Source organism: Heteronotia binoei, chromosome 4 (assembly GCF_032191835.1).
Source record: "Heteronotia binoei isolate CCM8104 ecotype False Entrance Well chromosome 4, APGP_CSIRO_Hbin_v1, whole genome shotgun sequence".
In the NCBI taxonomy this organism is placed as follows: domain Eukaryota; kingdom Metazoa; phylum Chordata; class Lepidosauria; order Squamata; family Gekkonidae; genus Heteronotia; species Heteronotia binoei.
In genome coordinates, this window is record NC_083226.1 from 99,991,446 (window position 1) to 100,561,094 (window position 569,649).

Genomic DNA, 569,649 nt, shown 5'->3' on the forward strand with positions numbered 1-569,649 from the left:
AGTCAGTATTGTCTTCTCAGACTGGCAGCGGCTCTCCAGGGTCTCAAGCTGAGGTTTTTCACCCCTATCTGCCTGGACCCTTTTTTGGATATGCCAGGGATTGAACCTGGGACCTTCTGCTTCCCAAGCAGATGCTCTACCACTGAGCCACCGTCCCTCCCCATTTGAATTTAACAAAGTTGCAGAGACTTTTCTGTTAGGATTACAAATGGAAACATATCCAAAAGAAGACAGAACTTTAATCTGGTACTTGCTCTCAGTTGCTAGGATATTGTATGCGCAGCTGTGGAAGCAAGAAAAAATATAAGAGAAATGGGATTGGATTGTTAAAGTTATGACATGGAGTGAAATGGATAAGTTATCAAGAACTTTAAGAGACTATGATTTAGAAGTATTTAAGATGAAGTGGAAGAAGTTCAGAAGATACTTAGAAAAAGAATGGAAAATAAAAGGACATTGGACAATCGTTGATAATGATTAAGTATAAGTGGGGGGAAGATATGAACTTTGGTTCTTATTAAGTAGGGGTACCTTTTAAAATGATGTTTTGAATTTACTACACTGGCGGGGGTCAAGTAAAGGACGGAGGGGTATGTAGAAAGTAATATATGGGATTTTAAAAAGTAGTTATTAATGATATAAGAAATTGAATATATTGCCATATGTTACTAATAAAAATTGTTTGAAACACAAAGAGTGGCACAATGACAGTTTTCACACAATATGTGTGAAACAGCCACATGCGGCTCCCAAGCCAAATTTGGCCACCCCGTCTTAACAATGCCACTGAAGTAAAACTTTGTTCCACTTAGAATACTGTAATCCTGCTGTTATAATCAAAGAAGTTTCTCCATTGCCTGGTATTGGTGTAATTACATACTGCCAATGTGAGGATGGTGGAAGCCTGGCATGAGGTCGCAAAGAGTCAGACTTGACTGTGCAACTGAACAACAACAACAAAACGTGAAGATTAAAAACAATGCATTTTCTTGAAAAAAGAATATTTCTTAAGGGAAGGTGGCATTTCTTCCAGCATTAAAAAAGTGTGAATAACAAATCTGACTGGTGACTAAAATATCTTACAATAATTCTATTCCCTCCCACCCTCCCAACATGCATTCATTGTTGTCAGCTCCTGTATTCCTTTTGTTCATCTTCATTGTGGAAAGAAGTGCACTAAGTTATTTACTGGTGAAAATGAGAAGGCAGTAACAAGCAATGGTAGACAGTGTTGTTTGTCATTTGGCATGGTTGCCTCTCTACAGAGGCATGCATTTCTCACATTAATCTCCTCAAAACCTTTTTTGTCCTGGTTTCCTGTTACAAATCAACCTAGTGATGGCAGCCCCACAAAATCCCATTAGGATGCTGAAAGCAGTGTATTACAGTACCAGGCAATGGAGTAAATACAGAACAATAAGTATAATAGGGATTGTATTGGGCCTAAATAAAATAGAGACATTGTTTGAAAATGAATGCACTTAATATTGCAGGCTCTCAGTTGTCACCAAGTAGCCACAGAAGATTGCAGAGCTGATAAAAAGTACTCAAAATTGACCAAAATCCAGGTGTAACTTTTTGACTTTTCATAGTCCTATAAATGTATGCCTTGAAAACACTTCAGTGTATATATGAATTGTAGCTTTTGCAGCTATAGACACTCTGGTGGTCCCTGCTGTTTTTTGTCTGTTTGTTTGACCAAAATCCAGGTGTAATTATTTGACTTTTCATAGTCATATAAATGTATGCCTTGAAAACACTTCAGTGTATATATGAATTGTAGCTTTTGCGGCTATAGACACTCTGGTGGTCCCGGCTGTTTTTTGTCTGTTTGTTTGTTTTGTTTTGTTTTTTACATGTAGCTTTGGAGAGATTATGTGGTGATTAAATGAAGAAATTCCCACAGTCATGTGAGAAGTACTCTAACACAACTGGGAGCTGACATGGATTGGTTTAATTGTATGGGTCTTCTCAGATGCAGTCCCCAGCTATGTGACATCAACAGGTTTATCTAAAAGGCAGATTGCCAAATGCATGAGAAAGATCAATGAGACCAGCCCTCACCATGTGTCAGTCAGACCTCCCCCTCTCCCAACACATGATATTGCCTCATAAAAAAGAGCTCTCACAAGACTGTGAGTTGGTCTAAAGGGCATCTCAGTTAGCCCTGAATTCAGGAAGCCAGGTTAGTTCCACTTCTACCATGAAGTAATTGTACAGCCCTAACCAAATCTCATAGCAACAAAGTAAATTCGAATCAACCCACCTACTGAGAGTGTAGGGAAAGTTAACATAATAAAAAACATTCAGTAAATTAGGAGTACTGTAACAAAAGAACCTTTTTTCCTAGTCTTGTCTCCATCCTTGATAATGAGAACTTTAATATGTACACGTTTACATATGCAAATTATCAAGTGTTATTTATTAGTTGTCTTTTACATTTGGTATGGAATTCAAACACCAAGGTAGAATGTATACACAGTAAAACTAACTGGAAAAGCTGGACTCAGTCCTTTTACTTTTCAATTGTAGTGATACATGGTGATTGGCAAGGCTTTTTATTTTTTTTAGCAGGAACGCACAGGAACGCATTTCCAGCTGGCTTGACATCAGGGGTGTGTGGCCTAAAATGCAAATTAGTTCCTGCTGGGCTTGTTCTGCAGAAAAGCCTGTGTGAAACAATGGTGCCCTCAGGGGTGTGGTCTGATATGCAAATAAGTTCCTGCTGGTGATTGGTCTTTTTTTTGCCTTTGATTTTCCTTCCTTCCCTTCCCTTTCCTTTCCTTTGACCCTGGAGATTTTTCAAGGCAAGATATGTTCAGTCTTAGAGATAGTTTGCCATTGTCTGTCTCTTAGTAGTGTCCCTGGTATTCCTTGGTGGTATCCCATCCAAATACTGATGAGAGCTAACCCTGCTTAGCTTCTGAGGTCTGGTGAAATTGGGCTACCTGAGCTATCCAGGTCAGGGTGGGCAATTCCTAAAAGCTGCAAATTCTTCATGGTAGTCCCTGAAGGCCAGACAAAGGAAGTTGTTAGTAATCAGGAAATAGTAACTGGAAATAAAAATACTGATGCAGGAGAGCGGGAGTATAGAAAGATAGTTGATCTTTGTATATGCCTACACATCAGCAATATCAATAATCTGAGGATATATATTCTCTTTTGGTGGTTCTACAATAATGACACATAATAGACAGCTCCAAAATAACAGTGGAGTAGTTCATCATCCAATAATGGAACACAGCTTGTAGACAACTATTATAAAGTATTCCATTTGCCTTTCAAAGATAATGAAATGCCTTATATCCTAAAATTTGCACACCTCAAAAGGTATATCAAGATCTTTTCTAACTGGTTCTGCACTCTGAACAGGCTCGGGTATTAGAAAGTGCCTTTTGCTGGCTGGCAGAGGGAAATAAGAATGAGATACAGGTAGGACTCTCACCTCCCAAGTACCAATCCCATAGAAATGGAAATGAATTTAGCCAGGAGAAAGACAATATCCGGGACCATTTAAGTGGTCAAGAGGCAAGAACAAGACCAAGAGGCATGAACAGATCTCTCTTTCAGAAAAAGAAGAGAAAGGGAGTCTTTGAGAAGTGAGCAGAAGAGGAGAGAATAACACATGGATATGAGGAAGCTTTCTTGGCTCTTTTCTGTTTGCCAGGAGGGATTAAGCCATTTTCCTACCTGTACTTGGACTCATCTTGAGCACATGTTGCTGACAATCACAGAAGGTGAGCTCCTGTCACTGAAATAAGGTAATGGATGATTGCAACTCAAGAATCAATAGCCTATCTTGATTTTCCACCATTTAGGGTATGTAAGAGTTATGATTAGAGAACTGAGGTTTTCATCACATTATCTTTTGTCCTTGTTCAGTCTGTTGTATTTACATATGGTGTGTGATTCTATTTCTTTATTAAAATTATTTATATATTTTTAATTCTGCCAGTCTGATCTCAGATCCACATTGTGCCCTGATCATTCATGCATACCCAGAGAGAGGAAGGGAGTGCAGTGGTTGATCCCCACTCTCCTAGAAAGTACCAGTGAACCAGCTGAGTTCTATTGGTAATACAAGGAGATGCCATGGTCTGAGCTGCTCAGTGATGCTACAAAGTGGTAAGGATTCATGCTCTATTAATTGACTAGCTGGAGGTGGCAGTACTGAGAGAAAAGCAGAGTAGTTCTGGGAGTACTGAAAGTGAAAGAAGCCCCACTAGCCAGGAGACTCAAGAATGACTGCATAGCTCTCCCACGGAAAGAAACAAGGCTTCTAAATCCTATTTCCCCACAACAGGTAAAAAGATCAAAGGAATATGAATTGTTGGGGAGCATCTTGCCAGCTACGCATCTCACCTGTGTTTGTATCTCCTTCCAGTCTGCAGATACAAAGCCTGTTTGTGGCTGGAGGTACAAAGGGCAAGAGCCAGAGATTCATGACCCTTGGCTCTTAGTCCATGGCTCACATTCTGTGACCATTTGATGACCAGATTTAAAACCTGCCCCGACTTTAGTTTTGTAGGGGGGGGTTTCTTCTTTTATTTATACCCTGCCCTCCCCACCTGGGCAGGCTCAGGGCGGCTAACAAGACATGGTAAACCATGATACAAATATATCTTGATTAATTATATTTTCTTGTTTAAATTGTTATTTGCTTAAATTGGGTGTTTTTGTGAGTCACACAGGGACCTATCAGGGAGAAAAGTGGAGTACTAAATATGTTGATAGCTGCACACATAGGCACCCTGGCCTGCAACACTGACCAGCAACAGAAAGCAGAACAGAATATTATTCAATAATTTGGTTTAACTAACTAATTCTATGCTCTAGGCCAGCGGTCCCCAACCTTTTTGGCACCAGGGACTGGTTTTGTGGAAGACAATTTTTCCATGGGGGGGGGGGATGGTTTTGGGATGATACAATTGTGCACTTTATTTTGGTGTGGTGGTTAAGTGTGCAGACTCTTATCTGGGAGAACCAGGTTTGATTCCCCACTCCTCCACTTGCAGCTGCTGCAATGCCCTTGGGTCAGCCATAGTTCTCACAGAACTGTCCTTGAAAGGGCAAGCTGCTGTAAGAGTGCTCTCAGCCCCACCTACCTCACAGGGTGTCTGTTGTGGGGGAGGAAGATAAAGGAGATTGTGAGCCACTCTGAGATTTGGAGTGGAGAGCAGGATATAAATCCAATGTTGTCTTTTTACTACGTTGTAATAAATAATGACATAATTATACAACTCACGGCCCAGTTGCTAACAAGCCATGGACCAGTACTGGGCCGTGGCCCAGGGGTTGGGGAACCCTGCTCTAGGCTTTCCTGTCTTGTCTCTCCTGGACACTCTCCCAGCAGACTTTCTCTTGACCACTGCACCAGGAACTTCTCTTACACTAAATTACCTAAATAATCTGGATATCTGGCAACAAAGTTATAACAAAATTATCTGCCATGTAGACTGCTTACAGATGGACAGTTTAAGCCAGCTCGAGGAAAGCAGGTAAGCACCCCCCCAAAAAATGTGTCTATATATGCATGTCTGCCTGCCATTCCCACCCCGTCCCTGAGCTGTCCCCAATTTACCAGGAAGCAGCTCAAAAAGTCACCACTTTCAAAGTGCTACCTCTTCACTGCCTTTTGTTTAACTTCCATTGCCTGTCCCGTTCTGTGATACCTTTTTCTTGTTACAATCTCCAGTTAGGGGTTAGGGGATCCCCCAGTTTGGAGGCCTTCCCCCCACTTCAGGGTTATCAGAAAGCAGGGGGAGGGAAATGTCTGCTGGGCACTCCATTATACCCTAAAGAGACTAGTTCCTATAGGGTATAATGGAGACTTGATCCATTGGGGCTCCGGGGGGCTGTTTTTTGAGCTAGAGGCACCAAATTTTCAGTGGGGGTCCAATTCTATGACCCCCAAAATAAGGTGCCCCTATCTTTCATTATTTTCAAATGGAGGGAAGGCATTTAAAAAGTGTGTGGTCCCTTGGGAGAAGGATGGTGGCTCAGTGATAGAGCATCTGCTTGGCAAGCAGAGGGTCCCAGTTCAATCCCCGGCACCTCCAACTAAAAATGGTCCAGGCAAGTAGACGTGAAAAACCTCAGTTTGAGACCCTGGAGAGCTGCTGCCAGTCTGAGTAGACAATACTGAGTTTGATGGGCTGAGGGTCTGATTCAGTATAAGGCAGCTGCATATGTTCATAAATGTAATGACCAGAAATCCCTTTGGAGTTCAATTGTGCTTGTCACAGCCTTGTTCCTGGCTCTACCCCCAAAGTCCCCATATTTCTTGAGTTGGACCTGGCAACTCTACCCACTTAAATCTCTTTTGCCCCTGAACCAGATTAATGAAACAAGAGATATACTACCCAAACAATTCACTTGGGTATCAGCCTAGTCTCCATCAAACAGCTATTCCAAGCTGCAGTATTTTGAAGGATCCCACTGTAATGCAGACTGACAATATATGCATTAAAATATATCTAAAGGCCACAGGAAGCAGGGTCATTGCAGATGCAGATAAGTAACAGGGAACATGTCTGAGCACTTTGAAGCAGTGAAAGGAGAGTAAAAGGGAGGACCCTTAGACCCTTCTGTAACATTTTCATGGCATGGGACATCTTATTTACTTATTTTATTTATTTTCTTCAGCTTATTTCACGCCCTCCCCTCAGGTGGGCTCATGCCTTCCTCATCTATCCAAAGCTTAGTTGCCTGGGGGATGTGGATTCAGCCAGGTGGCTCTCAGCATCTTTATAAGAATGGGATGTGAACAGCCCACAGCAATACGGAGGCTCTGAAGTAGGGGTCTCCAAACATTGGAATGAATGAGGCATGCAGAGGAAACATCATATCACTTGCCTTACTCACAAGAAAATATATATCCATATTGGAGAGATAGTTTAGATATCAAACTATTTTATGGTTTTTCGCTATAGATCTGTTCCTCAATAAAGTTCTCTAATATTTATCCAAGATTTATGCCTCTCTCTTCATTCATGCCTGTGTGTGATATGTTTCTTTATGCAAGAACCCAAGGTGAAAAGGACTGCAAGACCCCCCAAAAAAAATCTAGCAGGAAGAAGGTCTAAGGAGTGTTGCACACAAGGTATATAACACCCACACGTGAAGCTGCATTATTCTGATTCAGACCCTTAGCCCATCTAAGTCAATATTGTCTACTCATACTGGCAACTGATCTCCAGCATCTAAGGCAGAGGTCTTTTCCATCACCTACAACCAGATCCTTTTAACTAGAGACGCCAGGGACCAAAACCTGGGACCTTCTGCATGTCAAGCAGATGCTCTACCAATGAGCCACAGCCCCATTGTATAGGAAACTGCACAAACCCTATGTACTGTGGAGAGTGAAGGTCTGTGTGTGTGTTTCTCTGTGTAGTAAGTTTCATGTTCTTAGACCACAGTCTTGGCTTGCACTGTCTTTATGTTACAGTCATGTCCTAAGGCTTTCAGCTCTACTCCAAATGCTGCTGCAAGCATATAGGATCAAATCAAACCTCTTTGTAATGATAATGTAAAATGAATAGCTTATAATATTTGAATTGCTTAGAAAACCAAAAACTTTTTTTAAGGACCACCATTAATACTGCTTTCATTCTGTCAAGAAATTCATTATAAATAAGCCTCAACTGCAATATAATCATATTGTAGATTTCTTTGTTTATTAAAATAAAAAACAAAAATAATTCCCATTCCCTCTGCAATGAAAATCAAATGAACTGTCCTTCTTTCAACCTGCAGATTAAAATAATCTCCTAGGGTCCTACTGAGAAAGAATTTTCAAATACAGCATTAAGCATATATTTGTATTAAAACCTCAGTCCTGGACCCTCAGCCATCTGCAGCAATGTGTTCTACTCAGACTCGGCCTGAAAATGATTAATGTTTCAACTGGAACTCCCTATATTACCACTAGGACATTGAAGCAAATTGGAAGAACTAGATAACAGGTCTTCATTTTGGTAGGCTTTATTTATTTAATGGGCATTTTTCACAATTTGAAGAGACTTCTCCTGTGAAAGCCTGCATAATTTAATCTTCTTCATCAGGAATGTTGATTCCTTGCCTGGAGACAAGGGGAGTGAAGAGGCAACAACTTTAAGAAATTCTTTACCTTCTGTGTCAACTGTTCCAATTAGTTACATCCATTTCCATATGTTTCAGTTGAAAACTTGTGAACAGCTGCATCCTTTTGGAAGGCAGGCTGAAGCAACACAATTTTAAAGCACCTGGCCTGGTACACAGCATTTGCTGAACTGTTAAATCACACAGCCCTGAGTGGCAGTCTTCACATGATAGGGAAAGATGCAAGGACCATATTCAGAGTCTCCAATGTCGACAACAAAAAATTAAAAGGGACTTCTGTACTCATTGTTCCCTACTTGTGAACATCTAGCTGGCCCTGTTGATGGCAGCATGCTGGATTAGATGGACGTGATCCAGGTCAGCAGACTCGATATTCCTACTTAAAATATTGCAATTTCATAAACATATAAAGCTGTAAGGGATCTTTTCATGCTCCGAAACTGAATCCAATGTCCATAACATGAGTATAATTTGGCTAAAGAAACCAAGAGACTTATATAAACCTCAAAATCATTTAAGTCTCCTATCAAAAATGGAAACATTAAGACAACAGACTTCTTTGTAGAGATTTCTGGCACTGTAACTACTGGAGTTGGCTGGAAATAGTGGGAAAACAGCCTTTCTTTGAGTTTCTGTGCATTTCTGATTCCAAGCTGGATTATATATGACAATTTTTTTAAATACACACTTTTCTGTTTGTTTCATAGCAAAACAATAGTTATTTTGAAGTTACTTATTAAAATGTTTGTCTTAATTAAATTTGAATGCTCCAGAATTTATTTTTCTAAACTAAAGAAGTTCATGTCTCCTAAACAGATTTTACTATTGAAGTCTGCGATTCTCACAGTTTATGTGGAGTAAAAACTGAGATTTAAATCCATTGTTATTCTTCTCTCTTTAACATGACTTCTCAATATTTTCCAATTTTTCATAATTTTCTTTAATTGGTCTTTATTTTCTTGGGACTATTATTTCCCATTAACATTCATATGAGCAAAGCCTGTCAACATTTACTGGAAAGAACCCACAAACAAATCAGAAATGATATTATACTGCTTAATTTGCCAAATTCCAAAACGGAATACTTAAATTATACTTTGTTTAGTCATATTTAAGTACATTCCAGTTTCCCTCTGAGGTTTCAGCTGAGAGCACATGAGAAGATTGCCATAGATTCTTTCATCATCTCCCCCAATTATTTGCATATTTTTCATTTACCTGATGGGCAGCCCAATCCAGACATAAGTGGTGGCCAGTCATGGCATAGCTGCCGCACTGCTAGTACACTTCCTGAGGACTTTGACATGCTGGAGCATGGTGGGGGTGTTAAGCCAAATGCCCTCAAAATGAGGTTGGGGAATTAGTTAGGTGGACACCCGGCTTAATAGGAATCTTTTTACCAAATGTATACCAGGCTCAACCATCCAGATAGTGAATGCTCAATAAAAAGGACTCTAATTTAATAAAAACCAATTGTAATTTATTTAGAATAATAGTTCTTTCACACAAGGATAAAATACAAAACAATCACACATTCACACAGGTCTAAAGAAATATAGATAGATCGATAGGGGTACATATAAGGATAAACAGACAGGGTGATACTACCTCTCGCAGACTCCAAGGAAGACTCCGATGGCGACGAATGAGGGAATGGGGGAGGACCCGAAACTGATCAGGAATCGGGGATGTATCTACACAGCGGGAAATGGGGGTTGCTGAATAGAAAGTACACCTGTGAGTAGCTAGTCCACAGGTTATAAAGAGTCACCTAAGTCCCGAGGGGATGGGAGGTGACTAGGAGGAGAGATGGGAGGTTCTGCTGATGACCACGAAGGCTGGACATCGGCTGAATCAATGGTGAGTCTTTGGCGACACCTGATTGGGTGTATGCTTTGACCAATGAACTTCACCTTCGTCCTGGGCATCCTGGAAACTTCCAGGTTGCGACAGGGCCTGGGGCGGCTCCAGTGATATCAATATGGAAATGGCTGGGTGCTTGGGATGAGATGGGATTATCTGGGAATGCGACAATAGGGAATCAGATATGGACCTAGGTATCCTCGGTGTAGACAAAAGGCTTGGATGTGACAAGAGAGATCCTTCCTCTTTTCTCATCATCTCCTAGACCAGAGCTACTGTTCAGGATATTACTGAGCAATTAGGATCAACAGTCAAGCTATTAATCCATTCATAAAACTGATGGGTTGCTTACGGGCTAGGAATGACTCAAGGTGTGTACGTGAGGTTCCCATTGAGAAGGAATGAAGTCCAGCCAGGCAGGAAGATGGCTACGAGTGGAGTTAGCGAAACACAGTGGCTTCCATGCTTAGCGCTTCAACACCGGTCGCCTGGACAGCTCCGTGGTGGCGCAGCTTCTTCCCCACCGTGGCGGACTCCACGCAGTAGCGGGGAAACGTCCGTGCATGTTGGCAAGCACTCTGTGCCTGTTTAGAACACTTATACACTTAGGCTATTTGTACACATGAGTCCCATTTAGTTCCTGGATGGCTTTACTCGCACTCTCTGGCCAGACGGGTGCAAGCTCACTTCTCCAGGCGCCCTGGCAACCGTGCTTGAGACTATAACATTGGGGAAAGAGGGGTCATTTCCTCACAGGGGGGAGGAGAGGCATAGCTTGCTGTGAGATGGTTTCCATGACAATGCCGCTGGCATAGGTATGCAAGGGAGGTGGAGGCAGCCAGAGGGAGGGTCAGCCCACCCCACCCCATTGGCTAGTCCTGGCGCATGCACCATGGCTCATGACAGTCAGAGATGGGGAAAGGCGGCCCCAGAGAGACTGATAGCCATCCGCAACCCACCCCCAAACAGAGAATGGAGCCAATGATGGGCAGACCATCAATGGCAAAGGAGCGACGTCCCACCAACACGGGGAGGGAACAGGAGTAAGGCTGGGCATTCACGCACGAGAAGCTTGGCTTGGTGGCAAGGCAGGGGTGGGGGTGACACAGGTCCACACAGGCCCATGGAAAAACCGTCAATCCCCTCACACCCTCCTGCTGTCAGAGACTCTGCCAATGGCAGGCAGACAAGCAGGAAGTACCAAGTGCAGGAGTTTGCTGTCATAGACAGCAGCTGGAATGTATGTCTGGGAGTGAGCAGCCCATCAGCAGACACCCCCTACACCCAGAGACCCCCTGTGTTGCCCTGACGCCCCCTGCCATGTGCACGGAACACCTCCCCCAGGGGCTGTGGAACTCAGAGTGCGAGTGCATCAGCTGCAGAACTCTGAGTCCACTTCATCAGCCCCCCCTTAGTGCCCTGTGCACAACAGCCCTGTGGGATTGGGTAGGCTGTCAGCATGGGCAGGCTGAGGGGCAGCACTCCCCTCCCCTGTCCAGCCACGCAGGGGGTGTCATGGGTGCTGGGGACCCTGCAGAGGAAGTGGAGCCTGCAGAAGAAACTGCACCCCTGCCACCTGCACCAGTGCCCCTGCCTCCTGCTGGAGAAGATCCCAGCCCCCCTGCCTCGCCCTCTTGGGTGGCGCGTGTGCGTGACCGCCTCCGTCAGGACCTCAGGGATTGGAGGAGGGCGGCACGCTCACAAGCAAGACGCTCCCTGAGCCCTGAGTTTTGAGAGGATTCTGGTCCTTCTAAGAGCAAGGATGCTTGAGTTGTAACAGGATCCTGGCTGCCTCTCTGAGCCAGCAATTAGCCCAAATGGGCAACAGCCAGCCGAGGGCTATATAGCTGTAGGCTTTGGGAGGAGGCTTTGTGGAAGCAACTAGTCATCTCCCTGACGCTCTAGCATCCACTCCGGCTTGACTTTGGTTTCTGGACTCCCTGACATTGGCTTGTGACTTCTGGACTCCCTGACCTCGGCTTCTGGACCTCGGACCTGCGATACTTGTACAGTGATTCGGATTTGGTGCCTCGGACCCTCCTGCTTACTGGCTACAGACCTTGGACTGCCCCTGGACTTTGCCTGACCCGGCCCCAGCTGTGACAGATTGCTTCATACCCGACAAACACCCACTCCACAGGATGGATGCTGAAGCAAGTGAAACCACAGGACTACTGGCTGTGCTCCAAGCCCAGGTACAGCAGCTAACACAGGCAGTGGTGCACTTGCAGCAACAACCTGCGGCCAGTGCTCCAGCCAAGTGCCCAGTTCCCCCACCTGACAGATTTGGGGGTGCCGTGGAAGAATTTCCTGCTTTCCTAGCACAGTGTCGGCTGTACTTCAAACTGAGAGCATGGGACTTCCTCAATGACAAAACAAAGGTGTGTTTCATCATCAGTCTGTTAAAGGGGCAGGCGGCCAAATGGGCCACACCCTTGCTGGTTGCGTCCTCTCCCCTACTGACTGATTACCAGGGGTTTGAGGCCCACCTGTCTGCTGCCTTCTCAAACCCAGTCCAAGCAGCCACAGCCAACCGGAAGATCAGGGCGCTGAAACAAGGCAACTCCTCGGTGGCTCAATATGCCACCGAATTCAAGCTCCTGGCCCAAGACCTGGCGTGGAATGAGGCTGCCCAGATGGACCAGTTTACCGAGGGATTGGCAGAGGAAGTCTTGGATGAACTGGCCAGGGTACAGCAACCACCCACGCTCCAACAACTTATCACCCTCTGCCTCCGCATCGATGGCCGCCTGGAAAGTCGCCGCCAAGCCAAGACCAGAGGGCGCCAGCTCCCTGCGCTGTGCCACTTGGCTCCTCGCCCATCCCCGGCTAGTACCAGCACCGAGGATGAGCCTACGCGGCTTGGAGCTGCTCGACCCCACCTGACCCCAGAGGAAAAGACCAGACGCCGCACGCAGAATCTGTGCCTCTACTGCGGCACGGCAGGCCACTATGCCTCTGGCTGCCCTGCTAAACATCAGATACCCGGACCTTCGCTGCCACCGCCGCCAAAAGGGCAGCCCCAGGCGTAAGTGGACCCCCCAGCCTGGGGCAACTAGCTGGGTCCTCTGAACAGCGGGCTGATACCCCGGGGCCATTCCTGCTACCAGTCAAACTCTGTCTGCCTGACGAACGCTGGCTGTTCGTGTATGCCATGCTGGACTCGGGAGCGGCCCACTGTTTCATAGATGCCACCTTCGTAAAGCAGCACCAGATCCCGGTGCAGACAAAAGAGATTCCGACGCTGGTGGAGGCTATTGACGGGCGCCTCCTCCGTTCTGGGCCCATCACCCAGGAGACCTGTCCCATCACCTTCCATGTCCAGCAGCACCAAGAACAGCTGCAGTTTAATGTCGCCCTCATGCCTCGCTTCCCGCTGATTCTGGGCCTTTCCTGGCTGCAGCTGCACAACCCCATCATGGACTGGGCCCAGCAGGAACTATGTTTCCGAGACCCCTGTCCTCATCTGACTCTTCCCACCACTCTAGCAGCCGGCATCCCGAGTGGTGGTCCTCCGCTCCCTCAGAAGTATGCGGATTTCGCCGATGTCTTCGAAGAGACAGGAGCGGATCAGCTTCCCCCTCACCGGCCCTATGACTGTGCCATTGACTTGGTACCTGGGGCACCACTCCCGGTGGGGCGTCTGTACCCTATGTCGGAGCCTGAGTTGGCAGCTCTGCGAGATTTCCTGGACAAGAACCTGAAACGTGGGTTCATCCGACCCTCAACCTCTCCCCTGTCTGCTCCAGTCCTCTTCGTGAAGAGGAAAAGTGGGGAGCTCCAGCTGTGCAATGATTACTGGGCCCTGAACAAGATCACTATCCATGACCGGTACCCTCTACCACTGATCTCTGAACTCTTGGATCGCTTAAAGGGGGCCCAAATCTACACCAAGCTGGACCTCCGTGGAGCGTACAATTTGGTGCGCATACGGCCCGGAGACGAGTGGAAGACCGTGTTTGGGATGCGATACGGGCAGTACGAGCACCTGGTGATGCCCTTCGGATTGACCAACGCCCCCGCCGTCTTCCAGAGGTTCATGAATGACATCTTCTGGGACCTGCTCGACGGCTTCGCAATCATATACCTAGATGACACCCTAATTTACTCCTGCGATCCTGCCCAGCACGCCGAGCACGTCCGCCAGGTCCTGCAGCGCCTACGAACCCATGGCCTCTACGCCAAGCTGGAGAAGTGCGACTTCTACCTGCGCTCTGTCGAGTTCCTCGGTCACATTGTGTCACCACAGGGAATCCTCATGGACCCGAAAAAAGTGGAAGCGGTCCTGACCTGGCAGGCTCCTCAGAATCGCAAAGACCTGCAGCGATTCCTTGGTTTTGCCAACTACTATTGGCAATTCATCCCAGCTTATGTATCCCTGACAACACCCCTGACTCCACTACTCCGCCCCAAAGAACCCTTCCGCTGGTCCCCAGAGGCCGATAACGCCTTCTCCACCCTGAAGACCCGCTTTGCCAGCGGGCCACTCCTGAGATACCCTGACCCCCAGCTTCCCTTTACGGTGGAAGCTGATGCCTCCAACATGGCCCTGGAAGCAGTGCTGTCCCAGCGCGAGGAGCCGTCTCAGCCACTCCAGCCCTGCGCCTATTACTCGTGCCAGCTTACTGCTGTGGAGAGGAACTATACCATCTGGGAGAGGGAGTTGCTCGCAATCAAGGCGGCTTTTGAGGTTTGGACGCATTACCTTGAAGGGGCTCGCCACCCTGTTCAAGTGCTCACAGAGCACCGGAACTTAGAGCACCTCCAGACCACCCGCCATCTCAACCAGCGCCAGATCCGGTGGTCCCTCTTCTTCTCCCGCTTTGACTTCCGGATCTCCTACATCCCCCATACCCAGAACCGGAAAGCAGACACGCTCTCCCGGAAACCGGAATACACCCCTGCTTAAACTGGGACCGCACCCGCTGCTCCCATCCTGCCGCCCTCAGTGTTTGCAGCCACCTCCACTTCACCCACACTCATGGAGGACATTCGTGCTAGCCAGGCCAACGATCCCTGGGTCCAGCAACACCTCCAGGCACTCCAAGATGACTCGGCAGGCGAGTTCACGACTTGAGGCGGCCTCTTGCTACACCGCGAACGCCTCTATGTGCCACCGGGGCCCTTGCGGGCAGAAGTGCTACGCCTGACCCACGACTCATTACCCGCCAGGCACTTTGGACAGCATAAGACCACCCACTTGCTGACGCGAGAATTCTGGTGGCCACGAGTTCGCTCCGATGTTGTCCGTTATGTCAGCTCCTGTGATGTCTGCCGATGGGCCAAAGACGTCCCGGCCAAACCCTCGGGGTTGTTACAGCCCTTGCCCACACCCTCAGGACCCTGGGATACCATCTCGATGGCCTTCATCATGGAACTTCCACGATCCAAGGGTCAGACTTGCATCTTGGTGGTCGTCGACCTATTTACCAAGATGGCCCACTTCATTCCGTGCCCGAAACTTCCCACAGCTCAGGAGACAGCCCAGCTCTACCTGCAACACATCTTTCGTCTGCATGGACTCCCAGCCCACCTGATCTCAGACCGGGGCCCCCAGTTCTCCTCTCGGTTCTGGCAAGCCCTCCATTCCAGCCTGGGGACTCGAGTGCACCTGTCCTCAGCCTACCACCCACAGACAGATGGTCAGACAGAGCGCACCAATGCCACGCTAGAGCAATATCTCCACTGTTACACTTGCTACCAGCAGGACAACTGGACCACTCTGTTGCCTCTAGCGGAATTTGCATACAACAACGCGGTCCATTCCTCCACCCAGATGACCCCGTTTGCTGCAACCTACAGGTACCACCCTTGGTTCTTCCCGGCGATCCTGCCACCCACAAACGTCCCCGCCGTCGAGGCCTACCTGCAAGAACTCCGCGCCAGCCAAGACTTGCTCCGAGAGCAGCTACAGCGGGCCAAGAAAGCCTATAAACTGGCTGCGGACCGGAAGAGGCAGGAAGGCCCCCCAATCCAGTTGGGGGATCAGGTGTGGCTCTCAACTCGCTACCTGCGCCGGCCTGGTCGGTCTCACAAGCTGGATGCGCAGTTCATTGGACACTACCCTGTCATAGAACAAATAAACCCCGTCGCCTTCAGGCTCCGGTTGCCACCCCACCTCCGCATTCACCCCGTGTTCCATCGCTCCCTCCTTGTTCCAGCTGCACCCCCTGACCCAGCTTGGCCTCCTTGCCCACCGCCGCCACCACCGGTGTTGGTGGATGATGAAGAAGAATACGAAGTGCGCCAGGTCCTGGACTCCCAGTACCATCGTGGAGGCCTCCAGTACCTTGTGGACTGGGAGGGATACGGCCCAGAAGACTGGTCTTGGGAGCCCGTGGACAATCTTCATGCCCCGGACTTGGTGCAACGGTTCCACAACGATCACCCCGACCTCCCAGGCCCCTCGACGGAGGGGGGCCCTGGGGGGGGATAGTGTCATGGGTGCTGGGGACCCTGCAGAGGAAGTTGAGCCTGCAGAAGAAACTGCGCCCCTGCCACCTGCACCAGTGCCCCTGCCTCCTGCTGGAGAAGATCTCAGCCCCCCTGCCTCGCCCTCTCAGGAGGCGCGTGTGCGTGACCGCCTCCGTCAGGACCTCAGGGATTGGAGGAGGGTGGCACGCTCACAAGCAAGACGCTCCCTGAGCCCTGAGTTTTAAGAGGATTCTGGCCCTTCTAAGAGCAAGGATGCTTGAGTTGCAACAGGATCCTGGCTGCCTCTCTGAGCCAGCAATTAGCCCAAATGGGCAACAGCCAGCAGAGGGCTATATAGCTGTAGGCTTTGGGAGGAGGCTGTGTGGAAGCAACTAGTCATCTCCCTGACGTTCTAGCATCCACTCCAGCTTGACTTTGGTTTCTGGACTCCCTGACTTTGGCTTGTGACTTCTGGACTCCCTGACCTCGGCTTCTGGACCTCGGACCTGCGATACTTGTACAGTGATTCGGATTTGGCGCCTTGGACCCTCCTGCTTACTGGCTACAGACCTCGGACTGCCCCTGGACTTTGCCTGACCCGGCCCCAGCTGTGACAGGGGGCAGCATGATGCCTCATAGACCGTTCCCCCTTAAAACCAAGTCTGCCCACCCTCCCAGGCATTCCCTTGGAGAGGTCACTGATAGAGGGGGCGGTTGCACAGGGAACGTGCAGCAGAAGCCAAGCAGGACAGACAACAGAGGGCACAGCTCAGACTTTATTTTTTCGGAACAGAGTGCAACAGTTTCCCTGGCGCATGCTGGGCAGTCTCACCATGGGCGGAGCTCCATTCAGAGCGGCAGGCAGAAACAGCGAGGGAGTGGGGGGGTGGAGCAACACAAGCGGAAGCCTCTGTGTTGGAGTCCCACATGCAAAATGGAGATAGAGATCAAGAGCACCTGCAGGGGTGGCGGCTAGAAGAGCAGGCTGCATTTCAGCCGGCTGCTCTCCTAAAGGGACTGTCTCTGAACCACCTCCCCACAACTGGGCAGCTGCCACACACATACACACTGTGCCGTGCCAGGGATTGGGAACACGGCAGAGGGTAGACCAAGGGAAGGGAGCAGGTGACAGCACAGAGGAGTGGGGTCAGCAATTGCTCCCTGCTGTAGCCCACTGCCTGGATCAAGTGCCAGAGATGCTTGCACACCAAGCAGTCAAGAACGAGGGGATGGGGAGGCGGGGGGGGGGGCAGTGGAACTTGCCCAGCCATGGGCAACAGTCCTCACATGCAGAGCCTCCGGGAGCCTGAAACCTATGGAGACCTGGAAACAAGAGCAGTTAGCCCCAGGGGAGAGACCTCTCACTCCCCCTCACAAGTCAAAGATACTGTCAAAGCACCACGTAGTGCAAAACCCGTCACCAACGTGCCTGCCTGTCCCTCACTCTAAGTCTGTAAGGCCGGGAGCTCACAGGCAGAGCTTCCCGCCATACGCTCCTCTCCCTAACAACTGAAATGTGCGAGGCCAAGGAGGAAGTATTTCTAGGAGGGGGGAGACTGCGATTGGGTGCTGGGGCGGGGGCTCATCAGCCTGAGGCATGAGGGGATTGGCGAGGCAATCATGCCACTCGCTAGGGGATTTGTGAGCTTCCGCAGCGGTGGAGCCGACCTTTGTTTTTGGTTTCAATGAGTGCCTATGGGACACGCTGCTATTTTTGCCGGCGTAATCTTGCTCCTCTCGGGGAGGGGCATGTCATGGGCCAAATTGCTCAGGAAGCCGCCTAAGCCTGACCGCGCCCTCAACTCCACCCCCTCCTCCGCCTTAATGCCACACTGCGCCTCACTTCCGCCCATGCTCGGGCGTAGCCCTCAGTCGCCACTGCCCTCAGGCAGAGCAGCACTCAGGCAGCCCCCTGCCCACATAACTCCCCTCCGCTGTGTTGGCGCCAGTTGTATGTCAATGCAAACCCTTCCTGTGCCCACGTAACGGCTCATCTGCTCCCAAAAGACTTTCCACCACCACCCCTCTAGATTGCGCTGTTAATCCTAATCATAAATTATTTCTGCTCCCAACTATGTCTGTCCAGCTCATGTATGTTGTTTGAGGACTGAACTTTTACTTAATTGTAGATCAAAGCCCAATTTACTTCTACCAATTAACTATCCATTATTATTGTTAATTTATTTCTATTTTAAATAAAATATTGTGAATGCAAATCCAAATGTTTCAATTGTTTTTCAGTCTAATGTGAAATAGAAGACTATCGTTCTTGCAAAGATTTTTTTTTATGGTAAAGAAATCCCAAAAACAAAAGGGACTACTAAAAGATGGCTTTACCTCATTCAATATTTTCAACATTTGGTCAGCATCTTTTTAGAACATAATGGCATTTTGATGTAAAAAAAATCACTACTAGCAATGATTATATCTAATGATTCAGTAGTCTCCAACAATGTGCTTGGAATACAGATATTGCTTATCTTGGTGTTTTATTGGCTTGACTAGGATCATTAGATTATTATCCAACATCACTGATTCTCAAACATCAAGCTTTCTGTTGGTGTTGGGTCTGCTGGTTTTCCATCTTCATTGTCATCTCCCTATTTTACTTTTCTCTGGTTGGCAATTGATAAATGCTCATCAACGTTTCTATTTTAGATTAAAAGTACATATCACAAGTAAGAGATTTGGTAATAAATTATTGGAATAATGATAAACTCTGTAATAAGACAGTTTGGTTTTGTTATTGGAATTGGCTGTAGGGGTTACATTCTTACACACTTGACTCCCAAACCCCTTCTTTGCAGTTCCAGAAACTCACTCATGCCTCTTGTTTCGGGTGTCTGAATCAGGAATACCATCTCTTATGTGCCTGAAATTTAGCTGGGAGCTCTCTTATTTAAAGAATCTCTGAAAATTTCATCCAGATTGGGTGAAAAAAAAAGGCTACATGTGGAAATATGTCTAGCATTGAACAAATCGAAATTAAGAATAGAATAAAGAATCCAAACAGGCAAAATAACCATAATGAAGAAAATTAACTTTTTAAAAGAATACAATAAAAATAAAATGTCCACATGTCCCATGTTTATGCCACATAAGCCTCCTTCCTTGGAGGGTTTTAAACAGAGTCTAGATGACCATCTGACAGCAATGAAGATCCTGTGAATTTAGGGGAAGGTGTTTGTGAGTTTCCTGCATTGTGCAGGGGTTGGACTAGATGACCCTAGAGGTCCTTTCCAACTCTATGATTCTATGATATGTAGCTGTATAATATTTGTGCATGTTTTTCAGCGTTGTTGGTCAATTTCAGCCTTATCCACAAACAGTGATCAATTGCAGCCAGATCCTTAATTATGCAGGAGAGGAATTGGGGGGGGGTTGTTATTTTGGGGTTTTTGGGAGGGAGGGGGGAGTGTTGCTGCCATCTACCTCATTCCTTTGAGGCAAAGTGAAGAAGACAGGGGAAGTCAAAGAAGGGCACTTCATCAAGGTGGTATTGGAGCTACAGTTAGGAGCTCTTCCCGGTATCTATTACATGTTACTTTTATAACCATAAAGCAGGAGTGTCAAACATGGTGGCCAGAAGTGAGCAAGAAAGAGGAGATTTGTGGTAGCAGTGGCAAGAGCAGCAAATTGACCCATTCTCTCTCTCTCAGTTGGAGCAGGCCATGCACATGGGGCTACTGTCTCCTGTCCTCATCCTGTCTTAAGCCACCTCCCCATCAGTGCGTATGCATGCTGGGCCTCCCCCTTCACTTCAGAAGCAGAAGCCACCTCCTTCATCACTGTCAACTCACTAACACCTTATTCTCTTCTGCCCACCTCTCTTGCTGTAATAGCTGGAGAATCAGCCGTTTGAAAGAAGGAAGGGAGATTATATGTGAAGGGTAGGAAGAGGTGCTGATGGAAACAGGTATTAGGGGAAGTTAGGGGAAGTGTAAAATGGGAATGCCAGAGTGTATCTGGGGAGAAGGGTATAAGGGACTAGAGGGTGGGGCACAGAAGGGAAGGGTTTAAGTGCTTGCATCAGGGTGTGTGGTGGGAGCTGTACTTGGAAAGCTATGGGAGAGAAGAAATATAGGGGTGAGGAACATATGGAAGTATGGGATGAGGGAAAGTGCTGAGTGTTTGTGTTTGGGGGATTAACATGCCAGAACAAGGGTGTAGTTAGAGGCAACGATAAAACAGGAGTCTTGAGCCATCTTCCTTGGTGTCATGCCCGGGCTTGCCCCCTCCCCCAGCTGCTGTTGCCCTGCCCCACTGTCCTGGCACCTAGCAACTAGGTTGGGGTCTCAGAATTGGGCAGGAGATCGGGTTAACGTCACCCAGGTGGTCTCCCTCACTCTCTCCTTCCCCCTTTGCCCCTGCCCTGCCCCCTTTTATCAGCCAAAACACCCAAGCATCGGGCATCTCCACTTCTTCTACCCTGTTGTCTGCTTCCTGCGGAGTTAAAGCTGCTCTCGGTGAGCGGCATCACCCATGAGGCCAGCTCTCAACCCAAGCATTGATTCTGGCTGGCTTCCTTCTGCAGCTGGGTCCAGGAGAGTCCACCTGGCATGTGGCCTGGCTCGCCCCTCCCTCTGGGCTTCCCCACAATACTGCTCCATTCTTTGGTTAGCAGGTCTCCGCCCTCAGCCCCGCTGTGCTCTGTGTCCTCCAAAGCACCACCTGGGTGGGCTGGGGGTAAGTCAGTTAAGGCTTGGGCTATGTGGTGGTTGCTGGGTGCAGGGGGTTGGCAGGGACTCTGCTGCAAAGGGGGCCATGGAGGGGGGGGCTCTGGAGTCCCAGCTGGGCCCCAGGATACATGGAGAGTTTATATTATATGTGTACGTTTTGAGGTAAACCTCTCTAAATGGAGAAGAAACTCTGTTTCACACACAAAAATGCTTCCAGGGTTGCAGAGAGAAAAGTTGTTGATCTAGTGGAGTGGGGTATTTTCAGAGAGGAAAAACTGTCCTGAGGAGGAGAGTGGACAGGAAAAGTTTCTCTAAGGTGGGAGGTATACTCAGGGCAGATTACACATATTGAGTCAGTATAGTCAACAAAATGGGACATGCATACTGCTTCCCATATATCAATGAAAGGCTGCCACAATTGCACATAGGTGGATGAGCAATGTGATGCTGTACTGAAGGATAAGCTTTCTAAAGTTGGCACTAGCAAATTTTACCTGTTTTGGTGTCTGAAAGCCCCAGCTTAAGGCTTTTGCTTCTAAAAGTCTATCTGTGTTTGGGATGACATGCATCTGTGAAGGTCTTTTCTGTAATACCTGTCAATGAATCAAATGTACATTCTCAGTCTGCAGATACACATCTAAACAACTGTGATGGACTGCAATTTTTAAAAGCTTAGAAGTGCTGTGCAGACAGCTGAAGGGTTAATTCTTCACAGAAACAGACAGCCTTGAGTGCCTGAAATGATAGCTCTGAAAGGTCCAGAGATCCCAAGTCTGCTGTGGTTAGAAACTGCCTTTAGGTACCTTAAAGGTGATACCAGATGGGCATTTAAAGCTATTCGGGGGATGGGAGGCAGGCGGACCAAAAAAGCACATCCACACACGTACATCTGCCTGCCATCCCCATCCCGCCCTGTCCAGTCCCAGGCTTGCCGGGAGCTAGTTCAAAAACACACTACTTTCAAAGTGGTACCTTTTCTCTGGGGTGCCTCTGAGGCACCTCCTGCCCATCTGGAAAGCCAGGAGGTACTCCGAGAGCACCTGGAGAGCTGCAGAAGGGTTGCAAGAGCATTCCAGATGCTCCCTGGGCACCCATGGCCTGCTGTTTTCTGAGTGCCATCCAGAAGCTCCAGGGTGCTCCATTTCTGGCCAACTCTCTTTGGGACAGCTTGAGGCCAACCCAAACCAGCTGTCTGGTATCATTCTAAGAGTCAGTTAAAAACTCAATATAAGTACTGGTATTTTAAGAGAAGGGATTTGGGTGCTGGCAAGAGTATAGCAGCCTTCTGGAAACTCAAAGAAAGTATATTAGAATGTTTGAGATACTCAAAGAAGTATATTGGAATGTTTGGAAAAGACAAGAACAAATTTTAAGTAATTCTGAAAAGCTTAAGAAACTCTCATCAGCCGGAAACATAAGAAATAGATTCTATGCATGTGCTGATTTTATCTCAGAGTTATCTATAATGAGTTACTACAGAAATTTTACTACCCATAATTTCATCTGGCCTTTATGTTGAATCAAATATTTTGCAAATTTGGAATATAAAAACATCTTGAGTGCCATTTGAGTTATTTAAGGGGGCTCCTGGTCATTCCCTCAGGTTCCTAGACTGAGTCAATAGCCAAACTATATTACTGTGACAGGGTGGGACAGCCAGAGTTCATCAGTAAAGAATAAAACACATTACTAGCATGGTTCAGTCAGTAAAGAAAAAGAAAAACAGAGGGAAAATCTCACCTCTAAGGGAGGGAAGAGGATTGCGGGGGCATCATTTGAGTATACTGAAGATTGCTATAGCACAGACATTGACTCCAGCTTTTGATGCAATAATTCAGAGCAAGAGCTGTCAGTTATCAAAGACTGTTGAATAAAGGAAATACTCTAAGATTAGGCAAAGTTTGAGTCCACAGAAGTTTGTGCACGTGAAAGCTTACACCTTGAATAAAACTTAGTTGATCTTAAAGGTGCCATGGAATTAAACTTTGTTCTGCTGCTTCAGACCAACATGGCTACCTACCAGAACCATTCTATACTTTAAGTGTTAATGTTTAAAGTATGTTTGTATTTTGAGTAAAAAATAATATTAATTAGGTTTGCCTGTAGCCTTTATAAAGTTTATATCTCTGGTACCTGACACTACATTTTATGGCACACACAGCCTAGCCTGAAAAAGTGACGTTTATGTCAGATCCAGACCTTGTAACAAATGAATCTGACACCTCTGCAATGCCTTATTCAATAGACACAGTTCAGAAATCTATAAACTAAAGACTAAAGGCTTGTGATGACCCCCATTAAAGACCTGCTGAAACAACTGTCTGCATGATAACGTTCCAGTTAAATCTGAGCTATTTGTAATCACATGAACTTAATATCTAAAATCCATATTCAGTGAAGCCACAGAGAAGGAAATCTAGTTATGCCAATGACTTCACCCATGATCCCACATGAAAAAATTCAGTATACAGATCATTTAGACCTATCCTACAGATTCACAGCTTGTACACATATTGATTTGTTCAGAGGATCAAATGAATGCATGAAAAATGTGTCCAGGGGATGTGATCGACCCTCAACAGCTTCAATTATCCAAATTAATCATATGAGTAGAGATACAGAGGTGCAAGCAGACTTCATCCTTCCCCCACCTTATACCATTATACCAACCTGAAAAGGCCCTGAGGATGTTATTTGCCTCATGGAGGCTGCACATACAGACCCCATGGGTCAAATAATGCTGTCTGGGACCATTTTGCATTGGAAAAATAGAACAAGGAGGCTGAATCCTCTCCTACCCTCACACCATGTTCCTGAATTGAATCATCCCACAGCGGTTCAAAATCCTCCACATGATCATGTATTACATGTAACATTAGCATTGCCCACACTTAGCCACTGTGAATGATGGTGCACTGCTCATGGGGATCTGGCACTGACATAAATGCTTTGTCTTATCAGTCTCTAAATAATTTGTTTGCAAATATTATGGCTTTGACTTTGCAAGCTGCATACATACATTTACATATTTTTAGTAGTGCTCATAAGATAGCCTTCACAGTCACTTTGGAAGTCAAAATAAAGCGGTGGGTAGACTACCTTTACCTTTTAGACCAGGGTTGGCCAGCAGTAGCTCTCTAGATGTTTTTTGCCTACAACTCTCATCAGCCCCAGCCAGCATGGCCAATGGCTGGGGGTGATGGGAATTGTAGGCAAAAAACCTCTGGAGAGCTACCGTTGGCCACCCCTGTTTTAGACAGATTATTCAAATTTCTGTGCATTTCTGACCCGAGGATGATGTTGACAGTGTCACAAGCTGGTATACTTTTCTGCAAATAAACTGCAACCAACTTTTTGAATAAAATCATGACAGCTCTGCACCTGTCAGTTTAAAAACTTGAAAAACAACTTTGCAGTTGCAAACATATTGAGAGCATTCAGTGTTTAGGAGCTGTTCTTAAGTTCTCAGGTTTCACAAGTATTATAAAAAAACATCACCAATGCATCTTAGCAGCACTGTTTCCTCTTGACCAAACAGTAGGAAATCCCATGGGTTCATATCTGGCTTTTATACACAATTAAAAAACAAATTAGAGGGCATCACAATAAAAAAAAATTAGCAGAAAAGCATTGCCATTCCCAAAACATAGGGCAACAAGGGATGTTTGTCCCTCTTTGTATCATTTTTCTCTAGGCATAGGCATTAACTAAAGAAAAGGCTAAATGAATCTCTTCTATTTGTTAACATTTATTCAAAGAATCTATTTTTTAAAAGTAATGGCAGATGGTAATCTCCAGAAATCTTTTGGCAATGACATATTTTACATTGCTGTCAGCTTCTCACAGTTGCATGAATCATGGTCAACAGTAAAGGCAGTGAGGCAATGGAGTGACTCAGCTGGTAATATAACTGATACAGAGATTCCTCTACTAATCAGCTTGGGAACAACTTTGTTGATTCTATACAAGCAGTTGTAGTTTCTGCTGGCTTGATATTCTGTGCTCAGGTGCCTCTCTTGCCTCCCTGCCAGGCACAGGGACAGATGTTTTGTATTTATTCTCCAAATAAAGGATCTGCAAACTGGTTGGGGGACAGCAAAGGTATTTCCCCAACAACATTTTACTTGTATCCTCTGGAATGCAGATGCTACAGACTTTATAAAGAGACTCCTGTGCTCCCCCCTGCCCAAAAAACCCCCTCTCTTCTGTAAAGAGCTGTAGATGTCATTTGTACCCTCTGGAAAGCTGGTTCACTGCTGGAGAATGGAAAGATGGATAGAAACAAATTATTCTTCCTTTCCCCCATGGCAGGCTAAGCCAAAATAAAGGAAATGCCAGAGATCTGTGAGACTGGTGATGAAGATCACATTTTTAAGAGCTCTCAGCAGCTTTAATTTTTTGTAATGGAAGCTGTGGGGAATTGGTATGGGACAATTCTCATGTATTTATGCAAGTGTCTATTTGTGTGTAAAGACTGTAGGGAATGGGGAATTATCTCATACACTTCCACATGGGCTATTTTAAACAGGCACCGGCAGGTATGTAAGAGGACCTAAACTCAATCTTCCCACATCTTACCTCATTGTATTCAGGTAGACTCTACATGTTGCTCTGTTGTAAATGGCCACCTTATAGATTTTCCTGCCCAAACAAGAAAAGCTGGAAGCTATGTCTACAGCCAAAGTGTCTCCAGGAAATGTACCACCTGCCAGTGGTACTTAGCTGCAGGGTACATAAAAAGGACTAAGATATTGCATTTCCTCTGAGGTATCAACATAATATATACAGCAACAGATAGTATGTACTACACACTCAGTAATATAGTCTACAATGTCTTTCCCTTAATTAAAACATTTTTTGCATTAATTCTACTAGCCTACTACCTTTGTAAAAATGCCCTCCTGAATAGTTCAGTTTTACATAGTTTGTAAAATGTCAGGGGAATGGGAGCCTTTCTGACCCTGTCAGGCAGTCCATTTACATCATTCTCTTCTCCATTATTCTCACTCCAACCTTGTGAGGTAAGTTACATTAAGAGAATCTGACTGCCCCTCCCCTCCAGGTCACCCAGCAAACTTCCATGGCAGAGTAGGGATTTGAACCAGGACAATCAAAACCCATTCCATACTTTAACCACCATCATACTAGCTCTAAATCACAATTAGAAAAAATACTACTAAAAGTTTGGGACCTGTTGTACAAATTTGCACATCTGAATGTCCTTGGCCAATAAAAGACATACAACCAAAGTCTGAGTGAGAGGGAAGGGGGGGAAAGTTTATTGTTATGAACCGAGAGCAGAATTAGGCCATAGCCAGCATTACCAAGCTGCTGTGAAATTTTTCAATATGGTTACAATTTTATGTTCCCTTGATGATACACCAGTACATGTTATCATAATCACATGCCACTTGGCTGCAACATCCTGCCTAGTTTCTTTGTGAGAGCGAACCACCTGGCACACTTTGCCAGCCTGGCATTAGTCCATTGGTTGAAAATGGTGGTGTAGCAAAAATTCAATATGCATGTGTTTGCCTTGACCAGATAAATCCAGTTTAGGCTATAAGAATCTCCTACTTTTCTATTGTTACCTAGAGACATAGTAGAAATGCAATAAGACATAGTTCATTTTTCTGTCTTTTTTCCTTCTCCTTCTTCTTAGTCAGGCCTAGCTGTGTGTCACCCTTAGGGATACTACTTAAGCATGCTTGTAGCCTTCCCAACCAAAGCTGTGTCCCTCATACCTTCCTTACAACTGGTAGAATGCTATTTAAGGAATTCTCCTGGCCTAAGCTCTCCTTTGGCCTATACTCAGTTAAACTCTTCTATGGAACAGCATTCAGGAGCAGGACTGGTGTAAGAGTTCTAATGACCTGTTCTAATACTTTGACAGTGTGGGGGCTTCTTATTGCAACCCAATAAGATTTTGTAACTCTGGTCTGCAAGATAAATACTCTGTTCTCTTATATTCTCTTACATTTAAATTCTTAAGAATTTACTTCAAGTTTTTTTTAAAGGGGGGCCTTTCAAAAAAAGACTTTCAATTTTTAAATTTTAGAAGGGCTTGCTTGCAATTACTACATAAAAATAGCTTAACAGTAACAGCCAACCAGGAAGAGAGAAAGAGATGGGGAGGGGTGAAGAGCAAGACCAATATTACTGAGCTGTTACAGATAGGCTTGCCAATCCCCAGGTCCCAGCGGGGGTTCTTCTGCTTTCCCAGGCTCCTTTCCACCCCCAGTCAGCTGGTCGGTGGAGGGAAGCCCCTTCCCCAGAGGACCATGTGCCTTTCCACCTCTGGAGGCTTCAGTATCCGATTGAAAGGCTTCCTCTTGGGATGGTGTTCTGTGTTACTTTGAAGAAGTTGGCAGCAACTCGTGATTAGAGAGGCCAATCCCTTGATTCAGAGTCACCAGAAAGGGAGGGGGGAGGAGGAGGGAAACATCTGCTGAGCACTTCATTATTCCCTATGTGGAGATCAATTCTCATAGGGTATAACAGGGAATTGATCTGGAGGTTTCAGGGGCTCTGGGAGAGCTGTTTTTTGAGATAGATGCACCAAATTTTCAGTATGGTATTTAGTGCCTCTCCCCAAAGTACCCCCCAAGTTTCAAAACGATTGGACCAGAGGGTCCAATTCTATGAGCCCCAAAAGATGGTGCCCTTATCCTTAATTATTTCCTATGGAAGGAAGACATTTAAAAAGGTGTGCTGCCCCTTTAAATGTGATGGCCAGAAGTCCCTTGGAGTTCAATTATGCTTGTCACACCCTTGTTCCTGGCTCCGCCCCCAATGTCTCCTGGCTTTACCCCCAAAGTCTCCTGGCTCCACCCCCAAAGTCCCCAGATATTTCTTGAATTGGACTTGGCAACCCTAGTCACAGAGGAGCCTGCATAAGTATTATGTAAATTTTCTTTCTCCTCCACATATTTAATCACTAGATCAAGTCCATTTCTGCTAGATTGGTAATAAAAACTGCCAGGAAAAAAAGTCATTTCAAAAATGTGAAGTTGCTTTCAATTTGTGAAGTTTTAATTAGAGTGTTATTTATTTGTGGCTCTTGCATGGGGCTTTTCATCCAGCCTGGTTCTCAAGTGGCCTATCGCAAAAGGTCCTCTCTAGACTATGCTTGAGAGTTATCTCCTCCCCCACCCCACCCCCCAAAAATTACATCCATGCTTCAGTTCTACTTATTAGGGAAACTGTTCAATACCATTTGAAGGTTAGCAAAGGAAACCAACAAAATAGATGAATGCAAAAAAAAGTAATTAACATCTCATTTTAATTCTGCTGGAAAATTTTAAAAATCTGTGTTTTCATCATTCTTTTTTTCTGGCAAAGGTTAACACATCTCCCAGTTTTACAAAGTGCCAAACTAAATAGATCTAGCTATTGCCTCCATGAACACTGAACTGAATATTAAATCCAGGATCTAAGTCCACACATCAAAAGATAGCAGCAAAGTAGGACATATGAGTCTCCTGAGTTCTTTGGGTTTGTTTGATTTATCAACAACATGAACCTGATCCTTTGAACATTTCCTACAGAAAAAAAATAATGGATCCCTTTGAAAGTGTAACTATAATTTGCTCCTAATTGTTTTTGTTTAATTGAATTACCATAAACTGGGCCAGTAGCACAGGACAACTGCTTTGTGATACCACATGATCAGAATGGCCAATATCTGAAAGAAACAATTGTCAAGTTACTGTTTAACAATTTGCTGTAGAGACTGAATACATTGTATTGTACGATTGTATTGACAACTGTGTTACACAATAAAAGGGTATTTTAGAGGAGATTGCATACATTCATTTACCCACTCCTGTTTTCTCATTCCCTTGTCAACACAATGAAATTATCTGAACAATTACTTATACTGAAAGAATGTAGGAATCTGCTTGGCTTGCACCACACTGCAAGTTCTGATATTTTATATTCTGAAAAGACATCTATTTGCTATTTTGAGAGCTTTAGAAAATAAGTCTCTCTCGGCTTGACTTCGCGAACAAAGATTTAAGAAGGGTGCAGTAGTCCACGTCTGCTGCAGGCTCGCTGGTGGCTGACAAGACCAATGCGGGACAGGCAGATCCGGCCACAATTTCATATAATTATGTTATAAATGATGCCTATTTGCATAGCAAGTAAAAACAGCAAAATAATTTTAGGAAAGTTAAGTACCACATATGTTTTAATTTCCCTCCAAATTCCCATTTTTTTCAGGGGGGAGTCCCCCTCACCCACCCACCCCTCCCCCCAAGTAAATTTTACATCTCTATTTTTGCATTCTTCCAGTGGTTGGGAAATACAACAAAGTGGGCCACTGGTCTTGTGTGAAGCAATAACACAGAGGTAAAGTTGTTATCCCCATTGCACATAAGGGGCAGTGGGATACATGCAAGGTGATATATGTGAAGTTCTCCACATTAGCATCTGCTGAACAGATGGTCAGCCCCATCAACTTTGATTGCATGAATCACATGTTGCAAGTCGATTGTGGAAGAATCAGTGCTTTCCTAACTAACCAAGCTAATAATTTGTTGCAGATATGTACATTGATCAGATTCACCAAGGATCACTACGTTTACAGCCCTAGTGGTGTGTTTTTTAAAAAAAGAACTTTGTGTTGCACCTTTTGCATCCAGAAAAGTGTTAGAAGCATAGCAGTCTGGACCCACATGCTCAGCTACTTGCTGCATGTACTCAACTGTCTCCTATAATTCCTACCCTAATCCAACAGACAAATGATTTATGTTAACTGTATTTTACAGCCCAAACAGTGGCTTCAATTTCCATACCATTGTTCAGTGCTTTCATTTCCTATTTGTTCAGCACTCTCATCTCTTGGCACAGTGGACTCCAGAGGTAGAACAATTACTGCAACCATGGTTTGTCAATTCAGACATCATACCAAACCATACTTACTACCAGGCCTCAGATTCAGCAGGAGCTCACAGGAGCACAGCTCCTGAACCTTTCTGAGGGCTCCCTCTCTTCCTCCCCACCTGCCTTGTCCATTGAATGAATGAATGAACTTTATTACAGTCATAGACCAATATAAAAACTATAACACATCATATAAAACCCTCCTAAAATACCTAAGATAGTATAAAATACCCTCCTAAAAAAACATAAAATACAATAAAATACATAAACATTTCCCCACCTATACAATCCAAGATAACTAAAATATAATTGAACCAATTTTAAAATTCAAGTCAGTTCCAATTTATATAAATCCTTTAAATCAGAGTATATAAAAACATTTATAAACTAAAATTCCAAGAGATCATACAAGACATGCAGTTTCTTGTTTCTTAGTATGGAACTTCACAAGATAATGGCAAAATTTGGCTATCTGTCTAGAGATAGTTGGACTTGCATCCACCAAAAGTTTCTCCAAACATGCCTCGTGGGGCTGGTGGGGCGGCATATGCTAATGAGTTATGCTAATGAGCTCCTCCACCTATTTTTCTACAAAATGACCCCTGCTTACTACAAAGCAAAGTTTGCAAACCACTTTGAACCCTGGTTTCTGCTTCTGTCAGCCAATCACAAACCATCGTGTACATCAGGCTAAACCATAGTGAGTGTTCCTTAATCAGGATTTGGCTCAGAAACATAAGAATATAAGAGCAGTTTAATTAGATCATACCAATGAACTACCTACGGCAGCATCCTGCTTTACAAAATGGCCTACTAGATGTTCCTGGAAGACATGTCAGAATTAAAATCCTGTTTACAGAGACACACTTCCACATAAATGTTGTACTGTTGCTTTTTAAATTATAACTCTGAATAAAACATGTCTTCACTATGAAAGATCTCAGGGAACACTTGAAATAGACAAGGAAATGTTGCAAAGTTTTTAAAAAATGATAAATTCTACCCAATAAAGCAGAAAACTTTTTGTCTGTATGTTGGACACAGATGACGTTTTTTCCTGTTGGCAATCATTGGTAAAGATGACATTACATAAAAGGAAGAATATGTATTTTCATTTCCAAAAGAAGCAAATAAACAGTAGACTGCCTACTTGCCAGCAGAATATATGTTTAAGAGAACATGGTAAAAAGATTATTGGTGATTTTGTGGTCATGGAATATTAATAGAGTGGCCGGAATGAAGTCAAACCACTATTGGCACATCTTCATAGCAACTATTTAGAAATCAGATTCAGGTGAGCAGCCATTTTGGTCTGAAGCAAAAGAACAAAATTTGAGTCCAGTTGCACCTTTAAGATGATGAACCCTTAAGAGGATGAACCCTTCCACTTCCCTCCCTCAGAGGCTAGATTTTCCCTCTGTTTTTCTAGACTTTCACTAACTAAGCAGCCCTGGTAATGAGTTTCCTTCTCCCCTAAGAAACCTTGACTGTCCCACACTGTAAGATATATTTTGGTTATTTGCTTAGACAGGAACCTGAGGAAAGGGATAGGATTACCCTGAAACCCTTGATAATGGCAGTTGAGATTCTTTAAAATTCAAAAATAACAAAAGGTTTTCGTTAATGTAGAGGAGAAAGGACAGGTGAAATCAGGGGCTGAAATTACTAAGGTAAACAAGCACAGACGTTTGATCTTATATATCAGGCTAGCGAGAGGTTTTTAATTTATTCACAATTACTTAGATATTGAAAGGCATTTGTTCCAGTGTTTTCATTTACTTTATTTGAGTAATCACTGACTCTTTTGGTGTCCAGAAGGCTGGTAACCTCTTCCCAGCACCCAACCCCCTTCTCTAGGAATACCAGTACTCTTCTTGAGTTGTTCACTGACTTGTAATGTCTCTACAAGCAGTTTTCTAATAAAATCAGACATGGAACTCTACTGCTCAGAGATAACTCTCCCTGTTCAACTGATCGGAAATCTTCTCTCTATATAAGATCGATACCCTTTCTTTTGGCCTGAATGGGTATTCTCTGCTACCCAGACTTCCTTGCCAAACTCTCCCCCAGTTCTCTGTCTGTGTTTAAACTGCTCTCAGCTAATGCTGAATTCAGACTGTTCAGTCAAGGTAGAAACCTGACTCTGTCAGCACTAAACCCTTTTTTCTGTCAGGGCTATTTTCAAATGGTCTCAAATGGTTTGTTCTCAGGCAGGAATCTGACTGAATCTCCTCAGCATCCAGCTCTCTCAAGACTTTTTTTGGTCAGCTTATGTTAATAAATCAGATTGCTTAGAGCATATCTTCATAGCAGCTATTTAGGAATCAGATTCTTCATAGCAGCTATTTAGGAATCTGACTCTGTGAAGAATTAACCCTTCACAGTCCTTTAGTTGCTGGTACAGCACTTCTAAGCTTCTTTAAAAGTGTAATCCATCACAACCATCAAAGTTTAATTCTTCTGGATATAAGCTTTGATGTGCATGCACACTTCTTCCAGATACATTGAAACAGACTTTCTCAAGCCTTACATATATGTGTGGTCAGGGCTTTTTTGAAGTAGGAACTCCTTTGCATATTAGGCCACATACCCCTGATGTAGCCAATTTTCCGAGAGTTTACAGGGCTCTTAGTACAGGGCCTACTGTAAGATCCAGGAGAATTGGCTACATCACCTAATATGCAAAGGAGTTCCTGCTTCAAAAAAAAGCCCTGTATGTAGGGGTGGCAGAGTAAGCTGCCAGAAATGGCTAGTTTGACTCAAGATTCATAAGTAACTGAGCAATACGTATAGCTAAGATTGGATTAAATCAGTTGGTAAAATCTGTTAATAGCAGCAGATTAACATACAAATAAAAGAATTAACAGATGTGAGAACTAAGTATAAGCAAGAATTGAATGACTTAGCATGTGCAGATGCATTCTTCTTCAGATACATTAAAACAGACTTCTTCAAGCAATACATATAGGTGGGAAGGTTAGTTTCCAGGAAAGGCTAATTACAGTCATAATGCATAAGTAACTGAGCAATTAGTATAGCTAAGATTGGAATAACACAGTTGGTGAGACCTGTGGATAGCAGCTAATTAGCGTACAGATAATAAGAGTTAGCAGAAGTGACTCAAACTTAGTTCTCACATTTGTTAACTCTTTTGCTAACCCCCTCTTCTCCCAAACTTTATGTAAGGCTTGAGGAAGTCTGTTCAAATGTATCTGAAAAAGTGTACATGAACGCAAAACCTTACACCCAGAATTAAACTTTCTTTGTCTTAAAAGTGCCACTGGACTCAAACTGTTCTATTTCAGAATCACTTCTATAAAGTCCATAGCCAGGTTAGTTTCTGCATATCACAAAGAAGTCCAAGGACATGATTTGAAAAAAGGGCTGGACTTTTCTTGCAAAGAGAGTCTGTTGCCACATTTCCTTATTAATTATGTGAAATATAGAACAATCTCCATCTCTCTGTTCTAATTCTACTCATTTCATACATACTAATAAGGATGAGCTTCTGAAGCTCATGGTAGGAATCATTTATTCAGTGGTAGGAAAAATAACATCAGAATTCAGGCCCCCCTGCTGACTTTGCACACAGTTCTGCTAGATTTATGTTGGTCTACTAATAAGTAACTGAATACATTAAACAATAGTGCTTGTCACTGGTTTATAAGTGGCTCCTTGTTTTGTTTCCCAAGGATTCTTTGGTGAAAGGATTAGGGAATACTGGTTTACTATATGCCTCTTCTTTTATGTTTCCCCCACTGGTTCAAAGATATCTTCTCCACACAGAAAGTAGGGCAAAGTTCTCATCAATCATTAAAAAGTCCTCAGCAGTTACAAACCAGCAGATGCACAATGTTCTGCTACTTCTTTGCTCACAGAAAGTATATAGCAGCCGTTTGTAACAATGGGCTACACAGTCTGCATAATAAGTGAAGCAATGTACAGGCTATCTCAGTTTTCTCCTTCCTGCTTCACTCCCACTAAGACCCTTTTGAAACAAAACTTTGAAGACAAACACAACATATCTGACACTGTGTTGTATGTTTAGAGACAGAATCAGCATTTGCACCTGCAAAGCTGCATTTGGACTAAATGGCAAGGAAGAGGCACAGTTTAACCAAAAAGTTAGCACTTACAAGGCTCATGAATTTCAGTGTGAGTATTAAATATCTCTCTCTCCCACTGAAATCAGTTGGGAAGATATTCTTAATGTTGGCTGGATTGTGTTGTTCCCCCTTATCTTTGGGGTATATAAGTAAGGACACAGTACTAAAGTACATATATTAGTGTACATGCAGTACTAGTATACAGTGCATACTATATGCATTAGATTTGGCGGTGGCCTCTTGGATTTGGATGACCTTGAGCCAATTGCACATTTTCAGCTTAACTTACCTCACAGGATTGTTGTGAAGATAAAATGAAGGGAAAACGAATGATGTAAGCTGTTTCCTTTCTGAAAAAAGGAAATAAATATAGCTGAAGATGAGGATGCAGATAAAAGGTAGATTGGTGGGTGGGAAGAGGAGAAGTAAACAGAGAAAGGTGAGGATATGGGAATTGCCACTTGGATGAAAATATTGTGGGGTGGGGGATGCAGAGGGAAATGAGGTGCTCCTCACACCCTTGTAACTAAGCCTGGTCCAGTGGCTGACACATAAGGACATCAGAGAAGGCATGTTGGATCAGGCCAATGGCCCATCCAGTCCAACACTCTGTGTCACACAGTGGCCAAAACCCAAGTGCCATCAAGAGGTCCACCAGTGGGGCTAGAAGCCCTTCCACTGTGCCCCCCCAAGCACAAGAATACAGAGCATCACTACCCCAGACAGAGAGTTCCAACAATAAACTATGGCTAATAGCCACTTATGGACCTCTGCTCCATATGCTTATCCATTTCCCTCTTGAAGCTGTCTATGCTTGTAGCTGCTGCCACCTCCTGTGGCAGTGAATTCCACATGTTAATCACCCTTTGAGTGAAGAAGTACTTCCTTTTATCCGTTCTAACCGACTGCTCAGCAATTTCATTGAATGCCCACGAGTTCTTGTATTGTGAGAATGAGAGAAAAGTACTTCTTTCTCTACCTTCTCTATCCCATGCATAATCTTGTAAACCTCTATCATGTCACCCCGCACCACACAGTGGGGCCATAGATTTCCCAGGCAGTTGCTCTGGGGTGGGGGGAGGTGTGTGTGGAAGAAAGAAAAACTAAAGATGGAAGTGGAAGATCAAGGTAGGTTGGCTCTTGGGTGGGAAGAAGAGAAGGAAGCAGAAAAAGGGGGAGATGCTATGGGTCTTTCAGGGAAGGGAAGGAGGAAATAGCAGGGGAGTGGAAAATATGATGCCCCCCGCAAGTCATTATTTGTTCCACTATTGTAAAGTATATAGTTACTTCAGCTGAAAAAAATTGTTGAAATATTTTTAATTCCCAACCTGACACTACTAACAAAAAGACTCTAAAAACTGAAATATGCTGAAATCTTTTTGTTCTAAAGATAGTGTGTATATATAGATGTCCTGGGAAAAGTATGGACTGTTCTGGGAAATGAAGATCATATTATCATAATGAGATTCTATTAGAAATGGCTTTTGAATCAAAGAATATTTTTTTGCTGCAACTAGGGCTATAAAATCTATAGACACTGCTTACAGTTTATTCTTGCCCTGGAGAAGTTTTACTCAGGATAAATATTGTTGATTTGATTTTAGCTGTAATTATCTCTTTTGACATGAGCAAGTATTCATAAATGCCACAGCAACAGACTCTCTTTGCAAGAAAAATCCAGCCCTTTCTTCAAATCATGTCCTTGGACTTCTTTGTGATACGCAGAAACTAACCTGGCTATGGACTTTATAGAAGTGATTCTGAAATAGAACAGTTTGAGTCCAGTGGCACTTTCAAGACAAAGAAAGTTTAATTCTTTACATGGTGAGCTGTCATTATATATACACACACGCACACACACACACACTGTGGCTAAGAGCCACTAACGGAACTCTGCTCCATGTTTTTATCTAACCCCCTCTTGAAGCTGGCTATGCTTGTAGCTGCTACCACCTCCTGTGGCAGTGAATTCCACATGTTAATCACCCTTTTATCCGTTCTAACCCGACTGCTCAGCAATTTCATCGAATGCCCACGAGTTCTTGTATTATGAGAAAGGGAGAAAAGTACTTCTTTCTCTACCTTCTCCATCCCATGCATAATCTTGTAAACCTCTATCATGTCACCCCGTAGTTGACGTTTCTCCAAGCTAAAGAGCCCCAAGTGTTTTAACCTTTCTTCATAGGGAAAGTGTTCCAAACCTTTAATCATTCTAGTTGCCCTTTTCTGCACTTTTTCCAATGCTATAATATCCTTTTTGAGGTGTGGTGACCAGAATTACACACAGTATTCCAAATGAGACCGCACCATCGATTTAAATAGGGATAATGGCTGTTATCTTATTACATATACTAAATCCATCTTCCACTATATTTTAATGTATTTTTCTTCTAATGGCAAACTTTATGTATGTTACATGTTAGAAGGTAGATTAGTTGGATGGGAAAAACTTCTGAGAAAGACATGCCCTCTTTTTGGCCCAGACTTATAACAATAGCGTGATTAACATACATTCTCACATTTTGACATATTACTGTTTTATTGCTTTCTCATGCTACCCAGATCAAAGGTTTGCTCAATTTGTTAATTTTATTATTATGTCATTGGATTTTAAATTTGTACCATTTTGCATTCTAAACCACTGCTTGCCAGCAATATGTAGCTCTGCTCACTGTACCTGATTCCTCATCTGATGAAGTGTGCTTAGAGAGCACGAAAGCTTACATTCTGAATAAAACGTTGTTGGTCTTAAAGGTGCACCTTGACTCCTACTTTGTTCTACTGCTTCAGATCAACACGGCTGCCCACTTGGATCTAACTACACTACAGGGTTCCTTTGGTAATACATATTTTATTTTTTATTATTTACTATTGATAAATTTGTAACACAGTGTTGCGCCCCTAATGACAGCTCACCATGTAAAGCTATAAAAACAGAATCATAACAACAAGATACACATATATATAATCAAAATAGCACTGAGTAACAATGCTGAATATTAAATGCTATTAAAGACTCTGTCTTCAGTTGCAAAAATCACTAAAAGCAGTGATCTGGACTTATTCAGCTAACTTCACTCTCTTTGCTTTAAATTGGATCCACTCTCATTTTGATTCTATAATGGCAATTAAAATAGTCGTCTTATAATACTGACCTCATGCTATATTCTCTTTTCAATTATAACAATTTCCCACTCTTCTTAGCTCCCCACAGCTGGATTTGAAATGCTGGATGCTATTTTGAGATTTGCAATAATGGTCTCCTTGAGCCATATACATCTACTGCAAGGATTCAGACATACTTAATAAAAAAAATCTCCTTTCCCTGCCATCATCTTTCCTAATATCTTCATTGGGATTTTGATTGGATGAAATCCTGCAGAAACACCTTTGTTTATTAATGAGCTTACATAAAATTTTATTTGCACATTCTTGCAAAGCATTCTGCAGCCCAGCATTTTGTTGTATTCAGTGAAAGGTCTTGACCATGTTTTTAAAAACTAAACTTCCAGGCATTATGCCACCCCCAATTCCTTCCCTTTAAAAGGTCACAACATCAAAGATCCTGGAGAAAAAACTGAAGTAGTACATAGAAAGAAATAGAAACACAAATTTGTATATTTCTAGTTTAAATATAGTATAGTCTGAAGCAATTTATAGTTTTACTGCAGTACTAGTTATCAGGTTTGAAAAAATTCCAAATATTCAGGAATATTCAGGAGTAGCATTTTAAGGCTCTCAGGCCTTTTTTTCTTAAATTTTACAGGATTTCCAGGCAACAAGGAGGAAAAGAGAAAGGGTGCGGTCAGACGGGCCAGTTGCCACTGCAGCATCTTAGATTTGTAAAAGTCACTTGAGTTTGGGATGCATTGCATCAATCAGACAGCCCTGGCTAAACTGGAATCATAGCACCACAGGTTGTTCACTCAAATTGCTTATGTGCCACAACCATGGACCCATGGCTGGGACTTTTTTTGCCCTAAGTCCCACTGTATGGTGTGCAGAAGACGACAAGTGCACACACACACCTGGCCACATTCTGTGGAGGTGCTGAAGTCCATGTTGGAGTGGGGTTGGGGGAGAAGGACGGGCTGAAAACAGAGTGGAACAATCACACTGCTCATGCATTTCCACAGCACACCATAGGGCAATCAGATGCCTGGAAACCCACCATGGAAGCGCTTTGCCAAGGTAGCCACCAGAATTTCCCAGTGGCTATTTAATCCACATGGGAATCATTTTAGCATGAGGTAAGGATTAGCAGGGCACAGAAGCCAGATGTGCCTATTTGATCATGCCCATTTGATGGTTATGTCAGGCCAAACTGCTCATGTGATTGCACCCAAAGTTCTCCCAGGCAATGAGAACAGACCTTAGGGGGAGGACTAGAACTGTCTACCAAATCATGATCATTCTCTCACAATCCTGCATGAGTCTTTGAGCATGGACAAGAAGGACAAAAAGCAGACCTGAAGCTTAGGGTTGCTGGGACTCCCAGGTCACTCCCAGGGTTGGGGTGCCATATCCAGGATGAGAAATTCCTGGAGATGGGGATGGATCCTGGAGAAGATAGGAACTTCAGTGTGGTACAATGCCATAGAGTGCACTCTATGCATCCACTCTAAGCATCCATTTTCTCCAAGGGAACTGATCTCTATAGTCTAGACATGAGCTATAATTCCAGGAAATCTGCAGGTTCCACCTGGAGACTGGAATCCCTACCAGTGCGGTTTGATTCCATGTCAGTGCTAGATTTATTTTATTATTTTTTTAGTGCTGTTGCTTGCTGCTACTTCTGTGATCTCTGCCCTGTATTTCTAATGCCTGTTGCTTAGTGTTAAGAAGGAGCTTCCAGTTCTGTGCCCACTGAACATCTCTGGGACTGGTTTTCATGTTATTCTGTGTCTTTTGGTTTTGCTTGGAAGGCTGTAATTGGTGGGGAGAGAAGGAACCTTTTTTCCTTTTCTTGTTATATTAAAAGAGTTTTCCTTGAAACTTCTGTATGACATTGTTTTGAAAAGAGTTTAAAATATGTGTAACTGTTTTATTGGGTTCTCTTCTGTTGGCTTGTTTCATTATCTCTTTTGCTAAAATGTTTGTTTTTAAGGGTTTGTGGTTTGTTGACTTGTGCTTTCCGAGTTGTTATTGCTTGTAACAGTTTCAGGTGAGTAGCTGTGTTGGTCTGCAGTGGAAAAGCAAGATCAATTCCAGCAGCACCTTAAGGACCAACAAGATTTCCAATGTATAAAGATTTCATTCTCCCACGCTTATACTCTGGGAATATTGTTGATTTTGAAGGTGCTGCTGGATTTGAAGCTTGTATTTAAGTTTATCTGTTTGTATTCTTATGTTTTTTGTTTTACAGTTGTTCTATTATTGTTTTAAAGATCTTTCTGTGTTATGTTTTAGGGGGTAATGGTTTTGTGGAGTTTCAGGGTATTCCTGTTCATTTTTAAAAATGTAGTTGCTGCTTCAGGTTCTGAAGAAACATTCTGGGTCAGTTTAATAATCATTAACTTTAGGTGTTGGTTTAGTATTTTTTTAAAAAAAAATACAACAAATAAATTTCAGCTTAGGGTGCAGAGTTCTTTTTAAAAAGAAAAAATCTAGTAAGCATTGGCTAGGCTTTCAAAAAAGTCAAGTTAAAAAAATTAACTGGAACTTAAGGTTTAGTTTTTTAAATTATTAGGCTGACCTAATTTTTTTAAAACATGAAACCAGGTGGGTTTTTTAAAAAATATTTAGGCTGACCTTTTTGTCTTTCAAAAACTGAAGACAAGTTTCTAGAAGGCTTAGCTTAATGGCGGCGGGGGGTGGGGTAGGCTTCACTTGTAGGTTTGGGAGAAAAATAAACACAAGTTTTTAAAAAGAATTCCGTACTTGTATTAAAGCTTGTAAATACAAAAAAAAATCACCTTTTAGGCTATAAAATACTTAAAGTCAGAGTGAAGCAGTTTTTAAACAAGAATTTAATTTAATCAAAACTGGGTGTAATTTTACAACGCAAAAAAGTTAGGATATGTGAATTAGCAAATGCATGTGCTTAAATCCATTGGGAAAAACAAATCAGCAGGAGTAGATGGGATATCAATGGAACTATCCACCACAGACGTTGAGTCCATCAAAATTTTAACAAGTATATGCCAACAAATATGGAAAACAAAATAATGGCCTACAGAATGGAAATGCAACCTGCATTCCAATTCCAAAAAAAGAATGCAGCAACTACTGGACCATCATATTAACTTCTCTGGCAAGTAAAGTAATGCTGGAAATCTTACAACAAAAACTGTTCCATATATTGAATGAGAAATGTCAATTCAGGCAAGATTCAGAAAAGGAAGAGGTACTAGAAATCATATTGCAAACTGACATTGATTACTGGACCATATGAGAGAATGCCAGAAGAAAATCAGCTGTATTTCAAATTACAATAAAGCTTTTGATTATGTCATGAAAAGTTTTAAAAGAAATAGCTGTGCCCCAACATCTGATTGTTTTGATGTGCAATCTAGTTTCTATTCCATGGCTCCATCACCAACCAAAAGGAAGACTGCAACCTAGAAATCAGAGGGAGATTGAGACTAGGAAAGGCAGTCACGAAGGAGCTAAAAATGATTCTTAAATGTAAGGATATGTTGTGGGCTACCAAGGTTAAGATAAATCATACCATAGTATTCCCCATTACTTTGTAAGGGTGTGAATGTTGGACAATGAAGAAAGTTGATTCAATTGAAATATTGTGTTGGAGGACAGTTTTACAGATACCATGGATCACCAAAAAGACAAATGTGATCTAAATAAAATCAGGCCTGCACTCTCCCTAGAAGCTACAATTACTAAACTGAGGCTTTGATCACATTTTGAGTACTTTAGGTCACATTTTGAGAAGAGGTTACTGGAAAAAAGACAATTATGGTAGGCAGCAGGAAAAGAGGAAGACCCAACATATTATTGGAAATATGTATCTGTTTTGTATGTCCTTTGCAATGTTCTAAAGTTCCAGTCATTATAGGGTTAACACTGTGCCTGATTCCCTATTGCCTGCATGACCTAGGAAGAAGATACTGATTGCTGTCAATCAAGGTCTACAAGCAGGAAAACCTGTTTTGTTTGTTTGGTCAGTTAGGTGACTTCCTTGTTCAGGCAGAGGTGACAAGAAGAAGGAGGAAGTAGCCTCCATTAAGCACATGATCTTCTAGTGTGAGGATATAGTTCTATAGTGTTTGTTATTCACCTCCCAGTACCCTTTCCCTGTAGAAATAAATATGTTTTTGCTTTTTCATGTTAAATGCCTCTCAATGATTATTTGATCCAATGATCCATTGCACTGTTTGAGATAAAGAAATAGAATTTCAAACAGAAATCCCTAACAAAATTGATAGCAGAGCAGATGGTTCTTGGTTTTTGCCAACAAGCTGGTAGCTTATAGCATGGACTGTTTTTTGAACTCTAAGGTCATTTTCGCACTCACCTTCCGCCGGCACGACCCCCCTCTTCACCACGCAGGATCTGCGCGGATTTCGCACTAAACGCTGCGGAGCAGCCAGAAAAGCCGGAAGCTCCCGGCGCAAAAGCCGCTCAAACTGAAACTGCCAAAAAGCAGTTTGGCGTTTACGCGGCTTTTGCAACGGGAGCTTCCGGCTTTTCTGGCTGCTCCGCAGCGTTTAGTGTGAAATCCGCGCAGATCCTGCGCGGTGAAGAGGGGGGTCGCGCCGGCGGAAGGTGAGTGCGAAAACGACCTAAATGATTTTTTAAAATCTGGATCACCTTTAAGAGCATTTAGAAAGCAATAGGCAAAAAGCTGCTATGCTGTGCAGTCAAGCCTCAATTTTAAAATGACATCTTTTTTTTCCTTGCCATTACTGAGAGTGTTCTGATTTAAATGAGCTTTGAATTCAGATTGTCTCAATCTGGAAATGCTGCTACTTTTGTCTAAAAGCCTAAGATGTGCTAGAAAGGAAATTGTTGGAGCTCTTTAACCCTTCTTCTGTGGATTACGTCGGAGACCTTGGAAGAACCTTGCTGCAACCACGCGCGCACATTCAGCTGCCTTTTCTCTCCAGTGAGGAAGGAAGAATCTTTAACCCTGCCCTGCCTGATTGCTGTGAAAAATGTCAAACCCAGAGAGAGGAGCCGCTGGACCTTCTGTTTTCACGTCTTCAGGAATAGTCACTGCAAATCTTGGTTTTGGTACCGTGAGTAACCTACCAGTGATAGGATTTAGTACCCTGAAGGTAACTAAGAATAATTTCTCATTCTGGCTCTTGCTTCTAATGCAAAGACTTGAGATTTATGGAGCTGAAAGAGTTCTGTCTGAAAAAGAATGAGCAGGAAAAATCAAGTTTTAAACAGCTAGATGGTTTTGCAAAAACTCTCATTTTAGAATCTATTGAGGCATATGAAATTCCTGAATTGCACACTCTTAAAACTGCAAAACAAATACTTGAATGCCTTAAAGATAAATATAACAAAACTCCCATAAGCACTATTCATGATTTAAAGGGGAAAATATTTGGTTTTCAAGTGCAAGAAGGGGAAAATGTGACTAAACGTCTGAAGGAATTTATGTGCATGCAATCCAGACTACAGGAGCTTGGTGAGGCTATTGCAGAAAGAGACTTAATCTCAACTATATTGAAAGCTCTATCCAGTACTTACAAGATGATTTTGAGACTGCAAATAGATTTGAGTCTGGAATGCCTGTTAAATGCTATCGAGGAGGAAGCAGCCTCCAGATCTGGGGACAAGGACACTGAACTGTGTGATTCTATGTCTGCTTTAAGCCTGAAACCACAGTGTTGGAATAAGTCAAGAAGAGATATAATATGCCCTAGATGTGGGCAAAAAGGCCATATCACAAGATATTGTAATAATTGTGATGCTGCTGCTGAACAAAGGAATAGCAATTTTAAAGCATATGTTTCAGATGGGGGAACATGGGTGCCTTCTCATGGCCATAGAAATGATAGCAGCCAGAAAATTTTAAACCAGAAATTTTCCAAGCCACATGGCCCAGGTGGGAACAAAGAAAAGATAAGAGAAAGTACCATGCATGTTAATAATGTGAATTTTATTGGTGAAAGAGGAAGATTTTTGATATAGTGGATCTACTATGCATATTTGTCGATATAAAGGCGTGTTTTCAGAGTTGGATGAAAGTCAGAGACCTGAAATGATAGGTGCCAACCAGAAACCCTTACAAGTTTATGGTGTGGGTGAGATCAAAATGAAATTGCTTACCACTGATGGAGAATTAATGTCAGTAAGACTGAAAAGTGTAGCTTATGCACCCAAATCAATTGAGAATTTACTTTCAAACCAAGTGCATATAAGAAATAATTATGCTGTATATCTTGATAAAGGAGATGATGGTGAAATTATTCAGAAGAATTCTGGAATTAGTTTTAAACTGGATGAAAGAAATGGAGCTAATTATATTATGGACTTAAGTGAAAGGTCAGATGCTGTTGATGTTGTGGAAAAGACTGTTTGCCAGACTGAAGGCAAAAAGTATGACCATAGGAGATGTGTTTATGCTTGGCATGTAAAGTTAGCACACAGAAGCATGCAGAGTGTTGAGAAGTTGCTAAAGAATTGTGGACTTGATGTTGTGCATTGTGATAATTCCAAGGAAAGATGTGATGTTTGTCTGAGAGCAAAAGGAACTGCACTTTGCTTCAGTGGAAAAAGTAGTGTGCATTATGAAAGAAGAAGAAGAAGAAGATATTGGATTTATATCCCGCCCTCCACTCCGAAGAGTCTCAGAGCGGCTCACAATCTCCTTTACCTTCCTCCCCCACAACAGACACCCTGTGAGGTGGGTGGGGCTGGAGAGGGCTGTCACAGCAGCTGCCCTTACAAGGACAACCTCCGCCAGAGCTATGGCAGACCCAAGGCCATGCTAGCAGGTGCAAGTGGAGGAGTGGGGAATCAAACCCGGTTCTCCCAGATAAGAGTCTGCTCACTTAACCACTACACCAAACTGGCTCTGGGTTTTGGATACAATATTCAGTGACATTGTAGGGCCAATAAAAGCTTCAATGGGAGAAATAAATTTTTCTCAGTATTCACAGAGGCAAAGACAAAATATAGCACTGTCTATATGCTCAAATCAAAAGATGAGACTCTTGATAAATTTAAAGAATATGTTGCCATGGTTAAAAACAGATTTGGGCATGCACCTCAAAGCTTGCTGACAGATGGAGGTGGTGAATATTGCAATAATGAGTTTAAGAAATTTCTGAAAGCAGAAGGGATTGAACACAAAGTGACTGTTCCATACACTCCACAGCAGAATGGGAGTGCAGAAAGACTTAATCGTGTGTTACAGGAAATGATCAGAGCAATGCTCATTCATTCTGGATTATCTAAAGGCCTGTGGGTTGAAGCTGTAAATACAGCAGTGTATATTCACAATAGAATACCTTCAAAAGTAACAGGAATTATTCCATTACAGGCTTGGTTAGGCAAGAAGCCAGGACTTAAGCATATCAAAACTTTTGGGAAAAGCCTATGCATGTGTTCCTAGAGAAAATAGAGGGAAGCTTGATGCAAGGACTGAGATTGGATTCGTAGTAGGATATCCCTCAGTGGGAAAAGGCTACAAAGTCTATGATCCAAAGCTGAATAAGACTAAACATTGTAACGTTGTGTTTGTGAATGACAGTGATTTGCCTAGAGAGCACCCAGTGTATCTGAATCTGATCCTGAGGTTACTGATGATGCTTCTGGAGATTGGTATAGTTGGTTACCTGTAGTGACCACCAGTGAACCAGCAGGTCTACCTTCCAAAGACTACTGAACCAGAAGGGAAAACAGGGACCGCACCACAGGGAGCAACAGAACCTCCACTCTTTTTAAGATGATCAGAAAGGAACACAAAAGGGCAATCACCACAGAAATATGGATACTGTGATACTGTGAGATCTATAGAGACTGTGAAACCTAAAGAGGAACCCAATAGCTGGAAACAAGTGTGTGATTTACCTAATGAAGAAAAAGAGAAATGGATTCAAGCAATGGAACAAGAGATACCATCCATTTATGAAAAAGATGTATGAACTCTTACAAAGCTACCTGTAGGAAGAAAGCCTGTTGGATGCAAGTGGGTCTACAAAATAAAGTACAAAGACGATGGAACTATAGACTTGTACAAAGCAAGGCTAGTAGCCAAAGGCTATGCACAAGAATTTGGAACTGAGTATTCAGAGACTTTTGCAGCAGTTTTAAGTGCAGTTATCAATAGTGCTGCACTTAAAACACTACTGAGTGTAGCATCATCTACAAATATGCTCGTAGAGCACCTAGACATTAAGACAGCATTTCTTAATGGTGAGTTATCAGAGGAAATTTATATGGAAATACCTGAAGGTTTACAAGTCCCTGGCAAGGAGAACTATGTTTTCAAACTCAACAAAGGACTGTATGGCTTGAAACAGGCTGCAAAAGGTTGGTATGACAAAATAACTGGTCACTACAGGATTTGAGCAAGGGAAAGCTGAACCCTGCATGTACACTAGACTTAAAGATGGAGAATATGAGTACATCCTGGTTTACATTGACGATTTGGTTGTGAGCTGCAAGAACAAAGAGGACATTAAGGACATTGTTGAAAAGCTGAACAAAGAAGTTGAAGTCAAAAGACTTGGAGATATTGGACACTATCTAGGAATACAGATTGAGAGACTTGAGGATGGAACCTTTCAACTATGCCAAAGATGAAAGATTATGGACTTTATAGAATCTCTTGGCATGAGAGACTATAAAGAATCTAAGATACCTCTTGAACCTGCATACCTGAGAGCTCAGGGTGGTCAACCACTCAAAGACATTGGAGAGTACAGAGAAGCTATAGGAAAACTACTGTGCCTGAGTAGAACTACCAGACCTGATATAACAGCTGCTGTCGGAATACTGAGCAAAAAAATTAAGTTCGCTTAATCACCATAATTGGAATGCAGTAAAGAAACTTGCCAGATACTTAAAAGGGACTATGGACTTAAGACTGATCACTGAACCTTCTGAGAATCCCAGGCTAGTTGGATACATGGATGCCAACTATGCAGAAGAATCGTGCAATTACAGATCAACCAGCGGATACTTGTTTTTCTATGGAAATAGACTTGTAGAATGGACTAGCAGAAAACAGGCTATAGTGGCACAATCTACAGCAGAAGCTGAGTGTGTGTCAGCAGCCAGTGCCTGCAGTGAACTTGAATGGATTTTTCATCTGCTGAAAGACTTCAAGATAAAAGAATCTGTACCTATTGTAATGTTTGAAGATAATCAAGCATGTATTGCTATATGTAAAGGGGAAAGTAGAACAGCCAGAAGTAGATCTATTGGTATTAAATGTGAACTAGTGAAAGCTCTACACCAGAAGGGAATGATTAAAATAGAATGTTGTACAGAAGCTATGGTAGCTGATATACATACAAAGCCATTACCTTGTGCTAGATTTGAATGTTTACATGAAATGATTAATCTAGTTGATGTGAATGTTACAGTGAATAATGAGTAATGACAATTGAATGTATAATGACTTGCACATTAGGCATTGAGAAGGGTTGTTGGGAATATGTATCTGTTTTGTATGTCCTTTGCAATGTTCTAAAGTTTCAGTCATTATAGGGTTAACACTGTGCCTGATTCCCTATTGTCTGCATGACCTAGGCTAGATAGGTTGCATCCAAACCGGGCCCTGGACCTCTGCAACTCCCCTGAGACAAGAGAAGCCGCTAGGGGGTTCTTTCCAGGGGATCTGGTCTACGCAAAGAACTTTGCAAGCGGGCGGGAGTGGTTACTAGCCCAGATGCTGCAGGTCACCAGGTCCCACTCTTATGAGGTCTCGTCAGAGGTGGGCCAGATCCTTAGGAGGCACATTGATCAGCTGTGCCTCCACACCTTGCCGGAAGAACAGGCAGAGACCAGGGGAACAGGTAGAGGGGTAATAGCGGTAACGCCACTAGAAGGCACCCAGCCAGTGCCGGCCTCGCCGGCTCTGTTGGCAGAGGAGCCCAGCAGCAGCTGGAGCAACCCCTCCTCTACCCCCCTGGGCAGGGAGAGAGGGAGGTTCTTGGTAGTTGGTGATTCGATCCTTAGGCAAGTAGACAGCTGGGTAGCAAAACCACGTACTGACTGTATGGTGACTTGCCTGCCTGGTGCGAAGGTAGCAGAGATTACGCATGTTGTAGATAGGCTGATAGACAGTGCTGGGGAGGAGCCAGTGGTCGTGGTGCATGTTGGCACCAACGATGTGGGGAAATGCAGTCGTGAGGTCCTGGAGGAAAAATTTAGGCTGCTAGGTGGGAGACTTAAGGCCAGGACCTCCAAGGTAGCCTTCTCAAAAGTGCTACCCGTTCCACTTGCAGGGCTGGAGAGACAGACACAAATTAGAAGTCTCAATGTGTGGATGAGACAATGGTGTAGGGAAGAAGGGTTTAAGTTTGTTAGGCACTGGGATGCTTTCTGGAACAAGTGGGAGCTGTATATAAGAGACGATCTCCACTTTTCCCCAGATGGAACCAGGCTGCTGGCGCTTAAAATCAAAAAGGTGGCAGAGCAGTTTTTAAACTAAATCTTGGGGGAGAGCCGATAGGAGTCCTCTCGAACCTCCTCTGGTTCGAGAGGACTCATCTCAAAAAGATGAAGGGTTAGCTGTTACTTTTCTACAGGGTAATGGATCAGAGTTGTCCATTGAGATGGTGACAAACAGTATGGACTGTCTGCCAAAGTCTTGAGGCAGCAGGAGGAAGGGTTGAGGGCCTAGCTTGCCTGGGAAATTATAGATATTTGTATACAAATGCTAGAAGTGTTCAAAGTAAAATTGGTGAGTTGGAATGTTTAGTGTTTGAAGAAAACATAGACATTGTGGGAATTTCAGAAACTTGGTGGAATGAGGAGAATCAGTGGGACACAGTGATTCCTGGATATAAGTTATATCGGAAGGATAGGGAGGGAAGGGTTGGAGGTGGGGTGGCTCTATATGTCAGAGAGGGTATACAGTCCAGTAAAACTGAGGTAAGAGAATTAGATTCCCTTCTAGAAATGCTTTGGGTTGAAATAGAGGGCCCAAAAGGAAATTTAACTATGAGAGTTTGTTATTAGGGATGTGCAAAAAAAAAATTTTGGTAGTACACGGATTCGGAAATATACGGGGGGGGGGGGAATACAGAATCCCGTATATTTCTGAATTCCGTAGTCGAAATAGCCGCATATACGGTAGATGCGCGGCTATTTCCGACTATACGGCCCCATTATACCATATGGGCCATTGAAATCAATGGCAAATAGGGTATATTTGAAGCTGCCTGGAGGGGAGGGGGTTTGAGGGAGAGCCCCCAAATTTGCAGGGGACCTGCAGGGGACTCTCCCCTACAAACCCCCAAGTCCCAAAAAGATTCGGCCGGGGGTCGAATTCCTGGGGCACCCAAAGCCAAACCTAACTTCACACCAGAGAAACTCTATAGGACCCAAATGCACTACAAATGCATCTACTCTATGAACCCTGCCACACAAAACACAATCTGCTCAAGGTCTGCAGACCTGGCTGCAGCAAACCCAGATGCCAGCTTCCCTGCCACAGAACACACAATCTACAGATGCCAGCTCTCCAGCCCTGCCCCAAACAATATGGGGAGAGCTGGCCAAGCACAACAAGCATGCTGGTTCTGGGTCTCTCACCCAGGTGCCAGCTTCCCTGCCACAGAACACACAATCTACAGATGCCAGCTCTCCAGCCCTGCCCCAAACAACATGGGGAGAGCTGGCCAAGCACAACAAGCCTGCTGATTCTCCCCTCCCCCCAAAACCAGGAAAAGGGGCAACAGGAGAAGGCCAAGAAGCTCAACTGTTAAAAAAGTGGCCTTTTAAACAATGAAAATTAGGCCAAACAGCCCCCCCCCAAGAACCAGAAGAGAAAAGGAACAACAGCAGCACAACACAGCAGCAACAAATCAAACATAGTAAAAAATTTAACTTTTAACAATACAGAAACTTTACCAACCCCTCCCCCCCCAAAAAAAACCTTCACCCCAACCCCAAGAAATCCAAGCCACCCAAATCAGGAAAAGTAAAAGGACACTGCACTTTTAAAAGTCCTCTCACTAAAGTAAGTTGGCAAAAAATTGGCAAAAAAACCCCACCCGAGGCCCCCTCCCCCAGCAGAACCCCCTAACCCTAACCCCAAATAAGCTACCCAGCACCCAAATCTGGATAAGTAAAGGGACTCTTTACCAAGTAAAGTCCTTTTACCAACTAAAATAAAAACAAGAACCCCAAGACTGTCTTACCTTAGATGTCTTCTCTACTCCAGGCAAGTCTGGTAAGGCTGAGAGAGAGCAGCAGCAGCTGAGGCCAAGGGCCAGCACAGGACAATCTCTCTCACACACCAACACAGCAGCAATGGAGGAGTCCAGCCAGGCAGACTCCTTTAAAAGGTTATCTGGCCCTACAGAGAGCAGTTTCAAAAATAGCACTGCTCTGTGATTGGCCAGTAAGCAAAAGATACCCATGTAAGCAAAAGATCAAAAGAACAACAATGTTGCTGATGGCTGGCAGATCAGCTACACAATAGCCCTGCAAAGCATGCATTTGCAATGCAGTTTGCAAATGCATGCTTTGGATTGGCTGCTGGGGCTTCTCTTCCCCCTCCCCTCCTCCCTGATCCCAGGGAGGCTATGGGAGAGGTGGGAAAAGGCTACCAAAGGCAGAAAAGGAGGCAAGCAGCTCCCCTGAGGCTGCAGAAGCCCCTTTCCCGCCTTTTCCATGGATTTCCGTATACTTCCAAATATCTATACGGAAGTATACGGGGAGCCATACTCGGCTCCCGCATAATGGGCCCCAATTGGATTCGGCTGTATATAGCGGAATCAGGGGTAATTCGGTATTTGTTATCGTCCACCAAATCAAAAGATAGAGGATGATTATAATATGATGGAAGGATTAAAGATAGCGGCTAAATGTAAAAACTGTGTCGTAATAGGTGATTTTGACTACCCACAGATTGATTGCATCAATATGTGTTCAGGTTGAGAGAAAGAGATTGAGTTTCTAGATGCTCTCAATGACTGTGCTATGGAGCAGATGGTCTCAGAAACTACCAGGGGTGAGGCGATCCTGGATTTGGTCCTAAGTAACGCCCAAGACTTGGTGAGAGATGTAAAAGTGATCACACCGCTTGGGAGCAGTGACCATAAAGTTATTGATTTCACCATTTGTATAAATAGAGAGTTGCACCAAAAGACCGGCACAACCATGTTTAACTTTAAAAGGGATAAATTCTCTGAGATGAGGAGGCATGTGAAAAGGAAACTGAAAGGAAAGGTAAATACAGTCAAAACCTTGGGGAAGCTAGGAGGCTATTTAAAACTACAATCCTAGAAGCTCAGATAAAATATATACCACAAGTTAGGAAAGGCACAAACAGGTATAAGAAAAGGCCTGCATGGTTAACAAACAAAGTAATGGAAGCTGTAAAAGGTAAGAATGACTCCTTTAAGCAGTGGAAAGCTAATCCAAGTGAGATTAATAAAAGGGAACACAGGCTGTGGCAAATCAAATACAAGACTATGATCAGGCAGGCAAAACATTAAGACCAACAATAAAAAATTCTTCAAGTATATTAGAAGCAGGAAACCAGCCAAAAAGGCAATGGGGCCCTTGGATGATAAAAAGGGGTAAAAGGATTACTGAAGCAGGATAGGGAAATGGCTGAGAAGCTGAATGCATTTTTTTCCTCTGTTTTCACTGTGGAGGATGAGAAGTGTTTGCCCACTCTAGAACCACTAATTTTGGAAGGGGTGTTGAAAGACTTGAGTCAGATTGAGGTTACAAGAAAGGAGGTCCTACAACTGATAGATGAATTAAAAATTAATAAGTCACCAGGTCCAGATGGCATACATCCAAGAGTTCTGAAAGAACTCAAAGTTGAACTTGTGGATCTCCTGACAAAGATGAAGAAGAAGAAGATGATATTGGATTTATATCCCGCCCTCCACTCCGAAGAGTCTCAGAGCGGCTCACAATCTCCTTTACCTTCCTCCCCCACAACAAACACCCTGTGAGGTGGGTGGGGCTGGAGAGGGCTCTCACAGCAGCTGCCCTTTCAAGGACAACCTCTGCCAGAGCTATGGCTGACCCAAGGCCATTCCAGCAGGTGCAAGTGGAGGAGTGGGGAATCAAACCTGGTTCTCCCAGATAAGAGTCCACACACTTAACCACTACACCAAACTGGCTCTCCTTTCATTGAAATCTGCCTCCGTTCCTGAGGACTGGAAGGTAGCAAATGTCACCCCCATCTTTAAAAAGGGTTCCAGAGGAGATCCAGGAAATTACAGGCCAGTCAGTCTGACTTCAATATTGGGAAAGTTGGTAGAAACCATTAGCAAGGATAGAATTAGTAGGCACATTGATGAACATGAGTTATTGAGGAAGACTCAGCATGGGTTCTGTAAGGGAAGATATTGCCTTACTAACCTGTTACATTTCTTTGAGGGGGTGAACAAACATGTGGACAAAGGGGACCCAATAGATGTTGTTTACCTTGACTTCCAGAAAGCTTTTGATAAAGTTCCTCATCAAAAGCTCCTTAGTAAGCTCGAGAGTCATGGAGTAAAAGGACAACCGATGGTGCGGTCTCATTTGGAATACTGTGTACAATTCTGGTCACCGCACCTCAAAAAGGATATTATAGCATTGGAAAAAGTGCAGAAAAGGGCAACTAGAATGATTAAAGGTTTGGAACACTTTCCCTATGAAGAAAGGTTAAAACGCTTGGGGCTCTTAAGCTTGGAGAAATGTCGACTGGGGGGTGACATGATAGAGGTTTACAAGATACTGCATGGGATGGAGAAAGTAGAGAAAGAAGTACTTTTCTCCCTTTCTCACAAAACAAGAACTCGTGGGCATTTAATGAAATTGCTGAGCAGTAAGGTTAAAACAGATAGAAGTACTTCTTCACCCAAAGGGTGATTAACATGTGGAATTCACTGCCACAGGAGGTGGTGGCGGCTACAATCATAGCCAGCTTCAAGAGGGGATTAGATAAAAACATGGAGCAGATGTCCATCAGTGGTTCTTAGCCACAGTGTGTGTGTGTGTGTACACACACACACACACACACATATTTGGCCACTGTGTGACAAAGAGTGTTGGAATGGATGGGCCATTGGCCTATCCAACATGGCTTCTCTTATGTTCTTACTGACTGCTGTCAATCAAGGTCTACAAGCAGGAAAACCTGTTTTGTTTGTTTGGTCAGTTAGTCAGGAGACTTCCTTTGTTCAGGCATAGGTGTCAAGAAGAAGGAGGAAGTAGCCTCCATTAAGCACATGATCTTCTAGTGTGAGGATATAGTTCTATAGTGTTTGCTATTTTCACCTCCCAGTACCCTTTCCCTGTATAAATAAATATGTTTTTGCTTTTTCGTGTTAAATGCCTCTCAATGATTATTTGATCCAGTGATTCATCACACTCTTGAGATAAAGAAATAGAATTTCAAACAGAAATTCCTAACACATATGAGATGGAAGCCACTCACTAAAGGAAGTCACAGTGCTCATTTTGCAAGAGCTGAGCAAGACTGTTAATGACAGGATGTTTTGGAAGTCATTAATTCATATGGTTATCATAAATCGGAAGCAATTTGATGACACTTAACATATGTATTACTTATTTATTACTTTACATTTCTATCCTGCCCTCTCTGCAAGCAGGCTCAAGGCAGGTAACAACATATTACTTGTTAGCACAGAGGACAGGAAGACAGAAAAAGTCAAGGGCAGCAAGTTAGTGAGTCAGATTCAAGAGCAGATCGGTTAGTGCTCATACTCAGCACACAGTAGACAAGTATAGCAGCTAAGTTACTTTGGTAAAGTAATCCAGAGCCACAGAATGAGTGACAGGAGGGGAGGATGGGGGGCTTGGGAAAAGGCTAAACACAAGCATAGTGAGGCATAGCAGAAGGGAAGGGCTACAGTTTTCTGCTAGAGAGGCCTTCCCCACAGAAGTCTTCCAACACCCTCTCCTGTGACCAGGATGGTGAAATAAAGGAAGCTCACAAGGTCCTTCATTGAGGCTGTAGCTGGATTCCACCTGCAGAGGTGTCTGAGGTAGATTCTGGCACTGGGTGGGAATCTGTGATTCAGGCAGCCCTTGTCCAGCAGTATGACTCAGCAGAAGGAAAAGGAGGAGCCTGAGATGTCTTTTGGGCTGAATTCAGGGGACAAGAGTCTTCATACTCTCTAGTGCACACCAGGGATCCAGAGGATGCTGGATCTCAAAATGACCAAATGTTGATTTTGAAACAAAGTTTTAGTTTATTGATAATCCATTGTGCTCGGGTAGGCATCAGATTGGAAGTGATACAGTGTAACTCAAGAATACTAATTTTAAGGAGGCACATCAAAGGAATTTTAGGAATTCTAACACAGGTGTGTGAAACTAACGCTCTGGCTACTTTATCTGTTCTTGCGATTTAGCAACATCCTGGGTCCAGGTTACTTGGGAAAGTAACCCAGGAGACCTTATCTTCAAAGCGGACATTCCTGCATTTGCTACTAGTGAGAACTAAAGAATACGTTATATTGTCACGGCTGGGGCCGGGTCAGGCAAAGTCCAGAGGCAGTCCGAGGTCTGTAGCCAGCAAGCAGGAGTGTCCGAGGTGCCAAATCCAAATCGCTGTGCAAGTATCGCAGGTCCGAGGTCCAGAAGCCGAGGTCAGGGAGTCCAGAAGTCAAAAGCCAAAGTCAGGGATTCAGGAACCAAAGTCAAGCCGGAGTGGATGCTAGAACGTCAGGGAGATGACTAGTTGCTTCCACAAAGCCTCCTCCCAAAGCCCACAGCTATATAGCCCTCTGCTGGCTGTTGCCCATTTGGGCTAATTGCTGGCTCTGGGAGGCAGCCAGGATCCTGTTACAACTCAAGCATCCTTGCTCTAAGGAGGGCCAGAATCCTCTCAAAACTCAGGACTCAGGGAGCGTCTTGCTTGTGAGCGCGCCGCCCTCCTCCGATCCCTGAGGTCCTGACGGAGGCAGTCACGCACACGAGCCACCCGAGAGGGCGAGGCAGGGGGGCTGGGGTCTTCTTCAGCAGGAGGCAGGGGTACTGGTGCAGGTGGCAGGGGTACAGTTTCCTTGGCAGACTCGTCTTCCTCTGCAGGGTCCCCAGCACCCATGACACTATCCCCCCCCCCAGGGCCCCCCTCCGTCGAGGGACCTGGGAGGTCGGGGTGGTCGTTGTGGAACTGTTGCACCAAGTCCGGGGCATGAAGATTGTCCACGGGCTCCCAAGACCGGTCTTCTGGGCCGTATCCCTCCCAGTCCACAAGGTACTGGAGGCCTCCGCGATGGTACCGGGAGTCCAGGATCTGGCGCACCTCATATTCTTCCTCGTCATCCACCAACACCGGTGGTGGCGGCGGTGGGCAAGGAGGCCGAGCTGGGTCAGGGGGTGCAGCTGGAACAAGGAGGGAGCGATGGAACACAGGGTGAATGCGGAGGTGAGGTGGCAACTGGAGCCTGAAAGCGACGGGGTTTATTTGGTCCATGACGGGGTAGGGTCCGATGAACCGCGCATCCAGCTTGTGAGACCGACCAGGCCGGCGCAGGTAGCGAGTCGAGAGCCACACCTGATCCCCCGGCTGGACTGGGGGGCCTTCCTGCCTCTTCCGGTCCGCAGCCAGTTTATAGGCTTCCTTGGCCCGCTGTAGCTGCTCTCGGAGCAAGTCTTGGCTGGCGCGGAGTTCTTGCAGGTAGGCCTCGACGGCGGGGACATTCGTGGGTGGCAGGATCGCCGGGAAGAACCGAGGGTGGTAGCCGTAGGTTGCAGCAAACGGGGTCATTTGGGTAGACGAGTGGACCGCGTTGTTGTATGCAAACTCCGCTAGAGGCAACAGAGTGGTCCAGTCGTCCTGCTGATAGCAGGTGTAGCAGCGGAGATATTGCTCTAGCGTGGCATTGGTACGCTCTGTCTGACCATCTGTCTGTGGGTGGTAGGCTGAGGACAGGTGCACTCGAGTACCCAGGCTGGAATGGAGGGCTTGCCAGAACCGAGAGGAGAACTGGGGCCCCCGGTCTGAGATCAGGTGGGCTGGGAGTCCGTGCAGACGAAAGATGTGTTGCAGGTAGAGCTGAGCTGTCTCCTGAGCTGTGGGAAGTTTCGGGCACGGAATGAAGTGGGCCATCTTGGTAAATAGGTCGACGACCACCAAGATGCAAGTCTGACCTTTGGATCGTGGGAGTTCCGTGATGAAGTCCATCGAGATGGTATCCCAGGGTCCTGAGGGTGCGGGCAAGGGCTGTAACAACCCCGAGGGTTTGGCCGGGACGTCTTTGGCCCGCCGACAGACGTCACAGGAGCTGACATAACGGGCAACATCGGAGCGAACTCGTGGCCACCAGAATTCTCGCGTCAGCAAGTGGGTGGTCTTATGCTGTCCGAAGTGCCCGGCGGGCAACGAGTCGTGGGTCAGGCGTAGCACTTCTGCCCGTAAGGGCCCGGGCGGCACATAGAGGCGTTCGCGGTGTAGCAAGAGACCGCCTCGAGTCGTGAACTCGCCTGCCGAGTCATCTTGGAGGGCCTGGAGGTGTTGCTGGACCCAGGGATCGTTGGCCTGGCTAGCACGAATGTCCTCCACGAGTGTGGGTGTAGTGGAGGTGGCTGCAAACACTGAGGGCGGCAGGATGGGAGCAGCGGGCGCGGCCTCAGTTGAAGCAGGGGCGTATTCCGGTTTCCGGGAGAGTGCATCTGCTTTCCGGTTCTGGGTATGGGGGATGTAGGAGATCTGGAAGTCAAAGCGAGAGAAGAATAGGGACCACCGGATCTGGCGCTGGTTGAGACGGCGGGTGGTCTGGAGGTGCTCTAAGTTCCGGTGGTCGGTGAGCACTTGAACAGGGTGGCGAGCCCCTTCGAGGTAATGCCTCCAAACCTCAAAAGCCGCCTTGATTGCGAGCAGCTCTCTCTCCCAGATGGTGTAGTTCTTCTCCGCAGCGGTGAGCTGGCGCGAGTAATAGGCGCAGGGCTGGAGTGGCTGAGACGGCTTCTCGCGCTGGGACAGCACTGCTCCCAGGGCCACGTTGGAGGCATCGGCTTCCACCGTAAAGGGAAGCTGGGGGTCAGGGTATCTCAGGAGTGGCCCGGTGGCAAAACGGGTCTTCAGAGTGGAGAAGGCGTTATCGGCCTCTGGGGACCAGTGGAAAGGTTCTTTGGGGCGGAGTAGTTGAGTCAGGGGCGTGGTCAGAGATGCATAGGCTGGGATGAATTGCCGATAATAGTTGGCGAAACCAAGGAACCGCTGCAGGTCTTTGCGATTCTGAGGGGCCTGCCAGGTCAGGACCGCTTCCACTTTTTTCGGGTCCATGAGGATCCCCTGTGGTGACACAATGTGACCAAGGAACTCGACGGAGCGCAGGTCAAAGTCGCACTTCTCCAGCTTGGCGTAGAGGCCATGGGCTCGTAGGCGCTGCAGGACCTGGCGGACGTGCTCGGCGTGCTGGGCAGGATTGCGGGAGTAGATTAGGATGTCATCCAGGTATATGATCGCGAAGCGGTCGAGCAGGTCCCGGAATACATCATTCATGAACCTCTGGAAGACAGCGGGGGCGTTGGTCAATCCGAAGGGCATCACCAGGTGCTCGTACTGCCCGTATCGGGTCCCAAACGCGGTCTTCCATTCGTCTCCGGGCCGTATGCGCACCAAATTGTACGCTCCGCGGAGGTCCAGCTTGGTGTAGATTTGGGCCCCCTTTAAACGATCCAAGAGTTCAGGGATCAGTGGTAGAGGGTACCGGTCGCGGATGGTGATCTTGTTCAGGGCCCGGTAGTCATTGCACAGCCGGAGCTCCCCACTTTTCTTCTTCACGAAGAGGACTGGAGCAGACAGGGGAGAAGTTGAGGGTCGGATGAATCCGCGTTTCAGGTTCTTGTCCAGGTAGTCTCGCAAAGCTGCCAACTCAGGCTCCGACATTGGGTACAGACGCCCCACCGGGAGTGCTGCCCCAGGTACCAAATCAATGGCACAGTCATAGGGTCGGTGAGGGGGAAGCTGATCTGCTCCTGTCTCCTCAAAGACATCGGCGAAATCCGCATACTTCTGAGGGAGCTGAGGACCACCACTCGGGATGCCGGCGGCTAGAGTGGTGGGAGGAGTCAGATGGGGGCATGGGTCTCGGAAGCGTAGTTCCTGCTGGGCCCAGTCCACGATGGGGTTGTGCAGCTTCAGCCAGGAAAGGCCTAGAATCAGCGGGAAGCGAGGCATGCGGGCGACATCAAACTGTAGCTGTTCTTGGTGCTGCTGGACGTGGAAGGTGATGGGACAGGTCTCCTGGGTGACGGGGCCAGAACGGAGGAGGCGCCCGTCAATAGCCTCCACCAGCGTTGGAGTCTCTTTTGGCTGCACTGGAATCTGGTGCTGCTTTACAAAGGCGGCATCTACGAAACAGTGGGCTGCTCCCGAGTCCAGCATGGCATACACGAACAGCCAGCGTCCATCGGGCAGACGGAGTTTGACTGGTAGCAGGAACGGGCCCGGGGTATCAGCCTGTTGTTCGGAGGACCCAGCTAGTCGCCCCAGGCTGGAGGGTCCACTTACGCCTGGGGCTGGCCTTTTGGCGGCGGTGGCAATGTAGGTCCGGGTATCCGCTGTTTAGCAGGGCAGCCAGAGGCATAGTGGCCTGCCGTGCCGCAGTAGAGGCACAGGTTCTGCGTGCGGCGTCTGGCCTTTTCTTCTGGAGTCAGGCGGGGTCGAGCAGCTCCAAGCTGCATAGGCTCACCCTCGTCTCTGGTACTAGCTGGGGATGGGAGAGGAGCCAAGTGGCATGGCGCAGGGAGCTGGCGCCCTCGGGTCTTGGCTTGGCGGCGACTTTCCAGGCGGCCATCGATGCGGAGGCAGAGGGTGATAAGTTCCTGGAGCGTGGGGGGCCGCTCCACCCTGGCCAGTTCGTCCAGGACTTCCTCTGCCAACCCCTCGGTAAACTGGTCCATCTGAGCAGCCTCATTCCACGCCAAGTCTTGGGCCAGGAGCTTGAATTCGGTGGCATACTGAGCCACCGAGGACTGGCCTTGTTTCAGGGCCCTGATTTTCCGGTTGGCTGTGGCTGCTTGGACTGGGTTGGAGAAGGCAGCAGACAGGTGGGCCTCAAACCCCTGGTAATCAGTCAGTAGGGGAGAGGACCCAACCAGTAGGGGTGTGGCCCACTTGGCCGCCTGCCCCTTTAACAGACTAATGATAAAACACACCTTCGTCTTGTCATTGGGGAAGTCCCGTGCTCTTAGTTCAAAGTACAGCTGACACTGTGCCAGGAAAGCAGGAAATTCTTCCACGGCACCCCCAAATCTGTCAGGTGGGGGAACTGGGCACTTGGCTGGAGCACTGGCCACAGGTTGTTGCTGCAAGTGCACTACTGCCTGTGTTAGCTGCTGTACCTGGGCTTGGAGTGCAGCCAGTAGTTCGGTGGTTTCACTTGCTTCAGCCTCCATCCTGTGGAGTGGGTGTTTGTCGGGTGGAAGCAATCTGTCACGGCTGGGGCCGGGTCAGGCAAAGTCCAGAGGCAGTCCGAGGTCTGTAGCCAGCAAGCAGGAGTGTCCGAGGTGCCAAATCCAAATCGCTGTGCAAGTATCGCAGGTCCGAGGTCCAGAAGCCGAGGTCAGGGAGTCCAGAAGTCAAAAGCCAAAGTCAGGGATTCAGGAACCAAAGTCAAGCCGGAGTGGATGCTAGAACGTCAGGGAGATGACTAGTTGCTTCCACAAAGCCTCCTCCCAAAGCCCACAGCTATATAGCCCTCTGCTGGCTGTTGCCCATTTGGGCTAATTGCTGGCTCTGGGAGGCAGCCAGGATCCTGTTACAACTCAAGCATCCTTGCTCTAAGGAGGGCCAGAATCCTCTCAAAACTCAGGACTCAGGGAGCGTCTTGCTTGTGAGCGCGCCGCCCTCCTCCGATCCCTGAGGTCCTGACGGAGGCGGTCACGCACACGAGCCACCCGAGAGGGCGAGGCAGGGGGGCTGGGGTCTTCTTCAGCAGGAGGCAGGGGTACTGGTGCAGGTGGCAGGGGTACAGTTTCCTTGGCAGACTCGTCTTCCTCTGCAGGGTCCCCAGCACCCATGACATATATGGCTTTGATGTGCAGTACATTAGAATAACATTTGAAAATACAGTTATACAAAGAAAGAAACCACATGCTTGACAGCTGGATTGACTGGGGGAGAGACTAGGCACCACTTTTCTTGTTATTTCATGGTTCAATAGGATTTCCAAGGTGAGAGAAGAGGAGAGTCTGGAAGCTGCTTAAGAGGAAGACATGAAAGCGCAGCCCCAGGTGCTGCCATACTACCACTTTTCCCTCAGGCATATCCTTTTGCCTCTCCCCCACTTCTGAATGTCAACCTCAAGCCCCTCACAAGAGGTGGCTCCAGCACTGCCTGCAGTTGCTGGCCAGCACTGAGTGATCCATTTCCTCCACAGTCTAGAAGCGCTTCCAAAAGATGGAGGACCCTCCTTTTGCACAATGCTGGCTATGTAGGGCTGGAATCAGCCAATTGAATAATGTGGGTCATTTATTAAAACTGTAGCCCACCTTTCTGTATAGTTATGATAGCATGTCACATATCTAAACACTAAAATACAAATAAATAAAATGTTAAAAAGTAGAACATATATTGCCACAGAAAGACCATGCACACATTTCAGTGGTATCTGTTTATGTGCTTGAACACATTATACATTCAGTAGCTCAATAGCCATAACAGCAATCAAAAAGTTGTCTTTTGGGAGGGAAAGGTCTTACAAGCCCTTCAAAGGGCCACTGAGGGGTCAAGTTTTATTTATTTATTTATTTATTTATTTAAGATTTATACCCCGCCCTTCCCACAAGTGGCTCAGGGCGGCTTCCAATAGTAGATCCATCAAAATTACACATATAAAGGGATCCATATTTAAAACAGATAAAACAGATAAAACAGATAAAACCCTAGTTATTAATACACATAAATATTTCAGCTATATATAAAAGGAATCCAGCAAGTTACAGTAAAATTCTCAAGCTAAGTATAGGCTAGCCGGAAGAGGGTCGTCTTACAGGCCCTGCGGAACTGAACAAGGTCTGTAACAATAGTGTAATACCTGAAAAGGCCTGATTTCTAGCCATGGGTGTTGTACTGATCATAGAGATGGAACAGTTGGGAAAGACTCCTGGACAGATCTGAATTTCACAGCAGAGCAGTTCCTATAATTTAGGTTTCCCATATCCAAGCCTGTATCCAGCTGACCATATTGACTCAAAGTGGTTTTGGAATAATGCTGTAATAGACATATACTTTTATATTACACAGTATTAATATTATTTTGATAAACATTATGTCTATAAACCATGGGTCTTTTGGACAGTTTTTCTAGAGCCACGTTACAAAGGACTTTTTTCCTACTGAAAATAATGTCCATACAAGGAAAAATCACTACATTTTCTCTCTGTACTGATATCACAATTTTGTGTACAAAAATGTTTTTTAGAAGAACCTGAAGTTCAGCCTTCAAACAAAAAAAATTAGTAGTAAACTATAGTTGTCTTGAGGTGGACAAACTTCAAGTAGTTTTAATAAAATGTTTATTTGCTGTAGATTTTTAAGGCTATTGTACAGAATTGCAATAGTGGAGGATTTTTTCGGATTGATCAAAAATTCTTTAAGAAAAGACACCACTGGAAAGTAAGCCTGCTGCTGTAAATTTATCTTTTCTACACTCATATAAACAGCGCTATGTGAATCCACATGAAACCTGGATATGTGAAGGATTATTAGTAATAAGGACTCTGGGGAAGGAAGGCTCACAAGCACACCTTTCTGCCCATGTAAGAGCCAGAAAGTTATGTAAAAGAAGAAGAAGACATTGGATTTATATTCTGCCCGCCACTCAAGAGTCTCAGAGTAGCTCACAATCTCCTTTATCTCCCTCCCCCACAACAGACACCCTGTGAGGTGGGTGGGACTGAGAGGACTCTCACAGCAGCTGCCCTTTCAAGAATAACCTCTGCCAGAGCTATGGCTGACCTAGGGCCATGCCAGCAGGTGCAAGTGGAGGAGTGGGGAATCAAACCTGGTTCTCACAGATAAGAGTCCGCACACTTAACCACTACACCAAACTGGCCTCCCCAGATCTTCTGTGCAATGAAGATTCTCTTTCTTTACTCTCTAATTCTGTCTTTCTTTACTATTTGCACAGTTGCACCATCTAACCAATTTATCTAGGGCAGCATTTCCCAAAAGCAGGGTTGTGACCTGGCACCGGGCCGCAGAGCCCTCAATGCCGGATTGCAGGGCCTCCAGTCCCCTGGCCGCCCCTTCCCCACCTTCCCCCGCATCGTGCCTCTCTCCCGCAGGTTTTGCGCCTCCATGCCTCCTTCTCCCACCCTTTCCTACCGCAGGCAGGTCAATTTCATCCTGTGCAAAGCCCTTCCCCCCACCCCATCACCCGATCAGTGGGAAATCGACATTGAGCTCATTCCGCGCTGGGCCAAGCCGGCCGCAGGTCAAACAGACCATGGCTGAAAAGGGCAAATGGCTCCTCCCTCCCCCCTCCCTGGCACTTCCTTCCCATCCAGGTCTGTTTAACTTGCGGCCGGCTTGGCCCAGTGCAGAATGAGCGCAGCATCGATTTCCCACTGATCGAGTGATCAATCGCCCCCTTGCGCTTCCCCCCCACGGTGTATCACCCCCTTCTCCTCCCTCCCTTCCCCACTATTGGTAAATTTCTGGCTTTGTAAAGCTCCCCCCCCCCCGCCACCAACTCCTTGGCAAGGAAAACGAAGCTGAGATAATTCAACGCTGAGGCATGCCGCCGGCATTTTGAAGGGACCGCTCCTGGAAAGGGTGCGTGGCTGATCCGTCCCCCACACTACAGTGGAGAAGGAATCAGCCATGCTCCCTTTCCAGGTGAGGTCCCCTCGAAATGCCGGTAGCATGCCTCAGTACTGAATTATCTCAGCTTCATTTTCCTCGCTGAGGAGATGGGGAGGGGGAGATTTACAAAGCTGGAAATATACCAGCGGTGGGAAAGGGAGGGAGAAGGAGGCGCTTGCGCAGCGAGAGTAAGCATTTCTAAAAGTGAGTTGCTCCCATCCCATTTTTTTCCATTTTTCTTTTCCTTTCTTTTCTCTTTCTTCCTTCCTTTTGTCCCTCCTTTCTTTCACTCCTTCCTTCCCCTTTCCTTCCTTCATATTTCCTGTCTTTCTCTTTCCCTCCCTTTCTTTCTTTCTTTCTTTCTTTCTTTCTTTCTTTCTTTCTTTCTTTCTTTCTTTCTTTCTTTCTTTCTGCCAGTCTTTTCCCATCCCCCCCTCTCTCTCTGTCAGTCTTTTTTCCTTCCCATTGCTAATCTGAGTAGACCTGGGGGCAGAGGGAGAGATGCCCTGCCATTTCATGTTTTCCCAGCACTGCTATTTCAGATCGGTTCCTTCCTCCCTTTTCTCTGTCTCTCTTTCTGTTAGACTTTCCCCCTGTCTCTCCTTCCTTCCTTCCTTGCCATTGCTAATCTGAGTAGACCGGGGGGGGGGGGGGAGAAGCTTAAAATGCTCTGATATTTCTTGTTTTCCCAGGCTGCCATTTCATGTTTTCCCAGGATGAGAGCATTTTATATTTTTAGTTTTCTGCTGTGTGATCCTTGTGCTTCTTCTTGATTTTTTATTTTTGAAATTGCATTGCAAAATTCCACCATCTCCTACTTTTCCTAAAAATATATATTGCAAGAGTTTTATGCTTGTTTGTACATCATTTCCTGTCTCCCGGCTCCACCCCCAAAGTCTTCTGGCGCCACTCCCAAATTTTAGTGGGCTACAAAGGAGAAGTGTAAAAATAACCGAGCCACGGGGGGCGGGGGGAGTTTGGGAAACCCTGCTCTAGGTGTCCAGTTTGAAGGTTAGTACCAAGGCACATTTTGATGATTAAACACTTAGCTCTATGTTTGTTTGTTTAATTTATATCTCACTTTTCCCAAGCAGGTTCAGGGCAAGTAACATCAAGTTACATAAACATTAAAAACCAGTTTGTATGTAATAATTAAAGCAAAACAATTAGACAATTAAAAGATGGTGAAATAAATATAGCAGTTCAGAATCCCCCCCTTTACTTGTCAGGTGATAACGAGAGTCATATTAGGACTCCACATAGGGTAAGTGGTCAGGGCAGCTTCTATGTTCAGCTTCAGTTCACATCTCCCTCTCTATTGCACTCACTGCTGATGGGACTAATTTACTCAGTTGTGCACATTATGAGAATGGGAGGAGTTACTACTCCCTTCCCCTTCTGTTCTTTGTATAAGTGGACTGAACAGGGGCTCTAAGTGGGTCACAGACATCAGACTAGCATACACTGAAAAAATGTAAAGTATAACAAGAGAATAAAAAATGTGCACAGCATATATAAATACAGTAGCCTGAGCAAGGATAAAAAGAAATGTGAATAAAATAAAATCCTTTTAACTCCTAACTCTGTACATATCCCTACAGATGGTAATTAGAGATAGACAATATAATTCTTGGAGCTGTAGGCATTTAGGAATCATTCATTACCTTGACTTCAGTCTCTATGGTTTCCCACTTTGTGATCTGGACACCATGTGGTCATGGCTGCCTTTTGGAGATGGATTTCTTCCTTCTCTTTGGTGTGTAAAATAGCCAAGAGAGCTTCTTTGGGGGAGGTATTATCTTCCCCTGCCCCCATCCCCAACCACTGCAGACATTTCTTCCATTCCTGACTGCATGCAGATTTCCTGTACACTTTGGCTTTCTGTATCTGTCTATAGATTAGGAGTGACTATAGTTTAGGTGTCACTGTGAATGTTGTTGCCTTTTGTTCTCTTTTGACTAAGATGAACTACATTTCAGTGGCACCAAGTGGCTCTATGCTTGGGAGGGAAGTCATACCTATTCCTCCTTTTCCCCACCCCCGCCAGCCAGCAAGACACTTTATAAATTGAGTTTATACAGAGTGCAAATCAAGTTATCACACTTTGAATTGTGAACTTTGGTACTACTTCTGGGGTGTAAAGCATTTAATCATAAGACATGTTTCTCTCTCTTTCTATCTCCCCTCCTCATTATCAGTTGTTGCTTAACTAAGAATCAGAGCTTTCAGAATTATTGGGCTGATTTCTATGATTCATGTTTCACACACAAGACCAGATCATTTGATTATAATGGCACATAAAGGTCTCCAAAAAAAGTTTGAACTGATGCTTAAACTCTTTATGCATTAAATGTGACAAAGATCTTCACCATTTCATTGCACTTATAAAATTAGAAGTTGTGTTCCATTGTGTGATTCAGACTTTCCTATAAACTTTGTGCATAGCTTCTGACAAGTGTGTGTGCTAGTAAACCCTTATGAGCATGTGTTGATTTTTCTCTATAAACATGTCTCTTGATAGGCAGGGATGCGTTCTGTGAAGTGTTCTGTCTTAGCCCCTTTCCCTTTCCACTATTTGCTTCAGCCAAACTCAGCAGAGCTGCCACAACAGAAACATGCTGTGGAACCAGTTCATCTGGGTGTTGAGTTTGTGAACGTTACCTTTCCTAAAACCCCCTATTTTTTAATTATTTTTGTTCGTCTTCATTATATGTCCCAAAGATTAATTGTTGAAAAAAAATGCAGTGCTGAGCTATTACTAGCCCTATGACCAGCCAATATTTTCTAGTTCATTTAAATGAATACGTGGTTTAGACCTCCCTACAATTTGAACTGCTAGTTTTCCAAGGGAAGTCAAGTAATGGTCAGCTATCTGAGGGTTTGGGGGGGGGGGGGGGTTATGCATCAAGCTTGCCTGAATATTGGGAACACAAGTTTAATTTTCTGTTTTTTTCCCTACCAAGGCTTCTGTATCAAAAACATAAAACAGCCAGAAATTTAACAGGTGAAGACGTCCCTCAGCATAACTGCAGTAGCTTCAAGAGAGAGCCTATTATTAATAAACTTTTTTGACCGGAGGTCTTAAGCTCAAGAGAAATTAGCCATCTACTGCAAAGGCCCTCCTGAACAATTCTGCTTTATATCATTTCTAGAATATCAACAAAGTGAGCGGTTTCCTTCCAAATGCAGGAAAGAAGTTCTACAAGGTGGGGAAATGCTCACCACCAAAGTACCACAGGATCTAGAAGTTGCTATCCTGCTTGCAGAAGGAAGAAAGCATTTGTTTCGGGAGTGAAGCTGACACATGGAGCAGGGGCACTCTCAGTTAATGCAGCTGCCTTATGCTGGGGGGGGGGGGCGATACTCACAGTCCTACTCCCCCAGTGGAGATGGGAAGTCAAGTCAGCAACAGCTGCTCATGCCAACCCCAACTGAAGCTTGAGCAGCCAGCTTCCAGTGGTAGCAGCAACTCCACCCACCTCTCACAGGGTGAGAGCTACCCTTTGCTTGGACCCCAGTGGCAATGAGTGGGCTTGGGGGATAACCGTGATTCTGGAACCTGTTCTTGGATTTTTTCCTAGGGCCTTAGAATCTCTAATACCACCCCTGGCATGGGGACAGATTGGAAAAGTTGGTTCTGCAAGCATGGAACTGCTACGCACTGCAGTACACTTGGAGTAAAGCCTGATGGAATGTACAGTTGAAAGATCTGTCCACACAATTGCCTGAAGTTTCTGGTAGCCTTGCTGAGAAGCTGCTGTACAAAGACCTGACAGTCTGCTCTGCTCTGCCCTGTTTTTCTTCATTATGGCTGATTTTCTCACCCACCCATTTGCTCTGCACAATTTTTCCACAATCAGAATCCCTTGGGACTTTAATTTAATTGAGCAGCAGATGCCATCAAATGTTTTTCAATACTTTGTAATTAATAATTTTATAGTTTTGGATGTTGTGCTGTAGTTTAATTATTTTGTATGTTTTAATCATGTTGCAACATGCCCTGAGCCTGTGTGTAGGGGAGGGAGGGCTAAAAATCAAAGAAAACAATCAAATAAATACAAGTCAGGGGAAAAACAAAAATAAGCTGCATGGGCTATGTGAATAAGAACAATAGAATCAGCTTCTTCCATCAAAGTGAAAGTACTTAGGGACTATAAATAAGCCAGGAAGTAACCTTCCCTAAAAGCAAAACATAAACTATTGCACATATTCATATTCTGTCACAGTTCTCACTACTGTCTAATTCAAATGAGGATTTCAGTACTGACTCCTAGTGTTTAATGTTTGCCCAGATATTTCTGCTAGAAATCATAATTATCAAGATTTATTATCTGCTGATTGAATACCAAACAGCTGCTTTATAGGGTAGCCTAAGAGAACAACTGATTTTTGAAATATTTCTCTAGAAGGTTCTTATCTTTGGAAAAAAGTAATTATCTTCCAGACATTCAGAAATGCATTTCTCTAGGGGGAAAATATCATGTTTCCAATCTGATGAGCTTTACTTATCATATACTTCACATCACAGAATAGATATTTATATTAAGACAATTTCATGGCCACTGTCTTTTTTATTCATTTTAAGCTAGACATAATCCCAAATCTTAAAATCATTTCCCCTCTTGTTTCTGCAACAGAGGAAAAACGAAGATGTAATACTTTCTCACTATCCAAGCAACAATAATTTCTTCAAGCTTCTTGGCCAACAACAGAAAATATTCTTCTCTAATCTAACTAAAATACCCTGTAACAATGATAAGGATTTGACTGACAGTACCCAATTTGTGTGAAATGTTGGGCATAGTCTTTCTTTTGTCTCCTATAGAACCAGCTTGTATAATTACATTTTCATTTTGATATTGCTTTCAATCCTCACATATTAAGATCATCCCTGAACAGCTGCAGAGTGGTGGGTTAAAGGGTAACTTTCATTGGAGAAGTAGCCAGAAGGAGTATGTGTGTGTTTAACTCTTTCCTTATCTGCAGTTTCCCCCATCAGTTCCTTCTCTGATCCATTTCCCAGTGCCAGGATTCCAGTCATGTTTGCTGTGTCATAGAGCTGGGGAAAAGAGTGGTGGGGTAAAGTAGCTAATAGAGGAAGAATTAAACAACCCCCATCCTTCACAACTCACCACTTCTTTGCTGCACGTATTCATTTCATGCTGCTACTTTCCAACTGTTTGGCAGCCCTGGGTGGGATTCTCAGACTTCCGTCTACTGCCAAACATGTAGTTTCAGCATAAGCACATTATGTGTCCACATATGCCAGGTTATTCTGTGCCAGTTGGGCTGTATCACAAGATGTGTGGACATAGTTTCCTGTCATCTTCCCTTTTTTCAGATTTGCCACAACAATGATTCTTTTATGCTCTTCCCAATTTAGAATCATTATGGTGTATAGTCCCAACACTCTGACCACAGTGGAGTGTGTCATACTATAATCCAAAGGGCACTTCCCTGGGAATAACCCCATTGAATAACGTGTCTTACTTCTGAGTAGGTTTAGGTTGAATTTCATTAGTGTATTAAAATCTGTGGCCCTTTGTATACTCTGTGATGGATTGTGGCTTCTGTGTTATTTATTCCTCATGTGACAGATCTCGTCCCTTTGATCTTTTTCAAAGTTCTGTCTGGTTAGCTCATCATGTCTACATGAGTGTTTTACAAATCATTTCTCCATCCTACCTCCTTAACCTAGAGGTACAGGTGATGAACAGGAAGTCAAAGAGACACAGAAAATAGTTGGTGGCCTTGTTTCTTCTGGCTCTTCCCCTGAGGACTCTGAGTATTAGTCACTGAGCTGGTTGGAGGGGGTCATGACACCTACACCATGCAGTCTGATATAAAGTGCATAGAAAGATAGTTTGTGGAGCTATTATTAATATTGCTGTGTTGAAGAGGAAGTAACTTGATTTTTATCTTGGGGCAGGTCATTCAGACACCATTAAAGCCAACATTTGTATCTAGTTCCCCCAAAAGAATCCAATATCCTAGTTATAACTAAACTGACTCCCTGCTGACCAATCATTCTCTAATTTATTAACTTTATGTAGGCCATCAGAACTAAAGTCATGAATAAGGTGAAAAGGCATTTTTGGAGACCAGCTTTCACTGAGTATTAAAAGGAAGGCACAACATATATTACACCACAAATTATATCTGTATCACTCTGTTCATACAAATTACCATGTTACCATTTTAGCAGCATAGGGGACTTGTGACACAGTGGAAAAGTAAAAAAGAAAAGAAAAGATAGATTTAGAAGGAAGAAAACAGAGCTGGAATGCAAGGAGAAAGAGATTCCAATAAATAACATTGAATAGTGGTTCTTGTGAGGAGAAAATATGAGCAACGAGAAAAGAAATGCAAGAAGAGTTTGGTTTCTATTGTGGGTTGAAGCAGAATAGAAGATTTTTAATAGGAACGCTGAAAAAGGAAAATGAGTCAATACAAGTTTGGAAAGAGGGAGATAGAATGCCAGGACAGAAAATGGATAGGGAGCGGATTATAAAGGTGCGTTATCACTACTAATATTTTGGGGGGAAATAAGAAAATAGTTCTTTCAGTGTTTTCTTGCTCAGCCTTTTAAAATACTCCCAAAAGTTGGTCTACAGTTAAGAGAACCCTATGTTTAAATATATCCCATTGAGTCGATTTTCTTTTTGCTAAGGAGAGGAGAGAAAAAGTCTTACCCATTTCAAAAATGTGCTTGTGGAAAAATATGCTAAAGGCCCAATCCTTAACTATATGCTTATTGTGCATAACGCTTTTAACAAATAGAAGCAGCATGACATCTAAGCGAGTGCCTCTTGAAAATTAGACTTTCTGGTAAGGCAGTTGACCCAGCAGCCATCCATTTTCTCTACTTTTTTCTCCATTAACCATCACCATTGCTCTTGTTCTGTTATAACAGCTTTAAGCTTTACAGAATTGGTTGCCCAAAGATAAAGAACCATCAGACGTTCAAAAGATGCTCAGTGACACAACATTATTCCTACACAGAGGACAGGTTTCCAGTTCTCTCCCTGACCAGGACTGCATACATTCTATAGGACCATCCAGCCTTTTGGAAGATTTTGTATAGTGATGACCTATAAAATCAGAAATAGTTGGGTATCTTTATACTAATACTAAAATTTCAAATCTTCAGTATTCACATAGATTGATTTTACTACTTCTCTTTAAACACTGAATCAACTCAGATTCAGAATGGGCCTGAAAACTAGTGTCTAGTGAGTACTGTAACCTGAGAACTCACAGCCAAAGGGGGATATTACACCGGAGAGCCATTGTCAATCTAAGTAGACTAAGTAGACTTAATTTACTCATGGTAGCCCCCCCCCCCCCTTCCAATTCCTCTCGGAATGGATTATTTTGTTACCTGCTCCTTTGCAGTGTTTTTTGAGTTCTCTGTTTTCACCTCATAGTTTTCTCCATCTGGATAGTTCTGCTGCGATATTAACCAACTTCTGGATGTCTGAAGGCTGTCCCAGAGCAAAAGGAGCCTAAGATAGAAGCTTGCAATGCCTAGCCATTTCATGTTTTCCTAAACTCAGAGCATTTTATATTTTTAGTTTCTGCTGTGATCCTTGTGTTTTTTCTTGATATTTTATTTTTTAAAATTGCATTACCAAATCACACTGTTCTCTACCTTTCTATTTTAAACAAAATATCATAAGAGTTTTATGCATGTTGGTATTTTAAGTTAAAATAATATCTTTAATTGTGTTTATCTGTGTCCTCTATAATGTTTATATCTCTGCTACCTGACATTTTATGACATGAATGGCTCAGCCCTATAAAGTCCCATTTTTGTCAAATTTGACTCTCATAATAAATTAGTTTGACTCTCCTGATCGAATACATTTCTATCATTTGCTTCAAGTAATGCAGGGTGGCATATAAAGTTATCTCTACCTCACTGTAACCTCACAGTAACCCAGTGAAGCAGGTTAATAAAATAGTGTGCTGGTTCTGGGTTTCCTGATGAGCTCACTGGTGGGGATCTGAACCCAAACCTCCCAGATTCTGGTTCCACATTCTAAACACAATCTCTGGTGTTCCAAAATCACACTGGTCCACTGTTTTCAATGTACCCATTACATTCATTTTGCATATGCTACCAAAGCTAGCACCTTGTGATGGCTAATCATATTGTTTTAAACCACTTTTTACATGGAACTCTGCCACTACATTGAGGCCCTGTTCAGACACACAGTATAATCAGATGTCGCTGCTGTTTCTTTCCGGATTTAAAGTGGCTGATCAGACAGCAGCATCTGCCTCCCGGTATTAACTCATGGTAGCCCCCCCTTCCAATTCCTCTCGGAACTGGATTATTTTGTTACCTGCTCCTTTGCAGTGTTTTTTGAGTTCTCCGGTTTCACCTCATAGTTTTCTCCATCTGGATAGTTCTGCTGCAATATTAACCAACTTCCGGATGTCTGAAGGCTGTCCCAGAGCAAAAGGAGCCTCAGACATCCGGTTTATGGTCGCCATTTTTTTTTTACTATTTAGTGATATGCGCATAACCACATAATGTTTTAACCTATGTGCATGCGCATGTGTGCATAATGTGCGTGTGCGCATAATGGTGGAGGGAAAAAAATAACTGCATGGTGCTGTCATGTGGACGGCAGAAGATGGTTTCATTGCGAAGTAATTCGAATTGCAGTATGGCAGTCTGATCAATAATATCCGGAACAAAGATATTCCGAACAGAATTTGGTCAATGTAACGCGGACTCAACATGCTGTGTGAACATGGCCTGAGTGTATTAATTCCAAGAACATATCCAATAGAATGTCTGCATATTAAGCAACTCAAAACAGAGCAGTCAGCCAGAGTACGGTTCATGCACTGTAGAGACAGTTTTTGAAATGCTCAGAAAATATGGCACAGTACAACACCAAAAGGAGGTTCTGAGTGGGTTTGTAAAGGGGGAAAAGCCCCAGCAAGTTCATGCCACTCTCCTGGTCCACCTCACCAGCCTTCTCTTCTTCAGCTACCCTGAGGACATTCAGTCTCTACCTCCATCCAGCTCCATCCAACTTCTCAACATGGTCTCCTTAAAATCCTACCTCAAGGACACCGGTTTCCCAATTCCAAACTTTGCCCTCCTGACATAGTCCCAGTCTTGTCTTAACTCTAGTGGCACCCCATCTCTCAGTAATGCTGCCATGTGGACAAGCCAGTCTTGTCCAGCTGCTAAGATCTCTGGCCATACCTGACCCACAGGCCACTTCACCAATCACCCTCTCTTTGGTGGTCTTATCCTCCCTGAGGCTTTCAATTCCTTTTTTTGGAAAGGGATGTCTTCCCTGCACCATAACTGACAAAAAAATGGCAACACATAATGAAATGCATGACAAAGAAGTAGAGGATTGGATTAATGACAGAATGTTCCCACCCCAACTTGAATGTTGTTTGATTGAAGAGTTAACATTTTAACTGTTGTGATAAACATTAGATCACATTTTTTTAAGTTGCTAAAGACAAAGCAAAAACCAATATTTATATATTTATAGCCTGCATTTCTCCCCAGTGGGGACCAGTGTTCCCTCTAAGCCAAGTTTGTGTGAGCTAGCTTAGTTTTTTTAGCCTCCGGTTCACACAGGCTCAAGAAAGCAAATTAATTTATGCTCACAACTTAATGCCAGTAGCTCACGAAGTAGAATGTTTGCTCTCAAGACTCCACAGTTTAGAGGGAGCATTGGTGGGAACCCAGGGCAGCTGAAAAAATTGATATCCTCTCCTCCATTTTATCCTTACAATGACCCAATGAGGCAGGTTAGGCTGAGAGAGAGTGACTGGCCCAAGTTCACCTTCTAAGTTTCCATGACAGAATGGGAATTTGAAAGTGGATCTTCCCAAATTCTTGTCCAACACTCTTATAACTACACTATGTCCAAGGTAGAGTATGCTAATTTCCCCCTTTCAGTCCAGTGCACCAGAAAACAGCTATCAAGCCATTCAGTTCCTTCTTTTTCATACAAATGCTCTTGCTAACAAAATGCATCCATCCTTTGCAATTATCTTGTTTGGTAACTTCTGTTTAAAATTTCCAATCAAAAGTAATATAAACAGTATATGAATTCTCAATTCCTTTGGTTGGAAAATTACTCTAAATACACATTAAGTTTAATATGTCTGGAGAAGAAAACACTTGCCTGAGCCAAGAAAAAAGCTTTTCCTTGTAATCTAGCATCATAGGAAGTGAATGAATTCATATGTCATTTAGATTCTGAAATTAAAGCAGCTCTAAATTCTAGCAGTCCTTTCATTATCTAAAAGTAAAAAGCTGAAAAGCAACACCATGTAATTATTTTAATTTTAATGCTATGCTTGTTGTAGCCACATCGTCAATCTCTTGACTGCATCCAGTCCTTCCATTTATCTGGATCTGAAAATATAAATCATATTTAAAAAATTGCACTTGTGAAGGAATCTACTGGAAAATAGCTATCTTCCAAGGCACAAGTTGTGCTTGTCAGTGTAACATAGGTTAGTTGAGAGAACAGAGAAATGAAAAATACTGTGTCAAATGTGGGAAGACCCCTGTATCTGAATAAAAACACCTTTTTTAAAATTACAGAAATCATGAACCAAAGTACTTTTTAAAAGGTACTGGGTTTTATATCATTTAATTCCACTGTAGCATTACTTTGAATTTCCCCAATGATAATTTAATATCAAAAGTGAATAGGCTAAACGGAATTGGGCTAATGATTTACCAAAATACAGTAGAATGATTGTTGAAAACAAAGGACAACACAGTGCTATGGAGCTTTTCAGGGAACAGTGATACAGTGAGAGCACTGTTTGGAAACACTTGTACATTAGTGCAAGCAAAACAGGAGGGAGATGATCCTCCTTTGTCCCACATGAATTCAGGTTATAGTTGAGCTCCTTCCCAGGACTTTAGAGGTTATGTTTTCAATCCCAATTTAAAATCACTAAGAAGTCCCCAATGTGTTGTTCTGAATTGAGGTTCTTTCACAGTGACTTGAATTGCTCCATCATTGCCAGCTAGAAAGCTGAAGGCCCCAGACTATCAAGTGGAATCCGGTGCAGCCTGGCTCCAGTATTTCTGCTCCTTCATTCTTACAGTTAAACTGATTTCTAGACTAACAATGCAATTAAATGCAAAGGGTTTTAGAATTTTGTTTTTTGCTTGGTTGAAAATAAGTCTCATTGGGGACTTGCTTCCAAATAAAGAGCATAAGACTGAGCTTGCCAATTATTTTGCTTTTAACCAATTAATTGATTAACGTAGAGATTATTATGAGAGTCCAATATAAGGCATATTTGATACATTGTCATAGTCAAAATGAGGTGAACTATCAAAATCCCATCTTTGAGCACTGGAATTGGTTTAATTAAAATAGTGTCACCCTGCCTCTTGCAATATTTGGAGGCATGCTGTAATATTTTATGGTTTTCTCTTTTAAAAATTGTTGCATTTGTGTGACATATCCTATTCTAAGCATGTGTTGGTGTAGTCTGATGAATGAACCTTAACACATGTAGATTGATTGCAGTTTGATTGTGGCCAACAGATAGATTGATTAGCCACTGTAATCAGAGAAGCAGACCCAAAGCAGAAAGGGGGCAGTTAAAACATAATATCATTCTCCCCTTATTGCTTTGGCATCCTGGACAATTGCCCAGTAAATGGCCCACAGATCCACAGCCATGGATTTCTCCATAGCCTGTAATTCAGTTTCTTGTAATTATTCAGATCCAAATCTAGAGGCTTAAAAAAATAAACAAATTCCTGAATGAAAAGTGCTGCTGCATTTGGCAAAATCCTTTGTAGGTTACCTAATGAGGATGAGTCCAGAAGGGAGGAAAGAGAAAGGTGTCTTATGTTTGCAGCTTTTAAAATAATGTGTATTTATAGAAGGAAGTTCTAAAAGGTGGATCAGAGCCATTAGCCACCTCTCTACCTTTTTTTCTACTGACCTATGCTATGCATGTGGTAAAGTAGTCTGTGATTGATTCTTCCCATACTCAGCTCACATTTATGGTGACATTGCACAGCTGCCCAAAAGGGGTTGAACAATTGCACAGTTGCAGTGCAGGTCTTTGGAAACTCCAGAGCATTTGCTATTTTTGTTTTGAAAGATGAAGATTGGAGGCAGGAAAATTATATCCCTTTTGGATTCTACTGCTCAGTATGACTGCTCCATGCTGCTTTGTGTTGAGGCTTGCACATGTGCAGTACATAACAAAGCAATTATATGAATGCTTCAATCTGTGCTAAATCGCCAGTTCTGAATCAACACCATTATGGTTGTGTGAATGGGTTTTTATTCTGATCAAGCACATCAATGGAAGATTTCCTAGGGCTTTGGATTTTAACAGTCATTAGTTCTCCCCCTCAAAACAGATTATGTTCTGCTGAATATAAATATGCAAGATATTTTAAAATATGAAGCTCAAGTTAAAATGATTGCGTTCTGATTGTTTTATTGATCTTTAAAACTATTGGAATGTTCCCCCTTCACCCTCTGTGAAACAATAAGACATTTTCATTTAAATAAGGTGGAAGAAAATATCAGCATCTAACGCTTAAAAAGTCAGTGTCTATGCCTAACATTCAAATATAGCCACAAAATAAACAAGACAGCTTAATTGTTTGTTTCTCTGAGGGAAAGAGTTAAACCCGAAATTAATTTGATTCATCTTTTGAAGCATTCCGTTTGCTCTGCTTAATTCTGGCAATTAAAGAGCTTTTCTAAGGCACAATTAATGTAAATCTATCGTGGAGTGAGAGGTGCGCTAAACTGGCACTAATTTGCTTGGATGCTGAGAAGGCCTTCGATAATGTTCGTTGGCAATTTATGTTACAGCAACTGAAAGGTATGGAATGTGGTGAAAATTTTTTGAGAGCAGTAGAAGCAATATACTCTCTCCAAAGAGCAAGGGTGATGGTGAATGGTGAATTAACAGAAGCAATTAATATTCAAAATGGTACAAGACAAGGCTGTCCACTGTCACCACTACTTTTTATTTTATCTTTAGAGATATTGAATAACCAGATAAGAGAAGACACAAGTATCAAGGGAGCTGTGGTAAAAGGTGATCAATACAAATTGAGAGCTTTCGCAGATGATCTAGTTTTTATATTAGAGCAACTAATAGACTCAATAGACTGTCTTATAAACAATATCACTCAATTTGGTTACTGGGCAGGACTGAAGATCAACTACCACAAAACAAAATTTTTGACAAAAAATATGATGATGGAACAAATCCAATCTTTTCAACAAAATCAGGGTTTTTGTATAAGAAAAGAATAAAATATTTAGGTGTACTTATCTCAAATAAGTGCAGCAGTTTAAAAATGGACAATTATGATAGACTACTTAAAGAAATTAAAAAAGACCTGGAAAAATGAATTTATCCTTAATGGGAAGAATAGCCTCAATAAAGATGAATATTCTCCCAAGGTTATTTTTATTTCAAACTATTCCAGTATTTTTACATAGTGGGTTTTTTCAAGAATTGAATAATGGTTTCTAAGTATATTTGGCAGGGCAAAAAACCTAGACTCAAAATAAAGATATTGCAAGACTCTAAATTGAGAGCAAGTATGGGCCTCCCAGACTGGCAATTGAATTACAAAGCCTCTGTGCTCTTGTGAGTTAGAGATTGGATACTATTGAATGACAAGAGGCAATTGCTGTTAGAGGGACATGATCTCACTCTGGGCTGGCATGCGTATTTATGGTATCAAAGACTTGAAGCACATTCCTATTTTAAGAACCATCGGTTTCAGAAATCTTTGTATCATACATGGTCATGGTTAAATACGAGAATTTACTAAAAAATTCTAAGATGGATATCTCCAGTGGAAGCATTTACTCATCCAAATCTTTTAAAACCTAACCAGAGTTATAGATATGATGACCTGTTGGGAAAAGATAATCAACTGAAAACCAGAGAGGAGTTGGAAAACATGGACTTTAAAATGAATCGGTGGTTGAGAATGCAAGTTGAATCTAGGTACGTCAAAGACAAGACGATAGGCTTTAAGACAGAACAATACCCATTTGATAAAATTTTCCTAGGCCCTCAGGAAAAGCTAATCTCTAAACTATATGCATACCTACTACAGATGAAGACGCAAGATGAAGTTGTAAAAGATTGTATAGTTCAATGGGCGAAAAATTTAGGTCATGACATTACATTAAAAGAATGGGAGAGATTGTGGAAATTCAATATTAAATTAACCAGGTCAGTAACTTTTTAAAAAAACCTATATAAGATGTTTTATAGATGGTACTTGACTCCACAGAAACTGTGTAAGATGTATACTAATATGTCTAACAAATATTGGAAATGTGCTAAACAGGTGGGTTCTTTTTATCATATGTGGTGGACATGTGAGTTGGTGAAGGACTACTGGAAAATGGTTCATGAATTACTACAGAAGATTATGAAGACACAGATTCAATTCAAACCAGAACTATTTTTATTGAATATATTTCCTGAGGACTATTCCAAAGAAATGAGACATTTGTTGGCACATTTCAATACAGCAGCCAGAATTCTCTTGGCACAGAGATGGAAATCTCAGAAAATCCCCACGAGAATGGACTTGGTGGGAAAAATTCTGCAAACAGCATAGCTGGGAAATCTAAGGAAGAAACAAGAAAATATTGGTTGAAATTTTATGCCTGGCTAGATACTCAAGACTCTTAAGATTCTCTGGTGTGAACTTATATCTTCTTTTTCCTGTACTCTGTATTACAAGATTGCTTTTATTGGAAATGTCAAATTTAATAGATATTTTAACAAAAAGATTTATAATATTAAATATCAAAATGTTGATGATGCACAGTTTAGAGACAACAATATGTATTTTGACAATCTATGTATTTTAAGAAAGTATTGCAGATGTAAACTTGTATTCTTTGAAAGTACTCTCTATGCAGATTAAGACTGATTTATAATCTTTATTTCTTATCCCCTATTCCTTGAAACTAATAAAACGTTTAAAATGGAGCTAACATGCCGCAGGAGGTGAGATGCCCCGGGAGGTCTTTGTGAGCTCTCTCAATTCCGCCGCTGGGGGCGCTCATGACGCTACTTATCTAAATAAACAGCATTAGGATTAGCTACAGCCAGTCGGTTTCCCAAGCAAGAGGGAGGGAGGCTGAGAAACCAGGGGATTAATTTATTAACGCTGCTGCTCTTGCTTTTCACTGGGCTGATTGACTCAGAGATAGGGAGGGATTAACCCTGCCAATAGCTATCAGACTGAGATTTTGGAGAAAGGGAAAAAGAAAGGCAAGCTGATGAGAAGACCCGATGGATGTGCCAAAGCATTCCTAAAGGAACATTGCGGCGTGATGTCAACTCCAGAGAGGGATATTAGCATCATACGCATAGCTGTAACAATTTTTTCTTCTTTTTACGGTCTTTTTACCCCTAGAAACTCAGCAAAGCTGGTGGATGTGTGTGTGTCCAGAGGGCTCTGCTGCCTGCGCACCTTGCCCAAATGCTCCTCTGCGACCGAATGGCCAAGGACAGGCTCGCTTCAGTAGTTATGAAGTATCAGCAGGCTGCTGCAGCCATACTTAGTGGGTCCGCTCGTGTCGCCAAAGAAGCTACGGCATGTGCCTACACAATCACTTTCAGTCTCCAGAATAGAACGACGGTGGGGTACCCAGTTTTGCTAATTCTGTGTCACGGTTCGCCCTGTTCTCCAACGCGTCCCCTCCTGGCCGAGGAAAAGAACAGCAAGAGAGAGATCGAAAACTACTGCGGTTTTCCCTTGACGATAAACCCAGTCGCGTTACGTAGAATGAAAACACCGAGCGCTCTACGTGCTGAGAGCTGCTCTCAGCTCTGGTACCGTCGTTGCGCATAATGATCGTGGCGTGTCTAGAATACGCTGCTGCTGTTGCCCCCAAACGCTTTTGTTTTGTTTTTTATTACGCAGCTCTTTGAGTAGCTGCGAGTTTGTCACTGTCGATTCAGAAACTCTTGTTTAAACTTCTAAGCACAAACACATCTGCCTGCTGGTTTTGCTTCCACTGCTGTTTAACATTAATCTCTTTCTCGCGTTTCTTTAGCCTTATGAAAGTGTATACCTCTCCCTCCCAGCAAATTATTTGGGCAGGCACGCAGTTCGCCTTTCCGTATGCCCTGGGTTATACATTCATGAAAGTTTGATAGGGACAATAAAAGTAGAGAAAAGAGGTTGTACTGAATGAATGAATGAATGAAATGTGCCTTGTTTCCCCAAGGCGTGTTTTAATACAGGCAACGCTTAGCTTTGCTGACCAGAACATTTGGGCGAGCACGTTATATGCTGGTTGCCTTCCTCACATTACATTCACGCAGCGGTGAAGTGCTTATCAGTGCTTTACAAAACACCCGCTCCCGCGGTTGCCTCTTATTTTGTGGGAGAGCCACAACATGCTCATCGGAGGGAAGTGCAAAATAGCCAAGCCAATATGTTCGGACTATCAGAACTTTGTGAAGTATCACATCTTTCGTCGTCAGATTAGGGTGCACAAGGTTTTTCAAGTATATTGCAATGGTTTTACAGCTTGATGCTTTAAAAAGAATTAATCTCAGGTTGTGAGAAGTTTCTTTGGCACGTGCCCCGCTCTACTCATTTGTTCTTCGGTTCGTGCCATTTGCGGCTATGAAAATCTGAGCCTAGGTGCAGTTGTTTGAATAGAAAAAGACTTAGTATACATCCCTTTAAACTTTTCCATTTGAGAAAATCGATGAACAAATCCTTTCTTACAGCTCGTCTCTAAAGAGCATTTGTTCTCAGCCTTTCTTCTTCTTCTTCTTCTTCTTTTTAAATAGCCGTTTCTTTTAATTAGGCAGAGAGCTTGTTCCACGTCCGGCGCCGCCCCCCCCCCCCTCAACATACACCAAGTGTTCTGAGCTACATCCCGCGTCTCGTGTACATGCGGGGGAAGGGGGAGAGGAGGTTACCGCTTCCCCCACTTCCTCGCTAGCGCCGTCCGGGTGGGGACAGCCAGTTCGGTAGCGAGTTCCTAAAGCCTACACCTCACGCTTAGCCTCCCAGCCGCCGCCCCCCTCTCACGAAGGCCGGCCGCCCTTCCCTCCTGCGCCGGAGTGGGTGTCGGTGGCAGCGAGGCTGATCGGACGAGTCCGTTTCCAGGAATCCAGCCCGGGATTTGACTCCGCCTCCAGCCCAGCTGCTTTCCAGTGACAGAGGAGTCGGGACGGAGCCTAGCGGTGGGAAGAGAGGCAGGGCACCGGGAGAGCCAGCGCGCGCTGCGAAGTCCTCCCCAAACACACTTCAATGACCAGGAGCGCCGGGGCAAGCCGCGCTTTCCTGCCGGGGCCCGAGCAGCGCCGCCTGCCTCGGAGGAGTTTGCCCGAAGCCGGCTCGCCAGCCCGAAGGACTTGTGGCGAAGGGCAGGACGAGACCGCCAACGGAGTTCTCTCCCAGGAGGCGCCTGACGGGGACTTACCGGAGTGGCCACCCGAGTGGCATTTGCCCGCGGAGTAGTAGCCGAGGCTCTTGACCGACCCCCTCCCCCCTTTCCCCCTCCCTCGGTGGAAAATGAACACGCCGCCCGTCTCTTGCGCCGGGTCGCAACACTGAAGCACCCCTCGGAGCCCCCATGTAGTAATGACAAAGGATTGCCACGGCAAGAGTGGATCGAGTTGCGCCCAGCCAGCCCCGTAAATGGATTACTAAATGGGACACTCCAGCCGCTAGCCCTCCAGCTTCCCTGTTGCCGGCACCGACGAGGTAGGCGAACCTTGGCGGCCGCGTATTGTTCAGGGCGAGGAGGAGCCACTGGGCTTGGCCAGCTCGTGCAAGGCGGCGGCGGCGGCAGGGCAGGGCGTGCTTGAAGAGGCGCTCCGAGGCAGGCGAGGGCTCAGGCAGGCACGCTGGATGCCGGCGCCACTCCCCTGGCCGGGGCCGCCTCGTGCTGGGGTGTGGGGAACTAGCGGCGCTTGGGCCTTTCCTTGCTCCAAACTAGCACGAGGCTTGGGCGCGTTTGTTTTTGTTTGTGGCAGGCGGGAAAGGTGCCGGGGCCTCGCCTGTTCCCCCCGCTTTCTGTGGCGGCTACGAAGGGGCTTGGCACGACTTGGCCCGCTCGGGCGCTCCAAGAGGGAGGGAAGCGTCGCCCAGTTCCTAGCCCGGCGTCCTGTCCCTCCGCACGAGGCTTCCTTGGGGGGCGAGAACGGGCGTGGAGTCTTTGTTTCAGAGACAATGTGACGGCAGAGGAGGAGAAGCGGGGAGGAAGGGGCACGTTGGCTCCTCGGCTGCGGGGGGGACGGCGATGCTTCTTTGGGAAGGAGGAAACTTAGGGCTGAAGGAAAGTCTCTCTCTCGCCCGCGGGTCTTCTTCTCGCCAGGCCAACGCCTCTCCGCCCCCTTCGGCGCTTTGCTGCCTGCTGCCCACCCTGGTCCCTGAAGTGGTGGGCTGTGTGTGTGTGTCTGTTGGCGCTGCCGCCGCCGCCGCCAGTCTCCGGCTTTGTTTGCGAGCTTGGGGACGGGGGTTGACGCAAGCCCAGGGCTGCTCTCCCCTCATCGCACTCCCTGCCGAGAGGCGGGAGAGGGGGGTGTCTTCTAGTCCCCTTCTACCGGGAACACGGATGGGCTGAGCTAGGGAAGAGGCGTGTATGATGTCTGTTGGGAAGGGAGTGAGTGGTTCTGAGTGTCCTCAGAGCCTGTCAGCTCTGGCGCAGGGCAAGGCTGCTACTGCTGCCGCCTCCCTCCCCCCCCCCCCCGCTACTGTAGCTGAGGGGAAGGATGAGCAGGAGGGGGGGGGCGCTCGGGCTACTTCTTTCTCGCGCCTTGAAGTCCCTCCTGCAAAAAGAGGAGGAATTAAGTGGGGGCTGCCCCTCTTCCCCGGTTCCTTCCTGGAGGGGGGGGGGGCAGCAGAAATCTCTGTTTTCACCTCCATCCCTCCTCCCCCTTCCTGGATACTTCCACCGACCAAACTGAGCAGGGAAGAAAGCTAGCCCTCGAGGCAGAGAAGATAACCGCAATGGGAGGAAGTAGGATGGGGGGAGGGATGATGGTAAATAACCTCTTCCAGTGGGTGTAACGATAACTTGAGAGAGAGAAGGCGTCAGTAGAAGGCAGTGGGGTTCCAGGCTTGTTATTAGATGTTTCCTGTGGCCAAAGTATAGGAAAATGAGAGCTGAGAAGACTTCTCATTGTGATGGGAGATGCAGTGGAGAGGGGAATAAATGCTAGAGCAAACTCCTTACTTAGTTGATTCATATGCTTAATATTACCCATTTCAAGTTGCTGTGTCACATACATACAGGTGGGATTCATATACATGTATATCTTCTCAGCCCCCATAGTTTCATTTAGAAGCTGACATATAACTTTCCCATTCTACTGCCCAGCGATTAATTTGAATCAAAAATTAGTGCTATTATCTGTTTTTAGTAGAAGAACTCCACTCTGGAACATCATGGGAACTAATATTAAATAAGGGCAGACTGCTTACATTAAATAAATTAAATTAAGTAAATAAGGCAACTAAATAAATAGAAGTCTATAAAAACAATCCAAACAATTGAGCATGTGCAAAGTGACTTTGCCTCACCACTTGAGTAACCATAACTTGCTCCCATTTGTAGGATTAGGATAAAAGATTTTCGGGTCAAAATTGATGACCTGCAGGTCTGAGCCGCAACACTTTTTATTTTGGAAATTGTGCTAGCTCCTAAATATGTCACCTTATCAAGTTGTTGTCTTTAAACACCTCTCTTGTTGAACTCCTGGAATACAGCCAACATTAGGGAGACTTTTGTGTTTTTGTAAAAGGCACTGGATTGCACAGTGGTATTTTTGTTTCCCCAAGCCTTCTAGAAAGTGCTGATTAGATGGGAGAAATATGCAAAGACTGAAGAAAACCAGGTGAATGGAGGTTCCCCATTTGAAAAGAAGGAACAGGTCCCGGAAGCTGCTTAATCCCCCTCCCCAACTCTCCAGTCTCCTTTAGATTGTGGATGTCAAATAACAAAGGGGCTGAGGGTTTCTGACCTACCATCAATTTTAAACAAGCATGGCAGCAGGGGGCACAGAGAGCTCTGGATACTGATGGTGAAAACGCTGCTGCTTGGAGGGATTGGGGTTGTGTGTATACTGGGCAGGCATGAGAAGCTCTCATTTGAGAGTAATGTGTCTTAAGTGCTCTGGCTGTGAATTTGCATGAGTGAAAGCAAGAGCCTGCAAGTCCCCATGTGTTGTTTTCCGTGCCTGCTGGTCTGTTGGAGAATTGGAGCAGAACAGAAGCGGCTCAGGGGAGAAGGGAGAAGGCTGAGAGCTGCTGACTGGTTGCTTGCCTCCTTGAAACAGGGACAACAGAACTAACAGCAACTATGCAAATATGATCTGGGCAAAGGATTCTGGCTGCAGACCCAGGGAATCCAGTTTGGGCAGAAAACACTGCTAAAAAGTTTTAGGTTTTGTTAGGCAGGGGGGAAGGTGTTTGCAGAGATTATTGTTGCACACAGTATTTTGCTTTGCAAAGTTTAGTGGAAAGAAGTGCAGATCCTCTTGAATTGATTACTGAAAAAAGATAGTCTATATGTAGAAGTTACCATCTTTTTTATTTCCAGACATTTTAATGCAAAAAGTGGAGTATAGTAACTTTTATGTAGTTACCTGTGACCAGAAAAGAAAGAAAAAGAAGCCCCCCCCCCAAAAAAAAACCCAGTCGGCTGTACAATGGCTGTTACAACAGGGTTTTTTTTCTCCTTGTATGCCTAGTTTTGTAAATGAATATTTAAAAAAAACCCCAAGGAATCAGTATTTACTGAAAAGTAAATGAGTCCCTATGGATACCCTACAGATTTATACCTATTTTAACATGTCTTACGTTTATAACAAGTCACCTAAGTTTAGTTAGGACTTTGGCAAAGTATATGGACATTATAGGGTATAATTCAAAGCAAGTCTAATTAGAACTAAGTCCCATTTTATTCAAGAACATAATGGAATTTACATCTTTCAGAAGTTCATATGCAGGCACTAAACAAGTTATGTTGAACAGAAGTTATCAGCACAAATAATAATCCAGCAAGTTTAATTATTAACCTAACATTAAGTAAACTGGCAGAATTCTGTCTCCTCCCAGCTATTATTCTTTTATGTTCTGTTACTATTGTCTGTTTAAAACAAACTGTTTTGTTTGTCGTATGGCCTTTATGAAAGGAAATGACTGATTACTTGAATATACTTACTTCAGGCTTGAAACTGAACTGCTTGCTCTTGGGCATAATCACTTCACTCCCCCACAAATCCATTGATTTCATTAGGGATAGTTTAGTGACTAAGGAGACATTTGAAAAAAGCCAAACTTTGCAGTATAACTTCTTTACAAATTAGGTTTCTAAAATATTTTTGTTCTTGTTAGTTATTTATTTACCATGGTGTGGAAATTGCAGCTTTTATTGGCAGAGCCAGCCCTAGACTGTCTGGCCCCTAACTTCTGGTGCCCCCCCCCCAAAAAATGATAATGTCACCATTCACATGTGGGGCACCCAATTTGGTGCCCTAGGCAATTGCTTAGTTTGCCTAGCGGTAGGGCTGGCCCTGTTTATTGGTGAACTATTTAATAGAGGTCCCCCCCCTCAATTGAGGTGAGGGTAAGTGGGAAATAGCGAAAGTCTAGTCACTTTAAACCATTTAAAAAACGTTAACCCTATACTCTGTCCAGTAGTATCACTGAAGCATATGAAATCACAAGTGTACAGTTCTCTAAATGAAAGGACATTGTGAGCGTTCTGCATAGTATAATGGCCTTTGGAATTTGAACCATCTCATTTAAAAATAGCCAGTCTCTTATAACTTTATAATAAACTTCATAAGAACTTTATAAGAAATCTGAATCTTCTGAACAGAATTCTTTGAATTTTTTTTTAAATGAGCTTTAGTATCAGTGTTCTTGACCGCTATCTTGTATTGACTAGTAGCAGTTTAATATAAAAAGAGATATATGGATGGATCCATTTATATAAAGCTGCAGTACTGCAGTCAGAGCCCTCTGCTCACAACCTGAGTTTGATCCCAGCGAAAGCTGGTTCAGGTAGCCAGCTCCAGGTTGACTCAGCCTTCCATCCTTCTGAGATTGGTAAAATGAGTACCCAGCTTGCTGGGGGTAAAGTGTAGATGACTGGGGAAGGCAATGGCAAACCACCCCATAACAAGTCCGCCATGAAAATGTTGTGAAAGCAACGTTACCCCAGAGTCGAAAACTACTGGTGCTTGCACAGGGGACTACCTTTATCTTTTATAAAAACTAGTGTAGTGAAGGTGAAAATATAGCAGGTAAAAAGTGATTGGACCACTTGTTTTCATATACAAGCACTCAAAGACACACTGAACTAAAAAATTAAAAAGTAATTAGATTTTTTTTATATTTGCCTCTAGTTTACATAATATTGCATATATTTTATAATTTAAAAGATGTACTTCATGTGTTAATACATTGTTCTTTTAAAAAACAACTGGGTATTCAAGTAGATAAAGAACATTCAAGTGGATAAAGAACATACCCATTTGACATCTCCAGCTACTTAATGGTAACAAAAATAGATAATAGCTATAGCTCCTTTTCAGGGGTTGTAATTTGAGGAGCAAAGCTATTGCTGTTGGAATCTGGAAAAGAGAGCAGCAAGGGTTAAGGGTAAGGAGCTGCCTTCATTGATAAAAAGAGAACCAATTAATGACCTGTGATAAATCAAAAATAGAACTGTGCACATTACAAGGAAGTAGGCAATTGTGAACTTGCTCGTGTACGTGTTTGGTAAAGGAAAGGGGAAGTTTATCTTATTTTGGAAAGCTAAAATAGCCGGACACAAATACATATTGCAGGAGTTCACATGGTTTACCGCTGTAGAGACATAAAAGGGATTATACTGACCTCACCTAAAACATCCTGCCTATTTGCTGGAAAATGTTGTTGTGCTGGCTTGATGAATATTTACTGTACTGTACAGCTATAGTAATGCATGGGAATTCATAGCACATGGTAACCTTTTAAATTCTTGGGGCAAACTAATGCAGATGAAGGCAAGAAGAAAGGAAGGTGCTACTTTTGCTATCTCTGATCTTTAGACATAACTTGTGATGACCCTGATCTTTCCAAAGCCCATCACAGATGTTATTATTCAGCAGTGTAGTTTCACTGAAGTCAATGGAACCATTTGGATCAAATAAAACATCTCTTGCAAAATTGACGGGGTTAGAGAAAAACATCCCTGTTCAGTTAGTATTGTCAAGCCACAATGATCTTTAATAGATTGTATATTTTGTATCAAAACCAAAAACTGTATTATATGATTTTTAGTGTTTCATCCTTGCTGTAGTGTAGGTAAAACGTAAAAGCCATACCCAAATAAACTGAAATCATTCAGTACTGGGTTATATTGAATAAGTTACAGGTATTGTCTTAGCCCAATAAGAACCTCCAATGTGTACAGTGAAGAAGGTGCAGTGAATAAGTTTAAATTGATGTAGTATGTACAGTGGATAAATTTAAACTTTCTTCAAGGTGAAACTATCTTCAAACTTCCTCATCTCCTAACTTGTATATACAAGTGAGAGGTCAATATATCATTGATATCTGAATGAGGTACCAAAATGTATATTATCATTCCAATTTTTCATCTGGCTCTTTTCTGAAATTCTTTATCTGTATTTCCTCCAGTGCTTTTTCTGCCTACATTACAGCAAAACTAGATAGAATCTAGTGTTTCTTTGTAACAGTGTTAATTCGTGGGTTGTGAGGTGCTTCCAGTAATTAATTAAGTTTCATAGCACCACTTTTAGGTAGGTAAGAGATAGGCAATGATCAGGTCACCTGACAAAGATGCAGCTGTCTGTAGATTGACAGCTGCTGTTTCAGAAGCCCACAGCCACCACAGAACAGCAGCAACAGGAATCAGACAAAGCTGCGCTGTAATGTGAATCAGGTTTATAAGACTAGAGTTTATAGCCATCTGGATTATCACTGTAAGTTAATTTTGTTTCAGTTAACTTGCAACACCTTGCTTTCACTGTTACTGGTGCTGGCTAGCATCATCTCCCATATACACTGGATAAACCTCAACTCAGTAGGTTTATAACTGACTAGGAATAAGGCCTATTGTGGAGAAAAATACAATGGGCTCTATAAGGAAGTTCTGGGTGAGTGCCCCCCACCCTTGCTGTCTTCCCACTCACCCAAGTGAAGGCTTTCACTCCACTCCCACCTCAAGAGAATCTGATCTCTTCCATCAGAAGACCAATTGTAATTCTGAGTGATCTCCAGCCCTTACCTGGAGATTGGCAACAGTGGTTCCCCAGGAGGAAATGACTGGTTTTGAGGGTGGAGTCTATGGCATTGTACCTATCTGAGGTCCCATCCCTCCTCAAACCCTACCCTTTCCATGTTCCACCCCTCAAATCTCCAGAAATTTTCCAACCTGGAATTGGCAACCACTAAGTTGCATTGGCTGTCATAGGGGAGCTGCTGCTGAACAGGAGCAAGCAGCCAGGCCTATTGTACTCATATTGTACTCATTTAGCAAGTGCTGGTAATTATGAGTTAAATTAGTTGCTACTTGGAGCCCTTTCCCCAAGTAATTTTCCACTTAAGATATCAGCTCAAAAGTATGGCAATTTTGGCATGGTCTGAACTTAACCTAATAATCACAGTTAAGCATCACAACATGGCATCTGTGAATATGGAAGTAACCTAGCTGATGTTGCTTGTTAAGGCCCTCCCTGGTTTTCTCTGTTGCATTTTTCTATTAACTGTATTGGCAAAAATTGGCAGTCAGCTCCCAAAGAAGTTATGGTCATTGGAAAGTATCCTACCTAAATTCCTGGTACTCAAAAGCTGCCTTTTGCAATTTTTTTCAAGAGCTGATTCTTTTTGTTTTGGTTGGTTGTTTCAATGAAATAGTTCATCTGACCAAATTTACTCAATTCATATTTCACTTGCTCTGACCTGATAGCACAGGCAAGCCTGATGTCAGCAGATCTCAGAAGCTAAACCGGGTGGGCCCTGGTTTGTATCTGGATTGGAGAATGCTAAGGATGTGCACATAAGAACGTAAGAGAAGCCATGTTGGATCAGGCCAACGGCCCATCCAGTCCAACACTCTGTGTCACACAGTGGCAAAAAATTTTATATATACACACACACTGTGGCTAATAGCCACTGATGGACCTCTGCTCCATATTTTTATCTAAACCCCTCTTGAAGGTGGCTATACTTGTGGCCGCCGCCACCTCCTGTGGCAGTGAATTCCACATGTTAATCACCCTTTGGGTGAAGAAGTACTTCCTTTTATCCGTTTTAACCTGTCTGCTCAGCAATTTCATCGAATGCCCACGAGTTCTTGTATTGTGAGAAAGGGAGAAAAGTACTTCTTTCTCTACTTTCTCCATCCTATGCATTATCTTGTAAACCTCTATCATGTCACCCCGCAGTCGACGTTTCTCCAAGCTAAGGAGTCCCAAGCGTTTCAACCTTTCTTCATAGGGAAAGTGTTCCAGCCCTTTAATCATTCTAGTTGCCCTTTTCTGGACTTTCTCCAATGCTATAATATCCTTTTTGAGGTGCGGCGACCAGAACTGCACACAGTACTCCAAATGAGACCGCACCATCGATTTATACAGGGGCATTATGATACTGGCTGATTTGTTTTCAATTCCCTTCCTAATAATTCCCAGCATGGTGTTGGCCTTTTTTATTGCAAACGCACACTGTCTTGACATTTTCAGTGAGTTATCTACCACGACCCCAAGATCTCTCTCTTGGTCAGTCTCTGCCAGTTCACACCCCATCAACTTGGCCCCAATGTGCATTACTTTGCACTTGGCCACATTGAACCGCATCTGCCACGTTGACGCCCACTCACCCAGCCTCAACAGATCCCTTTGGAGTTCCTCACAATCCTCAGGATCAGGATGCAGAGGCATGCAATGGCAAACCACCTCAAAACATCTCTTGCCTTGAAAACCCCACAGGGTTGCCATAAGCCAGCTGTAATGGCAAAATAAGTCATTTTACCCTCAGTAAAGTAAGATAAAATAAAAGATTTTAAGGCTGAGTTAATACAGATTATTTCAATTAGACTACATTGGCATATAGCAAAAACTTTGTGAGATTGTGCTTATTTATCTGTTCTCAGGTTGTTTTTCACACACACACAAAAGTAGGGATCTGCAAGAAACTTGCAGAGAGGTGCATCCCTTCCTTTTCTTTGCTTCTTACCCTCTTCCTGTTTCTCTAACAATCTTCCCCTTCTTTGTCTCCCTCTGCTTATCTGTAAGCCAAAATGCCCTCAAAACGAGGTTGGGGAACTGTCAGGTGGGCACCTGGCTTAATCAGGATCTTTTACCTATGTATACAGGATTCCACACCCAGAAATAATGCTTAAAAATATTAGGGACTCTAATTAAGTAAAACAATTAAAATTTATTCCAGAAAAATATAGGCTTCCATACAAGATAAAATACTCATAAAATCATACATACAGTCCTAAGAATAATAGAGAGATAGGGAAACACATGGGTAGACGAACAGGGTGATATTTACCGATCGTAGTCTTCAAGGAAGGCTCCAATGGCGACGAGCGAGGAAGTGGGAGAGGGGACCCGAAACTGATCAGGAATCGGGGATGGATCTAGACAGTGGAATTGGGATAATGCTAGAAGCACACCTGTGGGTGGCTAGTCCACAGGTTATAAGGACTATCTTGAGCCCTTAGGGGATGGGAGGTACGAGGGAGGAGGAAGGTGGTCAGCTGATGCATGACCTCCCAAAAAGGGGAGGCTTTGCAGTGACCATAAGGGCTGGACTACTGCGATAGCCAATAGAAAGTTCATTGGTGGCACCTAATTGGGTGCCCATTCCTGACCAATGAACAGGCTTGGGTCCTGGATACCTGAGTGAACTTTCAGGTTGAAATGGACCAGGGTGGGGATGCTCCAAGGAGACAGTACAGAGAAGAATGGGGGAAATCACTGGGTGGAGGTGTGCTTGAGTTTATCACACTTTTCTAAGAGGGTGACAATAGAGGGTCAAATTGTTATCTAAGGTTTATACAAAGAAACTTGGCTCTGGCTGAAGATGGTCTTCCTCTTCTTCTGTCTTCTTCTTGGCACCAGTCTTTGTCTTGAGTTCCGCTGGACAAAGACAGTGGCGGTTGGGCAATTAGCCATGCCTGGGGTGGGTCGATTGCCTAGAGTCACAGGTGACATCTGGCGAGTATGTGAGCCGTTCGCTTCGCTGGAATGGAGTCTGGCCTGGTAGGAAGATGGCTGCATGTGATGTTAGCCCTCCACAGTGGATTCCATGGTCAGTGCTTCAAAACCGTTCGCCTGGATCGCTCCTGGCTGTGCAGTCTCCTCTGCTCCACGGCCGAGATGGACGTCATACAGAACGGCGGAAAGCCCTCTGTTCTCCTGGTGGGCACTCTTGTACCGGTCTTGAGTGCCTTCATAGCGTTATGGCTGCTAGTACTGCATAAGTCCCTTTCGCCCCTGGATAGGTTCACTCACACTCTCTGATCAGACGTGTGTGAGCTACTTCTCCAGGTGCTCTGGCAACCAAGTTGGTGATTATGATGTTCTGTAAGGGGTTTTTCCTCACATGTCTGTCAACCTATCCAATCCCTTTTGCCCTCCATTCCTTCTCTGTCAATCTACCCCCCCTCTCTGATAACCTACCCCACAGTTCCCGCCTTTATCCCATTCCCATTCCCTTTACCTGTCAACCTGCCCTCTATTTCACTCTTTTCTCCCATTCCCCTTATCTGTCAATGTACCCCCCATCTTTTTTGCCCTGCCACCTTTTCTCAATCAGTCTACTCAACCCTTGATGCTTTCCTCACCTACCACCAAGCCCTGGCACTTCACTCACCCCCACCTTTGCAACCCGCGCAACCTACCATCACCCATGGCACTCCACTAACCCGTCAGTCTTGCTAATTACCTTGGAATTCACTCACCCCCCCACTTGCTGTTGTCTCCACCTACCCCCCACCTTTGACCCTCCACTGGCCCCCACCTTTTCAGCTCTTCCTATCTACCCCTAACCTTGGCATTCATTCACCGCCAACCTTGCTCTCTTCCCATCAACACCCCCCCCCCCACTCCTGGCACTCCACTACCACCCACCCTTGGCATTCGCTCACTTCACACCCTTGCTCTCTTCTCACCTACCCCCACTCTTGGCATTCCACTGCTTCCCACACTTCCCATTCACCCCTTCACCTTGCTGCTCTCTCCAACAACTATTTAGCCTGCCAGCAGTAGGCTGCTGGCTTGCTGAGGGGGCAGAAGTTACAGGAGGGGGAATCACATCCCCTCATTTTCTGTGTCACCTGGGCTACTGGGCTGTGCTGCTGGTGGGCTGTGCTGCTACTCTTGGGCTGCCATGCTGCCGCAATCAGATGTAGTGCACTCCCAGGCTGCCATGCCACCACCATTGGGCAAATTATGGTTCCCAGGCTGCTGTACCACCACCAAGCACAGCATGGCTCCTGGGCTGCTTTGCCTCCAATGTGGGGCCCAGTATGGCTCCTGACTTTCTAGGCCCCACCAGGTAGTTGATAGGGAAAATTTAAACCCTCACTGGTTTTTATGCAAGTCTGGAGAGTACCCCAAGTTTTAGAAGAACCTCTTTAGCCTCCATATGGCCCTGTTCTGCAGGTTTTGCTATCTACAGATGGGGGTCATGGATGGCTCTTAGGTAGATAGGTAGGTAGACAGATATACACAAACACACTTTTTTTTTTTTACACAGGACTATGAATTGATTCACAGGCATACTGACCTACATTGTAGGTTATTGTTTTTAGTTAGTTGGAAGACAGGGCACTGAATTGCTGTGATATACTAGAAAAATAATTATCCTTGTTTGTTAGTCTTATTTCACCTTTTCAGCTCAAAGTGTTTGATAGTTCTCACTAATGTTGTAAATCTGTATCACATTTCTAGGGAGGCTCACATGACAAAATGTCCTCTGTACACATTAGTTTTTTCACATAGAAATTAGATGTCATGAAGAAAGTCATCTTGTTTTCTCTATGGGAACTTTTTTGGAGGGGAGGGAACAATAATTAAATCATGAGGCTTCACCTGTGGTCTGAAATAGTAGAGACCAGGCACTAGTCACCTCACTGGGAACTTGGATGTAAGATATTGTCCTAGTGCTCTGAAACCTATTGAAAATGACATTGGAAAAATGAAGTATTTCAAATATTCAGACTGTCACAAAATAGTTAATTGTAAATATATTTACACAGAATACTATTCTTGACAGTTAAGAAGCATAAAAGCTGCTAATGCTAAATAAAGAAAGGAAAGTAATACTGGTTTTAAAAAATCTGTCTGTCTCCTCAAAACAGCATATGTGTGAAACAAATAACTGAAAATGAGGTTTCCAAGTGATTTTCAGATCCAGAATATGATTTAACTGAAGGTTTAATCAGCAGTTATGTTGTGTGTAATGAGAAGCTTGCCATACACACTCATGGTTCACTGGTGGGTAGGAAAACACTATGCTCTTTTAGCTTTCCTAAAGACATTTTACACATGGAATTTTATTAGTCTGAAAGAAACACTTGATCCCTGTATGAAATAATAAGCTTTTCTATTTAAAACCAAATCCCAAAGTGTATCTGTAGAGGTTGAAGCATAGATGGAAAATGATAAAACAGCTATTAATGGAGCTGCCAGTTGCTGCATCTCAAGAGAAAAGACATATGGTAACCCAACTGCATTCAATGCTGACCTTTCTTTTTAAAGTATTTTTAATAATAGCTATTCCTATACAGTGTTTCAGGGCAGATGCTTAAAGCCACACTGACTATGCTTACCCTCCCACTTCTGTTACCAAGCAAAGCTTATACTGAAATAAATCAGTTGTACTATGCTGAAATAGACAGGATTTTTTAAATTCATCAGTTGTCTGTTTACCAGCCAGCAGAATGAGCTTATTGGCAAAAGTTTTTTTTTTAAAGATTCCTTTCATCCAATGGATTTTTATATACGAACTGCTCTCAGTAGAAAGCAAACAGCTAGGGAAACAGGAGGAAATCAGAGGTATTTATTATCACAGAGCTTCAGTGTTAGTCTGGGTCCATATATATAGGCTAGATACTTTCCTAGAGTAGGACTGTAACTGTCATATTGATTATGCACATTTGTTAACAAGATTTTATTCCACACACTTTCTGTCAATATTGCCATGGCCATAGAAACGTTGCAAAATTTTCCTCACACAGCTAATGAAATTTAAGATCTTGTCTGTGAATCTCTGTTAAAATAGTAGAAGCTTCATCCTAACTCCAAAATACTTTAGGGTTTGTAGAATCTTTCGGGATCAAGTGCCGTGTTCTACTGGAGAAAGTTTTCCTTCCAGACGTTTCGTTCTCAGCTGCAGAGAACATCCTCAGTGGCATTGCAGCCGGAGCAGGCGCTCAGACCTTCTTGGCTGCTGTGCATTGAGAGGGGCCAGGGCTGCTGGAGAGCTGCTATTTGTAGGCTGGAGGGGGTGTGATGAAAGGGCAATTGGTTTGTGGATGTGCCCATTGTTCGGTGGGGCTTCCTGGAAGGGTAGTGATAAGGAAACTGGCTGTTGAATGTGACCATTGTTCTGTGTTAATTGCTGGGAAGGTTGGAAGGGGTTTGAAGATAAGGAAGATGGTTGTTGACTCTGCTGATTGTTCTGTGGAATTTGCTGGTGGTTCTGAGACTTTCTGCAATTTATAGTCTGTAGGGTGTTTTGCAGAGTTGGGTACCAAGATTGGTGGATGAAAATGCCTTCTTCCTTTCTGTATTTCCAAAATACTTTGCCGTGCATTATGTTCCAGTCCAGAAGCTTCTGAAATGGTCTAGTAATTGCCAAAAGTGTTCCATTCTAGAGATTTTTTTTAACTTACCACTTATACTGGAGACACCTTTTCAAGTAGTTTTTTTTGTCATTATAGTTTTTGAATGAGGAAAACTGAAAGTAATATTTTGTTGATGCCTATCAAAATGTTCTGTTTAGTGACAGCTTGACATTGATGCTGTGCTAATTCTTCTTCCATTCTTAAATTATGGCCTAGTTTGGAACTGTCCTTGGACTTTATCTATTAATCATGGAAGCTACTTTTTTATTCAGTTACCATAGTTTCAGTGCCTCAGATACTGTTGGGGTGCCTTGGGAAAGGCTTGAGACATACTAGGACTTGCAAGCCTTACAGTTATTCTGGCAGTTGTGTAGCGCTTAAAGAGCAGAAAACAGCTTCTAATATAATTCAGTCCTGGATTAAAAGAGGCAACTTCTGAATAAGTCTCTCTGGACCTTGTTATGTGCACATCCAGGTGATATTTGTTTCTTGCTGGTAAAAACCCCCCTACTGTTCAGAGACTAATGGTTGCTTTTATCTGTTGCAAGGGAAGACAAGGCTTTTCATTAGGGCTGCTGATGAATGGTTGAGTAAATTGTGGTATTTAGGGTTTACCATGTGATACACATAATTTGTTTTAAAATGTTTTGTGCTCAGCTGTAGTTACATGACCTCATATTTCAACAAAACAAATTGTAGTTTATAGTTACCATTATTACTTTCATTTTAACCTTCTTTTCACTACTGTAAACCACCTTGGGTCCCCATTAGGGAGAATAGTTTGGTATAAGCAGGGCTTTTTTGTAGAAAAAGCCCAGCGGGAACTCATTTGCATATTAGGCCACACCCCTGATGTCAAGCCAGCCAGAACTGCGTTCCTATGAGTTCCTGAAAAAAAAACCACTCTGGATATAAATGAATTAAATCAATAAAAGGTTTTGGCTGGATATGCCAATATTCCAAGCTTCAACTAAAGGGAGCTGAACTTTTAATATTCAGAGAACCAATACCATTCTTTATTGAGAAGAAACTATCACCCATCTACTGAAAAGCGTTAGACTGAAATGACCATTTCACTAGTCAGTTTTGTTTCCCCCCAAAATGGTTGGTTTTTCATGAAAGCTGGGGGAGGCGGTGAACCAACCAGTAAAATGACTGCCAGCTATTTAAACCTAACAGTGGGACAGGTCCACCCATCATCTGCTAGATTTAAATGGCTGCCAGCCATTAAATCCATCAGTTTTGCTCCCCCCCCCCCCAAAAAAAAAAAATTGCAAGCGAAACAGACTGGTGAAATGACTCATAACCATTTCAGCCTAACAGCTGACGGGTGCACTCACCCTGCTGTTAAGTTCAAATGGCTGGCAGACATTTGAACCCAACAGCAGGGTGGGTCTGCCCATCAGCTGTTAGATTTTAAAGGCTGTCAGCCATGAAATCTGTCAGTTTTGCTTCCCCATCTTCAAAGTAGGGAGAAGCAAAATGAATTAAGTGGCTGCCAGCCATGTAACCTTTTCTCCTCACTGTGGTAAGCCACTACCAAGGAGAAAGGGGAATCTAAACTGATTGGTTTGGTTCAGGGCAGTTTTGACTTGGTTCGGGTTCAAAGGACCACCCCAAACCCTGAACAGAACCAACATTTTTAGGTTCATGCCCATCCCTAATATTCATATCAGAGAACAGCCATCAGGATCATATAGGAAAAAAATTGTTTTGTTTTTTTTGCTAAAGACACACTGATTTCCTTGAGATTTATGGCCAAATTAGCCTGACAGTAGCCACAGAATAGTCTCAGTCACATACAGGGGTAACTCCAAAGTGCTATGAAAATGAGGGGTGCTGAATGAAAAGTTTTGGGGAGAGGAACTATGGGAAGGTACTCTGCAGCAGCAGTCCCCAATCTTTTTAGCACCAAGGACCGGTTTCGTGGAAGACAATTTTTCCATGGATTGGCTTGCGGGGGGTGGGGCATGGTTTCGGGATGATACAATTGTGCACTTTATTTTGCTGTGGTGGTTAAGTGCATGAACTCTTATCTTGGAGAACTGGGTTTGATTCCTTACTCCTCCACTTGCAGCTGCTGGAATGGCCTTGGGTCAGCCAGAGCTCTGGCAGAGATTGTCCTTGAAAGAGCAGCTTCTGGGAGAGCTCTCTCAGCCCCACCCACCTCACAGGGTGTCTGTTGTGGGGGAAGAAGGTAAAGGAGATTTTGAGCCACTCTGAGATTCGGAGTGGAAGGCAGGATATAAATCCAATGTTGTCTTCTTCTTCTTCTTCTTCTTCTTCTTCTTCTTCTTCTTCTTCTTCTTCTTCTTCTTCTTCTTCTTCTTCTTCTTATTATTATTATTATTATTATTATTATTATTATTATTATTATTATTACTACATTGTAATATATAATGAAATAATTATACAACTCACAGCCCAGTTGCTAACAGGCCACGGACCAATATCAGTCCACGGACCAGTACCGGCCCCATGGACCGGGGGTTGGGGACCCCTGCTCTGCAGGACTAAGGAGACTTCACTGTCTCTTGCCTGCATGTGCCTTTTGATGCTAAAATAGAACCACTCTAGTCCACTTCTTTCTGAATTCAGTAAAGTTCTTAAGCTCATGGAATTGCTACTGTTCATCTTGTTTGACTCAGAGTCTAACTTTGATCAGTGAAGCTTCTTCAAAAATGTCTAAAACAAGAATACATTTATTTTCCTGGCTCTCTCTAGTAAAACAAAAACATCAGGGATGTCCACTCTATGTATTAATTTATAAGCATACCTAATTGTATCAGGATTACATCTCTAATGAACATTAGTATCAACATGATATGAATATTTTATATAGTGTAGGCTTTTGCATATGATATTTAAAAATATTATTTGTTGTTATTAGAAAAAAAAATGGATCTGCTCCTCTCTCCATTGAAGTGAAGGCAAAATCCCAGCATGAGCAGGTTTGGGGTTGGTGTTTTAGCAGACTTTATTTATAACGTCTGAAGCTAGAGACAAATGGTTCCTGCCACTGGCAGCTTAAATAAGACAGGTTCATAAATCTGTCCTTTCAAGAAGAGAATCCTGGATTGCAAACATTTTGAATATCTCAGAAGTGGAACCAATCTGAAGAAGTGGTAAGTTTTGTTTTTATATTGTGAATTAACTATCTTTCAGTCAAGGATAAACTTCAGAGTTTGATTTTGGCATTTCATCATCCTGAGTAATACACTTTTGTAATAATATACCAAAACTGCAAACCCAAGCAGAGTTACTAATTGATTTCAGTGGACTTGAGTAATTTTGTTTATCATTGCGTGTTTTAGGATAATTGCATATATGTACAACATTGTGTCAAATAATATTGAGACTTGTCATGTAAAAGAGAGAAAAAGGATAATTATTTTCTTTTACTTTATTTGGCTGCTGGTTCTTCAAGCTTTTATAGTTCAAAAATCTTGGGCTGCAATCCATTACTTTCAAGGGGTTAGAAGGTTAGGATCAAGATATTTAGCATTTTAGTTTATAGCCCCCACAAAAGGAGAGCACAAGCCATTTCCCACTAAGTAAAGAAAACCTCTGTTAATGTATCCAGTACTGAGGTAGCTCAGTTGTTTTACTGCGAAAGGGATATGTCCTGATCACTTTACAATACTCATAAAGGTGCAAGCCTGGTTACTTTAACAGAAAAGTGATATTAAAGGAACACATCTTAGATTACAGACTGTAAAGGTATCTTAAATTAGTTCATTTGCATTTTCAGCTTTCAGAATTAGATTAGCCACAAGTTAGATATAGTCTTACTCATATGCTTTTAAAGGAAATGAACATCTGTTGTGTAGAAGCAAGTATAATATTATGTAGAATTTTACAATGCAGTCCTAGTCAGACTTAGTCCAGGCTATGTCTATTGATTTCATTGGGATTAAAGGAGTATTGTGCTGCAATTACACTTAATTAATAATTTCTAATTCTGCATTCTATTTATATACCTACAACTTCTCTGTGGGGAAATAAGGGTTGTGAGCAGAGGGGCCATAGCTCAGTAGCAGAGCATCTGCCTTGCACACTGCTTCCCATGTTCAGCCTCCCCCACATGTCCACTTAAAAGAATCAGATAGGAGGTGATGTGAACTCCACCTGAGCTCCAGCTGAGAGACTTGATAGCCATTGGTAGTAAGAGTAGACAATACTGACCTTGATAGACTGACTTGGTACAAGGCAGCTTTGTATGTTCATGTGTGTTTTCAAACTGGGACTCCCAAGTATATTTTAATTAATAAAACTGCAGTTAATCTTAAAGGAGACTTTCACATGAGTTTAAAACAAAATGTTAAGCACTTTATAATGTACTTCCTTGTCTTAGAGCAAGTACATATTTGGTAGAAAAGTCTTGTTTTTGATACAGTACAATTAAGTGATATTTACTAATAGTTCAAAAATATTTTGGTGACTTTGAATCACATTGAATAATTAATAATACATAAGGCATTCAGTTGCAAATGTTAATTTATTTAAATATTTGCATGTTAGGTTCCCAGTTAGAGATGCCAGCCTCCAGCTGTGACTTGAGGATTCCCTGGAATGACAGCTCATCTTTGAAGCGTGTACTCTATGACAGTGTACCTCACTGATATACCTAGCACACAGATGCAAGGACCAAACAGGAATAACAAGCTTAGTTTAGATGGTCACCATTTGTTTAGATTTAATTCCATGGGGAAAACATAGTGAAGCAACTAAATATATAAAAAATGGAGACTGGTGTATAAATGTACCCTTCTTAATAGTGGAATGCTGAGAATAATTAACTGCGATCATGTTATGCACCATCCATCTCCTCTCAAGCATGGAAGTAACTAACAGCATCCTGACAGAGCCAGTTTGGTGTAGTGGTTAAGTGTGAGGACTCTTATCTGGGAGAACTGGGTTTGATTCCCCACTCCTCCACTTGCACCTGCTAGCATGGCCTTGGGTTAGCCATAGCTCTGGTAGAGGTTGTCCTTGAAAGGGCAGCTGCTGTGAGAGCCCTCTCCAGCCCCACCCACCTCACAGGGCGTCTGTTGTGGGGGTGGAAGGTAAAGGAGATTGTGAGCCACTCTGTCAGCCAGTGGAACTTCAAAGTAAGCAGACTTCCACTGGTTACAATGTGTCACCAGATCAGATAAATACATTCAGATCTACTATTCCAAACTATATTACGTTCTGGAGACCAAGTCCTATAAGAAAAGGTTGAAGGAGCTGGGTATGTTTAGCCTAGAGAAGAGACAACTGAGAAGTAATATGATAACCATCTTCAAGTACTCGAAGGGCTGTCATGTGTAGATGATGGTGCTGTCATGTAGGAGATGGTTTTCTATTGGACCAGAACCAACAGGCTGATATTAAATCAAAAGAGTTTTTTGGCTAAACATTAGGAAGAACTTCCTGACATAGTAGTTCCTCAATGGAACAGACTTCCTTGGGAGGTGGTGGGCTTTCCTTCTTTGGAGGTTTTCAAACAGAGGCTAGATGATGATCTGACAGCAATGTTGATTCTGCGAGGCAGATCATGAGAAGGAGGGCAGGAAGGGTTGCATCAGTGCTTAGTTTTTGTGGTGTTTTCTTACATGCCCAGGAAAATGCTGGTTACCACTTTGGGGTCAGGAAGCAATTTTTCTCCAGGCCAGTTTGGTCAGGGTTCCTGGAGGAATGTTTTGGGGGTTATTGGCCATCTTCTGGGCATGAAGCAGTGATCACTGGGTGTGGGGAGGGAGGTATTTGTGAATTTCCTGCATTGTGCAGGAGATTGGACTAGATGGCCCTGGGTGTTCCTTCCAATTCTATGATTCTATTAATTGCATTATATTACAATCACTATTCCAATCTACTATTCCAAATAAGAAATACAAGAAAATAAAGAAGATGCATGGTCCTTCTTGATGAGAATACAGATATAAGGACTTAATGAGATTAAGCATATCTATGAGATAAGAAACAATATCCCTGTTAAATCGGAAGGGGGGGTGTTGTTGTTCCAAATGTTGTAGTAATTTGTAATTCAGCAATTTCCATTTCCAGTCTTTTCCTGAAGTAACAGCTACTTTGAGGTCACCCACTGAATGTCCTGGAAGCTTGAAGTACTCTGCTACAGGTTTCTCAGTCTTGTGATTCTTAATATCAGATTTGTGTCTATTAGTCCTTTGGTTTAGGGTTTGACCTGTTTGCCCTATGTAGAGAACTGAAGGGATTGTTGGCATTTAATGGCGTACACAATGTTAAAAGATAAGCAAGTAAATGAGCCTGAGATGGCTTAGTTGATGTTATTAGGTCCAGTGATCGTGTTGTCTGGGTTATGTAGCAGCAACGCTGGCATCTGGGGTTATTGCAAGCTCTGGTACCAGTATCCACTTTCAACTTAAATGTATTATTACGAGTGAGGAGTTCAGATTGGGGAAATGGTCTTTGTGCAAGAAAAGGTTTGCCCTTCGGTGCTTGTGAAAGAAAGCTGTCACTGTTCAATAGAGGTTGTAAGTATTTGATGATGCATTGAACTGTTTTGACTTCAGAGCTGTATGTGACTACTAGTGGTGTTCTGTTATTGTCTCTTTGGGGCTTCTTAAATACCTGCTAGTTTGACAGATCCAATTAACAGCCGTGTTGGTCTGAAGCAGTAGAACAAAGCAGGAATCCAGTAGCACCTTTAAGACCAACAAAGTTTTATTCAGAATGTAAGCTTTTGTGTGCTCTAAGCACACTTCATCAGACAAGGAATCAGGTAAATCAAGTAAAAGGAGTCAGGTAAATTCTGACATTTTGGGATCAAGCCCTTCAGTAAACAAATTCACTCCAAAGAGAACATCTCATTCATTGAGGTCTCATTTCCACAATTCCAACTGGCATAGCTCTTAGTGTCTCAAAATACCCGAGATGTAATACCCAAATTTTGAGACTCTAAGAGCTATGCCACTCTTTGGAGTGAAATTATTTCCTGAAGGGCTTGATCTGAAATGTTCGAACTTATCAGGAAGCTGCATTGTCTTCCAGCGTCTGTTCATTGGATCTGCATTCCTTTTTTTTTTCTGGCATGGATCCTTGGTTATACAAGCTTTCTATATAGCATTGCTGGGACTTTCACTTTCAGGCTTTGTTTCTTTATAATTGGAGGTGCTTTTGTATGTTATATTCTCCTTTTGCTATCATTATTGAGTTTGGCAGTTAAGCAATTGTATTCATTAGCAATTCTGATTATCTTTTATTGTATTCATAAGTACTTTGACTAGTTTGTATTTATTAACATAATATTGAATTCATATAGTGTCTTAGAACATAGTGGTTATTTATTGATTCATAATCCCAGTTGGGTGCAGGGGATTCCCTGGTTTGGAGGCACTCCCCCCACTTCAGGATCATCAGAAAGCGTGTCTTTGTGTGTGAAATTGGGCATTCTGGAGAATCAATCTGTGGGTCCCAGGAGCTTCAAGTGAGCTGTTTTTTGAGGTAGAGGCACCAAATTTTCAGCATAGCATCTGGTGCCTTTGCTAACCTCCTCCCAAGTTTTAAAAAGTTTGGACCAGGGGGTCCAATTCTATAAGCTTCAAAAGAAGGTACCCCTATCCTCCATTATTTCCAATGCATGGAAGGTATTAAAAGGAGTGCAGCCCCTTTAAATGCAATCGCCAGAACTCCCGTTGGAGTTCAGTCATGCTTGTCACACCCTTGCTCCACTTCCAAAGCCTCCTGGCTCCACCTCCAAAGTCCCCATATATTTCCTGAGTCAGACCTGTCAACCCTACTTCCAACTCCTTTTTATCTATTATTTGTTTGCTATTTATAGTAAATGTAAAGAGATTAATAATCTTAAATGAGGATTGTACCACTTAATGATGTTTGAACATACTGTTTGCAAGAATAAATATGAAGAAAACTGAAGTAACATGCTAAAAAATTTTTTTGCTCAGATGCACACTAGCTTAGTATCGGATCTATCACACATTTTGTGTTGTATTCTACAAAACAATAGCGGGCCAAAGTCTTGAAATCCACGTAATATAATTTGAAGAACAGCTATCTGAATTACACTACATTACATTACTGAATTTCATTACATTACAATGATATAAATGAAAGGTGATCTTATATCTTTAATAAAGAACTAGTGATATTCATCCTAGCACTAGTAGAATAATTTGTACTTTTTAATTATAAATATTAAGCGTTTGCCATTCAGGCTTATTGATCTTTAACCATCTTAATGAGAAATTGCCTAAATTAAACTGATCTAATATTCACTGTAATGTGTTCTAGGAAAGTGATGGTGTGACATAACTATAGAATTTTATACATCTAGCTATGAATGTCCTCTAATAAAGTCACACTATATTACTTCAGGCAAAGATTGAACTGAAGAGAGAAAATGTTTAGTACAGCAATAATAAGATATCCCTGTTAAATAGGGATGTAGGGAAAGGTTATGTACAGTGCCATCCTCAGCTGAGTCATACTTTTCTAAATCCACTGAAGCCCATGAGCTTAAAACATAAGAGCATAAGAGAAGCCATGTTGGATCAGGCCAATGGCCCATTGAGTCCAACACTCTGTGTCACACAGTGGCCAAAAAACCCCCCAAGTGCCATCAGGAGGTTTACAAGTGGGGCTAAAAGAGTCCAATTCTTGACCTGATGGTGGTAGTATGGTCCTTCCACCTGCCAGAGTCTTCTCTTCTGTCCCTGCATTTGTGTGAAAGGCAAAGGATTTGGAGTCCTGCATTTGTCATTGTGTTCTCTGTAGAATTCTTCATGGGAGTTGCATATAGGCAGGCCAACAATGAAAGGTTCCATTATCGTTCCATTATCTATAGCCGCCCTGAGCCTGCCTAGGCGGGGAGGGCGGGATACAAATAAAATTTTACTTTACTTTACTTACTTACTTGCTTACTTATCAATCAAAACATGAGATGCTTCCTATCAATGGTTTTCCCCTCCATTTGATCACTTGAGAAGGAACGAATGAACCCCAAAGTGAAACACTAGGCGAACTCCCACAAGAAAAACTCTCCTCCTGACTGTCCCACCAATCAAAGAAGCTTGTCTGGTAACCATACAAGAAAGGGCTTTTTTGGTGTCAGCCTCACAATAATAGAAAATAATTTCCCAAGGGAGGTGCACCTAACCCCTCATTGTCAATCTTCAAGAGGCAGGTTGAAGACCGTTGTATTTTGGACTAGGGTTGCTAGGTGCCTCCTGGCAACTGGCAGGGGATGGGGAGGATTTACCAGGAGCACCAGGGAGGCCTATCCAATGTACAGCAATATGTCCATGTCACTGCCACATGTCACTGGGCATGTTTAGCCTGGAGAGGAGGAAGCTGATAGGGGATATGATCACCATCTTCAAGTACTTGAAGGGCTGTCATATAGAGGATGGTGTGGAATTGTTTTCTGTGGTCCCAGAAGGTACGACCAGAACCAGTGGGTTGAAATTAAAAGAGTCTCTAGCTCAAATTAGGAAGAACTTTCTTAACTTTAGAGCAGTTCCTCAGTGGAAAAGGCTTCCTCAGGAGGTAGTGGGCTCTCCTTCCTGGAAGGTTTTTAAACAGAGGCTAGATGGCCATCTGACAGCAATAAAGATCCTGTGATTTTAGGGGGAGGTATTTGTGAATTTCCTGCATTGTGCAGGGGGCTGGACTAGATGACCCTGGAGGTCCCTTCCAACTCTATGATTCTGTGACCCAGAAGTGACATCATCACATCTGGGATGTCGAGAGCACCACTCTGGTATATGGGCAAAAACTCTATTAAATTTGGCTTCTACCATAGAGTTTTTGCCCAAATACCAGAACATTGCCCTTAACGTCCCAGATGTAATGACATCACTTCCAGGTCATGTAGGTAGTGACATAAATATGTCACTGCACGTCAGATGGATCTCCCTATTTTTAATGGTAAGTTCCCCCTTGGTGGCCTGCTGATCAGTGGCAGGGAGGTGGGGCCTGGCAGTGGGGGACACCCACCTCCACCAGGGGATCTGGTAACCCTATTTAGGACTGCATTATTTATTGGCAATCCTAATTGGAAATTGTGGTTTTTGATGTGTTTTTCTAATTGCTTTATTCATGTTGGTTTTTATTGTGTTTTATCATAGTTTTATTTATAATCATAGTTTTATTTATTTCTTGTGTTTTATCAGTTATATTTATAATTTATATTTATAATATATTTATATATTATTTATATTGAGTTCTTCAAGGAAGAAAGGTGTCTTATAAATGTTCCAAATAAATAAAATATAAAGATTGACAAGCCAATAGAAAAGGAAAATATGAGAAATCATTCCCCTGCACCTCTAAAACAAGACAAAAATGTATGCTGTTCTCAGTGTCAGTGGAGGAATTGTACTCTCTAGTCAGCGATGAACAGATCTATTAGTTTTCAACAGATATACACTTGTTTTTTTTGCAATCTAATTATACTTTTTTTAGGTACAAACAAGACTGGAATCATTAATTCCAGGGCTACTGTATATTCTGATACAGTTTGTGATGCAAGATCCTATGAACTATCCAGGGTATAGTAATAAAGACATGTACAATATCATGAAACGACAACTAATACAAAACAACCCAAATGTGAACAGTGTCAACAGGCCTTTTTTTTTTTAGCAGGAATTCCTTTGCATATTAGGCTACACCCCTCATGATGTAGCCAGTCCTCCAAGAGTTTACAATAGGCCCTGTAAGAAGAGCCCTGTAAGCTCTTGAAGGATTGGCTACATCAAGGGGGTGTAGCCTAATATGCAAAGGAATTCCTGCTACAAAAAAAGCCCTGGGTGTGAAACCGTTACCAAGCTACATGTCCATGCAGTGGATAATGATAATTCTGAGTCATCCCAGATTCTAAAGACTTGATAGACTCGTATTTCAGGTCAGAAATTTGTTCTGATCCATTACCAACAAAATAGTTGGAACCTATAACCAATTTCCTCAAGGGAAGATATAAAACACTACTCTGAACAATTATTTAGAAAGAAGAAGAAATTGGATTTATACCCCATGCTTTACTCAGAGTCTCAGCAGTTTACAAACTCCTTTCCCTTCCTCTCCCAACAAGGTAGGAGGGACTGAGAGAGCTGTTTCAAGAACTGTGACTGACCCAATGTCACTCAGCAAGTGCATGGCTTCTCCCAGATTAGAAGCCACATACAATCAGTACACCAGACTGGCCTTGGACATTATGCCTTGAACATTAATGTACCTTGTTCAGCATTAAAGGCTTTGAACTCTATGTTTAGAGTGATCCCTGCAGAATCCATCAGTAGGACACCCTTTCCTGTTCAAGGGCTTCTAGATAATGCTGTTATGGTTGAAACCAGCTTTGTTTCTGTCTTGTTTTGTTAAACTGAAGCAAAGTACAACATGGAATAGGAAGGATATTCCCTTTTATTTGTGTACTTCTCTGAAGATTCAGTAGTAATGTAGGACACATAGCACAGCAAACTTTCAAAACAGCAAAATTTCAAGTAATTATGAGGAGATATTAGCTCTTCCTTGGAAAACATATCTTTCCATTTCTTGATCTGACAGAGAAAAGAAAAAAATGCTAAGATTTTACAAACTGATTTGGTCAAATTCAGGCAAACATGTCATAGCTTATACAGTCAGAAATTTCATTATAGTTATTTTCCTGACATGGCTTGCCTGGCGTAGGTCGATGCCCCTACTTAATGAAAACAAGGTTAAAGTCAACTCACCCAAGAGATCCTTTATTAGATGTCACAGACCCCAGCTGGGTTTACCAAGAGTTAAACCTTACTCCAAACAGTGTAGAAGAAGAAGAAGATATTGGATTTATATCCCGCCCTCCACTCCGAAGAGTCTCAGAGCGGCTCACAATCTCCTTTACCTTCCTCCCCCACAACAGACACCCTGTGAGGTGGGTGGGGCTGGAGAGGGCTCTCACAGTGTAGATACCAGCCCCATCATTTTTCAGATCAAACTATGAGTGACATTATCATTAGGGCAGAAAAAGTTTCTAAAACTGAAAAGGGAAATAAGGATGGTGGAGGTAAAATGGAAAAGTATTACAAAACATTAATGGCAACTTTCTTTATTTCAAAAGGCTCCATTATCACGTTCCACAAAAATCTCAGTGGATTATTCCCCTTCTTGAAATATTGAACACCCACAAGAGTTAGTGGATAAAGTAAAACTATTCCTGTTAAAAGGTGCTATAGAACAACTACTTGCACAAGAGCTTCCAAAAGAATTTTATTCCAACCATTTTCTCACAGACAAAAAAAGTTTAGTAGGATAGAAAGACCTGTACTAGAGCTAAGGTTGTTAAATTAATTTAACACACACCCCCATTCAGAATAGTTCTATTAAATGACATGGTCAGATCCATTTCTCAATAAATTCAATATGCAGCGAATTTATTTTGTTTCATTATGGATATCTTCACTGCTAGCACACCATTCTGCCATCTGGGTTATCCATAGCCCCTCGGGGTTTTTTTTTTTTTAACAAAGTATATAGCCATAGTGATAGTCTGCTTGAAACTAAAGGGATACAACATGTTTTTATATCTAGACAACTGGTTTATTAACAGCTCCATCAAAACACTACAAGAACATGTCCACAAACCTCTTAAAGTAATCCAACATTTGGGCTTGCATATCACTTGGAAGATGTCCAAAATTACTCATGAGGCTCATTGTACAGATCAAATAAATCAGTGGCACTTGTTCCATTAAAGAAAGCACTCTTCACATAGATGTATTAGACTTGAAAGCTACCTTGGTCACCCTGCACTAGCAGGGAAATGGTCAAGCATCACAACTGCCATGTTTATGTTGGATCCAGTGATCTGTCAGCAGAAGGCACAGATGTCTGTGGCTCTTTCCTGCTCTCCATTGCCCAAGCAGTCTTTTCTGATTGTGGGAACGTTTATTTGAGGGGTCACAAAACTCACATGGATTCATAGCCATCCAGGATAGGAGGTTTGTGGGGATGCAGAAAGGGGTGAAATTACCCTCCCTGCTTTCTGTCAGTTGAGCTCTGCAGTCAGAAGAAGGGAGAGATTTTTGCCTTTTCCTCCTTTTTACTGCATCCCCCTGACCCATATGTCTATTGTTCTACAGTTTCTACAACCCTGGGAACAAACTTTATTGGAGCTGGGAGGGGTGGGGGAGTGGGAAATACTATTTATGTTAAATCTGGTCCTCTGCCTGAACAAGAAAGGAAGAACACTTCACTTTGTGCTGAGAAATAATACACATTTGAAATTGCTTCATCAGCCACAAGATCATAATTCAAGTCATACTGCAGGCCATAGAGAGCAGAAAAATTAAGCAGCTCTCCCACAGAAAGTCATGAATAGATGATGCTGGACAAATAGCTCCTTCAAATTTTTCAGACATAGGATTTCCTATGAGGCAGACCTCTTTGCAACTCAATTCAACACAAAGTGCCTGAAATTCTGCTCACTAACATTAACTAGATCCGTTATCCATAAAAGACTCCGTTACAATACCTGGAAATACCTGGAAGGTTTTATGTCTTCCCTCCCATTGTCCTTTTGTTAATCACAGTCTTGTACAAAACTGAACAAGACAATTGTTATAAATCTAGGCTTAGCACTCCAGTCAATATTCCATTCCCAGTTACTGTGCTTACTAAGTACAGATTTCTTCCACCAGGGCCCTCTGCTCGTCTCCAACATGAGGACAGTATATCTCACAGCATGGCACATAGAAGCTAGGAAACCTACTAGTGTAAGTGGAAATACTTTGTTTAGTAGGAAATAAGTTGTATAGTCACATTTTTTGAATACCTGTTATGTATTAAATATCCTAACTCCTACCTCTGTTCCTGTGCAATTCTAAACAGTTACACACTTCTACATCATAGATTTCAGTGGACTTAGAAGGGTATAACTCTAACCAATTCCACACTTAACACTTGCCTCCCTTCTGTGTGGGGCTCCTCATGGTGGCTCTTTTTCCCGGATTCTGCACTGACATCCAGTTTTCCCTCTAAGCTGAGTTAGTGTGAGCTAGCTTACAGATTTTTAGCCTCCAGCTCACACATTTTTGTCTTACCTCAGGAAGGATGACCCCAGAGCACTCTTAATTTATGGAGTAGCTCACAACTTTAATACCAGTAGCTCACAAAGTCGAATTTTGTTCACAAAACTCTGCAGCTTGAAGGGAACGCTGGAGCAGGGCTTTGTGTTCCCTGCTTGCTCCCTTCCAAGACCAGGACAAACAAAGGCTAATGTGGAATCAGTGTCTGTCTAGGATCGTACTGTTAATCTGTCGAGCAATTATTGGTAGTTTCAAAGAGCCCTTAGTGGGAAAATCTGTCTTTGCTCAGGAGGAATACAAAATATTTGTTAAAGGTCTAATAAATATCCTTCCAGACTTCAGTTTCCTCAATAGAACTTATCATTAGCTTTAGACAGATTAATGTCAAAACTTTCCAAACCTCTGGCTACATTCTCTTTTATGTTGCTTACAGCAAAACCAGCTTATGCATGTGGATTCAGTGTATGATTCATCTTTTAAAAAAAATAAATAAAAAGTAGTCTTAAGACCTGATTTAGACTTCCTGTGACAGTTCTGTGTTAACCAGATGTGAGGCACTTCCTGGATGGGTCTTGCTGAGCAGCCTTCCACCCTAGCATCATCTTGGTCCCTTGGAGCTTTGTTTGCTGGGCTTGCTCCTATGGTCTCTGTCTGCTTGTCCCTGACAGCTGGCCCCTTCCCTTGCCATCCAGGCCCCAGCTCTAGGGAGAGCAGTGGAGTGGGTGAGGTAAATATCCTCTCCTGTGGTCATGCCTGCACCTGAAGAGCCCAGCTGACTGGCAGCTCACTCATCACCGCTACGAAGTGTGGTACAGCAACTCTTGTGATTGCTGTAGGTCCATGCTGATTTAACTGGGGTTTAGATATCCTCAAGATCTTCTTCGTAGTCTCTGTGCTTCACACTCATGGAATAGAGTGCCTGCACCGATCCCTGAATCGGTACCTAAAAAGCCCGGGATTTTTTCGCGCTTGGCACCAACGGGCATGCGCAGGCGTCCCAGTGTGCATGCTCACCGGCGCCAGCGTGAGGATCCCGCCAGTTCCTTTCTGACCGCTGCACCGAGAGGATCTCCTTTCGTGTCCCCGGTCGGTAAAGTAATCTTAGGATTGCCTTTCTTGTTGTATATAGCCTGTTTGTTATTTTCTTAGTGTAGTTAGTTAGTTAGTTGTTAGATAGTTAGGGTTGTAAAAAAAAAATTGTTGGACTTGCCCTTCGGGGCCCAGTTTTCCCCCGTTTTTCCCCTCAGAGACTTCCCTGGGTGGGTTTTTTCCTTGGCGTCTATGGAAAGATGTTGGTTTTTTTGTTAAGAGGTGCCGCTCCTGTGGGAAGAAGATTCCCCCCACCCGACGGCCATTCCCTCTGTCTCCTTTGTTTGGGCAAGGGACATGGCGTGGATTCTTGCTCACACTGCCTGAGTTTTTCCAAACAAACTTGCAAGAATCGAACGGCGAGGCTTTCGGCTGTGTTGGTTGAGTAAGCACTTCGTCCTCAAAAGATGGCATCGGGCCTCTCAGTACTGATGGGAGAGACCGCGGCCCCGACGGTCACATCGGCCGATACATCACCGATCAGGACCGAGATGCCAGTCGAGTGCAGGCGTTCCACAAAGCGACCTTCTGAAGGGTCAGTGGACACCCCAGCTACGAACCGAAAAAGGTGAAATCGAAGGAGAAGCGGAAGAAGAGATCATCCCGCACTCCTTCCCCTTCTCATGATGCTTCGACATCGATGTCGACCGCTCCACCAAGGAAGATCTTGGCGTCCCCACATCGTAGCCCTTTGGTGTCGAGAGGCAGTGCTTCGCAGCAGTTGCGTCTATCGGCATTGGAGCAAGAGATTGACCTTACTCAGCGCTCCCATTCTTCAGGGTCAAGGCATCACAGTGAGAACGACTCTGTCTCGGAGGTGGAGGTGTCGGCACCGATGAAGCCGTTGGCACCGCTGGATCAGACGAGGTCAGAGAGAGCTGGAACCAACTACCGTAGCTTGCCACTTCCCACCGCTTCCACCGTGGGAGCAGCGCCAGTGGCCTCCCTACGCCTATCCATACCCACTGTACCAATGGTACCCCCCTCGTGAGTTTGCAGACTGGGACCAGCAATCCGAGGCATCCCATGCGTCGAGGCTTTCCCAGCACTCTAGGCGGCGTCCCTCGGCATTGATGTCCGTCCCGCCCGAAAGACGTAGCGTGGTGGTGGAGGAAGTCCAGCCTAGGTCATCGGTGTTGATCCGGTCACCCATCAGAGAGTCAATGCCGGTGCTCTCGGAACATTCTTTGAGGAGAGAATCTTAATTGTTGGACTCCGAGGTCGGTACCGATGATCCAGACAGGGCTTTGGAGCCTTTGCCAGTGTCTCATACCGCTGAGGATCTTCCCATTTCACCATCGGAGGATCTAAAGTCGTATGGGGACCTGGTGAAGAGGATGGCACTCTCCCTCTCTCTCCCGGTGACACAACCACAATCCCTTGTAGATGACACCGTATTCGACATCATGCAGCGGGATACGTCTACAGCAGTTGCCCAGCCTGTTATGAAGGTCATCTTACAGGTGGTGAAGGAGCCCTGGGAGAAGCCTGCTTCTTCACCTGTGTCATCAAGAAGGTTGGACCACATGTACCGTGTCCAAGAGGCCGATGCTGAATTTCTCTTCACACATCCAAAGCCCAATTCGGTGGTCGTATCCTCCTCGTCAAAGGCCCGCAAGAGTGGTGGTAATATGGTTTGACAAACTCTCCTTCGACTCAGCCACAGAGAGAGATGTACTTTATAAAGGACACAGGCAAACACAATTAAAGATATTATTTTAACTTAATATACAAACGTGCTTAAACTCTTGAAAAATTTTGTTTAGAACAGAAAGGTAGGGGAATAGTGGTATTTTGCAGTGCAATTTAAAAAATAAAACATCAAGGAAAAGCATAAGGATCATACAGCAGAAAACTAAAAAAAAAATGCTCTTAGCCTGGAAAAACATGAAATGGCAAGGCAAGGCTTTGCAAGCTCCCCCCCCTCCCCCAGTTTACTCATATTAGTAATGGCTCTCCAGTGTAATATCCCCTTTGGCTGTGGGTTCCCAAGTTAAAATACTAGGCATTAGTTCTCACTCCATTTGAAAAGAGACAACGCTGACTCAAGGCATCCACAGTTGATTTGCAACAACACAACTCCAGGAAGCTTCAGCTGGCCATAGGAATGCTGGGAAGTTAAACCTCACCATTGAAACAAAGTTACAAAGAAAATGTGGAGTGGATTTCCCATTCCAGTCTGCTCTGCCTATAGGCCTGAGTGGGAAACCCATTCCACATTTTCATTGCAGCTTCACTTCTGCTTTAGCCTCTGCAAAGAGAAGGCAGAAGGAGCTGGAATTGTCAGAAACCTCCGAGCTTTTTGCAGGGTGAGGGCAGGAGTGGGAAGAGGGAGAAGAGAGCCCCTTGGGCCTGATTGAAGCCATCCGGGGGCCAGTTTGACCGCACATTTGACACTGCTGTCCTATGAGAATAGGTCTCCATAGAGAATAATGGAGTGCCCAGCAGACATAAGAACATAAGAGAAGCCATGTTGGATCAGGCCAATGGCCCATCCAGTCCAACACGTTGTGTCACACAGTGGCCAAAAAAATTTATATACACACACACACACACACACACATACACACATATATATACACACTGTGGATAATAGCCACTGATGGACCTCTGCTCCATATTTTTATCTAACCCCCTCCTGAAGTTGTCTATGCTTGTAGCCGCCATCACCTCCTGTGGCAGTGAATTCCACATGTTAATCACCCTTTGGGTGAAGAAGTACCTCCTTTTATCCGTTCTAACTCGACTGCTCAGCAATTTCATCGAATGCCCACTCTCATTTCCCTCTCCCTCTCTTTCTAATGACTCTGAAGTGGGGGGAGGGCCTCCAAACTGGGGGATCCCCTTCCCCCACCTGGGGATTGGCAGCCCTAGTGCCAGGTGACTAAAATGTGCAGTACTAGGATCCAGTAAAGAAAATTGGCAACATTGTTGAAGACACTCTGACAAAGTTTGTCAAGAGAAGATTAATTATAAAATGTTTTTACTTCTATAATAATAAGACTGCATTCTCAGACACAAGCATATTACTTCATCTTTAGCAAGTGCTTCAAATTTGTAACTGCCATATATTTTTACAATAGATATTTTTATCTGTACTTGTGTCTTAAGTTGTCTTGTATAAGTGAAGTGCTGAAGGTGACATCACTTGTAAAAATATAAATAGCACCTATCTCATGAGATGTTAGTGCTAAAGAAATGGCATTACTTCAAGCTGACTCCTTTCTTGTGTGATATTTTACCAAATTTGATGTTGCTTTTGTAATGAGAGAGGTGGACAGTGTCCTAACTGTAATTGGTCTTAATTTTGCTACGTATTATATGCATTGATTTTAGTACATACAACATAATATATAGCATCATCATGAGTAGGTTTTGGACTGCAAAATGACATTTTACAAACTGCTTTACTGGAGTAGCAGAATACAAGATTAGTTACAAAGCCACCATTATTGGTGCAAAATTTGGTACTGAGATTACTTATGGTGGGGCCTGACCTTCTAAACAGCATTGGCCCTGATTTGGCTTTCTCTTCATTAGAGCTATCAGACACAGGAGATGGACAGGACCAGTATTTGACTCCGTATAATTCAGCTTTGTATATTCCTGCTAGGTCCCATCTTCTTTCTTCACTTTCAATTTTTGGTGAAGGAGTCACCTTAGCTGCTATGGAAATTAAGTTGAACATTCAGCTTTGAAACATGCTAGAGAGAAGAGGTTTGTAGCTTGGCCTGCATAATATAAAGGCTTCCGAATCGGGGTGTATTCTTATTCATCTAAAATCTACAGCTTCTGGAGTTTATCATTTCATGTCTCTGAATTTTTTTGGATTATAGATTTCTGTTAGCTGAAGAGCAGATTAAAATATCAAGTACAAAATATGTATGATATGAGAAAAGTATGGCTGGTCCCACTCAGAGTATCCCATAATATCTACACAAAGACATCTTGAAGTAGAAATCAAAGGTGTGTGGGGAGGGAGATCCCTGGTTTATAAAGATCATGTAGAAAGAAAATTAGAAGCAATATAATAAATTTTGCCACATTTCCATAAGTGAAGTTGTACTTGGAATATGATTTGAAGCGATATCAAAGACCTTTTTTGAAATGTATACATTAATAGCTGGAACTTTTCATTCAGAAGTTTGAATAATAGAATAAGTTAATTACATATGTACCATTATATGCTGTATATGTGCTGTTATAAATTTTTGAGACACTGTTTTGTTTTTCAGGTTACATAGCTGATTTTTTTTTCCTGCTGGACTCTTACTTAAGGACATACACATTTTATTTTTCTCCAATACAAAATTATACAGTATGCACATCTGTCCTGTATATGCAAAAGTACCTCCAGTCCTGTAAGATAGTGAGGCAAAATACTTGTTTAAGGTATGAGCCTTCTATAAAGCTGCCTTTTAAACCTACTTTTTTCATTTTCCCTTCCTTTCTCCAGGCTGCCCTCTTGTGACAATTGTACATATTGCAAATGTTCATGCAAGCCTATGGCTGCCAAAACAGTCGCAAGGAAATTATGCATAACATGATTATTTTAATCATGCAGCATTTTGTAACATAAAGATGCAGTTCTTATAAGCAATGTCAGAAGCTTTTACCATGTTTAACAAAATGTTAAATGTTTCCACATACAAAATACTCATGTTTCTCTTGTCTGTTAACATTCATTATGTTGCTGTTGGAATAATGCTAATACTGGTTTACATTTTTAATTCTTGTTTTTTGGTTCTCATGAAAGACTAAAATTTAAATTCCAATAAATTTTAAAATGCCTTCCCCTAAATAATAGGGAGCAAAATAAAACTTGCATAGCCTTTAAATAATATTTTCTTGGCAAACTTCAGAGTAAAAGATATTAAACGTTTTTTTGAAAAATGCCAAACTCCCCCTTTTTCTCAGAAGAACTACAGCTTTCCTGACTTGAAAAGCGTTAATTCTCTCTTTACATGTTTTAAAAGGGTAGACACATTTTTTTTACATGGAAAGGTTTTCATAATCTAGAACCCTGAGTGCATATCACCTTCGTTGCATAACAGGAAAAAAAATAACTTCATTTGTTAAGTATTAGCAACCTAATCCCAAATATATTTACTTCAAAGTAATTGAGTTCAGTGGACCTTGCTCTGCAGCAGACAGTGAGGGCTATCCAGTGGGAACTGCCCTGTGCCACTGTAGGACTATCAAGGGAGGAAGAGAAAATCTGTATATCTCTGTCAATATTATACAAGTGTAGAGTTGTTGACTGACTAGCAGCTCACAATACAAGCTGCTGACATCAGGAAGGACTGGTTAAACAGTGGCTTCTGTGTGCTTGCATATGCTGATAGACACCCCTGTTAGGGTTGCCAATTGGTACCTACTGATGTTTTTTGGTAAAGGTGCATCAGACCATGGCACAACTTTGGCATTTTCAGAAATTCCATTTGTTTGGCTGACAGACTCAACAAAAAACCTGCCAGGTCTCATTTATTTGGTTCAGTTTAGTTTAAATAGTTACATATGCAAATAGGTGTCTAATTTGTTCCAAGTTGTACCTGTTGATCTCTTCTTCAGTTCAAATGAATCCCTTGCTTGTCCTGTTAAGCTAAAATGTCCCCAGAATCTAGGGTTGCCAAGTCCTTCCTGGCAACTGGCAGGGGATTAGGGGAATTTAACGGGAGCAGGAGGGAGGCCCAGCCAACATGCAGCAACATGCCTACATTACTGCCTACATGATGTAACCACATCAGGGATACCAAGTGGTTGTCCGGTATTTGGGCAAAAACTTTATGGTAAATTTGGTTTCTACCATAGCGTTTTTGCTCAAATACCAGGGCATCACCCCAAAACCTCAGTGTGATGACATCACTTCCAAGTCACATGGGCAATGAAATAGGCACATCACTGCACATCAGCTGGATCTCTGTCTTTTTCAGGGTAAGTTCCCCCTCAGGCCTGGGCAGTGGGGCCTTGCAGCGGGGAACCCTGGTCTCCACTGAGGAGGAGGATGTGGCAACCCTATCAGTATCTAATGCTGGTCCATCATTTATTTATTTGATTATAGGCATAATGAACCATCATTTGGTGACTTCTAACTTCATCTTAGGACAGAATGGTTCAATGAATGGGGAGGGCTAAGGCTTGACAAGCAACGTACAGATTCAAATCTCTGATCAATTATGAAGCTTGCTTTCAGCTTCGCAGTATGCAATCATATGGTTTATTATGAGGATCGCTAAGATGAGAATTGTAAAGCATTTTTCACTTTGATAAGTACCATGGACATAATAAATATAATGATGATTTCTAAATGTTGAATGAAAGTATTTTCTGATTTGTTTTTAGGAAATACCAATTGATAGTTGATTCATTGCTGATTTCTGTCTAGATCAATCTTTCTGACATTGGGATCATTTTGCATAACGTGAATAAAGGTACTAGTCAGAGTTACACCAATCTATTAGCTTTCATAGAGTTTAGGGTTGCCAATCCCCAGATAGGCAAACCAGAAACTGCAGTGTACTGATTAGAAGCAACTAAAGCAGACCACTGTGTAATTACATGTTGCAAACATTTGCTAAACAAATTTCCTTTGTATTCTGTTACACATATATATTTTCATTCAAACCAAAATTCTTTTCAAATCAAAATACAATCATTTTTCATATATATTTTTATAATGTGGTACTGTAGTCCACTGTCAGAAGATTCCTTATTTTGAGAGACATACTGTAACAGAATACAAGGAAATTTGTTTAGCAAATGTTTGCAACGTGTAATTACGCAGTGATCTACTCTAGTTGCTACTAATCCTCAGGTAGGGGCAGGGAATCCCCTGGCTTGGAGGCCCTCCCCCCACTTCAGGGTCATCAGAAAGCGGGGGGGGGGGAGGGAAATGTCTGCTGGACACTCCATTATTCCCTATGGAAACTGATTCCCATAGGGTATAATGGTGAATTGAACTGCGGGTATCTAGGGCTCTAGGGGAGATGTATTTTGAGGTAGAGGTACCAAATTTTCAGCATAGCATCCAGTGTCTTTCCTCAAAACACCCTCCAAGTTTCAAAAGGATTGAACCAGGGGGTCAAGTTTTATGAGCCCCCCAAAAGGTACTTCTATCCTTCATTATTTCCAGTGGAGGAAAAGCATTTAAAAGGTGTGCGGTCCATTTAAATGTGATGGCCAGAACTCCCTCTGATTCAATTATGCTTGTCACAAACTTGTTCCACTCCCAGTATCTCCTGACTCCACCCCCAAAAGTCTCCTGGCTCCACCCACAAAATCCCCAGATATTTCTTGAATTGGACCTGGCAACCCCAATAGTGCTCCAGAACAAGTACATATATGTGTATCCATCTCTGAGAGTAAATTTGGATTTCTTCACTGAATCCTTCTACCTGCTTGAAAACCAGACTTTCCAGTCAAGTGATTCATTTGTTTACATTTTAAAGATGTGTTAATTAATAATCTCTGCACATGGAAAAGCTTAACAGTAATTATACTGCAACTTGTCCCATTGCCAGCAAAAACCTTTTCTAAACATCAACTCTGTAGCCCCAGGCAACACTACTGTGTCCTGTGAACAGATCTTGATATTAGCTGACATAAGATGAAATACAGGAAATCTACAGATACTTACCATGAGCCACCATTTTTCTCCTTATCAAGAATATTTTAGTCTTTGAGAGTATGTGGAGCTTCCAAAACAAATCCACTGATGAAAGTAATTGCCTAGTACTGCTCTCTTAGTCAATAGGAACTGCCTAGATAAAATTTATTTTATTTTCTTTCTTCATTTATTTGATGGGATTTCTATCCCGCCCATCCCTCCTTTATCACATGAAGTAATAAAGAGGCAGCATTAACTGAGATTATCTGAATATTCATAGTAATTTTTGTAACCTTTTGAATTGGTTTTATTTGACTTCCTGGACTTTGGATGTAATCTCTTGTCTGAATATGTACTGATCACAGTCAAAGTTCTCTCTTAACCAATTGTGCAGACTGACATACAAAATATACTATTTTATCAAGGTTTTTTAAAACAAGTGGTGGACCACAATCTACCTTTCTTTCCTACAGTCATTCAGGGATGATAGCAATTTGGAAGAAGAAAGAACTCCATAGAAAGAGTGACTGACTTGTATCTGAGCTTTTACCATTAGACATGCAACCCTCAGAAATAAACAGTCCTAGATTGGTTTCAGCAAGATCAGATCTCAAGAGTTGTTTTGCTTCACTGAAGCCTTAACTAGCCTGGCCACACCTCTCCTTTTTCTGAAACCAAGCTAAATGTAGGTTACAATGATAACAAAATGATATACAATTAAAATCAATTACAACTGACAAATGTACATAATTAAAAATTAGACAGGAGTGTCAAAAGCCCTCCTGACATTTACAGGGAGGGTTATTTAGTTGTAGTTGCTGGAACAACATCTGTTATTGACTGGCTATCTGGGCCACTTTCTTTTCCCAACTGAGGCTTAACTTGCCTAACCAGACCTTTAGTTTGTTCCTGAGAATCTGAGGGTTCTTGCCCAAACTTTGAGCCTTACCTAAGACTATGCTCCCATGTCCCCTTATTCTCTTCAGGAACCATCACTCTTGTGCTTCTGCTGTATGGTCAGTTGTACAGTGTGGGACAGTGTTTACTACTGTGCCTAATAAAACCATCCAAGACACAGTGTGGTTGTAACAGACATAAATGTGCTTATCTCTAGCTTTATACAAGTAACAGTGATTTGTATAACTATACTGCAAGTATGATTGATTACAAAGCTAGTATCCTACCCTTCTGACCTTTAGAAGTAGCTTACAAAGAACATGTATAGTATACTTACTCTGTAATGCCAAATGAACAATTTGCTTAGTATTGGGAAATGGGGCATATTGGGATAGATCCAATGATTCTTCCGTGAATCTTCCTCCAATGGAAGAACCACTTAGGTCTGGAAAAGTCTCAGTAGGCCAGAAAAGGGCTTCAAACTTTATTCAGAGGAGAGAACAGGTATTAAATTCCATTACCTTTAAGTTTACCCCATGTGTTGCACAAAGTAACAAGCTAACCTACAAGAATTTTGCTTTGGAACAGTTACAAACATATATATGCAGCTTAAAAAATTCTATCTTTAGAATATCCTCATTTGTATATGTTAAATAGTGGGTTTGATGCATGAGGAGACTTAGTTGCAGTTGATCAAAGCTCTTTATTGGTGATTACAGCATTGTAATAGGCAGACTAAGACTACTGTACTGGGCCAACGGGGCCAACTATATACTTTCCAGCGTTCCCACACTAGAACGTCATTGGGTCATTTGAACCAGCATTGGACTGGTGATTGGTCCTGGGAAGCAGAGATTTGGATCCTGCTTCCCATTATTCCCATGTCCCCAAGTTCAGTCCTAAAAGCTCCAATGAGCCAGGCAGTAACTACCCACACCAAACATAGAGTCACACATACACAACAATATACTTAGAAATTAGGGAAGCCGATACACTGTCTCATTCTATCTGACTTTTTTGCCACGCCAGTCATTAAATATTTAGACTTCTGGAAACCATGAGACCTTGAGGACCACTCCTTTTAAAGTTAACAGGATAGTTCTGAAAAATCTTAAAATAGTCTTTATTGCACAAAAAGATCATCAGGCCTGTATAGTAACCTACTTTTATTGCCCTCATAGAAGAATAGCAGGTTATCTAGAAAGGATATTTTGCTGGGAGCTGAAATAAATGAACATATAAACATAAACCATTGATGATGCATGCTTTCTGAAGGCTATTTAGTAAAGTTGCCAATCCCTATTTGGGGCAATGGATCCCTTTGTTTGGAGGCCCTCCCCCTGCTTCAGGGTTATCAGAAAGTGGGGGGATATCCAATGAGCACTCAATTATATGCTATGCAGACAGGTTCCCCGTAGGGTATAATGGAGAATTGATCTCTGAGTATCTGAGGCTTTGGGGAAGCTGGGGGGTTTTTTAGGTAGATGTGCCAAATTTTCAGCATAGCATCTAATGCTCTCCTCAAAAAAAACCTCTGAAGTTTCAAAAAGATTGAACCAGGGGGTCCAGTTATGTGAGACCCCAAAGAAGGTGCCCTCATCCTCAATTCTTTCCAATGGAAGAAAGACATTTAAAAAGAATGTGATGGCTAGCACTCTCTTCAGAGTTCAATCATGCTTGTCATAGCCTTGCTCATGGCTCCACCCCCAAAGTTTCCTGACTCCACCCCAAAGTGCCCAGTTATTTTCTGAGTTGGAACTGGCAACCCTACTTGTTGTAAGCCACCCTGAGCCCGCTTGCAGGAAAGGGTAGGATATAAATCCAAAAATTAAATTAAATTAAATTACTATTTAGACATTCAACTGGGACTCACAAGAATTTGCAGAAAACCTCACATTTTCTCTTCTGTTCCCTGCCCAACTATTTCTCTTTCTTTCTGGTAGCCCTCATATTCTCTTCCCTTTTCCTGAAATACACTGAAATGTATAATTTACAATGGTTTAACTATTTATTTAATTTTAACTTAACTTATGAATGTAATTTTATTTGTTTTAATCGCTCAATTGTTTGTTGTAATATTGTATTTATTATCATGGTATATACCATGTCGTGTTAGCCGCCCTGAGCCTGCCTTTGGCGGGGGAGGGCGGGATACAAAAATAAATTTGTTGTTGTTGTTGTTGTTATTATTATTATTATTATTATTCCTTGTCTCCTTTCCAACCCACCAGCTAGGGTTGCCAAATCCAACTCAGGAAATATCTGGGGACCTTGAGGGTGGGGCAAAAGACTTTCCCATTATCTAAAAATAAATAAATAAAAATACAGCAGTGCAGTTCCCCTGAATACAGTCTTCATTTTCTCCTCTGTTTTGCATTCAAAGGCTTCCCCAGCAGCTGCATTTCCACTCTCTCTCACACACACACGCACAAAGCAGCCAAAATAAACAGTTTGCATGCTCATACTTTTGTGATCTCCCTGGAGCAAAGGTATAGATAGCTTTACTCATTGGAGTTGCTGAAATTAACGATCTGCTGTATTTAAACCAATTTATGGAGAGAGAGTTCTAGGGGATGGAGTTTTCCTCTATCCCATGCTCCAGGTCTAGTTAACTCCTTACTATCCCTTTTACTATGCAAACAGCTTCTGAAAGGAATGCAAAATAAACAGAGGGATTAGGCTTTCTTGCTTTCTCTCTCACACACAAATGGCTCTTCTTCCTCGCCTCTCCCTGCAGCTTCAGTCTCCCTGAGATTTAAAGGCACAGCTTCCAGAATAGAAGCAGTTGCAAGCATCTGAACCTGCCTGAGATCTAAAGACATACCATGGCTGTTGGAGTGGGGCTTCCCACCACCAACCACTGGCACTCAGGGAGGAGCCTGCAAAACTGGGGGATCCCCCACCTGGACCAGGGGACTGACAAGCCTACCACCAGCCAACCTGCTTTTTATCATCTTCCCCATTGCAAGCTGTTTTTATATTTATTTACTAATTTATACCCCAGCTTTTCCCCCAGTGGGGAACCAAAGCAGCTTACATTATTATCCTGACCTCCTTCATATGTCCCAACAACCCTATGAGGTAGGTTAGGCAGTGAGTGTCTAACAGGCCCAAGGTCATTCAGTGAGCTTCCAGAGCAGAATGGGAATTCAAACTTGGGTCTCTCAAATCCTAGTCTGACACACTATCCCAAAGTGACTTCCATGAGGTGGCTGCTGTTGATAACAGCAAGCAGCAAGGCTGGCCAGTGAGTGTGCTTGGCCCCGAATCCTCTCTCAAAGGCCAAAAACAGATCTGGAAAGGGTCCTGCTCCTTCTAATGCTTTTTGAAGCCTAGAAACTAAGGTTTGAAGGCTGACAGTATTGTTGTGGTTGCACAGCAATCCCCACAATGCCTACTTCACAGGACATTTCTTTCTTTCTGTTATTATTTTGGTGGGTTTCTGTTATTATTTTGATGTGTTTTCTGCAAATCTGGGCCTTTTCTCAGATTTGTACGAAGATCTTTCTGGTCTGTTCATGTATCCAATTTCCAGATTCAAGAATTCACAAATGGGGCCATGTTGAGCATTAGATGCAGCCTAAAGATGCTAGCACTTTTTTACTGTCCATGTTGTGCATTCTGTGATGAGAACTACAAATCTGGCAATTTTTACAAGATTAAAAAAAAAAAGAGAGAAATGTTTCATTTCATTTCATCAGAAAAATCGTATGTATTTTGCTTCTGTGTTGACCTTTCCATTAGACTCTTCCTTAATTATTAGCTGGGCAAGATAACGACATGCTTATGATGTAATAGGCTGGTAACATTGGCCATCCCCCCCCATTTTGTAAACAAAGGACAATTTCAGCAATGCAAATATAAACAGAGTTTCATATGCAAACTCTTTGTGATGGTCCCTCATTAATCATTAGGTGGGCTTTCTCCTACTTTGAAAGACTACAATTAACTGCTGATGATTGAAACTCTCTTTTTCAGTTCTGGTAATGCTTTGTGAATGTTTTTAGGATTGGTCTGCTGTGTCTGTTGGGAGCTAGTGCTAAAAATCTGGCTTGGCTATAAGTATGTGTTTCATGTGCCAGACTCTGATCCAACTGCTGGCTGTTGTAGTTATGTTGAAAATTACAAAAACCTATATATGTAAGAATGCAAACATATTTTGTAAAGTAAAGTGGGCTGTTGTAACTAGGGGTGTGCATTCGGTTCGGCTGAACCGAATCAACCGCCGAATCACCCCTGATTCGGCTGTATACAGAATCGCATACAGCCGATTCCAATTGGGGCCCATTATGTGGGAGCCGAGTATAGCTCCCCGTATACTTCTGTTTAAATATTCGGAAGTATATGGAAGTCAATACAAAAGGCGGGAAAGGGGTATCTGCAGCCTCAGGGGAGCTGTTTGCCTCCTTTCCCGCCTCTCCCATAGCCTCCCTGGGATCAGGGAGGGGGGAGGGGGAAGAGGAGCCCCAGCAGCTAATCCAAAGCATGCATTTGCAAACTGCATTGCAAATGCATGCTTTGAAGGGCTTTTGTGTAGCTGATCCTCCAGCCATCAGCAACAATGTTGTTCTTTTGTCTGTGTGTGAGAGAGATTGTGCTGTACTGGCCCTTGGTCCCAGGCAGCTGTTGCTGCTCAGCCTTAACAGACTTGCTTGGAGTAAGAGAAGATGTCTAAAAGGTCAGACAGTCTTGGGGTTCTTGTTTTAATTTTAGTTGGTAAAAGGACTTTTTAAGACTCAGAGTCCCTTTACTTGTCTGGATTTGGGTGGTGGGTACTAGCTTATTTGGGGTTAGGGGGTTCTGCTGGGGTGGGGGGGGGTTTGCCAATTTGCCCATATCTTACTTTAGTGAGAGGACTTTTAAAAGTGCAGTGTCCTTTTACTTTTCCTGATTTGGGTGGCTTGGATTTCTTGAGGTTAGGGTGAAGGGTTCTTTTGGGGGGGAGGGGTTGGCAAAGTTCCTGTATTGTTAAAAGTTAAGTTTTTTACTGTTTTAAAAGGATTCTGTGTTTGATTTGTTGCTGCTGTGTTGTGCTGCTGTTCCTTTTCTCTTCTGGTTCTTGGGGGGGTGCTGTTTGGCCTAATTTCATTGTTTAAAAGGCCACTTTTTTAACAGTTGAGTTTCTTGGCCTTCTCCTGTTGTCCCTTTTCCTGGTTCTGGTTTTTTTTGGGGGGGGAGCTGGCACCTGGACGAGAGACCCAGAACCAGCAGGCTTGTTGTGCTTGGCCAGCTCTCCCCGCGTTGTTTGGGGCAGGGCTGGAGAGCTGGCATCTGTAGATTGTGTGTTCTGTGGCAGGGAAGCTGGCACCTGGGTGAGAGACCCAGAACCAGCAGGCTTGTTGTGCTTGGCCAGCTCTCCCCGTGTTGTTTGGGGCAGGGCTGGAGAGCTGGCATCTGGGATTGCTGCAGCCAGGTCTGCAGAGCAGACCTTGAGCAGATTGTGTTTTGTGAGGCAGTGACGTTGGCAACTGGGTTTATATTGGTTCCAGGCCTGCAGGGTTCATAGAGTAGATAGAGGGATGTAGTGCATTTGGGTCCTATAGAGATTATCTGGTGTGAAGTTAGGTTTGGTTTGGGGTGCCCCAGGAATTGGAACCCCTGGTCCAATTTTTTTTTGGCCTTGTGGGGGGCTCTCCTCAAAACCTGCTGCTTCCCAGAGCCACTTTTCCCATGACAATTACAGTGAGGAAGTGGCTCTAATTGGTTTTTTCTCACCATTGGGAGCAGTGTTCCTTTTGGGGTGCCCACAGATGGGTGCAGTCTTTTTGGGCCAGGGGGGTTTCATGCTGGGGAGTCCCCTGAAGCTGCCCTGCAGTTTTGGGGCCTCTCTCTCAAACCCCCCTCTGGCCAGAGCCACTTTCCCCACAGCAATTATAGTGGAGGAAGTGGCTAATTGGGCTTTCCCCATCATTGTTGGCAATGGGCCTTTTGGGGAGCCCAAAGACAGGGACCCCCTGGCCCAATCTTTTTGGGACTTGGGGGTTTTGTAGGGGAGAGTCCCCTGTGGGTTCCCTGCAGTTTTAGAGGCTCTCCCTCAAACCCCCTGCCCCCCGTAGCCTCTAATTATGCCCTATGTTGTCATTGATTTCAATGGCCCATAGGGTATAATGGTGGAATAGGGGCACCCTCTTTGGGTGCCCCTGGAATGGGACCCCCTGGCCCAAACGTTTTGGGACTTGGGGGGTTTGTAGGGGAGAGTACTCTGCAGGTCCCCTGCAAATTTGGGGGCTCTCCCTCAAACCCCATCCCCTCCAGGCGGCTTCAAATATACCCTATTTGCCATTGATTTCAATGGCCCATAGGGTAGAATAGGTCTGTATATTCGGAAATAGCTGCGCATCTACTGTATATGTAGCTATTCTGACTACAGAATTCAGAAATATACGGGATTCCGATTTTTTCTCCCCGTATACTTCCAAATCCGTGTACTTCCGAATTTTTTTTTGCACATCCCTAGTCTGAATTGTGGTATTCGTGCTGCTGTTCTCCATGGAATATGATAGTATTCAAGTATAAGACCCTGCTGACCATCTCTTCCCCTTTGCCTGGAAAACTTCCCATCTCTCCCCCTTTGCCTGGAAAACTTCCTTAATACTCAATTGGTAGCTTTGTGTGATATTAGCCATTGTTTTATTTGTCAACTAAGAAGTCATATCTAGTGCTGCGGCACAATATGTGGAAATATTTTCACTTTATTAGGACAATAGATTTCCTTGCTTTCTCATTTACCTCTGCTGTCTCCTGAATTGTACAGTTTGAAGATTTTGATTCTATCAGCAGAGCCTACATGCATTATATACTGTGTGCAACATATGCCAATCAGCTGCACAGACCAAAGGTACAAAGCAGCACCTTAACTAGATGTGCTCAAGACCCACTGAAATACACAGGAATAAAATTTGATTAGATGGAGGCAGGATGCCAGCAGCTTCTGCCATACATTTGCAGTACAGTGTCTGGTCTTGTATGGAGGCTTAGGGTGATCTAGCAGAAGATAGCAGAAAAGTATTTGTTCAATCTGTGTGGTAGTACCAAGGGGAGGAGTAATTAATTTATTAATGTAACAATAAACTCCATTATATGCTGGATAAAAAGCAGCAGCATAGGGTTGCCAATCCCCAGTTGAGGGCAAGAGATCCCTCGGTTTGGAGGCTCTCCCCCCACTTCAGGGTCATCAGAAAGAGGAGGGAGGGAAATGTCTGCTGGGCATTCCATTATACCCTATGGAGACTGGTTCCTATAGGGTATAATAGAGAATAAGCCTGTGGGTATTCAGGGCCCGGGGGAGGGGCTGTTTTTTGAGTTAGAGGCACAAATTTTCTAGCATAGCATCTGGTGCCTCTCCCCCAAAAAACTCCTCAAGTTTCAGAAAGATTGTACCAGGGCATTCAATTTGATGAGCCCCAAAAGAAGGTGCCCCTATCCTTCATTATTTCCAATGGAGGGAAGGCATTTAAAAAGCGTGCAGTCCCTTTATATGTGATGGCCAGAACTCCCTTTGGAATTCAATCATGCTTGTCACAACTTTGTTCCTGGCTCAAGCCCCAAAGTCCACAGACCTGCCAACCCTAATTCTCATTGAAATAATATATTAAAACCTCTGTTGTGGTTTAGTCAAAACACAGTTTTAAAATAAAAATCATATATACCAATCATATGGGGTTGGGAGAATCTTGTAATTTTTAATTACACTACAAAGCTAGAAAATATGTCTGTGTGATAAATAGTTATTATTAACCTTTACCCAATTCACCTGCACTTTACCCTGTAATTTCTCTTCCTGGGATTATTTCTAATATTATAACCCTCTTGACAGGTATAATCAGCCCACCTTATTAAAAAAGTCATTTCTGAGGAATATTGTCTATGAAATAATTCTTCTCAAATTAGCCAGATCCAGATTCTGCAGATCTTAATATGCAGTAGTAAATTTAACTTTCAATATATTGTGCCCCATTAGCTTTTGAAACAATACCTGGCAGTCATTTTAATTCAGTTTCCTTAAATAGTTCATTTATACCAGTGGACTGGAAGTCTACTTATGGAAATAAAGGGTAGGAGGTAATTAACTTATCCCAGGTATCATTCTCTCGGTTCCCCTCCCTGTTGTGCAGTCTTGAAACGGGAAAGGAGGGAACCAGAGATGGGCATAAACAGTGTTCATTGCAGGTAAGGAGAAAATAGTATCTGTGGAGGATTCCCCATTCTTTCAGCATATGCTTGTCTCCATTGCCTTTCTTCCAGTAGCTCAGACAAGTTATCTAAAGCTATCACAAGGAAGGATTGGAATTGCATAGAAAGGCAGAGTCTTGGCAACTGTTAATTGTGTGTGGTTCAGATAGTGAGTCAGATCAGGCTTGGGGGCTGTCATTTGCTGTCTTGTAGTTTCACAAACAGGTAGCTATTTGTACAGAACATGTAACATCTTGTCTTTCCCACTGCAACTTAATTCTTTAGGAGAAACTGTGAGTTACTCCATACAGAATCCTAGCACACAAATCCTAAACATACATGCTTGCAAAGAAGGCCACCTTATGTATCAAAAGGACCTAAGTGGGGCCTGGAAATGTCTGGAATTATAACTCATTGCCAGACTACAGAGATAAGTTCCCCTTTGCAAGTGTTGTACATGTATGGGCTTACATGTTATACAAATGATATGGAACAGCCATACGAGTATTTTGACTGCTTTTCTGCTTTTCATCAACTGCCATAATATTTATATTGCCCTAAGTCTAGGGTTGCCAAGTCCTCTTCATCCCCCGGTGGGGGATATTTGCATGTGCAATGCATGTGTGATGAAATGATGTCACCCAGAAGTGACATCATCAAAATGGCGGTGCCCCGTGTGGGGCCGCTCTAGGCATTGCCAGGAAAACTCTATGGTTTTCCCGGATGCTGTAGCCATTTGTGAGGTTAAAACTCTATGGTACCTATGGTACCTTCGAGGTGATGTCATCGCGCCAGTGACGCAGGGGGAGGTTCCCTCCGCCAGCCCAATGTGGGCCAGTGGGTTGAGAACCTCCCAGGCAGAAGATTCCCCGCCTGGACTGGTGGCTTGGCAGCCCTAGCTAAGTCTCATTGATGGTAATGAAAATTTCCAATTATATAATTACATCCTTACATGCAACCCAGCTGTTTTAAAGTGAATGGGAAGATTTCTATTGAAATCAGTGACACTGGATTCTTCATTTCATTGGAGAGATCTGTCCATGATGCAATTTTGTTGTCACTGACTATTTTAAAAGGAATAAACTATAAAAGGAAAATACTTGGCAAACTAATTGAATGAAAAAGTATAATAATGATGTTTAGGCTCTGTCAGTTAACAAACCTGACAGGGAGAACTCTGGAGCCCACTGGTAACAACACCTTGCCATTCTTCCATTCCTATGTACAGCAAAATGTACAGTGAAAGCAATTTCACTTGATTGTTTTAACCTAGTGCTGATTTCAGATTCAAGCACAGAAACAATAATGTTCTAATAGCATCAGGTAACATTTCACAGGAAAATGATTTCTGTGACCTTTCTGCATTACATATGAATATTGCTGACATAGTAAAAAATACAGCCAACTTTCCATCCTAAGCATTCATTTCTTTTTTGGTTGCCAAGTGCTGCTATCTGCGGTGACAACTGTGTATGAAATCAGCAGGAGAGCTCCACCATGGGGAGTAGGTATGAAAATATATCCAGAAAAAGTGTTAAATGAAAGGATTTGATTGATTCTCAGCATCTCATTAACATTCAGTGAGAGTCAGAACTGATACAGACCTTGTAAAGCAAAATTAGATGGCTAAGTGACTTCATTATATGAAACCAAATTATATGCAGCATGTGCCATGGCAAAAATGGGAACTTGTGTGCAAAATGCGTGGTGAGAGACTTGAAATATTCACTAGAAATTCCACTATTAATAAGAAATTGTATAACCTTATGAATTTCCTGGAGGTCTTTTTACCTACTCATCTGATGACAGAAGAACCTTGCTCAGAGGGAACTGTAACTTTTGTTAGATTCAGTACTTATTTAAAATACTGTGAGCTTTCAGACATCATTTTTTGCCATACATATTCAGAGCAAAAGAAAAAAAGAAAAGAAACATAGTGAATGTGGAAGGTGAACATGATATACAACAACAGGAAAAAGCATAGCCAGCTTCAAGAGGGGGTTAGATAAAAATATGGAGTAGAGATCCATCAGTTGCTATTAGCCACAGTGTGTATATATATGTATATGTGTGTGTGTGTATATATATATGTGTGTGTGTGTGTGTTTGTGTGTGTATATATATGTGTGTGTGTGTGTGTGTGTGTGTGTATATATATATATATATATAATTTTTTTTTTGGCCACTGTGTGACACAGAGTGTAGGACTGGATGGGCCATTGGCCTGATCCAACATGGCTTCTCTTATGTTCTTAACAGATCTCAATTTCATTTTCCAATATATTGTGAAAACTGCTTGTGCAAATGAAATCAACTGAACGATCGACATGCATGAAAATGTCACAACATGAAATTAAAACAGAAAATAGCATATTAATTGTGTTATTGTATGATTTTGAAGGTTTTTCACAAACGCTTCATTGATTTTTAGAAAGAATAGAGAGGGAACTAATTATCAATGTCATATAGTTCATAGAATCATAGAGTTGGAAGGGGCCTCCAGGGTCATCTAGTCTGCCTTTTCTTCATCACCTGTTACAATTTCACCTTTCTGTCCCCACAAGGGGCTTACCACATCCTTGCTCTTTTTCTTACTTTGAACATAAGAAAAAAACATTTTTGTTGTTGTTTTTAGCATATCTCACTAGCCTGTCATCCTGAACTTCAGCTTTCCTAGCACTCTCTCTACATGTATTGATTATCTGTTTATATTAATCAGTTATAAGGCCCTTCTTCCATTTCCTAATATAGTTTTTTATTTCTCAGGTCTTTAGAAAGCTGTTTATGGAGCCACCTTGGCTTTTTAAGGCCAGTTTGACTGTGCTTAGGGAATCACTTGGCATTAATCCATCTTTGTGTACCTCTATAACTGAATGAGGCTTGACCAGAACCATCCAGAACAAGGTGAACAAGCCTGAAGCTCGTTTGGGCTGGAGAGCCAGTTTGGTGTAGTGGTTAAGAGCAATGGACTGGGTTTGATTTCCCACTCCCCTCACTCCCCTCATCACATACAGCCAGTTGGGTGATTTTGGGTCAGTCACAGTTCTCTCAGAGCTGTTCTTTCAACAGCAGTTCTCTCAGAGCACTCTCAGCTCAACCTACCTCACAGAGTGTCTGTTGTGAAGAAAGGAAGGGAAGGGAAGGGAAGGAGATTGTAAACCAGGAAGAGGAAAAGGCATCCTCAATGCGATGATGTCATACATCATCTTGAGAATGCAGCACTGGCAGCACCCACTTTGAACTCCAAGTGACACCTGCTTACAAGAAGCATTTAAAGGGACTTACCTGGGCTACTCCTACATACCCCTAATGAACTTCCCATTAGCAGCCACTGAGAACACTACCAGCCCACAATGGAGTGCCAGGACCAGCTCTGCTACTGCAAATCTCACTCTGAAGAGCCCTCATTCAGGCCCCTGACATCCCTCTAGCTTGCCCCACTCTCTGCCACCAAGAACGCTGCCATCGCCATGAACACTGCTGGCCCACGATAGAGCACCAGACCAAGCCCTGCCACTGTAACACCTCACATCTTCAGACACTAGTACCCCATCTCCCAGGGTCCCACAGAGAGACCCTAGTTAACAAAAAGGGTACAGCACAAGACAAAAGGGTACAGCACAAGACTCCTGAAACCCCGAGGCAGGAGCTTGTCATGGGTATACCAGGTCAGGCCAGGAAGAATGAGAACTTTGGACCTAGGCAAGGCACCTACCTAGGGATGGAGCCAGAGCCTCAGGAGAAGGGGGGGAAGAAGACACATACCCTAGACACAACTGCTCATTGGGAAAGGACACCAAACACAGACACATTTGTTTCCAACAAGGAAGGCAGACGCTCACAGAAGGCATGGGGGAGGAGCAAGGAGGGCTGTATTTAAGAGGCAGCAGGGGAAGACCTATGGGAAAGGAAGAGAATCTTTTAAAATCTCTTGGGAGGGAGAGGGATGGCCACTGGAGTTTGTGCTTGGGGATGGAGTTGCCCGCCACTGGCCAGTGAGGGATCCCCCACCCCTACCAGGGGACTGCCATCCCTAGTTCTGCTTAAGTATTTCTGACCATGGAATTCTACCCAGCATAATTTTGGCATCTCACACCTTCTGAAGGCCAAACTATAATTAAAAGCTGTCACAATCTTGCTGATGCTTGTGTGAGTTGTGACCTACTAAGCCAATCATAGTCCAGCAGTGATATAATGTGTTGTGCTAAACCCTTGCTTATGCAACACACAGGACAAAACAGCAAACCATTGTTTGTTGCTACATAAACATAGATTGGAAGAAGCTTCAGACACATTCACATTATTCTGGATGGCTCTGGTAAAGCCTCATTCAGATATAGGGGTACACAGGGCTGGATTAAGGCCAACTGATGGCCTAAGCACTACCCAACAACCCCTCTCTGCCCTTCCATTGATTGACTGACAAGACATTAAGATACAATAAGTGCTGAAGGTACAATAAAAGATTAAAAATACCTTTTAAATGTCTTCCTTCAATTGGAAATACATTTGGGTAGGGTCATCTTCTTTTGAGGCTCATAGAATTGGACCCCCTGGTCCAATCTTTTTGAAACTTGGGGAGTGTTTTGAGGAGAGACTCCAGATGCTATGTTGTAAATTTGATGCTTCTTTCTCAAAAAACAACCCCCCCAGAGCTTCAGATACCCATGGATCAATTCTCTATTATCCCCTATGGGAATCAGTCTCCATAGGGTATAATGGAGTGTCCAGCAGACATTTCCCTCTCCCCCCACTTTCTGATGACTCTGAAGTGGGGGGGGGAGGACCTCCAAACCAGGGGATCCCCTTCCCCACCTGGGGATTAGCAACCCTACTGCACAATGCAGGAAATTCACAAGTGCCTGCCCCCTACACACACCCAGTGACCTCTGCTCCAAGCCCAGGAAATGGAAAAAAGAAAAAGAAACAAAAAAAAGAAAACATTAATTCTCCTGGATCGCTGGCAAGACTGGCCTGGAGAAAAGTTGCCACCTGACCCCAAAGTGGCAAACAGCTTTCCCCTTTATGTGTAAGAAGCAATAAGCAATATCAGCAAATTATTTACTTATAATCAGAAAACATACACATTTTCAACATATTTAGGCATTTTTAATAAAATTGTTATAAGAAGAAAAGACAAATACAAAAATGTATTGAAAACTATTTTTAATCATCCTCCCAAAGATTATAAGGCAAAATGTGATCTGATATTATCTCTACTAAAATACTCTTGAAAAGCATAGTTTTCAATTTAGATAATCTTTCTACAGAAATCAGTGTTGATGGACATTAAAAAATATATACTCTAATGGAGAAATATTATTTTTGTATGAAACAAAACATACTTTATTCCATTGCTTTCTGATCTTGTATCTAGCATTTCGATATACATGGATCAAAAGGCGCAAAGTAATGCTTATTGTTGCCTACTTATAACTTTATACTTTTAAAAGTTTCCTCCTACTTTTTAAAATTGTGAAGTGTCTGATCAAGTCATCAAAACTAATCTGGCATAACAAATCTGCTTGTGTACTTAGTAGCAACAAGGCATCCACCTGTCTTGTCACAGACTTGCTCCTGCTACCCCTCCTCCTCAGCATTAGAGGTTCCACTGCCTATCATTTCTTATGAATAGCCATAACAGAAGGAATGACTGAGAAAAATATTTATCTCTAAGGTGCCCCCTTTTGCGGTTTGAAAAAGGGCTGCCACCAGACATCTTACAGAATGCTGGCGATCACAGTCGAGAATTTAACACCGCCTATACAGTACTGAAATAGCACCATAGAATGGTTTTAAAGCTGATATACATAATACATGGTTTTATATGTTTTATTGGATTGATTGTATTTTATGATGTTGTAAGCCGCCCTGAGTCCGCTTGCGGAGAGGGCGGGATATAAATTGAAAGTAATAAATAAATAAATAAATAAATTCCCCTGGTGCCCTATTTTGCTTAGCTAATCCAGGGCTGGGGGGTACACTTAAGAAGCCATAGGCATCAAGTTAGCTTTCCTGTACGAGATCATTTAATTCCTGGAAAGAGATACATATCAATGCTTCTGATTTGTTATGGATATAGTACACAAGTAATACTATGAGAAAAATCTTTGTTTCCCTGTTGCCCTTTCATTACAACATAACTATTTGCATCTTTTAACATTGATAAACTCAAAGGAAAATTATGCCATCCATTACATAGATAATTAAAGGAGAACAATTGCATGAGTTCTTAAAAATATCTTCTCCCAAAACAAGAAGTTTACAAGCAAGGAACCTCTTCCAAGAGGAGGCTCTTGATTAATTCAGACTCCCATATTTATAGGATTTTAAAATCATCTTCCAACAATAGCTAGCTGTCCCACTAGATTAGGGTGCACATTCTTGCCCTAAACTAATCATTTTCTCATACAGATAATTATTTGTTGGTCCTGTTGTAGAATGTTTCTGGTTTTTAAAAGGCCATGTTATTGTGCTGTTATTTTGTTTCTTCTCCTTCTCCAAGGCTTATTGTTCTGAGTCTCTAGAATTTCTATTTGGCAAGTTCAGCTGTTTCTGGTCTGCAAAAACATTCTCTATAATTTTTTTGGTCAAATCCAGCAACTGTTCTGTATTCTTGGCCATATCTGTGACTACGGTTTCCTGCAATGTTCCCTCTAAGCTGCAGAGTCTTGTGAGCAACAATTCTACATTGTGAGCTACTGGCATTAAAGTAGTGAGCTTCTGCTTAATTATTGTGTTCTGGGGTCATCCTTCCTGAGCTAAGACAAAAATGTGTGAGCTGGAGGCTAAAAATCTGTGAGCTTGCTCACGCTAACTATGCATATTAACTTACAACTAACAATTGGCAATTTTGCATACTGTACAGTTTGGGTAATTTTCAGGGCCTTACAGAATTATCTGAGAGACCACACAGAGGAGAGATGCAGGCATGTGGCACTGCAGGAATTGAACAGACCTTCAAACCAAAATGGGGCCAATTCATGGGGCTGTTAGACAAATAGATAAGCCTTTTTCTATTGTATATTTATCCGCTGACTGAAAAAGATTACCTGAAAAGGAATCCTTACCCCCCCCCCCCAAAAAAAAGTTCCATAATAATATATTGTTTATGAAAACTACTAGCATGTTACACAGTTTTCTATCCTTGGCCTATTTTTTTCCCTTGGCACCCTTGTTAAGGTTGCTCTACTGACACAGTTAATTAATATTTGAATATTACTCAGGTATGAACATGAACTTAAGAAGCAGCTTGTAAAGCAGAGATATGATCTGATCTTATACTTGTACTACAACTAAAAATAATAATCCAGTGTTTGTGAACTCTTGCAATTAGGATGTTGCCTTTGTGTTTACATGCTGGTACAACTTGTAAACAGAAATCCAGCACTTTGTATTCCAAAGCATTCTCAATCCTCATGCAGTAGAATGAGAACACCAGAGAGAGTATTCCAAAGCATTCTCAATCCTCATGCAGTAGAATGAGAACACCAGAGAGAGAGAGAGAGAGAGAGAGAATTAAAATTCCTCAACTGCCACAATTACATAGAGGGTTCTATCTACTAAGGTTTCTTGTGAAGGATTGCTATTAGACAAAAACAGATAGTGAACATGCTGGGAAATGCCACACAGGTTTTAAGGAAGAGCTTAAACTAAAAAATGGAAGCACTCTTGCAAGTGTGTCTGGGAATGGGTTCAGAACTGAGGCACTACAAAGGATAAGAGAAAGAAGCTGGATTAGGTTACAAACAGAGAATGGAGACTACAGTAGGTTACAAACCTACTACAAATGGAGTAGGTTACAAACAGAGAATGAAGACTAAAGGAAGAGAGGTTTAATCCTAGGAACTGTGGGATTGGCAAACAAACTTCAGAAGATGTTCAGACATTTTTTGATCTCTCCTCCCTATCCCATCTTCTTCTTGTATGCCACAAGTTTATTAGCTATTTGCTGGTTTGCAGGAATTATGGTTTGTGTGCTTGTCTTGTATATCAGGCTTGTGAACGATATACAAATCCAAGTTTTCAAGGCAAACACAAACTGTAGTTTGTCAAAGCAGATATAATGGAGCCTCCTGGAACGCGCCGCATTGCGGCGTGGCTGAAGGGGAGATTTTGCCCCCCCCCCCCCGGAGGGAGAGCAGACTCTTCGACACGCTTTCGAGCGCGTCTCGAGGGGGCGGGGCTTCAGCGCTGCTGTTGAAGCCCTGTTTGCTGCCGCGGCAGTCCTCTCGGCGTCTTTGGCCCACCCGCCTGCCCTGTTTGTTATGTAGGCAATTGCTGTTCACTTCCTTTTGGAGGGGCCAGGTAGGAATTTTTTTCTCCCCGGCTATTTGGCATGTGACTGGGGGGTGTTTTTTGCCTACCCTGCATAGCATATCAGTGGATTGAGGAATTGGCTTTGGGTTGGTGCCTTGGTAGAGTTTGGTCACTTTTTAGGGCAGGTTTTACGGGGTTTATGGCACCATGCGGCCTGGGGAGGACCAGTTAGCCTCCCCCTTTTGGGGAGTTAGGGGTCTGGCAGGATCAACCTTTGGTGTGGCCCAAGGTGTGTGAATGCAGGCTGTCCTGGAGACTCGATTGGATGGGTGCCTTTCGCTGAGACTCGCGTCTGATGTTTGGGCCCTCCGGTGCGAGCCTCCCTGCTGGGCCTGCCTAATGGGAGCTGTGGCTCACAGCTCTGGCTGGGGGGCCGGGTCTCTCGCCCACTGAAAAAGGCAGGGGAGCGGTCTGAGGAGACCCCTGGCCCTGACCTGGCCGCAGTTCGGTTGCCCTTGCCATTGCTGTGTGGCCCATAAAGTGGCCCATAGTTTCACCAATCTAATTGTGTCCGTCTCTTTATTCCGACTTGGGGGGGGGGGCAACTGGCATACTAAATTACTAGCTTGATGCCCGTGTTTCGCTATAGTAATTTAAGTACTATTTGTGAATTTCTTTGCTGCATCTGTAAGTTGTTTCTCCTTGTAGCATTGGTGTATCTTACACAATATCTGCCAGGAGTTTTTTTGAGGGCAGTAAGAGGTGATGGTTGTGAAAGGTGTAGGTGGGAGCTGGCCTGAGAAAGTGGTGGTGTGGTGGACACTTTGACATGTTCATGTGAGAGGTTCATTTCCCAGCTGGCCCTCAAAAGGTCATGCACCATTTTCCCCTGATCATTTGAAAGCTCAGTTTCCACACTGGCTTTTATGTAAAATACCTAGTGTATTTGGTGTAGTGGTTTGGTGTAGTGGTTAAGTGTGAGGACTCTTATCTGGGAGAACTGGGTTTGATTCCCCACTCCTCCACTTGCACCTGCTAGCATGGCCTTGGGTTAGCCATAGCTCTGGTAGAGGTTGTCCTTGAAAGGGCAGCTGCTGTGAGAGCCCTCTCCAGCCCCACCCACCTCACAGGGCGTCTGTTGTGGGGGTGGAAGGTAAAGGAGATTGTGAGCCACTCTGTCAGCCAGTGGAACTTCAAAGTAAGCAGACTTCCACTGGTTACAATGTGTCACCAGATCAGATAAATACATTCAGATCTACTATTCCAAACTATATTACGTTCTGGAGACCAAGTCCTATAAGAAAAGGTTGAAGGAGCTGGGTATGTTTAGCCTAGAGAAGAGACAACTGAGAAGTAATATGATAACCATCTTCAAGTACTCGAAGGGCTGTCATGTGTAGATGATGGTGCTGTCATGTAGGAGATGGTTTTCTATTGGACCAGAACCAACAGGCTGATATTAAATCAAAAGAGTTTTTTGGCTAAACATTAGGAAGAACTTCCTGACATAGTAGTTCCTCAATGGAACAGACTTCCTTGGGAGGTGGTGGGCTTTCCTTCTTTGGAGGTTTTCAAACAGAGGCTAGATGATGATCTGACAGCAATGTTGATTCTGCGAGGCAGATCATGAGAAGGAGGGCAGGAAGGGTTGCATCAGTGCTTAGTTTTTGTGGTGTTTTCTTACATGCCCAGGAAAATGCTGGTTACCACTTTGGGGTCAGGAAGCAATTTTTCTCCAGGCCAGTTTGGTCAGGGTTCCTGGAGGAATGTTTTGGGGGTTATTGGCCATCTTCTGGGCATGAAGCAGTGATCACTGGGTGTGGGGAGGGAGGTATTTGTGAATTTCCTGCATTGTGCAGGAGATTGGACTAGATGGCCCTGGGTGTTCCTTCCAATTCTATGATTCTATTAATTGCATTATATTACAATCACTATTCCAATCTACTATTCCAAATAAGAAATACAAGAAAATAAAGAAGATGCATGGTCCTTCTTGATGAGAATACAGATATAAGGACTTAATGAGATTAAGCATATCTATGAGATAAGAAACAATATCCCTGTTAAATCGGAAGGGGGGGTGTTGTTGTTCCAAATGTTGTAGTAATTTGTAATTCAGCAATTTCCATTTCCAGTCTTTTCCTGAAGTAACAGCTACTTTGAGGTCACCCACTGAATGTCCTGGAAGCTTGAAGTACTCTGCTACAGGTTTCTCAGTCTTGTGATTCTTAATATCAGATTTGTGTCTATTAGTCCTTTGGTTTAGGGTTTGACCTGTTTGCCCTATGTAGAGAACTGAAGGGATTGTTGGCATTTAATGGCGTACACAATGTTAAAAGATAAGCAAGTAAATGAGCCTGAGATGGCTTAGTTGATGTTATTAGGTCCAGTGATCGTGTTGTCTGGGTTATGTAGCAGCAACGCTGGCATCTGGGGTTATTGCAAGCTCTGGTACCAGTATCCACTTTCAACTTAAATGTATTATTACGAGTGAGGAGTTCAGATTGGGGAAATGGTCTTTGTGCAAGAAAAGGTTTGCCCTTCGGTGCTTGTGAAAGAAAGCTGTCACTGTTCAATAGAGGTTGTAAGTATTTGATGATGCATTGAACTGTTTTGACTTCAGAGCTGTATGTGACTACTAGTGGTGTTCTGTTATTGTCTCTTTGGGGCTTCTTAAATACCTGCTAGTTTGACAGATCCAATTAACAGCCGTGTTGGTCTGAAGCAGTAGAACAAAGCAGGAATCCAGTAGCACCTTTAAGACCAACAAAGTTTTATTCAGAATGTAAGCTTTTGTGTGCTCTAAGCACACTTCATCAGACAAGGAATCAGGTAAATCAAGTAAAAGGAGTCAGGTAAATTCTGACATTTTGGGATCAAGCCCTTCAGTAAACAAATTCACTCCAAAGAGAACATCTCATTCATTGAGGTCTCATTTCCACAATTCCAACTGGCATAGCTCTTAGTGTCTCAAAATACCCGAGATGTAATACCCAAATTTTGAGACTCTAAGAGCTATGCCACTCTTTGGAGTGAAATTATTTCCTGAAGGGCTTGATCTGAAATGTTCGAACTTATCAGGAAGCTGCATTGTCTTCCAGCGTCTGTTCATTGGATCTGCATTCCTTTTTTTTTTCTGGCATGGATCCTTGGTTATACAAGCTTTCTATATAGCATTGCTGGGACTTTCACTTTCAGGCTTTGTTTCTTTATAATTGGAGGTGCTTTTGTATGTTATATTCTCCTTTTGCTATCATTATTGAGTTTGGCAGTTAAGCAATTGTATTCATTAGCAATTCTGATTATCTTTTATTGTATTCATAAGTACTTTGACTAGTTTGTATTTATTAACATAATATTGAATTCATATAGTGTCTTAGAACATAGTGGTTATTTATTGATTCATAATCCCAGTTGGGTGCAGGGGATTCCCTGGTTTGGAGGCACTCCCCCCACTTCAGGATCATCAGAAAGCGTGTCTTTGTGTGTGAAATTGGGCATTCTGGAGAATCAATCTGTGGGTCCCAGGAGCTTCAAGTGAGCTGTTTTTTGAGGTAGAGGCACCAAATTTTCAGCATAGCATCTGGTGCCTTTGCTAACCTCCTCCCAAGTTTTAAAAAGTTTGGACCAGGGGGTCCAATTCTATAAGCTTCAAAAGAAGGTACCCCTATCCTCCATTATTTCCAATGCATGGAAGGTATTAAAAGGAGTGCAGCCCCTTTAAATGCAATCGCCAGAACTCCCGTTGGAGTTCAGTCATGCTTGTCACACCCTTGCTCCACTTCCAAAGCCTCCTGGCTCCACCTCCAAAGTCCCCATATATTTCCTGAGTCAGACCTGTCAACCCTACTTCCAACTCCTTTTTATCTATTATTTGTTTGCTATTTATAGTAAATGTAAAGAGATTAATAATCTTAAATGAGGATTGTACCACTTAATGATGTTTGAACATACTGTTTGCAAGAATAAATATGAAGAAAACTGAAGTAACATGCTAAAAAATTTTTTTGCTCAGATGCACACTAGCTTAGTATCGGATCTATCACACATTTTGTGTTGTATTCTACAAAACAATAGCGGGCCAAAGTCTTGAAATCCACGTAATATAATTTGAAGAACAGCTATCTGAATTACACTACATTACATTACTGAATTTCATTACATTACAATGATATAAATGAAAGGTGATCTTATATCTTTAATAAAGAACTAGTGATATTCATCCTAGCACTAGTAGAATAATTTGTACTTTTTAATTATAAATATTAAGCGTTTGCCATTCAGGCTTATTGATCTTTAACCATCTTAATGAGAAATTGCCTAAATTAAACTGATCTAATATTCACTGTAATGTGTTCTAGGAAAGTGATGGTGTGACATAACTATAGAATTTTATACATCTAGCTATGAATGTCCTCTAATAAAGTCACACTATATTACTTCAGGCAAAGATTGAACTGAAGAGAGAAAATGTTTAGTACAGCAATAATAAGATATCCCTGTTAAATAGGGATGTAGGGAAAGGTTATGTACAGTGCCATCCTCAGCTGAGTCATACTTTTCTAAATCCACTGAAGCCCATGAGCTTAAAACATAAGAGCATAAGAGAAGCCATGTTGGATCAGGCCAATGGCCCATTGAGTCCAACACTCTGTGTCACACAGTGGCCAAAAAACCCCCCAAGTGCCATCAGGAGGTTTACAAGTGGGGCTAAAAGAGTCCAATTCTTGACCTGATGGTGGTAGTATGGTCCTTCCACCTGCCAGAGTCTTCTCTTCTGTCCCTGCATTTGTGTGAAAGGCAAAGGATTTGGAGTCCTGCATTTGTCATTGTGTTCTCTGTAGAATTCTTCATGGGAGTTGCATATAGGCAGGCCAACAATGAAAGGTTCCATTATCGTTCCATTATCTATAGCCGCCCTGAGCCTGCCTAGGCGGGGAGGGCGGGATACAAATAAAATTTTACTTTACTTTACTTACTTACTTGCTTACTTATCAATCAAAACATGAGATGCTTCCTATCAATGGTTTTCCCCTCCATTTGATCACTTGAGAAGGAACGAATGAACCCCAAAGTGAAACACTAGGCGAACTCCCACAAGAAAAACTCTCCTCCTGACTGTCCCACCAATCAAAGAAGCTTGTCTGGTAACCATACAAGAAAGGGCTTTTTTGGTGTCAGCCTCACAATAATAGAAAATAATTTCCCAAGGGAGGTGCACCTAACCCCTCATTGTCAATCTTCAAGAGGCAGGTTGAAGACCGTTGTATTTTGGACTAGGGTTGCTAGGTGCCTCCTGGCAACTGGCAGGGGATGGGGAGGATTTACCAGGAGCACCAGGGAGGCCTATCCAATGTACAGCAATATGTCCATGTCACTGCCACATGTCACTGGGCATGTTTAGCCTGGAGAGGAGGAAGCTGATAGGGGATATGATCACCATCTTCAAGTACTTGAAGGGCTGTCATATAGAGGATGGTGTGGAATTGTTTTCTGTGGTCCCAGAAGGTACGACCAGAACCAGTGGGTTGAAATTAAAAGAGTCTCTAGCTCAAATTAGGAAGAACTTTCTTAACTTTAGAGCAGTTCCTCAGTGGAAAAGGCTTCCTCAGGAGGTAGTGGGCTCTCCTTCCTGGAAGGTTTTTAAACAGAGGCTAGATGGCCATCTGACAGCAATAAAGATCCTGTGATTTTAGGGGGAGGTATTTGTGAATTTCCTGCATTGTGCAGGGGGCTGGACTAGATGACCCTGGAGGTCCCTTCCAACTCTATGATTCTGTGACCCAGAAGTGACATCATCACATCTGGGATGTCGAGAGCACCACTCTGGTATATGGGCAAAAACTCTATTAAATTTGGCTTCTACCATAGAGTTTTTGCCCAAATACCAGAACATTGCCCTTAACGTCCCAGATGTAATGACATCACTTCCAGGTCATGTAGGTAGTGACATAAATATGTCACTGCACGTCAGATGGATCTCCCTATTTTTAATGGTAAGTTCCCCCTTGGTGGCCTGCTGATCAGTGGCAGGGAGGTGGGGCCTGGCAGTGGGGGACACCCACCTCCACCAGGGGATCTGGTAACCCTATTTAGGACTGCATTATTTATTGGCAATCCTAATTGGAAATTGTGGTTTTTGATGTGTTTTTCTAATTGCTTTATTCATGTTGGTTTTTATTGTGTTTTATCATAGTTTTATTTATAATCATAGTTTTATTTATTTCTTGTGTTTTATCAGTTATATTTATAATTTATATTTATAATATATTTATATATTATTTATATTGAGTTCTTCAAGGAAGAAAGGTGTCTTATAAATGTTCCAAATAAATAAAATATAAAGATTGACAAGCCAATAGAAAAGGAAAATATGAGAAATCATTCCCCTGCACCTCTAAAACAAGACAAAAATGTATGCTGTTCTCAGTGTCAGTGGAGGAATTGTACTCTCTAGTCAGCGATGAACAGATCTATTAGTTTTCAACAGATATACACTTGTTTTTTTTGCAATCTAATTATACTTTTTTTAGGTACAAACAAGACTGGAATCATTAATTCCAGGGCTACTGTATATTCTGATACAGTTTGTGATGCAAGATCCTATGAACTATCCAGGGTATAGTAATAAAGACATGTACAATATCATGAAACGACAACTAATACAAAACAACCCAAATGTGAACAGTGTCAACAGGCCTTTTTTTTTTTAGCAGGAATTCCTTTGCATATTAGGCTACACCCCTCATGATGTAGCCAGTCCTCCAAGAGTTTACAATAGGCCCTGTAAGAAGAGCCCTGTAAGCTCTTGAAGGATTGGCTACATCAAGGGGGTGTAGCCTAATATGCAAAGGAATTCCTGCTACAAAAAAAGCCCTGGGTGTGAAACCGTTACCAAGCTACATGTCCATGCAGTGGATAATGATAATTCTGAGTCATCCCAGATTCTAAAGACTTGATAGACTCGTATTTCAGGTCAGAAATTTGTTCTGATCCATTACCAACAAAATAGTTGGAACCTATAACCAATTTCCTCAAGGGAAGATATAAAACACTACTCTGAACAATTATTTAGAAAGAAGAAGAAATTGGATTTATACCCCATGCTTTACTCAGAGTCTCAGCAGTTTACAAACTCCTTTCCCTTCCTCTCCCAACAAGGTAGGAGGGACTGAGAGAGCTGTTTCAAGAACTGTGACTGACCCAATGTCACTCAGCAAGTGCATGGCTTCTCCCAGATTAGAAGCCACATACAATCAGTACACCAGACTGGCCTTGGACATTATGCCTTGAACATTAATGTACCTTGTTCAGCATTAAAGGCTTTGAACTCTATGTTTAGAGTGATCCCTGCAGAATCCATCAGTAGGACACCCTTTCCTGTTCAAGGGCTTCTAGATAATGCTGTTATGGTTGAAACCAGCTTTGTTTCTGTCTTGTTTTGTTAAACTGAAGCAAAGTACAACATGGAATAGGAAGGATATTCCCTTTTATTTGTGTACTTCTCTGAAGATTCAGTAGTAATGTAGGACACATAGCACAGCAAACTTTCAAAACAGCAAAATTTCAAGTAATTATGAGGAGATATTAGCTCTTCCTTGGAAAACATATCTTTCCATTTCTTGATCTGACAGAGAAAAGAAAAAAATGCTAAGATTTTACAAACTGATTTGGTCAAATTCAGGCAAACATGTCATAGCTTATACAGTCAGAAATTTCATTATAGTTATTTTCCTGACATGGCTTGCCTGGCGTAGGTCGATGCCCCTACTTAATGAAAACAAGGTTAAAGTCAACTCACCCAAGAGATCCTTTATTAGATGTCACAGACCCCAGCTGGGTTTACCAAGAGTTAAACCTTACTCCAAACAGTGTAGAAGAAGAAGAAGATATTGGATTTATATCCCGCCCTCCACTCCGAAGAGTCTCAGAGCGGCTCACAATCTCCTTTACCTTCCTCCCCCACAACAGACACCCTGTGAGGTGGGTGGGGCTGGAGAGGGCTCTCACAGTGTAGATACCAGCCCCATCATTTTTCAGATCAAACTATGAGTGACATTATCATTAGGGCAGAAAAAGTTTCTAAAACTGAAAAGGGAAATAAGGATGGTGGAGGTAAAATGGAAAAGTATTACAAAACATTAATGGCAACTTTCTTTATTTCAAAAGGCTCCATTATCACGTTCCACAAAAATCTCAGTGGATTATTCCCCTTCTTGAAATATTGAACACCCACAAGAGTTAGTGGATAAAGTAAAACTATTCCTGTTAAAAGGTGCTATAGAACAACTACTTGCACAAGAGCTTCCAAAAGAATTTTATTCCAACCATTTTCTCACAGACAAAAAAAGTTTAGTAGGATAGAAAGACCTGTACTAGAGCTAAGGTTGTTAAATTAATTTAACACACACCCCCATTCAGAATAGTTCTATTAAATGACATGGTCAGATCCATTTCTCAATAAATTCAATATGCAGCGAATTTATTTTGTTTCATTATGGATATCTTCACTGCTAGCACACCATTCTGCCATCTGGGTTATCCATAGCCCCTCGGGGTTTTTTTTTTTTTAACAAAGTATATAGCCATAGTGATAGTCTGCTTGAAACTAAAGGGATACAACATGTTTTTATATCTAGACAACTGGTTTATTAACAGCTCCATCAAAACACTACAAGAACATGTCCACAAACCTCTTAAAGTAATCCAACATTTGGGCTTGCATATCACTTGGAAGATGTCCAAAATTACTCATGAGGCTCATTGTACAGATCAAATAAATCAGTGGCACTTGTTCCATTAAAGAAAGCACTCTTCACATAGATGTATTAGACTTGAAAGCTACCTTGGTCACCCTGCACTAGCAGGGAAATGGTCAAGCATCACAACTGCCATGTTTATGTTGGATCCAGTGATCTGTCAGCAGAAGGCACAGATGTCTGTGGCTCTTTCCTGCTCTCCATTGCCCAAGCAGTCTTTTCTGATTGTGGGAACGTTTATTTGAGGGGTCACAAAACTCACATGGATTCATAGCCATCCAGGATAGGAGGTTTGTGGGGATGCAGAAAGGGGTGAAATTACCCTCCCTGCTTTCTGTCAGTTGAGCTCTGCAGTCAGAAGAAGGGAGAGATTTTTGCCTTTTCCTCCTTTTTACTGCATCCCCCTGACCCATATGTCTATTGTTCTACAGTTTCTACAACCCTGGGAACAAACTTTATTGGAGCTGGGAGGGGTGGGGGAGTGGGAAATACTATTTATGTTAAATCTGGTCCTCTGCCTGAACAAGAAAGGAAGAACACTTCACTTTGTGCTGAGAAATAATACACATTTGAAATTGCTTCATCAGCCACAAGATCATAATTCAAGTCATACTGCAGGCCATAGAGAGCAGAAAAATTAAGCAGCTCTCCCACAGAAAGTCATGAATAGATGATGCTGGACAAATAGCTCCTTCAAATTTTTCAGACATAGGATTTCCTATGAGGCAGACCTCTTTGCAACTCAATTCAACACAAAGTGCCTGAAATTCTGCTCACTAACATTAACTAGATCCGTTATCCATAAAAGACTCCGTTACAATACCTGGAAATACCTGGAAGGTTTTATGTCTTCCCTCCCATTGTCCTTTTGTTAATCACAGTCTTGTACAAAACTGAACAAGACAATTGTTATAAATCTAGGCTTAGCACTCCAGTCAATATTCCATTCCCAGTTACTGTGCTTACTAAGTACAGATTTCTTCCACCAGGGCCCTCTGCTCGTCTCCAACATGAGGACAGTATATCTCACAGCATGGCACATAGAAGCTAGGAAACCTACTAGTGTAAGTGGAAATACTTTGTTTAGTAGGAAATAAGTTGTATAGTCACATTTTTTGAATACCTGTTATGTATTAAATATCCTAACTCCTACCTCTGTTCCTGTGCAATTCTAAACAGTTACACACTTCTACATCATAGATTTCAGTGGACTTAGAAGGGTATAACTCTAACCAATTCCACACTTAACACTTGCCTCCCTTCTGTGTGGGGCTCCTCATGGTGGCTCTTTTTCCCGGATTCTGCACTGACATCCAGTTTTCCCTCTAAGCTGAGTTAGTGTGAGCTAGCTTACAGATTTTTAGCCTCCAGCTCACACATTTTTGTCTTACCTCAGGAAGGATGACCCCAGAGCACTCTTAATTTATGGAGTAGCTCACAACTTTAATACCAGTAGCTCACAAAGTCGAATTTTGTTCACAAAACTCTGCAGCTTGAAGGGAACGCTGGAGCAGGGCTTTGTGTTCCCTGCTTGCTCCCTTCCAAGACCAGGACAAACAAAGGCTAATGTGGAATCAGTGTCTGTCTAGGATCGTACTGTTAATCTGTCGAGCAATTATTGGTAGTTTCAAAGAGCCCTTAGTGGGAAAATCTGTCTTTGCTCAGGAGGAATACAAAATATTTGTTAAAGGTCTAATAAATATCCTTCCAGACTTCAGTTTCCTCAATAGAACTTATCATTAGCTTTAGACAGATTAATGTCAAAACTTTCCAAACCTCTGGCTACATTCTCTTTTATGTTGCTTACAGCAAAACCAGCTTATGCATGTGGATTCAGTGTATGATTCATCTTTTAAAAAAAATAAATAAAAAGTAGTCTTAAGACCTGATTTAGACTTCCTGTGACAGTTCTGTGTTAACCAGATGTGAGGCACTTCCTGGATGGGTCTTGCTGAGCAGCCTTCCACCCTAGCATCATCTTGGTCCCTTGGAGCTTTGTTTGCTGGGCTTGCTCCTATGGTCTCTGTCTGCTTGTCCCTGACAGCTGGCCCCTTCCCTTGCCATCCAGGCCCCAGCTCTAGGGAGAGCAGTGGAGTGGGTGAGGTAAATATCCTCTCCTGTGGTCATGCCTGCACCTGAAGAGCCCAGCTGACTGGCAGCTCACTCATCACCGCTACGAAGTGTGGTACAGCAACTCTTGTGATTGCTGTAGGTCCATGCTGATTTAACTGGGGTTTAGATATCCTCAAGATCTTCTTCGTAGTCTCTGTGCTTCACACTCATGGAATAGAGTGCCTGCACCGATCCCTGAATCGGTACCTAAAAAGCCCGGGATTTTTTCGCGCTTGGCACCAACGGGCATGCGCAGGCGTCCCAGTGTGCATGCTCACCGGCGCCAGCGTGAGGATCCCGCCAGTTCCTTTCTGACCGCTGCACCGAGAGGATCTCCTTTCGTGTCCCCGGTCGGTAAAGTAATCTTAGGATTGCCTTTCTTGTTGTATATAGCCTGTTTGTTATTTTCTTAGTGTAGTTAGTTAGTTAGTTGTTAGATAGTTAGGGTTGTAAAAAAAAAATTGTTGGACTTGCCCTTCGGGGCCCAGTTTTCCCCCGTTTTTCCCCTCAGAGACTTCCCTGGGTGGGTTTTTTCCTTGGCGTCTATGGAAAGATGTTGGTTTTTTTGTTAAGAGGTGCCGCTCCTGTGGGAAGAAGATTCCCCCCACCCGACGGCCATTCCCTCTGTCTCCTTTGTTTGGGCAAGGGACATGGCGTGGATTCTTGCTCACACTGCCTGAGTTTTTCCAAACAAACTTGCAAGAATCGAACGGCGAGGCTTTCGGCTGTGTTGGTTGAGTAAGCACTTCGTCCTCAAAAGATGGCATCGGGCCTCTCAGTACTGATGGGAGAGACCGCGGCCCCGACGGTCACATCGGCCGATACATCACCGATCAGGACCGAGATGCCAGTCGAGTGCAGGCGTTCCACAAAGCGACCTTCTGAAGGGTCAGTGGACACCCCAGCTACGAACCGAAAAAGGTGAAATCGAAGGAGAAGCGGAAGAAGAGATCATCCCGCACTCCTTCCCCTTCTCATGATGCTTCGACATCGATGTCGACCGCTCCACCAAGGAAGATCTTGGCGTCCCCACATCGTAGCCCTTTGGTGTCGAGAGGCAGTGCTTCGCAGCAGTTGCGTCTATCGGCATTGGAGCAAGAGATTGACCTTACTCAGCGCTCCCATTCTTCAGGGTCAAGGCATCACAGTGAGAACGACTCTGTCTCGGAGGTGGAGGTGTCGGCACCGATGAAGCCGTTGGCACCGCTGGATCAGACGAGGTCAGAGAGAGCTGGAACCAACTACCGTAGCTTGCCACTTCCCACCGCTTCCACCGTGGGAGCAGCGCCAGTGGCCTCCCTACGCCTATCCATACCCACTGTACCAATGGTACCCCCCTCGTGAGTTTGCAGACTGGGACCAGCAATCCGAGGCATCCCATGCGTCGAGGCTTTCCCAGCACTCTAGGCGGCGTCCCTCGGCATTGATGTCCGTCCCGCCCGAAAGACGTAGCGTGGTGGTGGAGGAAGTCCAGCCTAGGTCATCGGTGTTGATCCGGTCACCCATCAGAGAGTCAATGCCGGTGCTCTCGGAACATTCTTTGAGGAGAGAATCTTAATTGTTGGACTCCGAGGTCGGTACCGATGATCCAGACAGGGCTTTGGAGCCTTTGCCAGTGTCTCATACCGCTGAGGATCTTCCCATTTCACCATCGGAGGATCTAAAGTCGTATGGGGACCTGGTGAAGAGGATGGCACTCTCCCTCTCTCTCCCGGTGACACAACCACAATCCCTTGTAGATGACACCGTATTCGACATCATGCAGCGGGATACGTCTACAGCAGTTGCCCAGCCTGTTATGAAGGTCATCTTACAGGTGGTGAAGGAGCCCTGGGAGAAGCCTGCTTCTTCACCTGTGTCATCAAGAAGGTTGGACCACATGTACCGTGTCCAAGAGGCCGATGCTGAATTTCTCTTCACACATCCAAAGCCCAATTCGGTGGTCGTATCCTCCTCGTCAAAGGCCCGCAAGAGTGGTGGTAATATGGTTTGACAAACTCTCCTTCGACTCAGCCACAGAGAGAGATGTACTTTATAAAGGACACAGGCAAACACAATTAAAGATATTATTTTAACTTAATATACAAACGTGCTTAAACTCTTGAAAAATTTTGTTTAGAACAGAAAGGTAGGGGAATAGTGGTATTTTGCAGTGCAATTTAAAAAATAAAACATCAAGGAAAAGCATAAGGATCATACAGCAGAAAACTAAAAAAAAAATGCTCTTAGCCTGGAAAAACATGAAATGGCAAGGCAAGGCTTTGCAAGCTCCCCCCCCTCCCCCAGTTTACTCATATTAGTAATGGCTCTCCAGTGTAATATCCCCTTTGGCTGTGGGTTCCCAAGTTAAAATACTAGGCATTAGTTCTCACTCCATTTGAAAAGAGACAACGCTGACTCAAGGCATCCACAGTTGATTTGCAACAACACAACTCCAGGAAGCTTCAGCTGGCCATAGGAATGCTGGGAAGTTAAACCTCACCATTGAAACAAAGTTACAAAGAAAATGTGGAGTGGATTTCCCATTCCAGTCTGCTCTGCCTATAGGCCTGAGTGGGAAACCCATTCCACATTTTCATTGCAGCTTCACTTCTGCTTTAGCCTCTGCAAAGAGAAGGCAGAAGGAGCTGGAATTGTCAGAAACCTCCGAGCTTTTTGCAGGGTGAGGGCAGGAGTGGGAAGAGGGAGAAGAGAGCCCCTTGGGCCTGATTGAAGCCATCCGGGGGCCAGTTTGACCGCACATTTGACACTGCTGTCCTATGAGAATAGGTCTCCATAGAGAATAATGGAGTGCCCAGCAGACATAAGAACATAAGAGAAGCCATGTTGGATCAGGCCAATGGCCCATCCAGTCCAACACGTTGTGTCACACAGTGGCCAAAAAAATTTATATACACACACACACACACACACACATACACACATATATATACACACTGTGGATAATAGCCACTGATGGACCTCTGCTCCATATTTTTATCTAACCCCCTCCTGAAGTTGTCTATGCTTGTAGCCGCCATCACCTCCTGTGGCAGTGAATTCCACATGTTAATCACCCTTTGGGTGAAGAAGTACCTCCTTTTATCCGTTCTAACTCGACTGCTCAGCAATTTCATCGAATGCCCACTCTCATTTCCCTCTCCCTCTCTTTCTAATGACTCTGAAGTGGGGGGAGGGCCTCCAAACTGGGGGATCCCCTTCCCCCACCTGGGGATTGGCAGCCCTAGTGCCAGGTGACTAAAATGTGCAGTACTAGGATCCAGTAAAGAAAATTGGCAACATTGTTGAAGACACTCTGACAAAGTTTGTCAAGAGAAGATTAATTATAAAATGTTTTTACTTCTATAATAATAAGACTGCATTCTCAGACACAAGCATATTACTTCATCTTTAGCAAGTGCTTCAAATTTGTAACTGCCATATATTTTTACAATAGATATTTTTATCTGTACTTGTGTCTTAAGTTGTCTTGTATAAGTGAAGTGCTGAAGGTGACATCACTTGTAAAAATATAAATAGCACCTATCTCATGAGATGTTAGTGCTAAAGAAATGGCATTACTTCAAGCTGACTCCTTTCTTGTGTGATATTTTACCAAATTTGATGTTGCTTTTGTAATGAGAGAGGTGGACAGTGTCCTAACTGTAATTGGTCTTAATTTTGCTACGTATTATATGCATTGATTTTAGTACATACAACATAATATATAGCATCATCATGAGTAGGTTTTGGACTGCAAAATGACATTTTACAAACTGCTTTACTGGAGTAGCAGAATACAAGATTAGTTACAAAGCCACCATTATTGGTGCAAAATTTGGTACTGAGATTACTTATGGTGGGGCCTGACCTTCTAAACAGCATTGGCCCTGATTTGGCTTTCTCTTCATTAGAGCTATCAGACACAGGAGATGGACAGGACCAGTATTTGACTCCGTATAATTCAGCTTTGTATATTCCTGCTAGGTCCCATCTTCTTTCTTCACTTTCAATTTTTGGTGAAGGAGTCACCTTAGCTGCTATGGAAATTAAGTTGAACATTCAGCTTTGAAACATGCTAGAGAGAAGAGGTTTGTAGCTTGGCCTGCATAATATAAAGGCTTCCGAATCGGGGTGTATTCTTATTCATCTAAAATCTACAGCTTCTGGAGTTTATCATTTCATGTCTCTGAATTTTTTTGGATTATAGATTTCTGTTAGCTGAAGAGCAGATTAAAATATCAAGTACAAAATATGTATGATATGAGAAAAGTATGGCTGGTCCCACTCAGAGTATCCCATAATATCTACACAAAGACATCTTGAAGTAGAAATCAAAGGTGTGTGGGGAGGGAGATCCCTGGTTTATAAAGATCATGTAGAAAGAAAATTAGAAGCAATATAATAAATTTTGCCACATTTCCATAAGTGAAGTTGTACTTGGAATATGATTTGAAGCGATATCAAAGACCTTTTTTGAAATGTATACATTAATAGCTGGAACTTTTCATTCAGAAGTTTGAATAATAGAATAAGTTAATTACATATGTACCATTATATGCTGTATATGTGCTGTTATAAATTTTTGAGACACTGTTTTGTTTTTCAGGTTACATAGCTGATTTTTTTTTCCTGCTGGACTCTTACTTAAGGACATACACATTTTATTTTTCTCCAATACAAAATTATACAGTATGCACATCTGTCCTGTATATGCAAAAGTACCTCCAGTCCTGTAAGATAGTGAGGCAAAATACTTGTTTAAGGTATGAGCCTTCTATAAAGCTGCCTTTTAAACCTACTTTTTTCATTTTCCCTTCCTTTCTCCAGGCTGCCCTCTTGTGACAATTGTACATATTGCAAATGTTCATGCAAGCCTATGGCTGCCAAAACAGTCGCAAGGAAATTATGCATAACATGATTATTTTAATCATGCAGCATTTTGTAACATAAAGATGCAGTTCTTATAAGCAATGTCAGAAGCTTTTACCATGTTTAACAAAATGTTAAATGTTTCCACATACAAAATACTCATGTTTCTCTTGTCTGTTAACATTCATTATGTTGCTGTTGGAATAATGCTAATACTGGTTTACATTTTTAATTCTTGTTTTTTGGTTCTCATGAAAGACTAAAATTTAAATTCCAATAAATTTTAAAATGCCTTCCCCTAAATAATAGGGAGCAAAATAAAACTTGCATAGCCTTTAAATAATATTTTCTTGGCAAACTTCAGAGTAAAAGATATTAAACGTTTTTTTGAAAAATGCCAAACTCCCCCTTTTTCTCAGAAGAACTACAGCTTTCCTGACTTGAAAAGCGTTAATTCTCTCTTTACATGTTTTAAAAGGGTAGACACATTTTTTTTACATGGAAAGGTTTTCATAATCTAGAACCCTGAGTGCATATCACCTTCGTTGCATAACAGGAAAAAAAATAACTTCATTTGTTAAGTATTAGCAACCTAATCCCAAATATATTTACTTCAAAGTAATTGAGTTCAGTGGACCTTGCTCTGCAGCAGACAGTGAGGGCTATCCAGTGGGAACTGCCCTGTGCCACTGTAGGACTATCAAGGGAGGAAGAGAAAATCTGTATATCTCTGTCAATATTATACAAGTGTAGAGTTGTTGACTGACTAGCAGCTCACAATACAAGCTGCTGACATCAGGAAGGACTGGTTAAACAGTGGCTTCTGTGTGCTTGCATATGCTGATAGACACCCCTGTTAGGGTTGCCAATTGGTACCTACTGATGTTTTTTGGTAAAGGTGCATCAGACCATGGCACAACTTTGGCATTTTCAGAAATTCCATTTGTTTGGCTGACAGACTCAACAAAAAACCTGCCAGGTCTCATTTATTTGGTTCAGTTTAGTTTAAATAGTTACATATGCAAATAGGTGTCTAATTTGTTCCAAGTTGTACCTGTTGATCTCTTCTTCAGTTCAAATGAATCCCTTGCTTGTCCTGTTAAGCTAAAATGTCCCCAGAATCTAGGGTTGCCAAGTCCTTCCTGGCAACTGGCAGGGGATTAGGGGAATTTAACGGGAGCAGGAGGGAGGCCCAGCCAACATGCAGCAACATGCCTACATTACTGCCTACATGATGTAACCACATCAGGGATACCAAGTGGTTGTCCGGTATTTGGGCAAAAACTTTATGGTAAATTTGGTTTCTACCATAGCGTTTTTGCTCAAATACCAGGGCATCACCCCAAAACCTCAGTGTGATGACATCACTTCCAAGTCACATGGGCAATGAAATAGGCACATCACTGCACATCAGCAATGAATCAACTATCAATTGGTATTTCCTAAAAACAAATCAGAAAATACTTTCATTCAACATTTAGAAATCATCATTATATTTATTATGTCCATGGTACTTATCAAAGTGAAAAATGCTTTACAAAATTCTTTTCAAATCAAAATACAATCATTTTTCATATATATTTTTATAATGTGGTACTGTAGTCCACTGTCAGAAGATTCCTTATTTTGAGAGACATACTGTAACAGAATACAAGGAAATTTGTTTAGCAAATGTTTGCAACGTGTAATTACGCAGTGATCTACTCTAGTTGCTACTAATCCTCAGGTAGGGGCAGGGAATCCCCTGGCTTGGAGGCCCTCCCCCCACTTCAGGGTCATCAGAAAGCGGGGGGGGGGGAGGGAAATGTCTGCTGGACACTCCATTATTCCCTATGGAAACTGATTCCCATAGGGTATAATGGTGAATTGAACTGCGGGTATCTAGGGCTCTAGGGGAGATGTATTTTGAGGTAGAGGTACCAAATTTTCAGCATAGCATCCAGTGTCTTTCCTCAAAACACCCTCCAAGTTTCAAAAGGATTGAACCAGGGGGTCAAGTTTTATGAGCCCCCCAAAAGGTACTTCTATCCTTCATTATTTCCAGTGGAGGAAAAGCATTTAAAAGGTGTGCGGTCCATTTAAATGTGATGGCCAGAACTCCCTCTGATTCAATTATGCTTGTCACAAACTTGTTCCACTCCCAGTATCTCCTGACTCCACCCCCAAAAGTCTCCTGGCTCCACCCACAAAATCCCCAGATATTTCTTGAATTGGACCTGGCAACCCCAATAGTGCTCCAGAACAAGTACATATATGTGTATCCATCTCTGAGAGTAAATTTGGATTTCTTCACTGAATCCTTCTACCTGCTTGAAAACCAGACTTTCCAGTCAAGTGATTCATTTGTTTACATTTTAAAGATGTGTTAATTAATAATCTCTGCACATGGAAAAGCTTAACAGTAATTATACTGCAACTTGTCCCATTGCCAGCAAAAACCTTTTCTAAACATCAACTCTGTAGCCCCAGGCAACACTACTGTGTCCTGTGAACAGATCTTGATATTAGCTGACATAAGATGAAATACAGGAAATCTACAGATACTTACCATGAGCCACCATTTTTCTCCTTATCAAGAATATTTTAGTCTTTGAGAGTATGTGGAGCTTCCAAAACAAATCCACTGATGAAAGTAATTGCCTAGTACTGCTCTCTTAGTCAATAGGAACTGCCTAGATAAAATTTATTTTATTTTCTTTCTTCATTTATTTGATGGGATTTCTATCCCGCCCATCCCTCCTTTATCACATGAAGTAATAAAGAGGCAGCATTAACTGAGATTATCTGAATATTCATAGTAATTTTTGTAACCTTTTGAATTGGTTTTATTTGACTTCCTGGACTTTGGATGTAATCTCTTGTCTGAATATGTACTGATCACAGTCAAAGTTCTCTCTTAACCAATTGTGCAGACTGACATACAAAATATACTATTTTATCAAGGTTTTTTAAAACAAGTGGTGGACCACAATCTACCTTTCTTTCCTACAGTCATTCAGGGATGATAGCAATTTGGAAGAAGAAAGAACTCCATAGAAAGAGTGACTGACTTGTATCTGAGCTTTTACCATTAGACATGCAACCCTCAGAAATAAACAGTCCTAGATTGGTTTCAGCAAGATCAGATCTCAAGAGTTGTTTTGCTTCACTGAAGCCTTAACTAGCCTGGCCACACCTCTCCTTTTTCTGAAACCAAGCTAAATGTAGGTTACAATGATAACAAAATGATATACAATTAAAATCAATTACAACTGACAAATGTACATAATTAAAAATTAGACAGGAGTGTCAAAAGCCCTCCTGACATTTACAGGGAGGGTTATTTAGTTGTAGTTGCTGGAACAACATCTGTTATTGACTGGCTATCTGGGCCACTTTCTTTTCCCAACTGAGGCTTAACTTGCCTAACCAGACCTTTAGTTTGTTCCTGAGAATCTGAGGGTTCTTGCCCAAACTTTGAGCCTTACCTAAGACTATGCTCCCATGTCCCCTTATTCTCTTCAGGAACCATCACTCTTGTGCTTCTGCTGTATGGTCAGTTGTACAGTGTGGGACAGTGTTTACTACTGTGCCTAATAAAACCATCCAAGACACAGTGTGGTTGTAACAGACATAAATGTGCTTATCTCTAGCTTTATACAAGTAACAGTGATTTGTATAACTATACTGCAAGTATGATTGATTACAAAGCTAGTATCCTACCCTTCTGACCTTTAGAAGTAGCTTACAAAGAACATGTATAGTATACTTACTCTGTAATGCCAAATGAACAATTTGCTTAGTATTGGGAAATGGGGCATATTGGGATAGATCCAATGATTCTTCCGTGAATCTTCCTCCAATGGAAGAACCACTTAGGTCTGGAAAAGTCTCAGTAGGCCAGAAAAGGGCTTCAAACTTTATTCAGAGGAGAGAACAGGTATTAAATTCCATTACCTTTAAGTTTACCCCATGTGTTGCACAAAGTAACAAGCTAACCTACAAGAATTTTGCTTTGGAACAGTTACAAACATATATATGCAGCTTAAAAAATTCTATCTTTAGAATATCCTCATTTGTATATGTTAAATAGTGGGTTTGATGCATGAGGAGACTTAGTTGCAGTTGATCAAAGCTCTTTATTGGTGATTACAGCATTGTAATAGGCAGACTAAGACTACTGTACTGGGCCAACGGGGCCAACTATATACTTTCCAGCGTTCCCACACTAGAACGTCATTGGGTCATTTGAACCAGCATTGGACTGGTGATTGGTCCTGGGAAGCAGAGATTTGGATCCTGCTTCCCATTATTCCCATGTCCCCAAGTTCAGTCCTAAAAGCTCCAATGAGCCAGGCAGTAACTACCCACACCAAACATAGAGTCACACATACACAACAATATACTTAGAAATTAGGGAAGCCGATACACTGTCTCATTCTATCTGACTTTTTTGCCACGCCAGTCATTAAATATTTAGACTTCTGGAAACCATGAGACCTTGAGGACCACTCCTTTTAAAGTTAACAGGATAGTTCTGAAAAATCTTAAAATAGTCTTTATTGCACAAAAAGATCATCAGGCCTGTATAGTAACCTACTTTTATTGCCCTCATAGAAGAATAGCAGGTTATCTAGAAAGGATATTTTGCTGGGAGCTGAAATAAATGAACATATAAACATAAACCATTGATGATGCATGCTTTCTGAAGGCTATTTAGTAAAGTTGCCAATCCCTATTTGGGGCAATGGATCCCTTTGTTTGGAGGCCCTCCCCCTGCTTCAGGGTTATCAGAAAGTGGGGGGATATCCAATGAGCACTCAATTATATGCTATGCAGACAGGTTCCCCGTAGGGTATAATGGAGAATTGATCTCTGAGTATCTGAGGCTTTGGGGAAGCTGGGGGGTTTTTTAGGTAGATGTGCCAAATTTTCAGCATAGCATCTAATGCTCTCCTCAAAAAAAACCTCTGAAGTTTCAAAAAGATTGAACCAGGGGGTCCAGTTATGTGAGACCCCAAAGAAGGTGCCCTCATCCTCAATTCTTTCCAATGGAAGAAAGACATTTAAAAAGAATGTGATGGCTAGCACTCTCTTCAGAGTTCAATCATGCTTGTCATAGCCTTGCTCATGGCTCCACCCCCAAAGTTTCCTGACTCCACCCCAAAGTGCCCAGTTATTTTCTGAGTTGGAACTGGCAACCCTACTTGTTGTAAGCCACCCTGAGCCCGCTTGCAGGAAAGGGTAGGATATAAATCCAAAAATTAAATTAAATTAAATTACTATTTAGACATTCAACTGGGACTCACAAGAATTTGCAGAAAACCTCACATTTTCTCTTCTGTTCCCTGCCCAACTATTTCTCTTTCTTTCTGGTAGCCCTCATATTCTCTTCCCTTTTCCTGAAATACACTGAAATGTATAATTTACAATGGTTTAACTATTTATTTAATTTTAACTTAACTTATGAATGTAATTTTATTTGTTTTAATCGCTCAATTGTTTGTTGTAATATTGTATTTATTATCATGGTATATACCATGTCGTGTTAGCCGCCCTGAGCCTGCCTTTGGCGGGGGAGGGCGGGATACAAAAATAAATTTGTTGTTGTTGTTGTTGTTATTATTATTATTATTATTATTCCTTGTCTCCTTTCCAACCCACCAGCTAGGGTTGCCAAATCCAACTCAGGAAATATCTGGGGACCTTGAGGGTGGGGCAAAAGACTTTCCCATTATCTAAAAATAAATAAATAAAAATACAGCAGTGCAGTTCCCCTGAATACAGTCTTCATTTTCTCCTCTGTTTTGCATTCAAAGGCTTCCCCAGCAGCTGCATTTCCACTCTCTCTCACACACACACGCACAAAGCAGCCAAAATAAACAGTTTGCATGCTCATACTTTTGTGATCTCCCTGGAGCAAAGGTATAGATAGCTTTACTCATTGGAGTTGCTGAAATTAACGATCTGCTGTATTTAAACCAATTTATGGAGAGAGAGTTCTAGGGGATGGAGTTTTCCTCTATCCCATGCTCCAGGTCTAGTTAACTCCTTACTATCCCTTTTACTATGCAAACAGCTTCTGAAAGGAATGCAAAATAAACAGAGGGATTAGGCTTTCTTGCTTTCTCTCTCACACACAAATGGCTCTTCTTCCTCGCCTCTCCCTGCAGCTTCAGTCTCCCTGAGATTTAAAGGCACAGCTTCCAGAATAGAAGCAGTTGCAAGCATCTGAACCTGCCTGAGATCTAAAGACATACCATGGCTGTTGGAGTGGGGCTTCCCACCACCAACCACTGGCACTCAGGGAGGAGCCTGCAAAACTGGGGGATCCCCCACCTGGACCAGGGGACTGACAAGCCTACCACCAGCCAACCTGCTTTTTATCATCTTCCCCATTGCAAGCTGTTTTTATATTTATTTACTAATTTATACCCCAGCTTTTCCCCCAGTGGGGAACCAAAGCAGCTTACATTATTATCCTGACCTCCTTCATATGTCCCAACAACCCTATGAGGTAGGTTAGGCAGTGAGTGTCTAACAGGCCCAAGGTCATTCAGTGAGCTTCCAGAGCAGAATGGGAATTCAAACTTGGGTCTCTCAAATCCTAGTCTGACACACTATCCCAAAGTGACTTCCATGAGGTGGCTGCTGTTGATAACAGCAAGCAGCAAGGCTGGCCAGTGAGTGTGCTTGGCCCCGAATCCTCTCTCAAAGGCCAAAAACAGATCTGGAAAGGGTCCTGCTCCTTCTAATGCTTTTTGAAGCCTAGAAACTAAGGTTTGAAGGCTGACAGTATTGTTGTGGTTGCACAGCAATCCCCACAATGCCTACTTCACAGGACATTTCTTTCTTTCTGTTATTATTTTGGTGGGTTTCTGTTATTATTTTGATGTGTTTTCTGCAAATCTGGGCCTTTTCTCAGATTTGTACGAAGATCTTTCTGGTCTGTTCATGTATCCAATTTCCAGATTCAAGAATTCACAAATGGGGCCATGTTGAGCATTAGATGCAGCCTAAAGATGCTAGCACTTTTTTACTGTCCATGTTGTGCATTCTGTGATGAGAACTACAAATCTGGCAATTTTTACAAGATTAAAAAAAAAAAGAGAGAAATGTTTCATTTCATTTCATCAGAAAAATCGTATGTATTTTGCTTCTGTGTTGACCTTTCCATTAGACTCTTCCTTAATTATTAGCTGGGCAAGATAACGACATGCTTATGATGTAATAGGCTGGTAACATTGGCCATCCCCCCCCATTTTGTAAACAAAGGACAATTTCAGCAATGCAAATATAAACAGAGTTTCATATGCAAACTCTTTGTGATGGTCCCTCATTAATCATTAGGTGGGCTTTCTCCTACTTTGAAAGACTACAATTAACTGCTGATGATTGAAACTCTCTTTTTCAGTTCTGGTAATGCTTTGTGAATGTTTTTAGGATTGGTCTGCTGTGTCTGTTGGGAGCTAGTGCTAAAAATCTGGCTTGGCTATAAGTATGTGTTTCATGTGCCAGACTCTGATCCAACTGCTGGCTGTTGTAGTTATGTTGAAAATTACAAAAACCTATATATGTAAGAATGCAAACATATTTTGTAAAGTAAAGTGGGCTGTTGTAACTAGGGGTGTGCATTCGGTTCGGCTGAACCGAATCAACCGCCGAATCACCCCTGATTCGGCTGTATACAGAATCGCATACAGCCGATTCCAATTGGGGCCCATTATGTGGGAGCCGAGTATAGCTCCCCGTATACTTCTGTTTAAATATTCGGAAGTATATGGAAGTCAATACAAAAGGCGGGAAAGGGGTATCTGCAGCCTCAGGGGAGCTGTTTGCCTCCTTTCCCGCCTCTCCCATAGCCTCCCTGGGATCAGGGAGGGGGGAGGGGGAAGAGGAGCCCCAGCAGCTAATCCAAAGCATGCATTTGCAAACTGCATTGCAAATGCATGCTTTGAAGGGCTTTTGTGTAGCTGATCCTCCAGCCATCAGCAACAATGTTGTTCTTTTGTCTGTGTGTGAGAGAGATTGTGCTGTACTGGCCCTTGGTCCCAGGCAGCTGTTGCTGCTCAGCCTTAACAGACTTGCTTGGAGTAAGAGAAGATGTCTAAAAGGTCAGACAGTCTTGGGGTTCTTGTTTTAATTTTAGTTGGTAAAAGGACTTTTTAAGACTCAGAGTCCCTTTACTTGTCTGGATTTGGGTGGTGGGTACTAGCTTATTTGGGGTTAGGGGGTTCTGCTGGGGTGGGGGGGGGTTTGCCAATTTGCCCATATCTTACTTTAGTGAGAGGACTTTTAAAAGTGCAGTGTCCTTTTACTTTTCCTGATTTGGGTGGCTTGGATTTCTTGAGGTTAGGGTGAAGGGTTCTTTTGGGGGGGAGGGGTTGGCAAAGTTCCTGTATTGTTAAAAGTTAAGTTTTTTACTGTTTTAAAAGGATTCTGTGTTTGATTTGTTGCTGCTGTGTTGTGCTGCTGTTCCTTTTCTCTTCTGGTTCTTGGGGGGGTGCTGTTTGGCCTAATTTCATTGTTTAAAAGGCCACTTTTTTAACAGTTGAGTTTCTTGGCCTTCTCCTGTTGTCCCTTTTCCTGGTTCTGGTTTTTTTTGGGGGGGGAGCTGGCACCTGGACGAGAGACCCAGAACCAGCAGGCTTGTTGTGCTTGGCCAGCTCTCCCCGCGTTGTTTGGGGCAGGGCTGGAGAGCTGGCATCTGTAGATTGTGTGTTCTGTGGCAGGGAAGCTGGCACCTGGGTGAGAGACCCAGAACCAGCAGGCTTGTTGTGCTTGGCCAGCTCTCCCCGTGTTGTTTGGGGCAGGGCTGGAGAGCTGGCATCTGGGATTGCTGCAGCCAGGTCTGCAGAGCAGACCTTGAGCAGATTGTGTTTTGTGAGGCAGTGACGTTGGCAACTGGGTTTATATTGGTTCCAGGCCTGCAGGGTTCATAGAGTAGATAGAGGGATGTAGTGCATTTGGGTCCTATAGAGATTATCTGGTGTGAAGTTAGGTTTGGTTTGGGGTGCCCCAGGAATTGGAACCCCTGGTCCAATTTTTTTTTGGCCTTGTGGGGGGCTCTCCTCAAAACCTGCTGCTTCCCAGAGCCACTTTTCCCATGACAATTACAGTGAGGAAGTGGCTCTAATTGGTTTTTTCTCACCATTGGGAGCAGTGTTCCTTTTGGGGTGCCCACAGATGGGTGCAGTCTTTTTGGGCCAGGGGGGTTTCATGCTGGGGAGTCCCCTGAAGCTGCCCTGCAGTTTTGGGGCCTCTCTCTCAAACCCCCCTCTGGCCAGAGCCACTTTCCCCACAGCAATTATAGTGGAGGAAGTGGCTAATTGGGCTTTCCCCATCATTGTTGGCAATGGGCCTTTTGGGGAGCCCAAAGACAGGGACCCCCTGGCCCAATCTTTTTGGGACTTGGGGGTTTTGTAGGGGAGAGTCCCCTGTGGGTTCCCTGCAGTTTTAGAGGCTCTCCCTCAAACCCCCTGCCCCCCGTAGCCTCTAATTATGCCCTATGTTGTCATTGATTTCAATGGCCCATAGGGTATAATGGTGGAATAGGGGCACCCTCTTTGGGTGCCCCTGGAATGGGACCCCCTGGCCCAAACGTTTTGGGACTTGGGGGGTTTGTAGGGGAGAGTACTCTGCAGGTCCCCTGCAAATTTGGGGGCTCTCCCTCAAACCCCATCCCCTCCAGGCGGCTTCAAATATACCCTATTTGCCATTGATTTCAATGGCCCATAGGGTAGAATAGGTCTGTATATTCGGAAATAGCTGCGCATCTACTGTATATGTAGCTATTCTGACTACAGAATTCAGAAATATACGGGATTCCGATTTTTTCTCCCCGTATACTTCCAAATCCGTGTACTTCCGAATTTTTTTTTGCACATCCCTAGTCTGAATTGTGGTATTCGTGCTGCTGTTCTCCATGGAATATGATAGTATTCAAGTATAAGACCCTGCTGACCATCTCTTCCCCTTTGCCTGGAAAACTTCCCATCTCTCCCCCTTTGCCTGGAAAACTTCCTTAATACTCAATTGGTAGCTTTGTGTGATATTAGCCATTGTTTTATTTGTCAACTAAGAAGTCATATCTAGTGCTGCGGCACAATATGTGGAAATATTTTCACTTTATTAGGACAATAGATTTCCTTGCTTTCTCATTTACCTCTGCTGTCTCCTGAATTGTACAGTTTGAAGATTTTGATTCTATCAGCAGAGCCTACATGCATTATATACTGTGTGCAACATATGCCAATCAGCTGCACAGACCAAAGGTACAAAGCAGCACCTTAACTAGATGTGCTCAAGACCCACTGAAATACACAGGAATAAAATTTGATTAGATGGAGGCAGGATGCCAGCAGCTTCTGCCATACATTTGCAGTACAGTGTCTGGTCTTGTATGGAGGCTTAGGGTGATCTAGCAGAAGATAGCAGAAAAGTATTTGTTCAATCTGTGTGGTAGTACCAAGGGGAGGAGTAATTAATTTATTAATGTAACAATAAACTCCATTATATGCTGGATAAAAAGCAGCAGCATAGGGTTGCCAATCCCCAGTTGAGGGCAAGAGATCCCTCGGTTTGGAGGCTCTCCCCCCACTTCAGGGTCATCAGAAAGAGGAGGGAGGGAAATGTCTGCTGGGCATTCCATTATACCCTATGGAGACTGGTTCCTATAGGGTATAATAGAGAATAAGCCTGTGGGTATTCAGGGCCCGGGGGAGGGGCTGTTTTTTGAGTTAGAGGCACAAATTTTCTAGCATAGCATCTGGTGCCTCTCCCCCAAAAAACTCCTCAAGTTTCAGAAAGATTGTACCAGGGCATTCAATTTGATGAGCCCCAAAAGAAGGTGCCCCTATCCTTCATTATTTCCAATGGAGGGAAGGCATTTAAAAAGCGTGCAGTCCCTTTATATGTGATGGCCAGAACTCCCTTTGGAATTCAATCATGCTTGTCACAACTTTGTTCCTGGCTCAAGCCCCAAAGTCCACAGACCTGCCAACCCTAATTCTCATTGAAATAATATATTAAAACCTCTGTTGTGGTTTAGTCAAAACACAGTTTTAAAATAAAAATCATATATACCAATCATATGGGGTTGGGAGAATCTTGTAATTTTTAATTACACTACAAAGCTAGAAAATATGTCTGTGTGATAAATAGTTATTATTAACCTTTACCCAATTCACCTGCACTTTACCCTGTAATTTCTCTTCCTGGGATTATTTCTAATATTATAACCCTCTTGACAGGTATAATCAGCCCACCTTATTAAAAAAGTCATTTCTGAGGAATATTGTCTATGAAATAATTCTTCTCAAATTAGCCAGATCCAGATTCTGCAGATCTTAATATGCAGTAGTAAATTTAACTTTCAATATATTGTGCCCCATTAGCTTTTGAAACAATACCTGGCAGTCATTTTAATTCAGTTTCCTTAAATAGTTCATTTATACCAGTGGACTGGAAGTCTACTTATGGAAATAAAGGGTAGGAGGTAATTAACTTATCCCAGGTATCATTCTCTCGGTTCCCCTCCCTGTTGTGCAGTCTTGAAACGGGAAAGGAGGGAACCAGAGATGGGCATAAACAGTGTTCATTGCAGGTAAGGAGAAAATAGTATCTGTGGAGGATTCCCCATTCTTTCAGCATATGCTTGTCTCCATTGCCTTTCTTCCAGTAGCTCAGACAAGTTATCTAAAGCTATCACAAGGAAGGATTGGAATTGCATAGAAAGGCAGAGTCTTGGCAACTGTTAATTGTGTGTGGTTCAGATAGTGAGTCAGATCAGGCTTGGGGGCTGTCATTTGCTGTCTTGTAGTTTCACAAACAGGTAGCTATTTGTACAGAACATGTAACATCTTGTCTTTCCCACTGCAACTTAATTCTTTAGGAGAAACTGTGAGTTACTCCATACAGAATCCTAGCACACAAATCCTAAACATACATGCTTGCAAAGAAGGCCACCTTATGTATCAAAAGGACCTAAGTGGGGCCTGGAAATGTCTGGAATTATAACTCATTGCCAGACTACAGAGATAAGTTCCCCTTTGCAAGTGTTGTACATGTATGGGCTTACATGTTATACAAATGATATGGAACAGCCATACGAGTATTTTGACTGCTTTTCTGCTTTTCATCAACTGCCATAATATTTATATTGCCCTAAGTCTAGGGTTGCCAAGTCCTCTTCATCCCCCGGTGGGGGATATTTGCATGTGCAATGCATGTGTGATGAAATGATGTCACCCAGAAGTGACATCATCAAAATGGCGGTGCCCCGTGTGGGGCCGCTCTAGGCATTGCCAGGAAAACTCTATGGTTTTCCCGGATGCTGTAGCCATTTGTGAGGTTAAAACTCTATGGTACCTATGGTACCTTCGAGGTGATGTCATCGCGCCAGTGACGCAGGGGGAGGTTCCCTCCGCCAGCCCAATGTGGGCCAGTGGGTTGAGAACCTCCCAGGCAGAAGATTCCCCGCCTGGACTGGTGGCTTGGCAGCCCTAGCTAAGTCTCATTGATGGTAATGAAAATTTCCAATTATATAATTACATCCTTACATGCAACCCAGCTGTTTTAAAGTGAATGGGAAGATTTCTATTGAAATCAGTGACACTGGATTCTTCATTTCATTGGAGAGATCTGTCCATGATGCAATTTTGTTGTCACTGACTATTTTAAAAGGAATAAACTATAAAAGGAAAATACTTGGCAAACTAATTGAATGAAAAAGTATAATAATGATGTTTAGGCTCTGTCAGTTAACAAACCTGACAGGGAGAACTCTGGAGCCCACTGGTAACAACACCTTGCCATTCTTCCATTCCTATGTACAGCAAAATGTACAGTGAAAGCAATTTCACTTGATTGTTTTAACCTAGTGCTGATTTCAGATTCAAGCACAGAAACAATAATGTTCTAATAGCATCAGGTAACATTTCACAGGAAAATGATTTCTGTGACCTTTCTGCATTACATATGAATATTGCTGACATAGTAAAAAATACAGCCAACTTTCCATCCTAAGCATTCATTTCTTTTTTGGTTGCCAAGTGCTGCTATCTGCGGTGACAACTGTGTATGAAATCAGCAGGAGAGCTCCACCATGGGGAGTAGGTATGAAAATATATCCAGAAAAAGTGTTAAATGAAAGGATTTGATTGATTCTCAGCATCTCATTAACATTCAGTGAGAGTCAGAACTGATACAGACCTTGTAAAGCAAAATTAGATGGCTAAGTGACTTCATTATATGAAACCAAATTATATGCAGCATGTGCCATGGCAAAAATGGGAACTTGTGTGCAAAATGCGTGGTGAGAGACTTGAAATATTCACTAGAAATTCCACTATTAATAAGAAATTGTATAACCTTATGAATTTCCTGGAGGTCTTTTTACCTACTCATCTGATGACAGAAGAACCTTGCTCAGAGGGAACTGTAACTTTTGTTAGATTCAGTACTTATTTAAAATACTGTGAGCTTTCAGACATCATTTTTTGCCATACATATTCAGAGCAAAAGAAAAAAAGAAAAGAAACATAGTGAATGTGGAAGGTGAACATGATATACAACAACAGGAAAAAGCATAGCCAGCTTCAAGAGGGGGTTAGATAAAAATATGGAGTAGAGATCCATCAGTTGCTATTAGCCACAGTGTGTATATATATGTATATGTGTGTGTGTGTATATATATATGTGTGTGTGTGTGTGTTTGTGTGTGTATATATATGTGTGTGTGTGTGTGTGTGTGTGTGTATATATATATATATATATAATTTTTTTTTTGGCCACTGTGTGACACAGAGTGTAGGACTGGATGGGCCATTGGCCTGATCCAACATGGCTTCTCTTATGTTCTTAACAGATCTCAATTTCATTTTCCAATATATTGTGAAAACTGCTTGTGCAAATGAAATCAACTGAACGATCGACATGCATGAAAATGTCACAACATGAAATTAAAACAGAAAATAGCATATTAATTGTGTTATTGTATGATTTTGAAGGTTTTTCACAAACGCTTCATTGATTTTTAGAAAGAATAGAGAGGGAACTAATTATCAATGTCATATAGTTCATAGAATCATAGAGTTGGAAGGGGCCTCCAGGGTCATCTAGTCTGCCTTTTCTTCATCACCTGTTACAATTTCACCTTTCTGTCCCCACAAGGGGCTTACCACATCCTTGCTCTTTTTCTTACTTTGAACATAAGAAAAAAACATTTTTGTTGTTGTTTTTAGCATATCTCACTAGCCTGTCATCCTGAACTTCAGCTTTCCTAGCACTCTCTCTACATGTATTGATTATCTGTTTATATTAATCAGTTATAAGGCCCTTCTTCCATTTCCTAATATAGTTTTTTATTTCTCAGGTCTTTAGAAAGCTGTTTATGGAGCCACCTTGGCTTTTTAAGGCCAGTTTGACTGTGCTTAGGGAATCACTTGGCATTAATCCATCTTTGTGTACCTCTATAACTGAATGAGGCTTGACCAGAACCATCCAGAACAAGGTGAACAAGCCTGAAGCTCGTTTGGGCTGGAGAGCCAGTTTGGTGTAGTGGTTAAGAGCAATGGACTGGGTTTGATTTCCCACTCCCCTCACTCCCCTCATCACATACAGCCAGTTGGGTGATTTTGGGTCAGTCACAGTTCTCTCAGAGCTGTTCTTTCAACAGCAGTTCTCTCAGAGCACTCTCAGCTCAACCTACCTCACAGAGTGTCTGTTGTGAAGAAAGGAAGGGAAGGGAAGGGAAGGAGATTGTAAACCAGGAAGAGGAAAAGGCATCCTCAATGCGATGATGTCATACATCATCTTGAGAATGCAGCACTGGCAGCACCCACTTTGAACTCCAAGTGACACCTGCTTACAAGAAGCATTTAAAGGGACTTACCTGGGCTACTCCTACATACCCCTAATGAACTTCCCATTAGCAGCCACTGAGAACACTACCAGCCCACAATGGAGTGCCAGGACCAGCTCTGCTACTGCAAATCTCACTCTGAAGAGCCCTCATTCAGGCCCCTGACATCCCTCTAGCTTGCCCCACTCTCTGCCACCAAGAACGCTGCCATCGCCATGAACACTGCTGGCCCACGATAGAGCACCAGACCAAGCCCTGCCACTGTAACACCTCACATCTTCAGACACTAGTACCCCATCTCCCAGGGTCCCACAGAGAGACCCTAGTTAACAAAAAGGGTACAGCACAAGACAAAAGGGTACAGCACAAGACTCCTGAAACCCCGAGGCAGGAGCTTGTCATGGGTATACCAGGTCAGGCCAGGAAGAATGAGAACTTTGGACCTAGGCAAGGCACCTACCTAGGGATGGAGCCAGAGCCTCAGGAGAAGGGGGGGAAGAAGACACATACCCTAGACACAACTGCTCATTGGGAAAGGACACCAAACACAGACACATTTGTTTCCAACAAGGAAGGCAGACGCTCACAGAAGGCATGGGGGAGGAGCAAGGAGGGCTGTATTTAAGAGGCAGCAGGGGAAGACCTATGGGAAAGGAAGAGAATCTTTTAAAATCTCTTGGGAGGGAGAGGGATGGCCACTGGAGTTTGTGCTTGGGGATGGAGTTGCCCGCCACTGGCCAGTGAGGGATCCCCCACCCCTACCAGGGGACTGCCATCCCTAGTTCTGCTTAAGTATTTCTGACCATGGAATTCTACCCAGCATAATTTTGGCATCTCACACCTTCTGAAGGCCAAACTATAATTAAAAGCTGTCACAATCTTGCTGATGCTTGTGTGAGTTGTGACCTACTAAGCCAATCATAGTCCAGCAGTGATATAATGTGTTGTGCTAAACCCTTGCTTATGCAACACACAGGACAAAACAGCAAACCATTGTTTGTTGCTACATAAACATAGATTGGAAGAAGCTTCAGACACATTCACATTATTCTGGATGGCTCTGGTAAAGCCTCATTCAGATATAGGGGTACACAGGGCTGGATTAAGGCCAACTGATGGCCTAAGCACTACCCAACAACCCCTCTCTGCCCTTCCATTGATTGACTGACAAGACATTAAGATACAATAAGTGCTGAAGGTACAATAAAAGATTAAAAATACCTTTTAAATGTCTTCCTTCAATTGGAAATACATTTGGGTAGGGTCATCTTCTTTTGAGGCTCATAGAATTGGACCCCCTGGTCCAATCTTTTTGAAACTTGGGGAGTGTTTTGAGGAGAGACTCCAGATGCTATGTTGTAAATTTGATGCTTCTTTCTCAAAAAACAACCCCCCCAGAGCTTCAGATACCCATGGATCAATTCTCTATTATCCCCTATGGGAATCAGTCTCCATAGGGTATAATGGAGTGTCCAGCAGACATTTCCCTCTCCCCCCACTTTCTGATGACTCTGAAGTGGGGGGGGGAGGACCTCCAAACCAGGGGATCCCCTTCCCCACCTGGGGATTAGCAACCCTACTGCACAATGCAGGAAATTCACAAGTGCCTGCCCCCTACACACACCCAGTGACCTCTGCTCCAAGCCCAGGAAATGGAAAAAAGAAAAAGAAACAAAAAAAAGAAAACATTAATTCTCCTGGATCGCTGGCAAGACTGGCCTGGAGAAAAGTTGCCACCTGACCCCAAAGTGGCAAACAGCTTTCCCCTTTATGTGTAAGAAGCAATAAGCAATATCAGCAAATTATTTACTTATAATCAGAAAACATACACATTTTCAACATATTTAGGCATTTTTAATAAAATTGTTATAAGAAGAAAAGACAAATACAAAAATGTATTGAAAACTATTTTTAATCATCCTCCCAAAGATTATAAGGCAAAATGTGATCTGATATTATCTCTACTAAAATACTCTTGAAAAGCATAGTTTTCAATTTAGATAATCTTTCTACAGAAATCAGTGTTGATGGACATTAAAAAATATATACTCTAATGGAGAAATATTATTTTTGTATGAAACAAAACATACTTTATTCCATTGCTTTCTGATCTTGTATCTAGCATTTCGATATACATGGATCAAAAGGCGCAAAGTAATGCTTATTGTTGCCTACTTATAACTTTATACTTTTAAAAGTTTCCTCCTACTTTTTAAAATTGTGAAGTGTCTGATCAAGTCATCAAAACTAATCTGGCATAACAAATCTGCTTGTGTACTTAGTAGCAACAAGGCATCCACCTGTCTTGTCACAGACTTGCTCCTGCTACCCCTCCTCCTCAGCATTAGAGGTTCCACTGCCTATCATTTCTTATGAATAGCCATAACAGAAGGAATGACTGAGAAAAATATTTATCTCTAAGGTGCCCCCTTTTGCGGTTTGAAAAAGGGCTGCCACCAGACATCTTACAGAATGCTGGCGATCACAGTCGAGAATTTAACACCGCCTATACAGTACTGAAATAGCACCATAGAATGGTTTTAAAGCTGATATACATAATACATGGTTTTATATGTTTTATTGGATTGATTGTATTTTATGATGTTGTAAGCCGCCCTGAGTCCGCTTGCGGAGAGGGCGGGATATAAATTGAAAGTAATAAATAAATAAATAAATAAATTCCCCTGGTGCCCTATTTTGCTTAGCTAATCCAGGGCTGGGGGGTACACTTAAGAAGCCATAGGCATCAAGTTAGCTTTCCTGTACGAGATCATTTAATTCCTGGAAAGAGATACATATCAATGCTTCTGATTTGTTATGGATATAGTACACAAGTAATACTATGAGAAAAATCTTTGTTTCCCTGTTGCCCTTTCATTACAACATAACTATTTGCATCTTTTAACATTGATAAACTCAAAGGAAAATTATGCCATCCATTACATAGATAATTAAAGGAGAACAATTGCATGAGTTCTTAAAAATATCTTCTCCCAAAACAAGAAGTTTACAAGCAAGGAACCTCTTCCAAGAGGAGGCTCTTGATTAATTCAGACTCCCATATTTATAGGATTTTAAAATCATCTTCCAACAATAGCTAGCTGTCCCACTAGATTAGGGTGCACATTCTTGCCCTAAACTAATCATTTTCTCATACAGATAATTATTTGTTGGTCCTGTTGTAGAATGTTTCTGGTTTTTAAAAGGCCATGTTATTGTGCTGTTATTTTGTTTCTTCTCCTTCTCCAAGGCTTATTGTTCTGAGTCTCTAGAATTTCTATTTGGCAAGTTCAGCTGTTTCTGGTCTGCAAAAACATTCTCTATAATTTTTTTGGTCAAATCCAGCAACTGTTCTGTATTCTTGGCCATATCTGTGACTACGGTTTCCTGCAATGTTCCCTCTAAGCTGCAGAGTCTTGTGAGCAACAATTCTACATTGTGAGCTACTGGCATTAAAGTAGTGAGCTTCTGCTTAATTATTGTGTTCTGGGGTCATCCTTCCTGAGCTAAGACAAAAATGTGTGAGCTGGAGGCTAAAAATCTGTGAGCTTGCTCACGCTAACTATGCATATTAACTTACAACTAACAATTGGCAATTTTGCATACTGTACAGTTTGGGTAATTTTCAGGGCCTTACAGAATTATCTGAGAGACCACACAGAGGAGAGATGCAGGCATGTGGCACTGCAGGAATTGAACAGACCTTCAAACCAAAATGGGGCCAATTCATGGGGCTGTTAGACAAATAGATAAGCCTTTTTCTATTGTATATTTATCCGCTGACTGAAAAAGATTACCTGAAAAGGAATCCTTACCCCCCCCCCCCAAAAAAAAGTTCCATAATAATATATTGTTTATGAAAACTACTAGCATGTTACACAGTTTTCTATCCTTGGCCTATTTTTTTCCCTTGGCACCCTTGTTAAGGTTGCTCTACTGACACAGTTAATTAATATTTGAATATTACTCAGGTATGAACATGAACTTAAGAAGCAGCTTGTAAAGCAGAGATATGATCTGATCTTATACTTGTACTACAACTAAAAATAATAATCCAGTGTTTGTGAACTCTTGCAATTAGGATGTTGCCTTTGTGTTTACATGCTGGTACAACTTGTAAACAGAAATCCAGCACTTTGTATTCCAAAGCATTCTCAATCCTCATGCAGTAGAATGAGAACACCAGAGAGAGTATTCCAAAGCATTCTCAATCCTCATGCAGTAGAATGAGAACACCAGAGAGAGAGAGAGAGAGAGAGAGAATTAAAATTCCTCAACTGCCACAATTACATAGAGGGTTCTATCTACTAAGGTTTCTTGTGAAGGATTGCTATTAGACAAAAACAGATAGTGAACATGCTGGGAAATGCCACACAGGTTTTAAGGAAGAGCTTAAACTAAAAAATGGAAGCACTCTTGCAAGTGTGTCTGGGAATGGGTTCAGAACTGAGGCACTACAAAGGATAAGAGAAAGAAGCTGGATTAGGTTACAAACAGAGAATGGAGACTACAGTAGGTTACAAACCTACTACAAATGGAGTAGGTTACAAACAGAGAATGAAGACTAAAGGAAGAGAGGTTTAATCCTAGGAACTGTGGGATTGGCAAACAAACTTCAGAAGATGTTCAGACATTTTTTGATCTCTCCTCCCTATCCCATCTTCTTCTTGTATGCCACAAGTTTATTAGCTATTTGCTGGTTTGCAGGAATTATGGTTTGTGTGCTTGTCTTGTATATCAGGCTTGTGAACGATATACAAATCCAAGTTTTCAAGGCAAACACAAACTGTAGTTTGTCAAAGCAGATATAATGGAGCCTCCTGGAACGCGCCGCATTGCGGCGTGGCTGAAGGGGAGATTTTGCCCCCCCCCCCCCGGAGGGAGAGCAGACTCTTCGACACGCTTTCGAGCGCGTCTCGAGGGGGCGGGGCTTCAGCGCTGCTGTTGAAGCCCTGTTTGCTGCCGCGGCAGTCCTCTCGGCGTCTTTGGCCCACCCGCCTGCCCTGTTTGTTATGTAGGCAATTGCTGTTCACTTCCTTTTGGAGGGGCCAGGTAGGAATTTTTTTCTCCCCGGCTATTTGGCATGTGACTGGGGGGTGTTTTTTGCCTACCCTGCATAGCATATCAGTGGATTGAGGAATTGGCTTTGGGTTGGTGCCTTGGTAGAGTTTGGTCACTTTTTAGGGCAGGTTTTACGGGGTTTATGGCACCATGCGGCCTGGGGAGGACCAGTTAGCCTCCCCCTTTTGGGGAGTTAGGGGTCTGGCAGGATCAACCTTTGGTGTGGCCCAAGGTGTGTGAATGCAGGCTGTCCTGGAGACTCGATTGGATGGGTGCCTTTCGCTGAGACTCGCGTCTGATGTTTGGGCCCTCCGGTGCGAGCCTCCCTGCTGGGCCTGCCTAATGGGAGCTGTGGCTCACAGCTCTGGCTGGGGGGCCGGGTCTCTCGCCCACTGAAAAAGGCAGGGGAGCGGTCTGAGGAGACCCCTGGCCCTGACCTGGCCGCAGTTCGGTTGCCCTTGCCATTGCTGTGTGGCCCATAAAGTGGCCCATAGTTTCACCAATCTAATTGTGTCCGTCTCTTTATTCCGACTTGGGGGGGGGGGCAACTGGCATACTAAATTACTAGCTTGATGCCCGTGTTTCGCTATAGTAATTTAAGTACTATTTGTGAATTTCTTTGCTGCATCTGTAAGTTGTTTCTCCTTGTAGCATTGGTGTATCTTACACAATATCTGCCAGGAGTTTTTTTGAGGGCAGTAAGAGGTGATGGTTGTGAAAGGTGTAGGTGGGAGCTGGCCTGAGAAAGTGGTGGTGTGGTGGACACTTTGACATGTTCATGTGAGAGGTTCATTTCCCAGCTGGCCCTCAAAAGGTCATGCACCATTTTCCCCTGATCATTTGAAAGCTCAGTTTCCACACTGGCTTTTATGTAAAATACCTAGTGAATTTTTGAAGACTGAGAGGTACATTTTACTTCAGTGCACATTAAATGACTCCTTTTTTTTAATTATTCCATTTAGTCTGTTACAACAAATATTTGTAGCTATACACATTTCGATCTCTCCCTCCCTAAGAGTAGTCTTCTCACCCCAGCCGTGGGCACAAAGTCTTAATCTTCCACTGAATGTCTTTTCTTCCTTCTTTCTATATCCAATCTAGGTAGGTCTTCCATCTGGTCTTAATTTCATTAGATTTCCCTTCCCATGTTGTCTCTTTGTTGATTGACGCCATAATGTCTGACTGTATAAATTCAAAGAAATAGTTGTGCCAGATTTCTACTGTCCATTTACTTTTGTCTTTCCAACCCACAGCTGTAACCGCCTTTCCCACTGGTATCATAACCTTAACTAAATTTTGAATACTCCTGTCCATTATCGGGCCTCCTATTGTACTTAACAACATTAGATTAAAATCTATAGTTAGTGTTATATTGCATACTTTTCTAATAATTTCGATAATTTCCTTCCAAAAGTTCTTTACTTCCGAACATTCCCACCACATGTGTGCATACCATCCTTTAGAGAGTTTACAGTGCCAGCATAACGGGCTTAACCCCGGAATTATGTTAGTTAGCTGTGCTGGTGTTTTATACCATTTGTAAGGAATTTATATTCAAGTTCTTTAAGTTTGGTTGCTTTGATTTCTTCTATTCCTTTCATAATTTTATCCGCCATCCTCTCTGATATCTGACCTTCATAGCTCCATCTCCTTTGTAAGTATTCTGTTATTTTATCCTTATTTATTATCATCTTTCTATATATTTTCCCTACCAAACCCTTTTTCTGCTTTGCCGTTTCTTTGTATATTACTTCCACTGGTGCATCTATCCAGAGTTCTTCATTTTGTGAATCATTTTTACTGCCTTATATAGCCCAGCTATTTTTAACCAATATTGTTTACCTATCTCTTCTGTTACTTCCTGTAAGGGTTTAAGATTTTCACCTCTAAACATATCCCCCACCCTGTGATAACCTTTAAGATTTAACATTTCCCACCAATTAGAGTGATGATGATTGCATCACGAAAGTCCTGTGGTAGTTTGCCTTGTTCCCAGCAGGTGACAAGTACTTTGTGAAGTGTGCTATGTAGTACTGTGCCCCCATGCTTCCAGATCTCTGGTGGGATTCCATCAACTCCCGCTGCCTTGCCACTTTTCAGTTGCTTGATGGCTTTAACAGTCTCTTCTAGGGTGGGGATCTCATCCAACTCTGTTTTCACTGGTTGAAGTGGGGTGAGGTGGATTGCTGAATCTTGAACTACGCGGTTGGCACTGAAGAGAACCTGAAAATACTCCGACCACCGGTTCAGTATGGATGCCTTATCTGTGAGGAGCACTTGGCCATCTGCACTACGCAAGGGACTCTGAGCCTGATATGATGGGCCATATACTGCCTTCAGGGCTTCGTAGAACCCTCTTAAATCACCAGTGTCTGCACACAGCTGGGTTCTCTCTGCAAGCTTGGTCCACCACTCGTTCTGAATGTCTCGAAGCTTGCGCTGGAGGTTGCTACATGCAGCGCGAAAGATTGCTTTTTTCCCGGGACAGGAGGGCTGAGCAAGATGTGCTTGGTAAGCAGATCTCTTTTTCGCTAGTAATTCTTGAATCTCTTGATGGTTCTCGTCAAACCAGTCCTTGTTCTTCATTGTGGAGAACCCGAGGACTTCTTCAGAGATCAACAGGATGGTAGTTTTTAGGTGTTCCCAGAGTGCTTCTGGAGAAGGGTCTGTGGGGCAACTGGGGTCCTCAATTCTTGACTGGAGTTTTGCCTGGAAGGCAGCTTTAACTTTGGCTGACTGAAGGCTGCCAACCTGAAGCTTCCTCCGAGGGATACCTCCTCTCCTGGGTGTGGGTTTAAAGTGAAGACGGAGATTGCAGCGTACAAGACGATGATCCGTATGACATTCCGCACAGGGCATTACTCGGGTGTGTAAGACATCTCGAATGTCTCTCTGGCGCACCAGAATGTAGTCGATAAGGTGCCAGTGCTTGGACCGTGGGTGCATCCAGGTTGTCTTCAGGCTGTTCTTCTGCTGAAAGATAGTGTTGGTGATGGTGAGCTGGTGCTCCGTGCAGAATTCTAGCAGGAGGCGCCCGTTATCATTGCAGTTGCCAATGCCGTGTTTGCCAAATACTCCTTTCCAGGCTTCCGAGTCTTTACCTACTCTGGCATTGAAGTCGCCAAGGATGATCACCTTGTCCTCTGTAGGGGTCTTCCGTACGAGGTTGAGTAGATCAGCATAGAACTTGTTCTTTTCTGCAGGATCTGCTTGAAGGGTTGGGGCATACACACTGAAGAGTGTTGCATGTTGCTTGTTTTGAAGTGGGAGGCGCATGGACATGATGCGATCTGAGTGACCTGTTGGCAGGTTTTCGAGTTTGGAGGCAATGGAGTTCCTGACCATGAAGCCAACGCCAGAAAGGCGGCTCTCAGCCTTTGACTTACCCGACCAGTAGAGGGTATAGCCAGCACCATGTTCTTGAAGACTACCTTCCTCAGGGAAACGGACCTCACTGAGAGCTGCTATGTCAATGTTCAACCTGAGAAGTTCGTGGGCAACTAGAGCAGAGCGTCGTTCAGGGCGACCACTGTCTACTGTGTCAAGCATGGTTCTGATGTTCCAACACGCAAGCTTTAGTCTTTGCACACTTTGTGAGGCAGGTGCATGCCTTTTCTTTGTTGTTATTTTTTGACCGCAAGTAAGGATGCCCATTGACCGCGGCTAGCCAACTGGGGTGGGGGAGACGAGCTTTGTTTAGGCCACCTTTTCTAGGCCCCTCTCCGTGTGGAGCAAGCAGTGCTGTCCCTAGATAAGGCTGCTTGGTCGTTCAGGGTGCTGCCGAAAAATGCTTTCGTCTCCGGGTCAGCATCAGGCGACCAATACCCTGAACCGCCTACATGCAGGATTGGGACTGTGGCTTCCAGTGGCATCTTCCACCTGCCGTTTCGCCCCTTGCCCATTGCTGCAGGACTTGGTGTGTTGTGGGTTGTGGATGTGGATATGCCCTTCAGGCCTGCGCAGAGGAATTTTCAGGTGAAGCACAGTGTGCGCGGTACTGGCTCCACCCTTTCACCTTGGGGTCATCTGCCATGGCCCAGTAAGCCGGGACGCCGGCAGCGAGTCCTCCAGGTGGTAGGTGTTACATTAACGAGCTCTATCTACCCGGGTTTGATGTTAGAGTTTTCCTTCTCTTGGCTGGCGAGGTTGGTGAGCCCAGCCTGCCCATCCGGTTATACCGCCGGACTTTCGGTCGCACCATGACGTGGCAAACTCTGTGAGAAACGGGGGGGACCAGCGGGAAGGTGTTGCCACAGATGCAGTAATGCAGGAGAGGCCATTGCAGTGACCATCTGCCAGGCATAGCCGGACAGTGACCACGCGGCATTCACTACACCGGGAGAGGAGAGGCTATGTATTGTGCATACATTTTCCCTGGGGGGGCAGGATACCCAAGAGGGAGCCCACCCCTCCCCCCCCTTGTGTAACAAGAGAGCATGTTACCCACAGTCATCCCAATGTGCATAGACACCATTTTGTTGAAATATGGTACCTTCACATATTCCAGCTTCAGTAAGTGTGAAGATTTGGGTTTCTGATCATGTGTACTAAATCTGGAAAATATGCTTATGACCTTATTTACACAAAATGGTGACCATACAGTATGGTCTCTTCATATGTGCAACCAAAGAGGTGTCAAACTCATTTGTTCTGAGGGTCAGATCTGATATAAATGTCACTTTGTTGGGCCAGGCCATGCATGCCATAAAATATAACACGAGGTACCAGAGATATAAATTCATAAAGGTGATTTCAGAAGTACAATGGTAATAGCTTGTGAATGATAATAGCAGGTATGATTGGATTAGGTGTGATATGCAGAGAGTTAGTAGATATGGAGATACCCTTATCAACAGGGACTTTCCCAGGAGGATTGAAGGAGGCAGTCCATCGTCTTCTTTAAAAACCATATTTGGACCCTTCTGTCCAGTGTCTAACTTACTGTTCCTGGGTAACGTAGTGGAGAGGGTGGTAGTGACACAGCTCCAAGTCTTCTTGAAGGATGCTGACCTCCTGGATCCTTTCTAGTCTGGCTTTTTTCCTGCCCAGAGATGGTGCTGGTTGTCTTGGAGGATGATCGCCAGAGACATTTGGACCGAGGTGGGTCAGTGCTGCTGATACTTCCTGACTTGTCGACAGTGCTTGTTATGGTCAACCATTATGTGTTGACCCATCAGCTTGCTGATGCAGGTATATGTGGGCTTGCCTTACAGTGGCTGGCCTCTTTTCTCCAAGCTTGGGGACAGAGGATAGTGCTTGGGGGAAATTATCTTAGTGATACCCATTAGAATGTGGTGTGCTTCAGGGAGTGATTTTCTCCCCAGTTATTCAACATCTATATGTATCCCCTTGCCCAGATTAGAATCATAGAGTTGGAAGGGACCTCCAGGGTCATTTAGTCCAACCCCCTGTGCAATGCAGGAAACTCACAGTTACCTCCCCCACGCATATACATCCCCCGTGACTCCTGCTTCATGTCCCCAAAATGGCAAAAACCTCCAGGATCCCTGGCCAAACATGTCTGGAGAAAAATTTTTGACTGTCCCCAAAGTGGCAATCAGCATTTCTTTGGGTGCATAATAAAGAGGTATAGTAGGCAAATGGTATGTGCACCATCTCAAAAGAATAAGCACAGATTTATGAAAAAAGCTGAAAAGATGACTCAATAGACTATCCCATACATCAGGAATAAAAAATGATATAATATAAATATAAATAAATATGAAACCTGCTCTTGTCAAAAAAAAGGAAGTTTTAACAAATATGTAATGGTAATAGTATTTATTTTATGTGTCAATTAATTGACAAGGCTTAAATTATGCCAATCAGCTAACACTTACCTTTGGCTGTTTACTTGCTTTCTCCCCCAGCTCATCACTAGGATTTCAGTTTTGGTTAAAAGGTAGCATGTGTCCATACTTACCTGCATGGCTGGGGTGGAGAGTCACACATTTGGCACTTGGTTTATTCATACTATTTCACAGTAAGCTGGGTTTATGCATTCAGGGTATTCTTTGTGCATAGAGTCCCTAACTGGAAAAAGGTAAAATGTTGTATACAAATTAACACTAGATCAGATTCACAATCAAATGTATATTATTCTTCAGGGCCACAACCATCACCTGAAGACTGAAGGAAGACATAAGAAAGACTGAAATAACCAGATTTCTCTTTAATCCAGTTTTGGATGTATTCAGGACCAGTGCCAGGGTTTTTGGTACCCTGGGACCCCCTGCCCTTGCGCCTACCCTGCTGCCCCCACTCAGCCCCTTCCCCACTGCTGCCCGCCCACAAGACTCCTGGCCAGGCTGGGTGGCTGAGAGGAGGACAGTGGCGAGGGTGAGCATGGCAGGGCTGTGAGGCAAGGGAGGGCAGGCTCCGAGTGCCTCTGAGTGCACCTGCTGCAGTGCTGCCCCCTCTCAACCCCTTCCCCCCACTCCCTTCTGTTACGTTCTCAGGGCACAGGCAGGCAGGAGTCCAAAGCCAGTCCAAGGTCAAAGTCCAGGAAGTCAAGCAGGAGCCAAGTCACCAAAGCAAAATCGCAAACTGGAATTGGAAGTCAGTGTCCAAAAGTCGAAGAGTCAGGGTGCCAAGAAATTAAAGCAGGTCAGGGTCAGGAATCAGGAAAGAACATGGATGCAAGCCAAAGAATAGACTTGTTGCTTCCACAAGATTACCAGGTCCTGGTGGGAGTTATATGGGAGCCTCAATCAGCCTGCTCCCTGGGTGGCAGCGACTCTGCTATAACTCAGGACTGAGAGATCTGAAGCATCAGCGTGCCTCATGTCTTCGCTCTGAAAGTTCTTTCCGGAGCCTGCTTCAAACCCTTGAGATGGGAGGGGGAGAACTTGGAGGAGATTGATTGTCAACAGCTGACACTGGTGCCTGGAATGTGGGGAGAGTGATTGATGGGCCAGCTGCTGGTCGTTCAGCTGAGGAACTGGCTGGCAATTCTTCCAGGTCTATTAACCCTTCCAGCTCCCCCTCGTCAGGGCTCATGGCACCTGCCCACCCGCAGCACTCCTGGTAGGCGGTGAGGCAGAGGAGGACAGCAGAGAGGTGGGTGGTGGCAAGGGCAAGTGCGGTGGGGAAAGGGCACTGGGGGTGGTGGGGTGCACATGGGGAGGGGTGCCCACCCCTGTGGCCAGTTGGTGCCCTAGGCTGCATTAATGCAATCAGCCCAGGTTGTATTAAGATGAAGAATATATTGGACTGATACCCTGCCCTTCACTCTGAATCTCAGAGTCTCAGGGTGGCTTACAATCTCCTCTACCTTCCCTCCCCACAGCAGACACCCTGTAAGGTAGGTGGGGCTGAGAGAGCTTTCCCAGAAGCTGCCCTTTCAAGGACAGCTCTGCAATAGCAATGGCTCACCCAAGGCCATTTCAGCAGCTGCAAGTGGAGGAGTGGGTAATCAAACACGGTTCTCCCAGATAAGAGTCTGCACACTTAACCACTGCACTAAACAGCCATGAAACATTGTGTTCTGAAATAAAACAGGAGATACCAGGCTTTCTAAGTGTACAATAAAATTCTGTGACATATTAGATTTTAATTTAATGCCTGTGTTTTCTTATTGTTTTTAAAAGATGAAAGTACATTCTTCCAATCAAAATAATGTAATTAAATTAAGACACCTATGATATAAAAAAGGAATCATACTGCTGTTCACAACTGAACTGTCAGATGAGTAAACTAGCTAACAGAATATTGGATTTAGCCTCTCAGATCACTTCCTTGCTTCATATCTGCTGCCACCTTGTTTTCCTCCTCTTCCTTCAGTCATGAGATGACAAATACTCTGGAACAAGAGGGTTTTAACTCTTTTCCCCATGCTGTCTGTCCAGTACACATCTGGTGCATCTAAGCTATTAGCTCTTGTGGGGAAAGGGAGGCAGATATAACATTGATGTCTGCAATTTCCCCTTTACTGCAACTTATAGCAGCTGGAAGTCAGGAATCAGGAAGTGATTTCTACTAGAAGAATGAGGGGTAACCTCATTCTTCCCTCAGCATCATGGCCTGTATTCAAATTGGATTTTCCAATGCCTGATTTTTAAGATTAAAAATCCTTTATGAGATCCCATCATGGATGTCCAATGTAACATGTAGTTTGACCCTAATACTGAGTGACATCATTGGGTTGTCTAACCCTGTACTGTCTTCTTTGATTAGTGGAGCCTCTTCAAAGTCTCAGCTAGATCTCCCACAGAATGTTTATATAAACCCTTAGGCTGATTGCTATGGCTTTCTAAACCCATTAGACTTCAAAAGATGTAACTCTTCTCAGGCAGCACTGCCAGTGTCTACCATGCAGTTTCCTCAGGCCATTTCTCTTGGTTATTTTGCCGGTGTTGTTAGTGTCTCTGGTCGTTTCCTACTTGTTTCCAAGCCCAATTCAGTAACCTGTGCCCTGCCTATTTGTGGAAGTGCTGTCTCCCCTATAATCCTTCTCATTTTTTTCTTTCTGCAAAAAGAAAAAGGGCTTTATATGAATGGGCTTCAGTAAACAAAAGTATGAAAATAATAGGATATAATGAGTGTCAATAAACACCACAGGTAGGAATAGAAAAAATATCAGGTTTTGAATATGGGCCATGCCAGACATGGGATGGTGGTGTACTCCAAGGTAGACACTAAGAGAGAACTGATTATTAGATCTCTGACATTTTCCTTTTACTTAAACAACAGTCTCAATGGGGGCATAGAGGACAAAACTGTATTAGAGGAGAAATTTGGGGGTAAATTTAACCCTTTCCCCGCTGCACCCACACCTTGAAGTGCTAAAGATACTTTGCGGATTATGAGGCATCTGAGAAAAAGTATTACTAGAGAAGATAATTCATTATGTTATTATTAACCTTTCGTAGACCAGCTTTTCCTTGTTAGCAGAGGCCATCTGTGTAACATTAGGTGGATCAGTTTGGCTATAATCCAGCAAGGGTTTATCAAGATACTTTATTTCACTCTCTTCCATTTTTGTATGCATAGAAGTAAAGTACAGTACTTGTTAGTGAATATGCAAATATGGTTGAGAGATTGCACCCAAAGAGTGCTTGTGAATGGTTCCTCATCCTTTTCGAGAGGAGTGACAAGTGGAGTGCCTCTAGGATCTGTTCTTGGGCCTGTTTTGTTCAACATTTTTATAAATTATTTGGATGAAGGAATAGAGGGAATGCTTTTTAAATTTGCAGATGATACTTAATTGGGAGGGGTTGCAAATACAGTAGAAGACAGAACCAGGACACAGCAGGGGTGGCCTGACTTGTGTAATGTAAGAGCCACATCGAATCAACATCTGATGTTTGAGGCTTCCGGTTTGGGAATCGTGCTGAGCTGATCTGTTCTCTGAACAGGGACAGATTTAAGCCTCTGTTCAGGGTAGGAAAAGGCTTTCTTTGGCCTTCTGCCTACATTTCTCAGTTAGAGATTTGTCCAAGATACGCACAGAAACTCAGAGGAGGTTAACCTTGGCTGATAGGGAGTTCCGTTGGGGGTTCTTTAGAGGCTTCGAGGGACAGCCGGAGAAGAGTGGCGTTTTTTCATCATCTACAGAGGCTTATAGAGCCATTCAATTGGCATAAGCTTGACAAGATCCTAAGCTCTTTTGGGACTGATGAACATCTGATATTTGAAGAGACCGAAGCTAAGCTGGATATCAGTGGAGAGGTACTGATTATAATCTTTCGCTCCGGGACTTTTTTAAGGCAAACTAAATAATTTTAAGGTGGGAAGGAGTGATCTAGAAAGAGGGGAAGACAAAGAAAAGAAAGATTGAATTTTGGACTTTGTTAAAATAAGGACAATGCTAAAAATTGGGAAAGAAGTTTTTGTTTGAAATACCTGTGGTCATCGACGAAAGCATTAACGTCATGGCTCTGCATTCTCTACAATCAACACAGGAAATACGTCAAAGATCATGAGACTTGGATAACATTGAGGATGAGACTTGGTGCCTAGCAAAGCAGGAAGTAAGAAGAGAAGCGAGACTAATAAAGACTGTGAGATTTGGATACCATTGAGAACAGGATTTGCTGCCTAGCAAAGCAGGAAGTAATAAGAGAGACAAACAAGAAGGCCTACTCTAGGAATTTTCTACGATAGAGAAATTGCGATCGCCATTTTGAAGAAAATAAAATTTTAAAAAATTAATATCTAAGCCCAGGAAGGTCGTAGACAGGCGAAATTAGGCTTATTTAAAAGGGCAAGCTCTAAGCTATTGAATCTGTTGTTTGGATTTTGATTTTGAGACGTTAAAATTTTCGTAGGCTTTCTTTAATGTCAGAGCCAAAAACAACAAGAGCTCTCTCTTTGGAAAAAATGCAAGACCAACTAGAAGCGATGGAAGCTACAATAATGAAAGGGGTTGATAAGATGCTAACAGAACTTTAAAAAGATATTGGAGATCTTTAAAAGAACTTTAAAAAGATATTGGAGATCTTAAAAAGGAAGTGGAAGATTTTAAAAATGACGTGGTGGTGGTCACAAAAAAAGTCCAGGATGTAGAGGAGAAAGTTAAAGTACATGATTCCACTTTGTTAAAGCTGCAAGAGAAGGTGACAATACATGACTACAGACTGATGGAAACTCAAGTTCGTCTGAGAGGAGTACCTGAAGGGGAGGGAACTGACTTAAAGGAATATATGGTGAAAATAATTGCTGACTTTTTGGAGGAAGATCCTGAAGGGACTAGAAATATGTATGATAATATGCATAGAGTTAACTCATCATATGCCAAGAACAAAAATTTGCCAAGAAATATAGTTATAAAATTTATGACAAAAGACATGGCGGGGAAAATTTTGAATAAAAAGTTCCAAAAGACTCTGATAGTAGGAGGGAGGAGAGTCAGAATAATGAAAGCTGCCAAGACAAGTGATAAATGATAGGAAAACGTATAAGAAACTGACAGAGAAATTGAGGGCTAATTAAATAAGATATAGATGGATAATACCTGAAGGCTTGAGTTTTGAGCTACATGGAAGGAGGATTACAATTACAAATGCACATGAGTTGTCTAGTTTTTATGAACAAAACAAAGACTTTGCACCATGATGGATTACAAATTATTATCTTGGAATGTAAATGGATTAAATTCACCACAAAAAAGAAAAGCAACATTTCATTGGATTAAAAAACAAAATTGTAACATAATTTGTTTACAGGAAGTTCATATACAACAAAAGGATTACAAATTTTTATGGAATAAACAATTAGGACTGGAATTTTTTTCATTGGTTGAACAAAAGAAAAGGGGCGTGTTTTTTATATTAATACAATTAGAGCCAAAATTGATATTTAAAGACAAAGATGAAAGATATATAGCAGTAGAGATAATGATTAATAGGGAAAAAATATTGTTAATAGGACTGTATGCACCAAATGGTGCAAAAGATGCTTTTTAAAAAGACACTATCAGACAGCTGGATGAAGTGACTTATGACCAGATCTTGAATAAAATAGATAGATCTGGCCAAAAAAGTAATAATAAGGAAGGAAAATTGCCAAAATTGTTTTTTGAATGTTAAACAAGAAAATTTGGAAGATATTTGGAGAAAATTTAACCCTGAAGTAAGAGACTATATTTTCTTTTCAGCAAGACACAATACTTCTTCCAGAATTGACATGTTATGGGGTACTAAGGATTTGTGCCTCATAACTAAAAAAGTAGAGATTCTTCCAAAGATAAGTGCAGATCATAATCCAATATTATGGGCTACAAAATTGCAAAGAAAAACAAGAAGATGGAGAATAAATGAAGATTTGCTACAAGATAAAGCAATTGTAACATTTTTAGATAATGAAACTAAAGCTTTTTTCCAAATAAATGACAAAGATGATATAGAGTTCCAGATGGTATGGGATGCTTACAAAGCTGTAATGAGAGGAATATTGATTACATTAAACAATAAGGATAAAAGAGCGAAAGAAAAACAGAGATTGGACATTCAAAATAAGATAAAGAAAAAAGAAGGGGAACTGAGAAAAAGACTAAGGAAAAAGAAAATTATAAGGGAGATTACTATATTACAAACCCAAACAAGACATTTGTTGAATAAAGAAGTAGAATGGAATTTGAAAAAACTGCAACAGAAATCTTTTGAGGGTGCGAATAAACCTGGAAAGTATTGATGGATTAGAAAATGGATTGAAGGACATAAAAACGGCTATGACAAAGTTGACGCAAACAAAAAATTCTATTGATACAAAACAAATACTAAAGGAGCAAGGTACAGGAGACTTTGAAATTAAACAGGAAGAAACAGAGAATAGGATTACTAGCTCAGACATGGATATGGTAAAATATACTTCAAGATTTTTAAGCATACCAGATGAAATAAATGAAGATTTATCTTGTTCAGTAGCGGAAACATTGGCCCCTATGCTGGAGAAAGAACAAAAAAAAGCCGAGAGGGAAATTGAATATATATATATAGGCTAAATTTTCTAAAGCTAAAAAAGAATGGTTCACTTACAGAAATACATTCAAGAGACATAAGGAAACAGATCAAAGCTGCAGTTTGGAGAAGAGAAAGGGAGCAACTTATTAGATCTAGAGGTCAGAAAAATAAAATAATGAAAGAGATATTATGGATAATTAGGCATTTAATTCCAAAATCAAGAGAGGTTTTAAATAACCAAGAGAGAAATTGGCGTAAACGGAAGAAATACCAAAAAATGGAGGATTCATCAGGATAGTATGGAATTTATCAAAATTAGATAATTGGATGGTGCTGCTGAATGGAATGCCAAAGCAAATAGTTAGGTTAGTGGGGCAGGTCATATAGACGGTTAAAGGAGTATGGAAATAGTAAGGTATTATGTAAAGTTCGAGCGTCAACGATAAAACATCTTTAATGAGTTTTCCTTGATTGTAAGTGAAAAGGATAAATGGGTTTAATTTGTAATGCAGTAGTGAAGGTGAATGTATTAAATGGTGAATAGAGATAATAGAATTTGAATGTATATATAACAGTGAAAACACTGCCTTCGATCTCTGTTTTAATAATAGTAATTTTTTTTGTTTGGTTACGGGCTTGTACACAATATATTAATTCAATAAACTATAAAAAAATGAACTTGAAGTCCAAACAATTGCTACCAAATTATGCCCATAAAATAACTACAGTATATGTCTATGCAAATAACTGTATTTTTAAAAAGTTTATAACTGTGTAACTGACTCTTATGTTGTAGTGCTGTTGAAATAGATGGGTTTGGACCTGATCTTTGCATAAATAAGGGACAGATAAGGAGCCACTGGGAGCTCCCTGTAAGTCATTCTGATCTTTCTATAGAAGAATTTAAGCAAAACTAATCACATAGAAAGATCTTTTCTTTGCAAACATGGAAGATATCAGTGTTTTCCATAGTACTACCGCATCTTTAGAACACTTCTCCAAAATTATCTGCCTGGTACCTAGGCCAATATCCTTCAGATTCCAGGTGAAGACTAATTTTTCTGTGTCCCTTAAAGTTAACTTTCTTTTAGTTTTGGAACCAGAACTCCAACTGTCCACAAACATTAATCCTGACTAACAGATATTCTGATGTATTCTTAAAATTTCTGTGTTTGCCCTGCAAAAAAAAAAAAAAAAAAAAAATCAGTTCTATTTGGAATTTTCTGAGTGGGTAAGTGAACTCCTAATCTCGGGCTCTGATTTCACACACACTAAATAATGCATTTTCAGTGCACTTTTCAACTGGATTTTATTGTGTGAACTGGCAAAATCCAGTTGAAAAGTGCATTGGAGGTGAATTGACTGTGCATTATTTAGTGTATGTGATTGTAGCCCAATGGTGTCTAGCTAATAGAGGATATTTGGTCAGGAACAAAGAACAGTGTTAGTTTTCAACATAATCTGCATAAATAAATGAAGGCTAGTCTAGGAAGATGTTGTGGCATATTGTTCTTAATTTGGCAGTTCTAATGCTTCAGAGTTAGCCATGATGGTAGGGTTACCTTATGTAAATGTCTGATGCATTAAAGCATTTCTAATTTTCACAAATACAATTTGTATTTATTTAATACATTTTGATCCCACCTTTCTTTACAAGCAGACTCAAGATAGTGTGCAAGATCAATTTAAAATCAAATTATCACCATCAGATACAAACAAATACATTACAGATAATATGATAATCTCACATTCTTTAGAAGAAATGGTTTTTATGAATCCAAAAAGAAAAAATGGTAGTATATCAACATTTCAAATAATGGTGTATCAGTTAATAGATGGCTTCAGGGTATTTTAAATGGTAATGTAAGTTGTTAATTCTTGAGATTTGCCTGATACACGATAGACATTGCTTTGCTGGGTGATTTTGTTTCACTCAAAGAATCATAATCACAAAGTTGGAAGGTATCTCCAGGGTCATCTAGTCAAACCCGTTGCACAATGCAGGAAATTCACAAATACCTCCTACCACACCCCCAGTTACCCTTGCTTCATGCCCAGAAGATGGCAAAAAAAAAAAAACCCTGGAGAAAATTGCTTTCTGGCACAGGTTTTTAAAAGTTTGCATGGTGTCTCATGATGAAGTAATACTATCAAACAGTACTTTTAAACCTTCTTAATTTGTTACTTACCTTGTTCCTGTCAACATAGCAACATAGTAGAAATAAACTATGTCCTGTAATAAGACTTGAAACTTTCTGACCTGAGAGAAATTCTTGACCTCACTTGACCAAAAAGGAATTCTTACTCTAACTTCTTGGTGGTACTCCTTTGTTTTTCTTGGTGGCACTCCTTTGTTTGATCTGGCTGACCATCTGAGATGATGTTTTCCTCCCCCTATTTATTTATTTATTTATATTTTGATTTATATCCCGCCCTTCCCACCGAGGTGGCTCAGGGCGGCTTACAACATATAAAACTTACATAGGTTTGGCTTAAAAACAATTACATGGCAACAGTTAAAACAATAAATTAATAAAACATAGGACATAAAAACCAGCTGTCTGTCAGAATGCACTCTAGCTCCATCCAAAAATTCTCAGTGTCAATTAGTTATAGGCCAGCCGAAAGAGGACTGTCTTGCAGGCCCTGCGGAACTGCCCTAGGTCCCACAGGGCCCTCACCTCTTCCGGCAGCTGGTTGCACCAGTAAGGCACTGTTACCGAGAAGGCCCGATCCCTGGTGGATTTCAGACGGGCCTCCTTTGGCCCGGGGATTACTAGCAGGTTTTGTGAACCCGATCTCAGTACTCTCTGGGGAACGTGTGGGGAGAGACGGTCCCTAAGGTAGGCAGGTCCTAGGCCATATAGGGCTTTAAAGGTAATGACCAGCACCTTGTACCGGACTCGGAATATTATTGGCAGCCAGTGCAGATCCCGAAGCCTCGGCCGAATGTGCTCCCGTCTTGGGAGCCCTAATAACAGCCGGGCAGCGGCATTCTGCACTAACTGCAATTTCCGGTTCGGCACAAGGGCAGCCCCATGTAGAGGGCATTACATTAGTCCAACATCGAGGTGACCGTAGCATGAATCACCGTTGCTAGGTCATCGTGCTCCAGGAAAGGAGCCAGCTGCCTCGCCCGCCTAAGATGAAAAAATGCAGACTTGGCAGTGGCTGCTATCTGAGCCTCCATTGTCAGTGAAGGCTCCAATAGTACCCCCAGACTCTTGAACCTGTGCGCCGCTGTCAACGGCGCCCCGTCAAAGACTGGCAGGGGGATTTCCCCTCCCGGGCCACGACGACCCAAGCAAAGGACCTCTGTCTTCGCCGGATTCAGCTTCAGCCCACTCAGCCTAAGCCACCTAGCCACCACCTGTAATGCCCGGTCCAAGTTTTCTGGGGCGCAGGCAGGCCGGCCGTCCATAAGTAGATAGAGCTGGGTGTCATCAGCATACTGATGACAACCCAACCCATACCTTCGGGCAATCTGGGCAAGGGGGCGCATGTAGATGTTAAACAACATCAGGGAAAGCACCGCCCCTTGAGGCACTCCGCAATCAAGCGTGTGTTTCCGGGACAGTTCGTCCCCAATCGCCACCCTTTGTCCCCGACCGTCAAGGAAAGAGGAAAGCCATTGTAAGGCCAGCTCCTGAATCCCCGCGTCAGCAAGGCGGCAAGCCAGCAACCGATGGTCGACCGTATCGAATGCTGCCGATAGATCTAACAACATCAGCACCGCCGAGCCGCCTTGATCCAGATGCCGTTGAAGGTCATCCACCAGGGCAACCAGCACTGTCTCTGTCCCATGGCCCGGGCAAAAACCAGACTGGCGGGAATCAAGGACAGAAGCGTCCTCCAGGAAGCTCTGTAGCTGCAACGCCACTGCCCTCTCGATAAGTTTGCCCAAAAAGGGCAAATTCGAGACCGGCCGATAATGTGCCAATTCGGCCGAGTCTAACTTTTTTTTTCAAGAGGGGATGGACCACCACCTCTTTAAGCGCTGATGGAAAATGCCCCTCCAATAGGGATCTATTTATGATACCCCGTACATGATATCTCAGCTCCCTCTGGCAGGTCTTAATAAGCCAGGAGGGGCACGGGTCCAGATTACAAGTTGTTGGGCGTGCAGATAGGATCCTGTCAACTTCTTCCAGGCTGAGAGCACCGAAGCCATCCAGAACACGATCCGAAGACAGGCACGGAGCCTCGGGTTTGCTAACTGTATCTAATATGGCAGGGAAGTCGGAGCGACGCGATTTTATCCGCAAAGAAATTCGCAAAAGCCTCACAGCCAATTTCCAATTCATTAGAATTTGGTCTGCCCTGTGGCAGTGTTGTAAGAGTCTGAATTATATTAAACAGTTGTGCCGGGCGCGAAGTTGCAGACGCAATCTCGTCCGCAAAGTATGTTTTCTTTGCGGCCTTGACTGCCATCTCATAGGACTTCATAAACTCTCTATAAGATGTTCGAGTCACTTTGTCTCGAGTACGCCGCCATTGCCTCTCTAGTCGTCTGAGTCCCCGTTTTAAATGGCGCAACTCCTGGTTATACCAAGGTGTCGGCTTTAAACGAGGGCGCAGAGGACGCCTAGGTGCGATCTCATCGATGGCCCTGGAGAGCCTGTCGTTCCAGGACTCCACCAGGTCATCTAGGGAATCGCCAGGGGGCCAGGGATCCCGCAGGGCCATCAGGAACCGTTCCGGGTCCATCAGGCTCCGCGGGCGTGCTAAAATGTGCTCGCTGCCTAAACGGGCTTGGGGTGGGACGTCCACACGAGCCTTGAGGGCATAGTGATCCGACCATGGCACTGCTATAGAAGCAAGATCGTTCACTAAAACTCCCGCCGCGAAGACCAAGTCTAACATGTGCCCCGCCTGGTGAGTGGGCGTTGTAACTAATTGGGAGAGTCCTAGTGTCGCCATGGAAGACACCAGGTCCATCGCCTGATTGGAGGTCGCGTCATCGGCATGAACATTGAAGTCACCCAGGATCAAAAGCCTCGGGTGCTCCAATGCCCATCCTGCTGCGGCCTCCATCAGGGATAGTAAGGCGCTGACCGGTGCATTAGGTGGTCGGTACACCAGCCAGATCGCCAACCCCTCCCCAACGTCCCACGCCAGACCGGCACATTCAGTGCCCTTGATCTCTGGGGCCGGGAGGGCCCGGAAGGAGTAAGCCTCTCGTATGAACAATGCCACCCCGCCCGCTAGTCCGCGACTGGTGAAAGACCGAGTATCCTGGGGGGGGGGGCATCTGGGAGAGAGCTACGGTCTCCCCATCGCGCACCCAGGTCTTGGTCACGCATGCCAGGTCCATGTCCTGCTCAAGCAGGAATTCCTGAAGGATGGAGGTCTTATTATTAATGGACCTGGCATTACATAACACCAGTGACAGAGGCGAGTAATTTCGCCTGGCCCCGCTACCTGTCACCATCGGGATGGGACGCAGGCTGGAAGGTGGTCGAGCACTATCTGGTCTCAATCCCCTTCCCTTACATTGGCTACAGTGAAAATTTATCCAAAATCATTTCTGCAAAGAAATACTATCTCTCCGGTAGTGTCAGTAACAGACTTATCTGTCTATTACAACATTTAGTCATCGACTTTGTAAGAAAACATTTGGAAATGTCCTATTGATCTTATGTGAAACTTAGATGGAATCAAACGGAAAAGCTGGTGGTTGAAAACAATCCCTTATAAATGAGGAAAAGCTATGTGAGATGGAGAAGAGAGAAAAGAAAAATAATGAGTATCATTCTCTTCTTTACTGAAGCATAGATTAAATGGCCTTCTCATTGTAAATTCCCAAAGGAGGAGAGATTTCAGTACATTAACAAGGAATTAATTTTAAAAAAAGCTCTAAAGAGAAAATGGTGCTTCAGTTATAGAGGTTATTTAGTCAAACTTGTCATAACTTTCATGCCCTTTCAAAGAGAACAATTAATTCTCCATTTTACTCAAAGAAGGTGATGTATGTCTTTGTTTTAACTACTCAACTAATTTTGATTTTCAACCACATGGAATATTGTCTACCTGAAACTTACCTGTATTTATGATACTTTAATTTCTGAAAGTTTGTTTTTACTTGTTTTAACATGCCAATAGTCCAGAGAGGAGAAACATACACATAGAAATATGTAGTAGTTAAAAATTAAAATCATGGGATGGAGAATTCTCTAGTGGGTGTGTGGAGGTGAGGTGATTATCCTCCTTTTGTCATTACAATAAAAGGTGTTTAATTACTGTGAATCTTTTCTTGTTATTTTCTTGTTACTGATTACAGGGTGTGGGGTTTTGGAGGTAGTGATTTTACTATGGAGAAGACAAGTGAGGTGGGAGCAAGAATGTGAAGGGAGAAAATAAATGTGAATTATTTATACAAGCCAGAAATATGATGGAACTGCTGTGCTTTCTTAATAGGGCTCTTAATTGGACCAGGAGGTCCAATTCTATGAGCCCTAAAAGAAGGTGCCCCTATCCGTCATTATTTCCAAATGGAGGAAAGGCATTTAAAAGGCATGTGGTCCCTTTAAATGTGATTGCCAGAACTCCAGAGTTCAATCATGCTTGTCACACCCTTGCTCCTGGCTCCACCCCCAAAGTCTCCTGATTCCACCCCCAAAATCCCCAGAAATTTCTTGAGTCAGACCTGGCAACCCTAATCAACATTCATAATTTACTCATATAGAAGTCTTGTTGACATAGTACAACATGAACTTCTTTCAGCTCTTTAAGTTTCATTGTGTGTAGGATAAAGCAGTTAACTTCCATGTCATCATCAGAACTAATCTCTGATAGTTTACAATAAACACTCTGATATTGACTCGATCTTAGTACTGGAAATTATGTTTACAAAGGGATTTGGGCCTGGATTTGAACTGCAAGGGAATAAATGGCAGAGCCTTGAAACTAAAGAAACAGAGTGGAATCACTGATGCAAATGGAAACGCAAGGGAACTGCTATGAAATAATAATATTCCAGTGAATTTGCAAAATATCTTTTAAGATCTTCTTAAAGTGTATGCAGTATCATTATTGGATGGCATGAAGTCTTTGTAATTGGAAGCTTTAGACAGGTGTCATCATAAGAGCCCCGTGGTGCAGAGTGTTAAAGCTGCAGTACTGCAGTCCTAAGCTCTGCTCATTACCTGAGTTCGATCCCCAGTGGAAGCTGGGTTTTCAGGTAGCCAGCTCAAGGTTGACTACTCCTTCCATCCTTCCAAGATCAGTAAAATGAGTACCCAGCTCACTGGGGGGAAAGCGTAAATGACTGGGGAAGGCAATGGCAAACCACCCCATAAAAAAGTCTTCTGTGAAAACGTTGTGAAAGCAACATAACCCCAGAGTCGGAAATGACTGGTGCTTGCACAGGGGACCTTTCCTTTTTGCATCATGATTAATAAAATCAAAATGTGCAAATGAGCTGGAGAAAGGAAGTTGCAGCTTTCCAGGGCACCATAAATTTCTAGAGGATAATGGACTGAAACCAGTTAAACATAACACAGTGATCTCTGGCTCTAGAGGATAATGGACTGAAACCAGTTAAACATAACACAGTGATCTCTGGCTCCTAGTGCTTTATTTTTAGTTTAGTTTATTTCAATTTATATCCCGCCCTTCCCACCAAAGCGGCTCAGGGCAGCTTATATTTGCAGTATAGTGCTTTTAGCACATGAGCAAAGAGGAAAAGAGCACTCGTTAAAACTAGCAGGAGAAATTAGAGGAACAACAAAAGAGTTGCAAAGATAGAGAACTGGAACTAAGTGCTGCAAAGTAACTTTTTTCTGCTGTTGGCACTGCATCTTGAAAGTAGCATCCAAAAGGTCTGTTGGCTGTTAAGTAGCCAGTGACTATCTGCTGTTTCCATGTCAAGGTAGTTGTATATTTGTGTGGCTCAGTTTAGGGTCTCTGCCAATTTGGCAGCAAAATCTCAGATGGATTCCTCAGCACTCACCAGCAGTTGCTCCACCCCCAGGCTTCTGCCTGAGCCAGCTCAAGCGATCGATTCCCCACCAGTTGCTGTGCAGGCGCCTTTTGATACATGGCTACCTCCCATTCCTTTCGCAGCAACCACATCTGGTTTTTTGGTGATCCAGTCACCGCGAGGAGAATGAGAGGTAGCCGCAGATCAAAAGGGGCCCAATAGCAACTGGTGGGGAATCAATTCCAGTGAGGAATCAGTCTCAAGCTTGTTCATACATTTGTTTCTGAGGAACTTGCTGCCTTAGTATCTTTCTTTTACTTGTCAGAAGTCAGCTTTATAAAACAGTACATAGACGTTTGAGATCATTGATAAATAATAAATACTGTTATTATTTATAAAATAACTCCACATGTAAAACTACAAACTTAACTTGACAGAATGCATGCTGTTTCACTGAGGTAGCTACCTGGTGAAAACAAAGTGGTAAAGTCATCCAGAGCTGGACTTATCACTCTGGAAACAAACATGTAACATTTCCCCTTTCTCTGCCTTGAATATCTGGAACAGTTTCAGTTGGTATCCAATTTAGGGAAGTGCTGGAGACAGCCAGTTGCAATATGGTGGTGAGTGCCACCAGGAGGCAACTGGGACATCTGTTTTCTGGATTAATCAGTGAATGCCTCTCTTTGGGAAGGACAATCAGGATGGTCTTAAATATGCAATCATACAGCTGCTTCTTAAAAATCTAAATTGTCATGCATGTTTTCTAGCCAGCTATCACTATTTTGAAAACCATATTTTTGGTTATTGGACAGATTCTTGAATCAGCACTTACTCTACAGATTCAAGCACATGTGGAAAAGGGTTTTCTGCATTCTTACCAGTCTGGTTTTTTACCTGAATATGGCACCATGCCTGCATTGTGGTTTTGGCAAAAATTCCCTGCCTGGAGAATAATAGTATAAATTATATATTTGTTTATACTAGAGTGCTTTCAGATGCTTTTGAAACTACTGATTTTAAATTGTTGAATCTGTGAGATTTTTCAGATATTCGTGGAATATTGTTGAGCGGTTCATGCTTATTCTCAGGAGGAAGGAGGAAGAATAGTGATAGGTGACTTCAGATCATTTCCTAAAGAGCTACCCAGTGAATTTCTGGTGACTTCCATCTCTTCTTGTATGTATATATAAGGCCACTTTATTGGATCAGGTGATGGTTTGGATTAACCATTGCAATTCAGGCAGGGCTCAGAACACTTATAAGCCACTGTTTTTAGTGCCAGATCTCAGCCCTGAGACCTAGGAAATGAGCCTGCCTCGGCGGAGAGGGCGGGATATAAATAAAAGTTGTTGTTGTTGTTATTATTATTATTATTATTATTGGCTTCCACATTAGAGAGTACAGGAAAGTTCCTCCTACTTATAAGGTCTATTTTCTTGGTTGCTTGTTGTGGAATCCTCTGCAGAGTTAATACCCTTCCCAGCCCATTGACTTTGCTGGGTTTTGAAGACTTTAATTGTATCTAGGACTGTACTGTTAGTGAAGGGGAGACCCCTGAATAATTAATGAATACCCCTATAATAATAATAAATGAAAATATGGTTTTGTGCCTTCAAAAGAGAATGTCTGATGCAACATTTAGAGTGTTTGTTGGGAGGCCCCTCAGAGGAGCTTCTGCTAAACTGATAAAGCCAGACAGCCCAAATGGGTGTGAGTCACAGATGTGTATTGGTGGCAGACACTCCTATAAGGAAACTCCTTGTTGAATAAAGATAAGCAGACACACTGGAGAACTACCAGGGAGAAAGGGGAGGGAGGAAGTGAATCAGATAACGTGTACGGGGCCAGGCTGCAGGCTTGCTTTTGCTTAAAGCAGATGGTTTGAGAAGTGTCTGGGGTTCATTATTTTGGGGAGCCTTGATGCTCAAATGAACCTTCTATTGGTGCCAAATAGTAAAATACCTCGTTTTCAATCAGTAAGTGTGCGCCTTGTTATTTCCCTGCTACATTAGTTCATTAGTACTTCCTATTTTAGAAATTAAAAATTAATGACAATTCTTTCTCTGGTGCATATTCTTTAGAATTGGTGCAAATAGTGGGGTCTTCTTATGGTCAAGGACTATATTTCAGTGAACCTGTTTAAGCTGAATCTAGAAAAGTCTCAAGTGATAGCAGCAAGCTCAATGTGTTTTATATGATAACATCTTTCACTGCTGCGGATTAGTTTTGACTGATTAATTAAATTGACAGCTTTCATATATACATAGCTTTATCAATTCAATTTGAAGATGCTATCATAAGCAGTCATAAGTTTATGTCAGTGGGCTTAGAAGGATTTAACTGCTGTGGATGGTACTGATAGTGGTTCTGCTTTCATAATTTTTACCTGGAGAAAAAGCTGGCACTTTGTTTTACAGATTAGGACCACAGTCTGTGCCATCATTATCATGAGACTGGATTAAACATAAAGCGCTTTTAATGATTGCTGGGACACAGCATTCATTCCTCATTCCCTACTTACACCAGCATTTCAAGAGTGCAAAGTGGCTTGCTGGATCACTTGAGCTTGATGGGTTTTAACTATAAAGTACATTCCACTCTGAAATTCAACAAGAACATTCTCTTGGTTATTCCTTCTGGGTCTTATTGAATTATGGGGGCAAGCTGAGTTCATCCAGCATCACACCTATAGAATTTTCCACCCCACAAAGGGTCCTCAGTATCTAAATCTAAACATCTTTAGGGAGCAATATAGTTGTTTTTTGTTGGCCAAGATTAAACACAGACAATAGAGTTATTTTGTCATTTGCTCCATGCAGCATAATGAAAATATAAAATGTGAAACATGTGTAGTTTTTTCCCCTTGAAATATTCTCACAGATTGAAAAAGCAAGTATATTTTGCTGTTGTACAGATTTTACATATTCACCACAATGGCCTTATTCTTTCTTTCTCTCTCCCTCTCTCTTGTTTTTTTTGTCTGTGCATTGCTTTTTTTACAACTTGCTACACTTCTTCTCCACTTTCAGATACAGTTTAATGGCAGCAAGGAGTAAGAGTAATTTCATGTCTGTTTCCATGTGGTCTAATTTTATGCTGTCATGGGGATCTACAGTTTTCTAAGAAGAAATTTCCAGTGTCCATTATTGTGGTTATTGTATGTTGTTGGTGGAACGGGGGACGAAAAAGAGGACCCACACACCCCAAACCCCCTTTTTCTTTCTCCTCTTCTAAAAAATAGTTCTTTTCTACCTCAGCATGTAGGATGTCAAGAGGTTTTGTTATATAGTCGATCTCTATTTGCTAAAATACCTCCATTACAGTTGACAAAAGTTGCCAGGGATATAGGACTGCTCCAAAACTCATTTAGTTTCCAGAATATAGCATATTCCTTTCTTGTCATGTATGCTAATGTACTGTTCTTCCTCCCTGAAGTGAAGAACAGGGAGGAAGTATAGGCTTTGTGAAACACAAAAGAACACCAGGTTTTTATCACTCCATGCCTTATTGGGGAGGGGGGAACCCTCTTCAGCCATTCAGTAGTCATTTGTATTGTGTAGTTGCTGTTTTACTGCTGAGAACATCATTCTATTGACAATGTAGAACCTGAAGAAAATTTATTTATTTATTTGATTTATATCCCGCCCTACCCCACCGAAGCGGCTCAGGGCGGCTCACAGCATAAAATTCTAACAATAAAATTCAGAATTAAAATACAATAGTGATTTACATAATTAAAACATTAATATCGATACATCAGTCCATATCAGTGTGCTATCTATAGACTTCCTTCAACCATACTGATCTTTTTAAGGAAGAGCTGGCTTTGGGATGCTGCCATAGGTTGTTTGTGTGATGCCTCCCCCTTGTCCTATTGCATCCAATGATTCTTTTACATAACATTCCATCTTTTAAATAAAAGCAGGTTTCAAATTGTTCCATATATTAATATTTTATATAAAAAGAACATTTTCACTCTACATTTGGCACTTACATTTGTGACAAACTCACCTCATTGTAATGCAGTGTCAGTGAGACATTGATTCTGATGCATTGCACAGTGTCTTTTGAGCTGACTTGGGTTCTCATGAATGGAGTTTGTAGGACAATGTTTAATTTTCACAGGACATATCATACCCATTGCCCTCCTTCTCATAGTTAATTGGACGGGTTCATCTATTTAGCATCAGGCCTACGGTACAGGAACAATAAGAATTCACTGAAAAGACTTTTCCATTGTTCAGGAATTAATATAAGATCCAGCTGTTCCAAATTGCAGTTAAATCACATAGGGTTTGGTGGGTAAAATGGTAGTAAATTTAATCCACCAGAAACTCCAATATAATTTCAGTATTGTTCAGCCTATTGTGGAACATTTTGCTCTCCATTGAAATTCATTTCTCACGGCAATCTGAAGTTTTTGCAGATTGCTGCTTTTAAGCAGGAGTAACAACTAAATAGCTTGTTAAAAGGCTATATTATTGGTTTTATGTGCTTTTCGAATTCCATGCACTCATCTTAGGGTATTATCTAGGGATAGGTAAGGTAAGGTAAGGTAAATTTATTTTTGTATCCCGCCCTCCCCCGCCGAAGGCAGGCTCAGGGCGGCTCACAGACATGGGACAACCATATTCAATAAAATACAATCAAGACAAAAGCAGATTAAAATACAATTAGGTTACCGTTATAAATTAGTTAAAATAGGTAAAACAGCTGTTATAAATTAAAATTAATAGTTAAGGTGCTACAGTTCACAGTCGTATATAAGATGGCTAGGTGGCTACAAGTCGATTTAGCCGGGTTCTATCTTAAAAGCAAGCTGAAAGAGGATGGTTTTGCCCTGCGGAACTGATTCAGGTCCCGCAGGGCTCGCACCATCTCTGGAAGTTGATTCCACCATCGGGGGGCCATTGCTGAAAAGGCTTGCTCCCTCGTTGTTTTCAATCTAGCCTCTCTTGGCCCAGGGACTTTTAAAAGGTTTTGAGAACTAGATCTCAGTGCTCTCTGGGGAACATATGAGGAGAGGCGGTCCCTAAGTTAAGCAGGTCCTCGGCCATATGGGGCTTTAAAGGTAATAACCCCATTAAAGGTAATGGGGCTTTAAAGGATAGACATGAACCCCCCCAAAAGTGATTCAGTTCAGGGGTCAGGGTGGCCACCAAATAAAACCCCAGCTGACTCAAAAGGGCACCACCCAAACTGAACTGGTCTGGCAAGTTCAGTTCCTCCTTTCTACTGGCTATGCCAAGCTGCAACTGGGAGAAAGGAGACAGGGGCCACCCAGAAGAGTCTTCCCTTCCATCTTTCTCCTGGTTGCAGCTTGCTGGGGCCATGAGAAAGGGAGAGGGGATAATACCCTAAAATGAGTGCATGAAATTTGAAAGACACATAAAACCAATCATGTAGCCTTTTAACAAACTGTTTATTTAGTTGTTACTTCCCCTCCCCCTTTGAAGTGGGTGAAGTAAAACCAAAAAGTTAAATGGCTGCCAGCAAACTATTGAACCCTAACAGCTGACCAGTGACCTCAACACTGCTCAGCTATCACGTTTTACTGGCTGGCCCCAGAAAGCTGAACCGGCCACAAGTCCAGTAAATGTTTGGTGAAAGTACATTCCCCAGACATTGGTTCGTGAATTCTGAACCACCCCAAGTTCAAGCCAGATTTTGGCTTGTGAACTAATTTGTGTCCATCCCTAGTGTTATCATTTACACAAAAATCAGTAGTTACGTTCTTGTTCTGACTTCTTTAGAATAAGCTTTTTTGAAGCAGGCTGAATTCTGCATACATACTTGCTAGAATTTGCATTTCTGCAGGGACCAAAATGTCTGATATTTTCAATAGAGCATGATAACATTTGTAAGTTAATAGCCGCTCCAATGAATTAAAATGGTGTTTTAGTGAGACTCTGTTAACTGATGCCTGGAAGTGAACAATAATCTGTGAATTAACAAATAGCTATGGGCAATAAATAATCATTTCACTTTCTTAGGAATGTTTGTCAAAGTTATACATCTATTTTTACTTCTTTTCTGCCAGAAATTCCTCAAAGCGTTTTAAGCATGTTGTGTTGATTAAATCTCAGACCCAAACTCCTTAAATTTCAAGAAGTACTTTATCAATTCCTGTAACAGCAGTTGGACTGGATTTAAAGAAGGCACGGTCTGTTTTGTTTCTGAAATAAAAGCCATTCTTGCTCTTTTTATTTAAAAAAAACTGTGTACAACTCCCCACCTAAAAACTGTACAAGTTTTTCTAAAAGGAAGGGGAAAAATAGATTCTGTTAATTTAGTTTGGAGGCTGCCATATTTTTTTTCAGTCCAACACAGTTTGAAGCAGATGAGGTGTAATTTTTAAGCTTCCTGAAAATTATGGATTTATTATGGAAATATGGAAAAGAGCATTAATCTCTGCAGCTGCGTAAAAGTGAAAGTACAGTAAGGTTTGATTATTCTTTTTTAAATGACTCCACAGCATATGGAATGTGTGCATATTTTTCCTTTTTGTATTTTCCCCATAAATATTTTTACTATCTATATTTCCATTCTAATAGTCCATTTAGCTCTAGCCCAAGCCGGATCTTACATGTTTTGCTCATGGATGCCATGACTCTTAATGTTTAGAAGCAGGTGCTGGGAACTAGCAATAAAGGAACAGTGTTGCCCTCCAACTTCTGTTTGTAAACTTCTCATAGGCATTGGCCCGGTCACTGTTATAAATAGAGTGCTGTTAGATAGAGACCAGTGAATTGCCCAGCATCAGGAGGGATGATGAGCTCCAAATACCAGATTCCCTTTAATTATTTTACTCTCCAGATAATTTTCTAGTCCCATGTCTGAGTTTGAACAAGCACTTTGGGTGAGAGTCAACAGGCATAGTCGAAACAGTCCAGGGTCAAAACACAGGTATTCAGAAGTACAAGTGTTGAACAAGAAGAGCAAATCCATAAAGCCCAAGCCACACCACTGTCCAGAAGGTCAAATACACTGAGGTCTAGAACTGGGGTGGCCAAACTTGCTTAACATAAGAGCCACAAGACATGAACATATATTACACACACATCTTTATTAAAACTCTTAATACTTTATTTGCACAGAAAGATAAAATACATATGCATGCACTTTACAACATGACCGTGCTAGAAGACTTTTTTAGCTATGAAACAGAGGAAACCCTGTGTTGCCTTCTTTAATTCTGCCCCTCCTTCCAGTGGCTCCCTCAGCTCTTGCAATCTCTTTCCCTGCTCTAGGTCTCTGGGCATCCTTAGTAGTGGAGGAGAAGAACTTGCAAGCTTGACTATTTCCCCTTTCTTCCCCTGCTTCACTCACAGCAGAAATAGTCTCCTACCTATGGGTCAGAGTTAAGAGCTGAGGTCCTGATGCTAAGCACACTTACTTGTGAGTTAGCCTGCATTAAGTTCCTCCTCAACCTCTGAGAACTACACAATATGTGTGAAAGAGCCTCATGTGGCTCCCCAGCCACAGTTTAGCCACCCCTGGTCTAGAACAAGGCACAGAGGAACAGCAGGCACATGAGAGTTGTGGATAAGTTGCTTCCACAATGGCCTGCCCTTTCATGGCTACTTTTATCAGGAAAACCAATCTTAGTGCAACTCAGGCTGGCAGCTGCAGCACTTCTGAGTGGAGCTGGAGGCTGCAGGACTGAGGGTGCAGTGCACTGACTTTGGCTTGAGACTCCCCTTCTGCACCTGACAAAGTCTGTACTTTGTCCAATGGGTCTTCCTGTAGCATTTGAGGACTGCAGACAGCTTTCTTAGTCTCTTCCTCATCCAAGGAGGTGTTGGCACTGGCGGCCAGATCCATATTTCACACCCTCTTCAAAATTCATTTTCTCTTCCAAACATTCATCCCTGCCAGATTTCTTCTCTCCAGTCTTCCTCTGTTCCTTCCCCCCAAGAAAAAGGCATACAAAATCCCATTTTCACTCATGCCCACAAAGCAGCCTAGACTACAGCTGTTTCATCTTTAGTCTTTCATGCCGCCCCAGCCCTTCAATGACAGTGCCTCCCCATCTCTAGTTTAAAGAGATGGAAGTAAAATAGTGCAGCATGTTGAAAAAGAGGTAGCTGTCCAATCTACAGAAGAAAACCATCCGGAGATGTCATAAAAGAGTGATTTTAGAACAAGTTCTCTTTCTGTATTTCCTTTTTATGAGAGGCAGAAAACAAATTATAGAAATGCCTTTTGTGCATTAGAGCTTTAGGTTTTACCACAATCTTAAATGTAAAAGAAAAAAAACACTCAAAAACACTAAGAGTTGGTGACCCCTTGTGTATATGTAATAGGCTTGAAAGGAACAGGAGATTCTCAACACTTCTGCTCTTGCTGCACAATTATTAGTATCGGAAGGATTGTTGTTAGTGTTCTTATAACTTGTAGAAAAAGGTATGATCTTCTTCGTGGTCTCTGTGCTTCACACTCATGGGATAGAGCGCCTGTGCCTATCCCCAAATCAGTACCTAAAAAGCCCGGGATTTTTTCACGCTCAGCACCAGTGGGCATGTGCAGGCATCCCAGTATGCATGCTCACCGGCGCCAGCGCGAGGATCCCGCCAGTTCCTTTCTGACCACTGTGCTGAGAGGATCTCCTTTCGTGTCCCCAGTCGGTTAAGTAATTTTGTATTGCTTTTACCTATTGTATATAGCCCGTTTGTTGTTGTCTTAGTTAGTAGTTAGTTGATAGTTAGTTAGTTAGTTAGTTAGTAAAAAAAAAAAAAGAGTTGTTGTTGTTGGACTTGCCCTTCGGGGCTTAGTTTCCCCCCCTGTTTTTTCCCCTCAGAGGCTTTCCTGAGCGGGTTTTTTCCTTGCGTCTATGGAAAGACGTTGGGGTTTTTTAAAAAGGTGCCGATCTTGTGGGAAGAAGATTGCCCCGCCTGACGGCCATTCCCTCTGTCTCCTCTGCTTGGGCGAGGGGCACCATGTGGATTCTTGTTCGCATTGTTTGAGCTTCTCCAAGCAAACGTGCAAGAATCGAGCAGCGAGGCTTTCAGCTGCATTGGTCGAATCGGCACTTTGGACGCAGAAGATGGCATCAGGCCCGTCGGTACCAATGGGAGAGACCATGGCCCCCACGGTCGTATCGGCTGATACATCGCTGGTCAGGACCAAGATGCCTATTGAACGTGGGAGTTCCATAAAGTGTCCCTCTGAAGGGTCGGTGGACACCCCAGCAAAAAAGCGTCGGGATGACTCGGGGACCCGATCATCCGCGCTGAAGAAGGCGAAGTCTAAGGAGAAGTGGAAGAAGAGATCGTCCCGCACTCCTTCACCATCTCATGACGCTTCGGCATCGATGGCTGCTCCACCGAGAAAGATCTTGGCGTTCCCACGTCACAGCCCTTCGGTGTCGAGAGGCAGCGCTTCACAGCAACTCCGTCTCTCGGCATCGGAGCATGAGATCAATCTCACCCAGCGATCCCATTCCTCCCGATCGAGGCTGCGCAGTGAGAGTGACTCAGTTTCAGAAGTCGAGGAGTCGGCACCGATAGAGCTGTTGGAGCCGATGGACCAGGCGAGGGGTCAAAGGGCTTTGGAACCATCGACAGCAGTTCGTTGCTTCCCACCACCACCACCTTGGGATCACGCCACTGGCCTGCTCCATATTCGTACCCCTATCCTCCGTACCAATGGTACCCTTCCCAGGACTTTGCAGAGTGGGACCGGCAATCTGAGGCATCCCAGATGTCGAGACTCTCCCAGCATTCCAGATGCCGCCCTTTGGCAGAGATCTCCATCCCGCCTGAGAGGCGCGCAGTAGTGGTGGAGGATGTCCATTCACGCTCATCGGTAGCGATTCGATCGCCCATCAGAGAGTCGACACCGATACTCTCAGAACATTCGTTACGAAGAGAGTCTTCATTGTCGGACTCCAAGGTCAGTACCGATGATCCAGACAGGACCCTAGAGCCTTCGCCAGTGTCGCATACGGCTGAGGATCTTCCTATCTCACCATCGGAGGATCTGAAGTCGTATGGGGACCTGGTGAAGAGGATGGTGACCTCTCTTTCCCTCCCTGTGACACAGCTGCAACCCATCGTGGATGATAAGATCTTCGACATTATGCAACGGGACACGTCTATGGCGGTTGCATTACTTGTGACAAAGGTGATCCTTCAGGCAGTGAAGGAGCCCTGGGCAAAGCCTGCCTCCACTCCAGTGTCATCGAGGAGATTGGACCACATGTACCGTGTCCAAGAGGCTGGGGCAGAATTCCTCTTCTCACATCCAAAGCCGAATTCTGTGGTTGGGTCATCATCCTCAAAGGCTCGCAAGATGAATTCTTCCCTACCAGATAAGGAAGGGAAAAAGTTGGATAATGTGGGGAGGAAATTTTACTCTGCAGGGGCTCTGGGAGTAAAGGTATCTAACTATGCCGCGTGCATGGCTAGATACTAATACTCGGTATGGGATCAACTCACCCCTCTCCTGTCCTCCCTGAGGGAGGAGAAAAGAGCAGCGGCGAAGAAGCTGCAGAAGGAGGGCTTTGCTGTAGCCAAGCAACAATTGGCTGCAGCAAAGCACATGATGGACATCTCCGCGAAAACGATTACATCGGCTGTCTGCCTTCGATGCCACTCCTGGCTGAGGTCAACAGCCCTCCAGCAAGACACCAGGGCCTTCGCGGAGGATCTGCCTTTTGAGGAAGAAGGCCTCTTCAGCACTACTACTGACACTGCTCTGCAAGAAATTGATAAGAGCATAAAGACCTCCAGGAACCTGGGTGTCCAGGCTCCCTCCAGAGTTCCCAAATTGAAACAGTGGCACAAGCCCTGGGTTAAGAAACCTTACCAGAAGTTTTCCCCAGAACAACAGTGGCGACCTCGCTCTGCTCAACCGGAAAGCAGGTCCCCATACAGGCGGAACAATAGGAACTGATATGCTTCTTAGACCACCGGCAAGTCCAAGGGCACTCGCAAGTCAGTCTGTGGTTTCTCAGTTCCACCTCAACCTAGAAGTTTGGTTGCCCACTTTTCATCCTACGCCTTCCTCAGATGAGGAACGTAGGTTGCATTCTTTAAATGTAAAGTGTGCTTTATTGTTTTATTTAAGTCGTTCTAAGAGTTTTCGCAAGGACAAGCAGCTTTTTGTTTCATACGCTGCCCCTAAGTTAGGTTCCAGGATTTCGTCTCAGAGACTGTCTAAATGGCTCACTGAGACTATTAAACAGTGTTATTTGTTGACTAAGAAGCCGTTACCTGGGCCTATTCGCGGCCACTCTAAAAGGGCAATGGCGACGTCGGTGGCATTCTTGAAAGGCGTGTCCCTGACGGATGTTTGCAAGGCTGCCACCTGGTCCTCTCCGCATGCCTTTATGAAGCACTACGTGCTGGACGTGCATGCTCAACAGAGGACTCATTTGGGAACTGCGGTGCTGCAAGCTGTTTCTTCCGGTTGACCGTCTTCCCGCCTCCAGGTATGTCTTGCTTGCTAATCTCCCATGAGTGTGAAGCACAGAGACCACGAAGAAGATAGACAGGTTGCTTACCTGTAACTGTAGATCTTGGAGTGGTCATCTTTGCATTCACACTACCCACCCTCCTTCCCCACTGCTGACGGTCTCCCTCCAGTAGGGGCTTCCAGCGGTCAGGAAGGAACTGGCGGGATCCTTGCACTGGCGCCGGTGAGCATGCGTACTGGGATGCCTGCGCATGCCCACTGGTGCCGAGCGTGAAAAAATCCGAGGCTTTTTAGGTACCGATTCGGGGATCGGCGCAGGCGCTCTATCCCATGAGTGTGAAAGCACAGATGACCACTCGAAGATCTACAGTTACAGGTAAGCAACCTGTCTTTTGTTAGACACCACATGAACCAGTTAGGCTGACGTGGGATAAACAATTTAGAATAAACAAACCAATGAATAAATAATTGGGAGGAAGAAGAAGAAGATGATGATGACGATGATGATATTGGATACATATCCCGCCCTTCACTGACTGAAGGAGCCTCAGAGCAGCTTATAATGTCCTTTCCCTTTCCTCCCCACAACAGACACCCTGTGAGGTAGGTAGAGCTGAAAGAGCTCTCACAGAAACTGCTCTTGTGAGTAACTGCTCTGTGAGAACTTGTGACTGATTCAAGGTCACATTAACAGGTGCATGTGGAGGAGTGGGGAATCAAACCCAGTTTTCCCAGATAAGAGTTCACGCACTTAACCACTACACAAGCAATACCTTTAGAGGGAAAAAAGATGTACACACAGCACTCTCTGATCTAGCCAACTGAATGTTAGAATAAATATATAGTTAATGTGTATGCCATGTAAAAGCAGAGCCTGAACAGGCCGTTATTGGGGTAGGTATAATCACAGGGAAGTCTCTTGTGCATTGGGGCTGAAGAATGCTTTCCATCTCACTAGCACACCAGTGTACTTCTTTCAAAATGTATGTGATTACATGATTTTTCATTCTGACAAGATTCAGGTGTTTGCTAATGAACTATAACAGATGTATGAGATACAAAACTAAAAGCTGCCTCAAGACTCTCACTGCTGGTGGCTGTTGTGCTCTCATAGCCCGTGTATAGACATAGAACAGCACCTCGCAACGTGGTATACATAGGCACCATGATACGCACTGATGAGTATCCTGACATTTGATCTGTTAGTTAGGAGAGAAACAGTCTGTTTCCCTAAATGTTCTCTTGCATATCTCTGTGAAGTCAATAGGAATTATATATGGGGAACAGCTGTCGGATTTTAGATGGTATAATCTTCCTCAGAACCAGATCTATAACTATAGAGCTTTCTCCACGTGGATATACAATTTCAAACACAGCTGAAACTCCATAAATAATGTGAACAAATTATAATAATGAACTCTGATGTATAGACCACAGTCAAATTAGCTATCCTTTCCTGTAATTTGGTACTGATGTGTTCCAAAATTTTCTTCCAATAGTAATACAGTCTCAGCAACCCAGAAAAGCAACACTTGCTTAAATGACGCTTCAAATGTGGCACTTTCACTATGCAGAGAGAGCCTCAGAGCGTGGAAGAGCTCCATAATATATGATATATGGGTATGATATATGGGTATGTCTATTTTCCTATACAAAAGATTCTTCTGTCTAGAAAATATAGAAAATATCCTGTGTGAAATAACCTTTGTGTTGCCAAAATATTCTGGTCTTTCAAGTGATGCTCTGTATTCTTGGTGCTTGGGGGGGGGCACAATGGGAGGGCTTCTAGCCCCACTGGTGGACCTCCTGGTGGCACTTGGTTTTTATGGTCATTGTGTGATACAGAGTGTTGGACTGGATGGGCTATTGGCCTGATCCAACATGGCTTCTCATATGTTCTTAAGTGGCAATCAGGGAAGTTTGTTTTCTCAGCGTGACACAATGTGTAGATAGATAGATAGATAGATAGATAGATAGATAGATAGATAGATAGATAGATAGATAGATAGATAGATAGATAAATTTATTGTCATTGTTCTCAACAAAAAGAGAGCAACGAAATGAGGTGCTCTTCCACAAACATACCAACACATCAAACACACATATTCATAAACTATTTAAAATACATCTAAAACCATTTAAACCATTTAAACCATTTAAACCATTTAAATACATCTAAAACAGATAAACATTCATAAAACCATTAAAACCATTTAAACCATTTAAATACATCTAAAACAGATAATCCTTCATAACCCTGCATTTAACCTAACCACAGCACTTGGATAGAAACTGTCCTTAAATCTGTTTGTCCTAGCCTTCAACACTCTATATCGTCTACCTGACGGTAAGATCTCAAATAGCAAATGGCCCAGATGTGAAGGGTCCCTTAGGATCATGTGTATCTTCCTTTTACATCCCATATTATACAGATCCACCAATGAGGGGAGAGAACATCCACAAATCTTTTGTGCTCTTCTCGTCACTCTTTGGAGCACCCTTCTCTCTGCTTCCGTGCAGCTCCCAAACCACACGCAGAGGCAATAAGATAAAATGCTCTCAATGGAACTACGATAAAAGGCAACCAGCAGACTCCCTGACAGTTGTAGTGATCTTAAGAGTCTTAAGTAGTATAGTCGTTGCTGGGCCTTTTTCTCTAGAGCTAAAGTATTTGCCCCCCATGTTAGATCCTGTTTCATGGTAATTCCCAGAAACTTCCATTCTGTCACCTGTTCTAACATAACACCATCAATAAACAACGGCTGGATGTCCAAACTACTCTTCCTGTAATCCACTATAATTTCCTTCGTCTTATTTGTATTAAAAATAAGATTATTTACTTTACACCAAAGGGACAGCTGTTGAACTTCCCTCCTATATATTGTCTGGTCACCACAAGAAAGCAGAGCCTGAACAGAACATTATTAGGGTAGGTATAATCACAGGGAAGTCACTTGTAGTGCATTGGTTGTCACCATGAAGAGGACAAAGGCATATGTCCATTATATGTCAAAACCTGAGTTGGCTACAAAGTAACAATTGGTTTATTTCTTTTAAAAATATGCAATGTTGGTCTTATCTCAACTTAATTGTTGCTGTGTCTATTTGGAAACTTACTTGTTTGTATGATTGTGACCACATGGGTATTTCTTTTTATTTTATTTATTTATTTACGTTATATTTATATCCTCGCTATTCTATGCAGACTCAAGGCGGCTAACAGCATAAAATACACATAAACAATAAGCAATATTAAAACAGTAAAACAATCAGATAAATTGCAATGGTGTTACTTCAGGCATATAATATTTCCTTTCTCAATGCGTACTGATCCTAGGCAGTTAGTACTAAAGTGCGATAGATCCAGATGCAGTGGCAGTGGCAGTCCTCTCTCATTAGATGTCATATGCCATCTGAAACAATTCAGTCTTGCAGGCCCTGCAGAATTGCGATAAGTCCTGCAGGACCCTGATGACTTCTGGGAGGGTGTTCCAGAGTATTGGGGCTGCAACCGAGAAGGCTCTTGCTCTGGTGGAATTAAGCCTAGCCTCTTTTAGCCCAGGAACAGCCAAAAGATTTTGAGAGCTTGATTGAAGTGTGGGGCAAGGTGGTTGCACAGATAGGTAGGTCCTAGACCATATAGGACTTTGAAGGTTAATACCAGGACCTTGAAACAGATTCGATAGCACTCTCAGCACAGGCTGAATGTGCTGCTGGGGAAGCCTGGCTGCAGCATTCTGCACCAGCTGCAGCTTCTGAATCTGAGTCAAGAACAGCTCCATGTAGAGAGCGTTCTAGTAATCAATTCTTGAGTTGACTGAGGCATGGATCACCATTGCTAAGTCACCATGCTCAAGGTAGGGGACCAACTGCCGTGTTCGCTGAAGGTGAAAAAAAGCGGCTCTGGCAGTGACTGCTACCTGGGCCTCCATAGTAAAGGAGGACTCCAGGAGCACTTTCAAGCTCTTAACCCTTGATGCTGGTGTCAGTGGTGCCCCATTGAAGGCTGGTAAAGGGATCATCCTTCCCGGGCTGCTGCGTCTTAGATAGAGAACCTCTGTCTTCATTGGATTCAGCTTTAGCCAGCTCAGCCTGAACCATGATACCATGGCTTGCAGCGCCAGGTCCAAGTTCTCCGGGGCACAGCTAGACCAGTCACCCATCAATAGATAGTACTGTGTGTCATCCGCATACTGATGACAACCCAGCCCATACCTCCTGACTATCTGGGCAAGCGAGCACATGTAGTTATTAAACAACATTGAAGATACAACCCAGTAACCTTCATTAATAGTCTAAGCTGACCGCAACACTTCCAGAAGAGCTTTCAGGTTAGTCTTGTAGGCTCCAGCTGAGTGGCTCCTTGAATATAAACACTATTACATAGGAATTTATTTCATTAAACTAATTGACTTGGGCGGCAACTAAAGTAGAATCTTGGAAGGTGACTGAAGTGGTCGGGTAGCTTTATAAAGGAGTAGGTGGTCCTTTATGTATGTTGGCTCCAAGCCATATTAGTCTTTAAACGTGAACACCAGAACCTAAATTGTGCCTAGAAACAGATTGGGAGCCAATGTAGACAGGCCAAGACTGCAGTGATGTGGTCCCTATGACCGACTCCAGTCAACATCCTGGCCACAGTATTCTGCACCAATTGAAGTTTCTGAATATTTTTAAGGGCAGTCATACTTAGCAGGGTTCAGACCATCAGCTTGGGGGGACAGGCTCTCATCTCAAAAGAAATCTGGCAGAGGGGAAAGCACCCTGGGGGCAGTCAGACTATGTGTGGCCTGCTGCTGGGATAGGGACAGGCTGTGCATGCTCTGAAGGAGCAGTCAGACTTCCCAGGCACTTCCCAGCAGTCATGAGCAGCACTTCCCAGGCACTCCCCGGCTGTTCAGATGGCCAAGAAAGGTGCCAGGGAAGCACTGTGGAGATTTGCTACCACTTAGGGAGTTTTTAAGCTGCTTCAACGACACTGGATGATGGGGTGAGTACAGAAGCAGGATGGTTGCCAGATATGCACATCCAAACATTCTTTTTTAATCTGTTTGGGGGCCATCCCTATGTCACCTCAAAGTGGCCATCTGGACTCAGCCATAGAGTGCTCTGCAGTAATCTAGTGTAGATATAACCAGGGCATGTACCATAGCGGCAAATAGGTGAATTGCTTTAATATGTTATTTCAGGTAGGTAGCCATGTTGGTCTAAAGCAATAGAACAAAGTTTGGATCCAGTGGTACCTTTAAGACCAACAAAGTTTAATTCTGGGTATTTATTTGTTTTATTCTGTTTTTAGCCCACCCTTCCCGTAGAACAGGCTCAGGGCAGGTTACATCATAAAAACAATCAACAGTAAAAACAATAAAAGACCAATTTAAAATACATAAGATCTAAAACCACAGAGTGACAATATAGACTAAAACAGCACGTTCTGCCTCAAAGACATGGCCTGTTGTCCAAGTTCAGCAGATTTTACAGCAGTGGGATGGAATGAAGAGGGGAGGCCGGTAACAAGTGACATCCACTGCCTCAGCTAAAAGCCTGTCGAAAGAGCTTTGTTTTACAGGCCCTGTGGAATTGGAGCAGACTCCACAGTATAAGCTTTCATGTGCATCTGATGAAATGTGCATGCACATGAAAGTTTATACTCAGAATTAAACTTCATTGGCCTTAAAGGTGCCACTGGATTCAAGCTTTGTTTTAATAGGTAATGTTTTACAAGTTGGTTTTGCTATTGGAACATTTAAGCCCTGTTCACAGGTTACAGTGAATACATGAATGATCAATGTACGATGTGAACTGTATTGTTTTTCATATGTGAACTGAGTAATTCTTATGTTACAATCCAGACATGTACAGCTGAATGTGTGATGTGAAATTATCCAGGTACAGGTCCCCGGTGTCATTCATAAAGTAAAAGGATATTGGCCCTTCCTTACAAACAGTAAGCATTTACAACAGCATGCATTTACAAGCAGGATGTACATATATTCACTGTAACAAGGGACCAAAACTGGAATATTTTTTTAATCCTGTATGAATTCACTAACCACATGGCAAACAGGTGGCCAAGATGAATGAGAGGAGACAATTGCTGCACAGTAATCGAGTGATCATACATGCATATACCTGCTTGCCATTCATATGTCAGTTTGTCATATTCCTGACAGGTGGCCAAGGAATACCCAGGGCACCAAATTATGTTTGGCTGTTCTGGCCCACTGGCCATGTGAAAGTATTTGTTTATACAAAAAATCTTAATCTCAAAAGTTTGATAATTCAGCATATGTATATTGTTATAACCTCAGTTGTTCTTAATTGTAGAAGATTACTAAAAGAAAGTGAACTGTGTGGTGGCTAAAGCTGATTTCATTGGCTTGGGTCTAAACCTTTGTACTTCAAGAGATTAAATGGTGGTTTTAGCAAAAGGATTAGAATGTTTTGCTAAAGTAAACATTCAGTTCTCAAGGGGCTTCTCAGAAACAAGCAACAAAGTATTGTGTATAGACACACACAGCAGTATGATCCTAGGAGATTCACTGCTGCTGTACACACAGAGAGACACTATAAAAAGACTCTGCTCTTGCCCTGATTGGATAGCCCTGGCAAGCCTGATCTCATCAGATCTCGGAAACTAAGAAGGACTGACCCTGGCAAGTTCTTGGGTGGGGGACCTCATTGGAATATGAGCGCCCAAGGCAGGGGCAGGCTTTATTCAGCCACCTAGCTGAATATCCTCCATGCCCCCAGTAGGGATCCGTCACCAGAGGTTGCCATGACTTCCAGGTGCACACACACATGTTCACATTCACATGAATCTCTGTTCTTACTGTAACAGAAGTTTCACCACTTTCCCCTGCTGGCTAGAAATAAAACAGTGAAAACATCGTGTTACTCACACCCCATCAACTGAACCTATGGTATACCATTTGCAATACATGTGTACAAAACGTTGGAAATTATTTTATTTATTTATTTACTATTAATTTATTTGACATCTGTTTCTTATTGGGTAAAAGAAGACTATTCTGAAATAACATTGCCAGCATGTACCAAATTCTGATTGTGTTTTCAATAACAAAAAAGTCTTGTGTATGTGTCTAAAGTGCCATCAAGTGAATAAACAGAGGTGATTTGCCATTGTATTCCTCTGAAGAATCTTCCTTAGTGATCTCCCATCCAAGCATTGTTCCTGCTCAGCTTCCTAGATCTATCAAGATGAGGCTACACTATATTTCACATCTCAAAAATTCTTACATCTACTCAAAAGTACATATGTATTTATTTTACTTTATTACTTTTATTTATAACCCAACTTTCTCTCCAGGGAGGACACAAATTGACTTCCGTTGTTCTCTTTTATCCTCAACAATCCTGTGAGGTAAGTTAGGCTGAGAATGGTGAAATGATGGATTGACATCTCTTTTCATTGATTGGGCTCATAAAAATTTAGAGTCTAATTCTTGGCCTGAGTTTACAATATGTAATTGTGGAAGTCTCATTTGTTTCATTGTCATTCAAATCAGGGCTCATAAGGCACCATGACTGGATCTGGAACTGGGATCTAGTTGGGAGCAGGGCCGGTGCTAGGGTTTTTTGTGCCCTAGGCGAGCTGCCCACTAGTGCCCCCCATGAAATCTAAAAACCAGAAGAAACTTGAAACTATTTACATTTTAAAGTTTATTTAAAATTTAATTTTTTAAAAAAAATTGTGATATTAAGCAATAAAAATTATGAGAATGCTACTTGATCCTTTTAGCTGGAGGTACCAGAGACAAGACCTTGTGCATGCAAGAAAGATAATCTACCACTGAGCTATGGCTCCCATGCCATGGTTCTTCTATTAAAGTGGAGTAGAAGGATGAGTGGCAGCATACAACTTCCACAGGAGCCAATTTTTAGAAACTGTAATTGGCTCTTCATCAGCTTTTACAATTAGTTAATTTATCCCTCCTAGGCTCTGTAACAGACCTGGGGAACACAAAAGTGGCTGGTCAGCATCTGCACTCCATGGAGCATGCTTTCCATTGGGGAAGGCAGATTCCAAAGAGCACATACGCTTTGCATAGGGAGAGAGGGTGCCTGCATCCTCAAAGGGGGTGCACTGTGATGACATCACCCGGAAGTGATGTTATCGCACCAGCGACATCGTGCAGGGCTACTCTAGGCATTTCCAGGAAAACTCTATGGTTTTTCCGGACACTAGCAATTTGGGAGGAAAAACAATATAGTACAATAGGTACTATAGAGTTTTCCCCTCCCAAATTGCTAGAGCATCCAGGAAAACCATAGTTTCCCTGGAAACACCTAGACCAGCTGCACACGACATCGCCAGCACAATGACATCACCCACAAGTTATGTCATTGCACCAGCGACATCGGGGGAGGTTCCCCCCGCCAGCCCAATGTCAGCCGGTGGATTCGGAATCTCCAGGTTGAGAGAATCCCCGCCCGGCCTGGGGGCTTGGCAGCTCTAAAGGCAGGTGACCACTAAGCTTGAGATATTGTAATCCTGCTACTTAAGCTCTGCCAGATGCTGGGAACCAGTAATGCATGTTGATGGGGTGTGAACTGGCAGAGACTGACCAAGAGAGAGATCTTGGAGTCGTGGTAGATAACTCACTGAAAATGTCAAGACAGTGTGCGATTGCAATAAAAAAGGCCAACGCCATGCTGGGAATTATTAGGAAGGGAATTGAAAACAAATCAGCCAGTATCATAATGCCCCTGTATAAATCGGTGGTGCGGTCTCATTTGGAATACTGTGTACAATTCTGGTCACCGCACCTCAAAAAGGGTATTATAGCATTGGAAAAAGTGCAGAAAAGAGCAACTAGAATGATTAAAGGTTTGGAACACTTTCCCTATGAAGAAAGGTTAAAACGCTTGGGGCTCTTTAGCTTGTAGAAACTTTGACTGCAGGGTGACATGATAGAGGTTTACAAGATAATGCATGGGATGGAGAAAGTAGAGAAAGAAGTACTTTTCCCCCTTTCTCACAATACAAGAACTCGTGGGCATTCAATGAAATTGCTGAGCAGTCAAGTTAAAACGGATAGAAGGAAGTACTTCTTCACCCAAAGGGTGATTAACATGTGGAATTCACTTGCCACAGGAGGTATATATATATATTTGGCCACTGTGTGTCACAGAGTGTTGGACTGGATGGGCCATTGGACTGATCCAACATGGCTTCTCTTATGTTCTTTGAAAGTGGTTATAAATTCTCAGAAATTTTCTCCTGCTATTTGAGCACTGTGTCTCTGGGGAAGACCAAGTTGCTTCTGACTACTTACCCTTGACCTGCACTATTCCCACCACTGCCACCCATCTTTGGAGGTTGCTAATCAAGGCTTGATCCTCCACATGATTTTTGATTCCTGTGTGATTCCAGCTTTAGCCTGAGTCACTGGGAGTAGATTCAATTTTCTTCTCACAGATATTATCCTGCCTGTATCTACTGTTCCTTAATTTCGCCTGATCGTTGTGAGCAGCTTTCCAAGCAATGTTAAAAGCTGCAGTGGAAAATCATTGCCATCTTAAGCAAGTCTATTCAGAATCCCTGTGTGTGTGCATGTTGTGTCCTCAAGTCACTTCCAACTCATGGCAACCATATGGATTAATGACCACCAAAATGGCTTGTTGCTAGCAGCCTTGCTCAGGTCCTGCAAACTGAGGACCATGGCTTCTCTTACTGACTCAATCCATCTCATGTTGGGTCTTCCTCTTTTCCTGCTGTCTTCATCTTTTCTAGCGTTAGTGTCTTTTCCAGTGATTCTTGTCTCCTCATAATGTAACTAAATACAATAGCCTCAGTTTGGTCATTTTAGCTTCTAGGGAGAGGTCAGGCTTGGTTTGATCTGGAACACTTTCATTTGTTTTTTTGTCAGTCTGTGGTATCTGTAAAACTCTCCTCCAACACCACATTTCAAACAGATCAATTTTCTTTATGTCAGCAACTGGGACTTAACTTATAGGAAAGTTTTTATAGGATTGTATTGAAACAGCAGCAAGGATCCTATTTGCAACCAGATAAATTCAACCCAGTTTGCTTGGAACATTTCAGAATCTCCAATGGGACCTTTAAAACACACATCCTATTATGCACTTTCTCACTGGATGTTATCTTGTTCTTTATCTTGTTAGTGGCTTTCACCAACTGTACAAATGACTTGAGATACTATTTTCACAAGCACAAAATAAAGAAATACGGAGATGATAGTGTCTACAAAACTTCTGACAATTTCTTTACAAAATGCTCAAAAATGACATGGAAGGAGAAGGAAATGTCAGGAGCTGTTTTGCTGCCTTTGTAACTATAGTGTTTTAATGTTGTTGTTGTTTGTAGTGTTAGTAGTAGTAGTAGCAGTAGTAGTAGTAGTAGTATAGGATGAATCACTGAGCAAAGATATTCTTTACCAATACAGAAGCAAGAAATTCCAGGCTCAGATAGGGTTACCAGGTCTGGGTTGGAAAATACCTGGAGACTTTGGGGGTGGATCCAGGAGAGAGTGGAGTTTGGGGAGGGGAGGGATCTCAGCATGGTACAATGCTACAGAGTTCACCCTCCAAAGCAGCCATTTTCTCCAGGGGAGCTGATCTCTGCCTGGTGGAGATCAGTTCTAAAAGCAGATCTCCAGGCTCCACCAGGAGGCTGGCAACCCTAGGTACAGAAGAAGTGAACTGATCTTAATTTGGAGTAGATTCTGTATTTTAACACTGGCACAGTGCAGTCCTAAGCATGTTTACTTAGAAGCAAGACCCATTGAGGTCAGGCAGGTTTACAAACTCATAATTGTGCTTAGTACTGCTACCACAGTATCGTAATTCTTGAGTGCTATGTAGTTTTGTTAGTTAACTGTTATTTTTTAGATTATCAGGCCAAATCATATCAAGCAAAGCACAGCGTGCTAAATGTGTATGGTGGCCCTTTAGGTTTAAAAGACTGTTAAACCCTCCTGCTTTTGCTTCCTACCTAAGAAGTCACAAGTGGTGTTTGTCAAGCAGTTGCCAGGCCATAAATACATGGCTGAACCTGGTAGGCTTTGTTCTGTTTGGTAGGTCATAAGTTGTACTTGCCTGCCACAAAGCAAACTGCTGTTTCTATTGTATTCCTAATTAGAAATATCTGACAGTGTATCTCCAGGTTCTCAAGTGAAGATTTTTCAATTTACCTATCACCTGATCCTTTTAAACAGGAGATGCCAGGCAGGGCCATCTTAACAGCATTATGGGCCTCGGGCAAAGCAGTGTATTGGGCCTCTATGACAACTACTCACAGGAATAAAAATGTAAATGGTCGATAAATGGTCAACCTATACAAATATCCTTTGTATAGGTTGACGATTTATTGACCATTTACATTTTTATTCCTGTGAATAGTTACAAGACTACATTCAACATTTTCTCAACTCGCACAAATAAAAAGCTTATCCGTTCATATATTCACAAACTATCAGTACCTGGTTATTAGTACTGCATCATACACAGATTAGTATGGGGCCCCTCAGGTCCATGCGTTAAAACAGCCCTGATGCCAGGGATTGACCTATAACCTCCTACATGCAAAATAGATGCTCTGCCACTGAGCTGTTGTCCCTTTCAAAGCACAAAAAGAAGCTTCATTTCATGTAAAACTGCTCAGTAGAAAGAAGGGAGGCCCTAATCTAGTACAACCAGTGATGTAACACAAAGAAGAGGCAAGTTTTACATTGTGGTTTAGCAGGTTTGAGTGGGAATATAAGTAACAACACCTGCAAAACTCCGATATAGACAAGGGTGAACTGCATTTGCTATGTTGACACGCAGTTCATCTCTACTCAGAATAAAACGAGGAGAGGGAGAAAATGACATTATAAATATAAACATTCAACCAAAATTAACTAATCCAAGAAGTGTGCTAGGTAAATTTCTCCTATCACTGTTACAAATTGCAGGTTTGCCTGTGATTCTTAAGAGACCAAAAAGTTATCTCAGAAATTATTTCTTTTCTGTTTGAATTTGTCCAATTTTTGACCTTCATTGTGATTTTTATGATGACACAGCCTGAATATGTATTATCTGGAGCAAATCTCATGAGGCTTTTAAAAATTACATGAATATTTCATAAAGACATGCTTGAGCAGAATAACTCTTTTCTAAGTAGAACAGGGGAAGAGAGGTGCAGGCATTGTTTCTGACTGCATATTTACAGTAGAATAAGAGAATATAGTGTGGAGGGTTATCAAGATTTTTTAAAATCTGCTTTGATCTAACTCCATGATGCAGATCTTTGTCTTTCAATGGATAATATTTTATTAATTAACACAATTTAATTCCCCAGTAGGGGATGAGGGGACTTACCAGGAACAGCAAAGAGGGCCAACCAGTATACAGTGATGTGTCTATGTCACTGCCCACATGACCCAGGAGTGACCTCATCATGTCTGGGACATTAAGGTAACATTCTGGTATTTGGGGGAAAACTCTATGGTAAATTTGGCTTCTACAATAGAGCTGTCACCCCAATGGTCTGATTGTGATTATGTCACTTCCAGGTCACATGTGCAGTGAGGAAGACACATCACTGCATATCAGATGGTTGCCCCTCTTTTGGGGGGTAAGTTTCCAGTTTGGTGTAGTGGTTAAGTAGTTAGGGGAGGGATGGTGGCTCAGTGGTAGAGCATCTGCTTGGTAAGCAGAAGGTCCCAGGTTCAATCCCTGGCATCTCCAAAAAAGGGTCCAGGTGTGAAAAACCTCCGCTTGAGACCCTGGAGAGCCGCTGCCAGTCTGAGAAGACAATACTGACTTTGATGGACCAAAGGTCTGATTTAATATAAGGCAGCTTCATATGTTCATATGTTTAAGTGTGCGGACTCTTATCTGGGAGAACCGGGTTTGATTCCCCACTCCTCCACTTGCACCTGCTAGCATGGCCTTGGGTCAGCCATAGCTCTGGCAGAGGTTGTCCCTGAAAGGGCAGCTGCTGTGAGAGCCCTCTCCAGCCCCACCCACCTCACAGGGTGTCCATTGTGGGGAAGGAAGGTAAAGGAGATTGTGAGCCGCTCTGAGACTCTTTGGAGTGGAGGGCAGGATATAAATCCAATATCTTCATCTTTCTCCCCTGGCCAACTGATTATTGACAGGGAGCCTGATCAGGGGTCTGGCAGTGGGGAACCCTGACCTCCACCAGTGGGTCTGGTCACCCTACAGCTAATCATGTAGGTTTTAAATGTGGATGCCAGCTATAGGTATAATATGTAAGCGCTGTGCTCATAAAAGGCAAATTACCGTTTATACTGAATGGAGAGTGTTGGTGAAAACTATGAATAGGAGAGATAGTATAAGTTTCAAATCACCATGTGAATAAATATTGAAAATGGTTCCCAGTCAGCAGGCTAGACATTGATGAAGCAGTTGTTTAATATGTTTTGTTTTTGGTTTTTAATTAACAAAATTTGAGCAGCACTCTGGAAAGAAGATAATTTCCTAAATAAAAATAACTTCAAAAAAGTAATAGGGTAGGTTTTGATTTGTCTGATCTAAAGCAGCAGTTGTCCTTCTTCCTTATTATGGTATTCTGAAGTTTTATAGTGAGGGCAGTGTGGTCAAGCACCTATAATTCCCACAATTTTCCTGAAGTTTAAGATATTGAGGAACAATCAGTCCTTTTGCCATCATGAGAACAGATAAAGGAGGTATTGTTAAGAAACTGAGTGAAGGGAACAGGTGTTCTTGCTTTGGGAAGAATACAATACAGGATTGCCGAAGCTGGATAAAAAATAGAAAAATTGGTGCAAGATATGAGAGGGAATATTTGTAGCAGGGCCAAAGGTAGGGCAGTCATGGAACTGAAAAGGGAACGGCCATGCAGCTGGGAGCCTGACTGACCATGGGGAAATTGTCCCATGCAGCTGTCAACAAGAACTGAAAAAAATACCACATTGGAGAGCCAGCCCCTGGTACTTCGAATTATACTGTGGACACAGCCAAACAGCTGGATATCTAGTGCTGGGAATTCATGGGAAAACAAACTTGAAAAGCTGGCCTACTGGATGAGATACAGATCGGGTAAGCAAATCTTCTAATATCAAAAGGTTTGGTGCTGGCTGGTCCTTGCTGAAAAAGTTATTTCTACAATAGCTATGTACAATGGATTCTTATGGTAATGTGAGAAATCAGATAGAAAATGGTGTTATTAAGTTGCTTGGTTGGCAATAAATAAAAAGTAGTCCCCTGTGCAAGCACCAGTTGTTTCCGACTCTGGGATGATGTCACATCACATTTTCACAGCAGACTTTTTACGGGGTGGTTTGCCATTGCCTTCCCCAGTCATTTACACTTCACCTCCGGCAAGCAGAGCTTGAACTTCACCATGGGGCTCTTCTGGGAACAAATACCAACCAGTTATAGACCAATGCATTTATTCAATGTTTCAGAGCAAATCTTCAAATCTTTTATTTTTCATTCATTTTCATTTTCATTTTATTTGATTTATATCCTGCCCTACCCCACCGAGGCAGGCTCAGGGTGGTTCACAACACAATAATTCTAACAATAGGGTTTAAAAATTTAAATTACAATAATAATTTAAATAATTAAAACAACCAGTATATCAATGTATCAGTCAATGTCAGTTGCTATCTTATTGTCTTCCTTCAGAATATTTCAATGCCTGTCAGTTATAAGCCAACAGGAAGAGGACTGTCTTACAGGCCCTGCGGAACTGTCCAAAGTCCCGCAGGGCCCTGACCTCTTCCGGTAGCTGGTTCCACCAGCAAGGGGCTGTGATTGAGAAGGCCCTGTCCCTAGTTGACTTCAACCGGGCCTCCTTTTAGCACCCACCAAGTATGCAACATTATTGTCACATGCTTCCCCTTGCCACAATTAAAAAAGTAAATAGAATATTAAAAGCAGCAGCATTCCTCCCTAGAGATCTGGTTCCCAAAAGTGGATTTTGTTCTGCATGTATATATTATATATACAATTATCGGCAATCACGTAGCTGCTCACTGATGGTGGACTAGGGAGCCCAGTAACTCATTGGCAGCAGGCAGCCTCCTGCCCCCACTCTTGACCTCCCTCTGGCAAAAGATAGGGTTGCCAGGCCTGCCTCCTTCCAAAATGGGAGACTTCTCACTGTTACCCCTTGTTACCCACCACCACTGCTATGAGTGACAGCGAGAGGAAATTAAAATAAAACCACTGGCATCATGTGGATGGGACATGGGGCGTGCTGCCATTCTCTGTGTGTCATGATGATACTTCAGTGCAGGAATCTAGAGTTTCTAGTTATTCCTAATGTGATAAGACATGGTGCATGTGATGCCAATGCCCCACCAATGTCCTTACTACTCCTAAGTTCTCACCAGTTGCCAGCTGTGGCCTGGCAACCCTAGCAAACAGATAGTGGGGGGTAAATAGGGGAATAGTATTGTGAATGCAATGGCATCACTTCCTGTTGCTGCACCTGTGATAGGGATGCCAGTCTCTATATTCTCCTGGAATTACAGCTCATCTCCAGACAGCAAAGATCAGTTCCCCTGGAGAAAATGGATGCTTTGGGGGGCAGATACTATAGGCTGCATCCTCAAATATCCAGGAGTTTCCCAACCTGGATCTGATAATCCCACCCCCATCCCCCACCAGTGGCTAGGAGATACCTCACAACCCTGTATTACAACTAATCTCCAGATGACCAAGATCTGTTCCCCTCGAGAAAATGGCTGAGTTGGAGGCCATTGTAACCTGCTGAGGTCCCTTCCCTCCACAAACCACACCCTCCTCAGGCTTCACACCCAAAATCTCCAGATATTTCTCAACATAGAACTGGCAAATCTAATCTATGACCCTCTAAGACAGGGATGTCAAACATGTGGCCCGGGGGCCGAATCAGGCCCCCAGAGGGTTCCTATCAGTGCTGTGAGCAACTCACTGTCATCTGCTTCTTTCTCCATCTCTTGCTTCCTTCTACATCACAGCTTGCTTTGCGAGGCTTGCTCAATTGCACAGAAGCTATAGAGCAAAGCCTCTATTTTCTCCATTGGTTGAGGCTCCTCCCTTGGGGAGGAAGGGAGAGTGGAATGGCTTGCTTTTTCAGGCTCTCTCAATCACACAGGAGAGCTACTGAGCCAAGACTCTCTTCTGTCTATTGGCTGAGGCTCCCCCCTGTCCTCTGGGGAAGGAAGGAAAGAGCCACAGCTTTCTTTGCCCAGTTCTCTGGATCCCATGAGGGAAATACAAAGAAAGCACCTTTAAGACCAACAAGTGCTAATGTTTTAAGCATGTTTTAATTTTTTTTTAAAAAAATCTTTAGTTATGTTTGTCTGTGTCCTTTATAAAGTTTATATCACTGCTACCTAATCTTAAATAGGTTCACACATGGCCCAGCCCAACATAGCCTGGCCCAAATCAACACGGCCTGACTTAGCAAAGTCTCATTTATGTCAGATCTGGCCCTACAACAAATGAGTTTGACACCCCTGCTCTAGGAAATTCTCCAGTCTCTGTGGTAAAGACTGGGAGAATTCCTAGAGCATCACTAGTGCAGTGTCTTCACTTCAGGATAATCGCCCCTCCCTATACTTCATTGCCTTTCATGAATCCTGAGGATTGCTGGTGCAAGGGTGGTAACCCTAGGAAAGATAGCAGAAGTAGAGGAAGATGGTATGTGATGTGATACATTCTGGAACCTCATGCAGATAAGAAAAAATAGTTCTAAAAGGTCAATTTTAAATTGAGCCTGGTTGGCACTTTTTTGGAGAACCTGTTTCTCTCTGGTCCTTGTTCCTATCTTAAAAACCCTTAGTGATTTCCTTTCTGAAAGTTTATCACATATATTTAGTCTCTTGGCTGAAGACTATTTTTTTTGTTGGGGAGTTGCCCAAGTGAGGAAGGGACATTTCTGTTTAGTTGGTTTGTGGTGTCTGTCACTTTGGCCTAATGAAGAAATAATGTATTTGGAATTTTAGAGCCCCCTTTAGTCCCCCAAAGTTCCGAATGCCTTCTGATTTCTAGATTGTTTCCAGAAGGCCATATTAATCTAGATAAGAAAAACTGCCTTTTTATATATCAACATTTTATGCCTGTCAGTCAAACTCAGAAGATCTTCTTCGTGATCTCTGTGCTTCACACTCATGGGATAGAGCGCCTGCGCCAATCCCCAAATCGGTACCTAAAAAGCCCGGGATTTTTTCACACTTGGCACCAACGAGCATGCACAGGCGTCCCAGTGTGCATGCTTGCCAGTGCTGGTGCAAGGATCCCACCAGTTCTTTTATGACTTCTGCGCTGAGAGCATCTCCTTTCGTGTCCCCAGTCGGTAAAGTAATCTTGGATTGCTTTTTTGCCTGTTGTATATAGCCTGTTTGTTATTTTCTTAGTTTAGTTAGTTAGTTAGTTGTTAGATAGTTAGTGTTATTTAAAAAAAATTTTTTTGCTGGACTTGCCCTTCGGGGCTCGATTTTTTCCCCTCAGAGACTTTCCTGGGTAGGGTTTTTTCCTGGGCATCTATGGAAAGACGTTGGGGGGGGGCGTTTAAAAGGTGCCACTCCTGTGGGAAGAAGATTGCCTTCCCCTGACGGCCATTCCCTCTGTCTCCTCTGTCTGGGTGAGGGACATCGCGTCGATTCTTGCGCACACTGTCTGAGTTTCTCGAAACAAACTCGTAAGAACAGAGCGGCGAGTCTTTCGGCGGCTTTGGTCAAGTCAGCACTTCGTCCTCAAAGGATGGCATCAGGTCCGTCGGTACTGATGGGTGAGGCCGCGGCCCTGACGGTCACATCAACTGAGACTTCGCTGATCAGGACCAAGATGCTGGTCGAGCGTGGCCTTCTGAAGGGTCAGTGGACAACCCGGCTAAGAGGCGTCGGGATGATTCGGGGACCCAATCATCCACGACGAAGCAGGGGAAATGGAAGGAGAAGCAGAAGAAGAGACCATCCTGCACACCTTCGCCTTCACATGATGCTTCAACATCGACAGCTCCACCGAGGAAGACCTTGGCGTCCCCGCGTCTTAGCCCTTCGGTGTCAAGAGGCAGTGCTTCGCAGCTGCGCCTATAGGCATCGGAGCACGAGATCGACCTGACTCAGCACTCCCACTCTTCAAGGTCCATGCGTTGCAGTGAGAGCGACTCAGTCTCAGAGGTAGAGGTGTCGTCACCGATGGATCAGGCGAGAGGCCAGAAAGAGCTGGAACCGACTACAGTAGCTCATCACTTCCCACCGCTTCCACCATGGGAGCAGCGCCAATGGCCTCCTTACCCTTATCCTTACCCACTGTACCAATGGTACCCTCCTCACGAGTTCGCAGACTGGGACCAGCAGTCCGAGGCATCCCACATGTCCAGGCTGTCTCAACATTCTAGTCGACGTCCTTCGGCATCGATCGCTGTCCCGCCTGACAGACGCGGCGTGGTGGTGGAGGAAGTCCAACCTCGGTCGTCGGTGTCAATCTGGTCGCCCGTCAGAGAGTCTACTCCAGTGCTCTCAGAACGGTCGTCGGTGTCAATCTGGTCGCCCGTCAGAGAGTCTACTCCAGTGCTCTCAGAACGATCTCTACACAGAGAGTCTTCATTGTCGGACTCTGAGGTCGGTACCGACGATCCGGACCGAACTTTGGAACCTTCCCCGGTGTCTCATATGGCTGAGGATCTCCCCATCTCCCCATCGGAGGATCTGAAGTCGTACAGGGACCTGGTGAAGAGGATGGCACTCTCCCTCTCGCTTCCAGTGACACAGCCGCAACCCGTTGTAGAGGATAACGTATTTGACATTATGCAACGGGATATGTCTACAGCGGTTGCCCTGCCAGTGACGAAGGTCATCCTACAGGCGGTGACGGAGCCCTGGGCGAAGCCTGCTTCTACACCTGTGTCTTCAAGGAGGTTGGACCATATGTACCGTGTCCAAGAGTCCAGGGCTGAGTTCCTCTTCACTCATCCAAAGCCGAATTCAGTGGTCATTTCCTCCTCGTCGAAGGCCTACAAGACACACTCCTCTCCACCAGACAAGGAGAGAAAGAAGCTGGACAACGTTGGGAGGAAGTTCTACTCTGCTGGGGCGCGGGGAGTAAAAGTATCTATGCCGCATGCATGGCTAGATACCAATACTCAGTGTGGGAACAACTAACCGCCCTCCTGTCTTCCCTAAGTGAGGAGAAGAGGTCGGCTGCAAAGAAGTTGCAGAAGGCTGCAGCAAAGCACATTCTCAACGTCTCAGCGAGGACCATCACTTCTGCTGTCTGCCTCCGCCGCCGGCTCCCCAGCAGGACACCAGGGCTTTCGTTGAAGATCTGCCCTCTGACGGCAAAGGCCTGTTCAGCTCCACCACCGACAATGCACTCCAGGAACTGGATAAAAGTATAAAAAAACTTCCAGGAACCTGGGCATACTGGTATCTTCCAGAGCTGTGAGACAGAAGCAGTGGCATAAGCCTTGGGGCAAAGAAGATGTACCAAAAGTTATCCCTGGAACAGCAGTGGAGACCTCGCTCTGCTCAACCTGAGAGTAGGTCCCCATACAGGGGGAACAATAGGAATCGTTATGCTTCACAGACCACCAGCAAGTCCAAGGGCACTCGCCTTCAAAAGCAGGGCCTTTGACTTTCTGGCAGCACGTGTCACCATCCCCTCTTCCACTTCATCTATCCTGTCAGCCTGGGAGTCCATCACTACAGACAGGTGGGCGCTTTCCATCGTAGCGGAAGGCTACAAAATAGACTTTGCTCAGATTTCGAACCAATCTGGGTTAATTACCACTCCCTCTTCCCCACCTCTGCTGGCAGAGGTGAGCAACCTCTTACAGAAACAAGCCATAGAGAGGGTCTCGATGGAGGCCAGGATGGAAGGCTTCTACTCTCGTTACTTCCTGGTTCCCAAGCGGGACGGGGGTCATGATTCTTCGGAATCTGAACAAATTCATTTTGTACCAGAAGAATGTCCACTCTGCAAACAATTCTGCCCCTCATCAACCAAGGGGATTGGATGGTAACGCTGGACCTCAAGGATGTATACTTCCACATCAGCATCCATCCTGCATTCAGACATTTCCTTCGGTTTGCAGTAGGTTCTCAGCACTTCCATTTCAAGGGCCTTCTGTTCGGACTGTCCACTGCACCTCGGGTGTTCACGAAGATGATGAGCGTTGTGGCTGCCCATCTCCGGCTTCAAGGGATAGTCGTCTTTCCATACATCGACGACTGGCTCCTTGTGGCGGAGTCGGAAGAGAGCTTGTCATCTCACATTGGCATCACTCTTCGTCTTCTCGACACCTTGGGTCTGCAGGTAAATTTGGAGAAATCACACCTTACTCCATCAAGGATAGTTCAGCTCATAAGGGCTTTGCTGGATACGAACCTTCACCACGTGTTTCTGCCTCAGCAGAGAGCGATGGACATTATCAACCTTGTCGAACTCCAGCAGAGTCGAAAGTGGAGCACGGCGCAGCAGCTGCAGCGGATGCTGGGGCTGATGGCGGTGACTACAAGCATGCTGCTCTTTGTGAAGCTGAGGATGAGAGGCCTACAGCTTTGGTTTCTTCATCAGTTTCGCCCATTACGAGACTCACCTCAAAAGCGGTTTGTAATTCCACCTGTGACACTTCAAACGCTGCAATGGTGGAACTCAAAGGACAACATTTGTCAGGGAGCTCCCTTCTCTCTACCTGCACCAACTGTGGCTATCACTACAGATGTGTAATTATGGGATTTGGGGGCTCACATGGACGATCTGTGTGTGGGGGGTCCTTGGCCTTTGAACTTGACTCACTGCCACATAAATTACTTGGAACTGCTGGCAGTTCACTTTGCTCTTTGGTCTTTCCACCCCATGGTGGTGGGGAATATTGTTGCTCTGCTAACAGACAATACCACTGCCCTGTGTTACATCAACAGGCAGGGAGGGACAGTCTCTCGATGGTTTTATGCACTGGCGCTGGATCTGTGGTCAGAATGCCTGGACCACGACATCTTTGTGAAGGCAGCGCATCTCCCAGGGGTCCTCAACTTGCAAGCAGGCTCCCTCAGCAGGGGTGTGGCTTCCCCGCACGAGTGGGAGTTACAGTGGTGCTTCCTTCAGCCCGTGTTTCAGCTCTGGGGGTATCCTCAGGTGGATGTCTTTGCCATAGCCGAAAACCAGAAGTGTCCTCTGTTTAGCTCCAGAGGGGGCTCAGATCCAGAGTCGTTGGGAGACGGTCTGCTGTTCCCATGGGAAGGTCGGTTCCTTTATCTGTTCCCACCTCTGCAACTACTGACGAGGGTGGTCAACAAGATCGCAAGAGAGAGACCATGCTGTATCTTAGTGACTCCCTGGTGGCCTCGCCAGAACTGTTTCCCAATCCTGCTCCAACTGGCGAGGGGGGTCTTCTACCAGTTTCCGGTGGAACCAGACCTTCTGTCAGCTCAGGATGGTCATGTACTCCATCACAACATGCCCCACCTGAAGCTGACAGCGTGGTTGATCAATCCTGTGGGTTCTCTAGCAGAGTCCAACATGTGTTCTTGAACAGCAGGAAACTTTCTACCCGCGCCTCCTATGATAGGAAGTGGCGGAGGTTTCTGCAGTTCTTAGTTGATCTCTCAGTTTCCCCCCAAAGGGTGGGATTGTCGGTAATTTTTGAGTTTTTGTTATCTCTGGTGGATGCTGGCCTTGTTTTTTCTTCCATCAAGGTTTATTTGGCAGCAATTTCTGCGTTCCATGAACCAGTTGAGGGGCACTCTGGTTTTGCACACCCTCATTCTAAGAGGTTTTTGAAGGGTTTGCTTAGGCTTCATCCTCCATCGAGATCACTTCCACAGTTGTGGGATTTGACTTTAGTGTTGGACAGGCTGACTCGATGTCCTTTTAAGCCAATGGCCGCATGTTCGTTACAGCTTCTATCTTGGAAGATTGCTTTTTTTGGTAGCCATTACATCCGCACGCTGTGCAGGGGAGCTCACGGCTATGCGTTGTGACTACCCATATCTAGTTTTTCAGGAGGCAGGAGTGTCGTTAGATCCTGATATTTCTTTTCTCCCCAAGGTGGTTTCTCAGTTCCACCTCAACTTAGAAGTTTGGTTGCCCACTTTTCATCCTACACCTTCCTCGGATGAGGAACATAGGTTGCATGCTCTAGATGTGAAGCGTGCTTTATTGTTTTATTTAAGTCGCTCCAAGTGTTTTCGTAAGGAGCAGCAGCTTTTTGTTTCTTATGCTGCTCCTAAGTTAGGTTCCAGGATCTCGTCTCAGTGGCTTTCGAAATGGCTCACTGAGACTATTAAACTGTGTTATTTGTTGACTAAGAAGCCGTTACCTGGGCCTATTCACGGACACTCTACAAGAGCGGTGGCGACGTCGGTGGCGTTCCTGAAAGGCGTTTCCCTGATGGATGTTTGCAAGGCTGCCACCTGGTCCTCTCCACATGCCTTTATGAAGCACTATGCGCCGGACGTGCATGCTCAACAGAGGACTCTTCTGGGGGCTGCGGTGCTGCAAGCTGTTTCTTCCAGTTGACCATCTTCCCGCCTCCAGGTATGTCTTGCTTGCTAATCTCCCATGAGTGTGAAGCACAGAGACCACGAAGAAGATAGACAGGTTGCTTACCTGTAACTGTAGATCTTCGAGTGGTCATCTGTGCATTCACACTACCCGCCCTCCTTCCCTACTGCTGACGGTCTCCCTCCAGTAGGGGCTTCCAGCAGTCAGGAAGGAACTGGCAGGATCCTCGCGCTGGCACCGGCAAGCATGCGCACTGGGACACCTGCACATGCCCGTTGGTGCCGAGCGCGAAAAAATCCCGGGCTTTTTAGGTATCGATTCGGGGATCAGCACAGGCACTCTATCCCATGAGTGTGAATGCACAGATGACCACTCGAAGATCTACATCTACAGGTAAGCAACCTGGTTTTTTTGTTTTTTTGTTTAAGCAAGGGTTATTAGTTAGCTGTCAATAATTACTCAACAAAATTACTGCTTTAAACTATTCAGAAGAAATTACTAAGCTGCATTTCAATTAACATTTCTGCCTAAAAACTGATGCCTAGTTTCCCATTTTCTGTTACAGTGGCAGCTTTGGAACATCCAGAGTAAAAGTGGAAAATTAAATAATATAAACAGGACCAGAGCAAGCATCACAGTCAGTATTGGGATGCTAGTAAAAATGGTTTTCCATGACAACTGTTCCCTTCTAAACCTAACTGTTAGAAGCATTTAGCCCAGCCATCTGGATACCTGTAGAAACTATTGATACTGCTTACTCACAAAAGGCATTGGGACCTAAATGCAGCTTTTTTTCTGGGTCTGATACAAACTTAATGCCACACACACATACACACAAAAATCATATCCCATACATACTATCTTACAAATACATGTCTATTTTATTTCTGAAATGCCATATTATCTCAGGCCCCAATAAAGTGTACATGTTTCTCTTCCCCTGCATTCAAGGTTAGACCCTGCTTATTTCTCTCACAAATCACTGGATATATATCCCTGTCTTTAAATTATTAACTTCTCAGTTATTAAGACAGTTTGTTTGATGGGGATGTAACTTCTTTGATAGTAGCACCTCTTTTCTCCAGTTCTTAAATCAAATTCCAGAACATGTCTACCATAAACAGTGCTTTAAAGGATGGTAGAACAAGCAGCAAGCTGTATTCATGTTACATGATGCAGGACTGAACACAATATGGGAGCAAGGAAAGAGGCTGGAAGTAAGTGGCACTTGTGGGAAATAATGTAACATTTAACATAAGGCTGAATGCCACAGGGTTGTACATTGTCCTGCTCAATGGCATTTTAACACATGGTAAACCTTTATGATGTCCTTAACACAAAAAAACTTTGACCCTGAATTGTAGCATGTAAATCATCCCCAAGCAAGTTACCTTTTCATTTAGAAGCAAAATATCCTCTGACCTGGTCTCCAGGGATTCCCCACAGACTGTCTCTATTATCTGAGGTTTTCATAATTGCTGGATTCCTATGAAGCTGAGTATGAAGCAAATTGCAAAGCATTAGTGTGTATTCCCTTTCTAAGTGTTTTTCTTCTAGGAACAAGAGCACATTCTGTTTCAGAAGGCTCTAAGAGCCACCTATGACACAGAAAATTCTGTGTTGGTGGATGAAATGGTCAAGTTTGTCCTTGCATATATTAGCTAGGAACAGTTCTGCCGATTTTTTGAAGTGATATTTATTAAAATGTTCTTTGCAGAATATTGTGTCTGTTCTTGAAAGGGCAGTGAATATTTCCTTCAGCTGAAAAGAGTGACTTTGACTTGTTCTTCCAATTAATCAGAGTATGAATTAGAAGCTTCTCTTCTCCAAAAGCTAGTTCATCCATCATTGCCAACTCATGTATGCAGTAGGTTCTCTGGTCTCTCACTGCAGCAGACATTTACCAACTGAGTCTTTCCAAAGGGAAGAACCATATCATTTACAATAGAGTCATTTGTATTGCTTGTTTCATTTATGACTCTTCCAGTGGCACTTCAATACACAGCCATCTTTTTAAAAAGATTTTGAATGACTATCTTTGGTAGCTTGTAGCTTGTGTGAATGTATAACTGTGCAGAAGTCATTTTACTTGAGCATTGAAGGGTCAGAAACATACACAGAAATTGTTGTATTGTCAGGCATATCTCCATTTCCGGATTAATCTTTCAGGTCCTGTGTGTGTTGAAAATTGCCATCATTGTTATGGAAGCAGTGCAAGACTTGGAATGTACATGACTGATAGACTTAATCAACCTGTGGTGTACATTTCAAAACTGGAGTCTGAAACTTCCTGCTAATTTCTGATGATGGACGATCATCATTCGTGGGGGATTTGCACCTTGATCCTAAAACATATTCTTTTCAGTTCTCTGAGTTCAGCACTGTCAACACTATATAGCAGCACTGTCCTATGTGTGTATACTGCTGTATTAACCTGAAAGGAAAACATTATGAATATAAGAAGATCCTGTAAAAAGCTTATACACAAAAGGATTTTATTAATGTGCAGATCTGTAATTTGTTCACAGATTTAAGGTGCCGCCCTCCCTTTTCTTGGTGGTATTTGTGAGGGGGAGAGGGAATTGCCTTATGTTATGTTATCTTACTATGTACTGGTACAGTATATGGTGTCCTGCTAAGTTGGATGACCCTTTCTCCCCAGGAAGTATGCCCAGAATCACAGCCTGAGTTTATTTCAGATTGCAGGCAGCCTCAATTTATTATAAAACTTACTGAAGATGACAAGCTACTGAAATTCATTCAGTTATTTAAAGCTATTGCTAAACCTGTATACTATAGCATTTTGAGCAAGCAATATTTTAAAAAAACATGTTGGAACATGGCAGCTATGGTTCCTGAATTCTCATCTTTGCTGTCTCCTTTAGTTTATGCTTGTTGTTGTTCAAGTGAACATTCTGTCTTTTTAAAAACCAGTTCTTGAAGTTGGACATATCAAAAGATAAATTTAAAAAACCATAAAGGAATAAATTTATAAAAACAATTTTTCAAGTTCAGTTTGTTTACCCACTGTTTTGAGCTGTTCAACAATTACCTAGGTATATTATGCTGATCAATTTTCTTGCTTTCCAGAGAAAAAATTTGCTCTTATCATTGACAAAATTACTTTGCTTAAGTAGATTTTGGGTCCTGTGTGTGCTGAAAGTTGCCATCATTGTTATGGAAGCCGTGCAAGGCTGGGATATACTGTATGACTGATTGGCTTAATCAAGCTGTGATTTACATTTCAAAACTGATGAACATTTAAGCATAGCTTTGATCAGCATGTTTTTTTTGAGATTCATTCACTTGTAAACTGACACTGATTATTTTTGAACCACTTTCTATATAAAGTTATTTTTCTCAAGCTAAATCAAGCAAACTGATGAGCCAGATTTCTGAATAAACTGCATTAGTATAAGCCAACATTAGGTATCCATGATTACAAAAAATGTGCTGTGTGCTCAACAATTGACTTAAATGTGAAAATTTGCATTCCTGTGTTCATTGCATTAAAATGGATTTTAAAGTTTCTAATGGAATTCTAAAGAATTCATCTAAAAACAATGTAAATGTTGAAAATGAAGGTGTATCAAATTTTTAGAATTTTATTTTGAAAAAAATGTTCCCAAAATTAAATGTTGCAGCTACAGTCCAAAGATCTACTTTTGCCATATGGTATGTTCACTCAGTCATCTCTCACAAATCCTTTTTCAAGTATCTTCCTCCATTGAACTCCTGAACATTTCTTAAGTTGCCCTTTCTTTAGAAAGTGCTTAGTAAAAGCACATTCAAATTAGTGTGAATCTGCATTACCCTGATTTTGGCTACAGTTTTTGAAATCACATCTACTATCTGTACTGCTGAAAATGCAGCATCCTGTTATGCTTGAACATGGTTTAAACCTGGAATAGACTAATGGTTTTCATATGGGGGAGGTGCTTCTTTAATCTCTGTAGCTTTCTGTTTAATGGAAGGGGCAACAATAGATGCAGGCATTAGAGTGCTTTTCTCCCAGTACTACCAGTCTGCAGCATTATTTTGGTTTGTGGGAGACAGCAGTCAACCCAGAGGTCATAAATCCCAAATCGTAGTCCTAACATGTCTTATTTTCAAAATTAAGAATTTATAACAGGGCCAGTATGTCCATTAGGCGACTCTAGGCAGTCACCTACAGATGTTGCCCTGGGGGCACCAAATTGGGTATTCCCCCTCAGGTGGCAGGTGGGGGGAGTAAGAGAGGGAAAGCCTCTGCCTTTCCTGCTTGCAGATAAAAGCCCCCACTGATCAGCTGATTGGCAGCCGCTTTCACCTGCACCCTCCTGCATATTTTAAAAATTCCCAGGAGGGAGGAGGCGGCAGAGATGAAGGCAACATGCATCCAAGCATGCATCCAGATCATAGCACATGCAGCCAGGCTGTGCCATGCCTCCACCCCATCTCTCAGGTAAGGTGGCTGTGGCAAGGGGAGGCTAGCCGGGTGCTTGTGGGGGGAGCATTTTGCCCATAGGCGGAGGGGAGACTGGGGATGGGGGGGCCTTCCCTGGGGTACCTAATAGTCTGGTGCTAGTGCTGCACTCTAAACATGTTCAGAGTCATGCTTGAGTCCTGGCTTGGGGGGGGGGGGGCTCTAGGTACTCCTTGTTTTCTGATCAAATTGGAGATTGTAATGTAGACTGTTGTCCAAATCCACCAAATAAAGTCTCAAGAGCATTGAGGGAGCCTTTTGCTCAGCAGTTGGAAACTTGGCCTGAAGAGAGGTTAAAACCAGAATACTGCCCAATTATAGCATATTTTCTGCAGCCATACAGTGTTGTTGCTTTGTTTGCTTTTATTTTTGTCTTCTGAAACTTTTTAAAATAGATGGCAATGGTCAGCATTAGCAATTTTCCGCATCCTTCTATTAATGTTAGATATGTCAAAGTTGTGTACTCTGTAGTCTTCTGGTCTTCCACCCAGACAACACTTTTGTTTTCCTGTACTAAAATAGAGTACAGTAGGCCAATTGACTCGCTCAGATATTTCCCAAGCAAACAATAGCACTGGGAAGGCTAATGTTGCTGCTAGTAGTGTGCCTGTTTTCTGTCAATTGTGCTGAGATAAAACAGCCAACTATATATCTCAGCATTCTCTCTTGTCAGGAGGCAATGATTGCTGCTGCTTTTGGTTTTTAAATCAGTTCAAAATCTTGACATTACTTTATTGAAATCCACAAATAATCAATAGAGAGTTTTTAAAGAATCTCTCATGTGTTTGAAACAATAAAGACTTCTCTGTAATAGCTGAACAAGTTATATCTTGTGGCTATGGATCAATTAACAGGAATTATTTTCAACTTGTTAAACATAACTAATATTAAACATTAAAGCATTCTAAGGCATTCTTTTCAGGAAAATATTTTACTCTTTTCTAGCAGCAGTCCTTTTAACATAGATCTCCCAGAGTTATAACTAGTTTCCAGACTACAGAGATTGATTCCCTGTGGAGAAAGTGGCTGTTTTGTGGGATGGACACTATGACATCATACCCCCACTGAAGTCCCTCCTCTCTCCAATCTCCATTCCCAAATCTCCAGGAATTTCCCAACCCAGAAGCACATATAACATCCATTAATGAGATCTGAGACTTGTTTATTAAATCATTTTTCAAACTTCAGTGTCATTTGAATCTCTTGGATTCCTAATTATTTTTCTGGAGGGTGGAACATAAGAGAAGCCATGTTGAATCAGGCCAATGGCCCATCCAGTCAAACTCTCTGCATCACATAGTGGCCCAAAAAACCAAGTGCCATCAGGAGGTCCATCAGTGGGGCCAGAACACCAGAAGCCCTCATATTGTGCCCCTGCAAGCACCAAGAATTCAGAGCGTCACTGCCCCAGACAGAGAGTTCCAACAATATGCTGTGGCTAATAGCCACTGATGGACTTCTGCTCCATATGTTTATCCAGTCCCCTCTTGAAGCTGTCTATGCTTGTAACCACCATCATCTCCTGTGGCAGTGAATTCCATGTGTTAATCACTATTTGGGTGAAGAAGTACTTCCTTTTATATGTTCTTACCCAACTGCTCAACGATTTCATTGAATGTCCACAATGTCTCATAATGTGAGAAAGGGAGAAAAATACTTCTTTCTCTACCTTGTCTATCCAATGAATAATCGTGTAAACTTCTATCATGTCACCCCTCAGTCGATGTTTCTTCAAGCTAAAGAGCCCCAAGCGTTTTAACCTTTCTTCTTAAGGAAAGTGTTCCAACCCTTTAATCATTCTAGTTGCCCTTTTCTGCATTTTTTCCAATGCTTTAATGTCTTTTTTGAGGTGTGGTGACCAGAATTGTAGACAGTATTCCAAATGAAGCTGCACCATCGATTTATACAGGGGCATTATGATACTGGCTTATTTGTTTTCCGTTTCCTTCCTAATAATTCCCACCGTCTCAACATTTTCAGTGAATTATCTACCATAACCCCAAAATCTCTCTCTTGGTCACTCTCCTCCAGTTCAGTTATATTTATAGGTAGGATTTTTGGTCCCAGTGTGCATTACTTTGCACTTGGCCATGTTGAACCACATTTGCCATATTGACGTCCACTCACCCAGCCTTGACAGATCCCTTTGGAGTGTCTCACAATCCGCTCTGGTTCTCATCACCCTGGACAAACTAGTGTCATTCACAAACTTAGCCACTTCACTGCTTACTCCCAACTCCAAATCATTAATGAACAAGTTAAAAAGCATTGGACGCAGTACTGACCCCTGCGGTACCCCACTGCTTACTAATCTCCACTTCGAAGATTGCCCATTTATACTCACTCTCTGTTTCCTATTGCTTTGTGCTCCAGCTTTGTATAACCTTTCCTTCCTTAAGATGGCTGTAAGACTACTTGTAGAATCCTGTCATTTACGGTTGCCAATTGGCCAGTGGAGGTGGGCAATCTTTCAATTTTGCAAGCTACTGCCTTCCACCAAGCAGGAGAGACTTCCACCCCATTACCCCCAAACAGCAATGTGATATGCCTGTGTTGGAAATGTTGAGGAATGAGTGACGCTCTGGCTTTGGTGCTGATTTTATTATAGAGTTTTGCTTGCCCAAAAAACAGAGCATTGCCCCAACATCACCAGCATGCCAATGTCATTTCTGGGTGATGCAGACAAATCGTGTGCAACATTTCTGTTTGGAGGTGAATGGAGGTGATTTCATTTTCCACTCTCAAAATGTCCCCCCCCCATCCCTCTGCTGGTGGGTGATTCGGACCTGGCAACCCTACTGGCAATCCTATAGTATTTGTGACTTAGTTAATCAATGATCCCATAATGAAGAATTACTGTCTCTGTTTTGGAAAGTTGTGGATTGGATTTCTGTTTTTTTCTCCAGCATGACCAAGACTCAGATAGAGACTTGGCATGAGGGCATTTGGTACAGCTCCCAGTAGTAAGAAGAACCCAGTGCTCTTCAAAGTCCATAGACCCAGTGTCTTGTAAGTGAGGCTGAGCTGAACAGCAGAAAACCTAAGAAGTTCCTGACACATTTCCATTGGGTCCACCAAAAATAAACAAATTAGGTATTGTGGGATGTGCCCACACATGAAACTTTTGGGTTCTGACAGGCTACCATGAGACTTGGACTGCTGAAAGGGAGGGAGCAGAGGGCATTAGTAGAACCCTCAGCTCATCCTGTTGGCATCTTCCCCCTTATACAACAAGTGGTTACAATAAAATAACAATTACACTTGTCAGTTCTTACAACAGGTGAATAATCTTAAATGGCATTTTTGACACACATTGGTTGTACATTGAGCATCTCTCTTCAAAAAAGCATAAAATTCTCACACAGTTCCTCTGAAATCTGTAGTCTTGGTTGGATCCAGGCTAATTTTTCCAATGGTGAGATGGAACTTCCCTGCCTTCCCCTTCCAACTTCAATTTGCTGATCTCCATGAGATTATTAATTTTATTAATTTTTAGAGTTTTATCTGTTTTAATTGTCTATTCCCTCACATGTTTAAATATTGCTTATTGTTATGTGGGATCTATTGTTGGAAGCCGCCCTGAGCCATTCGTGGGAAGGGCGGGATATAAATTCTAAATAAATAAATAAATAAATAAAATGATACTGGAAGACATGGGACCCAGAAGAAAGACACGAAAGGATTCTGTAGCTGAAAGAAGGAATCAATAGAAATGGCCAGTTTAGTCTGGATCCAACCCTTTCACTGTAGACAATGTTTGTCATTCTTCTTCATCAACAGCTGTAACCAAGCATAAACCAAAAGAAAAGTTTCTGTTCCTTCCTAGAATGTTTTAGGGGATGTGGTACATCATCATCATCATCATCATCATCATAATAATAATAATAATAATAATAATAATAATAATATTAATAATAATAATAATAAATTTTATTTATATCCCGCCCTCCCCGCCTAGGCGGCTCAGGGCAGCTAACAATTCTTACATTAACATAAATGGATAAAACTTTAAATTTAACAATTAAAAATTAAACATATAAAAACCAGTTAGTTAAGTTAAAATACATAATTCAAATCACATTAAATGTGTCTGGCAGCAATAACTGTTCTGGCGCTGGTTCTGCCAGTTTAAATAGTTCCATGATCGTATTATAGATGGCGGTTCTTTGTTCTTAGCAACTCAGCAGTCGATATCACTATAGGCTTGCCTGAAAAGGGCGGTCTTACAGGCCCTGCGAAACTGGTCAAGGTTCCGCAGGGCCCGCACTTCCTCCGGAAGCTGGTTCCACAGTGCAGGAGCCGCGGCTGAAAAGGCCCGTGTTCTAGTGTTTTGGAGTTTGACCTCTCTCGGCCCAGGGATGGTCATTTTATTTTTACCCACTGACCTCAGTGCCCTCTGGGGCTCATATGGGCATGCTGCTCTTTTCCTTTGCTTTCCTTCATGTTCCAGTTCTGTGAGATATGCTTAATGATTGCCTTAGAAGAAAGATAGTTGCAGGCGGACAACTGTTTAAGGCTAACATGTCTGAAATCTTTCAGTGTTTTGTGAATAATGATGCAAGCTGTAAATGAATGCATCATAGTATCCTTTTCACTCAAAAGATGCTACTGTGGTATCCTAGTAACCTGCAATTACCTCTAGATATTACCACAGCCAAATTTTACTTGCTTTTCATACAATTATTTACAATTAAAAGTAGAGTTACTTTCATTTTTAACCAGTTACTGCCCTAGATATCCATAATTTCTCAGTTTCACAGGGTTGACCTTAAACATCTGACAGTGGACATCCTACATTCAATGTTAGGAGACTGCATGAAAACCTAGCTTGCATTCTTTAGAACAAGATTCCCCAATATGATGCCCATGGGTGCCATGATGCCAGTCAACATCTTTCCTGGCACAAGCCAAGTGTTTTTAAAAAGTGGGAAGGGTCAGTTGGGGCTATTGCCCAGCAAAACTTCTGATTGGCCATTGGCAATCTGATTGGCTGTGCAGATTTTTAAAAAGTTGCTTCAGCAGCAGGTGTTACCACAGCACAAGGATCTTCACTAGGGTTGCCAGGTCTGACTCAGGAAATATCCTTGGGGGTAGTGACAGAAGACTTTGGAGCTGGAGGAAAGGTTGCGAAAAGTACAATAGAACAAAGAGAGTTCTGGCCATCAAATTTAAAGGAACCACGCTCTTTTTACATGCCTTCCCTCAAGTTGAAATAATGGAGGATGAGGTAACTTCTTTTGGGGATAATAGAATCAGACCCTCTGCTCCAATCTTTTTGAAACTAGTGGTGGGGTTTTAGGAGAGGCACCAATGCTGAAAATTTGGTCCCTTTACCTCAAAAAACATTCCCCTCCCACAGGTCCCATGTACCTACAGTTTGATTCTCCATTATACCCTATGGGAACTAGTCACCACAGGGTATAATGAAGTGCCCAGTGGACATCCCTCCACTTTCTGATAACCCTGAATCAGGAAAGGACTTCCAAACCTGGGGATCCCCTGTACCCAACTTGGGATTTGGCAACAAAAGTGAGATACGCAGAGGGGTAGGGAAGAAAAAAAAGCAAAGCCACTGTGTAAAAACGTCCAAAACAATCTTGAGAAAAATCACAACACTTATAGCACTCACAATATAACACTAATATACATTACAAAAATTCCATAAAAGTCATGTATAAGTCACAAGCAAGCATGGAAACAGTTTGGCCACCCCTGTGATAGAGTTTTATAAATTTATGCATTGGGTGGAGAGAGTTGACAAAGTAAAGTTTTTCTCCCTATCCTCAAATACTTGAATTTGAGGGCATCCAATGAAGCTGATAGGCAGTAGGTTTAGGACAGACAAAAGGAAATACTGCTTCTCCTTAAGAGGCGGAGGACATCTTGGGTGTTTCCCACCGTCCAATCAGGGAGGCAGGAATTCTAAAAAATCTTCCTCTTCCTGTGGCTGTGGGAACCACCCCTCTCTCAGTCTATTTCCTGCCTCGACAGGGAGAGCAAGTGTTTAGGATAGGTTCCTATCCCTTTTGTTTGCAGGCTACTATACAAAAAAAAATATTCTTCCTACTTCTTCTCGTCCTTCCTATCTTTCCATCAACTTGACTACTAACCCTCTTCAACCTTATCTGCTATACTTCTCTGCACTGATTCCCCCACCCTCTTCTATTTCCCCTCTATACCTACGGGGAGCAGCGCTGCGGCGGCATCGGGCCGAATTTTCAAGCTGTGGCGCAAAGAGGCGCCAGATGGTGCGCCGGGCGAAGGACGCCTTCTTAGAAGACGACTCGATAAGTCTATCAATGGCTATTAGGAGGAGAACAAATACCAGCCAAAAAACTGTGGAACTTTTGTCCTGATACAGGGAAGGACTGGTGCTTCGAATAATAATTGACTTTGTTTCTGTGTGGCTACTGAAGCCATGATGCACTGAATCGCACATTAACTTTCTGGCTGAGGAAGGTACGGACATAGAAACTGGTCCTGGCTTTGTCCTTCAACTATGTTTTTGGCTCTTCTTAGCAATAATGTTTATTGGAGAAGACTTTTGAACAAGAGACTATTTATTGAATTATTAGATTTTTGTATAGCAAAAATTGGATGCATTATATATTTTTTCATATTTGATTTATTGTATAAATTTCAACCTCATTTGGAGGACTACACAATTTGTCTTTATTTACCTGTTGTTGTAAACTGTGATTCTTTATTGCTGTATCTTTCCTTCCTTCCCCAGGGGACTAGGAGAGGAAAAAGCCTCAGCCAATAGAAGAAAAAGAGGCTTGACTCAGTAGCTCTGTTGTGCAACTGAGAGAGCCTGGGAAAGCAAGCTATTCACCCCCTTTTCCTCCCCAAGGGAGAAGCATCAGCCAATGGAGAAAACAGAGGCTTTGCTCTGTAGCTCCTGTGCAATTGAGCAAGCCTGGGAAAACAAGCTGTGATGCAGAAGGAAGCATGAGAAAAGGAGAAGGAAGCAGATGACCGCCATTTGCTCAGGGGCCTGATAAGAGCCCTCCAAGGGCCTGAATTGGCCCCCAGGCCACATGTTTGATACCTCTGCCCTAGACTATTTTGCTCAGTACTTTTGTTTTCCTTTGTTAGTCCAAAGAAGTTTGTTAAAATACAGCAGATTGCTATATCTAGCAACTCTGTGAGTAAATTGCCCCAGTGAGATCACAAAAGTGTGGGCTTGAAAACTGTTATTTTGGCTGCTTTGTGTGTGTGTATAAGTGTTCACTTTAATTTAGTGTAAGTGCAACTGCGGGGAATCCTTTGAAGGCAAAAAAAAAGAGAAGGAGGAAACAAAGACTATTCAGGAGAACTGCAATGCTGTTATTTTTATTATTTATTTGGAATGGGAAAGTCTCCTGGCTCCACCCCCAAAGTATCCAGATATTTCCTGAGTTGGACCTGGCTACCCTACTTTCTAGTTAGCTCTGAAGCACGAGATTGCTGTGATGCTTCTTTAACCACTCTTTCCCCAAATTATTTTCTACTGTGGACAGTGAGAATAGTTTTAGCTATTCAGAGCCAAGAAAAAATGAATGGAAGGCTCAGGGACAGCATGAGTGGGGAGGGGGCGCCTGCCCCTCCTGGGAGCTGGCCCCCTAGGCAATCACCTAATTTGCTGACTCCCATGCACCGGCCTTGGGATCATGATACCAGTCTGATGGATGAGCAGGGTGAGCTGGGAGAGAAGACTTGGGGAGGCTCTATTTCAAATTTGAGTTTACTTCTTCCTAATGTGAAAAATGGCCATGTTGCTTCTCTCTCTCTCTCACACACACACACACACATACATGAAAATGAAATAGGAAATTGTTTGGTATTAACGGATGTGGGATGCTTGTAAAGTGGAGATGGTCTTCAAGTAAGTCTTAAGATTGCCAGCTGTGCTTGGCAACTGATGGGAGTGTTGGGGGCAGGGACATGGGGGGACACAACATTGTGCTATTATGTCACTTCCAGGGAAAACCCACAGGTGACATGGGATAGCTCCAGAAATGACTGGAAACTATCCTAAAGCCATAGAGTTTCTGGCAATTCCTAGAGCTAACCTATGTCACAGCTGAGGTTTTCTTGGAAGTGGTATAGCTGTGCAGACAAAACCACAACTTAAAACAGCAGTGGGCAACTAGAACTCCCAGTGGTATTTAAAAGTTCAAGAAGTCTTTAAATTAATCCCAAAAGGTAGACTAAGGTTAGAAGGGGGTCCCATTGCAAAAAGTTTTAGAATCACACCTTTATCCTGTGGGTTCAGCAAGTTCCTGAGATCCATGCTGGGTTTATGGGGAAATGTCAGAGATACTAAACTGTCTGAGGGATTTATATTATTTCATTACAATAGTTTATTTTTTTTTCTTAAACCATTTGAGTTAATGAGTTAATTCTGGTTCTGCAAAAATAGAAGAATCTTAGCATGTGGCTCCTCAGCATGTTGGGAAATGATCTAAGAGATTTAGATTTAAAATTGTATCATAATGACAATAGAAGGAAACAAGTTTTCAAACTTCGTGAATGGCAGAATAAAGTATTGCTGCAGATTATACAAGTTAGAAATTAGAAGCTTTCAAATCCAATCTTTCCTTTAAGGTAGGAAGTTCAGTCATTTTTTTGAAAAGTGAGGAAGACATTAAAGCAAATGTAGTCCATAAGTTGATGGCATTGCTGAGAAATAGTTGGCATAATGCCCTCTATTATATTCACCATTTTTGTTCCATATATTTAAACTGAAACCAAAAACAGCAAGATAAAAAATGAACAATTTTCTTATCTTTTATTGCCAGATAATTTGCAAAGAATGAGCTTGTCCCACCCTGTCATGAATGTAAACTTCTGATTTTGAGAAATATACATCACTTGGACAAATACAGACCATAATTTGATAGTAAAATCAAATCTACTTACACTTATCTTGACAATTACAATTTATTATGTTAAAAGCAAACCCTTTTTGGTTCTATGAATTAATTACACTAATGTGACAGTTCATACAGATTGCATCTCAGTCTGTTTGTCTTCAGAAACTGTGGAGATATATTTTACAGGACCCTACATTTGTTGTAGGAGGTGTCTAGGAGAAATGGGCCAAGGCTCACCAGTAAAGCACATGCTAGACCAGGGATTTCCAACTTTTTTGAACCTGCAGATACCTTTGGAATTCTGCTGTAGGTGGTGGATGCATGAGGCAGAGCCAACTGTAGAAAGGTTGCTGCATGCAGGCCCAAGCACATCCATTAGGCAGCCGTAGGCGGCTGCCTGGAGCACCGAGCAGGGGAGAGGAAATAATCCCCTCTGAAGTGGCAGTGAGACTCCTGGTGTGAGTGTGTCTGCTGCCACTGCCTGGCATCACTGTGCTCCTCGTGTCACAGGCGTGATAGGCAGAGTGACAGTGGGCAGCAGCAGCACACACGCTAAGACCAGGAGCATTGCTGCCACTGCACTCACCCTCCCCTGTGTTGTCATCAGAGCGATGGAGGCACCTTGCCTGGGGCACCCGTTTTCAGCCAGCACCCTAGCACTGCTGCTGGCTGCAGGAGGCACAGCCAACCACATAATGTCAGATATTAAGGCTGTGCCTAACTTTTAACACTACTTTTTCAACATTTCAGACAGAAATTTTGTTCTTAATATGAACATATTGTTTAAAAATATTTTCTTGCATATACACAATTTCCCTTCAATCAGACAGTAAAGATCTTTCTGCTTTGGTGGCTGCTGCTACCAAAGCGATTTTAAAAATATCTGCACAACCAATCAGAAGCTTTGCTGGGCAAAAACCCTTCCTGGCTGCAACCACTTTCTGAAAACACTTGATGGGTGCCAGAAAGTCTGATGGTGGGCAGCATGGCCATATTGAGGACCCCTGTGCTCTGACACTTAGGAGGCCCTCAGTTTAGTTTCTTAGATTTACAGTTAATGGTTCTTTTCTATTGGCTTGGCCTAAAGTGTCATGCCTTAGGGCAGTAATTCTTAGGGTTGCCAGGTCCTGCCTCCTCCCTGGTAGGGGATTTTGGGAATTGTTCCTAGAGGGGGCAGGGATGATGTTAGGACTCTAACTGTCCTAACGTTGATCCAAAACTCTTCTGATTTAATTTCAACCCACTGGTTATGGTCCTACTGGGACAACAGAAAACTATTCTGTACCATCCTCTATGACAGCCTTTCAAGTACTTGAAGATGGTGATCATATCACCTCTCAGCCGCCTCCTCTCCAGGCTAAACATACCCAGCTCTTTCAATCTTTCTTCATAGGACATGCTCTCCAGACCCCTCATCTTTGTCACCCTCCTCTGGACCCGTTCCAGCTTGTCCGTATCCTTCTTAAAATGTGATGCCCAAAACTGAACACAATACTCTAGGTGAGGTCTTACCAGAGCAAAGAGATACCATCACTTCATGTGAACTGGACACTATACTTCCGTTGATACAGCCCACTGCATCACACTGTTGACTCATGTTCAGTATATGGTCGACTTAGAGCCCTAGATCCTTTTCACACAGGCTACTGCCAAGACAAGTCTGCCCCATCCTAGAACTATGCATTGGATTTTTCCTGCCTAAATGCAGAACTTTACATTTATCCCTGTTAAAATTCATTTTATTGGTTTCAGCCCAGTTTTCTAGCCTGTCAAGACCATCCTGTATCCTGTTTGTTTCTTCTGTTGTATATAAATGGCCAGTAAGAAGAGAGAGTTTAGTATGATGTCTAAGATAGTAATAAATAAATAATAATAAATGGATTAAGTATTAAGTTAATAAGATCAACTTCAGTTATGCTCTGTTGTAATGATAATCTTGCAGAAGATTTTGCTTTATTTAGAAAGTGTACCAACTATGTCTGGGAAAACATAAGGGACAGATTAAAGATTTCATTTTCCAGCAAAAGTACTATGGAAGTAACAGTTTAAAGACCATCCGGTTTTTCTGTATAATGCTGTATATTTTGTTTGGTAAAATAACTGGAGCATCTGATGCAGAGGACCTATGTGGAATTAAGAGGGTGCTCAAGTGTTTAAGTCCCTGCAGAGCTGTTTGTCTCTTTTCAGTGTCTACCATTTTTTTTCTGTCTCTGCTGTAACTTTTTATAGGTACACACATATTCTTTTCACATCACTCATATGAAGCTCAGCGGTACCTGCTGTACATGAAATGAGGGATTTGGAGTTGATATAGGTTATGAATTTTTTACTATCATTTTAATTGGTTCCAACATTGTTTACTCATTTCACTGTTGCTGTGCATTGCTCACTAAAGATGTCAATTGATCCCAAAGGATATAACGATGCCAAGATAGATTTTGCTTTATTTAGAAAGTGTACCAACTATGTCTGGGAAAACATAAAGGACAGATTAAAGATTTCATTTTCCAGCAAAAGTACTATGCAAGTAACAGTTTAAAGACCATCCGGTTTTTCTGTATAATTCTGTATATTTTCTAGTTAAGAACTTCTCCTATATTTGCACTATGCCATATACAGTAGTACTTGCTAAAAATGGAATCATGACTGCAGACTAATAGTAAACAGAAAACTCAGGGCAGAGTTCATAAGATTTCACCTGATCATCAGAGATAGCTACCATCTTGTCAATAGGCAGAATTCCACAAGCAGCCTGTCTTTTTTAGTGATCAAAGGACTGATAAAGAGCAGCTACTGATTTAAAGAAAAATTATATTCAAACTGCCTAATGTGGCACAATGTCAGCAACTCCAGATGTTAAGAAATGGCACTGTCAGAAGATGAACACCTACCAGCTCTGGACTTGATTCTGACTTTAATGTTTATTTTGAATTTCCCTCAAGGATCTGATAATCTTCTGCAAGATTTTCATTGCAACAGAGCATAAATGCTGATAGGCAGTTGATCTTATTAACTTAATACTTAATCCATTGATTACTATTTCTTATTATACAAGCTATATACCTGAGAAGAAAATGCTAAGTAAACATCATTTACTGTTGCAGAAGCAGCAAGTTCTGCAGAGCCAGAGTAACAGTGAATGTGGATTCAAATCCCTATTTAGTCATGGAACCCCACTGGCCTTCAGCCAGCTACTTTATTTCAGCCCAGTGAATCTCAAGAGATGAAGAACTGGTGGATAATAACTTGCAGTATTTCAATATATAATAATTGCTATTATTTTAATATCAGACTTGCCTAAACTATGGAGACACCTCTGAGATCCAGAGGTTTAGTGCCTCTGAATGTGGAGGGTTCCCTCAGTCACCATGGCCAGGACCGGCGTGTGGGAGTAGGAGGGGTAGGTGGCTTCCTAGAGCCAGGTGCCCCCTTACTCCCTCTTGCCCCTACAGAGTGCTCCTCCAAGCCTGCCTTAAAGACAGGCTTGGAGGAGTGCTACACAGAGTAGTATGCTTGGAAGCCTCTGAACAGTGCACTGTTTTAGCGGTGCCCATCTGCTTTCGGGTTGAAAGTGGCCAAGCAGCGCTTTCCCATTGCGCTCATCAGTGCAATAGGAAGGTGCTGGTTGGCCACTTTCAACCTGAAAGCGGACAGGCAGTGCTAAAATGGTGCACTCTTTGGAGCCTCCAAAGAGCACACTGAGGGGGAAGCAGTGGCGCGGCTGTACTCTTGTGCACCGCCTATCACTCCCTCGTACCCCAGCCATCCGCACTGTATAATAATTTTTCTCAAAAGAGCATTCGGAGGGGGGGGGCAGTGCAGGGGTATGCCTTGAGTGGCATAGGCGCCTAGCATCGGCGCTGAGCATGGCTAGTAGCCATTGATAGACTTATCCTCCCCTTTTAAAGCTCTTTATTCTTATGGCCACCACTACATCCTCTGACAGCAAATTTCACATTTTAATCACTCTCTGTGTAAAGCAATATTTCCTTTTGTCTGTCCTGAACCTACTGCCTATCAGTTTCATTGGATGCCCTCAAATTCTAGTATTTGAGGAGAGGGAGAAAAACTTCACTCTCCATGCATAAATTTATAAATCTCTATCACAGGGATGGCCAAACTGTGACACATATTGTGTGGCTCTCGAAGCCCCCACCACCCTGTTGGATGACTTGGAAAAGGCATGTTTCTGTTTAAATCACTTCTCCAGCTGGTGGCTTGGAGAATGCATTTAAAGTTGAAGTTGCTTTCTTTCCACCTCTCCTTCCTCCTGCCATCTATTTTCCTTCCTTCCTTCCTTCCTTCCTTCCTTCCTTCCTTCCTTCCTTCCTTCCTTCCTTCCTTCCTTCCTTCCTTCCTTCCTTCCTTCCTTCCTTCCTTCCTTCCTTCCTTCCTTCCTTCCTTGTGGCTCTCAAACATCTGACTTTTATTCTGTGTGGCTCTTACATTAAGCAAGTTTGGCCTCCCCTGATATATACCCAATATCTGGGGTTGCTGGAGCAGTCATCCCTTTGGACTGGCTTGTCCTAAACTGAAGGCTCCCCAGCTCCTGTCAGCTTTCCCCAAAGATTAGTTTTAAAAGCTGTTCTGCTACCTTTTTGATATTAATCAGCAGCAGCCTGGTTCCCTATTGGTTCAAGTGAAGCCCATCACTGTTGTACAGGTTTGGCTTGTCCCAGAAAGTTCCCCAGTGCCCAACAAATCTAAATCCTTCTGACCCCACTTTCTCATCCAAACATTGAGACCTCTGATCTGGGCCTGTGCATAGAACCAGCAGCACTTCTGAGAATCCTATATTTGAGTTCCTAACCTTTAACTTTCTGTCTAGTAACCTAAATTTTCCCTTCAAGATCACACAACTACATTTCCTAATGTAATTGGTGCCAATGTGCACAATGACTGCTGACTCTTCCCCAGCACCAAGGCTGGTGCATGGGAGTAGGCAAAGTAGTCACCCACCTAGGGCACTCCTGGCTTAGGGGGAGCCACTGGGTGCCCCCTCCCCTACACGTGACTCTGGCTCCTGACCACTGCCACCTCATCCTCTCCCATCACCAAGCTGCCCTCGACAAACCGCCCCCTTTCCCTCATGTGTGACTTGGGCTCCCACCTCATCCTCTCCCACCATCTTCCTTCTTGAGAAGAAGAAGAAAACCCACTCATCTTTTCAGTCGGTAAGCACTTATTCTCACAATTTTTTAATTGAAAAATTAAAATTAAAAATCAGTAAATTAAAAATGTGAAAAAATTGTTTGGCACTTCATTTTCCCCACGTTTTTTTTTAAATTATTAGGGAGGTGCTAGTTGGTGACTCATCTAGGGCACCAAAAAGCCTAGCAACAGCCCTGCCCAGCACAATCTGTGATGTTCCCAATCTTCACATAATGCAGGCAATTCACCATGTGGCCAAAATGCCTTACACAATGCCCACTCTCTATATTCCTAATCACTGAATCACCTACTTTCTGAAGCCCATCTCCTCCCAACCCTCCTCCCAGGGGTATCCTCAGTACAACAGGATATTGCTCCACCACCCAAGAAATAGGTACCTTCTAAGGGATCATATCCATACTGCTCAGACTGATGCTCTCTGACCTCAAGACTCTCACTCTCCGCTACAGCAGAAGAGTTGTCAGCACTTGAGTGGGACTGTTCTGGTAATTCTCTGATGGCCTCTTTCCCAAACCTCTCTCTCTGCCTCAGTTTCTCCAGATCAGCAACTCTAGCCTCAAAAAAATGAAGCTGCTCCCTGAGAGCCACAAGTTCCATGCAATGAGCACACACTCTTCGACTGATTTCGCACTCAGCTTACCTCGTGGCCACGTCCCTCTTCTCTGCGCAGCGTCTGTCAGATTTCCCACTCTCTGCACCGGAGTTACAAGAAGTGTCGTGTCTTTTGCGCAGCAAACGGAAACTGGTTTTTAGCGGTTTCCATTTGCTGTGTGAAAGCCGCAACGCTTTCTGTAACTCTGGTGCAGATAGTGGGAAATCCGACGGACGCTGCGCAGAGAAGAGGAACGTGACCGTGGGGTAAGCTGAGTGTGAAATTCGTCTCCATTTCCACCCAGTGGGCAGATAATTGTACATGTGGCACTCTCTGTAAAACACTGGATAACTCCCATTCCCCTGCTGGCTTTCACTTTTCATAACTAGGTAGTGGTTTAAAGGCTGATCTCCCGGCTAAGATCCAGAAGCCCTTCAGTTTGTGCCAAATGCTCATGCCTCTACCTAGGAGAAACCTTGCAGTTCAGAGGCCCACAGCCCCTGACCCCAGCAGCAACAGCAGAGGGTGGATTCTGCAATCAGCCCCAGGCAAATAGACCTTGTATAATTAGCAATAGACCAGACAAATGACCCAAACATATCCAGACAAAAGCACTACTTGTCGGCAGGCTACAAGCACTCACTCAGCCTCAACCTCTGTCCTCTCTCAAAACAACCTCCGTTAATGCTACCCAGTAGTTCAGCAGTTTAGGAAAAGAAGAAGAAAAAAACTCACTCACCTTTTCAGAAGCTCTCTTCCTGTATTTTTTTCCTCCTAGCCCAGGTGAGATGAGAGGTCATCAGCTCACCAGGTAATAATGTCCAATCTGCCCCTGGTTGTGTGCCTGCAAATGTTTTTCCCCCAAGGCATACTGTGCATATTTCATTCCTAGTAAGTTACATGCATCATATACTATTCAGTCTAAAACTTTGCAGAAACATAAGAAAAACTTTTTTTTTATTTATTCTTAATTAAAACTGCTTCTTTGGAAGATTAATCAGTCATGCTGTATAATCAAGGGCTATAAATATTAGAAGAATTGTATTTGGTGTTTAGTCTGGCTTGGACCAGAGTGTTCCATACTCAAACTTTATAAGCCAAAATTACCACCCAAAAGCAGGCAGTACTCCTAGTTTGGGTGATTTAACTTTCTGCCAGCAGTAATAAGAATTGCATAACTGATATTTGCATCCTGATCTAGTAAACAAGTTTCAGCGCCTATCACTACTGTTCCTATTGCACATTGTAGTTTCACCCTCATTCCAAAGCTCCATGTATTGGGCAGAAGAAATCTGCAACTGCTAATATTTCTGTTTCATTGTGATACATATGGTTTCCAGAAGTCAAATGTTAGCTTTCAAAATCAAGGACAAGGGCATTCCAGTACTGAAAAGATCCTCTCTCTGATCACCACTAGGGGTATGCATTTGGCATAAACTGAACCAAAAAACACCAGAACAATACTTTATTGGTATTATTTTGGTATTTCCTAAGCCAAATCAAAGCTACCAAAATAGTGTTCCCGAATAAAAGGCAAAATTATTTGGCTTTTATTCGTGTCTAATCAATAATAGTGAATAGCGGCTGTTAGGCTAAAAATGGCTGCCAGGCATTTAAACCTAACAGCTGACAGGCAGACCTATTGGGCTGGCAGACATTTTTATGGTTTGGTTTCACTTTCCCCTGCTTCCAAGCTGGGGGGAATGAAACAGATGACTGAAAAGTTTTGCAGCCATTTTAGCCTAACAGTAGATTCGAGATCTTTCTTCTGCTGTTGGTGGCTCACAATTGACAGCAGAATGGAAGGAGGGGGAGATCAGAGATCTTCGCTCTCTCTTTTCTGCAGGCAGTGGCATTCTGAGGTCAGCAGAATGGAAGGGAGGGAGGTCTGAGATCTCCCCCCTCATTTCTGACAGTGGGCTGCCTAGCAGAGCCCCAGCTGAGTTTGCAGGGAACTTGCCCCACTTCAAGTTCACAGAATTCACATAGAATTTAGTTTAAAGAGTTCCTTATTAGGTTTGCAAGGCTCTTACCAAACACATTTTCCTACCCTCATAAGGTGCAAACCATCTCCCGATAGAAGAACTTCATCTTGAAAGCATAAGCCATGGTCCAAAAAACCAAACCTTCCTGATTTACACCATCTACGTAGCCTGTCGTTTATTTGCAGTATTATTTCCCATCCTAAGACACGGCCTTTGATAGGAAGAAATGACAAAAACTGAACCTGTGCTCCCAGGTCCTTCACCTTTTGACCCAGAGCCACATAGTCTCTTTTGATATATTCTGGGTTGTGCTATCATTTGCACAACAAGTAAAAAAGGCTTAATGCAAATAGGGTGTAAGAACTACTCAGCTTCCTACACGGTCCCCAGGCCTGATCCCCAGGCTAAGACTTACGCTTTGGCTCATGCCAGGCTAAGAAAATGTTTTCCAGACCACTAAAATGTTTTTTTAATATGTCTTAGTGGAAATATTTTATATCGTTATTCAACAAAACAAAAGCACACGTAGTCCACTGAGAGCAATCCTAAACAGGTCTACTTTGAATTCTACTAAGGTCTATTTAATGGGGCTTACTCCCAGGAAAGTACCTTTAGGATTGTATTGTAATTGTATCTGTCATTGAATAAGACTGTCATTTCCTACCAAAATTAGAAAAGATGGAAGGATAGAAGTATGGACAACAACAGTGGCTATATTCACTAGGGAGTATAGAATAAATCCAGGAAAGAGTCTCCAGTGCAGTCATTTAAAGAGTCTCCATATTGTGTGTCTCTTTCACGTGAGTGGAGTTTGGTGTGTAATATTCCAGAGCATCAACCATGAGAGTGTGCTGGCAAGCCTATGTATCCAGCTGTTATTCGTTTTTTAAAAGTTTTATCAGTTTCAAGAAATTAGGGGTAGAGAGTAGGGAGGATAGAAAACAAAAGTACATATTAATCTTATTCTGCACAAAAATACTTTCAAAAATACAAGTCTACATCTGCAATACTATCTTAAAATACATAAATTGTCACATATTATTGTCACTAAACTATGCATCATCAACATTTTGATACTTTAAGTTATGAATCTTTTTGTTAAGATATCTATTGGTTTTGACAATTCCAATAAAGGCAATCTTGTGATACAAAATACAGGGGAAAAGGAGATATAAGTTCACACCAGATAATCTTAAGAGTCTTGAGTGTCTAGCCAGGCATAAAATTTCATCAAAGGCTCCTTAGTAAGCTTGAGAGTCATGGAGTAAAAGGACAGGTCCTCTTGTGGATCAAAAACTGGCTGAGTAATAGGAAGCAGAGAGTGAGTATAAATGAGCAGTCTTCGCAGTGGAGGACGGTAAGCAGTGGGGTGCTGCAGGGCTCAGTACCGGGTCCCATGCTCTTTAACTTGTTCATTAATGATTTGGAGTTGGGAGTGAACACTGAAGTGGCCAAGTTTGCAAATGACACTAAATTGTCAGAGTGGTGAGAACCAGAGAGGATTGTGAGGCACTCCAGAGGGATCTGTTGAGGCTGGGTGAGTGGGCGTCAACGTGGCAGATGAGGTTCAGTATGGCCAAGTGCAAAGTAATGCACATTGGGGCCAAGAATCCCAGCTACAAATACAAGTTGATGGGGTGTGAACTGGCAGAGACTGACCAAGAGAGAGATCTTGGGGTCGTGGTAGATAACTCACTGAAAAAAGACAGTGTGCGATTGCAATAAAAAAGGCCAACGTCATGCTGGGAATTATTAGGAAGGGAATTGAAAACAAATCAGCCAGCATCATAATGCCCCTGAATAAATCGATGGTGCGGTCTCATTTGAAATACTGTGTACAATTCTGGTCACCGCACCTCAAAAAGGATATTATATTGCAAAAAAACATAAAGACCAACAATAAAAATTTCTTCAAGTATATTAGAAGCAGAAAACCAGCCAGGGAGGCAGTGGGGCCTTTGGATGATCAAGGGGTAAAAGGATTAGTGAAGGAGGATAGGGAAATGGCTGAGAAGCTGAATGCATTTTTTTGCCTCCGTCTTCTCTGTGGAGGAGGATAAGTATTTGCCCGCTCTAGAACCACTAATTTTGGAAGGGGTGTTGAAAGACCTGAATCAGATTAAAGTAACAAGAGAGGAGGTCCTACAACTGATAGACAAATTAAAATCTAATAAGTCACCAGGTCCGGATAGCATACATCCAAGAGTTCTGAAAGAACTCAAAGTTGAACTTGTGGATCTCCTGGCAAAAATATGTAATCTTTCATTGAAATCTGCACACACACACACACATTGTGGTTAATAGCCACTAATGGACCTCTGCTCCATATTCTTATCGAACCCCCTTTTGAAGCTGGCTGTGTTTGTAGCCGCCACCACCTTCTGTGGCAGTGAATTCCACATGTTAATCACCCTTAGGGTGAAGAAGTACTTCCTTCTATCTGTTTTAACCTGACTGCTCAGCAATTTCATTGAATGCCCACGAGTTCTTATATTGTGAGAAAGGGAGAAAAGTACTTCTTTCTCTACTTTCTCCATCCCATGCATAATCCTGTAAACCTCTATCATGTCACCCCGCAGTTGACATTTCTCCAAGCTAAAGAGCCCCAAGCGTTTTAACCTTTCTTCATAGGGAAAGTGTTCCAAAACTTTAATCATTCTAGTGCCCTTTTCTGCACTTTTTCTTTAATCCTTCCATCATATTATAATCGTCTTCTATCTTTTGATTTGGTGGGCAATAATAAACTCCCATTGTTAAATTTCCTTTTGGGCCATCTATTTCGACCCAAAGCATTTCTAGAAGGGAATATAATTCTCTAACCTCAGTCTTACTGGACCGTATACCCTCTCTGACATACAGAGCCACCCCACCTCCAACCCTTCCCTCCCTATCCTTCCGATATAACATATCCAGGAATCACTGTGTCCCACTGATTCTCCTCATTCCACCAAGTTTCTGAAATTCCCACAATCAGTGGTGGGATTCAGCCGGTTCGCACCGGTTCTGTCGAACCGTTACCTAAGGTCTTATTGGTTCGGCAGAGCCAGTTGTTGGCCGGCGCCTGGTGTTAATTTTTATCTAGAGCGTGCAGCTTGCAGCGGTAGCTGCTAGGCTGCTTTCGCTCCGTTTGCCTCCCTGGGAGGAGGAGGCGGAGTTTGTCGGTTTGGGCGCGCAAGCTTGGGGGCGGAGCAGAAAGCGCAGAAGCGCCGCTTGGCCCAGCCGGTCCCGCAGCTCCAGCTGCAGTCAGTCGTCCCACGAAGGGTCAGTTTCCAAGCCCAGAGCGGGAGACGCGGCCTCTCCTCCTCCTCGGTTTCACCTTCCCTCTCCAGCAGCCACGGCCCCTGCTGAGCTCCAGCGCAGGCGACGATGCCGGCGAGTCCCGCTGTCCCTGAAGGAAAGGCTAGCTGACCGTTTGCCCAAGTAAACCCGCTCAGAATCCAGCGAGATTTGCGCCCCCCGCCTTCCGCTTTCAGCGCTTTGATCCAAGCCAGGGCTGAGTTTCCACCGGACCGGCCAGGGTTTGACGGCTTTATGCCACTTCCATTGTGGGGTGGGGTGGGGTGGGGTCGGGGGGTGAACAGTGCCGGGTCCATCCAGGACCTTCTACGCCGCCAACACAAAAAGGCCGTCGATGTCATTCGCCTCCTCCAGCAGCCCGATCTGCTTCCCCGGCGGGCCGGGCATCTGAAGGGTCGCCTCGTCTCTATTGCCGCCAGAGAAAGGGAACAAGCAGCTTGCTTCCCGCTTCCTTCTCGCCTCCTCCGCCAGACGGAAAGGGACAGATCTTGCCCCCCGGGGCAGCGAAGGATGCTCGGAGAGTCTCCCCACATCGTGCCAGGCCTTGCTGCTGCAGCAGTGGAAGCGAAGGCTCTGCTTGAGGGGAGACCGCCTCGGGAGGACCGGGGCGGGGGGGCGATTGCTCCCTTAGGAGGCACAGCCTGCAGGCGCCGCCAGCCCAGGGCCCACAAGAAGGGCTTGATTTCTTTTCAAATTAGAGGAGGGGGGGGGGTGAACTTTCAGGGCCGAAGAGAATGCTTTTATCTCACATCACAAAAGAAAGCAATTTTAGAGTCCGCGAAAATCTGTTAAATGTTTCCTTTAAAAGGAAAAAAATGTTAAAGCGTTTGAATTTTAATTTAATTTTAAGCATATGTTTATATTATGATTATTAATATCGGTATTATTGTGGCAGGAGGGGCCCACGGCAGTCCTAAGGCGGCCCTTCTCAGAGCCGCTTTCATCTCCGCCGGGCAGAGGGAATTCACACATGCCCCCTTCACACGCTCCTCTGATCCTCCCACAGGTTGTTCGTGCGGCCAAACGGCAGCCTCAGGCGCCTGTGCGTGCGGTGCAAAACAGAAGAGGCTGCTGCTGTCCGAAGAGAAGGCGACTGGTTGCGGGATCGGTGGGTGGGATGGATGGAGACAGGGGTCATCCCACGTGGGCCTCTCCCGCTCCTTTCTTCGTGCCTGCCCGGCGGTGGGGGTGTGACTTGGTGGCTCTCTCGCCGTCCTGCCCCGCCCTCGCTCCCCTGGGAGGAATCGGCCGCAGAGCGCGGGGGAGGCACAGCGAGCTTTGCAAGGACTTGGCGACGACCGCCCTCCGTGGCTCAAAATGATAATGTAATTTGCTTTCAAATCTCCCAGAAGAGATCAGAATCCAAGAAGCAGACTGTCTGGCACCCTAGGTATGAAGGAGGGGAAAATAAACTGGGGACACTCAGTACCAGCTTCTTATCACTGAAGTATGTGTGTGTGTGTCGGTGTGTGTTTGGTATAGTGGTTAAGTGAGCTGGTTTGGTGTAGTGAGAGAGCTGGTTTGGTGTAGTGGTTAAGTGTGCGGACTCTTATCTGGGAGAACCGGGTTTGATTCCCCACTCCTTCACTTGCACCTGCTGGAATGGCCTTGGGTCAGCCATAGCTCTGGCAGAGGTTGTCCTTGAAAGGGCAGCTGCTGTGAGAGCCCTCTCCAGCCCCACCCACCTCACGGGGTGTCTGTTGTGGGGGAGGAAGGGAAAGGAGATTGTGAGCTGCTCTGAGACTCTGTCCTTGAAAGGGCAGCTGCTGTGAGAGCCCTCTCCAGCCCCACCCACCTCACAGGGTGTCTGTTGTGGGGGAGGAGGGTAAAGGAGATTGTGAGCCACTCTGTGACTCTGAGTGGTGTAGAGCCAGTTTGGTGTAGTGGTTAAGTGTGCGGATTCTGATCTGGGAGAACCGGGTTTGATTCCCCACTCCTCCACTTGCACCTGCTAGCATGGTCTTGGGTCAGCTATAGCTCTGGCAGAGGTTGTCCTTGAAAGGGCAGCTGCTGTGAGAGCCCTCTCCAGCCCCACCTACCTCACAGGGTGTCTGTTGTGGGGGGGAGGAAGGTAAAGGAGATTGTGAGCCGCTCTGAGACTCTTCGAAGTGGAGGGTGGGATATAAATCCAATATCATCTTCTTCTTCTTCTTCTAACACACACACCTATACACACATGCATAATTTTTTAATTTGGAAATTGAAGAGTTTGCCAGGTAGCTTTCCAGTTACCTGGAAAGACTATGAATGAGAACCCATAAACCAGTGTGTACCATATAAGGCCCCCACACTAAGCCCACTTCCATCTGAAGTGGCTGTTCCCCGCTGTGCTTAAGACCCTCTTTACTGTCTCTAATTGGCTATTTTCCCTTCTGCTCAGTCCCCTCCCTTCAAGTGTTGGTTGTTTCTGGCTTTCCATCCAAGTTGACAGGGTACAAAGAGAATTGGCAGGTTCAGGAAAAGGGGACTGTAACATTTTTCTCTTCTCTGTGTGACCCCTTTATGACTGATACCTCACTAGCAATTGCTCTGCCCATGGGCTACTGCTTTCCCCAACATTAAGGGAGCTTGGATTCTTAAAAGCTTATACCTTAAAAAATCTTGTTGGTTTCTAAGCTGCTGCTGGATTCAAATGACTTTTGATAGACAGGGATAAGGAAGGGCATAGCAGTAAATTATGTATTGGGGGATGAGTGTGGGAAGTTCACTAAACAGACAAGCTAGATGCAATGAAGATCTAGGTGGACTTCAGAAAATGGGGCCAACCATTTTCCAAAGGCCATTAACCATAATAGCACCTTGGTGTTCAGAAGAGGAATCCCTCTGATAACCTACTCCTACAGTGCAAAGATGGTTAAGGGTAAATCACACAGCTGATGATGCTCGGATAAAAGCAAAGAAAATTGCAGGTGAGAATGCCAATCAAACAGCAATATGGAAATATCTTCAATAACTGTCAGGTATTTAATATTACAAATCTTTCTTTAAACATAATCTAGTTGTCTTTACCTCTTTTACTGTTCTTATTGCAGTATTTAATGCGTGAATTATTAAACTACCTTTTGGTATATCTTTTGGTATAGTTAAAATGGTCATTAGGACATAGAACCTGTTGTTAATTTATTTGAATCCCACCACTGCCCACAATGTCTGTTTTCTCCCAACACTAAACATTCCAACTCACCAATTTTACTTTGAACACTTCTAGCATTTGTATACAAACATCTATAATTTCCCAGGCAAGCTAGGCCCACAACCTTCCTCCTGCTGCTTCGAGACTTTGGCAGACAGTCCATACTGTTGTCAACATCTCAGTGGACAACTCTGATCCATTACCCGGTAGAAAAGTAACAGCTAACCCTTCTTCTATTTGAGATGAGTCCTCCCGAACCAGAGACATTTCATCTCCTGTCGGCTTTCCCCATGATTTAGTTTAAAAACTGCTCTAGTTTAAAAACTGTCTTTGGCATACCTAGATTCAACTTGCATTCTCAACCACCAGTTCATTTTAATGTCCATATTTTCCAACTCCTCTCTAGTTTTCAGCTGATTATCTTTTCCCAACAAGTCATCATATCTATAACTCTGATTTGGTTTTAAAAGATTTGGATGAGTAAATGCTTCCACTGGGGAGACTCATCTTGAAATTTTTTGATAAATTCTCATTTTTAATCATAACCACATATGATACAAAGATTTCCAAAACCAATGGTTCTTAAAATAGGAATGTCCTTCAAGTCTTTGATACCAAAGATATGCATGCCACCCCATAGTGAGATCATGTCCCTCTAATAACAGTTGTCTCTTGTCATTCAATAATATCCATTCACTTATCCACAAAAGCACAGAAGCTTTGTAATACAATTGCCAGTCTGGAAGGCCTATACTTGCTCTTAATTTGGAGTCTTGCAATTTCTTTAGTTTGATTCTAGGTTTTTTGCCTTGCCAAACATATTTGGAGACCATCTTATTCAATTCTTGAAAGAAACCACTATTTAAAAATACTGGAATAGTTTGATACGAAAATAATAACCTTGGAAGGATATTCATCTTTATTAAGGCTATTCTTCCCATTAAGGATAAGTTCAAGCCATGCCATTTTTCCAAATCTTTTTTAATTTCTTTAAGTAGTTTATCATAATTGTCTGTTTTTAAATTGCTGCACTTATTTGAAATAAGTACACCTCACCAATTCTCATACAAAAACTCTGATTTTTGCTGAAGAGATTGGATTTGTTCCATCGTCATATTCTTGGCTTCCTAATCCTTAGAAATTTCATACAGTCCTCTCCCCAGCTGAATTTTAGCAGGTGCACTCCTCCTGTCTCTGAATATCTGTGCACAATGAGGGCTAGAAACATTTTTAAAAATACGGGTTGTGGTCCTCAAGAGTCCAAAACAAAGCCGCAGGTGCCTATATTAAAAGAGTCAATCCCTCGCTGCATGTCTCAGTTCACAGTCACAGACCTCTGGGCCCTCCTTGGTTGCAATTGGTACTCCTTTTCCAGCTCTGTGCGTCCTTTGTGAAGTGGAGCGACTAAAACTGTGGGCACTATTCCAAATGCATCTGTGATATAGCTTTATGTAAACATCAGGATCCTGGCTGTTTTATTTTCAATTCTGTTCCTGACGTGTCACATCAAACCAAAGGTCCTTCTAGTCCAGCACACTGTCTCTAGAGCTGGCCATCTAGATGCCCTGGAAGTTCACTGGTGAGGCATAGTGAAATAGCTGTACCCCAGTGGTTGCCTCTGTCACCTATTATTTATTTATTGTTGATATTTTAATCTATTTTTTAGTTTTTATCCATCAATTGGAGGCATATTTTTAATCATCACAGCATCATTCTAGGGCAGAGGTGTCCAAACTTGCTTAACATAAGAGCCACGGAGAATAAAAATCAGATGTTTGAGAGCTGAAAGACGTGAACATCAGAGGAAGGAAGGAAGGAAGGAGTGGAAAATAAAGCAAATAGGGTTTTCTTCCGGGGCCCTTCGGGACATTGTAATTGACCTGGGGTGGGGTGGGGAAGGGAGGGAGGAGGAGGGGAGGAAACTAGGCACAACACGGGGGAAGCAAACAAAGCACGGCAATTGCAAACCTAGGCGCAACACAGGGGAGGGGGGAGGCAAATGCCTAGTTTAAATAAATAAACTTTGTTAGTTTTATGATTTCTTAAATACTCAGAAGAAAACAGATGGAAGAGCTTAGAAAGGTACCAGAAAGCCATCTAGCCCAGTAGTTAAAAACCCTAAATTAATCACATGGTCTTTGCTTCAAAACAGTGGCATACCTAGCCTATTTAGTGCTTGGGGCAGATAATTTTTAACACCCCCTCCTTTCTCTCTCTTTTGCCATCAAGTCACAGCTGACTTATGGTGGCCCCATAGGGTTTCCAAGGCAAGACATGTTCAGAAGTGGCTTGCCATTGCTTGCCTCCACATCAGCCCAGCTTAACTTCTGAGATCTCGGGGGGGGGGCAGAAAAATTAGGTGAATGTGAAATGCATGGAAAAGAGGGAGAGAAATCAAGAGAGGGAAAGTTTGTTTTATTTTGTTGCAATGCCCTAACTACTGCTTTGCCATAGAACAAAGTTGGAGTTCAGTAGCACCTTTAAGACCAACAGTTTTATTGAAAATGTATGCTTTTGTGTGCTAAAAGCACACTTCATCAGACAATAGTATGGGATGGAATTAGCAGTTCTACATATAGAGAGAGTGGGCAGTGAATTAGTGTGCAAAATATTGAAAATGTTTTTAGCAGAGTAAAAGAACAATAAGTTTGGGATCTGGTAATCATTGGTTTAGGTTGACTGGGAGAAAAAAAACAATAATGACAATGGCAGAGTTGGGTACAAGGAAAGGGAGAGCGAAAGGCTAGACCAGAAATGGCAGACTCATTTGCTATGAGGACCAGATCTGACATAAATGTCACTTTGTTGGACTGCGCTATATCTGCCATAAAATGTAATGCCAGGTACTAAAAATATAAACTTTAGGAAGGTGATTTCCAGGCCTCGGATTTAGCAGGAGCTCACAGAGCATAGCTCCTGAACCTCTCTGAGAGTTCCACCTCCTTCCCACCTTGTCCATTGAATAGTAGGTGCAGCTGCATAACAATCCTGGATGAGCTCCACCACCTATTTTTCTACATAATGACCCCTGGTGATTTCAGATGCTGAATGGCAATAGCAAGTGGATGACAATAAGTTGCTTGATTAAAATAGGTTTAATATGCAGAGTGATAGTAGGTGTGGCGATATCAGCATTGGTAATGAGCCCTAGGTCTCAGTTCAGTCCAGGAGGATTCAATCCAGGATGATTCAATCCAGGAGGATTCAAAGAATAAATGGACATAAGTCTGACATTAGAAACCACAACATTTTAAAAACATTGGGGAAATATTTTAACTTTCCAAGACATTCAGTTGCTGACCTAAGAGCAGCAGTTCTCTTGAAGCAAAGGAATTTCAAAGGGAGTTTAGAAAGAGACTGCTGATATGCAACTGATAATGAAGCTCAAGACATCCTCCTAGACCTGGGGTGTCAAACATGTGGCCCAGGGGCCAAATCAGGCCCCCAAGCAACTGGCTGTCATCTGTTTCCTTCTCTTTCTCTCTTGCTTCCTTCTGCATCATAGCCTGCTTTGCCAGGCTTGCTCAACTGCACAGGAGCTACAGAGCAAAGCTTCTATTTTTTCCATTGGCTGAGGCTCCTCCCTTGGGGAGGAAGGGGGGGGAGGCAGAGCTTGCTTTGCCAGGCTCTCTCAATCGCACATCAGAGGTACTGAGCCAAGCCTCTCTTCCTTCTATTGACTGGTCCTCTGAGGAAGGAAGGAAAGAGCCAACGCTTCCTTTGCCCAGTTCCCTGGATCCCATGGGAGAAATACAAAGAAAACACCTTTATGACCAGTGAGTGCTAATGTTTTAAGCATATTTTAACGTGTTTTTTAAAAAGTCTTTCATTGTGTTTGTCTGTGCCTTTATAAAGTTTCTATCTCTGCTACCTAATCTTAAATAGGATAACACACGGCCCAACCCAACATGGCCCAGCCCAACAAGGGCTCGTTTATGTCAGATCTGGCCCTCATAACAAATAATTTGACATCCCTATCCTAGACTGAATTGAGACCTATGTTTCCTATCTCATTACCAATGTCTGCTATTGTCATTCAGCATCTGAAATCAATCTCCAAGGTGTAAGGACAGATGGACTCGCATTCTATCTGTATCTGAAGCAGTGAGTAGTGACTAATGAAAGCTCACACCCTGCCACAAATTTTGTTAGTTGCTAAATTGATATTGGACTCTTGCAGTTCCACTAAAAAAAACGATTGCAAGCTGTGCAATTAGGTTTCTGTTTTAAAAATATGTTAGAAAAGGAGAGGGGGATCTCTCCAAGTCAAGAAATGGAGAGGGAGATTTCTCCAAGTCAAATAGTGTGTTGATTTCAGACTGGGCAGAATCTACTCAGTATTAGTGATAATAATAATAAACGTTTTAAAAAGCAAAGGTGAGGAGTTAATGTGAAGAAAGAAATGTGAAAGAAAGTTAATGTGAAGTAGAAGGGGAGAGAGGGAGACATATTGAACAGGAACATACAGTTACCTAAATGTATTTAGCCGTCTACTTCCAGTCATTAAACACTTCCTGGTCAGGGTCTTTTTTGAAAGAAAATAAAATTCCAGATAGATACAGAGGAGTCTAATTTTAAAAACTTCTCAGAATAAGCCGAAACAATTTCCTTTTAATTCTCCTTTCCCCAATGTATCTTTCCTGCATCCCCTTCCTTTCTTTTAGTGTGTGTGTGAGATCTGATCTCAAAGTAAACAGCAGAACAGGGCAATCTCAATGAAAATTGTGCTTGTCAGAAGCAGGGGTCATTTCATAGAAAGAGGTGTCAGAGCTCATTAGCACAACTCATTTGCATATGCCACACACCCCTGGCATCACCAGAAGGTGTACTAAATTATATCAGCTCACCATTCACCTTAAAATGCTTCTTTAATTATAATTGTCATATTAAAACCTTACTCCCATCATGCATGGGGAAACATCTGAGTCATAAATTCCAGAGCTCTGCTCCTGTGAGCTCCTGCCCAAAATGAGGCCTGGTAAAAGAATCCTTCCCATGGAGAAGTATGCATGCCCATGAAAGCTTATATCTTGGATAAAACTTCTGTAGCAGTGAGTGGCAGAATCTGTTTAGGAAGTCTGCTTGAGTTGTCAAGAAAAGAGAAGTGGAGGAAGTTTAAAGAATACATAGAGAAAGAGTCGAATGTAAGAAGACATTGGACAATTTTTTAGTAATATTGGGGGGGGGGAACCGAAGAAGCAAGAAGGGGGGGGGGGAAATACATATATAATTTTGATTAGTCAGATGTATCTTTAGTTTTGAATTAGAATCTATAACCTCGGGGAAGTCTATATTGGAGGGAGGGGGGATTGAAAAGTCATATGGGTTAGTATTGAAGCAACGAAGGGAAATTAAGTTCTGTAACCATATGCTATCAATAAATTGGTAAAACACAAGAAAAGAGAAGCTTAGTCAATCTTAGAACTTTTTGCTATGCTGAGATTTCCCTATGCCTCTTGTGGCTGCAGCTAGAACTGCATTTAAAAATAAAAAATAAAGATGTTTGGCTGGAGGCATAAGGTCAATGCTGGCTTCTAGGGCCCCCTTCAAAGGCCTCTGAACCCCCTGCTCCTTCCCTTGGAACACCACTGCTTTAAGAGTCTATTACAATCACTAGGGTTTGGGGAGGGTTGCGGTGGGAGGGTTAAATCTGATTAAAAGGCAAAGGTAGTCCCCTGTGCATGCACCAGTCGTTTCTGACTCTGGGGGGTGTAGCTTTCACAATGTTTTCATAGCAGACTTTTTACAGGGTGGTTTGTCATTGCCTTCCCCAGTCATCTACACTTTCCCCCAGCAAGCTGGGTACTCATTTTACCAACCTCGGAAGGATGAAAGGCTGAGTTAACCTCGAGCCAGCTCTGGTATTTACTAGTAAATCTGATATTTACTAGTAAAAATAATATTTTTATATATTAAATCTTATAGCAGAATATGCATGGGGAAACATATCTGAGTCATAAATTCCAAAGAAACTGCATTTAATAACAGCACTTAGGAAAAATCTTTACCAAGGTTTTACATCTCTTTGTTGGACTGTGCTCTCTATAGAACTAGATGTGCTCCAACAGCAATTCAGTTGGAAAACAGTTTTACCGTAGTTGTAAGTACAAACACTTACAGAAGTAAAACAATTTTAACTAAAAAGGAAAGCTGTGTAATTCTAACAAGAGCCTTGCTAAAACTTCCCAAAACAGTTTTATTTTGGTCCAAACAAAACTTTGAAATGGCATGATGCCCTCAAGTTTTTCCTGCCCTTCAATGACAGGCAAGGAGTAATTTCTACCAGTTTTTTTTTTCAAGTTTATTAGCAGTTGACACAATCATACAAACTACAGAACCACAGTGATTAAATTCAAATTAGTTGCATTACTTTTAATTAACTTAAAGAACTTGATATAGGTCAAAGTATTTATTTTAAAAAATTAAGGGCTGATTAACATGTCAGTCACTGTCTTCCCTCTGCACACTGGATTCTGAAGTGCTCATGCTTCAGTGTTGGAATATTCCTGGGAATATTTTTTTCTAGGAAACACTGTATAAGCATTGAAATACCATTTCCCAGTCTTCAGCTCTGAGCCATTTATAAATATAGACAAGGCTACTTTCAGAGATACTCTATAGGAAGTTGCTGCTGCTTAATGTGGAGGACAGTCAGGAGTGAAAGAGTTGTTCATGCAGAGTACTATTAGTAAGACACTTTGTCATTCCCTGTGTCCATGACTGACAACTAAAACTGTGTCCATGACTGACAACACATGTCCAACATGGCTTTTAGAGGCTTATATAGTAGCGATAGCAGAGCCTTTTTATCCCAGGAAGCCAGGGTGGATTCAAAGGTTCCCTAAGCTGAAACCAGAGGCCAAACTGTAAAGATTTTAATGTTTTCATTATCTCAGTTTAATATAACAACTCATTAAAGCTACTTCACACTTTACATTGCTAAGTATATCCTTAAAACATCTCAGACTTACTTTATAATTGAAATTGGTAACAAAATCAACCCTAAGCTGGGACTTCACAGTAAAAATTAAAGCTGATATTTCATTTACAGAAGGGCAATGTAAAGAAAAGCTCTCATTCCTGCCAGGAAAGTAAGTAGGGTCAAGCAGTGAGGTAGGGAGTCAGAGGAATACCGTACCACAGATCCAGTATCTAGACAGAACCTACAGAAACAGAGGCTTCACTTTTGCCTTATTTTTCCTGTGCATGTCCATCAGATTTTCTTTTTTGTTCTGCATTATTTTTCCTTTCTTCAGCACTGAGTTAAACTTTCTGTTCACTGTTTTCCCAGGTTTTCTGAGAGTGCTTTTGTGTTTTTTAAAAAATTGCTTTGCTTCCAAGCCAAAGGTAATTCAAAAGCATACATATTCCCTTGAATTTCTCCCCTGCACTTTTCCCGTGCCTTGAAGGTCATTCCACTGCCCACATTGAGGTCATTCTACTCACTCTGCATCTTCTGCCATCCTCCTCCTTTCATTGGTGTACAAGCTGCATTTCCCTTCACTGTTTTAATCTTTTAAAAATAATAATAATGTGGCATGAGTCTCTAGCAATATGTCACTCAGATTGCTGAATAAAAAAATTACAATACCCGGGGAAAGGTTTAAAAGGGAAGTCAGAGAGGAGACAAACAGCAGCGTCCCTGGTGCAAAAAAAAAAAAAAAAGGATTTAATTGCTGCATCCAAACAAAATAAAATGAAATTGACATGAGATGCAAAGAAAAAAGGACACTGGGATTGGAAGCCTAAAGCTTTGGGAAAATATCCCTCCCCCATTTTTTAGTGTTGAACAAACTCTCCTGCCCTTCCACCTCCACAAGGCTGTGGTTCTTCAAGGGATCTTTGGTTGTCTTCCCTCCTTCTACCCTTCCCTCCCAGGGCCATAGGCAGTGGTAGAGCATTAGGGGCAATGCCCCTTCTCAAATTAGGGGTCTCTCTATCCCAGTGTGCTGGTCCCCCCTCTGCTCCACCACTAGAGGGAGGGCAAAGACAAGGAAGAGAAAGGGGTCAACCCAGCTCAGCCGCTGCCCCCCCCCCGCCAGCCTAGCCTACTGCTACTGACTCCAGTGGGTTGTGACCTCTTCTCCTAGGACCACCTGGTTTGCAGTGCTTGGGGTGCTCTACTCAGGCTCTTCTCCCCCCTTGGCCCACCCCGTGCTGAAGCCTCTGGGAAGTGAAGGAGCTGCCTCAGGTTTCTTGCCCAGGTGACCAGAGAAGAAGAAGAAGATATTGGATTTATATCCTGCCCTCCACTCAGAGTCTTAGAGTGGCTTATAATCTCCTTTGCCTTCCTCCCCCACAACAGACACCCTGTGAGGTTAATGGGGCTAAGAGGACTCTCACAGCAGCTGCCCTTTCAAGGACAACCTCTACCAGAGCTATGGCTGACCCAAGGCCATTCTAGCAGGTGCAAGTGGAAGAGTGGGGAATCAAACCCGGTACTCCCACGTAAGAGTCCGCACACTTAACCACTACACCAAACTGGGTGAAGATGGGTGAAGATGTTGAAGGTGCTGCCCTACAGCAAGGAGAACCTGGGTATTTAGGGTGATGGGGCAGACATGGGGCAGATTTCCTCAGCCTGCTGCTTACATGACACCAACATCTTCTCTCCAGAGCTTCTGCCAGAGGACCCCTCTCCCATACAAATTGCAGCTCTTTGCAAAACATGCTGGAGTTGCAGCCAACTTTGTACTGGCATACCCTCATGCACACACACATTGCCAATGATCACAGTTTACAGTGCTAGTATTAGTGGGTTCTACCATACATTCTGTACATGCAACATGTTCCCCCATATTATGAGATCATGTGACTGATTTTTCACAGTGGCTATAACACAGCAGAGAATCCCCTAGGGTGCAGCAATATGGAAAATGGGGTTTCATACCTGCTTGTTAATTTGAGAAAAAAATCCGGTCTGTTTTAACAGTGGTTTCTTCCCCCTTTGCCTGTGTTCCTTTTCATTCAACAAACTAATGCTAAAATGCATGCACAAAATCTGAAGCATGAGGATTTAAATGGAAGGTGCTTGCTGCATGCTACTGCGCAGGTGCAACAAGGCAATTGCACAGTTTTAGAAAAACTTTGGATGCCACCCCTCACATGCCACAAGTGATGTCCCATTCCAATTTAGAAAAGTATGTGTGGGCTGGTGTTATTGTAGCTGCAGAATAAATATACTGGAGGGAAAAGAATAGTGTGTAAGGCAGACACAGAACCTGAAGTCAATGTTAACTGCTTATAAAATCTACAGTAAGTTGTGCACAATGGCATATCAGGGTTTTTTATTGTATAATGTAGTGGCGGCAAACCTATGGCATGCATGCCAGAGGGGGCACTCAGAGCCCTCTCTGTGAGCATGTGTGCTCCTTCCCCCCCCCCCTTGCACAAGCCTTGGCTCCCTTCCCCGGCTGCCCTCCACCTTCCCTCCCTCCCCAGAGCTGCAATGCAGCCCTGCTCCATGGCCCCCCTCCTCCTCAGAGGTGAGCTGCGCTGCGCCGAAGCTGGACCCTACCGGCTTCAATGCAGCCGGCACACCTTCTAACTCTTTGAAGCCCGCACAGGAGAAGGGTTCTTTCCACTCTTTCTGGAACTGGCTGGGGGGGGGTGGAGCCTAGCCCCGTGCATGGGGGGGGAGGGGCAAGGGAGCGCACATGCAGTTTTGGTTGCAGTTTGGGCACTCAGTCTCTAAAAGGTTCGCCATCATTGGTATAATGTGTGAAATACTAAACAGCATATTGTGTTCAGTTCCATGGTAGTTTTAAAGACTTGGTTTCCAAATACAGCCAGAATCTTTTTTGATAGGGAGAATGTTACTGTGGAAAAGAGCTTCTAATCTATTTTCTCTTGTACTGTTTTCCCACTGAAAAACACTTCCCCATGCAATTTTTTCCCCAGTAGAAATAAAATGGCTTCGGATTGGCAAATTGAGCTCTTTAGACAGAAGAAGGGAGGTGATTTCCACTCCTTGCCCTCCTCACTCCATCCTTGCAGCAGTGAAGCTGGTAGCCTACATGGCTCCTGCAACCCCAGAAATCAATGTTGAGGGAAGAAGGCAATGTGCTGAAAATTCTTCTGCTGCAGATTGCAGGATCCATCCCTATACTTATGGAAAATAGGACAAACCATCATATAATATAAGCAATTCCTTCAGATGCAGGCTACTTTTTCAATGTGTTTACACAGAACAGCACAGAATATTGAGCAAGAAAGCAGTAGCAATATGTCACACAGAAGTGGAATGGAAAGATTTTAAAACCCTGAAGTAGAGTGACCAAGATTGATCATCACTGTCTTAATACTTTTTTCTTTGTATAACGCACACCGTTAGCTAGCTGATGACATGATGACAGAGAGCAACATAAAGCACTTACCCTTCTGTTATAGAAGCTTGCCATGAGCTAAATTTGAATGATCAGCTTAATCTGCTAGATAAAATGCTTTATAATGAACACCTAAAAATAATTCCCACTTATTGCCAGATTTTTTTATTTATACCTAAAATTTACCTTCATTTCCCATTTTTTTTCCTTTCCCTTCTAAATTTTTCTGTAAAAAACAGTATGATATGGTATGATAAAATCTGTGTCATTTCCATGGCTCTGCCCATAGCTGTTCCACCTGTTGTTAAGCACTTCCCTACTTAACTTCACAACAGCTCTATGAAATAGGGTATACATACAGTTGTCCAAGGTCAACAAGTAAGATTTATAGTTATGTACATTATTATGTGAGCCCAGGCTAGCCAATTTCCTCAGATCTCAGCAGCTAAGCAGCATTGGTCCTGTCTAGTATTTGGATGGGATATTTCCAATGAATACCAGGGTTGTGATGTGGAGGTAAGCAATGACAAACCACCTCTGAACATCTGTTGCCTTGAAAACCCTATGTGGTTGCCATAAGTCAGCTGTGCATTAATGGCCCCCTAAAAAAGGATTTGAACTCAAGCTCTCAATCCAGCTACTGTGCTCTGTCACTGCACTACAATGACCTGATACAGAAGGTAGCCAAGAGTCTAACACCATACCTTTTGTTTAATCCACACAATTTATATGGTCATTCTTGTTTGTATGAGTCTGGTGTCTGGAGCTTCCATGGAATTACAACTGATCTTAATCAATCAACGAGCAAGTTTTATTGCATTAGCAACAAAATGCTATAGCAACTAACAACTAGACTTAGCAAAAGGAAAAAAACCTCAATAAAACATTCAATACAACAATAAAATTATGGATCACAATAAAACTTAGGCTGAATCATCAATAAGAAATGATAAGGATTTAAAATTTATCCAATAACATTCTAAGAAAAGAACCCAGAGTGGTAAAAAGGGGAGTAGTCAATATATCTAATTTCTCATTTTTTAAAAATCTATAATGGCAGCCACAAATCTTGCCAGATCACATAGATTCTTTCGTTATTTAAACATTTATTCCACTTCTCCTTGAGAAAATGGCTTCTTTGGAAGGTGGACTGTATGACATTACACCCTGCAGAAGTCCTTGACCTCCCTAAAGCTCACACTTCCAGGTTCCACCCGCAAATCTCCAGGTATTTCCAAACACGGAGATAGTAACTCTAAACATGCCTATAATGCTTCTGCCCTCACAGGTCACCCTTCCTGACTTGGCATAAAGCTCACAAACAACCAAGCAAGGCCCAGAGCTGCTCAGAAGCTGAGGGGAAGTAGTTTTGGTTGAGAAAACCCTATTCTTCCTAGCAGAAATCCCCTGCTGTTCCTCAACCCTCTTGTAAGAATTTAAAGTTTTCTCTTTGAAGTTGCTACCATATCCTAATCTTTGCCACCTTAGCATTTTGATGTCTTGATAATGTTAGCCCCTTTCCCTTTGGAGTTGCCACCATCCTGATCTTGGCTCCCTTGACATTTTGGTATGAGAAGCAGCATCAAACAAGCTGTCTCAATAATGTTCCCAGAGCGGGCAGCATCACCTCCCGGGACTGTGGGATTATGAAAGGCAATGCTAAGCAGTAAAAGGGGTGGCAGGGAAGCAATGGATTTGGGCCTCTTGGGCAGCATTATTCACTTATTTATGATTGACTGGGCTGTGGCACCTTGCTGACAATGGGACTCCAAGTTTCTACTTCTACATAGTGCTGAAATCTGATGTAAACTATTAGAAGTTTTAGTAAATTTGCCACCAGAGCTCTAGTCAGACCAGTATACCTTCTTTTGAGAAACTGTCATACTACATGCATTTTTGTCTTTTGTCATTTTTTCAAGTTTTAACTGGTAAGCCCTTAACATAATAATATTGAGTATGGTAGTCATTATCCTGTGTTCTTGGTTAATGAATTTGTTGAAATGTGGTTTTTAACTATATTTAGCTAAAATGTGCTTTTAGCTGAAACAAAAGAACAAAGTCTGACAAAATCTGCATGCACATGAAAGCTTACATTCTGAATAAAACTTTGTTGGTCTTAAAGGTGCTACTGGACTCTTACTTTGTTCTATGTACAGCACCAGCCCGAGGGCATGCGGTGCCCCAGGCAGGCTCTCTCCCCACTGCCGCTGCCGCCCTCCCTCCCTTTGCAGCGCTGCAAGGCAGTGCTGCGCTCAATCGCCATTTCCTAGACCTAGTCTTCATCGCTTCTGGCAAAACTGTTGGTGCTATGTTGTTTAATTATTCTCTTACAGTTATGGGGAGATGAGAACCTCTGAGTCCAGGCAGTGCTGACCTGGAGTCACAGGTTCACATCTCCCCATAGGTGCCTGGCAGCCCTGGGTAGCCCACTGTTCCTTGGAGAAAATATGTGATATAATAATGAGAAATATATGATACAGTGTTTTACCAGTTCATATTCATACAAACAAGAATGACCATATAAATTGTGTGGGTTAAACAAAAGGTATGGTGCTAGATACAGCACCCCTCTACATGCTTTTCAGCTGTGAAGTTTATTTAGAAAGCAAGTCATAAGTTGGAAAAAAGTCTGTGAGTTTTGGCCACAATCCTGTGTACAGAATTAAATTATTTGGAAATAAGATTATTTGATGGAATCTAACAAATTACAGCTGTCACTTTCTGAACAAGCGGATAGGTGCAGAACAGGTAAAGAAATGATGCATTAGTTACTGCCAGTGGTTAATTCTCATAAACTAGTGCCTCCACAAGTGTTCTGTTTATATAAACAATGTAATTTTGGAAATAGAAATGGGGTTCCCAGCCTCTTGCTGGGGGCAGGGGTTCCCCTGGTTTGGAGGACACCAACCCGCCGGCATGGAGCTGGACAGAGGGGGAATCCATGCGCCCCCAAATTTCCATCAACAACCAATTTGCCCAGCGCAATGATGTCACCAGGAAATGGCATCATTGCACAAGGCACACGGTATCATGCATGGGATGCTCTAGCATTCGGATAAAAACTCTGTGGCATCATAGAGGCCTCTCCAGCTGGCAGCCAGGTTAGACCTGACAACCTTAAATAGAAACATTTACTGTGGTTACTTCTGTGATTAGAAAAACCACCAACCCTACCCTGACTAAAGTACCCAAATACTTTCCACTCTTTAAAAAAAAAATGGTAAAGGTAGTCCCCTGTGCAAGCACCTGTCGTTTTTGACTCTGGGGTGACGTTGCTTTCACAACGTTTTCACAGTAGACTTTTTACGGTGTGGTTTGCCATTGCCCCCCCCCCCAGTCATCTACACTTTCCCCCAGCAAGCTGGGTACTCATTTTACCGACCTCAGAAGGATGGAAGGCTGAGTCAACCTGGAGCCAGTTACTTGAACCAGCTTTCGCTGGGATCAAACTCAGGTTGTGAGCAGAGGGCTCCAACTGCAGTACTGCAGCTTTACCACTCTGCGCCACGGGGCTCTTTTTCCACTCTTTACAATACAACAATAATTCAAAAATTAGCTCCATTAAACAACAACAAAAATTACCTTCAGTACTGACAGCACTTGAAAAAAAGAAGCAAACATTAAGCAGTGTTTGAGCCTGCTGCATGGCTTCAGAAAGACCATTTGAAAAGGCTGGGGCAACACAGGAGAAGATGCAAATTCTCAGCATTCCTGTTGTTTCAACTACTTCCCTCTCATCCAGTTGACCAATTAAAGATAGAAAGTTTAACCCTCAGCCTTCAGCTAAAGAACCATTTCTGCCCTAAGCAAGGGTGGAAATGGAGCAGGATGTCTCTGAGCAACAGTACCCAGCATTGGATCTCAGTCAGGCAGTTATCAGGCAGCTTTCTGCAGCCCTATTCCCTTTGACCTGAAGTGGGGCCAGCATGTGATCTGTGGCCTACTTTTCAGTACACTGCATCTGTGTCATCCTTCTTTCCCCCTAAGGTTGCCAGGCAACCAGTGGGAGCGCTAGGACATAGGAAACAGGGCCGGTGCCAGGCTTTTTGGTGTCCTAGGTGATGTGCTGGGGGCTGACATGTGGTTTGCCCCCCTCCACCCTCTCAACAGCCCTGCAAGGTAGGCTACACTAACTATTGAGAAGGGGGGCAGCGAAGGCCCTTAAAGCACAGGAGCAGCCCCCTGCACCACCTTTTGGTGATCACCTTAACCCAAAGAAGCAGAGACCTGGGGGGAAGGTACAAGGCAGTAGCAGTGGAAAATAGCCCAAGTCCCTTTTTTCCCATGGGCAGAAGTTCCTGGCTGTCACCAGCTATGTCCCCCTCCATCTCCTGCTCTGGCAGCTGAAGGCCCTGATGCAAGCATCTCAATCTGGGCCAGCTACCATGTCAGCCACCGTGTGCACAGCATTGTGGGGGAGGGGAAAGGAGAAGCAAGTGGGGAGGGCGGACACAGAGAGCCAACCTCAGCTGTCCTCCCCACAACCTCGCAGGTTGGCTTGTGGCTGGTACTGGGTGCCCCTCCCCCTGTAAAATAGCCTTTTGGTCATGTTCCCTCCCCCGATCAGATCCTGCAAAATAGATCTCACAGCCTTTCATTGCCAATCACTTTGCAGGCCAGCAAACCCCCCCCCCCCAAAAAAAAAAAAAAAACACAACAGCACACAAAGCCTCCAACACTGGGTGCTCCACCCTGCACATATTTTCACTTTGGAAAGGTGGGGGGAAATTAGCTTTTGATTATTGGTGACTCAAACTGCTGGCAAGCCAGACCGTAGTCTCCAACAACACACACACACACAAAGGCCAGGCACTTCCAAAGCTCATTGATCACATAATCCCTCTGTGGTTATAGAGCAAATAATTCCAAAAAGCTTGCTTTTGCATCATGTTTTCAATTGCCCATGTTGTGCAAACACGTGTGCACGGGCACACACATGCACAGAGATGACATTCTTTTTTTCCCCTTTCCCCAGTGAGTCTCTCAAGTCCATCAGTGTTCTTAATGGCGTCAATGTGAATGCTGGGAAGAACGATGGCAAATTCTTCCCACCCCCTCTACTGACACCCTATTTCATAGGAAGTGTTGCAAAGAGATTCAGAGCCAAAGGTCTGTCTGCAAAACAAAGGCAGGCAAAGACAGGGTCTCTCATTTGGCCGCTAACCACACCACCTCTTCCTCTTTCACAATTTGGCTTTGCAAGGAAACAAAACGGGGTGGGGTGAAAAGGGAGGGAGTATCAGTGAGGGACTAAGCACCATCCCATTTCCAGGTAATATGTGAATTTGCATTCCTTCCAACTCTCACAAAGGGGAGCATGCTGAAACTTCTAGCAAGAGTGGGGGGAGCCCAAACGAACCCCTCCCCAACCCAACCTGGAGGAAGGAGGAGAGGGACAGGGTGTTGGGGCTTGGCTGTCCCACTTTGCAGAGCCGCTTTTGTTGGCCCAATGATACCTCCCCCCCTCCGATCCCCATAATAAAGCAAGAAAGAGGCTAGTGCAAGACAGAACCACAGGCCCAGGGGGTGCCAGACTGCCACCGACTCTTCCAGCCCAGGCTCCAAGTAGCTGCCAAGGAGAGGGGAAGGAAAGCAGCCATGCTTTCTCTCCCTCCCTCAGGCAGAGGGAAGAAAAAGGACCAGGAAGAGAAGGAAGGGGGTGCGTGTGCCCCCCCTCAACCCCTTCCCCACCACTGCTGCTGCAGCCAGCCGGAGGTGCACTGGGAGGGGGAGGGGCATCCCAGGCACCTCTGTGGCCATATGGCTCCCTAGGCAGTAGCCTACCAGGCCTACTGGGTATCACCAGCCCTGCTAGGGAGCATGATGTCAGCTACATTGCCAATGGTGCTACATCAGTTCTGAATGGAAAAATTTTCTCAGAGTGGTGGTAGGCAAGCCTGCAATAGAGTGCACCTATTCAGCTTGCCTTATTCTAGAAACCACAGTTAATAATAATAATAAAATTTTATTTATACCTCGCCCTACCCGCCAAGGCAGGCTCAGGGCGGCTTACAGTTACCTCCTGGAAAGTTCTCTCTAATTGTATGACATGGGGGTGGGGAGAGAGAGAGAGAGATGCCAGCTGGGGGACTGGTGCCATAGAGGTTTTTGCCAGAATGCTAGAGAACCCCAAAATATGTAATTTTGGCAGTATTCCTAACTGGATAAATGATTAAGAACCAGCTGTGTCTGTGAAATTAAATGTTGAATGAAACATTCAGGCCTTGTTAATGCTTTTTTTGGCATGAAAAACAGACACATAGGTATCTAATATTAAACGATATTTCAAAAGGGCAAGTTAGCACTTTGTTTGCCAAATGAACATTCAAAAGCTCTCTTGTTTATGAAGTCTGACTTTCTGCACATAAATCTAGAATGACTGACAGGCTACAGTGAAACAGCTTTGTTCAGAAAGATAATCTTTGGCAGGCTGCATCAAAGTTTTGAAACTCTGGAAAGGATGAAAATAGATTCCCATTTTTTACATTGAATTATCCTGAAGATCAACACCTCCATGAAATTAGTCTGGGAATTAGATGTAGGTGCTGTAAGGTAGTTTTCTCTGACAAAATCAGAATTTGCCCTCTTCTCTCTACATGTGTTTTTAAGATTTAGTTTTTTTAAAAAAAGGTTAAATAAAAGAAAATATCCCTGGAATCTGTCAAGTGGTAGTGAAACCTTTGCATTTAGATTGTTTCATATGTCTATTTCCACTGCATTTGGAGTGCTGGGGTTTTTTAAATGATATTTACTTAAATTTATGAGCTCATATTTTTGTGGTAGAGTCTCATGACATATTCACTGTGCTCCATCAACCATCCCCTCTACCCACCCCCATCTCGCTATACTTGATTTATAACTCTTTAGAGAATGAATCAGTCTCCTAGAAACTACCTTAATCTCTAGTTAAATCTAAATAATGTAGAGTGTTTTTAATTTATGGGCTGAGCTATCATGTAATTATGTAAAAGTCCACCCAATCCCCAACTTAAAGTATTTCCCCATAACCTGTTTCAGCTGCATTCCTAAAAACAGTTTCCTGGGAGTTAGATTATTGAATATGCCTGAGTTGGTTCTGAGTAGATCTGCTCAGGGAACCTGTGCATTGCCTGTGGTGCTCTTCAGAGTACAGATATAAGTTTACATTATTTGAATGCTCCAGTTTTTAAAAAATGATCTTCACCTTGACACCCTCTATATTGAGCCCGTTTACGGGAAAAGGCGTTATATAAGCCTACTAAAATAAATAAAAATAAATTCCAACATGTATTTACCACCTCTATACACAGAGGTTTTCTCATCAGGGTAAAAAGCAGCACCAGAAAGAAGAAATCACTGGTACCTTGAAGCTAAGGTTACCAGCCTTTGGGTGGGGCCTGGAGAGCTCTCAGAATTACAAGTGATCTCCAGATGCAGAGATCAGTTGTCCTAGAAAAAATGACTTTTTACCATACTGAGGTCACTCCCCTCCCCTGCTTATCTTCACCTTCTCAAGGCTTTGTCTTCAGATCTCCAGGAATTTCTGAGTCTGGAGTTAGCAACAGTGCTGGAAAGCAAGATGTTAAGTGCCACTATATGTTACAGCCCACTGAGTCCTGTTGTCAGAATGGTTTTCTTTTTTGTAAATGAACTTAATCTATTATTTTATAGTGAACGCCTGCAGGGCAGAAGAGATCATCTTTATTACTTGTTAGCTATTTGTGGACTGTTTTTGTTGATAGAAGCTGAATTTGAGTTAGTAGAAAGCTCTTATGCCCTCATTTGTCTTTCACAGGGTGAAGTGAAGAAATAAAGTCTCCCAGCTGAACTACTATGAGGTCAGAAGCCTTGCTGCTATATTTCATACTGCTACACTTTGCTGAGGCTGTTTTCCCAGAAGATTCTGAGCCAATCAGTATTTCGCATGGCAACCGTGAGTATGAAAGGCAGGGAAATTGCACTAAGATTTCTTTTCCCCCTAGCTCCAAGTCACGCCTTATTGGTCACTGCGATTTACAGTGCAGTCCTACACAGAGTTAACTCCTCCTAACTCTGCTGAAGGCTGTGAACTTTGAAAGGTGTAGCTTTGGTTAGGATTCCCCTGCTAAAATCTCACATTTTAGTAGGGCGGAAGCTATACTTTTTTCCCCTATCAGGTCCCCTCAGCAATCAAGAGACCAGAGTAACTCTGCATAGGAAATAATCTGTTCTTTCCTTGTTCATTTTTGTTCAAACGGATGTTTTCCAAAATCATCACTTTTTTTTCAAATAGCTTAGCCTGTTGAACAAACATTCCTTCCCAAAACTTGGAAGATTTGATTCTTCCATGATAGCCAAAATTAGAACTATTCCCTAATAAGAGGAAAAAAATGTACTTTAGATAAAACTCTAATAAGAAGAATTTAATGGCATAATTCTGTAGAGAAGTCACAATTTGGTATCAAAATAAGTTACTCATTTTGTGCTTGCATAAATATAATATACACACACAAGCACAGCCTTTGCAATTGCAATGTAAAGTAGAATTTTAGAAAACAAATAGTTTCCATTTTAGGCCAGCTGGATGTGGCAATCTGCCTGGAAGATGATAAGTACAAGAGTCTGTTCTGCTGCCCATTTGAACTGAGATGGGTTGATTGGGGAAGCTTTCACAATATCGGGCTGTACAATGACAGTTGTAAAATGCTTCATATAATCCTTCATTTTCACAGCTGCTGCAACAAAATGAAGTGCCTCCAGTGGCCCTTCAGTGCTCAGTAATATGTAGTCCATATCAGGATCAGCTCCATCCAAGTGGGATAACAAATGGCAGATCTCAAATGTCTTAGTTGCTTTGGTAAGCATAAACTAATATAGGACAAGGATCAGAGAGAATAATGGGAGTGCTGGAAGCCTCCATCTGTTTTTAAATGCTTTGTGCACAGATTCCATACATTCAATCAGTATGAAGAAACAATTGGCAGTCTCAGAATGCAGAGAGCCAGATGCTAATATTTAGCCAAATACAAGTCAACTCTGAAATATCTGCATGGCAGGTAATCCTGCCCTCTGGAACTAGACCTACTTACTACTTATTTTTATTCTCTGCAGTATTTCTTTTTTCGTTTTAAACAATTTATTGGTAGCATATGGTTACAAAGCTTATCTATTTCTTAATTTTTTCTTTTTTTTCACATTAACCCATATGACATTTCCATCCCCCCTCCCTCCAATGTTGACTTCCCCGAGGTTATAAGTTCAAATCCATACTAAAGGCACTTCTGATTGCTCAAAGTTCCGTATATATATTCTTACAACTAAAAAAATGTCCAATATTTCTTTACTTTCCAAGTTTTCTCCATATATCCTTTAAATTTTCTCCACTCCCTTTTGAATATCTCTAAATCATAGTCTCTTAGTGTTCTGGTTAATTTGTCCATTTCACACCACGATAAAACTTTCATGGTCCATTCCCATTTCTCTGGTATTTTTTCTTGCTTCCAAAGCTGCGCGTACAAAGTCCTAGCAGCTGATAACAGGTACCAAATTAAAGTCCTGTCTTCTTTTGGGTATTTTTCTAATTGTAATCCAAGTAAAAACGTCTCTGCAATTTTCTTAAAATCATAGCCCAAAATTTTGGTGATTTCTTGTTGTATCATCTTCCAGAATTCTTTCGCTCTTTCACATGTCCACCACATATGGAAGAAAGAACCTTCATGTTTTTTACATTTCCAACATCTATCCGACATTTTCTTACTTATCTTAGCCAATTTTTTCGGAGTCATATACCACCTATACATCATTTTAAAACAGTTCTCCTTAATGCTTTGACAAGTTGATATCTTCATTGAGTTCTTCCAGAGGTGCTCCCATGTTTCCATTTGTATTTCTCTATTCACATTAATTGCCCATTTGACCATTTGAGACTTTACTACTTCTTCTTCTGTAGACCATTTCAATAATAACTTATATACTTTTGATATCAATTTTTCATTGTCACCTAACAGGACTCTTTCCAGTTCTGTTTGTTCTCGTCTAATCCCCTCTGATTTTATGTCATTTTCCATCAAACTTTTAATTTGTTGCATTTGAAACCAATCATAATTGTTATTTAGCTCTTCTGAGGTTTTTAATTCAATTTTGTCTCCTTGAATCTTAAGCAGTTGGTTATATGACATTTCTCTTTTTTCTTCAGAATCAGCTGTTATTTTTATTACTTCTGCTGGCACTATCCATAATGGTTTTCTCTCGTCCCCGTATTTCTTGTATTTTATCCAAGTATTTAGTAATGTATTTCTGACATAGTGGTGAGAGAAAAAAACATCCATTTTATTCTTCCCATAGTACATGTATGCATGCCAGCCGAATCTATTTCCGTGAGCTTCTAACCACAAAGGTTTTTTATCTAACAGCATTATCCAATCTTTTATCCATGTCAAACAAACTGCATCGTGGTATAGTCTTAGATCGGGAAGTTGAAAACCTCCTCTCTCTTTGGCATCCGTTAAGATCTTCATCTTTATCCTTGGTTTCTTTCCGGCCCAAATGAAATCAGAGATTTTCCTTTGCCATTTGTTGAAATGTTTTGCTTCTTTTACAATCGGGATGGTTTGAAACAAATACATTATCCTTGGCAAAATATTCATTTTGATTGCAGCTATCCTGCCCAGTAAGGACAAGTTGAGTTTATTCCATTTCATCAAATCTTTGTCCATCTTACACCACAGTTTTTCATAATTGTTTTTGTATAAATCAATGTTCTTCATTGTTATCTCTATTCCAAGGTACCTAACTTTGGTTGTGACTTCACAACCTGTCACCTTTTGTAGTTCGTTTGTTTTATTTGGTTGCATGTTTTTACAGAGGAATTTCGATTTCTCCTTATTTATGTATAATCCTGCTAGTTCTCCGTATTCTTTTATCTTAGCTAACAGCAGTGGTGACACTTGAACCGGATTCTCCATTATGAACACTATATCATCTGCAAAAGCTTTATATTTATAAGAGAATCTTCTAATTTTTAGACCTTCTATTTTTTCATCTTTTTGAATTTGTTGTAACAAAATTTCAAGAGTCATTATAAACAACAATGGTGATAGCGGGCATCCTTGCCTTGTTCCTTTACTCACTTTCAATTCTTTGGTAAGGTCTGCATTTATACACAATTTTGCATGCTGATCTGTATATATTGCTCTTGTCATTTTTATAAATTGTTCCCCTAAATTAATTTTTTCCATTACCGCAAACATAAAGTCCCAATTTAAGTTGTCGAAGGCTTTCTCTGCGTCAACAAAAAATAAGGCCACTTCTTTTTCCGGATGCTTTTCATAGTATTCCACAACATTAATCACAGCTCTTACATTGTCCCTTATTTGTCTTTTAGGAAGAAATCCCGCTTGGTCTTTGTTTATAAAGTTGGTCAGGTATTGTTTCAGTCGCTCTGCTAAAATTCTTGTATAGATCTTATAGTCATTATTCAACAATGAGATTGGTCTATAATTTTTTACGTTTGTGCTATCTTTATCTTCCTTAGGAATCAGAGAGATTACAGCTTCCCTCCAGGTCTTTGGGATTTTCCCTTCTTCTCTTATCGTGTTTAACAACTTCAACAGTTTGGGTGTTAATTCATCCTTGAGAGATTTGTAAAATTTTGACGTGAATCCATCTGGCCCTGGAGCTTTACCCTCTTGCATTGCTTTTATTGCTGCTTCTATTTCAATTTTCTCTATTGGGTCATTTAATATCTTTTTCATATGTTCCGTCAAAGGTGCCACCTGAATGTTTCGTAGATACTCTTCCACTTTTTCTTTACTTACATTCACACCCTTGAATAAATTTGCATAGTATTTAAAGAATTCTCTTTTAATTCCTTCTTGATCCACTACTGTTTTCCCATTTGCCATGATTTTATTTATAGTCTTATTTTCTTTCCTTTTTTTTAATTGCCAGGCCAGATATTTACCAGGTTTGTTTGCACTTTCAAACGATTTCTGTTTCAAATTTTTAAAATTCCATTCTAATTCTTTATTCAGCAAATGTTTAACTTGGGATTGTAATATCGTAATTTCTTTTATTAATTTTTTCTTCCCTGGTCTTTTTTTTAAGTCCTTTTCTTTTTTATCTATTTCATTTTGCAGTGCTGACAGCCTTTCTTCTCTTGCTCTTTTGTCTTTATTATTCAATGTAATTAATATACCCCTCATTACTGCTTTATAAGTGTCCCATACTGTTGGATATTCCATATCATCCGTTTCATTTATTTGGAAGAATGCTGCAGTCTCCTTTTCTAAGAATGATACAGTGTCTTTATTTTGTAGTAAATCCTCATTAATTCTCCATCTTCTTGATTTTCTTTGCAATTTTGTTGACCAGCATATTGGATTATGGTCCGCCCAAACCTTTGGAAGAATCTCAATTTTTTTTGTTATGAGGCCCAAGCCTTGGGAACCCCACAACATGTCAATTCTGGAAAAAGAATTATGCCTTGCTGAGAAAAATGTATAGTCTCTTACCTCAGGGTTGAACTTTCTCCAAATGTCTTCTAGATTTTCCTGTTTAATCAACTCAAAGAAAGAATTGGGCAGCTTCCCTTCTTTATCATTCTTCTTTGGACTTGATCTGTCAAGGTTATTTTGTATTGTCCCATTAAAATCACCCATCATCAATACCTGGTCATAAGTCTCTTCGTCCATTTGTCTATTTATGTCTTTAAAGAATTTGTCTTTCGCTCCATTGGGTGCATAGAGTCCTAGTAGTAACGTTTTTTTCGCCTCTATCGTCACCTCAACAGCAATGTATCTTCCTTCTTTGTCTTTAAAGATTAATTTTGGGTCAAGTTGTTCTTTAATGTAAAAAACCACCCCTCTTTTCTTTTGCTCTGCTAGTGAAAAAAATTCCAACCCCAAATTTCTATTCCACAAAAATTTACTGTCCTTGCGTTGTATATGAACTTCCTGTAAACAAATTATATTACATTTTTGCTTTTTAATCCAATGAAATGTTCTCCTTCTTTTCTGTGGTGAATTTAGTCCATTTATATTCCAAGATAGTAATTTGTACTCCATTATGATGTTGGTTCTTTATTTTCTTCAAAAAAGCTATGCATCTCTTGTTCGCTTCTTATTGTAATCCTTTTGCCATTTTGTTCAAATCCAAGACCCTCTGGTATTATCCATCTATATCTTGTGCCCTCTGCACGCAACTGATCGGTTAGCTTCTTGTACTTTTTCCTATCGCTGATCACTTCTCTTGGTAGCTCTTTCATTATTTTAACTCTACTCCCTTCTATTGCCCAGGCTTTTTGGTACCCTTTCCTCAAAATTTTCTCTGCCACTTCTTTTGATCTTAATCTTATGACGATGTCTCTTGGCAGACCTTTATTTTTCGCATAAACTGAGTTGACTCTGTAGGCACCCTCCAACATACTCTTAAATCTGTCAGGGTCTTCTTCTATGTACTCAGTGATGATATCCACCATATAGCCTTTTAAGTCTGTGTCTTCTTTTTCAGGTACCCCTCTTAGACGCACTTGTGACTCCAGCAACTTACAGTCGTGTATTATGACCTTTTCTTGAATTTTTAGCAAGGCAGAGGCCTGTGTATCTACTTTCATCTCTACCTCTTTCACTTTATTTTGAGTCTCTTCCTTAAAATTCTCTATCTCCTTCTTAAGGTCTCCAACTTCTTTTTTAATATCTTTTTTTATTGCCAAATGCAATTTGTCCATAGCTTTTAACATTTTTGCCTCCAGAGCGTCAAATTGAGCCTGCATCTTGTCAAATGATTGGGCTCTTGCACGTGTTGTTCTTTCTACTGACATATAAAAAATCACCAAACCTTAAAAAAATCCCCACATAAAATTTAGCATCCAATCCAATAGCTTAGAGCCAGTTCTTTCAGATGAGACTAGTTTCGTTTTTCTCCCTTCTTCCTGAGCAAAGATATTGAATTTTAACAATTTTGACAGTTTTTCTCCCTTTTAAAATGGCAATCGTTATTTCTCTATGGTACAGTTCCAGCCTAGAGAGGTCTCTCTTCGTCTTTCTTGATCTGAGTCTTGGACTCAATTCCTTCCTAGTTCAAAGGTCGGATGTCACAGCTCTTGTTGTCCTTATAGGCTCTGATTTATTGTCCAGCCCCTTTTAGTTTCACTTCCTGTCACAGCTTAGACTGATCTCGTGTCTAATCTCGCAGTTTTTTGAGCTGCATGAAGAAACCACAACCACAAAAATTCACAACAATATGTCCTTTCTCCAAAATATCTTTGAAGGCAATTGTTTTTACGGCGTTCAGTTTTCCCAAGCTGAATTCTTTTCCTGCTGTGCCCCCACTCAGCTCAGTTCATTCTAGGTTCTGCAGTTTATGGGCATATATACACGGCAACTCTCTTTTCTTTCTTCTGCGTCACCAGCCTCCCATTGCCAACTTTCACTCTTATCTTGAAAGGTTTTTTTTTTTTTTTTTGCTGTTGTTCACATCCAAAGCCACAGAGCTCAGCTTAACAAGGTAAAAGTTTTTTTTCCATTCAATTATGCTTTGCCTTCGTCTGTTATTAATCCACTCAGTGTTTAAACTATATTCAAAGTCTCTCAGAGTGAAGATAAGAATGATGAGTCTACCTTTTAGATGTTCTCAACTCCCCCGGCTGCTATTTTCTTGCAATTAAAATCAGTCCTTCTAGCGTGCTTGGATTCCGACAGCCTTAAGTGACCGAAGTCACTTTAGAGTCACTGCAGACGATGGTTGACATTCCATTGCCGGACATCAAGAAATGAAGGAGTCAGCTCCCTGACTGCTCCAGTTCGATATCAACAGCATTAAAGGAAGATAAGTCGTCTTGGGTTAACCCTTGCCTAGGGTTAATGAGCATAGACCTTATCAGGGGTCTTTAATACCCTGAACAGTGACAATAAAATCCCCCTCTGTTAGGGAGCTGCAGACTGTCTTCCAGCCAAACAGGAAGTCCTTCTCTGCAGTATTTCTTCATGTAATATTTTGAGAAGAAGTTGCTAGAGAAATTAAATGTACCTTAAAAGATATACCATTGACACCATCTTGGGTGTCTCCATATGAAATATTGAGGCAGTCTATGTATGTAGAAAGTAGCACATACTGTTACCCCTATCCCCATAATTATGCAATAAATTTGAGCATTTGAGGCAGTCAGAATACCATATGTGTGTATACTATCAACTGTTTTCTGAATTAGAAGTTAGTCTAATTGCTGCATGTTTAGCTTGGCCCATGATGGAAAATAGATGCTCTAGAATTAAGCCAAGTTGCTGGACCATCTGGGAGGAAAGCAGTTATCATCAGGTTACATTCTTTGGTCATCCTTCACCTTGCATTTTGGTAATAAAACTATTGAAAATGAAAGATTATACCCAGGTGTTGGTTTGCTGAATTTATCATGGTGCTTCATAGATGTTCTTTATATGATGTTCATTTATTTACAAGTGGAGCCCTCCTGCAATACATGGGGAGGGGCTCTTATTCCCCCAAGCACTTTCTACCCAGGTTCCCCTGCAGTTGCCAGGCCCACTGACTTCCCTCTACTCTTGGTGGCTTGTTTGGAGCTGCTACAGACGGGCTTGCTAAGGCTTCCTTTCCCCTCTTCTCTCGGTGGCTCATCAGGAACTGCTCCAGACAGGTTCACTGAGGCTTCCTTTCCCTTGTCCTTCTCTTGGCTGCTCTTCTGGAGCTGCTCCAGGTGGGTTTGTTGAGGCTTCCTTTCCTCTCTTCCCTCTCTCAGCAGCTTGTCTAGAACTGCTTTGGGCAAGCTCATAGAGGCATCCTTCCTCCTCTTCCCTTCAGACTACATCCAGGCCCGGAACAGGAGCTCAGACCAATACAAAATAGTATCATAACCAAAATAACTAGGAGTCACCAGTGTGTTATAGTAATACAGACATATATATCTCATACAAAATGAATTTATAGAATAGTAAATCCAATAACCTTATAGTACAAAAGTCCATATATTGTAAAGAAGACCATATCAAAATACTAGTTTAGAATTTTCTTACAAATTTCTTTGTATTAAATATACAATATAGATTAAATATACAATATAGATTTCCCACAGCTTTACAATTGCTGCTAATGTTTCTCAAAAGTCTTTTGAATGCCAAAATAAGACAGCGAACAAATATAGAAGCTCCAAAAAGGAGAATTATCTTCATAATTTTATTGAATCATTTTCAAAAAGCCCCACCTGACAAGCAGGTCAACTTATTAAGCTTGTTTCTATCGATATTTCCTCAAAGATGGGACCATCCACATGAACTCTGTCATTTACAACTGTCTCAACAGGAAAAAGGTTTACATTAAAGGCTCCCCCCCCCTACTCTTGGTGTCATTCCAGAGCAGGAGCTATCACCCTCTGCCACAGCAGTTATGTCTGAGCAGTTGCCAGCAGGGCTCCTGGAGCTGTGCTACCATTGCTTCTGAACCCAGTGCAGCTCTTCTGTCCTGCTGCCAATCACCGAGGTATGTCCTCTGAACACTACTTTAATGGAGGGGGGTTAAACATCCCCATGTATTTTTTTAAAATTTTCAGATTTTTCTGTGCACCTGGGGAGTGCCCGAAGTGTTCAGAAAAATCTTTTTATCCTCCACATGCCCCCATTCATGGAAATAAATACTGGCACATAGAGGGCACAGTTGGGAATTAGATATATGGATTTATACTTTGTTTATTATTTATTAACAAGATTTTACTCCACCTTTCTGCCCTCAGAGGGCCACCAAGATGGCCAACAAATTAACAACATGCAAATTAAAATCTCGCTTTAAAAACCATTAAAACAATACAAGTAGAGACCCACAAGAAACTTGCAGGGAGGAGGCATTCCTGCATCTTTGCTTCCCTCTCACCTCCTAGGGAGTCTGTGCAGGCATATGAACATCAGGCATGCTCTTGCTGCTTGCCTGCTGGGACAGCCCTGGGAGGCAGGCTCCCTCTTCAGCCCCCACCCACTGTATGGCAGCCTTCTCTTTCTTTCCCCTCCTGTCCCCTTGAGCCAGCCCAGCCCATCTGAGCCATCAAGCAGTGCCTTGTGGCTGGAGTGGCTATCATAGTGCTGCAGCTGCTTGCCACTGTTTGCCCAGAGGAGCAGACCTAGAAGCAGTGCTGGTGGCAAAGGCCACCTCTCAGCCTGCAGCAGAGAAAGAGGTGGTGGGGAAAGCCAGAGGAGCACTACTTCTTTGCCTCAGGCAGCAGGTGAGGAGATGAGGGGAAGCTTGGGGGGCAGCCCAACTCCACTGAGACACCTCCTTCCCTCCCCTCCCTCACCAGGCAAAGTGAAGGCCTGCAGGCATCAGTTACCAAAGGGGGAAAGCAAGCCACCAGTGGTGTCTGCCTCAGCTGAGGGACACTTGGAAGGGGAAGAGAAAGACGTTCAGAGCTCAAAATGGCAGTGATTGAAACGGAACACACCATAACAGATTATTTGAGACTGGAGTTTGATCATGGAAAGCAGTAAGCACATAGCATAAATCACATTAAAAGGGGATAGAAAAAAGCAGTTCTCATCTGCAGCAGCCACCTCCACCACCAGTTCGTCTGTTCATGTGCAGACAACTTTTTTTTTAATTTGGGATAATTTAACCCAAATTAAAAAACTTTTAAAAATTTTTTAAAAAACTTCTTTCATTTTTCAGCAACCCTGGGGAGTACCCAAAGTTTGCAGAAAAATCTCTATCTTCCATGTGTTCCCTATCTGCAAAAATAAGTACCCAAATATAGGGGGAACAGTTGGGAATTAGATACCCTGTCTTTCTATGCAGTGGAGACCCAAAGCAGCTTGCATTTCTCATCTCCTAAATTTTATCCTCACAATAGCCCTGTGAGCTAGGTTAAACTGAGAGAGTAACTGACCAAGGTTATCCAGCAGGCTTCTAGGGATTTGATTCTGGGGGTGTGGTCACACATCACATTAAAAGCGGGCGTGTAGCACTCAAATTTGAAACGCTGAATATTGATTCAATGTGGGGCCAATCAGACAAGCATCCAAAAATGCGACTCATCCTGTTGTTGAGCTATCAGACGTCCAATGCTATCACGCTCTTTTCTTGAAGCCTGCGCAATCAGATGGTGATTCCTGAGTTTGTGTGTGTGTTTCACTGAACATATGCCCAACCTTTTGGAGGTGGGAAATCAAACGTTGCTTCAGAGGCGGGGGGGAGGGATGGAGGGATAAAGTAATTGAGCTCTGTATAGAGTGCCTGAATTATATATTACACCACTATGAGTGCAGTGAAGGGGAGAAATGTACATTCACTTTGCATGAAGGTTATCATTAGATTATTTAAAGCATTTCTATTCTACCTTTTTACCCAACTCAGTCAACATTTCACACATTTAAAAGAATTTAAAATACAGATATATCATATTTAAATAAAACATAATATAAACACTTAAAGATATAAAGACATAAAAACATACAACAGGGAGGAAGGCCAATAATCATTATCAGGGATATGTCAAATGAAACCAAAAAAAGTCTTCTCCCACTGATGCAAGACTGGAAGGAGACAGGCAAATCTCTCTGAGGAATGACTTCCAAAATTTGGTGCCAAAATCAAGAAGGCCCTTTCTTGGGTTGCCACATATCTGATAGACAGTAGCTCTCCAAATGTTTTTTGCCTACAACTCCCATCAGCCCCAGCCATTGGCCACCCCTGTGATAGAAGATGATTATAAAATGATGAAAGAATTAAAGATAGCAGCTAAATGTGAAAAATGTGTCATAACAAGTGATTTTAACTACCCACAGATTGATTGGATCAATATGTGTTCTGGCCAGGAGAAAGAGATTGAGTTTCTAGACACTCTCAATGACTGTGCTATGGAGCAGATGGTCACAGAACCTATCAGGGGTGGGGCAACCCTGGACTTGGTCCTAAGTAATGCCCAAGACTTGATGAGAGATGTAAAAGTGATTGCACTGCTTAAGAGCAGTGACCATAATGTTGTTGATTTCACCATTTGTATAAATAGGGAGTTGCCCCAAAAGACCAATGCAACCACTTTTAACTTTTAAAGAGGTAAATTCTCTGAGATGAGGAGGCATGTGAAGAGGAAACTTAAAGGAAAGGTAAGTAGGGTCAAAACTCTTGGAGGCTGTTTAAAACTAGCTTGGAGGCTATTTAAAACTACAATCCTAGAAGCTCAGATAAAATATATATCACAAGTCAGGAAAGACACAAATAGGTATTTTAAAAAGCCTGCATGGTTAACAAACAAAGTAATGGAAGCTGTAAAAGGTAAGAAGGATTCCTTTAAGCGGAGCATATTGCAAAAAACATAAGGCCAACGATAAAAATATCTTCAAATACATTAGAAGCAGGAAACCAGCCAGGGACGCTGTGGGGCCCTTGGATGACCAGGGGGTAAAAGGATTACTGAAGGAGGATAGCGAAATGGCTGAGAAGTTAAATGCATTTTTTGCCTCCGTCTTCACTATGGAAGATGAGAAGTGTTTGCCCACTCCAGAACCGCTGATTTCAGGAGGGGTGTTGAAAGACCTGAGTCAGATTGAGGTGACGAGAAAGGATTCCTATGACAGATAGACAAATTAAAATCTGATAAGTCACCAGGCCCAGATAGCATATGTCCAAAAGTTCTGAAGGAACTCAAAGGTTAACTTGTGGATCTCCTGACAAAAATATGTAATCTTTCATTGAAATCTGACTCCGTTCCTGAGGACTGGAAGGTAGCAAATGTCACCCCCATTTTTAAAAAGGGTTCCAGAGGAGATCCAGGAAACTATGGGCCAGTCAGTCAGACTGACTGGGAAAGCTAGTGGAAACTGTAATCAAAGAGAGAATTAGTGGGCACATTGATGAACAAAAGTTATTGAGGAAAACTCAGAATGGGTTCTGTAAGGGAAGAACTTGTCTCACTAACCTGTTAGAGTTCTTTGAGGGGGTGAACAAACATGTGGACAAAGGGGACCCAATAGATGTTGTTTACCTTGACTTCCAGACAGGGCCAGCTCTTCCACTAGGCAAACTAGGCTTCAAAGCTCCTTCCTGCTGCTTGCTATTAAGAGAACACCCACTGAAGCGCAGAAGCAGGAGGATTGCATAGTGGCCCGCTGCCCCCTCTGACTGCCCGCTGCCCTCCTGTTACTGTACTTTGGCAAGCGTTCTCTTAATAGCGAGCAGCAGAAAGGAGCTTCAAAGTCCCTTCCTGCTGCTTGCTATTAAGGGAATGCCCGCCGAAAAACGGTAGCAGGAGGATTGCGTAGCTGCCCGCTGCCCCCTCTGACTGCCTGCTGCCCTCCTGTTACTGTGCTTTGGCAGACATTCTCTTGATAGCAAGCAGCAGGAAGGGACTTCAAAGCCCCTTCCTGCTGCTTGCTATTAAGAGAACACCCGCTGAAGCGCGGAAGCAAGAGGATTGCATAGCTGCCTGCCACCCCCTCTGACTGACTGCCGCCGTCCTGTTACTGTGCTTTTGCGGGCATTCTCTTAATAGCGAGCAGCAGGAAGGGGCTTCAAAGCCCCTTTCTGCTGCTCGCTAATAAGAGAACGCCCGCAAAAGCCCGCTATTAAGAGAACGCCCGCAAAAGAATGGTAGGAGGATTGCTCCTGTAAGTGCGGGGGGTGCCCATGCGGAGGAGGGGTGGGCAGTCGGTCTGCCTGGGGCAGAAAGCTTTTGATAAAGTTCCTCATCAAAGTCTCCTTAGTAAGCTCAAAAGTCATGCGGTAAAAGGAAAAGTCCTCTTGTGGATCAAAAACTGGCTAATTAATAGGAAATAGTGAGTGAGTATAAATGGGCAATTTTCGCAGTGGAGGGTGGTAAGAAGTGGGGTACCGCAGGGCTCAGTACTAGATCTGATTCTTTTTAACTTGTTCATTAATGATTTGGAGTTGGGAGTAAGCAGTGAAGTGGCTAAGTTTGCGGATGACACTAAATTGTTCAGGGTGGTGAGAACCAGAGAGGATTGTGAGGCACTTCAAAGGATCTGTCGAGGCTGGGCGAGTGGCCGTCAACATGGCAGATGATGTTCAACGTGGCCAATTGCAAAGTAATGCACATTGGGGCCCAAAATCCTCTGTTTTAAACAATTTTATTGATAACATATGGTAACAATTTCCTTTAATAACTTCTTTTCATCTATCCCATATGCTTCTTTCTAATCACCCCTCCCCCCTTTACTTGACCCCCACCAGTGTTATTTACTCAAAATGCTAACATTAAAAGGTACCCTTAATTACTAAGAACTAAAATTAATATTCTTCTTTCTTCTAAAGTTTAATCATTATCAAAAATTGTCCAAAGTCCTTTTGCTTTCCACTCGTCTTCTACATAACTTCTAAATTTGTTCCACTCCCTTTTAAAATCTTCTAAATCATAGTCTCTTAAAGTTCTTGTTAATTTTCCATCTCACTCCATGTCATAACTTTTATAATCCAATCCCATTTTTCTGGTATTTTTTCTTGCTTCCATAACTGCGCATATTGTGTCCTAGCAGCTGAAAGCAAGTACCAAATTATAGTTCTATCTTCTTTTGGAAATTTTTCCATTTGTAATCCCAACAGAAAAGTCTCTGCAGCTTTCTTGAATTCATATCCCAAGATCCTAGAAATTTCTTGTTGGATCATCTGCCAATACTTTTTCGCTCTTTCACAAGTCCACCACATATGGTAGAAAGAACCTTCATGTTTTTTGCATTTCTAACATCTGTCTGGCATCTTATTATTCATCTTTGCCAATTTTTAGGAGTCATATACCATCTATACATCATTTTAAAACAGTTCTCTTTAATATTCTGACATGTTGAAAGTTTCAGAGTTCTTCCATAAATATTCCCATGTATCCATCTGTATTTCTTTATTTACATTTATTGCCCATTTAATCATTTGAGATTTCACTACTTCATCTTCTGTAGACCATTTTAAAAGTAACTTATACGTTTTTGAAATTAATTTTTCATTATCTCCAAGCAGAACTTTTTCCATTTCTGTTTGCTCTCGTCTTATTCCTTCAGTTTTAATATCATTTTCCACCAAACTCTTTATTTGTTGCATTTGAAACCAATCGTATTTGTTATTCAACTCCACAGCAGATCTTCTTCGTGGTCTCTGTGCATCACACTGATGGGATATAGGCGCCCGCGCCGATCTCGATCGGTAATCTTGAAAGCTGCGGATTTCCGCGCCCCAGGCCCAGTGCGCATGCACCAAAGCCCCACTGCGCATGCCCACAGGGACCGGAGCGGACATCCCGCCAGTTCTCTTCTGACCACCGCTTGGATCAGTCGATCTCGCGTCACGGTCGATAAAACCCTTTTTTTCTTGGAAGTTGCATTCGCTACTCGAACTTTATAGACTTTATACTAAAACAACAGTCTTTTTAAAGACTCAGGAGCGGGGAAGCGGTGAAAAATTCTTTTCGGACTTTTTACCTCACCCTTCCTTTTTTCCCGCCAACCCCCCCTCCCCCCCCAACCGCATGGAAAAGCGGTGGGGCTTTTTCAAAAGGTGCAAGAATTGCGGCAGCAAAATCGCCCCTCCAGACGGGCACGCTCTCTGCCTTTTTTGCTTAGGAGAGACGCACATCCCTGACGCGTGTGTGCACTGTGCTAGATTTTCCCGCCAGACGAAGAAAAATCGAGCGGGTCGTTTAGTAGCGGCGCTGATGGAGAAAGCGCTATCTCCTAAGAAAATGGCGGCGACACATAAGCCGTCGACACCGGAGTCGGGCGGTATCGAAAAAACCCCCTCCGACGCCGATCACCTCACTAAAATGGGCTCGACAGCTAAGTCCGCCTCCTCCACTCCTGCAAAACGGCCAAGGGAGGAGAAGGGACTTCAACCGGAAGCGAAGAAGAAGAAGTCGGACAAACATCGATCATCCGCAACTTCGCTCCCGACATCACCGCCAGAATCGGCGACGAGAGTACCACCTCTGAAGCTCTTCGCTTCACCTCGCCGCCGGTTAAGCCCCCCGGTACTGGCATCGATGTCGACGCAGATCGCCATTTCTTCAGACTCTGATCGCGATCTAGATCTGACGCAAAGATCGGGGACGGAGGGCAGTCCACTGGAAATACATACTGTGGAAGACACCGTCCGATCCCGAGCTCCACCTCGCGACCCCTCGGTCAGCCCAAATCACCGTCGGGTCTGGAGCCCGGAAAGGGATCGATCCACCACTCCCGGTCACGAGAGCCTCGGGCGTGACCGTTCCAACAGCCCTCGTAAAGATCACCGTAGCATTCGGCGTCACCATCGATCCCGAGATTCGGAAGAGAGATCCCCCAACAGAGATCGCTCCCCGCTTCGGAGACCACCGCCACCTATGTCTTGGGACCAGAGACAGTGGCAATACCTGTATGGGTCCTGCCCTATGCCTTCCATGTTTCCGTGGTTTCCGGCTAAACACTTGGATTGGGACCAGCAGTCCGAAGCCTCGGTTAGGTCCCGAACTTCGTATCGACCCCGACACAAGCCATCAGCGTCGGTATCGAGGCCTCAGGATACGACGCCTCCAAGGAGACAAAAGACCCCCCCACGCTCCCGGAGCCCGGAGCGTCGGAGGACACCGGAGTCACCAAGAGTTCCAGAGACCCCTAAACATTCCTCAGGACACTCAGACTCAGGTGAAGTCTCACACGGATCGGAGGAAGGCTCTATCCGGGAAGAACAGAACATCTCCTCCCCGGATGAACCACCGCCATCGAATAAGGTGGGCGAAGAACTACCCATATCCCCTTCCGAGGACCTAAAATCCTATGGGGATCTAATAAAATGTATGGCACAAACCCTATCACTCCCGACAATTCAACCAAAGCCGATAGTTACCGACAGTGTGTTCGACGTCGTACAACTGGACACATCGACGGCAGTCGCCTTACCTCTCACGACAGTCATGCTCCATACCACAAAATCTTCCTGGGACAAACCGGCTTCAACGCCGATAAGCTCCCGAAGGCTTTACCACATGTATCGGGTCCAGGAATCCACAGCCGAGTTCCTGTTTAACCATCCAAGACCAAACTCGGTAGTTGTAGCCTCGTCCTCAAAGGCTAGAAAGACACACGCTTCCCCACCTGATAAAGAGGGGAAGAAGTTGGACAATTTAGGCAGAAGATTTTACACGGCTGGCTCGATAGGAGTGAAAGTGGCAAATTACGAAGCATGTACGGGCCGTTACCAATACGCCCTATGGGATCAGTTATCGACTCTACCAGACCTGTCAGAACAAGCCAAACAGGCACTAAAAAAGATTCAAAAGGAAGGCTTAGCGCTTGCCAAACAGCAGATCAACACTGCCAAGCATGCAGGGGACATTTCCGCAAAGACACTCACCTCAGCAATTACTTTAAGACGTCACTCTTGGCTAAGGTCGACAGCATTGCAGCCAGATACTCAATCTTATGTCAAAGATCTCCCCTTTGATGGAAGTGGATTGTTCAGCTCCAACACAGATTCTGTGCTGCAAGAGATGGATAAAAGCATCAGAACATCTCGCAATCTGGGAGTCCCCATCTCATCTAGAACCCAAGGAAAACGTACATGGAACAAGCCGTGGAACAAGAAACCGTTCCCCAAACAGCCTACCGAACAACAATGGAGACCTAAAGGTTCCACAACCTTCTCCAAACCTCCCTACAATCCCAAGTCGAAATACTCACCGACTTCCTCACAACCAACTAGACAGAAGGGGAACAGATCATCTAAACAGGGTCTTTGACTGCCCTTCCCCCTGTTTTCCCCCCTTCCCTTCGGACCCGGGCCGTACCAGACTCTTCCCACATTTCCAGGCCTGGTCAACAATCACTACGGACAAATGGGTCCTGTCGATAATCCGGACGGGTTATCAAATAGAATTCAGAGAAAACCCGACAGTCCCCACTGTCGTTCACACCAGGGCATCCCTCACTCTGCAGGCAGAGGTCCAATCCCTCCTCAAAAAAGACGCAATCGAGCAAGTGCCAATCAGCCAGACTGGGCAAGGCTTCTACTCCCGGTATTTCACCATACCCAAAAAGGATGGCGGCCTTCAACCCATTATGGATCTCCGAGACCTGAATCATTTCATACCAAAACAAAAGTTCAGAATGATCTCCCTGCAAAACATATTGCCCCTATTGAACCGGGGAGATTGGATGGCAACCCTGGACCTGCAAGATGCCTACTTCCATGTAACTATTCGTCAAGAAGACAGGAAGTTCCTCAGGTTCTCTATTGGAGACAACCATTACCAATACAAGGCCTTACCCTTTGGCCTCTCCACGGCACCGAGAGTGTTTACAAAGACCATGGTGGTGGTGGCAGCTCATCTGCGTCTACAAGGAATCGTTATTTTTCCCTATATAGACGATTGGCTGCTAGTGGCGCGCTCCAAACCTCTGCTACTCCAGCATATAGAGATCACCCCAGCCCTTCTCCGGACACTAGGCTTGCAGGTCAACTTAAAAAAATCAACTCTGCAACCCTCTCAGAGGGTACAATTCATAGGAGCCATATTGGACTCTCAGGCCTGCAAAGCATTCCTCCCATTAAAAAGGGCGGAAGACATCATAGCACTGTCACACACGTTTCTGTCAAACCCTACGGTTACGGCGTTCCAGGCCCAACGCCTCCTGGGCTTGATGGCAGCGACAACAGCAGTGCTGGAATTCGCCAGGTTCCACATGAGAATTCTGCAGTTGTGGTTCCTACAGGTATTCAATTGTCAAACGGACCTTCCCTCGCGGCAGCTGACTGTCCCAACGTCGGTGCTCCAGACCCTGTCCTGGTGGCGGGAGAAAAAGAACCTCCTCCGAGGGGCCCCATTCCACAGACAGACTCCTACCTTGACCATAACGACAGATGCATCCTTATGGGGCTGGGGAGCACACGTGAACAACATGTGTGTGGGGGGCAGATGGCCACCGGATCTTCGGCGCTACCACATCAATTTCCTAGAGTTGCTGGCCATACATCATGCCGTTCTCTCATTCAAACACCTGGTTGGGGAACGGACGGTAGCAATTTTAACAGACAACACAACAGCCCTATCCTATGTGAACAGACAGGGCGGCACAGTCTCGAGGAAGTTATGCCTTCTAGCGCTAAGAATCTGGGAAATTTGCAGAGAATCAAACACATCTCTAGTAGCCTCGCATCTGCCAGGCAATCTGAATTCTTGTGCGGACTACCTCAGTCAGGGAGGAGCCTCACTCCACGAATGGGAACTCAATTGGGAGTTTCTTCGACCGGTGTTCCAGAAATGGGGCAGGCCAGACGTGGATGTCTTTGCCACGCGCAGCACCTCGAAATGCAACAGTTTTTGCTGCAGGGGCGGAGCAGACCCTCTATCATTGGGAGATGGACTACTGATCTCATGGACTCATCTACACGTGTACCTCTTCCCGCCGATTCCGCTAATCACGAGGGTAGTCCACAAGATATACCGCGAGCGCCCCAAGGGGATTCTCATCACACCGTGGTGGCCCAGGCAACAATGGTTCTCCCCTGTACTGCAGCTGGCTCACGGAACGTTCCATCAGTTTCCGATGACCTCGGACCTTCTACTGTCCCACGAGGGACGGGTGGTACACCACGATGTGCCTCACCTGAAACTCACGGCGTGGAGGCTGGAGTGACGAGGTTGTCGGATAGAGCTCTGCAAGTCATGCTAAATAGTAGGAAATCGTCCACTAGGAAATCCTATGAATACAAATGGGGAAAATTTGTCCAATTTGTAACCAAAACTGCCAGAGACCCAAGGAAGGCTGGCCTTCCTCTTATACTGGACTTTCTACTCTCGCTACTTGATAAAGGACTAGCTGTGTCGTCTCTGAGAGTGTACCTAGCAGCCATATCGGCTAATCATGACCAACTGGAAGGCCACTCGGTGTTCTCGCACCCTGATACCAAACGGTTCCTCAAGGGGTTGTCGAGGTTATACCCTGCGGTAAGAGACCCAGCCCCCGCTTGGGACCTCCTGGCAGTGCTACAGGCGCTGACGGGGAAACCCTTCGAGCCTATGGCTACTTGTTCCCTGCAACTGCTATCTTGGAAAACTGCCTTCCTAGTGGCCGTTACTTCGGCTCGCAGGGTGGGTGAGTTGGCAGCATTGCGCTGTGACGAGCCATATTTGAGGTTCAGCACTGAGGGAGTGAGGCTACGCCCTGATGTAACATTTCTCCCGAAGATAACATCCTCCTTCCACCTGAACGCGGAGATATGTCTACCCACTTACTTTCCAAACCCGAATACAGACACGGAGCGAAGGCTCCACACATTGGACGTAAAAAGGGCACTCTCGTTCTACCTCCACAGAGTAAGACCGGGACGTAAAGACCCTAGACTGTTCGTCTCGTATTCCACAACATCACAAGGTGTTAGAGTTTCGTCACAGAGAATCTCTAAGTGGATAACTGAGACCATAAAGTTGTGCTACCTATTGAACAAGAGACCCCTGCCGAGACAGATCAGAGCTCACTCTACTAGAGCCCTAGCAACGTCGGCTGCCTTTATGAGTGGAGTACCCCTGAGAGACATTTGTGACGCTGCCACATGGTCCTCCTCGCATACATTCGTGAGACATTATGCATTGGACCTGAACTGGCGTAGACGTTCATCAGTGGGCCGTGCAGTGCTTCAGGAAGTTTCTCACTGATGGACCGTTGCACCCTCCTCCAGGTAGGACTCTGGCTTGCTAGTCTCCCATCAGTGTGATGCACAGAGACCACGAAGAAGATAGACAGGTTTCCTACCTGTAACTGATGATCTTCGAGTGGTCATCTGTGCAGTCACACTACCCGCCCTCCTTCCCCTCCGCTGCCGGTCCATCTCTAGGGCTTACGCAGCGGTCAGAAGGAACTGGCGGGATGTCCGCTCCGGTCCCTGTGGGCATGCACGGTGGGGCTTTGGCGCATGCGCACTGGGCCTGGGGCGCGGAAATCCGCAGCTTTCAAGATTACCGATCGAGATCGGCGCCTATATCCCATCAGTGTGACCGCACAGATGACCACTCGAAGATCATCAGTTACAGGTAGGAAACCTGTCTTTTTCAATTCTATTTTGCCACTTTGTATTTTTAATAGTTGATTTTGTAACAGCCATTTTTCCTCACTTGTCTCAGCTGTTATTTTTATCACTTCTGCTGGCACTATCCATAATGGTTTTCTTTCATCAACATATTTCTTATATTTCATCCAGGTATTCAACAAATTATTTCTTATATAATGGTAAGATAAAAAACTATCCATCTTTTTCTTCCCATAATACATATAAGCGTGCTAGTCAAATTTATTTCCATGACCTTCCAACACTAAAAGTTTTTTATTCAATCTTTTATCCACACTAAACAAACTGCTTCATGATATAATCTTAAATCTGGTAATTGGAATCCTCCTCTTTCTTTAGCATCTATTAAAACTTTCATTTTAATCCTTGGTTTCTTCCCAGCCCATACAAATTCCAAAATCTTCCTTTGCCATTTGTTAAATTGTTTACTGTCTTTCACAATCGGAATAGTTTGAAACAAATACATTATTCTCGGCAAAATATTCATCTTAATTGCAGCTATTCTTCTAAGCAATGACAAGTTAAGCTTATTCCATTTTATCATATCTTCCTCCATTTTACGCTATAGCTTTTTATAGTTATTTTTGAACAAGTCAATATTTTTCATTGTTATTTCCACACCCAAATATTTTACTTTAGAGGTAACTTCACATCTCTGAAACTCCTTTTGTTTATTTACTTGCATATTTTTACATAAAAATTTGATTTTTCTTTATTAACATAAAATCTTGCCAGTTCTCCATATTCTTGTATTTTAGCTAAAAACAAAGATGTTACTTGTGTAGGATTCTCATTTATAAACATTATATCATCTACAAATGCTCTATATTTGTAAATAAATCCTTTAACTCTCAACCCTTCTATTTCTTTATCTTGTATTTGCATCAATAAAATTTCAAGAGTCATTATAAACAACAAAGGTGAAAGTGGACAACCTTGTCTTGTACCTTTGCTGATTATCATTTCATCTGTAAGATCTGCATTTATACATAAGCTTGCACGTTGTTCAGTATATATTGCCTTTATCATTCTTATAAAGTTTTCCCCCAACTCTATTTTCTCCATTACTGCAAACATAAAGTCCCAGTTCAAATTGTCAAAAGCTTTCTTTGCATCCACAAAGAATAATGCAACTTCCTTCTCTGGATGTCTTTCATAATATTCTACAATATTTACAACAATTCTAATATTATCTCTTATTTGCCTTTTAGGGAGAAATTCCGTTTGGTCTTCCTTTATGAAATTTATCAAATATTGTTTAAGTCGTTCTGCCAAAATTCTTGTATATATCTTATAGTCATTATTTAGTAATGAATTTGGTCTATAGTTCTTTACATTTGTGACATCTCTATCTTCCTTAGGAATCAAAGAAATTACAGCTTCCTTCCATGTATTTGGTATTTTCCCTTTTATTCTTATCATATTCATCAATTTTTGAAGTTTTGGTACTAATTCTTCTTTAAAAATTTTAAAAAATTTTGCCGTATATACATTTGGCCCAGGTGCTTTTCCAATTTTCATTGCATTAATCGCAGCTTCAATTTCTATTTTTTCAATTGGATCATTCAAATTTTTTTTCATATATTCAGTTAAGGGTGCTATTTTAATCTTTTGCAAATATGCTTCCATCCTTTCCTTCTTTACTTTAACACCTTTAAATAATTTAGCATAGTACTTGAAAAATTCTCTCTTTATTCCTTCCTGATCTACCATCTCTCTTCCATCAACCACAATTTTATTAATAATTTTACTTCCTCTCTTTTTCTTCAGTTGCCAGGCCAAATACTTTCCAGGTTTATTCGCTCCCTCAAAGGACTTCTGTTGTAATTTTTTTCAAATTCCATTCCAATTCCTTATTTAACAAATGTCTCATTTGTGCTTGTAGAATTGTAATCTCCCTTATAATTTTCTTTAACCCTGGCCTTTTCCTCAGTTCCCCTTCTTTTTTCTTTATTTCATTTTGAATGTCCAACATCTGTTTTTCTTTTGCCCTTTTGTCCTTATTGTTTAATGTAATCAATATTCCTCTCATTACGGCTTTATAAGCATCCCACACCATCTGAAATTCTATATCATCTTTATCATTTATTTAGAAGAAAGCTTTAGTTTCATTTTCTAGAGATGACACTAATTCTTTATTTTGTAGTAAATCATTTACTCTCCATCTTCTCACTTTTTTAGACAATTTTGTAATCCATAATATTGGGTTATGATCTGCACCTATCTTCGGTAAGATCTCTATTTTCTTAGTTATAAGGCCTAAGTCCTTTGTACCCCATAACATGTCAATTCTGGAAAAAGTATTATGTCTTGCTGAAAAAAATGTATAATCTCGTACTTCAGGATTAAATTTTCTCCATATGTCTTCCAAGTTTTCTTGTTTAACCAGTTCAAAGAAGGATTTTGGCAACTTTCCTTCTTTATTGTTATTTTTTCCCACATCTGTCCAATGTATTCTGAATTGTTCCATTAAAGTCTCCCATGATCATGACCTGATCATATGTCACTTCATCAAGTTGTTTTATAATGTCTTTAAAAAAAAATCTTTTGCACCATTTGGTGCATACAGTCCCAATAATAAGAATTTTCACATTTATTATTACTTCTACTGCCACAAATCTTCCATCTTTATCTTTAAATATTATTTCTGGGTCCAATTCTTGTTTAATATAAAAAACCACACCCCTTTTCTTCTGTTCAGCCAATGAAAAAAATTCCAATCCCAATTGTTTATTCCATAAAAATTTATAATCCTTTTGTTTAATATGAACTTGTAAGCAAATTATATTACAGTTTTGTTTTTTAATCCAATGAAATATTGCCTTTCTTTTTTCTGGTGAATTTAGTCCATTTACATTCCAAGATAATAATTTATAATCCATCATGGTGCAAATTCTTTATTCTCTTCATAAAATTTACACAGCTCCTGTGTATTTGTAATTGTAATCCTTCTTCCTTGTAGCTCAAAGCTCAAACCTTCAGGTATTATCCATCTATACCTCATTCCATAGTCACGTAGTTTTTCTGTTAATTTCTTATATGTTCTCCTGTCATTTATCACTTGTCTTGGCAATTCCTTCATTATTCTTACTCTGCTTCCTCCCACTATCAATGTCTTTTCAAAATTTTTATTCAAGATTTTCCCCACCATTTCTTTTGTCATATATCTTATAACCACATTTCTTGGTAAGTTATTTTTCTTGGCATATGATGAATTTACTCTATACATATAATCATACATATTTCTAGTCCCTTCAGGATCTTCCTCCAAGAAATCAGCAATTATTTTTGTTACATGTTCTTTTAAGTCTGTCCCTTCTTCTTCAGGTACTCCTCTCAGATGTATTTGTGTCTCCATCAATTTACAGTCATGGATTGTTATTTTTTCTTGCATTTTTAATAAGGTGGAATCCTGGAGTTTAACTTTCCCTTCTACCTTCTGCACTTTTTTTGACACCACCACTGTTTCATTTCTAAGCTCTTCCATTTCTTTTTTTAAAGTCCTCAATATCTTTTTAAGCTCTTTTTTGCAAGCATTTATCATCTTTTCCACCCTTTTCACCATCCTAGCTTCCATTGCTTCCAACTGATCTCTCATCTTCTTTAATGAGACAGCCCTTGCACGGGTTACCTTTAACGGACATTAAAAAAACAGCGAAAAATTTGATATCACCAAATTAAATTTCAACTATCAGGTTTGATAGATTAGAACTTGCCCTTTCAAATGAGCCTAATTTTGCCGTCCTCCGACCTTCCCAGGCTCAGATATTAATTTTTTTACAATTTAGCCTCCCAGTAATGGCCGCCGATGTTTTTCTATGGTAATACAATCCTAGAGTAGGTCCACTTCTTCAATAATTACTTCCTGCTTTGTTTGCCCCAAGTCACGTTCTCACTGGTAACAAAGTCTCATGATACTTGACGTATTTCCTGTGTTTAGAAACTTGCAGATCTCTGATGATGGTGCTTTCACTCCACAACCGCAGATAGACAAAACAATAAATTCCTTTCCAATTGTTAACACTGTTTTAATTTTAAAAAGTCCAAAATTCACCCCTTCTCCTCTTCTTCTTCCAAGCTTTCAAAATTTCTCTTTCCCACCTTCTAATATTATTTTGTTTGCTTTAAAATAGTCCCGGAATGATAGATAACAATCAGTACCTTCTTCTAAGGTTATACAGATCAACACTGGTCTCGTACAGCATCAGATGTTTAGCAGTCTCAAAGAAGAGTAGGATCTTGTCAAGCTTATGTCAAATAAATGACTCTGTAAGCTTCTGCAGATGATGAATATGCAACTCTTCTCCGGGGATCCCTCAAAGCCTCAAAGGAGCCCCCCCCCCCCCCCCCGGGACTCCCTTTTAGCCAAGGTAAATCACCTCAAAGTTTCCTGTGCATATCTTGGACTAAGCTCTCACTGAGAAAAGTAGGCAGAAGGCAAAATTTTGCCCTTTAGTACCCCGAACAGAAGCTCCAGTCTGCCACCCTTAGAGAGGCAGGTCAGCTCAGCATTCTCCAAATCCTGGAAGTCCAAAAATCCTAATTATAAATACAAGCTAATAGGGTGTGAACTGGAGGAGACTGACCAAGAGAGAGATCTTGATAGATAACTCACTGAAAATGTCAAGACAGTATGTGACTGCAATAAAAAAGGCCAATACCATGCTGGGAATTATTAGGAAGGGAATTGAAAACAAATCAAGCCAGTATCTTAATGGCCCTGTATAAATCGATGGTTCGATCTCATTTGGAGTACTGTGTACAATTCTGGTCACTGCACCTCAAAAAAAGTATTATAGCATTGGAAAAAGTCCAAAAAAGGGCAATAAGAATGATTGGAACACTTTCCCTATGAAGAAAGGTTAAAACGCTTGGGGCTCTTTAGCTTGGAGAAATGTTGACTGAGAGGTTACATGATAGAGGTTTACAAGATTATGCATGGGATAGAGAAAGTAGAGAAAGAAGTACTTTTCTCCCTTTCTCACAATATGAGAACTCGTGGACATTTAATGAAATTGCTGAGCAGTCAGATTAGAACTGATAAAAGGAAGTACTTCTTCACCCAAAGGATGATTAACACATGGAATTCACTGCTACAGGAGCTGGCGGCAGCTACAAACACAGACAGCTTCAAGAGGATCTCGGGGTCTTAGTGGACTATACGCTGAACATGAGTCAAGAGTGTGATGTGGTGGCTAAAAAGGCAAATGCAATTTTGGCCTGTATTGACATAAGTATAGTGTCCAGATCATGTAAAGTGATGCTATTGCTTTACTGTGCTCTGGTAAGACCTTACCTGGAGTATTGTGTTCAGTTTTGGGCACCACATTTTAAGAAGGATATAGACAAGCTGGAACGGGTCTAGAGGATGGCAACAAAGATGGTGAGGGGTCTGGAGACCAAGTCCTATGAAGAAAGGTTGAAGGAGCTAGGCATGTTTAGCCTGGAAAGGAGACGGCTGAGAGGTGATATGATCACCATCTTTAAGTACTTGAAGGGCTGTCATATAGAGGATGGTGTGGAATTGTTTTCTGTGGCCCCAGAAGGTAAGACCAGAACAAATGGGTTGAAATTAAATCAAGAGAGTTTCCGGCTCAATATTAGGAAGAACTTCCTGACCATTAGAGCGATTCCTCAGTGGAACAGGCTTCCTTGGGAGGTGGTGGGCTCTCCTTCCTTGGAGGTTTTTAAACAGAGGCTAGATGGCAATCTGACAGCAATGAAGATCCTGTGAACTTAGGGGGTGGTATTTGTGAGATTCCTGCATTGTGCAAGGGGTTGGACTAGATGACCCTGGAGGTCCCTTCCAACTCTATGATTCTAAGAGGGGATTGGATAAACATATGGAGCAGAGGTCCATCAGTGGATATTAGCCACAACAGCTTATTGTTGGAACTCTGTCTGGGGCAGTGATGCTCTGTATTCTTGGTGCTTGTGGGGGGCACAGTGGGAGGGCTTCTAGTGTCCTGGTCCCATTGGTGGACCTCCTGATGGCACTTGGGGTTTTTTTTGCCACTGTGTGACACAGAGTATTGGACTGGATGGGCCATTGACCTGATCCAGCATTGCTTCTCTTATGTTCTTATGTTATCTATCCTTATCTGGTAAGGGCACCCAGTGTAGGGCCTCCAAAGATGACCAGAGTGGTCAGGTAGAAGTATATCAGATTGCCCACTTCCTGTGCTGCAGTATCTGTACTTCAGCTCTACAGTGGAAGAGAAAGAAACAACCATTTAAAAAAAAATAACTACAACATTGCATGCAACATTTGTCAATATTCCAGCATTTGAGCTGCATCACCTTCACCAATTTATCTTTGGATTACCTCATAGTTGTTCTTTAGCTAGTAGAATTGCCCAAAACTACCTCTATTCCTACCGCCCCCCCAACCCCCCCCCCCTTTTCCCTCCTGTAGTATGACTAACGTGTGGAAAATGTGTGGAAATAGAAGCTTGCAGTTGATTGGAGTAACATAGTTCTGAATTCCTGTTTTTCCTAGAGTTCCCACAGCAGACTCAGCAAGGCAGTATCATTTAGTGAGGCCCTGGAAATGTTATGCTAATGACCTTTGGAGCTGTCATTTTTGTACTTTTGTTCTAAACACTAGGTAGCAGGGCTACTGCAGCATTTGGTGCTTCCTGTCAAAAATTTATAGTTTATTACATTTAAATTATAAGTTACATTACACCATACATTACATCATAATTCATAATCCATTACACATATAATTCATATTCCATTACATTTTTTTCCTATTAAACATCTTTTTGATGTTGGATCATCACTGGCAGGCAAAATCCAGCTATTTAGAAATATGCATAAATTGAGAAGACAGCCAAGTTTATGTGTTAAGTACCTGCAGGCCCCAGAGTTTCAAGGAGCTTCATGCTTTTGACGATATGCAGAGAGACATGTTCTTTTTTAATAAGACTACAGTAGTCTCTTTCATGAAAACTGAGAAAAAAAGTTCTATAATTATTGGGTTTGGAGCTGTAACCTACATGCTGGGAAAGAAAGCCGAAGTAGCAGAAGATAAACCTGAAAGTGACTTATTTTGTCTTCTTCCTCCCCCATCGTCTTTCTCTTTTCACAGATACAAAACAATATCCAGTGTTTCTGGGTCACAAGCCAGGACACGACACTGCACAAAGGCACAGACTGGACATCCAGCTGGTCATGATCATGGACAGAACACTCTACATTGCTGCTAGGTCAGTAACCTCTTCCTTACTCCAGAGCTCAAAAAATCCTAGATATCAAATCAGCATGGCACTTAGAATATCATAGTTTCACCTAGTTGTTTTGACAAATGCAAACCTTTTGTCTTATGGTTTCTGTTCTCAACAGTTCTTGTTCATTCTCCTTCCTCTCTCCCTTGCCCTAACAAACAGACTCAGCTGGCTCAGAAAGCACTGCCCTGTCTTTTAACAATGATGATGGGGTGGAAATTCTTAAAGCTAGCTGAGTCCCTGTGGTTATAACCAGGGATGAGAGGAAGAGGAGAAGAAAGCTATTAGGAGCAGCAGCAAGCCAGCATGAGGGTGGGGTCACAAGGGATTTGGTGTGGCAGTATCCCAGCTCTAAAGAAGCTGGTTATCTTTGATCTGCACCACAGCATTCACCCAGCCCCCTAGCCTGCTGCCAGAAGAGACACAGGCTGCACACGCACAAGACGAGCATTCAGACTGCTCATGCATGTGCAGAGCAGGTACAGCCCATGCCTGGTCATTCAGAGATATGGGAAACACACCCTACATACATTTTAGAGGAACTTCACGGTAGCTATTTAATCCGGTCCCAGCCCATCCTAAAACAAGGTAGGTATGGGTGGGACTGGGGGGGGGGGCAGATGTGTGTGTGTGACTGCACACATTAAACATGGATGGGAGACATGGCTAGGTCAGGCCAAGTATCTTGTGTAATTGCACCCTAAGAGAAGAGGAAGATATTGGATTTATATTCCGCCTTCCACTCAGAGCGGCTCACAATCTCCTTTATCTTCCTCCTGAACAACAAACATCCTGTGAGGTAGGTGGGGCTGAGAGAGCTCTGTCAGAAGCTGCCCTTTCAAGGACAACCTCTGTGATAGCTATGGCTGAACCAAGGCCATTCCAGCAGCTGCAAGTGGAGGAGTGGGGAATCAAACCTGGTTCTCCCAGATAAAAGTCCACACACTTAACTACTACACCAAACTGGAAGAATTGGTGATTTAAAACTATTTTTTCCCCTTAGCTTGGTGGTGGCTGCTCTCCACAGTCCTTTTCCCCGCCTCCTCCCCTCTCCAGCCATAATCAGAAGGGGACTAGACTAGGTTCACAGAGCTCCAGCACATTCTTATGGTTAGGGAGGGGGACGATATTCATGGCATGAAAAGGTGTAATGTAATGCTTAATGTTAAGTATTAAAAACTGGAACCCTGAAAAGGTATGCATGTTGAGAATGGCTTTGTTGAGATATGGACATTTTTATGAGTTAACCCCTAGATCCCGCTTGAATAAAAACAAGATACCCAGTTTCTGCAGTTTTTGTTGTTGTTGTTTAACGGGTATTTTAAATCTGGGTTAGAGGATAGGGTTTTGTTTTGTTTTTTTTGAGAAGATGGAAAAAAAGAAAGAGAAAGGTTCTATGGAATTCTTTCTCTTAAATTAATCTTCACAGAACTGTAATGCACTGCCCAATATCACTGAGGGTAATCACTGTGAATGACACTCACACTAGGAGAAAGAAGGTTCCCTCAAAACAGTGTGCTTGGATTATGGTTTGGACTATGCTCTGCCCTTGTTAAGCTTGTCACCTCGGTGCCCCATTTAGAATGCATACCAAGGGTTGTACTATTTGTTCAGTTAGAGCTTAATACTGGGGGGAGTATTGTTTTTTTTAGAAAGGGTTTTGATTTTAAGTACACAATTTACTGTTTTGGAGAATAAAAAAGAATAATCCACATTGTATGAGTACATATTTGAAGATGAATTAAACTTTAATATTGTTTCAGTACTATGCATATCTTATAGTAAAGCAAAGTGATAGTGAGAACAAAAAAGCTTGTGTATGCCTTATTTCAAATATTTGGAAGGTTTGAATTTAATTGGTATTATGGAGACTAATTATCCAACAAATGTTCTGCCTTGAGTCTCTTTGCAGTCCCCACATTATGTCCAGGCCATGGAAGTACCTTCTAAGAAAAGTCATAATAGGAGACAATATTATTGTTCATAAAAGCACTGCTTTAAAAGATTCATCTAATAACTATTTTGGCTGATTTAAAATTTGTCAAGATTAGAAAAGGTAAACTGTATTGCTCCAAGATTGTCTCAAGTGACAAGACTTGGAGGATATGAACATTGATGATTGAAATTTACCACATGACTTAACTGTTTGAAAACACAAATATCGGTCATGCATTTGAAAGAATTGTAATTGTTTTTATGTATGATGAAAAATTAATACTAAATGCATATTTATTTTTCAAGTACAAAATGTTACTGTTTCCCTGTCACTGAAATCATACAATATGGCAGTAAAAAGTCCTTTCTAGGCTAAGATCCTGTGAGTCAAGGGAAAATGAAAAGGTTGGTTTTGAACTCTAGAAAGTGAGTCATCTTCTCATGATTAGTGTGAATACAAACATGCCAGTAACACCACTTCTCCTTTGGTGGTGGTGATATAAACACAGGCACAGTGGCAAATATGAATCTAATCCAAGGTGTTTGTCAAACAGACTTGTCAAGGCATTAATTGAAACCATTCTTAGCATAAGTCCCTGAGCTACAATATCAGATGTTCCTTTCTGTGTTGTTGGGGTATTTTAGTTGTCTAAATATAGTGATGTTAAGTATACATTTGTACCCAATTATCTGACAATAAAAAACAAATGACTAACAGTTGTTGAGGCATCTTAAAAAATCCATACTTGGTAATTAATTCTCTAGAACAGGGGTGGCCAATGGTAGCTCTCCAGATGTTTTTTGCCTACAACTCCCATCAGCCCCAGCCATCAGCCATGCTGGCTGGAGCTGATGGGAGTTGTAGGCAAAAAACATCTGGAGAGCTACTGTTGGCCACCCCTGCTCTAGAATTTTCTTGAATTTCAGAGAAAAGCATCTGGGATTCTTAAAATCACAGTTATCTAATGTCCCTTCTTGCCTCAGGAAGGAAGGAAAGGAGTAATATAACTGGAAGAGTTTCCAGGGACAGTTATAAAATTATATTTGAGTTTTGAAAAAGCCCAAAAAGCATTAAGAAGATTCCAGAGCTGGAATTCATCCATTGTAAAAAAGTGAGGTTTGGGCTTTGTTTCCAGTGTAAAATGGATTGTGCTCAGAGCCAGCTTGCATGGTTTTATCTGCTCCCCAAGGATGAAATAAAGAGTCAGACACAGAGTATTGGTATAAAATTGGGCCACTTTATTCAATATTCTAATAAACAGCAAGGGTACCCCACCAGCGGCCTGGCCAGGGCTAGGGGTCACCGCGACCGCTCCCCTGCCATTAACGGGTGAGAGACCCAGCCCCCCAGCCAGAACTGAGTGTTACTCAGCTCCCTCCAGGCAGACCCAGCAGGGAGGCACACACCAGAGGGCCGAAACCCAGATGCACGTCTCGCCAGAAAGGCACCCTCTAGCCGAGCCTCCCGGACAGTCTGCATTCTCCAAACCTGGGTCTTCAAACCCGAAGGCTGATCATGCCAGACCCCAAATTCCCGAAAAGGGGGATGCTTCATAGTCCTCCCCTAGCCACATAGTGCCCTAAACCCCCAAAACCTGCCACTAAAGTGACCGCCTATTTAACAGTGCCTCCCAATAGCCAAATCCTCAATCCACTGCATTGCTATGTAGGGTAGGCAAAAAACGCACCACAGCCACTGCCAATCAGCCAAGGTGTAAAGGATTCCTACCCGGCTCCTCCAAGGAGGCAACCAGCAAATTGCCCACATAACATGCAGGGCGGGCGGAAGGGCCGATCGTCTGCCAAGACGAAGGAGCCGACGAGAAGCTCAGATCTGACAGTTAGACTGTCAGATCCCGCCTTTTTCTCTGTGCGCCGAAACGGGCGCACCCTGAATCTTCCCATCCAGGGAAGAAAACTCTGCTCATGCAGCCTAGCAGCTACGCTGCAGTCTGCAAGCATAAGATTGCTCCCCAAGAATGGAATAAAGAGTCAGACAGAGTATTGGTATAAAATTGGGCCACTTTATTCAATATTCTAATAAACAGCAAGGGTACCACACCAGCGGCCTGGCCAGGGCTAGGGGTCACCGCGACCGCTCCCCTGCCATTAACGGGCGAGAGACCCAGCCCCCCCAGCCAGAACTGAGTGTTACTCAGCTCCCTCCAGGCAGACCCAGCAGGGAGGCACGCACCAGAGGGCCGAAACCCAGATGCACGTCTCGCCAGAAAGGCACCCTCTAGCCGAGCCTCCCGGACAGTCTGCATTCTCCAAACCCGGGTCTTCAAACCCGAAGGCTGATCATGCCAAACCCCAAATTCCCGAAAAGGGGGATGCTTCATAGTCCTCCCCTAGCCGCATAGTGCCCTAAACCCCAAAAACCTGCCACTACTAAGGCCAAGTCTCTACTTAGGGCTTAGCACCCACCAGGAGGCCCAAAGCCACCTGCAATTCTTGCTGCATATTACCCTTTTCCAAGAGATGGACCCCCATCCCCTCTGTAGAGGTCAGGAAATTTCAACAAAATGTCCAGATGGGGCAAATAGTGGCCCAACCCCTTTTCCAGCACTTTCCTGATCTCCTTATTAGCCTTATACCGGGCCCTTTCTATAGCTGCAGGGTCCCAAGCACAACGCCACACCAGGCGGGGCAGCATGGCTGACCAAATTATGTTGGTCCCAGGCCATCGCTCTCGAATGTGCTGGAAATCATCCTGGGCCTGCCAAAATAAGGCCTTGCCCTTTAAGAGACCCAGATCATTACCTCCCAGGTGAACAATTAAAACCTGAGGAGGAGGACCCACACAATCTTTAAACAACAAAGGCAGCAGGCCCGGCCACTGAAGGCCCCGGCACCCCCGCCATTCAATGCACACATGCTGGCTGAGTCCCAGCTGAGAACCAACCGCAGTTCTCCGAGCCTGATGAGCGGCCCAAAACATGTGGCTATGGCCGCATACGAGAACTCGACTCCTCTGGCCAGGAACAACAGCATCTAAAGAGAAATAACAGCTAAACAAGAACAAAAACAACAATAAACAGACACCAAGTCACTCATGGCCTAATAAAAGGTCGCACGTAAGCCTTATAGGCCGAGGAACGCCACCTGCCCAATCTCTGAATGGAAGTGGAAGGATACCCCATGACAGCCACTGTTGAGGCTGCCCCAATTCTAAAGGAGTGGGTCCCAAACCGCAACCCAGACAACCCCAACTCACCCAAAGCCCGTGACTTTACTGCCCAAAACTGGTGCTTCATCGACGAGCTACTATTCAAATGTAAAAACAAAAACCCCTCCATGGGCCACCTAACTCCAAATAAGCAGCCAACGCAGTAACTGGACACAGCTCAAGCTCTGAACAACTACCTAACTCGAGCACCATACCCTTCTGCAACTGATCCGTCTTAGAGCGATGGACAGTGATGATTGCCTTACCCGCAAATAGCTGCAGATCCCTTAACAGCAAAGCCTTACCCTAAACATCGTTTCTAGACTGTGTCACCAGCAATTACTCTAAGAGCCCCCCAAAAAGCTAACAAAGACGCAGCGTGAAACAAACACGCTTCAAATGACGAAGCACAGACCCTCTTCAAACCCCGCAGAATCAAAGGAGACACAGGATTCCGCGTATCAACCCTGGGACCGGCCTCTCTGGCCCACCCCTCCAGTATCTTTCGAATACAAAAGTCAGCTGTTTCTTCCCTATAACCCAGTGCCTTACTGACAAAAGCCAATGCAGACAGGGACCCCATAATGGATCGCACGACCAACCCCTTACCTCGCAGTGAAACACAGTAATGCAGCAAATGCTCCACCGGGAGGGGCCAAAGCCTGCAATACCCTACCTCAGCCCTAAAGTCTTCAAACTGCCGCACAGCCCATTGGTAAGACTTCCTGGTGCTGGGCGCAATGGCTAGACCTATCGCTCTGCAGGCCTCGGCTTTCCAATCAGCCATAGTTCCTGGGGCATTGGCACCGGCTCTCTGTTGGCATCTGGGGCCAGCTGACGAAACCTCTCCATCTGTTTACGAGATAGAGTGTCAGCCACCCCGTTACTCACCCCAGGAACATGCTTGGCTAAAAACAAAATGTTAAGCCGCAAACGCGGCCAGATTTGGATGAAAGGGAATTAATGACGTGGACCACCACCATATTCTCACACCAAAAATGAACAGTGTGATTGGCCATATCCTTCCCCCACAGCCAAACCACGACTAAAATAGGAAAGAACTCGAGAAACATAAGATCCTGGTTCACATCAACCTTTACCCATGAGTCAGGCCAACTATCTGCGCACCAATGTCCACGGAAATAGACTCCAAAACCCGAGGAACCGGCAGCATCAGACATGACCTGAAGCTCAGCTTCGAGCCTCATGTCGTCCCTCCAAAAAGAGACTCCATTAAAGGACTCCAAAAATTCCTGCCAAACCCTCAAATCATCCCTCATGCTGCAGGTGACCCTAGTTCTATGCTGAGTCAAGCGTAACCCTGCCATAGCATTGCACAGCCTTCTAAGAAAAGCCCTCCCAGGAGCAACCACTTTGCAAGCAAAGTTGAGGTGCCCAACTAGCTCTGGGTTGGACCTTCAGTTTTCTCAGGTGCTAAAGGAACCCCAAGCTCCGCCGCCAGCTCAACAAAGCCAGACAGCAACTGCCCACAACGCCCAGTCCCCTCGGGACCCACAAAAAGGTAGTCATTCAAATAATGAACGGCATTCTGCAAGCCCACTTTCTCCCACACAGCCCATTCCAAAAATGTGCTGAAACGTTCAAAAGCCGAACATGACACAGAGCAGCCCATTGGCAATGCTCTATCCATGTATAATTGACCCTTAAAATAAAACCCTAGAAGTTCAAAATCATCAGGATGGACAGGTAAAAGGCGAAACGCAGACTTAATGTCGCATTTTGCCAATTCTGCCCCCACCCCGCAATGCCTCACCACGGCAATAGCCTGGTCAAAGCTGGTGTACCTAACAGAGCATAAGTGCTCCGGGATCCCATCATTCACGGACTTCCCCTTAGGAAAAGACAAATGGTGAATCAAACGAAATTCACCAGGCGCCTTTTTAGGCACCACACCCAAAGGTGAGACTCTTAAGAGTACTCACTAGAGGATGTGAAAAAGGACCCAGTAGCCTTCCCTCAGCCAGCTCTTTTGCAATCTTGTCCCTAACGACCTGCTCCAAGCCCTGAACTGACTTAAGGTTTCCTGACATAAACGGAACTCGAGGACCTAAACCCAACTTTAAAACCTTCTAACAAATACAAACTATCAACCCTTCGAGGGTACCTCGATAGCCACTGCTCAAGAGGTCCCATCCTTATCAAGCTGGGCCCCTTTCTTAACTGGAAAAGCACCTTCGCTCCCGCCAGGCTTCTTCGTATTTTTACACCCACGGGCTCTAGGGCAGTTGTCAAATGAGTAGGAAGCACCACACATGGGGCACTCGTGCTTGAACTGGCACAACTTCCTATTACATACCCCCAGGGATCCAAATTCCCAGCAGAGCATGCGGGGTTGAACCGCCTGCCCCGCTGCACAGCGGGGAGAGCCTGATGAACCAGCAGCGGATGTGGATGACCTACTCACCAAGTGACCACTATCAGAGTGATCACCCAGATTAGGCCTAGCCGGGGACATAACCTGCAGCCAAAGCTGCTGATGAATCAGATCCCACTGAAGGGACGAATACAGTGCAGCCCTCATCCTAAATTCCTGGTCACATTGTAACCAGGCTGGTCCACTAAAGGCCATATAGCCTTTATAAATTATGTCCAAATACTGGAACAGGGATGCTGCCCGCCACGGCTGCGCCCTCACAATCACCCCGGCATGAATACAGAACCGAGGAAGCCAATTAGCCCAGGTCCTGTCCACCTTCCGTTTTTTCAATTTTTCCTTCTATTTCTCATCCAATTCTTCCTTGTCTTTTTTCTCAACCTCCCGAAAGAGAAGAGAAAAAATATCCACCTACTCCCCTTTTAATATTTTTTCCCTAGCAGCGGGAAGCAAGTGGTCCCCCAGTGGCAAGGCAACCTCCCCAAGCAGCAAAGCAGCAAAAGGCACCATACCATATGTTGAGGGTGCCCCCATAAAGGAACCAGCCATGCCAGGATGCCCTGCGCCCGGGTACACACTAGGAATGCCTTGCCCACATGGCCAAGCCCAATTCTGAAATGCGCCCAACGCAGAGGAGGCAGGCGCCCCCGACGCTTGACATGGAAGCGCCCTGCCCAGCCACCAAAGCAGGCCCCCATGCTCCCCATGGCCAAACCTGCCCAGGCCCCGCCTGTAAATTATCACCCAACCTACCTCCGAATCCAACAGGAACCAATGGCAAACCGACCCCCGATGTTCCAGCCGCCATCAAACCCACATCCGGACCGCAAAGGCCAGCGTCCCTGCCAGGCACGACTCCACCAGACCTGCCCTCAAGAATAGACAGCCTGGTGAGAATACTCGCCTGCTTACCCTTCTTAGATGGCCTCACACCATCCTCCCCACCTGGAGAAAGGATGCATGCTGCCTGTTCCAATGCTCTCAATCTACAGGCAATATTGGAATCAACCACCATATCACCCTTCCCATCAGAAGAGGATAACGGCGGTGGTGGCCTTTTCGCAGGAGCCTTGGGCGCCTTAGGCACTGGCTTTTTTCCTTTGGGCTTGCCCGACCCTTTTCCACCAGCCATCTAAATAGCAAGCACAAGACCACAAAATGGCCTCCTGCAGCTCCACTCTAAAATGGCTTCCCCCTGGCAGAAGAAAGGGAACTCAAAATGGCCACAAAAGCCTCTGCTGCACACCAATGTCTCCAGTAGGAGAAAAATGGGGGGGAGGGGGAGGCTCTCCAAAATAGTCACCTGCCAACCTCAAGGGCAATAATAAAAAACCCAGGTTGCCCCACAGACCCACACCCTCAAAAATTAAAAGGGGAAAGACCAACCCCTGGTCTCCACAACCCCTGCTCCAGCAGACCCCAAACCCTAGGCAGACTCAAGAAGGACAGCGCCACATCCTCCACCGCCTCCGATGCTGCCACCAGCCTGCAGCACTGCAGCCAAAGCTCCAGCCAACGCTTCACCCGCCGCTGCCCAGTCGACTGCCCCAACAAACCCCGACATCCAACCAAAAACAAAAGAAAAGCCTCAGCCTCAGCCGATCGTCTGCCAAGATGAAGGAGCCGAAATGGGTGCCCCCTGACTCTTCCCTTCCAGGGAAGCAAACTCTGCTCATGCAGCCTAGCAGCTACACTGCAGTTTGCAAGCATAAGAATGTGTCAGGTAACAGCCTAGTGACCCACTGTCAGGTCCCGGGTTGCAGATAAGGAACGACGGCTGCCAATGTCCGGCAGCTGGCCAGAACTCTGTCAGCCGGCTGGGGAGGAGCGCAGGGGTGGTCGTTAAACAGTCCAATTATTTCAACACCGTAAATCAGTCCGGCCGAAGGAGGAGACAGAAAGCTTGGTCACAGGAATGCAGGGGGTCGGAAGCCAGAGAAAACAACGCCAATTACCTAGGTCAGTCCACAAAGCAAAGTCACAGTCCAGAAGTTCAAGTCCAAGGTTCAGGCCGGGTCAGGAGTTACACGGGTTCTCGCAGCAAGCAAGAGGGTGCAGAGCGTAGTCACGTCCCAGGAGGGTCATTCGTTGCCAGCACAGTTTGCCTTGAGGTCAGGGTTACAGATATACTGTGCTGGCTTGTTAACTTGTTAGTACTCCGGGCTGAGATCTCTCCTCCCACGCATGCGTGCATCTCTCCGTCTGTTTCTGAACTCCTGTCGCCTCCTCTCCCGTAGCCGGCTTACAGGAGGTGGTGATTCAGGAGGGGATGCGCTAGGGCCTGGTGTGGCCTGATCAGTTTCAGGTGGCTCCTGCTCTGAGTTAGCAAGGGCGGGGGCTGAGCTAGGGCCCGGTGTGGCCTGATCAGTTTCAGGTGGCTCCTGCTCTGAGTTAGCAAGGGCTGGGTCAGGGGCAGGCACGACACCCACTATGCAAAAAGCATCCGAAGGCCATTTCTGATCTTCCACTAACTCTTTGAAAATGCCCCTAAATGTAATGCTCCTTTGACTGAGACATCATGTGGAAACAAAAGGGCAGCTTTCAGATGATACTGGTATATTCATAGCATAGCAAATATACTTCTGTGGGCATTATCCATCTGTTGTCCTCAGGGATTGCAGAAGGTGGCATTTCTCCAAGACTTAAATCATTATATTGTGTCATCATGAAAATGCAGGCCTGAATCTTAACCTCCCATTTTGCTCACACTAGGTCCTTCTGCTCATAGAAGAGGGAGAAGGCAATTTTTGCTGACTGTGCACTCATTGCATTCCTGCACTTTGAACCCAATGTCCACTAACCCACAGAAGTATGATTTTGAGGGTCACAAAAGGAGTCAGTAAAATTGCTTTTCTGTGGAGCAGCTCTCTTTGTACTGCAGTGAGTCTTAGCCTTAATGTCATGAACTTCCAATAGCACACATAGGGTTGGCAGACATGTCCGTCCTCCTAAGCACACATGAATACTGTGCAAACTGTGCATGTGTGAATGTAACAAACTTCTGTTGGATAGTGTCTGTGACACAGGTGAAAAGTAACACAATTTTCCAATCAGGAAATACAAGTATAGCCATTAGAGTGCTTGCTGGCTCCTATCGATGTTTAGGGCTGCCAGCTCGGGGTTGGGAAATACCTGGAGATTTGGTATACAGAGCCTAAGGAGGGTAGAATTTAGGGTATAATGTTATAGAGTCCATTTTCAAAGTGACAGTTTACTCCAGGGTATATATATGTTGCCTGGAGATCAGTTGTAATCCTAGGAGATCTCCATCCACCACCCGAAGCATGTCAACCCTACGATGTTGCTGCTCAATGTGCAGATTCAGAGTAGTGTTCAACATGTTACGGGTAACATTCAGAACCAGTCTAGACATGGAGAGAGTCCATAGTCAGATGTAAAATGAAGGACGGCATGTATTAACTTTATAGGAAACTGGTCAAAGGGTGAGGGGAATGAAGCCTGCCCTTTCCTTTTTAAACCTTGCTACATTCTGTTTTTCAAAGTGTTTTTGACTCACCTGATTCCAGTATCAGAACTAAACTTGACTGTGAATAGCGTGCCAACTCCAGGTTGGGAAATTTCTAGAGATTTGGGGGTGGATCCTGAAGAAGAAGTCAGTGTTTGGGGAGGGGAGGGATCTCATCTGTGTATAATTCCATGGAGTCCACTCTTCAGCTGAGTCATTTTCTCCAATGGAAATGAGTTCTGTAGTCTAGAGATCAATTGTAATTCCAGGCGATCTCCAGGCCCTCTCCAGCCTGTAGACTGGCAACTCTAACTGCAAGATAAATGCTTCAGATGATGGAGCCCAGTGAAGTAAAGATAGAGAAAGAGAGGTTTCCCTCAACTGTGCAGTCCACTTTTTATTTATTTATGGGTTCTCCACACATATCACCATTAATAATTTTGGCTTTGTGTGATGTACCAGGTCCATCATTATTGCCCTGCATCCTAAAACATATCCCAGAGTCTCTGTATTGTGCAGAAGTTTCTGAATGGGCAATTTATGTAAAAAGTGTTCCTTGAAAACAGAAAAACCGGAAACTACTGGTCTGGCCTTTGAAACAAAAGTGGCTAACACTAGCAAGGCTGCAGAAGTCTCCTCTAGTGAGGCTTCACTATTTCATGTACCTTTTACTTTTCAAATAGTGAAAAGTAGTGAATGGTTTTATCCAAAATAGGTTTGGTCATAGTATGGACAGAAGTGGAGATTTTCATATCTCCTCACCCACATCTAGCACCATTTCCTTCCCATTTCTCCTCACACCCACATCCCCACACCCCTCAATGGAAAGCAATGTTTAATTTATTTTATTTCATTGTAAATTATGCATTTCTGTCTGCATCACTGGAATACCAATTGACTCTATTTCAAAAGCAGGAGTGCAGCTATTCCACCACAGCAGTGCTGCATTTGCGAGCCCATAATTTGGGGTAGTGATGCTTCATTGGAAGGCCACAGCTTCATTGGACCTAGAACAAAAAGTAAGAGTAAAGTATAGAAAGGCTCATAGACTGGTAGCAAGTTTGAAGAAATCTCCGTAAAGTGTCTTTTTTCTGAGTTGGTAAATAGCTCCTACATGAAATCTTTAAAGGATGCAGTTATTCGTTAGAGTACTTCATGTCATTAAATTGTAAACTGGCCTTGGCTGGTTAGTGTTCACTGGGTTCACTAGGCTCTGTATCAGGGGTGGCCAAACTGCAGCTCGGGAGCCACATGTGGCTCTTTCACATATATTGCGTGGCTCTAGAAGCTCCCACTACCGCCATTGGTCGGCTTGGAAAAGGCATTTGTCTCTTAGAATGCATTTAAAGTTGCTTTCTTTCCACAGCTCTCTCCCCCTCCCTTCCCCCATCTATCTTCCTTCCTTCCTTCCTTCCTTCCTTCCTTCCTTCCTTCCTTCCTTCCTTCCTTCCTTCCTTCCTTCCTTCCTTCCTTCCTTCCTTCCTTCCTTCCTTCCTGTCTTGCTTCTTTCAAACATCTGACATTCATGTCTTGTGGCTCTCAAACATCTAACGTTTATTTTATGTGGCTCTTACGTTAAACAAGTTTGGCCACCCCTGCTCTGTATATTTGTATTCCATAAGCCACCATCAGGGGAGTCTAACGAGTCTGACACCATTGGGGAAAACCTTGGTTAGGGACAGACACTATGGGCAGGCAAAGTTGGAGTGGTTAAATAACTTTTCCATTTATAGCTTCCAAAAATGTAATGTTCTCTCAACTACATTCCTCCTGGCAGCTTCACAAACACACACAAATTTGCTGATGTGCATTATGCCTTCCTCTCTTGCAGTACTTTTGAATAAACTGTCATTCTTCATAGACACTTTCAGAATGCTTTGTTGCACCCCCACTTGAATCCCATGCAGTTGTGCACAGCTAAGGACTGCAACGGGTGGCCAGCAGGTCAAAATGGAGCCAGCATTATTTAAATTTCCTTCCTCCACATGATTATGCCATGGCAACAATCTCTAGTTCTGCTGACTGGAGGTGGGGAAAATAGAAGTGCTAGGATTGTCTATTTGTGTAAGAATAAATTAATTAGCAAGAGCTATACAGATCCTCCAGGCAGGAGGTAGTGGGGGCTAAGCAGCAGCCAGGAACACAGAATAGCACAGTGCCTTATTGTTATTAGTTTAGGAAAGCAGAACTAGTACTGCTTCTGATATTGCCATTGTATGAGCAGCTGTGGTTTAAATAACACATGTGGGAAATGGTTTCTAGTTATCTAGAAATCAAATTTCATTCAGATAGACCCAGGAACTAGTCTTTCCTCCCTTCTGGATTGATCGGCAAACCAGTCACTAAGTCATTATAAGGCAGCACAGTTAGAATGGAGCTTAGCAACCCAAGCCTATTTTGAAATCTTACAGCTTTCATTTTTACTGGCAATTAACATATTCAGAGAGCTGTGCTAAAAGAGGGCAACTGGAACATTTTTGAGGCATTGCCAGTGTATAATAATCACTTCATTTACAATTCAAATTTTTGGTCTACTTTTCAACAGCAGAACAATAGTGAAAATATCTCATGGAGGGGGAGAATACTACCAGTGCAATCTTGACTTCATTGAGCTTGGAAGGGTATAACTCTGTTTAGGATTGCACTGTGAGTCCCATAAAGCTCAAATCAAACTAATGGGTAGTTCTATTCTAGTTCTATTTCTGATCACTGTATCCTTAATAACAACTGTTCCAGCAAATAATTGGCAGTACATTAAACCTGTCTGGGCTGTAAGTGACAGTTTCTTCTGTAGACTGGACATGCAGAAATGAAAGAAACATATATGCACAGAGCTTCCTCACCTTGGCATCTTACAAAGCAAACTGGCTCCATTGTGCTGGCTGACAGTAAAATCTTAAAAGCTAGATTCTGTTAACAACACTGCTCCTGTTCTCTGTGGGGGAAGAACGTTACTTATTATTCATCTTGCAGCAAGAAATGTTTTGGGTCTGCTTTAGTTAGTATGGCTAACCTTGGTTTCCCCAAGTCTGATAAAACATCACTAATATTGACAGCAGGGACTTCTAAAATGGAACAGTCTTTAAAACAGTCTTCTAAAATGGAAACTTTCAACAGAATTCTGCAGACTTTTTCAAAGCATTAGATCATTTACTTCAGCTATACTATAAGGGAAAATATTATTTTCAAGAAGAATGAAAGAGATGGCATGTATCTTTTTTTAAAAAATCACAACTTGATTCTTTGCTCTCAGTTCAATGAGGTTTCTTCAAGGTTTGATTAAGTATGTTGTATTCTGATCTTTAAAACAAAAAACACCTTTGTATTCTGCTTCGCAAAGAAGAATATATTGTGGCACCTGAGCTTCTGTGTTCTGTTTCGTATTTCCAAAGAAAAGGGCAGATACTTTAAAATAGAACCCAGTTCTCCACTGACTAAGAATGAGAACTCAAGCAATTCATGTTAAACATTCATTTTTCCAGGCAAATTTTCAAGCTTAATTTGGCCATAGATGTAGCAAAAGAAGAATGACTTCTGGAAACAATTTGGTTGCTGTCAGCCTTTTGCCTTCACATTGTCAGTCAAAAAATCTCCACTGAGATTGGGGAAATAGCCTTTTAAAAAGAATGAATAAAGCCTTAACCTTTCTGTAACCTTGGATAACTAACAATGGCACACTGAATACTATCTGAAGATCCTTACAAAACTTTATCTAAGTAAGCTTATAAAAGATACATATATACTTTTGTGCGCTACTTCTGTTGGAATAGGGATATGGCACATAGCCCTTTATGCACTGGGAAAAGACTGACATTGCACAGAAATCCCCTATTTTGACCAAAAAAAATCTGTATATAGAGGACAGCATGAAAGCCACTGCATGAGTAGTGCTTCTCATGTGCAGTAGGACCTTCACATGTGCTATGAAGTCATTGGAATCATAGCCATCATCCATAATCCTAAGGAGTGCAGTCTTACAAGTCATCTAGACATATAGGGAAGTACGATTCAAGTCCAATCGCATCTTTAAAGACCAACAAGATTTCCAGGGTATAGACTTTCAGGAGTCAGGTATCATCAGATACCTGACAAATTATCTGACAAAGGGACCTTTGACTTTAGAAAATGTATACTATGGAGATCTTGTTGGTCTTTAAAGGTGTGACTGGACTTAAATCTTCTATACAGGCCAATAAGGCTATCCCCTGAAACTTGATAGATAGGGAACTCTGCACTTGCACAGGGCATGTACAGAGCATTTTTAAAATAGACTTTAGGAAAATCACCTTGTTAGTTATTGGGATTGTGAATCCATTAAATTCTTGTCTTCAGCCTTTGTTAATTTAAGAACATAAAAGAAACCATGTTGGATCAGGCCAATGGCCCATCCACTCCAAAATTGTGTATCACATAGTGGCCAAAAACTAGGTGCCTTTAGGAAGTCCACCAATATGGCCAGACTCCAGAAGCCCTCCCACTGTTGCCTTCCAAGCACCAAAAGTACTGTGCATCACTGCACTGCCCCAGACATAGGGTGTTTTCGCACTCACCTTCAGCCGGCGCCGCGACCCTCTTGACGACGGAGGATCTGTGCTGATTTCCCACACGAAGCGCTGGAGCAACCAGAAGAGCCGCCAATTTCTGGCGCGAAGCCCGCTCAAACGTAAATCGCCAAGAAGCAGGAAAACGCTTGAGCGGGCTTCGCGCCGGAAATTGGCGGCTCTTCTGGTTGCTCCAGCGCTTCGTGTGGGAAATCAGCACAGATCCTCCGTCGTCAAGAGGGTCGCGGCGCCGGCTGAAGGTGAGTGCGAAAACACCCATAGTGTTTCATATATACCATATGGCTAATAGCCACTGATGGATCTCTGTGCCGTATGTTTATCTAATCCCCTCCTGAAACTGTCTATACTTGTAGCCACCACAACTTTCTGTGGCAGTGAATTTCACGTGTTAATTACTCTTCGGGTAAAGAAGTATTTCCTTTTAACTGTTCTAAAACTACTGCTCAGTAATTTCATTGAGTGCCCTCAAATTCTTGTATTGTAAGAAATGGAGAAAGGTACTTCTTTCTCTGCCTCCTCTAGCACATGCATAGTTCTGTAAAACTGTGTCATGTCACCCCACAGTCGTCATTTACCTGAGCAAAAGAGCCTTAACTAGAGGTGTGCATTCAGTTCAGGGAGGGGGTTTGAGGTAGAGGCTCCATATTTGCAGGGCAGCTACAGGAGCCTCTTTCCCACAGAACCCCCAAGATTGGACCAGGGGGTCCAATTCTAGAAGAACCCAAAGAGGTCCCTTTTCCCCCGTGATGGGAAAAAAGCAATCAGTTATTTTTCCCAGTATAATTGCAATGGGAAAAGTGACTCAAGGTGGGGGGGGACTTGAGTGAGTGGCACCAGATTTGCAGGACTGCTTCTGGTGCCTTTCCCCAGTATAGTTTTTGCCCTTTTTTTATTGCCATTGCACACTGGGTTGACATCTTCAGTGAGTTATCTACACAACTCCAAGATCTCTATCCTGGTCAGTCTCTGCCAGTTCAGACCTGATCAACATGTATTTATAGTTAGGATGTTTTGCTCCAATCTGCATTACTTTGAACTTGCCCAAATTGAATCTCATTTGCCACACTGATGCTAATCGCCCAGCCTCTACAGAACCCTCTGGAGCACCTCACAATCCTCTCCGCTTCTCACCACCCTGAACAACTTAGTGTCATCTGCAGACTTAGCCACTACATTGCTTACTCCCAACTCTAAATCATTAAAGCACTGGACCAAGTACTGAGCCCTGCAGTACTCCACTATTTACCACCCGCCACTGTAAAAAATGCCCATTTATACTCACTCTCTGTTTCCTGTTAACTAACAAGTTTTTAATCCACAAGAGGACTTGTTCCCTTATCCCATGACTAAAGAGTTTACTTATGAGCCTTTGATGAGGAACTTTATCAAAAGCTTTTTAGTTAAACAACATCTGTTGGGTTACCCTTGTCCCCATGTTTGTTCACCCTCTCAAAGAACTCTAATGTTAATGAGAAAAGATCTTTCCTTACAGAATCCATGCTGATTTTTCCTCAATAGCTTTTGTTCATTAACATGCCTACTAATTCTGTCTTTAATAATGTATTCCACCAACTTTCCCAGTATCAAGGTTCGGTTCCCAGATCTGGAACCTTTTTAAAGATGGGGGTTATATAAGCTGCCTTCCAGAAATGGAGGCAAATTTTAATGATAGATTGCATTTTTTTTTTTGTTAGAAGATCCACAAGTTCACAATTGAGTTATTTCTGAACTCTTGGATGTATGCCATCTGGGCCTGGTGATCTGGCAGTTTTCAATCTGCCCATCAATCTAAGGACCTTCTGTCTCATCTGACTCAGGTCTTTCAACACCCTTCCCGAAACTGGCAGTTCTAGAATGGGCAAGCACCTCTCATCTTCCATAGTAAAGACAGAAGCAAAAAATGCATTCAGGTTCTTTGCCTCTTCCCTATCATCTCTTAGTAATCCTTTTACCCCTTGGTCATCCAAGGGCCCCACTGCCTCCCTGGCTGGTTTTCTGCCACTAATGCGAGGTTGTATTCTAGCAGGAACTCCTTTGCATATTACGCCACATACCCCTGATGTAGCCAATCCTCCAAGTGCTTACAAGGCTCTTTTTTGTAAGCTCTTCGAGGATTGGCTTCATCAGGGGTGTGTGGCCTAATATGCAAAGGAACTCCTGCTAGAATTCTACCCCTGCACTAATATATTTGAAAAATGTATTTCTGATGTTCTTGATGTTTTTTGTGATATGTTCTTCATAGTCCTTTTTTGCCTGTCTGACTAGCATTTTATTTGCACTGTCTCTGGTCCCTTTTATTTACCTCACTGAGACTAGCCTTCCACCGCTTAAAGTGGGCAAGCACCTATGCATAATTTTGCATGATTTACAAAATATATCATTGGAAAATGTGTATATTTAGTTATGACTTTAAGATTTGTTGGTCTTTGTTCTGTAAAGCAAGGGAAACAGAAGGTACACCTCTAAGCTTTTTTGGTATTTTTTCCCCTTTCACCACTATTTATCTTATCACAAATAACTTTTTCTGCAAAAAAAATAAACTGAGTTTCTGTTGGTATTCAATATTTTCCTTTTCTCTACAGGGACCATATTTATACTGTTGATATGGACACATCACATACAGAAGAAATTCATTTTAGCAAAGTGAGTAGCTTTCTGTCATGTGGAAACCAGTGACACTAGAAAAGAAAATGGGATAAAAGAGGAAAGATTTTGTTCCACACAGTTTTCTAACAATGCTCTTGAAATTGCAATGATCAGAGGATGGCAAATATAAATCACACTGGGGAAAGCTGGAAGAGCTGCCAGTCTACTGTGGATTTCCAGTTGTTGACTTATCACTGTAAATGACATCTCCCAAAGCATCTGCATGGAAATATAGGCAAATAATCCATCAATTACTCTGGGCTTTTTTTTTAGCAGGAATGCAGTTCCAGCTGGCTTGGCATAAGGGTGTGTGGCCTAATATGCAAATGAATTCTTGCTGGGCTTTTTCTACAAAAAAACCATGTGTAAAACAATGGCAACGGCAATTACTTATTCATTTGTATTTTGCAGCTTCATTGAACTATTATTCTATTAATTGTCTACAGTATAATCCTTTTAATAGGCAAATCCCACCAACATTTTATTCAGGACAATCAAGCAAAAATATACAAGACAAAATTCTCTTGACGTTTCACTAATCAACTTATTCTAATCATAATAAACTAAAAGCAAAATGAAAACAGAAATATTGTGTTGTTTTTTAAAACATATCAAGCTGCTTTATACAGGGTCAGGCCACCAAGCTGAATCTGTAGGGGGAACTATCACCCTGTCTTGCAGATTTTTCAGTGGAACCATCTTTGGTGGTAGTTATCCTCAGTGGGTCCAAGAAAGCCTAAGGAAAGCTCCAAGAGCTCATATATGCAACACCAGCATCAAACTGTCCGACATTCTAGGATGTTTCAGTGGGCTAGGATCTGGGAACACAATATCCCTGACAATCACAGGGTTTCTGACAGGAAGATGAAGATTATTATTACTGCAATGTATAGATTTGGGATGTTAAATACAGCCACTTGTTCAGATGGGCAAGTGAGACAAGAACCCTCCGCAGTTTCCCTCTCTTTTCTTGTCCATATAGAAGCCAAACTTCATTTCCCAAGCAGTGCAGGAGACCTTTAAGAACATAAGAGAAGCCATGTTGGATCAGGCCAGTGGCCCATCCAGTCCAACACTCTGCGTCACACAGTGGCCAAAAAACCCAAGCGCCATCAGGAGGTCCACCAATGGGTCTAGAAGCCCTTCCACTGTGCCCCCCCCCGCCACCAAGCACTAAGAATACAGAGCATCACTGCCCCAGACAGAGAGTTCCAACAATACTCTGTGGCTAGTAGCCACTGATGGACCTCTGCTCCATATGCTTATCCAATCCCGTCTTGAAGCTGCCACGACCTCCTGTGGCAGTGAATTCCACATGTTAATCAACCTTTGGGTGAAGAATTACTTCCTTTTATCAGTTCTAACCCACCTGCTCAGCAATTTCATTGAATGTCCACAAGTTCTCATATTGAGAGAAAGGGAGAAAAGTAGTTCTTTCTCTATCTTCTCTATCCCATGCATAATCTTGTAAACCTCTATAATGTCACCCTGCAGTCGACATTTCTCCAAGCTAAAGAGCCCCAAGCATTTTAATGAGGTTTTACTTTACTTGCTCATTGCTATTACACCCAACTACTTAGACAGTAATGGATCCAATTTTCAATATTTCCTCCCTCTTAAGTGTGAGTAATTCAAAACTGGGCTGCTTATTAGCTAAACCCAATTTATAGAGCAACAAATAGTCAATCTGGAACTTATTTTCAGCCAAAGATTTCAAACAGAACTATTTTCACAAATCAAACTGACAGGACTCAGATAGGAGGAGACTCTCACAGTCTGTGAATGCTTTCAGCTGGTCAGCTGTCCATTGTTCTACAAATGGATCCAGGTAATATGCCAGGTGCATCTTTGATTTATTTTTTTTTAAAAAGTAGGCTCCATAGCATTAAAAGTAGTAGTTTGACTAAACAGGGGCAATAAGAAGATAAGGAAATACTTCACTGTTGTGTGTCCATTTTTAAATGTTTGCATCTTAACATATAAAGGGGGGTAGCAGTGTTGATTTGTAGAACAAAACTTGAGAGGAGGCAGATAGAGCATAACAATAAGCTCTCGGTTAATTACTCCTAGCAATCCATGATTAAGAAGGATGCATTTACACATCTATCTCCAATGCTGATGTATTCATTTGCTCCAGTTTTTCCCTGGAATCAAATCCGAACAATGGAGACCTTATAAACTTAGCTTGTTATTCTTGTTTGCATCTGTCGAAACATCTTTGTTACGTTGTATGCTAATTTGCTGCTCAACCTCTTTGTATCTGAGGAAGTGAGTGTTCTCATGGAAGCTCATACCTTTGAATAAATCTTGGTTGATCTTAAAGGTGCCACTGGACTCAAACTTTGTTCTATTACCTCTTGGTGTGATTTGTAGTATTTTTCTGCTTTAACAGATAGCTGCCAAAACCTAAGCTGGGTGTTCTGCATCCATAGTCTTCCACTATTGTGATAAATTAATCATGGCAAAAGAGTGCAGAAAGATTGCAATAAGTATATATTCAGCAGCTAGTTTTCCCTAGGGGACTCTTCCTTTGGAAATCAAACACAACCACCTCTGGGCTCTAATTGATTTCTTTCTTGATCTTGGCAGAAATTGACGTGGAAATCCAGACAGTCTGATGTAGATACCTGCAGAATGAAGGGAAAACATAAGGTGGGCAATTTTCATTTCTCTTGCAGCTGCCACTCTTGTTCAGTTCTTTGACTGTTGTCTCGGACCACTCTCTGTGATGCAAAATGGATCACATCGTTCACTTCTTAGCTAGTAATTGCTTTTTCCAATCAGCTTATTGAAGGTTTTAATTTGCAAAAAATAGTTTGCTTCTAATGTGATGAAACATTATGACAGCAGACACAGCAACATCATGAAATACACAGGAGCACCTTGGGACTGCAAGGTATACTGACACTGTTCGATGCTATTTTGAAGAGCTAAACACTACTGTCTGTTTTCCATTGGGAACTGACATAATGTTGTGTCTCTGTGTGTGGGCCTCTTTTTCTAGAGTGCTCTTAGACAAATGTAAAATGTTATTAACTCTAGACAAACTAGAGGTTTTTTCAAAACCTTTTTTTTCTGTAACATTCTTTTTACCTCACCAGAGCTCTTTCACTAAGCTGGTATTTTGTGATAGGGTAAGAAAGTATAGTGCCATTCAAAAGCATTCATTTAATCAAAAACAGTGAAGACTGCCATAGGTACAGCATGTTTCTAATAGCCAGTTTGTTTTAATGCTGATGGAAGGCAGTTTGTGGCTTTTTTTCAAAAAGATTTATGAAATAACAGCCACAGTAGATCTTAGGGCTGTAGAAAGTTTTATTCTAATCCCAGCAATGACATTACCTTGTACAAGTGTAAACAAGAATGTTTGTAACACATTTGCTCAAAAAAAAAGTTTATTTTCTTCCAGGATGAATGTCATAACTTTATTAAGGTTCTCCTTAAAAAAAATGATGATACGTTATTTGTTTGTGGGACAAATGCCTTCAGCCCCTCCTGCAGAACTTATAAGGTATGTATTGCATTTTTATGAACATATGCCATCTGAGAAATATTGCATAAATTGCCATGATGTACTGAAATCCAAAGAGCTCCATGGTGCAGAGTGGTAAAGCTGCAATACTGCAGTCCTAAGCTCTGCTCATGACCTGAGTTCGATCCTGCGGAAGCTGGGTTCAGGTAGCTGGCTCAAGGTTGACTCAGCCTTCCATCCTTCTGAAATCGGTAAAATGGGGGGGGGGGGGAGTGTAGATGACTGGGGAAGGCAATGGCAAACCACCCTGTAAAAAGTCTGCTGTGAAAACGTTGTGAAAGCTATGTCACCCCAGAGTCAGAAATGACTGGTGCTTGCACAGGGGACTACTTTTTAAAAAAAAAACTGAAATCCAAAAAGCAGTAGTTTCAATTGAACTGTGTTTGAATGATCAGAAATCCACTCACACTTTTTCTTACATTAAGTACTGTGAAGAAAAGTAAGACAAGGCTTCCATGTGAGATTAACTAGTGTATCTGTTCAAGTTTAAAGTCTTTACTAACTAAAATGCTGAGGTATGTTAGGTGCAGCAACTCTGAAATGAACGGCACTCCAATGGAAGCTTCTGCTTATATGGAACTCCATGCATGCATCAGACTCCTGCAGGTTTTGGATTCCATCAGACACATTTAGCCATGATCTGGAAAGAAGGTGTGCCTGAAGCAGTTTCATAACCCTTTCAAATATGCATTTGTTGCTGTGTAAATCTCTTCATACTTAGTGTGTCTTACAGCTTGATACATTCCAGTTATTCCCCAGTTGTTATTAATTAAAACGTTCAACCTGACAAACCCAAAAGTAGATGCCTGAAGCAAAATATTTTCAACTAACTCAGATTTTCAGCTAACCTATGGAAGGAAGAGGCTGGCTGTGGTGCTGCACCCAGCCCAGCAGTTACAAATGCATCCAATAATGAGTTCAGGGCAAAAGAAGACTGGCTTTCTGAAAACTGAAGTAGACTCAGCAATAATCCACTGAAACTGGTCGTCTACCTAAATCTCCTCTGACTACAGCGGGTGTTGATACCTGCAGTTAACTCCCCTCCCTACTCTGGTGACATTCGACCTTTGCTCACTTCTTCAGCTTTGGCTGTTGAAATCTTGAACTAAATCCACCTGTAATCATTCCAAGAATCTCTAGTTATATCAATAGGAGTTAAATCAGGCTCCTAGAAACTGAAACAGGCTGAAGAGTACTGTTTATAATCTCTCTGATTCCCAAGGAACCTCTGTAGATCATCTCTTGGGAGCAGAGAAGATTTAATTAACAGGTGTTGCAGCACTCACTTCTACTGTCGTTGAAGGCAAGAGCAAAAAAAAAATCCAGGAAGCAATCCAGGATTGTGACTTCTATAAACAATGTCACAAATGAAAGAGGAAGCAGCCATAAAACAACTGCCACATTAGGATTTATTGTCACATGTTAAATATCATAGCATCAGCCATGTTCACTCAGCATTTGTGAAAACTTTCAACTGGGTCTATATGCTAACAGTATCTAACTTGCACTTCAAAAAATCCTGAATTCTTTCTGCTTTTCAGAGGTGCATGCACAGTGGATGCAGGAGATGAAGAAAATGAACTTTTAGAAAAACTCCAGTTTTCATAGACAGTTGGATTCGAGTCCAGTAGCACTAGGTTTGGCAGCTCTGAGTTAGGAAACAGTTGGAGATTTGGGGGTGGAGCCTAAGAAGGGCAGGGTTTGGGGAGGGAAGGTACTTCAGTGGGGTATAATGCCATAGAGTTCACCTTCCAAAGTGACCATTTTCTCCAGGTGAACTGATTTCTATCACATGGAGATCAGTTGTCATCTGGGTGATCTCCAACCTGGGAGATCTCCTGGAGATTGGCAACCCTAAGTAATACCCCGGAGACTTACAAGATTTTTAGGGTAAAAGTAATCTCCACTTTCTTGTAATGCTGACACAGTATTGGGTAAGTTCCCTTTGATGTTCTTGATTTTCAATGGTTTTTTGTATCATATTCATGACTCTTGAAGTTGTCATTAAGGTCACTATTTTGTATGAGTCATTATAGAGTAACAACTATTTTTAAATAAAAATTGTTTTGGGGAAAAAAAGATAAGATACCTGATAAAGGAAACTTTGGCTCTTGAAAGTTTATACCCCAAAAATCTTGTCAGTCTCTGAGGTGCTCCTGAACTCAGATTTAACCATTCTACTGCAGACCAACACAGTTACCCTCTGAAACAGTTTTCATGGACAGTTGTCAGCAAGGTTACATATATGTATCTTGCACAATGGATTTTGCTTCCAAGATTCATAGGCTTAGGTGGAGTACTTGCCAGACTATTTTGCCAAGAACTTTGTTTTAAAAGGGTAATAGAGGAGAGAATTATAAATAGTATCATAGTAGTGGCAGGTAATACACTTGTAATTCCAAACCCATCTTTGTGCCCAATGAAAGCCTTTTTCAGCATTTTTTTCCTGATTTTTGAGATTCTACCATTTATGTACAATGATTTTTTAAAAAATAACTTCAAAAACCATCTAGCTCTCAGTCATTCCATCAGAGGTATCTGCCTTCTCCCACCATCCTCCACTGCAGGATGGCTGAAGAGCCGATTTTAATGCTGTCATCATTGACTTTGTAGTTGTTTTAAGTCACCTTGAGTGCTTTACAAAGGGGAAAGGCCAATGGGTTGAAGTACTTAATATTGACCTTAGAATATGCTCCAGTAGCCTTTCCATATGGCCCTGTAATTGGTCAAATGTCCCTGTAATTGGTCAAATTTCAAAATTTTCTTGGGGGCTTGCAGCACCTGAAACCCCCAGTTGTGATCTTTGCTATATTTTATTTCATCGTTCTAGAATGCATCATACATGTATATAACATTTCCCTAATTTTCATCCCCCGTAACTCAAAAACTATAAGGCATAGCCTGGGAAATTTTTATTCACACCAGTGACTTTGACATGTAAGATAACGCAGTACAGCAGGGGTGGCCAATGGTAGTTTTCCAGATGTTTTTTGCCTACAACTCCCATCAGCCCCAGCCATCAGCCATGTAGGCAAAAACATCTGGAGAGCTACTGTTGGCCACCCTTGCAGTACAGCGATTTTAATCAAAATCTGAGATGTAATGATTAAATTTTTAGAAGATTTGTAGTGATCTGCCATGGAACAACCCCAGTGAAGGAGATAACAGTGATTACCCAGACCAGGGCTTTTTTTTGTAGCAGGAACTCCTTTGCATATTAGGCTACATTCCCCTGATGCAGCCAATCCTCCAGGAGTTTACAGCAGGCCCTGTAAACTCTTGGAGGATTGGCTGCATCGGGGGGGGGGGGTGTAGCCTAATATGCAAAAGAGTTCCTGCTACAAAAAAAACCCCTGACCCGGACCTTGTTGCTGGTGGGAAGGGACTCACTGTATGGCCCATTTTTAAGGGCTCCGCCCCACCACCCTGTTCGCAGCTATTTGGGCCTCAATATCCTTACAAGGTCTTTGTTGGATGTTGCCTTATTGTTGCTGGTTGAGAAGGGGTCCCCATAACAGTTCAAGCTGTCATGGCCCCAAAAATGTATCACTGCATGGAATGCCTGTTTTATTCTCCTGCCTGACATACAACTGATTTCTTGAGTCTGTTCTGTGATAGATAGATAGATAGATAGATAGATAGATAGATAGATAGATAGATAGATAGATAGATAGATAGATAGATAGATAGATAGATAGATAGATAGATAGATAGATAGATAGATATTTTGTTCAGTTGATGTGATTTGGTTTGACTGACGTATTTGATAGTGCAAGAGCAGAAGAACAGGATAAAAATGACCTAAACAAGCAAAATAAATAATTGATTTCAACTAGGAAACTACATTCACACTTGGATATCCCACTTTTACTTGTCCTCTGAAATGTACATCCCTTACAAGAGGCTTCCATCATTGAAAACAGCGAAATTACTTGTTGAATATACTCTCCAGATTGCTGATCTGTACCATGCTGTAATTATATAGTCCAGGGGTGTCTAACTCTCATGTTACGAGAGCTGGATGTTATATAAATGGGACTTTGTTGAGCCAGGCCACGTATACCATAAAATGATGCCAGGTAGTGGAGATATAAACTTTACAAAAGATACAGAGAAGCACAATTAAAGATATTATTTTTTTACTTAAAATAACAAACATGCTCAAAACTCATGCAGTGTTTTATTTATAATGGAAAGGTGGGGATTAGTAGGATTTGTCAATGCAATTTTAAAAGTAAAACATCAAGAAAAAGCACAAGGGCCACAGGAGAAACTAAAAATATAAACCAAAAATATAAAATGCTCTGTGCTTAGGAAAACATGAAATGGCTGGGCACTGCAAGCTTCTTCCCCTGCCCCCAGGTCTACACAGACTGGCAATGGCCCTTTGGTGTAATATTCCCCTTTGGCTGTGGATTCCCAGGTTAGAGTACTCACTAGGCACCAGTTCACAGATCCATTCATAAGAGACATGCTGGCTCAAAGCATCAACCTTTTATTTGCAAGGTCACACAACTCCAGCAAGGAACAGCTTCTAACTGGCCATATAAATGCTGAAATGTGAAACTGAGCTCCAATCCATTAAAATACATTGCTGCACAGACAAAGTTGCATGGAAAACATGAAATGGATTTCCATTAAGGTCTCTGTGCCCAGATAGACTACTCTGGGAGTAATCTATCTGAGCATAGAGACCTTAATGGAAAGTCCATTCTTCATTTTCTTTGCAGCTTTGCAAGCCCAGAATTGCTTCCTGCTTCAGCCTACAAAGACCAGGAAAAAGAAACTGGGAACTTCGGCAGCCTCAGAGGTTCAAAGTGTAAGGATAGGAGGCAGGGAAAATAGCCCTGCGGGACTGATTATAGCCTGGGGGGCGGTTCTGACCCACAGGCATCTGACACCCCTGATATAATCCATTTAATCTCTTTTTGTTAATTCCCCATTTCCATTCCTCTTGTTACCCCACATATTGCTAATAGACTTGTTTACAGTACCAAAGATGTAGCACTCATACAGCTTCACATTTCTGTGCTCGAGTACTTCTTGAAATGTGAAGCAAGCCTCTTAAGGGTTTTGAAATATGCATTTGGTTTGACCATTTGTGTTGATGGCCAGTGTTACTAGTCAGTGTTGGCTTTTTTTTTATTGCCTCAAGTGCTTTATGGACCCATGTAACCTTATTCCCTCTCTTTTATGTCATCGAATCAATAGCCAAAGTAGAAGGATGATAGCTTCAGCATTTATAGCTGAAGACTTTGTATTACACGTAGTCATTTTTTTTTAGTTGTGAGAAGTTTTGCAGTGACATGGTTTGGAAAGATGTTTTAATGTTTACTCCAGCAAACATGATGGCCATATTTCAAGGAGCTTTACAATTGGAAGCTGCCTTGTTGTGTGTGACATGGCTTGCCAGCCTCCAGGTGGGGCCTGGAAATCTCTTGCTTTTTCAACTGATCTCCAGCTGGCAGAGATCACTTCCCCTGGAGAAAATGGTTGCTTTGAAGGGTAGACTCTATGACATTGCACCATCCTGAGGCCCCTCCCCTCCCCAAACCCTGTCCTCTCTCAGTTCCACCCCAAAAGTCTCCAGGTATTTTCCAATGCAGACCTGGTAACTCTAGGGATATAAATGACCCTGTTTATTACCGGGGGGGGGGGCGGTATTTTTTGTGTGTGTGCACCTGTAAGTCATGGTGACCTCTGGTGACTGACTCCTACTGGGGACTTGGAAGATATTCATAGGTGGCTGAATAAAGCCTGCCCCTTCCTCCTGGCTCTGGAATTCCAAGGAGGTCTCCCATCCAGTTACTTGCCAGAGTCGACCCTGCTTATCTTCTGAGATCTGATGAGAGCAGGCTTGCCTGAGCTATCCTTGTCAGGGCCACTTATGCAGAGGTTCAATTCCTCATAATATATAGACCTGCGCTGATTTTTATCACATGTTGCTGTTCTGCACAATGACATCTCAAGAGCTTCCAGATGGTCAATGAAACACCTGTCGTAACTGGTGTCCATGTACTGTTCCGCTACGTTCATTTTCTGATGCTGTTTTGAAGTGAAAGTGCAGGCCAACCTAGAAAATTCTGCTTCAAGCATAACGTTTTTGTTCTTTTACAATTGTTTTTAAATACTTTTCCATACTAGTGAAGCCACTGATTCCCTACAGAGGGCCTAGAGAGACAGAATACATGACAGGAAACAAATTATGGCAAATCATCCATTGCTTGAATTTGGTCTCTCCAGCACATGGGAGTGAAAGTTGATTGGATCAAACTAATGGTGCTTTCATGGCTTATTATACCCAATTGGTTTTTCTTGTTCTGTATCTTAAGCTTACCTCAGTTGAAATAAATTGAATATGCTTGTGGATCTGAATCCAAACAAAAGAGAAGTCACTGCTGAGTATCTTGAGGCTCATGATTCTTATTCCTTTAGGTGTTACAGTTTTTTCCCCGGAAGTTTTTACTACAAACCTGCTGACCCTGCTTTGTACTGAGTTGGTTATTTGTATAATTACTGGTACCCCATGGAGAATTAATTTTCTAGGGGTTATATTTAAGGTTCAGATTTACAAGTACTACACAGATTAATTCTTGACAGACAAAAAGAGGCTTTGTGTATGACAGTTGTTCCAACCAGCATTTCCAGTATCCTTCTGAAAGGGGAATTCACAAAAAGAAAGTGTGATTCCAATTATAAATAGTATGGGGAAGAGTCCCTGACTGTGAAAACATGAGTCCACACATTGTGCATTATCCTAGTTCTTTCTCTTCCAAGGGCAAGGCTAACAGTTGTTCTTTGTAATACTCTTCATTGTTCAAGGTAGAACTTAATTATTCACCAGAACTCAAAACCACTTAGTCTGAGCTATAGAAAAATCACATACAGAGAAATGGTTTGAGAAGAACAAGGAACACATACAGAGGCTACAGTAAAGGGCTTTATTTTTTGATAGATGAAGTCTAATATAATAATACTGTGTTCTTAATATATAGTAAAAACTGTTGAAAAGGGAAACAATAACTTTGCTGCTTTGAACTGAACAGCATTGAAGTTCCTAGTAGGGGACGTCAGTTCTGTCTCTCTAAAGAGATCTGTTTGTTTGTTTTTCAGAGGGATACTCTGGAGTTTTTGGGAGAGGAGTTCAGTGGCATGGCCAGGTGCCCTTATGATGCAAAGCATGCCAATGTTGCATTGTTTGCAGGTAATAAGAAGGGGGGATTCACCATGCTTAGCTCAGTACAATTTTTCTCACATTCAGAAGATGATGTATCAGTGCATAATGTGCTGGGAACTAAATATTCAGTGGTAAAGAAATAAAATCTATCTGTTATGCAAATTGTTATTTACTATTGTATGTACAGCAGTCAGTATGCTAATATAATACTGTGACAGTGTGATGTGGAAAATAATACCAGATCCTGCTTCAGTTAAACACACACACACACACACATACTGTGGTGATAAGTCATTATGCATAGTTCCAGTTGTTCTGTTAAAATAGGAGGGGGGGGGGAGAACTAACCTGATGTGATTAAGCTGCTTGATGTTTGTTACCAGCTGTGTCAGGGAAGGATAGTGAAATGAAGTCTCTGGGTTTAATCATGATTTATTATGCATGCAATGAAATGCAATTAACTCTTAATTCTTTTTGCAGTAGTTAAAAAATTGAGTGCTTATTAGTGGGGCTAATTTGGGCCATTGATTATAAAATGGCATTTTGGAATTTTGCTCTTTATAGATTTATGATTAAATTGTCTCATTACTGAAATTATGTTATCATGAACCCCAATGATCCCATTTCAGATATTGCTGTAAAATATTCAGAAGCATTGTGGAAACCACATGGGAATAACTTCTCAGATACTTTCAGAAAGTATAGCATACTAAAACTGACTACCTTCTCTCACACACACCACTGCCCAGTATTTTGAAAAATGCACTTTATTGTGTAATGGGCTAGTGAGCACAATTTAAATAGTTATTTGATTTTTTTAGATAGGCCCAGGTCATGTAATATTTTTGTGGCATTTATCTGGCACATTTTTTTATCAGTCTAATTTCTGCTGACTACTTAGGTCTTGTGTGGAAGGAATTAGCTACGGCCCTGGTCCTACAGGGTAGGTTGTTGACTGAGAAAGGAATTGTCGTACCTTGTTCCCAATTGAAACCTCAAAAGACCCAATTCCAGAGATGGCCAAACTGTGGCTTGGGAGCCACATGTGGCTCTTTCTCTTTCTCAAAGACCCACCACCCTGTTGGCCAGCTTGGAGAAGGAATTTCTCTCTTTAAATCACTTCTCCAAGCCAAACCAGTTGGTGGTTTGGAGACTGCATTTAAACTTAAAGTCACTTTCTTTCCACCTCTCCCTCCCCATCTATTTCCTTCCTCCCTCCCTCCCTCTCAACTCTCAAACATCTGATGTTCATGTCTGCAGCTCTCAAACATCTAATGTTCATACTATGTGGCACTTACAAGAACATAAGAGAAGCCATGTTGGATCAGGCCAATGGCCCATCCAGTCCAACACTTTGTGTCACACAGTAGCCAAAAAGGAAAGGAGGTTCACAAATGGGGTTAGAAGCCCTTCCACTTTGCCCCACTCAAGCACCAAGAATACTGAGCATCACTGCCCCAGACAGTTCCAATAATAGCCACTGATGGACCTCTGCTCCATATTTTTATCCAAGCCCCTCTTGAAGCTGGCTATGCTTGTAGCCGCCTAGGGTTGCCAATCCCCAGGCGGGGGTGGGGGATCCCCCGGTTTGGAGGCCCTCCCCCCGCTTCAGGGTCGTCAGAAAGCAGGGGGAAGGGAGAGAAATGTCTGTTGGGAACTCTGTTATTCCCTATGGAGATTTATTCCCATAGAAAATCATGGAGAATTGATCTGGGGCTCTGGGGGGAGGGCTGTTTTTTGGGGTAGAGGCACCAAATTTTCAGTATAGCATCTAGTGCCTCTCCCCAAAATACCCCCCAAGTTTCAAAAAGATTGGACCAGGGGGTCCAGTTCTATGAGCCCCAAAAGAAGGTGCCCCTATCCTTCATTATTTCCTATGGAAGGAAGGCATTGAAACGGTGTGCTGTCCCTTTAAATGTGATGGCCAGAACTCCCTTTGGAGTTCAGTTATGCTTGTCACAGCCTTGATCTTGGCTCCACCCCCAAAGTCCCCAGATATTTCTTGAATTGGACTTGGCAACCCTATAGCCGCCACCATGTCCTGTGGCAGTGAATTCCACATGTTAATCACCCTTTGGGTGAAGAAGTACTTCCTTTTATCCATTCTAACCCTACTGCTCAGCAATTTTATTGAATGCCCACGAGTTCTGGTATTGTGAGAAAGGGAGAAAAGTACTTCTTTCTCTACTTTCTCCATCCCATGCATAATCTTGTAAACCTCTATCATGTCACCCTGCAGTCGACATTTTTCCAAGCTAAAGAGCCCCAAGCATTTTAACCTTTCTTCATAGGGAAAGTGTTCCAAACCTTTAATCATTCTAGTTGCCCTTTTCTGGACTTTTTCCAATGCTAGAATATCCTTTTTGAGGTGCGATGACCAGAATTGTACACAGTATTCCAAATGAGACCGCATCATCAATTTATACAGGGGCATTATGATACTGGCTGATTTGTTTTCAATTCCCTTCCTAATAATTCCCAGCATGGAGTTGGCCTTTTTATTGCAATCGCACACTGTCTTGACATTTTCAGTGAGTTATCTACAAGTTATCAGGAAGTTTGGCCACCCCTGCCCTATTCCATGGTATGATTCTGGTGAGACTGTGTTCATGTTTGAAGACATGTTAGGCTTCAGTATTGAGATCCTTAGGCTATTTCTGCCCTCAGTTCCCCTGTGGTTAAAGGATGAAGAGTAAGCTAAGGTATCCTTTGATTCCAAAGCAACCATGGCAGAGGGTTTCAGAGGGTTAGTAGGGTTGCCAGGTCCTGCCTCCTCCCCAGAGGAGGGGGACTTAGGAAGGCATTTCTTGAGGAAGTGGGAATGTCCCCAACACAGTGATGTCACATAGAAGTGACATCATCACATTGGAGACTGGTGCCACATATGCCTGAACTCGAAGTGACAAATTTGCTGCTGCCGTTAAGGGTTCTTTTAAATGCTGTTTGCAAAAAGGGAGGGGGAGGGCATATGCCCGAACTCCAAGCAGCAAATTTGCCACTGGAGTTCAAGAACACACCCCATCTTGCAAATAGGGCTGCACATACTTGAACTCCAGCAGCAAATTTGCCACTTGGAGTTTAGGCATGTGGCCAGTGGCTGCTTCTCTCTTTTTCATGCAAGAATCTCACAGGAGGGTAGGGAGAGTGATAGCATCCCCACACCAGCCAGCTGGTGGGTAGTGGACTGGAACCCCAAAAATTGGGGGATCCACAGCCCCCACCTGGGCACTGGCATCCCTAGAGGGTCATGCTGGTCTACAGTAGAACAGTTAGATTTGAGTCCAGTAGCACCTCAGAGACTAACAAGAGTCATTAGGCACATGGCAGAGGGATAATGGTGCTCAGACATTGTGCCCCTTTGACATGTTTGTTTGTTTATTTAGCTGCTTTGTTTGTTAATGAGTTAATGAGAATAAAAGCACCTATTGCAGTTCATTCCCAGTACTCCACTACTTCTTCCAGTGGCTACTTCAGATCTTCTTCGTGGTCTCTGTGCATCACACTGATGGGATATAGGCGCCCGCGCCGATCTCGATCGGTATTCTTGAAAGCTGCGGATTTCCGCGCCGCAGGCACAGTGCGCATGCACAGAAGCCCCACCGCGCATGCTCACAGGGACCGCAGCGGACATCCCGCCAGTTCTCTTCTGACCGCCGTTCGGATCAGTCGATCTTCACCACGGTCGGTAGAACCCTTTCTTGGAAGTTGCGTTGTTACTCTTTGAACTTTGTTAGGACTTTACTCGGACTTTTACTCGGACTTTACAATTTCTCTAAGGATTTGGGGGCGAGGGAACCGGACTTCTTAAAGGATTTTCCCTTTCAGCCCGTTTTCCCCGCCTTCCCCCCCCCTCTATCTCCCTCAGTGCCCACTCTCCCCGCATGGAAAAGCGGTGGGGATTTTTCAAAAGGTGTGCGGACTGCGGCAGCAAGATCGCCCCTCCTGACGGGCATACCCTTTGCCTCTTCTGTCTGGGAGAAACCCATATTCCGGACGCCTGTACGCACTGCGCGAAGTTTTCCCGCCAGACAAAGAAGAACCGAGCTGGTCGCTTAGCAGCAGCGCTAATGGAAAAGGCGCTATCGCCTAAGAAGGTGTCGACGGCGACGCACAAGCCGTCGGCATCGGAGTCGGTCGCTACCGACAAAGCCCCTTCCGACGCCGATCACCCCACAAGAACGGGGTCGGCATCTAAGTCGGACTCCTCCACTCCTGCAAAACGGCCAAGGGAGGAGAAGGGTTCTCAATCGGGAGCAAAGAAGAAGAAGAAGTCCGACAAACACCGGTCGGCCACAACTTTGCTCCCGACGTCACCACCGGAATCGGCAGCTAAGATACCACCTTTGAAGCTCTTCGCTTCACCTCGCCGCCGACTAAGCCCTCCGGTGCTGGCTTCGATGTCCACACAAATCGCCATCTCTTCGGACTCCGATCGCGATTTGGACTTGACTCAACGATCGGGGACAGAAGATAGCCCCCTTGAAATGCATACGGTGGAAGAATCCGCTCGGTCCCGGTCACCGGTCCGAGCCCCGTCGGTCAGTCCCGGGAGTCAACGAGGCCGTAGCCCAAACAGGGGTCGGTCTACCACACCTCAACGCGGAGGTTTCAGACGAGACTACCCAGACAGCCCACGCAAAGACGACAGCAGCCTTCGGCATCGACACCGATCCCGAGATTCCGAAGAGAGGTCCCTCCATAGAGATCGCTCTCTGCTCCGAAAACCACTGCCACCAATGTCCTGGGACCAGAGACAGTGGCAGTACTTATACGGGTCCTGTCCGATGCCCTCCATGTTCCCGTGGTTCCCCCCCGAGGCAGTTAGACTGGGACCAACAATCGGAAGCTTCGGGTAGGTCCCGCACCTCATACCGGACCCCACGACACGCGCCCTCGGCATCGATGTCGAGACCGACGACCACTGCTTCTCCCAAGAGTCAAAAGACCTCGCCGGGCTCGCGGAGCGCGGAACGGCGTAAGACCCCAGAGTCACCGAAAGCCCCGGAGACTCCTAAGCATTCCTATTAGCGCTCAGAGTCGAGAGAAGGTTCCCCCGAATCGGATGAAGGTTCCCTTCAGGAGGATCAGGGCACTTCCTCCCCAGAGGAGCCAGCTCCATCGAACAAAGTGGGGGATGAACAACCTATATCCCCCTCTGAGGATCTGAAATCTTATGGGGATTTAGTTAAAAGGATGGCCCAAACTCTATCGCTATCGACAGTTCAACCCAAGCCGATAGTAACCAACAACGTGTTTGACGTAGTCCAATTAGACACCTCGACGGCTGTCACCCTCCCCCTTACGACGGTTAAGAACATAAGAACATAAGAGAAGCCATGTTGGATCAGGCCAGCGGCCCATCAAGTCCAACACTCTGTGTCACACAGTGGCAAAAAATGTTATATACACACATACACTGTGGCTAATAGCCACTGATGGACCTGTGCTCCATATTTTTATCTAAACCCATCTTGAAGGTGGCTATACTTGTGGCCGCCACCACCTCCTGTGGCAGTGAATTCCACATGTTAATCACCCTTTGGGTGAAGAAGTACTTCCTTTTATCCGTCTTAACCTGTCTGCTCAGCAATTTCATCGAATGCCCACGAGTTCTTGTATTGTGAGAAAGGGAGAAAAGTACTTCTTTCTCTACTTTCTCCATTCCATGCATTATCTTGTAAACCTCTATCATGTCACCCCGCAGTCGACGTTTCTCCAAGCTAAAGAGTCCCAAGCGTTTCAACCTTTCTTCATAGGGAAAGTGCTCCAGCCCTTTAATCATTCTAGTTGCCCTTCTCTGCACCTTCTCTAAAGCTATAATATCCTTTTTGAGGTGCGGCGACCAGAACTGCACACAGTACTCCAAATGAGACCGCACCATCGATTTATACAGGGGCATTATGATACTGGCTGATTTGTTTTCAATTCCCTTCCTAATAATTCCCAGCATGGCATTGGCCTTTTTTATTGCAAACGCACACTGTCTTGACACTTTCAGTGAGTTATCTATCATGACCCCAAGATCTCTCTCTTGATCAGTCTCTGCCAGTTCACACCCCATCAACTTGTATTTGTAGCTGGGATTCTTAGCCCCAATGTGCATTACTTTGCACTTGGCCACATTGAACCGCATCTGCCACGTTGACGCCCACTCACCCAGCCTCAACAGATCCCTTTGGAGTTCCTCACAATCCTCTCTGGTTCTCACCACCCTGAACAATTTAGTGTCATCCGCAAACTTGGCCACTTCACTGCTCACTCCCAACTCTAAATCATTTATGAACAAGTTAAAGAGCATGGGACCCAGTACCGAGCCTTGCGGCACCCCACTGCTTACAGTCCTCCACTGCGAAGACTGCCCATTTATACTCACTCTCTGCTTCCTATTACTCAGCCAGTTTTTGATCCACAAGAGGACCTGTCCTTTTACTCCATGACTCTCAAGCTTTCTAAGGAGCCTTTGATGAGGAACTTTATCAAAAGCTTTCTGGAAGTCAAGGTAAACAACATCTATCGGGTCTCCTTTGTCCACATGTTTGTTCACCCCCTCAAAGAAATGTAACAGGTTAGTGAGGCAAGATCTTCCCTTGCAGAACCCATGCTGAGTCTTCCTCAATAACCCGTGTTCATCAATGTGCCTACTCATTCTGTCCTTGATAATGGTTTCTACCAACTTTCCCGGTATTGAAGTCAGACTGACTGGCCTGTAATTTCCCGGATCTCCTCTGGAACCCTTTTTAAAGATGGGGGTGACATTTGCTACCTTCCAGTCCTCAGGAACGGAGGCAGATTTCAATGAAAGATTACAGATTTTTGTTAGAAGATCCACAAGTTCAACTTTGAGTTCCTTCAGAACTCTCGGATGTATGCCATCCAGACCCGGTGACTTATTAGTTTTTAATTTGTCTATCAGTTGTAGGACCTCCTCATTTGTCACCTCAATCTGACTCAGGTCTTTCAACACCCCTTCCAAAATTAGTGGTTCTGGGGCGGGCAAAAAGTTCTCGTCTTCTACAGTGAAGACGGAGGCAAAAAATTCATTTAGCTTTTCAGCCATTTCCCTATCCTCCTTCAGTAATCCTTTTACCCCATGGTCATCCAAGGGCCCCACTGCCTCCCTGGCTGGTTTCCTACTTCTAATATATTTGAAGAAAGTTTTATTGTTGGTCTTTATGTTTTTTGCAATATGCTCCTCATAGTCCCTTTTTGCCTGCCTGATCAAAGTCTTGCATTTGATTTGCCACAGCCTGTGTTCCCTTTTACTAATCTCACTTGGACTGGTTTTCCACCGCTTAAAGGAGTCCTTCTTACCTTTTACAGCTTCCATTACTTTGTTTGTTAACCACGCAGGCCTTTTCTTATGCCTGTTTGTGCCTTTCCTAACTTGTGGTATGTATTTTATCTGAGCTTCTAGGATTATAGTTTTAAATAGCGTCCAAGCTTCCCCAAGGGTTTTGACCGTATGTACCTTTCCTTTCAGTTTCTTCCTCACATGCCTCCTCATCTCAGTGTATTTACCCCTTTTAAAGTTAAACGTGGTTGTGGTGGTCTTTTTGGACAACTCCCTATTTATACAAACGGTGAAATCAATAACTTTATGGTCACTGCTCCCAAGCGGCGCAATCACTTTTACATCTCTCACCAAGACTTGGGCATTACTTAGGACCAAATCCAGGATCGCCCCACCCCTGGTAGGTTCTGAGACCATCTGCTCCATAGCACAGTCATTGAGAGCATCAAGAAACTCAATCTCTTTCTCTCGACCAGAACACATATTGACCCAATCAATCTGCGGGTAGTTAAAATCACCTATTACAACACAGTTTTTACGTTTAGCCGCTATCTTTAAGCCTTCCATCATATTATAATCGTCCTCTCTCTTTTGATTTGGTGGGCGATAACAAACTCCCATAGTTAAATTTCCTTTTGGGCCCTCTATTTCAACCAAAAGCATTTCTAAAAGTGAATCTAATTCTCTGATCTCAGCCTTACTGGACCGTATATCCTCTCTGACATACAGAGCCACCCCACCTCCAACCCTTCCCTCCCTATCCTTCCGATATAGCTTATATCCAGGAATCACCGTGTCCCACTGATTCTCCTCATTCCACCAAGTTTCTGAAATTCCCACAATGTCTATGTTTTCTCCCAACACTAAACATTCCAATTCACCAATTTTACTTTGAACACTTCTAGCATTTGCATACAAACATCTATAATTTCCCAGGCGAGCTAGGCCCGCCACCTTCCTCCTGCCGCCTCGAGACACTGGCAGACAGTCCATATTGTTTGTCACCTTCACAGTGGACAACTCCGGTCCGTTACCCGGTAGAAAAATAGCAGCTAACCCTTCATCTCTTTGAGACGAGTCCTCCCGAACCAGAGACATTTCATCTCCTGTCGGCTTTCCCCCAAGATTTAGTTTAAAAACTGCTCTGCCACCTTTTTGATTTTAAGCGCCAGCAGCCTGGTTCCATCCGGGGACAAGTGGAGACCGTCTCTTTTGTACAGTTCCCGCTTGTTCCAGAAAGCATCCCAGTGCCTAACAAACTTAAACCCTTCCTCCTTACACCATCGTCTCATCCACACATTGAGACTTCTAATTTGTGCCTGTCTCTCCTGCCCTGCACGTGGAACAGGTAGCACTTCCGAGAAGGCTACCTTGGAGGTCCTGGCCTTAAGTCTCCTGCCTAGCAGCCTAAATTTTTCCTCCAGGACCTCACGACTGCATTTCCCCACATCGTTGGTGCCAACATGCACCACGACCACAGGCTCCTCCCCAGCACTGTCTATCAGTCTATCTACTACACGCGTAATGTCCGCTACCTTCGCACCAGGCAGGCAAGTCACCATACGGTCAGTACGCGGTTTCGCCACCCGGCTGTCTACTTGCCTAATGATCGAATCACCAACTACCAATACCCCCCCTCTCCCCCTGCTCAGGGATGGTTCCTTGGCGCGAAAGGATTCCCGCTCACCAACCGAAGAAGAGGTCCCTTCTGAGGGTGCATTCCCCTTATCCTCAGCACGGTGCCCTGTTCCCTCTCGACCCTCACGCTCTCTGGCAGCAACGGGGCTGCTACGTTCAGAGCGGGGTTCATCTAATACGCCCCCGAGAGTCTTCCCCAAGTGCCTAACTGACCGTCTCTGCTTCTCCAGGGCAGTCACCTCGGCCTCAAGGGTACGAACTCGTTCCCTGAGGACCAGGAGCTCCTTGCATCGAGCACACAACCAAGACTTCTGTCCTTTGGGCAGATAGTCATACATGTGACACTCAGTGCAAAACACTGGAAAGCCCCCAACCCCCTGCTGGCATTCTATCTTAATTGTATATATATATATATTAAAATATACAGTCCTCTTTAAATGCTGTTTAAGTGGCTCCCCTTCTGGCGGGTCAGCTTACCTAAACTTACCTTATTGGGAACTTACCTTATTTGGAGAACAAGGAAGCCAGGGATCTGGGTTCCTGCTCCTTAGGGAGCCCCTAGGCGAAGAGCCACAGGCCAAGAGCCCTTTAGCTCTCGCCCTTCGGCTCGCGCCAAAGGCTCGCGCCTTTGGCAAGGCGCAGCTTAAAATGCAAAGAGGTGGAGCAGAGGCACTCCTCAGCAATCACTCTCAATCAGCAGCAATCACTCTCAATCTCTTTCACCCTTAAGGCAGTCAACCAAACAAAGAGCAGTCAACCAAACAAAGAGCAGTTCCCCAGCTATCACACCTTAGAATTTTAGGCAGCCCCACAAACCTTAGAATGTAGTCCTTCAAAACTCAGAAATTCTCAGCAATTTCTCCAGCTGTCTCAGCTATCAGAGCTGCTCTGCTCTGCTCCTCCCAGACCTCTGTGAGATGCTCCATACTGCCAAGGCATCTTGGGACAAACCGGCATCGACCCCGATAAGCTCCCGTAGACTGGATCACATGTATCGTGTCCAGGAGGCCACAGCAGAGTTTTTGTTTAACCATCCGAAACCAAACTCTATTGTAGTAGCTTCGTCCTCGAAAGCGAGAAAGACTCACGCTTCCCCCCCAGACAAAGAGGGGAAGAAGCTGGACAATCTGGGCAGAAGATTTTACACTGCGGGCTCCCTTGGAGTGAAGGTCGCGAATTATGGGGCATGCATGGGGCGCTATCAGTATGCCCTTTGGGAGCAACTGTCGAATTTACCAGACCTTTCAGAACAAAGCAGGCAGGCAATGAAAAAGATCAAGAGAGAAGGCATAACATTAGCCAAGCAGCAAATCAACTCCGCTAAACACGCTGGTGACATCTCAGCGAAGACACTTACCTCAGCGATCACTCTGCGTCGCCACTCGTGGCTGCGATCGACGGCACTCCAGCCGGATACACAGTCTTATGTCGAAGCTCTCCCTTTCGACGGGAACGGCTTATTCAGCTCCAATACCGACTCTGTATTACAAGAGATGGATAAGAGTATCAGAACATCACGAAATCTCGGAGTCCCCATCTCAGCTAGATCTCAGGGTAAACGTACCTGGAGCAAGCAGTGGAGCAAGAAACAGTTTCCCAAACAATCCTCTGAACAGCAATGGAAACCAAAAGGTTCGGCAACCTATTCCAAACCACCATATGGCCAAAAACCAAAGTACTCCCCAACTTCAGCACAGTCATCCAGGCAAAAGGGGAGCAGACCACCCAAACAGGGCCTTTGACTGCCTTTTCCCTTCTTCCCCCCCCCCTCCCCAGCAACCAGGGCCATACCAGACTTCTCCCTTATTTCCAGGCATGGTCCTCGATTACTACAGACAAATGGGTTTTGGCGATAATCCGGCTGGGTTATCTAATCGAATTTCGAGAAAATCCTACAGTTCCTACCGTCATTCACACCACGACGTCCCCCACTCTACAAGCAGAGGTCCAACCTCTCCTTCAAAAAGACGCAGTCGAAGCAGTTCCGTCCAGCCAAGTGGGCCAAGGCTTCTACTCCCAATACTTTACCATCCCCAAAAGGGATGGGGGCCTTCGACCCATCATGGACCTCCGAGGCCTGAATTCTTTCATACCACACCAAAAATTCAGAATGATCTCCCTGCCAAACATCCTGCCTCTACTCAACCGAGGGGATTGGATGGCCACGTTGGATCTGCAGGACGCCTACTTTCACATAACCATACATCAGTCCCACAGGAAGTTCCTCAGGTTCTCCATAGGAAACGCCCACTACCAGTACAAGGCCTTGCCTTTTGGCCTCTCTACAGCACCGAGAGTTTTTACAAAGACTATGGTGGTGGTAGCAGCACATCTACGTCTACAAGGGATTACCATATTTCCCTATATAGACGACTGGCTGCTAGTGGCGAGCTCCAAACCTCTCCTGTTACGGCATATAGAGGTCACCCTAACCCTCCTGCAGAACCTAGGCCTACAGGTCAACTTAAAGAAATCCGCACTGCAACCCTCCCAAAGGGTGCAGTTCATAGGGGCCATCTTGGACTCACAGGCCTGCAGGGCATTTCTTCCGTCACAGAGAGCGGAAGATATTATATCGCTAGTACAGGTGTTTCTAACAGGCTCTCCAGTCACCGCGTTCCAAGTCCAACGACTCCTGGGCTTGATGGCAGCAACCACAGCGGTCCTACGGTTTGCCAGATTCCACATGCGAATATTACAACTGTGGTTTCTAGGAACTTTCAACTGCCAAACAGACCCTCCGTCTCGCAAACTGACTGTCCCAGGAGCAGTACTCTGGACCCTGTCGTGGTGACAGGAGAGGGAGAACCTTCTCCAGGGAGCTCCCTTCCACAAGGAATCCCCTTCGCTGACCATAACAACGGATGCGTCCTTATGGGGATGGGGAGCGCATGTAAACGGCATGTGCGTGGGGGGCAGATGGCCTCAGGATCTTCTGCAGTACCACATAAACTTTCTGGAGCTATTGGCAATCCATCATGCCATTCTTTCGTTTCGGCCCTTGATCGCAGAAAGGACAGTGGCGGTCTTGACAGACAATACCACTGCCCTAGCTTACGTGAACAGACAAGGGGGCACAGTCTCGAGGAAGTTATGCCTCCTGGCATTGAGAATTTGGGAAGTCTGCAGAGAATCGCACACGACTCTGGTTGCAGCCCATCTGCCAGGCAATCTAAATGCCTGTGCAGACTACCTCAGTCGCGGAGGAGCTGCTCTCCACGAGTGGGAACAATTGGGAGTTCCTTCAGCCGGTGTTTCAGAAATGGGGTACGCCGGAAGTGGATGTTTTTGCTACGCGCAGCACCTCGAAATGCAAGAGGTTTTGTTGCAGGGGAGGCGCAGACCCACTGTCCCTGGGAGATGGACTGCTGATTCCCTGGACTCACAGACACGTGTACCTGTTTCCACCAATCCCTCTAATAACAAGGGTAGTTCACAAAGTTTACCGCGAATGCCCTAGGGGAATCCTCATTACGCCGTGGTGGCCCAGACAACAATGGTTTGCCCCGGTGTTGAAGCTGTCCTGCGGAACGTTTCACCAGTTCCCGATGAGCCGGGATCTTCTGTTGTCTCACGAAGGCCGAGTGATTCACCACAACGTGCCTCACTTGAAATTGACCGCTTGGAAGCTGGGGTGACAAGGTTGTCGGACAGAGCCCTACACGTCATGCTGAACAGTAGAAAGGCCTCCACCAGGAAGTCCTATGAGTCCAAGTGGGCAAGGTTCGCCCAATTCGTGACTGAGACGAGCAGAGAACCGAAAACAGCTGGCCTCCCGTTGATCATGGATTTTCTCCTCTCATTGCTAGATAAAGGTCTGACTGTATCTTCAGTGAGAGTGTATTTGGCAGCGATATCAGCTAACCACGAACAGCTGGAAGGCCACTCAGTGTTCTCACATCCTGACACCAAACGGTTCCTCAAGGGTCTCCTGCGATTGTACCCAGCGGTACGGGACCCTGCCCCAGCCTGGGACCTGCCCGGTGTGTTACAGGCCTTGACAGGGAAACCCTTCGAACCCATGGCAACGTGTTCCCTGCAACTGTTATCTTGGAAGACAGCTTTTCTGGTGGCTATTACTTCCGCACGTAGGGTAGGCGAGTTGGCAGCATTACGTTGTGATGACCCGTATTTGAAATTCAGTGCTGAAGGAGTATGGTTGCACCCTGACGTCACCTTTCTCCCGAAAGTAACGTCTGCCTTCCACCTGAACTCGGAAATATGCCTACCTATATATTTTCCCAATCCAAGTACGGACCTGGAGCGGAAACTCCATACCTTGGACGTGAAGAGGGCACTCTCGTTCTACTTGCATAGAGTGAGATCGGGACGTAAGGACTCTAGACTCTTTGTCTCGTACTCCTCAGCATCGCAAGGTGCTAGAGTTTCGTCACAGCGAATCTCTAAATGGATAACGGAGACGATAAGACTATGCTACTTGCTAAATAAGAAACCCCTGCCGAGGCAGATCAGAGCTCATTCTACTAGAGCCCTAGCAGCTTCTGCGGCTTTCATGAGAGGGGTACCATTGAGAGACATTGGCGACGCTGCCATGTGGTCCTCTTCGCATACGTTTGTAAAACACTACGCGTTGGACCTGAACTGGCGTAGGCGTTCATCAGTGGGCCGTGCTGTTCTTCAGGAGGCTTCTCGCTGATGGACCGTTGCACCCTCCTCCAGGTAGGACTCTGGCTTGCTAATCTCCCATCAGTGTGATGCACAGAGACCATGAAGAAGATAAACAGGTTTCCTACCTGTAACTGATGATCTTCGAGTGGTCATCTGTGCAGTCACACTACCCGCCCTCCTTCCCCTCTGCTGCCGGTCCATCTCTAGGGCTTATGCAGCGGTCAGAAGGAACTGGCGGGATGTCCGCTGCGGTCCCTGTGAGCATGCGCGGTGGGGCTTCTGCGCATGTGCACTGTGCCTGCGGCGCGGAAATCCGCAGTTTTCAAGAATACTGATTGAGATCGGTGCGGGCGCCTATATCCCATCAGTGTGACTGCACAGATGACCACTCGAAGATCATCAGTTACAGGTAGGAAACCTGTTTTTTCCTTCCTCCCACTAGGGCTGTCACCCTGATTTTTTTAAAAAATAATAATAAATAAACTAGTTGATTCATTATATACATTGTAACTGCTTAAAACTGCATGATATTGCATGGGCGTTAGCATCAGGCCCATAGCCACGGGGGAGTATGGCTGCTCTGTTCAACCTCCCCCTTAAAGCTCTGTGGCCCCTCTGTTGGGCTGAGACCCCAGGCAGACGCTGCCAGCCCCCCCACCAATCAGCTGATCGGCGGGTAAAACTGCTGCAGCGACTGCCACTCCCTTCCCTCCTCTTCTGCAGCTCCGCCCTCCCGCAGCGCCTCCTCCTCCCTCCCTTCTTCACACTTTTAAGGCCCAGGGAAGGGGTGGTGAAGCGCTGCTCTGGGCTCTTTAAAAGGGCCCCCCCCATCAGCTGAAGGCACTTTTTTCTGCGGTTTGCTCACTGCGGCTGCCTCCAGCACTGATCATGAGCGCACCAGAGGGGCACAGGAGCTGAGCAGCCAGCCTTTTTCCCGCCGATCAACTGATCGACGGGGGGGGGGGTCACCTTTTAAAGAACCCGGAGCAGTGCTTCACTGCCCCTTCCCTAGGCCTTAAAAGTGTAAAGAAGGGAGGGAGGAGGAGGCTCCATGGGCGGGTGGAGTCACAGAAGAGGAGAGGAGGGGGTGGCAGCCGCTGCAGCAGCATTTTACTGCCCCCTCAAAAAATGTATCCGTTGGGCCCCTCCCCACCAACATTTTTCTGGCTAAGGCCTGATTAGCATTAACTTTGAAGCAAAACGCATGCTTGCCTTGTATTTAAATGATATGTTGTAGCAGGTTGCATCTTACAATATGCATCTTCTCCTATGAATCATTTTTACATTTAATTTCATAATATATACAAAATCCAAAGTCTATTCTTTTTAAAAGAATGTGGAAATGAAACACATGCCGTATTAGTTACCAGTATCAATTAGTATCAATTGGACTCAATTAGTTATCAGTAAAATATGCATTGACTTCTACTAGTATTGATAGAATTTGAAGTACTAGAATAATATCATAAAGATGCTTAAAACTATCAAAAACCCAATTATTATTATGATGGAAAATGAATAGTATTGACGTAACTAAAAATGAACCTGAGCTGCTTATTGATATCTCACAAGAAGAAGTAAAAATGTCAGGTAGGGATGCCAGCCTCCAGGTGGGACTTGGGGATCTCCTAGAATTACGTCTTAGCTCCAGACTACAGATCAGTAGAGATCAGTTCCCTTGGAAAAAAATGGGTGCTTTGAAGGGTGGACTCTATAGCATGGTGCCCCACTGAGGTTCCTGTAATCTCTGGGCTCCACACCCACATCAACTTGCATTTCTCTGAATTTTTGTTGATTTATCTTAAAGTAGTTGTTTTTTATTTGCATCAACAGCATCTACTATTGTTTAGCCAGGACAGTTTAGCTACTTGAAAACAATCTCCTGAGCTCTTAAAGAGGATGAATTGGCAAGGAGTGGTGTCAACAGTTCTTGCTGCTCCTTTCCTTCTTGAAGTGTTCAAGTGCAGACAATGCCATCAGTTTCTGAAGCTCTTCTTGCCATAGTTAACATCTCTAAACATTATTAGAAGGGAGCCTTTTTATCTCTCTGAATACTAAGCAGGCAGACAATGGACTAGCCACATGTTACCTGAGTAGATGATGGTTTTTGAAGTGAATGCATGCATGAATTTGCCCCTAGTCATACCTAATTTATCTGATTTGTGTATATTCATAAAAATGTAATTAGTGTTACATTCGACCTAGTAGTTGTGGATGGATCACACGATACTGTAGAAGAGAATAATTCAAAATGGAGCAGTGCCATACATTTCAGTCCTAATATATCTAATTGACCAAAATACAGATATTGGGTGTTCACTATGATATATTGAATAGAATTATCATACTTAGGTTTTCTGGAACTATTTTTGATTACCTATCTCTCTAATTATTGTGTTCTTTCCTTCTCTGTCTCTCTTTTTCTCCTCTCCCACCCTGGAAGAGGGAAAGCTATATTCTGCCACTGTGACAGACTTCCTTGCAATAGATGCAGTCATTTACCGGAGCCTTGGAGACAGCCCTACTCTGCGGACAGTCAAGCATGATTCAAAATGGTTGAAAGGTAAGTAAACAAAAGATGGGAGGAGAGGGAAAGGGCAGCACTTTTGATTAGATACTTGGATTCCTGACAAACCTTGCTGTGTTGTTTTATTTATTATTACTATGCCACTTTGCAGTCCAGTCCTCTCTTATCCCTGTTAGTGGTTTTTAGAAAGAAAGAAAGTTTAAAGCACCTGGCAGCCATACTTTTCATTTCAACAGTGCCTTCTGTCAGGTGGAAAGAACTAAACTACCTTCTTTACTTGTACCTTCCTTTCACTGTGGTTTCCCCCCTCTTTAGGCACTAGATATTGATAGAAAGCCACAAGAGGCACTAGAATCAAATGTGTTACATCCAGTTGGTTTTTAAAATCCTAGAAATGTTGTTATATTAGGGAAAAGATGGAGTGCTGGGAAAAAGATGGGGAGTCTTTTGATGCGGTGGTGGAACCACCAGACCTTCCCTCTGATTATATTAGGTAGCTATCATAGCTTTATGAGGTATAGAGAATTTGTTCTGCAACATTAAGATCCATCAGTAAAAATAAAACAATCAAGGAGAGTCGGTTTGGTGTAGTGGTTAAGTGTGCGGACTCTTATCTGGGAGAACCGGGTTTGATTCCCCACTCCTCCACTTGCACCTGCTAGCATGGCCTTGGGTCAGCCATAGCTTTGGCAGAGGTTGTCCTTGAAAGGGCAGCTGCTGTGAGAGCCCTCTCCAGCCCCACCCACCTCACAGGGTGTCTGTTGTGGGGGAGGAAGGTAAAGGAGATTGTGAGCCGCTCTGAGACTCTTCGGAGTGTAGGGCGGGATATAAATCCAATATCTTCTTCTTCTTCTTCTTCAAACTGCCATTTCATTGTCATGTATTATTAAATGAATGTTACTGAATTAGACAATTGGTGTATTCTAAATAAACTCATTGAGTGAGGGACAGTGACATGGTATAGCCTTATCTCATCAGATCTTGGTGTATTTGGAAGGGAGACCACTGAGGAAGACTCTTCAGTGGGAGTAAATGACAAACCACCTTTGCTTTTCGCATGCCTTTGTAGCCTTGAAAGCCCCTTGTTAAGGTCACCATAGTAGCCTTGTTAAGGCTGTGATTTGAGGGCACTTTGTACATACACACACACAAAAATAACCTCATGTTAAGATTGTAGCTACTTTTTCTTTCACAACAACATTCTGAATGGATTGACATAGCATTACAAGGCTGTTAAAAGGGTTTTGTTTGTAGACAGAAATGCAACCAAAAGTTTGGAAATGACGCCTTGAACCTCAATTTTTCCTTTAAAATAGTAGTTGTTTTACAGTTAAGCAGGAATCTAAATGAGATTATAGGTTGGGGGGAAATTAACCCTGATCCTAAAAAAAGGTTCTTAAAAAAAATCTGTATCCAAATTATGCAAATTAAATATTTTTCTCTCTGACTCATTGTCTTGCATAATCTAGGGGTTCCAGGCAGTGTTCCCTTTAAGCTGAATTAGCATGAGCTAACTCACAGGTTTTTAGCCTCCAGCTCACACCTTTTTGTCTTAGCTCAGGAAAGATGACCCCAGAGCACACTAATTTATGCAGTAGCTCACAATTTAATAACAATAGCTCACAAAGTAGAATTTTTGCTCACAAGACTCTGCAGCTAGAGGGAACATTGGTTCTAGGTATTCTTTGTCTCTCAAAGAATATGTAGTTAGAACAATGGACAGAGAAAACAAGCAGTGATAAATGCATAGGAACCTGTGCAGAACACAGATCATGATTATTTTAATTAATTAATTAATTTATGTTATATTTATATCCCTCCCATTCCATACAGACTCAAGGCAGCTAACAGCATAAAATAGACAGTAAACAAAAACAATATTAAAACAATCAGATAAATGACAGTGGTGCTGCTTCAGGCAGATCATGTAATATTTTCTTTCTCACGCTCATAGATCCTGGGCAGTTAGTAATAAAAGCGCTATGGATCCAGATGTGGTGGCAGCCCTCTCCCATTAGATGTTATATGCCATCCGAAACAGTTCAGTCTTGCAGGCCCTGCGGAACTGCGATAAATCCCGCAGGGCCCTGATGACTTCTGGAAGGGTGTTCCAAAGTATTGGGGCCACAACCAAGAAGGCTCTTGCTTTGGTGGAGTTGAGCCTAGCCTCCTTTAGCCCAGGGATAGCCAAAAGATTTTGAGAGCTTGATCACAGTGCTCTCTGGGGAACATGTCGGGCAAGGCGGTCCCGCAGATAGGTAGGTCCTAGGCCATATAGGGCTTTGAAGGTTAATACCAGGACCTTGAAACGGATTCAGTACACAACAGGCAGCCAGTGCAGCGCTCTCAGCACAGGCTGAATGTGCTCCTGACAAGGAAGCCCCATTAGTAGCCCGGCTGCAGCATTCTGCACCAGCTGCAACTTCCGAATCTGAGTCAAGGGCAGCCCCATGTAGAGAGCATTACAGTAATTGATTCTTGAGGTGACCGAGGTGTGGATCACCATTACTAAGTCACTGTGCTCAAGGTATAGACCAACTGCCTTGTTCGCTGAAGGTGAAATAAAGCAGCTCTGGCAGTGGCTGCTACTTGGGCCTCCATAGTTAAGGAGGACTCCAGGAGTACTCCCAAGCTCAGAACCCTCAACGCTGGCATCAATTGCGCCCCATCGAAGGCTGGTAGAGGAATCACCCTTCCCGGGCTACTGCAACTTAGATAGAGAACCTCTGTCTTCATTGGATTCAGCTTTAGCCGACTAAGCCTGAGCCATGATACCATGGCTTGCAGCGCCAGGTCCAAATTCTCCGGGGCACAAGCGGACCGGCCACGCATCAATAGATACAGCTGGGTGTCATCCGCATACTGATGCCAACCCAGCCCATACCTCCTGACCATCTGGGCAAGGGGATGCATATAGATATTAAACAACATTGGGGAAAGGACTGCCCCCTAGGGCACCCCACAAATAAGTGGGTGTCTCTCGGACAGCATTTCCCCAATTGCCACCCTTTGTCCCAGACCTTGGAGGAAAGAGGAGAGCCACTGTAAGGCTAGACAGCAACTGATGGTAGACTGTTTATAATTCACCTTTCTCACTAGGACTCAATACAGATTACAGAGTGATTCAGTACAGTCCACAAGATGGAACATTCAGTAAACAGTGAAACAGTATTCGGGTTGTAGAAACAGCCAGTAATTAAAAAAACAACAACAAAGAAGTGTGTCCATGTCATTAATATATTCTCAACATAGCCAAATCTGTGGATACATAAATCTGAAGACTAGAACTATGAGAAGACAAGACTGATCTTTCTACAAAATTTAAAAAGCCCCAGGTTTGCATAAGAATCTGAAAGCATACACACACATTTTGTTTAAAACCCTACAAAATTATAGAAGCAGTGCCTGTCACTTTAAGAAACAAATGTCCTCAGTAGTCATTGCTAGGCAACCATAAGAGTATTGCCAGACTTAAAGCCTTGGCTTCTGTCATGAAAGGAACCTGGAAGGCTCTTTCCAGGGTTGCTTTGACCTTTGAGGGAGAACTCATTTGCTATCACCAAGTTGGTGTAACTCACCCAGACCTGACTGTTCAACAGCAGCCACACCATGAAAGCCAATGTGGTGAACTAGTTAGAGTTTCAGAATCAAGCATGGGAGACCTAGATTTAACCCCCACACTACCACCATGGACTCTCATCCTAACCCACCTCACAGGGGTGTTATGACGATAAAATGAAGGAGAAGCAAATGTTATAAACTACTTTGGATCCCCATTGTGGAGAAAGGTGGGCATAAATAGAATAAATAAATGTAAACATAGACAAAGATGGGGACAGATAAAAGGCGGGCCAATTGGTGAATGTATGGGAAGGAGAGAAGAAGCAGGGAAATATGAGAATATGGGGGCTGCCAGGAGGAGGGAAACTGGAAATGGTGTGGGGAGTGGGATTCAGGGGGAAATGATGTACCCTCCTCAAGACTCTGCATGTCCCCCACAGTGCAACTTGGCCCACCAGCCACAAATGAGCAAGTGAACCATAGTTTTTCTGTTTAGAGGTTGCAGGGGAGAAGAAGAAAAAGAAGAGATTGGATTTATACCTGCCCTTCACTATGTGAAGGAGTCTCAGAGCAGTTTACAATTTCCTTTTCCTTCCCCTCCCTACAACAGACAACCTGTGAGGTAGGTTGGGCTGAGAGAGCTGTCCAAGAACTGCTCTTGAGCAGAATAGCTGAGAGAACTTGTGGCTGACCCAAGGTTACATCAGCAGGTGCATGTGGAGAAGTGAAGAATCAAACTCGGTTCTCCCAGATAAAAGTCTACACACTTAACCACTACACCAAACTGGCTTCCCTAATGGTAGCCCGTTCTCCCAACTAGAGTCACTTAGCTTCATACCTGGGAAGGAAGTAAGGGACTGGAGAAAGTCTATGGGTGCTTTCAGGGAAGGGAAAACTGAAATGGAGAGAATGGGAAAATGAGATGTCCACTGGTAGTCCTTGTGAATTCCCATTTTGTAATCTTCTAATTTTCATTCTATTCTGCAATAACCTGCAGTTAATATCACATAAGAATAGGGCTCACTACTTACCTATCTAATTTCATAAGTTTCCCAGTGTCTATGCTACAAGTCTTTCTGAAGAAAAGAAAACTTATATATATATATATATATATATATATATATATATATACTGTGTTAAGTTTGTTTGGCTAGCTTTATTTATATGTAAATGATCAGAATGTTTTGACTTGTTTTCAGAGCCTTACTTTGTTCAGGCATTGGATTATGGCAACTATATCTATTTCTTCTTTCGAGAAATCTCAGTGGAGTACCACAGCATGGGAAAGGTAAGAGAGTGAAAACTCCTCATAGACCAGGGTTAGAAGTGACCTTGAAATGAAAGCCATAAATCACAATGACAAGTTCATTGTTTTGAGAGGATCCTGCTGCTCATGGCAAGGATTTGGTTGGAATGTAGCATTACACTGATTTGATATAAAACATTCTGGCTTGTGATGGTGACAAGACGGGGACTTCTTTTTTCTTCTCTCCATTATGCTGGAAAGCATATGGTAAATTGATTTAATTCAGAGCTCGAAATAATCATTACAAGTCTGACTTTGAAGGAAGGAAGCAGCTGTATTTGGAAGTCCTTCATCAGAGCAACAGAAGTAAATGGAAAGAAATTTCAGTCTGGCCATATCATAAAGAACAATGAATGCTCTTACTGAAAGCATTTTTAAAAAATATTCCCACAATAAATGTATTTTAAAAGCTTACAAGGTTAAAAAGACCAGCATAAATAAAAAGCCAGATAATGCTTGCATTGGTTTTTTTAAAAAAAAAAAAAATGAGGATACTGCATGCCTCAGAGGCCAGCAGTGTAAGCTGCATGGATGGCAAATATAGAATGTGCTTTTGTTTGCAGAAATAGAGAACAGAGTGGTCTGCATGAAAATGAGTTTGATATGTGGCAGAGAACTGGTTTCCTAAAGGATTTTTTACTGTGTATGAAATGCCACTGGCTTATCTTTCATAGCACACAGTTCTAAAGCTGAATTTTTTCCTGTTTGTTTTTTGTCAGAAATCAGAAGCATGGGATCATATTAAGCATGCTACATTGTCATTTCTGCTTTGTTTTGTTTTGTGTTGGGGTGGGAGGCAGAGTTCCAGTAAAAAGTTCTGGGTAACCAGTCATTTCAGTTTCTCTATTTTTCCTTCCTTCCCTAATGGTAGGTCGTTCTCCCAAGAGTTGCTCGGGTCTGCAAAAATGACATGGGTGGATCTCAACGAGTCCTGGAAAAACAATGGACTTCCTTCCTTAAAGCACGATTAAACTGTTCAGTTCCAGGCGATTCACACTTCTACTTCAACATTTTGCAAGCAGTTACGCATGTTATCCATATCAAGGGCCGAGATATTGTCTTGGCCACTTTCTCCACTCCTTATAACAGGTAACCTCTGCAGGACCCTTTCCTTCTCTTTTAGTACTGGGGGGGGGGGGGGAGATTGCTGCCTAATTGATGATATTGCAATAAATTCGAAGAGTGTATGATTATTCCGAAGACATTACACATGGATGCAGGCCCGGGGCTGATGTTTCCAGTGCCCCAGGCCGAAATTTGCCCCCCACCCCCTCCCTTTTTAAAAAACTTTTGCACGCATATAGTGCGTGGCCTGACAACGTCATGATGACATCATCAGGCTGTGCGCGGGAGCGGGAGAGAGCCGGGCACCCTCCCACACCTTGCCAAGGCTTGCAAAGCCTCGGCAAGAGTGGGTGCCCTCCCCCCTTCCATTCACGCTCTGTTGCCTGCCCACCCCTGGCTGATCTGTCGCTCCGTCACCCCCCCCCCCCGCCCTCCCCCACCGCCGCTGGTCCTTACCAGCTTCAATGGCTGCGCTGCAGCTTCTAAGCCTTTGAAGGGCCCATGGGAGGAGAGTTCGCTCCCCCTCCTTCCTGGAACCAGAAGTGAGGGGGAGTGAACTCTCCTCTCATGGGATCTTCAAAGGCCCAGAAGCCGTGTGCAGCCACTGAAGCTGGTAAGGACCAGCCTAGGCGCAGGGTGGGGGCAGGGTGAGCGGAGCACGGCGCTGGCTCCAGCGCCGCAAAGGGAGGGAGGAGGGCGGTGGTGGAGAAGCCCCATGGGAGCCGACGACCTAGGCCGTCCCCTGGTTCACTGACTCCCACACACCGGCCTTGCATGGATGAAGTGCTGTAATATAATTGTGTGGGTGGCAAAATATGTACTGAAACATATTCAGTAATCACACACAAGAAGCCTTGTAATGTTTTGTAGTGGAAAGAAATAGACCCCATGTGACTCTAGTTTTTGACACAGAAAAAATTCCTTTATTTCTGTCTCATGTTTTTTTTGTGTGTGTTTGTGTACATAATGTTTTTTAAGGGCATGAGGTATGGGCCAGTGACCAATAGCTTGGGACCCACAGTGCATGCCTGCTGTAACACCAGCTTGGTGTAGCTAGTCATTATAGAATATTCAGGGATAAAGTAGATCAGTATTCTGTGCAGTGTTCAACGACAGCATGAGTTCTCAACCACCAGCCTGTGGTACAGCATTAACTGGATTCCATTGAACTGCCCTCATGCATTGGCATGAACCTCCCGCCTATTGTTGTTTAGCTGCTTGGCATGTCATGTAAAAGTGATGTAATCATATAATCCTCAGTATATGCTTCCCATTGTGTAAAATGGGACACTGCATGAGCATTTGTATTGTGAAAATCTCACAGTCGAAAAGAAGTACAAGTTTACCCTTTGGAGCAGAAGTCTGAAATTTTGTAAGCCATTTGTGGTTCCACCGTTGATATTTCTATGTAACATATGAAAGAAGTTTTTCGTTTAGTTTATTTGGTTTATATTCCACTCTCCCCACCAAAGCAGGCTCAGAGCGGATTACAGATCACTGAAGATAATAAATTAAAAACAATAAAACCAATAAAATAATTACTACAGTAACATTAAAAGTGCTCAAGGATTCAGTAACATTAAAAAAAGAAGACGATTCTGAATGCAATTCATTTGGAATGTCTGCTTCTCAACGGTATTGAGATGAATGGGTCTTACAGAATGAAACAGAGCATCCTGGACCAAACTTAGAGCATTTATTTGTTTAAAGTACATATGCCTCTCTACATATTTGTAACTGAAGCAACTCACAGTACATTGATAAGCCCAGTGGTTTTTTGTGTAAAAAAGAGGAGGTGCCAGTTCTCATATATAAGTTTGCACCAGTTTCTACCATTGCTTCCCTCCCTCTGCAGATGCCCTCTAGACTGTTCCCGAGGGTCCACTGTTTCTGTCTGTGGCTGAGTGGGGTGGGCTGGCATTCAAGGATCAGAATGTGGGACAGCCCACAACAAAGGCACTGGTACAGAGTACTGTAACAACAACAACAAAAAAAGCCCTTAATGCACCAATTAAGGTGGCTCATCCCAAAACCAACAGGAATTTGTAACCAAAACAGCAGACTAAGAGAAGAACTACTACAAATAAAAACATATAAGATAAAGGTGGTAATATCAGAGTGTCTAAAGAATTAGCACTAGAAGCTTAAAACTTCATCATTGGACAACATTCAATTAGGCAGGAAGTTAAAACCAGCTATAGAGGTTCTAAAACCCTCGAAAGAATAAAAAGATCTTTGCTTGACAGCTGAAGGAGTATAAGTATGGCACTACTACTGAACAGACCCCGTCTCTGGTACATGCCCACACACAGAACAAGGCTTTGAGGATGACCTCAGTAGGTAGGCAGCTACCAATAAAAGATAGTTGTCCTTCAGTCACACTAGTCTCAGGGTTCATCAGGTCTTATAGGACAAATCCAGCATTTGGAATTTGGATTGGAACAAACTGGCAAGATATATTTCCTATGAGTTACATTCTCTAGCAATCTAGCTTCCACATTTTGACCCAGTTGAAGCTTCTGAACTATCTTCATAGGCAGCCCCAAATAGAATACAACACAATCCAGTAGTTCAACCAATATTTCAGTACCATATTTTATTGGAACTTTGAACTCCCTGTGAATCACAAAGTAACTATTTGAGCCGGGTAGGAATAATTCTGTTTTATCACAGATTGAGCTATCTTTATATGGACAGACATATCTTCCCTTTTCTCTGTGTAGCACCCAGTACAACAGAGGCCTGTTCATGGTGATATTCAAGTAATAAATAAAAGTAATGGGGACCATTATTTTGACATTCACAGTTTTTAGGTCAGCTAATAAAAGACATTTACAGCATCACCTCATCTGTTAAGAATTTGTAAGTGCTGGTATATTGCCACACACTTCTCAGTAATTTATGGAAACGTGCTAAGGTCTCCAGGAAAACTCTGGCAAATATGCTAATTAAAGAAAAATTACTGCAGTAACTAGCAGGGTCTGTTTCCTTTCCCATGCTTTATATTAGAAGAAACATTTGAGGGAAGAAGGAATGCTTCACTTCACATACTTATACTGTGTATTGGCTACCTGAAGTCAGTGACATCAGCAAGGTCAAAGGCAGACCTCCCACTGCTGTGAAATGGAAAGTCCAGGGTACATTGTATAATAACTAGTATTGACAACAAAATTAGAGCAGCTGCTTTGGGAATGATTAAACCATGAAATTAAAATACAGCCAAACACAAGTAGTAGACACATTTTATTTGACATAAAATAGAGTATAATAGGTCTTTTGCCAAAAGGAGGGGTTAAGAACTAAAAAGAGTCAATAAGATACTAACTTCTTTCAGGGTTTTTGTTCTTGCAACTTTTCTGACTTTTGTTAACATAACCAGAGATTTAACATTGGTTAGCAATATTTCTCCATCAGTCCCCATTCTTCTCCCTCAGACTATGCTGTTGTTTAGGAAAGAAACTCCTGGAAGCACTATAGACCAGGCTACTGATGGAGCAAACTGGTTGGCATTGTGCACATATGCTTCCATTTGTGAGTTGTGTCTGTCATACACTAGCACTAGCATGACCAAAAACTAAAGGTGGGGCTTTGTCAAATACCCACTCTTCTCTTCTGAGCTGCAATGGCAGGTGTCCTCATTAGGACCAGCAAGATTAGACATCACAGCAGGAAAGCAGACAAGAGTAGAGCAGATGGCAGTATAGCCCACAGACTTACAAAATGGTGAGATGATGCTTTATGTAGCTGGGTTCTTGGTGCCTAAAGGCCTAACTCAATCAAGCTACTCTTGGTAGAACAGTTTCTTGAGTGTTAAGGTAGATCCAGTGAGTTCTGCTGCTTGTTAGAACAAGCATCCTTTAGTAGTCCCTAGCTTCATGATTCATATATTCATGCTGTAAACAAAGCAGGATATGTAGTCAGTTCATTTATTGTAATTAGCCATTGTCTGTTACAAATCTACAAAAATCTCAGGGTGGTGAGAACCAGAGAGGATTATGAGGAACTCCAAAGGGATCTGTTGAGGCTGGGTGAGTGGGCGTCAACGTGGCAGATGCGGTTCAGTGTGGCCAAGTGCAAAGTAATGCACATTGGGGCCAAGAATCCCAGCTACAAATACAAGTTGATGGGGTGTGAACTGGCAGAGACTGACCATGAGAAAGATCTTGGGGTCGTGGTAGATAATTCACTGAAAATGTCAAGACAGTGTGCGTTTGCAATAAAAAAGGCCAACGCCATGCTGGGAATTATTAGGAAGGGAATTGAAAACAAATCAGCCAGTATCGTAATGCCCCTGTATAAATGGATGGTGCGGTCTCATTTGGAGTACTGTGTGCAGTTCTGGTCGCCGCACCTCAAAAAGGATATTATAGCATTGGAGAAAGTCCAGAAAAGGGCAACTAGAATGATTAAAGGGCTGGAACACTTTCCCTATGAAGAAAGGTTGAAACGCTTAGGGCTCTTTAGCTTGGAGAAACGTTGACTGCGGGGTGACATGATAGAGGTTTACAAGATAATGCATGGGATGGAGAAAGTAGAGAAAGAAATACTTTTCTCCCTTTCTCACAATACAAGAACTTGTGGGCATTCGATGAAATTGCTGAGCAGAAAGGTTAAAACGGATAAAAGGAAGTACTTCTTCACCCAAAGGGTGATTAACATGTGGAATTCACTGCCACAGGAGGTGGTGGCGGCCACAAGCATAGCCACCTTCAAGAGGAGGTTAGATAAAAATATGGAGCAGAAATCCATCAGTGGCTATTAGCCACTGTGTGTATATATATATATTTGGCCGCTGTGTGACACAGAATGTTAGACTGGATGGGCCATTGGCCTGATCTAACATGGCTTCTCTTATGTTCTTATGTTCAAGAAAAAGGAAAGTAAACTAGAAGTTAAAACATACAAAGTATCATGCAAGGTATAACAAGGGTATAACAATGGATGCAATACAGTGGCAATAACAATAAAGATGTAGATATAAATCTAAAAGTTATACCTTCGTATTGTCACCTTGGTACGTATTTTCTTTGCTGTAAGGGCGCAAAGACTGAATATTTCTGGGAGATATAAGCATCAATATCAGATAAAAGAAATACTGTTTTTTCCTCAACTGAACAAGCACCTAGGTCTGACAGAATTCCATCTAAAAATTTAGCCCTTGGACTGGAAGAGAGCAAACAGAAAAGTAAATAGTGAGGTAAATCCTAAATTGCATAGGAACAGCATATGCATAAACATTGGGCCACTGAAGTTTGGTTAAAACGACTTTCCATGACTGCTGTTGGCATTGACTGGAATCGTAAGGAGGTAAAGTTCGCTCCAAGAACAAGATTAGAAATGTTAACTAAGTATGGGGATCTTGTGTGTTCCAGTTTAATTAATTTGTACCATGGTGCTGTTTTTGATTTTAATATTAAAGTACGATCTAGTTGGGCATCAGAGTCAAATATCCATTTTCTAAGATGGGATTTTTCAGTTGTGGGATCCAAGAGGTCATCAGGGATAAGGTATCTTGAGTATATGCCATTAATAAACTCAAGGCACTGAGGATCTTTAGCTAACAGAAGATTGAAAGACTGATGACTAAGTGAATTAGATCTTGAGTTTTCAATCCGTTTCCAATATCTAATGATTATTAAGTGCGCCCGAGCCATAAGAGAAGGGATACCAGTTTCAGATCTCATCAAAGCAGCAGGAGACCCCTTGAGACGTGCTAAGATACGCCGTAAAAATTGATTCTGAACTACTTCACGTCTAGCTAAATTGGCATTATTCCATCCCCACACTTCAACTCCATACAAAAGGTGGGGTATGACCTTACTCTTGTATAATTTCAGAACAGGATCTATAAAGCGACCACCCCTAGAAAAAGTAAAAGCTTAGAATAGACCCAACCAATCTGAGTGCAGATGATTTTATTGATGCAACATGAGAGGACCAGTTAAGAGTCTCCTTAAATGCAATACCAAGATACTTAAATGAGTTACATTGTTTTATAGGATTGCCCAAAATGTTCCAGGTGGAAATTATGACTTTTTTCCTGAAAACCATTACTTTGGTCTTGTCATAGTTGATAGAGAGAATTTCTTCTTTGCAAAAAGTCCCTAGCTGATGCAATAATCTCTTTAGACCAATTTTTGTAAGTGAAATTAGGACCATATCATCAGCATAAAGTAGAACAGAAATCTTTTGATAGCCCAAAGTGGGAGGGGTGAATTTAGGTCCTGAGAGGCTCTCAACTGTGCTATTAATATAAAGGTTGAATAATAAGGGGGCCAGCATGCAACCCTGCTTCACCCCCTTCCAAATCGGAATTCTGTCAGTGAGGGAGCAAGTGAGGGAGCCAAATCTCACTTGGGCAGACGTATCCTTATGTAGCTCTTGGAACAGAAATAGTAGGATATGTAAATTGCCTCATCTGTAACAAGATGGAAGCAGGTACATTGTAAATGTCTAATGTGAACCTACTTCTAATGTAATGTGATGCAGCGGAAGGCTATTAGAAAGCCATATTATCAGCACAGACTAAAGCTGGCACTATTTTTTTAACCTTTCCTTATCTTTGTAACACAAGTTCTGGTAAGAATTACTCAGGTGCCTCCATTCTACCAAGCAAATATGAAACTTACCTGATGGCCCAGGCCCCATGTCACTAAACCTTAATGATAAGGCCCCACAAAAACCATGGTCACAAGCAGAATCTAGTAGAATCTTTAGTTTTTAGTTTTTCTGTTGTGCAAAAACTGATCTTCAAATACTTTTATTCATCATCAATGGCATTTCATTTATTACCCTTTTAGACAAAACAAGGGATATTTTTGTAGCAGGAGCTCCTTTGTATATTAGGCCACACGCTGCTGATGTAGCCAATCCTCCAAGAACTTACAGGGCTCTTAGTACAGGGTCTACTGTAAGCTCCAAGAGGATTGGCTACATCAGCGGCGTGTGGCCTAATATGTAAAGGAGCTCCTGCTACAAAAAAAAGCCCTGGACAAAACCTTCTAATTAACATTTCATTTAGTTTGTACTCTAATAGTGTCTTGTTTTATACTCACCTTAGCATTACCCCCACTTTCAAATGCCAAATTCCAGTGATTGGATGTATTATATACAGCCTGCCACCTTAAATCAGGATTAAAATTCTCAGCCAGATGGCGCTTACTATCTGATCAAATTCATGTAGCAATAGTCAGACACAAATGCAGTAGTAGATCATGTGTAAACAACAAAGGAAGATCAATGAATAATTCATACCTGAAAGCCATTGACTAAAAGATCCATCAAGCTCTTTCAAAGGTGCTTGTGTAAAACTGTAATTATATTTAGTGATTGCTACTATTAGGTTACATGCAAATAATCAGAAAGTCCAAATTTGAATTTAAGTTGGTGTAAGGCAAAGCTATATTTGCTTTTGCAAACTGTTTACAGTTGACTGAGTTAAGCAAATTCCTACTCCAAGTAACTCAGCCAGAAACATACAGGAAAATCAAATGATGTTCAGAACCTCAGTGGATGCATAGTGATATTTTGCTGAACTTTTTAGGTTGAGTGAGGTGCATCAACATTATCCCAACATCTCACTGGTTTCTAGAGTGCAAGTGGACAGACAGCAAGGAGCTATGAGATTTAATGTTGAGAATGTGTTGAATTTACAGCATAGGTTTTCATCTAGAGAACAGGCTGTGATTTTTTTGTAATGCAGTAATTTCTTGGTACTACAGGTTTTCGGAACTATACCTCAGAATCTTTTGAGTCTTCAAAATTACTGTAATATACTGTTGTTTGTATCTTTTGGAAGCAAGCAGAACTGGCAGGAACTGGCTGTCAGTTGGTGCATCTCAAATGTCTGCATGGAAATAGCCTTTTACCGTCAATACCCTGAGGTTAGAAGGTTCAGAACTGAGTGGCCTCAGTTGACAGGAAGACTTCTGTGCAGCATGTATCTCAGACAGAAAATTATGCATAACTTATGAGTGACTAACTATTTCTGGAAATGTCACATTGCAGCATCCCTGGGTCTGCTGTCTGTGCTTACAATATGCTTGACATTGCCAATGTATTTACTGGGAGATTCAAAGAACAGAAGTCTCCAGATTCAATATGGACACCAGTTCCTGATGAACGAGTGCCCAAGCCCAGGTACTTTTATTGGCTATGTGTGCTGCAGGGCAGGTGTGAAAATCCATTTGCTGATGGTCTGATGCTATCATTTTTGTAATCTGCTTATTGATTGACTTTTAAAATCATACTTTACACATGCCATGTATACACACCATTTTAACAAACCATAACATGTTTGTTCTTTTTAAGCTCCCTCCTACCCACTGCCATACAAATCTTGCTAAATTTGAACAATTGTAATTTTTTGCTCCGTGCATTTTCTAATTTTCTCATAATGAAACTTTAATTGTAATACAACAATTCATTCTATGCATGTCCATAATTGCTCTGTGTAAACTTGCATTGTGTCCTGCACTTCAACAAGTAGACAGGATAGCAACTGGAGAGAGAAGGAACTGAAGGAAAGAGGAGGAGGTGTGAATTAGGGCATAGTCAGCAAAAGGAAGTAGATTTTTCTGCCAGCAGTCTATGATTGGTTTGGCCCAGCTTCTATGAGAATACTGGGGATATTCCAGGAATGAACTGAGCACATTTGTATTCCAGTTATCCAAGACAGATAACACTGTGTCTTATTAGAGGACTCTGTAGACTCATACCTAAAAGGCTAGGGTTTTCATATTTGTCAAAAATAACAGGTTCTTGGGAGCCATAGAAAGGAAGACGTTTACTCAAACGCTGGCTGGATTCACTCCACAGGCTGTGTTTTTATGCGTCTTTATTTCACACTTTCAGTAAAACGTAACATTTCCCTTGTAAATTAAATACAATTATTTTAATTCCAAGAACAAACGCCTTGCAGAAGTAAATCTGGAGCATGCTTAAAGAACTAGCAGAATCTTGCCAAAGTGTGTTTATTGGGCTCCATGTAGATGGATGAACTGTGAACTTGCATTTTTACAAATTTCATCTGCATAGGAAATGTATGTGCCCAAATGGTCATAAATCAGCTATTCCCCTGATACACAAAAATGAATGCTAAATTCTCATTCTGGAATGACTAGGCCCAGAAGAAAGCTAAGCATGTGTCAATTGGTGGTATTATGCATTGTTCAAATGCTTCTACAAGGCCTCTAGCATGGGTCTCACCTAATAGCAGATGCTTAGAAAGAGAGTTTATGTAAAATATTTATACAAAAGCATTAAGTAATTGCATTCCTTTCCACTCTGTGTTTTATTTAGACCAGGTTCTTGTGCTGGCTCTGACTTGCTTGAAAAATACACATCTTCCAATGAATTTCCAGATGACACTTTAAACTTTATAAAAACACATCCTCTCATGGACGAAGCAGTACCATCAATTGGCAACAAGCCATGGTTTTTACGGACAATGGTCAGGTAAATATCTTTCCTTTAGATTCCTTCCCTCTGGTCCCTCAACCATCTCCTAGATTTTCTAATATTGCCAGATTACAAGTGCCACAGTATGACTGAAGAAGAGATTGGAAAGACACCATTCACTCTAACCAGGCTGCTGTCAGCCGAGCTCCCAGAGGAAATGCCTATAAGTGTGTTTGCTTATGGGTCAACATTTTGATATCTCAACAAAGAATTCCGGGTAAAATTAGTATGTACCTTAAGGGTACATCCACCAGATATAAAATTTTTCTGCTAGGCTGTTTCCAGGATATGATAGTGCTGGTCAGGATATGTCGTGGATCGTTCCAATGTTTACACAAGTGTACAAAGGAGTATTTTCAGGCAAATAATCCTGTCTCAGTGTAAAAGGAAACAGTAATAGAGACTTCTTCCCCCACTACTAGGCTGCAAAAGTAATTTCTAGTCTGTGGAAAATACTTTGAATGATTTATGTGTTTTATGTTAGGGGAAGATTTGAATATCATTTTTTCCACATGTCAACTGGCATATATGACAACATTTACATGTTGTTAGTATATTTATTTGTGTCTCACTGCAGGAATCTGATCTCTACATCAGCATCTGAAAAAATGCATTTTAAAAATACATTATGTAACCATTCCTGCTGTATAAAGTACAGCTTACTACATAACTGGGCCAACACAGAAAAATATTGCATTGAGATCTCTGCTGGAAGCAATGTAAAAAAGAGCAAAAAGAATTTGTTTGTCTCAAAATTATTGAACAGATAAAAAGAAATAAAAACCAGCAGTTCCATGATTTTTACTGTGAATGCACTTTGTATGGATCTTTTTGGACAATTAAATGAAAAATTGGTGGAGGATATAAATATAAATTTGATTTGGAAAATTGCTAAATATCTATAAATGAGAGAGAGAGAGAGAAAGAGAAAGAAAGAAAGAAAGAAAGAAAGAAAGAAAGAAAGAAAGAAAGAAAGAAAGAAAGAAAGAAAGAAAGAAAGAAAGAAAAGCAAATGACTGGCAGTGGCTAATACAGAGGTTAAAATAGCGTGCTATTGTCTAATTCCAATTCCAATAACCTTAACAGCCCAATCCAGACATACATGGCGGCCGGCCGTGGTGTAACTGCCATGCCGCTAGTAGACTTCCTGAGGACTTTGGCACGCTGGAGCATGGGGAGAGGAGAGGCGCAGCTTGCCATGAGGGAGACGGTTGCCATGGCAATGCCGCTGGCATAGGCACGCAAGGGAGGCGGAGGCAGCCGGACGAGAGGGCCAGCCCACCCACCCCCATTGGCCAGTCCTGGCACATGCGCCACAGCTCATGACAGTCATGGATGGGGAGAGGCAGCCCGGAGAGGCTGATAGCCATCCCCAACTCGCGCCCAAACAGAGAACAGAGCCAATTGATGAGAAGACCATCAAAGGCAAAGGAGAGACATCCCACCAACACGGGGAGGGAACAGGATTGAGGCTGGGCATGCACGCATGAGAAGCCTGGCTTGGTGGCGAGCCGGGAGTGGAGGCAGGACAGGCCCGCATGGGACCACAACGAAGCCGTCAGTCCCCTCACACCCTCCCGCTTTCAGATACTCTCCCAATGGCAGGCAGACAAGCAGGAAGTACCAAGTGCAGGAGTTCGCTGTCATAGACATCAGCTGGAATGTGTGTCTGGGAGTGAGCAGCCCAGCAGCAGACACCCCTCCACTCAGAGACCCCCTGTGTTGCCCTGCTGCCCCCTGCCATGTGCACGGAACACCTTGCCCGGGGGCCGCACAACTCAGAGTGCGAGTGCATCAGCCGCAGAACTCATAGTCCACTTCATCAGCCCCCCCACTTTGTGCCCTGCGCACAACAGCCCTGTGGGGTCGGGTAGGCCGTCAGCCCAGGCAGGCTGAGGGGTGGCACCCCCTCCCTTGTCCAGCCACGCAGGGGCAGCATGGCGGCTCATAGCCCGCTCCTCCCCCAATAACCAAGTTTGCCCACCCTCCCAGGAATTCCCTCGGAGACGCCACTGACAGAGTAGAGGGGGCGCTGCCCAGGGAACGGGCAGCAGCTGCCAAACAGGAGAGACAACAGGGGGCACAGCTGAGACTTTTTTTTCTGGAAGAGTGCAACAGTTTTCTTGGTGCATGCTGGGCAGTCTTGTCATGGGCAGGGCTTCATTCAAAGCGGCGGCCAGAAACAGCTGAGGGAGTGGGGGGGGTGGAGCAACACACACGGAAGCCACTGTGTTGGAGTCCCATCTGCAAAATGGAGACAGAGATCAAGAGCACCTGTGGGGGCAGCAGCTGGAGGAGCAGGCTGCGTTCCAGCCGGGCGCTGTCTTAAAGGGATAGTCTCTGACACACCTCCCCGCATCGGGGCAGCTGCCACCTCCCCCCTGTGCCCTGCCAGGGGTTGGGAACACGGCAGAGGGCAGACCAAGGGAAGGGAGCAGGCAGCAGCACAAAGGAGCGGGGTCAGCAACTGCCCCCTGCCGGAGCCCACTGCCAAGTTCAAGTGCCATAGACACTTGCACACCGAGTGGTCGAGAGCGAGGGGAGGGGGAGGACACTGGGGATGCACAGTGAAACTTACCCAGTCAAGGGCGACAGAGCCTCCAGGAGCCCATAACCTGTGGAGACCTGGAAACAAGAGCAGTTAGCCTCAGGGGGAGACCTCGCTCTCCCCCTCACAAGTCAAAGATACTGTCAAAGCAACCACGCAGTGCAAAACCCATCACCAACATGCCTGCCTGTCCCTCTAAGTCCATATGGAAGGGAGCTCGCCGGCAGAGCTTCCCATCATGCGAAGCTGTCCCTAACAACTGAGTTGTGCGCAGCCAGAGTGGAAGTATTTCTAGGAGGGGAGGGGACTGTGATTGGGTACTGAGGAGGGGGCTCATCAGCCCGAGGCACGAGGGGATTGGTGAGGCAATCACACTGCACCCTAAGGGGTTTGCAAGCTTCCACAGCGGCAGAGCCGACCTTTGTTTAGGTTTCAATGAGTGCCTATGGGGCACACCAGCGTTTTCTGTGGTGCAGGTTTGCGCCTGGTGGGGGGGGGCGTTCCCACACCAAAAGGTCTCTGGGACCCGACCAGCAGCGGCCATGCCCCTGGGTCATCCCACTCCTGTGCCAACATGCTGCCCTGCACCTCTGCTACACACCAAACTCAATGGGGTGGCACACCACCCTCAGTCAACGGCAGCGGCACGCTGTGGCAGCCAGAGAGTGGTGCATGCCCCATTTCCACCAGCGCTGAGGGGGATACGCCGGAGTATCTCTCCCTACCGCAGGCGTAGCAGAAAGTCTGCCTCCAGAGCACTTTCAGCCCCCCCGGATTGTGCTGCTAATAACATAACATAGTTTACAGAAAGAAATGAGCTTACAGTTCGCCCATATGTCAAGATAAAACAATATAGATACATCAGATTATAATGCCAATTGATAATAGGGATAATTAGGGATAAAGAGGACAATAATCTTAATCTTGAATATCACTGTAAAAAAACGAATAAAATTTTACAGTAAAAGGGCTTAACAGTCAGAAGGGGGGACATGATTAAACATTATATATAGACTTTCACTCATTCTCTGCTATTGTCATTTCAGATATCGCCTGACCAAAATTGCTATAGATGCTGCTGCTGGACCATATCAGGATCACACTGTGGTATTCCTTGGGTCAGAGAAGGGAATTGTTTTGAAGTTCTTGGCCAGGATAGGAAAGAATGGTTTCCTAAGTGACAGCCTTTTTCTGGAGGAGATGAGCATTTACAATCCTGAAAAGTATGCATCATTGATTATATCTCTGTTCTGTTGTGTTTTGTTTTTTTAAAAAACAATATTGGTTTTGAATTCTCAAGCACAGAAAACAAGCAAACATTGGAACTGGATTTGATTCTGTTTTTAATTGAACTCTAAATGTTTATTCTTTGTTTTTATACATTTTAAAGTCACCATGAAAAATGGACTACTGAGGTGAGCAAATGATGCTCTTCACCACCCAGTGTACTGTTTAAATATGTTAAGAGTGATCCATGGCAAGGCAAGTAATTTGTATGACAGGCAAAGGAATGGGGATGAATTCTCGTGCTCACAAGCTCCACTGGGGATGGGCATGAACCAAACCATGAACCATGACTTAGGCATGAATTGAGCTGATTCATGGCTTGGTTCTGAACCATGCCTCCCATGAACTGTCCCCAAACTTCCCGTGGGAGGTTTGAAAGGTTCAGGAACATTTCCTCCCCACTTGGCTTCCCCAGGCACCAAGCGGCTGCAGGAAGCCAAGGGGAAGCAGTATAAACTGTCATCCCTTGAAGCCCCATCTGATCCTGCGGGGAGAGGTCTCCCCACAGGATCGGCTGTTCTACAGGCTCTGCTACACTGCCCAGTTTAAACCCCTTCTTTAGGGTCGCACCACAGCTGTGGCCCGATCTCTCCATTGTATCCTATGGGCCCATAGGATACAATGAAAGCAACTTTAAATGCATTCTCTAAACTGCTGACTGGCTTGGCATGGAGAAGGGATTTAAAGAGCCAAATGCCTTCTCCAAGCTGTCTGATGGGGCAGTGGGGGCTTCAAGAACCACACAATGTGTGGGAAAGAGTCACGTGGCTCCCAAGCCGCAGTTTGGCCACCCCTGGATATAATAATCTTGTTTAATGTTGTCTAAAGTAATAAGCATAATTATATGCCTCTTTCCTAAACTGAAAATTTCTGCTCTCCTGGTTTTATTGTTGCTTAGAAATATTACTGTTGCAATCCAGTTGTCCAAGAATTATGCTGCTTTAATCCTTTTATTTTTTCCAAACAGATGCAGCTATGATGGAATGGAAGACAAGCGAATTATTGGCATGCAATTAGACAAGCAGAGCAGCGCCCTCTATGTAGCATTCTCAGCCTGCTTAATAAGGGTTCCCCTTGGAAGGTGTGAACGTCACGGCAAATGCAAGAAGTAGGTACTTCTTGACATATTTTCTTTCATTGTCAGCCCCTTTCTCAAAATCATAACATAGTACTGATAGTGCTAACAAAGAGTCCTAGAATGATTTGTGTACATCTCCTCTATTAAGGGCCTGCATAGCTTCTAGAGACCCATACTGTGGATGGATAAAGGAAAATGAAGCATGCATGCAGCTCTTACCTGGAGATAGGTAAGTTGTAATTGGCATTAAGGGATATTGTGGTTTTCTATAATAGTATTATTAAACATGCCTTTGGAAAATCAACAGGCAATAAACCCTAGCACTTTTGGTAAAGAAAGGAAATAATTAAAAGGGTTTTTTAAATTGGCATTCTTCCTGTTTCCACAGTATTCTTTTATTCAGGTTTCTTTCTGAGTAAAGCTAGAAGTATACACTACATGCAACACAGGGGTGCCACTAAGAAGAATGGGGAGGAACCATTTCTCCCCCTCTAACCCTAATGCTTTAGATAACTGAACTTACAGTGTAGTGTGTATTTCCCCACATCTGCTCAGCATTATTAAGTGCTTCTATCAGGGATGGGGAACTCATGTCATAATGATGTCACTTACATGGTGATTCTCAGGGCACAAATATATGGGAGGTCTCCCAACATCTTTGACTTTATTTAAAAGCCACTTCAAGGATGGGGGGTGTTCTCCCGTGTTATTTCCCCTGCTTTTGCCCTTCTGAAAAAATAGTGACAATTTGGGGTACAATTAGGTTTCCAAAATGTTGGATGTAGTTCACAGATACCATGGGCCATTAAAAGGACAAATAAGTGGATTCTAAATACAATCAAGCCTGAATTCTGCCTAGAAAATAAAATGATTGAATTGAGGCCATTGTACTTTGTAAGAAATGGGCAGAGCAATCCTCTTGTGTGTGCTCTCTGGTGACTGGCAGGGGCATGACAGTGGTGCTGCTAGTCACCTTCCTAAGGGGAATGTTATGTGGTGGCCAAACAGGGAGACAAAGTGTCCCATCAATATTGGCAAATACTGCCAGGGTGGCATCTGTGGCATTTCTGCCACAGCATTCTGTCCCAGTGTTGCTAGGTGGGGGCAGCATGATAGACAAGGCAGGCTGGACCAATAGGAGCCATTAGTTGCGGAGGCAGAATCAAGTATTATCCCTGGCATGCAGCAGAGAGGAGCGGGCCACAGGAACCTCACTCCTTCTATGCAACACACCCCCTTTTAAAGATACCATCTCTTGTCAGAAGCCCCAGCCACCTGTCAGTTGGGAGGAGGGTGTCATCCAGGCCTGTAGCCGGATTCCAAATATCAGGAGGCTTTTAAATTTCTGAGGGGGCACACCATATGTGTTGGGCAGGGGACATACTGGCTGCACCGTTTAATAACTATAGGTGGCGTCTTCTTTGGCTGGTGGATACCCTCACCTCTTACCAGACTCCTGGGAGCAGAAGCGGAAGGCTTGCACAGAAGGTGGGGTCATAAACAGCTTCAACCCCGCACCTCCAACTACCACCATCCTTGAAAAGCTGGAGGGGAAGAGGTCACTGCCCCAGTCACTTCCCCCTGCCCAGCCACCAGCCTCATTCCCCACCCCGCACCCTCCACCACGTGACAGGGAGCCTTGCAAAGGAAGCTTGTTGCTGCCACTGGCTGTTGCTGCTGGGACCAGGGACAGGGACAGGTGCAGGCTTACAGCAGCTCCCCCCCCCCCCAGCCTAGCAGGAGGAGAGAGACAGGCAGGGCCAGCTGGCTGGGCGCCCACTCCTTTTACCCAGCTCTGGTTTCCCAAATGCACACAGCTGCTGAGCTCTGATTCAGCTCAGCTCCCTTGACTGCTGGTCCAGGTCCATAACAGAGCCCCGGAGGCAGCCAGGCCTGGGTACAGAGAGCTGCTGTGCTGAAGACAGTCACAGGCACCAAGTCTTGGGATTTGCAGTCTGGTATGGTGGGGGGCTGGGTAGGGAGGAGGCATTCTTGCCAGTAACCTGGCTTGTCAGTGGCAGCAAAAGGCATGGAGGCAGCAGTGGCAGGACAAGCAGCAACACTGAGAGAAGGCTCAGCTCAGAGCTGGATGGACAAGAACATGAATGTGCAGCTGCCCTCTGCTTATCAATGCCTTTGCTGTCTCTCAGAGTGCCACTGTTGGGGGCATCCATGTGGCAACCCCAGTGCTGCCAGTCTCAAGGATTCTATGGTGCTCAGTGAAGCAGAACAATGGAGGCTGCCATTGCCATGCACCTCCTCAGGGTCAGGCTATGTAGTTGGTCTACAACATCAGTACCAAATGTCAGGGAATAAGGACCTAGGCACAGGGGGAGAACACAGCAGTCTGTCCACGGGAGTTCCCAGGCAGGTGTGTATTACTGTCTCCCACCTTCCCAGAGGTGCCTCACCTCCCTCAGCTGCCATCCCATGAACCTGGCCACCATCATTCTCCATGTTACAGTGGCCACTTAGTTCCATCTCCTCCTGGCTACACATGTGGGAGCACCCCTGCTGCAGACATAGGGGTATAATGATGGCAACCTTCCATTGGATCAAAAAACAGAAATGTAATATAGTTTGTCTACAAGAAGTACATATTAAACGAATGGATTATAATTTTTTATGGAATAAATCTCTTGGTAAAGAATTCTTTTCATTAGCTAAAGAAAAAAAGTGAGTGGTTTTTTAGAATTGGAGCCAAAATTGATTTTTTTTTCATTTTTAAAAATTTATTATTATAAACATAACATACATACATTACCACTTAATTCTAGCATACTATACAACATACATCTTCTAACTCTTGCACCCACACCTACCACCCTTCCACCCATCCATACAAGCAGCTTAAAGGGTATTACTATTATACAATTTCTGTTTTCTCATATCAATTCCCAAGTTTCTCGCCCAAACATATATTGGTTCCCATGTCTTTCTACATTCTTGTAAATTTCCATCTCTTAACCTTGTGGTCAGTGTATCCATTTCAGCGGCTTCAAATAATTTTAATAAAAATTCTTCTCTATCAGGTATTTTAGCGACTTTCCAGTATTTTGCATATAGAATTCTAGTGACCGTAATTATATGGAGTAATAATTTTTTCTCCGTTTTGGGAATACTCTCTTTACAAATACTCAATAAATAAAGTTCCGGTGCATGTTGGAATCCTATTTTTAAATTTTTTTGGCTCCAGATATTAATCTGGGTCCAGTATTTTTTGGCATGTTCGCACTGCCACCATATTTGGTATAGTGACCCCTTAATTTTTCTACATTTCCAGCATTTGTTTGAGTAATTCAGATATATTTTAGCCAACCTTTCTGGGGTAAGATACCAGCGGTACATCATTTTGTATAAATTTTCTTTGAAAACCGAGGATTTTGTCAACTTTACATTTTGTTTCCAAAGTTTTTCCCATTCCGCCAAATCAATAGAAAATCCAAAGTCTTCTAACCATTTTATCCAACTCTCTTTCACTGTTTCATCTTGCATTTTAATTTGGAGTAGCCAATTATATATTTTTGAGATACGTTTCTGATTATCTTGAATTAATGTATCAAATTCATTTAGAGTTTTGGAAAAACCTAATTCTTTATCCGATTGATATCTTGACTTAACCTGACATCTAACCCACCAGTCCAATTTTACGTTGTCATCTAATTTCAAGTTATTCTCCTTATCCAGCAATAGGCCATAATTATAATTAGTTCCCCAATCATATAAATTTGGATGCATAGAAGCCTCTACCGGAGATAACCAAGCTGGTGTATAAGTATACATTTTTAACCTCTATCCATGCACTGTATATCGACTTCCTTATCTCATGTCTTAAAAAAAATCGTTTCTCTGAGTCTTATACCAAATATAATCATGCCAACCTTTTACTAATCCTGTCCCTTCAAGTATTAACAATCTTTTATTTTCCAATACAAGCCAATCTTTTACCCATACTAAACAGCACGCTTTGTAGTATAGTCTCCATTTAGGTAATGCAAACCCTCCTATTAGTTTGCTTTCTTGCAAAACTGTTAATTGTATTCTTGGTTTTTTATTCTGCCAGATAAATGACATAACCATTTTGTTGAGTTGTTGAAAAAAGGTTTTTGGTAAGATAATTGGAACCATCTGAAACAGAAATAAAACTCTAGGTAATACATTCATTTTGATTGTTGCCACTTGCCCCAAGAGTGAGATTTGCAGGTCTCTCCATCTATCTAGGTCAATTCTAATTTCTTTTTAAAAAGTTTCATAATTGTCTCGTTGTAGTGTCTTCAAATCGTTTGTTAAATAAATTCCTAAATATTTTATTTTATTTTCATGCTTAAACCTCAGTTTCCTTTCTAATTGCTCAATTTGCTCCTTACTCATATTTTTGGTCAAAAATTTGGTTTTTTGTACATTAACTTTGAATCCTAATACCTCTCCGTATTGTTTTAATTTTTACTTCAGATGTCCAATAGAAGAATTGGGGTCTTCTAATATAAATAATAAATCGTCTGCAAAGGCCTGAATTTTAAACTCTTCATTTTTAATTTTTGCACCCCTAACTTCAGCATCCTCTCTTATTGTCTTTGTTAAAAATTCCAAAGTTAGGACAAAAGTAAGGGAGACAAGGGACATCCTTGCCTAGTTCCTTGTTCTATGTCTATTAAATCTGTGGTGCATCCATTAAAATTTATCTTCGCACTTTGCTTGGTGTATACAGCTTCCACTATTTTTTTGAATATTTCTCCACAACCAACTGCTGCTAATGATTTTATAATAAATTTCCAATTGACATTATCAAATGCCTTTTCTGCATCTAACATGATGCCCGCAAATTGCTTCTCAGGGTGTTCTCGGTAATATTCTAAGATGTTTAAAATAAATTTAAAATAAATTGTGCATCCTTTCCAGCACAAAACCTGCTTGATCTTCCTGAACTATTGTAGAAATTACTTTTTTAAGCCTGTTGGATAGAATTGCTGCGAAGATTTTATAATCAGCATTTAGTAGCGAGATTGGCCTATAGTTTCTAATGTCCGATTGATCAGGCCCTTCTTTATGGATCAATGAGATCAGTGCCTCTCTCCACGATGTTGGCATCAGAGCAGTTTCTTGTATTTCTTCTATTACCTTTTTGTAAGGAATCAGAAGAACCTCCTCAAAAGATTTAAAGACTTCAATTGGTAATCCATCCGGACCCGGTGTTTTGTTACTTTTCTGTCTTTTTATAGCTTCAGTTATTTCATGTATTGCAATGGGGTTCTCTAACATTTCCTGTTGCTCCTTGGTTGTTTCATCTTAACATTCTCCATATATTCTACTTGGGGTTGTTCAAAAATCTCCTGGTTTTTATATAAGTTCTGATAAAATTTTTGAACAATTCCTTTCATTAAGTCCTTTTGTACAACCTCTTCCCCTTCATCATTTTTTAAAGATCTTATGATTCTTTTTTCTCTTTCTTTCTTGAGTTTGTACTCCAACCATCTGCTAGTTTTGTTGGCACTTTCAAAATAATTTTGGTTCGCCAAAAAAAAATAATTATTTCCATGACCTTCCAACGCTAAGAATTTTTTGTTTAACAACATTATCTATTCTTTTATCCATACTAAGCAAACTGCTTCATGATATAATTTTAAGTCTGGTAATTGAAATTTGCCTCTCTCTTTTGCATCTGTTAAAATTTTCATTTTAATTCTTGGTTTCTTCCCCGCCCACACAAACTCTGAAATTTTTCTTTGCCATCTATTAAATTGTTTACTGTCTTTCACAATCGGAATAGTTTGAAACAAATACATTATTCTTGGTAGAATATTCATTTTAATTGCGGCTATTCTACCCAACAGTGACAAATTAAGTTTATTCCACTTTAACAGATCTTCATCCATTTTACGCCACAGCTTCTCATAATTATTTTTGAACAAATCAATATTCTTCATTGTTATCTCCACACCCAAATACTTTACCTTGGAGTTAACTTCACAGCCCATTAGTCTCTGCAATTCTTGTTGCTTATTTATTTGCATATTTTTACATAGAAGTTTTGATTTTTCTTTATTAATACAAAGTCCCGCCGACTCCCCATATTCTTGTATTTTGGCTAACAACAAAGGTGTGACTTGTATGGGGTTTTAATTTATAAACATTATATCATCTGCAATTGCTCTGTATTTGTAAGTAAATCCTTTTACTTTTAATCCTTCTATTTCTTTATCTTCTTGAATTTGCATCAATAATATTTCAAGAGTCATTATAAACAACAGTGGGGAAAGTGGACAACCTTGTCTTGTACCTTTACTAATTATCATGTCTTCTGTAAGATCAGCATTTATACATAGGCTTGCACATTGTTCAGTATATATTGCTTTTATCATTCTTATGAAGCTTTCTCCCAGCTCCATTTTCTCCATTACTGCAAACATAAAATCCCAATTTAAATTGTCAAATTGACCTGGCAACTTTCAAGCCGAATGACTGAAGGAGCACCAGCTAACAGTGAACCGATCAATCCATTGGACAGAATAGAGGTGCGGACCACCCTTGGCACATCATTGATGCAAGGCGAGTTGCGGGGCGCGGGTCCTTTCTACAAGTACAACAACTGTTTATCACCCCACAGAAGTGAGAGCCTCCACTACCCTGATGGACGAAGCTCCGGCTCGCCGGGAGGTCATACTAACCCGACCATCCTGCGGAGGACGAGATGGCAGAGCACCAGGGGGAGATTGGGAGGGCTTCCCTCTGGAGGACAGAGATGGGCATAAAGAACCCCGGCCTGATGATGGCGGCGGAGCACCACCGGGTTCCAACTCCGAAGGGGAGGACGGAGGCAAAGGTCCAGGGGAACCAGACAACCTGAAAACGGTGAGAGAGGAGATGATAACTATGGCGAGAGGGCTGAGGGACGAGATCCAAGCCAATGCTGCATTCATGGCCCAAGAGATGCAGAGGCAGATTGATCGCCTGCTGAGACCAGATCCGAGGGGAATACCGGGGATCCCAGTAGGTGCATCACCGGCCCCGGCGCCCCCAGCCTTGGCACCCCAGCCAATGATGCCAGGTCCTCGAGACTATGGGAGAGGGAGGGACATGGACACCACCTTCGATGGCGACCCCGAAAAAGTGGAATACTCCTCGATTCAAGCCAATAGTTACATGTACTATTGGGGGAACACGTTCCTGGACGAGTTCAGCAGGGTGGACTACCTAGGGTCCAAGCTGAAAGGAGCAGCCAGAAGGTGGTACGTGAGCTTGTACAAGACGAGGGGTCCTGAAATGGACACTGTAGCTGGGTTCCTGCAAGCACTGCTCACCCAGTATGAGGACCCCCTGCAAGAAACCAGGGCCATCACAGTGATACGGGAGATGCAACAGGGGTCGAAGTCGGTGCGTGAGTATGCAGCCAACTTTAGAGCCAACTCCACCAAGGTCCAGGGTTGGAATGAGCTGATGAAGATCAAGCAGTTCCAGAGGGGCCTGAGCGCAAGCTTGCTGGATCGGGCCCTGCAGCAGGCGTGCCCTACCACACTGATGGGGTGGGTGCAACTAGCAGGGGAAGTAGAAACCAATATGAAACGAGTGGCCCTACAACGCCAACTGCAGCAATGGAATAAGGGGGGACATGAGTCTCGGTCGGGGGCGAAACCAGAGGACAAGAAGGGCCCACAGACGGGGGGGGCACTGAAACTCCACCTGTTCACAAGTGCTACCGCTGTGGGGATCCAAATCACCTGGCGACAGAATGCCCTGAGAAACCTCGAGGGCCCCTTCTTACTCCAAAAGCTTCAGCCATGGCGCCTAAGAGGACATCGACCTGCACCAAAGAGTTGGCAAGGGGGAGCACCGCCGCCTCCGCCATTCCCGAGGAGGAGACCATCATCCTGGACGATCTGAGTGAGATGTCTTGGGAAAGGGAGCCGGCGGGAAACAAGGATGACCTGCACTGAAAGGTGCCAAGCAGCAGGTCGTGGATCTAATGGCACCACTGAGGGTGAGAATAACTGGGTCTTTATTTTTGTCCCATTGACTTTGCTAAATCCAAAGCTCAAGAGGTTTATATACGCACAAGCCCTAATTGACTTGGGGTGTACGAGGGAAATAATTACCCCCAAATTGGTGGACGCCCTCGGGCTCACGTGAACCATGCTACCCCACCCCATCCAATTTGAACAAATGGATGGGACCGTGATGAGGGGAGAATCGTGTGTGGAACAAACCCAAATGGTGCCAGTGGGCATAGAGAACCACTGGGATACGGAACTGTTTGTAATTGCGTCGGCCTCATTCGATATAGTCCTAGGTGTAGCCGGACATTAAGTGGTGGGATCAGATTATAGACTTCACAGACAGTAAGTGCATTCGCCACCAGTGGATCAAAATGTGGGGACCCGAACCCCGCCCCCCCCCCAGGAATGAGAAGATGTGTGTGGCTGTGGAGGAAGTCTGGGCCATCCCCAAAGAATACAGAGATTTGAAAAAAGTATTCAATGAGGAGGAAGCTAACGAACTCCCCCCTCATAGGAACACGGATTGTGCGATTGAACTCATTCCCAGCCAAGAACTGCCTAAGGCGAAACTATACTCCATGGGGTGGGCGGAAAAGGTAGAACTAAAAAAGTTCATAGAGAAAAACCTCAAAAGAGGTTTCATCCACCCGACAACTATCCCACACACCGTGCCGGTACTTTTCCGGAAAAAGAAAGACGGAAGTCTTAGACTTTGCACAGATTTTCGAGGGATAAATGGGATTTCAACCTCCAACGCCTATCCCATCCCCCTGATTCGAGACTTACTAAGCACAGTCTCAGAAGGGACAATCTTTACCAAGCTGGATTTGAGAGATGCGTACTTAAGGGTATGCATTGAGGGGGATGAGTGGAAAACAGCTTTTAACACTCCAATGGGCCAATTTGAGTATTTGGTGATGCCATTTGGCTTATAAGGAGCACCTGGGGTGTTTATGAACTTTATCAATGAGGTCTTGAGAGAGTACTTATATAAAGGGGTGGTGGTGTACCTGGATGACATAATTATTTATTCAAATTATTTAAAGTCACGTGAACCTGGTGAGAAAAGTACTCTCCACTTTGTATGAGCATAAACTGTATGCCAAACTGTCTAGTGCGAATTCCACAAAACAGAGTTGGACTATTTGGGGTTTAGAGTGTCTGGTAAGGGGCTAGCCATGGACCCAGCTAAAATACAAGCAGTATTGGACTGGGAACCCCCGAGGACACGTAGACAGCTACTATCATTTATCGGATTCACAATTTTTTATTGGATCTTCATTCAGGGTTCGCCCAAGTCATGCTAACAGATCTCTTAAATACCAAGGGGAAAGGACCAGAGGCGAAAAAACCAGGAGCCAAGTTAAAATGGACTCCTGCATGTCAGCAAGCGTTCGATAAGCTAAAGAGACTGTTTACAAGCGAACCTGTGTTGAGCCCCCCCGACGAGCTCTGGCCCTTCGTGGTGCAACGTGACGCTTCCGACATGGCGGTAGGAGCAATACTCATGCAGGCGGACAAGGAGGGGAGACTGCGCTCCTGCGCCTACATTTCTAAAAAATTCTCTCATGAACAGCGCAATTGGTCCGTGTGGGACAAAGAGGCATTTGCTGTGACTTTTGCTTTAAAAACATGGCGATCCTGGCTCGAGGGAGCGAAAATGCCTTTCGAGATTTGGACTGACCACAAAAACTTAGAAGCAGTAACGGGGTGCCAAAAACTAACCAAGAAACAAATTCAGTGGGCAGGATTTTTTGCTAAATTCGACTTCACTCTCAAACATATTCCGGGCTCGAAAAACTTTTTAGCGGACGCCCTGTCCAGGTTGCCCCAACATGACAGCCAGAGGGAGGAGGTGATAGACTCTATAATACCCCCCCAGCCATGTTACCAGAGCAGTTACTACCCGTTCCGGAAAGAAAAGAGAACTGATAGAACCTTGGGGGGGTAATCGACTGATAGAGGTGGTCGAATTAGACGGGACAGAAAAGCCGGAGGAAATCAGCAAAGGACAGGGCGGGTTCTAATACCATGAAGGGAAACTCTATGTACATAAAAGCCACAGGAGAGATGTGCTACAATATTGCCATAATAGCAAACTTTCAGGCCACTTTGGATATGTAAAGACCTTACACTTGGTTAATAGACAATTTTGGTGGCCCTAGATGAAAAGGGACATTTTTGAATACATCTCCACTTGCCCAGTATGCATCATGGCCAAAAGAAGGGGAGGGGAACCCCGGACTATTACAACCAACAGAGACCACGGAGCACCCCTGGTCCATTGTATCCAGGGACTTTATTGTGGAATTACCCACGTCTCAAGGGAAAACAGTGATCCTAGTAATTGTAGACACTTTTTCAAAACAAGCCCATTTTGTCCCCTGTACAAAATTACCAAATGCAAAGAAATTGGCGTATTTGTTTTTCCAACATGTGGTCAAGGTACACTCATTCCCCGACAAGGTCATTAGTGACAGAGACCCACAATTCGTTGCCAACTTCTGGTGGGAGTTTTGCGAACTAACCGGGATGGAGCAGGGTTTGAGCTCCGCATATCAGCAACAGACAGACGGTCAGACGGAAAGGATAAATGCGCTCCTAGAACAGTATTTACGGTGCTATGTAAATCATCAGCAATCAAACTGGGTAGAACTTTTGCCTTTTGCTGAATATGGATACAACAACAGCATTCACAATTCTACTAAAACCTCCCCCTTCAAGGTAGTGGATGGATATGAAGGGAAGCCTTTTCCGCTCCTGCCGGGAGGTGTTAACAATCCAACCCCTTCTTCATTTGAACAATGGTGGGGTTCATTGGGAAAAGGGTGGAAAGTAATTCAAGAGAATTTGGAAATTGCCAAAGATGCATATAAAAAACAGAACTGCTAGGTGCCCTGTCTGTATTTTGCTTGCTACCAAGGTGCATGGGCATTTGCTTTAAGTCTGCACAGCAGGGTGCTTTCAGAAAGCATTCTATGCTGTGCACTCTACCTCAGCAGTTGTGAGCCAACCTCTTGGAACCCTTTGTAGGGCAGACAGCCATGATTGGATGCTGAACAGGGGCAGGGACAGCATGGGTGTGCGTGCTGATTGAGTGTGCACTTGGTCAATATCCTGAGCTGCTTGGGTTTCCATGGGCATGGCCTCAGCTGTAGGGAGAAGTGAATTAAAGTTCTTATGGTTACCAATGGACAGCACTGGCATTTTTGTACCTGTTTTGAAGGTGTTCTCATACCTAAAATGTTTTGGGAGCCACCTAACTGGCACCACACCCCCTGGAACACCCACATTTATGCCAGAATGGGTTTGCGCTGTCACTCCACTGGCATGCAGCCAGTGAAACTGCACAGTGCAGCACCCCTCATGCCAGATTTATCAATGCATAGCTGTGTTTGACTCTCTAATAGCCAGTTTTTACTCCATGAGTTTTGGATTCTTAATACACCATAAAATGAGCTCCAAACCTTCCATATTGGGAGTGCAAAAAATACATTTTCAGCCAATGTACATAGGAATGTATATTTGTTAAATCACATTTAAATAGTATGTCGTACTGGCAGGGGTAGCCCAGACACCCAAACCGACGGCCCTACTGTGCCTTCATTATACATGCCATCATGAATCTATGCATAGGTCTTGGGCTGGGCACATTTCAGTGGCCATTTTCAACATCATCTGAAAACAGTATGTAGGGAATATTTGGTTAACTGGATAATTTTGTGTCTTTTGAATGTTTCAAGTATCTGGTTGACAGCAGTAGTATTTACAGGTTAAAAAAGGTTAACAAAGTATTGTTTACCTCAAAACCTCAACATTAAAGCAGTATGGATTGTCTTATGTATCATCTGTTAGAGGAATCTGGTTTCTGTACTATCTTTTCACTCTGTGACCTGTACGCAGTGAGGCCTGTGAGTGCAGTAATTCACACCACTATGTTTCTTTCTGTTATGTAGCCTGGAGTTTGAGCAGGACATAGAGCATGGCAACACTGATGGACTGGGTGACTGCCAAAGTAAGCAAAACATGTTTTTACTCTTCCATTTATCTTATACTAGAGAATTTCTATAACTGCTTGAATACTGCCAGCTCAGGATCAGCAAAAATAGTTATAACAGTAGCAGAAACTGTACTAAGAACAAAAAACCTTTTAAAAGGTGAGTGAAACATTCAAGGAAACATGTGGTACAAAAATATCACCCACTTTAAATGGTGATTATGTTGGAATTAAAATCTAGCTCTGAAGGACATTTAATTATAGATTGTACCTAGGTTGTGCATCAGAACTCAGTTAATAATAGTGAGTATTCTTTGATATCTTGCAACATCTCTGAATTAGGGAGTAGAGCTGAGCTGAACCACTAGGAAGGCTTGAAATTTGAGATTTTTCCATGGAGGAAGGTATCTGGATAGTGGAATAACGTACCTTCTGCACTCAGTAATTTCTTTCCCGTGCCAGGAGCACAATGAGAGCTCTTTGAAGTTCTGATCTGAGCCCTTTTTAATTGTGACAATAACTGGACAATGAATTCTTCATCCTGGTAGCAATGATGATGGTCAATGAGACTTTCCTAAATGACATCCCTATCACAAGGAGGAAGAATGGCTGTTTGCAAATGAAGTATGGTACTGCAGCCAATCAGGGTTGTGAAATGGAACAACTACTTGTAGTTTTGAGCTTCTTACATTTTGATCCCTCTCACTTTCAAACATTTGGTCATTTCCAAACATTCAGCTCAACCTATGAGGAAGCAGTGAGTCAGAATCCCACTAGAAACAAATGCAAATACACATTTCTATAAAGTCACTTTAAACAAATATATGTTTGCTTTACAAATGTAAGACCAGGTTTTGGTTTAGGCTACATATCTGCTCAGGCAAATAACTGTGACCAAAGGAAGCCAAGTTTTGGTCCAGGTGTATATAGCTAGGTACAGTTCTACCAACCAGCAGATGGAAATGAAATGAGATAGGAGGGCAAGGAGCATTTTAGCCTTCTGCAGGTTGTCTAAACTGTTGCACTGATGGTAGAACATACTGTCCAGGAGACACAATGCAGAAGGGGTGGGAAATAGAGAAAAGATTTCTTAGGCTGTCATAATTTATACCTGATGCATGACATACCTTGCTGCTACAATCATCTCAGCAAAACATCTTAGACTTAGAACCAGTTAAATACATTTATATGTAGAATGAGATGGGAAAGAAGGCCAGAAGTGTTTTTCATTGTGCCTATCCCAAAGTCACTTGTTCCTGAGATGACTGAAAAGGTCTTTTAATAAGATCGAAATAGTAGATTAAAAAAAACCAAAATATGACAAATAAGGTGTAAATCAGGCACATAAACCTTAAGAAGCTAACTACATTTTGTACTAATATGTATAACAATGCCATAGTTCATGCTACACTAAATTATGTGTTTTGCAGCTGGATTTTTTCTGTTCTTACACAGTAAAAATCCAGTTGCAAAACACATTATTTAGTGTAGTGAATGGACCCAATGTCCCAGTGCCATTTTTAAACCAACAAAGCCATTTGGCGAGATGGGAATTCAGGCCCAGTCAGTATATGCAGGAGGATAACACTTCTGAGACTTTAGAGTGTAAATGGAGGGTCAAAAGTCTGAAAGCTTCTTTTCTCAATTAAAAAAAAATACCCTGCATGAAGAAAAGTACCATGCCACAGAAAAGACGAAACGAAGCAAACCCTTCTTTCTGAGACAGTAGTTTCCTATTTGCAAGGGGGGTGGTTAGACTGATGAATATTCAAATACATAATTCCCCACTAGTATCCTTAATTGGTATTGCCCAAGAAAACATTTTATCACTCAGTTAGTCTTCATGTATATATTGGCCTTAGAGTGGAAAATGGGGGGACCTTAATCCTGTCCTAAATTCACTCTCACAGGTTTTGAAAAACATGTTTGGTTCTACATTATTTATTTATGTGTGTGTATGAATATACATATAAATACACACATATACACACACCTACACACCTTACTTTTCTCCCCACTGCTTGCAACATTTTCTGCTGCTCACAAACTTTATGAAATAGGTCAAGCCGGGGCTTTTTTGTAGAAAAAGCCCAGCAGGAACTCATTTGTATATTAGGCCACACCCCTGTTGGGTCTGGTTTATGATGGCTGGACTGGTCAGGCAGCTGTCCTTACCTTCACTTAGCAGAGTGCTCTTTCTGAGCTTCAGTGTAGCAGCATGGCCTAGTACCACAAATTGCACAGAAAGCCTTTGCTTTAAGTTAAAAATAACAATACTGATGAATTTATTCAAAGAAACATAACATATAAGTTTAGTGGAGAGAAAGAGTGACTATTCTAGCTAACTGGATGGATTTGGATTGATAATAGGCCATCTGCTTAGTTCAGATCAGGAGGAGAAACACCATGCTGTTCCTCCTAATGCATGCAGGGAAGAAAGAGGAGGAGGAGAACAAAGAAGAAGGAAATTCCCTGAGATTACATTCTATTGGTTAGAGAGAGTGAGTGAAAACAGAGCAGACAGGAAGGAGACTGATACTGTCCTAGCTATCTAGTTTGGTCTATGGTGTTTGTAGTCTTGGAGGACTGAGCAAGAGACATTGCCAGTCTGTTCCTTTAACAACCCCATGATGCCAAGCCAGCCAGAACTGCGTTCCTGTGAGTTCCTGCTCAAAGAAAGCCCTGGGTGAGGCAGAGAGAGAGAGAGGAATTGGCCCTTGGTCACCAATGATCTACCATGTTTGGAGTTGGAATGGAGTGGTGAGTATGGGTCTCACATGCTTATTTCTATACAACATTACCCTTTAGCCAGCCTTGAACACTTTCTGTTCCTCAAAAAGTTATGCAAACAACAGTGTCATTCTTGTTGACAAAAAAGCACATCACCATAACGTAAAGTGATGAGAATCAAAACCAGCCCTTGAGATGAACAATACACTCATGGTCATTGATCTAATTTCAAAACTTGGAAGCTACAGTGTAGAAGTAACCTCCTTTCCAAACGCTTAAAAAACAGCCTCTCCTCGTTAACCTCAGGAGAAACATTGAGAAGCTCATATGCCAGAAGTCATTTAAATTACTGCCTCTGTGCTGGGACTTGACATGGAGCAGCCATATTCTGATTCCTTCAGTAGTGCTTAAGAATAATTCAAGGTGCATCTTCAATGTGTCTTAGATATCTTTATCCTCATAACTCTAATTGATTGTAATTAGTTAAGGAAGCAGGGCGCAGTGCATGATTAAACAAACAGAAAAGATCATGGACAACACTTCTAGCCTGATCCTAAGTTGATGTACTGTGAAGTACATTTCCCTGCATTCAGGGACCTTACTTAAGGATGGAGCCTTAGACTCAGACCCTGAACAGATTAACCTAGAAGCAAATTCCACTGGTATCAATAAAAATAAATTAGTTCAGAGTTGCTAAATTGTTAACTGTAAAGCAGTTAAACTGTAATGCTTGTACAGGTGGGTCTACTGAGGTCAATAGGATTACTCCTGGAAGAACCTTAAGGATATTAGTTATTACAGCCAAGATGAAGACTTCTGAGTGGCTGAACACAACTTTTCCAAAACTTTGGAAGAACATTACTGACTACATGTCATGTGGAGTTCCAAATACTCCAAGATTATGGTATTCTGAGCAAATTAAGAGATAAACAGTCTGTGTATTGTCAGTTGAATGTTGTTTTAAGCTCTGTAAAACAGGCCCAACAATCATAGTTTTCAGTGAATGAAATGCTGAATGAAATACAATGAACTGATAAAGTTTAGGAATTAGCATATGCTGACCCTCTGAGAAACCTGATTTCAATGTGGATAGCCTGAGCACTTTTAAAATATGCCAGTTTGTTTATAACTCAAGTCCATTTTGCTTGCTTGGATCAGTTTATCTCTCTTCCACATTGGCCTAGAGCAAGAAGTCTGGGACCCTTAGTACAGTTTGAGAAAGGTTTCTTCACATACATTGAGAAGGTTCGATGCTGTAGTTCAATATGATTGTCACTTGTTTGATCCTGCCAACTCTGCACCAACATGGCTTTTATTCCACCATCTATAATAGGAATTTGATAATTGACTGGAATTCAGGGTTGTTCTCTGTATTATATGTTGGAAGTAAGAAACCATAACATCCTTCATTGCATTACTCACTCTCATTGGAACATATGCTTGAGTCAAGATTTCACTTCAGACTTTTTTTTTTTTATAAATTCCATCAAAACTGAATGTGAGACATGATACTACCAAAGGCCATGGCCTTTATTTACTTAAATGTTCTTTGCAGATGGGTAGCCATGTTAGTCTGTTTGTAGCAGTAGAAAAGAGCAAGAGTGCAGTAGCACCCTAAAGAGTAACAAAATTTGTGACAGGGTATGAGCTTTCATGAGTCACTGCTCACTTCTTCAGGTAGTAGAAATGTGTAGGAGAAATGTTTTTGACAAGCAGCCATTTAACAGTTAATCATCTTGAAGATGGCTCTCTTCCAACACTACTACAGGATCCTATTTGTTATGCTGACTCAAAGGAATTAGCCATGCAGTACAGGTTGATTAACTTACGTAGTGTATCTTCAGCCTAAAGGAAATTTTAAAGTCATCAGTCCTGTGTAATAAGAGAATAATTCCTATGCACAGAGCTAGTTATTAGCCATATGCGTAATTTGTTCTGAAAACCTATGTAGCACACTGGCCTTAACAAAAAAAAACTTATACAACCCCGTCTTCAATATTTTTGCTAGCCTTGTTACCCACCTCTGTTGTTTTATGATTCCCTGCTATGGTTTACCAAGTCATTTGTTGCCCTTTCTCTTCACCTAAACTTCAGTTATGCAAAGAGACCTTCGTGACTGTAAGCATTGGCTTTTGGATCCTGTGCCTCCTTCCTGCCTGTGCATCCTTTTTACAGTTTTATATAAGAGAAGATTATATTATAAACCTATATGAAATGCTCAGGATCTAACACTGGACACTTCCACTGTATGAATAGTAGCAAGGATGTGCACAAAGTGTTGCAGATACAGATCTCAGAGCAATTTTAGAAATAATTCTTTCCCCTCCCCTCCTTTCTCTTTTTTTCCAGATTCGTTCGTAGCCCTGAATGGTAAGGAAGTTCCTAGTCATATCATTGTAATGCTTGTCTGTACAGGTCAATTTTGGAAGAATCATGTTTTACAGTCTTATCAAATACTTCCATGTTTTTTATTGTTTTAATGATGTCCCCTGATTTTTTTTCATAGACATTTCAACTATTTCATCAGATCATGAAATGTCTTACACTCCAGTGTATGGTCAGTGTCTGGATTTCTTTCAAAATTCTTCCTCAATTCCTTGTGTGTTAGCTGATAGATTCATTCCCAAAAATAGATTGAATCATCTTCATTCTGGGGCCTGGTTCACTAAATTCATCATTCTCTTCCCTGAAGTGCCATTATCTTAGTCACTTTTCTCAAGAGGATGTTTAGGAATTGAAGTTAGAGCCAAATACCTTGTATATTCACATGCCTGAAATGTGCAGTTTTTAAAGACAATGACCTAGGGGAGGGATGGCCTATGAGAATAGTGGTCTGGAGACTGGACACAGGTATGAAGCTGCAAATTACACAGATAGGTCTATTTATATGTTGCATATAAGTACTTTTATTTCCTACCATCATAGACATTTCCCTTTGCTTTATTAATAAAGCAGTAGGAAAACACTATTATCTTCATAATCTAACTAAGTTGGAGGTACAGGTTTGGAGAGGATGTAAATGTAGGACACATTGACTTGGAAGCAAATCCCACTGAATTCAGTGGACTTGAGTGGACTTTAAGGCACCTAATGAGAGAATTTTGCCACACTTTTAATCCTGCCTCAGCTCTCTGTGCACAAGGACGTCACAAAACTGAAAGTCTTCTTGTAGGAAAAAATGATCCTTAATCATATGTCTTTTCCATTATATTTTCTCAGCTGTATGCAAGATAAAATTGGAGCCATAGTGGTCAGATTTGTATCAAGAAGATGTGGATTAGTAGGAATATAGGTGTATTATGGACTGTATTCATTCCGAATGTGTAAGGGGGAGTAAGATCATGCTTGCTAGGCCAGCCTTGCCTTTTGTACGTGTTCATAATAACTGGCTGGCAGAGCCTAAAAATAATTTGCAGATAGGTTCTCTCCAAGCAACTGGGAACCTTGCAGAAGGCAAGATCCTCAAGCACACATATGGGGCCTTACATACATACAGTTTACTCTTTCACAAATTATTAGGGTTGCCAGCTCCAGATTGGGAAGTTCCTGGAGATTTGGGGTGGAATCAAAGGCTTGGAGAGGGACTTATGTAGGGTATAGTGCCATAGAGTTCACTCTCCAAAGCAGTCACTTTCCCCAGGGGAACTGATCCCTAACACCTAGAGAGCAGTTGTAATTCTGGAAGATCTACAGGCCCCACCTGGAAGTTGGCAACCATAGATGGACATGTGAATGAGTCAAGGCCAACATTCATTATCCTGCTCTCTTCCATGTGCATGGGGCATATACCATTCGTAATGTTTTCATAGTGTTTCAACATTTGCAATGCTGAAGAAGCATATGGACTACTGAATGCAGAATCGGATGGCCTAGGTAAAGCATATTAGCAAATGTATGGTCCCGATCCATGTTTGCTAAAATAATGTGAATGGAGGGTGATCTTACAGCAGGAGAAGGTACATAACCCTTCAGCCATCCAATGATTCTCCAGTACAGATGCCTCCATAGACATACAACTGTTCTTCCAGCAGCTGTTCTCAAAGCAGTAGCAAGCTTAGCTGGGGGGAAACAGCTTTGATGGGCTTTTGCAAGAGAGCGCAGCATATGGAAGAAGATTAGAAGTACACACACTCGCACACACACACACATAGGAGCCCTGTACTTTTTTCTTAGGGCCAAACTACATGAGATTTTTTTTAAAAAAATAAGCCAGGTCTGGGGAACCCCAGCTCACTTTCCTCACAGACAGACAGTAGACAGGCAGAATGGGGGACATTGTTTTAAAAGCTAGGGCGGGGGGGATTAGGCTCTTGCCTTTCCCTAGCACCATAGTCCCAAAATGAATAAGGCCTCTGCAAACTTTTAAAACAACCTTTCCTGCAGTTGTTCAATGGGGAACACAAATCAAGTCTAGGAAACTCTTACTGGAATTATTGAAAAAAATTGCATGTAGTGTGGTTTTTAAATTCTAGTCTCATCTGTACTGGGTAGCAGACATGGGACAGTCCAACAGAATTTAGCATTCAAAATTAACGTGTACATGGCAAAATCAAATACTTTTCTCACAATAAAAGACACACAAATGATTGTGCTGTAGCAAGTCCACAACAGTAAACAGATTTTTTAAAAAGCCTTGTTTTCCATCAGGGGTTGTAAAATTTGCAAGTGACATTTGTTTGCAAACATAATAAAGACACCAGAGGACCAATTGGAGAGATGCCTGACCTTTGCTTTGCATGGGGGACAGTATTTCATCTTAATATCAAAGATCTATTCAATAAATGGTGAAAAAGAGATTGTTCTGTTTTGTACTTCCAAACAGACACCAGCAACAACAGAAACACTGTCCAGGCAACAGTGTCTTGAAAGGGAGGTAGGGTAGTTGGGATCTAGGGTTGCCAATCCCCGGTTCGGGACAAAGGATCTCATCGTTTAGAGGATGGGATCCACTTCTGGGTCATCAAAACGTAGGGGAAGGGTGTGAAGGTCTGCTGGGCATTCCATTATACCCTATGGAGACTGGTTCCCATAGGGTATAATGGAGAATCAATCTGTGGGTATCTGGGGCTCAGGGGGCTGTTTTTTGAAATAGAGACACCAAATTTACATAGCATCCGGTGCCTCTCCTCAAAAAAACCCAAGTTTCAAGAAGATTGGATTTAAGGGTTCAATTCTATGAGCCTCAAAAGAAGGTGCCCTCATCCTCCATTATTTCCATTGGAGTAAAGGCTTTTAAAAGGAGCACTTTAAATGTGATGGCCAGAATTCACTTTGGAATTCAATCATGCTTCTCACAACCTTGCTTCTGGCTCCACTCCCAAAGTCCCCAGATATTTCCTGAGTTGGATCTGGCAACCCTGTTGGGATCATGTATCTTTTGTAATTTTTTCCAGCAAGAAGCATATCATTTATTGTCTAGGAAATATATATGGCCTCTTCTCCAGACCTACTCAAGGGAATGTAACAATTAAAACAATAAAACAAAGCCAACCAAGGCAATAAAAACAATTTTTTAAAAAATTGCACCTATAAAATCAAGTTGATAGAACAAGTCAAGCCGATAAAATTTAAAAAATTAAACCATGCCAGTAAGAACAGGCCATGGCATAAAAGCATCTCTCAGTTTTTAAATTAATTGACCACAAAAGTATGTGATATAACACATTGGTTCTTGTGGTCTGGCAAATATTCCTTTGAATGATACGTATTGTAGAGCAGACTGCTGGAAGCTACCTTCTTTTAAACAGAGTGCCATTAAAGGGTGTACATTTGAATCACAGCTTGTTAAGGGACAATGAGCAGCAAAATTGTGCTTTAAATTCATACTTATTACATTTTATCATTCATTTCCTCCAAGTTCAGGCTCCAGATCCTCGTCCTTAAAACCCTAAGTTAGAATGAGAGACAGCAATTGCACAGTGAACATTCCAAAACTGGATTTGAACCTAGGAGTCCCCTGCCTTATTTTGAAATGTTTGCCTCAGAACCACACTGGCTTTATTGTCTTGATCAAGATACATCTAGTCAACCACTGGCAACAAAGGGCACATTAGCCCTGTTCACATGTTACAGTGAATGCATGTGCAATCCATTTACTATGTACACTTGATTGCTTTTTATAGATGTGTTAAGTCATTCTCATGTTGCATGCGCAGCTGAATGTATGATTTGTCCTGGTTTCAACTGTAAACTGAATGTGTGTTGCCATTTTCTTACAAGCAAATGTACACATGTACATGCAAGATGTATCTGTATTCATATGCAGGGCTTCTAAGTGTTTTGTTTCTAGTTGTTGAAACCATCATAGACAAGATTTCCTACTACAGCCTTTCACATCACACCAGCATTTTCACCAAGTCATATCCTGGACACTTCGTAATACTAATAGTGAAATGAAACCACGTAGTATTGACAGTTCTGTGGCATGCTGAACATTCCTATTCTTCATGTGTTTGCTCAAAATGCCTAATAAAATAAGTTATTTGTTTTTTGTTGTCTCTTAGGCAACAATTTATCTTATTAACACTCAATTTTTAATCATACAAAACAAGTCATTTTAGCACAAGAAGGAAATTATTTATTTTAAGTTTTTTAAATGATGCAATTGGTTTATTTATGAATATGCTAGTGAACAGAAGACAATAAATGCCATATATACCCCTTCTTTATTTGGTCTCGGTTTGGCATCAGCACTGGCAAATAAATCCTGAAATCATTTATAAAACAGATGATAAAAGTGAAATGCCTGTCCAATTGACCTTTTATGCAGTCATTCCCCATATCCAGAATAATTATGTAGGCATGGCAACTATTTTGTCAAGGAGTCAGAAGCACATGTAGGAGTACTGGTGGACAAAACTGGCTTTCTCCCTGTAATTTTTGATTTTATAAGTATTCATTTTAGTGAATCAGGCCCTTGTTCTGCCAACACCGTCTTCCATCTCCCTCTGTAATGCTGATTTAACTTTCCCAATTCATTGTCTCTCTAGGTTAACAGAATATTATCTAGCACAACTTAATCACTGTGGTCTGTTAAAACCCATGTCAAACATGTACGGATAACCTGTCTCATTTTTCAAGATCCTTGATATGAAATGATCTAGCTGCATTCAGCTTCTTCTCATTATATTGTTACAGCTGTGGGTTTCTACTTTCATAAACACAGTACTTTCACATATAGTGCAAAAATTGGACTCAGTTTGAAATTTCAAAATTTAGTTTTTTCTTTGAAACTGAACAAAGCAATGTTTGAAAACTATTAGTATGCTGATTATAATTTTAAAAGACCACAGTACCATTTAGAAGGTATTTATTGTATAGTTTTATTATTTGTGGAGAATCCAATTTAATTCCTTTGGAGGACTGATATTTTAGAAATCTTTGGAGGTAATTGGTATTAATGCAGATTATTATCTCTGATTTGCCATTTCACTGCTGTAGAGATTCCAAAGGTATATCTTAAAGAATCTGAAGGGCTCCTTGCTGCAACAGCCATACTTCCAAATAGTTTGCAAGTTGTTTCCTTGCCTTCAATTTACTTTCTACAGTCAGTCATTCTGCTGGGCAGAGGAAGTATATTGCATTGTTCAAATTCTTTTAAATATATCCATAGCAGGGTGTCTCATGTGGTAATTCCCTGGAATGTCTACAATTCCTTGCCACTAAAATACCATTGAAGGGTTAGGGGATTCAGTGCCTTTACTAGAGAGCATGAGCAGTGAGAGAAGCACCCAAGTGGCTGCAATCACATGTGTTAAATAATGAAGTTTCAATCCACTTCCAACTGGATTTTACTGGGTGGAAGTGCATTGAAAGTGGATTGAAACTGCATTGTTTAGCATGTGTAATCACAGCACAGGGGTGGCCAAACTTGCTTAATACAAGAGCTACATAGAATAAACGTCAGATGTTTGAGAGCAATAAAAACATGAAAGTCAGATGTTTGACTGCCAACAGATGGGGAGAGGTGAAAAGAAAGCAACTTTAATTTTAAATGCATTCTCCAAGCTGCCAGCTGGCTTGGAGAAGTGATTTAAAGAGACAAACGCCTTCTCCAAGCTGGTCAACAAGGGCTTCAAGAGCCACACAATATGTGTGAAAGAGCAACGTGTTGCTCCTGAGCCACAGTTTGGCCACTCCTGGTATAGAACCCAGCACAGGCCAGTGATGTCATCAGCAGCACCCACACCAAATACTACTGTACTATCGGTGGCCATGTTCTTGAATAGAGTTGCAGGAGCAGCCTCAGTAACTTCTTTGTTGCCTCCAGACACCCCCCAATACAGGCACCCAATTCCTGTTCCACAGCTTCCACTGGTGGTACCTATAGTTTCCCCCTGAATTGCATTCTAAACAGCACTTTTTTGTAGAAAAGGCCCAAGAGGAACTCATTTGTATATTAGACCACACCTCCTGACATCAAGCTAGCCAGAAATGTGTTTCTGCTCAAAAGAAGCACTGATTCTAAGGAATGGGAGTTCGTTGCTGTGTGCCCTATTTTAAGTGTTCATATAGAATATGAACAGTTTACAGCTTTGTGCTAGCACGATGTCCCAGCTCAGTAAAAGAAAAGAGTGCTCACTAAATGTCTGCAAGACTGGATCTGAATGCAGTGGAAAAGATTACTATGATTCAGATTCAGTCTCTGTGTAGTAGAAAAGAGACTTTATCTTGATTGTATGTAGAAAATCATTTCTCAGTGCACAGTAGACTAACACATTAGTAATGGAGGGAATAGGCTGATTTTTTCATGTTTGTGTGAAACACTTTCTTGTCCTACTACCATCTGGTACTCATTAATTTCTTTACATAGCAATAGCTTTCCATTATCAATGAGATCTCCACATATAGTTGTAGCATATGGTTCAGGAACTCATACTGCAGAGAATATGTCTCCTGGGCAAATATTTCTCCTAGATTACCGTATTAAGAAAAGGTTTTCCTTAACCATATGTACAATTTAACCATATAATGGCCCCTTGAACGCAGCTAAACTTAAAGTATCTGTACTGGGATGTGGCTTTAAAATGCTTATCAAATCCAGGTCTAAAACATAACTGCTATCTAGTAATGGCTTCACCTAATGCTTTTGGATATATAACTAATTGCTTTCTTGTGCTGAGAATTGCATTGCTTTTAAAGATAAAGATTTTGTGATATTGTGAAAGTAAATGAATGGGTGGAAGTAAATTCAAAGACTTATATGTATTTCCATTGTTGTTTGCTGTCTTAGCACTTAGGGGGTATGGTTGTGAGACAACCAAGAAGCTAATAGGCATGCCATTTTACAGATTTCCCCTTTTTTCAGAGTAGTCCATGTTTCAGAAGCCTCATGTTTTTACTGATGTTATTGTCAGCAACTCTTTTTGAAAATTTTTACAATGCTAGGCAACAAGGGCATCAGAACATGTCCTTAGGTTGAAACCAAAATCTGTAGCAATTTTCTTTGCTTTGTAGATTTCTGGAAGTATTTGCCCATTTTATTCTCTTCCCAGCCCCAATTTAAGGAATTATTTCAGAAACCCCAAATGGCAGCTTCCAAGTTTCATTATTAATGGGCACTGGTGGAATTGCACTCCCTGTCAGGACAGATAAAGCATAACACAGTGCCCTTGTCAGTGTAATTCTTCAGCCTGGGGTACAGTACGATCAATTAATCATGTTAATGATTAGCTGTAGTATCTGATGGGTGAATCCCCAGTAAAACACTGTGAATCTGACCTGCTTTCCTGCAAACTAGTTACATACGTGGAAATTGTATATATCAAAGCTGGCTAAAGTTCCTATACCATTCTGGCATTTTCACATGGCTGAGAGCGACAGCCTCCACTTCTGTCACACTGTGTTTGTTCACACACACACACATCGGCTAAATTCTGCTGGTTCTCCTTCACTCCACTTTCAACAGTATTTTCACCTTCTCTGTCCTTTTCACTCAAGCTACCCCACAATATGGATCGTAGCCTACTATGCTTTCCTCAGTCCCATGATGCTATTGTCTGTGCTGCCTTTTCCTTCCCCTCCCAAGCATCCTTGAACATGAGCTGAGAGGATTTGGTTTTACTCAAGATCATTCCCCAAAGAGTGGTTTCACAGCCTCAGTGTGCTTCAAGATCCGTGTTTGTTCCAGAAGTTTCAGGTAGCAATGTAGGTTAGGGGAGCCTTTTAACTCTGATTTGCCTTGCCTCAGTCTGTAAAATAAGGACCTGGTCATTGTTTGCGTGTAGACATTAATCTTGAACAGTGGAAGCTTTAACTGGTACAGAAAACAGCAGCTTGCTTTCTAACAAGTGTGTGTAGGAAGAATCAATTAACATTTCTACTTTAGAATCTGCCCAAGTTTCTGTTGTCTTCTGAGCATGATTCAATGTGCTCCTGACTTTCTATAATAGCTCTAAATAAGAGTAATGCATTGACCTAGATCTACAGTACCCTCAGAAGCACTTTCATCCTTATCTCCCTTCTCATATTTTCTGAGATCTTTGGAATAGGCCTTCTCTAACAGTCTGAAGTAAGGCAAGTTAGAACCAGGACAGGACCTTCTTACTTGAAGGTTCTAGAACTTCCTCCTTTGCAAGCCCCTTTTCCATTGCAAAAGAAAAAAGAAACCTGTATTTGGAATCAATATTTTAATTGTTGCTCTGTGTAACTATTTTCTTAGGTGCTGTGTCTCTTTTTGCTGTAAACAGGGATATAAATCATTGACTTTTAAGAGCATAAATTTATTCACTGAATATACAGAATATACTTCCTTCCTATGGAAATGTTGTTGTTGCCAGGCTACTTATTTCACCTTGCCTAACTGTATTTATAATGCAACAGGGCACTCCAGTTTCCTAGTTCCCAGCACCACCACTTCAGACTCTGCAGCCCAACAGGGCTTCGATGCTAGGGGGCACATGCTAGATTGGAAGGATCCAGTTGGCTCATCTGAAAATACAAATCCATATGTGGCTGTTTCATCCCATAATCACCAAGACAAGAAGGGTAAGGCCTTGGAAATCATTCTTCCTGTGGTGGGGAGGGAGGAGGAGTGACTGCAGTGTAACTGCTTCCAGCTGGAGCATGGCAACATGTAATAAAAGTCTTACCATATAATTAAAAGCTTATCTCCAAAAAAGAGGGCCAAAGCAAAATTTAAATTTGGTTCTAGCTGTTCAGTGATGAAGAAAACCATGTGGAACAAATGCAAGATATAAAGTTTGTACGTGTTTGAGGACAAGCTTGGAAAGTTTAAGCTAGTTCAGATGATGATAGAAGATGAGCCTCAGCTTTACATTATTCACCATTTTGCACTTCCAGCCGAGCATATGAAAGTTTTTTTGATGTTTAATTCATTTAAGCTGCAAGCTCAAGCCATTTGCTAGTGTTATGAAAATCCCACTGAACTTAAGGGCACAATCCACCATGAAAGTTTCCTGTTGTATGTCCAGCTGAAATGAACAGAAGCTTGAGCTATCCCATTTGTTTCAATCAGGTTTGCATAGGATATCTTCCTGTGCAAATTAAGCACAGAAGGTGATGAACAGAGATGTTACAAAATGGCATGTCAGGTCCTGGGTCTGCTGGGTGCAAGTTTGTTGAGGCAGGGTTCTCTAAGATATGACTTTTAGCACGTTGTCTTGGCATTGGCCTCAGCAATGGAAAGGAGAGTTCTAAAAGCACTTTATTCCCTCTTCCCTGCTTCCAGTAGCCCAGCCACTTTTCCAATGTCTCTGGGTCTCACCCTCACTCTTCCTCCCTGGCCTGCCCCACACCTGCTGCTTAAGTCCTCCCTCTTGGGGCAGACCACCACCACGCTCTCCAATTTCCCCTTTTCCTAGGTAGGACTCAAGTGATGGGCATCCTCATGCCCAGTGGAGGATGGAATTGCTGTCCCCTAGCCCCACCCTTTTGCCTTACCCTCAGCGGAGGATGGAATTGCTGTCCCAGCCTCCAGTCTCCCTTCCCTGCCAGCACACTTGTTGCTGCTGGTGTCCCATTTCCTTCCCTGTTGCTGTCATCTGCCTCCTCCACACTTGACCACTGCTTGAGGGAGGAGGAGTTTGCATGCCTCCCTCCTGCCTGCAGTGGCAACCATCTCTCCGAATTCCCTCATTGGGTGACCAGAAAGTCTCTCTTCCTAGCTAGTAAGTGCAGGGGTATGGGTGCCACCCCCAGACATGGCTGTTACCATTACCATTTTGCTTGGTTAATGTAGGTTTTTATCTTTTTGAAAAGGGTAGTCATAAGTGTATTCACACATGCTGAATAGTGCACTTTTAATGGTTATCAATGCTTTCGCAGTTGTTTGCAAGTGGATTTTGCCATCTCATACAGTAAAGTCCAGTTGCAAACTCAAATGTTCATGCTTTTTTTTATACTAGCACTTTATGGCAGTGGGTAAGCTGTGTTCTTTCAAGTTCTTGGATCTTGCTAGAAGTCCTAACCCTACCCCTCCTAAGCAGCTAGGCACCAGTATTTATTGTTTTAAATTAATCCTTGAAGCATGGGAAGCATGATTCCAATTTACAGCCTCCAAAATTGAAAGCTGACAACTCATCCTCAAAACTTGAAAAAAGAGGCATAATAATGAATTCTGTGGTAATGTGGCAATGCCGCTAACATCAACCTTTCTTTAGCAGACTATCTGAGGATAGATTGGATCATTTTAGATGGATAGTGGTGCCAATAAAAACACTGTAGTCCAGAAATGAATTTGATCTCAACCTGTTCCTTTCACGCTACTCACCAAGAAGCCCCAGGTTTCTACATATTACCATGGTTTGTGCCCTGTGTTTCAATGAGGCTTCTATGTACTACTCTTGTGTAAATGGCTTGAGTCCTCAATTTAACAATGCCATCCAACACATGGTTATATGCTTCTAAGTTCACTAAAGTCAGTGAGCTTAGAATAGTATAAGTGTACTTAGCATGGCACTGTAAGTGAATTAAAAAGTGGTCAGAAATACATTATTTGTCCAAGGCAAACCACAAAACACAGTCCTTTAAAACCAAAGTTGTAAATTTTCCATTAATTTCAGCAGGTCTTGAGAATTTATTTAAATTTGATTTTTTTTATTATTATGTATTGGGACATTTGTTAAGCACCAAATTGTCTTTACTTTCAATAAACAGAGAACAGATCTTTAGGTTAAGTTCAGATTATTTGTTCTTCCTGGTTTCTAGCCTTCACTACTTCTTCACATAGCAGCTGTCTTGACAGGCAAACCAGTTGCTTTGAAGCCATACTGCTTCTCCTTCCACTTTCAAAACAGTCACCAGTGAAATTTCTCTCATCAGTGTAAAGCTGATGGACTATGATTGTTTTCATGTGAATTTGTATCACAATGAAGTTACAATAGAGGCATTATTAGCACTTGACTTGGTTGTTTTAAATCTTATACATTCTTTGGGGCCTAATTAGGATCATTACCGAAGCTGGAAGCAGTCTGTACACATTAAAGCAAACAAACAATGGTGGCAGAGGTGACTGCATGGTTCTGTATCATTATCACATATCTGTGTGCTATCCCCTCCTTCCCTTGCCCACCCCAAGCCCAGCTGGCATTCAAATCAAACTCTTTTGATATTGTAAATTGTTTTTCAAGGGCAAAGGAAAGAGATGTTATTGCAACTTTTTTTTTCAATGAAAGACAGTGTTGCACTTAAATCTTTGTATTCATTTTGGATGTGGGTTTTATTTTCTTTCATTTAAAATATTTTTCCTACCCTTACTTTTTTATTTTGCTGAGTGCTTTGTTAGTGTTATTTGTGATTGTGTTACTTTTGGAGGTGCTTTTGTCTGTCTTTCCCCCTACCATAAAATGACTTGCCTCTAATTGTACTAATTCTGAAACCACTTGCTACTTCACTTTCAATGCCACTGATGCCTTGATGATGTCACATCCATATGTTCAGCTTTTTAATTCTGCACAAGCATCCCAGAAAATATCTGGAGGGGCATGCAAGAAATGAGGAGGGGGATAATTAAATGGGTCAATTCATGGGAATGTGACATTTGTATGCACTGCAGCTTCAGTAGCTAAATATACTCCGGAACTGATAATTGGAAGAACCCTCACAATGCTTGCCAAGATGGAAATGTGTTGTGCAATACACAGCCCATAGCATCAAAGACATGTATCATATTCTTTCTGGCTTTTGCATTTGGACCACTAAAATACAACTTCTGCTGATGAAGGAGGTGTAAAGGGAAGGACTCAGTAGCAACCAACAATTCTTCCTTCCAGTTTTGCTTGGCAAAATGTTACATTTTCCTGTTGATGACTCTTTATCCTTCAGCAGAAGTGAAAATGCAGATTCATTTCCGGAGTATGTTGGTTTGTTCTGCTTTTGTTTCTTGCTGTGTTTGCAACATTAATTTAATTACCTGTTTTTCACCGTTATGAACACCAGTAGTTCTCCCACGTTGCAATCTAATCTTCCCTTCTGCTGCCATTGTACATAGTCTCTCCCCTGCCATTTCCCATGATAGAAAACCTTTTGTGTGGAATGCTCCAAGGCTTTACCCCCTTTATGATAAGTAGTATTATGGTGGTGTGTTTAGATCTTCTACTAACCAAAGACTGGAAATTAAGGAAGTAGCCATTTTATCTATCAGTGACATGCCCTTGTCTTTCATTACCCTACTGCCCTTTGTCTGCTGCCTGTTCTTTTCCTTAGAAACTATACTATATATTATCCTTATGTTCATTAGTTAAATCTGTAGCCAATTGTTACTCCTTAGAAGTCTAGAGTCTCTCAAGCTGTACATTTTAGTAAAAGTGTTGGAAATGGAATCCAGATGTGCCTTCAACTCTACTGGGTTTGTTGTGGTGATGGTATTGGTTCAGTTATTCAAAATTTGGGCCAAACATTTGTTGTTCTGTTTAAATGTACAAACTCATAGTTTGTTCTTTAAAAACAGATTTTATATCACTTTTCATTTCCCTCAGATATTAGATGAGGATAATTTATTTCTGGCAAGATGATCCTAACGTCATTACTTCTCTTAGGATAATTTGTCCTTTAAAAATAATGCAATCGGGCTATTTCACAACAAGTGATACATTCTGAGGCAGTTCTTGCATTCAGCTGCTGGCTCACTTCCTGAAATCAGTGATCATATAGCATTGGAGGCACAAAGTCACGCGAGATCATAGCTCTAGTTGCATTAAAAGAAAAGCGTTCACAGAAAAGAAACCATGATCTCATGTGAGTTCATGAGTTGTGTAATGCCATGTATAGTGATCTATAGAAGTGAACTAGCAGCTGAACATGAAAATTAACTACATTGTGAGCTCCCTTGAGGACTTAGAAAGCCAAACGTGAATTATAAACTTGCAAATAAAGATAAAAATTATAGCTTTCATCAACTTCAGAAAACTAAAAATTGTATGTCTGGGAATAACTTTTTTCGGTTGATTTTAATAATATTATCAAAGCAGGCATTCAAAGGTAAATTAAAACCACACCTCTTACAATATACATAAACAGTTGCACTGTTCATGACAAACAGCCGGCTTAATTGCATCTCAAAGATAGAGGAGTTCTGTGACTACCATGAAGACTGTGAACTTCAGCAGGTAGTATTGCATGCAAAAACAAAACAATAAGGACTGATTTAAATGTTATGCCCCAGACATGGAACCCACCTTCTTTGCTTTTCTTGCAGCAGCAACTAGTAGCAATGTTTGTACAAGTTGCCTACATATTGCACCGGTCATATAGAGCAAGGGTGTCAAACTCATTTGTTATGAGGGCCAAATCTGACATAAATGAGACCTTGAGGGGCCGGGCCATGTTGGGTTGGACCGGGCCATGTGTGTATCTATTTAAAATTAGGTAACAGAGATATAAATGTTATAAAGAACACAAACACAAATATTTTTAAAGAAAAACTTAAAACAATGCTTAAAACCTTAGCATTCATTGGTCTTAAGGATGTTTTCTTTGCATTTCTCCTATGGGATCCAGGGAACTGGGCAAAGGAAGCTCTGGCTCTTTCCTTCCTTCCCCAGAGGACTGGGGGGGAGCCTCAGCCAATAGAGAAAATAGAGGTTTTGCTCTGTAGTTCCTGTATGATTGAGCAAGCCTGGCAAAGCAAGCCATTATGCAGAAGGAAGCAAGAGAGAGGGAAAAGGAAGCAGATGACAGTCAGTTGTCTGGGGGCCTGATAGCAGCCCTCCAGGGGCCTGATTTGGCCCCTGAACTGCATGTTTGGCACCCCTGATATAGAGAGTACCCATCCCAGCACTAGCAACCACACCAGTCCCTGGAGCGCTGAAGTGGAAATTCTCCTCTACACAGAAGCACTTTCTAGTGACTTTCACCATGTTATAGTATAATATTTTAGTTCAGTTCCCATAGTTCTGACTATCATTTAATGACTGTCAAGAAAGTCCTAGCTGGTACTCAGAAGAGAATTTCCTAACAAAACTTTGCTTGTCCTCAGATAATTTAGTCCCACATTTTGCTATCTTGGTAAATCATCACTTTACAGACTGGGTGACTTCTCTTTTAAGGATCCCTACAGTGATGGTGAATATTTCAAATAACTGTCCAAAATTATTGTACAAATATAGTTTAATTTTTATTATGGTTATTGAGTTCTAAAATATCGATCAAAAATGAAGAAACCCCTGCTCTTATACTTATGTAGGAAATAATATAAGTTTATATGACATTATTTTGCACAATTATTGCAACCACTGAAGTATAGAATTGCCTCTACCTGCAGCCTCTACCTAGGAAAAGTACAGGCTTTCTCCACAGTATGGACCAAAGTAGCTTACTTCTCCTCTCTCCCTTTTAATCTGCACAACAACCCTGTGAGGTAGGTTAAGCTAAAAGACTGTGACTGATCCGGAATTACAGTGTGGACCAAAGCAGGAGGAAAGTGATCTCAGCAGGTTATAATAACACAGAGTCCACCCTGCAAAGCAGCCATTTTCTCCATGGGAAGTGATCTCTGCCACCTGGAGAGCAGTTGTAATTCTGAGTGATCTCCAGACCTCACCTGGAAATGGCTGGTTTAGAGGGTGGAGTCTATGACATTGTACCTGTCTGAGGTCCCACCCCTCCTCATACCCTACTGTATCCAGCCTCCACCCCTCAAATCTCCAGGAATTTCCCAACCTGTATTTGGCAACCCTATCTCCTTCCCAGCCAACCATCAGGCTAATTTTATCTGCCCCTCTGAGTTCAGCTTTCCATCTCCTCCTCGCTCCCTGTAGCTTATACCTAGGAAAAGTGCAATCTTTCTCCACACCAGGGGCCAAAGCAGTTTACATAGTTCTCCTTGCCCCTTTTGATCTGCACAACATCCCCATGAGGTAGGTTAGGTTCAAAGTCTGTGACTGATCCAAAATTACCCAGTCAGCTTCCATAGCAAGAACCTGGGCCTGGCAGATCCTGCTCTGAAGTGTTAAGTGCTACATTACACTGACTGTTGAGGGGAGGAGGGCTGCTGCTGAAAGTAGCAAACAGCCAGGCCTAGGGTAGCCAGCCTCCAAGTGGAGCCTGAGGATCTCCTGGTATCACAACTGAACTCCAGACAACAGATCTCTGTCCCCCTGGAGAAAATAACTGCTTTGGGGGGTGGACTCTATGGCATTATATTTAGCTGAGGCCTCTACTTTCACCAAACCCTCTCCTCCTCAAACTCCATCACAAAATCTCCAGAAATTTCCCACCAACCTGGAACTGGCAGCCCTAGTTAGGACTAGGCCCAATGAGTTCTACCTGAAAAGCCAAAATAGGCCTGGAAAGGGTGTCTTCCCTCACCTTTTACTGACAGAACCAAGCTTGGTTGCTTTTTTACTGAGAGAACCAAGACTGGTTGCGTAGCAACAGCCACTGCCTGGCAGTTCCCCAGTGGCCCAATCCTCATCTGTCCTGGGGTTGGCAGTGGGCGGTGGAGAGGAATGGAGTAAGCCAATGTCACACAAGTGCACTTGAATGAAGATAAGAAGATGCAGTGTCTCAGGTTCTATATGTCTGATTTGAGTGTTCCTTATACCAGCATAAAAAGGACTATCCAAGCAGTAACGTATCTGCAATAATTAATTAGCTATTTGTATCGATTTTCTTTAAAATGAAATATTTTATTATTACTGTCACAGAGTTTAATAGAATTTATGGATGTTTGAAAGAATAGAATCCTTGAAGGTAAGTAAGATCTTTCTATATGTTGTCCTTTTTCAGAAATTATCAGCCATAGAATTAGTTTCAAATTTTTGAACTCTGCTTCTGACATACTTCAAACTAGAATAGTCAATGTTTATGTGTCAGCATATGCAACTGGCTAATATATCTTCCTTTTCAGATTTATTACAAGGAATTTCTAGTAGCAGGACACCCATTGCTAAGTGGTTGACATTGACAGATGCTTCTGAAGATCCTGGAAGTCAAGCTCCTTCTAAAACTGACTGGGAATTTTGTGTGGTGTGTCAGGAAGTGGCAGCTGAACACTTACTTTGCCTAGCAATAGGCAGAGCGGCAACTGTTGATGCAGAACGCTTCTGCGGATAACCTTCAAGAATCCACTGCCATCAATGAGCTGCCAACAATATTGAAGCTCAACAGACTTGATGAAGGAGAAGGAGCAGAGGCTACATTGATTTGACTCATCACAAAATGGCTTAAACATGTAGCCTCAAGTTTAACAAGATGTTTCAACAATGACAGGAAGGAGTATATGAAGCTTTTGCTGAGGAAAGTACAGCTAGTTATACCTAGAATAGCCACATCTCAGTTATCAAAGCCCTTGCCAACACAAATGGTGCAATTTTTTTTATTTTTCTTTGTGGAAACTGACAGTCTACATCAAGTCTCCACAGCATTGATCTGCATGTTCGATCTGTTGCAGCACTTCTGGAAAGCAGCCCACATGCAGAACTCAGTTAAGGAGACATGGCAAAATGTGTTAAGCAAAATGTGTTAAGTATTTAGTACTACTGTAACAATTGTTACAATGCTTGACATTGGTGGACACCCCACATACTGAATACCCCACAATAGTGATTGCATTTGCTGAGCTTTTGACATACATAGAGGGCATGAGAAGACTGATCCATGGAACAGATCTTCAAGCTGAGTGAGCTTGTGCACTTCTGCAGTTGTACTTGAAGGATGTAGATGTAGTCCTCAACCATCAATCTATAGCAAAACTGAAAGAACTCAAAGTTGAACTTGTGGATCTTCTGACAAAAATCTGTGATCTTTCATTGAAATCTGCCTCCGTTCCTGAGGACTGGAAGGTAGCAAATGTCACCCCCATCTTTAAAAGGGGTTCCAGAGGAGATCCGGGAAATTACAGGCCAGTCAGTCTGACTTCAATACCGGGAAAGTTGGTAGAAACCATTATCAAGGACAGAATGAGTAGGCACATTGATGAACACGGGTTATTGAGGAAGACTCAGCATGGGTTCTGTAAGGGAAGATCTTGCCTCACTAACCTGTTACATTTCTTTGAGGGGGTGAACAAACATGTGGACAAAGGAGACCCAATAGATGTTGTTTACCTTACTTCCAGAAAGCTTTTGATAAAGTTCCTCATCAAAGGCTCCTTAGAAAGCTCGAGAGTAATGGAGTAAAAGGACAGGTTCTCTTGTGGATCAAAAACTGGCTGATTAATAGGAGTGAGTATAAGTGGGCAGTCTTTGCAATGGAGGACGGTAAGCAGTGGGGTGCCGCAGGGCTCAGTACTGGATCCCATGCTCTTTAACTTGTTCATGAATGATTTGGAGTTGGGAGTGAGCAGTGAAGTGGCCAAGTTTGCAGATGACACTAAATTGTTCAGGGTGGTGAGAACCAGAGAAGATTGTGAGGCACTCCAAAGGGATCAGTTGAGGCTGGGTGAATGGGTGGCCAAGTGCAAAGTAATGCACATTGGGGCCAAGAATCCCAGCTACAAATACAAGTTGATGGGGTGTGAACTGGCAGAGACTGACCAAGAGAGAGATCTTGGGGTCATGGTAGATAACTTACTGAAAATGTCAAGACAGTGTGCGATTGCAATAAAAAAAGCCAACGCCATGCTGGGAATTATTAGGAAGGGAATTGATAACAAATCAACCAGTATCATAATGCCCCTGTATAAATCGATGGTGCGGTCTCATTTGGAGTACTGTGTGCAGTTCTGGTCGCCACACCTCAAAAAGGATATTGTAGCATTGGAGAAAGTCCAGAAGAGGGCAACTAGAATGATTAAAGGGTTGGAACACTTTTCCTATGAAGAAAGGTTGAAACGCTTGGGGCTCTTTAGCTTGGAGAAACGTCGACTGCGGGGTGACATGATAGAGGTTTACAAGATAATGCATGGGATGGAGAAAGCAGAGAAAGAAGTACTTTTCTCCCTTTCTCACAATACAAGAACTCGTGGGCATTCGATGAAATTGCTGAGCAGTCAGGTTAAAACGGATAAAAGGAAGTACTTCTTCACCCAAAGGGTGATTAACATGTGGAATTCACTGCCACAGGAGGTGGTGGCGGCTACAAGCATAGTCAGCTTCAAGAGGGGATTGGATAAAAATATGGAGCAGAGGTCCATCAGTGGCTATTAGCCACAGTGTGTGTGTGTGTATATATATATTTTTTGGGGGTCCACTGTGTGACACAGAGTGTTGGACTGGATGGGCCATTGGCCTGATCCAACATGGCTTCTCTTATGTTCTTATAAGCACCAGACTAAAACAACAGATTTTCTGCACACGAAAGCTTTTAGCAAATGTCATGAGTTGCTATTGGCATTTGATGATGCAGTTTTTAAAACTGTGGCAAAATTATGGAGCAGAATAGTGATGTGCCTTTCCTGAGAGCCAGCTTGGTGTAGTGGATAAGAGCAGCAGTCTTTAATCTGGAGAGCCAGGTTTGATTTCTGATTCCTCTACATGAAGCCAGCTGGGTGACCTTGGTTCAGTCACAGTTCTCTCAAAAGCAGTTCTTGAAGAGCTCTCTTTGCCCCACCTACCTCCCAGTGTGTCTGTTGCGTGGAGAGGAAGGGAAGTTGATTCTAAACTGCTCCAAGACTCCTTTGGGTAGCAACAGGTGGGGTACTTGTCTTCTTTTGGGCACAATTTTGAATATATTATGCTCGTTTACCTCTCAGAAGAGCAACAGTGTATGAGAGCAATACTTTGTGCCATGGCTTCTTTGGTAGAAAAAGCCGAACAGGAATTCATTTGCATATTACGCCATACCCCCTGATGCCAAGCTAGCTGGAACTGCGTTTCTGTGCGTTCCTGCTCAAAAAAAGCTCTGCTCTGTGCTGCATGTGACTTGTACTCAGCACCAACACCTGCCCTTTTGTCTGTTGCTGAACATCTTAAACATTCTTCTGCCAGTTCCTAACACACCATACAAAGCTCCATGTGAGTTGTTCTAGGATCTTGATTTCCAAGATCTTCAGAAGCTTTGTTAATCCCTTGGCTGTGCTGTAAAATACCTTGTAATAAATATGGAATAAATAACAAAGTGTGCATTAAGTCAATTTTGCTGAAATAAAAATATGAAATGTTTCTGTATTACATTTCTTAAGTTATATAGAGTTGATTGTAAAGATCAAAACTACTTAAAGCTAATTCTGTGGTTTGCAATTTATGAAACAGGATAAAATAATGCTGGTAAATGCAGACCTGGCCTATGCAGATTGGACACAGAACCTGAGCTCTCTTATTATTTATGTATAACTATCTTCTCAGATAGTTACAAAGTTGGCTGCCATTTAGAATTTAGAATTTTGAAAATATTGCTTCCCTATTAGAGCTGTATGTATCAAAATTGATTATTTTGTTACAAAGTGCAAGTTTTTATATAGCACTGTGCTATTTGGAACTGTATCGAAAGTCCATTTGATATGAAGAATATATCTTAGGATTCCATGATATAGAGTGAGATCTGTATTGTAATCGGGGGAGCCATAATTATGCAAAACTTAAGGAACAACTGAGATATTCTGTGGCATATAATGGAAGGATCCTGACATCTTGATAGATACTGAGCACATTAGTAAGAGGAAAAGATCATGTTTCTTGCTTTTTTCTGTATAAAGTTTTTCATTTTTCTCAAAAAATATTGGAAAGAAATGCATAATCATGCTCCTTGTTGATGCTTTCCCAGGTCCCAATTTCTACTACTATCCCACCCTCACTTCTCTTAGAGCCTGCTGCAAACCAAGCAGTGCTGAAAGTGTAACAGAGTTGGAATGGCAGGAACTAAGAATAGGCAGTGGCATCGTCATATAAACAGGAAGTTTCAAGAAAAGGAGGCACTTACTTTCTTCCATCTTCAGTATCAGTTCCAGGCCCAGTATTTATAGAACATGTAGATTAGTGCACCCAATAAATTCAAGGATATTAAAAGAACTTCTATGTAATACTTGTAAACAAAAACTCACAATATTCCTTGCCATTTCATAATTGATATTTAAAAGCCCCTAACTGTAGATTTCTGCCAAAATTACCCTTTAAAGTATCATATCCAAAATCAACTGAATACACTTCAACCGAAAGGATGATAAATCACTACATTATGTTTAAAACTGTCAGTCTTAGTAGCAACTGCATAATCAGTTCCATCTTTGGAGGCCAAGAAGGAAATCTGTTCCTAAGACACATATGGCTGGAGTCACTGTTGTGGTTTAAATATACGATTAGCAGAGTAACGTGGAGAGAACCACGAATAACAGCCAGGCACACGGTTTAGCTTAAGGAACAAAGTAGTTTACTTTACTAATGAAGAAAAGATATGACTGGGATTTCTAGAAAACAAAGAAGGACTCAATATCCTATCTAGCTTCTAGACTACATCTTGACTCTCTCGAGTCTTAACTTCAACTGCACAGAGATCTAAGGGCTTAACACAAAGGGCAATAAAACTGACCAAATGGTTTCCCTCAGACCACCACCCAAATATATGGATTAGCCTATTAGGGCTTTCCCTCAATGGTCACTATGCATATTGACACCTAGCCTTGGTGGGAAGTACGTGCAAGCATTCTCATTGGCTCTACCTACTCACTGGCTAAACATCAGCATGCATATACAAACACTTAATTAACTCATGACAACAGGAAGTGAAATTGCATCAGAAACCCAACAGTCACTCTCATTTTAGTAAACCATTTTGACTACCAACATCAAAAGCAAACCATTGAGTATTTGACATTTAAAAAGGCAGTTTCTCTCCTTTGTTGCACTGGTCTCACATCAGTGTATTTCTCATGCTCGTGCACTAGGGTTTTCAAACAGCATAACGGCAGAATTAGTCCTGTCTGTCTCCATTTCCATTTTTTCCCAACATCTGGTAGAGGTCTGTAACCAGACATAAATTTTGTAATTGTAATCTAAGTAATATTTCATATAACACGTACTTTAGTATGGTTATATCAGAAACAAAAGTAATGGAACACATTTAAACTTCTCTATCATAATTTCAATTAAGATCTAAGTATTTTTGAATTACTCCATCCTATATAAAAACAACTAGATTTTTTCCCTTAAAATAGTCTTTGACAATCAAATTATTGTAATCTGCCTTGGTAAAATGCATGTATGCACACGTGTCACAAACATTTCATTTTAATTGAAAATTTGAATAGATGTAGAGCTTAAACAAGATAGCAGGAAATTGATTAAAGGAAGATCATGGGAGACTGATGGAGATTGAGGCTAAAGCTCTGTTCTTCCATGGAGTATGTGTGGTTGTGGACAATATTTTATTAAGACTGAGAAATCAAAGATGTAGGGGGACAGACGAATCCAAACAGTAGTGGAGAGAAAGATTTCAGATCAGAAGCCCAGAAGTAGTAGAAAGATCAAATAATCACCCACAGATCATTCCATCAGGCAGGCGGGGGGGGGGGGACTATAGTGAGCATAAACCAGTAAAAAAAAATAGGGGAAACTGCTGAAAGGATATTGGGCAGTTCACTGCCAGTAAGAATAAGAGCCTTAAAACAATAATCCAATCCTTATCTTGCCCAATATTTAATGAATTTTGTGTCACGAAATTGAGCTCAAGGATCAGATTTGTTCACTGATCCAGGACCGATTTCATAATATATAAAATCTCATAAAGACACATCCATCAACAATTCTTATAAAACAAAGGGTAAGATGTCTTTGTGATGCTAGAAAGCACTATCAGCAGCTACATCTATATATGCCTCAAGCTGAAACGGCTCCTCCTTCTCTGAATGTTTACATTCATTTGACAAATTGTCAAAGCTTTCCATAGGAAATGAATGAAAAGAAATAGTTGCATGATCCTGATCAAGCAGCAGCAGCTGGGTATTATTAGGTACTGGCAGGGTGTGGTGTTATCCTAAAGAAGGGACCTGATAAATGCCTTCTGAACTTTAAGAGAGGCAGCTCAAAATGGTGAAGAAAATTCAGAAAGGCAAGCAAGAACTGGAATTAGTTACCCAAGTATAGCAACTGGTCAAGGTCATGCAGAGGGCTATTTGAGTCAAACCTTCCAATTTAAACAATTGAGTCAAACCTTCCTAAGGCTATTTGATTCAAACCTTCTCTGCTCAGGCACTTCCAAAGTTTGGCTGCTGCATGTGGAAAGCTCAGAAATTGAATCTCTCTCTGATGCAAATTCACTCTATGTCCATGGGACAGAATCGTAGAGTTGGAAGGGTCCATATAGGCCATCTAGTCCAACCCCCTGGTCAATGCAGTTATCAGCCAAAATTATCCCTGCAAGTGTCCAGCTGCTGCTTAAAAACTACCAGTGAGGGGAAGCTCACCAGCTCCCTAGGCAGCGAATTTCATTGCTGAACTACTCTTACTGGGGGGGGGGGGGGAATCCTAATATTCAGTCAGTAGCTTTCTGCTTGTAATTTAAACTTGTTTTTGTAGGGCTTCCAAGCTCCTGCTGGGGGTAGGGGATCCCTGAGTTTGGGGGGCCCCAACCCACCAGCACAGAGCAAGCGACCAGGGGGATCCCCACCTCCAAAGAGCCTCATCATCATGTGGTGTGCCCTGCATGATGATGTCATCGCACAGGGCACGTCACACTGGGGATGCTCTAGAAGAAGAAGAAGATATTGGATTTATATCCCGCCCTCCACTCCGAAGAGTTTCAGAGCGGCTCACAATCTCCTTTATCTTCCTCCCCCACAACAGACACCCTGTGAGGTGAGTGGGGCTGGAGAGGGCTCTCACAGCAGCTGCCCTTTCAAGGACAACTCCAATCAGAGCTATGGCTGACCCAAGGCCATGCTAGCAGGTGCAAGTGGAGGAGTGGGGAATCAAACCCGGCTCTCCCAGATAAGAGTCCGCACACTTAACCACTACACCAAACTGGCTCTAGAATTCATGGTACAACTCTATGGTACCATAGAATTTTTACTGTGAATTCTAGAGCATCCCCAGTGCGACATGCCCTGAACGATGACATCACATCCAGCTTGAATGGCTTGAATCCTAGAGCATCCCCAGCATAACATGCCCTGCATGATGATGTCACTTCTGGGTGATGTCACCACAACATGTGTGTGAAGCATGTGTGTGAGGAGTTCCCTGCTGCAGCTGTGGAGGGACTTGGCAACCCTACATTTTTGTGAGTTCTACCTTTTGCTGCCAACAGGAACTGTTTCCTGCCTTCCTCTGACAGCCTTTCAAATACTTAAAGAAAGCAATCACCTTCTGTCTCAACCTCCTCCTCTCCAGACTGAATATTCCCAGGTTCCTCAGCCTTTCCTCATAGGACTTGGCCTCCAGGCCCCTGATCATCTTAGTTGCCCTCTTCTGTACCCACTCTATTCTGCCCACATCCTCTTTGAAGTGAGGCCTTCAGAACTGCACACAGTACTCTAGCTGAGGCCTGTATCCCAAGATGTTCCCTCCTTCAGTCTTGCGGCATATCTGCCATCATCCAAGAGATCTTGAAGATGATAAACAGGTTCTCTATTTTTTTGAATTATATTTGTATCCCACCCTCCCCTGACAGGCTCAGGGCAGCTAGCAACAGTTAAAACAACATATTATTAAAAATGGAATTGCAGTAAAATCATTAAAATCATTTCATACAGTTTCAGTTACAATCCCTAGAATTCAAGATGCTGTCATTTTTAGTTCTTATTTAGCACTACATATAACAATGTTGTTAGATGTTATTTGGCACTCTACATTTTTGCTGGAATGAGTTCAAATATCAGTACTGTGGGATGATGGAATAGTGGTCACCTCCCCATTAGATATTGAATGCCAATTTAAACAATTCTGTCTTGCAGGCCCTGCGGAATTGTGGCAAGTTTCACAGGGTCCTGATGCTTTTGGGAAAGGCATTCCACAGAACAGGGGCTGCCACCAAAAAGGCTCTAGCTCTAGTGGTAGACCACTGAGCTTTTGGCCCAGGGATCATGAGAAGATTTTGTGAACTGGATCATAGTGCTCTCTGAGGCTCATATGGAAAAGGCGGTCCCGGAGGTAGGCAGGTCCAGGCCATATAGGGCTTTCAAGGTCATAACCAGCACCTTGAAGTGAACCCAGAATACCACAGGCAACCAGTGCAGCATTTCCAGCACAGGTTGAATGTGCTGTAAAGGTAGCTCCATTAATAACCTGGCTGCTGCATTTTGCACCAGTTGCGGCTTCTGAACTTTCATCAATTTGGTGTAGTGGCTAAGTGCGTGGACTCTTATCTGGGAGAACCGGGTTTGATTCCCCACTCCTCCACTTACAGCTGCTGTAATGGCCTTGGGTCAGCCATAGCTCTGGCAGAGGTTGTCCTTGAAATGGCCGCTCCTGTGAGAGCCCTCTCAGCCCCACCCACCTCATAGGGTGTCTGTTGTGGGGGGAGAAGATATAGGAGATTGTAAGCTGCTCTGAGTCTCTAATCAGAGAGAAGGGCGGAGTATAAATCTGCAATTCTTCTTCATCATCAAGGGCAGCCCATGTAGAGGGCATTACAGTAGTCTGTTCTCGAGGTGACTGTCACATGGATCACTGTTGCCAAGTTGCCGCATTCCAGGTATGGAACCAGCTGCCTTATCCACCTAAAATGATAAAATGCAGATTTGGCAGTGGCTGTACCTGGGTCTCCATAGTCAATGAAGGTTCCAAGAGCATCCTTAGGCTCTTGACTCTAGAAGCTGGCGCTAAAGGTGCCCCATCAAAGTTGGCAAAGGGATCTTTCTTCCCAGACCGCTGCTGCTTAGGTACAGAATTGCCATCTTCGCTAGATTCAATTTCAGTCAATTTCAGTCAACTGTGCCTGAGCTATTTCACTATGGCTTGCAATGCCAGGTCTTCACATAGCTGGAGATGCCTCTTCACATAGCTGGAGATGCCTTTTCTTGTTGTAGCAAGCCTTTCTGGACAGCCTGAATGCACTTCTGGACAGCCTGAATGCACTCTGAACTTTGGTCTTGCCCCCCCGCACCCAAACAGCAAAAGGAATTCTAGGAGGACATGGTCATTTCATCCTAAGGTCCTTGCCACTTCCCCCCCGCCCCGGCAATCTACCAACTCTTGCCGATGGTTAATAAGTCAAGTATGGCTCAGCCTGACAGAGCTTCTCTATCATTTTAAAAAGGAAGTTGTCAGCCAGGCAGGTCAGAAAGTTGTATGACTCTGGGAACTTAGCAGACTTTGTCTCCCAGCACACATCAATTTAAGTCATCCACAACTACAAGGTCATGTTGCTTGAATACACTGTCAAGCTGCTCAAGGAGGGCAGTATCCACTTCCTCACCCTGGTCAGGCAGTCTGTAAGCAGACTCCAATCACAATTTTGTTTGTCCTTCCTTCTCTTATTTTCACCCAGATACTTTCCACTGGGCTGTCACCCACCTCCTCCAGTATTTCCTGACAAGCCAATCCTCTTCTCACATACAGCTCCACTCTACCTCCTCGTCAACCCTTTCAGTTTTTCTTGAACAGCTCATGTCCATCCACCACTACTATCCATCCACAATATATCCACTGTCTCTTGGCACCGTCAGTCAAATCAGATTGTGCACTGTTACAACCATGGTTTCCAATACTGAAAAGCTCTGTCCAGAGGTGTAGAACAGCTCTGTTCATGCATGTATTTGGTGCCAGTCAGATGACTGGCTATGTTGCCAAGCAAATAATAGGCAATAGATAATTGACAGTGTTGCCAAGCAAATGGGAGTGAATTCAGTTTTCCCCACTGCCCACTCCAGCAGGATTATTCTTGTCACTGGCATTTTTGTGAGCAGTTAGGCATTGTGTTATCCTTCATATTTTCCTGTTATGAAGACAGACAATTGAACAGCTAGGGAACTGCACAAAGAAACCTGCTTCTACATGTGTATGCCCTCTTGATTGTAGTTATTACGTTGAACTGATATCAGTAAAACTTACTTTCATATCATACAAGGCTAATGTGTTCAAAGCCTCTAATTCTCTCTTGGAGCCAAACGTATTCCAGCTTTTAGAATGGCTACCAACTTCCTTTCTAAGCTGCTTCCTTCCTAAGCTGCTTCACATAATAATGGAGACGATCAGATGGCCAAATATATGTGGATGGCCTTGAGCCATTCACTCTCTCTCATCTTAAACGAGGTCACAAGATGTAGGGTTCACGTGAATCTTTTAAAAAATGATCTAAATACCTTGGACAAAGGCCAAGATTCAAAGATAGGAACAACATTCCTATATTTAAACATGATATGAAACAGAACCCTCTCAGGTTTCCCAAACAAGTTACCAGGGATTTGTTACACTGAACCAGAAGCTTAATACTCATAAAGTAAATAATGCCTCCAAAGAGCTTTTCACACACCTGGAGTCTTGTTTAAACTGTCCTGCAATAAGGATTGCCAATCCCCAGTTGGGGGCAGGGGATCCACTGGTTAGGAGGCCCTCCTCCGCTTCAGGGTTATCAGAAAGCAGGGAAGGGGGAGTTGAATGTCCACTGGGCACCATTATACCCTACCCCCACCCCCCGGCCTGGTTATTTTTACACTTCTCCTTCATGGCCCACTAAAATTTGGGGGTGGAGCCAAGAGATTTTGAGGTGGAGCTGGGAAACAGGAAATGATGTACAAACAGCCTAAAACTCTTTCAATATATATTTTGGGAAAAGTAGGAGATGGTGGAATTTTGCAATGCAATTTTAAAAATAAAAAATCAAGAAGAAGCACAAGGTTCACACAGCAGAAAACTTAAAATATAAAATGCTCTCATCCTAGGAAAACATGAAATGGCAGCCTGGGAAAACATGAAATAGTAGGACATTTCAAGCTTCTCCCCCCCCCCCGCCCCCCTGGTCTAGCAATGGCAAGGAAGGAGAGACAGGGGAAAAGTCTGACAGAAAGAGAGACAGAGAAAAGGAAGGAAGGAAGGAACCAACCTGAAATGGCAGTGCTGGGAAAATATGAAATGGCAGGGCATCTCCCCCCTCCCCAGGTCTACTCAGATTAGCAATGGGAAGGAAGGAAGGAAGGAAGGAAGGAAGGAAGGAAGGAAGGAAGGAAGGAAGGAAGGAAGGAAGGAAGGAAGGAAGGAAGGAAGGAAGGAAGGAAGGAAGGAGAAAAGACTGACAGAAAGAGAGAGGGGGGGATGGGAAAAGACTGAATGAATGAATGAATGAATGAATGAATGAAAGAAAGGGAGGGGAGAGAAAGAGAAAGGAAATATGAAGGAAGGAAAGGGGAAGGAAAGAGTGAAAGAAAGAAGGAACAAAAGAAAGAAAGAAAGAGAAAAGAAAAGAAAAAAACAGAAAAAAATGGGATGGGAGCAACTCACTTTTAGAAATGTTGACTCTCCCCCTCCCCATCTCCTCGGCGAGGAAAACGGAGCTGAGATAATTCAGCACTGAGGCATGCTGCCGGCATTTCGAGGGGACCATGCTTGGAAAGGGAGCATGGCTGATTCCTTCCCCACTCAAGTGTGGGGGAGGGATCAGCCACACTCACTTTCCAGGCGTGGTCCCTTTGAAATGTCGGCAATATGCCTCAGCGCTAAATTATCTCAGCTCCATTTTCCTCACCGAGGAGATGGGGGGGGAGCTTTACAAAGCCGGAAGTTTACCAGCCGTGGAGAAGGGAGGGAGGAGGGGGCGCTACACCGCGGGGGGGGGGCAACCAATCGCCTGCTCAGTGGGAAATTGACGCTGAGGTCATTCCGCACATGGCCCCTCCCTCCCCAGCACTTCCTGGATGGAAAGGAAGAGCCATGCGCACTTTTCGGCCACGGTCTTTTTGACCCAGTGTAGAATGAGCTCAGCGTCGATTTCGCACCAATCAGGTGATGGGGGGAAGGGCTTTGCACAGGATGAAACTGACCTGCCTACGGCTGGGAAGGGTAGGAGAAGGAGGTGCGAAACCTGGGGGAGAGAGGTGTGATGCAGGGGAAGGCGGGGGAGGGGCAGCCAGGGGACTGGAGGCCCCGTGGCCCATCGTTGAGGGCACACCGCCCAGTGTCGGGTCGCGACCCTGCCTTTGGAAAATGCCACCATAGGATATAATGGAGAATCAATCTGTGGGTATCTGGGGCTCTGTGGGGAATATTTTTTGTGGTAGAGGCACCTAATTTTCTGCATGGTATCTGGTGCCTCTCCTGAAATCCCCCCCCCCAAAGTTTCAAAAATATTGGACCAGGAGGTCCAATTCTATGAGCTCCAAAAGAAGGTGCCCCCATCCTCCATTACTTCCAATGAAGGGAAGGCATTTAAAAGGAATGTGATGGCCAGAACTCTCTTCAAAGTTCAATTGTGCTTGTCACAACTGTGTTTAGGGTTGCCAAGTCCAATTCAAGAAATATCTAGGGACTTTGGGGATGGAATCATAAGACCTTGGGGGTGGAGCCAGGAGCAAGGTTGTGACAACCATAATTGAACTCCAAAGGGAGTTCTGGCTATCACATCTAAAGGGACTGCACACCTTTTAAATGCCTTCCCTCCATTGGAAATAATGAAGGATGGGGGCACCTTTTTGGGCTCATAGAATTGGACCCCCTGGTCCAATCTTTTTGAAACTTGGAGGGTGTTTTGAGTAGAGGCACTGGATGCTATGCTGCAAATTTGATGCCTCTACCTCAAAAACTAGCTCCCCCAGAGCCCCAGATACCCACAGATCAATTTCCATTATACCCTATGGGAAGCGGAGTGTCTAGCAGACATTTCCTCCTTCCCCCCCCCCCCACTTTCTGATGACCCTGAAGCAGGGGGAGGGCCTCCAAACAGGGATCCTCTGCCCCCATCTGGGCATTGGCAGATCTACCCCTGGCTCCTAGCTCAACTCCAAAATCCCCAAATATTCTACCCCTGGCTCCTAGCTCAACTCCAAAATCCCCAAATATTTCCTGAGTCAGACCAGGTAACCCTACCTGCATCCCATGCAAAGCAGCTACATGAGCTTTGATCTTCTTCATGGTCTCTGTGCTTCCCACTCATGGGATAGAGCGCCGATTCCCGAATCGGTACCTAAAAAGCCCGGGATTTTTTCGCACTTGGCACCAACAGGCATGCGCAGGTGTCCAAGTGTGCATGCTCGCCGGCGCCAGCGTGAGGATCCCGCCAGTTCCTTTCTGACCGCTGCGCTGAGAGGACCTCTTTTCGTGTCCCCAGTCAGTAAAGTAATCTTGGATTGCTTTTTTGCCTGTTGTATATAACCCGTTTGTTATTTTCTTAGTGTAGTTAGTTAGTTAGTTGTTAGATAGTGTTGTTTAAAAAAAAAGGTTTCTTGGACTTGCCCTTCGGGGCTCGGTTTTTCCCCTGTTTTTCCCCCTCACAGACTTTCCCAGGTGGAGTTTTTTCCTGGGCGTCTATGGAAAGACGTTGGGGTTTTTTTAAGAGGTGCCACTCCTGTGGGAAGAAGATTGCTCTCCCCTGACGGCCATTCCCTCTGTCTCCTCGGTCTGGGTGAGGGACATTGCGTCGATTCTTGTGCACACTGTCTGAGTTTCTCGAAACAAACTCGTAAGAACAGAGCGGTGAGGCTTTCGGCGGCTTTGGTCGAGTCGGCACTTCATCCTCAAAGGATGGCATCGGGCCCGTCAGTACCGATGGGTGAAGCCGCGGCCTCGACGGTCACATCGGCTGAGACTTCGCCAATCAGGACCGAGATGCCGGTCAAGCGCGGGTGTTCCTCGAAACGGCCATCTGAAGGGTCAGTGGACACCCCAGCTAAGAGGCGTCGGGATGATTCGGGGACCCAATCATCCACGCTGAAGAAGGGGAAATCGAAGGAGAAGCGGAAGAAGAGACCATCCCGCACCCCTTCGTCTTCGCATGATGCTTCGGCATCGACAGCTCCACCGAGGAAGATCTTGGCATCCCCGCATCATAGCCCTTCGGTGTCGAGAGGCAGTGCTTCGCAGCTGCGCCTATCGGCATCGGAACACGAGATTGACCTGACTCAGCACTCCCACTCTTCAGGGTCCAGGCGTCGCAGTGAGAGCGAGTAGGTCTCAGAGGTGGAGGTGTCGGTGCCGATGGAGTTTTCAGCACCGGTGGATCAGGCGAGAGGCCAGAGAGAGCTGGAACCGACTACAGTAGCTCGTCGCTTCCCACCACTTCCACCATGGGAGCAGCGGCAATAGCCTCCTTACCCTAATCCTTACCCACCGTACCAATGGTACCCTCCTCGCGAGTTCACAGACTGGGACCAGCAGTCCGAGGCATCCCACATGTCCAGGCTGTCTCAACATTCTAGATGGCGTCCTTCGGCATCGATCGCTGTCCCACCTGACAGACGCGGTGTGGTGATGGAGGAAGTCCAACCTAGGTCGTCGGTGTCGATCCGGTCGCCCGTCAGAGAGTCTACTCCGGTGCTCTTAGAACAATCTCTACACAGAGAGTCTTCATCGTTGGACTCCAAGGTCGGTACCGACAATCCGGACCGGACTTTGGAACCTTCCCCGGTGTCTCATACTGCTGAGCATCTCCCCATCCCACCATCAGAGGATCTGAAGTCGTACGGGGACCTGGTGAAGAGGATGGCACTCTCCCTCTCGCTTCCAGTGACACAGCCGCAACCCGTTGTAGAGGATAACATATTTGACATTATGCAACGGGATATATCTACAGCGGTTGCCCTGCCGGTGACGAAGGTCATCCTACAGGTGGTGAAGGAGCCCTGGGCGAAGCCTGCTTCTTCACCCGTGTCTTCGAGGAGGTTGGACCATATGTACCGTGTCCAAGAGTCCGGGGCTGAGTTCCCCTTCACTCATCCAAAGCCAAATTCGGTGGTCATTTCCTCATCGAAGGCCCACAAGACGCACTCCTTTCCACCAGACAAGGAGGGAAAGAAGCTGGACAATGTCGGGAGGAAGTTCTACTCTGCTGGGGCGCTGGGAGTAAAGGTATCTAACTATGCCGCGTGCATGGCTAGACACCAATACTCAGTGTGGGAACAACTTACCGCCCTCCTGTCTTCCCTGAGTGAAGAGAAGAGGTCGGCTGCAAAGAAGTTGCAGAAGGAAGGCTTTGCTATAGCCAAACAACAACTGGTTGCTGCAAAGTACATGGTCGACGTCTCAGCGAGGACCATCATTTCTGCCGTCTGCCTCCACTGCCACTCCTGGCTCAGATCTACGGCTCTCCAGCAGGACACTAGGGCTTTCATTGAAGATCTGCCCTTCGAGGGCGAAGGCCTGTTCAGCTCCACCACCGACAATGCGCTCCAGGAAATGGATAAAAGTATAAAAACTTCCAGGAACCTGGGCGTACCTGCATCTTCCAGAGCTGTGAGACAGAAACAGTGGTATAAGCCTTGGACAAAGAAGCCATACCAAAAGTTCTCCCCAGTCGAGACCTCGCTCTGCTCAACCTAAGAGTAGGTCCCCATACAGGGGGAACAATAGGAATCATTATGCTTCACAGACCATCGGCAAGTCCAAGGGCACTTGCCCTCAAAAGCAGGGCCTTTGACTTTCTGGCAGCATGTGTCACCGTCCCCTCTTCCACTTCGTCTATCCGCCTCCGCCCATTCCTGTCGGCCTGGGAGTCCATCACTACGGACGGGTGGGCGCTTTCCATTGTAGCGGAAGGCTACAAAATAGACTTTGCTCAGATTTCAAACCAATCTGTGGTAATTACCACTCCCACTTCCCCACCTCTGCTGGCGGAGCAACCACTTCCCACTCCCACTTCCCCACCTCTGCTGGCGGAGCAACCTCTTACAGAAACAAGCCATAGAGAGGGTCCCAATAGAGGCCAGGACGGGAGGCTTCTACTCTTGTTACTTCCTGGTTCCCAAGCAGGATGGGGGTCTAAGACCAATCATGGCTCTTCGGAATCTGAACAAATTCATTTTGTACCAGAAGTTCAGAATGTCCACTCTGCAAACAATTCTGCCCCTCATCAACCAATGGGTTTGGATGGCAACGCTGGACCTCAAGGATGCATACTTCCACATCAGCATCCATCCTGCGTTCAGACGTTCCCTTCGGTTTGCAGTAGGTTCTCAGCACTTCCAGTTCAAGGCCCTTCCGTTCGTTCTGTCCACTGCACCTCGGGTGTTCACGAAGATGATGAGCATTGTGGCTGCCCATCTCCGGCTTCAAGGGATAGTCGTCTTTCCATACATCGACGACTGGCTCCTTGTGGTGGAGTCGGAAGAGAGCTTGTCATCTCACATTGCCATCACTCTTCATCTTCTCGACACCTTGGGTCTGCAGGTCAATTTGGAGAAATCACACCTTACTCCATCAAGGACAGTTCAGTTCATAGGGGCTTTGCTGGATACGAACCTTCATTGCGTGTTTCTGCCTCAGGAAAGAGATATGGACATTATCAACCTTGTCGAACTTCTGCAGAGTCGAAAGTGGGGCACGGCGCAGCAGCTGCAGCGGATGCTGGGGCTGATGGCGGCAACTACAAGCATGCTGCTCTTTGCGAAGCTGAGGATGAGAGGCCTACAGCTTTGGTTTCTTCATCAGTTTCGCCCATTACGAGACTCACCTCGAAAGAGGTGAGTCATCTACTTGCACCAACTGTGACTATCACGACAGATGCATCATTATGGGGTTGGGGGGGGCCACATGGACGATCTGTGTGGGGGGGGGTCCTTGGCCTTTGAACTTGACTCACTGCCACATAAATTACTTGGAACTGCTGGCAGTTCACTTTGCTTTTCGGTCTTTCCACCCCATGGTGGTGGGGAAGATTGTTGCTCTGCTAACAGACAATACCACTGCCCTGTGTTACATCAACAGGCAGAGAGGGACAGACTCTCAAAGGCCTTGTGCACTGGCGCTGGATCTGTGGTCGGAGTGCCTGGACCACGACATTTTTGTGAAGGCAGCACATCTCCCAGGAGTCTTCAACTTGCAAGCAGACTCCCTCAGCAGGGGTGTGGCTTCCCTGCACGAGTGGGAGTTACAGTGGCGCTTCCTTCAACCCCTGTTTCAGCTCTGGGGATATCCTCAGGTGGATGTCTTTGTCACAGCCGAAAACCAGAAGTGTCCTCTGTTTTGCTCCAGAGGGGGCTCAGATCCAGAGTCGTTGGGAGACGGTCTGCTGTTCCCGTGTGAAGGTCGGTTCCTTTATCTGTTCCCACCTCTGCCACTACTGATGAGGGTGGTCAACAAGATCACAAGAGAGAGATCATGCTGTATCCAGGTGACTCCCTGGTGGCCTCGCCAGAACTGGTTCCCGATCCTGCTCTAACTGGTGAGGGGGTCTTTTACCAGTTTCCGGCGGAACTGGACCTTCTGTCAGCTCAGGATGGTCATGTACTCCATCACAACGTGCCCCACTTGAAGCTGACAGTGTGGTTCATCGACCCTGTGTGTTCTCTAGCAGAGTCCAACATGTTTTCTTGAACAGCAGGAAACTTTCTACCCGCGCCTCCTATGATTGGAAGTGGCGAAGGTTTCTGCAGTTCCTAGTTGATCCCTCAGTTTCCCCCCAAAGGGTGGGATTGTTGGTAATTTTTGAATTTTTGTTATCTCTGGTGGATGCTGGCCTTGTTTTTTCTTCCATCATGGTGTATTTGGCAGCAATTTCTGCGTTCCATGAACCAGTTGAGGGGCACTCTGTTTTTGCACACCCTCATTCTAAGAGGTTTTTGAAGAGTTTGCTTAGGCTTCATCCTCCATCGAGATCACCCCCACAGTTGTGGGATTTGACTTTAATGTTGGACAGGCTGACTCGACATCCTTTTGAGCCGATGGCCACATGTTCGTTACAGCTTCTATCTTGGAAGACTGCTTTTTTGGTAGCCATTACATCCGCACACTGTGCAGGGGAGCTCACAGCTATGCGTTGTGACTACCCATATCTAGCTTTTCAGGAGGCTGGAGTGTCATTAGCTCCTGATATTTCTTTTCTCCCCAAGGTGGTTTCTCAGTTCCACATCAACTTAGAAGTTTGGTTGCCCACTTTTCATCCTACACCAGCAGGGGGCACCTGTCTAAGGCGCCAGGCACCCATGGGCCAGCACTGCTTATTGAACATCACAAGACATGCTACTGGTGAAGACATGGTGGCTGAAGCAAATCCAGAGAGAGGAAAAAGTGTGCTGCTTCTCATTTAAAACTGCTCAAGGGCTTGTAAGCCAAAATGCCCTCAAAACGAGGATGGGGAATTGTCAGGTGGGCACCTGGCTTAATCAGGATCTTTTACCTGTGTATACAGGATTCCACGTCCAGAAATTAATGCTTAAAAATACTAGGGACTCTAATTAAGTAAAACAATTAAAATTTATTCCAGAAAAATATAGGCTTCCATACAAGATAAAATACTCATAAAATCATACATACAGACCTAAGAAAAGTAGAGAGAGAGATAGGGAAACACATGGGTAGATGAACAGGGTGATATTTACCGCTCGTAGTCTTCAAGAAGGCTCCAATGGCGACAATAGAGGACGGGGAAAATGGGACCCTCAACTGGCCAAGAATCGGGGATGGATCTAGACAGCGGAGATAGGGTACTGCTAGATTCACGCTGAGTGGAGTTGGGTCAGAGGTTAAATAGACTACCTTAGACCCTCAGGGGATGGGAGGTATGCGGGAGGAGAAAGGGGTGGCTCTGCAGTGACCATAAGGACTGGACTTCTGCAGTGGCCAATAGCAAGTTAATTGGTGGCTCCTAATTGGGTGCCCATGACTGACCAATGAACAAGCTTGGTCCAGGGGTACCTGGATGAACTTTCAGGTTGCAATGGACCAGGGTGAGACTCCAAAATGACAGTTGGGGAGAAGAATGAGGAAGATTACTGGGAGGGGAGCTGCTTAAGACTATTAAACTTATCTAAAAGGGTGACAATAGAGAGTCAAATCATTGCCTAGGTAACACCCAGTTTACACAAAGGAACTTGGCTCTGTCTGAAGATGGTCTTCCTCTTCTTTAGTCTTCTTCGTGGCACCAGACTTTGTCTTGGGTTTCGTTGGACAAAGGCTTGGGTGGTCTGGCAGGATCCATGCCTGGATAAGCTTGATGGTTCCATGGGTGGCTCACATCTGTTGCGTACGTATGTCTCCCGCTGTCCTGAAATGGAGTCTTAGTACTGCTGGAGAATAGCTGGTGTTAGCCTCCCAAAGTGGATTCTATGGTCAAGGCTGAAAACCGCTTGGTCTGGATAGCTCCTAACGGCGCGCTTTTCCTCTGCTCCAAGATAAGAGATGGCGTTGCTGGTGCTCTTCCCGGAACACAGAGCGCTGCTGTAGCATTGTGACTGTTAGTAGTCATAAGTCCTTTCCATTCTGGTAGGCAAACCCACGTCCTTCTGTCAGATGTGTGAGAGCTCTGTCTCCAGGCACTCTGGCACCCAGACGGGTGACTACAATGTTCTGGAATTTAGGGGCATTTCCTTACAGGCTATAAAGATAGAAAAGTAAAATTAGCATTAAAAGAACCTTAGAACATATTTATGAAGCTAAATTAATGTGGTTTATACTTTAAATGGCAACATTCTTAAGGATATTTGAATAATTCATGTCTTAATATTAGTTTTTTATGTTGTGTTTAGCCTTAATGATTGCATTACTTAATCAGAGCTTGTATTAGTTTTATGAAAACTAAACTTTTTTCCCCTGTATGTAATTTTGAATTAACACAGCTGCTATTCAGGACACCATAACCCCAGAACTCATGAAAATTAAATTTTGATAATCTCCTAATTCAGAGGTGTGGTCTTGTTATGTAAATTCTATAGGCAATATAGTAATTTAGAATTGGCATGTCCCATTGCATCTGAAATTGCCAGGGCTTTACCTAAGATTCCAAGCCATGGGTTTCTTCTCCAATTCTTTTGTTTACCCATGCCACAAAACTAAGCCCAAAAACAATTGTCAGGGTTTTTTGTGTTTTCAGTAACACTGCCATATTTTTATTTCACCATTTGTCCAAGGGGAGGACATCACAGAGCATTTTATACAGACAGATGGATTCTGCCTACAAAGCATGACATTCTCACCTCCTGCTGCAGGCCCAAATGCCCTCTGGAATTAGCTTGTACTGCAGTAGTAGTTTGCACTGCACCAGGAAGGAAGAAACTTTGTGCATGGAAATCCTTCTGTGGAAAGACTATATGGTTGCTAACAAACAGAAGAAGAAGATGAAGATATTGGATTTATATCCCGCCCTCCACTCCGAAGAGTCTCAAAGCGGCTCACAATCTCCTTTATCTTCCTCCCCCACAACAGACACCCTGTGAGGTGGGTGGGGCTGGAGAGGGTTCTCACAGCAGCTGCCCTTTCAAGGACAACCTCTGCCAGAGCTATGACTGACCCAAGGCCATTCCAGCAGGTGCAAGTGGAGGAGTGGGGAATCAAACCCGGTTCTCCCAGATAAGAGTCCGCACACTTAACCACTACACCAAACTGGCTCTCCACTCCAAACAGGCAGTTTAAGGTGACCCAGAGCCACCTTAGAAACCAATTAGAAACTGTCCAAATGCGCAGATCTGCTGCCCACCCCCCATCCCATACTCACCCCTTCCTCCAGCATCCACAGAGCAGCTCAAAAAGCTACAACTATTCAAAGTGGTAGCAAATTTCTGAGCCACATGCCAGTTGCCTCTTTGGCATCTGGATGCCGAAGCACGCAAGTGAGGTGGATTAGTGGTGTGAGCCCACCAATCCACTCTAGGCACTCACTGGTATTCTTTTTTTTAAAAAAACTGCTCAGAGTGCATGAGTGCATAAACATATATGCGCATGACCACTAAAAAATGTATGAAAAAAAAGAAACCTAAACCACGCCAAGGAAATGGTGCACTTCAGCTGTCTGGCCACGCCAAGGCACCCCAGAGGTGGGATAGTGGCGCCTTGTGCTGGAGCATGTGGACAGTTTGAAATGCCTTTTTTTTTTTTAGCCTGCCTGATTTGGGATGCCTCCCATGCACCCCAAACTGCCCGTCGGTAAGCTGCCTATGAGAGGCACTGCATAGTTCCCTTCTCTATTTTATCCTCACAGCAATCCAACGAGTTACATTAGACTGAGAGAGTGAATCTGACCCATGGTCTTTGTCATTATCTCTGTTGCCTTGTGGGGCATGACTAGACATGCCCTTCCTTTTTTATTGCTGCTCCCTTCTTGGTAGGCCCTTCTCTCTCTCATGGCTTGCCCCAGTCAACTCCACGAGGGTGTATCACTGTAGCATGCCAAGGTAGGTGGGTAAAGACCTGTGCAGACTCTATTAAAACATTTTATTTTTTCAAGGCATAAACTTAAGGTGTACTACAAGAAATATCCAAGTGCACTAGGTAGTGAACAGCAGGGCTTTTTTTGAGCAGGAACACACAGGAATGCAGTTCTGGCTGCTTAGGTGTCAGGGGGTGTAGTTTGATATGCAAATTATTTCCTGTGAAATAGTGGTGAACTGGACTTGGCAACCCTCATTTAGCCAGAAATTCTTTTGATTTAATTTCAACTCATTGGTTCTACTCCAACCTTCTGGGGCAACAAAAACCCAATTCTGCACCATCCTGTATATGACAGCCATAGTAGGCACAGTTCCTAGGGCCCATAATAATTTTAGCCCACAGAATTTATTTTTAGATCCGTAGCAAGGAAATGAACTTTTAGTGTCAAAGAAAATGTTTTTTTTTCTCACATCAGAAAAAAATTGAAATTTTAGAGTCCATGAAAATCTATTAAATTTTGCCTAAAACAAAAAATTGCAGTATTTAAAGTTAAATCAAAAATAATTTTTCATATTGATATTATTGTAGTGGGAGGGGCCCAAAAAGGCAAAGTGCCTAGGGCCCACAAAAGTCATAAGATGGCCCTGGCCAAATGTAAAGGAGAATCTTACCATTCCTGGACCTTCCTGGATTTTTGTTCAGGTGATACAGTGCAATAAGATTTTTCTCAGCACTTGGGAGCACAGCAGTGATGTCCAGTTTACCCGGTGGTTATACGGACACAGTTTTATTATTTATTTATTTATTTATCTGAGATTTATATCCCGCCCTTCCCACTAGGTGGCTCAGGGCGGCTTACAACATGTGACTTCCGGGGAGGAAAATGGCGAGCTGAGTTGTCTCTCGTAACGGGAGCAAGCTGAAGGTCTTGTTCGGGGTAGTGGAGGGCAAACCAAAGCCCACTGCCTACCTTTCTCAGTGAGAGAAAGGTCCAAGACTTGCACTAAAAACTTTAGAAGAGATTTACCTTGGCTGAAAAGGAGCTTTGGAGAAGGGTCCTTTGAGGCTTTGAGGAGTCTCAGAAGTTTGCAAAATTATCGTCTGCAAGATCTCTCAGAGCCATGGATTTGGCATAAGCTCGTCACGATCCTAACCTTCTGGGACATTTTTAAACAACTAAAGTCTTGGAAGACCAGTGGAACTTGGATAAATAGAGGAAAAAAGGTACAGAAACTCTTCTTTCACTCCGGAGCTATTTACAGACTAAAGAGACGTTTTAAAGGTGGAAATAAGGGGAAAATATAAAACTTGCAAGTAGAAGAAGGGAAGGGTGAAGTTTGGACTATTTTGACATAAAAGACAGTGTTAAAAACTGCTAAAAATTGAAGAGAAATCATTGTTGTGTCTACTTACGATTTGTGGAATGTAAACAACCATACTGCGCAGGAATATACTGGAACAGTCCTTTAACTCTACTGAGCAAGACAGGAAGTGCGTCAAGCAATCTATAAGGTTGAAGGTGACAGAGACAGGAAGCAGTAAAGAAAAAAGCCTACTCTACATCATAGAGAAACATCGGCAGCCATTGCTGGGAGGTCCAATTTAAAACATCGTTTTAAAAAGATTTGGGACTTTAAAAAGTGACAGAAACGACAGGGAAAAGGGTAAGAAGATAAGAACTATTGACTACATTATTGGTGGGCTCCTGGGGTGATTTTAAAAGGGGAAAAAAAAATCTTTAAAAGGAGAAAAAATCGCGGCCGCCATTTTGGATTTTTTAAAGACTTTTTTGTTAAATATCTTTGCTTTGGGGGCTCAGAAACCAGCGAAATTGGGCTTGCTGGAAAGGGCAAGCCCTGCTCTATTGAACCTGACTGTCAGATTTTAAATTGGTGAGGTCAAAAATTTCGTCATTTTTTTAAAGGGGAAAAATTCTTCAAAAATTTATATCTGGGCCTGGGAAGCTCAGAAGAAAACAGAACAAAGTTTAATTGAGAGAGAAAATTTAGACCTTCTGAACTTGGTAGTCAAACTTGCAAATTGTGCGACGGAAATTTTTGGTATTTTAATTGCATCCCCCTTGCTCTTTGCTTAAATGTCAGAGCCCAGGCAGCCCCGAACAAGAGCCCTTTCATTAGATAAAATGCAAGACCAAATGGAGGCTATGGAAGCCAGGATTATGAAAGGAGTTAAGAAAATGATGGAAGAGTTGAAGGAAGAACTTACTACAGTGATTAAAAAAGAAGTGGATGACCTCAAAAACCAAATTGGGAAAATAGACAAGAAAGTACAGGAGGTGGAGGAGAAAGTTAAAATACATGATACCACCTTGCTGAAAGTACAAGAAAAAGTGACGATTCACGACTGCAAATTAATGGAAAATCAGCTACGTTTGAGAGGAGTACCTGAGGAAGAGAATGATGATTTGAAAGGATATATAACAAACATAATCGCAGAATTCTTAGAAGAAGACCCTGATAAGACTAAAAGCATGTATGATCACATGTATAGAGTCAACTCGCTATATGCCAAAAAAAATAACTTACCAAGAGATGTGGTTGTAAGATTCATGACAAAGGAAATGGTGGGAAGGATTATGAAGAGAAACTTTGAACAATCATTGATAGTAAGAGGTAGCAGAGTGAGAATTATGAAGGAGCTACCGAAAGAAGTGATAAATGACAGGAGAACATATAAAAAGTTGACAGAAAAATTGAAAGACAATGGCACAAGGTATAGATGGATAATCCCCGAGGGTGTGAGCTTTGAACTTCAGGGGAAGAGAGTCACGATCACAAATGCCCGAGAACTGAGGAGATTTTTTGAAGAAAATAAAGAATTTGCACCATGATGGATTACAAACTATTGTCTTGGAATGTTAATGGACTAAATTCACCACAAAAAAGAAGGGCAACCTTTCATTGGATTAAAAAGCAAAATTGTAATATAATTTGTTTGCAAGAAGTCCACATTAAACAAAAGGATTATAAATTTTTATGGAACAAACAATTGGGAAGGGAATTTTTTTCGTTAGCTGACCAGAAAAAAAGGGGAGTAGTTTTTTATATTAAACAAGACCTGGAGCCAAAATTGGTATTTAAAGATAAGGATGGAAGATTTGTAGCAGTGGAAATAACATTAAATGGGAAAAAAACGCTGTTATTGGGACTATATGCACCTAATGGTGCAAAAGATGTTTTTTTTAAAGACATTACACAACAACTAGATGAGTTGACCTACGATCAAATACTCTTAATGGGAGATTTTAATGGAACAGTTGAGAACTCATTGGATAGATCCGGAGGGAAAAAAAATAGTGGAAAAGAAGGAAAATTGCCAAAGTCTTTTTTTGAATTAGTAAAACAGGAAAATTTGGAGGACATATGGAGAAAGTTTAACCCTGAAGTGCGGGACTATACTTTTTTTTCTGCAAGACATAAGACATTTTCTAGAATTGACATGCTATGGGGAACCAGAGATTTAGGCCTCATAACAAGAAAGATAGAGATTTTGCCTAAAATTGGCACTGACCATAACCCAATAATGTGGATTACAAAACTGTCCAAAAGATTGAGAAGATGGAGATTGAATGAAGACTTGCTACAGAACAAAGAAACAGTGACTTTCCTAGGAAAAGAAACTAAAGAATTTTTCCAAGTGAATGATAAAGAAGATATCGATTTTCAGACGGTCTGGGATGCTTATAAAGCAGTAATGAGAGGGTTGCTGATTACTTTGAACAATAAAGATAAAAGGGAAAAAGAAAAACAACTACTGGATATTCAAAATGAAATAAAGAAAAAAGAAGGAGAGCTGAGGAAAAGACCAGGGAAAAAGAAAATTCTAAGGGAAATTTCAATATTGCAAACTCAACTAAGACATTTATTAAACAAAGAAGTAGAATGGAACTTGAAAAGGCTCCAGCAAAAATCGTTTGAAGGAGCAAATAAGACGGGGAAATACTTGGCGTGGCAGCTGAAAAAAAAGAGGGAAAATAAAATAATTAATAGAATTGTGATAGATGAAAGAGACGTAGTTACTCAAGAGGGAATAAAAAGAGAATTTTTTAAGTATTATGCCAAGCTGTTTAAAGGTGCTGAAGTAAAGAGAAAAAAGATAGATGAATATCTACAGAAAATAAAAATTGAGCCATTAACTGAGAATATGAGAAAAATTTTGAATGACCCAATTGAAAAAATAGAAATTGAGGCAGCAATCAACGTGATGAAAAATGATAAAGCTCCCGGGCCAGACGGTTATACAGCCAAGTATTTTAAAATGTTTAAAGATGAATTAATACCAAAATTACAGAAGCTGATGAATGCAATAAGAGTCAAAGGGAAGGTACCAAATACATGGAAAGAAGCTGTTATTTCTTTGATACCTAAAGAAGAAAGAGATGTTACAAATGTGAAAAATTACAGACCAATTTCACTTTTGAACAATGATTATAAAATATTTACAAGAATTCTGGCAGAACGTCTTAAGCAATATTTGATAAATTTTATAAAAGAGGACCAAGCCGGTTTTCTTCCCAAAAGACAAATAAGAGACAATATTAGAACTGTTGTAAATATTGTAGAATATTATGAAAGACATCCAGAAAAGGAAGTAGCGCTATTCTTTGCGGATGCAGAAAAAGCATTTGACAATTTAAATTGGGACTTTATGTTTGCAGTGATGGAAAAAATGGAGCTTGGAGAAAGTTTTATAAGAATGATAAAGGCAATATATTCTGAACAAAGTGCAAGGCTGTGCATCAACGCAGATCTTACAGATGAAATGAAAATTAGTAAAGGTACCAGACAAGGCTGCCCGCTTTCGCCATTGCTGTTTATAATGACTCTTGAAATTTTACTAATGCAGATTCAAGAAGAAAAAGATTTAGAAGGACTACAAATAAAAGGATTTACCTATAAATACAGAGCATTTGCAGATGATATAATGTTTATAAATGAAAATCCTTTACAAGTTACACCTTTGTTGTTAATGAGAATACAAGAGTTTGGGGAGTTGGCGGGACTTTATATAAACAAAGAAAAATCAAAAATCTTATGTAAGAATATGCAGAAAAATAGACAACAAGAACTACAAAGACTAACGGGTTGTGAAGTTACCTCTAAGGTAAAATACCTAGGGGTAGAGATAACAATGAAAAATATTGATTTGTTTAAGAACAATTATGAAAAGCTATGGCGTAAAATAGAAGAAGATATGCTAAAGTGGAACAAGCTCAATTTGTCACTGTTGGGTAGAATAGCTGCAGTAAAAATGAATATTTTACCAAGGATTATGTATCTGTTTCAAACCATCCCCATTGTGAAAGATGCTAAGCAATTTGATAAATGGCGAAGAAAAATTTCGGAATTCGTGTGGGCCGGGAGGAAACCTAGAATTAAAATGAAAGTCCTGATAGATGCGAAAGAGAGAGGTGGATTCCAATTACCAGATTTGAAACTGTATCATGAAGCAATTTGTTTAGTATGGTTAAAAGAATGGATAACGTTATTAAATAAAAAACTTCTAATGTTAGAAGGCCATGGAAAAAAATTCGGCTGGCATGCATATTTGTACTATGGAAAAAAGAAGATGGACGGTCTTTTCTCTCACCATTATATAAGGAGTAGCTTATTAAATGTGTGGATAAAGTACAAGAAATATGGTGATGAGAGGAGACCTTTATGGATAGTGCCGGCTGAAGTGATAAAGTTAACGGCCAAAACAGTCAAGGAAAAACAACTATCATACAACCAGTTACTAAAAATACAAAGCGGGAAAATAGAATTGAAAACTGCAGAAGAACTAAACTATAAATATGATTGGTTTCAAATGCAACAAATAAAAAGTTTGATGGAGAATGATATCAAAGCTGAAGGAATAAGGAAAGAACAAACAGAAATGGAAAGAGTTCTGCTTGGAGATAATGAGAAATTAATTTCAAAAGTGTACAAATTACTTTTACAATGGGCTACAGAAGATGAAGTAGTGAAATCTCAAATGATAAAATGGGCAATTAATGTAAATAAAGAAATAAAGATGGAATCTTGGGAATATCTGTGGAAAAATTCCATGAAACTCGCAACATGTCATAGTATTAAAGAGAACTGTTTTAAGATGATGTATAGATGGTATATGACTCCAAAAAAATTAGCAAAGATGAACAATAAGATGCCAGATAGGTGCTGGAAATGTAAAAAGCATGAAGGTTCTTTCTACCATATGTGGTGGACTTGTGAAAGAGCTAAAATGTTTTGGCAAATGATTCAACAAGAGATATCTAAGATCCTGGGATATGAATTCAATAAAGAGGCAGAGACTTTTCTGCTGGGATTACAAATGGAAAAATTTCCAAAAGAAGATAGAACATTAATATGGTACTTGCTCTCAGCTGCTAGGACATTGTATGCGCAGTTGTGGAAGCAAGAAAAAATACCAGAAAAATGGGACTGGATTATGAAAGTTATGTCATGGAGTGAAATGGACAAATTAACAAGAAAATTAAGAGACTGTGATTTAGAACTTTTTAACCAAGAGTGGAAGAAATTCAGAAGATATGTAGAGAAAGAGTGGAAAATAAAAGGACATTGGACAATTTTTGAGGATTAAGATTTTTAAGATAACAATACAATTCTTGAAGGGGGTTCTTCTTCCCTATGTTTCTTTTTTGTTTCGTTTTTTTTTCTTGATAGTTAAGGGTACCTTTAATATCTGTTTTTTTAAAGAAAATAACACTGGCGGGGGTCAAGTAATTGGGGGAGGGGTGGGAGAAAGTAAGATGTGGGGTAGAATGATGGTCTTTTTCTTAATATATATTAAGCTTTTTATAAGTTGTAGTTATAGTTCTACTACCATATGTTACTAATAAAATTGTTTATTCACAAAGGGCGGCTTACAACATGTAAAACTAACATAAAATATAAAATTAAGCATTAAATTAACATTTCATAATTTATAGTTAAAAATCTAAACAATTATTATATACATAAACATTAAAATCATACAGTGGAAAGTTTAATTCAGTGCAAGGCTGTGTGTATTCACTTCCCATCTGTGACACACCCTGAGGGCTTTCTTGCTATCAGCTCATGACATCACAGCAGTATTGCAGTGGCACTGCCTTAACACAGATTTAGGATTGCCAAGGATGGGGAGGGGGCTTGGAAACCTCCACCTTACAAAATGAAGAACTATTCTGCATTCCAGAACAGTCATGTCCCAAAGTCAGTGAGGAGAAATGACTAACTCAAATGTGCTCTACCCTGTATGATCTTTTACTCATTAAACTCTTTAAACATAATGCTCAAACCCCAAGTCAAGGGCATTTAAAGATGCAATGCTGCTCAGCAGGGCTTTTTTTTGTAGAAAAAGCTGCATACATGATTCTCCTGCTCGCACTTCCACAGATCACACTCGGAGGCTTCTTCAGAAACTAAGCTCTAGAACTACTATGGGGTGTCATTATGCTACTTCAAACCAAAAGGACAGCAAAAGAAATATCTAAAATAAAGAAGTTTGTACATATCAGTGCCATTAGCAGCTCCGCTAGCACAGTACTAATAAAAGCATTGATCAGCTTTTTTCCCTCTAGCCCTACTCCAACACATGTATACCAACCAATCAGTGCAAAGAGTTTGCCAAACACAAACATCTCGTTAAGCAAACCAACAGCAGCATTATTGACTGACACTCAATGCAGGAAAGACATTTGAGCAATTTGCTCGCAAAACTGTAGCCATTCAATTTCTGGCTGAATTGTCTAGTTGCCATCACACTGTTGTTCTATGCCTGCAGACTTTCTCTGAATGGCACAAAGCATTTGTATTCTTTGGCAGCCTGTTAAGATGGTCTGTCCACTCAATTGTTTGTAAAAGTCTTCTGAGATTTGGAGGATCACTGCTCAAATTAAATTCACACCAAAAGTCACTCTACTGAGACGACATCCAGCTTTTCCTCCATAAAACATTCATGTCCATATTGCAAAATTCTCAGAGGATGCGCTCTGTGTTTGCTAAAATATAGACAAGTCAGAAGTGATGCCTTAGGCACTTTCTCAGCAGGACTCTGTGATTAATTTTTCATGCTAGTGGTCCTCTTAGAGTCACACAACCCTGAGTAGAGATTTTGCCCAGTTTAATAAAAGCCTACAACACTGTATCAAAAAATGCTTTAAAATAGCTCATGCTGACATCTTCAAAGAGTGATGTGATCATTTTTTTACTGCCTGTTATTGTGTTTGGCTGTGATTAACTGGCAACAATGACTTAACAGCCTGTTCAGAATCAAAACTAGTTCACTTCCTTGCTCTAAGGCAAGATACCCTGCATTGAGAAGGGACAGTATGCAGACCCTCCTCAGTGCTTCACCTAGCACAGAGTTTAAAGGATTTGTCCCCACTAGGCCAAAATGCATCATATGCATGAAACAGAGAATGTATAATACACTTGACATAGTTTGTTAAAAAGGTCAAAATATGTGCTGTAAAGGGCAAAAGCCTCCATTAAGTACAGAACTGAGGCTTGTCATTCAGCCAGTTTAAGTTCAAGGAAAATAAATTGAACTAGCCTGTATGCATTGGCTGTTATAGTCATGAACTGTTATGTACAACATGAATTAGAAAAGCAGGATCAGAAGCCTAAACAGCCATTCAGGCACATAGTTAAGATACATATATGATGAAATACAATTATGGTGTAAAAGTATATTATTTATCTTTGGTTTATTACTGCCCCACTTCAAAGCATAGTTTTTAACTTAATTAAACTTTCATTTCCACTTCCCCACATTAAAGTTAACTAGGGCGATGTATGTACTTGGATCTTTTGTTAAAATTCTTGACTGGGAGGTTTATCTGAAATCAACAGCCTTTGTATACATGGGCAAGGAATCCAGAAGTGCATTTCTAACCATGTTAATGCAGATGTCCCACTGTGTGTAACAAGGTTTAACTCTAGGTAGGTATGCAAAGGGCTGCAGCTCCAGTGTGCTTCAGCAACAATCCCTTGCTCATTTTCTCTGATCTTGTTTACATAGTTACTTTCATAGAGGCAGGTTAGTCTCCCTAGTTATCCAGAAGCTCCCTCCCTCCCTTCCTCATTCTGCCTTTGATTAAAACCCTCTGATCCTAAAAACACATTAGAGATTGAAGAGGCCTGTTATCTCCATATAAATGCTCATGTCAAGACAACATGAAAAGGAAGAGTAGATATCACTGCTTACTCTCTCCAGATAGCTGAGACAGGCATAGCCTCCAGTTTAAAATATTTCATATTCACTAAATTTATTCAAGGTCCTGGAGTGTATTAAAGAAACCAGATGCATGGAGGAAGGGGTGGGGGAACCACATCCTTTCAGCACAAACTCTATAATCCTCCCCACCATCTTCCCTTGGAATTTCTTTACTGTTCTGTTTCTTTCTCAAAGATACATTCATCGAAAAAGATTAGGTCTGTTTATTGTATGTCTTAAAAAGAAGTTAACTTCTCAGCAGCCTTGTTGCTGTCAGTCTCCAGGTACACAGTACATACCATAAGTGCCATATTCTGTGTGTTTGATTTTCCAGCAAGCTACACTTCATCAATTTCACAGCATTAATCCTTATGAGAAGATTAATTCTGGGAGCCAGGGCTTTTTTTGTAGAAAAGGCCCAGCAGGAATCATTTGCATATTAGGCCACACCTGCTAATGCTAAGGCAGCCAGAACTGCTTTCTTGTGCATTTCTGCTAAAAAAAAAAAAAAAAAAAAGCCCTGCTGGGAGCCAAGAGTTGCCCTTCCTGGTCTATTTGGTTTGCTTTGCTTCCTGACAATTTATTACAACTTTTCAAGAATCTCAGGATATGCTATCGAAGGCATGTGTCTATTATCTGGACTGTTTAATCAAAGGCTGTTTAAGCAGATCAGCTTATTCTCACTATATTTCTAGTGAAATGAAGGGAAAGGGAAAGATTTATACTAATTGCACTCTCTCATTCCTTGTGGTCATGAAGACATATGGATCAAACCAAAACTTAATCCCAAACCAGAAGCACTACTGCTGAGTGGAAGCTCTAACCCAGGAGTTTAGATGTCACCTACTCTGGATAGGATTGCACTCCCCTTGAAGGATCAGACCCATAAACTGGAGGTGCTCTTAGACCCAAGCCTATTGCTGGATAAGCAGGTGGCAGTTCTGACCAGGTATACATTTTATCAACTTGACTGGTTAGCCAGCTCTGACCATTCCTGGGCAGAAAAGATCGGGCCTCTATGGTACTGTTTACACCTCTGGATTAGATTACTGCAGTATATTTACTTGAAAAGTGTTTGGAAATTTCAGTTGGTGGAGAATGCTGCTGCTGTAGTGTTAAGTGGAGTGGGTCATAGGACAGGGGTTTTTTTGTAACAGGAATTCCTTTGCATATTAGGCCAAACCCCCCTTATGTAGCCAATCCTCCAAGAGCTTGCAGGGCTTTTAGTACAAGGCCTACTGTAAGCTCCAGGAGGATTGGCTACATCAAAGGGGTGTGGCCTAATATGCAAAGGAGTTCCTGCTACAAAAAAAAAGCCCTGGTCATAAGGGACCATATCATTTCAGTCTTCATCTGTCTGCACTGGCTTCCAATCTGTTTATGGGTATACTTCAAGGAACTGGTGTTGATCTTTAAAATCCTGTGAGGCCGGCATTCCTGAAGACAGGACTGGACCTAGACTGGCACCCTAGGCAAGGCTAACTACTTGCACACCCACCCACTGATTACCTATTTTCAAAAACAGATAAATTGTGAAAAAAATGAAAAGCACAAAACTTGAAATTGCTCCCTGACCTGGACAGCCCAGGCAAGGCTGATCGGGTCAGATCTTAGAAGCTGAGCAGGGCCAACTGGCAAATATTTGGACAGGAGACTTCCTTGAAATAGCAAAGTTGGGAAGGCAGGCTCTATTCAGCCACCTCTTTGAATATTCTCCAGGCCCCCAGTAGAGGTCAGTCACCAGAGGTCGACAAGACTTCCAGGTGCACACACACACACAAAAAAAATACCAACAACGGGTAATTAATTAATTGTCATATGGCATTGGCGCAGAATAGCCAAGAGATCCTAGGATTGTCCAGCAGCCACAAGTTCTAGCTCTTTTAACCTTATGCACCACTAGGTGGTAAGATAGACTTGTTTTCAGGGCTGAGAGAGTTCTGAGAGAACTGTGACTGACCCGAGGTCACCCAGCTGGCATCATGCAGAGGACTGGGGGGATTGAACCTGCCACTCTTAACCACTGGCACTCAGCAAAAGAGAGGTAGACTACCTCTGAACATAGAGGCTCCTTTTCTCTTTGGTGGCTAATAGACATTGTCAGGTGAATATCAAGTTTGAGCCTCTCTAAAGCCATATTTCATTAGTATCATTTCTTTGGGCAGCAAATCCCACATATGTCATCCATTATGTGCAAGGCAGGAAGATGCTTTCTCTCTTGAATTTTTAATGATTGCACAGGGAGATCCTGTGTGCTGGGAGACTGCTATTTCCCAAGAGCCCAAGCCAGGTTCAGCAAATTCAGCCCACTGTTTCCAGACAGTCAGATACTGCTCCTGAAGATGCCCATGGCAGTCCTGCACTTCTGTCCCCAGCAGCATCCCATAGTCAGAGGGCCATACTGCCTCTGACCATTGAAGTTCTATTCACCATCATGCCTGACACCCAGTCAGAAATACTGTCATCTTAGCCCATTAATTTCCCCAACACCTGGTAATTAAGAAGCAAGCAAGTTAATGAATGCTTGAAAATCCATTAACCTTGAGGAATTTGATGATGACAATCCTAGGCACGTTTATTTGGGAAGCAGCCCCATTGAATTTGGTGGCACTGAATTCTGAGTTAACAGTAGGACCTGGATGGCCCAGTCTGGCCTGATCTTGCCAGATCAGGGGGGCTAAGCAGAGTCAGCCCTCCTCAGCATTTGGATGGGAGACCACCAGCAACCAAGTCCAGGGTTGCCCTGGCTGCAGAACCAGGCAGTGGCAAAGAACCACTTTGGTGCACCTCTTGTCTTAGAAACCCCAGGAAGAGTCACCATAAACCGGCTGTCAGTTGATGATCCTTTACATAGAAGTAGGCCTGGGCAGTCTAAAAACCCTGGCGTTCATTCCAGCTCCCTTGTCTTGAGATATTACATCTGATCATTTCTCCCTTCCCAGCTGCTGGCTGTCCTTGGCACCCTTTGGCCCTGGGCACCCACTCTGCCCTGGGCACCCTCTTCCCCTCCTTACCTGGCTGGCTCTGGAGCTGTCTGTGTACCACTGCCAAAGGGGATGAGGCATGGATGAGGACCAGGTGGTACTGGGCAGGATAGGGGTGGCTGTCTAGGTCCTCCCCCCACAGCAAGTTTCCAGATTGGAAGGAAAGGAAGAGGGACCATGGTAGCTTCCTTCTCCTGCCCCTCCTCTCTGAATCCAGGGGCTGCTGCCCCCCCCCCATAATGCCTTTTTTAACCCTTACTTGGCTGATTGGCTTGGGAAAAGATGCCTTTTGACTGTAAGCAGGCAGGAAAGGAGAGGGGGAAGAGGAGGAGGAACTAGGAAGGGGGAGGGGGGTTAGAAGTCTTGTGGTACTGCAGGTTCATAACACTGTGAAGGAACACAGATGTCTCATTAGGAAAGATTAAGATGTCCTCAGAATTAATAATCACAATAATTATATTTTCCCAGGTAAGTGAGGTGTGGAGAAAATGCACCATCTAGCTTCATTTCTGCCATCAGAGATATAACATGCAATGCAGTTGGATTCATGATGACAAACATACCGAACAAATTAATCTGGGTCTCTGCAGTAAGCCATATTCATGTGAGCATATACAATCTGAGCTCCTTCCAGCTGCAGTGAACTCTCCCACAGCAAACAGCTGGATATATTTTAACTCATCTGAGGCATAGTAGAAAGCCCTGAAACAAGTACAAAGCTTGAACAGAACTACAGCACAGGATTAAGAGCTGAAAGATCTGTATCTTAAAAAGCAAGACATTTTCAAATGTGGTTCTATGAAGAGAGAGCTATAAAGGAATTCATCTTCCTTGACATTTATCAAATTACATTCATGCTGCTTTAACTCTTTGTTTAATTTAAATCAGCTGGTATCCTGCTACTGATGCAGCCTCCAGTAAGACATAAAATATATGACACTGGCGTTTTGCAGGGCTGCAGCTGCCTTTCAGATTTTTGTGAGTGTTGTGGCAGTTCTGATGATTACACTGTCGATGTGATCAGTTTACACTGACATGGGTTTCCCCCTTCATCATAGTTCCATCTGTTCACCTTTACACTGAGGACTGGTTTTCTGGGGATTTTTCCTGGGGTTTGTGTGTGTGTGTGTGTGTGTGTGCATGTGCTGAAGCATTCCAGTGTTTCAGCAGCCTCAAGGAGGCTGCACAGTCCCCATCTCATCCCCTACCCATCTCACACCATCATGCTTCCAAGACAAGCCTCCCCTGGAACACATGGGCAGGTGTGATGTCCTTAAACAAGAGAAGCTTCACTGGCTTCAGTACACTTACTCTGGTGTAAAGCAGGGGTGGGGATGGGATCCTTGGCATTCAAAGTAACCATAATATTGCTCTCTCTTCTCCTGCTGAGACTTATGATTAATATGTGTATCTTCATCAATCTGTCTCTGAATTGTTCTGCTACACATCACAAGAGCCACTTTTTAAGGTACTGGAGTTGCAGAATTCTCTTTTTTTTCCAAGATCATCTTGAAGATTGACTCACTCACTGATTGTGCCTTTTCACCATATAGTCAATTTTCCTCAGCTAGATCACCTGGGTGAACTTGATGGAGATCAAAGCAGCATCCTTCGAGCTGGCTGGCAATTTCTCTTTTCATTAAAGTTTTTTGGGGGGAGGACGGGGTGGGGGAGATCCAATGATGTCTTCACAGTTCAACTTGAGTCAGCTGCCTGTATAAGCAGAGCTGCAGGAGCTGGTGTCGGGCCTCCCAATGGGACTGATTGTTTGTTTCAGCACAGGTGCCCTCCAGCACCGAAACATTTCTGCACTGGCATTTAAGTAATTTTCAAAAGTTCTCTTCCCAAACCCTCCATTTCTGGATGGGTTTTTGGTGACAATCCATGAGGTGGAAAAAAATGTTCAGATTCTGAACAAGAGGCTGTCTTGCAAATTCTTTCCACAATGGAAAAAAGAAACTGCTGGAAAAACTGGTTTAGGAAAGAGCAGGGAAGGAATGAGGAAAAAGCAGGCCACCACAGGGATGTTAACAAAGTTGTCTGGACACCAGTAACATCAGGGAATAACAAATGGAGCATTAAGGCAATCTGGAAAACACTACTGTTACTGTTTTAAAAACCAATTTAAAATAACCCAGTGGTGAAATCAATTAGAAAAAAACAATTTAAAGCAGCAATAAAGATCAGAAAGTAATGCCTGGATAATAAAAGGGACAGTAAAACAGCAGAGTATGAATCAAAGATGGGAATAGAAAGGGAAAAACTCAACAAAAAGCATAAGAAAAAAACATTTTGACTTGATGCCTAAAGTAAAGCCAGCTGAGCATGAGGCTGTAGGAGGAACTTTCTGAAAGACAGCAGGGTTCCTGAGTGGAACAGGCTTCCTTGGGAGGTGGTGGGTTTTCCTTCTTTGGAGGTTTTCAAACAGAGGCTAGATGGCCCTCTGACAGCAATGTGGATTCTGTGAACTTAGGCAGTGCTTGGTGGGGAGGTATTTGTGAGTTTCCTGCATTGTGCAGGGGGTTGGACTAGATGACCCTGGAGGTCCTTTCCAACTCTCTGATTCTATTATCCTAAGAGCCACAACAGAGAAGGCCTCATCCCTGCAAGTCACCCACCTTACTTGAGAAGCTAAAATACTCCAAGAAGATCCTCTCACTGTCAGAAGTACTAGTCTAAGTTCTCTTTTCTCTTACTTATCTCTTACTTATTTAAAAACAAAAGTATTATTTATTCTTCCCATCTTTTTGTCAGAGAAAGAAAAGGTCATCAGACTGTGTTACGCACATTTGCATGTAACATTTAGTTCTGATGGGAACCCTGGGCCTTCCATCCAGTTAGATACTGCCAAGGGTTTCATGAACGTAGTGGAAGTCCCTCCTCCCCTTTGAAACAAAAGTGTACCATACCTAAATTGTTTTTGAAATTTCCTTACATTTCAAAAGTACTTTTACAATAGGCCTGGAGGTGTGGTCCAAAGCTTGTGGGATGCACAGAGTTAGGGTTGCCAAGTCCAATTCAAGAAATATCTGGGGACTTTGGGGGTGGAGCCAGGAGACTTTGGGGGTGAAGCCAGGAGCCAAGATCAACGCTATGACAAGCATAATTGAACTCCAAAGGGAGTTCTGGCCATCACATTTAAAGGGACGGCACACCTTTTCAATTCCTTCCTTCCATAGAAAATAATGAAGGATAGGGGCACCTTCTTTTGGGGTTCTTAGAATTGGACCCCCTGGTCCAATCCTTTTGAAACTTGGGGGGTATTTTGGGGAGAGGCACTAGATGCTATACTGAAAATTTGGTGCCTCTACCCAAAAAAAACAGCCCCCCCCCCAGAGCCCCAGATACCTGCAGATCAATTCTCCATGATTTTCTATGGGAATAAATCTCCATAGGGAATAATAGAGTTCCCAGCAGACATTTCCCTCCCCTCCCCCCCCCCGCTTTCTGATGACCCTAAAGCGGGGGGAGGGCCTCCAAACCAGGGAATCCCCTGCCCCCACCTGGGGATTGGCAACCCATTGAAATCCATTTGAAAAGGTGTGCTGTCCCTTTAAATGTGATGACCAGGACTCCCATTGGAGTTCAATTATGCTTGTCACAGCCTTGATGTTGGCTCCACCCCCAATGTCTCCTGGCTCCACCCCCAAAGTCCCCAGATATTTCGTGAATTGGACTTGGCAACCCTAGTGCTCACTGAGAAATTAAGTTACAATATCTGCATCTCTGAATGTTAGCAATAAGCATATAATACAGTAACTATGCACCCCCATAGAATTACTGGCTGAAGTAATGCGTAGGATTCCCCTACTCACTTCTTATCACTGGTTCTTAATGCATGGGAACTCCAGCTTCTTCCCCCTTAAAATAAATATTGGCTGTAGACCTTGATTAAAATCACCTTTTTTGGGGGGGGGGGGGGAGCCAGGCATTCTGACCTCAGTGCTGCTGAATCTAAAGCTATGGAAGTGGGCAGCTTCCCACCCAACCACAGCGGGCATCATTTCAATATGTAAGGCTCAAAATAGTTGCCATGCTCACTGCATTTACAACTTATGGCCTGTCTCTCCTCACCACAGCACATTTAGTCATTGAAATTTTATATCCCAATTAGCAGTTTCCTCTTCATCCCTTACAAAATCACATCATATTTCATTTACCAAGCCTCTCTCCCATCTCTATGTATGCCAGCATTTGTGGGTTTATTGCGTTGCCATCTGGTCCACATTATATTAGAAAACAAGAAGACAACGACAGATTCCCATTGAGGAAACCACATTGTGTTCTCAGTTTTCCCATTGGCTGTAGCTCTGAATACAATTTAAAAAGTTAACTTTTAGGGAAAGAGTTTCCTTTTGTGGGGAGAGGGAAACAGGCATTATTGGGAGAAAATTTGGTGGCAGTCACTAAACTGTGTACTAGTGATAATTAAAATATTCTGCCTGGATTGAAACAAATTCAGATTCAGTGTCCAGAGTGGTCCACATTTTATTGACTAGAGTTACAGAGGTTCCACTGATATTGGTCAAGAACAGCCTATATCATTTTCTGGTGCTTGTCTCTAGCAATTTATATTTTCCATTTTGCCTGTGCTACAGCTTGTATATGAGTGTCTCTTTAAAACTTTTCTTAGTAGCTTCCAACAGCCATACCTACTGCTAGAGAGTAAATATTTCAGAATGACTTTGAATTTCCAGTTACTGGAATGCGTATTCTGATAAACTGTTAGCCACTTTAAACAAATTTCTTTGGAAAGCAAGCTATACATCACTTTAACAAAAGGAATTCACAATACAGCAGGAGAAAAGTCCTCCACGGCATTAGGTGCAAGGTGCTCAGACACTGACTTTGATGAGGGAACATGGATACTGTATGCATAAAAGTCCCTGTTTTTATATATGAAATTCTCAAGAAGACCATAAATACTATAAATATTAGCTTGTTTGTTTTCATTCACCATAGTCATAGCAATGGTTTCCATACTTGCCTGTTCTGAAATCTATTTTTAGAGAGCTCATACTCCAGTGCTCAGGCTTGTAACAAGTTGCAACTATTTGGGGCTCACAGATTGAACTCAAGAAAAAGAAACACTATTGCAAAGCCCACAATCCTTGCATCTGTTCTACAGATACCTGAATAACTTTATCAAGGAGGCAATTACATAGTATCTCACAGCATTATGTACATAAAACTTTATTGTATTAACAATCACCATAGCAATAGCTTTAAAACAAATGCAATATTAAAACTGCCCAGCATCGCCACCTAAGTAGGTCTAAAGTGCTACCACTTAAAAAACAAAACAAAATATTCATAGAGAGACATTTGATCTATTAGAGACTGATTTCTGAACAAATTTATTTTTAAAGTGTCATATACGAGAACACATGAGTCCTGGCTTTTTGAAAACAAAACAACAAAAAAGTTGGAGAAATTTGACGTGGTACAACCCTGCAGAGTTGACAGTCAAGTAAATGTTTACTACACTGGCTATCAGAAGAGCTGTCATGTCATAGAGCACATGTTGGGCATTCTTCCTTCACTGTCTGAGTTTGGTTTCTGGGACCAGTTGTATGCTTGGGATTGTTAAATACTAACTACTTCTTAGAATCAGTTCAGACTTTAGTGGCGGGGTACTGGAACAATCTGGAATTGTGCAAATCATGCATATTTTATGTACATGTGTACATGCTGGCAACTGGCTTACAAGTGATTTCTTTACATACCACAGCAGACATGTACAGTTCCAAGTCCTGCTTCCAAGAGAAAGATTAGACGAAGTGTGTTGCAATGGTCAGACTGTTGACCTAGGATCCAGGAGACTCAGGTTTCAGTCCTAATTTTGCCATGGAAACTTGTTGGCTGATCTGGTACCAGTCATACACTCTCAGCCTAAACTACTTTACAGGGTTGTTGTGAGAATGAAATCAAAAAGAAGACAATAGCATAAGCATTTTTGGATCCCCACTGGGAAAAAGGCAGTGTATGTGTGTATGCACGCGCACATGCAGAGGTCATTTTGTATAAAAAGAGTTGCTGGAGCTGATTAACACAACTCATTTACATATGCCACACACCCCTGACATCACTGGAAGGTGTACTAAGTTATATCATCTCAACATCTACCTTAAAATGCTTCTTGAATTATGTCATAATAAAACCTTACTCCCATCATACTTTTAAAAAAATTACTTTCTCCTATGAGGCCACAGTGGCATGATGAAGATTCCCATCTTTCTGGTTTATATATGGTTATTTTCCCATTTTTTGTGGAAGAAAATATTAGAAAGTTTGTCAAATCTTAGAGTTCAGCAAAATTGTCACGGGGTTTGAACAATGGAGCCCAGAAGCAAGTTTATTTTGGGGGGGGGGAGCTGCTCTGTGGATGCTGGAGGAAGGGGTGAGTATGGGATGGGGGGTGGGCAGCAGATCTGCGCATTTGGACAGTTTCTAGTTGGTTTCTAAGGTGGCTCTGGGTCACCTTAAACTGCCTGTTTGGAGTGGAGAGCCAGTTTGGTGTAGTGGTTAAGTGCGCGGACTCTTATCTGGGAGAACCGGGTTTGATTCCCCACTCCTCCACTTGCACCTGCTGGAATGGCCTTGGGTCAGCCATAGCCCTGGCAGAGGTTGTCCTTGAAAGGGCAGCTGCTGTGAGAGCCCTCTCCAGCCCCACCCACCTCACAGGGTGTCTGTTGTGGGGGAGGAAGGTAAAGGAGATTGTGAGCCGCTCTGAGACTCTTCGGAGTGGAGGACGGGATATAAATCCAATTTCTTCTTCTTCTTCTTCTTCTTCTTCTTCTTCTTCTTCTTCTTCTTCTTCTTCTTCTTCTTCTTCTATCATACGGAAACTGTGTTTCTAGAGAACTGCTTATCTAAGCATTTCATGAAGCTGAAGCTGTGTTTCAGTCCAACTTAGAGATAGTTTATGAATATGATTCCAAATTACTCTTTGAATAAGCCATATCTTCATACAGTTTTATGCATAGCATAACTAGACTTGTCTTGCTGCTACAAACAGGGCATATGAGGTGTTTTTAACATGTTTGCTTCTATATAAACTCAAAAAATGATAGGAATTGAAGGTGTGCTTAAAGCACTGCAGTAGCATTCTAAAGGTATGCCATCAGGCTGACAACTACACTGGTAGCCTCCACTGTGAATTGGAGCCTCTGTGTGAGCACTTGATTTTGCAAAGCACATGGTCTGTAAAATCTTGCCCCCTCATTAGGATAGAAGGCATTACACAAAGTGGACTGCTGCATATGAGCATTCATATAAGGGGCCCACTGCATGTAGGAAGCAATCTGCATTGGGCAGGGACTCATGCTACCCTTACACCATGCTATTTCAACATCACACTAAAGTATGATCTTCCAGCCTGTGGGTTGGGACCCAAAAGTGCCCTGCTCTTTCCATTGCTTTCTTTTGTACTTTGGAAACCAAGATCGAACTCTGGAAATAGTATCTTCTATGTCATTCCTTTGTTCATATTTCTTCTTCACTGGTATATACATACTGATAAAGTAAGACATGTCTATACGGTTACCAGAGTGAGTTTCTTATAATCTTAGAGGGAATTAGAGGGAGTAATGAAGAAGGAGAGGGTAGTTAAAGGATGGAATGTAATCTCCATATGCAAAGGCTAAGTATGTTAGAATGTCACTTGCTTGGGGTTCACTGGGGGCAGCTATGCCTTTGGTGACACTTGTTGGTTTTTCAAAAACATCTGGTTAGCCACTGTAGAAAATAGAATACTGAAGTGGAATGGTACCAAGGTCATAGTTTGCCTAGGGACAAAAAAACCCAAAACCCTTGGATTACCGTTCTATGTAATTTGGATTTGTGGGTCACCACGACGCAAGGGTTAAGAACTGCTTAAATGGAGCATTATGTTTAACTAGGAAAGGGGAAGGTATGGTGTAGAAGAAATCCTCAGATATGCATCTTGGTCTTCATCTAGGATTGGGGTGTACATAAACTGCTGCATTCACACCAATCAGCTTTGACTATGCCAATATCCAGTTTGGCAATGTTGATATCTGTTTAGAAATATCCACCACCACCCCACACCCCCCAAAAATAATCACAGATGACTGGCTCTGCCAAAGCTAATAGTGCCATCATCTGGTTTATGCTGAGCATGCAGGCTTTGATCCAGAAGGGAATCCATGCACAAAAACCCGATTACAAGCAAAAGTTGCCTTAGAAGAAACCGAATATCTCAGTACAACTACTGCTATTGGAAAGAAATATAAGATGAACTGGATCATTGTTTAAATTAAACCTTTTTTAAAAAGTCATTCAAAATCTGTTTTAAGGCACGTAAGAACAATAGTTAATGTGAAGGAGGGTAAGGGTGGATGAACAGAAAGACAGGCATGCTGTTTTTGTCTTTTTCTGTTGAGCTGTGCAAAAAGGCCTAGTGCAGCAGTTCTCAAACTTTAGTAATCCATGTGACCCAAGTTTTTCCTAGACAATTCAAGTCTACACCTTCATCCACCAGACAGCCCCACATACCCCACTGAGGCCTTCCTCCTCTATTGGTTTCAGTCACATCCTTTAAAGACGAGTGTAAGTAAAACATTTGTAATGTCTGAAGCTTTCAAGGTTAGTTCTTTCAAGTGTAGCTGATTCTGTAGGACCACAATTCAAAACGTCACTCAAAAGGTTTGACTTATATTCTTATCAGTGTCACCCCTTGACTAGAAGAGACTTTGAGATGGAGACAGCAAGAAACTTCCTTGTTGGTTAATAACTTGTAGCCAGAGGCTAGCTGAAAGAACATGGTAAATCTTTTAGAGCTTCCAGTGAAGTTGTTATTGGTTTTTAATTTTTGTTGATGCAGGGTGGTATCTATATTGGTGGTGAAAGCCTTTGAACTGAAAAATAAGAAAAGTAGTTCAGGTATAAACCTGGCTGTATTGCAATTGTAACTGTTTAGTGCTACTCAGCCAACGTACAGTCCCTAAGACTGAGCTACTGAATCTCAACTAGAGATGGGCATAAACCATGAACCTAAATTCCTCACAAAAATTGCCAGGTCATAGTTCACAAACCAAGGTTCATGCCCTTCCCTATCCACAACACCCCACATGGTTTTTTAGAAGTTCATGGGGCTTGTGGTGAGAAGTGAGGGGAGTAAGAGGGATCACTGAAATGGCTGCATCCATTCCCACCTAACACCACAGCTGGTGCACTCATCACCTGTTAGGCTGAAACAGATGCATTTCAGTTATTCCTTTTGCTCCCCGCTCCCCTGCTTCCAAGAGATTGCTGAAATGACTTTCAGGCTCTGTTGGGCAGCCTGGTTTGAACTAGGTTGCCCAGCAGAGCCCCAGCACAGCCTGAGAGGAGAGTTCTCCCTGTAGAATCAGCTCCTTTGTAGGCTCTGTTGGGCAGTCCAGTTTGAAACAGGCTGCCCAGCACAGCCCCCACTAAGACTGCAGGGAGAGTTCTCCGTGCAGGATTGGCTCCTTTGTGGGCTCCATTGTGCAGTCCAGTTTGAACTGGGCTGCCCAACAGAGCCCCAGCCAAGGCTACAGTGGCACACTTTGCAAAAGCTATTTTTTAACAGAACCATACAATGGATTGGCCAGGTCTTGCTTAGTGAAGGTTTTTGCTGAAGTATTAAAGATCTCGGCAAAGAATTATCCCTTGATTATCTAAAAAGAATTGGGGGTTTTCCCTTTGTCACTTTAAATAATTTGTGCACAAAAGACATTTGAAATTGAGGCAAAAGTTTCTTGTTCTTTAAAAGAAACAATTTTTTAACTCAGTGTAGGTTAAGGTGCCATCCTTCTGTTTCATTCTGCACAAAATATCCATATACATGGACACCTACTTTTAAATCCAGATGCAGGAAATTGGGGGAAACTAGGGGAGGAAACTTTAAAAGGAAATGCGAGCTATGAAGATAGATATTTGGCTGGAAATGATGGACTGGCAAAGAGATACAGTAATTGCCATTAATGTGATCCCCAGTGCTCTGAGGAACACACAAGGCTTCCACATGTGGAGAAAATTTTTGTCTCCATTTTCTTCCCAAACAGCTGCCACTTATGCTGCATGACAAACTGTACTTAAACTCAGGCATGCTTCAAAAGCCATTCATGATGTGGCACAAGGGAGCTGCTGTTTAGACAGAAAGCACCGCATACATTTGTAAGCCTTGTTTATTCCTGAAAGAGCACTAGAAACTATACCTACGGCATTCATCACATCATTTCCACAAATACCACATGTGCATATAACAGAAATATAAGGAAGGGACAAAAGAAGATATGTACTAAAAAATAAGAGCATTCCTAAATCAAAACCTAGCATTCAGGAACTGGCATTGAAATCATGCTCTCTTCTATAGATGAAAAGGTTAGATATAACAATTTTCTTGGTAACACAGAAACCTAAACACTTGCAAATCTGTGCTCAAAACAAGGTCTAAATTCACCAATATAATGAATTATAGTGAAAGGCTTTCAACCTTGGGTTATTCATGTATCAGTCCAAATAGTCTAAAAGTCTGCTACAGAACTGAATTCATACTGTGCATGTATATACACTGAGCACACAAATAAACAATGACCAGAGTCCAAGGAGCCACAAAACTTTTTCTGTGTACATCAGGAGCTTTAGACTTTTGAAACAGAAAAGAATTTCTAAAAGATCTTGTGGTCCATTTTCCCTCTAAGCTGAGTTAGTGTGAGTTTGCTCAGTTTTTTTAGCCTCTGGCTCACACTTTTTTATCTTCGCTCAGGAAGGATGACTCCAGAGCAAACTAATTTATGCAATAGCCAAATTGCTTGCTCACAACTTTAATGCCAGTAGCTCACAAAGCAGAATTTTTGCTCACCAGACTCCATAGCTTAGAGGGAGCATTACTTGTGGTATAGCTCCAGTAAGTTCTGCTGTTCAAAGGATGGCCAGTATTCCCTGAAGGTATGCTCTAGTAGTTCTTTGGATCAAAGCCAGTTCACTAGGTTGTGTCATTATCATTTCAACCCAATCCAGTGGGCCAATCTAAGGTCATGTGGCCATGTGAAAATACCTTTGAAATGTTCCAAGTCAAACCAACTTTCAGAATGGAGAAATTCAAGTATATATACAGTCAGTGTTTCTATTCATTATCTCTGAACATGACAATTTTCTCTGTACTGCTTTGCTTACCACTTTGTGATATTTGTTTCAGGAGTGATTCGTGAGAGTTATCTCAAAGGTCATGATCAACTGGTGCCTGTCACCCTCCTGGCCATTGCAGTCATTCTTGCCTTTGTCGTGGGAGCCGTCTTCTCGGGAATCATAGTATACTGCATCTGTGACCATCGACGCAGAGATGTGACCATCGTGCAGAGAAAGGAGAAGGAACTGGCCCATTCCCGACGAGATTCCATGAGCAGTGTCACCAAGCTCAGCAGTCTCTTTGGGGACAATCAGTCCAAAGAGCCAAAGCCTGAAGCTGTTCTCACACCCCTGATGCACAATGGCAAACTTGCTACTCCAGGCAGCACTACCAAGATGCTCATTAAAGCTGATCAGCATCACCTGGACTTGGCTGCTCTACCAACCCCAGAGTCCACCCCAACCCTTCAGCAGAAGAGGAAGCCCAGCCGAGGCAGCAGAGATTGGGAAAGAAATCAGAATCTAATCAATGCCTGTACAAAAGATATCGCCCCTATGGCATCACCTGTTATCCCCACCGACCTTCCACTAAGGGCTTCACCCAGCCACATCCCAAGTGTTGTTGTTCTGCCCATTTCTCAGCAAGGCTATCAGCACGAATATGTTGATCAGCCCAAAATAAGTGATGTAGCACAGATGGCTATGGAGGACCAAAATGCCACACTTGAGTACAAAACCATAAAGGACCATCTCAGCGGAAAGAGCCCCAACCATGGGGTGAATCTGGTAGAAAACCTGGATAGCATGCCACCAAAAGTACCCCAGAGGGAAGCCTCCCTGGGTCCTCCTGGCTCATCTCTACCTCAGAGTGGTCTGGGCAAGCGACTGGAAATGCATTCTTCTGCTTATAATGTGGACTATAAGAGAAACTACCCTACGAACTCACTTACAAGAAATCATCAGACATCAACTCTCAAAAGAAATAATACTAATTCTTCTAATTCCTCCCATCTTTCCAGAAATCAGAGCTTTGGCAGGGGAGACAATCCCCCTCCTGCCCCACAAAGAGTGGACTCAATACAAGTTCATGCTACTCAGGGTCAGACTGTGACTGTATCTAGGCAGCCCAGTCTCACCACATACAACTCACTGACAAGATCAGGGTTGAAACGCACACCATCGTTAAAGCCAGATGTACCCCCCAAACCCTCCTTTTCCCCTCTTTCCACATCCATGAAGCCTAACGATGCATGTACATAATCACCGTGGGGTGGGGAGGAGCAACAGATGACCAGAATATGCCCTTAAAGAGCCAGTGTTCAGCAACCATGTTGCTAGTTTCAGCTGACACAGATGCTGTTGCTAAGCTGAGGATGTATTGCTCTCTGGGGAAAGTGGAATATTTTTTAGCAACTGGGCCATGCAATCCACAGTTTACAACTGTAGGACCCACCCCACAATACAACTGTTCTTTTACTCAAAAGACTAACCACAAACATTGAGCCAAAAGCACACCCATAAACGATGACTGTGATTCTTCACTCTCAACTGCACAAAGCATCTGGAACTGAGAGAGCAAAAAAAAAAACAAACGTTGGGGGGAGTAAGCAACATCAACAAAAAATTAATTGATTAAGCTAACTCTAACAGAACTATGGCAGATGTTTACTATGTGCAGGTACTGTGAAATGCCCATCAGTGTTACAGCCATTTGGTTATAGCAGATTGCCATGTTGGGCAATAGCTATGTCATAGGTTTCTGCTACTCTTCTCTTTTCATGAGTAACACAAGTAACTCCTCTTATTTATTGTTCACCCTTTTGTCTTTTTTTTTATTCCTAAGGAAATTACTTCTGCATATCATCGTATGAGCAGCTCTCCAGAAGGAAAAAAAAATTACATTGAAAATTATGCCTATTTAACATGAAACCCATTAACTGGAGTAATTAAAACTCTTTTTATTTTTTCCAATAAATTCACTGAGTTAAATAAGTTGGAGCTGGAATTCTGAACTTTGTGTTTGGACTGTTTTATATCTTTTCTGGAAAACAAAAAAGGGGAATATTTATTTAAATGTAGGTTTATTTTGCTGGCTGGCTTTCCTGCCTCTGTGTCAGGCAGCAAGAAACCAAAATCCCCTCCTCAGTTCTTGTCTTCCTAGAGTTAACTGCAGAAGAAGCCCTCAAGAGCTGCAGTATGTGCCCCATTGCTCTAAGCATAGTCTTGTCAGTATCTAATACTTTCTGTAAAGGCACCAGCTTGTTCTCTGCCATCTCATTTCACCCTTGCATGTGAGATGGCAAACAGAAATCCACAAACAGCGTGAACTCATTCATTTGCTGGCATGAGCCATGCAAAGATTCTGGTCCTACTGCACGAGTTTTTCCTTTATTTTATTTTTGGTGGAAATACATCTGTGAATAGACTGTTTTCTTCCACATGTAAATTTGTGCCTTACACTCTCAGTTGTGTATCTTGTGAGCTCTACTGTGTACAACCTTACCCTACCCCCTTTAGAATAAATCAGATATTTATTTATCTCCATCCTTACTCACTCCCCTGAAGACTTAGGACTGCAGCTCACATAAGAATGTTGTGGTTACTCTAATAACATGCTGGCTTGTATGGAGACAGGGCAGTAGCAATAGGCATGGCTCCACTTTGACTTTCTAGTTGTGCCAATTTGGTTTTCAAACCACCCTTGGGCAATGCTGGCAGTAGAGATGCTATATTGTGGGAAGCATTTCTCTCCAGCTGAATATTTTCATATAATTTCAGCATACTGATATATTCTTATTGCTAATCAGTAAAGAATTCTGGGGTGTCTATTGGAGATAAGCACTGTTTGTAACTGGCTGCCATTGGTCAGGAGGAAACCCAGGCACAAAAGCATAGCACATTTGCCGTGTATGACATGGAAAGCAGTATAAAGCAGACTGCTTCCTGCTGTTTCTGCTACAGTAATACAAATGCAGGCGTAATCCAGTTTTCATTTAATTGGTTTTCAGTTACTGGGATGGGGGAGCGTGTGGGTGCATGGAGTGTGTGGGGGTGTATGTTTTGATAATTTCCAATTGTTTGTGCACAAGCATAGATTTTGTTTTTAATGTTACTTTAACTGTGTCGACATGCTATAGCAAAAAAAGGTGTGTGTGTGTGTTTATATTGTGTGGACAGAATGTATGGGAGGGAGGGTGATGTTTCAGTTTGGATTTATTTTCAACAAAATAATTTTTATACTTCCTTTGGATTTTGTTTGCTGAAGGACTGAAGGAGGGTTTTATTTTATTTTATTTTTGAATGATGAAGAGAAGGAAAGATTTCATGTTTGGTAGCACATAGGTAGCTGTTTCAAAAACTGGGAGGGTGAAAATCAAAGTTTGCAGTAGGGAATGTTTGGCAGGTTCTTGACTCTCCTCTCTGCCCTTTCATTTGCCAGTTTGTTCACCCTTTGTGAACAAGGCATCCCAAAATCAAAGTAATGTTTTGCTGAGGTGTTTTGTTTTGTTGTTCTAATTTCTTCCTAAGCTGCAGGTAGCAGGGAATTCATCAGGGAAAAAAACAAAAGAGCAACCCTGCCTTTCTTCCCAAGCTTCAGTCCCCTGGAGTTCCAAAGGGCACAGTGCCCCTTGTTGCTTACATCGTAGCAAAGCATTCTGTCATAATGTAGAAATGAATAATCACTGCAGCTTTGTACAGAGATCTGCCTTTGTAATATACATCACACCAACAACTGGGTTGACCTTGAGATACCCATTTTGTACTTGGAGTGTGTTTTTTGTTCAATTTTTCCCCTTCCTCTTCTGCCCCCACCTATTTCCACCCCTTTATGTGACGAGGTTCTTAGACCTACGTGTGCCTTTGCTTTCCACCCTTGCTATACACTGGTAGACAAAACAAATTCAGTCTGTCATTTGTTGTAAAGTTGTAAAATATTGTGATGTCACCAAACTTCCCTTCATCTCCACACACCCCTAACATCTGATTCACAACTTAATGTATGTTGGCTTTTTTTAAAAAAGAAAGAAAAGAAAAACAATTTAAATAAGGGAAAAAGAAAAATGGCAAGGGAAGAAAAAAAAGTCTTGATGACATAAAGTAATAAAACCAGACTGTTCTACCTTATATTGTCTCCTGGTTCTTCTTTCTTGATTACTGCTAAATAGGATGCTGAATGTTTTAATAGTAGACAGCAGTAATTAATATAATTGTTACCTTTAAATTGCAAAAGCACAGGTTGTGGTAAGATTCTGTGGACCACAGAATGCAGGGAGAATATGATGTAAAAATGTCTCACCAGTGCAGTTTCACAAGTAGTGGGGAAGAGCAAGCATACTGTGCAAAAACAACACTGATCAGATGTGAGAGGCACAGCAAGAGTGGGAAGCACAGGTGATGACCCTAAGTCCTGCCTGCATCGATAGGTGCAGGGATCTTCAGCATCACCTTTAAATATGGAATATGCACCCAAAGTGATAATCCTATACTACACAGGGACCATACAAAACAGTGGCACCTTTAAAACCAATGAAGTTCTATTCTGGGTATAAGCTTTCATGTGCACGCACACAAGCTTATACCCAGAATAAAACTTGGTTGGTCTTAAAGTTGCCATGGGACTGAAATTTTGTTCTGCTGCTTCAGAGCAATATGGCTGCCCACCTGAAGAACTGTAAGCTAACTGTATGCCATGAAACACAAAGAAAAGGGGCAATGAATAACCTAACAAAGGGTTATATAGTAAATGCCAGCTGACAATGCCAGTTAGCTTGCATCAGTGCACAAAGAGGTGCAGCAAACATCCATTTGTTCCAGATTCCAGTGTGTTCGATCAATTATCAAGTTCACTGCAATAGTCTAACCCTATGATAACTTGTTCCCTGGAAGATGTTGGTTCAAATGCATGTTCATCCGCAGATTGAAGAAATTACCGTAAAATGGGAATGGAATCACAAGGAATCGCTGAAGATCCAATATGATTGTAAAGCACTGTGCATTTGAAGCATGATACAGAAATGATGCATAACAAGAACCCAACCTTCACCCAGTGCTAATGATTACAAATTTCTATTTTACATTTACTTGCTCACTTACTCCTGCATGTTCTTTTTACGGATTTCATCATCTCAATAGGTTATTGGGGAAGGAGGGCAAAGCTCTGGTTCGTTGTACCATTTATGGACTAAAAATGAGCTATTATATAAAAGTGATTCAGGGAAAATGTATTTTAAATTCTGACAGCCCTTAAGAACAGCCCTATGAAATTGCACAGACTGAATAGAGGTAAGCCAACAGAAAGTATACTTTGGCTCAAAAACGTTACTAACCAGCTGCAAAAAAAGACTAAATTGGTAAATAAATTGAACTGGGGGAAATTCCCTATAAATTAACAATGATTTAAATATTGTCTCTTAAACAAAACACACCTTTATTACTTTCATCATTTCATATTATTGGCCTGATCCAAAGTTCCCTGAAAGTACTGATATACACATACAGCAATTGGAAATGTTCACAGGCATATTGTTTTACACATGCAAGTTTTCTTGCTGAAATTTCGTATAGACTTAGGCTGGTAAAAGGTTCATCATACATTAATTTAGTAAATATAAAGGAGATAGTATTCCTGAAGGAAATAACTATTTAATTCCATTGTTTTCCCACCATACAAACAATATTTTGCCCCATGAATTGGCATGTCATGTCGATACCGAGAACCCTTGTGCTGGCCCAATCTTGGGCTACTTTATGACATGTGAAATTGCCTGTCAACACGGAAGACATATACCAAGATACCTCATTGAATATGCTCCACAATGGTACTTAATTGTGATTTTAGGCATGTGTGATACACCAAGGCCTATAGGCTTAGGAGAACTGCAAGGACGATCTGGTTTGGGGTTTTGTTTTGTTTTTTACAATGGCAGCTGTAGTCTAGTTTTAGCTAGTATGTTTCCCAGTATTCCAGGTTATATGGAGTTTCCTAAAATCAGAACCTCTCTCATTTGAAAAAAGAAAGATATGGTATCCAAATGCTGCATAACTATTTCCAGAGGATTTTGTAAAAGATTTTTTAAAGGATTTTTTTAAGTGGCTAGCAAAAGGCATAACTGCATAAGTAATTGAAATTTGCATTGTATTATATTCTCTATGGTGCTTGTTGCATTTTAGGTTTCCTGATTTGTTACAAAACATTTATTTTATTCCAACCTCTCATATGTAATATTATGTTTCGTATACAATGGCTGTTGCCCAGGTATTGCCAATTGTAACCTTTAGGTATACTATTAAGGGGAATTATTGGTAGAACTCGGACGCTGACTTATGAAGGACTTCCAAATAATAACTCTTCCTGCAGTGTCCTTGTCAGAGGCTACAACAGCTTTGGCAGGAAAAGCTGGACTGAGATCTTCAAGTGACCCTCTCAAGGTGAGAATTTCTGGCAGAGATCTGTTTCTCCTAAGGTGCATTATGATTCTTTTTTAGACAAATACTTCAATGTATCATCTGTATGGATCTTTTATTTCACAATCCTGAGTATTGCAAGCATACTGTTTATCTCAGTTTTAGATTACTTTCTCAACTAGCATGATTTTACTGGATATATTGTCCCCTTTGTAATAGGTGGAGAGAAGAGTTGCGTATTTCTTTGATGCAGACTATTTCTGTGCTCTTTCAGAAGCAGGAAGGATATCTGGTTTTAGATTTTTGTTTTGTTTCCAAGCAAACAGCGGAATGGTTTCAATGTGCAATAAAGATGGAGTGCTGCTGAAAGTCAAAGAGGGACCAGCTCAGTAATTACATTAATAGTGCCACCCTAAAAACACTTTCCTGGGAGTAAGTACTGCTGAATAGACTGGAGTAAGATACAACCACTCAGGATACCACTGTTAGACCTTATGCCACAAATACATAAACCTCATAATATGTCATGTTGATTTCACTACATGTACATATTGTGGAGAAGTGCAGCTGCTGCTTGTGCTGTCAGCTGCATCTGCAATACATTGATAGGGACTAAATATGAGGTCTGTTTTACATGAACAGTCCCTGCTGTGGGGTAGCTAGAAGCTAGGCAGACGGGAACCAGCTTTTTTCCTGCTAAGGGCAGGAGGAAAGAGAAAAGATAGATCCCCAGAAAGTCTGGAACACTTTCTGATTTCTTGGTGGGGAAAGGCTGTAGCAGGTACTTGTTTGAGCTGGTGACTGTGAGGAGAGGATCACGGTCAAAAGCTCTGCAATCTGCAGCCTGAAGTACACCAACCTCTCCTCTCTCACACTGAGGCCATTCCTGTTTGAGCTCAATAAATTTGCAGCATAAAGCAACCTGGCAAATGCTACCAGCAGAATTCACTGGGTCCCAATACAGGATGTCAAGCAAGACAGAATGGAAATGAAGAACTCCTCTGCAATGACTCATTAGAAATGCACATCTAAGCTATAGTACTGCTTTCGGAGAAAAAATGCCCACTTTATTGTCAAAGCCTTTCCTGCTTCCACTCTGAAAACAGTCTCTATAGAGACATAGTCTATGGAGGCTTTCATTAATCCTGCCAATGGTCCATAGGAGTATCCGGTTAGTGGAGGGATAAATGAGGAAGCAAGATGGAATATGAAGCATTTTTCCTCTTGTTAAAAGCTAGAAAGATGTCACTGCAAGAAATGAATTATTCAGGATTAATTCTTCAGGGTTGGTGGGGAAAGAAGCTGGCAGGAAGAAAGCAACAGTTCTGAGCTTTTAATCAATGTCATGACATAAGATTCATTGTATTAATGTACATCTTGATATCCTCATTTAGTGTGCTACTATGAAATATGAAAGTTCATCTCAAACCAGCATTCATTAGCATAATCCACTGAGCTATTAACAGACCCAAACTCTTTTATGTAACAGAAATCTGTTGGGTTCTTTTCTGAAATACTTGCAGTTAGAAGTGTTTACCAGAATAATGATCAAATATTTCAGTGCATTGCAGGATAGTGGTATTTATTTTTAGTCTGCAGTAGATTTGTAATGCAGTGCATTTCAGCATGAGAGAACAAAGTTGGACCACAGTAAAAAGCTACAATGGAAAAAGTAGTTTGATTCACTTGACTCCAGAGGTCTTGACAGATGAATCTATCGCAATGAAAACAAACAGATTTATTATGACAATGATTGTTCACAGCCCACATCATCAAATGCACGAAGCATTATGTTCAGTCATCAGAGATCTACTCTCTATTCATAGGCACAGAAGAAAAACAGGTTTCCTACCTGTAACTGATGATCTTCGAGTGGTCATCTGTGCAGTCACACCGATGGGAGAAGGCGCCTGCGCCGATCACGATCGGTAAACTTCAAAGCTGCGGATTTCTGCGCCTCCGTCCCAGTGCGCATGCCCAGACGCTCCACTGCGCATGCCCACCGGGACGGGGAGCGGACATCCCGCCAGTTCCTTCTGACCGCTGCGTTAGCCCACAGATGGACCGACAGCAGAGGGGAAGGAGGGCGGGTAGTGTGACTGCACAGATGACCACTCGAAGATCATCAGTTACAGGTAGGAAACCTGTTTATCTTCTTCGTGGTCTCTGTGCATCACACCGGTGGGAGACTAGCAAGCCAAGGTCCTACCTGGAGGAGGGAGCAGCGGTCCATCAGGAAGAGACAGACTGCAACACAGCGCGGTCCACCGAAGAGTCCTGACGCCTCCTCAGGTCCAGCGCATAATGCGATACGAAGGTATGCGCCGAGGCCCACGTGGCGGCCTTGCAGATGTCCGGAAGAGGAAAAGTGGGCGACGGCTTCATACGCCAGGACTGTTCCGGTGACTTGGAATACGGCTTCTTGGGCCACGGTTTCCATTGGCGCTTTTGAGGACGAGAGGTGGACACCCCCAAGTTCCTGGATGTCTTCATGCTCTTATCCAGCTCTTGGAGTACAGAGTCAGTGGTGGAGCTGAAGAGACCCGACCCATCAAAAGGAAGGTCCTCAATAAAAGCCTGTGTGTCCGGCTGGAGCGCAGTGGACCGTAACCAAGAGTGGCGCCGCAGTGAGATGGCCGCCGTCAATGCCTTGGCACAGGTGTCCCCAGAATGTTTGGCCGCATTTAGTTGCTGCTTCGCCAATAGCATTCCTTCCTTCTGAAGCTTCTTCAGAGCACTTCTACTCTGATCCGGAAGGGTATGGAGAATTGTAGAGACCTGGTCCCATAGAGCATACTGGTACCTGCCCATGCACGCCGAATAGTTGGCTATTTTTACGCCGAGGGAGCCCATCGAATAAAGCCATCGGCCCATTGCATCAAGCTTCCGGCCCTCCTTATCGGGGGGGGGGGGGTGGAGTGCGTCTTCTTAGCTTTTGACAAGGAAGACACAACCACAGAATTAGGCCTCGGATGGGTGTAAAGGAACTCTGCTGTGCTCTCTTGGATCCTATACATATGATCCAGACGTCGCGAAGACACTGGGGGTAGAGGCCGGCTTGTCCCAAGAGGACTTCGCTGTCTGCAGCATGACATTTGTGAGCGGAAGCGCCACCGCAGTTGACGTGTCCCTCTGGACAATGTCGAATACGCTGTCTGTGACTACCGGTTACGGCTGTTCCGTGGTGAGGGACAATGACTGCGCCATTCGTCTGACCAAATCCCCATAAGATTTTTTAAGTCCTCTGATGGGGAAATGGGGTGCTCGTCCAAAGTTTTGTCCGGCGGGGAAGGCACCTCAGGGGAGGAATCTTCCATCTCCTCCGGGGACGATTCCCGGTGCGACCGTGGAGATGCTGAATCCGAAGGCTCCGAAGGGTTTCGCACCGGTGGCGACACCGGTGCCGCCGGTTTGGTAACGAGCTCGGGAGCAGGCTTGGGGCGTTGTTCGACCTCGGGTGGTTTCGGTACCGAGACCGGTGCCGATGGGGCCGATGCCGACGCTGACGCTGACCGCTTCGGGGTATGGTAGGACGTCCGAGAGCGATACGACGTTTCCGACCGCTGGTCCCACTCCGATTGTTTGAGGGGGAGCCATGGAAAAGGTGGTGGCATGGAATACGCTCCATACAGGTACTGCCATTGGCGCTGGTCCCAAGGCACATGAGTCACAGGTCGATCTTGAGCGTCATCACGGTGTGGAGAACGGATGTCGAGGGGTCGATCCCGACCGGTGTCCCATCGATCCCGCAGTGGGCTTCGGGGGCGAGGGGTCCTTGGGCCTGGTGTGAGACGGCCTGTCGGACTTTTGTCGGGTTTGAGAGGTTGCGCCGACTCGATCTCGGAGTCCGAGTCCGATATGACGAGCTGGGTAGACATTGATGAAATCTGGGGGCTTTGCCGATGCACCGGCGACGCGAAGAGCTTCAGCGAAGGGACGAGCCGCGTCGGTGCCGGGGGCGATTCAGGAGAAATCTGTAGTGGAGGCTTAGAATGTTTGGCTTTATCGGCCTTCTTAACCTTCTTAGCCTTTTCCGCGTGCTCTCCAGCGTCATCCTTGTGCCGTTTGGCAGGCACAGAGGGATCCGCGGCGGAAGCCGAGCCCGAACGTTTTAGTGGGCGATCGGCATCGGTTTGAGCTCGATCGGCGTTGACCGTTTTCGATGTCGATGGATCTATGGGCGCGGTGGCCTGCTCCTCCGCCATTTTCTTGGGGGTAAGCGCCTGCTCCATCAGCGCTGCAGCCAGTCTTGCAGCCCTATTCTTCCTAGTCTGTTTAGAAAAACGGGCACAATGTCCGCAAGAGTCTGGCTTGTGGTGCTCCCCTAAACACCATAAACACAGCGAGTGTCCGTCGGGTGGTGCGATTTTACTACCGCACTTGGAACACCGGCGGAAAAAAACCCACCGCCTTTCCATGCGAGGACAAAGGCGGGAAGGGAAGAAAAAGCGGGAGGGGGGGGGGAAACCACCCGGCGGGTGGAAGGAAAAACACACGCCCCACACTCCCGAAAAAAACAATCCTAACTATCTAACTAACTTACACTATACTAACACTAACTACACTAATATATACAGCTATTAACAAATCGAAACGAAGTTCACCGACCGTAGCCTATGGATCGACTGATCAGCGCGGCGGTCAGAAGAGAACTGGCGGGATGTCCGCTCCCCGTCCCGGTGGGCATGCACAGTGGGGCGTCTGGGCATGCGCACTGGGACGGAGGCGCGGAAATCCGCAGCTTTGAAGTTTACCGATCGTGATCGGCGCAGGCGCCTTCTCCCATCGGTGTGATGCACAGAGACCACGAAGAAGATCAGATTTGTAAATAAGGCCAGAGCATTACAACTTATCAGAATATATGATTCTAATTATTTAGGACATAACCCGAATGTCTGTCCCATGATAGGAATTAAAATTAGCATTAAAAAGCTAGAAAGATCACTAATTGCTGCTGGCATGAATGGCCATAGTTCTCCTCTGATACACATTTGAATTTGCCATAGAAATATCAGAGACTTCTTAGACACTCTTCCACCTCAGGGCATTGGACATCCCTTCCAACTCTATGATTCTATGATCTGACCTCCCTGCATATTATTTCTCTTGTGTCCATGTATACATCTGCAAGTTAAGGAAGGCATTTCATGCATCCAACAAACTGGACTGTGGTTCATGAAAGCTGATGACACAACAAATCTGCTTTTCTTCTTTTAGTTCACTTAAGAACAGGCAGTGATCCAGAAAACTGCATGGAAGATGTCAGGAAAAGGTGGATCAATTCAGTTTTCCTTCCAGGGCCTTTGAGTGCTAATAAAGTGGGAGGCTAAACAGGGACATTAATATGGCAAATAGCAGGGTTCAAGGTTCACAGACTCTTGGAACTGACACATGCAGATCAATTTACTTATCTATCCTATTATTTAGAGGTAAGAAATCATGGGATCCAGTCTGACTCCCTTTACTGTCTATGGCAGTTCTTTCGGAGGAGACATTTCAGTTTTCCATGGAAGATAACAGTTTGCTTCTTCTCACACCCTGCCAGAAACCCCAGGAGGCTAGAGGACAAAAGCAGCTGGAGGCCATCCTGGCAGAGGTCCAGATCAGTAGAGGGAAAGAAAGATGAGGGGCACTGAAGAAGGATCCATTGCACACTTTAATGCTGCTGCTGCTGCATGAGGATTATTTACATGACTGGCTGCCCTGCACTCTATGAAAGAGAGTGAGATGGAGAGGAGACCTCTGCCCAGCCTACTGTTTCTCACCACACTTTCCCACAGCACTGATGACAATCTCTATCACAGTGGGTACACAGATTTGTACAAGGCAATTGCCATAGGATTGGACTCATGCAGGAAAAGAAATTGTTCCTTGCGCAGTTCCCTCTTGTTTCAATGGGACTTCAGCAGGAGAGCCTCCCTGTGAGACTGTCATGCTGATGAATGTGTTCCTTAGTATCGTTCACCAACTTCCTAGCTTTGTTTTTGGTTTAGAAGTGAAATTCTCCCTTATTTCCAATGCAAATATTAATGCCCTGATTGCTTGCTTCCCAAAGAAAAAGTGTTAGACTTCCCTGTATGAATAGAAACAGGTGAACAGTCATCTGCCTTTCTGACTTTGTAATTTATACAGTGTGAGTCAGTAGGGAAGGACTATAATTGGAGTTGAAGTAAACGAGGTGAAAATTGCTAGGTAGCACAGCCATCTGCATCTCTTTTAATTAGGCAAGTTTATTGCCAATATTAAAAATTCAGGCTAGCTACCTTTTTGATGTATTTTATCCATCAGAAGATTGTTCTGCATGTACACGCTGATTAGTAAAGAAGAGTAAGGCTCTCGACAGCCACATAATAGTTAATATTATCCAGAGAGCAAAGACCAAGTATGATTTACTGTGATCATTGTCACATCTGCTTAGTGTTTCATGATGAACTCTATTAAGCAGAACAAAGACAATGTTAATTCAATTAGATGACTAAGTTCTTTTGCTGGCCAAGATGCATTTAGAAGACCCAACATCAGGACATGTCTGTCAGCCTTTTGACCAGAACAAATGAAGCATAAATATTAAAAAGAAACAAAAATAAATAACACTCTTTAGCTAAAGACCATCAGAAATAAAACCGGGCCCTGGAATAGATAGATCCTATAATCAAGACAACCATGATGGGAAATTCTAACAAGTATAAATAACCTGCAATATCTCTAATATCAAGAGGCAATTTTTCACAGCAGCAATTTACACTGAAGGAATTTTCAGAAGTTACATGAAACTAAATACACATGGGGGAACAGAATCACACCAATGGGCTCCACCCTTACCCATTCATGAGCTGGTATAAAATCTGAATCAAGTCCAGATATGTAAATTGTATCTACATGGCTGAGAACCCTATCTAATACCAGGATCTTCATCATGCATACTGTTTGTTGCATATGTGAGCTTTCTTTGTAACTTTTTCCATACCGAGAGCCAGTTTGGTGTAGTGGTTAAGTGCATGGACTCTTATCTGGGAGAAACTGGGTTTAATTTCCCACTCTTCCACTTGCAGCTGCTGGAATGGCCTTGAGTCACCCTTAGCTCTCACAGAGCTGTCCTTGAAGGGCAGCTACTGTGAGAGCTCTCTCAGCCCCACCCACCTCACACGGTGTCTGTTGTTGGGGAGGAAGGTAAAGGAGATTGTAGGCTGCTCTGAGATTCAGAGTGAAGAACAGGGTATCAATCCAATATTGTCTTCTTCTACTTACAAGAGACAGACCAGAAGGAAGGGAGAATATTATTTCTCCATCTGTGTGTATTCACTCTTCTTTAATGTAACTTTTGAATAACGTAGAGAGTTATATCTTAGGATAGTTCTACAGTCCATTGTAAATGGACCGGATAGGGACACAGACAGATTCATAACGCTGCTGATCTGCATCCATCCACAATGTATTTATTTGTTTGTTTGTTTTGCAGGCTTATATTCCGCCCTTTCCTGTAAATGGGCTCAGGGTGGATCACAGCACAAATTAGAAAATTTAAAACCAATATATCTGTGGACCCAGAACTCTATATCCTACAGTTGTTCTGCATGCCTGGCAAGAAATCTATCTTGTTATTCTGTTTGCTCTTTTCAACCCTACTATATGGATGTTTATGATTGCATATGAGGTACACATATGGTACATATTTGTGCACACACGGTACATATTTGTACAGCTGAGGGTTCCACCTGACACTTATGCCACAACAGATTTCATAGACTTTAAATTTTGTAAGAACTGGGCAAGTTTTCCCTATCAAACAGAAGCTGAGATCAGGTCATGCATATCTCCAACAAGCAGAGGGCAATCCTTATTTCTTCATACTAATCTTATTGGTGAAAATGAGAAGTCGTATATAAGCCATAAGCCACACATATAAACCAATGACTGAGAAACCATGTCATAATGCTCTTGCTCAATCTCTTTCTGATGAGCGGGGGGAAATAATTGTGTATTTCTTTCTCATCCCATGTTCCACTGATGAAATCCTTCAGAAGCAATTTAAATTATTGTCCTAAGCACTGCAGTGGTTTGTGAACAAAAAGAGTAGTTTGATTTTTTTTTTTTTTGGGGGGGGGGAGGAATGAGTACAAGAAAGGTAACAGGCTTTATTTCATTCATGCTTCAGGAATATGAACATAATCTTATCATTTTTCAGGAAATATAATCTAAAATGTTGAAGCTTCTGATAAAAGAATCACCTTCATTGGTGATTACCCCGCTCCCCCATGCTGCTTAAATCACCTTGTTTTATTAGATAGGATAGTTCAAACAATTTTGTAAAGAGCAGGAGACAGAGAATTCATTTTACACTAAAATGGTTTCCTTGGAAACCAGGAAAAAATGCAACATGATGTCTCTTAAAGGCAGCTCAAGGACCTCTCGCTGTCTTGTGATACAGCACATTTCTGGCTAACTCTCTCTTTAGATCAAATAAGGACAGGACAAGTTTTGTAATACATCAGCATAGTTGTTGCTGTTGTTTTTTTTAAAGCAGCATTATAACTCTGAAACAAATTATGAATCTTTTCTGTAACCATTTGAATTTGGAATCCATAAAAGACTGTCCTGCATTCTGAGTGGAGATGAAAAGACACTTGACCTGACATCTGGTCCAGTGCTTTTAAAAGTGTGATTAAGAAGCCCATCCAGAAAATTTTGCTGTTGTTTGAGACTTAACAGTTTGCGTCCAAACTCTGACCCTCAAAGTGAAGCTTCCTTTAAATCTTTATAACGCATCAACACAATTTTAGGAGCCAGGGTCGAGTTTATATATATTGGCAAGACAAAACTGCAGAAGGAATTTTTACCTGTTTGTTCATTTTGCTTTTCACATTTCTTGTTTGTTTGTTTTGCCTCTACACTCAGCTAAGTAAGTACCCTTGCCTTCTCCCCCCCCCCCCTCTGATAAATTGAACACAGGAAAAATGTATCAGAGTGAGAGTGCATCTGTTCCTAGTATATTGCGCACTTTGGGGGCATAGGACAGCCATATCTGAATTTCAGTGATGGAAGTTTAAACAGCAGAATGCTCTATGCTATTTTGATACTCCAGCTGGGTGTGTAATGCTGGATTCTAATGCATATTTTTCACAGCTTTTATGCTTTTTTATCTTTTTATCATTTTTACTTAATATGTTGCCTCAAGCAAGTTCTAATCCAGGGATGTCGACATAAATTAGACTTTTTTGGGCTGGGCCATGTGTGTCATAAAATGTAATGCCAGGCAGTAGAGATATAAACTTTATAAAGGACACAGACAAACACAATGAAATATTTAAAAAAAAAACCCGTAAAACATGCTTAGAATATTAGCACTCTTGCAATATTTTGTTTAACTGTCTCTGATAACTGACACCTCTTGCTCTGAATTACTGCATCAAAATCTGAAGACCATGTCTGTGCTGTAGCAATCTTGAGTATGCTCTTCAGGTGTGTTGCAAACCTACTTTTGATTTATTGACATTCATTACAGAAATCTCATGGTCCATGCTTTGAGCCTAAAATCCAGAGGAAAATGTATAAGAACCAGTCTGCTGACACTTAAAATCCAAAAGTGGCAGAGCAGTTTTTAAAGCGAATCTTGGGGTGAAACCAACAGGAGATGAAATATCTCTGGTTCCAGATGGCTCATGTTAAAGAGCTTGAAGGGCTAGCTGTTTCTTTTCTACAGGGCAATTGATTAGAGTTGTCCACTAAGACAGTGACAAACAATATGGACTGCCTGGCAAGATCTTGAGGCAGCTGGACAAAGATTTTGAGCATAATATACCTGGGAAGTTATAGATGTTTATATACAAATGCTAAAAAGTGTCTAAGATAAAATTGCAAAGTTGGAATGCTTAGTGTCAGGGGAACAGACATTGTGGGCATTTCAGAGACTTGGTGGGATGAGAAAAATCAGTGAGTCATGGTGATTCCTGGATATAAATTATATTGGAAGGGTGGGGGGGAGAGTTAGAGGTGGGGTTGCTCTGTATGCCAGAGAGGGTAAAAGATTGAAGATTTCTGGAAATGCTTTGGGTTGAAATCGAGGGCCCAAAAGAAAGCTTAACTCTGGGAATTTGTTATCGCCCACCAGATCAAAAGCTAGTGGATAAATATAAAATGATCAAAGAATTAAAGATAGTGGCTAGATGAAATAACTGGGTCATAATAGGTGATTTCAACTACCCACACATTGATTAGGTCAATACGTGTTCAGGTCAGGAGAAAGAGATTGAGTTTCTAGACACTCTCAATGACTGTGCTGTGGAGCAGATGGTCACAGAACCTACCAAGGGAAAGGTGATCCTGGACTTGTTCCTAAGTAATGGCCAAGTCCTGGTGAGAGATGTAAAAGTGATTGCATCACTTGGGAACAGTGGCCAAAATGTTATTGAGTTCAGCATTTGTATAAATAGGGAGTTGCCCCAAAAGACCAAAACAACCACTTTTAACTTTAAAAGGGGTAACTTCTCTGAGATGAGGGGCATGTGAAGAGGAAACTGAAAGGAAAGGTTATAAGGGGCATGTGAAGAGGAAACTGAAAGGAAAGGAGGAAGTTGACAGGATCCTCTTAGCTGCTCGCCCAACTACCTGTAAATTGGACCCATGCCCTTCCTGGCTTATTAAATCTTGCCAGGGTGACCTTAGATATCCTATACGGGATATCATAAATAGATCCCTGAGGGAAGGGCACTTTCCAACGCCACTTAAAGAGGCCGTGGTCCGTCCCCTCTTAAAGAAACCATCTTTAGATCCGGCCCAATTGGCACACTATCGGCCGGTCTCAAATTTGCCCTTTTTGGGCAAACTTATTGAGAGGGCAGTGGCGATGCAGCTGCAGACTTTCCTGGAGGATGCTTCCATCCTTGACCCATTTCAGTCCGGCTTTCGCCCGGGACATGGGACGGAGACGGTGCTGGTCGCTCTAATGGATGACCTTCAACGGCATCTGGATCGGGGCGGCTCGGCGGTGCTGATGTTGTTAGACCTGTCGGCGGCGTTCGACACGGTCGACCATCGGCTACTGAAGGGTCACCTCGCCGACGCAGGGATTCAGGGGTTGGCTTTACAGTGGCTTTTCTCTTTCCTTGAAGGTCGGGGACAAAGGGTCGCAGTTGCGGGGGAGCTGTCCCGGAGGTGCACACTTGATTGTGGTGTGCCCCAAGGAGCGGTTCTCTCCCCGATGTTATTTAACATCTATATGCGACCTCTTGCCCAGATTGCCCGAAGGTACGGGCTGGGGTGTCATCAGTATGCTGATGACACCCAGCTCTATCTACTGATGGACGGCCAGCCGACCTGCGTCCCGGAAAATCTAGATCGGGCACTATATGCCGTGGCTGAATGGCTCAGACTGAGCGGGCTGAAGCTTAACCCTGCGAAGACAGAGGTCCTTTGCTTGGGTCGCCGCGGTCCGGAAAGGGGAATCCCCCTACCAGCCTTTGACGGTGCGCCGCTGATAGTGGCGGACAGGGTCAGGAGCTTGGGGGTGCTGTTGGAGCCTTCCTTAAAGATGGAGGCTCAGATAGCAGCCGCTGCCAAGTCCGCGTTTTTTCATCTTAGGCGGGCAAGGCAGTTGGCCCCCTTTTTGGAGCGCGACGACCTAGCAACAGTGATCCATGCCACGGTCACCTCGAGGTTAGACTACTGTAATGCCCTCTACATGGGGCTGCCCCTGTCCCGAACTCGGAAATTGCAGCTGGTGCAGAATGCCGCGGCCCGGCTGTTATTGGGTCTCCCAAAGCGGGAACACATTCAGCCGGGTCTTCGGACCCTGCACTGGCTTCCAGTAATATACCGAGTCCGGTACAAGGTGCTGGTCATCACCTTTAAAGCCCTATATGGCTTGGGACCTGTCTACCTGAAGGACCGTCTTTCCCCGCATGTTCCCCAGAGAGTACTGAGGTCGGGAACACAAAATCTCCTTACTATCCCTGGGCCGAAGGAAGCCCGTTTGAAATCCACCAGAGAAAGGGCTTTCTCTGTTATGGCCCCTACATGGTGGAATCAGCTGCCGGAAGAGGTGAGGGCCCTGCGGGACCTTGTTCAGTTCCGCAGGGCCTGTAAGACGACCCTCTTCCGGCTAGCCTATACCTAGCTTGAGAATTTTAACGTAACTTGCCGGATTTCTTTTATATACAGTTGAAATATTTATTAATGTTTATTGATAACTATGGTTTTATCTGTTTTTATCTGTTTTAAATGCTGATCCCTTTATATGTTTAAATATTGTAAATTTGCTGGATCTACTACTGGAAGCCGCCCTGAGCCACTCGTGGGAAGGGCGGGATATAAATCTTAAATAAATAAATAAAAATAAAAAAATAAGGTACAAGACCCTTGGGGATGCTTGGAGACTATTTAAAACTACAATCCTAGAAGCTCAGATAAAATATATACCACAGGTTAGGAAAGGCACAAATGGGTATAGAAAGAGGCCTGCATGGTTAAGAAAGGAAGCTGTAAAAGGTAAGAAGGATTCCTTTAAGTGGTGAAAAGCTAGTTTCAGTGAAGTTAATAAAAGGGAACACAGGCTGTGGCAAATCAAATGCAAGTCTGTGTTCAGGCAGGGAAAAGGGACTATGAGGAGCATATTACAAAAAAGAAAAGAAAAAGACCAACAATAAAAATGTCTTCAAATACATTAGAAGCAGGAAACCAGCCAGGGAGGCAGTGGGGCCCTTGGATGACCAAGGGGTAAAAGGATTATTGAAGGACAATAGGGAAATGCCTGAGAAGCGGAATGCATTTATTGCCACTGTCTTCACTGTGGAAGATGAGAAGTACATATGCACTCCAGAACCGCTGATTTTGGGAGTGGTGTTGAAAGACCTGAGTCAGATTGAGGTGACAAGACAGGAGGTCCTATGACTGATAGACAACTTAAAAATGGATAAATCACCAGGCCCAGATGGCATACATCCAAGAATTCTGAAAAAACTCAAATGTGAACTTGTGGGTCTCCTGACAAAAAATATGTAATCTTTCATTAAAATCTGCCTCCATTCCTGAGGACTGGAAGATAGCTAATGTCACCCCCATATTTAAAAAGGGTTCCAGAGGAGATCTGGGAAATTACAGGCCAGTCAGTCTGACTTCAATACCAGGAAAGTTGGTGGAAACCATTATTAAAGAAAGAATTAGCAGGCACATTGATGAACAAAAGTTATTGAGGAACACTCAGCATGGGTTCTGTAAGGAAAGATCTTGTCTTACTAACCTGTTAGTGTTCTTTGAGGGAGTGAACAAACATGTGGACAAGGGGGTCATAATAGATATTGTTTACTTTGACTTCCAGTAAGTTTTTGATAAAGTTCCTCATCAGGCTCCTAAGTAAGCTCAAGCAAAAGGACAAGTTCTCTCATGGATCAAAACCAGGCTAATTAATAGGAAACAGAGTGAGTATAAATGAGCAATTTTCACAGTGGAGGATGGTAAGCAGTGGGGTACCGCAGGGCTCAGTACTGTGTCAGATGCTTTTAAACTTGTTCATTAATGATGTGGAGTTTGGATTAATCAGTGAAGTGGCTAAGTTTGCAGATGACACTGACTAAAATTGTTTAGGGCTGTGAAAACTGTGAGGTTGTGAGAACTGTAAGGTGCTCCAAAGGGATCTGTTAATGATGAGCGAGTGTGCATCAATGTGGCAAATGAGGTTCAACGTGGCCAAGTGCAAAGTAATGCATATTGGGTCCAAAAATCCTAAGTATAAATACATGTTGATGGGTGTGGGGCTCACACGCTTGAGCCCCCAGACCACACAAAGCCTGAAGACAGAAATGTGGGTGGATCACACATTTGGCATATCAGCCTGAGCCGCCCACGTTGTGTCTGAAAGGCTAAAAGGGCGCAGACATCTTACACTCGTATTCACGCTTCCTTTTGCTGACACATGTATTCTTGATAACTGCTGAGCTGGTATTAGTTTCTGTAGACTAGGCAGACACTACCTCATGGTAAAGGGGGGTATGTCTTCCAGTTAGTGCTTTTGTCTGTTCGATGCTGTAAGCTGGTTTATTTCTGGCGCAACTGATGCAGAGATAAATAAACCCTTGCTCAGAGAGGCAAGGCAGAAGCATTTTCTCCTCAACACGCGAGTTGTGTGGTTCATTCAAACAGATGGGGTCCAAACTGACAGAGACTGACCAAGAGCGAGATCTTGGAGTCATGGCATATAACTCAATGAAAATGTCAAGACAGTGTGTGTCTGCAATTTAAAAAAGGCCAACACTATGCTGGGGATTATTAGGAAGGGAATTTAAAACAAATGAGTCAGTATCATAATGCCCCTGTATAAATTGATGGTGTGGCCTCATTTGGAATACCGTGTACAATTTTGGTCACCACAACTTAAAAAAGATATTATCGCATTGGGGGAAATGCAGAAAAGGGCAACTAGAATGATTAAAGGGTTGGAACACTTTCCCTCGGAGGAAAGGTTAAAGCACTTGGGGGACTTAGGCTTGGAGCAACAATGACTGAGGGGTGACATGATCAGGACCAGCATGTCCCAGTAGGCCAGGTAGGCAGCTGCCTAAGGCACTACCTGGCCTCAGAGGCAGCCAGTGGGTGCCCCCTCCCCCTCCCTGCATGCATCCTAGTGCCCCTTTCCCACCACTGCACTAGCCCTTGCTGCCCACCTCTCCACTGTCCTCCTCTGCCTCACTGCCCACCTGCAGGCAGGCCTCTGAGCACACATGCCACCCCACCAACCCCACTCAGCCTGCCCAGGTTTGTACTTCCGGCAGAAGCACAGACCTGAGAAGGCTAAGCGGGGGCAGCATGGTGGTGGGTGCGTGTGGGGGTGCTCCATGCCGCACCAACTGCTACCTACTGCTGCACTCTTCCTCATCAACGCAGGGGGTGGGGGTGGGGTGGCAGGGGCACCAGAAACCTTGGCACTGGCCCTGGACATGATAGAGGTTTACAAGATTATGCATGGGATGGAGAAGGTAGCAAAAGTATTACTTTTCTCCCTTTCTCACAATACAAGGACTCCCGGGCACTCAATTAAATTGCTGAACAGTCTGGTTAGAACAGATAAAAGGAAGTATTTCTTCTCCCAAAGAGTGATTAACACATGAAATTCACTGCCACAGGAGGTGGTGACAGTTACAAGCATAGGCGGCTTCAAGAGGGGATTGGATAAACATATGGAGCATGAGTACATCAGTGGCTATTAGCCACAAGGTATAGTTGGAACTCTGTCTGGGGCAGTGATGCTCTGTATTCTTAGTGCTTGCAGGGGCAACAGTGGGAGGGCTTCTAGTGTCCTGGCCCCACTGGTGGACCTCCTGATGGCGCCTGGTTTTTTGGCCACTGCGTGATGGAGTGTTGGACTGGATGGGCCATTAGCCTGATCCAACATGGCTTCGCTTATGTTCTTATCTTCTTTCTCATTCTCTTTCCCCTTCCTTCCTGATGTCAGGGAGTGTAGCATATGCAAATGAGTTATGCTAATGAACTCCTGCACCTCTTTTTCTACAAAATGACCCCTGAGAAATTGTAATCAAAGATAGAATTGTTAGGTGCACAGAAGGACAAAGCCTTCTAAGGCAAAATCAGCATGCTTTCTGTAAAGAGAAGTCCTGCATCAGCAACCTTTTGGAGTTTTTTTAAAAAGTGGGTACACATTATATACTTGGACTTTCAAAGGCTGCCTATGAAGAGCTTGAAGAGGACCTCCACAAACTGGGTGAGTGGGCAACAATGTGGCAAAGGAAGTTCAGTTTGGTAAGTGCAAGGTGATGCACATTGGTACAAATAAAAATTCTCAACTTCAGGTATAGGCTAGTGGAGTCGAACTTGCTCAGACTGTGAAGGGAAAAGATCTTGGAGTCATAGTGGATAACTCAATGAAAGTGTCAACCCAGTGTGCTGAAGCTGTGAAAAAGAAAACAAAGAACCATGGCAAGAAGATTAAGAACACAAAAGGACAAAAATACTCCCAAAAATTCAGCAACAGAATTATCTTTATTAAAGTAAAAAGTCTGACATATAGCAAAAGTTCCATAAAGTAGAATATAACACCACAGTCCACTACAAGTCCAATAAACACAATATGCAAGGAATTCCAACAACTTGTCTTCCACAGTCAATTCAGTATATGAAGATATACTTTATAATAAAGACTGATTCCAAAGTAAAATATCTATGATTTTTTTTTTCCATCTTCAAAAACAGGAATCCGAAATATGGTCAGTAACCACCAAATATAAGCAGTTTTCAGATGGAGCACAAACACCTATGCAGACTTACAAGGCACAGTGGCAAATAATACAATAGGTACAGTGCTCTTCATGGTGAAAAGGGCACATTCTATGTTAGGCATTATTGGGAAAGAGATTGAGACAAACAGCTGCTGCTGTAATGCCCCTTTATAGATCTATGGTGCTGCCTCATTTGGAATACTGTGTACAGTTCTAGTCACCATATCTCCAAAAGGACATTTGCAGAGCTGGACAAAGTACAGAGGAGGGCAACCAAGATGACTACGGGATTGGAACACTTTCCCTATGGGGAAAGGCTGAAACATCTGGAACTCTTTTTTTCCAAATTAATTAAATTTTATTATATACCAAACAAAGTTACAATTCTAAAGGGGTATATATACCAGACATAATAGTACAGCATATATTATAAGAAATGTACAAAGCATTACTGTAGTTAAAGCAACCAACTCATTCTTAGAAAGATACAGAATTTGTGATTCCTATGACAACTTTTATTGTTAAATATGTCATCTAATTTTTTCTAAGATCGGAAACCAACACTCAGAGTAAACAGAATGCTTTAAGGTAGGATCATTATTGGATATAAAATCTGATATTTTATCCATTAACAAATGATCCCAGATCTTATACCAATCCTGAATGGTGGGAGTTTTGGAGACAATAAGACACAACAGTGGTTTTAGCTGCTGAAAGGAGAATAACCATAAGGTCTTTCTGATTGTAATTAAGATACCTTGCCAATAGTTCAATAATATTACTTCAGGTCAGAAAGGGATTTGAATCCTGCTAAATATTCAATTTGAGACACTATGTCATGCCAAAAACGTTCAGTTTAGAAAAGAGATGACAAATGGGGGGACATGATAGAGGTTTGCAAAATCATGCATCAGATGGAGAGCATTGACAAAGAGAACTTTTTCTCCCTCTCCCAAAATACTAGAATTTGAGGGTATCCAATGAGGTTGATGGGCAGTAGGTTCAAGATGGATGAAAGAAATACTACTTTACACAGAAAGTGATTAAAATGAGGAATTTGCTGACAGAGGATGCAGTGATGGCCACAGAAACAGACAGCTTTAAAAGGGGGTTAGAGATTCATGGAGGATTAGCATGATGACTGAGGAGAATCTCCACATTCAGAGGCACTTAACCTCTGAATCCCAGAGCCAGGAGACAACATCAGGGGAAGGTCTTGGCCTCCATGCCTTGGTGTATTCCCCTTCCAGAATGCTGGACTAGATCCAGAAGGGCTCTTCTTGTGTTCTTATGAAACCAACTATGTAGCAAAATAAAATTATATGGATGGGGCTACACAGACTTATATAGAAAATTACATAGAATACTGCATGCCTAATGCCACCCTATTAATCTCAGAATCATGGTCTCAGCGTGATGTATCAGTGTTGTGCTAGGATCTGAGAGAACCAGGTTCATATCCTCACTGTGCCATGGAAGCTCCCTGTGTGACCTTGTTTGGCCAGTCACAAACTCTCAGCCTAACCTACCTCACAGAGCTGTTGTGAGGATAAAATGAAGGAGAGGAGAATGTTGTAAGCCACTTTGGGTTCCCATCAGGGACAAAGGTGGGATGTAAATCAAGTGAAATAAAAAAATATATAGATTCTGAAAGATTGCTTGGGGTCTTGTAAAATAAATCTCTGCTCACTCCACCCCACTCATCCTTTTGTAATATTGCTGGCTAGCATGGCTGCAAACAGTGCAGATTAAATTACCTATCCCCCAAATTACCACCTCATAGTATGGTTCAGCTGATTTAGGCCACATTCTGTGGTATGGAAAAATACTTGAAGTACTTTACAATTTTGAGAAAGGTCTGCTCAATAAATCCTCTGTACAGGCAGCAGAATAGCATGATGGAAAAATCTATATTTTGAACTAATATTTGCTCAAGGATTTCATCTAATTAATCAGTCATGATTAGGAAGACCAAGGAATGCCCCAGCCTTGTACAGTTCCAGACCTCTTGAAGGTCAACTGCCTGCCATTATGCTATGAAAGTAGGAAGGTAGGAGCTTGATGCCTGTTGTGTACCTTCAGACTTCTTCAGCAAATATGCAACAGGGCTAATGGGAAAGGGCAATCTTATTTCCACTTCAAAGAACTTTCTAGCAGTAACTGCAGGTTGTGCAGAGCAAGAAATATTCTATGTGATAGACTCATGATGTGTGAAGCTGTCATACTGGCTGTTTGAAATCACTGGCAAGGAGCTCTGCTTCATTCTAAAGAGAGACCTGGCTTCTTTCCAAGTCTGTAATTGGAAATCGCATGTACTCTGGTCTCATATACCAGTTTGACACCATGCGTATAGAAAACTGCAGGCTTCAGGCTTCTGTGTATGCATGTCCAGTTCATATTCAACAAGATGCATATAAACAGAAATGTATTTTATTTTACTTTCACACTCCATTTCCATTCTACTGGTGCCTTCCTTATTTCTCTTTTTTACCTTCATTTCTGTGGGGTATTTCATTCATACATAATTACTTGATGAATGCAGTATCACATGATAACTTGTGACTAATGATAGATTATCATAATTTTGCATTACCCAAATACTTGTGCGCGCTCCCTCCCTCCCTCCCTCTCTCTCTCTCTCTCTCTCACACACACACACACAAAGTAGGAAGTCATCCAGGGCTGGTTCCCATATGAGCATCCATCACTCGATGACTGCAACAGTGATGACACCGCAAAGTCATTTGTCCTCAAATCTCTGTAAACCCAAATGCTTTTCAATAGACTCACTTCACACATTCTGAGGCTTGCAGCCTGCAGCAAAACTGCTAGGCTGCTTCAGCCTGGTTTGCCTCCCAGGGAGGATGGAGTTAGTCTTCACCCGTTCGGGCGCGCAATATTGTGGGTGGGGCCTGGCTCTTTTAACAGCCAGACCTCCGCTCTTCACTGGCAGTCCATCGGATGATCGGAGGACGTCGGGAGACAGCGCGTAGGCTGTTTGTGTGCACAGAGGCCTCACCGACTTTGCGGAGGCTTCGCCGCATGGTTTTGCTTCCGAAGGCTTCAGGAGAGCGGCGGAAGGCTTGCCAGCGGTGGCTTCTTCATCTTGGCTGAGTGGTTCCCTGGCTGGGGGGGTCTGCCGGGGGCTCTGTTTGGGAAGTTTTCCTTTGAGCTTGTGGTGGTCTGCCCTCTCCCTGTCTCAGTGAGGTGGATTTGGGGGGTAGGCTGCAGTCCTGGGTGGGGCTTATGCTGATTTGGTTGTTGGGGCTGCTTTTCTTTGTAGAGGGTTGTGGAGTCAGCCATTTTAAGTACCCTTCTTGTATGGGGGTGGCTGTCATTGTAGTAAAGTACTTGTTAGCAGCCATTTTGAGTCCCTTTCTGGTAGTAGGGGAGGCAGCCATTTTAGGAAGCTCTTGTGAGTGGCCATTTTGTGTGTGCTTCTTTTGACTGTAAGAATGTCAGGTGATAAGGGGTTGGGCAGGTCCAAGGACAAGAAGCCAGCGCCTAAACCCCCAGGGCTCCTGCTAAGAGACCCCCACCCCCATTATCCTTGTCTGACGAGGAGGGCGATGCAGCAGTGGACGCCAATATTAGGCGTAGGTTACGGGCTTTAGAGCAGGCGTCAGGCATTCCTTCTCCAGAAGGGGTGGACGGGGACAGGCCTCTAGGAGGGGGCTGCAAGCTAATATACTTACCAGGCTGTCTATTCTTGAGGGCAGGTCTGGTGGAGTTGCACCTGACAGGGATGTTGGTCCCAGCGGTCCTGATGTGGGTGCAGTGTCAGCGGCTGGAACATTGGGTGTTGGAGCGTCATTAGTTCCCGCTGGATTTTTAGGTAAGTCTGGGGACAATTGGCAGGCTTATGTCGGGCCGGCTTGGCCATGGGGGCCTGCCTTGTTGGCTGGGCAGGGTAGTCCCGCTGTGAGTCCAGGGGTGCCCGCTTCCTCTGGGATGGGGTCATTTTCAAATTGGGTTTGGCCAAGTTGGCAATGTGGCCCTTGCGGGGCTTGCCCGGGTGCAGGGCACCTTGATATGGCAGGATCTCTTATGAGCGCACCTTCTCCTTATGGGATGGTTCTGTTTACATCTTTGCCGTTAGGGGACCACTTGCTACCCACAACTAGGGAGAAAATCCTGAAAGGGGAGTATGTAGATATTTTTTCTCTTCTCTTTCGAGAGTTGGAGAAAAAAGATAAGGAGGAGTTGGATGAGAAGGAGAAATTTAAAAAGCATAAGGAGGATCGGACCTGGTCAAACTGGCTTCCGGGGTTTTGTATCTATGTCGGGGTGATTGCCTGGGTGCAGCCTTGGCGGGCGGCTGCCATTTTCCAATATTTGGATATAATTTATAAGGGCTACATGGCCTTCAGCGGTCCCGCCTGGCTGCAGTACGATGAGGAGTTTCGTATGAGGGCCGCCCTGTATCCGTCTCTTCAGTGGGACCGTATCCATCCACAGCTGTGGCTGCAGGTCATGTCCCCAGCTAGGCCTAACTTGGGTGATTGTTCTGATAGTGGTCACCTGGTGAGCAGGTCTTCTACAACCTCTTCGACATCATCAGGCTCTCCCAGCGGTTCAGCGGGGCAGGCGGTTCAACCCCGCTTGATCTGCTGGGAATTTGGCTCTCTGGGAGTGTGCAGCAGAAAGACTTGCCAGTTCAAGCACGAGTGCCCCATGTGCGGTGGGTCCCACTCCTTTAACAGCTGCCCCAGAGCGCAGGGTCGTAAGAATACAAAGAAGTCAGGGGGGAGGATCATTTCAAGCTGGAAAAGGGGCCCAGCCCAATAAGGGTGGGACCTTATGAGCATTGGCTGATAAGGTACCCTCGAAAGACAGTTTGTATTTGTTGGAAGGTTTTAAAGTTGGTTTTAGGATCCCTTTTCTGGGGTCTCGAGTCCCATTTATGTCTGGGAATCTAAAGTCAGTTAAGGGTTTGGAACAGATTGTTAGAGACAAGATTGCCAAGGAGTTGGTGGAGGGTAGGATCTTGGGTCCTTTTTCACACCCTCCAGTGGGTACTCTTAGGGTTTCACCGTTGGCTGTGGTGCCAAAAAAGGCCCCTGGTGAATTTTGTTTGATTCATCATCTCTCCTTCCCCAGGGGGAAGTTGGTGAATGATGGGATTTCCGAGCACTTATGCTCAGTTAGGTATACTAGCGACCAGGCTGTTGCCATGGTGAGACGCTGCGGGGTGGGTGCAGAGTTGGCAAAATGCAATATTAAATCTGCATTTCATCTTCTACCAGTGCATCCCGATAATTTTGAGCTTTTGGGGTTTTCTTTTGAGGGCCAATTTTACATGGATAGAGTATTGCCAATGGGCTGCTCTGTATCATGTTGTGCTTTTGAGTGTTCAGCACATTCTTGGAATGGGCTGTGCAAGAGAAAGTGGGTTTACAGGATGTTGTTCATTATTTGGATGACTACCTCTTTGTGGGTCCCAAGGGGACTGGGTGTTGTGGGCAGCTGCTGTCTGGCTTTATTGAGCTGGCAGTAGAGCTCGGGATCCCTTTGGCTCCTGAGAAAATGGAAGGTCCAACCCAAAAGTTGACCTTTTGGGGGATTGAGATTGATACTGTTGTGCAGCTGTCCAAGGTACCTCTTCAGAAAATAGTTGAATTAAGGGCTAGGATTTTTGCCTTTCTTCTTTAAAAGGTTACCTTGCTGGAGTTGCAACAGCTAGTGAGGCATCTCAACTTTGCATGCAAAGTGGTTGCTCCAGGGAGGGCTTTTCTTAGGAGGCTTTGCAGGGTTACGCTTGCCTCAGCATAGAACTCGGGTTACCTGCAGCATGAGGGATGATTTGAGGGTTTGGCAGGAATTTTTGGAGTCCTTCAATGGAGTCTCCTTCTGGAGAGAGGACATGAGGCTTGAAGCTGAGCTCCAGGTCATGTCTGATGCTGCTGGGTCCTTGAGTTTTGGAGTCTATTTTCACAGACATTGGTGCGCAGATAGTTGGCCAGACTCCTGGATTCAGGTAAGTGTGAACCGAGATTTTATGTTTCTCGAGTTCTTTCCCATTTTAGTTGCGGTTTGGCTGTGGGGGAAGGATATGGTCAATCACACGGTTCATTTTTGGTGTGACAATATGGCGGTAGTCCACGTCATTAATTCTCTTTCATCCAAATCCCAGCAGGTTATGAGATTGGTGAGGGCCTTCACTCTGCGTTGTTTGCGGCTTAACATTTTGTTTTTAGTCAAGCATGTTCCTGGGGTGAGTAACGGGGTGGCTGATGCTCTCTCTCATAGACAGATGGAGAGGTTTCATCAGCTGGCCCCGGATGCCAACAGAGAAGCGGTGCCAATGCCCCAGGAGCTATGGCTGATTGGAGAGCCGAGGCCTGCAGAGCGATAGGCCTAGCCATTGCGCCTAGCACCAGGAAGTCTTACGAACGAGCTGTGCGACAGTTTGAAGGCTTTAAGGCTGAGATAGGGTATCGCATCATTTGGCCCCTCCCGGTGGAGCAGTTGCTCCTTTACTGTGTTTTGCTTTGAGGTAAGGGATTGGCCGTGCGATCCATTAGGGGGCGCCTGTCTGCATTGGCTTTTGCCAGTAAGGTGCTGGGTTATAGGAAAGAAACAGCTGATTTTCGTCTTCGAAAGATGCTGGAGGGGAGGGCCAGAGAGGCCGGACCCAGGGTAGATTCGCGGAATCCTGTTTTCATCGATTCTGCAGGGTTTGAAAGGGATTTGGGATGTAGTGTGTGCTTCTTCTTTTGAAGCAAGTTTGTTTCATTCCGCGTCTTTAGTAGCCTTTTTGGGGGGCCCTTAGAGTCAGCGAGCTGGTGGCACCATCCAGAAATGATGTTTCTGGTAAGGCTCTGATGTTAAGGGACCTGGAGCTATCTGTGGGTAAGTCTGTGATTACTGTCCGTCGCTCTAAGACAAATCAGTTGCAAAAAGGTACCGTACTTGAGCTGGGTAGTTGTTCAGAGCTTGAGCTGTGTCCAGTTGCCACGTTGGCTGCTTATTTGGCAGTCTGGGGGCCCAAGGATGGGGTTTTGTTTTGCCATTATGATGGTAGCCCATTGTCAAGGCATCAGTTTTGGGCGGTGAAGTCACGGGCTTTAGGTGAATTAGGGTTGACTGGGGTGCCGTTTGGGACCCACTCCTTTAGAATTGGGGCAGCCTTGACAGCTGCCACTATGGGGTATCCTTCCTCCTCCATTCAGCGCTTGGGCCATTGGCATTCATCGGCTTACATTTGACCTTTCCTCAGGCCTTAAGTAATTTCTTATTGGACGGTTATTGGTTCTGTTCTTGTTTAACTATTTTTTCTCTTTAGATGCTGTTGTTCCTGGCCTGAGGAGCCGAGTTCTTGTCTGTGGCCATAGCCACATGTTTTGGGCTACTCATCAGGCGTGGAGAACTTCGGTCAGCTCTCAGCTGGGACTCAGCCAACATGTTTGTATTGAATGGCAGGGGCGCCGGGGCCTTCAGTGGCCGGGCCTGCTGCCTTTGTTATTTCAAGATAGTGTGAATCCTCCTCCTCAGGTTTTAATCGCTCACCTGGGAGGCAATGATCTGGGGCTTTTAAAGGGCAAGGCCTTAGTTTGGCAGGCCTGTGATGATTTTCAGTATATTAGGGAGTAATGGCCTGGGACCACTATAATTTGGTCAGCAATGCTGCCCCGCCTTGTTTGGTGCTGTGCTTGGGACCCTGCAGCTATAGAGAGGGCCCGGTATAAGGCTAATAAGGAGATTAGAAAGTTGTTGAAAGGGGGGTTGGGCCACTATCTGCCCCATCCGGATATTTCGTCAAAATTTTCTGACCTCTACAGAGGGGATAGGGTGCGTATCTCAGAAAAGGGTAATATGCTTTTCTTGAGAGATTTGTGGCAAGGGTTGCAGGTGGCTTTGGGCCTCCTGGTGGGCGCTAAGCCCTAAGCAGAGACTTGGCCTTAGTGGTGGCAGGTTTTGGGGGTTTAGGGCACTATGCGGCTAGGGGAGGACTGTGAAGCATCCCCCTTTTGGGGAATTAGGGGTCTGGCATGATCAACCTTGGAGTTTGGTGACCCGGGGTATGGAGAATGCAGACCGTCCTGAAGGCTCGACTAGAGGGTGCCTTCCGTCAAGACGTGTGTCTGCGTTTGGGCCCTCTGGTGCGTGCCTGCTTGCTGGGCCTGCCTGGTGGGAGCTGAGTCACACAGCTCCGGCTGGGGGGCTGAGTCTCTCGCCCGCTAATGGCAGGGGAATGGTCACGGTGATCCCTAGCCCTGGCCAGGCCGCTGGTTGGGTGCCCTTGCCATTTATTATGATATTTAATAAAGTGGCCCAATTTTATACCAATGCATTGTGTCTGACTCTTTATTCTGACCTTGGGGGGCAATCTGCCACCAGTCATCTCAGGTATAGTAGTAACTGAGTGTAGAAAAGTCAGAGGAGATATCCTCTCCCCCTCCCACAAAGTCTGCTGCTATGCTGCACCCTACAGCTGCAATTTACATGTGAGCAAAGGAAGTCCTTTGCTCACATGTACAGCATGAGAATTCTTTCAAGATTTCTTGGCAGTGGCCCTTGCATATGAAAAGACACAGCACTGAGAATTTTCAAAAAGTTTGCCTCCTCTTCAAAGGAAATTCCTGCTGCTTGACTGGCTGCCTTACTTGCTCATAAATTACTTCTTTGGATCACAGCTGATGCTCGGGACATCCTCCTTTTCTAATTCATCAGAACACCTCCCTCCTTTGCACTGTCCCTTCTGCAAAAGCTTTTCTTTGGCAACCTAAAGGAGTCCTCCCCCATCATCATTACAGACGTCTCAGTCCTTGATTTGTTTTGAAAAATTAATGTACATTATAATCCCTCTGGGCAAGGCCCATAAAATGACTAGTACAGTGTGGGAACTCCAAGGAAAATTAAGCAGTAGCCATGCCAGATAAGAGCATTTAGTGCTCCTAGGTCATAATCTAAAAGGCAGTTCCCAAGAGCCAATGCAGGGTGGCAGAGGACAGCTCTCAAATCACCACCTGCTTCAATGGTGTGTGTGCTGCTGTTGCGTTCTCAAACTACTTACTTGTGCTGCTTAAACCAGCCCTAACTTATGGTAATTAGCAAACAGGGCTTCAGGTCACTAACGTTTAGCAAGCAAAGATCAGATGTCCTTTTTAAATAGTTCTCTGCCCTCCACCACCACCCCCATGAGCATTTGTAGTGATTAATCAGCTGGGATGAATAGGATACAGCTGAATGTATTGCAAATATCTCTTAGGTATTCCATTTGAACTTGAATTTTAAAGTGTCTTGTTTAGAAATAGAGTTCTGATCTAATTAGCCCACTGTAATCAAAATGATTCAACAATTAAATGACAATATAAATTAAGGAAATGTCCTTGGATTTCTCCTCTAAAAACAGAAGAAAGACCAGGAATATAAGCCACAGAACTTCATTTCTAAATTAAAACAAAAGTATGAATCTATGTCCATATCCCTTTGTAGACTTCCACCCATAAACACAAAGAAGACAGGTTCTTCTCTGCCATTCACCCCTTGTGCGCAAAATGCATTAAGCTAAGTGACAGTTCAGTGGTTAGTGGTCTCCTGGGTATTTTTGTTGTAATAAACATACCATTTTACATAATTGAGATGACATGGTAGTTTCTTCATTCATCTTTATTTTTTGCCCGAACTTCTGGGGTTGGAAAATGGCGAGCTAAGTTGCTTTCTCCTAACGGGGGCAGGCTGGCACTTCTGTTCGGGGTAATAAAAGACAAATTAATGCCTTCTGCCTACATATCTCAGCTAGAGAATTGTCCAAGATATGCACAGATACTTTGAGGAGACTTACCTTGGCTGAAAGGGAGTCCCGGGGGGGGGGGGGGCTTCTTTGAGGCTTTGAGGGATCTCCAGAGAGAAGTTGCATATTCATCGTCTGCAGAAGTTTCCAGAGTTATCAATTTGGCATAAGCGCGACAGGATCCAAACTTTCTTTTACAATTTTAAACATCTAATCTACAAAGGACTGGTGTTGATTTGGATAAACTACGGGAAAAAAGGTATTGATTGCTATCTCTTCATTCCGAGACTAATTAAAGTTAAACAAAACAAAAGTAAAAGGTGGAAGTTGGAAATACTGAAAGCCTGAAAGGAGAAGAAGATAAGGGGCTAAATTTGAACTTTGTAAACTTAAAAGACAGTGTTAAAAGAAGAAAGGAATTTATTGTTTAGTCTATCTGTGGTTGAGGAGGCAGTTCCATCGTTACAGATCTGCAGTGTTCACAGTCAACACAGGAAATACATCAGATATCATGAGATTTCTCTACCAGTGAAACGAGATTTGAAAGCAAGAAAAGCAGGAAGTATTGGAGGAAAAAGAAGGATGTCAACGAAGTAAACAGCCTACTCTAGGATTATAATACCAGAGAGAAACATCGGTGGCCATTGTTGTTGGAAGGACTAAGTTTTAACATCATTTTTAAAGTGACTGGGACATTAAAAATTGGTGGAGTTAACAGATTTGGCAATTTAAAAATTACTACTGTTGGATAGTAGATAAGAAGACTTGAACTGATAAAAGGGAAAAAAGAAAAAAAAATTAAAGTGAAGCAAAAGTTGCAAGCGCCATTTTGGGAGAAATAAAAGCTTTAAATATTAATATCTGAGCCTGGGAGGCTCAGAGGACAGCGAAATTGGGTGCATTGGAAAGGGCAAGCTTCACTTTATCAAACCTGATGGTTCAAATTTATTAGGGTTTATAGAATCTTTCGGGATCAAGCGCCGTGTTCTACTGGAGAAAGTTTTCCTTCCAGACGTTTTGTTCTCAGCTGCGGAGAACATCCTCAGTGGCGTTGCAGCTGGAGCAGGCGCTCAGACCTTCTTGGCTGCTGTGCATTGAGTGGGGCCAGGGCTGCTGGAGAGCTGCTATTTCTAGGCTGGAGGGGGTGTGATGAAAGGGCAATTGGTTTGTGGATGTGCCCATTGTTTGGTGGGGCTTCCTGGAAGGGTAGTGATAAGGAAACTGGCTGTTGAATGTGACCATTGTTCCGTGTTAATTGCTGGGAGGGTTGGAAGGGGTTTGAAGATAAGGAAGATGGTTGTTGACTGTGCTGATTGTTCTGTGGAATTTGCTGGTTGTTCTGAGACTTTCTGCAATTTATAGTCTGTAGGGTGTTTTGCAGAGCTGGGTACCAAGATTGGTGGATGAAAATGCCTTCTTCCTTTCTGTAAAAATTGTGCTGGTGTTTGTAAATCTCAATAGCTTCTCTGTTCAGGCGGGTATGATAATGTGAGACCGTAGAAAGGACTTCAGTTCTTTCAAAGCGGATGATGTGGTCTCCTTCTTGAAGTGCATGTTCAGCTACAGCTGATTTTTCTGGCTGAAACAAGCGACAGTGTCTCTTGTGTTCAGTGAGACGTGTGTTGATACTGCGTTGGGTAGTGCCAATGTAGACTGCACCACAGGAGCAGAGTATTTTGTAGACTCCAGGGGTTGAAAGTGGATCTCTCATATCTTTGGCCGAGCGCAGCATGTGGCGGATCTGTTGTGTGGGCTTGAAGACTGTGTCAACATTACGTGTTGACGTTCTCATTACCAGGAAAGATGATGGAAAACTCGGCCACACAGTATTCAGGAAACCCACACACACCAATCGCTATCTAAATAAGAATTCCAATCATCATCCTCGCCAAAAACGTACAGTTGTAAAAACCCTCATTCACCGTGCATCACGCATCTGTGAACCAAGCCAACTCCAACAGGAACTACACCACCTCAAACAGTCACTGCAGGCCAATGGATACTCCGAACAAGAAATTAGAAGAGCCCTCCATCCCAGGAGACCATCCACACCAAATCCCAAGCCACACACAAATGTGGGTACAGCCTTCCTGCCCTACATAAAATCTGTCACCGACCGCATTGGCAAAATTCTCAAACGCCATAATGTTGACACAGTCTTCAAGCCCACAGAACAGATCCGCCACATGCTGCGCTCGGCCAAATATATGAGAGATCCACTTTGAGAGACCACGTCATCCACTTTGAAAGAACTGAAGTCCTTTCTACGGTCTCACATTATCATACCTGCCTGAACAGAGAAGCTATTGAGATTTACAAACACCAGCACAATTTTAACAGAAAGGAAGAAGGCATTTTCATCCACCAATCTTGGTACCCAGCTCTGCAAAACACCCTACAGACTATAAATTGCAGAAAGAACAACCAGCAAATTCCACAGAACAATCAGCACAGTCAACAACCATCTTCCTTATCTTCAAACCCCTTCCAACCCTCCTAGCAATTAACACGGAACAATGGTCACATTCAACAGCCAGTTTACTTATCACTACCCTTCCAGGAAGCCCCACCAAACAATGGGCACATCCACAAACCAATTGCCCTTTCATCACACCCCCTCCAGCCTAGAAATAGCAGCTCTCCAGCAGCCCACTCAGTGCACAGCAGCCAAGAAGGTCTGAGCGCCTGCTCCGGCTGCAACGCCACTGAGGATGTTCTCCGCAGCTGAGAACGAAACATCTGGAAGGAAAACTTTCTCCAGTAGAACATGGCGCTTGATCCTGAAAGATTCTACAAACCCTAATGATGTTACCAGCCGTGAAAACCTGAAATCTTTGGTTCAAATTTAATTTGGTGAGATCAAAATTTTTGATCTTTTTTACATGTCAGACCCGAAACAAACTCATGCTAGGTCTGCTTCAATAGAGAAAATGCAAGCCCAATTAGATGCAATGGAAGCTAGGATAATGAAGGGGGTGAAAGAAATGATAACTGCCTCTAAAAAAAAATAAGAAAGGATATTGAGGACTCAAAAAAAGAATTAAAAAAAGAAATAGAGAATCTCAGAAATGATACTGTGGTAATAACAAAGAAAGTACAAGAAGTGGAAGAGAGAGTGAAAACACATGACTCCACCTTGTTAAAATTACAAGAAAAAGTGATAATTCATGAACTGCAAACTGATGGAAACTCAGATCCGTCTGAGAGGTGTACCTGAAGATGAAGAATCAGACCTGAAAGAATACATAATAAAAATATTTGCAGAATTTTTGGAGGAAGATCCTGAAGGGAATAGAAATATGTATGACGATATGTATAGAGTAAATTCACTATATGCACAAAAGAACAATCTGCCAAGAGATGTGGTCATAAGATTTATGACAAAAGAAATGGTGGGAAAGATCATGAATAAAAACTTTGAAAAGTCATTGATAGTGGGAGGCAGTAGAGTAAGAATTATGAAAGAACTGCCAAGACAAGTGCTAACTGATAGAAAGGCATATAAAAAATTGACAGAAAAATTACGTGACAATGGAATGAGGTACAGATGGATAATACCTGAAGGTTTGAGCTTTGAATTTCAAGGGAAAAGGATTACAATCACAAATACACAGGAACTGCGTAGATCTTATGAAGAAAATAAAGAATTTGCACCATAATGGATTACAAATTGATATCTTGGAATGTAAATGGACTAAATTCACCACAAAAAAGAAAGGCAACATTTCATTGGATAAAAAACAAATTGTAATATAGTATGTTTACAAGAAGTGCATATTAGACAAAAGGATTATAAATTTCTGTGGAATAAACAATTGGGACGAGAATTTTTTACATTGGCTGAACAGAAGCAGAGAGGAGTAGTCTTTTATATTAAACAAGAATTAGACCCAAAATTGGTATTTAAAGATAAAGATGGAAGGTATATAGTGGTAGAAATTACTTTGAATGCCAAAAAAAACGTTGTTTTGGGGATTTTATGCTCCAAATGGTGCTAAAGACATTTTCTTTAAAAATATTACACATCTTGATGAAGTGACCTATGAGCAAATTTTATTGATGGCGGACTTTAATGGAACAATTCAGAACACGATAGATAGATCTGGGAAGAAAAAAATAATAAAGAAGGGAAATTGCCAAAGTCTTTTTTTGAATTGGTTAAACAGGAAAGTTTGGAAGATATATGGATGAAGTTTAATCCTGAATTATGGGGCTATACCTTCTTTTCAGCTAGACATAGCTCTTTCTCTAGAATTGACATGTTGTGGGGTACTAAAGATTTGGGACTTATAACAAAGAAAATGGAGATCTTACCTAAAATAGGAGCTGATCATAACCCAATAATGTGGATTACAAAACTGTCGAAAAAATCAAGAAGATGGAGATTAAATGAAGATTTACTACAAATAAAGAAATAGTGATATCTCTAGAAAATGAAACCAAAGCATACTTCCAAGTAAATGACAGAGAAGATATAGAATTTCAGATGGTATGGGATACCTACAAGGCAGTAATGAGAGGATTACTAATAACATTGAATAATAAAGACAAGAGAGCAAAAGATAAACAGATGTTGGACATTCAAAATGAAATTAAGAAAAAAGAAGGTGAATTAAGGAAAAGGCCAGGGGAAAAGAAAATTATAAGGGAGATTACAATATTGCAAGCACAAATGAGACATCTGTTAAATAAAGAATTGGAATGGAATTTGAAGAAATTAAAACAGAAATCTTTCGAGGGAGCAAATAAACCTGGAAAATATTTGGCCTGGCAATTGAAGAAAAAGAGAGAAAGTAAAATTATTAATAAAATTGTGGCTGATGGAAAAGAGATGGTAGATCAAGAAGGAATAAAGAGAGAATTTTTAAAATATTATGCTAAACTATTTAAAGGTGTTAAAGTAAAGAAGGAAAAGATGGAAGCGTATTTGCAGAAGATTAAAATAGCACCCTTAACTGATTATATGGAAAAAGTTTTGAATGATCCAATTGAAAAAATAGAAATTGAAGTAGCGATTAATGCAATGAAAATTGGAAAGGCACCTGGACCAGATGGATTTACGGCAAAAAATGTTTAAACGTTTAAAGAAGAATTAATACCGAAACTTCAAAAATTAATGAATGTGATAAGAATAAATGGGAAAATACCAAATACATGGAAGGAAGCAGTAATTTCGTTGATTCCAAAGGAAGATAGAGATGTCACCAATGCAAAGAACTATAGACCAATCTCATTATTAAACAATGATTATAAGATATACACAAGAATCTTAGCAGAACGGCTTAAACAATATCTAATAAACTTTATAAAGGAAGACCAAGCTGGTTTTCTCCTTAAAAGGCAAATAAGAGACAATATTAGAACTGTTGTAAATATTGTAGAATACTATGAAAGACATCCAAAGAAGGAAGTTGCATTATTCTTTGCGGACGCAGAGAAAGCTTTTGATAATTTGATAATTATTAATGATGTAAGAAATTGAAATTTATTACCATATGTTACTAATAAAATTGTTTGAAACACATCTTTATTTTTTGCCCTTCAGTTAAAAATGTTATAATAAAATCCCATCTGAGTATTGAAGTACCAGATGATTTAAAAAGTATAAATGATAAAAAGCCTTATCAGCAGGATATTCCTCTTTCCAGAGATTTGTATAATACATATAGGAAGATTTTGCACCTCACTCACTAATGAGGATATCAGAATTGTTATGATACTTTCAGATGAGCTAGTGCTCTTAACATGTATTCCAATATAACACAACTGGCATGACAAGTCAAGTTGCAACCTTTAAGACCAACAAACTTTTATTCAGAACGCAAGCTTTCATATGCAGGCATACTTCTTCAGACAAGGGGATAAGGTACAGTGGACTGAAATACATGTAGTTGGTGAGTAAAGAGTATTTCAGCCCACTGTACCTTATCCCTTCATCTGAAGAAGTATGCCTGCATATGAAAGCTTATGTTCTGAATAAAACTTTGTTAGTCTTAAAGGTGCTACTTGACTCCTACTTTGTTCCACTGCTTCAGACCAACATGCCTGCCCACTTGGATCTACAACTGGCATAAGAACAGGAGTATGTGTATTACACACACACACACACCTTTCCCTTAAAACTGGGGGTTAAGTGTGTGCCTCAAGTGGTGAAGATATTTCAAAAACATTGAGAAAATTAAGAATAGAAAAGTCTAAATGGTGGAGGAAGAGGATATTTCCTTCAAAATTGAGGGCTCAACATGTACCTTTAAATGGTTGCAGCACTTCTAGGCCATAGAAAAAATTAAAAGTTGATACATACCTAGTGCAAGACAGTCTGATTACTAGAGAAGTATGAAAGAAATACATTTACAAATCCCTGGGGGAAGGAAACTGGTCACCCAAACTGGTAAAGAGATTTGTGCTAGCCAGAAAACTGAAATCTGACATATATTAGTTTAATAGAATATAGTGAAGAATTGATCTATGGGTATCTGGGGCTCCAGAGGGGCTGTTTCTTGAGATAGAGGCACCAAAATTTCAACATAGCATCTGGTGCCTCTCCTCAAAGCACCCCCTCAAAGCACCCCAGGGGGTCCAATTCTATGAGCTCCCAAAGAAGGTGCCCCTATCCTCCATTATTTCCTGTGGAAGGAAGGCATTTAAAAGGAGCACAGTCCCTTTAAATGTGATTGCCAGAACTCCTTTAGAGTTTTGTCACACCCTTGCTCCTGGCTCCACCCCTAAAATCCCCAGATATTTCTTGAGTCTGACTTGGCAACTCTACTTGGTGGGGAGGGAATGGAGACTATGAGAAGTGGTGCTTCAGATGGCCCCAAGGCTAAAAGGGCCTACTCATTAAGAATCAGCACTTGGAATTGTGCCCAGAAATAGGCAGACAAACAGTGCAGTGACAGGATCCCTGTACACCCAATAACTTGGTGGATGTTTACGTTTTGCAGGACTGATGTATCGGAACAGTTTTCAACGGCAACTCCATGTAAAGTGCACTACAGTAATCTTTAGAGTTTTTTTTTAAACAAGATAAGAATAAAATCACCTGAGTAAACAGAATTTTTTCTGCACTGTTATCTAAATGAAAGCCAAAAGAAATTGAAACAGTTACATCATTTTGTGAGGTTTTTCATCCTGCACTTGAGCTAATTAATGTTCTTTTTTTCTTCAATAACAATAACGATTATAGCACTCCAAATAAATGCACTGATAGACTTCATTTCACCTTGTGCCAAGGAGAGAGAAACCTGCAGTTTTAATTTATACTTGTTTCTCCCAGCTTGTAGAGTTGGCAACTCACAGGGTCAGCCAGGAAGCAGGAGGCCAAGAAACAGCAGCTTTCCCTCTCTTTACATCTGCCAAATTGGCAGCTGGGCGTAGGTCACTCTGGGCTAAAGTAGAACTGATCTTTCAAAAACTCAGGCTCATGCAGACCTACCATTGATGCTTGGGATACTTAATGTTGCTTCTTTTCTGTGTTATGCCTGACAGTTGCAACCAAAGTACAGGAAGATGAAGATAAACTAATAATAAAATCTGGAATTTCTTCATCCGTGTTTGTAATGACCTTTACATTGTCTGTTTACCCTTGGACAATTCAAAGGGAGAAGTCTCCGTGTGGGAACTGGCTAAACAGTAAGGTTACCTAGCAGTCAGTGCCTTGAATCTTGTGCCATACATATTTTACCAAGAAAGTTACTGCAGGAATATGTCACTTGGGAAATGATCATCTGAGCTTTTGCAGATGACTGGGAGAGCAAGGCAATGACTTCTCATTCACCCAGCATAACAAAGTTCTCCTTATTATCCTGCCATGCAGCGAGGAGAATTTTACTATATATCAGATGCAGCACAGTGGCAGCCAACTCCAAAAGCTCCATTTATCTTCAGTGTAGGTAAGTAGCCCTGCCTGGCCTGACCTCTGCAGCTCGTCTTTTTTTTTTCCAACTTTTATTTCATTCCTCCCTCTTCATTTTTTGCTGCTGTTGCTGCCTCCCCAGTCTGCTTCAGGTTCACCTGCTGGCTGCTTATTGCTTGCTCCAGCCTGCTAACCCTCCTCCACCACTGGATTACCTTCCCAGCACCCCCATGTCCTTAAACCCAGGGTCAGCCAACTAAGCAATTCTATTTCTTCTCCAAATCACTCCCTGCAGAACTTGCTCCATCTCTTGCTTCTGCAGCCGGGCCTTTTCTTTATGGCTCCCCCACCCCTTCTCTGCTAACCACACACAGACACACGTGCACATAGACACACCAAGCAGATTCTGCTGCAGTATCTCATTGTCTCTTGTCCTCTCCTCTCTGCTTCTGCCTGCTAAACTAACCCTTGCCATCAGCACTTGCCAGTCTCCCCAGCACCTCTTGAAGCCTGAAGTAAAGGATGCAGTCAAGTTCTCACTGTTTGTGGCTATTCTCTCTGGTAGCTGCACCTTGCAATATCTACTACTTTACCCACTTCCTCTCTTTCAAATCATCTTCCCTCCATCCCTTTTCCTCACCTTTGTACACCTGCTTCACCCTCCCCACTTCCTCTGCCTGCTTCCTTTAAGCTCCATCATATGAAAAGTCATCATGCTGCATGATCTTGCTCTTTCAATCCCTGAAGCTCAGTGGTAGGCAACCTTTTCCGGCCCAAGGTCCAAATGAAATGCTGTTTGTGGATTTTTTTTAATTTTTTCACTGTCAAGTTGCAGCGTACTTATAGCAACCTCATATGGTTTTCAAGCATAGCATCCCTGGACTTCTTTGGTGGTCTCCGAAGTATTAAACAGAGGTGATCCCAATTTGTACTCCCAGGGCCAACCCTGCTTAGCTTCTGAGCTCTGACAAGATCAGTCTAGCCTGAAATATCCAGGAGGCAGATGTTGGTATACCAGCAAAAAAATAAATAAATAAAGGGCCAGGAAGATAAAGGGCTGTTAGCATTGTCAGCCTTTTGGTGGGCCTGGAGATCTCCCGCTTTTGCAACTGATCTCCAGCTAGCAGAGATCAGCTTCCCTGGAGAAAGTAATAGTAAATATGACTGGAGCTGGTGTGAAGATAAGCAATGTAAGATAACCACTGGAAGCAATAAAACTTTCATGCAAAGCGTGTAAATATGCGTTTTTAGTGAAGTAAAACAAAAACAAAACTAAGGAACACTGAACATTCTTGAATTTTTTCCCACAAAGTCTCTCAACAGTCACAAAGAATGATAGCCTCTTCAAAAAGGACTTAATGAAGACGTGGGTGAAGTCTTTAAAGTCTTAGTGTTCCACTCGTGATGGTATAGAGAGAATAAGGAACCACTTTTAAAAGGACTCCTCATGGCTTCAATAGTCCTTCCTCAGCCTCTTTCTCCCGTTACACGGAGCCACAACTCTACTCTTTACAACATGGATCCATGCATGCTCTAATTTGCTGCTACTGGCTCTTCACAGAATGATTAAAAGAGTGATTAAAATGAGAGAGAGTAATTGAAATGTGGAATCTGCTGCTGGAAGATGTAGTGATGGCCACAGAAATAAACAGCTTTAAAGGGGGATTAGATATATTTATGGAGAAGTCTACCAGTGGCTACTAGCCATGGTGACTAAGAGGAAGCTCAACATTCAGAGGCACTAAGCCAGGAGCCAGCATCAGGGGAAGGTCTCTGTGCCCTCTTGTTGGCTCTCTAGAGGAACTGGTTGGCCACTATGTGAGACAGGCCGCTGGTCTAGATGGTTTGAGCCATATGAGGTCTTATATTTTTAATTACCACCACCATCTTCTTTTGGAACTGCCATGCTGAGCAAAATGGCATGGCCTGCTCCCTGCTGCCATTTGTAACATGAGGCAAATCTGGCTATGAGAGAAAAACAGAAAACCTGCACAGAATTTAAACCCTGAGGCCTCCCCAGCAAGAATCCTGACAGCTGTTCATCTTATGTTATCACTCTTGAGTTTTTCTCAATTGCACTGTATCAATAGAAAACAGCTTTTTGAGATGCTGATTATTAGGCTCCTAACACAAATTTTAACAGGTGGATTTCTTGTGCAGCCAGTGCAAACAGTCAGTACTGAGACAGGTGGGCCCATGAAGGGAGCCACATATGTTCTCATCTCAGGCTTCAGAGAAGAGCTTCTTCTCCACTGGGAAGCTAAAGCCATACCACTTGCATCCTGAAGGTCATTTGGATAGCTTTTTAAAACAGTCCCCAAGTCCACATGCACAGCAGAGACAGTCCAGCAGTTGCTGGAGCCACCATCTGTTAAAGACCATTCCTACAGTGTCCAAAGAAAATGAAGGGGCACTTTTGACAGCTCTGTGCTTCTTTACTCCTAGCCAATGCCAAGCATTGTTCCCTCTGCCTTGTTTTAGGCTTTATTAAAGCCTAAATCCCTGCTCTGTAGCCAGGGGGAAGGTTGGCAACCTTTATGTTTAAGTCCCCCTCCTTTTTAAAACATTTCCCAAGTATATATTTTAGAGTAGACAACAGATACAATGAGTTCTTTACTCCTTTTCCTGAAAGCAACTGAGGACACTGCCTCTGTGCTCCTGTTCAATTTTTTGGGGGGGGGAGGGTGGTACTCAGGTTGGATTCAAACAAAATAAAAGCTGTAATTTATTAACAGTGCCCTCCTTCCATCTTAAAATTTATAAATTTATAACTTAATAAATGAAACAGCTTCACAATCTTTGGACAGAAAATAAATCTGTCCATTATTTTACAAGGATTATCTTCTCATGTACATAATTTCTGTGCCTGGAATTCAAATCAAGAATACAAAATACCTGGATTATTCAACACTGAATGGCTGTATTGTTGTTATATAACTCTGACTGACACCCCTGTAACCATGACAGCAGTGACGTAGCCATGTGATAAGCCTACATTATCATAAAATTCTTACATTGTTTGAATGAAAGAAACTGAGGGAATTATATTTTCAAGATTAATTTTTGAACCTGCACAAACCTCTTCTACCCAGCCATTTACTGAACTGCTATGATAGTAGAATGGTTATGATTATTCTCAGTGTTGAAAGGAATGTTTTTTAATTGCTGGATTTTTATTGTTTGTTAATTTTTACAATTTTATGCTGTTTTATTACTTTATCATGTTTTACTTTGTTGGCTGCCTCGTGTGGTTTTTCTAATTAAATGTTCTAATTAAATAAATAAGGATCCATCACAAAATGTTGGTATTCTAGATGGCTGATTGCTTTCCAAAGTACAGTACCAATGAACCACTGACAGTAATTGCTTTGTTTTTATACTCGCCTATACATTTTATTAATAAATACAACATTAAATCCAACCAATTTATATAAATGGAGAGAGCACACATTCACTCTCTCACACACACAAGGCTGAAACAAACAGTGATCTTTTGCTGGGGCTGTGTATGTCACACTGAGTAAATTCCAAATTCTGTCTTCTAGCTAAGAAAAGCTTAGAATACTTTGTGAAGTATTTTAACCCCTAAAGTGTGATGTGAAAGCATACACATGGGCATATGGAGCTCTTTCAAGACATTCATTAAATGCATGGGGGAAGAGAAAGGGGATTACACATGCATTTCTCACTCCTGACATATTGAAGTGAAAGGCAGAACAGCCCACACAAGTACAATTGTATACATACAAGTCACACTCCATACGATCTGGAATGTGGTTTTTCTACTTAGAAAGAGCTTTATGAATGTACAGTTGTATGTGCATAGTCCCTGTTGTGACCTTCAAGTGAATGCATGGAGATTGGCAGTGCCCCGACTATCTCATTCCCTCCACCCACACAAGTTCACTGCACCCTGATTATTGCTTCAACAGAGCTTTGAAGTGGCAACTCTGATGTGGATATGGTTGGGGGTGGGAAAGGAAGCTCTAGGAAATATCTGCTATATTTATCTGCCATAATTGCTAGTATTTTAGTATCAAGGGGTGGGAAGGCTGTCTGGATTGCTGCACTACAAAATCCACAGCCAAGAACCAAGTTCATTGGAGAAGTAATTCATCTTAAGAAAATTAACTTCCAGTTACTTAATTTTAAAAAGTGCTATGTTGAATGCTTGAAAATAGATGACAGATATATGGAATGAAGAACTATGTGGAAAGTATCCTTCCAGCCCTGTCCACCCAGTTACTTTGGTTCCTGATCATACTTAGGACCTCAACCAAATTCCCTCAATTTCTAACTCCCCCATTATCACATTGCCTTCCTCTTCAAGGAAAGGAAAGGTCCCCTGTGCAAGCACCAGTCGTTTCCGACTCTGGGGTGATGTTACTTTCACAACCTTTTCACGGCAGACTTTTTAAGGGGTGGTTTGCCATTGCCTTCCCCAGTCATCTAAACTTACCCTCCAACAAGCTGGGTACTCATTTTACCGACCTCGGAATAGGGCTGCCAAGTCCAATTCAAGAAATATCTGGGGACTTTGGGGGTGGAGCGAGGAGACATTAGGGGTGGAGCCAAGTTCAACGCTGTGACAAGCATAATTGAACTCCAAAGGGAGTTCTGGCCATCACATTTAAAGGGACGGCACACCTTTTCAATTCCTTCCTTCCATAGGAGATAATGAAGGATAGGGGCACCTTCTTTGGGGGCTCATAGAATTGGACCCCCTGGTCCAATCTTTTTGAAACTTTGGGGGTATTTTGGGGAGCGGTACTAGATGCTATACTGAAATTTGGTGCCTCTACCCCAAAAATCACCCCCCAGGGGCCCAGATACCCACGGATCAATTCTCCATGATTTTCTATGAGAATAAATCTCATTGGGAATAATAGAGTTCCCTGCAGACATTTCCCTCCCCTCCCCCCGCTTTCTGACGACCCTGAAGCAGGGGGAGGGCCTCCAAACCGGGGGATCCCCTGCCCCCACCTGGGGATTGGCAACCCTACCTCGGAAGGATGGAAGGCTGAGTCAACCTCGAGCCGGCTACCTGAAAACCCAGCTTCCGACAGAGATCAAACTCAGGTCGTGAGCAGAGCTTAGGACTGCAGTACTGCAGCTTTAACACTCTGCGCTACGGGGCTCTATTCCTCTACAAGAGACAGTAGTAAAGAGTAAGAGTCCAGATCATCTTAAAGACCACCAAATTTGTGGCAGGCATGAGCTTTTGTGAGTCACTGCTCACTTCTTCAGATACTATTGAGCAGTGACTCATAAAAGCTCATACCCTACCACATATTTTGTTAGTTTTTAAGGTGCTGCTGGACTCTTTTCTGCTGCTACAGACAGACTAACATGGCTATCCATCTCGATCTATCTACAAGGGACAGATGTTTGTTGGCAGTTTTTAATGAGATAACACAAGAATGTATGGACTCTGAATCAGGACCAGATCTAAGGGGGGGGCAGAGGGGGGTGCTTGCCCCGGGCACTGACAGAGGGGGGGCGCCAAATTGGGTATGGAGTCCATTGTATTCTATGGGACCATAACATAGAATTGCCCATAAGGTGCCATTTTTTAATTTTTGTCCCCCCTCAAAAAACATGTAGATCCAATTCTGCTCTGGATGATGCCTTAATAACTATATTTTACACTGTGATCGCATTGTGCTTAGAGCCTCCTGTAACAGATAAAAAAAAGATATAGCTGAAAATACTAGATTTCTGGAGAGGCAACTAAGAAATAATCTAAACAACAAATATATTTAGTTAAACACAAGGCTATTTTTGTAGAAAAAGCACAGCAGAAACTCATTTGCATATTACACTACACCCCTGACATCACCATTGCAGCACACAGGGCTTTTTTGTAGGAAAAGCCCAGCACAAACTCATTTGTATATTATGCCACTGTAATGTACTGAGTGACGAGGCATGTTGAAGGCAACATGCTTTATTAGCAAGTACATCACAAGGCAAGGCAACGTGGGCCGGGTCCCGATTATATACATACCACGGAACAACCCTCAGTCTGGCCAGGTCTAATCCTGGCCAGTTAAGCTTCCCACCACATATCTTGATTGGCGGAGTGTATTTGCGGAGCTACATCCAGGGACCAGTGGACTTCCACTGGTCACTTCCGTAGTATCCGCTGTGTTGTAATTTCGGGACTGAAATGCAAGACACAACACTCCTCCCCCCCTAGTTCAAGACACAAAATCTTTCAAGTAGGCTGGCACCCTGTGTTCCTGGGTCGATCTCCTCGGGGTTGTTTGGGGAGTTGGAGCGGCTGCCGTGGCTGGCGGGGCGGCTGGTTCCTCGTGGTGGAGTGACGCCGGAAAAGGGTTGTCCGTCGCCTGTTGCTGTTCTGGAATCTCCTTTGGGGGAGGTGCTCCCTCCACTGTGGTGCTCTTCCGCCCACATAGTCGGTGCGGCCAGCATAGGCTGGGCAGCTTCCGGGGGTGTTGCTGTTAGTACTCCCCCGCTTCCCACTCCCCCGATCGCTGTTGGTTCTTCCAGCAATGTGCGACGGCACAGCTGGTCAATATGCCTCCTTAGGATCTAGCCCCCCTCCGACGAGACCTGGTAGGAGCGGGACCCAGTGACCCGCAGCACCCGGGCGGCTAACCACTCCGGCCCACTTGCAAAGTTCTTTGCATATACCAGATCCCCTGGAAAGAATCCCCTAGCGTCTTCCCTGGTTTCGAGGGAACTGCGGGTTCCGTAGCCCAGTCAGGATGCAACCTGTCTAGCCTCGTGATCAACTTCCTCCCCATTAGTAACTCGGCAGGGCTTAACCCAGTGACGGAGTTGGGGGTGATTCTGTTATCAAATAGGAAGGCTGCCAGGTAGTGATCCCAATCTCCCTGTACAATGCGACCCAGGGCCTCTTTAGTGGTGCGCACCATGCGCTCTGCTTGGCCGTTGGTGGCTGGATGGAAAGGGGCGGACCAAATGTGCTGGATGAGGTACCGATTCAAGAACTCCTGGAATTCCCGGGAGGTGAAAGCGGTCCCATTGTCCGTGACAAGGGTCTCGGGAATCCCATGAGTGCAAAAGATCCTTCGCAAGGCTCTGACCACTGCCACGTTGGAGATTGAGGCTATGGGAATCATTTCCAACCACTTGGTGTATGCATCGACTAAGATAAAGAATATTTGACCCTGGTATGGCCCCGCAAAGTCTAGGTGTAACCGGGACCACGGCCTCCTGTTGAACTCCCAGCGGTGGACAGGGGCACTGGGCAGATCAGGTCGGGACTCTTGGCAGGATTGGCACCTTCGAACCCACCCATCTATCTCCTCATCCATCGCTGGCCACCATACAGGCCAGGGCCTTCATGTGCACTATACCCGGGTGTGTTTCATGTAGGGCTTCCAGCACTTGCTTCCACAATGGGGAGGGAACCACCACCCTGCTACCCCAGAGAAGGCACCCCTTGTGCATGGACAGTTCTTCTCTGCATGATGCGAATGCCCTGAATTCTGCGTCCAGTTTGCCCATGGGCCACCCCCTTTCCACCCAGTCTAAAACGCGTGCGAGGATGCGATCTCTACCCGCTGCCCTAGCTACCTCAGCGGCGTTGAGGGGCCTCTCTGGTAGAGTCTCTATAAGCATCACATGGTGGGCGGGGGCGGGATCCAGGTCCATAGAGGGCAGCAGCAGGTGGCTGAGGGCGTCCACATGTCCCATAGCTTTGCCGGGGCGGTGGACCAGGGCATATGTGTACGAGTTGAGGAACTGGTTCCACCGCAGGACACGCTGTGACAGAATTTGCGGTGTCTGGAGGTCTGGGGCGAGGAGGCCCAGGAGTGGCTTATGGTTGTGGCGATCGTGAAACGCCTACCGTACAGGTAGTTGTTGAATTTATGCACACACATCACGATTGCCAAGGCCTCCTTGTCTATCTGGGCATAGTTGCGCTCCGCAGGGGTCAGGGTCCTCAAATAATAGGCCATGGGAACCTCCCTCCCGTTTGGCAGTTGGTGCCCCAGAACGGCACCCACCCCGTATGGGGAAGCATTGCAAGCCAGAATCACTGGTAAGGATTCGTCAAAATGGTGGAGCACATCATTGGAAACTAGGAGGTCCTTGACTGCCTGAAAAGCGGCGGCCTGCTTCTTTTCCCAGACCCATGGGGCGTTTTCATCAAGGAGCCTATGAAGAGGTTCTGCAATGGCCGCTTTGTGGGGCAAAAATGAATCATAAAAATTTAATAATCCCAAGAAACTTTGTAACTCCTTCTTGCACGTGGGGGCCCATGGCGTCTACTGCAAACCCCAAGAACTCTACCCTCAACACCCCGAGGGAACACTTCTCCTGCTTTACTTTAAGTCCCGCTGCCTGGAAATGGCGGAGTACCTCACGCAGATGGCTGCTGAACTCCTCAGCGTCTGGGGCGATGATCAAAACGTCATCAAAAAACGGATGCACTCCAGGGATCCCTTTGAGAAGAGCATCTATTATGCTCTGAAAAATCCCCGGAGCTACACTAACCCCAAATTGCAATCGCCACACCCGCAAAGCTCCCTTGTGAGTCACAATGGTCTGGGCTTTTGCTGTCTCGGCGTCCACCAGGAGTTGCTGGTACACCTGGGCCAAGTCCAGTTTCCCAAAAACCTTAGAGCCTGCTAGGGCTGCCAGTACGTGGCTGACCGCTGGAACAGGGTATGGGTGGTCCTGAAGTGCCTTATTGTGCACTTGTAATCAGCGCATATGCGCACATCTCCATTCGGCTTCACTGGAGTGACTATGGGTGTTTCCCATGCAGCATAGGATAGCGGTTCTAGCACTCCCTGGGCGGTGAGGCAGTCCAGCTCCACTTCTATTTTTGGTTTAAGAGCGAATGGAACTCGCCTGGCCTTCAACCTTATCGGTCTCACATGGGGATCGAGGGATAAGGTGATGGGAGGCCCCTTGTAGCACCCCAGGGACCCATCAAACACTTCCGGGAATCCCTGGCACACTTGCTCGAAATTTTGCGTTCACATCTGCTGCACCCCCACTATATGAATACCCAGCGGTCAAAACCAGGGCAGCCCCAGTAATGTGGTGAGCTGGCGTTTGACCACAAGAATGTCCAGCTTGCCCTTAAAGTTCTTAAACTCTACCCTTACAGTGGCCCAACCCAAAATATGTATGGGGTTTTTTGGAAGTCCTGCAGTATGAAGTCCGCCAGCCACAGCCGGGGCCAGCCACAGGGACAAAGTTTTCTTAGAGACTCCTCCGAAATTATGGAGATGGAGGAGCCCAAATCCAGCTCCATAAGGCATGGAGCGCCCTCGATTAGGACCGACACCCTGACCTTATCTGGGGTGGTGAAGGGCAAGTTCATTACCTGCAGGTTAGTCGATGAGGTCGAGTAGGCATCGGTCGAGTCATGGTTGGTGGATTGGCATCTGCAGGTGGCCTTGGCCCGGCAAGCCCACGCTATGTGGCCCACTCTTCCACAGTTCCTGCAGTCCACGTTGCGGTAGGGGCAGTCCTGGCGCTCGTGTGGATCCCCACAGCTGGTGCACTTGCTGTTGGCTTGTCTCTCTGTCACTCATGGCCGCGTGGGCACTCTCAGCCCCATTCCTGGTTGGCAATGTAGCTGGTTTGCCTCCTCCTCCTCTGGGTTGCCCAGTGCCATCTCCTCCTGGTGGACAGCTTCTGTTAGCGAGTTGTTGTAAACTTTGGTTGCTGTCTCGAACGCAGTGGCTTTGTTGAAGCTAAGTTGGAGGGTGAGCTCTTGCTTTGCGAAGAGCTTTTGCTGCAGTCTTTCATCTCGGAGGCCCCAGACGAAGCGATCCCTCAGGGCTTCATCCAGCTTGTCGAAGCTGCAGGTCCCCGCAATTTGGCGGAGGGTGGCCAGGTAGACGGCGGCTGTCTCTCCCACCCTTGATCCCTCTTGTGGAAGAGGAATTGGCGGGCGATGATGGAAGGCTGGGGCAAGAAGTGCCCGGTCAGGAGTCTGACTATCTCCTCGTACGTTTTCTCCATGATCTTCGCGGGGGCCGAGAGACCCTTTGCGATCTCGAATGTGGCCTCCCCGCAGACACTCAGGAGCACGTCTCTCTTACGGCTGTAATCTGTAATCATGTTCGCTCCTAAGTAGCAGTCAACCTGCTCTGTGTAGGTCTCCCACCTATCAGGGTTGGCAGCATCGAACTCTGCAAGGTGGCCCATTGTCCCACTTGGGTTAGCCATGGTGGTGGCGGTGGGCGCTTCCATCTCCCTCGAATGCATGCCTTCCTCATCTCCAGCGAGGTCAGCGAAGTCCCACTTGGGGAGTTACCTGACTAGGATCCCATCCTCGTCGCCACTGTAATGTACTGAGTGACGAGGCGTGTTGAAGGCAACATGCTTTATTAGCCAGTACATCACAAGGCAAGGCAACGCAGGCCGGGTCCCAATTATATACATACCCCTCAGTCTGGCCAGGCCAGTTAAACTTCCCGCCATAGATCTTGATTGGCGGAGCGTATTTGCGGAGCTACATCCGGGGACCAGTGGACTTCCACTGGTTACCTCCGTAGTGTCCACTGTGTTGTAATTTCAGGACTGAAATGCAAGGTTTTTGAGAAACACCCTGACAACAAGCCAGCCAGAACTGCATTCCTGTGCATTCCTGCTCAAAAAAAGCACTGGTTAAACAGAAAAACTTTCATGTGTGTCACAACTCAAAGTCAAGGCAGGCTGCTAGTATGTTAATAATGTTCTTTAAATATTTGTACATATTTTACTGTAGACATCTGCACCCACACTATTGTGAATGTTGTGGCAGAGTTCTAGTCATGCCTTCATTTGGCATGTTCAATGTGTAAGACACCCCTACAAGGCCCTCATTTAAGTTACACTCATCACCATCCATCTTCAACACAGCACTTGCCAAGCTGTATTAGAGTGACAAAATAGAAATCAGAGCATCTGGGCTAAAAGGGATGTGTGTATAAATATATTGCTCACTTGAGGGAACAAATGTATTCACGTTGTCCTTTAAAATAGCAATGAAAGAACTAAATGGTGAAAGCCAGTGGTAAGGAAGTTCAAGGTACTTTGATTGACATTATCAATCTGTCCCTGGATTTGGGGATTCACCTGGAGGGTCTGAAGGAAGCTGTGGTAATACCACTCTTTAAAAAGCCATCCTCTTATCCTTTAGATCCTTCCAATTACCCACCAAGTTTCAAACTAGGCAGTAGACAAAGCAGTAGACAAGTGCACCTTTAATACCAACTAAGTTTTAATCAGAATTTAAGTTTTCGTATGCTCTATTGCTTTGTTCTATTGCTTCAGACCAACACGGCTGCCTATTTGGATCTATTTCTGGGTAAGGTAATTGAGAGGGTGGTAGACAAGCAGCTCCCGTGTTTCCTGAATGACACATCGGCACTTGATCCATTCCAGTCTGGTTTCTGCCATGGCTATGGGATGGAGACAGCGTTGGTCACCCTCACAGATGATCTCCATAGGTGGCTGGATTAAGGTGGGTCGGAGCTACTGTTATTATTAGATCTTACAGCAGCGTTTGACAGCCAACCATTATCTACTGACCCACCGCCTCATCAACATAGGATTTCCTGGGGGGGGGGGGGTCTTACAGTGGCTTACCTCATTTCTCTGAGGTTGGGGACAGAGGGTAGCTAGGAGGGAGGGTGTCAACTAGGTTCCCTTTAACATGTGGGGTTCCTCAGGGGGCAATTCTCTCTCCATTTATATGCATCCCCTCACCTAGCTGGCACAGAGCTTTGGGCTGGAGTGTCATCAGTACACTGATGACACCCAGCTGTATCTGTTGATGGACAACCATTCAGGATCCTTCCCACAAAATCTGGCTGAGGGACTGGAGGCTGTGGTAGGATGGTTGAGGAGGAGTTGGTTGAAATTAAATCTAAGACAAAGGTCCTGTGGCTGGGTTGGGGAAACTCAGGATTGGGATCCAGCTTTCCACTTTTGACAGTGCACCTGTAATACCAGTGCAAACCATCAAGAGTTTGAGCATAGTCTTGGATAATTCCTTATATCTAGAGATCCAGACCATGAATGTTGCTAAGCTGGCAGTTTACCAGGTTAGGCAGCTGGCCCTGATCTAGCCACAGTAATCCATGCAAACATCACCTCTAGATTGGATTACTGTAACTCACTCTATACTGGCCTGCCCTTGAGAGTGATATGGAAATTCCAACTGGTCCAGAATGCAACAGTGCACATCCTGACTGGGACATCTCAGACTGCACATACTCAGCCTGTGCTGCGCCAGCTGCACTGGCTCCCAATGGAGAACCGTGTCAGCTTCAAGGTTCTGGTAATCACCTTTAAGGCCTTGAGCAGTCTGGAATCTACATATCATCAAGATAATTGCCTCCTCTGGTATGTCCCTCAAAGAGCTTTACACTCTGCTGGAAATAATCTATTGTGATCCCTAGCCCTAAGATGTCCAGCTGTCTTGACTGTCCTCCTCCAGCTGTCCTCCTGCCTGGTAGAACTTTCTGCCAAATAACATCCATGCCCTGGGGAACCTTATGCAGTTCTGCAGGGCATGTAAGGCAAAGATGTTCTGCTGGGCTTCTGGCTGAGGACAACAATGGGTACCACCTTATGAGGCACCCCCTTCCTCCCCTCCACACACCTTTTTCTCTCCTGCTTGTGGAATAGTAATGCATACTGCATTTTTAAATTTAACTTGACTATTTTAATTCTGGTCTCTATTGTACTTCTTGTTGTTGTCAACCGCCCTGAGCCCTGTGAACTCAGGGAAGGTTAGTATATAAATTGAAATTCTAAACAAACACTACACAATCTTGATAACCTTTGATTCCATATACCTCAATGAAATTTGAGGTTCTCTGTTCACATAAACATTGGACAATAAATTATGCTCTTAGGCATACACTCTCCTCTGATATATCTGTCATACCTCCATCCATAGAACATTATTACACAGCTCTCACATTCTGTATGGCAGAACCAAGAATTACTGTCAAACCTGTGGCAGAACAACTATTTCAGAGATTAAAAGAAATCTACCATGGGAATACCCTTCAAACATAGCAAGAAAACCATTATTGACCTCTCAAGTTTGCTTGTGAGAGACAAAATAAGAATAGCAAAAGAGAAGATCTGGTCCATAAAGAAAGTCTCAGCATTTTTCAGACTGAGTCCCACAAAGACCTTTCCATTCAGGTTATATGCCCAAGTTCAATGTCATTGGGAAGTGAATTTTTTCCCAGTTCCCCATATTTTTGTTTTACATTCATGAATCCTCTAGGATTTCCCCCAGCATTAACTGAGCTTTCCCAAACCTGTTTTGCTGCAAAGTTTTTGGGGAATTTGAAGCAAAGCCCAGATCGCTACGATGCCTGTAGAAAGTTTTGATGTTCCTGGTCCTGCCCACATGGCAGCCATTTTTCTTGCCCCACCAACTAGGAGGCTTTTTACTAGCAATTGAAGAAGAAGAAGAAGATATTGGATTTATATCCCACCCTCCACTCCGAAGAGTCTCAGAGCAGCTCACAATCTCCTTTACCTTTCTCCCCCACAATAGACTCCCTGTGAAGTGCGTGGGGCTGGAGAGGGCTCTCACAGCAGCTGCCCTTTCAAGGACAACCTCTGCCAGAGCTATGGCTGACCCAAGGCCATGCTAACAGGTGCAAGTGGAGGAGTGGGGAATCAAACCCGGTTCTCCCAGATAAGAGTCTGCACACTTAACCACTACACCAAACTGGCTCTCCAGTTACAATGAATATTGTTAGATCATTATAACATTACAACAATATATTTATCAGATTCTTTGAACTCCAAACTTTCATTTTTAAAAAAGTAAGTCTCAAGCCTCTCTCTTTTTGGAAATATGCCTTTCTTCTTAATATCTCCACAATGAAAGGAGCTTTTCCCCTCAGTTCTTCTGCCATATTCTCCACGCCAGTTGACTGATATTCATCATGCACTGTGACCCTTCTGCCAAAACAAAAGCAATCAGGGCTTGACAGAAACCAGCACAGGCATCTTTGACTCTTCCCATTCTCTAAGGGCAGGGCCCTGGCACAGCTATGCACTTTGAAGTTCATCTTCCACTGCCATAAATGAGGACTGAAAGTTTAAAAGTTGTACTTTTGTGCCAATGCCCCCCAAGCCATACAGCATCTAGAGTTTAGTTGAACGTTGCCCAGCATCAAAGAAGCACCATCCACATTCCCCATCCCTGTCTGTAGAGCTGATAAGTGGTTGGTTTAGACAAACTTCCTTCATCAAATGATGGCTCAAGATGCTTGCCAAGTTTTCCTGCCTAATTTTTAAATTAGGTAATCAAATACGCAAGTTTTTACTTATTTTCAAATAAACAACCCTAACGCTAATGCAAGTTGGCATGAGTAAGTAGCCTAGCAAAACTTAGGGTGCATCCACCCTGGTTCTGAACTTGGCCAGTGCTACTGCCAGCTTTATACCTGCCACTTCAGTTTGGACTTTATCAGTCTACTCTAACAAGATACATTTAATAAAGTTTAACCTTCCTGATATTGCATGAAGCAAGAGAAGAAAACACTTTTTTGTGAACAATTACAGACAGTCCCCAAAAAATCCTGGTTGGCCCTCAAGTGACCAGTTAATCCCATACTGTAAACAATCTTATATACACATTAATATCCAAATGAATCCACAAATTCAGACCAAATGTAATGATATTTTATATTTGTTTCTTATCTATTAAAGACCACACTTTCTTTGACTGGGAAGTCTAACAGCTTCAGTCCATAGAACAAAGCAGTAAACAAGTGGCACCCTTAAGACCAACTAAGTTTTATTCAGAATGTAAGCTTTCATATGCTCTTAAGCAGACAAAACTTCAATGGCAAGCCATCTTTAAATATAGAGAAAGTGGACAGTGAGTTGGTATGTAGAGTCATGGGAATGTTTTTAGCAGATTAAAAGAATTTGTGTTTGTTTGTTTGGTATTGTTAACTGGGCTGTAACAGCAGTGGAGGGTGATAAAAAGCAGACATGCCATAGGTGTGAAGTGCCATAAATCTGGGTGTCATTCTGGCTTCTTAGTTGTGGGTTTAAATGGAGGGCACTAGTATCTCAAGAGGTTATAACATCATATAATTTGCCATTAGAAGAAAAGAATACATTAAAATATAGTGGAAGATGGGTTAATATATGTAATAAGAGAAACAGCCAATATCCCTATTTGAGTATGTCAATTCATATTTCAATGGACAGCATGTGTGTTTGCTATTTTTGAAGAATTATTCATCTAGCTATTACCAAATCTTGTAAGATCCATAGCCTTTATTCTTTCAAGAGTTTCCAGGAAGAAGAAATATACCGCAACACTGTAGTAAGTGTGTTAAGATGCAGTGAACATTCTAGTGTAAAATTAATTTGTCTAACCAGACATACCCATAATCAGATAACTGGACATACCTATAACATATGTATCAGATTTTCTTTTGGCTTTTTACTTCTCCAATATCTATTTTATTATGATAAGTCAACTTTAAGGAATTTACTGTAGGTGTCCAATAACTGACACCTAATCTTTGGTGTATTAATTGTAAACTAAGGTCTAAAAAAAATTGTTTATCTTGGCATTTTGTTTTTTGAATTTGGATACTGAGTTGCATTTTCCAGTTCTGCTATAGTTCCTCAGTTACAAGTTGTGATCAGGTTTCAAATAGCCATACAAAGATTTGCATGGTTGACTGATGAAACTCTTAAAATTGCTAAAGATAGAAGATAAGCAAAAGTAAAAGGTGACAGAAATAGACTCAGAAGACTAAATGCAGAGTCCCAGAAACAGGTATGTAGAGAGAAAGAGAACTATAAAAATAACCAGTGTAAGGAAATAGAAAAGGACATAAAAGAAAAAAAAGCAAGAACATGAGATCTGTTCCACATGATCCAAGAAATCCAAAGGAAATTTAAAGTGCAGTTAGGCATGCTGAAAGATCAACATGAAAATGCATTAATTGGACAAAAATAAAGAAAAAAAATTGGAACAATACAATGAACTATACAGAGAAGATGAAAGGATGATAGAGTCCCTTGAAGAAAAATCTTTTGAAGAACAGCCTACAGTTTTAGAAAAAGATGTGAAAGCTATATGGTAAGCAATTGGGAGAAACAAATCACCAGGAGTAGAAAGGATATCAATACAGCTATCTCGAGCCACAGAAATGGAGTCCACCAAAATCTTAACAAGAATATGCCAAGAAATGTGGAAAATAAAACAATGCCCCACTAACTGGAAACACTAAATCTACAAATATTTCAATTCCTAAAAAAGGAGATGTCAAAGACTGCAGCAATAATTGGACCATCACATTGCATTCTCAAATAAAGTGATGCTCAAAATCTTACAGCAAAGACTTTTATCATATACGGAACAAAAAATGACAGATGTTCAAGCTGCATTCAGAAAAGGAAAATGAACTCAAAATCATATTCCCCTACATTTCTACAGAACATACGGGGGCACAGTTTCATGTTGCACATGGCTGCATGCACCCCAGCAGCTGTACCCTGGTAGCAGTTAAAATATCATCTTAAAAGCCATTGAAACCAACAAACAAATACATTTTTAAAACAAGTTAAAACCAAAGCTTAAAAGATGAAAACAACATGTTGTGTCCTGCATTTCAGTCCTGAAATTACAACACTGCGAACGCTACAGAGGTGACCAGTGGGAGTCCACTGGTCACCGGACGTAGCTCGCAAATAAGCTCCACCAATCAAGATCTGTGTTGGGAAGTTTAACTGGCCAGGAATGGACCTGGCCAGGCAGAGAGTTGTTCCGGGTTGTGTATATAATTGGGACCCGGCCCACGTTCTTTTGTATTGTGATGTATTCACTAATAAAGCATGCTACCTTCAACACGTCTCGTCACTCAGTACATTACATTGGTCACGAGGATGGGGTACTAGCCAGGTAACTTCCCAAACGGGAATTCGCTGACCTGGCCAGAAACGAGGAAGGCACACAGTCTAGAGAGACTGAAGCGCCCACCGCCGCAATGGCTAACCCGAGTGGGATGACGGGCCAACCCCGAGAGGTGGGAGACCTACACGGAGTGGATCGACTGCTACCTATGAGTGAACAAGATTACAGATGACAGCCGTAAGAGACATGCTCCTGAGCGTCTGCGGGGAGGCCACATTCGAGATAGCCAAGGGTCTCTCGGCCCCCGCAAAGATTACCGAGAAAACGTACGAAGAGGTGGTCAGACTCCTGACCGGGCACTTCTTGCCCCAGCCATCCATCATCGCCCGCCGATTTCTCTTCCACAAGAGGGATCAAGGGGTGGGAGAGACGGCCGCCGTCTACCTGGCCGCCTTCCGCCAAATTGCAGGAAACTGCAGCTTTGACAAGCTGGAGGAAGCCCTGAGGGATTGATTCGTCTGGGGCCTCCGAGATGAAAGACTGCAGCAAAAGCTCTTTGCAAAGGAGGAGCTCACCCTCCAACTCGCCTTCAACGAAGCCACCGCGTTCAAGAGAGCAACAATAGCTTACCAAAACTCACGAGCTGAAGCCGTCCACCAGGAGGAGATGGAACCGGGCAACCCAGAGGAGGAGGAGGCACACCAGCTTCGCTGCCAACCAGGAATGGAGCCGAGAGTGCCCACTCTGCTATGTGCAACAGAGAGACCAGCCAACACCAAGTGCACCAGCTGTGGAGATCAACATGAGTGACGGGACTGCCCTTATCGCAACGTGGACTGCAGTAACTGTGGAAGAGTGGGCCACATAGCGTGGGCTTGCTGGGCCAAGGCCAATCTTAGATGCCAGTCCACCAACCACGACTCGACCGATGCCTACTCGACCACATCGACTAGACTGCAGGTAATGAACTTGCCCCTCACCACAACGCAATAAGGTCAGGGTGTCGGTCCTCATCGAGGGCGCTCCATGCTTAATGGAGCTGGACTCAGGACTCGATGACGTTTTGATCGCCGCCCCGGACACTGAGGAGTTCAGCAGCCATCTGCGAGAGGTACTCCGCCGCTTCCAGACGGCGGGAATTAAAGTGAAGCGGGATAAGTTTTCCCTCGGGGTGCTGAGGGTGGAGTTCTTGGGGTTTGCTGTGGATGCCACGGGAATCCACCCGACGGCTGACAAGACCAGGGCAATAGTCGACGCCCCGGCCCCCACATGCAAGGTAGAGTTACAAAATTTCGTGGGCTTATTAAATTTTTACCATTCATTTTTGCCCCACAAAGCGGCCATCGCAGAACCCCTACATAGGCTCCTTGATAAACACGCCCCGTGGATCTGGGAAAAGAAGCAGGCCGCTGCTTTTCAGGCAGTCAAGGACCTCCTAGTTTCCAATGCTGTGCTCCACCATTTTGACGAATCCCTACCAGTGATCCTGGCTTGCGATGCTTCCCCATACGGGGTGGGCGCTGTTCTGGGGCACCACCTCCCGGACAGGAGGGAGGTTCCCGTAGCCTATTATTCACGGACCCTGACCCCCGGGGAGCGTAACTATGCCCAGATAGACAAGGAGGCCTTGGCAATCGTGGCGGGTGTGCATAAATTCAATGACTACCTGTACGGTAGGGGTTTCACAATTGCCACGGACCACAAGCCGCTTCTGGGCCTCCTCGCCCCAAACCGCCACACACCGCAGTTCCTGTCACAGCGCGTCCTGCGGTGGAACCAATTCTTCAACTCGTACACAAATGCCCTGGTCCACTGCCCTAGCAAAGCTATGGGACACGCTGACGCCCTCAGCTGCCTGCCGCTGCCCTCTATGGACCCAGATCCTGTTCCTGCCCACCATGTGATGCTTATAGAGACTCTACCCAAGAGGCCCCTCCACGCCACTGAGGTTGCTCGGGCCATGGGCAGAGACCGCATCCTTGCATGCGTTTTAGACTGGGTGGGAAGGGGGTGGCCCACGGGCAAACTGGACGCAGAATTCAGGGCATTCTTATCTCGCAGACACAAGGGGTGCATTCTCTGGGGTAGCAGGGTGGTGGTTCCCCCCACACTGCAGAAGCAAGTGCTGGAAGCCTTACACAAAACACATATGGGGATAGTGCGTATGAAGGCCCTGGCACGTAGCCATGTATGGTGGCCGGGGATGGACGAGGAGATAGAGGGGTGGGTTAGAAGGTGCCAACCCTACCAAGAGTCCTGGCCAGATCCGCCCAGTGCCCTGTCCACCGCTGGGAGTCCAATAGAAGGCCATGGTCCTGGCTACACCTAGATTTTGCGGGGCCATACCAAGGCCAAATATTCTTTATTCTAGTTGACGTGAACACCAAGTGGTTGGAGGTAATTCCCGTAGCTTCAACCTCCACCACGGCGGCAGTCAGAGCCTTGCGAAGGGTCTTTTGCACCCATGGGATCCCCGAGACCCTTGTCACGGACAATGGTACCTGAATAGGTACCTCATCCAGCACATTCGGTCCGCCCCTTTCCATCCAGCCACCAACGGCCAAGCAGAGCGCATGGTGCTCACCACAAAAGAGGCCCTGGGTCACATTGTACAGGGGGAGTGGGACCACCGCCTGGCAGCCTTCCTATTTGGGAATAGAATCACCCCCAACCCCATCACCGGGTTAAGCCCTGCCGAGTTACTAATGGGGAGGAATTTGATCACTAGTTTAGACAGGTTGCACTCTGACCGGGCTATGGACCTCTGTAGTTCCCCCAAGACTTGGGAAGCCACTAGGGGATTCTTTCCGGGGGATCCGGTATATGCAAAGAACTTTTCAAGCAGGCCAGAGTGGGTAGCCGCATGGGTGCTGCGGGTCACCGGGTCCCGTTCCTACGATGTCTCATCAGAGGGGGGTCAAATCCTAAGGAGGCATATCAACCAGCTGCGCCGCCGCACCTTACCGGAAGAACCGACAGCATTAGGGGGAGCGGGGGAGAACTAACTGCAACACCCCCGGGAGCTACCCAACCGATGCCGGCCCTGCCAGTGATGCGGGCAGAAGAGCACCACAGCGGAGGGAGTGACCCCCCCAGAGCGGAGGTTCTGGAACAGCAACAAGCAGTGGACAGCCCTCTTCCAGCGTCACCCCACCATGAGGAACCAGCAGCCCTGCCAGCCACGGCGGCTGCTCCAACTCCCCAAAGAACCCCGATGAGGTCGACCAGGGAATGCAGGGCGCCAGCCTACTTGAAAGACTTTGTGTCTTGAACTAAGGGGGGAGGAGTGTTGTGTCTTGCATTTCAGTCCTGAAATTACAACACTGCGAATGCTCCAAAGGTGACCAGTGGGAGTCCACTGGTCACCTGATATAGCTCGCAAATACGCTCCGCCAATCAAGATCTGTGGCGGGAAGTTTAACTGGCCAGGATTGGACCTGGCCAGGCAGAGGGTTGTTCCAGGTTGTGTATATAATTGGGACCCAACCCACGTTCTCTTGTCTTTTGATGTACTCGCTAATAAAGCATGCTGCCTTCAACATGTCTCGTCACTCAGTACATCACGTAACAGTTAAAACACTGGGGACAAAAGAAGGATCACTGCGGGAATGCCAAATGAAAGAAAAAGTCTTTACCTGTTGGCAGAAGATCTTAACAGAAAGGGGTAGGCAAACCTCCCTGGGGTGAGAGTCCCAGAGTTTGTGTGGCATAGTGGTTAAGAGCAGGGCTTTTTTTGAGCAGGAATGTGCAGGAACGCAGCTCTGGCTGGCAGGGGGTGTGGCCTAATATGCAAATGAATTCTTGCTGGGCTTTTCTCCACAAAAAAGCCCCAGTTAAGAGTATTGGACTACTATGTGGAAGACTCAGGTTCAAATCCCCACTTATACCATGGAAGCTAGGTAGGTGGCCTGGGGCCAGTCACATTCTCTCAGCCTAACCGACCTCACAGGGCTGTGAAGATAAAATGGAGGAAAGGAGAACATTGTAAACAGCTTTGAGTTCCCATTGGGGGGAAAAGTGGGATATAAATTTTAAAAATAATTTGAAAGAAATACTGAAAAGGACCTCTCCTGGGTTGCCAGCTAGCTAATCTCAGAAGGTGAAGGCACCCGTCATGTAAAGATGACTGCTAAGAGACAAGGCAATTCTTCAGTTCCAACCATGTTGTTGTTCAGTCACACAGTCGAGACCGACTCTTCGTGACCCCATGGACAAGGTCACGCCAGGCCCTCCTGTCTTCCACCATCCTCCAAAGTCTGCTCAAATTCGTTTCTGTTACATCAGTAACGCTGTACAGCCATCTTATCTTTTGCCATTCCTTTCTTCTTTTGCCTTCTGTCTTTCCCAGCATCAGGATCTTCTCCAGTGAGTGCTCCCTTCTCATTTGGTGGTCAAAGTATTTGAGCTTCAGCTTCAGCATCTGACCTTGTGAAGTCTGTCACTACTTCCATGTCTTCTCCTTCTATTTGCCAAGGTGTGATGGGGCTGGATGCCATGATCTTAGTTTTTTTGATGTTGAGTTTCAAGCCTACTTTTGTGCTCTCCTCTTTCACCCTCAACAAGGTCCTCTTCACTTTCTGCCATTAGAGTGGTGTCATCTGCATATCTGAGGTTGTTGATGTTTTTCCCATCAATCTTAATTCCGGTTTGTGCTTCATCCAGGCCAGCATTCCGCACGATGTACTCAGCATATAAATTAAATAAGCAGGGTGACAATATACATCCTTGCCAAACTTCTTTTCCTATTCTAAACCAATCAGTTGTTCCATATCCCATTCTGACTGTTGCTTCTTGACCCTCATACAGGTTTCTCAGGAGCCATGTGAGGTTGGCTGGTACTCCCATCCCTTTAAGGACTTGCCACAGTTTGTTGTGATCCACACAATCAAAGGCTTTAGCGTAGTCAATGAAGCAGAAATAGACGTTTTTCTGATACTCCCGTGCTTTCTCCATAATCCAGCGAACGTTGGCAATTTGATCTCTAGTTCCTCTATCTCTCCGAAACCCAGCTTGAACTTCTGGTAGTTCCTGATCTACATACTGCTGAAGCCTAGCTTGTAGGATCTTTAATTTGCTGGCATGTGAAATGGGTGCACAGGTGCGATAGTTTGAACATTCCTTGGCATTACCCTTCTTTGGGATTGGAATATAAACTGACCTTTTCCTGTGGCCACTGTTGCATTTTCCAAATTTGTTGACATAATGTGTGCATCACTTTAACAGCATCATCTTTTAGGACTTTGAATAGCTCAACTGGGATACCGTCATCTCCACTCGCTTTGTTGTTAGTAATGCTTTCTAAGGCCCATTTGACTTCACACTCCAGGATGTCTGGCTCATGGTCAGCGATGTCACTGTCATGACAGTCAAGGACATTGAGATCCTTCTTGTATAGTTCTTCTGTGTATTCTTGCCACCTCTTCCTGATCTCTTCTGCTTCTGTTAGGTCCCTACCCTTTTTGTCCTTTATCTTGGCCATTTTTGCACGAAACATTCCCTTGATTTCTCCAGTTTTTTTGAAGAGATCTCTTGTCCTTCCATTCTCTTATTTTCCTCTGTTGCTTTGCATTGTTCGTTCAGGAAGGCCTCCTTATCTCTCCTTGCTGTTCTCTGGAAATCTGCATTCAGTTGGGTGAATTTTTCCTTTTCCCCTTTGCCTTTCACTTTCCTTCTTTCCTCAGCTATTTGTAAAGCCTCATCAGACAGCCACTTTGCTTTCTTGCATTTCTTTTTCTTTGGGATGGTGCTGATTGCTGCCTTCTGTACAATGTCATGAACCTCCATCCATAGTTCTTCAGGCACTCTGTCTATCAACTCTAGTTCCTTAAACCTGTTCTTCACCTCCACTGTATATTCATAAGGGATGTGATCAAGGTCAAACCTGAATGGCCTAATTGCTTCCCTAGTTTTCTTCAGTTTAAGCCTGAATTTTGCAATGAGTAGCTCATGATTTGAGCCACAGTCAGCTCCAGGTCTTGTTTTTGCTGACTGTAAGGAGTTTCTCCATCTTTGACTGCAGAGTATATAATCAAGCTGATTTCTGTGTTGCCCATCAGGTGATGTCCATATGTAGAGTCACCTTTTACGTTGTTGAAAGAGGGTGTTCGCTATGACCAGCATGTTCTCTTGACAAAACTCTATTAGCCTTTGACTGGCTTCATTTTGTTCTCCAAGGCCAAACTTGTCAGTTCTTCCAGTTACCTTTTGACTTCCTACTTTGGTATTCCAGTCCCCTATGATGAGGACATCTTTTTTTGGTGTTAGTTCTAGAAGAAGAAGAAGACATTGGATTTATATTCCACCTTCCACTCAAGAGTCTCAGAGAGGCTCGCAATCTCCTTTATCTCCCTCCCCCACAACAGACACCCTGTGAGGTGGGTGGGGCTGAGAGGACTCTCACAGCAGCTGCCCTTCCAAGGACAACCTCTGCCAGAGCTATGGCTGACCCAAGGCCATGCCAGCAGGTGCAAGTGGAGGAGTGGGGAATCAAACCTGGTTCTCCCAGATAAGAGTCTGCACACTTAACCACTACACCAAACTGGCTCTCAGGTTACAAGGTAAATGGGCATAATCGTATGCACCTATTTAAAAAGTGCTGCCATCGATTTACTTATAAAAATAAAAAAAACCCTTGAGTCTTGATTTATGCTTCCAATTGAGAAGAAAAAGCTTAGTTGATAAATGCCTGTTCCCATGCTGCAACATTCTTTTAAAAGTCTCTGATTTGGTGTGAGTTACTGAAGTGTGGAAAATGCACAGCAAACTGACAATATGTTTGATTTATTTTTCAGAAAGCCTCTGGAGCCTTGTCAGCTCATCATAATTAATTCCAAGAGAAGTAGCAGCTTACTGTTGGTTGCAGGAGGAAAAAACTGCTGGATTTCTTTGGCTACCAAATGACAGGGGTGCTGGAACTTTTAACACCCATGCCTGAGGCATATTTATTTATTTATTACAAGTAGGCAGTGGGAGAATGGGCATTTCTGTTTAGCTTACCCCTCCAGGCCTCATCCCAGAATGAAATAAGCAACACCTGTCTACCTTTACTCATATCCATACTTTGGTACTCTTAAGTGTTCGTGCATTGGCTGATGCTAGAGTTGCCAAGTGACTGGGTTTACTCTTGTGCTCTTAACAGTATCTTGATCAGCAGGAATCATCACATGACATGGAATCAAGCAGTGTCACATGTGGATGTCTAGAGATCAAACTGTTATTAAAGGCACAGGAGCAGAGGATGGTTTAAAAACAAAAAAATTGACTTCTTCTGCTGAATGGAGATTTCCAGTTCCTTGGAGCAGTGATCTGTATTTTTAGCTTTTCTGAAATCCATAAAGAACCATGTACAAGAATGGAGTCTTATAAACAACAACCATAGTTACCATTTGTCATTCTCTAATGAAGGAAGAAATTGACCTGATGGTTTCTCTCTCTTTTTTTATGTGGGACAACTCTGAGTTAAGAGTTTTAGTAGGAACCAAAAAGAAACTGAGCCACTGTCTATCTCTAGCATCTACTTATTCCAGCAAGCCATGCTGCACCAAACTGAATCTACATTTCTGAATAATTTAGGCAAAGGGGAAAGAGATAGTATAATAAGCTAATCTTACTATAATAACTATTCTCTAGGAAACTTCACATATTTAAAGCATGTCTTAATGATCTTGTCAAGGCATGTTTGAACTTGAACTTGAAAGCTAGCCCAAAAGATGTTGACTTCATTTTAATTTCATAAATTATTTACATTTTCCGCTTGGAAAAGTGATAGGGCCTGTAGAATAATGGGGCTGAAAACTTTTATTCATCTGACTGCCACTCAAATAGAATAACTATCAACCCACTTGGGTCATGTATTTTTTATATGAGAAACTGACCTTGAACAAGTCCTCTGATGTACTCTGCATAAACACATCTTTTTTTCAAGCCAGTCAGAAAATCAGACCTTTCCCACTAGCAGCCCATATGTCAAATGTATAGAGGTCAAATCGAATAATCCAAAGACCCTAGAGTGCTCCTGTTCCCTGCTTATTAGCATGAAATGGTTACTTTGCCACACACAACCTGAAGATCAAACCAGATATGGTGTTGGAGATCTGTAATTAGATCTCCTAACGTAGATCAGAAGCCAGGCAAATCAGTCATAGGGTTGCCAATTCAGGCTTAAGAAATTCCTGGAGATTTGGGAGTAGTGCCTGGGAAGGGCAAAGTTTAGAGAGGGGAGTGAATGGAAATGCAATATCATAGATTGCAACTTCCAAACTGCTATTTTTTCCAAGGGAACTGATATCTGTAATTTGGATATCAGTTGTGATTCTGGAGGAACTCCAGCTCCACTCTGGAAGATGGTAACTCTTAAGTATGTCAGGAGATCCATCATGGACCCATAGTGTTGCATATGGCTTGGCTTTGAGTTTCCCCAGTCATATAAGGACTGGGATAATTTTTCTTGCTGGCAGTACAAAATACTTAATCTGAGCACATTACTGTGATCTCTATAGTGTTCCATTTAGTGACTCAACCACTGTCACTGAACCATCAGGGTCAGTTAAATAGGCAGGTCATTATCTCAGACTAGTGTAATATCTTGAAATGTGGATCAAAAGGGTGTAGAGGTGCCAGATTGCCCACCACCACACTTCAGGTTCCTGCTGCCAGTCAATTAAGCTGTGGGAGCAAAAAATGTGGATGGGGAGCAGGTAGGTGAGGGCTGGAGATCTTCCGCTTTTACAACTGATCTCCAGATGGTAGGGAATAGCTCTCCTGAAGAAAAATGGCTTCTTTGAAGGGTAGGTTCTATGGCATTGTATCATGCTGTGACCCCTCCCGTCCCCAAACTCCACTCTCTCCTGGATCCACTCCCAAAATCTCTGAGTATTTTCCAACACAGACCTGGCAACCCTGGGAGTGGGGGTAAACTAGCATCATGCAATGCTACAACATCACTACCTGGAAGTAACAACACAGTGTCATACAGTGCTCTATGAATTATTCCTAGAGCATTGCTGATGCCATGATATCACATCTCGGAACACAACCAGAAATGTCATCATGGCATCATGGAATGCCGGTTCCTAGAATCTTCACACACACACACCCAACACACGCAAACAGTGCTTCAAGAGGTTGCCTTAACTGGCAACCCTAAAGGGGGCATAAGACTGCAATATAGCCAGAGGAGGGAAGCCAAGTTTGAACTTTTCAAGCAGACTGATAAAAAGCACTGATGCTGCCATAAAGATTAGTAGTGCCAATCTAAGCCCTCTCCACTCTCTCCTGTTCAACTTGGATTTTGTAAACCAACAGATACTACTATCACTAGACTTTCCTGCCATTGGGAGCATGGGGGCACGGAAAAATATGCCATTGTTATTTATTTATGTTATTTATTTTGACAATATAAAGCCTGTTTTGCTAGTTTAAAAGTGACCAAGATAGTTTTTCTTGCCCTCTCTTTCACAGCAAAGGTGTACCCATGATGGAAAACTGTCAAGCACAAAGTAGCTGTAGTGGTAGGTGGAGGGAGCTGTGCCAAAGGACATTTAATTACAGCTGCTTAGAACTGGTCACAGTTTGTTTAATTCTACTACATAGAGGAAATTTTCACATTAAACATAAATGAGCACATCAAAGTTTTCTCCCCCACCCTACCTCTCACTATGAGAGTGACTGGCTGCATTTGTGAGAACATTTTTTAAATAAATAAACATTTTGCCACATTTCTCTGAAACTGTTAATGGCACTGCATTGTAATTAAAAGGCACCAGTGTGAGAAAAATACCCCTAATTCCAGAACATCGTAGTCACCCGTTTGGTTGCCACGGTGCCTGGAGACTCAACTCACACACATCTGCCAGGAGAACGTGGGTTTTGTCTCCCAGACTAGAAGGGACTTATGAGTACTAACAGTCACAATGTTGCAACAGCACTCCGTGTCTCTCAAGGAGTGCTAACCAGGAGAACAGATGGTTTCCAGTCGCTTTGTGCGATTCCAATCTCGGCCATTGTAACGGAAGAAGGTGCGCTGCCAGGAACTGTCCAGGCAAGTGGTTTCCAGCCTTGACCATAGAATCCATTTGGGAGGCTAACACCACCAGCAGCTATCTTCCTGCAGTGCCAGACTCCATAACAGTGAAGCGGGAGGCTCACGTACTCAACAGATGTCACCTATGCATAAAGCCATCAAGCTTATCTTAGGCGTGGATCCTGCCAGACTGCATAAGCCTTTGTCCAACGGAACCCAAGACAAAGACTGGTGCCAATAGAAGACTGAAGAGGAGGAAGAACATCTTCACCTAGAGCCAAGTGTCTTTGTCTAGACAGGGTGTTACCTTAGGTAGCAATTTGGCCATCTATTGTTACCTTTTTAGATAAGTTTGATGGTTTTAATCACCCCCACCCCAATCATTTCTCTCATTCTTTCCCTTAATGGTCGTCCTGGAGCCTCCCACTTTGGCCCATTGTTACCTGGAAGTCCAATCAGGTAACCAGGGCCAAGGCAGCCCATTAGTCAGGTAGGGGCATCCAATCAGGTGCTCTCGATAAACTGGCTATTGGCTACCAAGTCCAGCCCTTATGGTCATTGCGGAGCCTTCCCTTTTTCTGAGATCATGTACCAGCTGACCACTGTCATCCGCCCCTGTACCTTCCATTCCCTAAGGGCTCAAGGTAGTCTTTATAACCTGTGGTCCAGCTCCCTACAGGTGTGCATCTAGCAGTATCCCTACCCTGCTGTTTAGATACATCCCCAATTCTTGGCCAGTTAAGGGTCCCTTCCCCCTAGTCCTCGTTTGTCACAATTGGAGCCTTCCTTGAAGACTGCGATTGGTAATTATCACCCTGTTTGTGCATCCTTGTGTTGTCTCTGCATTTCTCTCTATTTTTATGAGGACTGTAAGTGTGTTGTATGCATTCATTGCCTTGTATGTGTGTTCTATATTTTTCTACAATAATTTTTTAATTGTTTTACTTAATTAGTGTCCTTGAAAATGTAAGCAATAATTTCTGGATGTGTATCCTGCATACATAGATTCTAGATCCTTTTTAAGCCAGGTGCCCACCTGTCAATTCCCCAACCGCGTTTTGAGGGCATTTTGGCTTACACCAGCCTTTCAAAAACAAAGGATCCAAGCTCTGCATGACTAAACTTTACTGAAACATTTATAGCCTCCTCTGCTCTGACGTGTTCAAGTTGTTCTCAAGCACTTCCCACCACATGGCCATTATTGACTTTCAGCTTGTACCAGAGGGCTTTCAGCTTGGACCAGCCATGTTCATGGGGGACTCTGAATTAGCAGCAGTACTGAGAGAGGTGGAAGTTACAGGTCATCACACCTACAAGCCATGTGTTGAGGCAAGACAGTTCTTGTGATATCATAACTTTATAATTTTCCCTGTGATCAGAATCAAGCCTTTTTGAATTCCCTCACTGCACCTGCCAAAGGCTCTATAGGTAAAAGGCTTTATGGTTCAAGATGTGAGAGGGGATGCTCCAGCTATGCCAGCTTCCCAAATAAAAATATGTTTGATTTGGCCATAGATACTAATGTATGCCTCTGCATTCAATTAATTCCTCCACACCAAACCTCCAAAATCAAAATCAGCACCAAACGCCACTTTTAAAGTGTCAGTACAGTGCCTCAGATGAAGCATTTCTGTATTCTGTGTTCCCAATAAGCAGCTGTGATCTGTTCAGAGTATGTGACCATAAAGATGCCATTATTTTGCTCCAGAAGACAGTGTGAAAGCATGTCAGTAGATACTCATGTCGATAAAGATTTCAATGTAAAAGGGAAAATAACATATTGTAGAGAGATTGCTTTCTGATCAACATTTAAAGACCTAGACCCTGGGCCTATGTCAAAAGACTATTAATATTCCTTTGGAGGCTAATCATTAGAAGCTGATGTGACATCACTGCTTGATAGACAACCAGAAGTGACATTACAACATTGTGTAGCACTGGATCCCAGTCTCTTCTCCCCACCCATGGAACTATTGATATACCCATCCAAGCTTGGGAAAAATGATTCTTCTCTGCTGAGCTGAGAACACAAGGGTGGTGTGTTTGAGACAAAGACAGAGGAAGATTTGAATTTGGAAAGGATAGCAAGGGAAGAAGACAGCCAGCTGTGGGTTGCCTTAAGCACTTTAAGGATACAGAATTTTTCCCTTCAGAATTTAATGTGTGGAAATAGACCTGCTACCCTGTCAAGAGTACTTCTTTGCCTTCATCTGTGTTCTACTTGTATACTGTAGATAACACAAATATTTATTTATTTGATTTATATCCCACCCTCCCCGCCAGAGCAGGCTCAGGGCGGCTTTCAGGTTCATGTATATACATGAAATATAAAAGTACATTAAAAGACATAAAAACATAAAGTCATAAAAATCAAAACATTTCCAGTGCTATATTAATCTTTGGATGGCAATCTGTTTGATAAGATGGGTACTGCCTAATCTGTTTTTATATCCCGTTTTACTGTTCTGCTGTTCCAGATAGATGTTGCATATAGAAACAGATCTTAGGTTCATGCTAGAGGTGGGCCAGATGTTTCGAGGTCTGTTGTAGTCTGTGAAGAGCACCATCTGTTGTAGTCTGTGAAGAGCACCATCTTGCAGGCCTTGCGGAACTGTGTGAGCTCTCACAGGGCCCTAACCTCCTCATGGAGCTTATTCTACCAGCATGGAGCTACAACAGAAAAGGCCCTAGCTCTGGTCATCATGAGCCTGGCCTCTTTAGGTCCAGGGATTGAGAGCAGGGATTGAGAGCAGGTTTTGTGACCCTGACCAAAGTGCTGTCTGGGAAACATGTGGGAAAAGGCAGTCCCAAAGGTATGCAGGTCCTTGGCCATATAAGGCTTTAAAGATAAGAACCAGCACCTTGAAACGGACCCAGTATGCAATGAGCAACTAGTGCAGTGCTTTCAGCACAGGTTGAATGTGCTTCCGCAAGGGAAGACCCAGTCTGGCTGCAGCATTCTGCACTAGTTGAAGCTTCCGAGTTTGAGACAAGGGCAGCCCCGTGTAGAAGGCATTACAGTAATCCAGTCTCGAGATGACCACGACACGGATCACTGTCACCAAGTCATCGCTATCGAGGTAGGGGACCAATTGCCTTATCAGCCGGTGATAAAAGGCTGATTTGGCAGTGGCTGCCACCTGGGCCTCCATTGTTAAAGAGGAGTCCAGGAGTACCCCTCAGCTTTTAACCTTAGGCACCAATGTAAGTGATGCTCCATCAAAGGTCGGTAAACAAACCTCCATTCCCAAACCGCCATGACTTAGATACAGGACCTCCATCTTCATTGGATTCAATTTCAGTTGGCTCAGCCTGAGCCACCCTTCCACAGCTTGTAATGCCATGGTCAGATCATCTGAGGAGGAGTCATACCGGCCGCTTATCAACAGATAGAGCTGGGTGTCATCTGTGTAGTGATGGCAACCCAGCCCAAACCTCTGGGCAATTTGGCCAAGGGGGCACATGTAGATGTTGAACAGCATCAGGGAGAAAACCACCCCTTGTGGCACATCACATACAAGTGGGTGCCATCAGGATAGCTTCTCCCCTAACCCCACACTTTGTCCCCAACCCTGGAGAAAGGAGGAGAGCCACTGTAAGGTCAACCCCTGTATCCCAGCATCAGCAAGGCAGTGAGTCAGTAACTGATAATCAACCATGTCAAATGCGGCTGACAGGTCTAAAAACGTCAGTACCATTGAATCACCTCTACCCAGATGCCTCTGGAGGTCATCTGTGAGGGTGACCAGAACCGTCTCCATCCCGTGGCCTGGACAAAAACTGGATTGAAAAGCGGTGAGAACAGAAGGGTCATCCAGAAAGCTCTGTAACTGCACTGATGCCACCCTCTCAATAATCTTGCCCCAAAAAGGCAAGTTTGACACCAGCCAATATGGCCAGGTCCAATGATGGTTTCTTTAGAAGGAGGTGGACCACTGCCTCCTTAAGAGGCTGAGGGAAGGCCCTTCAGATAGGGATCAAGGGAACCCATAATTCTCCCAGGCCAGCTTTTATTAGCCTGGATGGGCACAGGTCCAGACTACAAGTGGTTGAGCATACAGTTCTGTCAACTTCCTCCAGGCTGAGTGGGCTGAAATAATCCAAAATGTGACTAGAAGATGTATACAGAGCCTCGAGTTCATTTACTGTTTCAACTGTGGCAGGGAGGTCACGGCGGAGCGATAAGTCCTTATCTGCAAAAGAAACCTTGCAAAAGCCTCACAGCCTATATCCAGTTCCCTAGTGTTTGATTTACCCTGTGGTAGGGTAGTTAAAGACCAAATAGTTCTAAACAATTGTGCTGGGCACGAGTTCGCAGATGCAATCATGGCAGTAAGATAAACTTTCTTAGCAGGTTCTCATAAACGACCTATAAGATGTTCTATTCACTTTGTCATGGGCATGCTACCATTGCCTCTCTAGCCATCTAAGCCTCTGTTTCATCAGATGAAGCTGCAGGGTATACCATGGCCCCAGCTTTGAATGGAGGTGGAAAGGGTGCCTGGGAGTGATCTCATCAATGGCCATGGAGAGCCTATTATGCCAGATCTCCACTAGCTCATCTAGAGAGTCGCCAGGGGGCCAAGGATCCCATAGAGCCATCTGAAGTCACATAGGATTTCGGTAGGTTTGTAGGTAGGGGTCATGTCTCTATGCATAGCTTGTCTTATTGGTTTGGATTGTAAACAATGTTGAAGCTGGAGGCATTGGAACCAAGTTATTTTTTGGTTTAGCTTCTTTTCTAATGTGGACTTACCTATAAGGGAACTTTTATCCCCAAAATGACATATGTATACAAATCCGGTTTCTTTCCACTTCTGAAAGAATGGAGCCTCCATTCCTGGACCAAACCAATTTTGATTAGTATACAAGGTTATTGGAGATTTGTGGAGCCAGTTTTTTCCTTCTTTGCACCATATTGCAAGTGAATTGTCTAAAAAGTTCATAGATCTGGTTGGGTTTTTTTTTTCATTTTTTAAAAGGTCTAAATTCTATAGGATGTTGTAAAGCATGCCTGGGGGGAGTGGGTACAGAACTCCTACTTTAGATAAGCCATGTGTCACTTTACCTGAATCTCAGAGCAAAGGGGGCAATAAAGGCTGACTGTGGTACCTTTTGAGCCTTTGGAAACTAAGTTAAAGTTGTCATGACAACTTGCCCTGTAGTGAGAACCTGGTGTGGATGACACAGATGTAATTGAGGGCTAATGAATTCAGAACACTTCACAGCACCTGACTTTGCCTTTACTTTTTAAATTATTGTCACCAGAAAATGGCTCTTAGCAGTGCAAACTGTATATTAAACTTTTAGTCTCATTAATAATCATAGTCACCAATTACATACAGTGCTTAGCGTCATAACAATTTCTTGAGTTTGAATTAAAAGCAAATTCAATTTAAAAGCACTGGGACTCTGAGGTGCTGAGCCGAAAAGCAGTTAAGTAAGTAGGAGGATAATCTCCACATTTCAAACTGAAGTCCCCCCCCCCACCCCACCCATCCTAACTCAGAGGAACCACGCTTCAGGGAAAAGCCACAACTCAGCAGTAAAACATGTGGCTTGCATGCAGAAAGTCCCAGGTTCAATCCCAGGTATCACCAATGAAAGTATCACATATAGCACATGCTAAGAAAATACTTTTTATTTGCACAAGACTCTGGAGGGCTGCTGCCAGTTAAATTAGACAATAGAAGCAGCTTGGCCAACAGCCTGATTCCATATAATACAACATCACTTGTTCACACTGACAAAGACTCAGAAAGCTTTCCATATGACGCAAAATGTACACAGTGAAAGTGAGCAAGAATAGATAAAAGCAACATTCTGGAAAAACATTTCCTCCATTCATCACAAAGTTTAGGACCATTTCACACAAAATGGGACTACCCCCCCCCCCCCAATATGCTATATATGGGACAGAATGTATACAAGTGCTACATGTCTGTTTTAATTGTGTGTGGGCCAGTGTTGGCACCTAGCAACATGAACAAAAAGTACACATGTGATCAAAAGAAAGCCACAACTCTTGTGCATTCAGGAGTTCATCACCGGTACAACTGCATTACTTATGAAACAGTCCTTGAAGTCCCAGTATACTAATCTGGGAGCTCTGGTGAAATGTACCTTTCTTTCATCACTGGCCAAATGCTGCTGAGGAAACTTCAGTTGTGATCAAAGAAAAGGGTTAGGAAGTGGAAGTAAAGAGGCATTCAAATTTCCAAATATGTGTAATGGCATATTTGCAAAGGCAAGTTTGACAATCTTGCAAGCTTGATCAGGATTTTCAGCTATTACTGGACTTAAAAGCACAGGGGACTTAGCATATGAAATAGTTTCCACGGTCAAGTCTGTGCCCTCACAGTGAAGCAAGCTAGAAAGTATAAATTGTCAGCCTTTGCCCTTTGTCTGACACAGGAATGGAGAAGAAAATAAATTTGTACAGCAATCACAACGTTTTATTGAATTTATTTATGGTAAGGACAAACATCCTTAGAGTCACAAGCACAACCAAAAGCTGTACAAATGAGAGCAGCCAATTTGGGGGTTGGATCACCTTTTCTATGAAGAAAGACTGGGGCTCTTCAGTCTAGAGAAAAGACAAATAAGAGGAGACATGACAGAGATTTATAGAATTATGCATGGAGAATATGCATGAGATTGCTGTATGAAAGAACAGTGTGTGAGGGGGAGTAAGTGCTTGGAGCTTGCTGGAGAGGGGTTTCTGATTGCTTCTGTGTGTTTTTCTCTGGTCTGTTGTTAAGACAGGACAGCCTGCTTGCCTGGGGTTGGTTGCTGGCCCTGTCCTCTACTGTTGCTCTGGCTGTTGAGAGGTGAAGGCCGCAAGCCTCTGAATTGCAAAACTACCCCTCACCAGAGGCACGAACCTTTGGCACAAGCTAAAAGGCTCTTGCTCTGTGGCTCTTAGTGTGGGGGTTCCATAAGTAATTAAGGAAATTTTGCATTGTTGTGCTTTACTTCTTTTGGCTCAGGTGGCCATTTGGTCAGTTCTCTAAATTTCAGGGTACATCAACACACCAAGGTATTTCTAGGTAAAAAACTCTACTTGAGAAGCAGTGAGGAATGCTCATGGACCATTTCCAGTCACCTGTGGGGAGTACACCATGTTTGTCTTCTTCCCTGAGGACAAAACAGACTATACTCATCAGAAGTGTAAGTTGGTAGGACTCTTAGAGGAGATGGTTCGGAGCCTAGAGGTAACGATTACTACTCTCCATGGAATCAAGAAAGGGGAGGAGTTCATTAATAGAAGATTTGATATTCTGCATAGGGAAGGAGAGAACAGTCAAGGGGACAGCAATGTGGCTGACTGTCTTAACAAGACACTATAGTCCAACCCCAAAGGCATCAAGCAAGAACTAAGGAATCAATTCCAGGCCCTTGTGATGGAGGCAGAGATGGAAACACTGCCAGTTGAAATATCACAAACACAATGAAGACAAAGAGAGATGGACAGGGAGGTAAGAAGAAATAGCACACGAAGGAAAAGGAAGGTGTTGGTCATAGGTGACTCCCTGGCTGAGGGGTATGGAATGTCATGTGTCCAGGCCTGACCCCTTGGCCTGAGAGGTGTGTCACTTGTCAGAGGTTAAAATTAAAGATATTAAAGGATCCAAAACTTATCAAACCTACAGAGCATTATTCATTCATGATGGTGCATATGGGAATCAACAACATGGCTGTGAAGACCATCAAAAGCATTAAGGCTGACTATGAAGCTCTCAGGAGGAAGCTGAAGGGAATGGGGCACAGGTGATCTTCTCTTTGGTCCTTTCTGTCATAGGAAGGGAAATACAACAGGAGCAGATAACTATTGCGGTGAACCACCGGCTGCATTGGTGGTGCTGGCAGGAGTGATTTGGATTCTGAGACCACTGGCTAGGTTTTTCTGGATGATAACCTACTAGCATGCAATGGACTTCACCTGTCTAGGTCAGGGATGAATGTGTTTGGCAGAAACCTAAGGAGGTTCATTAAGAGGGCTTTAAACTGACACCATGATGGGAAGGAGACAACCAAAACATACATTTAAATGAGGGAGAACAAACAATAGAGACATGCCTAGGAGGGCCAGATCTAATGGAGCCAAAGGTGCAGGGCTTCAGATGTCTGTGTACCAATGCCAAAAGCTTGGGCAATAAGAAGGAAGAGCTTGAGCTTCTAATGCAGACAGAGGGATATGATTTAGTAGGCATTACAGAGATTTGGTGGGATGATTCCCATGACTGGAATGTCATGGATGTCGTGGATAGTTATAAGCTGTTCAAGAAAAACTGAAAGGGTCAAAGAAAAGGGGAATGGCACTGTATGTGAAGAGAAGGTTTGCCAGGAAATACTGTAGCAGAAGGATGATAGCCCAGTGGAAAGTATCTGTATGAGGATAAGGGGATGTTGGAGTCTGCTACAAACTTCCTGACTAGGATGAGAAGGTGGCTGCTGCTCTCCTTGAACAGCTCGACAGGGTATCCAAACAACATGACCTGGTAGTTATGGGGACTTCCACTTCCCTGATGTGTGCTGGGAGACAAACTCTGCAAAGCATCTACAGTCATGCATGTTCCTGGCCAACAACTGCCTTCATCAAATGGTAGAGGAAGCTAGGAGGGGCTCAGCCATACTTGACTTAATGTTGACCAACAGGCAAGAGATGGTAGATGGGGTGAAGGTGGTGGGGACCTTAGAGGGAAATGAACATGTCCTACTAGAATTCTTTTTGCTGTGGGGGGCCAAGAAAGTTCACTGCCCCAGATTTATGTTAAATTTCAATAGGGCAGGTTTTAATAATGATGAGAATAATTCCATAGGTAAGACTGCTGGAAGGGAAAGTAGCAAGTGAAGTGTGGGCTCTCCTAAAGCAAGAGCTCATGCAAGCTCAAGCCATCGCTATTCCAATGTGGAGAAACGCCATTTTAGTCAATGTTGGAGCTTCATTGGGAGGGAAAACATGAAACTGCGAAGCAGGCTTGGGCCTAGCCTTCCCCTCACTCCCCCCTCCCTTCCAGAGCCAAACCAACAACGCTAGGGGGAAAGTCTCCTAGAGAGACAGGAAGTTCTTTTGTTCTTTGCATGTGAGTTAGGAGGAAGAGTGGTCAGTTCTCAGCTGCAGCTCGAAGGAAGAGGTTGCCAGTGTGGGGGCTCCTGCCTGTGCATGCGGCCTAGTCAGGAAAATGAGGCCTCCAGGCAGTCAGACCAAGTAAGTCATCCAAAAAGGCAGGGCGTGTTTAGACCAGGGACAGGAGGACGCGTTTAAAACCACATTTTGTTTGTCATGCTGTTTGCTGTACGGGTGCTGTGCTGTGCTAACTTTTAAAATGCAACTGTTTTTGTTTTGTTCTTCTTTTCTTTTCTTTTTCTCTTTTAAATAAATATATTTTTACTGTTTGAATGCTGGCAGTCAATCTCTGTACCACATAGATCCCCAACCGCTCTAGACCACGCTGTGTTGAGAAGGGGGCCCCGGGGAAGGGGGAAGGTATGCAGTTGGATAAGGTGCCAATCCTCCAGGGGTGCCCCAAAGAAGTGCTGAGGTCTCTGTGAAACCCAAGTGCAGGGTGGCAGAGGACCTTGAGGCCTAGCCTCATAGCTGGAGAGGGGGATTGGGAGTCCTGTTCCTCTCAATCTGAACCCCTAGACTGAGCAGGTGGTGGCAGCGAGCCCAAGGGGCAGGAGGAGAAATAGCTCCCTCCAGGAGTTGGCGACTCAATAGGGAGCTGACGGGACCGGGTCTGAAGGCAGAATCGGGCTGGTTCCGTCACATCCAACAATAAGGAAACATGGTCCAAAAATCCAAAAAAACCAATGTGGATGAACAGAGAACTCCGTGATGTGCTAAGGGAGAAAAAGGAAAGTTCAAGAAATGGAGGCAAGGACCCCAAGTTTGCAGGAAAATGTCATTTAAAAATGAATTTGGAGGCAAAATTTCTAAAACAACTGGGTAGTGAAATCTGCGCATACCCAGACATTGCTAAAGCAAAATCCAAAAAACATGACAGAGTTCCAGAGGGATTGTTCCCACAACAATCTAAAACAATATGGGAACATTCACAGTATCAACCAGGAGGCAAGGGTGGAACCTGGAGTCAGAGGGGAAACTGGAGCTTGCGGGAGGTGGGTAGGATTGCCTTTCCCAAGAGTTCTGTTTATTAATGTTAATAAGAGCCTTTCTCTGATGGAGCAATTATATTTTCAAAATGCAGGAGAGATCTACAGGTTGGTTAAAGCTACCTCCACTGGTTACTGACAAGACATTAAGGATGATGCAGCAGTCACCTCGCCTTCTTCAAGCAACCCTTCTGTCTGTGATCTCTTCCCTGTACTTTCCCCAATAATTCTGATATGTGGTTTAGACACTGGGCATTGCTCCCAACTGCCATTACATAAATGAATACAGGTTTCTTGCCAGTTTTTACTTTGGTTAGAATAAAGTCACCAACTTCAAAAAGGAGCTTGTAGAGATTCAGCATCAATCTCAGGAACTGTCCAGTCCCACACAATCAACTGCTGAAGTTGGGTAATGCTTCAGTGACTGGAACACACAGGCAAGCTGTCTTTTGTAACATGATTGCTTGTTGACTTTGAGACACCCATATTCAGCTCTAATGACTATTATGAAAACATAATCCTGACAAGATGTCTTTACCTAACTGTAGGCTTACATTTTCCTTGACTATGTGCATGTATGTGTTCTCTGCCTTTCACAATTTATCAAGCTGTAATTGTGTCACAAACAACCTACACATTTTAATGGTGTCAGTATGGTTTTAGTTAACCTTCTAATGTGCAACTTAATACTTGAAAAGGCATCACCCACAAAGGAAATGCTTCATTATGCTAGGGAATTAAGAGTAAGCACTAGAGCATAATAGGAACTTCAGCTAAATCTATTGAATTCAGCTGAGCTCATTCTATTGTCTGATTTATTTGCTGCTTTGAAAAAAAGAGTTAATTGGTACCAGACCCTTTACACATTGTCCCCAGCAGGAGCTGATTCTAATGACTGGCACCACTTTTTCCTATTTAGTATGGTAAGGGTGGTAATTCACATAAGTGTGACCAAAGGAAAGGTTACTTGAAGAAAAGGAAAAAAAATATTTCATTTAAAGATGCAATAAATGCAAAAAAATAGCAAAATGCCACTTGAACCAGCATATTTGCTTTTATGATAGATATCCCTCTCAACTCTGCATATATTGGAGCTGGGCCACCAGTGCTTTTGACACACTGGCTGGGAGCCACTCTGTAGAATGCATGTGCACCACTCCACTGTGCATTTCTTTCTTTGCCCTCTATATTCTTTGACTACTCTTTGCACACTTCCAGTAAAATGCACACATGAAAAAACCCTCCAGCATAACAATAACAAACAAATGCCTGCAGCTTGCTGCATCAAGCAACAGATAGGGGTGTTTACTGGAATGTAAATATGCTGATATTGAGTACTCTAATCTGCTCTTGAAAGGGCAGTGCCTGGCTCTTGCATGTTCTTAGGCTTGGTTATGGGCATTTGTACCTTTATGCAACTTGAATTAGGTGGTTGAGTGAGGTGCTTACTTGTTAGAAGATTCACTGGCAGGGAGCTACACCAGCTTGCTTCTTAAAATCTGCCTTACTGTTACAAGCAGACAACCTGTAGTGGGCAATCAGCCTTGCAACACCTGTCCCAATATCTTAGGGCACAATGTGAGGAAGCTAGAGCATCTTTCATAAAGAACTGACGTTCCTGGAACAAAATCTCAAACTGGATCCCTAATCCAAAACAGCAGCCAGAAAATGTAAGAGAGGAAAACGAGAAAGAAATAGCAGCCAGGATGAGATGTGTGATGTATCAGTTTTTTCCTGGGACACATGCTCTGAAAAATAACTAGGATGTGTAGTTATTTATCAAAGATCAATGGCTTCAATACAGTGAATTCAATAATGACCTGCTCTCTATGTTCCTACTGATTGTTGTCAAGAGCTCTGTTCATAAAACAAAAAATAAACAGCATTATATGTTCATGATAGGGGCCCTTTAAATGGTGTAGGAACGTAAGCCACCCTGAGCCTGCTTTGGTGAGGAGGGCGGGATACAAATCCAGTTTTTTCCCTTAAGGAGGACAGATTCAGTAACATTTACTGCATGGATAGCCCAAAAGTTTTTTCTGCTTTCTTTTTCTTTGGAGCTATCTCTATGCTTGTTTCAAACTAAAAACATTATGGACAGTCCCATGAAAATTTGTGGGCTCCACTCTTCATTATCCTCATATACATGTAGTAAGGATGGGAGTCCTTTTTTTAAAAAAAAGTACATATTTCTGCTCCCTTGTTACTCTAAGGCTGCAATCACACACACTAAATGTTCAATCCATTTTCTAGCTGGATTTTGCCAGTTCAAAAATCCAGTTGGAAAGTGCATTGAAAGTGGATTGAAAGTGCATTATTTAGTGTATGTGATCTCAACCTAACAGTTTCTTTCAGTGAGAACAGTACCATAATTTAAACACATGAAGAGGGTTGTAACATGGCATGTGAATATGGCCCAGAATATAGGGTATATACAGATATACATGTTCTGAGCGGTGAGTTCACTGTGGAAGTATAATCAGATTCTGAATCAAATCTGTAGTCTTCCCCTCTGGATTGTTAGGAAAAAACTACTGCTGTTTGGAGTAAAAGACACTGTTCACAATGCTGTCTGGCTTGTTCCTATGGCAGTCAGGAAGATTACCTCCCCACCCCCCTCCAATTTCATTATCAGTTCTTGGGAAACTCAGTAATCTAATAGAGCTTTTATATTTTAAAAAAATGTTTGATCAGCAATATGCAATTTTTTAAAAAAAGTGGACAGTCTGCCTGAAGCATGGTATAGAGTAGAAAACATTGTACCCAGTGCTGCACATGTGTTGTATGAAGAGTGAAAGTATGGGAAAGGAATACTGTAAAACAGCCTGCATCCAGTTCCGTTTGCAGGCACATCTGTAGGCAAGACAGTCTGAACTTTGGGTTAAATTCTAGAGCTTCAAGTTGCATAGCTGGCTTTTTTGTGTACTCAGAAAGTCAACAGCAGTGGAATCCAAAAGCAAAGATAGCATTACAGCAGTATTCAAGTTGTAGTCTGCCATATGCTGACTAAATCCATATGCTGTGTACTTTTGTGAAAAACAAGGAAGTAGAAAAAATTATCAGAGAGCTTGGCAAACTAGAACCTGAATTTGCAATTTTTGCAATGCCTAAAGTGAGTCATGGAATATCACACAGCGAACGGAATTGAGATGTCTTCAAAATGTTATGAAGTAGTCTCAGGTAACAATGTATAAGTTTCTACTTGAATCTTCAGAATCATACCTATACAAGCAAGAGACTTTTTAAAAAAAATCCTCTAGCAAAAGCTTAATAATGACCTCCTCTCTATGTCTCTGGGTGAAAGAGCATACACGCTGCTGCCTGCAAGGGCCTCCAGATTCAGTCCTCAGCATCTCCAGTTAAGGAGTCGTTGCAGGTGTTTGTAGGAACAACTTTTCTCTGCCTGAGACCCTGGAGAGGAGTTGCCAACTACAGCAGACAGTGCTGAGCTAGACAGATTAAGGGTCTGACTCAGTGTAAGGAGACTTCTTACGTTCATACATTCATTGATTTTTTTTTTAAATGGAACATTTAGGATAAGTAAATGGAAAAGTGAGAGAAGGGTTGTGGGAACTGTATTCCGGCTACAACATGAAAGACCCCTTCCTTCAGAACGTCCAATGAAGATGCACCTACAGAACACTGCTAGAAGTGCAGCATGAGCAAAAGTGAGGCTTGTTCATATATTAAATGACAGATTTGAATAAGCAAACATTGTTGATAAACTAAGAAGGTAAACTATGTTTTCAAACTGTGTTTGATTAAGTTTGAAATAAAGACTGCTGCACTCATCCCATTGTCACACCCCTTTTGTGAGCATGTGTGTTAAATCCTGTCAAGTTACTTCCAACATTATGGAAACCCTATGAATTAATGTACTCCAAAGCATCCTTATCATTGACAGCCCTGCTCAGGTCTTGCAAATCGGGGGCTGTGGCTTCCTTGATTGAGTCAATCCATCTCATGTTGGCTCTTCCTCTTTTCATACTGCCTTCAACCCCTTTTGTACTTTTTAAAAAGCCCTGTTTCAACAGAGCTGGAAGTGTATGCATGTTTTCAGCCCATTTCCAGCTACTATCAGCCCAAATCCTATTAAAAGGAAGCTACAACATATTGTTGCAGCCATTACAATATTTCATCTCTTGTAAGAGAAAGGTTCTGGTATGGTGTAGTGGTTAAGAGAGGTGGACTCTAATCTCAAGAGCTAAGTTTGATTCCCCAGTCCTCCACATGAAGCCTGTTGGCTGACCTTGAGCCAGTCAGTTCTCTCAAACCGTTCTCAGCCCCACCTACTTCACAAGGTGCCTATTGTGGGAAGAGGAAGGGAAGGTGATTGTAAGTCTCTTGGAGACGTCTTAAGGAAGAGAACAATGGACTAACAACCTTCTGGCTAAATATTGTTTCCACAAACGCACTGTTATTTGAGGCCAAAGATGTCATACTAGCCTTGATCTCTACTGATCTGAAAGGCTGTACCATCTCAAAGGATGATGGATAAAGGATTTGGTAAACTAGTTCACCTCTCTCTAGACACCCTACTATCCCTAAATGCAAGAGAAATATAGTGCACTAGGGCTGGGATCACAAACTGATACAACACTATGTGAATTATTTATCTAGAATGTAGACCACTGTATGTGATCTTGTGTTTAGGAATAACATAGTCTACCAATAGGTTTAAAATGGGTAGGCTAGTGATCAAATTCATACATATAGAAGCCCAATCTAGTACTTATGGAGGGGGCAGCCAAAAAGCAGAATTTTGAAAATAACAGCTTGCAAGATGTTGTCATTAATCTGTTTTTTTACAAGGGGGTTGATTTGATAAATGGTTAATGGTACCCTTTTCCTGGAGTGGGAGAGTAATTATGAAGCCAGTCCTCCTGGGAATTAATAAGGGGACACATCCACTGCCTAGCACTTGCAACCATGGTTTTATATGCACTGGGAAGATCACATTTATGTTCTGGTTCAATTTTCAATGCCTTCATCCAATTTTGTGAAAGCAAATATCTCACTGCTTTTTTAAAAAGAGAAGAATGAAAAAAACTTAGACACATTGCACTTTAGCTGAATTAACAAGTGATCAAATTAGCATGATAGAATTAGGGCAATGCTAATGTATCAAAACAGCAGCTGACAAGAGGCTTTCTGATCTACTAGTCATCCTTGGTTCAGCACAATGTCTTCTGCTGAAGAAATCCTCATGACATAAGGCAACAGCTACAGGATGGGGTATGTACTATCACAGTGACCCCCCACAGTCCAGTTAGCCCAAACATGTTATGTCTTTTTCCCTTCACAGATGAATTCATGCTGTGTGTGAAACAGGTTTCTGCTTAAGGCTTTCGTCTCCTTTGAGGATTCCTCTCTGAGGCTGACAGGAGACAGGGAGAGGGGAAAGAGCTGAGGTATGCTCTTCTTTCTGATTCTCTTCCTGATTCAATTAAAGTCCCCTGGCATTCTGCACAAAAGCTAATGCAATGTCAGAAGCTAACTGTGATTAAGAATGACACATATTGCAGTTACATCACTAAGGAATAAGTACATGTGCAGCAAAGGTGAAATAACAGAATTCAGGCACTTATACCTTACTCTTTCTACATGCAGCATCACTAAGAATGGAGAGCAGTCACAATGTGTGGTCTCCACATGTACCAAAAGAGGTGAAGAATCTTGAGGTGGGAACAGTTACTTCCTCCCACTGCAGACCCCTGATTCTTCCCAGGGGGTTTCTCTCCCCTGAAGCAGCATTTCTTGGATCACTTTGGTCTTTAGTAGTAATGGAAGGGAATTGCATTCTGCTGCCAGAAATTTTCCACAGGATCCAAGGCAATATTTTCTCAGCTATGCATCCTTAAGCTCATAAATCCTGATGAATACAATCTTGTGATCATTTTTCCATCTCAAATATTGTCATTGATCCTGCTTTCTGTTTCACTTAGGCTGGAGGTTGTCAAGTTTTACTAACCCAAATTGTTCCACTGTTGCTTAGCCAGTTTCCGTGGCCCTCAAGGCCTTCCTCACTGGCAAACATCTTTTCAGTGAATACAAAGTAAGCTGCATGTGCCAGTGTAGGCTTCTACCTTCTCATGTCATCCAAACAATACAATGAGAACATTACAAGCTACCCTTTAAAAGCAAGTTTGAGGAAAATGTTTTTATTGTATTGTCTGTACATAGTCCACAATATCTGGTGTCAAGAAGACAGCTGATTCCATAGGGCAAAAACTCAAAAGGTGTTGGCTCAAGTTCTAAGGACTCTTATCAGCTGATTGGAAGGAACTATGCATTAGAGACAGAAAAAAACTCTCTACCACTTCCTTATTAATAACTTCTGGCCAGATGCCAGCTGAACAGAGATTGAAAAGGGTCTAGAAAAAAATTAAGAGCCACTTGGGAAAAAGTAGAAAAAGACAAGCATCATATAAAACCTGAACTTGCAGGTTTTAATTTGAAAACCTTCACTGGCTATTATCTGTGCTGAAATTCACTCTGTGCTGAAATTCTCTGCTTTGGAAAATAGAATGGAAATAGAAATGGAAAATAGAAATGGAAAATAGAAATATCTATGATGACCACATTAGGAAGGCATCTCTTTGGTACCATTTAACCAAACACAGTTCCTGGAGTTATACCACTAGTTCCCAGCAACCAATCACCATACTTGCTAACTAGTGCTACAAACTAATGGCATACAGAGTATGAACATGTGAACATCTGAAGCTGCCTTATACTGAATCAGACCATCAAAGTCAGTATTGTCTACTCAGACTGGCAGTAGTTCTCCAGGGTCTCAAGCTGAGGTTTTTCACGCCTATTTGCCTGGACCCTCTTTAGTTGGAGATGCCAGGGATTGAACCTTGGACCTTCTGCATACCAAGCAGATGTTCTACCACTGAACCACCATCCTTCCCCCCTTGTTCATCACAGTTCAGCAGATCTTTGCATAGCAAATCTTTGCACAGGCCAAGACATCCCAGCCTATTTTAACTCCAGAGATGTGGGAAAGAACTATTTATGCTTAGTACTTTACATATGCACATACAGGAATCTTATTGCATCAGGTACATGCACAGTATGGTGCCAATTGTGTCTTCAAACAAAATGAAGGAGAGAGATCATATAAAACATTGCCTACTCTTGGCTAGGAACTGGGACACTGCTGTTTTCTCCTGTGCTGTTCCCTTCGTCTGCAATAGTCTTGCCTCACACATTGGGGACAGAGAAGGCCAAACCTCTGACAGTCCTATCAAATACTGCCACTCTTACGCAACACATCCCTGAGCATGTGCATTCCTGAGCCCATACATTCTTTTGGGGTGGGGGGGTGGGCTCCCTCCGGGTGTCCTGCCCCGCAAGGGAAAGTGCATGCGCAATACATCGCCTCTCCTTTCCCGGTGAAGTGAACGCTGCGTGGTCAATGTCTGGCTATGCCTGGCAGATGGTCACTGCAATGGCCTCTCCTACATTACTGCATCCATGGCAACACCTTCTCGCTTGTCCCCCCCCCCCATTTTCACAGAGTTTGCCACGTCATGGTGCAACCGAATGTCTGGCGGTATAACCGGATGGGCAGCCTGGGCTCACCAACCTTGCCAGCAAAGAGAAGGAAAACTCTAACCGGGCAGACAGAGCTCATTAATGTAACATCTACCACCTGGAGGACTCGCTGCCGGCGTCCCAGCTGACTGGGCCATGGCAGATGACCCCATGGTGAAAGGATGGAGCCAGTACTGCGCACACTGCGCTTCACCTAAAAATTCCTCTGCGCAGGCCTGAAGGGTATCCACATCCACAACCCACAACATACCAAGTCCTGCAGCGATGGGCAAGGGGTGAAACGGCAGGTGGAAGATGTCACTGGAAGCCAAAGTCCCGATCCTGCATGTAGGCGGTTCAGGGTATTGGTTGCCTGATGCTGACCTGGAGACGAAAGCATTTTTCGGCAGCACCCTGAATGACCAAGCAGCCTTATTTAGGGACAGCACTGCTTGCTCCGTATGGAGAGGAGCCTAGAAAAGGTGGCCTAAACAAAGCTCGTCTCCTTCCCCCCCCCCCCAGTTGGCTAGCCGCGGTCAACGGGCATCCTTACTTGCGGTCGAAAAATAACAACAAAGAAAAGGCATGCACCTGCCTCACAAAGTGTGCAAAGACTAAAGCTTGCGTGTTGGAACATCAGAACCATGCTTGACACAGTAGACAGTGGTTGCCCTGAACGACGCTCTGCTCTAGTTGCCCACAAACTTCTCAGGTTGAATATCGACATAGCAGCTCTCAGTGAGGTCCGTTTCCCTGAGGAAGGTAGTCTTCAAGAACACGGTGCTGGCTATACCCTCTACTGGTTGGGTAAGTCAAAGGCTGAGAGCCGCCTTTCTGGAATTGGCTTCATGGTCAGGAATTCCATTGCCTCTAAACTTGAAAACCTGCCAACAGGTCACTCAGATCGCATCATGTCTATGCGCCTCCCTCTTCAAAACAAGCAGCATGCAACACTCTTCAGGCAGATTCTGCAGAAAAGAATAAGTTCTATGCTGATCTACTCGACCTCGTACGGAAGACCCCTACAGAGGACAAGGTGATCATCCTTGGCGACTTCAATGCCAGAGTAGGTAAAGACTCGGAAGCCTGGAAAGGAGTACTTGGCAAACACGGCATTGGCAACTGCAATGATAACGGGCGCCTCCTGCTAGAATTCTGCACGGAGCATCAGCTCACCATTACCAATACTATCTTCCAGCAGAAGAACAGTCTGAAGACAACCTGGATGCACCCACGGTCCAAGCATTGGCACCTTATTGACTACATTCTGGTGCACCAGAGAGACCTTTGAGATGTCTTACACACCCGAGTAATGCCCAGTGCAGAATGTCATACGGATCATCGTCTTGTACGCTGCAATCTCCGTCTTCACCCAGGAGAGGCGGTATCCCCCGGAGGAAGTTTCAGGTTGGCAGCCTTCAGTCAGCCGAAGTTAGAGCTGCCTTCCAGGCAAAACTCCAGACAAGAATTGAGGGCCCCAGTTGCCTCACAGATCCTTCTCCAGAAGCACTCTGGGAACACCTGAAAACTACCATCCTGTTGACCTCTGAAGAAGTCCTCGGGTTCTCCACAAGGAAGAACAAGGACTGGTTTGATGAGAACAATCAAGAGATCCAAGAGTTACTGGCGAAAAAGAGATCTGCCTACCAAGCACATCTTGCTCAGCCCTCCTGTCCCGGGAAAAAAGCAACCTTTCACGCTGTATGTAGTAACCTCCAGCGCAAGCTTCGAGACATTCAGAACGAGTGGTGGACCAAGCTTGCAGAGAGAACCCAGCTGTGTGCAGACACTGGTGATTTAAGAGGGTTCTACGAAGCCCTGAAGGCAGTATATGGTCCATCATATCAGGCTCAGAGTCCCTTGAGTAGTGCAGATGGCCAAGTGCTCCTCACAGACAAGGCACCCATATTGAACCGGTGGTCGGAGTATTTTCAGGTTCTCTTCAGTGCCAATCTCGTAGTTCAAGATTCAGCAATCCACCTCACCCCACTTCAACCAGTGAAAACAGAGTTGGATGAGATCCCCACCCTAGAAGAGACTGTTAAAGCCATCAAGCAACTGAAAAGTGGCAAGGCAGCGGGAGTTGATGGAATCCCACCAGAGATCTGGAAGCATGGGGGCATAGTACTACATAGCACACTTCACAAAGTACTTGTCACCTGCTGGGAACAAGGCAAACTACCACAGGACTTAAGCGATGCAATCATCATTACATAGGAACAAAGGGGGAAAGTCAGATTGCTCCAACTACCGGGGGATAACCCTGCTCTCCATCGCAGGCAAAATCCTTGCTAGAATACTCCTGAACAGACTGGTGCCAACCATTGCAGAAGAACTCCTCCCAGAGAGCCAGTGTGGCTTCAGAGCTAACAGGAGCACCAACGACATGGTATTTGTTCTCAGGCAGCTCCAAGAGAAATGCAGGGAACAGAACAAGGGTTTATATGTGACTTTTGTCGACCTTACCAAAGCTTTTGATACCGTTAGCAGGAACAGCCTGTGGCAAATCTTGGAACATTTAGGATGTCCCCCAAGGTTCCTCAGTATGGACAGCCAGCTACATGAAGATCAGCGAGGCCAAGTCAGACACTGCAACGACCTCTCGGAGCCCTTCCCACTAGGCACAGGTGTAAAGCAAGGCTGTGTTCTCGTGCCAGCTCTCCTTATGATCTTCTTTAGCATGATACTTCAAAGAGCCACAGTAGATTTAGATGATGACGATGCCGTCTACATCCGCTATTGCACCGATGGCAGCCTGTTCAACCTGAGGCAACTAAAGGCCCACTCCAAGACAATGGAAAAACTTATCCGCGAGCTACTGTTTGCTGATGATGCTGCACTTGTCTCCCACTCGGTATCAGCTCTGCAGCATATGACGTCCTGCTTTGCAGAGGCTGCCAAGCTATTCGGCCTAAAAGTTAATCTGAAGAAGACAGAAGTTCTCCACCAGCCTGCACCCCAGGAAGATTATCATCCTCCCTGCATCACTGTGGGTGAATCAGTTTTGAAGACAGTCCAGCAGTTCAGCTACCTGGGGTGCATCATCTCCTCAGACACCAAGATCGACAAGGAGATTGACAATAGACTGGCAAAAGCAAACCGTGCACTTGGCCAACTGCATAAAAGAGTGTGGAGCAACAAGCATCTGAAAAAGGACACAAAGATCAATGTTTACAAAGCGGTTGTGATGACAACCCTCATCTACGGCTCCGAATCATGGGTATTATACTGTCATCATCTGCGACTCTGTGAGGAAAAAGCCCCCTACTTTTCATACATATGGACATCGTGATCACCAGTATGGTTGCCAGGGTGCCTGGAGTTTTTAATCTCACACATCTGCTCTAAGAAGTGGACTTTGCTTACAGTTTCTAAGGCTTATGTGGATACTATCAGCCTCAGCTTTGCAGCAGCATTCTACAAATGAGCTGCCAGCTACTCCTTGTGTGCCCAGTCTTGGCCACTGCAGTGGCAGAAGCCACACCACCATGAACTGTACAGGCAAGCAGTTTCTAGCCTTTTTTCCATGAACCAGGGACTAAAAGGGACTCACGTGTGTAAACAGCCTGTGTGTGTAGGCATTCTAAACCGGTATAGAGTGCTTGCCAACGTGCACGGACGTTTCCCCGTCACTGCGTGGGTCCGCCATGGTGGGGAAGAAGCTGCGCCGCCACGGAGCTTTCCAGGCGACCGGTGTTGAAGCGCTGAGCATGGAATCCACTGTGTCTCGCTAACACCACTTGTAGCCATCTTCCTGCCAGGCTGGACTTCATTCCTTCATAGTGAGAAGCTCACGTACACACCCTGAGTCACCCTTAGCCCGCAAGAAACCCATCTGCCCCATGAATGGATTAACAGCTCAACTAATGTTCCTGATTGCCGGGCAATACCCTAAACAATAACTCCTGCCCAGAAGATGATAAGAGGAAGAACGTCTCCTCCATCAACCAAGTCTTTTGTCTTACCCGGGTGATACCTAGGTCAATATTTGATTCCCTATTGTCACCTTCCCAGATAAGCCCACTTAATCCCAAGTACCTAGCCATTTCCATACTGACACCCTTGGAGCCGCCTCAGGCCCTGTCGCAACCTGGAAGTTTCCAGGTTCACAGGACTAAGGTGAAGTTCATTGGTTAAAGCTGACACCCAATTGGATGTCACCAAAGGACTCACAATTGGCTCTGCTAATGTCCAGCCTTCATGGTCATCACAGAGCCTCCCATCTCTCCTCCCCGTCACCTCCCATCCCCTAAGGGGCCTAAGGGAGCCTATTTAACCTCTGACCCAACTCCACTCATGTGTGCATCTAACAGTATCCCAGTTCCGCTGTCTAGATCCATCCCCAATTCTGGCCACAGTTTTGGGTCCATTTCCCCTGTCCTCTTATGTCGCCATTGGAACCTTCCTCGAAGACTACGATGGTAAATATTACCCTGTCTGTTTACCCTTATATGTTCCCCTATCAATCTATCTGTGTTTCTTAGACCTATCAATCTATCTGTGTTTCTTAGACCTGTGTGAATGTGTGATTGTATTGTATTTTTATCTTGTGTGGAAGAACTATTATTCTAAATAAATCACAATTGGTTTTATTAAATTAGAGTCCTTTTATTGAGCATTACCCTCTGGATGGTTGAGCCTGGTATATATTGGTAAAAAAGATTCCTAGTGAGCCAGGTGCCCACCTAACTAATTCCCCAACCTCGTTTTGAGGGCATTTTGGCTAACAACTCCTTGAGCGCTTTCATCAGCGCTGCCTTCGCACCATCCTCAACATCCACTGGAGTGACTTTGTGATCAACACTGAAGTCCTCAAGCGGGCGGAGGTTACAAGCATCGAGGCATTGCTGTTGAAGACGCAGCTGCGCTGGGCAAGGCATATCTCCAGGATGGAAAACAAGATTTCCCAAGATTGCCCTGTGTGGCAAACTTTCCACCGGCCATCGAAATAGAGGGGCACCAAAGAAGAGGTACAAGGACTCCTTGAAGTAATCCCTTGGTACCTGTTGCATTAACCATCACCAGTGGTCTGACCTAGCCTCAGATCGCAAAGCATGAAGGCACACCATCCACCAGGCTGTCTCTTCCTTTGAGAACGCACGCATAGCTGGTCTTGAGGACAAAAGGAGATTGAGGAAGAATCGCACTGCTACAGCACCAACCCCAAATCAGACTTTTCCCTGCAGCCACTGTGGCCGGATCTGCCTGTCCCGCATTGGTCTTGTCAGCCACCAGCGAACCTGCAGCAGACGTAGACTACTGCACCTTTCTTAAATCTTCGTTCGTGAAGTCAAGCCGAGAGAGACATTATTTTAAAAATATATTCTGTGTTGTTTTATTGTTTCTGCTGCACTTTTGGCTCCAAGAGCTTCATTTCAGTTTCATTTGGAAAATCCCAGTGGAAATATTACCTTATACTGTGCTCTGCCACTCCTTAGATAAAGCAAATGGAATCCAATGCAATACTTTTTCTTAGTTCCTTTATTACAAATAACATTATATGTTTATGAAGCTGTGTTTATTTAAAGGGGGGAAAGTTTAACATTAAATAAGAAAAATGTCATCTTGGATAGCAAAACCTGTTTGAAAATATTGCAGTAAGGTCTCCAAATATCTGCAAAAGATTTATTACATCTTACCTTTCTGAATACATATATAAAACCCTCAAATTAATTCAGCAGCGCAAGGAGGAAAGCGGAGACATATCAACAGATTCACTGCTTAGCAGCTGAGTCAGTGGGATGAATTTGCTCTTTGGATAATTATGGGATGCTGAGATTGACAATCTAAATGGACAGTTCTGACAACAACAGTACCTTTAAAGGCATTCAGTCTTTTTCTGTGTTTAGCATGAAACTCTGCAATAGGGATAAAAAAATTAGAATTTAAAAATGTTTCTGACATTTTAAGCATACTTAAATGGGAAGTGTTTAGACATTAACTGAGCCTAGAAATGATTTATCAGAGGCATTTGTTAAGATTAAGTAGTAACCCAACTGCATGACTATAGTCTGTAGCCTCCAGTCAAATACAGTATTTGTGACGGAGATGAATGGATCTTGGAATAGCACCTTTCTTGGTGTTAAATGTTCCATACAGTTCAGCAAAGTGCTCAATAAATGGAACAAAAGTCAAATAAATCCCAACCCTTTCTTTAGTCAAGCATGGTTGCTGCAAGTCCATGATTCTATAAAAGCTTTAGGAAAGATTTATGGTGCATTGTTTATGCAAAGGGAATACTAAGTCTTTCATTTTAAAGATATAAAGTAATTATTAAAAGGCAGTACCATGCAAAAAAGAAATCACCTCCAACCACAGACAGAATAAGCAAAATGGACATTTACTAATGTATCCAACGCGCTTTTTAAAGAAAAGGCCCGGCAGGAACTCATTTGCATATTAGGCCACGCCCCCTGATGCCAGGCCAGCCGGAATTATATTCCTGCTAAAAAAGAAAAGCCCTGAATGTATCTAATTTAAGACCATTAAACAACCATCTTGGATGGATCCTTGCTTCCACGTTTTGTACTGTGGGGATGGTCCTCTGCTGCAAAGCACATTTCACAGGTGCTATAACCTTCCACTCAGACAAGTCCAACATCTTTGAAGGAGCTGAAAAGCACCTGCACAGAACAGAAATGTTTTGCAATGGAGAAAGAGGGGCACAAACACAAGCAATATCCACAGACTCAATTTATTCAGGACAGAGGTTCATACTCTGTAAGTAAAATGTTGCTGTGGTAAATAGTGAAGTGTGTAAATCATGAGTGCACAGGAACTGCATTATATGTTCAACTAAGTACTAGGAGAACAAAATGAAGTGGGACTCAGCAGCATTCACCCATCATTCATATTGTGCTATGGTTACATTATCCACAACTAGATTATTCTATGTGGACAAGCCAATCCAGTTGTAAAAGCTTGCTATTGTGCAACAATAGAGAAGTATGCAGTGATGTGTGGACACCACTAAAAATATAACCTTGCAGTTTCCCAAGTTAAAGCACATTTGATTTTGGGGGAAAGGAACAAAATAATCAAATTGTTGGCATAAATTTAAGGAATAAAAAGATATAAATAAGAATGAGAGAGATCCCTTTTTTTGTACAAGAAGCCCATGAGGTTTTCCTCCTCCTCCTCCTCCTCCTCCTCTGTTTTATTTGGATCACTGAGTAATGGAAGGGATTATAATTCCAGTAAGGAAAACACTTTCAGTTCCAAGGCATGAGACCAAAGCAGGCAAATTAAATGGGATTCTGCTTTCAACAGGAATTTTTCACTGTGTGTTCATCAATATTTGTTACAAACTGCAACACTCAGTTATCATCCATGGTGCAGTTTATACAACATAAGAGTTTGAAAAATAAGGCATTCCTTCGAGAGTTTATCTAGCAACACAATAACAGGGCATGGGACTATCTGTAATATTCTGAGGTCTCAATTAGTGCAATCTTATGCAGAGCTGTTCCTGTCTAAACTCAATTATTTTAGTAGATTTAGACTGAAGTAACTATGCATAGGATTTCAGTGTAAACTATGTTCTTTTCTGTAGTCAATTTCAGTGATTAAAAAGTCTGCCAGTTCCACAAATAACTGCTCACACAAATGGGTAATTCATGCAAGTTGTGTCATATCTAAGCAGCCAGCTCATGTGAACTCACCTGTTACGTACTGAATGCTGTTTAAGATTTGTTTGGTCTGAGCTTGAGGCAGTTGCCCATTGCTTTCCAGGATAAGAACATAAGAGAAGCCATGTTGGATCAGGCCAATGGCCCATCCAGTCTAACACTTTGTGTCACACAGTGGCCACAAAAAAAAAAAAGTGCCATCAGGAGGTCTACGAGTGGGGCTAGAAGCTCTTCCACTGTGCACCCCCCTCAGCACCAAGAATACAGAGCATCACTGCCCCAGACAGAGAGTTCCAGCTAATACACCACCATTAGACCTCTGCTCCATATGTTTATCCAATCCCCTCTTGAAGCTGGCTAGGCTTGTAGCCACCATCACCTCCTGTGGCGGTGAATTCCACATGTTAATCACCCTTTGAGTGAAGAAATACTTCCTTTTATCCGTTCTAAGCTGACTGCTCAGCAATTTCATTGAATGTCCACGAGTTCTTGTATTGTAAGAAAGCGATAAAAGGACTTCTTTCTTCACCTGCTCCATCCCATACATAATCTTGTAAACCTCTATCATGTCACCCCACAGTTGACATTTCTCCAAGCTAAAGTGTTTTAACCTTTCTTCATAGGGAAAGTGTTCCAACCCTTTAATCATTCTAGTTGCCCTTTTCTGTACTTTTTCCAATGCTATAATATCTTTTTTGAGGTGCGGTGACCAGAATGTACACAGTATTCCAAATGAGATCGCACCATCGATTTATACAAGGGCATTATGATACTGGCTGATTTGTTTTCAGTTCTCTTTCTAATAATTCCCAGCATGGCGTTGGCCTTTTTTATTGCAATCGCACACTGTCGACATTTTTAATGAGTTATCTACTACGACCCAAAGATCTCTCTCTTGGTCAATCTCTGCCAGTTCACACTCCCATCATCTTGTATTTATAGCTAGGATTTTTGGTCCCAATGTGCATTACTTTGCACTTGGCCACATTGAACCCCATCTGCCACACTGACGTCCACTCACCTAGCCTCAACAGATCCCTTTGAAGTGTTTCACAATTCTCTCTGATTCTCACCACCCTGAACAATTTGGTGTTATCTGTAAACTTAGCCACTTCACTGCTTACTCCCAACTCCAAATTCTGATGCCTACTTTCCAATTGGCCATTCTTTCAGAACCAGCCAATCAGGATGCAAGGTATTTCTCAAGGAAATGCAAATGGGATAGTCTGATGCCTGGAGAGTAGAATGGGATAGTCTGATGCCTGCCACTGGGGCATGGTTAAACGTTTCCAAACCGTATATAGTTTGCCGTGTTGCCTGTGTTTTCTTGTTACTGTTCTTGCTAATAAAGAGTTGTGTTGCATGAGAACTGACTGAACTCACTATTTAACACACCCTTTGCTTAAATGAGCTGAAGATTGGCAAAGTGAGATTTTTCCAGCTCATGGATGGAGATTGGCAATCTTGCATTAATGGATTGCTCACCCTTTAAACTGCTAATGCAAGAAGTCTGCTTGTGCAAGCCACTATTTATAGAAGGGGTGCCACTTCTGTAGTGTTGTAACCAACTCTTATCACATTATTATCCCACCCTTACTCCAAGGAAGTCAGGCAGTGCACATGGTTTCTCCTTCCTCCCTGTTGGTCCTCTTTCCCCCTGCTAGTCCCCTTCAAAACCAGTGCTTGAAGTAGGAGAAAAGGAAAGCCAAAAAAAGATAACTGCTTCGCATTTAGCTAGGCTCAGTTTAGCCTGTGATCCAGTCACTTTCTGAGATCTGTAACAGCTACATAATCTATTTGCTAACAAGCCTGATATTCACACTCTGAAATTGTTATGGTCATTCATCAATCAGTACTGACAAAAGACTTCCTAGAAATGAAGTAAAAAAACGTTATTGAAAGTGGCCAAACAGTGGGAAAGTTATACCTTTTAAAACGGTTTCCAGGTATTTTTGTCATGTAATCATATACACTTCCTCACTTCAGGGGCACAGCAAGGTGAGCACAGCCCACTTCTAGCCATGCAATTCAAGCAGAAGCAAGGCTCAGGATCCAAACTATGTGACTTTCAAGGCTGAGCAGGAATTTGAACCCAGATTCCTCAGTCCTGTTTTGATACCCCTTTAAACCATTTGATACCCCTTTGATACCCCTTTAAACCCCTACTAAACCATTATGAAGAATGCATATACAAACGTCCTTGACTACATACCGGTATCGGTGTGTGGCTCACCTTCCTTCCGGAGTTTACCCTTGTACAGTTCCCTATTCCTCCCTCTGCACACACACGCACCAATAGTCACCCCGCAGTAGAAGTTTCTCCAAGCTAAAGAGCCCCAAGCGTTTCAACCTTTCTTCATAGGGAAAGTGTTCCAGCCCTTTAATCATTCTAGTTGACCTTTTCTGGACTTTCTCCAATGCTATAATATCCTTTTTGAGGTGCGGCGACCAGAACTGTACACAGAACTCCAAATGAGACCGCATCATCGATTTATACAGGGGCATTATGATACTGGCTGATTTGTTTTCAATTCCCTTCCTAATAATTCCCAGCATGGCGTTGGCCTTTTTTATTCCAAGCGCACACTGTCTTGACATTTTCAGTGAGTTATCTAACACGACCCCAAGATCTCTCTCTTGGTCAGTCTCTGCCAGTTCACACCCCATCAACTTGTATTTGTAGCTGGGATTCTTGGACCCAATTTGCATTACTTTGCACTTGGCCACATTGAACCGCATCTGCCACGTTGACGCCCACTCACCCAGCCTCAACAGATCCCTTTGGAGTTCCTCACAATCCTCTCTGGTTCTCACCACCCTGAACAATTTAGTGTCATCTGCAAACTTGGCCACTTCACTCCCAACTCTAAATCATTTATGAACAAGTTAAAGAGCATGGGACCCAGTACCGAGCCCTGCGGCACCCCACTGCTTACCGTCCTCCACTGCGAAGACTGCCCATTTATACTCACTCTCTGCTTCCTATTACTCAGCCAGTTTTTAATCCACAAGAGGATCTGTCCTTTTAATCCATGACTCTCAAGCTTTCTAAGGAACCTTTGATGAGGAACTTTACCAAAAGCTTTCTGGAAGTCAAGGTAAACAACATCTATTGGGTCTCCTTTGTCCACATGTTTGTTCACCCCCTCAAAGAAATGTAACAGGTTAGTGAGGCAAGATCTTCCCTTACAGAACCCATGCTGAGTCTTCCTCAATAACCCGTGTTCATCAATGTGCCTACTCATTCTGTCCTTGATAATGCTTTCTACCAACTTTCCCGGTATTGAAGTCAGACTGACTGGCCTGTAATTTCCCGGATCTCCTCTGGAACCCTTTTTAAAGATGGGGGTGACATTTGCTACCTTCCAGTCCTCAGGAACGGTGGCAGATTTCAATGAAAGATTACAGATTTTTGTTAGAAGATCCACAAGTTCAACTTTGAGTTCTTTCAGAACTCTCGGATGTATGCCATCTGGACCCGGTGACTTATTAGTTTTTAATCCGTCCATCAGTTGTAGGACCTCCTCTTTTATCACATCAATCTGACTCAAGTCTTTCAACACCCCTTCCAAAATTAGTGGTTCTGGGGCGGGCAAAAAGTTCTCATCTTCCACAGTGAAGATGGAGGCAAAAAATTCATTCAGCTTCTCAGCCATTTCCCTATCCTCCTTCAGCAATCCTTTTACCCCATGGTCATCCAAGGGCCCCACTGCCTCCCTGGCTGGTTTCCTACTTATAATATATTTGAAGAAATTTTTATTGTTGGTCTTTATATTTTTTGCAATATGCTCCTCATAGTCCCTTTTTGCCTGCCTGATCACAGTCTTGCATTTGATTTGCCACAGCCTGTGTTCCCTTTTACTAATCTCACTTGGACTGGTTTTCCACCGCTTAAAGGAGTCCTTCTTACCTTTTACAGCTTCCATTACTTTGTTTGTTAACCATGCAGGCCTTTTCTTATGCCTGTTTGTGCCTTTCCTAACTTGTGGTATGTATTTTATCTGAGCTTCTAGGATTATAGTTTTAAATAGTCTCCAAGCTTCCCCAAGGGTTTTGACCATATTTACCTTTCCTTTCAGTTTCCTCCTCACATGCTTCCTCATCTCAGTGAATTTACCCCTTTTAAAGTTAAACATGGTTGTGGCGGTCTTTTTGGGCAACTCCCTATTTATACAAACGGTGAAATTAATAACATTATGGTCACTGCTCCCAAGTGGCGCAATCACTTTTACATCTCTCACCAAGTCTTGGGCATTACTTAGGACCAAATCCAGGATCGCCCCACCCCTGGTAGGTTCTGAGACCATCTGCTCCATAGCACAGTCATTGAGAGCCTCAAGAAACCCAATCTCTTTCTCTCGACCAGAACACATATTGACCCAATCAATCTGCGGGTAGTTAAAATCACTACACAGTTTTTACATTTAGCCGCTATCTTTAAGCCTTCCATCATATTATAGTCGTCCTCTCTCTTTTGATTTGGTGGGCGATAACAAACTCCCATAGTTAAATTTCCTTTTGGGCCCTCTATTTCAACCCAAAGCATTTCTAAAAGGGAATCTAATTCTCTGACCTCAGTCTTACTAGACCGTATATCCTCTCTGACATATGGAGCCACCCCACCTCCAACCCTTCCCTTCCTATCCTTCCAATATAACTTATATCCAGGAATCTCCGTGTCCCACTGATTCTCCTCATTCTACCAAGTTTCTGAAATTCCCACAATGTCTATGTTTTCTCCCAACACTAAACATTCCAATTCACACAATTCTTACAACATTCTCATAAAAAAATAATCCAAAATACAGTGCATTTGTTTTAAAGCAAGGATTTGAGTGAAAATCTCACAGATCCAGGTGCTACACTTCTGACTATACTCACTTTTCCATGATATTTTAAATACAGCTAGACATAACAAAATTTGGTTTTTGCTATTTCTAAACATTATAGTGTTTTTCCTTTAAGGAACACTTGAAAAGTATCAGTTCATAAGCTAAGTGTTTGTATGAAGCCAACACATTTTATTTATAGACCTATATTTATATGGAATATAGGAATTAGATCCTCATCTAATTATAAATATGGAATGGTGGTAGTAGTGGCCAGCTCTATAGCAACCACTTTAATTATAGCTAATGGGAACCCGCCGAGGCAAGCCATGTTTCCCTTGTTTCACAGTATAACACTCAGTTCCCTCAAGCTGCAGCCTAATGTGTCCTTCACTAACAGTTGCTTACTTAAAAATACAAGGTGTTTATTTCACTAGATTTGATCCTACTGCTCCCCTATTTTGCCTTCTCTGACATAAGTTGGTATCATACTTGGACAGCTATTTCTCCTCCTTCAACAGAATTCTCTATGAGGGTTCCTTTTGCAAGTTAATTGCTCTTGCTAAGCAAGAATAGCAATTAATTTTAAAGCAGAAAATACAGGAAGACAAAGGCCACTAGTGCAGACATTTCTGAGAATTTCCAGCATGGAAACAACAATTTTGCCTTGTTCTCTTTGAAGTCCAGTTCTCGGCATGTTTAATTTAAAATGAATCTCTCTCCTGCTGTGTGGAGAGGCAGCTTGAAATTTGGAATGAAGAGATGTCATGCTGCTCTGCGGTAATAACTGGCAAATTTACCTCAGTTTCTATTTCTGGACAAAGAACTAGGCACTTAGGGAAGTTAATTCAATGAAGTTATTAAGGAATGTTGATTTATTTTTGTTTTCTTTTAAACAATTATATTTGAAGATATATACATATGTATACAGAGGTGAAAGGAAATATTATTCCTGCCATTTATGTTGTTGACACAGTTCCCAAAGGGAGAAACGCATCTCATGGTACACAGACATATTTTCATCTACCTATATGCTATATTTACTCATTCTGTTTTAGAAATACAGGAAAGCACAACAGATAATGCCTATGAGAAGTAGGGCCTGAATCTTTACCAGGAGATATTTGGCTGGTCCTGAATATACGGCTCCATTATACCTTATGTGCCATTGAAGTCAATGGTAAAACAGCATGTAATATCTGGGGTGGGGGGGAGGGGTTTGAGAGAGAGGCAAACTTGCAGTGTAGCTGCAGGAGCCTCTCCCCCAGAGCACCGCCAAGTTTCAAAAAGATTGGGCCAGGGGGTCCAATACTAGTGGCATTCAAAGAGGATGCCCCCACCCCAGATATTACACGCTGTTTCTGTGATAGGAAAAAAAACAGGTTTCCTACCTGTAACTGATGATCTTCGAGTGGTCATCTGTGCAGTCACACCGATGGGAGAAGGCGCCTGCGCCGATCACGATCGGTAAACTTCAAAGCTGCGGATTTCCGCGCCTCCGTCCCAGTGCGCATGCCCAGACGCCCCACTGCGCATGCCCACCGGGACGGGGAGCGGACATCCCGCCAGTTCCTTCTGACCGCTGCGTTAGCCCACAGATGGACCGACAGCAGAGGGGAAGGAGGGCGGGTAGTGTGACTGCACAGATGACCACTCGAAGATCATCAGTTACAGGTAGGAAACCTGTTTATCTTCTTCGTGGTCTCTGTGCATCACACCGATGGGAGACTAGCAAGCCAAGGTCCTACCTGGAGGAGGGAGCGGCGGTCCATCAGGAAGAGACAGACTGCAACACAGCGCGGCCCACCGAAGAGTCCTGACGCCTCCTCAGGTCCAGCGCATAATGCGAAACGAAGGTATGCGCCGAGGCCCACGTGGCGGCCTTGCAGATGTCCAGAAGAGGGACCCCTCTCATGAAGGCCATCGAGGCCGCCACAGCCCGCGTGGAATGGGCCCGGACTGGCCCTGGGAGCGGCGTCTTGCGGAGGAGGTAACAGAGACGAATGGTCCCAGTAATCCATCCCGACAGCCGTTGAGACGAAATCCTCCGTCCCCGTGACGCAGATGCGTAGGACACAAAAAGTCGAGGGTCCCTCCGGGAGCCCTTCGTGCGATGGAGATAGAAGGACAGCGCCCGCTTGACATCCAGGGCGTGTAGCCGACGCTCAGAGTCCGACGCCGGGTTGGGAAAAAACACCGGCAGGCACAGATCGGCATTCAAATGAAATGGCGAGAGCACTTTCGGCAGAAAGGTTATATCAGGCCGGTGCACCACCCCCTCCGGGGTAAAGCGCAAGTAAGGGTCATCACACCGGAGAGCCGCCAGCTCACCCACCCTCCTGGCAGACGTGATCGCCACCAGAAAGGCCGTCTTCCAGGCTAAAAGATGAGGAGGGCACATGGCCATCGGCTCAAATGGCTTTGCCGTCAAGGCTTTCAACACCAAAATTAGATCCCAAGCCGGCGCCGGAACCTTGATAGTAGGGTACAGCCGGGTAATCCCCTTAAGGAACTTCTTTGTATCCGGATGAGCAAAGACGGAATATCCCTCCACCCGGGAATGCTCCGAGGAAACAGCCGCCAAGTAGACCCGGACGGAAGACACCGTCAGGCCCCCATCCAGCAAGGACAAAATAAAGTCAAAGATGACAGGCAAGCCTGCCCCGCGAGGCTCAGCCCCAGCGTCCTCAGCAAACCTCGCCCACTTATAGGCATAGGACTGCCTAGTAGAAGACTTTCTGCAGTTCAGTAGGATGAAGCGCGCCCAGTCCGATAACTGCGAGCGCTGAGGCGCCACGCCGTCAATTTCAAGTGCGGTACATCGTGGTGTAGGACCTGGCCCTGATGGGAAAGCAGGAGGTCGGGGGCCTGTGGGAAGTGATGAAGCTCCCCGTTGGCGAGGCGCAGAACTATCGGGAACCACTGCTGCCTCGGCCACCAAGGGGTGACCAGGATTCCCACCGGTCCGTCCCGCAGAATTTTGGGCACCACCCTGGTTATCAGAGGAATCGGGGGGAAAAGATAAACGCTGAAGTGGCTCCATGGAACCAGGAGTCCGTCCCCCAGAGACCCGGGGTCCGCTCCCCCCCTGCTGCAAAACAGTTCGCACTTTTTGTTGTCTTGCGTTGCAAAGACGTCCAATTGGGGAATCCCCCAATGCCAGAACACTGGACTCAAGAACTCCCAGTTGAGCTCCCATTCGTGCAGGGAGGCCCCCCCCTCGGCTGAGGAAGTCCGCCCGCACATTCAGCTCCCCGGGGAGATGGGTCGCAGCAATCGAAACCCCCAAGGTCTCGCATAACTCCCAGATGGTCACGGCAAGCAAACAGAGGCTGCGGGAGACCGTGCCCCCTGGTCTGTTGACATATGCCATGGCCGTTGTGTTGTCTGTTAGAATGGCCACTGAGTTGCCCCAAATCAACATCTGGAAGGACTGGAGAGCGTGGTATATGGCCAGCAATTCCAAGAAGTTGATGTGCCGGCGAAGATGATGGTCCGTCCAAGGGGCCCCCACGCAAAGACCCTGAGTGTGTGCCCCCCAACCCCAGAGGGATGCGTCCGTCGTAATCGTTACCGTCGGGGCCCGCCTCTGGAAGGGGACGCCCTCTGTCAGCCAACACTTCAGTCCCCAGCAGTCCAGGGAAGCTACCACCTCCGGAGGGACGTGCAGTAGTCGAGAGAGGGGGTCGACATTGCACCGGAAAGCTCTCAGGAACCATAGTTGTAGCGGGCCCATGCGGAGTCTCGCTAAAGCGATGACAGACGTAGTGGCCGCCATAAGTCCCAACAGTCGCTGGACTTGCCGAGCTGACAAGGTAGGGTACTGACGTACTGCGTGGACCATTCGCACAATGGCGTCCGCCTGATTCGGAGGGAGAAAAGCTCTGCAGACCGTAGTGTCCAGGATCGCCCCTATGAATTGCACCCTCTGGGAAGGGCAGAGGTGAGACTTTTCCCAATTGACCTGCAGGCCCAGGTTGGCCAAGAGAGTCACAGTGACGTCGATGTGCTGCAGGAGGAGCTCCCTGGAGTCCGCCACCAACAGCCAATCGTCGATGTACGGAAACACCGTTACCCCCTGCAGCCGCAGGTGGGCCGCCACGACCACCATAGTCTTGGTGAAGACTCTCGGGGCTGTACACAGGCCAAAGGGTAGGGCCCGATATTGGAAATGGTCCTCCCCTATGGCGAAGCGCAGGAAACTGCCGGTGACTCGGAAGGATGGAAACGTGGAAATATGCATCCTTCAGATCCAATGTCGCCATCCAGTCGCCACAACTGAGAAGTGGCAGGATGTGCTGCAGGGACACCATGCGGAACCTGTCGCATCGAACGAAGAGATTTAGGGCCCGGAGGTCCATGATTGGCCGTAACCCCCTGTCCTTCTTCGGGACAGTAAAGTAACGGGAGTAAAAACCACGGCCCCGTTGGCCCAGAGGAAACACCTCGATATCCCGTTTGCAGAGGAGAGATTGCACCTCTTCTTGGAGGGATGGGAAAGGTGGGGTATAAACAAAATGCAGGGTCCGGGGAAGACGAAAGAACTCTATCCCGTACCCGTGTTGGATAACTGATAAGACCCAGAGGTCCGAAGTAATGCGGGACCATGCTGACAAAAAAGGGAAAAGGCGGGTAGGATCCACAGCCGTGGGTAGGCAGGGGGCCGGGAGGCAGTCAAAGGCCCTGCTTCTGTTGTTTAGGTCCCTTCTGTCTGGTAGAGTGGGTCGAGGACGGTGAGTACTTGGGTTTAGCCTGATACTGCTGGCGAGGAAAAGTGGGCGACGGCTTCGCATGCCAGGACTGTTCCGGTGACTTGGAATACGGCTTCTTGGGCCACGGTTTCCATTGGCGCTTTTGAGGACGAGAGGTGGATGTCTTCATGCTCTTATCCAGCTCTTGGAGTACGGAGTCAGTGGTGGAGCTGTAGAGACCCGACCCATCAAAAGGAAGGTCCTCAATAAAAGCCTGTGTGTCCGGCTGGAGCGCAGTGGACCGTAACCAGGAGTGGCGCCGCAGTGAGATGGCCGCCGTCAATGCCTTGGCACAGGTGTCCCCAGAATGTTTGGCCGCATTTAGTTGTTGCTTCGCCAATAGCAGTCCTTCCTTCTGAAGCTTCTTCAGAGCACTTCTACTCTGATCCGGAAGGGTGTGGAGAATTGTAGAGACCTGGTCCCATAGAGCATACTGGTACCTGCCCATGCACGCCGAATAGTTGGCTATTTTAACGCCGAGGGAGCCCGTCGAATAAAGCCGTCGGCCCATTGCATCAAGCTTCCGGCCCTCCTTATCGGGGGGGGGGGGGGTGGAGTGCGTCTTCTTAGCTTTCGACGAGGAAGACACAACCACGGAATTAGGCCTCGGATGGGTGTAAAGGAACTCTGCTGTGCTCTCTTGGATCCTATACATATGATCCAGACGTCGCGAAGACACTGGGGTAGAGGCCGGCTTGTCCCAAGAGGACTTCGCTGTCTGCAGCATGACATTTGTGAGCGGAAGCGCCACCGCAGTTGACGTGTCCCTCTGGACAATGTCGAATACGCTGTCTGTGACTACCGGTTGCGGCTGTTCCGTGGTGAGGGACAATGACTGCGCCATTCGTCTGACCAAGTCCCCGTAAGATTTTAAGTCCTCTGATGGGGAAATGGGGTGCTCGTCCGAAGTTTTGTCCGGCGGGGAAAGCACCTCAGGGGAGGAATCCTCCATCTCCTCCGGGGACGATTCCCGGTGCGACCGTGGAGACGCCGAATCCGAGGGCTCCGAAGGGTTTCGCACCGGTGGCGACACCGGTGCCGGCGGTTTGGTAACGAGCTCGGGAGCAGGCTTGGGGCGTTTTTCGACCTCGGGTAGTTTTGGTACCGAGACCGGTGCCGATGGGGCCGATGCCGACGCTGACCGCTTCGGGGTATGGTAGGACGTCCGAGAGCGATACGACGTTTCCGACCGCTGGTCCCACTCCGGTTGTTTGAGGGGGAGCCATGGAAAAGGTGGTGGCATGGAATACGCTCCATACAGGTACTGCCATTGGCGCTGGTCCCAAGGCACATGAGTCACAGATCGATCTTGAGCGTCATCACGGTGTGGGGAATGGATGTCGAGGGGTCGATCCCGACCGGTGTCCTATCGATCCCGCAGTGGGCTTCGGGGGCGAGGGGTCCTTGGGCCTGGTGTGAGACGGCCTGTCGGACTTTTGTCGGGTTTGAGTGGTTGCGCCGATTCGATCTCGGAGTCCGAGTCCGATATGACAAGCTGGGTAGACATTGACAAAATCTGGGGGCTTTGCCGATGCACCGGCGACGCGAAGAGCTTCAGCGGAGGGATGAGCCGCATCGGTGCCAGGGGCGATTCAGGAGAAGTCTGTAGTGGAGGCTTAGAATGTTTGGCTTTATCGGCCTTCTTAGCCTTTTCTGCGTGCTCTCCAGCGTCATCCTTGTGCCGTTTGGCAGGCACAGAGGGATCCGCGGCGGAAGCCGAGCCCGAACGTTTTAGTGGGCGATCGGCATCGGTTGGAGCTCGATCGGCGTCGACCGTTTTCGATGTCGATGGATCGATGGGCGCGGTGGCCTGCTCCTCCGCCATTTTCTTGGGGGTAAGCGCCTGCTCCATCAGCGCTGCAGCCAGTCTTGCAGCCCTATTCTTCCTAGTCTGTTTAGAAAAACGGGCACAATGTCCACAAGAGTCTGGCTTGTGGTGCTCCCCTAAACACCATAAACACAGCGAGTGTCCGTCGGATGGTGCGATTTTACTACCGCACTTGGAACACCGGCGGAAAAAATCCCACCGCCTTTCCATGCGAGGACAAAGGCGGGAAGGGAAGAAAAGCGGGAGGGGGGGGAAACCACCCGGCGGGTGGAAGGAAAAAACACACGCCCCACACTCCCGAAAAAAAACAATCCTAACTATCTAACTAACTTACACTATACTACACTAACTACACTAATATATACAGCTATTAACAAATCGAAACGAAGTTCACCGACCGTAGCCTATGGATCGACTGATCAGCGCGGCGGTCAGAAGAGAACTGGCGGGATGTCCGCTCCCCGTCCCGGTGGGCATGCGCAGTGGGGCGTCTGGGCATGCGCACTGGGACGGAGGCGCGGAAATCCGCAGCTTTGAAGTTTACCGATCGTGATCGGCGCAGGCGCCTTCTCCCATTGGTGTGATGCACAGAGACCACGAAGATCTCATTCTTTCCACAGCACTGCCTGCTTCTGTTCTTTTGTGGGGTTTCTCTCTGGGTTCCCCTCTATCATGTTCCCTAGGCACTGCGCTTGTTGGTCCTGAGGAACCCTTTCAGGTAACTTTTCATTGTTACTAGAGATGTTTTAAAAAACCTGTATATTAATGCTTATAGGTGAAACATACTAGGATTTTGTCCAGAACTATCTTTACTTTACTTTATTTAATTTATATCCTGCCCTCCCTGCTGAAGCAGGCTCAGGGCGGCTCACAACATAAAACCACAAGAGACAATTAAAATCCACAACAATGTTATAAAATTCAACATTCAATAATTAAAACAATCAAAACAATGTGGTGCTAGCATCCTTGTTGTTATATAATTTCAGTGGCAACAGTATTTCTTAAATTTTCCCTACAATGCAAGGCTCAGTATCAGTTAAAGGCCAACTGGAAGAAAGTGGTTTTACAGGCCTTGGGGAACTGGGCAAGGTCCCACAAGGCCCTCACTTCCTCTGGTAGTTGGTTCCACCAGTAGGGGGCTGCTATCAAGAAGGCTCTCTCTAGTGGTGGTCTTTAGTTTGGCCTCCCTCAGCCCAGGGATTGCTAATAGGTTTTGGAATCCAGAGTACCTTCTGGGGAACGTGTGGGGAGAGATGGTCCCTAAGGTAGGCAGGTCTTAGACCATATTGGACTTTAAAGGTAATAACCAGCACCTTGTAGCAAATCCGGTATACTATTGGCAGTCAGTGCAGTTCCCTCAGCCCTGGCTGTATGTGCTCCCACCTGGGAAGCCCCAATAGCAGCCTGGCTGCCGCATTCTCCACTAGCTGCAGTTTCCGGATTCGAGACAGGGGCAGCCCCAAGTAGAGGGCATTACAGTAGTCCAATCTCAAGGTGACCGTTGCATGGATCACAGTTGCCAGGTTGCAGCGCTCAAGAAAGGGGACCAACTGCCTCACCCTCCTAAGTCTTCTAGCAGACTGAATACTATCCTGGGAAGTAACAGACCTGCCTGTTTATTTTAATGCCACCTCTTTTCATCAGGTGAAATTTTCTGACACATAAATGCTGGCGTTCCAATTAGTGGTAAATTGTTACCTCAGCTTTATAGGGCTCATTTTAGCCAGGGCATGTCAAACAAAGAACAAAAAGGTAATAGATTCCCAGCAGGTTAATAATATAAATATTATCTTCTTTAATTTGTAAACACTGACACCTGCATTCCAAAACTTGTTACAAGAAGTCAGATATATGGCTTCAAAAGAAAAACCAGACTCTTAGCTATGTACCTTTGAACACTCACCAGTTTGGCTCCCATTCCATTTGCAAGGTAAGAACAAGAACCTGATTTTTTGGTCATATGTTCAGCTGTTTTTCAAACACACTACAATCAGCACCATCTCATACCTATGTCTATTCACCCAGCCCAGTGAGTTCCAGTTTTCCCCTCCCTCACAAATCTGTTGTCACTGCACATTACTTGGCAGCTAACTGAACAAATAAAGAATGAACAGATCAGCCCACTGGTTATAAATATTGTTTTTAAAATGAACGTTTACCATTTAAGCCTGTTATTTGAGGTTATTTCATGTGTCCATGGTTTTCCACAGCCTTATGGGATGTGTAGTTTTCCTACCATATCATTAAACTCTCTGACCATCTATGACCCTGGGGAACAATTAATTTCACTTACAATGCAGATGCAAAGGAAAGTTCTTACAAACCCGGGTCTCCAAACCCCAAGGTTGATCATGCCAGACCCTAATTCCGCAAAAGGGGGATGCTTCACAGTCCTCCCCTAGCCGCATAGTGCCCTAAACCCCAAAAACCTGCCACTACTAAGGCCAAGTCTCTACTTAGGGCTTAGCGCCCACCGCCCCAAAGCCACCCACAACCCTTGCCGCAAATCCCTTAGGAAAAGCATATTACCCTTTTCCGAGAGATGCACCCCATCCCCTCTGTAGAGGTCAGGAAATTTTGATGAAATGTCCGGATGAGGCAAATAGTGGCCCAACCCCCCCTAACACCTTTTTAATCTCCTTGTTAGCCTTATACCGGGCCCTCTCAATCGCTGCAGGGTCCCAAGCACAACGCCAAACTCGGTGGGGCAGCATGGCTGACCACATTATGATGGTCCCAGGCCATCGCTCCCTAATGTGCTGAAAGTCATCGCGGGCCTGCCAAACCAAGGCCTTGCCCTTTAAAAGCCCCAGATCATTACCTCCCAGGTGAACAATTAAAACCTGAGGAGGAGGACCCTCACTATCTTGAAGTTCTCCCCGCCTTGTGAGCGGCCCAAAACATGTGGCTATGGCCGCATACGAGAACTCAGCTCCTCTGGCCAGGAACAACAGCATCTAAAGAGAAAAAACAGTTAAACTGGTACATAACCAGTAGCAACCAATAAACAAGCTACTTAAGGCCTAAGAAATGGACGAACATAAGACTTGTAAGCCGATGAACACCAATGGCCCAAGCGCTGAATAGAAGAGGAGGGATACCCCATGGCAGCAGCCATTGAGGCTGCCCCAATCCTGAAGGAGTGGGTACCAAACTGCACCCCCATCAAACCCAGTACCCCCAGAGCCCGTGACATCAGAGCCCAAAACTGATCTTTTGTCAGCGGGCTACCATCATGATGGCAAAACAAAAACCCATCGTTGGGTCCCCGGACTGCCAAATAAGCAGCCAACGCGGTAACCGGACACAGCTCAAGCGCTGAACAACTACCCAGTTTGAGTACCACGCCTTTCTGCAACTGATCCGTCTTAGACTGATGGACCGTAATCACTGCCTTACCCTCAGATAGCCTCAGATCCCTCAATATTAGAGCCTTACCAGAAACATCATTTCTGGACTGTGCCACTAGTTCACTGACTCTCAATGCCCTCAAAAATGCCATTAAGGACGCAGCATGAAACAAACGTGCCTCAAAAGAAGCACACACCATGTCCCACACCCCTCTTAAACCCCGCAGAATCAACAGAGACACAGGATTCCGCGTGTCCACTCTGGGTCTGGCTTCTCTGGCCCACACCTCCAGCATCTTTCGAAGCCGAAAGTCAGCTGTCTCCTCCCTATAACCCAGCACCTTACTGGCAAAAACCAATGCTGACAGGTGCCCCCTAATGGATTGCAAGGCCAATCCCTTACCTCGAAGCGAAACACAGTAGTGGAGCAACTGCTCCACCGGGAGGGGCCAAACAATGCGATACCCTACCTCAGCCCTAAAGTCTTCAAACTGCCGCACAGCCCGTTCATAAGACTTCCTTGTGCTGGGTGCAATGGCCAGGCCTATTGCTCTGCAGGCCTCGGCTCTCCAATCAGCCACAGCTCCTGGGGCATTGGCACCGCCTCTCTGTCAGCATCTGGGGCCAGCTGACGAAATCTTTCCGCCTGTTTACGAGAGAGAGTGTCAGCCACCCCATTACTCACCCCAGGAACATGTTTGGCTAAAAACAAAATATTAAGCTGCAAACAATGCAGAGTGAAGGCCCTCACCAACCTCATAACATGCCGGGATTTGGATGAAAGGGAATTAATGACATGGACTACCGCCATATTATCATACCAGAAATGAACAGTGTGATTGGCCATATCCTTCCCCCACAACCAAACCGCAACTAGAATAGGGAAGAACTCGAGAAACGTAAGATCTCGGTTCACACCTACCTTTACCCAGGAGTCAAGCCAACTATCCACGCACCAGTGTCCACGGAAATAAACTCCAAAACCCAAAGACCCTGCAGCATCAGACATGACCTGAAGCTTTGAGCCTCATGTCCTCTCTCCAAAAGGAGTCTCCACTGAAGGACTCCAAAAATTCCTGCCAAAACCTCAAATCATCCCTCATGCTGCAGGTAACCCGTGTTCTATGCTGAGGCAAGTGCAACCTTGCCATAGCATCACAAAGCCTTCTGAGAAAAGCCCTCCCTGGAGCAACCACTTTGCACGCAAAGTTGAGGTGCCCCACTAGCTGTTGCAACTCCAGCAAGGTAACGTTGTTTTTAAGAAGAAAGGCAAAAATCCTAGCCCCCAATTCAACTATCTTCTGAAAAGGTACCCTAGACAGCTGTGCAACAGTATCAATCTCAATCCCCCAAAAGGTCAGTTTTTGGACCGGACCTTCCGTTTTCTCAGGGGCCAAAGGGACCCCAAGCTCCGCCGACAGCTCAGTAAAGCCTGACAGGAGCTGCCCACAATGCCCAGTCCCCTCAGGACCCACAAAGAGGTAGTCGTCCAAATAATGAACAACATCCTGTAGATCCACTTTCTCCCTCACAGCCCATTCCAAAAATGTGCTGAAGCACTCGAAAGCGGAACATGATACAGAGCAGCCCTTTGGCAATGCTCTATCCATATAAAATTGGCCTTCAAAAGAAAACCCTAAAAGCTCAAAATCATTGGGATACACTGGGAGAAGGAGAAATGCAGGTTTAAGATCGCATTTTGCCAATTCTGCGCCCACCCCGCAGCATAGCACCATGGCTATAACCTGGTCAAAGCTAGTGTACCTAACTGAGCATAAATGCCCAGGAATCCCATCATTCACAGACTTTCCTCTGGGAAAGGAGAGATGGTGAATCAAATGAAATTCACCAGGCACCTTTTTCGGCACCACACCTAACGGCGACACCCTAAGCGTACCCACTGGAGGATGTGAAAAAGGACCCAAAATCCTACCCTCCGCCAACTCCTTGGCGATCTTGTCCCTAACAACCTGTTCCAAACCCTTAACTGACTTAAGGTTCCCGGACATAAAAGGAACCCGAGGCCCCTGAAAAGGGATCCTAAAACCAACTTTAAAACCCTCTAACAAATACAAACTGTCAGCCCTTCGAGGATACCTCGACAACCAACGCTGGGCCCCTTTCTTAGCTGGATAGGATCCACCACCCCCACCAGGCTTCTTTGCATTTTTCGTACCCTTCGCTCTGGGGTAGCTATCAAAGGAGTGTGACCCCTCGCACATGGGGCACTTGTGCTTGAACTGGCAAGCCTTCCTGTTACACACTCCCAAGGAATCAAATTCCCAGCAGAGCAAGCGGGGTTGAACCGCCTGCCCCGCTGAACCGCAGGGAGAGCTGGATGAAGCCGAAGCTGATGACGCTGACCTACTGACCAGGTGACCGCTATCAGAGTGATCACCCAAATTAGGCCTAGCCGGGGACATCACCTGCAGCCACAGCTGCTGGTGAATACGATCCCAAGGAAGTGACGGATACAAGGCAGCCCTCATCCGAAACTCCCGATCATATTGCAACCAGGCAGGGCCACTAAATGCCATGTATCCCTTATAAATTATATCTAAATATTGAAAAAGGGCAGCTGCCCGCCACGGGTGCGCCCAGGCAATAACCCCAGCATAAATACAAAACCCCGGCAGCCAATTCGCCCAGGTCCTGTCTACCTTCCGTTTTTTTCAATTTCTCCTTCTCCTTCTCATCCAGCTCTTCCTTATCTTTTTTCTCCAACTCTTGAAAGAGCAGAGAAAAAATATCCACATACTCCCCTTTCAGGATTTTCTCCCTGGTTGCAGGAGGCAAGTGGTCCCCTAATGGCAAGGCAACATCCCCAAAGGGCAAAGCTGTAAAGGGCACCATCCCATAAGGAGAAGGCCCTCCCATAAGGGAACCTGCCATGCCAATATGCCCCATCCCCGGATAAGCGCAAGGACCACCTTGCCCACATGGCCAAGCCCAATTTGGAATGGAACCAACTCCTGGGGAAGCCGCCACCCTCGAACCCGCCACGGAAGTACCTTGCCCAGCAACCAAGGCAGGCCCCCATGTTCCCCATGGCCAAGCCTGCCCAGCCTCAACCTGCCAGTTGTCTCCAGACCTACCTCCAAATCCAGCAGGAACCAATGGCAAACCGACTCCCGATGTTCTAGCCACTGCCGCTGCACCCACATCGGGACCGCTGAGGCCAGGTATGACTCCCTGCCAGGTCTGACTCCACCAGCCCTGCCCTCAAGAATAGACAGTCTGGTAAGAATATTAGCCTGCATACCCTTCTTGGAGGCTCTAACTCCATCCTGCCCTCCTGGAGAAGGAATATCTGATGCCTGCTCTAAAGCCCGCAACCTACTAATATTAGCGTCCACCACTACATCGCCTTCCTCATCAGACGAGGATGATGGGTGTGGTGGCCTCTTAGCAGGCACCTTGGTTGGCCTAGGCACTGGCTTCTTACCTTTGGGCTTACCTGACCCTTTACCTCCTGCCATATTTGCAGAAGGAACAAAACCACAAAATGGCCTCCCACAAAAACCCTATAAAATGGCTGCCTCCCTTTCAACAAGAAAGGGACTTAAAATGGCCGTTCTAGTGCCTTTTCCAACACTACCTTCCCTCACAAGAAAAAGGGACTAAAATGGCCACCCACCAAAGTAAAAACTGTGAGTTATCTCACACTAAACCCCGCTTAGAAGGAACACTGGTGCCGACGCTGGATTTCCCTGTAGGTCTCCAATCCCAATCCCACCTAGTGTCAACCCTGCTTATCTTTTAAGATCCAACCAAACTGGGTTAAGGCGGGCCATGTCCCTCTAGGCCTCCACAATGGCAGCCACCCCTCTCAATAAAGGGGCGGAAAAGGCAGACTCCACTCACCCTTTCACCCAAGTAAGCAACCCACTCACTCTGAACACCCCCACCTGGGACTCAAGCCAACCCAAAAAACCCCTCCAAAGCAAGGAAGAAGCAAAGAAGCAGGCCAGCCACCCCGGGCTCCAACGATCCAAACCCCCTCCCAAACAAGGAAGAAGCAAAGAAGCAGGCCAGCCACCCCAGGCTCCAACGATCCAAACCCCCTCCCAAACAAGGAAGAAGCAAAGAAGCAGGCCAGCCACCCCGGGCTCCAACGATCCAAACCCCCTCCCAAACAAGGAAGAAGCAAGGAAGCAGGCCAGCCACCCCGGGCTCCAACAATCCCGGCCCCAAGTAGAGCACCCCAGCCCCCAGGCAAACTCAGCCCAAAATGTTTCCAACGTCCTCAGAAAAGCGCCAACGATGCCACCGCCAAGCCTTTCCTGCGCTGAAAACCGCCGCGAAAGGAAACCTCCTGATGCACAGCCTCATGATGCGACCAAGGGAGCTCCGATCTTCCCAGGACTGACAGGAGGGAGCGGGGAGCTAGCCGTTAAGACGGCTAAACTCCACCCCCGACACTGCGTGCCCAAACGGGTGAGCTCTGCCTCTTCCCTCCCAGGGAGGCAAACCAGGCTAAAGCAGCCTAGCAGCTATGCTGCGGGCTGCAAGCCCCAGATTCCACTGGGGATCGAACTCAGGTCGTGAGCAGAGCTTAGGACTGCAGTACTGCAGCTTTAACACTCTGTGCCACGGTTGACTTTGACAGCAATGACCCAAACAGACCTGAGGCTCAGCTTGTAAATGATTACGGCCATAGAGCACCATGGCACCTGTTCAAGGCAAAGTTCACAGCATCCCTACACTAAGCATTCTCAGCAAGACTGTGGATTTGTGGTTCTCTAACAAAGCCTCTAAGCCAAAGCAATCTGCTTTTAATAATCAAAGGCAAAGACTATGTGATGCAATGGAGAGACATTCTGCTGGTGGTTGCTGCTAAAGCATTCAGTGCACAGTATATTTGATGCAACAGAACACTAATAAAGTTACTACTGAATCTCAGAAACTGCCAGGAAACTGCTAATTCTGGGACCCTTCATTAAAGAAGGGCCTTAAAGTGATTTAAGATCTCTGTTCGAGAAGAGCAGTGGTCTATCTAATCCTGTATACTGTTTCACACATGGTGTCCTGGAGGGCAGGCTGATTTATTGAGATATGCTGCAAGTCCAGGCACACATAAAAGTTTTACCCTCAACTCCTGCTTAGTGGTGGTGCAGTAACCAGTCAAACCTGCCTGCCTGCCTATGCCCAACTGAGCCCATACCTGCTACATCCATGCAAACTGAAGGAGTCTGTCTGAAATGCCTTTTAAAAGACTACTATTTAAAAAAATAGTCTTTAGCCATGTTTAATCCCTTCAATAGGCTAATTTGAGCCTTGAATGTTTCAGATTACCATGTGCTTCATGTTTCTTATCTCAGAAAAACACATTCTGCAACTATACACCTGCTTATCTGCCTCCTTATAGTCCATTTTAAATCTGGAGTGTTAAATTATTCCCATTAGAACCATTTCCCAGATTGCCTGCAAAGCTATAGCCAAGTGGTTAGCGGGGAAGGAAAGTAGAAGTCCTTTTATTAAAAAAAAAAAAAGAATTGTGTTGTTACTGGGTGGTAAGAAACTAAAGCACACCTTTAAAAAAAACAGACTATAGAAACAACTTCTCCTTATGCAACAGACCTGCTCTGTCTATCTTCAGAGCTGCAACTGCTGAGTCAACTACTTAAATTGGATTGTACTCCCACTGAAGAAAACAACTAATGAAATGGCACAGTATTTCATTCCCTGATGTGAATCACAACAATCATTTAATAGATAACTGAAGTGGGACATACTGGGATTTGAACACAGCACTGATGTCTTAATTTCATCTCCTGAGCTTTGAACCCTACTGAACAACATAACAGCAGACAAAGCAACAGGATAAGAATCTTTATTCTGAAGTTAAGATATGGTATAACTGGGAGGCTACATGATATATACAGGGAAATTTGGTTCCAATTGAAGAAAAAATTCTTTGACATGAAGAAGCTACTTGAAACCCAAATATACCTTGGAGTCGTATCACCATCCACTTAAATTAACATCATCATTTTGAAATTATTTGGATATTACCAGTAGGATCTGAGGATTCTCTGTGTGAGAATTCTCTTCCTTTGTACACTTTCAAGACTTGTCTCAGGCCACAGTGACTATTTTGGAACTTTATAATTACTGTGGAATAGGTCACTTTGAGGGTCTACAGAAATATTGTCCTTCAGAAACCTCAGTTTTAACTGTTCCGTTTTCATAGTTGCTGATGATAATTAGTTTACCTGTATTATGTATGTACTACAACGGTTACTTTTTGTTTATTTAAGTATATATTGTCGCTTTAAATAGCAGAATTGAGAGCCCACGACCCTGTTGTGTTCACAACAGCTGCGACTGCTGGCTCCTCAAAGCTGCTTTCGCGGGCTCTTGAGTATACAGTTTTTGAACTTCAGAAAAAAATTGAAAGAAAACATATTGACAAGAATTATTATGATATTATAATTGTGGACAGCTTTTGATGCTCCTTTTCTGAGCATTTTGTTTGTCCTTACTTCTAATTTATATGTTGGAAGTCCCATTCTGGTCAATTCTCTTTGACACCTGACATATCCATGACACCCACCTGTTTCACAAAGTCTATTTGCCAAAGTTAACTGTATTTTGAAGGTCAGTACCTAGTGCACAACATTAACCTCCACAATATAATTTGAACACAAATATTAATGATTTATGAACATGAGAGCTGGCTAGAAGTTTGACTCAATTTAATTAGTAGACTAGTCAGTCAGAGTTAGTCATTGAATTGTTAAGTGTGTGTGTGTGTGTGTGTGTGAAAAGCCATCAGCCCTGAACGAGATAGTCCAGACAAACCCAATCTTGTCAGATCTCGGCAGTTAAGCATGATCAGCCCTGGCTAGTATTTGGATGGCAGACCTCCATGGAACAACAGGATCATGACACAAAGGCAGGCAATAGCAAACCACCTTAAAGAGGTCACCATAAGTCAGCTGTGACTTGATGGCACACACAAACATGCACAAAATATTGCAAAACTGCAGCCAACTTATAGCAACCCCAGCATGGGGCTTTCAAGGCAAGTGAGAAGCAGAAGTGATATGCCACTGCCTTCCTCTGGAATTGTTGATTGCTGAGGAAACATTTTAACTAGCAGATGTTCTGAAGTTCTGCAGATCTCAGAATCTAAGGTAGAGCGAAGTCTTCACCTAAACTGTTGCCTGAGATTCTTTTAATTGGAAATGCCAGAAATTGTACCTGAGACAAAGCATATGTTCTACCACCATGCCCCAGTCCTTCCCAGTTGTATTACTTCAGGGCATAAACTGCACATTATATTTTCTTTGGAGACATCCCCAGGTCAGATCAAGAGATGTGTTTGCGGTTCATGCTTCCCAGACATGAGTGTTCCTGATTCAGCCTAGGACCATGCCATGTAGACCAGGAATGTCGAACTCGTTTGTTATGAGGGCCGGATCTGACATAAATGAGACCATGTTGGGCCAGACCATGTGTGTCATGAGATTTAAAGCCAGGTAGTAGAGATATAAAATTTATAAAGGACACAGACAAACACAATTAAAGATTAAAAAAAAAACACTTAAAACATTAGCATTAGCTAGTCTTAAAGGTGCTTTCTTTGAAGTTCTCCCATGGGATCCAGGGAACTAGGCAAAGGAAGCTCTTTCCTTCCTTCCCCAGGGGACCAGGAGGGGGAGGAGTCTCAGTCAATAGAAGAAAGAGAGGCTTGGTTCAGTAGCTCAGCTGTGCGATTGAGAGAGCCTGGCAAAGCAAGCTATTCCTCCCCCCTTCTTCCCCAAGAGAGGAGCCTCAGCCAATGGAGAAGATAGAGGTTTTGCTCTGTAGAGGTTTGTGATTGAGCAAGCTCTGCAAAGCACACTGTTATGCAGAAGGAAGCAAGAGAGAGGGAGAAGGAAGCAGATGGTAGCCAATTGCTCAGGGGCCTGATAGGAACCCTCCGGGGGCCTGATTCAGCCCCCGGGTCGCATATTTGATATCCCTGATGTAGACAGTGGGAGTTTGGACTTTAGACACCCACCCCCTTATTTCCCCAACCTGACTCAAGGAATACAGACAACTATATCAAAGAAATAAACAAATAAAAGTAACTTAAACACAGGTATTAAGCCCTCCCTATACTGTACCTTCAAAGGTACAGATGGGTTATGGAGATTATGTGAACATTTCAGCAAGAATCATTTGCTTTTAACAAATACCCGAAAATAGTGATTTCCAAACCAAAAAAAAAATTAGAATTGTTTTGAAATCCCCATTTTCTAGAATAGTTATTGAGGAGCACATATTGCAAACCTATCCTGATAATATCAAAACACTACTTTAATAATAACTTTAATTCACAACCAAGTCCAAGAGCTAGTTTGGTGTAGTAGTGGTTAAGTGCGTAGACTCCTATCTGGGAGAACCGGGTCCGATTCCCCAACTCCTCCACTTGCAGCTGCTGGAATGGCCTTGTGTCAGCCATAGCTCTCATCGGAGTTGTCCTTGAAAGGGCAAGAGCTCTCTCAGCCCCATCTCACAAGATGTCTGTTGGGGGGGGGGAGGTAAAAGAGATTGTGACAGCTCTGAGACTCTGAGATTCAGAGTATAGGGTGGGATATAGATCTAGAGGTTGAATTCTAGCAGGAGCTCCTCTGCATATTAGGCCACACATCCCTGATGTAGCCAATTCTCCAAGAGCTTACAATCCTTGAAGGATTGGCTACATCAGGGGTGTGTGGTCTAATATGCAAAGGAGCTCCTCCTAGAATTCCACCCCTGTATACATCCAATATAACCATCATTATCATCATCTTCATCATCATCTTCTTCTATCACCCTCCCCCTCTGCATACTCACCAGTGGTTTAATATCCTCCGGAACCTCCATCCCATTTAATTGTGCAATTTTCATACCTAGGCATTTTTAAAGGTCAGGGCCTTTGACTATAGGCTGGTTCATACCTTGAGCATGTATCATGACTGAAAAAATATCAGGGCATGTTAGGGGGAAAGGTAATGAGATTTTACTTGAATTTTCTAGAAGTGCTTCTGAACTAAATTTATTTAATCAAAAGCCTGTTTCTTCTAGTGTGAACTGTTTTAAGCTTTATGTATCTGCTATAACACTTAGAAATTGTGTCCTGCCTTCAGCAGGTTTTACCTGTTTAGTTAGAATGTCCATAATTAAGAATTACAATACCTGTTTTCACACACCCTGAAATCAGAGGGAGAATGTGGCACAGATTAGAATATGGTCACCTCAATCAACCTTCTGACCAAAGCGGCTTTAAATGGCCTTGTTCATTGTCTCATTATCAAATGAGGGAGAAAATGTCTTGAAGAAAAATGCAGCACAATCATACTGAAGCGAGATTTTTTGAAAATGAATAATTGACGAATAAGATGAAGCTTTGAATTCCTTTTGTTGAATTTCTATGCAGGTAAACAGTTTAAAAGGAATAATGTAGGCTTAAAAACCCCATGGGAAGTCACTCCTTGTTTATAAGGGATAATGAATTCAGTCTTTGGAGACCAGAATTGTACTTGAATTCTGTACTGTCAGCTGCATAATCACCTTTGCCTGCAGCCCTGCAATTTAATTTCTTTCCCATTATGAACCATAAAGGCTAACCTCTTCTCCTAAATACAGCCAGGTCAGGGAATGTCAGGTTGTACAAACACCATTTTCCCACTTGCATTTTTCCTTTAAACATTATTTATGTTTGATAAACACTTATCTGAAATAATGCTGATGGATAACACAGCCTTGTCTCCCAGATGTATTTTACAGACTATTGAAGCAAAGTGTTAAGGAAAGAAAATGAAACACTTTGTAAGTACAAGATGCGCTAAGTAAACCAGCTGACCAAAGGTGGGGGTGGGAAAGAAAAGCCTTATGCTGACGCAAACTGACAGGTTTCTTTTAAAGCAGAGGCATCACCAAGTCAAAGAAAAAGATACTGGGCAGTATCTTGGGAATACTTCTGTGACCAATCAGAGCAAAATGTGCAGTGGCACAGTGGCACTCTTTGGCAGTTTCTGGTCAGATCACCAGATCAAGGTTGAAGCTATTTCCTAAGGATTGCACCCACCATTCTTCATGGCATAAAAGAATTAAGTAAGTATAAGTTATGCTGAAGTTATAAATTCAGCAATAAAGATCATTCTTCTGCACATTTCTAATGCTTTTGTTACATCTCTGCCCCAACTACCTTCAAATAAAGTCTTAGTGGCATGTTTAGCCTCACAACAGTTCTCAATAAAATGTGAGAAACAGAGGTTCATGCCTGATGAAGGAATCAAAACTGGCTTCCCCTACATGCAATATACTTGTTCTATCTTTAGTATTTCAAAGAATTCTAAAATTTCAAAAGAAATGTTGGTACTTTAATTCATCAGATAGCACATTGAGCTAAGGGACAGACTAGGTGCTACATCTAACTAACTGAGCCAGTTTGGTGTAGTGGTTAAGAGCAGGGGTGGAATTCTTGCAGGAGCTCCTTTGCATATTAGGCCACACTCCCCAGATGAAGCCAATCATCCAAGAGTTTACAAGGCTCTTTTTTGTAAGCTCTTGGAGGATTGGCTACATCAGAGGTGTGCGGCCTAATATGCAAATGAGCTCCTGCTAGAATTCCATCCCTGGTTAAGAGCATGAACTCTAATATGAGAGGACCATGTTTGATTCCCCAGTTCTCCACATGCAGTTGCTGGTGTGATCTTGGGTCAGTCATAACTCTGTCAGAGCTGTTCTTTCAAGAGCAGTTCTCAAAAGAGCTCTCAGTCCTGCCTATGTCACTGGGGAAAGGAAAAGAGATGTTAAGGAATTCTGAGGCTCCGAGTGAAGGGAGGGGTATAAATCTAATCTCTTCTTCTTCTTCTCTTTCTCTTCTCATGGTCATGTGGAGACTTGACAGCACCAAGTTCCAACTGGAACTCAGTTCCCACAAACTGCAGAGTCCTAATTGAGATGGAGACTACTGAAATAAGGTAGGACCAGAACCAGTGGGTTGAAATTAAATCAAAAGAGTTTTTGACTCAACATTAGGAAGAGCTTCCTGACCATTAGAGCAGTTCCTCAGTGGAACAGGTTTCCTTGGGAGGTGATGGGCTCTCCTTCTTTGGAGGTTTTTAAACAGAGGCTAGATGGCCAACTGACAGCAATGAAGATCCTGTGAATTTAGGGGGAGGTATTTGTGAGTTTCCTGCATTGTGCAGGGGATTGGATTAAATGACCCTGGAGGTCCCTTCCAACTCTATGATTCTAAGGGGGAGAAGTCTCCCCGCAAGGGGTCATTATTTGCCTCATCAGGGAGCTGCATATCTCTTTTAAATTACTGTACCAGCCAGAAATGGGAGGGAAGGCAGTATGGTTTAGCTCTGTTGTATCAGATTCTGGGAGCTAAGCAGCGTTGCTACGTAGATGGGACACCACCAAGGAATGTTCTGCAGAAGGAAGCAATGGCAAAAATCACCTTTGCTTCTCACTTGTCTTGAAAGCACATTGCTAGTGTTGCCATAAGTCACATGTGACTTCACAACATTTACGTATGTACCTGACAAATATAAATAAACTGGCCCAAGTTCATTACAGTATCTAGGGGATTAGTATGGTCCAGTGGTTACAGCATTAAGTATCACATGGATAACTGGAACTCTTAACATGACTGGACACAAATTCACTCACTGCATGGTTCTCAGACTCCTAGTTAAATCAGGAAAAACTAGTTCAAGACAAGGAGAGACTGTGCTGTACTTAAAAGCTACAACAAATGCTGTGGCAGTGTACAGAAAAAGTCAGCTGAAACTCCATTTTCATACAGGTTTAAGATTAAAGATGTACGATGAAGCACTGAATGAAATATTAGAAGCTTAACAGTAAGCAGGATCCAGCAACCAACCTACTGATACTGAAACACAAGTTGTATACTTAAGCAACTTGCAAAATTGCATAGATACAAATATAGTAGGGACTTATGTATGATGCAACGGATTGAACTAAGTAATCTAAGCTTCTCATCCTTGCCTTTCAAACTGTGGATTCTTACGTTTATCCCTATGAGTAGCTACAGCTCCTATTACTTGATTTCTTTGAACACAAAAAGCCATGCAATATCTTTTATTGAGACAAAATAGCATTCAAGTGTACAGTGCTCTTGAACTCTTTGTCAGGCTGCATTTCTAAAAGGGAGGAGGGGGTTCCTCTTCTCTGTACTCCACATATAAGGCCAGGCCACTTTGAACTGATAAAAATGTTGCTAGGTAGAGCTGGTATCAGGTTTTTCCTTTGGTTTTCCAGGAGAAAGAGTCAATGGCAGCCTTCAATTAAAAGATAAGAAACAGTGGTGTGATGTTATTTTAGTTGGACTTAAAAGTTATTACTGGTACATGTCTTTTGTTATTGGATTTTGCTTTTGCCAACATTATTTGCTGTGTCTGTCTGTTCTGGAAATATCTAAATTTATCTACTAAAGTGTGTGATTTTTCCACTGGAGGGAAATTTCAGGGAAGAGACTGCTTACAGAATCCAGGTGGAACCAAATTTGGCTTCCATAAATTCATCATTAGGTATTAACATGAACCAGGAAAACACATTTGGGTTTGTTGTTCATGATTAGCAAACCAAGAGCCATCACAACTTTTCAGCCACCTCACAAACCAGTTTGGTTCATGAGGCAGTAGAATGAACCCCCTCCCCCAAACTTACCAAAGACACCAAACTCTCAGGGGATCTCAGGCTGACTCTCCTCTACTTATCCTCTAAGTTTAATGAGGATTGGATTTACAGGATGTGATTTACATTTCTTCCCCCCTCCCACCCCCCCGAAGATGCCCCCAGGGAGTAAAGTGCTTTCTGCGGAAACAACGAACACTCGTTTACCCAAAAAGCACTTTCCCAGGTGCATTCTGGGGGGGGGGGGGTAACTCAGACCCCATAAATACAATCCTCACAAAACTTGGAGGGCAGGTAGAGGAGAGTCAGCTGTAGATCCCCTGTGAGTTAGGCTTCCCTAGCTTACACAGGATCTGTTCTATACACTCCTGAACCTGTACTTGTCAAAATGACTGCTGTGGTCATTTTCACAGGAGCAGGTTCAGGAGGTTTGGGAGTGTATAGAATGGATTCTGTACAAGCTTTGTTGTTGTTGTTGTTCAGTTGCACAGTTGAGTCAGACTTTTTGTGATCACATGGATAAAGTCACCCCAGGCCCTCCTGTCTTTCACCATCCTCCAAAGTCTGCTCAAATTCATGCTTGTTACATCAGTAACGCTGTCCAGCCATCTCATCTTTTGCCATCCCTTTCTTCTTTTGTCTTCTGTTCTTCCCAGCATCAGGACCTTCTCCAGTGAGTGCTCCCTTCTCATTTGGTGGCCAAAGTATTTGAGCTTCAGCTTCAGCATCTGACCTTCCAGGGAACAGTCTGGGTTGATTTCCCTTAGGACTGACTGATTTGATCTTCTTGAAGTCCAACGGATTCTCAAGATTCTTCTCCAGCACCACATCTCAAAAGCATCTGTTCTTCTGTGCTCGGCCTTCCTTATGGTCCAGCTCTCACAGCCATACATTACTACTGGGAATACCATCGCTTTGACTATATGGACTTTTGTTGGCAAGGTGATGTCTCTACTTTTTTTTATACTGCCCAGGTTCACCATAGCTGTCCTCCCAAGTAGCAAACGGCTTTTAATTTCATGGCTACAGTCACCATCTACAGTGATCTTGGATCCCAGAAATGTGAAGTCTGTCACTACTTACATGTCTTCCCCTTCTATTTGCCAAGGTGTGATGGGGCCGGATGCCATGATCTTAGTTTTTTTGATGTTAAGTTTCAAGCCTACTTTTGGAAAAAAAAAAGAGAGTAACTTTAAATCAGACATCTTTGCATGTTAACAGCGTGAGGATTGCCTTATACAAAGAAAGGAAACTTATCCAACTATATTGATTATTAAAGGTAATATGCACACAATAGCAGAAGCATGAAAAACAGAGCAAAGAAAGGGGAATTATAAACAGTGTTACGGATTTCAGGAAGGACAAAGTCAATTGGAGAAGACTTGGCCTTAACAAAGAAGGTAAAGTCCAAAGTGTAAAAGTTTCATAAATAGTCCAAGATCCGGCTACTTTAGTGAAAGTAAAAAAACATCTGTGAGTCTGAACAAAATGAATACAAGAAGATATCTTGTCAGAAGAACCTCTCTGGTAGCGTGAGGTCCAAAATGGTTGCAAGACAAACTGATGCCAAATGAACAGGGATTGACCCAAGACAGAGGCAAAATCAATCCTGAAGAGAATTATAGGATGGTTCCCATATAAAAACAGCAACAAAATCCCCATAAAAACACCCAACACAAAACATAATTTCATGGTCATTAGTTCCCGTGGGAGACAATGACCCAAGTGAACTAAGCCTAAATATCAAACCTGAGAACTAGCCTGGGAGAGCTATAGAACAGTGGTTCCCAACCTTTTTGTTACCAGGGACCGGTTTCCTGGAAAACAATTTTTCCAGGGACCGGAGGCCCCCCTGCCCCCCAAGCCTCTGTTCATGCCCCCCTGAGGATCTGTAAATGGAGGGGGAGCCAGGGGCTGTTTCTGCTGCCTCCCCACTAGGTGGTGAGGGGAAGAAGCAACCGATCTGCCTCCCCCTCCCATTTACAGAGCAATTGTTGGTATAACAAGCCAGACAAGTGTTGATTGGTTTACTTTTATACTGTGTGGCCAAATGGTGACCATATTAGTATAATGGATCATGTTCCATGATTTTCATGCTCACACATAAAAATGTATGCTTGTAAATTATATCTAATATTGGCACTTCATTCCTCCACGATTTATATGTATACATCAACCAGCAATCTGACAAAATAAATTGACTTAGTTTAATTTATTTTCAACATTGTTCCTGCTCAACCTTTATGGTACCTAATCCATTACTGATAGTGGCATACTTATGCATTTACTTACCATGCCTTTCCTCCAAAGAACTGTAGATGGCATTAATGGGAACTTCTCATTTTATCTGTATCACAACCCATGAAGAAAGGAAGACTGAGAGATAAGCAACTTATTCGAGGCTGCCTAGGAACGTCTTCAGCTAAGCAGGGATTTGAATCAGCAGTTTTGCCCAGAGGATAACAAATCACCAGGTGCTCCTGCAGATTTGGACCATTGATGACAATTCATTTAAAGAAATGTATAAAACAGGGGTGGCCAACGGTAGCTTTCCAGATGTTTTTTGCCGACAACTTCCATCAGCCCCAGCCAGCATGGTCAATGGCTGGGGCTAATGGGAGCTGTAGGCAAAAAACATCTAGAGAGCTACCGTTGGCCACCCCTGGTATAAAAGGTAAACCAGTAATTGCTACTAACGGCTAAAGTTCAATAAAGGTAGATATTCTAAAATTTGAGTGCAGTTCCATCACTTCAGCAAGTGTTTTTCTGCTCAGAGTAAGAATTAGAATTTTTAAACCAAGGAAGCAATCTGAAAAAAACAAGTGAAAGACCAAAGAAACCAGTTAGAAAGCAACAGCTCATGTAAGTGATACTAGAGCTGGGCTGCCACCTCTTTAAAGGGAAACTATAGGGAAACAATGTGATTGAAATACTGGGTACTTATAACTTAGCACACCTGGCGAAACAGCTTTAATATTTAATGTGTTTGACATTTTGCATATGGTTTGTTAAGTACTGCAATTCAAACCAGCAAAAATAACAAAGAAAATAAGAGTGCAGGAGTACATAGTGGGTTTTTGTTTTGAGAAAAGGCACACAATTTACCATCAGTTCTAAACCAGAACAAGACCAGTTGTCTAAACACATGTATGAGCTCTGAGAAATAGGCAGAATGTTCAACCTCCTTTCCCTGAGTCCACTGGTTTTACAGACTGAAGGCAACCATATTAACTCCAACATTAACCCGCCAACTCCAGTGTATTTTCCTCAAAGAACATTTTTCTTAGTCATGAACTGTGTTAATAGAACCTGGTTTTGTATATCCTGCAGCACTTTAAAAATGACAAAGCAAAAGAAATGCATAACATTTTATGAACAACAATGAATTCTGGAATACGTATAACTGATTAATGTCATTTTGGTTCAGTAAGAAATCAATGAGTGTGTCCAAATAGAATAAGGCCAACACAACAGAGCCATGTATTGTGGTATGCAGCTGCCATACAACTTCTCAAAGTTTGCTGTCTAGCTAGACAGAAAAGAAAGCCCTGGGTTTGAAACCTTGGTGTGCCCTTTTTGAAAGCCAATCTTTTTAGATTTTAAGTACAATTCTGTTTATAAAGAAGGCATTTTGCAAGTACAAACAAGCTCCTGTAAAATGATGAATTCTTTCTCCAGCCTTAGTATCTTGATATTAGTATCTTGGCAAACTATTTAGAGAGAATATCAATTCTGCATACCTGCGATTACATGGAATTGTCTTCAACTGTATGGTACAAATATTTGGCACCCTTATCATTTTGCACTGAGAAGAATCATATCATGTGCTCAAGGGAATACAGGGTTATGTTATCTTTGGTTTTATCATGAACTATATACCTCTTAGCAGGAAATTAAAGTCACCACTATCAAGATTTTACACTTGCTGGTACAAAGTGTAAAAATGCTGTTGATGCCTTTTCAGAGAGCATAACCTGAGACTCTAACATAAATCATTGAGAAATCTGGAAGTGATTCATCCTTATGTTTCAGCACATAGACATTTTGCTTCATCTCCTTCAGAAATGCTCATATAGCTGTAGGATACAATGTCTGTTCAACTTATCCCATATTACATTCCAGCCTCTTGTCTATATATAAGCAGCTGATTCATATTTAAGTACTTTAAACTGTTAACCATGTTTTTACCATTAAATTTGTCTAGACAAGCTTCCTCACATCAGCTCCTTAAAGGATAAGTTGGTAGGACTGTGCCATGTCATCTCAATGGGGGAAACACTATATACAGATTGTGAACAAACATGCAATGGTAAATTAGTTGTGAGACGTACTTTCTGCTAGAGGGTTCTACTTCAGACTGAATGCAGGAGAAATATTTGAACGCACCCTCATATAAAAAGATTACTTGTCCATATGAAACCAACATGTCAAGGTTTAGCCTAGTCTTTTCTGACAAGTTCACTTTCATATAAGATGTCTTACTTGAAGATTCAGATATTTTCTTCCCACACACCCATCCATCAACATGAAGTGGTACAATGTAGTAAAACTACTTCTCAAAGCCCATCATTGGTTAGAACAATAGCATCTAAACTAAGATTCTGATCCTGACAACTCTGGATGGGAAATTATCAGCAGACCTTATGTAACCTACTCTTTTGGAGTGAAGCAAGTGGAATTATAAACATACAGGAAAACGGAAGATTGGTGTCACTTACCGTGAAGCTTCCTTCTCGGTGGACTCGCAGTGGGTCGGTCCGACTACTGGGATAGGCTCCTCCTCCTCATTACAGGGTCGGGTTCTTCAAACAATCCGGAGGGGGAGTGGCCTATGCCTCCCAGGACTCGCCAGGTGTATCCAAGCCGCATCCCCCTAATAATAAAAACTTCCACCACCTCCCCATTCACGTACAGAGACGAAGAAATGAGGAGACTAGTTTATTACGTTTCAACACACCACAAAACATGGCAGATTGGAAAAATTCATTGTCAAACAGCAAAAAAAGGCAATATTCTCCAAGAGAGGAAACAGAATCGTTCCAGGATCCATCTCCAAAACCCAGGAAGCCGCTCAACCTCTAGCAGGCGGGCCGGACCGACCCACTGCCAGTCCACCGAGAAGGAAGCTTCACGGTAAGTGACACCAATCTTCCGTTCTCCAGTGGTCTGGACAGTGGGTCGGTCCGACTACTGGGATGTAACAAAGCTGAACATCCCCGGGCGGGACCGGCTTCCCTGTTTAGAGTGCATGCTGCAGCACACGCCTCCCAAAGGCCGCCTCCGCTGAAGCCCATTTATCCACCTTATAATGCCTGGTAAAGGTATGTATTGATTTCCAAGTCGCTGCCTTACACACAGCTTCTAAGGATGGAAAAGACCGATACACAGCTGACATTGCAGCACTCCTTAGAGAATGGGCCGTGATCCCATCTGGAGGGGTTTGACCTCGTGCCTTGTAGGCCAGAACAATACATTCCCGTAGCCACCTGCTAAGGGAGGAAGTGGAGACCTGTCGTCCCTGCGACTTCTTGCTGAAGGAAACAAACAAGGCATCAGACTTTCTCCAATCTTTTGTGCGCTCAATATAAAAACTAAGTGCCCTCTTAACATCTAGACAGTGCAATTCCCTTTCCTTGGGAGACTGGGGGTTGGGACAAAAATTCCCAACTCCTGGGACCTATGAAAAACGGAATTAACTTTAGGAATGAAAGATGGGTCTGGCCTCAGTACCACCTTTTCATTATGAAAAACACAAAGCTCCTTGTCAACCGACAGGGCCCTTAATTCAGACACTCTCCGTGCCGTAGTGATACCCAATAGAAAAATAGTTTTAAGAGTCAGTTCCTTAAACCCACAAGAAGCCATGGGTTCGAAGGGACGCCCACACAAGGCATTCAATACTACATTCAACTTCCATGAGGGAAATCTATGTACTTGTGGAGGCTTAAGGAGAGAAACACCCCTCAAGAACCGTTTAATGTGCGGATGCGCTGACAAGGATTTACGCCCCCGCACCCCCTGGATAGACGATATGGCCACCACCTGATGCCGTAACGTGCTAGTAGAAAGCCCCTTGTCTGCCCCTTCTTGAAGAAAACCAAGAATACCTTTAACCTTTACCTTCATCGGGTCCCACCCCCGTAGAGTAGACCATGAAGAAAAAACCTTCCAGGTGGTATTATATATTCTATTAGTGGAACACTTACGTGATGCCAACATAGTGTCCACCACTCTGGTGTTATAACCTAGCTCCCTGAGCTGCAACCGCTCAACCTCCAAACTGTCAATTGTAACAGATCTGATTGAGGCTGAGACATGTTGCCCTGGGTCAGAAGGTCGTCCCTCCCTGGCAGCCGCCAAGGAGGCTGAATCGACAACCTCAGAAGCTCCTGGAACCACGACCGTCTCGGCCAGAAGGGGGCCACCAACACCATCTCCGCCCTTAATTCCACCACCCTCTGTAACACCCTGGGTAACAGAGGAAGGGGCGGAAAGGCATACAATAGTCCCGTCGGCCATGTGGCGCTGAGGGCATCGGTTCCTTCTGCTCTTGAGTCTCTGACTTTGGCAAAGAACCTGTCCACTTGACAATTTTCGGCCGTGGCAAACAGGTCCACCGACACTGGGCCATACCTGTCCACTATTAGACTGAAGGTGTCCCTGTGTAACATCCATTTCGTTTGGTCCAGCCAGCGTCTGCTGAGGCAATCCGCTAATAGATTGTCCTTCCCTGGAACATGCACCGCTTTGATCGACAGGAGATTGACTTCGGCCCACTCGAAGAGGACCTTCGCCTCGGCATGAAGAGATTTCACCTTGGTTCCTCCCTGCCGATTTACGTACGCTTTGGCTGTCGAGTTGTCCGTTTTCACCAGGACATGGCGACCCCTCAGGGCTGTCTGCAAACCCTGCAATCCTAACCGAATCGCTCTGAGCTCCAGGAAGTTGATACTGCGCTTCATCTCGTGGGGCTCCCATTGACCCTGGATCATTTGATCCTGTGAGTGAGCCCCCCAACCCCAAAGACTGGCATCTGTGGTCATGCAAACCCTCTGGGGCTCGCGTAGCGGGTGACCTGGAAGAAAACGATCTGGGTCCAGCCACCACTGCAACTGGGTTTTCACTTCTGAAGGTAAATTCACCAATTTGGGAATTTTGTTCCCTATAACCTCCTGGAACGGGCGAAGGAAAAGTTGTAGGGGGCGAGTGTGGAACCTGGCCCAGGAAAGTAAATCCTGAAAGGAGACCATCATCCCTAACAACTGCGCTAACATCATAACCGACACCCTGCGTCGTTGTAGAATCCCTTGTAACAGGAGACAGAATTTCTCCCGTCTCTCCAGGGTTATGAAGACTCTGTCCAAGGTTGTATCTATCTCCACCCCCAGGTGCACTAGTCTTTGAGAGGGAAGAAGATTGCTCTTCTCCAGGTTCACCACGAAGCCGTGACAGCGCAACACGGTCACTGTCCGGTGAATGTTGGTATGACCCTGCCTTCACCAGAATGTCATCCAGGTAAGGAAACAGGACCACACCCTGTAGTCTCAGTTCCGCCACCAGGGTCACCAGAACTTTTGTAAAGACCCGGGGCGAAGACTTCAGGCCGAATGGTAAGGCCCGATACTGGAAATGTTTCCCCCCGTAGGAGAAATGTAGAAACTTTCTGTGTGATTCCTGAATGGGAACATGTAAGTAGGCCTCTGATAGATCCAAGGAAGCCAGAAAATCCTGAGACTGAATGGCTAACAACACTGACCGAAGGGTCTCCATTTTGAAATGCTTTGTTGCAACAAACTTGTTGAGCCATTTCAGATCCAGGATGGTTCTGAACTCCCCGTTCTTTTTTGGAACTAAGAATATTATTGAATAAACTCCCAAACCCTGTTGGGGCATTGGGACGGGCTCCACTGCCCCTATATCCACCAAGTGTTGAATGGCCATCAGCATTGCTTTGTGAGCAATCAAATCTCTTTTTCGCGGAACCCAACGAAAGTGGTTGGGAGGGGGGGAGTGGAACTCTATGGCATAGCCCTGTTCCACTACCTCTAGAACCCATTTGTCTTGAATCGATTGGTTCCAGGTGTCTGCAAACAGGGAGAGGCGACCCCCTATTTTTCTTGCCTTCTGGTAAGGGGCATAGTCATTGGGATCCCCCTTTTTTGGAAGAGGGTTTAGAACTCTGGTCTGATTTCCCAGAATAATAGGATCTGGAATCACGCCCTTTCTGTTGCCACTTTCCTCTGAAGGAACGAAAGGGACCTGATCTGGGTGGCTTTTTGGAGTCTCGAAAGGAGGAAAAAGGCTTCCTCTGTTTTGTTTCTTTACCCTTGGAAGGTAGGACTTTCTTTTTATCCTTGTTTTCAATGAGAAACCTATCTAGGCCCTCCCCGAACAACAAGGATCCTTTAAATGGTACTGCTGCAACCCTGGCCTGGGCTGTAGTATCGACCTCCCAATTACGCAGCCAAATGTTGCATCTAGCCGCTACGCCACATGCCATGGCCCTGGCTGCAAGTTGCATGGTGTCCAATGAACTATCTGCTACAAAAGCAGCAGATAGGGCAATCTTTTTAAGCTCATCCTTGAACTCCTTGGGAGCTCCACTGTCCACTGCTGCTAAATTATTGGACCACGTACACATTGCTCTAGCGAACAATGAGGATGTTGTGGCTGCTTTGATAGCCCATGCTGTCACTTCAAATTCCTTGCGTAAAGCCTGCTCAGTCCTCCTATCACATGGATCCCTGGGTAAGCCATCTGCATCCATGGGTAGGACCGAATTGGAGATCAGGCTAGTCACGGGGTCATCCACCGTTGGCAATTTTAGCCTCTTAGTGGCCTGTGGAATAAGGGAATAGAGTTTGGAGATGACCTGTTGGTTGGCCTTAGGTTTAGCCGGCCGTTCCCATTCCGCCTTAACCAGAGCAAAAAAGGCCGCCGGTAAGGGAACCCCCGTCTGAGCACTGCTCAGTTTTGGCATCATTTCCCCTGAGCCTGTGGGAAGGTCAGGATCCAGATCCTCATTTTCCTTAGATGTAGCTACAAAATTAAGGGTCCTCAAAACCTTGGGGAGCAACTTGGAGTAGTATTCAAGGGGGAAAAGCCTAGACTGCACAGTGTCAGGTTGTTCCTCCTCATCTGAAAGCTCGCCTTCTTCCTTATCAGACTGTTGATCTGAGTCCTCCGACTCTTCAGCCGAACTTAGGAGAGGGGAATCCAAGCCTAGGTGAGCCTTGGCCTTAGATCGTCCCAGAGTGTCACTAGGGCTGGGGTCTCTACCCCTTTTCCTTCCCTCTTGCCTTTTTTGCTTCGTCAGAGAAGAAGGGGAGTCCAGCCTCTGACTAAGGTCTTGCCCCAACTCTTTCAACATTTCTCTTTTTAGCCATTGCAGCAAGTTTGTCTTGGCATCCTCCCCTGTAAGGTCGATATTCTGAGCCTCTTGTTGAGGGGTCAGGGCTCCTGAGAGCAGGGGCAAGTCGAATTCACTTGGGGAGTTGCTTTGGGAACTAGCCGCCATTTTGATATACTCCAAATCCCTATAAGGAAAGTGAGAGGAAAAGGCACTAGCAAAAAAGGGCGGGAAAAAACTCAAAATGGAGGGCAGCAGTTTAAAACTTTGCCCTCTGGCAGGTCTTATGGAGTCTTACAGGCAAAACCCCTAAGAAATGCCCTTTTCTAAGGTCTCCCCCTCTGCCATGCAAGTAATGCTAGACAGTACAGGGTCCAGGCACGCGGTCAACTTGTAAAGGAAGGGACCCCTTCCCAGGGCTATAGTTCGCCTGCGCAAGCCCTTCCCGCCTCGGGAAGACTTACCGCGCTGCCGCTTGAATTGCCGCCTTTTTTCTCCGCTCCGTTCCACTCGCGTCTGCGGGGAAACGGAGCTTCCAAGGGCCTTGTTGGTCGGCTCAGGGACTGTTTTCAAGCAGCCCTGTACGTTTGCCCTCTTGCCGGGTTTGTTGGGGCCAACCCCTACGCTCCCAGCCTCCAGAACTTTGTCATCCGGATCTTCTGCGCTTCTTCAAATAGCGCTGAGGAAGAAAACCGTCCTGCTCAATGCAGGGCCGGGAAGAAAAACTGGGGAGTCCTGGGAGGCATAGGCCACTCCCCCTCCGGATCATTTGAAGAACCCGACCCTGTAATGAGGAGGAGGAGCCTATCCCAGTAGTTGGACCGACCCACTGTCCAGACCACCGGAGAAATGTTTTTTAATGGAGCGAAACTGCAGAAAGGGGGAGAGAGTGAAGGGGATCAGTCTCATGATCTTTTCTCCAATGAGCTCAAAATTGGATTGGTTTTCCAATTTCTTGGATTGCTTCATAATTATTACAAACTGTAAGAAAGGACGCCCAAAAATATATTGTTAAATGAGTGGGATAATTTCCATAGAAAGTCCAGCTTTACAACTCTCATGGACTATGTTTGGGAGCAGCAGTTAGTTAGGCAAAAAGTTCAACAGAACTTACTCCACCTGCCTGACAAGTTCCTCATTAAAAACAAGAAAATGAACAAATTAAGATCTTTAGCAATATAACTGAAACAATTTCATAGTTGTCTGACAGAGGTGCTTTTCTCCTATAAATTCTTCTAGAAATCCATATATCTCCATTTAAATTTTGATAAATCTATATTACCCCACATTGTGTAGTCTACATGAATACTTATTCCTGCATTTCAGGAACAGGCTACAATGAACAGAAGGAAACACTGGACCTTACCTGAAGGTTTCTTCTCTTCAGTGGGGTGAAGTAATTTAGACTGGTTAGGGCACGCTTCTGCTCGCTCAGGTAGTGCGATGCAAATTTTGTATGGCTCCCTATTGGAGAGATCAGGCTGACACTCCAGTTATGTCCAAGCCCTTTGCAACTGACTAATCTGTTCACAGTGTTGCATTTTCTCTTTTTTCTTTCCTTTTTTGGGGTGGGGGTGAGTGGGTGGGTAGTGTATGACTTTGCCCCACAGAAGAGAAGAAACCTTCAGGTAAGATCCAATGTTTCACTTTCCTTCTGTGGGGTAAGTCATGCAAGCTGTTAGTTCCCAAACTGTACTTCTGGGTGGGAATGTTTCTTGTTCTATGGTTACACCATTTGTTGTTGTAGCCTTCTGCTGAAGGCCGCTTCTGCTGATGTTGTCTAGTTGATTCTATAATGTTTCATGAAGGTCAAGAAGGTCAAGGCCACTCTCAAATGTCCTTGACCACAGCCCTTGAGGAGAAGGCTGCCGTGCTCACTGTCACTCTTGTGGAGTGAGCTGTAACCCAGGTAGGTGGTGTCATCCCTTGCATCTTGTATGTCTTGGTAATGCACAGC

General features: G+C 43.4%; 1 protein-coding gene across 3 annotated transcripts; it reads left to right on the top strand.

Annotated features, from left to right (window-relative positions):
- Positions 1 to 79,555: 79,555 nt before the first annotated feature.
- On the top strand, positions 79,556 to 440,680 carry SEMA6A (semaphorin 6A). 3 transcript variants are annotated; one of them, XM_060235561.1, is made up of 20 exons: positions 79,556 to 79,692; positions 268,302 to 268,439; positions 295,611 to 295,728; positions 313,856 to 313,916; positions 316,509 to 316,571; positions 317,329 to 317,430; positions 324,565 to 324,655; positions 340,630 to 340,749; positions 345,474 to 345,562; positions 346,452 to 346,669; positions 354,653 to 354,784; positions 355,946 to 356,101; positions 359,699 to 359,875; positions 360,907 to 361,047; positions 361,166 to 361,246; positions 372,965 to 373,023; positions 378,085 to 378,105; positions 378,242 to 378,292; positions 386,557 to 386,721; positions 438,627 to 440,680. In XM_060235561.1, the coding sequence occupies exons 2-20, from the start codon at positions 268,340 to 268,342 to the stop codon at positions 439,814 to 439,816; spliced, it is 3,135 nt and encodes a 1,044-aa protein (XP_060091544.1). In that variant the 5' UTR covers positions 79,556 to 79,692; positions 268,302 to 268,339; the 3' UTR covers positions 439,817 to 440,680. The 3 variants fall into 3 exon arrangements, with proteins under 3 accessions (XP_060091544.1, XP_060091545.1, XP_060091546.1); XM_060235562.1 differs by lacking the exon at positions 378,242 to 378,292; XM_060235563.1 differs by lacking the exons at positions 378,242 to 378,292; positions 386,557 to 386,721.
- Positions 440,681 to 569,649: the final 128,969 nt, after the last annotated feature.

Excerpts from the sequence above, each read along its gene's own strand:
- SEMA6A (XM_060235561.1), top strand. The coding sequence starts at position 268,340 with ATGAGGTCAGAAGCCTTGCTGCTATATTTCATACTGCTACACTTTGCT. Across the intron at positions 359,876-360,906 it reads AGCATTTACAATCCTGAAAA|ATGCAGCTATGATGGAATGG; the intron begins GTATGCATCATT and ends TTTTCCAAACAG. Across the intron at positions 361,048-361,165 it reads CGTCACGGCAAATGCAAGAA|GGCCTGCATAGCTTCTAGAG; the intron begins GTAGGTACTTCT and ends TCCTCTATTAAG.